Here is a 576716-nt window from a genome sequence, read left to right on the forward strand (position 1 = left end):
GTGTGCATGTATCAGAAAACCAAAAAATAACAATAGCTTAAATAAGTTGGAAGTTTATTTCTAACTCGCATAAAGAACTCTGAAAGTAGAAAGTTCTGTGGATGGTAGTTGCACATAATCATAGGAGACTCACGCTCCTGTCTCTCTGCCTCTCTACATAGCGTTTCTTGGCCCAAGATGGCTACTTGGAGCTCCAGCCATCAAGTCTGCATTCCAGGCAGCAGGAAGGAAGAAGAGAGGTGAGTATAAGCTCAATGCTGCTTACACTCCATTGGTCAAAATTTAGATGCATAGCCACAGCCAACTCCAAAGGATCCTGGGAAATGCACTCTTTATAGGTAGCAATGTGCCCCAGGTCAAAAGCGGGATTCTGTGAATAGAGAGGAAGAAACAATGAATGTCAGATTAGGCAAATAAGAGTTTCTATTACTGCATTATATTTAGAGTTTCTTCCAAGACTGCTCCCTTACTGGTTGGGTTCTTTGGATCCTTAAGCCTTTGGTCCTGGCTGCTCGCTTTGCTGCAGGAAGCACCTTGTTCCTCCTGGCTGAGTGGGCTCCATTTCACATGGAATGAGGCTGAGCTGTGGCGGTGGCATCCTGCAGGGCTGCCCTGGAGGTTTCCTGGCTCCCTCACAATCCTGCTGTGTCTATACACCTTTATCAGGTGTATAGTTGAAAAGATGTCTCTTCACCTTGCTAATTGTTTCTTTTGCTGTGTCAAAGCTTTTTAGTTTGATACAATTACATTTGCCTATTTTTGCCTTTGTGTCCTGAGCTTTCAGGGCCATATCTAAAAAACCATTGTGCCCAGGCTAATGTTGTAGAGATTTCTGCCTATGCTTTCATCTAGTAGTTTTACAGTTCCAGGTTTTATGTTTAAGTCTTTAATTCATTTTGAGTTGTTTTTGGTTCATGGTGTCAGATAAGTTTCTAATTTTATTCTTTTGCATGTGAATATCTAGTTTTCCCAGCATCATTTGTTGAAGAGATCATCCTTTCTCCATTGTGTGTTCTTGGAACCTTTGTCAAAAATCAATTGACTGTATATGTTTGGGTTTATTTACAGTCTTTCTATTCTCTTCCGTTGGTTGATGTGTCTGTTTTTATGCCATTACCATGCTGTTTTGATTACAATAGCTTTATAACATACTATGAAATCAGGGAGTGTGATGTCTCCAGCTTTGTTCTTTTGTAGTTCCACATGAATTTAAGGATTTATTTTTTTACGTTTCTCTGAAAGCTGACATTGGAATTTTCATAGAGATTACATTGAATCTATAGACAATTTTGGGTAGTATAGGCATTTTAAACAATATTAATTCTTTAGCTTCATGAACGTGGAATATCTTTCATTTGTTTGTGTTTCCTCCTATTATTTCTTCAGTGATTTATAGTTTCCAGTATAGAGGTCTTTCATCTCCTTGGTTAAATTTACCCCTAAGGTTTAAATTTTTTTCTTGTTACTATTGTAAATGTAATTGTTTCCTTTTTGAATAGTTTGTTATTAGTGTTTAGAAATGCTACTAATTTTCATATGTTGTTTTTGTATCCTGCAACTTTACTAAATCCGTTTATCAAGTCTAGTAGTTTTTTGGTGGAATCTTTGGGATTTTCTATATATATGATCATGTCATCAGCAAACAGAGAAAATTTTACTTTTTTCTTTTCTATTTGGATGCCTTTTATTTCTTTCTCTTGCCTAATTGCTCTGGCTAGGACTTCCAGTATTATGTTGAAAAGAAATGATGAGAGTGGGCATCCTTGTGTTGTCCCTGAACTCAGAGGAAATCTTTCAACTTTTTACTGTTGATTATTATGTTAGCTATATGACCTTTATTGTGTTGAAGTCCATTTCTTCTGTACCTAATCTGTTAAGAGTTCTGTTTTTTACCATGAAAGAGTGTTGAATTTTATCAAATGATTTTTCTGCATTTATTGAGATGATCAGATGATTTTTATACTTCATTTTGTAAATGTGGTATATCACATTTATAGATTTGTGTATATCGAACCATCCTTGCATCCCTGGGATAAATCTCACTTGGTCATGGTGAATGATTGTTTTGATATGTGATTGAATTTGTTAGTATTTTGTTGGGGATTTTTCCATCTATGTTCATCAGGGATATTGACCTATAGTTTTCTTCTCTTGTAGTATCCTTGTCTGACATTGGTATCTGGGTAATGCTGGCCTCATAAAATGAGTTTGGAAGTGTTCCCTCCAGTTCAATTTTATAGAAGCATTTGAGAAGGATTAGTATTAGTTCTTCTTTAAATGTTTGGTAGAATTTAGCTGTGAATCCATTTGGTCCCGGGCTTTTCTTTGATGAGGTAGTTTTTTATTACTGATTCAGCTCCTTACTCATTATTGGTCTGTTCAGATTTTTAAAAATTTCTTCATAGTTCAATGTTGGCAGGCTGTTTGTATCTAGAAATTTATCTATTTCTTCTAGATTGCCCAATTTGTTGGAGTATGAGTGTTCACAGTAATTTTCTTTGATCCTTTGCACTTCTTTGCTATCTGTTGTAATGTTTCCTCTCTCATTTCTAATTTTCTTTATTTTAATCTTCTCTCTTTTTTTCCTAGTTAGCCTATCTAAGAGTTTGTCAATTTTATCTTTTAAAAATGAAACTCTTATTGTCATTAATTTTTTTGTCTATTATTTTCTGGTCTCCATTTATTTCTGCTCTGATCTTTGTTATTTCCTTCCTTCAGCCCAATTTGGACTCAGTTTGTTCTTCTTTTTCTAGTTGCTTCAAGATTGTTTATTTGAGATCTCTCTTCTTGTTTGGTATAGGCGTTTGTTGCTATAAAAACGATAAAGTCCAGTTCTTTATTCCCCGCTTGTTGCTTGTGCTTTTTGTGTCATATTCAAGAAGGCTTTGTCTAACCCCAGATCACAGAGATTTATACCTATGTTTTCTCTGAAGAGTTTTATAGTTTTAACTTTTGCATTTAGGTCTATGAACCACTTGGAGTGTTTGTATATATGGTGAGGAATGGGTCCAACTTTATTTTTGTGTAGATAGATAGCCAATGGTCACAGCACTGTTAGTTGAAAAGATCATTCTTTCCCACATCGAATCGTCTTGACATTCTGTTGAAATCAATTGACCATAAATGTGAAGATTTATATGTGAACTTTGATTCTATTCTATGGATCTACATGTCTATTCTTATGCCAGTACCACACTGTCTTATTTACTATTGCTTTTATGAAATTGGAAAGTGTGCATCCTACAACTTTATTTGTAAGATGATTTTGGCTGCTTTGGGTCCTTTATATTTCCATATGCATTTTAGAATTTTGCCAGTTTCTGAAAAAAAAAGTCAGCTGGGCTTTTGATAGGGATTGTACTCAATCTATAGATCAATTTGAGGGTATTGCCATCTTAATAGTATTCTTCCAATAAATCAACATGGGATAATATGTCTTTCTATTTATTTAGGCTTTTAATTTCTTTTAGCAATGTTTTTTACTTTTAAGAATTTGTAGTTGTTTTAAAAAGAAGTATTTTATTTTTTGATACTATTGTGAATGAAACTGCATTCTTAAATGTTTAGATTTTCATTCCTAGCATAGAGAAATACAATCGATAGTGAATATTTTGTATATTAAGCTGGCAACCTTGCTGAAGTTGTTTATTAGTTCTAATAGATTTTTTAGTGGATTCATTAGGATTTTCTGTATATAAAATCATGTCAAAATAGAGATAGTTTTATTTCCTTATTTCTAATCTGGGTGCCCTTTATTATTTTTTTCTTGCCCAATTACCTTGGCTATAAACTCCTGTACAATGTTAAATAGAAGTGGTAAAAATGGACATCCTTATCTTATTCTTGATCATGGGGGAGAGTATTTAATCTTTTACTATTAAGATGGACACATAGAGGGGAATAACACACACTTGGGCCTGTTGGAGGGTAAAGGGTTGGAGGAGGGAGAGGATCAGGAAAAATAACTCGTGGGTAGTAGGCTTAATACCTGGGTGATGAATTAATATGTAAAACAAACACCATGACACAAGTTTACCTGTATAACATACCTGCACATGTACACTTGAACTTAAAATGAAAGTTAACAAAAAGTATGATGTTAGCTGTGGGCTTTCTTGTAGATACCTTTTATTAGGTGAAGGAAGTCCCCTTTTGTTCCTAGTTTCCTGAGTAGTTTTACCATGGTAAAATATAGAGTTTGACAATTTTTTTTTGCAACTATTGAGATGATCATATGGTTTTGTCTTTTATTATGTTGATGTGGTATATGACATTAACTGATTTTTGGTTACAAAACCAATCTTGCACTCCTGGGATTAATTCTACTTGGCCATGGTGATTAATCCTTGTTTACGTTGTTGTATTTGTTTGCTAGTATTTTGTTCAGGATTTTTGTGTCTATAACCGTAAGAGATATTGATCTGTAATTTTCTTTTCCTATGATGTCTTTGTCTGGCTTTTAGAAAATTTTTTATTTTTATTTTTGTAGAGATGAGGTCTTGCTATATTGCCCAAACTGCTGGCTTCGAGTGATCCTCCCGCCTTGGCCTTCCAAAGCACTGAGATTATAGGCATGAGCCAACGTGCCTGGCTTGTCTGGCTTTGATATCAGGGTAATGCTGGCCCAATAGAATTAGTTGAAAAGAATTCCCTACTTTTCTATTTTCTAGAAGAGTATGTGAAAAATTGGTATTAATTCTTCCTTAAACATTTGAAAGAATTCATCAATGAAGCTATCTGAGCCTGTACTTTTCCTCGTCGGAAGTTTAAAAACTACTAATTCAATCTCTTTATTTGTTATAGGTTTATTCAGATTTGTCTATTTCTTCTTTAGTCAGTTTCAGTAGTTCACATCTTTTTAGGAATTTATTTGACCTAAGTTATCCAATTCACTGGCATACAGTTTTGTGTGTTTATTGAACAAGTATATCTCCTCTTAATATGAGAACTCTCCCACCTCCATTCTCCATAGTTTATAGTGGCAGAATTCCCTAGCCACATTTATAAGGAGTGAGCTGGGCTTCCTAACTACCCTTGATTGATCCATCTGACCAACTGGGGGTTGAGAAAGAGCTGCTTTTCCTCCAGTCACATGGGCCAGTGACCCATTAACTCAGAAGCTCTCAGAAGCCGCATTTGACATCATGTTGCCTGAAAAATAGAGAAAACCATTCTGCAGCAAGAGGTATCAGTGAAGCTGACTGGAAGAGTACATACGGGAGGCAGAGGTTTGATTAGGACTAAACCCCTCGTTCTAGTTCATTATCGAAATTGGGTTTCATTTCTGCTACTAGTTTCACTCTTTCGCAGCCTTCTTTTTTTTCCCTTAAGTTCTTTGAGAGGATGTCTTTCAAATACAACTAATAGAATCTTGACTAATAGAGAGCTTGGTCCTAGGGAGCAGGCATTGTGAGTAACAGAACTTAAGGGATGATTTCAACTTGAGGCAGCAAGGCTGCATTCTGTGTTTTCAGGGTGATGTTGCAGTCAGTGGTGAGCTACAGTCCCAGGAGCCTGGATGAAAGTAGACACAGAATGAGAGATCAAGGATGCAACAAGGAAGAAACATCTTCTCTGTTAGTACCCAGTGAACTGAGACTGGGCTAGAAAATCACGTCTGGTAAATAATAGCTGGACTCTCTGTTATTCCCCATCTCTAAAACTAAGATTGAGGTTTTTATGGGGAAGTTGGAAAATCAACAATTAGAAAGGAAAATCTTAGAGGACCTGGATTTCCTTATAGCCCTTTTTCTAGGTCCTCTGTTGGACTAAGGGATGCAGCTTCCTGGACCAAAATAGAGCCTTAGGTACAATCAGCCAGTGTAATCTGAGGGAAAGCCACCTTGCTAACCTACCCCACATTCTATTAATAGCTTCCTACATGTGGCCCCAAACCAAGGTCCTTAAATAGATACAAAGAAGGTGAGAAAATTCCTCAATGTTTCTGCTAGGAAACAAGTTGCATGGTCATGGCCTTGTCCCTGGAGTACCATGTAGCAGACCTAGGACTTTAAAGGTGATGAGAAGATTTGTGTCATGGAGTACTATTAAATGGAGTTCTTCTCGAATGGAACTTATCAGTGACCCATGAAATACATCAGTCATTTAATGTAGTTTATTATCTCTAATAAAAAGAGTAAAATATGTATTTTTGGCTAGCGCCCATTTGGATTTTTTTTGGTAGTTATTTTGTTTTTCCTCCACATTTGTATATAGGGTAGAAGTTGGTTACATTGATCACACTTATCATTTTGTTTGCCAGTTGTAAAATCAGAAAGGGTCATACCTGGAGTAGATGGAAATTGCACAAAAGAAATAATGGACATCACCTGAAGATCCTGAATGAAGAGTAGTGGTTCTGTGAAATCTCCTTTTGGTGCAGTAGCTGGGTGTGGCTTTGCCACTAGGGAGAAGATGGTTGTATTACGTAAAGTAAGGTCATATTTGGAATTTCATGTGCAGTGGAAGAGGGTGTATATATGTTGAGCAGAAAAGAGAAGGAATGTAAACTTATTGGGGTAATAGCCTTGCTATTTTTTAGAATAGCCTCCTTGTTTTTTAATCACATGCTTACAGTGGTGGAACTCTCAGCAGCCATGTTTTGAAAACAACACAGCCCTTTCGTCACTTTTGATTGGTTTAGAGGTGGCCATCTGACCCAAACTTGACCAAAATCCCTTTCTTGGACACTTTTACTATTTCATCAGTTTAGTAATGGATGTCTGACTCAAGCTGGGAATGCTATGGGTGGCAAGGTGGGGGGTCAGGGGGAGGAGAGAGAGAGCAGAGAGAGAGAGAGAGGAGAGAGAGAGAGAGAGAGAGAGAATCATTCTTTCCCTAATTACTGGACCAGTAACAAGTAAAGGTATTCAAGGTCATCATTTTCTGCCATATGGACTGAGGAGGAGAGGGAGCTGTATGCAGCATGAGAGAGGAATGAAGGCAACACTCACAGAAGAGTAGAGATGAGAGGCAGAGAGACTAGTTGTGTTCAGGTCTCTGCTTCCAGCTTGCTCCTGGGGTCCCACTATTTCTTGCCATTAGATTTTTGCGGTCCAGTCCTTACAATCAGGTGTCCTGCTTTGCTTAACTTAATTTTAGTAAGATTCTTACTTATAACCAAAAGAATATAACTAATGCAGTGTGTTAAAGAGACTAAAATCCTATTTGCCACATTTATGGTAAAATTTTTAGTATAATGATTTGTTATATAAACAAAAACATGGCAATATCATTCTTAGCCTGTAGGCTTTTTAAGTGAAAAAGAAAACTATAATTTCTCCTTGTTCTCCACCGTCTTCTTCCCATCTTCCTCTTTCTTCTTTTCTGAATCTTCTTCCTTTTTTTTGGTGCTCTTGGAGCCTAGAACAATGGTGGGCATTAATAGATGCTCATTTAATGTTTATTGGCCTAAACTGAACATAAATAAATAGGAAAATAAAGAAATTCCTCCACAATCTCACCACTACATGAATAAAACTGTTTTCAATCATCCCTGTACTTATCATTGTCCACATTCTTCCATCATTTTTATTTTTCTGCAATCCCAGGATAGACCCAGTTTTGTATCCTACCTTTGTTCAGTAACGCTGTATTATAAACACATTTCCATGATGGTCACAGCCTTCAAAATTGCAATTATTATTATTGCTTCAATAACAGGAAAAGATAAATGTAGAAAGTATTTTTTATTGAATATTTCATAAGGCCAAACAGAAATGGAAAGTGCTTTCATTACAGTCAACAAGCCAAATCTCTGGCTTTTCTCTTGCTTCATTGCCTTTCCCTGAGAAACCACATCCTGCAGAAATCCAACTCTGCTCTTACTCCACGCCTGTTCCTGTGCTACTGAACCAGGCTGGAAGAAAAACACAGCCACACATGCCTGTCTCACTTTCACTTCCTGACCACTCACCCCAAGAAGGCCCATAATGCTGCATAGCAATCATTCTGTATTTCTCTAATCTATTTACTCTCCTTTCTCCTAGGCGATTCTTTGCATTCTTTAACCTCCAAACTCTGACGCTTTCTCCTCCAGCCTCTCTCTCAGGGGATAACTACATATTCTTTCATCGAGAAATGAGAGGCAATGAAAAGAGACTTCACAAGGCCCCGGTGCTGCCTCTCATCTACCTCCGTTTGTTCTGATATACTCTGCTTTCCCTCTAATTACTAAGAATGAACTGAACATGCTGCTTTTTCAAGCCTGTCCTTTCTCGGCACTGATTCTATCCCCTCACCAGCTCAAGGATTTTCCTCCAGCAATTCCCTACCATTTCCACTATCCCCATCTCTTGAAACAGTATTCTTTTCCTCTTTACTGGACTCTTCTCATTAGACTACAAATGTGCTGTTACCACTTGCCTACACACACACACGTGTGCATGCACACACACACACACCCCAAAAAACTTCACCCTCTATCTATTGCTCCATTTCTTGTCTTTCTTGTTAAGCAAAATTCCGTGAGTCCAGTGGTTCTCAAAGTGTGGTATAAGGACCAGCAGCATTAGCATCATCTGGGAGCTTGTAAGAAATACAGATTCTTGGGCCTTACTCCAAATCTACTGAATCAAAAATTCTGGATGTGGGCCCAGCAATCTGTGCTTTAACAAGCCTGCAGGTGATTGTGATCAATACTGAATGTTGGGAACCACTGTTTCCATATAGTTGTTGACTCCAATTTCTCTTCTCTCATTCTCTTTGAAACACACTCCAGCCAAGCTTTAGGTTCTCCTGTTTCACAGAAGTTCCTCTGTCAAGGTCAAGAATGATCTTCATTGGTGGAACCAGGTTTCTCATTGTCAGAGAGTAAAGTTACAGATGAGCAAGACAGGAAGGCTAGAATGAACTCTGTGGTACTGGGTTAAGGTCAGAGATGTCAGTATGGACTTATGTTTAGCTGAATATATAATTTCTGTCTTAGCTAGATGTCTTCCTTGACCCCAGCCTTGTGTACCCCACTGTCTACTTGAAATCTCAATTCAGATGTCAACACGCAACTAAAATTTAATCTGACTAAAACAAAGCTAGTGGTATCTCCTTCACAGGCTTGCTCTTCCTGCAGTCGTCACTATTTTCATGAACAGCAATTGCATCCTTTTGGTTGCTCAAGTCAAAAACCTTAGAAGTCTATCTTAGTCTGTTTTGTGTTGCTAAAACAGAATACCGGAGACTCGGTAATTTATAAAGAAAAGATGCTAATTTGGCTTATGACTCTGGAGGCTGGGTGGTTCAAGATTGGGAGGCTGCCTCTGGTGAAGGCCTCATGTTGCTTCTACTCATGGTGGAAAGTAGAAGTGGAGTGAAGAGGAGTGAAGTTTGCAAAGAGATCACATTGGGAGAGGGGAAGCAAGAGAAACCAAGGAAGCCAGACTCTTTTTAAGAACCTTTTTTTGCAGGAATGAATCCATTCCTGAGAGAGCAAGTGCTCACCTCCATGGGAGACCATATATCCATGAAGGAATCCCCCCCAGCCTCAATGACTCAAAGACCTCCCACTAGTCCATATGACTTACACTGCCACATTGGGAATCAAATTTCAGCATGAGTTTGTGCAGGGACAGACTAAATCCAAAACATAGCAGAGTCATTTTTGACTTTTCTTTTACCTTATGTGCAGTCTTTTCAGTCCTACTTTCAAAATATACTCCGAACCCAGTCACTCCTCACCACCTCCTTTGCTACCCAGGTCCAAACCACCATCGTTTCTTGCCTAGATTACGGAAGCTGATTCCTAATTGGTCTCCCTGCTTCTGCCCTTGCCTCTCTTCACATGTTCTCAACACAGCAGCAAGTGATCCTGTCAGTTTGTAAGTCAGATCATGTCAAAATCTGCTCAAAATTCTTTATTGAGTTCCCAATACTCTCAGAGTTAAAGTCAAATCCTTTCCATTGCTTACTGGTCCCTGTGTGATCTATTCACTTTGCAATGCTGTCTGACTTGAAATCCTGCTACTTTCCGTCTCCAGTCCAGCTACTAAGACCTCATGGCTTTTCTTCAACAATCCAAGCATATGAGTGCCTGAGGATCTTTGTACTCGTTGCATTATTTGCTGAGAACACTAAGTGTGTGATAATTTGTTATGCAACAGTAAAAACCAATGCAGATTAAATCATATGAAATTGCCAGTAGTTCAAAAGTAATATATGACCTCCAAGATGGCAATTTCTTGTGATTCTATCTAATGAATTGCAACAGTCATCTTTACTCCCAACACCCCCATTTCCTTTCCCTGCTTATTTCCCCTCAAATAATTGGATCACCATCTAGTTTACTATTTTTCTTATGTAGTCTGGTTATAAGTTGTTTCTTCCCACAGCAAGGTAATCAGATACCTCTATCTGCTTTGTTCATGCTGTTGTCCCAGTGCCTAGAGGAGTGCCTGACATACAGTAGATACTTAGTAAATGTTTGTCAAATGTTGCATGAGTGAATGAAGGTAAGTGGAGGAGATGGGAATTTGAGCAACATGAACCACTTTGTTGGACAAAAACTCAAACTGAAAATCAGATGGGAACTTGAAAAAGCCAGGAGCTCTGTATTCACCCTTAAACTTTGGAGTTTTCAGAATCCGACATTCTGGAGAATTTCAGTTTCTGTGCTGAAATGCCTTCAGTTCAACACAAAACAACTAACATAGAAACATAGAAAGTTCTCAGAGTAGGAATTCTGGGAAATACAATTGAAGTTGAGGTTTGGGTGGGGACACAGCCAAACCATGTCAAGGAGTATGTAGAAATATGCTGAATTATATATTAAATTAAGTGGAGAAATCAAAATAATACCCATATAAAATTGTAGCCATTTTGAAAACACGTATCAAGTACTACTTGGCTTTCAAAAGGGACAAATCTTATCATTTGCAACAGCATGGATGAAACCGGAAGATATTATGCCTGGCCTCAGAAGGCCAGGTCAAAAAGTCTGGCAGCTAAATTTAGAGAACTGGAAATGGAAACAGCAGCAATCAAATGGCTGCTTTCTTTCCTCAATTTGAGGCCAATGGCAGGATGGAGGAAGGAAACTGCAGCTTCTGAGAACAGGCTGAGCACTGGGCGTCAAGTCCCCATTTCTGTGGGCAGCATGCTCTCAGCCTCAGCTCCTGGGCCAGGCAGACACCTGTGGATGGGCTGGGACACTTTAGATTGGGTTGGGGAGAGTCTGTTTATCAAAAATGAGATCCGTCTGCAAGAGGAGAGATCTTTTCCAATGTTATTGAAGTTTCCCAGTCCATCTAAGGTAAATGTTCTTCCTTAAGTAGATGGTATGCATTTTTTAAAAATGGCATTAAGTATCTACATGTTTTCTTTAGCAGAGTATAGTACACGAGCACAGATATCTTCTTAGTCTACCTTCAGAAAGTCTCTGGAACATTCAGGCTAGAATTTAATATCCTTCGTGCCCATATTCTCCTTTTTTAAATAGCTTATTATCTTTGCAAAGAAAAGTTTACCTAGACTACTGAAGGAAATTGAAGGGTTAATCCTATCCCTTACTCATATTGGCTATTGAAATCATTTTCCAATATTGTGTCCAGTTATTATCTCTATCTATCTATCTATCTATCTATCTATCTATCTATCTATCTATCTATCATCTATCTATCATCTATCTATCTATCTATCTATCTATCTATCTATCTATCTATCATCTTTTCTAACAAGTTGTAGTTGTTCACATTTATGGGGTATAATGTGATATTTTGATATATGGATCAATGTGGCATGATCTATTTAAGCTAATTAACTTATCCATCATCTGGCTTACCTATCATTTTTTACACTGAGACATCTGCAATTTACTCTTACTTATTATTAAATATATAGTACATTATTTTGACTATAGTAATCTTAATTGCAATAAACCTAGTCCTCCTGTCTATCTGAAACTTTATGCCTTTTGATCAATAATTCTCCATTCCCTTCTTCTCCACCCCACAGCGTCTGGTGACCATTGTTCTACTCTCTAATTCTTTGAGTTCACCTTCTTTTAGATTCCACACATGAGTAAGATCAGGCAGTATTTGTCTTTCTGTGCCTGGAATATTTCACTCAGCATAATATCTTCCAGATTCATCCATGTTGTTGCAAATGACAAGATTTCTCTCTTTTCAAAGGCAAAGTAGTACTTGATATGTGTTTTAAAAATAGCTACAATTTTAATATAGATATTATTTTGATCTCCCCAATTAATTTAATACATAATTTGTCATATTTCTACATACTCCTTGAAATGGTTTGTCTGTATCCCCACCCAAATCTCAACTTGGATTGTATCTCCCAGAATTCCCAAGTGTTGTGGGAGGGACCCAGGGGAGGTAATTGAATCATGGGTGCCAATCTTTCCTGTGCTATTCTCGTGATAGTGAGTAAGTCTCATGAGATCTGATGGGTTTATCAGGGGTTTCTGCTTTTGCTTCTTCCCCATTTTCACTTGCTGCTGCCATGTAGAAATGCCTTTCGCCTCCCACCATGATTCTGAGGCCTCCCTAGCCATGTGGAACTGTAAGTCCAATTAAACCTCTTTTTCTTCTCAGTCTCAGGTATGTCTTTATCAGCAGTGTGAATTTGGACTAATACAGTGAATTGGTACCAGTAGAGTGGGGCATTACTGAAAAGATACCTGAAAATGTGGAAGTGACTTTGGAACTGGGTAACAGGCAGAGGTTGAAACAGTTTGGAGGGCTCAGAAGAAGATAGGAAAATGTGGGAAAATTTGGAATCTCCTAGAGATTTGTTGAATGGCTTTGACAAAAATGCTGATAGTGATATGAACAATAAGGTCCAGGCTGAGTTGGTCTCATATAGAAATGAGGAACTTGTTGGGAATTGGAGCAAAGGTGACTCTTGTTATGTTTTAGAAAAGAGACTGGCTGCATTTTGCCCCTGCCCTAGAGATTTTGGGACTTTGATCTTGAGAGAGGTGCTTTAGGGTATCTGGCAGAAGAAATTTCTAAGCAACAAAGCATTCAAAAGGTGACTTGGGTGCTGTTAAAAGCATATCGTTTTAAAAGGGAAACAGAGCATAAAAGTTGGAAAATTTGCAGCCCGATGATGCCGTAGAAAAGAAAAACCCATTTTTTGAGGAGAAATTCAAACCAGTTGCAGAAATTTGCATAAGTAGCAAGCAGCCTAATGTTAATCCCCAAGACCATGGGGAAAATGTCTTTGGGCCATGTCAGAGAACTTCATGGCAGTCCCTCCCAGCACAGGCCCGGAGGCCCAGGAGGAAAAAGTGGTTTTGTAGGCCGGGCCCAGAGTCTCAGCCTAGGGACTTGGTGCAGCCTAGGGACTTGGTGCCCTGTGTCCCAGCTGCTCCAGCTGTGGCTGAAAGGGGCCAACATTTAGCTTGGACTGTGGCTTCAGAGGGTGGAAGCCCCAAGCTTTGGCAGCTTCCATGTGGTGTTGAGCCTGTGGGTGCACAGAAGTCAGGAATTGAGGTTTGGGAACCTCTGCCTAGATTTCAGAAGATGTGTGGAAATGTCTGGATGTCCAGGCAAAAGTTTGCTGCAGAGGCAGGGCCCTCATGGAGAACCTCTGCTAGGGCAGTGTGGAAGGGGAATGTGGGGTTGGAGCCCCCACACAGAGTCCCTACTGGGGCATTTCCTAGTGGAACTGTGAGAAGACGGCCGCCGTCCTCCAGACCCCAGAATGGTAGATCCACCAACAGCTTACACTGTGTGCCTGGAAAAGCCTCAGACACTCAATGCCAGCCCGTGAAAGCAGCTGGGTGGGAGGCTGTACCCTGCAAAGCCACAGGGGCAGAGCTGCCCAAGACCATGGGAACCCACTTCTTGCATCAGTGTGACCTGTATTTGAGACCTGGAGTCAAAGGAGATCATCTCGGAGCTTTAAAATTTGACTGCCCCACTGGATTTCGGACTTGCTTGGGCCCTGTAGCCCTTTTGTTTTGGCCAATTTCTCTTATTTGGAATGGCTGTATTTACCCAATACTGTACCCCCATTGTATCTAGGAAGTAACTAGCTTGCTTTGTCTCAGATGAGACTTTGGACTATGGACTTTTGGGTTAACGCTGAAATGAGTTAAGACTTTGGGGGACTGTTGGGAAGGAATGACTGGTTTTGAAACATGAGGAAGTGAGATTTGCAGGGGCCAGAGGCGGAATGATATGGTGTGGCTGTGTCCCCACTCAAATCTCAACTTGAATTTTATCTCCCAGAATTCTCATGTGTTGTGGGAGAGACCCAGGAGGAGGTAATTGAACCATGGGCGTTGATCTTTCCCATGCTATTCTCGTGACAGTGGGTAAGTCTCACGAGATCTGATGGTTTTATCAGGGGTTTCTGCTTTTGTTTCTTCCTCATTTTCTCTTGCTGCCACCATATAAGAAGTGCCTTTCACCTCCTGCCATGATTCTGAGGCCTCCCCAGCCGTGTGGAACTATAAGACCAATTAAACTTCTTTTTCTTCTCAGTCTCGGGTATGTCTCTATCAGCAGCATGAAAACAGATTAATACACTCCTCATAATAATGTCAGTAACTGTGCAAGCTTCCCCAAGATTAACATATGGCCATTTCAATTTTTTTGGCCTTTTTATTGTAAATCATACTTTAGCACCCAACTTAATAGACTCTCCTCCTTTCCAAGATGGGAGTATGCAGAGCCAGCTCTAAGTGTTAACAGAATAACTAGTGGCTTATTTGATGCAAAAGGAGATCAATTTCCTAACTCCTTTCCCATATTTCTCCATTGGCCTGCCGTATTGCCTAAAATTCCCGTAATTGGAAAATTCAGGTTAAGACTTAAATTTCAGCTGAATCTATATTATTATTTTTATTTGGAAGGACAACACATAAGTAATTATCATCCATTAATTCTCTATTACTAATCAGTGTATTTGATTGACTTCTCAGTCACCAGGCAGACATTGAAGAAATGGGACTGGGACAGTCAGATTTTGACAGAGCGCTATGGGCAGTATCTTTGCAGGTGTAAATGTGTCTCAGGCGAGGGAACCATGGGTGACTGGGTCCATCTGTGGAGCCCAAGATTCACGGCTAACAATGAGAGTCTAAGAAGAAGAGTCTTGTTCTGAGGGTGGATGCCCCACCATTGAAATTGGCTTCCTTACGTTTCAGCTCTGGATAAACAACTTCCTCTAGATCCCGTCATTCTTCACAGTCTTATTCTGAAACTGTAGCATGTGCCTTTAGTAAACCAAAGTGGCATCCACATCAATAGAAACTCTCTGACCTTAAGTCTTATGTGCTTGAGATGACCTGGTTTGGCAGGGTCCAGAGAACACTTTAAGGACAGGAGTGGCTCCCTGTGTGATTGGCTCAGTGGACTCTGCCCCTTACTTCCAGATCAAAAATAGCATCAGTGGTATCTGGAATACTTCAGTGAATAATGAAGTAAAGGAGGCAACTGGAACAATTGTGTACCTGGTAAAATCTCATTATTATTATTATTCCCAGGAAATGGGCTCTCTGGATTAATGAGTCCCCACAGTGTTTTCATGGGAAAAATTAAATTAAATATCACTGGCGTTGACAGCCTGACTGCCAGTTAGCTCCCACCAGGCAGCCAAAAAGCATTAAATAGAATATATTTCTGACATCTGCTGCCTCTGCCTTTTGAGGTGATTATTTTTGAACTTTTGCCTGCTCAGTGGCCCCAAGTTGGTCAGCCTATGCCATCTTATGGCCTCCTGGGGTTAAAAAGCAAATGGTGGGCTCTGCATGTTTCCTGGGATGCACGTCGTACAGGTTCCTCACCTCCTGCCTTGGCAAGAGAAGCAGAGGTTCTTTAAGAAACACTTGTATTTTGTGCCAGCAATCAGGGATATCTTATGACTGATGGGCTAGCTCTTGAGCATGGACAGTGGACATGTGGGCATGTCTCCCTCTACAAACCAATATCTGGCAGTTCAACATGGACCACATGACAAGAAGATTTGGATCATTGAAGCAGACCACAGATACTCTTTCCCTAAGATGTCAGAATAATGGACTCAGTTTTTTGCTTTGCTTTATTTAGGAAAACATGCATATATTGTTCTCAGTTGGGCTTTCCATATTCAGGTGTCAGGTCGAGACAGTGTGGTTGTAATCAGAATTTAATATTCACATAAATATGCAAACAACAAGGAGAGATTGAGGCTGCTGGCCTTGACATTGGTGACTTCCCTAGAGCTTGGCATATATTAGGGACTTAGAAAATTCTTCTCCCTCTCTTTCCCTTTCTTCCTAGTTAGGTGGAGTACAATTGGAGAGGAATGCTTAGGCAGTAAGTGGAGATAGTTGGAGGTGTATACAGCAGTGGGGATTATTATTATTATTATTATTTTAAATTGGATGAATTGCCAATATTCTCAGAAAGTCAGTCTACAAACTTTTCCCAAGGGTCTCCACTTTGATATGGCCACTATACTTACCAGATGCTTGAGGATTGGCCTAGACAGAGGCTAGCCTCTGGGACTTCTGGAGGGAGAAGATGGGGTTGAAATCTGAACATTCCTTTAAATATCGTGGCAACAAACTTTACACTGATAAAGACGAAGGAAGGGCCCATGGTGATGAGGTGGGCACACTGAGTTGGCACTGTAAGGTAAGAATACTGCCAGGAGATGAATTTTAAGGGAACATGTCTGAATTTATACAAGCAAATCATTTGAAGTAGTCACCTTCTAAAGACATATTCTTATTCCTGTAAAGTAATGCAGGTGAGAGTACTCTGCAAATCCCCAGGCATCTTATGGTAGGATAATGTTTTGAGGTTTTGACCAGTCTTCCCCAGCCCCATCATTATTTTTTTCCTCTTTAGTAGAAAGCAGCAGAAAGATGTCTTCTTCCTGGCTTTAGATTTCAAAAGCATGTCCTACGTGAGCTGGAGAGGACTCAAGGAGTAGTTAAAATGTTTGAGAGGGTGAGGAGGGATTCCTGCTCTTAGATTAGCTGGAGGAGGGAGTGGGAGGTGTTAAGAGAACAGATGGTAATGGAACCAGAGGAAGGATGGTTGCCTGTGAGGGCCAACTGGAGGGCACTGTGGGCTGGATCTGAGCACCCACAAGCCAGCTGGGAGGCCAGCCAGCGTCCACACGCTCCAGAGAGCATCATTTATCATTGGAGCCCAGCGACTAGGCTAACCCAGCTTTTTGTTGGGGTCTAGTCAAGCCCTCACTTCCGTTGCCACCAACCCTTTACTCAGAGGCTGCTCAGCAGAACTGTCACACTGGGAGAACAGTCCCCCACTCTGCACTCACCCAGGACACCTGCATGCCTGAAGGAAGTGGTGTGGAGTCTTAGACACGCAGTAGGTGAGGGTGGAGTGAAGGGAAAGTCCTCAGACATATCCTGGGAGGTGTAGGGGTAGGGGCCCGAAAGAAAACAACTTGGGAAGCCCCTGAACTGGGAAGGTGCTGAATTCTCCTTCTGTCGTGAAAGACTCTATCCTAGATGCCAGAGGACCTGGCTTTTAATTGCAGCTCTAAGCCATTGTGTAATTTTGGGCATAATACTGCATATCTTTGAGTCTTAGTTTCCACATTGCATTCATTCATTCAGCCTCTCATTCATTTTTTTTTTTTTTTTTTTTTTTTTCATTTAACCACTTTTACTTACTTTTCAGCTCTTCTCTCATTCAATAACATTTACTGAGCACCATTTATTGGTGAAACTCTGTGCTGGGGGCATTGGCCATACAATCAGACATGGTTTCTGTCCTCAAGGAACTTAGAATCCGAGCTCCGAAATGGAAGGATCTAAGCCTTTGGCTTTTCAGTTTCTGCCAATTCTGACATTCCATAATTCTATTAGTATTGCAAGTTTAACATTGATATCTTGTCATAAATAAGGGTAACCCCCTTCTTTCACAGAGCTTGTGGCTCGATGACAGCAAATTCTTGCCCTGAGAGATTGGCTTCAATATCTGGAAATGGCTAAAGGTGATTTGGAGCCACGTGTGGTGGACAGGACAGCTAAGGTGTGGAGCAGAACTAAGTCCCAGGTGGCCCGCCCGAGAAATGTATGTTCCTGCATTTATTTCTGGTTGAAGTCACCTTGGGCATAGTTTTTGAATGGCCTGTGGTAGTCTGCCCAGGAGTCCCATTTTTGTTAATCTTTCAAATCATCTCCCAGTGGTAAGCTTGCTGACCGCATGTTCAAGGGAGAGTCCTTCCAGCTGCTACAGCCACCTTGGTCAGTTGGGGTTTGCAGTCAGCTTCTCGCATCTCCATCTTTGCACAGTTAGTGCGATTTCACTTTCCCTCTCCCTTACCTTCTTTCAAAGATTGGCAACAAATTTCAAGTAGTCAAGGATACCACGTCTAAGGAACTACTTATTATAAACAATCTAATCCCAATTCGTGGGAGATCTTCTATCTTCTGGGTGAAGGAACCTAACTAAGTTGTCATTCTTCCATTATTACTCCCTAAATATCCCGCTAGCTTGTTCTGTGAGTGTTCACTTTCCTATCTCATACCCTCCCAAGACCAGGAGAAATTTGATCCCATCCACTCATTATTCCTTTATTCTCCAAATATACAATAGAATAAATTATATACCCTGTACTAGGCATGGTGCTGGGCTGGATGATGCATAAGACACGATTCTTGCCTCATGGAGCTTCTGGCACTGGAGGAGGTATGGACACATACACAGTGAATTGTGGTGCAGCTTAGAGAGTGCAGATAGAGAAGTATCTAGGAGATGCGTGGTGGCATAGAGGAACAGAGGGCAGGCTGGGCTCTTCTTTGTGGCAGACTCTGTTCTTGTTTGCAAATATACGTGCTCTTCTCTATTTCCCTACTTATTCATGTCAGGGTTTTCCATGAGACTTTCTTTTGCTCATTAAGTGATATGAATCATTTTGAGTCAGCAGCTTTAAAAGCCAGCATATGGTTTGCCACATTCTTTCATTTTGCCCTTTGCCATGATGTCTAGCAAATATTCCAGGTTGTTCTGTCAGCCTGGTTCCTGAATGGAAGCTGACATGTGATCATCATATAGAATAAGCAATAAATAAATCGTTGTTTAGGATTTGCAGATTTCAGGGCTATTTAGGATTTATGGAAATTTAAGGGCTATTTGTTACTGCAGCATACCTAGTAACTTCTGACCAATACACTTTCATTTGTATTTATACCCCAGTGTCTGGTGCATAGCAGCCACCCTGTAAGTGGTTGTTGAATGAAGAGCTGAAGAGATTAGATCAGCTTGAATGAGAGAGAGAGAATGAGGAAGGGAGGCTCAGTGGTGTCTGGAAAGCCTTATGTAAAAAAAATTCAGCAAGAGCTTGGCCATCACATGGTAGAAGCTTTTAAAGCTGAATTTGACAGGAAAGGCTCGCAGTGCTTCTGTTTTTCCTTATATCTTCTGTTTGCTTGTTATGTCACCAGAACCTGACTAGCAGAAAAGAGGTAACATTAAAAAGATATGGTGTAGCTCACAAAATCACTGCGCAGGGGGAATCATTGCCAGAAAAGCAAACATGGGGTTAAATTTCCAAGAATAATACCATGGAACTTCTCAGAGAGGGCAGTGTTTCCTAACTTCATTCTTAAGGATAAAAATAAATGGCTGTAAGAGACATTCAAAATATAGTGGCTCAAAGAATATATAAACTTACTTTTCTTTCTTCTCAGTTCTAAGGTGAGCAGTCTAGGTCTGCAGTCATCTAGGGAGCAAGAATCTTTCAAAGTCATTGTTCTATCATCCCTAAGGGCATGGTCATCGTATAGGTTATCAAAGCTGGGTGGCTTCCATATCTTGGTCCTAGCCAATGGGAAGAGAGAAGAGGCACATTAATGGTCTTGCCTAAATCTGAAAGTGACATGTGACACTTCTGCTTATATTTCATTGGTAAGAAGTTAGTTACATGTCAACACCTAACTGTGAGGGACATGTAGTCTGATGAGGCAGCCATGTATCAAACAACAGCTTAAGTGGTATGTGTGTAAGTCAGCTGTCATTGCACTAATGCTGTGTAACAAACCACTTACAAACCTGGAGGCTTTTAAACAACATGCATTTATTCTCACTCTCACAAATGTGCACATTGGCTGTCGTTCAGCTGATCTAACCTCAGCTGAACTGGAAGGCTCTGATTAAGGCTACAGGTTGGTTGGGCATGATGCCAGGGTGTTAGTTTGGCTCCATGTACATTTGTTCTGGGGCCCTGGCTGAAAGGGCAGTGTCTCTTTGGGGCATGTTCTTCTTATAATAGAAGTGCACAAGAATGAGCAGAGATGTTTGATGCCTCTGGAGACTCAGCCCAGAAAGTGACAGCACACTGTCACTTTCACTTAAATTCCGGTGGCCAAAGCAAGTCACATTACCAAGTCCAACATCAATAGGGCAGGGAAAATACACTGCCTGTTCTTCTGGGAGATGCTGCAAACTCACACTGCCAAGGTATGGGTGTGTAATTTTAATACAGCGAGAGTATGAATAATCCAGAACCATAATTCAATTGACATTTTATGAATGAAGGGGATAATGTATTTTGGTGGACAGCTAGAAATCTCTGCCACATCCAACCTTTTCATTTCTTGTCATTCATAGAATGTGTAAAGCACACGGGGATGCATTGGAAGGAATTTGTGGTCATCAGCATGGGACTTAGTGATAAAACTCTGTATATACTTATAATAAGATTATAATAAGATAGATAAAATATAAGATATTAAGAAATAAATATTGAACAAGTATTAAACTTCTAAATAAAATATTTTTAATTTTTAATGAGAAACAAGTTCACTTCTATGATCTGAATTATTTTATTGAGGTATAATTTATACATAGAAATATAATCATTTAAAGTGTATAATTTTATGACTTTTGACAAATTTATATATAACATCTTTGAGATATCAAGATTTATACTTGAAATGGCTACTTTCAAGTCCTGTGGAAGTTTGTCATGTATAGTGATAGATTTTAAATGATAGGTGGAAACATATGGAACTGACAATATTAGGGCAACCTTCACCTAGAAAATGGCAATTACATATGGGTCAACTTAACACAGTTACATTTTGTCTAGTCAAGTGCAGGCATACATTGGAGATATTGTGGGTTTGGTTCCAGACCACCACAATAAAGCAAATATTACAATAAGGCAAGCTGCACACATTTTTTGATTTCCCAGTGCATATGAAAGTTATGTTTACAGAATACTATAGTCTATTAAATGTACAATAACATTATGTTTAAAAAACAATGTACATACCTTAATTGAAAATACTTCATTGCTAAAAAATGCTAATGATTATCTGAGCCTTCAGTGAGTCATAATCTTTTTGCTGGTGGTTGCTACAGCTTGGGGTGGCTGTGGCAATTTCTTAAAATAAGACAACTATAAAGTTTGCCGCATCAATGGACTCTTCCTTTCTTGATAGATTTCTCTGTAGTACGTGATGCTGTTTGATAGCATTTAATCCATGATACAACTTCTTTCAAAACTGGAGTCAATCCTCTCAAACCCTGCTACTGCTTTATCAGCTAACTTTATGTAACATTCTAAATTTTTTGTTGTCATTTCAACAGTGGTCACAGCATCCTCACCTGAAGTAAAGTCCATATCAAGCAACCACTTTCTTGTTGTTATTGCTCATCTGTAAGAAGCAACTCCTCATCTAATCAAGTTTTCTCATGAGATTGTAGTAATTCAGTCAATGTCCAGGCTCCACTTCTGATTCTAGTTCTTCTTGCTATTTCCTCCACTCATGCAGTTACTTCCTCCACTGAAGTCTTGAACTCTTCAAAGTCATCCGTGTAGATTGAAATCAACTTCTTTGAAATTCCTATTAATGTTGCTATTTTGACCTCCTCCCATGAATCACAAATGTTCTTAATGACATCTACAATGGTGAATCCTTTCCAGAAAGTTTTCAGTTTATTATTCCAGATCCATCAGAGGAATCACTATCTATGGCAGCAATAGCCTTACAAAATGGATTTCTTAAATAATAAGACTTGAAAATCTAAATTACTCCTTGATCCGTGGGTGGCAGAATGGATGTTGTCTAAGGAGGCATGAAAACAACATTCGTCTCCACATATATCTCCATTAGAGCAATAAAGTGAAGTATGCCTGTATTTACAAGTAAAGTCAAAGCTTTTTTTCTTCAGCACATACAGATGTCAGCATACAAATCTTAACAATTCACTAATAAAATTGACTAATCATCACATGTGAACCATTTTCACTTTATTTCTCCAAATTTGGCATTTTGCTTTCAATCCCTAATAAAGTATTGTTAATTCACACACACAGGCACACACATGCACACTTGCGTGTGCGCACACACACACACGTGCATGCGTTTTACACATTTTTAAATTCAAAAAATTTTTAATTTTCAACTTAAATGCAGATGCACAAAAATGTTAGTTAAGCTACTGTATTTAAGCTAAGACTATCCTTCAACAAATCTACAAGGTGAGATTTGTTTGCAAAAAGTTCTTATTTTGGTGCATGTATTTTTGACAGCTCTCTTCCCTTGAATGCCAATACATTCTGATATAAAAAACAGAATGATACTCTGATCTCATGCTTCACTGAAAGCTGAAACCAGATGGACCCTAAGAGCTTGTATTTTGTTAGATTCACCATTTTAGTTTCATCATTCAATGTGCAATTTAGAGCCATAGGCAAACATTTACATATGAGAGCTTCTCTATGAATAAACAACATGTGTTACTTGAATCTCAGGGTTTCAGATAAAATCCATGTTGTACAGGGCCTTCACATCTTCCTGACACTGCAAACAAATCCTGAGTGCACAACCCCCTGCAGTATTTCCATCATATTTCTTTTTGTTTTGCCCCCCAGATCTTCATTTCTTACCTCAAATAATTCATCTGCAATAGTTTGATTTAGCACTTTGGTTCTGGAACAAATAATTTCTCTTTGGGCCTTCTAATTAGTACTCTAAATTGACAGAGTTACTCATATCTGTACTTATACCAATCAATTGATAATCTTCTGAATCTTCTGAGTTAGTGTGATTTCTACATTATACAAAATGTCATCCATGTGTCTGCTAATCCTATTATCTGATGGGGGACACCTTTCTCTTTCTTTTGCTTCCAGTGGTCCCAATTAGGCTGTTGGCAATTTCTATGCAGGCAGATAAAAAGCACAATTCTGCATTCGTGTGGCATTTTAGCTTCGGCAATTTTTTTTCATAACTTTGTAACCAGTGCTCTGGTATTGTTGTTACCAATATCATAAAAGAAGTTTATTTCTTATTTTGTGCATGTAGATGCATAAAAATGATTTTTTTTGTTTAATGTCTACACATTAAACAAAAAAGTAGGGCTGAGGTGGCGGTGTAGTTTGCATGGCGCCATTGCTTCATTTGGTAACTGCAAATATGATGCCTTGGAAGAGAAGACTTATCGGGGAAGATAAATCAAAATTTGAGACAGCCCTTATAAATTACCTAATTGGTAATTCAAACTCTTTTTTTTATTGCTTTGTCTGTCTCATGAATCTGATAGTTCTTAACATTTAATTTAAAAGCTTTTCATAAATATGCATAAAAAGTAAATATTTAAATATAAAATATTCCTAGGGACTAGAGACCTTCATAGCTTCAGAATATCTTTTGGTCAATATATTTTTAAGTCATTTTCATTCTTAAGAATGTTTTAAAATAAACTATATCAAAAATTAAAGAATAAAATATTCAGAGACAAAATAAAAATATTGAAACTTTAATTTTTACTTAATTCAATACGGAAAAAATCTCAAAAAGTTATACGAAATATAAATATCACAATCCTCATATATCCTAAAATATTTTGAAAAACCGATCTCCTGATGTTGTAAGGGCCTCAAATATCTCTTAATAAGTTGAATTAAGTAATGTTTATTATTATTAATTTTAGAAATACAAATAAATTCTAACAAGAATCTAAAATTGGCTAATTGAAAATTCCAAAACCAAATTAAAAACCGAGAAACAACAATGGAGAGAATTCATAAAAAAATCAGTCATTTAATAGCAAATAATATCCAGAATGAAAGACCAAAATATCTTTTACGTTAGTAAAAAATGTGAAAAGAGCAAATTAATTAGGAAAGAAAACTAAATATTTTATATTCATCTGAAAGACAAATATAATTTCTCTGACAATAACCAGATTATAGCTAAATTAACCATCAGATGAATTGGGATGATCAAATGGGCAAACCAAACACATGTGCTATGTGTATGGCTATTGTCAAGAGCTTGCTGGCTGTAGGTCAATAATGCATGGAGTTATATGACCCAAAAAATATTTGCTGAATTCAGGAATTTCACAGAAGGTGGCCATGTAAATCACGTTCAAAATATTTCCGATGGTTATGTTTTAATAAACCATTTTTCTTTTTCTTTTTTTTTTTAAAGGCCAGTAAAGCAGTGAATAGTGGAGAGGGAACAAAGAAATCTGTAGGGGGGTGGCCAAGATGGCTGGCTTGAGGTAGCTAGTGTGTGTGTGGCTGTCATGGAAAGGAACAGAAGGGGCAAGTAAATACAAAACCTTCAATGGAAACGTCCATTGGGCGTTGGGACTAATCAAGGAAACAATTTGACCCACAGAGAATGAAGAAAAGCAAGACAAGACAACAGCTCACCTGGGAGCAACATGGAGCCAGGGGCTCCTCCCGGGAAACCACGCTTCTCCCACATATCTTTGCAACCCTTGGGTCAGGAGATCTCCCTGTGAACCCACTCCATCAGGGCCTTCAGTCCTCAGTCTGACAGACAGAGCTATGTGGAGTCTTGGCAGAGCAGCTGCTCAGGCATGCCTGGAGACCCTGGAGCCTTAGATACTTGGGCTTTCCTGAAAAAGTAGCTGCAGCTCCAGCAAAGTGGGAGGTTAGATTCCTGTACCTACCCATAAGAAAGAGGCTGAATCCAGGGGGCTGAGCAGTAACAGCCTGCAGGCCCTAATTCCATGACACTTCACAAGATAAGACCCACTGGTTTGGAACTCCAGCTGGCTACCAGTAGTGGCATCGTGCCTCCCTGAGAAGGAGCTCCTAGGGGGGAGGGGCAGGCTGCCATCTTTGCTGTTTGGGCACCTTAGCTATTCCAGCCTTCGGGCTTTGGAGAGTCTGAGCCGACCCAGGTTGAAGGGGTCCCCCAGCACAGCACAGGTGCTCTACCAAATTTGGCCAGACTGCTGCTTTAAACGGGTGCCTGATCCCTTTCCCCCTCACTGGGTAGGACCTCCCAACTGGGGCCTTCAGCCACTCCCACCCAAGCTCTCCAGCCAACAGTGATCTTAATTCCCCCGGGGCAGCATTCCCAGAGAGGGGGGTGGGCCGCCACCTTTGCTGTTTGAGTGACTTAGCCATTCCAGTCTTTGGGCTTCGGAGTGTCTGAGGTGACTGGGGGCTAAAGTGGACCCCCAGCCCAGCACAGCTGCTCTATCAAAACGTGGCCAGATTGTTTTTTTAACTGGGTCCTAATCTCATTCCTCCTCACTGGATGGGACCTCTTAACTGGGGTCTGCAGCCATTTCTTATAGATGGCTTTGGGCCAGCAAAAGGTTTGTACCTCCCTGGGACAAAGCCCCCAGAGGGAGGGACAGGCTGCCTGCTATCTTTGTCATTTTGCAGCATTCACTTGTGATACCTCCAGGTTCTAGAAAATCCCAGGTGGCTGGGGACTGGAGTGGGCCCCAAACACCACAGTAGCTCTACAGAAAAGTGACCAGACTGTGATGTGGGTGCCTGATCCCATATCTCCTCACCAGGCAGGTCCTCCAGGCCTAGGCCTCCAGCCATCCGCCACCAGAGCTACCAAGCCAGTACCAGTTCAGCAACTCCTTGGACAGAGCCTCTGGAGGCAACCAAAAGCCTCTCTTCCACTGCTTCTGCAGTGGAACTGCCCTTGCCACCCTCAGACTAATGAAGGAGCAAAGACTTTAAGTGTCTTAGCCGCATCTCCATCAAGCTGCAGTCGACCCAAAAGGAGGAGGCCAGTCTGCCTCCCGTGGGTCCCACACACCCTCCATGGCTTGTCACCAGACAAGGAACCATTGGCTTGGGCCCACAGCACAAACCATTCATTTTGTGCTGACTGCATTGAGCAATTGCTGACCAGCATCTCTCTGGGGTGGAGACCCCGGGAGTCAAGCAAATGACCCTTGGCCACAACCACTACTAAGATCTCTTCCTCTGCTGCCTCTTAGCTGGGAAAGGAACATAAACACTGAGATCACACCAGAGCTGCAGTGAGCAGCCGATGAATGCTAAGTTGTGATTACAGCCAACACTCAAGGTGGAGAGGAACCCACACTTTCAGAGCACTGAGAGGGAACACAGTTGCAACTGTGAGGAAACATAGGGGAGCCACACAATTATGCAAGAGTCTACAAACTGACCAATGAGCCTAAGTGTTATTTGCTGGATCACACCCCAAAGCTTCAAAACCAAAAATACCTCAAAAATATAGCCCCCTGTGAAACTAGGGATAAGAAGTCAGCTTCAAATAAAGCCATTACACAAAACCTTGGCCCAGTGAAAACATTCAGAAAAGAAGTCTATTGACTGTACTTAATCTACACTGCAGTTAAAGGAACACCCACATGCAGAGATGAGAAAGAACCGATGCAAGAACTCCAGTAACTCAAATGGCCAGAATGTTGTATGTCCTCCAGATGACCATACCAGTTCTCCAACAGGAGTTCTTAACCAGGCTGAACTGGCTGTAATGACAGAACTAGAACTCAGAATATGGATAGGAACAAATATCATTGAGATTCAGGAAGATGACACAACCCAACCCAAGGAAAACAGAAATCACAATAAAGTGGTACAGGAGCTGAAGGACAAAATAGCTGGTATAAAGAGATCCTAATGGGTCTGACAGACCTGAATAACACAAGAATTTCACAATGCCATCACAAGTATTAGCAGCAGAATAAACCAAGCTGGGGAAAGAATCTCAGAACTTGAAGACTGGTTCTCTGAAATAAGACAATCAGACACAAATAAAGGGAAAAAAGAGATGAATGAACAAAACCTCAAAGAATTACGGGGATTATGTAAAGAGGCCAAATTTATGAATCATAGGCACCCCTGAAAGGGCACCTTCTTCTACACAAGAAGATCATCCCCAAGACACATAATCTTCAGATTTTCCAAGGTCGAAATGAGAGAAAGAATGTTAAAGGCAGCTAGAGAGAAAGTGTAGGTCCCCTATAAAGGGAACCCCATGAGGTTAACAGCTGATCTTTCAGCTGAAACCCTACAAGCCAGAAGAGATTGGGGATCTATATTCAACATTCTTAAAGAAAAATATCTTCAACTAAGAATTTCATATTCAGCCAAACTAAGCTTCTTATGTGAAGGAAAAATAAGATCCTTTTCAGATAAGCAAATCTTGAGGGAATTCATTATCACCAGACCTGCCTTATAAGAGATCTTGAAAGGAGCACTAAATATAGAAAGGAAAAACTGCTACTAGCTAATACAAAAACATACAGACCAGAGTAACTGTAAAGCAGCCACACTAACGAGCCAACATGACAGCCAGCTAACAGCATAATGGCAGGATCAAATCCACACATGTCAATGCTAACTTTGAATGTAAATGGGTTAATTGTCCCGCTTAAAAACTAGAGTGACAAGCTGAATAATAATAATAATAATAAAAAAGCAAGATCCAATGGTATGCTGTCTTCAAGAGACCCATCTCACCCAAAATGACACTAATAGGCTCAAAATAAACGGATGGAGGAAAATCTACCGAGCAAATGGAAAACGGAAAAAAGCAGAAGTTGCAATCCTTATTTCAGAAAAATAGTTTTCAAACTAATAAAGATAAAAAAGACAAAGAAAGGCATTACATAATGGCAAAAGGTTCGATACAACAAGAAGGCCTAACTATCCTAAATATATGTGATATATATGTACCCAACACAGGAGCACCCAGATTCCTAAAGCAAGTTCATAGAGATCTACAAAGATACAGAGACTCCTGCAAAATAATAGTGGGAGACTTCAACACTCTACGGACAGTATTAGATTGAGGCAGAAAAGTAGCAAAGATATTCAGGACCTAAAGTGAACATTGGACCAAATGGATCTGATAGACCTTTATAGAAGTCTTCACCCCAAAACAACAGAATATATATTCTTCACATTGCCACATGACACATACTCTTAAATTGACCACATAATTGGACATAAAACAATCCTCAACAAATGTAAAAGGACCAAAATTATACCAAACACACTGTCAGACCACAGTGCAATAAAAATAAAGATCAACACAAGGAAAATTTCTCAAAACCATACAATTACATAGAAATTAAACAACAAGCCCCTGAATGACTTTTGGGTAAATAATGAAATTAAGGCAGAAATCAAGAAGTTCTTTGAAGATAATGAGAACAAAGATACAGCATACCAGAATCTGTGGGACACAGCTAAGGCAGTGTTAACAGTAAAATTCATAGCACTAAATGTCCAAAATCAAAAAATTAGAAAGATCTCAAAGTAACAACCTAACCTCACAACTGAAAGAATTGAAGAAGCAAGAACAAATCAACTTCAAAGCTAGCAGAAGACAAGAAATAACAAAAATCAGAGCTTAGCTGAAGGAAACTGAGACACGAAAAACCATTCAAAAGATCAGTGAATCCAGGAGTTTTTTTTTTTTTGAAAAAAATCAATGAAATAGGCTGCTAGCTAGACTAATTAAGAAGAAAAGAGAGAAGATCCGAATAAACACAATTAGAAATGACAAAGGGACTGTTACTACTGACCCCACAGAAATAAAAACAACTCTCAGAAACTACTATAAACACCTCTATGCACACAAACTAGAAAATCTAGAAGAGAAAGATAAATTCCTGGACACATACACCTTCCCAAGACTGAGCCAGGAAGAAATTGATTCCCTGAATAGACCAATAACAAGCTCCAAAATGGAATCAGTAATAATAGCCTATCAAGCAAAAAAAGCTTGGGACCTGATGGATTCACAGCTGAATTCTACTAGATATATAAAGAAGAGGTGTACCATTCCTACAGAAACTATTCCAAAAAATTGAGGAGGAGGGACTTCTTCCCAACTCATTCTGTGAGGCCAGTGTCACTTTAATATCAAAACCTGGCAGAGACACAACAAAAAAAGAAAACTTCAGGCCAATATCCTTGGTATACATTGATACAAAAATCTTCAAGAAAATACTTGCAAACCAAATCCAGCTGCACATCAAAAAGCGAATCCACCATGATCAAGTAGGCTTCATCCCCAGGATGCAAGGTTGGCTCAACATACAACAATCAATAAATGTGATTCATCACATAAACAGAACTAAAGCAAAAACCATATGATTATCTTAATAGATGCAGGAAAGGCTTTTGATAAAATTCAGCATCGCTTCATGTTAAAAACTCTCAATAAACTAAGTATTGAAAGAACATACCCCAAAGTAATAGATCCATCTATGACAAACACTCAGCCAACATTATATGGAATGGGCAAAAGCTGGAAGCATTCCCCTTGAAAACCAGCACAAGAGAAGGATGCCCTCTCTCACCACTTCTATTCAACATAGTATTGGAAGTTCTAGCCAGAGCAATCAGGCAAGAGAAAGAAATAAAGGATGTACAAATAGGAAGAGAGGAAGTCAAACTATCTCCTTTTGCAGGCAATATGATTCTATATCTAGAAAACCCCATAGTCTTGTCCCAAAATCTCCTTCAGCTGACAAACAACTTCAGCAAAATTCCAGGATACAAAATCAATGTATAGAAATCACTAGCATTCTTATACACCATAAACAACCAAACTGAGAGCCAAATCAGAAAGACAATTACATTCACAATTCACACATGAATGCACACACACGCACACACTACCTAGGACTACAGCTAACTAGGGAGGTGAAAGATCTCTACAATGAGAATTACAAAACACTGCTCGAAGTAATCAGAGAAGATGCAAACAAGCGGAAAAACGTCCCATGTTCGTGGATAGGAAGAATCAACATCATTAAAATGGCTATACTGCCCAAAGCAATTTACAGATTTAATAGTATTTCTATCGAAATACCAGTGACATTCTTCACAGAACTAGAAAAATTACTTAAAAATTTATATGGAACCAAGAAAGAGCCCAAATAGCCAAGGCAATCCTAAGCAGAAAGAACAAAGGTGGGGGAATCATGTTACCTGATTTCAAAGTATACTACAAGTCTACAGTGACCAAAACAGCATAGTACAGGTATAAAAACAGGGACATAGACCAATGGAACAGAATAGAGAGCCCAGAAATAAGGCCACACATCTACGACCGTCTGATCTTTGACAAAGCTGACAAAAACAATGGGGAAAGGTCTTCCTATTCAATAAATGGTTTTGGGATAACTGGCTAGCCATATGCAGAAGATTGAAGCTGGACCCATTCCTTACATCATATCTAAACGTCAACTCAAGATAAAATAAAGACTTAAATGTAAAACCCAAAACTATAAAAATCCTGGAAGACAACCTAGGCAATACTATCCCAGACATAGGAATGGGCAAAGATTTAATGATGAAGATGCCAAAAGCAATTGCAACAAAAATAAAAATTGACAAATGAGATCTAATTAAACTTTAGAGCTTCTGCACAGCAAAACAAACTATCAACAGAATAAACAGACAGCTTACAGAATGGGAGAAAATATTTGCAAACTATGCATCTGACAAAGGTCTAATATCCAGCATCTATAAGGAACTTAAACAAATTTACAAGAAAAAAAATCCTATTAAAAAGTAGGCGAAAGACATGAACAGACACTTCTTGAAAGAAGACATATATGTGGCCAACAAGCATATGAAAAAAATGCTCAATATCTGATCATTTGACAAATGCAAATCAAAAGCACAATGAGATACCATCTCACACCAGTCAAAATGGCTATTATTAAAAAAAAAAATTCAAAAAATAACTGATGCTGGCAAGGTTGCAAAGAAAAGGAAACTCTTATATGCTGTTGTTGGGAGTGTAAATTAGTTTAACCATTGTGAGAAGCAGTATAGTGATCCCTCAAATAGCTAAAAGCTACCATTCAACACAGCAATCCTATCACTGGGTGTATACCCAGAGGAATATAAAGCATTCTACCATAAAGACACATGTACACAAATATTCGTGGCAGTACTGTTCACAATAGCAAAGACATGGAATCAGCCTAAATGCCCATCAGTGACAAACTAGATAAACAAAATGTGGAATATACACACCATGGAATATTATGCAGTCATAAAAAAGAACAATATCGTATATTTTACAAGAATATGGATGGAGTTGGAGGCTATCATCCTTTGCAAACTAATGCAGGAACAGAAAACCAAATACCACATGGTCTCACTTACAAGTGGGAGCTAAATGATAAGAACTTATGAACACAAAGAGGGAAACAAAAGATACTGGGGTCTTCTTGAGGGGGCAGGTTAAGAGGAGAGAAAAGGGCAGAAAACACAACTGTTGGGTACTGGGCTTAGTACTTGGGCATGTAGTAGTACCTACAACAAACCCTCATGACACATGATTATCTATGTAACAAACTTTCACATGTACCCTCAAGCTTAAAATAAGAAAAAGAAATCTGTAACAGATTGTGATCAACTAGTTGTAAATACTACTGTACTCAGACCAGACAATAGATTATTTTTTAGAGCATTTTTGGGTTTACAGAAAAATTGTGCAGAATGTACAAAGAGTTTCCAGTATCCTACCCGTTTCCTCAGTTTCCCCTATTTTAACACCTTGCATGAGTGTGGTATACTTGTTATGATGGATGACAAAATATAGACACATTATTATTAACAGAAGCCTATAGTTTATATTAGGGTTCACTATGTATGTTGCACAGTTCTATGGGTTTTGACAAATGCATAATGTTAGGTATTCACCACTGGAGTATTATACAGAATAATAGTTTCACTATTCTGAAAATGTACTCTACCTATTCATCTCACCCACTCTCCTGAGCTCATGGTAATTACTAATCTTTTTACTGCTGTTTGCATAGTTTTGCCTTTCCTAGCATGTTATACAATTTTAATAATACATTCTGTAGCCTTTTCATATTGGCTTCTTTCACTTAGTGATATGCATTTAATGTTCTTCCATGTCTCTTCATGACTTGATAGCTCATTTCTTTTAATCACTGAGTATTATCCCATTGTATGGAGATACCACAGTTCATGTATCCATTTCACCTATTAAAGGACATATTGGTTGCTTCTAATTTTTGGCAATTATGAATAAAGCTGCTATAAATATCTGAGTGCGGGTTTTTGTATGGACAAAAATGTTTTCAGCTCATTTGCATGAATACCTAGTTGCACAGGTACTACATTATATGCTAAGCTTATGTTTAGTTTCGTAAGAAACTACCAAACTGTCTTTCAAAGTGGCTGTACCATTTTACATTTCCACCAGTGATGAATGAGAGTTCTTCTGCTCCACGTTCTCACTAGCATTTGGTATTGTCAATGTCAGTTTTGGCTCTTATCCATCTAACTGGTGTGTTGCAGTATCTCATTGTTGTTTTAATTTGCAATTCTGTAATGAGATATGATGTTGAGTATTGTTTCATATACTTATTTGCCATCAGCATATCTGCTTTGGTATTGATTTCTAGTTTTATTCCACTGTGGTCTGAGAAGATATTTGATATAATTTCGATTTTTACACTTGATCTTAGCCAAAAGACTGAGAAGTGATATAATTTTGATTTTTAAAAATTTATCGTGACTTGTTTTGTGGCTTAAAGTATGGTCTATTTTGAAGAATCATTCATGTGCAGATGGGAAAAAAATGTATGTTTTGCAGTTGTTGGGTAGAATGTTGTATAAATGTCTGTTAGGTCCATTTAATCTAGAGTCTGATTTAAGTCCAGAGTTTCTTTGTTGATTTTCTGCCTCAATAATCTGTCTAGTGATGTCAGTGGATTGTTGAAGTCTCTCACTATTATTGCATTGCTGTATACTTCTTTTTTTAGGTCTAGTAATATTTGTTTTTGTGAATCTGAGAATTCCATTGTTGGGGGCATATATATTTAGAATTTTTATATCTTCTTGATGAATTGATCACTTTATTTTATAATGATAGGGACAAACAGTAAAAAAAGACAACTTTAAATCAATACTTTCAGACACTTTAAATCAACAACAGTAAAAAAAGACAAAGAAGGTAATTAGATAATGTTATATAATAATTATATATAATATTATATAATCATAATGACCTTTTTTGGTTATATTACATTATATAATGACAAAGCTCATTATATAATAATTATATGATCATTATGTATAACTATATAATAATTACATAATAATAATGACCTTCTTTGTCTTTTTTTAACTGTTGATTTAAAGTGACTTAAAATATTGATTTAAAGTTGTCCTAAAATATTGATTCTATAATAATGAACTTGTTTTATTGTTGTTGATTTAAAGTGTGTTTTATCGAATATAAGTATAGCTATCCCAGTCTGCTTTTGATTTCCATTTGCAGGGAATGTCTTTTTCCATGCCTTTACCTTGAGTCTTTAAATTTATTTACCAGTTAGATGGGTTTCTTGTGAGCAACATATTGTTGGATCTTTTTTTTTTTCAAAAATCCATTTCACCAATCTATACTCTTTTTTTTTTTCTTTTCTTTCTTTTTTTTTTTTTGAGACAGAGTCTCACTGTGTTGCTAGGCTGGAGTGCAGTGGCACAATCTTGGCTCAGTGCAACCTCCGCCTCCTGGGTTCAAGCGATTCCCATGCTTCAGCCTCCCGAGTAGCTGGGATACAGGCATGCACCACCACACCCAGCTAATTTTTGTATTTTTAGTAGAAATGGGGTTCCACCATGTTGACCAGGAGTGGAACATTTATTTTATTTACATTCAAGGTTAATATTGATATTTGAAGCTTTGTTCCTGTCATAATGTTAATTGTTACCTAGTTGCTTTGTAGTCTCAACTGTGTAATTGTTTTATACAACTTGTGAGTTTTATACTTTTTATGTGTTTTTATGATGAAGACATTTTGTCTCTATGTTTAGAACTTCTTTGACATTTCTTATAGAGCCAGTCTAGTGGCATCAAATTCCCTTAGTGTTTGCTTGTCTGGGAAATAGTTTATTTCTCCTTCATTTATGAAGCTTAATTTTGCAGGATATAGAATTGTTGGCTGACAGTTTTTTGTTTTGTTTTGTTTTTTGAGACACAGTCTTGCTCTGTCACCCAGGGTGGAGTGCAGTGGCACAATCTTGACTCACTGCAACCTCTGCCTCCTGGGTTCAAGTGATTTTCATGCCTCAGCCTCCTATGTAACCGGGATTATAGGGGCTCACCGCCATGCCTGGCTAATTTTTGTATTTTTGGTAGAGATGGCGTTTCACAATGTTGTCCAGGCTGGTCTCAAACTCCTGATCTCAAGTGATCCACCCACCTCGGCCTCCCAAAGTGCTGGGATTACAGGTGTGAACCACCATGCCTGGCTTTTTGTTTTTTTTTGGAAGACTGAAAATAGGACCCTTATCTCTTCTGTCTGGTAAGGTTTCTGATGAGAAGTCTGCTGTTAGTGTGATGGGATTTCCTTTACAGGTGATTAGACAGTTTTCTCTTGCTGCTATTAGGATTCTTTTTCTTCATGTTGACTTTGGATAGTCTGGTGACTATACACCTTGGTGATGTTTGTCTTGCAATATATCTCCTAGGAGTTCTTTGAGCTTCTTGTATCTAGATGTGTAAATCTCTAGCAAGACAAGTAAAGTTTTCCTCAATTATTCTCTCAAATAGGTTTTCCAAACTTTTAAAGTTTTCTTCTTCTCCCTCAGGGATACCTATGACTTACAGGTTTGGATGGTTTATGATACCATATTTCTCAAAGGCTTTGTTCATTTAAAAAATTATTTTCTCGGCCGGGTGTGGTGGCTCACACCTGTAATCCTAGCACTTTGGGAGGCTGAGGCAGGCGGATCATGAGGTCAGGAGATCAAGACCATCCTGGCTAACACAGTGAAACCGCATCTCTACTAAAAATACAAAAAATTAGCCGGGTGTGGTGGTGGGCGCTTGTAGTCCTAGCTACTTGGGAGGCTGAGGCAGGAGAATGGCATGAACCCAGGAGGCAGATCTTGCAGTGAGCTGAGATCGCACCACTGCACTCCAGCCTGGGCGAAAGAGTGAGACTCCATCTCAAAAAAAAAAAAAAAGTTACTTTCTCTGTATTTTTGTCAGATTGGGTTACTTCCAAAGACCTGTCATCAAGCTCTGAAATTCTTTCTTCCTCTTGGTCTAATCTATTGTTAAAGCTTTCAACTGTATTTTGTAATTGCTTCAATGAGTGTTTCATTTCCAGATGTTCTTTTTTTTTTTAAATCTTTTTCCTTAGTAAATTTTTCATTCATACCTTGAATTGTTTTCTGATTTCCTTATGTTGTTTTTCAACTTTCTCTTGGATCTCATTGAGCTTCCTTACAATCTATATTTTTAATTCTTTATCTGGCGTTTTGGAATTTTCATTTTGGTTAGGATCCATTGTTAGATATCTAGTGTGATCCTTTGAGGTTATCATAACACACTCTTTTTTTCATGCTGCTGGAATTGTTGTGTTTGTCCTTTCTTATTCTGAGGTGTCACTTCTTATTTTTGAATTTACTTTTGTTTGGACAAGACTTTTTATTTCTTCTTTGAGGATGACTGTAATGTATGTTGAATAGGACTGTTTGGCTTTGCTTCTTGGTGCTTTCAGGGTGCCAAGGCTCTGTATGAATTCCTTGGTTATAGATAACGTTAGTATGGTGGTTTTCTCAAATGCTGGTTGTAGTAGTGGTGTACTGGGAATGTGAGTAGGCTCTCAGTCTCCTGTAGAGACGGAGATAGAGGTCTTCAGAAACTTATCTCGGTCCCTAGTGCTGTACACTGAGTCAGCCAAATTTATATTAGGTTGTGCAGTTTGACTTCCAGACCAGTAGGTGGCACTTGAAGGTAAGAGCTTCTATGGCAGACGCAGATGGGTATATACGTGATCTTTTTTTTCAACTGGGATAAGCTCTGTGTTGTCACAGGCAATTATCTGGCCTGTGGAATACACCGTTCTCTGAGTTTCCTGCTCAGCCCTGAGTTGGGGAGTGGACAAAGCTGAGTCAAGCTGGACTGCCAGGCTTGTTCTTGGATAACCCAATGCCAAGCACAAGCACAAGCCCTGATGGGGTGCTTAGGGGAGCTTCTGGTGAAATGCACAAAGGTCTCCTCAGGGGGTCAGGGGGCTGCACCAGCTCCATGGTGCAGAAACGCAGTCTTCTTCCCTATCATGCTTCTGTCCCAAGGCTCATGACTCAGTTCAGACAGACACTTCTGTCTATCTTTAGGCCACAATGTAGCTGAGAGACATGGACAATGCCTTTCCTGTGGCTCTCTGCTGAAATGGCTTTCGTGTGGAGCCTCTTCCCTCAGCCCAAAATAGACAGCTTTATGGCTCAGCTGTTCTTGCTGCAGGAATGCTGCCACTGTCTGTACAGAGGTGGAGGGGCCCTGTCTTTTGTACAATCTAGGGCCCAGTGGGGACATTGCCAATAAGGATGCAATCATCCTTAGTAGCCCTGGAATAGCTGTCTACAGGTCTGCTTAAGCCAAACCCTGGCAGCAGCAGCTATGCGGGGAGTAGGAGGCTTCATCTCCATTACCAGGCCCAAGCACTGGGGCCACCTGGCTGCTATGGCAGAACCACGCTCTTCACCCACAGAGCCAAGCACAGTGCCCATGTCGCTGTTGAAAGGAGTGCAGTCACTTTCAGCACAGAAATGGGGAGCTCTCAGGAATAGAAGAGCACACTCTATGGTTTCTTTTGTCCTAACAGGTGTTCCCTTGGCATGCTGCACTCTGCCTTTTCCTTGGAACAGCATGCCCTGAGGGTCAGACCCTCAGCTCTCCTGGGTCCAGCTGGCCCCATGTGGGTGCCACAATCTCAGTGGGTGCTGAGAGATGTCTGCAGGGGATTTGGTGATGTGGAGACACAAGAACTGAGATTCCCTGGGCAGGATAGAGTCCCACAATGGATGCACACCGAGTGTGGTGCCCACTACCATAGCTCAAATTTGGGGGTTGCTGACAGCCCAGTGCAATGCCCTCAAGAAATTCCCAAATTGCCGCCCACACCAATGCATGAGCTTGTGAGGGCAGAGGAGCTCTTCAACAGTTTGGAAACCAGCAATCTGTCACAGGGGCGAGGGGAACCCAAAACATCCCCACTTACCCTTTCCATGGGACACCAAGTCCTTCAGGATTCAATTTCTGCCAAACTCTTGCCTCCTCCTTCTTTCTGTGCCCTAGCTTCTGCCTGTGAATTTTCCAATAGGCCTTGGCACTCGTCTCTTAATCTTTTGAGTTATGATTATTCACCTCTAACTTTGATTCTTCTTTTTTGGGGAGATTGGGTGATCAGTGTCTCCAGTCAGCCATCTTGAAACTGCCCTAAAAGTTTTACATTTTAACTGAGTCCAACTTATGCTTTTGATGTGTTGATGTTTGGTGATTTTTATCACCAAACTGAAGATTACCTAAATTTTCCCTCATGTTATCTTCTAGAAGTTTTATTGTTTACATGTGAGTCAATGATTTATTTTGACTTAAAATTTGTGAACAGTGTGTGGTCTATGTCTAAACTCATTTTTTTTGCATGTGATTGTCTAGTTTTTCCAGCACCATTTGTCAAAAAGATTATCCTTTCTGCATTGGACTGACTTTGCTTCTTTGTCAAATATCAATTGACTGTATTTGTGTGGGTTTCTTTCTGGTCCCTTTCTATTTTGTTCCACTGATCAATTTGTTTATTCTTTTGCCAGTACCATACTGCCTTGATCACTTTGGTTTTAAGTCTTAAAGTCAGGTAATATCAGTCATCTGACTTTGTTTTTCTTCAGTATTGTGTTAGCTACTCTGGGTTTTTGCCTTTCCATATAAACTTTAAAAAAAGTTTGCTGATATCCACAAAATAACCAGCTCAGGTTTTGACTTGGGTTGCACTTAATGTATAGATCAATTTGGGAAGACCTGACATCTTAACAGTATTGAATCTTCCTATCCATGAACATGGAATAGCTCTCCATTTATTTAGTTCTTTGATTTCTTTCACCAGAGTCTTGTAGTTTTCCTCATAAAGATCTTGTGCATATTTTGTTAGATTTATACCTAAATATTTCTTTTTATCAATTTTAATGGTTATAAAAGTGCTTAAAATGAAAAAATTCAAGATGCAATATTTACAACCATCGATCTTTTGTGGCCAGGCCACCTGTTATCTATTTGTGGCTTACCAAAGTGTTGTAACCCATTGGTTAGGCATATTTTTTGGTAAAGAATATCAGTTACTATCACTGAGCATGAGACACTAATTAATCTCACCCATTACCACTTCTTTAGTAAGAACTGGACTTGCAGCCACTGCCATGGCTGACATTCTAATGTCTCAAGTGGAGCCACCTTTCCTATACTCAAATGTCCTCTGTTTGTTGCCTGTCATCCCAGCTACTTGGGAGGCTCAAGCAGGAGGATTGATTGGGGCCAGAAGTTCGAGACCAGCCTGAGCAACATAGTGGGACCCAATCTGTAATAATAATAATAATAATAATAATAATAATAATAAATAAAAAGATGTTTCTGGTTGTCTTTGGGGGACAGGTTCAGATTTGGGAATATTTGTAGGGGGATTTTAGCCTGGCCTTTGTTCACCTGGCCTAGAAATCTTGTTTGTCCTACAGATCAAATTGAGTCCTAGTTGGATGCTTGGCCACCAGCAAAATCCCTATGAGTCACACCACTCCGAAGTCTACTTGGGTACCACTGCTTATGATTGTACCAAGCCCTCCCTGGCACTGAGGGTTAAGTCATGCACCACTATTTGTCTTCTGCCAGCCCAGGCTCTCATCCTTCCCATTTAAGTCAGGGAGCTCCTTTTGACTGCAGTGTCTTTCACAACCATCTCTTGCCACAAAGAACAGCCACTTTGGTGCTTTTCAAAGATGGCAGTCCTTCCTTCACCAATGATTCTTTGAAAATCTTGGTGGATGCCCCCTCAGGGGACACAGTTTAAGAGAGGTAAGCTGGCCACATGTGGAAATACACTGCAATATTTCCATCTCCTTGATTCTTTGGATCTTTTCCTGGACATGTACCAGGGAATTTCCTTTTTCTCATCTTCATTTAGCTGAGTCCAGAAGTCAGTTAGTCAATTTAGATAGTACATTGAAACCGGAGTCATTGGGAAGTGAATTCAAATGGACAGATTCAGATTTATTCACACATATACTCTTCAGTGTAAATTAGCAGAATCTTGCAATTCTTTCTCTTCTTGGGGTTGACTTTATAGTTGGTCTCCTAGGGTGTGACTGAATCTGGTTCAAGTATTAAGAGTGAGAGTAGTCACAGGTTGTGGGAGAGGGGTGGGAGGAGATCGGCTTCCCTTTCCAAGGTAACTGCCTTAAGTGAGTTCCGAAGAGGATCTTCAAACAAAGCAGGAACAGCCTCGTTACATAAGGAAGAGGGCGTGCTTCTGCTGCGAAGGGAGTTTGGGGGCTTGAGTGACTAGGAATCATTCAAGTTTTCTTTTACAGTCCTGTTCTTATTCCCAGATTCCCACTCTTTCCTGCTGATAATTATAAAATCTTGTCAGGCTGATAATTCAATTGACTTTGTAATTTGGCAATTTGTAGATGAAATTGTGAATTTGGTTTTTCAGTTTTGGCCTTGTGGCTCAATTAACAAATATTCTTTGAGCTCTGTTGCTTGTAAAATACAGCTGTTTAAAAGTCGTAAGCTGAGAATTTAGGACTTAGTGCATCACTACTTTTCTTTAAGTGGTCCAGTTTTAAACTCATCCCTTGAGTTCATTCTTTGAGTTCTTCCTAATCTTCATATTATTAGTATTATTGTTAACAATGGCCACTTGGTTTCCCAGAGCCTTGTCTTCAGTGGGTAGTTCAATCCAGGTGACCATACTTGGTAATTTACCTAGCTGTCATGCCAAGTGCTTCCAGAGCCCGTATTTTCATACTAGTTGAATCTCAGCCTTTATTCCTAATCAGGCCAGACAACCAATCTCAGGTTCTTCTCATTTCTTCAAAATTCTGTTTCTTACAATCCCACTTGGGTTATCTTTATTCTGTATTTTTCCCTACTGTCCTTGTTGGTCGTATTTTGCTTCCTTGAAATTTGGGGTAACAATTTTTGGGTATTGATATGACTCTTTTGGAGGCTAACGGTCACTATAATAGGATGGACAAGTGTGTGTGTGGTCTTAAAAAAAAGCATGGACTGTGTTGGCTGGTGACTTTTCTTTGATCTCTGGGCTGTCTGCTCTTTTGGCTAGCAGAGATGATCCAATTTTCAACTTGGGACAGGTCCCATCCCTGCCACCTCATATGTGCATATGGGGATTTACAGATTACAGCTGTAAGATGTTCTCCACTGACCTGGTCTCATCCCAGCTTCCCAGCCACCTGTGGGATGAACAGGTGTTCTCTCCTTTGAAATGAGAAAAGAAATGGAGAGACTTTTCAAAGATCCCCAGGATTAGCCAGTAGCTGGGGCAAGAATGAAACCCACATCTTCCCATACCCTCAATAGTGACCTCTCCATCAGGCTCTGCCCTAAAATTTGAAGGGCCCAGCTCAAGAGCATACATGAATGCCCCATACTATCATCTAAATATTTATAAGCCAATAGTCAGCTACTGAGTGCTACATAAAACATTCTCTATCCTCCTATCTTGACAAATTGCTGCAATTTGGAATTTCCAGGAGCAGATACTGAGACTGAGTTTGTCCTGTATGGTATTTATTAGTGATCAACAGGGAGAGGAGGCAGGAGCAGGCAGAGAGGGAAGTCCAAATGCAATGCAGACTCCCCCAAACCTCAGCCAACCCCACTAGGTGTCCTAGAGAATATATGGCCCACCAGACTGTCCAGGGCAGGTAAAATTTGTGTGCCACTCCTTCTCGACCCCCAGGACAAGGGCATATCTTTGGATGAGGGGACTCTATGCAGGCACAAACCTTGAAAAAGCTGACAGCTGGTCAACACCTCCTCTTCTAACAAATGTTCCTTCCTAATGACCTGTTCTGCTCCGGCAAGAGCGGCAGGGTGAGAGGACTTTCATCTCTCCCAGCTCCTGGACATTCTAGTGCTCACATTCAAGCTCCATACCCCTGACTCAACAGCTGCCCCTGGCCACTCTCGGGCCTACGGTACCTGACACAGTGGCTCTAGCCACCTTGGGGACAACAGAGAGGCAGGATACCTCCTACCTTCAACACCCTGGAGGCGCGTGGGGAATTCCAGAGTCCTCAATACCCAGAGATTGGACTAAAACGGGATGGGGCACATCCGCTTTGCCATTAGACCTCTTAATTCCTGAGCAACCGGGAGCTGGAGGAGGTCTGTAAAGCAGGGGAGTAGGATAGGAACGTATCCCTCTTGCTCAGGTCAAAGGTATGCTACCAAAGATCACACAAAGATGTTGGGAGATTTAAAGGAGGATTTGCACACGGAAGGCTCTTTTTTGGAGAAAGAGACTGAGTCCTAGCTAGCATTAAATAAAACAATGGCTTAAACAATCTCCATGAGTACCAGAGATTTTTACTATTAGCGGTATTCCTGGTGTAGCCGTGTCAGGGCTGTCACTCTCTCTCTGTCACTCGCCCTGGGCCCAACAATCCCTTCCCGAGGCGGAATCCCCCTGGGGGTGTGGGTCAGGATCGCTCTCCGTCCCCTTCCCGCTCCGGGTCCCTGGAGCTGAGCATAGCAGGGCGCTGTCGAGCGCGTTGGGGAGCCGGGGCCGGGACGAGCACGACCTGGAGCCCGAGCGACAGCGGCCAGGGGAGGGAGGAGGCGGTGAGGCTGAGGAAGGCAGTCGGGCCCAGCTTGACGCAGCGGCGGCTGCGACTGAGCAGGCCACCACCAGGGCACCCAGGCCAGCCTCGCCAGCCATCCCTCCGCCTCCTCCTTCAGCTGCTCGGCGCGCGTGGGAGTGAGTGCGTCGCGAGCCCCCCGGGGGTCTCAGGCTCTGGGCATCCTCAGCGAGCGAGCCCGGGCAGAGGGAGGCGCACGAGCGCGCGCGACAGAAGGAGGCGGGGAAAGGAGGGGGCGAGGCGGAGGCGAGCGAACAGAGGGAGGGACCCGCCTGCCGCGCCCCGGCCGCTGGGCATGTGTGTCCGCAGGCGCCCGACGCTGCCTATGTCCCGGGGCTGAGCCGCGCCCAGGTGTCCCGGACAGTGCGTGCGAGCGTGTGTGTCCGCGCAGGCGAGCACAGCACCGGCCCTGAGCCTCCCGCTCGCTCCCCCCGGCCGCGGTGCATGTTCGCCTCCTGCCACTGTGTGCCGAGAGGCAGGAGGACCATGAAAATGATCCACTTTCGGAGCTCCAGCATTAAATCGCTCAGCCAGGAGATGAAATGCACCATCCGGCTGCTGGACGACTCGGAGATCTCCTGCCACATCCAGGTGCGCGTGGAACCGGGCGAGGGCGCGGGGCACACGCCAGGAGCAGGGCGGTGGGCCTTTGCGGTGGGCATGCGAGAACAAGGAACCCACTCCCGGAGGGGATTGGGGGACTGCTAGGAAGCCGGATTTCGATACCTCAATTCTCTGAGGCTGGGGGGCCTTATCCTGGCGTGGGGGGGCATTGTGCTCTGCAAGCGCCAGGCACGCGTTATCCGCGCCCAGTCTCCTTCCCCTCGCGTGCATCCTGCGTGCGCGTCTCACTGCGCCCAGGCTAGGGGCGCGGGGCAGCTGCCTCCGGAGGGACTCTGGCCCCTCTGGGCCCTACTCCGCCAGAAGATGGGAGCTCCGAGGGCTGAGAGGGGCACCTGCATGTCGCCTACTGGTATTTCCTCCCTTCCTCCACGTGGAGAAGGCATGCATCAGCCGGGTTCACTCATTTCTCTCTCCCGCGCCCAGGCTCCGGAGACGCCCTCAGTCCCGGAACCTGCTTTCCGCTCCGTGTCGGTCCCCCTCACCCTCCGCCGGTGGTCTTTAGTTTTCCGCGCGGGGCGGTGGCGAAGTTTCCCCAGAGTGAGAGAGGCCGGGCTGCCCTGGGCGCCAGCCTTGAGGGATGGAGCGCGCGCTGCGTCGGACAGGAGCTACCTCGAAAGGAATGTGTGAAATCTGAGTGTTTCGGAGAAAGGAAAAGGGATTGTGAGGCCAGCAAGTGGGGAGCCCAGCAGGAACCTGGGTCCTGGGAAAAAGAGCCCCGTGGAATCTTGGTGGACATTCACTGTCGCACAAGTTGGAGGAGAAGGCGAGTTGTTTGGGTGAAGGCAGCTTTGCTGGCAGCCTTATCCTCGGGTAGTAAGTGCCTCTGGGCTGTCAGGAGAGCTAGTTTGAGGTGCAAAGGTGTGCGTGTGCGTGTGCATATTTGCGGTGGGTGAGTATATAGGCAGGTGGGAGCCCCTCTTCCAGGACCCCAAAGATGCCCCACTCGGTGCGCACACAATCAGGAAAGGTTGTGTCAGGGCTCAGCACAATAAACTTCTGACTTCTAAATCTATTTAACTATTTATCTCTGGGATTTCCTTTCTCACCTACCCTAGTTGAGTCTTGAGGCTCTGGGAAGGAGCATTTTTTTTTTTTTTTTTTTTTTTTTTTTTTTTTTTTTTTTTTTAGTGAAATACAGGGCACACCACCCATGTCAGTGGGAGGTGAGTGGGGCAGCATCTCCCAGAGTAGGAATCAGCCTCTAGGCTGTGCAAACCATGAAGGAATGAAAGGACTTTCCCTGTTTTATTTTTATTTAATTTTTGTTAGTGGGAGTGTGTGACATGTTGGGGGCAGTTGCAATTAATTTGTAACCTGACAGCCGGACAAGTGTCAAGGTAGGAATGTGATGCCCCATGATCTCCCAAGAAAGTAGGCTCCCACTGAATTTTCTGGAGGAGCTTGAATTTCATTCTAAGCTAAGCAGCACTGCTAAACTTAATAATAAAAGGATTAGCAGGATAGGCAGCGTTTCTACTGCCACAACGGTTGCACAGAAGCATCTGGCATGTACTAATAGTCTTGTGATCCAGAGAGTGTGGACTGTGCACTTTGCTTTAAGTCCTAAAGTGGGTGTACAGGTCCTTTAACCCATAATGAATGTGTAGATGATGGAGGGGCTGTCAGGGAGAGAGGCTGTTGAGTTCTCCTCTGTCTCTCAGCCCTCTTCTGCCCTGTACCACTTGGTGTTGACATTTTTTTCCCTCTTCCTCAGGATGAAGTCTTCCTTAGAATAATAAATATTCCCCAGAGGACATGTATTTGTTGTCTTGTATTTTGAGAAACAATAAATTGTAGCCAGTCTTAACAACAGTTTGAAAAACTCCAGTGCTTATGACCCAATTAGTGCCAAAGAGGTTAAAATGTTATGTTTCAAAATGTTGGCTTGGGCACTGATTTTTAAAAAATTATGATGTTTCATTTTGTGATTTGTCTTTTTCTGCCCTTTCTGCCCCCAAATTGGGATTATTATTTAACCAATTAAAATGAATTAAAATATTTTATTTGGATAACTTTGGACCTCACACTTTCCTAGAGTACTCCAGATCAGGAATTGAAATTGCCCTTCCAGGTATCAGGTTACAAAGACTTCCCATTTGCTTAGAGTGAGAACAAAAGGATAAAAAACCAATGCGAAACAAAACCATGTGGAATCACTGGCACTTGTTCTGGGTGAATCCATCTGTGTTTGCTTCCTTCCTTAGAAGGAAGGAAACTTCTATAGAACTACAAAGTTAAAGGATTGTATATACTATCACAGAATATCACTCTCTCTCCATAGCCCACATCTGCCTGTCTGCGTTAGGAGCTCTCATCCCTGGTGTCTGCCTGGCTCTGGAGCAGGGGTGTCCAATTTTCTGGCTTCCCTGGGCCACATTGGAAGAAGAAGCTTTGTCTTGGGCCACACATAAAATACACTAACACTAACGATAGCTGATGAGCTAAAAAAAAAAATCACAAAAAGTCTCAATGTTTTAAGAAAGTTTATGAATTTCTGTTGGGCCGCATCCAAAGCTGTCCTGGGCCATGGGTTGGATGAGCTTGATCTAGAGGCTCTGCAGGAGGAGCAGGAGCTCTTGGACATGTGTCAGTTGTTCACTCCTGTTCACTACAGGAGTGCTGCCTATGGAGCCCCAAAATAAGTGGGGGAAACTCAAGCCACACATCCTTGGGAGCTCATTAGTCTGTGTTGTCTAGTAGGTAAGCATTCCAGATTGAAAGAAAAATGAGCCACTCAAACAGGTTTCTCTAGCAAGGTGCTGGAGAGTAGCCGCACATGGTAGATGCAAGGGATGATAGAAACCTTCAGGACTATTGCTTGAGACAATGTGAATAGCTCTAGGTGCCATTTCTTGAGCATCTCTCATGAGCCAGCCTTTTCCACTCATTATGTCTGATCTCTACCACCAACCTTTGAGTAGGTATTATTCCCTTCTTTTGGGTAAGAAAACTGAGAAGCTAATAAGTGACTTGTTCAAGGCCACATCTCTAAAAAGAGAACGAGCAGCTGGAATTCAAATCCGGAATTGTCTGGATCCAAAGCTTATGTATGTCTTTGACATATTACCCCATAGTTAAAATAGCCGAAGTTTCAATGAAATTTCCAGACATGGAAAGAGGTAAATCCAAGGTAGGGGAGTTTAAACCAGTGACTGAAGGCCAGTTGGGATTCATGATCTGAATGGACAAAGCGACCCTCTTTGCCAGTTTGCAAACTTAATGTGTCCTGAGTCTTCCAGGGAGGCTGGCATCCCAGAGCTGATTGGAATCCCACAATCCAAATGTCATTGGGAGCCATTTCCACCCCCCAGAAACATGGTATTTGCCTTTAAAGAAACTATATGCATAAATGCTTTGTTAGGTTTGATACACTGTGTCCTTATATTTCAGACAGTAATAGCCCCAAATTATGCCTATGCATCAAAAGATGAACCAAGCCAGAAACTAAGGAAGAATTGCCTGGTTGTGCTCTGATTAGAGGGTGTGATGGTGAAAGGGCATGTGTTTTGTGCCTCTTCAGTGTGCCTTCCACAAGGGGAGAAGGCAGAGCATTCTCCTTGTTACCTCCCCACCCCCTAGGATCTTTGCATTTACCACCACATAGAGGATAGGAAAGAGCTTTTGCAAAATAACAGCTTTTAAATAATCCTTTTCCAAATCATATAATTTTGGTAGCATTTGGCCAATGAAAACTTTCAAACACACAACCTAGTGGTCCAGTCTCAGCTGACTGGTGGACAGTTCCAATAAGAGATGTGGAAGTCACTGGCTCTGTCTCTTTTCACAGGGTCTGGGATGCTGTCCCTTCATGTCATTTGCTTGTGAATGTTCAGGTAGGATGGAAGATAGAGGAATTCCAAATAGACAGGGAGTAAAGGGGAGTTTGGGTTACAAGACAGAGGCCTGGGGAAGGGAAGGAGTTGCCGAATGCTCCTTATTGGGCTTTTCCAATTGAGCCAACCCTTGAATTCTGGATTTTGTAGGAGGATGAGGTTTGACTCTAACCCTTCATTCAGCCTTGCTACTTCAATTAGAGTGAAGTCCTAGCCATCTTCTATCTACTTTTTTTTCTTTAGATACCGGCATTGTTATTCACAACTCTTGCTAATGAACTTGCCATTTTTAATACTGATTTTTTGGGTTACATAGATTTTTGACATTATTCATACTTTGGCAAAGCCTGGTAAATGTGGCTGACATAGTTGGAATTGGCTGAAAATTTGTATTTGTATTTGACTAAAAATCCTAGCATAGTGCTTTGCATACAGTAGGAACACAATAAATATCGATGTAGATTGAATAATTTCCTTTCTAGACTGTTAAATTCACAAGAGTAAGAACATTTTGATGTTCACCGCAGAGTCCCTGATACTTAGAATAGTGCCTACTATTCTATATAGTATAACATGTGCACGTTAAACATCAATTGAATGGATGAGTGCTAACCTTCCCAATATTTAATCTAACTCATTACCTGTCAACATGAAGGTAGCATGCCAGCACTGGATCGGGAATCAGATGTGTGGTTTAGTTATGTTACCAACCAGCTGTGTGATCTTGAGTGAGTCATTTGAGATTTAGAGTCAATTTTCTTTTCTTTTGTAAAACAAAAGAATTTGGTTAGATGGACGCTACAGTTTAAAAAGTCTGTGGTTTTATTATTGACTAGATAAATTACATTTAATGAAGCATTGCTGTTGACAAAGTGGTAGTGTACATATTATCTCATATGAATTTCATTAACTATCCATTGTCTCCATTTTATGGATGTTATTGTGTTACTGAGTATTATCTCAATATTGTATTACTAGATATGGAAAATGAGATTCAGAGAGGTTAGCAATTTGGGTAACCAAGCAAATAAGTGGATCAGAACCCAGGTCCTTTGACTCAAAATCCAGAGCTCTTTCATCTCTGGAGCACTGCCTCTTGGGACTGAATGATTAGGCTGCTTTTGGCTGTGAGTAAAAGAGTAGACAAGTTAAAGTGGCCTAAATAATGACACTTATTATCTTAGCTGGCAAAAAGTCCAGAGGGAAGGCAACTTCAGGGCTGTTCCAAAGCTCTGCCTGGACTCGGTTGCTGCTTCCCATCTTTTCACTCTGGCATCTTCAGTGCATTAACTATGTCTCTATAGTCTCCATGATTATGAGGTGGCTGCAGTAATTTTAGATGTCAGTCAGTCACTACCACATCCACTGTCCAAGAAGAGGTATTTCCTCATGCATTGCCTTTTTATCACAGAGGAACACTTTCCCAGAGTCCCCATCAGTCTTCCCATCAGATTCCATTGGCCTGGATTAGATCATATGCCCATGCCCTAGCTGCAAAATTGTCTAGGAATATATGCGTCTGGCATCTTTCCTCTCTATAATGGGAGGTGGCTTTGCCATTATGGAAGGAATGGAATTATGTGTGTGTGTGTGTGCGTGCACATGTGTGTGGTGGGGAGGAACAGCTGTCGGCTAATCAAGCAGGAGCGTCTTTCAGAATACGTCAAATTGGGTTGCAATTATTGTTACAATAAACCTTTCATGAGAGTTTAGTAAGATGTCATCTCAGCCCTGGCTTTTTTTAGGCAATCTTTGTATGATCAAATTCTAGAACAAGAAAAATTATGAGAGAGTCCTTTGTAGTGTGTGTTGTTAAATATCATTTCCGCCCTTATGGAACTGGCGGGTTCTGGGCAGCTAAAAGGCATCTTGTTAAGAGCAGGCACAGCTCTCTATAGCAGACAAACTTTATGCTTGTTCAAGTGGCATGCTGGCACAAAGTGGTTGAGAGCATATGTTCTGGAGCACTGCTTGCTTGGGTTTGAACCCTGGCTCTGCCATTGACTAGCCAGGTGACTTTGGGGAAATCACTTTTCCTCATTGGGCCTCAGTTTCCTCAGCTATAAAGTGGAAATAATAATAACATAGCCCTCATGGACTTTTTGTAAGGATTAAATAAGGGTTATATGTCAAGTGCTTAGCTTAGTACCTGGCACATAGTGAGAGCTGAAAAAATAGTGACTGTTATCTTAACGCTTTGTGAGACTATATTAGAGGTAATCCTAAGTAGTGGGAAGGCTTTGACTTAGAATCAAATGACTTTAAGCCTAAACTCCATCACTTTCTGATGGTGCAAGACCTTAAGCCAGTCACTGGGCCTCCTGTTCTTCAACTGAAAAATGAGAGTAATAATTCCTAAACTGCCAATCTCCACTGGGTTGTTGAGATGGTTTATGTAAAAGCGTGTTGTAAACATTAAAATATCACCCAAATACAGAGTACTATTCTAATCAATTTAGTTGAAAAAAAAGGATAGCTTCTTATCTGTTGAAATGGGAATGATATTATCATGTGCAAACCGATATCTGTGCTAAATATCAGGCCCCATGATGATCCTGCTGGTGAAATCCAAGCTAGGTCCAGCTGGCAGCCACAGTTTTCTGCTAGTAAGGACAATTCAACACTTTTCTCTACCAAGCTCTTCTGGAACGCCATTCAGAGTCTACTGAAAATCAGACACAAAAGGAATAGAGGAGAGAGGCAGTTTGTTAAATACTGTGGCACAGCTCTGACATTTTTAGACCTAGATTATATGGGCCAGCTCTTTATATTAAGTATATCCTAAAAAAAAAAGTAATGTTATTCCGATGGTCTGCTAAGATCTTATCTCTTGATATTTTCAAAGCAAAGGCAAAATGTATTGACTTCAGGGAGAATACAAAAATATTAGCTGCACATTGTTTGATGGTGTATCAGCTAGAATTCTTTTAACTACATGCAACAAATTCTAATTCAAACTGGCTTTAACATTAAGGACATTTACTGACTCATATATTCAGAAGTCTTGAATTATATATTTAATTCAAGGACTGTGGCTCTGTTTCTCTGGGGTTCCTTTGCCTCTTCTTGCCATTTGGGATGGCTCTATCCTCAGACTGGTAGTGAAATGGTTATAGTAGTGCCAGTTCTCACATTTTCATAGGATACCCTCCAGAGGAAGAGAGAAGCCACTTCCAATTCAGCACCCCAAACTGAAGTGTGCAGTCATTCTGATTGGACCTCCCAGGTTACATGCTCAGCCCTGAAGCAGTGACCCTGACCAGGGGAAGATAATGTGCTGATTAGCTTAAGGTGCAGAGCTTGACCCTGGGACTCAGGGTGGGATCAACTTCCCCTGTGGTGATGTTCTGCCTGGGGAAGAGCAAATACCTAAAATCAGATAGGAGGAAGGGGGAAATGGCTCCTAAAAAGATAACACACAATACCTACTCTGGATGCTTTGTCTAGGGTAGGTGGTTCTCAAAGTGTCGTCTGGGGAATCCTGGAAGTCCCGTGATCATTTCATGGAGTCCATGCTGTTAAAAAAAAACTATTTTCAAAATAATACTAAGATATTGTTTGCCTTTTTGAATAACAGTTTTATTGAGATATAGTTCACATTCCTTGTAGTATGCCCACTTAAGGTATACAATTTTTAATATATTCAGAGAGCAGTGCAGTCATCACCACAATTAATTTTAGAATATTTTCATCATCCCCAAAATGAACCTTTGCCCTTTAGCAGTCATACCTCCATTTCCCTCCAGACCTCCCAGTCCTAGGCAACCACTAATCTACTTCCTGTCTGTATAGATTTGTCTATTCTGGACATTTGATAAAAATGGAATCATAAAATATGTGAACTTTTGTGTCTGGCTTCTTTCACTTAGCACAATGTTTTCAAGGTTTATCCATATTGTAGCATGGGTCAGTACTTCCTTCCTTTTTCTTATTGAATAGTAGTCCTTTGCATAGATATATCACATTTTGTTGATCCATTCATTAGTTGATGAACATTTGGGTTGATGGACATTTTGGCTATTATGAATAATGTTGTTATGAACATTCCTGAAAAAGTTGCTCTCTAGACATGTTTCATTTCTCTTGGGTGTATACCTAGAAGTGAAATTGCTAGTCATATAATAACTCTGTGTTTAATCTTTTGAATAACTGTCGAACAGTTTTTCAAAGTGACTGCACCATTTTACATTCCCACCAGCAGTGTAGCAGGGTTTCAATTTCTTCACATCCTCTCCAATACTTCTTATTATCTATCTGTTTGATTATAACCATCCTAAGTGGGTGTGGAGTGGTATCTCATTGTGGTTTTGATTTGCATTTCTCTGATGGCTAAAGTTGAGCATCTTTTCATGTGTCTATTAGCCATTTGTGTATCTTCTTCAGACAGCTGCCCATTTAGATCCTTTGCCCATTTTAAAATTGGGTTGTCTTTTATTATTAAGTTGTAAGAGTTCTTCATATATTCTGGACACAAACCCTTTATACAATAAGTGATTTGCAAATACTTTTTCCCATTCTGTGGGATATCTTTTACTTTCTTGATGGGGTCAAAAAAGCTTTTAATTTTGATAAAGTGCAATTTATATATAATTTTTGTTGCTTGTATTTGTGATGCCATAGCTAAGAACTATTGCCCAATTCAAGGTAATAAGGACTTATGCCTATGTTTTCATTAAACAGTTTTATAGTTTTAGCTCTTATATTTAGGACTTCGATCCATTTTTAAAATTGATACATAGTTTGCATACCATAAAATTCATCATTTTAAAGTGTACAATTCAGTTGATTTTCATATATTCATAAGACTTTGCAACTACAATCACTCCCTAATTCCAGAACATTTTCATCACCCCAGAATAAATCTGTACCTATTAACAGCTACTCCCATCTTTGATCCATTTTGAGTCAATTTTTGTGTATGGTGTGAGGTAGGGGTCTAACTTTATCCTTTTGCATGTGGATATCCAGTTGTCCCAGCACCATTTGTTGAAAAAACAACTCTTTTCCCCGTTGAATTGTCTTGTCACTCTGATGAGATGTTGTTTCTTTCAGAAGTGTACAGTGGAATTTTCTAGAGGCTACAAGATGTGTGATATTGCAACACATTGAATGAAGAAGCATATGTGAGAATACACCTCTTTGTTGAGTCAGACATTAAAGATATTTGCAAAACAATGCTGCTTTTATCGTTAGTTTATTTTGTAAAATATAGCTATTTTTAAACAAAAATATGTTATTTACATTAATGTATAGTGGGTTTATTGTTATTTTTAAATGAATCAATAATTGAATATTTTAAATAATTCTCTCTCTATATAATATAAACAAAGGTTTTACAGATACTCAGTAGGTAAAGGAGTTTTGAGGCCAACATGCTGAAGAATTGCTGGGTGCAGTGGCTCATGTCTGTAATCCCAGCACTTTGGGAGGCCAAGGTGAGCAGATTGCATGAGCCCAGGAGCTTGAGACCAGCCTGGGCAACATGGTGAAACCCTGTGTTTACAAAAAAATACAAAAGTTAACTGGTCTTGTTGCATGCCTGTAGTCCCAGCTACTTGGGAGGCTGAGGTGGGAGGATTGCTTAAGCTAGGGAGATGGAGGCTGCAGTGAGCTGTGACTGTGCCACTGCACTCCAGCCTGGGTGACAGTGAGACCCTGTCTCAAAAAAAAAAAAAAAAAGCCAGGCACGGTGGCTCACGCCTGTAATCCCAGCACTTTGGGAGGCTGAGGCGGGTGGATCACGAGGTCAGGAGATCGAGACCACGGTGAAACCCCGTCTCTACTAAAAATACAAAAAATTAGCTGGGCGCGGTGGTGGGCGCCTATAGTCCCAGCTACTCGGGAGGCTGAGGCAGGAGAATGGCGTGAACCTGGGAGGCGGAGCTTGCAGTGAGCCGAGATCGCGCCACTGCACTCCAGCCTGGGCGACAGTGAGACTCCGTCTCAAAAAAAAAAAAAAAAACAAAAAAACTGCTGGTTTAGGTGACTGTCCATTTACTGAACTTCCTGAAAAATTAAAAAAAAACAAACCCAAACCTAAGTAAAACAAAATAGAACTTATATGCTTCTTCTTTGCCTCCAAGATCATAAGTTACAAGTACCCCAAGTGATGTAGTGATGTCAATTAAATAAAAAACACTGCATGTTCACAGAAAATATGTATATTATATTTGGAATTCTTAGTAGTAACTATGCACGTGTGTGTGTGTGTGTTTGTGTGTGTGTGTGTGTCTGCGTTTATATTCAAAATATTAAGAGTAGAAGGACAAGGCCAGGCTCTACTGTAATAAGCATTTTCTAATTTCACTTGCTCTCTAACTGAATCCTAACTTTTTAAACTCTAATAATTGCATAAAGCTGTGTCTTGAGACACTTCTTTTGATCATGGAAAATATACAGCTAAACATCAAGTGTTTAAACTGTAAACCATTTGAATCAGGCCCATTAGTCACTTGAATTATTAAGTTGTCACTTCTTTTTCTGAGTAGGCATTTTGGGAAAACAGAAAAATGTTGCAGGAATGGAAATATCAGAATTTATCCCATAAGAATCTGAGATTCACATGGCATAAGTGTTAGGCATTGGGAAGATAACATGGCCCTCTTTTAGTTCTCACTCTGTGATGGAGAATTTCAAGTTGCTCTTCTCATGAAGTAGCAGAGAGCCAGATGTGGAGTCCAGAGGCGGGAAAAATAATGGGGCTAGGGTCAGGAGCCAGTTGGGCAGATTTTGCAGCTGAGGTTTGAACTTGACTCAGTCTCAGAAGAGTTAAGTTCAGCATTGAGCCCTGGGAGAGGTGTGTAAGGGCTTCTCGGTCGGATGTTTCTGTGGATTTTCTGTGCTCTTGTTCAAATGCAGACTCGGATTCAGGAAGTCTTGGGAAGGGCCCTGAAATTTGACATTATTAGCACGCTTCCAGGTGGTGCTTGTGTGGCTGGTCCGTGGACCACATCTGGAATAGTCAGACATCAGTGGAATTTACCTTTCTCCTAATAATATTGTTAAGTTCCTCGAGTGGAGGAGTATGTTCCTTTTGTTCCTTCCTTGATTGTGCCTCACTGGGCGCATTTCTTTCAGTAGATGTTTAATGAGTGTGGGTAAGTGAGTGAATAAATAAAGAAATCCATCCTGGTATGTCTATCATAGGTATAATGAGGTGCTGATTAGACACTGTTGCTGGGTGTGGAATGATTCTGTTTGACTATTTGTTCCAACCAAATCGAGAGATTGTTTTTTCAAACAGGATTTCCCATGGCAAATCTGATGAAGTGTTGCATGTCCATGAGAGCACACGGCACTAGGGTTAGTGACTGCTTTCTCGTCCCTCTGGGCCAGGCTTCCCAGTCTTGCTTTCCTGTACCCTGGACTCCTGGTGGTATTTCTGAAAAGCTCTGGCAATATCTCGGCACAAACAAGTCATTGTGTATAAGCCAGCAGTGCCTGGAAGCCCCTGGAGGCATAGGGACCCCAGCTGTTCTTACTTGCAGAAGTGACTCTGAGGGACAATGACCCTGGAGGGTCATGCAAAATGCATTCCAGTTGTAACTTAAGCTCTGGAGCTGAGCTGTTTGCTTTGTTGATTCTCCCTGAAGGTGCAGGATGGAAAGGAGGGGATCATTTTAGCAAAAAGAAAAAAAAAAGAAGCTTATTCTAAAAAGGAAGAGCATTTGTTTTGATCAAGAAGTTAGGTTTTCAAAAGTAAATTAAAGTTTGCTTGAAACAACATCAATCTTATTCAATAAACATTTGTTAAATATCTCCTATATTCCTAGCACAGAGCTGGAAGTAGAGATACAAAAGAAAATAAAATCAGCCGTCGTCAAGAAGCTCGCAGTCAGTTGGGGGAAGATAGAAAACATAGTGATGCGAGGATGAAATGATGGATGTAGAGACAGGTTAATGCAGGTGGAGGACTAAGAGGAGGCACCAAGATCAGGCTGGAGCATCAGTAAGTATCTCTGATATAGATGAATCTTGATTAATAATTAAAGGACAAGTGGAAGTAAACTCTTTCAGAAGGAGAAAAAGGGCATTACAAGTAAAGTGATCTCTTGCTTGCTTGGTGTAAAACCCTAGGCATGAAACAGGGTGACTGAATCTGGGAGTTAAGGAAAGGAGAATCTGGGATGAGTTCCACATGGTTAGTTTCAATGACTGGGTAATGGTGATGCCTTTCCAGGAGAGACAGGCCTGGTCACATAAATTGTGTGGTCCTGTGCAAAATGAAAATGCAGAGCTCCTTGTTGAAAAATTATTAAGAATTTCAAAGTGGTGATAGCAGACCGTTACGCCAAGTACGGAGTCCTTCTAGGCACAGGTCCCTGAGCAAATTTGCAAGTCACACACCTGTGAAGCTGACACCGAGGAGATAGACTAGAGGAGAAGCAGGTTAGTGGAAGAGAGAATGAGTTCCATTTTGGGTACATTGATTTTGAAGTGCCTGTAGGGCGTCTGAGTGGAGAATTCTCAATAGACAGTTGGATGTAAGGAATGAAAGTTACCAGAGACACAGGTCTGACATAGAGACAGAAGGGAGTTGTTAATGTCCTTGCAAGTGGTGGCAGAAACCATGTGGTATGAATAAAACTTCCATGGCAGGTCTTCCTTTTTTGTCTGTATTTCTGGTTGGGGCAGGCTTGTAGATCAATGAATTGTGAGCTCTGGAATTCTTTCCAATAGTACTTGATCATTTTTCCTTTGTTAGGCAACTCTCACCTGAACCAGAGCTGGTCTCTATTTTCTTCTACAAATGGGGCAGCCAAACCGGGGTTGTCAGTGGAAATGCATTTTTCTGTCCTTAATCATCATGTCCTAGCTTGGACTTGCAAATGAAAAAGACTTCTCTCAGTTTTCAAGTTCTGAGTGTCAAAGCATGTGATTTTCTTTCTAGGGAAGTTGCCCTTTGAGACAGTGTCAGGAGCATTAAGTAGATAATACATTTTAAAATCCTATCAACATGCTACAAAATTAAACATGTTATATGAGGAGCAGCTTTGCAAGTTATGCTGCAATAATTTATCTTTATTTAGTATTTATTTATATCTCAGATATCTCTTATGGCAAATTTTGTTTTGTATATAGTTTTCAGGGGGTTATTGTGAAAATTAAAATAATTCAAGTTCTAAAAAATTGCTCAAACAACAATAATCTATTATTAATAATGTAATGACCTGAATCTTAAATGTACAATAGAGTTTTATCTGAATATATCTATGTTTTATGCTAATGTTTGAAATATGATTATTCTGTAGCAGGGGAAAGCAATTAACATGTTAACAGATCAGGGTATGTCTTATAATCTCTCACCTCAGAAGTATAATTTGTTGCTTTAAAACTCTAGTCCTTGATGCTAAACGTTAATCTGGAAAGTCAAGATTAACCAAACCAAGGTCTTTACACGTAAACTGAGAATTCAAACACAATATTATTTACTAATGAATATAATGATAAAAATCAAGCAGTCTTTAAAAAATCAGCAACTAATTAGCCTTATTAATAGAAGAGAGGACAAACACCTAATTAACTAGTTGGCTAATAATTCCTTCTTGATGTTTCTAGCTAATGTTATTTTTTGGCCAGTCTATACACATATTACTGCCCATTGTTCTGAAAATAATAATGCTAGTCTTTGTCATCTGTACCTTGTGTAGGTGTTGTCTACAATGTTATGATATGTGGAGTATTTATTGGTTCTTTGTTTAGCAGCAACCTTTCTATATACTTATAGTCCTCTTGATATCCTTGAGTATAATAATGATAATATGTATTAATTGATTAAATTGAGATTGATTTAAACAGAGATGTTATAGGTCCAATGTCTCATATTTAGCAAGATTAGGATGGGGTACTGTGTCTTGTATTTTAGATTTGCTCTTATTACACTAAGTACTACCATTATTTTGTTTTTGAATGTTCTTGGTAGTCTAAATGATATAATTTCTTTACACTGACAACTTTTTTAATAGCTCAAGAGAAAAGCCATACACAGATCACACCTCTAGGTAGAAAAAGCACATTGATATCTTGGAACCGTCATCCAAGGACACAGTCTAAATTCTTTCCATGTTTACTTTCTTTTTGTAACCTGTAGCTGAATGTACATCCAAATAAAATTGCAATCAACTTACCATGGTTATATGAGTATTTTGTCATCTAACATAAGTAGATAATTGAAAACTACCTCCCCTTTCCTTTTACATGTTTGGCATGGTACAAATATTGCTTGTAGTTTGAAATTTCAAATTAGCTCCCCAGAAGTTGTAAAAAGAGAAAAAGGAAGGGTGATGCTAATGAAATGTTCTATCTGCCCTTTAAGGTAATTTACCTTGTAGTTTTGAGATTGACTCTGAAAGTCAAAATCTAGCAATGCAGAGCATGGTATTTAGAGGACTTTTAGAAAAATAGGAAAACAATGTATTACTATTATTTTTGCTTAGGCACTAACCACTGCCATGTCAGGCTCTCTCTGTTTTGAAGGCTCAGGCAGAAGAGTAATAAACTCTGTGGAGTAGGGATGGAAAATACACTTCAGGTTATTTTATGCCACCTGAAACCTTATCAAGGATATCTTCACCTCCTGTGTTCCCAAACCTCAGGGGAGAAGTATTTCTGCTGAGGGTCATCCTGACACAAGGGGGCACCTTGAGTGACACCTTTTGCCTCCAAGTTTGGAGACATAGTTTTTCCACCATGTATAGATGGCACTTTCTTGGTTCAGTGCTGATTAAAAGGAAAAAAAGGAGGAAAAGTTATACAGTAATTCAAGGGCAGCTGTGAAGCTGAGTTTGCAGTGCCAGCAGCAGTGTGGTAATTTGAGAATAGCAAATTAGAAGGACAAAGCAGATTTTAATCATATGCCACAGAGAGGAAGGTGGTTTAGGTTTATCTCCAAATTGTACCTCCATTAGAGGAAGGGAAGCTTTTAATGCTATTATCCAATATGTATTGTTAAAGATTACTTTTTTCCTTTCCCCAGCCTTTCTTTAGTGTGTTTACTGGGTTAGAAATGGCAGCCTTTTTTCTCTCTTAGTGTATTGAGCAGTTGCTAAATATAAAATATAAAACATTTTCTTGATGTTATGGGAAATGGAGAGAGAGATAGAGAGGGAGAGATTGTGAGCTTCTAGTCTGAAGACAGAGCTGAAGACTTAAGAAAATATTTTCATCTATCTATCTATCTATCTATCTATCTATCTATCTATCTATCTGTCTGTCTATCTATCTGTTCATCCAACTGTCCATTAATTCATTCATCATTTATCCACTCTTCCACTCACCCACCAACCCACCCATCCACTCCTCCACTCTTCCATCCATTCATCCGTAAATCTATCCATCCATCCATCCATCCATCCATCCATCCATCCATCCATCCTCCATCCATTCACCAAACAAACATTTATTGAATACCTCTGTTGCAGACTGCTGTGAGTAGCAGAGATACAAAAAGACAAATAATAATTAATCCTTGCCAATCTAGTAGAAAAGACAGACAGACATATAAACAGATTCAGCGTAGCACTATTATGATAGAAAAACACTAGGATGTTATTGGAGCTCATAAAGGGGCCAATAGTAGAGCCAGAGTGTGGCTTGGGGGAAGGCATAACCTTTCTTTAACCTCTAGTGGCTGTCCTCCAATGTTACTGCTTTAAAAAATATATCGGGCTGGACGCGGTGGCTCACGCCTGTAATCCCAGCGCTTTGGAAGGCCGAGGCGGGCAGATCACGAGGTCAGGAGATCGAGATCATCCTGGCTAGCACCGTGAAACCCCGTCTCTACTAAAAATACAAAAGATTAGCCGGGCACAGTGGTGGGCGCCTGTAGTCCCAGCTATTCGGGAGGCCGAGGCAGGAGAATGGTGTGAACCCGGGAGGCGGAGCTTGCAGTGAGCCGAGATCGCTCCACTGCACTCCAGCCTAGGCGACAGAGTGAGACTCCGTCTCAAAAAAAAAAAAAAAAAAATATATATATATATATATATATATATATATATATATATATATATATATATATATAAAATTTGTGGTTTATTTCTTTCTCCTTATTTATTTTTATTGTGGTAAAAAATGTGTGTAACAGAATTTACCATGTTAGCCATTAAAAAAAAATCCTTTTCTTTTGCTATGCCTGTGCCTCGCACAGCTCTGGGACAGGCACAGCTGCCTGACTCTCAGCCGCCGAAGGCTTCTCTACGCCCCTGTTCTGGCCACTGCGAGCAGAGGAGCTTGGGGCGGGCAAAGCTTAAGGCGACACCATGTTAGCCATTTTTAAGTGTGCCGTTTAGTGGCATTAAGTAAATCACATTGTTGTCCAACCGTAATAACCTTCCAAAGTTACTACTTATAAAAGAGATATTCTTTGAAATGGATCACTGATATTTTGTCACTCACATTTCAAGTGTGAATAAGAGAATCTTTAAAAACTTTGTTCTTTTTCTTGCAAATGTCTCAGCTAAAATTGTACCTTGCTATAAAATGTGATTTCAAGAGACGTCCCACACCCCCTTCCTTGGTTCCTACTAGACGTTCACCCTCAGCGTGTCTCCTGTATAGATATGCTGGAGCAGCCACTGAGGGGCCCTAATCCAGCCTGGGAAGGGCCAAGAAGATTTTCTGGAGTAGTTGATACCTGAGATGAGCTTTAAGGAAAATGTAGACATTGTCTGGCTAATAAATGGGGAAGTGTGTTGAGAAAAGGTGCAGTTAGGGAAAGAAGGACATTCTAGCAAAGGTCAAGCATAGAGGAAGACATAACATTTATGAGGAACCGAAAGAAATGCATTATACCTTTCTAAATCAAGAAAGAGTTCCTTACTGTGCAGTGAGGAGTTGGCATTACCTGCCCAGACTGTGCAGACAGTGGAGTGGGGGTCAGAGTCTGGAAAACAATGATGGCCACTGTTTATTAGGGAATAATTAAGACAACTCCTCCATTGAGTCATGGTTTGTGACTAGCTTGGCTCACACTTGGGCAAGATTCGTTGGGTGTTTTGTTTCAGACTTTGAATGCCTTAGTGCTTTTTGAAAAGCCCCACCCTGAGGCAAATTGGTGTTTGCCAGTTCTTTTTTTGGGGGGAGGTGGTGTCAGGGTCTCACTTTTTCACCCAGGCTAGAAGGCACTGGCGCCATCATAGCTCACTGCAGCCTTGAATTCCTGGGCTCAAGTGATCCCCCTGCTCCAGCCTCATGAGTAGTTGGGACTACAAGTGGTGCCACTATGCCAGGCTAATTTTCTTTTTAACTTTTATTTGTAGAGAAGGGGTTTTGCTGTGTTGCCCAGGCTGAGTTTGCCAGTTCTTTAGTTAAGGTTTTAAATTTCTATGTGCTGTTGGGATGGTGATAGTTTCACAACTTGTGACCTTCAGTGATGAAGCAAGTCTTTCTTAATATAGGCCAGGAAATTAGGAGACCTTTTCCTTTTTTTTGAGATGGAGTCTTGTTCTTGTCACCCGGACTAGAGTGCAGTGGTGTGATCTCGGCTCACTGCAACCTCCATCTCCCAGGTTCAAGTGATTCTCCTGCCTCAGCCTCCTGAGTAGGTGGGATTACAGGTGCCAACCACCATGCCCGGCTACTTTTTTTTTTTTTTTTTTTTTTTTTTTGTATTTTTAGTAGACACAGGGTTTCACCATGTTGGCCAGGCTGGTCTCAAACTCCTGATCTCAGGTGTGCCACCCACCTCAGCTTCCCAAAGTTCTGGGATTATAGGCGTAAGCCACTGTGCCCAGCCGGAGACCTTTTCAAAGCAACTTACCCCATTAAGCTGTTAGAGTAGTCATGAGCCCAGCTAGAGAGGGTCTGATATAAGCAATTGCAGAAATTCCAGGAAATAAGTATCAAACAGTATTGAAAGGCCTCCTTATGCATAGTAGACCAGTGCTATCTGGTAGAACTTTTGCAGTGGTAACACTGTTCTGTATCTGTGCTGTTCAGTTTGGTAGCCACTAGCCTCATATGGCTATTGAGCCCTTGCAATGTGACTAGTATGACTGAGGAACTGAATTTTCATAGCTATTTAATTTCAACTTATTAAAATTTAAGTTTACATAGTTACACATGCTAGTGGCTACCACACTGGACAGTGCAGCAATAGTCTCTTAATGGTAGCTAACTCTGGAAGCAGAGAGGAATTGAGTAAAGGTGGGGGCAATGCAGGAAAGCTTTGCATTACATACATCTGTGTCATCTGAGCCTTTGGTAAGCATGTGTTACTTTCATAATTTCAAGACCATAAGAGATTTTTCAGCAAATACACATGCCTTTATTTTCAGAGAGAACTTAGAAAGTTGGAAAGGATTTTAGAGTTTTAATCCAATGCCTGCATGTTTCTCAGGGAGCATCTGAAGTCCAGGGAGGGAAGGGATTAGCCTGGTGAGTGACACACAGATTGGGACCCAGGCATCTGGACCCCATTTTCATATTTCCTTTTTTAAATTATACTTTAAGTTCTGGGATACATGTGCAGAACGTGTAGGTTTGTTACATAGGTATACATGTGCCATGGTGGTTTGCTGCACCCATCAACTCATCATCTGCATTAGGTATTTCTCCTAATGCTATCCTTCCCCTTTTCCCCCACCCCCCAACAGGCCCCAGTGTGTGATGTTCCCCTCCCTGTGCCCATATGTTCTCATTGTTCAACTCCCACTTATGAGTGAGCACATGCAGTGTTTGGTTTTCTGTTCGTGTTTTAATTTGCTAAGAATTATGGTTTCCAGCTTCATCCATGTCCCTGAAAAGGACATGAACTCATTCTTTTTTATGGCTGCATAGTATTCCATACTGTATAAGTGCCACATTTTCTTTATCCAGTCTAACATTGATGGGTATTTGGGTTGGTTCCAAGTCTTTGCTATTGTGAATAGTGCTGCAATAAACATATGTGTGCATGTGCCTTTATAGTAGAATGATTTATAATCCTTTGGGTACATACCCAGTAATGGGATTGCTGGGTCAAATGATATTCTAGTTCTAGATCCTTGAGGAATCATTACACTGTCTTCCACAATGGTTGAACTAATTTACACTCACACCAACAGTGCAAAAGCGTTCCTAGTTCTCCACATCCTCTCCAGCATATGTTGTTTCATGACTTTTTAGTGATCGCCATTCTAATTGGCATGAGATGGTATCTCATTGTGGTTTTGATTTGCATTTCTCTAATGACCAGTGATGATGAGCTTTTTTTCATGTTTGTTGGCCGCATAAATGTCTTCTTTTGAGAAGTGTCTGTTCGTATCCCTTGCCCACTTTTTGATGGGGTTGTTTGTTTTTTTCTTGTTATTTGTTTAAGTTCCTTGTAGATTCTGGATATTAGCCCTTTGTCATATGGATAGATTGCAAAAGTTTTCTCCCATTCTGTAGGTTGCCTGTTCACTGTGATGATAGTTCCCTTTGCTATGCAGAAGCGCTTTAGTTTAACTAGATCCCATTTGTCAATTTTGGCTTTTGTTGCCATTGCTTTTGGTGTTTTAGTCATGAAGTCTTTGCCCATGCCTATGTCCTGAATGGTATTGCCTAGGTTTTCTTCTAGGGTTTTTATGGTTTTAGGTCTTACATTTAAATCTTTAATCCATTTTGAGTTAATTTTTGTATAAGGTGTAAGGAAGGGGTCCAGTTTCAGGTTTCTGCATATGGCTAGCCAGTTTTCCCAACATCATTTATTAAATAGGGAATCCTTTCCCTGTTGCTTGTTTTTGTCAGGTTTGTCAAAGATCAGATGGTTGTAGATGTGTGGTGTTATTTCTGAGGCCTCTGTTCTGTTCCATTGGTCTATATGTCTGTTTTGGTACCAGTACCGTGCTGTTTTGGTTACTGTAGGCTGGTAGTATAGTTTGAAGTCAGGTAGCGTGATGCCTCCAGCTTTGTTCTTTTTGCTTAGAATTGTCTTGACTATACAGGCTCTTTCTCTGGTTCCACATGAAATTTAAAGTAGCTTTTTCTAATTCTGTGAAGAAAGTCAATGGTAGCTTGATGGGAGTAGCATTGAATCTATAAATTACTTTGGGCAGTATAGCCATTATTACGATATTGATTCTTCCTATCCATGAGCATGGAATGTTTTTCCATTTGTTTGTGTCCTCTCATTTCCTTGAGTAGTGGTTTGTAGTTCTCCTTCAAGAGGTCCTTCACATTCCTTATAAGTTGTATTCCTAGGTATGTTATTTTCTTTGTAGCAATTGTGAATGGGAGTTTGCTCATGATTTGGCTCTCAGTTTGTCTATTATTGGTGTATAGGAATGCTTGTGAGCTTTGCACATTGATTTTGTATGCTGAGACTTTGTTGAAGTTGCTTATCAGCTTAAGGAGTTTTTGGGCTGAGATGATGGGGTTTTCTAAGTGTACAATCATGTCATCTTCAAACAGAGATAATTTCACTTCCTCTTTTCCGATTCGAACATGTTTTATTTCTTTCTCTTGCCTGATTGCCCTGGCCAGAACTTCCAATACTATGTCAAATAGGAGTGGTGAAAGAGGGCGTCCTTGTCTTGGGCAGGTTTTCAAATAGAATGCTTCCAGCTTTTGCCCATTCAGTGTGATATTGGCTTTGTGTTTGTCATAAATAATAGCTCTGATTATTTTGAGATATGTTCCATCAATACCTAGTTTATTCAGTGTTTCTAGCATGGAGGGGTGTTGAATTTTATCAAAGACCTTTTCTGCATCTATTGAGAGAATCATGTAGTTTTTGTCATTGGTTCTGTTTATGTGATGGATTATGTTTATTGATTTGCATATGTTGAATCAGCGTTGCATCCCAGGGATGAAGCTGACTTGATCATGGTGGATAAGCTTTTCGATGTGCTGCTGGATTCGATTTGCCAGTATTTTATTGAGGATTTTCACATCAATGTTCATAAGGGATATTGGCCTGAAATTTTCTTTCTTTGTCGTGCCTCTGCCAGGTTTTAGTGTAAGGATGATGCTGGCCTCATATATTGAGTTAGGGATGAGTCCCTCTTTTTCTATTGCTTGGAATAGTTTTAGGAGGAATGGTACCGGGTGCTTTTTGTACCTCTGGTAGAATTCGGCTGTGAATCCATCGGTCCTGGGTTGGTTTTTTTTTTTTTTTTGATTGGTAGGCTATTAGTTACTGCCTCAATTTCAGAACTTGTTATTGGTCTATTCAGGGATTCGACTTCTTCCTGGTTTAGCCTTGGGAGGGTGTATGTGTCCAGGAATTTGTCCATTTCTTCTAGATTTTCTAGTTTATTTGCATAGTGGTGTTTATAGTATTCTCTGATAGTAGTTTGTATTTCTGTGGGATCAGTGGTGATCTCCCCTATATCATTTTTTATTGTGTCTATTTGACTCTTCTCTCTTTTCTTCTTTATTAGCCTGGCTAGTGGTCTATCTATTTTGTTGATCTTTCCAAAAAACCAGCTCCTGGATTCATTGATTTTTTTGAAGGGTTTTTCATGTCTCTATCTCCTTCAGTTCTGCTCTAATTTTAGTTATTTCTTGTCTTCTGCTAGCTTTTGAATTTGTTTGCCCTTGCTTCTCTAGTTCTTTTAATTGTGATGTTAGGGTGTCAATTTTAGATCTTTCCCACTTTCTCCTGTGGGCATTTAGTGCCCTAAATTTCCCTCTAAACAGTGCTTTAGCTGTATCCCAGAGATTCTGGTACATTATGTCTGTTCTCATTGGTTTCAAAGAACTTATTTATTTCTACCTTAATTTCATTATTTACCCAGTAGAAATTCAGGAGCAGGTTGTTCAGTTCCCATGTAGTTGTGCAGTTTTGATTGAGTTTCTTAATCCTGAGTTCTAATTTGATTGTACTGTGGTCTGAGAAAGTGTTTGTTATGATTTCCATTCTTTTTCATTTGCTGAGGAGTGTTTTACTTCCAATTATGTGGTTGATTTTAGAATAAGTGCTATGTGGTGCTGAGAAGAATGTATATTCTGTTGTTTTGGGGTGGAGAGTTCTGAAGATGTCTATTAGGTTCACTTGGTCCAAAGCTGAGTTCAAGTCCTGAATATCCTTGTTAATTTTCTGTCTCGTTGAACTGTTGAATATTGACAGCATGGTGTTAAAGTCTCCCACTATTATTGTGTGGGAGTCTAAGTCTCTTTATAGGTCTCTAAGAACTTGCTTTATGAATCTGGGTGCTCCTGTATTGGGTGCATATATATTTAGGATAGTTAACTCTTCTTGTTGCATTGATCCCTTTACCATTATGTAATGCCCTTCTTTGTCTTTTTTGATCTTTGTTGGTTTAAAGTCTGTTTTATTAGAGACTAGGATTGCAACCCCTGCTTTTTTTTTTTTTTTTTCTATTTGCTTGGTAAATCTTCCTCCATCCCTTTATTTTGAGCCTATATGTGTCTTTGCACATAAGATGGGTCTCCTGAATACAACACACTGATGGGTCGTGACTCTATCCAGATTTGCCAGTCTGTGTCTTTTAATTGGGGCATTTAGCTCATTTACGTTTAAGGTTTATATTGTTATGTGTGAATTTGATGCTGTCATTATGATGCTAGCTGGTTATTTTGCCCATTAGTTGTTGCAGTTTCTTCATAGTATCAATGGTCTTTACATTTTGGTTTGTTTTTGTAGTGGCTGGTATCGGTTTTTCCTTCCCATAGTTAGTGCTTCCTTCAGGAGCTCTTATAAGGCAGGCCTGGGGGTGACAAAATCCTTCAGCATTTGTTGCCTGTAAAGGATTTTATTTCTCCTTCACTTATGAAGCTTAGTTTGGCTGGATATGAAATTCTGGGTTGAAAATTCTTTTCTTTAAGAATGTTGAATATTGGCCCCCACTCTCTTCTGGCTTGTGGGGTTTCTGCCAATAAATCCACTGTTAGTCTGATGGGCTTCCCTTTGTGGGTAACCCGACTTTTCTCTCTGGCTGCCCTTAACATTTTTTCCTTTATTTCAACCTTGGTGAATCTGACAATTATGTGTCTTGGGGTTGCTCTTATTAAGGAGTATCTTTGTGCCATTCTCTGTATTTCCTGAATTTGAATGTTGGCCTGTCTTGCTAGGTTGGGGAAGTTCTCCTGGATAATATCCTGAAGAGTGTTTTCTAATTTGGTTCCATTCTCCCATCACTTTCAGGTACATCAATCAAACATAGGTTGGTCTTTTCACATAGCCCCATATTTCTTGGAGGCTTTGTTTATTCCTTTTCATTCTTTTTTGTTTAATCTTGTCTTCATGCTTTATTTCATTAAATTGATCTTCAATCTCCGATATCCTTTTTTCCACTTGATTGATTCACCTATTGATTCTCCTGTATGCTTCACGAAGCTTTCATGCTGTGTTTTTCAGCTCCATCAGGTCATTTATGTTATTCTCTAAACTTGTTATTCTAGTTAGCAATTCTTCTAACCTTTTATCAACGTTCTTAGCTTCCTTGCATTGGGTTAGAACATGCTCTTTTAGCTCGGAGGAGTTTGTTATTACTCACCACCTTCTGAAGCCTACTTCTGTCAATTTGTCAAACTCATTCTCCATCCAGTTTTTTGCCCTTGCTGGTGAGGCGTTGTGATCCTTTTTGAGGAGAAGAGATATTCTGATTTTTGGAACTTTCAGCCTTTTTGCGCTGTTTTTTCCTCTTCTTTGTGGATTTATCTACCTTTGGTCTTTGCTTCTGGTGACCTTTGGATGGAGTTTTTGCGTGGTCAGCCTTTTTGTTGATGTTGATGCTATTGCTTTCTGTTTGTTAGTTTTCCTTCTAACAGTCATGGCTCTCTTCTGCAGGTCTGCTGGAGTTTGTTGGGGATCCTCTCTAGACCCCGTTTGCCTGGGTATCACCAGTGGTGGCTGCAGAACAGCAAAGATTGTTGCTTGCTCCTTCCTCTGGAAGCTTTGTCTTAGAGGGGCATCTGCCAGACGCCAGCCAGAACTCTCCTGTGTGGGGTGTCTCTCAACCCTTGCTGGGGGGAGTCTCCCCATCGGTAGGCACGGGGGTCAGGGACCTACTTGAGGAGGCAGTCTGTCCCTTAGCAGAGCTTGAGCACTGTGCTGGGAGATCCCTGCTGTCTTCAGAGCTGGCAGGCTGGGACGTTTAAGTCTGCTGAAGCTGCGCCCACAACCACCCCTTCCCCAGGGTGCTCTGTCCCAGGGAGATGAGAGTTTTAGATATAACCCCCTGACTGGAGCTGCTGCCTTTCTTTCAGAGTTGGCCTGCCCAGAGATGAGGAATCTAAAGAGGCAGTCTAGCTACAGCAGCTTTGCTGAGCTTCGGTGGGCTCTGTCCAGTTCAAATTTTCCAGCGGCTTTGTTTACACTGTGAGGGGAAAATTGCCTAGTCAAGCCTCATTAATGGTGGACGCCCCTCTCCCCACCAAGCTCAAGCATTCCAGGTCAACTTCAGACTGCTGTGCTGGCAGCGAGAATTTCAAGCCAGTAGATCTTAGCTTGCTGGGCTCCAGGGGGGTGGGATCTGCTGAGCAAGACCAGTTGGCTCCCTGGCTTCAGCCCCCTTTCCAGGGGAGTGAATGGTTCTGTCTTGTTGGTGCTCCAGGCGCCACTAGAGTATGAAAACAAACTCCTGCAGCTAGCTCGGTGTCTGCCCAAATGGCTGCCCAGTTTTGTGCTTGAAACCCAGGGCCCTTGTGGTATAGGCACCCAAGGGAATCTCCTGGTCTGCAGGTTGTGAAGACCACGGGAAAAGTGTAGTATCTGGGCCAGAATGCACCATTCTTCAAGGCATAGTCCCTCAGGGCTTCCCTTGGCTAGGGGAGGGAGTTCCCCGACCCCTTGGGTTTTCCGGATGAGGTGATGCCTCACCCTGCTTCTGCTCACCTTCTGTGGGCTGCACCCACTGTCTAACCAGTTCCAATGAGATGGACTGCGTACCTCAGTTGGAAATGCAGAAATCACCCACCTTCTGTATTGGTCTCACTGGGAGCTGCAGACTGGAGCTGTTCCTATTCAGCCCTCTTGCCTGGGAATCACATTTTCATATTTCTTTCTACTTCATGATAAGGCATTATTATATGACTTTGGCTAATGTTGTAATGCTTTCTCTTTGTATGAAGAAATAAAGGACATATAATGATTAAGCAAAAGGGAGTTAACTCTTCAAACTTGTAGTTATTGATAAGTTAACCATACCTCTCAATCAGCAGTTTCTCTTTTTCATTTATTTTGAAGATAAAATCTCTTCTTTGATAATAATTATAAACATAATAAAAATCAAATAATACAAAAGGTAATCCAGTGAAAAGTAAATCATCTTCCTACATCTGACCCTAGTCGTGCTCCTCAGAGGTTAGTACTCTCTGCAGATATTTTGGGTGGAACCTTCCAGAATTTCCTTTTTCCTTCCAGAAAACAATATTGGCCATCAGTTAGTAGGAAGTAATACTAATTCCATTGAGGTGTAGTTTTGTGTGGCCAAATGACCTGGAGAAATGCTTTGTAGGGCTAGGTTGGCTCACACTTCCAGATCTAGAGGTAAGATCTGTTGGGTTTTTGTCTCAGGCTCTGAATGCCTCTATGAATGTGGGAGCCCACTTGATATTTATGTTTCTCTATGTTTCTCTAAGCACCCTTATTCTCTCTGGTGGGCTTGTATTTGCGACAGATGGTTCATAGTCACTTCTGGTTTTTGGGGAGTGTCTTTACTGCCTCTTTCATCGTGTCATTTTATTTCCCTGCTTCACAGTGTGACTGGGATCCATGAAGAATCTTCTGTGTGCTCCCCTTTCTCTGCTCACTTCCGTGTCTTGCAGACTTAGGATGTCTTCAAAGTGGACCTTTCCTCCCAAAGGCCCTGTTTAAAATTCCACTGTCTCAGTGATGTGTGAAGAACAGTCAGAGATGCTGAAAGACACCTGAAGTGTAAGATTCCTCCCAGGAAATAGTGACTTTCTCAGAACCCAGGGGACTCCAGAGAGTAGGGATAAGGGGAAGGGAGTGCTGGCCTTCAAGAAGAGGTGAGCAGAAGGGAAGGGCTGGAGATTTGTTTGCTCAGGTGGTACATGAGCGTGACATGCAGCCAAGCGGGCTAGGGGTATATGCTACCACAGTATTCCCTACGGTCATTTCTGCAGATGGGTTTAGGGTTTAGAAAGGTTCTGCGATCAGTGGATGGATCAGCCAGTAACCATTTACTAAATCAACAAAGTTTTAATGCCCCAAGACACACACTATGTGAGTCTTCTCTCTAAAGTGATACTCCCAGCCACTCTCCATCACATTACCATCTGTCGCTTTTTATGGTTGTTCATTAACTTGTTCATTAACTTGTTCATTCCTTGTGTGCCTGTTTGTTTTCTGTCTTCCCCATAGACTGGCAGCTCCATGAAGGCAGGGATGTTCCTGCACCCCAGTGTCTAGAACATCCCCAGTGCCTGGAACACTGTGGGGGCTTAATAAAAATATTGGTTAGCTGAAAGAATAAATAAATGAGCACACTTTACCAAATAATAATAATAGCAGCAATCTGTTGAGCACTTAGTATGTGCCAATCTCTGTGCTTTCATCTCATTTAATCCTCAAAAGCAGTCCTAGGAAGTGGGAATTGATGTCCCTATTTTACAGGTGTGGAAAATGAGCCCCAGAGCTGTTGGGCACCCTGTCTCCGGTCACATAGCCAGTAAGCAGTAGACTGAGATTTGAACCTGAGTCTGTCCAAGATCTTGAAGTTTAACATATTAAAGTATAATTTCTAGAGATGTCAATCTAAGCAGTCACTTCAGAAAGGGGCCCTGCAAAAGAAGCAGGCTTCTGCGTTCCAGATGAGTGCTGGACAGTTGGGAGTAGACTAGGCACCACCTGCTCCTCAGGATTTTAGCTGGAGACACCCCCACAACCCCGTCAACATGGTCCTGGGAGTGGGTTCATCCCTGACATGCATCCCTGGTATTTTGAGCAGTTGTGAATTATTTAGGTGTTGTGGCAGACGTACTTCCCTGCATTGAATTCTAACTGAAAACTGTGCTGAAATGAAAGCCAAGAGGTACAGCAGCTACTTCTTTATTTATTTATTTTCTGTTAATGAATGAGGAAGAAAAAACAACCCTGAAGCCATCAGCCAAATACTTCACCTTCTTGGCGCTCTTTCCTGGCTCTTCAAATGGCACCTTCATGCCTGTGAGTATTTTTATTTTTATGGTATCATATTTTGCAAAATACCTGAGAGCCATTTTCACACTCTGGCTATCCAGAGAGCACTTCGTTTGATCCATTTTCCTACCAGGAGGGCTTAAGTGGAAAGAAAGGAGAGGCCTAACAAGCAACCTGGGCTCAGCTAACTCCCTCCTTCTCAGCCTCCCTCCTTCTCTGGGCCCTCTCTGAGCTTCACTGCTTTCTCTCTGGCTATTATGCTACTGGGGAAATCAACAGAACCTATTATTGTGAGTGTGTACAGCGCATTATATTTTGTAAAATGACTCAGGTTCTGTTTATTAGTCATTTCCTAAGTAAGTCACTAAATAGGGAAGGAGAACCTGGTAACATCCACCAGGCATAGATTAATGAGTTAGCCCTGGCCAGGGAAAAACTTCTAAAAGGGATCAAGTGCCTCTTCTTAAGGAAGGTTGGTGCTGTTGGGAGTCTGTGAGTGGGATCCTCCCACATCTTTTTTTTTGAACAGCTTTATTGGGATCTAATACACGTAACGTATAATTTACCTGAAGTGTATAATTCCCCGGTGGTTAGTATATTCACAGAATTGTGTGTCCATCAACACAGTCAATTTTAGGACATTTCATCCTTCCAGAAGGAAACCCATATGGATCTTAATTGTCGCTCCCTCCACCCTCTTCATTTCCCCCAGTCCTAGGGGGAATTTACCTTATGTTACTGTAGATTTGTTTTTCTTGGACATTTCATGGAAATGGAATGATACAGTATGTGGTCTTTGTGACTGGCTTCTTCCATTTAGCATAGGATTTTCAAGGTTCACTCATGTTTAGTGTTTATCAGTATTTCCTTTCTTTTTATTGCTACTACTTCGTTGTATGGATGTACCGCAGTTAGTTGATCCATTCACTGGTTGATGGACATTTGAGTTGTTTCTACTTTTTGACTACTAGGAATAGTGCTGCTATGAGTCTTTGTGTATGGGTTTTTGTGTGGACATATGCTTTCATTTACCTAGGAGTGGAATTGCTGGGGCATGTGGTAACTCTATGTTTAACCTCTCAAGGAACTGCCAGACTGCTTTCTAAAGCAGCTGCATCATGTTACCTTACCCGCCAGCCATGCATACGGATCCTGACATCTCCACATCCCCATCAGTAACACTGGTTATTATCTGACGTTTTGAGTGTAGTCATCCTAGTGGATTTGAAGTGGTAAAGTGGATTGGCATTGTGGTTTGGATTTGGCTTTCCCTGATAACTTCCATCTGCATCTTGACTATACATTTTTTCCTTAGGTAGCTGGGAGGTCTTTTAGGGGTTAACATTTGAACCAGTGAGAAGACTCCTTCTGAAGCCCTCCTCTTCCCAGGCTGCCTCAAGACTATGGGGCATCTTCATGCTCAACCTCTTTCATCTGCGGGTCTGGGGGACACTGTGACTCAACCACTGCCCCGAACTTCACACCTTCAAGGTTGGCTTCCTGCTTTCCAGTGGCCATTTTAAATTATTACACAATCTGTATGAAAAATTAAGATTTAAAGCAAATTGCTTTCAAAAGTCAGTTACAGATGTCATCCTCTGTTATATTTACAACCTAAGTCATGAAAGTTTCTAAAGTCACGAGTTTTTTTTTTTAAGACACTGTACACCAAGCCCACCACACAGAGAATGTGAGTTTTCCATCTTTTCTAGGCTCTCAAAGAATGATTACAGCCCAATCTTTGGAACTCTGTGTGTGTGTGTGTGTGTGTGTGTGTGTGTGTGCATGTTTTAATTAAACTCTATTTTGAGGTAATTGTAGATGCACATGCAGTAGTAAGAAGCAATGCCAAGAGATCCCATCCTTGGAACTGTTTTGTTGTAGGAGAAAGTGAAGACTTACTGAGGACTGCAAAATAACTCTGGAAGTGTGCCAGGAATCCAAACTATTTCTGTTGCCATCAGCTCCCTGCCTTTTCCCAGGATAAGGACCACAGGACCAAACAATCAGACGAGCTGCTCCTGGGGAGTGGTTTCTTATTGACAGCAGCTATTCAGCTTTGTGATTTATTTCAGCTTAAAGTAGACAAACCTAATAATGTTACCCCTTCTCTTTCCTCCTTTTTTTGCTAATATTGCATCTTTTTGGCTGTGGCCACTGCTGCTGCTGCTATACCATTGAACTTTTGAAAGAAATTGAGCCTGCCAGAGATCTCGTTTGAATTTAAACCTAACCCATATTGAAAAAGTCTTCTAGATGGGGCAAAGAATGTAAATGAGCTAAATATTGTAAAATAGGCCAGTGTAGCACCTGGTATAACATCTGAGTTTGTTGTGCTCATCAATTCAACACATAAGTGACTGAGTATCTGCTTTGTGTTAGGCACTGCTTGAGGTGCTAGAGATACAGCTATGGAACAAAACACACAGGAATTCCGGTCCTCATGGAGCTTACATTCTCCTGAAGGGAGGCAAAAAATAAGTAAAATATTAAGTATGTCTGTTGTTGGTAAATGCTTTGAATAAAATTTGGGGAGGAGGCAAGGAGGGGAGGGGGGAAGGAAAGGCAGTGGGGGTGATTCCAGTTTTAAATGAGGTGGTTAGGGAAGACTTCCCTGGGAATGGGACATTAGAGCAGGGGTTGGCAAGCTTTTTCTGTAACAGACCAGATAGTAGACATTTTAGACTTGGCCAACCAGCTACTCAACAACTCATGTAGTGCAAAAGCAGCTGTAGACAGTGCATAAAGGAACAAGTGTGGCCGTATGCCTGTAAAACTTGATTTACAGAAATAGGTGAAGGCTGGGATTGGGCACGTGCTGCAGTTTGTCACTCCCTGCATTAGGATAAAATTGCAAGGGAGGTGAGAAACCAGGCACTGTGGTGTCTCCTGGGGTGGGGGCAGGGAGAGCATTCCAAGCAGAAGAGACAGCCAGTGCAAAGGCCCTGAGCTGGCTCTGTGGCTGGCTTAAGAACAGAAAGATGGTCAAGCATTAAACAGAGTAGAAGGACACAAGGTCAGAGAGATGATTAGGGCCAATTCTATGGGAGTTTGTAGGCCAGTGTGCACTCACAAACCGTTCGTTAACAATAGTCAAAAGAATAATCCATGAACTACTTTTTTTCTAAACAGTTGAAGTAGGATGTGCATACAGTAAAGTATGCAAAGTTATACGTGTGCGTACAGCATGATGTTTTTATAAAGTGCATATTCTTGATGACAGCACCTAGATCCAGAAACACAGCATGGTTAGCACCCCGGCAGCCCCTGTTATGCCTCCTCACAGGCACCACTTCCTGAGAGTAACCACTGTCTTGGCTTCTGACGTCATAGGTTAGTGCTTCCTGTTGTTGAACTTCGTGTAATTTTACGTAAAAAGCATTGGGCAGTATATGCCCTTCTGTCTTCTCACATTTGGCTTCTTGTGCTCAGCATTATATTGGTGAGATTCATCTTTGTTGCTTATAGTTGTAATTCTTTAATTCTCACTGATGTATGGGAGTAGATTCTATAAATGCAGTCAGGCACCAGACTGCATGTAGGACACTGTAACATTGTAGCTCAATGTGTTACTCACCTGGTGTTAAACCTATTGCACTGCCAGTCATACAAAATATAGCACATACAATTATGTACAGTACATAGTACTTGATAATGATAATAAATGACTATGTTACTGGTTTACGTATTTAATATAAATACATATACTATAATATACTATACTTTTTATTGTTATTTTGAAGTGTACTCCTTCTACTTATATACAAAATATTAAGTGTAAAACAGCCCCTGGGATGTCCTTCAGGACGTATTCCAGAAGATATATATATATATACATATTTTTTTTTTTTTTTTTTGAGACGGAGTCTCGCTCTGTCGCCCAGGCTGGAGTGCAGTGGCGCGATCATGGCTTACTGCAAGCTCTGCCTCCTGGGTTGATGCCATTCTCCTGCCTCAGCCTCCCAAGTAGCTGGGACTACAGGCGCCCGCCAACATGCCCGGCTAGTTTTTTTTGTATTTTTTGGTAGAGACGGGGTTTCACCTTGTTAGCCAGGATGGTCTCAATCTCCTGACCTCGTGATCCGCCCACCTCGGTCTCCCAAAATGCTGGGATTACAGGCATGAGCCACCACACCCAGCCTTTTTTTTTTTTTTTTTTTGAGATGGAGTCTTGCTCTGTTGCCCAGGCTGGAGTGCAGTGGTACAATCTTGGCTCACTGAAACCTCCGCCTCCCAGGTTTGAGCAATTCTCCTGTCTCAGCCTCCTGAGTAGCTGGGATTACAGGCATGTGCCATCACACCCAGCTAATTTTTGTATTTTTAGTAGAGACGGTATTTCAGTTTCACCATGTTGGCCAGGCTGGTCTCGAACTCATGATGTCAGGTGATCCACCCGCCTTGGCCTCCCAAAGTGCTGGGATTACAGGTGTGAGCCACCGCACCTGGTCGATATATTGTTATCATAGGAGATGACAATTTCATGCGTGTTATTGCCTCTGAAGGCCTTTCAGTGGGATAAAATATGGGGGTGGAAGACTAGTGATATTGACACTCTTGACCCTGTGTAGGCCTATGCTAATTTGTCTGTGTCTTAGATTTTAATTAAAAAGTTTAAAAAGAAAAAAAGTTAAAAAATATAAAAATAGAACAAAGCTTATAGAATAAGGATATTAAGAAAATATGTGCAGCTGTACAATGTTTTTGTTTTAAGCTAAGTATTATTACAAAAGTCAAAAACTTAAAAAGTTAAAAAGCTTATAAAGTAAAAATGTCACAGTAAGCTAAAGTTAATTTACTTTTGAAGAAAGAAAATTAAAAAATTAATTGAGTGTAGCCTAAGTGTACAGTGTTTTTAAAGTCTATAGTGGTGTAGAGTAATGTGCTAGGCCTTCACACCCAGTCACCACGCACTCACCCAGAGCAACTTCCAGTCCTGCAAGCTCCATTCATGGTAAGTGCCCTAGATAGGGGAGCCATTTTAAGTCGATTTTTACTGTACCTTTTCTATGTTTAGATACACAAATGCTTCCCATTGTGTTACAGTTGCCTACAGTATTCAGTACAGTCACGTGCTATACAGATCTGTAGCCCAGGAGCAATAGGCTCTACCACATAGCACATAGCCTAGGTGCATAGTAGGCTGTACCAGCTAGGTTTGTACAATGAAATTGCCTAACAACATATTTCTCAGAATGTTACCCCCTTGATAAATAACACATGACCGTATTCCATTATTTAGTTTCTTTAAAACATTATCGATAGACATTTAGGTTGCTTCTAGTTTTGGCTATTACAAACAACTTTGCTAGCTTTAACTTTAAAAAAAATAATAAACTCTTAAATGTACAGTGCCAGCCATATTTAGAGGCTTTGGGAATTTTTGAAAAATAACTGCAAATGTGTGAGAACAACCGACTCATCCAGGGATGAAGTTATCTACTCTTCCTACTGCAGCTCAAGAGTTCAGAGCTGACCAGCTGCACGGTGGGTATTCATGAGGCATTGGTGCAGTTTGCACAAGTCCTTGTTGGGGGACTCCATCTTCCCTTTTGCATTTCTCTAGCAGATGCTTGTCTGTCTGTTCCAGAATGAAGCTCCTAGGTGGAGGGGCCTCTGGACTCTCAAGAGCTCTTCTGCAGCCATGATCTCCGGGATCATGGAGGACCTTCATTCTCCAAATCTGTAAACATGCGATGCAGGAAAATTATGCTAAGGCCACAACACTTTCTTCCCTCATCCTAGGAGGGAACTTAATTATTTAGGCAGCTCAGGATGGAATCTACCTATAGAAGGGAAAACTGTGCTTGTGAATGTTCTTCATGAAGTGCTCAGGCAGCACCATGAGCAGGTCACTTTTTGATGATTTTGAAGCTGACCTTTCTGGAAACACAGGTCTTGTGCTGAACCTGCAGGCCAGGTGCACTTTGCAGCTGTAGAGTCAGGAGGTGGAAATCTGATCACTTTGTTAGGAGGACCTTGGTGGCTCTCCCCTTCCTCCCAGCTCTCTCAGGCCACCTGTCCTATCGCCTCTCTACTCAGCACCCCCATCTGTAAGTAATCCTCTTAGTAAACAAAACGGCCCCAGCTGCCAATCTGGTGGCCTCAGCACTTGGCTGATCTTAGAGGACTTGCCAACCGGGGCTTATGTAGCCTTCAGTGTCCTTCTCGAGCATTTTCAAGTAGATAAATACAGAAAATTAGTAGGCTGGAAAAAACAAGAGAGAAGTCAGCCTTTTGAGTACCAGTTCTGAGCTCTCTCACCTGTTTACAGATTTATATTGTATTTTACAAGATTTCACATTAGAATGGATATTTCTAGACTGTTCCATTGCTTCTATGTGAATCATTGTAAAACACCCATTGATATTTTACCTGGTGCATTATTGTAGGAGGGGGACTTTCCTGCTGTGTGGAAGAAAATCTCATGACAGGCATAGGCACATGGCACAGAGTAAATGCATGAAATTTTTTTTTGCCATAAGAATGAATCAAGAAAGTAGCAACTCTGATACCTCACTATTTTGGGACCTCGAACCCAACATTGCATGTTGTTTGATGTGAGCTGACCCAATCTGAGGACCCAACATCTCCCAAAAGATCTCCTGCCATTAATTCATTCATTTATCAATATTTACTGTGCAAGGTACTGTGAGAAGATGTTGAAATACAGATGTAAACAACACACATGCATGGAGCTTATATTCTAGTAGGGAGAGGCTGAAAATAAGCAAACACTCATACAAATAAAAATTATCACAGGTGGTGTGATGAGTTCTATGTAGAAAAATAAAGTTGAGTAAGGGGAATTAGAGGATGAAGAGGTAGGGAAGAGGTACTGTTCTTTATAGAGTGGTCAGGAAAGGTGTCCCTGATAAGGTGGTATTTGAGGAGAGGCCTGAAAGAAGTGGTGGGGGGGAAGTCAAATGAATACCTGGGAGAAGAACATTTCAGAAAGAGAACAGATGTAAAGGTCTTGAGGTGGAAGGGAGCTTGGCGAGTGTGAGGAATGTGAGGGAGGAGGAGAGGACTGGGAAAGAAGCCAAGAGAGGGGGTGGCAGACAACCTGAGGGTCTTATAGGTCACTTGAAGAGCTTTGGAAGCCATTGGAAGGTTTTGGTAGAGAATGGCATGGTCTATCGTGTGTTTTAAAGAGGATCACTCACTTGCTCTGTTGAGAATAGGCCCTAGGGAGAGAAAAGCAAACACAGGGAGACCCATTAGGAGGTGAAAACTGTGCCCTTGGATAGTGAGAAGTTTTAGGAAGCCCAAGACCACTTGAATGTCTGTAGTCATTGGTGGTGCTTTCCGTTTGTGTGAAAGTCAAGCTCAGGAGATGATAAGCACTGGCCTGGCCTTGAAGGGGAAGCTGGCAAGGGCCGATCCCTCTTCCTTTCCAAGGGCCATCACCACAGAGCAGTACAAACCCCAAGGCCGTGTAGCATCTGGCTTCAGCAGCACTCAGTGCACACCCCAAACTGCAGCAGGATGCGGAGTGTATTCTCTTCCGTTACCACCTCCCCACTCCTGCCCTTGTCGCCAGCTACAGAGCAGCTGGTTCCCCTGAGTTGCAGGAGAGTTCCAGCTAGTGTTAATCACACAGGACCTCCTCAAGCTATATCTTCCCTTTCCTTCTTGCACGAATGAGTTGTGCCTTTTCTGTCCACGATTTCAACTGTGGCACTGCTTTCTTCAGGCTTCTCTGAATCTGGACTCATCTGGCCCACTTGGCTGGTGGAGATGTGGCTCTGGAGTGTTGGCCCTTCTGATCCAATGTCTAATTTACAGTGCTTCATGGTCACCCTTTGGATTCTGCCTTGGTTATCTATTACTGTGTAAGAAATGACTGCACACTCAGTGGCTTAAACCAACACCCATTTAGTTAGCTCTGTAGACCAGGAGTCTGGGCAGGCTTGGCTGGGTTCTATACTCAGGGTATCACAAATCTGTACTCAAGGTGTCAGCAGAGCTGGGCTTTTCACTGAAAGCTGGGAGGCAGAATCTATTTCCAAGGTTGTTCAGGTTGGTGGTAGAATTCAGTTCTTCGCAGTTGTAGAACTGATGTCTCCATTTTCTTACTGGTTGTCAGCTTCTAGAGGTCACCACAGTCCTTATCATGTGCCCCTCTCTAACATCAAGCCAGCAGCGATGCATGAAATCCCTCTTGTGCTTTGAATCTCTCTGAATTCTCTTCTGTCATCAGCTGGAGCAAGCTCTCTGCTTTTAAGGACTATAGGGTATATGATCTACCAGGATAATGCAGATAATTTCCCTATCTAATGGCCAATTGTGCCATGTAACATAGCATAGTAACTGTGCCATGCAATGTAGCACAATCATAGGATAGGTTCTGTCATCATGTTGATAGGTTCTGGGGGTTAGGGCAGGACATCATTAAGGGCCTATTTTAGAATTTCTGCCCTTCCTGATAGTCTTTTTCAGCCAATATCAGTAGTATTAGCAGTACTACTGCTAATTACACTGTAGTAATTACCAAAGTAAATCAGTCATGAGGGCCTATCTTTGCCCTCATAGTAATTACTACAGTGTGCTTTTATTTCCAGAACCCCAGTTTCTCCTTTTCCAGAGAGGCAATTGGCATTTTGAAGCCACATGGTGCACTGGAACCCAGCATAACCATCAGAAATCAGTGTTTAGTGTTTCTGTCTGACTCTGAATGGCAGAGGACAAAGGAAATGATGGCCTTTTATATCATTATATGATCATTAAAGCTTCTCATTGAAGCTAAACTTATGAGGGCCGAGATTTTCAAAGCATTTCTGTGGTTTGATTTGGAGTCCCCTGAATCATGAAGTTGGAGGTAACCTCTGCTGCCCTTTGCCTCTGCTTCTTCCCCTCACAGCCAGCTTCCGGGTACCATCATGATTTGTCTGCCCTCCTCTTCTGGAACACCTCACGTGACCTCTTCCATTCTTTAACAGGTCCATTTATTAAGAAATTCTTTATTCTATTGGGCCCATGTCGGTTTCCTTCTGACTTTCGCACAGTGTACCTATTTATGGCTTATAGCTGTACCAAATAACTTGTTTCTTTTCATAAAATATGGTGATTCAGATATTTAGAGACAGATATCAAGTCTCAGAACATCTCTTCTACAAACTAAACTTTAGCTTTAGCAGGCACCTGGCATGTCATCTCCACTTCTGGTACTGGGAACATGCCTTTAGAATGTACCCTCCATCAAAAAGGCAGGAACCTTCTCTGTTGCACTCACCACTGTGTCCTTAGCTCCTAGCACAGTGCCCGGTACACAGCAGGGACCAGTGCATATTTACTAACTGGGATGCAATTGCCCTTTGGAACTGAATTCGAAGTGGCCCATGCTTAGGTATTTGTGTGTTCTCCCTAATTGGCACTGTCCAGTCTTGTGATCCACCCCAGGTCCATACCTAAAAACAGTTAATATTTTCTGTCTCACATTTGTTCCAGAACAAGACACATAACTAGATAAATAAAACAAGTTAATGATTCATGCACTTAAAGGAGTTGCTTCCATAAGTAACAAATTTTGGTGCTTGACTTAAATTGTACTTCATTTAGAGGTGCAGCAGAAAGGAGGAGGTAAATGCATTACAGAGAAAAAAGGATATTAAACGTTGAGTTGGCTTTCCTTTTCCCTCTCTACTCAAATGCATGGAGTCACTTAATCAGATGCATCTCTTCATGTGAGCACTGGCTGCAGGGATGAAAATGAAGCCCTGCTAGCAATAAGAAATTCCTCTCAAGAACAAACAGGAGATGTGGTTGCCTTGCCGCTTGTTACATACCAATCATCTTGTTACCTAGAGGCAGCAAATACGGGTTTTCATGGTGTGCATTCGTTGTAATATTCTAATGTTCTGGCTCAGTTTAAAATGCATAGTTTTGTATATTGTAATTATCAACACATTTGTATCATTTTTGTGTGGGAAAAATGTAGGTAATTATATCTGTAAGAAATTACAAATTATATCCCCTGGCTTTGTAGCTCAGCTCTATAGCCTGAATGTATTATAGTGCTCTGGTGGAAGAACACTCCATGTTTATAAAAATTTCAGGATGTAGTCTGCTCTCTGAAAAATTAATGGGGTACCTTATATGTATATAAGGAGTCTTGCCCTGTCTTCTTGACATTTATCTTTCCTCCTTTCAACAGATACTTACTGATTCCTGCTATATGCAAAGAAGTGTAGTTTTTTTTTTTTTGAGACAGAGTCTCGCTCTGTCGCCCAGGCTGGAGTGCAGTGGCACGATCTCGGCTCACTGCAAGCTCCGCCTCCTGGGTTCATGCCATTCTCCTGCCTCAGCCTCCCGAGTAGCTGGGACTACAGAAGGAAGTGTAGTTTTTAAGTAGGATTTTCAAAGAAAAATCTCTAGTTGTATCATATAAGATCTATAGAAAAGCAATTATAGAAAACCATTGTTTATTGACTTTTAACATTGATAAACATCAGAATAACTAAATTTCTTTGTTTTTGGCAACTTTGATTTGGACATAATGTATTTCACATATATTATGCAAATTAATTTTTAAAGTAGAGCCAGTCCTTCTAGGCAGGGAATTTCAGTTAATTCTTTCTTTCTTTGTTACCTCTCCCAAGAGTGTGCCTAATAATTAACTGGCAGATGATTATATAAAGCATTAAACTGTAAGTTAGAAAGTGCTGCAGAGAAGCTAACCCCTATTCTCCACTCTTTTCCTCACCTCCAAACTCATATTTTGCTGTCTCTAGATATTTGCATCTTGTTAGAGTCCACAGGATGTATTAATTCGGCAACATTTTTTTGCATTGACTAATTAAGTGAATCTGTCATTCAGCAGATATGCATTGGAGCTCCCTGGTGTCTAGACTGGAGTGCTAGAGATGAAGAGAAGATAAAGCTCTAAAAGAGATAGAGGAGCCTTACTCTTAATGATCCTATAGACTGATGGTTCTCAAAGTGTGGCCACTCCTCAATATTGACATTGTGTGTGTGTGTGTGTGTGTGTGTGCATGTGCGCATACACGCCAAGCACTGTATGCAGGCTTATAGTCCTGAAATATGTTAGAGTAGGAAATGGATATTCAAGTTTAAGATTTAAAAAAATTAATACCATATTTTTAAGAGCAGTTGTAGGCATATGGAAAAATTAGGTACATAAGTATATGGAGAGTACAGAGGGTTCCCATCTACCCTCTCTCCTATTATTACCATCTTGTATTAGTGTGATACATTTGTTGTAATTGACAAACTATTATAAATACATGATTATTAACTAAAGTTCATAGCTTACATTAGAATTCACTCTTGGTGGTGTACATTTCTATGGGTTTTGACAAGTGTAATAGGTCCTGTATCCACCATTACAGGATTATACAGGATAGTTCCTCTGCCCTAAAAATTCTTAGTGCTCTACCTATTCATCCCTCCCTTCTTCTCCACTGACCCCTGGAAACCACTGATCTTTTTACTGTCACCATGTTTTTCTGTAATGTATTGCTAGAATCAAAAGTTAGTCTTTTCAGACTAGTTTCTTTTATTTAGCAACACACATTTAAGGTTCCTCCAGGTCTTTTTGTGGCTTAATAACTCATTTCTTTTTATTGCTGAACAATATTCCATTGTCTGGATGTACCACAGTTTGTGTAACTATTCACCTATTAAAGGACAGCTTCATTGCTTCCAAGTTTTGACAATTACGAATAAGGCTTCTATAAACATTCGTGTGTGGGTTTAAAAACCTTATGTGGACATACATTTTAATTCACTGCTGGATCATATGGTAAGACAATTTTTAGCTTGTAAGAAACTGCCAAACCATTTTACATTCCCCCAACAGTGAATGAAGCTCCTGCTGCTCCAGATCCTCACCAGAATTTGGTGGCGTCAGCATTCTGGGTTTTAGACAAAATGGTGTAAAATGGTATCTCATTGTAGGATGAATTTTTTTTGTACTGTAGGATAATTTTACAGGTCACCTGAGGCACTTGAGCATCATAAATGCACTGCACAGGTAGGCAGGAGTGGAAAGTGATCGCATACTAATGCATTCTGTTTCTGGGTCCCACACGTTTCAGAAAATACTTTTCATCATCATTTTTACTCATTAAGTTAGATGTTTTCAGTCAAGAGTCAGACAGCTGATGAGGCCCCCTCATCAGCTGTCCTGTTCATATGGAGTTCTTTTTTCTACAGCCTCTCCTTCACAGCTCCTCCGTTTGAAAGCACTGGCCCTGTTGGAATTTTCATCTTCTTGTCAGTGTGGTGAGATTGCAGCTGATCTGCCCTCAGGGGAAAAACATCTGTCAGGTGTATGCTAGTGTCATTTTGGACAGTACTACACCAAGAATTTTTGTTTACATAGACACTCCCATTGCCATTTTCTCAGTTGGGTTTGCTTGGGGGCCCTGGCCAGTCAGTGTCAGCAACAGTTATGATCATCAGTTTCACCAGCTTTTCCTGTTTCAGGAAGATTTTTGCATCTTGGTGAAAAACCCAAGGACCTAATACAAGGATATTGCCACATTAGAGGTAACATACTCATTTTGAAATCATGCCTCATCTCGAAAGCCTGAAGAGCTATTATCATATGGTAGATCTTACAGTAAAGCCTTTTTTTTTTTTTTAAGGAAAATATACTTCTGGTGCATTTATTTATTTATTTTATTATTATTATTATTATTATACTTTAAGTTTTAGGGTACATGTGCACAATGTGCAGGTTTGTTACATATGTATCCATGTGCCATGTTGGTGTGCTGCACCCATTAACTCGTCATTTAGCATTAGGTATATCTCCTAAAGCTGTCCCTCCCCGCTCCCCCCACCCGACAACAGTCCCCGGAGTGTGTCCATGTGTTCTCATTGTTCAGTTCCCACCTATGAGTGAGAACATGCAGTGTTTGGTTTTTTGTCCTTGTGATAGTTTACTGAGTATGATATTTTCCAGTTTCATCCATGTCCCTACAAAGGACATGAACTCGTCATTTTTTATGGCTGCATAGTATTCCATGGTGTATATGTGCCACATTTTCTTAATCCAGTCTATCGTTGTTGGACATTTGGGTTGGTTCCAAGTCTTTGCTATTGTGAATAGTGCCACAATAAACATACATGTGCATGTGTCTTTATAGCAGCATGATTTATAGTCCTTTGGGTATATACCCAGTAATGGGATGGCTGGGTCAAATGGTATTTCTAGTTCTAGATCCCTGAGGAATCACCACACTGACTTCCACAATGGTTGAACTAGTTTACAGTCCCACCAACAGTGTAAAAGTGTTCCTGTTTCTCCACATCCTCTCCAGCACCTGTTGTTTCCTGACTTTTTAATGATGGCCATTCTAACTGGTGTGAGATGGTATCTCATTGTGGTTTTGATTTGCATTTCTCTGATGGCCAGTGATGATGAGCATTTTTTCATGTGTGTTTTGGCTGCATAAATGTCTTCTTTTGAGAAGTGTCTGTTCATGTCCTTTGCCCACTTTTTGATGGGGTTGTTTGTTTTTTTCTTGTAAATTTGTTTGAGTTCATTGTAGATTCTGGATATTAGCCCTTTGTCAGATGAGTAGGTTGCAAAAATTTTCCCCCATTCTGTAGGTTGCCTGTTCACTCTGATGGTAGTTTCTTTTGCTGTACAGAAGCTCTTTAGTTTAATTAGATCCCATTTGTCAATTTTGGCTTTTGTTGCCATTGCTTTTGGTGTTTTAGACATGAAGTCCTTGCCCACGCCTATGTCCTGAATGGTATTGCCTAGGTTTTCTTCTAGAGTTTTTATGGTTTTAGGTCTAACATGTAAGTCTTTAATCCATCTTGAATTAATTTTTGTATAAGGTGTAAGGAAGGGATCCAGTTGCAGCTTTCTACATATGGCTAGCCAGTTTTCCCGGCACCATTTATTAAATAGGGAATCCTTCCCCATTGCTTGTTTTTGTCAGGTTTGTCAAAGATCAGATAGTTGTAGATATGCAGCATTATTTCTGAGGGCTCTGTTCTGTTCCATTGATCTATGTCTCTGTTGTGGTACCAGTACCATGCTGTTTTGGTTACTGTAGCCTTGTAGTATAGTTTGAAGTCAGGTAGCGTGATGCCTCCAGCTTTGTTCTTTTGGCTTAGGATTGACTTGGCGATGCGGGCTCTGTTTTGGTTCCATATGAACTTTAAAGTAGTTTTTTCCAATTCTGTGAAGAAAGTCATTGGTAGCTTGATGGGGATGGCATTGAATCTATAAATTACCTTGGGCAGTATGGCCATTTTCACGATATTGATTCTTCCAACCTATGACCATGGAATGTTCTTCCATTTGTTTGTATCCTCTTTTATTTCATTGAGCAGTGGTTTGTAGTTGTCCTTGAAGAGGTCCTTCACATCCCTTGTAAGTTGGATTCCTAGGTATTTTATTCTCTTTGAAGCAATTGTGAATGGGAGTTCACTCATGATTTGGCTCTCTGTTTGTCTGTTATTGGTGTACAAGAATGCTTGTGATTTTTGTACATTAATTTTGTATCCTGAGACTTTGCTGAAGTTGCTAATCAGCTTAAGGAGATTTTGGGCTGAGACAATGGGGTTTTCTAGATATACAATCATGTCATCTGCAAACAGGGACAATTTGACTTCCTCTTTTCCTAATTGAATACCCTTTATTTCCTTCTCCTGCCTAATTGCCCTGGCCAGAACTTCCAGCACTATGTTGGATAGGAGTGGTGAGAGAGGGCATCCCTGTCTTGTGCCAGTTTTCAAAGGGAATGCTTCCAGTTTTTGCCCATTCAGTATGATATTGGCTGTGGGTTTGTCATAGATAGCTGTTATTATTTTGAGATATGTCCCATCAATACCTAATTTATTGAGAGTTTTTAGCATGAAGGGTTGTTGAATTTTGTCAAAGGCCTTTTCTGCATCTATTGAGATAATCATGTGGTTTTTGTCTGCTGGATTACATTGACTGATTTGCATATGTTGAACCAGCCTTGCATCCCAGGGATGAAGCCCACTTGATCATGGTGTATAAGCTTTTTGATGTGCTGCTGGATTTGGTTTGCCAGTATTTTACTGAGGATTTTTTGCATCAATATTCATCAAGGATATTGGTCTGAAATTCTCTTTTTTGGTTGTGTCTCTGCCAGGCTTTGGTATCAGGATGATGCTGGCCTCATAAAATGTGTTAGGGAGGATTCCCTCTTTTTCTATCGATTGGAATAGTTTCAGAAGGAATGGTACCAGTTCCTCCTTGTACCTTTGGTAGAATTCAGCTGTGAATCCATCAGGTCCTGGACTCTTTTTGGTTGGTAAGCTATTGATTATTGCCACAATTTCAGAGCCTGTTATTGGTCTATTCAGAGATTCAACTTCTTCCTGGTTTAGTCTTGAGAGGGTGTATGTGTCGAGAAATTTATCCATTTCTTCTAGGTTTTCTAGTTTATTTGCGTAGAGGTGTTTGTAGTATTCTCTGATGGTAGATTGTATTTCTGTGGGATCGGTGGTGATATCCCCTTTATCATTTTTTATTGCGTCTATTTGATTCTTCTCTCTTTTCTTCTTTATTAGTCTTGCTAGCGATCTATCAATTTTGTTGATCTTTTCAAAAAACCAGCTCCTGGATTCATTAATTTTTTAAAGGGTTTTTTGTGTCTCTATTTCCTTCAGTTCTGCTCTGATTTTAGTTATTTCTTGCCTTCTGCTAGCTTTTGAATGTGTTTGCTCTTGCTTTTCTAGTTCTTTTAATTATGATGTTAGGGTGTCAATTTTGATTCTTTCCTGCTTTCTCTTGTGGGCATTTAGTGCTATTAATTTCCCTCTGCACACTGCTTTGAATGTGTCCCAGAGATTCTGGTATGTTGTGTCTTTGTTCTCATTGGTTTCAAAGAACATCTTTATTTCTGCCTTCCTTTCGTTATGTATCCAGTAGTCATTCAGGAGCAGGTTGTTCAGTTTCCATGTAGTTGAGCGGTTTTGAGTGAGTTTCTTAATCCTGAGTTCTAGTTTGATTGCACTGTGGTCTGAGAGACAGTTTGTTATAATTTCTGTTCTTTTACATTTGCTGAGGAGTACTTTACTTTCAACTATGTGGTCAATTTTGGAATAGGTGTGGTGTGGTGCTAAAAAAAATGTATATTCTGTTGATTTGGGGTGGAGAGTTCTGTAGATGTCTATTAGGTCTGCTTGGTGCAGAGCTGAGTTCAATTCCTGAGTATCCTTGTTAACTTTCTGTCTCATTGATCTGTCTAATGTTGATAGTGGGGTGTTAAAATCTCCCATTATTATTGTGTGGGAGTCTAAGTCTCTTTGTAGGTCACTCAGGACTTGCTTTATGAATCTGGGTGCTCCTGTATTGGCTGCATATATATTTAGGATGGTTAGCTCTTCTTGTTGAATTGATCCCTTTACCATTATGTAATGGCCTTCTTTGTCTCCTTTGATGTTTGTTCATTTAAAGTCTGTTTTATCAGAGACTAGGATTGCAACCCTGCCTTTTTTTGTTTTCCATTTGCTTGGTAGATCTTCCTCCATCCCTTTATTTTGGGCCTATGTGTGTCTCTGTACGTGAGATGGGTTTCCTGAATACAGCACACTGATGGGTCTTGACTCCTTATCCAGTTTGCCAGTCTGTGTCTTTTAATTGGAGCATTTAGCCCATTTACATTTAAAGTTAATATTGTTATGTGTGAATTTGATCCTGTCATTATGATGTTAGCTGGTTATTTTGCTTCTTAGTTGATGGAGTTTCTTCCTAGACTCGATGGTCTTTACAATTTGGCATGTTTTTGCAGTGGCTGGTACCGGTTGCTCCTTTCCATGTTTAGTGCTTCCTTCAGGAGCTCTTTTAGGGCAGGCCTGGTGGTGACAAAATCTCTCAGCATTTGCTTGTCTGTAAAGTATTTTATTTCTCCTTCACTTATGAAGCTTAGTTTGGCTGGATGTGAAATTCTGGGTTGAAAATTCTGTTCTTTAAGAATGTTGAATATTGGCCTCCACTCTCTTCTGGCGTGTAGAGTTTCTGCTGAGAGATCAGCTGTTAGTCTGATGGGCTTCCCTTTGTGGGTAACCCGACCTTTCTCTCTGGCCGCCCTTAACATTTTTTCCTTCATTTCAACTTTGGTGAATCTGATAATCATGTGTCTTGGGGTTGCTCTTCTCGAGGGGTATCTTTGTGGTACTCTCTGTATTTCCTGAATCTGAATGTTGGCCTGCCTTGCTAGATTGGGGAAGTTCTCCTGGATAATATCTTGCAGAGTGTTTTCCAACTTGGTTCCATTCTCCCCGTCACTTTCAGGTATACCAATCAGACATAGGTTTTGTCTTTTCACATAGTCCCATATTTCTTGGAGGCTTTGTTCATTTCTTTTTATTCTTTTTTCTCTAAACTTCCCTTCTCGCTCCATTTCATTCATTTCATCTTCCATCACTGATACCCTTTCTTCCAGTTGATCGCATCGGCTACTGAGGCTTCTGTATTATTCTTCACGTTGTTCTCGAAACTTGGCTTTCAGCTCCATCAGCTCCTTTAAGCACTTCTCTGCATCGGTCATTTTAGTTATACATTCGTCTAATTTTTTTTTCAAAGTTTTATCTTCTTTGCCATTGGTTTGAATTTCCTCCTGTAGCTCAGAGTAGTTTGATCGTCTGAAGCCTTCTTCTCTCAACTTGTCAAAGTCATTCTCCATCCAGCTTTGTTCTGTTGCTGGTGAGGAACTGCGTTCCTTTGGAGGAGGAGAGGTGCTCTGCTTTTTAGAGTTTCCAGTTTTTCTGCTCTGTTTTCTCCCCATCTTTGTAGTTTTTTTCTACTTTTGGTCTTTGATGATGGTGATGTACAGATGAGTTTTTGGTGTGGGTGTCCTTTCTGTTTGTTAGTTTTCCTTCTAACAGACAGGACCCTCAGCTGCAGGTCTGTTGGAGTTTGCTAGAGGTCCACTCCAGACCCTGTTTGCCTGGGTGTCAGCAGCAGTGGCTGCAGAACAGCGGATTTTTGTGAACCGCAAATTTCAGCTGTCTGATCGTTCCTCTGGAAGTTTTGTCTCAGAGGAGTACCCAGCTGAGCGTGGTGTCAGTCTGTCCCTACTGGGGGTTGCCTCCCAGTTAGGCTGCTCGGGGGTCAGGGACCCACTTTAGGAGGCAGTCTGCCCATTCTCAGATCTCCAGCTGCATGCTAGGAGAACCACTACTCTCTTCAAAGCTGTCAATCAGACAGGGACATTTAAGTCTGCAGAGGTTCCTGCTGACTTTTTGTTTGTCTGTTCCCTGCCCCCAGAGGTGGAGCCTACAGAGGCAGGCAGGCCTCCTTGAGCTGTGGTGGGCTCCACCCAGTTCGAGCTTCCTGGCTGCTTTGTTTACCTAAGCAAGCCTGGGCAATGGCGGGCACCCCTCCCCCAGCCTTGCTGCTGCCTTGCAGTTTGATCTCAGACTGCTGTGCTAGCCATCAGCAAGACTCCGTGGGCGTCGGACCCTCCGAGCCAGACACGGGACACAATCTCCTGGTGTGCCATTTTCCAAGCCCGTTGGAAAAATGCAGTATTAGGGTGGGAGTGACCCGATTTTCCAGGTGCCGTCTGTCACCCGTTTCTTTGACTAGGAAAGGGAACTCCCTGACACCTTGCGCTTCCCGAGTGAGACAATGCCTCGCCCTGCTTCGGCTCGGCTCGCGCATGGTGCACTAAACCGACTGTCCTGCACCTACTATTTGGCACTCCCTAGTGAGATGAACCCGGTACCTCAGATGGAAATGCAGAAATCACCCGTCTTCTGCGTCGCTCACGCTGGGAGCTGTAGACAGGAGCTGTTCCTATTCGGCCATCTTGGCTCCACCCCAGTAAAGCCTTTCTTTATCTAGTAGATATTTCTCTCAAGTGTTGCTTTACTCAGTTTTAGCTCATTAATATTAATGATAATATTAGTTGGGCAAGAGGCCAGAAGGTCTTGTCTAAGAGCTGTTTTGAGTGGAAAATACACTGTTTTTTCTTTGATTATATGTTTTCTTTTTTTTTTTCTTTTTTAAAGGGGTGGTAGCTTTGAGGGTAGATATTGAAAGAGTATTCTAAGCTAGAGCTGTTCAGTAGAAATGTTCACGATGATGGAAATATTTTGCCCTGTTCAAGATGGTAGTCACTAGTCACACTTGTCTCTTGAACATATGAAATACAGCTAGTGTGACTGAGGAAGTATATTTTTCATTTTATTTAGTTTAAATTAATTTCTATAGCCCCAGGTAGCCAGTGGCTGAGAAGTGTAGGGGAGCACGTGAACTACTTGTTGACTGTGCACTATTTCCTTTGGCAGAATGATAGAGATTTTATGGAAGGTGCTAAATTAAAGTGGATAAACCTTTGGCCTATTATCGTCTATCATGGAATTTGAGATAGTTCCTTAAAAATGTTTCTTGATTTGATTTTCTGTGTCAAGTTTGGTCTCTACATGAGTGGATATCATCTGGGCAGAGCCATTGAAGTAATTCCCTCTGCTCTGGAGAGACTTCTGAGTTGGAAACCAGAGAAGTCAAGTGATTGACAAGTGTATTAGTCAGGATTGCTTAGATTATGCTGTGACAACAATTTTTTTTTTTTTTTTTTGAGGCAGAGTCTTGCTCTGTCTTCCAGGTGAGAGTGCAGTGGCACACTCTCAGCTCACTGCAGCCTCTGCCTCTGCTTACTGCAACCTCCACCTCCTGGGTTCAAGAGATTCTCTTGTCTCAGCCTCTCAAGTAGCTGGGATTACAGGTGCCCACCACCACGCCTGGCTAATTTTTGTAATTTTAGTAGAGACGAGGTTTCACCATGTTGACCAGACTGGTCTCAAACTCCTGACCTCAGGTGATCCACCAGCCTTGGCCTCCCAAAGTGCTAGGATTACAGGCATGAGCTATTGCTCCCGGCCAACAAATTCATCCTAAAATCTCAGCGTCTTAACACCCCAAAGTCTCATCTGATGCAACCAGGCAACTGTGAAGAGCAGTTGTCCTCCAGGCAGTCACTGAGCTATCCTGGCTGTTTCCATCTTGTGTCTTCATGGAAGCCACCAAAATCCCTACAAAAGAGAAACAAAGTGGAAGGTTGCACACCAGCTCATAAATGTTTAGATCCAGAAACGACACAGTCCCTTCTGCTCACACCCCATTGGTTGTACATGACAGATGGCCCTGCCAACTGCAAGAAGGCTGAGCAATGTGGAAGAGCCCATGGGTATTTGGTAAGTAGTAAACGTCTTTTCCATACTCAATCCTTACACTCAAAAAATTTAAATACATTGGAATAATTTTGAAATTTTAAGCTATTTCCATTACGCCACTTAGAAGTAATTTGAGAGGGTTTGCAAAACATTTTATTTCTAGGTTTTAGTCTCACTTTGAAATTTAATCAGATACCCTATTTCTCAGTAATTTTCACTTCCATTTCATTTTGAGCATTTGGTGGTACAATGCTAATTTACCTTGAGATCTTTTGGGCACAGGTGCTCATAAATAAAAAAGTTTCATTATCTAGCTGAACAATTTTTAGTTCACATCTTTTGGGATGCGAACTGAAATACAAATGGAAAGAGTATTGTGCACAATTCCCTTCAGCATGTACTGAATTTGGGTATTACTCTGACATTTTATTTATTTATTTACTTTTGAGACAGAGTTTCACTCTTGTTGCCCAGGCTGGAGTGCAATGGTACAATCTTGGCTCGCTGCAACCTCCACCTCCCAGGTTCAAGTGATTCTCCTGCCTCAGCCTCCCCAGTAGCTGGAATTACAGGTGCCTGCCACCACACCCGGCTAATTTTTGTATTTTTAGTAGAGATGGGATTTCACCGTGTTGGTTAGGCTGGTCTCGAACTTCTGACCTCAGGTAATCCACCTGCCTCGGCTTCCCAAAGTGCTAGGATTACAGGTGTGAGCCACCGCACCCGGTCAACACTGACATTTTATAAGTACACTCATTTGTTTTGTTTATTTTTAGTTTTGTAAAACCCTTGTGCTACAGACCCTGGGGAAACAACTGTGTTCATTCATAAGAACCAGATTTAAAGTAGCAAACATGGAGAAACCACCTCTGTTTTCCTAAATCTCCTCTCTCATCAGCTATCATTTTTTTTTAAATCTGCTTTCAAGGGGAACTTACATGGATATACTTTCTGTCGTTATATCCCCGATTTCTCTAGTCCTAGAAATCACCAGGGCATTTGTCAAAAGTGCAGATTTCTTGTTGGCAGTGGATCTGAGATAGGATCTAAGAGTGTGTATTTTAACAAATGCTTCTTGGTGATTTTTTAAAATATTGGGGTAGTTTGGGAACTTCATCTTATTTTAAGGTAATCAAGTTGGTTGAGTGGTGGGGAGTAGGATTCTTGTCACATAAGTAGGTTAATGATGAAACACCAGCTAGTGTCCTTGATGAAAAACAGTTGATGAACGAGGTTGTATTTCATCAGCTTCCCAAACTTCAGTTTTTACTCTTCCATTTTCACGATTTTTGCAATAGTCTCATACTATTTATACAGTTATTTATTTAGTATTTTTTCATTCACATAAATCAACTTATTTGAATTTGAAATATCATGTGAAATCATGACTTTACCATTAAAAAATTTGTGTGTCACTTATAATAATTTTAGATACTTCTTGTGGAGCAGGCACCAGATTTGAGGTACATGGTGTAAAATAATTCATTATGCTAGTGTAAGAAGGTCTCATACTTCTAAAGTACTAGCTTATGGATTTGTTGACTGAACTGTGTGTGCCATGTAAGCTCGAGATAGGCAAACATGCTTGCCCAGATTCAAGAATTTACATTCAATTTTCAGCCATTGGTAGTTTTAAATTAGAATGTTTTTGGTAATGGTAATAAATACTCAGACTTGATAATAAATGGTCATTCCAACCATAATTTGTGAATTTACTCATGTGTTAGTCCTGCCTTGAGCTGCATGCATCCATCTCTGTGTTTATGGTGACCACACAGAAAAAATATTGTTTCAAATAGCCATGTTTTTTTGGTCCTTTTTAATGAGTACTATGTCCATTCACCATGACTTTTGTCGCAGAAAAGATGTTCACTATACCTATCATTAAGTACATGCAGGTACTATGTCCAGACAGGGAACATTTTCTGTGTTTTGTGGAAGCTTCAGTGAGGTAAATTTAAATGTATGCACTGTTGACATTTTTGTTAATTTGAAATAATACGTAATAATTCCAGCTTATCTGACAGCTACCCCCTTTCTATTTTCTTGTATTTGCCATTATCTAACACCCTCCCTTGACCTTACTTTCCCCTCAGTTACCTCCAATTATAACAAAATTCCTTGAAAGACGATTTCTCTTCTCCTACATTTTATTAACCTGCTCCAGTCTGGCTCTGTCTCCTTATCAAGGGCACCAGTGACTTCCACTTTTTTCAATGCAGCGGTCAGTTCTTGGATCTCATCTTACTGACCCATGGCAGTTTTGGACACAGATGGCCACTTGCTCCTCCTGGAAACTTGTCCTCTTCTTGCTTCCAGGACCCTCGCCATTGCCTGAATTTCCTCCTCCCTTCTTGGTCCCCCAACTCTGCTTCCCAGTCTCTTTGTCTCCTCAGCTCCTTTTTGGGCTGGACTCAGAAAAAGAGAGTGCAATCATGACAAAGATAAATGTAGAGGGAGGTTTTTAGCCTAATTTATATAAATAAACAATTGGAAACAGTAGGAGAATGGTTAAATAAATCATAAAAATGTTCATATGGTAGAATATTGTGCAATTGGTGAAATATATTTTCTAAGAAAAATTGATGACATTGGAAATATTTATGATCTTTTGTTTTATTAAAGTAGGGTATACAACTGTGTATACAATGATATGATTTTGTAAAATATCATACACACACACACACACACACACATAAATGCACACACAAAAGACCAGTATAAATAGAGCTGGGACTACAGGCACATGCCACTATGCCCAGCTAGTTAAAACATTTTTTTTGTTGTTGTTGAGACAGGGGTCTCACTATGTTGCCCAGGCTTGTCTTGAACTCCTGGAGTCAAGCAATCCTCCCCACCTTGGGTTCCCAAAGTGTTGGGATTACCAGTGTGAGCCATTGTGTCCAGCCAGATGTTCACTATTTTAAAACATTCTAAAAGGAACATGTGTTACTATTGTAAAGAAAATAATTTTTAAAAAGAATGAAAGCAAAACCTGTAAAAATCTGAGAAAGACCTCAGATGGGGTGGGTTTCCAGGGAAGAGTATGGCAGGGGGCCAGTGGGGGAAACATCCCACATTTTTCTGAATCACATCTTTTAATTTAAAAAAAAATCAGATTGGCATGAACTTCAAGCATATTATGCACATTTTCATTCTAATGTGAGAAGAAAAATCCATGCGGTAAAACTTCATTTTTCTGAGTATTCACTATCTTAGAATATTTTGCTCCATTTCATTAATGCAAGTAACTGAAAAGTACTATACCACCTCCACACACTGTGGAGAACAGAGAATGATGAAATGCATTCATCTCATCCGTTCTCCCACGTTTATGTGTTACTAGTGAGGCAGGAAGAATGAGGGTTGGCTTAGCCTTTCCCAGTTGCCCCCAGCTGACTGTCACGCCCATTTCATTGTTGGCACTGCTACACCCATGGACTCTTCTACGGAGGAGGCTAGGATAGTGGCTATTTGGTTTTTCCAGCCTCCATAGTGGAAACGACAAGGAAAGAGTTGGAAGTGGCTTTTGGGTCAGCGGGTGATAAGTGTAGCGCATGAGATCTATGCAGCTGTACCTATGAGTTCACTAAGGCTGGTGGGAGGCGCCATCACAGCATGTGCTCCATAAAGGAGAGCATGACTGTGGCCTGGCCAGGAGGGGATGGGGAGGCTGGGTGCAAAGGTTCCTGAAGATTCCCTGAAGGGAGGGACTTGAGCTGCGTGTGAAGGGATTGATAGGACTGGGTAAGAGCTGCCTTTCCCAAGTCTGATCCATGCGATCTGATCCTTGAGATGTTTATGGGGGTTCTGTGAGCAATAAGTTTGAGAACTGCTGCCTGTCATATCCCTGTCTTGGAAACTCACAAGTCACATTTACATCTTAAAGGCTCTGAGAAGTCCTGAAGTTAAAACAAACAAACAAAACCACCTATTTAGCTATCAACTTCTTAACTATGTTTTTAACTCGGAGCTTCCCAAAAATATCTGGCCACTGGGGCCCTCTTCATAGGTATCAACTGTAAGGTTTCAGTGGAGCCAGTGTTTCGTGGAAGACATTTTGGGAAGCACTAGGTTAGCTGGAGAGTAGAGGATGGCAGGGACTAGAGGAATGCACAGATCACCTATTTCTCTGTATGACAATATGCAAGTGAGATTCTGCCTTGTTTTCCTGCACCTGGATCTGGAGAACAAAGCTGAGGATAAAAGATATTGAGCTCTTCATTTCCTAAGCTTGAGGAAGTGCTGGTGGAGGGGGCCAGCCACCTCCCTGCAGGTCTTACTGAAAAGTGTCAATTTAGAAAAGGGGCCCTGCCACCAACATAGCCCCCAGTGCTCCCTCCTCCCCTCCAGCTCCTGGGACTGTAAGGAGATGATGGAAAGAAGGCATGTGTGTGGGTTTTGTGTGTGAGGTCAGCGGCTTTTTGGGGAAGGGAGTGTTCACAGACAGAGGGAGAGGCAGTGGGTGCTTCTCCTCCCCAAAGTCAAGGGAGGGATTCTAGAAGGATCATTTGTAAAGCTGGGGGCATCTGCAAGAGTGGTGACTGGTATTTCATTTTCCTGGAGAATGTCTCGGCCCCTGGACTTGCTGCCCCACCTCTGTGCTCCCTGAGTAGAGGAGAAGGGAATGGGAGAGGGTGAAGAGGGGAGAGCTATGAGGACGAGCTTGATGAATTTTCCATCAACCCATACGGTGACTCTGAAGGTTGCTGAACTTGAGTGCACTGTTGCCACCCCACCAGAAGGCTGCTGGTGAGGCCAGGGGACCCCTGCAAATTGTGAGTGGTGGAGGCTGAGGAACTGGGTTGAGGTGGACACAGCTGGAACTGAGTGGAGAGGAGACTCCGGCAGAACCCTTCAAGGATTGCATTAATGCTGAAAGTTGGGGCACCTGCCCCCCAGAGGCCCCGGTGGCCAGACAGGGTTAGGTGGATAAACGGTAGCCACTAAGAGAAAAGGGGCTGCAGTTCTGCCCCCCCGTTCCTCCTGCCTGCCCCGGCCCCAGGGGAGCACGGGCAGAAAGGAGGCGCAGGTGGGAAGGAAGCCTTCCATTCTGTGCTGCGACCATCATGGGTGGTGGTGATGCAGTACATTTGGGGCCAGTTTTGGGGTAAAAAAAATTCCCCAAACTCATGCCGTATTTTTAGCCCAATAAGACAACATTTCTTTTTAAAAATAGTTCATAATGTTTTTGTTATGAATGAGATTTCTTAATGGATGTGCCTTATTATCATCTCCATGCAGCACTTCCGTATCAGCCAGGCCTCGTGGTGTAGTTTAATCTTAACGCTGTCAACTCTATCAGTTTTAGGTTCTAGTGGAAAGAGGCTTCCATCAAATCGTCCTCTGTTAGGACATTAATGAATGTAGGGCTGAAGTGTCCTGGAATGACCTATGGCATGACAGAAGGTCCTGATTCACTCTTAGTGTCTATGGGACTTTTTCTCTTGGGGGCCCAGGGTGTGATGCACACACATTTTTACATTCAAAATTAGATTGTATATTTTACAAATACATGCAAGAGTACATAATAACAAACACCATGAACTGCCATCTGGCTTGGGAAGGAGTCCATTAACAAACACCATCAACAGCCCCCTGTGGACGCCTGTCTCTTCTCATTTCTTGTTTTCTCCTCCCCAGGGTTACTTGCTATCCTGAATTTGGTGCTGCAAATGCATATCACTGTAATACGCTTTGAGTAGGACAACTTTTCCAGGCAACTATGCCCAGTTAAATAGAAGAGAGCCCAAAGTACCACTTCCTGACCGAGTGTAACATAATCCCTTTCCTACCAGAGGTCAGGTCAGGAGGCCTCTGAGGTGGTTTTCCTGGCTAACCTTCCCTTTTTCCATCATGCTGGCCCTGTGAGGATTTTTGTGGAAGGACAGGGTCACTAAAGCCTGTGGAGTTGCTGATGTGGCAGAATCTTCCAGACAGGTGACTCCGGATGGCTCATCACAGACTTGAAGTGCCCTATGCTGGCCCCTGGGCATGTGGCATCTCTCTCCCAGATGGTCGAAAGGCTCATGGCCTGCCTGTGTCCTGAGGATTCATCACTCAGGTAGGGCACAGCAAGGCCCAGGTATGTGCCAGAGGAGGCTCTCCAGTGTGCTCTGTGTCCCCAGGTCCCTGACAGAGAATATTAAGTGCCCACGGAGTAAGAAAACTCAGCAGGCACTGTTTTTATATTGTCTCAAACCACATTTATGATCTTTTCTTGATCAGGGCTCAATTTATTATTGGAACCCTTCCTTCTTACACACCCATAGTGGAACAGAAAACTAATTACTGAGTTTTCCTTTTATCTCAAGTTCTGATACTCAAATGTCGTAGTTGAGGTAGCTAAGAGGAGGCAGAATGGGTGAAATTGCATTTCTGGAAGTGTTCTAGGTATTACACAGAAAAACAGATTTTTATGGGAGACTCAGGGTTAAATAAACTCATTAACCACAACAACTGCAGGACTTCACAGAGACTTCAACAGGCTAATATTTATTGTGATTATCCTAGAGTGAAATATACATGTGGTGGTTGTCAAAGTCATTTGACCACAGAAGTTTAAAAAATGAAGCATCTTATGAAACCATGAGCTCAGGACATACTTTGGGATTGGCTGGATTAAAATATTTGATTTTCCTTACATTTTCACTTGTTGTGTTAGCTTTCTAAATGTCTGCTGTTGGCACTGACAAGGAATGGTGTGTGTGTGTGTGTGTGTGTGTGTGTGTGTGTGTGAGAGAGAGAGAGAGAGAAGAGAGTAAAAAACTGGATTTTTTTACAAGCTATTTAATCTATCAGTCTGTATATTATAGAAAGCTCATTAAAGGCAATTTCCCCCCCAAAGTATTCTGTTTTTCTAGTATCCAATTTTCCTACAAATCTTTTTTGTGCCAAATAGATTAAAAGTTAATTCCATTAAAGAATGTAGAACTACAGGCTGGGCACCATGGCTCATGCCTGTAATCCCAGCACTTTGGGAGGCTGAGGTGGGCAGATCACTTGAAGTCACGAGTTCAAAACCATCCTTGGTGAAACCCCATCTCTACTAAAAATACAAAAAATTAGCCGGGTGTGGTGGTGGGTGCCTGTAATCCCAACTACTCAGGAGGCTAAGGCATGAGAATCACTTGAACCAGGGAGGCAGAGGTTGCAATGAGCTGAGAGTGCCATTGCACTCCACCCTGGGTAATAAAGCAAGACTCTGTCCCCCGAAATAAAAAATTTTTAAAAAGAAAGAATGTAGGACTACAAAAGAAAGTTAGAAAAATGCCTGTTTGTTTTTCCGTTGCAACCGTCCCCAGGGGTATCCATCTTTGAATGGACTCTTTTGCTAATGGTCTAGGGCTTTCGACAGATTTGTAGTTCTGTTTCTGAGATGAGCAAGCCATGGGAAAGTGCCTGTAATGACTGGGGGAATGCACAACTAGCAGATAAAAAGCAAGGTGACAGAACAGAAAAGGGGCTGGGCGCCAGTGTATATTAGAGTTGGGAGAATTGAAGTTCTCTAGGGCAGGAGACACACATCACATTTATTAGGATTAGAATAAAACTTGGTTGCTGTCTTGTGTTTGAAATCTCAGTGACCTGGCCTACTGAGTGTGTGTGACCCTCGAGGTTGAACAAAAGTCATAGGTCCTTCATTTCTCTGTGTTTATTGTACTGGTTGCCATATTGATTGAGATTTTGCTTAGTGAATTACCTACTCTGATGATAATGGCAGGAAATAACAGCTATTAAACGTGATTTTTTCTACAGATATTTGAGGTTTGATTCAAAAAGAATAATCTTAAACGTTTTCAGTTCTTTGAGAAATCTTCGAATTGCTTTCCACAATGGCTGAACTAATTTGGATTCCCACCAGCAGTGTATAAGCATTCCCTTTACTCTACAGCCTTGCTAGCATCTGTTATTTTTTGACATTTTAATAATAGCCATCTGACTGGTGTGAGATGGTATCCTCATTGTGGTTTTTATTTGCATTTCTCTGATAATAGTGATGTTGAGCATTTTTTCACATGTTTGTCGGTCGCTTCTGTGTTGTGTTTTGAAAAGTGTCAGTTCATGTCCTTCCTCCATTTTTTAATGGGGTTGTTTGTTTTTTGCTTGTTGAATTGTTTAAGTTCCTTATAGATTCCAGATATTAGGTCTTTGTCAGATGCATAGTTTGAGAATATTTTCTTCCACTGTGTAGGTTGTCTGTTTACTCTGATGATAGTTTCTTTTGCTGTGAAAAAGCTCTTTAGTTTAATTAGGTCTCACTTGTCAATTTTGCTTGTGTTGCAATTGCTTTTAGAGATGTAGCCATAAATCTTTGATCTTTACCAAGGCTGATGTCAAGAAATGTATTTCCTAGATTTTCTTCTAGGATTTTTATAGTTTGAGGTCTTACATTGAAATATTTAATCCATATTGAATTCACTTTTGTATATGGTAAAAAGATACCTCCTGTCATTTTAAACACACACATACACACGTGTGTAGGTGCACACGTGCGAGCACACACACACACACACACACAAAGGTATAGGGGGCTAAGCTCCAGCTGAGGGGAAAATGGGAGACATTCTGATGACTTGGCAATCAACCCAGCCTCTGGTAGCCTACTTAATTTATTTCCCCCATTTTCCTTGTCGTGTTTTCTTCATTATTTAACGTGGACAATGTCTAAAGTCATTTATCATTCATGCTCTTTAATTGATCAGTCAACATTTAATGGGGTGGTGTTGATGGTCCCAGTTAGGTCTGGGAACTTGGAAGGAGATTTGTCAATGAATGAGACAAGGTCCCTGCCCTTAAAAACCTCACCACTGGGTGGGTAAACTTGTGATTAGCCACGGAGGTCTTTGTGGAGAAAGTGAATTTTGAGTGTGAAATAAAGGAGAATAATTCAAATATTAGGAAAGTGGAAGTATTGGCATCGATTTTTTAAAATGGGTTCCCCTTTTCTATATTGTAGGCATTTGTTTATGACTTCATCTTTTGTAATCCCACCTGTCCTAATCCATAGTTTTAAGTAGTTGGGTGTTTCCTTTCACTGTTGTTCAATTTTCACTCGAGTTTCATGACTAAATTTGCGTTTAAAGATGGCTAAATCAATGGAACTGTGTGAGATTCACATGTTTTCTCAGGACAAAATGCAGAGTGCAATGTTATAAGGGGGATTTGAATAAAATGCTTATATTTTTGTCCTTCCTTTTTGTGCATTAGCGCATTACCTCTGAGGAACCAAGTTTGAAGGGAAGCATATCACTCAGATGTTGTGCATCCTCCATGACAACTATTTAGTTGTATATAAATTACGTAGCCATAATAGGATTGCAGACAAGCATTACTGGTTAAGTAATTTTTTTTTTTGAAAAGGAGGCCAAAGGAGTATATATGTTGAGGTATCCAGATGTGATCCATAATAGGTGCAAATAGGAAAAACTGTAGGAGTTAAAAGCTTGGGGGTCTATTTCTATTGTAGCCGTAACCCAAAATTGGTAAACGTGTAGTCTTTATTGTTCTTGCTTGGAAATTGAATGAAAATTTATTTTGAGCCAGACTTAGCATCACTGTGATGGACAGTTAACTTATGATAAGGTTCTGATTAAAGATATTTTGGAAAAATTTTATTATTTTGGGTTGTTGGATCCTTAAGTATACCCCTTGTACCAAAATCCCAAGCCTATTCATCTTCTAAAGCCTTCTGATATGTAGTTAGCTCTGGGACATCTTCTCGAATTTTCCTGAGACTCTTCATTGTTCTCTCCTCTGTGCTAGTTCACATTTTCATTGTTGCATGTTCCACAGGGTAATATTTGGTTAAATCTCTTTCTTCCTCTCCAGACTAATAAGGGCTCTCCTAGCATGTCTGCATCCCCAGGAACTGGCTAGGGCTGGCACTTTTTCGTGCTTAGTTAATATTTGTTATATTAAATCTGTTACTACTGTAGCATTTGAAGTTCACTAACTCTAGCAGTATCTTGAAGATCTGTTATTTCATCCCACCTATAGCTTCAGAAGACTTTTTAGCAGATATCTAAGATGAGGAAAAAGTGGTTCATATTAAAATAAAATTTCCCGCAAGTAGAGAGAAATGTAATAAGAAAGTCTTAAGCTCTTTCTTATTCTGTGAGATAGGCTGTTTTTTGGGGGAGGGAAGGGAGGTGGTAAACTCTTGGTTTTTAGGAACAGGAGAAATATGAGAAATGCTTTTAACAAAGCCTGCCTGATTCACTTTGGAAGCTGGCTTTTCAGTGGCCTTTTATAATCTATTGCTAGTGGTATTTTTCCCACACAGGTTTGTGACTACTGGCATAAATTTTACTTCTTGATAATGATAACTTGGGTGACACCATTAATATTCTCTTCCTTGCTCTGCTGAAAACAAATAGCATGTCAAGTGAGATGAATGGCAGGGGTTACATGGGAAATAATACTATTTGCCATACAAGCAATGTTACAAGGATCCTTGCTAACCAAATGCTTAGACAAAACATGCTTACAGCAGCTCATGGGAGAATATTCATAATCAGTTTATGGCTTCATGTTGATTCCAGATGTCACTGTTAATGCAGGAGTTTAATTTTTCATGTTATTAAACTGAGGTATAGAGTTGAATATTAAGTCACTGCTATCAAAGGACTTAGTGGGGTATATGTGTGTGTGTGTGCACATTTCAATTGAAACATTAACTAATGTTCCCTTATAGAAAGGAACAGAATAAGCCCCATTATGTTACACATTTTCATGGCTTAGAAATAAAGTCATGGGCCAGTGGAACCAGACCCATAATTTCTTTTGTAATGAAAAAGCTCTTTAATTTAATTAGGTCCCCCTTGTCAATTTTTGTTTTTGTTACAATTGCTTGTGAGGACTTAGCCATAAATCTTGGCCCAGGCTTATGTTGAGAAATGTGTTTCCTAAGTTTTCTTCTAGGATTTTTATAGTTTGTGGTCTTACATTGAAATCTTTGGTCTATCTTAAGTTCATTTTTGTTTATGGTGAAAGGTACCTCCTGTCATTTTAAAGATATAAACTGAATACATAAACTGATGTGATGGGCTGGGGAAGAGCTTGGCTATTTGAATGACGGCCACCGAGAGTGCCATCTCTGGGAAAGTACATCTTGCTTTGCTGCCTGCTGGCTACCAAATGTATCTTCCAAGGGGCTATGGAGGCCCTGGTGGTCAAGTCCTAGGTGATTGTGATGTGGACAGCTTGGAAGAGATGCTTGGTGACAGTCATCCCTGGTGACGTCTCAGCATCATGAGTAGGCAAAGTAAGTTTTTATAGCTCTATTGATCTCAAATTTCAAAATTGTGCCTCTGGGTGGAATTCAGTGAATATATTCATAGGATATTATTCAATGTTGATCAACATAAATAAATATGTTCTTGAGCAAGGAGGTATTAATTCTCTGCCGCAGGATTTTTCATTAATATATTATATTACATATTAATGATATATCATAGTAAATGTATTATATATACATAGTATATGTATATAGATACATAATGTATATGATGTATGATATACAACATATATGTTAATATATTAGAATCCTGTAAAATAGCTCTTGTTTTCCTTAAATTTTTTTGAAGGTGTTTAAGAATCGTTGACCTGGAAGGGAATTTCAAATTCTCTTCATTATGTTCGCCTAATTTTTACAGATAAGCAATCTTCATGTGTGTGCATATATGTATGTGAATGACACAGTACATTAGTGACTGACTGGAGTTGGAAGTTGGGTCTTCAGATGTTTTGCCTAACATTCTTTCTACTGCTTCATACTAACCTGTTCCTTCTTTGCCCTTCTCTGGTTGACCTGAGTCATGTCTGGGTCATGGGAATCCTGGAAACAAACAGTGATTCCAGACGGTAATTTCTCTCTGTCCCTGAAGTGGGGAAACAGTGCAGGTTGTACCAGAAACCCAAAGGGCTTGACAGGAAAGCCAGCTTTAGATGTGAGACATGATGTGTCTCTTGTTCAGAATTTAATGACCAGAAGAACTTAAATACTTGCAAGTTGTTTTTCTCAGTTTTAATGAAATCACTTAATTTAATTAAGTGCTATGCAGCAGGAAAGAATGATGCACTGTTTATAGATCTCTCATCTCTTTAAGATCAAAAAGGGACCGGAAAATCAGTCATGTGCTTGCTAAATTATTTACAAATTACTCTGAGGTCTAATGAGATGGATGCTTGTGTTGAAGGCAAACCAGCTGATTTTCCACATCAAATTACTGAAGGGCATTTCAACATCAGAATTATTAACTATAAGTATACGGAATTCTACACACCAGGGAGCCAATGAAATGAGCGTAACTCAGGTTTGTTGTCTGCATGGCCTTTCCCAGCCCCTCTGGTGTGGAATTTTGATTTGGGTTCATCTGTCTGGTGTTGTCTCTAAGAGAATTTATTAGTGAAAGGCCCAAATAGAGCTATCATCAGTATTTGTTTCTCTGGCCGAGGCCTTTGGGACAGAATTACGATAGACCTCCAGTACACAGGGAAGGTAAGGCATTGACATGTTTTTATTTAATATCCACAGAAGTGGACTTTCTATTATGTTTTCCTTTTTGACTATCACACTGTGTGTCTCTCTAGACTTATATGTCTATAAGATGGAGTGTTTCTCTATATTGTTTCCTTTTACAACTTCTTTGATTTTACTAGGATGCAGATAATATTGCCTAAGCTGGCATCATTTCTCTTTTGCTAGATTTGATACTCTTGCATGTCTAATCATTGGTATTTCATTCCTCCTTAAAATTGGCAATATAGGCTGGGCACAGTGGCTCACGCCTGTAATCCCAGCACTTTGGGAGGCCAAGGTGGGTGGATCACTTGAGGCCGGGAGCTCGAGACCAGCCTGTCCAACATGGTGACACCCTGTCTCTACTAAAAATAAAAAATTTAGCCAGGTGTGATGGCGTGGGCCTGTAATCCCAGCTACTCGAGAGGCTGAGGCACGAGAATGGCTTGAGCCTGAGGGGTGGAGGTTACAGTGAGCCGAGATCACACCACTGCACTCCAGCCTCAGTGACAGAGTGAGACCCTGCCACACACAAAAAAAGAAAAAAATTGACAGTATATTTGTAAAGTACCCACGTCTATGTAGGACTCACAATCTGTCTTCCCCGTCTCTTGCCACATTTCCCCTTAATTAATGGGGGAATTTGATAACTTAGAAAAAATTCCAGTACATATGTTGTATTCTATATATTGGCAAGGAATATTATTTAGAAACATGCTGAAATGTGTGCCCCAGACTTCCATAAGATCCCCTCATGGCTAGTGTGGAAACACACAAGGAACACTTGATCTGAATAAACTCTGTAAAGAGATTGAAAAAGGATGTCAGAGGAAAGATTTGCACTGATTATTAAGTTGGCCTTTAAATGTATTCTTTTAAGGAATAAACACCTATCCTTAAGCTCTGAAATTTTTATCAGAAATTTCCTCTCTCAGTGAGAAGAACTGAGCAAATTCTCTTTAGTGACTCAGAAGGCCTATTATGTATATATCCTTAGAATCAGAAGCTTTTCTTGAAACATTTTTCTCATGGCCCTTGAGGGAGTGTACAGGCTCAAAACGTGCCCTTGGATTCCTTATAGCCAACACATTTTTATTTTTATTTTGGAGATAAGATCTTTCTCTGTCACCCAGGCTGGAGTGCAGTGATATGATCACAGCACACTGCAGCCTCAACTTCTTGGGCTCAAGTGATCCTCCCACCTCAGCCTCTTGGGTAGCTAGGACTACAGGTGCATACCACCATGCCCAGCTAATTTTTCTAATTTTTTGTAGTGATGGGGTCCCAGTATGTTGCACAGGCTGGTCTCAAACTCCTGGTCTCAAGCGATACTCCCATCTTGGTCTCTCAAAGTGCCATATCCTCTCACTGTCCATGGTGGCACAAGTTACATTTGTATCAGATAAGGTTTTAGTTTCAGACGTTATAACCCACAGTAGCTCATTTAAACACACAAGGATTTAATCAGTGGTATAGATAGCTGGCCATCTCACTGGCGGGGTGGAAAATGTAGATCCTGAGCTGAGCTCTGGGAATGACTCTGTTTTAGTTCATTCTCACACTGCTATAAAGAACTACCTGAGACTGAGTAATTTATGAAGAAAAGAGGTTGAATTGACTCACAGTTCTGCAGGCTCTACAGGAAGCCTGGTTGAGGAGGCCTCAGGAAACTGACAGTCATGGCAGAAGGGCAAAGGGGGAAGCAAACACTTTCACATGGCAGAGTAGGAGGAAAAGAGCAAAGGGGGAAGCGCTACACAATTGAAAAACAACCAGATCTTGTGAGAACTCATTCACTGTCACAAGAACAGCAAGGGGAAAGTCTGCCCCCGTGATTCAATCACCTTTCACCAGACCCCTCCTCCAACACGTGGGAATTACAATTCAAATCAGATTTGTGTGGGGACATAGAGCCAAACCATATCAGACTCCAAAACCACACCCCAGAACCAGATTACCCAAGGTGCTGCCACGTCTGCCATCAAGGAGGTGGCTGCCATGCCAGGATGCCCCTGCAACAGCTCCTGGTCCGGAATCATACCTTCCTGCCACCTTCTAAACTTCCACTTCTTATATGGCTCCTGGGGGAGAGTGTAGGCTCAGTGTTCATGCCTGGATTCTTTGGTTCAGATGGGTTGGCTGGCGCCATCTGTGTTCCTTCCTGCCTGTATGTTTGCCATGCCCTTCTAGCTAACTGGAGCACCTTTATTTCTTCCCTTCTGGTTGAATTGCCATCATCTCTCCCTTGGCACATAGCCTAGGATGTCTTACTTCTTTCAAGAGTCCATCCTCAGCAGCTTCTGGCTTCAGGAACTTTCCTGTTCTATAATGTCCTACCATCTTTATTGTGTATACCAATCATCGTCTTGTAATAATTTTAAAAATTCATATTTCTTATCTTACTGACTAGCTTGTAATCCCACATTGTACACCTGTCTCCATCCCCTAAACCTAGCAGAATTTACTAGTAATGACTGATATATATATATTTGCTGTTAGTGATACAGAAATATAATGGCTAAAAGTGCAGAGTCTGATTTTTCTTGGAATATCCTAACAGCGCTCTCAGGCATTCTAAATAAATGTTTAATGAATGCTGTTGACCACCTGACAGACAGACTAGAGTACCAATCAATGTCTTCAAGAAAGAAAAACTCTTTTCCCATTATTATTTTGTGAATTATACACAGTTTTTTGTCGAAATCATCTGGTAGGGAATTGAGCAAATAAATATTCTTCAAAGTTTTCAAACAGATGGGATGCTACTTCCAAAAATGTACCCGGTAGGAGTTCGCTGTAAACGAACGCCTTCCTTGTGCACAAGCCTTGTTGGTGATGGCTGAGGACCAAGTAATCGTGGAGACAGCAAAAAGCCATAAAAGAAGATTTCCTGGCGAAGTAATTTGCTGTCTTTTGTTTTCTTTTGTTTTATGTCTAATTTGTTAGGCTTCCCTTTATTGTTCTTGTAAACTTACTTTGTTGTTGTTGCTGTTTTTTTTTTTTTCTTGTTATGAAACAGCACTTTCTATGTGTATTTTGTAGGTAGGATGTTGGTTTTCTAGATGCTCAGTAAAAAAAGAGTTACGTGGTCAAGTACCTTTGGGAAACACTACAGTTCCCCTCTTGGTGATCACAGTGCACATTAGCATATGAGGAGCTCAGAGAAGCCCTGCTGGAAAGAAGAAACTAAAATAATTTTATTCAGCCTTCAGAGTTTCCCTTCCTTATTAGTTTGGTGACCCCTCTTTTCCATGTTACATTTGAATGTCCCATAGAATTATTCTTAAATTGAATACCCTGGAGATTTTGGGCAAATTAAAGTTTTACACATGCAATTTGGGTTTAAATAAACTATGGTACCATTTAGAAAATTTAAAGTTGAACTCTTTCTAATGTGAGTAGTACCCTCTTCTTCCGTATTTTTAAAAATGTAATTTATACGATCATATGTTAATTGTTCTTTCATGGTGCTATTGTAGTATTTTGTTTGCCTTTATATGGATGATAGCCTTCTAAAAATCTCTGTAATCATCCTTCTAAAAAGTTGGAAGCAGAATTTCTTTCGTAGAGATATCTGTACTTTTGAAACAATCTACCTGGAGAAGTCATGTTCCCTCTTTATTTATTTTTCCCTAAAATCCCTCTAGCTACAAAATTGGATTAATCATAATCATTAGTTCACGACACACTTGCATCATTGGAATATGCAGGGCCTCTCTTTTACTTACTTGTTTATAATAATGAAATAAACATCTGGAAACGTGCTGTCTAATATAAAAGCTGGGACCTTAACAGTAAAGTGACATCTAACTATATGTGCCCTTCACAATCCCATCTTCTTGCTTCTACCTGGGTACCATCAACCTGGATTCGGATGATTCAGAGTTCATCATTCCTTTGCTTTTCTTTCTATTTAATTTTCTTGCATCTATGTGTTTTCATGTAAAGCATTTAAATATTTAGTTGTTTTTCAGTTTACAAAATGGCTATATCCTGCTCTATGTAATCTTTTGAAACTTAACTTTTTTTCGCTTAATATTACAGTTGTCCTTCAGCATCTGTGGCAGATTTGTTTCAGGACCTCTGAAGATACAAAATCCGAGGATGCTCAAGTCCCTTATATAAAATAGGTTATATCTGCATATAACCTATGCACGTTCTCCTGTATACTTTAAATCATCTCTTGGCTCACGCCTGTAATCCCAGCACTTTGCGAGGCCGAGGCGGGCAGATCACCTGAGGTTGGGAGCTTGAGACCAGCCTGACCAACGTGGAGAAACCCTGTCTCTACTAAAAAGACAGAATTAGCTGGGTGTGGTGGCAGGTGCCTGTAATCCCAACTACCTGGGAGTCTGAGGCAGGAGAATCACTTGAACCCGGGAGGTGGAGGTTGTGGTGAGCTGAGATCACACCATTGCACTCCAGCCTGGGTAACAAGAGCCAAACTCCATCTCAAAAAACAAAAAACAAAAAACTCTAGTTTACTTATAAAACCTAATACAATGTAAATGCTATATAAATAGCTGTTACACTGTATTTTTATTTACTTATTTTTATTGTTATATTGTTATTTTTTGCTTCCCAGAATATCTTTGATTAGAGGTTGGTTGAATTCATGGATATAGAAACCAGGGATATGGAGGGCTGACTGTACAATATATTGTTACAATTCAGTCACATTGCTGCAGGTTGTTTTAGTTCATTTGTTTTGACTGATGAATAATCCTCTGTTATATGAATAGACTACAGTTTATTCATTTGCTACCCTATTTATGGGCATCATGATTGTTTCTAGGATTTTACTGTATGAAAGTGATGCTATGAACATTTTTGTACATGTCTCCTATTGTACTTCAACAATAATTTCTTGTGGCATATATCTAAGAATGGAATGGCATTGCTGGAGTGAAAATATGCTACTTTGGGAGATAATATAAAACAATTTCCTCAAAGGTTGCACTAATTTATGTGCTTACTAGAAGCATATAAAAGATCCTGTGGATCGACATATCTCCAACACTTAGTATTGTGAGACTTTTGATATTTTTGCCTATTGAATCATTTAAAGTGATATCTCACTGTGGCCTTGACTTACATTTTCCTACTCACTACTGATCGTGATTAGCTTTTCATTTTCCCTTCCTTCCTTCCTTCCTTCCTTCCTTCCTTCCTTCCTTCCTCCCTTCCCTCCCTCCCTCCCTTCTTCTTTCTTTCTTTAACAGGGTCTTGCTATCTCTCAGGCTGGAGTACAGTGGCACAATCCTAGCTATTTGCAGCCTCGAACCCCCAGGCTCAAGGATCCTCCTGCCTCAGCCTCCCAAGTTATCTGGGACTACAGGCATGTACCACCATGGATGGCTAACTTTTCCTCCCTTCCTTCTTTCCTTCCTTCCTTCCTTCCTTCCTTCCTTCCTTCCTTCCTCCCTCCCTCCCTCCCTCCCTCCCTTCCTTCTTTCCATCCTTCCCTCCTTTCATCCTTCCCTCCTTCCCTCCCTCCCTCCTTTCCTCCTTCCTTTTCTCCTCCTCCTCCTCTTCCTCCTCCTCCTCCTTCTCTTCCTCCTCCCTCTTCCTCTTCTTCCCCTTCTTTTCCTTCTCCTTCTTCTTCTTCTTCTTCTTTTAGAGACACAGTCTCACTTTGTTGCCCAGGCTGGTCTTAAACTCCTGGTTTCAAGAGATCCTCCCACCTCATTCTCCTAAAGTGCTCAGATTACAGGTGTGAGCCACTGCAACTGGCTAGTTTTTCTTTTTGCATTGGCCATATTTGTTTCCTCTCCTGTGACGTGCCTGTTTGTGCCTAGTTCCCATTTTGGTACTGTGTTGTTTGTATTTTTCTTATTGATGTATAGTTTTTTATATAATTTAAAAATAATCTTAGTTTATTCATTCTTTTATTCAATTATTCAGTTAATGACCATTGATTAAGCCATGTGCTAGGGACCCGTAGTGCATAGGTGCAGTCTCTGTATCCCAGGGTTCACTTTCTAGTACAGACAAATAAATAATTACAACATAATATGCAGAAGCTCTGTCCAAGGGACCCTGGGAAACTGAGGGAGATGCCTTACTCTGCTTGAAGGCAATCCTGTTTAAAGCTGAATTATATTGCATTGTATGTGTATACCACATTTCAAAATTTATTTGCTAGTGGATATTTGTGTTGTTTCCACTTACTGGCTTTTCTGAATAATGCGGCTGTGAAGACTCCTGTACACATATCTTTTCTAGTTCCACTTCTTAATTCTTTTGGGCATATACCCAGAAGTGGGATTGCTGGATCCTGTGGTAATTCTGTGTTTAATTTTTTAAGGAAGTACCATACTGTTTTCCACAGTGGCTGCATCATTTCACATTCCCATCAGCAATACACAATTTCTCCACACCCTCTCCAGCACTTGTAGTTTTTGGCTGTTGTTGTTGTTTTCATAATAGCTATCCTAATGGGGTGAAGTGGTATCTCATTATAGTTTTGATTTGCATTTTTCCAATTGATTAGTGATGTTGAGCATCATTTCATGTGTCACAAGACTCTTGAAAATTATGGGTTTCTGGATAGAAAAGTATGCATATGTTCACCACATTTTGCATAACAACTAAGGGGAAGGCATCACAAACCCCTGAAGCCCATAGGAAAACAACTGAGCTAGGTTTAGAGCCCTTCTTATGGGAGGAACACTGTGGTTAGGTGGCTGTCTCCAAGCCATTGCTATAAAGAGAATGAACTGCATGGTTTTAACTTGTGTTAAGATGTGTGGGAAACTGACCGTTCTAAATTGAAATGCAAGTCTTTTGACACAGGAGCTTTTGTTCTTCATGATGTAGTTTCTGGGGTGAGAGACAAGAGACAGAAGGGAAGCCAGTCCTGGGAAAATGAGTAGGGCTCTAGTTCAATGGAAGTTTGTCTAAACAACAGAGAAGGGCAAATGTTTCGTATTTTAGGATAAACTCCTGTAGGGAGGTGAGAGTCTGCTGCCTTTTTTCAAACCAAGAGCTCAAGCCATACTGGGAAAGGACAAGTAATATGTGAATTCTTCTAAGGAAAGGTCCAAGCAAGGTCTAAGGCTTGGAATGTCTAAGCTGAGTGAGGAAAATGTGGGTAGCCTGAAAACAGAGATGGGAAGCCCAGGCAAAGGAGACTGGAGATTCAGTCAATTAGTCAATTAGTCAAACGGCTAAGTGAGTCATGGAGGACATCTGGAAGCACTGGAGCAAGACAGAATACTCTTCCTCTCCAGGATCAATCAAATAACCCTAGGGGATGAGACAAAAAATCTTTTCTTCGGTAGTAATAGAACCTTAATGTGGGACGGCCTTGGTGATTGCAGGAGCTGGTTATCTGGGGAGGTGGTTCTCAACCTTGGGTGCACATTATAATTACCTGGGGAGCTTTGCAAATCCCAGTGGCCCAGACAGGCTGTAGACTCATTAAATCAGAATCTCTGTGGAGGGGATGTGGGAACCAGGCATTAGTATTTTCTAAAGCTCTCCAGGTGACTCTGAAATGCAGCCAAAGTGAGAACCTCTGATTTAGGGGCAGGCAGTCAGACAGTCATTATGCAATCCTGATTGGTTCTCAAATAATTTTGAATGTGGTTGAAACCAGGCTACTGAGTCGAATCATTTCTTGCATCTCCCTCCACTCATTCAGGGGAAGGCTTTCTTGGCCTAGTTGTCAAAATTCCCACACTGAGCCGGTGCTTTTCAAACTTTTATGTGCGGACAAAGCATCTGTGCGTTGTAATGTAGTAGGTCCAGTCTGATAATTGGCATTTCTCACAAGCACTCAGGTGATGCTGTTGCTGCTGGACCATACTGTGAGTAGCAGTATTCTAGGCTCATAACCATTGAGTTGATTTTACTTATTGTTTTATTCATCAGATTATTGAAAGGTGCTTACTACCTGCAAGATACTGTGCTAGTTAGGTACTGGGGATGTGGTTATGGACACAAAAGAGACACCACCTGCCCTCAAGGATCATAAAATCTAGGAGAAAAGGCAATGAACCCATTATTTCACCAAAAAATTACCTAAATACAATTAGAGTAAGGGCCACAAAGGAAAAGTGTAGGCTGCTATGAAATCCTGTGATAAGGAGCCTTGATCTAGTTAGTAGGACATGATTATGACTCAAGGGATAAAGAAAGCCCCAGGAGACCCATATTATGTTCTGATGCTCACTCTGGCTGTGGGAACCCGTTGACTTCTTCCAATTGCACTGGCTATATTTAGTATATTGACCCTTCTTTCCTGCGGTACGTTTTCCCATGGTGGCCTCAGCCATTCCTTGGCTTTCTTTATCTACCCGATCTCAACTTCTGCCTCTCCTCTGGGCTCTAGCTTCGGGTTTCTCATTATTGAGGCACATCTCCAACTAGTGGACATGCTAGCATCTAAAACCCAAACTATTCTGGGACAAACTCTTCACCTTCACTAAACCAGCACTTCTTCAATATTTCTGACAGTGTCACTACCATTCTTTAAGCCAGTGAGGCAAGATTAAACATATTCTTTTTTTTTTTGAGACAGAATCTTGCTCTGTCTCCTAGACTGGAGTGTAATGGAGTGATCTCAGCCCACTGCAACCTCCACTTCCCAGGTTCAAGCGATTCTCCTGCCTCAGCCTCCTGATTAGCTGGGATTACAGGTGTGCACCACCATGCTCGGCTAATTTTTGTATTTTTAGTAGAGACGGGGTTTTGCCATGTTGGCCAGGCTGGTCTCAAACTCCTGACCTCAGATGACCCGCCTGCCTTGGCCTCCCAAAGTGCTGGGATTACAGGTGTGAGCCATGGTGCCTGGCCAACATATTCTTTTAACTATATACTTTACTATTGTCGGCCCAAGGATACAGCACTTATTTTTGATATGGGACCTGAAATAGATGTATATTGCATTTGCTTGATTCATAGGTGACTAAGTTGAATAAATAGCCCACTGTAGACACTCAGCAAATGTTATTTACGTAAGTGAGGCCTGCGGGGAGGAGGAAAGGGACCTAACACTCATTTTTTCCATGTATTCTTGCTAGATATTTTATGTATCTTAGCTCATTTATTCCTCCCAATAGCTTTCTAGAACTTTATTAAGTGAGGCTTGTAGAGTGTCCAGAGAGTGCGTGATAGCAGCATGTAAACCTAGTTTTTTTCAGTTTCAGAGAACATCATGTTCTTTTGCTAGGCCTCATACCTTGTACATGGTAAAGTGATCTTGAAACTCTTATTATTATAAATATGTTTGAAAAATAAAAGCTCTCTCAAATATTAGCTATGAATGTTTTTTCCTCAAATTTGGAAAATGTATTAATAAACTGTATCTGATGAAATGAAGCTTAGTTACTTTAAAACAACTGTGTCTAGCCTGCATCATGTACTCAATACATATGAGTTCCCTTTCATAGATTCAAATATTCTGTTTTGGTTTTCTTTGTATTTTTCTTTTTCCTTTTCATGTTCTACCCTGGGCATTTTCTATTGAACTACTATCTTCTAGATCACCAATTCTCTCTTTACCTGGGTCTTTTTGCTGTAACCCATCTATAGCATTCTTCATGTCTTTTTTTTTTTTTGTATTTTTGTATTCTGTATTTTGTACTTTTCAGTTCTAGAATTTCCATCTGACTCATATATATGAATATATATATATTACATATATTCTAGTTCTTTGGTGAGATTGTCTTGTCACCCATTTTCTTAAACATGTAAATTATTTTAAAGTCTATGCCTGATAATCCCAATATCTAGATCACTTGTGAATCTGTTTCTGTTGTCTGCTTTTTTTTCCTATTGGTTCTATCTCTTGGTATGCCTGGTAATTTTTAAGTGAATGTTGGGCACTGTAAATAAAAAATGATGGAGGCTCTTGATGGTATATTCTTCAACCCAGGAGTGTTCTTTTTGAGCTTCTGGTAGGCAGTTAAAATTTTTATAATCTCAATTCAATCTCCCTACCCAGGTGTAGCCTTTTAGGAGTCCCACGTGAAAGCCCAGATTAGATACCCAGGTCTCTCCACTTTGGTAGGCCCTGTACTCCAATTATTGTCTCTTCATCAGTGGGGACAGCTGTGCTTAGTTTATCATCCCTCTAGCAGCTGTTTTCTCCTTTGCTTCCCTTTCTGCTTGTGAAATTTACACATCAGTAAATGCCTCAGTGGTGGTGCTGGGGAGAGAGTGTTGGGTGGCTTCTGTATGTCCTTACTCTGGAAGTTTGGACTTTCAGGTTATGGTTGTCTTGGTAACACCTACATGCCCTCAAAGAGATGTTAATGTTTAAATTTTATCCAGTTTTTGAAATATGCTTATCTATTATTGCTGGAATGAGACATGTATTTTCTGTTTTTTAGGCTTTAAAATTTAAGTAAGGAGACTTGCTTTTGATTCATCACAGTGCCCCAGAAACAGGTGTCATTTAAGCTTGCAGGTGAGAGATCATTGTTTGTCTTGCAGTCTAGTCTGCTCCCTGCTCATCCCACAAGAACCTTTAATTTTTCGTAACTTTTTGCTTTGCATTCTGAGGAGGAAACTTGAAAATTAGTGAATTGAATATTATTTATGTTATCAGATGTAGAATGGTTGCTTTATTTAGCAGGGAACAGGGTTAAATAAATGATAGAGACAATAACTCAGGAGGCTCAGATCCCTATTTTCATCTTCCAGATAGTAAGAAAGAAGAAGAATTCTTCCACAAAGGAAGTGAAGGCCATGATGATTTCTAGTGGCTTTGTCATGCTGATGTTTTTGCTATACTCTGTACTTTTGAGGGGTTGCAAATTTGAAGGATGCGGTAGTGATTTTTTGAAGTGTTTTTCATGTTACTTTTCTGCATTTATATATATGCATAGATAATGTGTATGTATATAAATGCACATACTGTACACAGCTCCTTGTTTTGTGTCCCCTTTTCTCAAAAAAGCGTTGAATTCAAAAATGTAAGTTCTCCTCAGTCACAACCTCTAGGAAAGGAAAGAAAATTTAAAGCCAGAAGTTGTTAACCTCAGCAGGAGTTTATGGCTGTAAGATTTCATCACCTTACTGTCTTATCTGGTATAGTTACATCTGCCCCAATTTATTTTCCTGCTTCCTTCTCTCCAGTAATGAGCCTGGAACTTGAAGGAGGGCAAAGTATATTCCTTGTGGTAATTATGAGGGAGGAGACCCTGTCTTTGGAAAGTGGACATTGGCATGAATGCTTTCCTTCATGGGGATGAATTTTCCTGCTTAAGTTCACTAGCTAGCCCGTGCATTCGCCCTCTTCCTCCTCTCCGTGTTACTCTTGTTGGCGAAAGTGTATGATGTACTTCCTGTAGAAAGTGTATGATGTACTTTCTGTTTCTAAGATAGAAAATATGATGTACTTTCTGTTTCTAAGATAGAAAGTGTATGATGTACTTTCTGTTTCTAAGAAACTTGGAGTTTACTTGTGGGGAAAGTCAAAGACACGTGAACATTGAAATATTAGTAGAGACAATTAAATAGCAACAGAAGTTAATAAAAGGCAAAGGGCTAAATGGAATGCTCAGAACCTGCTGCAGAAGGTACATGAGGAGAGGACTGGACCAGAGTCATGTGGAATGATTCTGTGGACCTAAGTATTGGGAGTTCTTGTGGATTTAGAGTTGGCAAGAGTGGGTGGACAAACTTGGCAGGGAGACTGGCATGCACAGAGGCAGGGGGTTGGGAAGAGGCAAGGTGGGCCAGGGGCTTGAGATGTCAGTGTAAGAGTCTAGGGGCTGGAGTCCTGTGGTGGAGAGAAAGCTCAAATGCCAGTAGCCAGGTTGAGTTTGGGTATTCCATATACAAAGGGGGAACATCTAAGTCTTTGAGGAATATAATAATGATTGATTGAGGAGGTTAAACTGGCAGGATGCAGAAAGAGTTGGAAGGGGAAATATTGTAAGCGTGGAGCCTGGGAGGTTTCGCCACAATCCTGGTGAGTGTGGCAAGGGTTGGTGACTGTAGAATGGAAATGAAGAGGCAGATTAGAGAATAGTTTTGAAAGAACACTCATGACTTCACTGCCTATGAAGAAAGCCTATTGGCATTTTATGCAAGTATAAATTATGTGCACTTGAGGTGGTCCAGCATAAAAGTATTGAAAATGATATTTTATATGAGAAATTTAGAAAAAACCCCAAATCCTTTCTTCTCATCGGTGGCAGAGTCAACTTTCATGGCACAGGTTTTCACCCTTTGAAAAATTGATCCATTCACACAAAAAGTGATTCTTTCAGTAAGAAAATCTGACTTTTCTGTTGACAATATGCCTTATAAAGTTAGAGATATGTTCTCATGAAATCACAGGCACTGAATGGATATTGTGCTGGCCCCTATTGATGAGGAGCTGGGCTGGGCTGGTGTGGCATTCCTTTGGGTGGTGTTCTACTTTCCTGGTAGCATTGTCATTGTTTCTGGCTCCAGAATGTCTCCTCTATCACCTAGGTAAACGCCAGTCAGGAAATGTCAGATCCCATGGGGTGACTGGGTGAGCCACTCACTCCCATGTATTACTAACCTTTGTTCCTGATGAGTGTTTCCTGAACTCTCTGGGGGCATGTTTCACATGTGCAGAATTATGCTTGAGAAATGCTGCAGGTTTTATTTCTCTCACCCTGATCTTCTCTGCAGCCCATAGCACACATCAGCTTATTTATGGCTCTTGGGCAAGTGAACAAGCTAGTTTAACGTTGTTGACTCCAGCTTTTCCTATACTTATTTGACCATGGACCACTATTTCTGCGCTATGCTTACTAAGATCTGAGCGGTGAGTTCTGGGGAAAATAGGGCTGGGAAATGGAGTTTTTCCCAGTGGCATCTCTGGTAGCACCCCAGTCCCTTAAATGAATGAGCAAATGAATGTTCACGAGGCCCTTGCTCTGTGTTGTCACTATACAAGGTGATTTGCTTGTATTCTCACATTCAAACCCCAACAAGCCTGTTACGTGGATTTAAGGAAACAAGGCTCACATGAGTTAGGACACTTGCCCAAAGTTACATAGTTAGGAAATGACAGGCCCAGAACTGGAGTCCAGATGAACTCCAAGTCCAGTGTGGGATGCCATTGCTAGCTCCCTGGTGAGAATTTTGGGTTCAGTCAATAAAACAGCAGCCGTTTCATCACAGAGGTTTCATACTTCACCACTTAAACAAATACAAATGTTTCTGTTGGTAAAATAAACCTCTCAGGTCTTCTCAGAGACCATCTAGCCCATTGCGGTCAGAAAAGAACCTTTGAACAAGGTGAATTTACAATGACTGGTTTTTAGCCCTCTTCCAGGGAGAGGATGAGTCCCTGTTCTTCCTGATGCTCTCTCTTCCTTTGTGCTGAGCAGTACGGGCTTTCCTGGACCTGCTCATCCAGCCTTGCCTCCCTGCATTCAGTTTCCCAAGCTGGTGTACCACCCACCCTCACTGACCTGCAACTGTGTCCTCATGCCCTTCCCTTGTGAATGATAGTTCAAAATGGTCAAAGAGGAACTCAGTCATCTGCTGAGCATTATTGTGTAAAGCTAGATATTGATATGAGAAAATGGAGCAGATCCGTGAAGATAGTTGCCTGTTTTTCCAGTTGCCTAATGGGTTGTTAGACTCCCTGATAGACCTAGGAATTTACGAGTTGCCCAGAATGTTTCAATTTCTTTTTCCTGCTTCATCTTTTCAGTATTTGTGCCAGTTTGACCAGCAGAGCAGAAGGCCAGAGCTGTTCTCTGTGCTGTCACATCTGTTCTGAGTATATCATCTTGAGGGAGTACGTGTTGGTCCATCTTTTATTCTCAATTTCCTCTCACCTGTCTAGAGGCAGAGGGATGCCACCTTCTCCCCCCTCAAATTGGAGCTTTATGAGACAGAGTTAGCTGTGAGCCGTTTTCCTCTAGTACTGAGGCAGGACCATTAAATTGTTCTCTACTGCTGTTTGCTTCTATGTTTTGTTAGTAGCCATTAATTAGTTTTAAAGATTTAGAAACTAAACAGATGGGGGAAAATGCTCCAGCTTGTGTAAGATCACATTTTTCAGTCACTTTTATTGCACGTGAAGGAAAAGGAGAATCACCCTAAAGTGAAATTCACAGGTTATCTCCAAGTCTTCTTTGAATAATCCAGCCTGCAAATATTCATTCATTATTCATCTGCAGTGTACAAGGCACCAGGAAAGATCTTTGACATCAAAAGTCATTGTACCACATCCTACCAGATTAGCTTGTGTATTCTATTCATGAATCCAGACCTTCTGATCGGGACTCTTCTGGGACATCAAAGGTCAGCCTCAGGGTTAGGCACACATTGGTGTGCAGAGGATTGGAGAGCTATCACAAGGCAAGGGGATTTTTGAGGTTGACAATTCAAATCCAGTCTCTGGCAGCAGCATAGTCCCTTAAACAAATGAACAAATAAACATTTACTAGGCCCCCTGCCCTGTGTGCCACTCTGCAAGCTGATTTACATGTATTCTGTCTCAAATCTCAAAACAACCCTCCGAGAGAGATCTGAGGTAACTGAGGCTCAGATAAGTTAAGGAACTTGTCTAAGCTTATATAGAAAATGGCAGGGTGAGGACTGCAGCCCAGATCAACACTAAGTTCAGTGTGTAAGCCATCGCTCCCTCTAATGGGAAGTTTGGGTTCAGTTCGGTAAGTACAGTGGGGTGAGGTCCAGAACCTTCTCTGGGCTTTTCTAGATGTGCTGCAGTGGAGAGGGAACTACAGATGGAACTTCAGAGCAGCTGGAATCTGGGGCTGTGGTGCTTAGGTGTCCCCTGAGTGGTAGAACCTCTCCTTATTTAAAAAAAATTCTTTTAAATTTGCTACATCAGTTTCTTCTGGAAAACTGGGAATAGTTATGAGTTCATAGCTCCTCTCAGCCAGATTTAATGGTTCCAACACACCGGATCAGCTGTACTTTAAAAAGTACAAATGCCTGGGTCCTATCCCCAGAGCTCTTCAGCCTGGGAATCTCTACTTTTATAAAGCTCTAGGGAATTCAAACGTGCATAAGAGTTTGAGAACTAGTGGATCAGCAGCTGCTCCTGCGGGCTTTCTCCCTGCCCCCCATCTTAGTTTTCTGAGCTCTCCCATTGGTGAGAAGACACTGGATGCATGGGTTTTAATTATGTATGACCATGGAGCCTTTACCTGACAGTAGCTGGTTTCTAATTCCCATCTGAGCTTTGAATTCAGGCATTTCCCTCTCCTCCAGTTTAATGTTTTTTTTTTTTTTCTCTTTGTCTCAAATAAAAAAGGATGTTATTGCTCTTATTTAATTCCATGTTTTCCATGAGGTGGTTCATACATCCTTATCAATGACTGAAAAGGTGCAATTATTTGGTTTTAAGTTTCTCCTCCACAAGTGAGTGATAGCTTCATGAATAAGAGATGACTCCTTTTTCTCACCAGGCACTTCCCTGCTGCCCTTGTACTCTCTCATTTGACTTTGACATTTTGACAATTCGAATTCTTCCTGGCAGGTGTGAAATCCTGAGTTCCTTGACCTGTAGGTATACCATCTAATGATTGTCTGTGAAGCATCTGACTTTCTTAGAAGTGGCTTTGTCAGGTTTTGAGTGAATCCCTACTGGATTGATTTTAGCATAGTTGAGCTCTGTTAGAGTGACCTGAATAGCAGACCCTCAGCAGTGAACTGCTACTTACCACTCTGGGGATAAGATTTAATTTTTGTTTGCCTCTGTCTTTGATTTAGGTGGCTTTATTTGCTTGGCGATGGATTGTCTCCAGCCAGTGTAAGTCTTCATCCCTGCTCTCGTCTGTATCTTGCCGCATTTTAGTTTAACCTCATTTGAATGCTTTACTGTGTAGTTGGGCATTTGTAGAACATATTGGGGCAGCATGCCTGGATTAGCTTTCATAGTAGCTGCCTCCCAGCTCTGAGCATTCCAGTACTGATCCCTTTTATCTGACTGGAGTGTTTGGATACACTCATTTGGTCATGATGCTGTCTGGGTTTCAAGGTGGAGCTGGAAGTCAAAGCCATGGCCATTATATGGCTAGCTGGCTGCTCTCATGGGCTTGGCCCCAAAGAGGAGCTTCCCTGCTCTTCTCCACCCTCCTCCCAGATCTCATGTTGCCAGGGCTGTCTAGTCCTCCCCTTCTCCAATAGCTGAGCAAAGGTCTATGGTGACAAATTGCTGAATTTTTCCTTTCTGTTAATTGCCATAAAGTTTCCACGGACACGTTTACTAATCCTGCTATTGGGAAGGATGGGAGCAACGTACTAAGCCTCAAATATTCTGAGGAATCTGGGACAGTAGGGATTTACATAGCTGGTGACAGAGCTGAGAACTAAATCTAGCAGTACTTGACTTGTCTGGGCCATAAGCCTAATTAATTCCTCATAGTTAATAAAGAGAAGAAATGAACCGTTTAGGAACCTGAAGTTCTGTCCGACTCAATTGACCTCACTGTACTGCTCTTTGTGGTACTGCTCTCATGTGCTTCCAGAATCATTTGCTTCTGAAATCTGCCCACCTGAAATTCCTGGCTTGGTTACTTCTCTCCATATAGCAGGGATTCATTTAACATAATTTGAGAATGCAGCTTCAGGTGGTTGTTTTGGTTTTTGTGGGTGATATACCTAGATAAGACATATAAATAGAATGACTTAAGTCACATCTATTTTCTTATACAGATAAAGTTTGTAAGAAAGGACTGGTTTCTGACCTTGAATCTATCTTTCAGTTTCTTACAGAAATGATTTCAAATGAATATAAAACCTGTAACTTAATTTCTTATGGAATTGATTCAATCAACTTATATATCCATATTTAATTGATTGGACTTAGCTCTATGCAATGCCACTGTAGCCTGTTGTCTAACAAGATATGTTATGAACAATGAACTCATTTTTTGGCTGATGTCTTTATTCCCACTGATTTTTTTTTTTAGAATTTTCCTAAGTAGAGCTGGGAATGAGGCCTAAGTATGATCCATCCCTGTCTGATGTTGTCTGACAGAGAAACAGAAAAGCTTGCATCTTAATATCCAGCAGGTTCTTGAACAATTAAAAGCATCTCATGTTTGTAACTTTTTAAAAAAACCATCAACCTATTTACTGTGACAGAAATTAGGAAATAGGATCTTGGTGGCAGCAAGATCTCTATAGGTAAACAATGCAGTATTCAAACTGCAGCAAGCTTAGATTGGAGCCCTAGAGCTCCCAGAGACAGAAGACGAGATGGCAGTATTCTAAGGCATTAGCAGATCACGGCACTGCAAATCATTTTTGTCTTGGCAAGGCACAAGGAGACCTGCTTATGCAGCTTTCAAAGGCATGTGTCAGTCAGCTAAAATGTAATCAACTCAAGTACACTTTTATTTAACATAATGCATGTCATGAGTTACTATGCAATGTTTTGAATTATTTTCACTGAAACAAATTAGAAGGAGATGTGAAATTCAGGAGGGTCTCTTTTGTAGAGCTTCTGACCAGTATCTTAGAGGAGCCTTTTAGTTCCACTTAATGGCCTTTCAAGAAACCAAACCAGAGCTCTCTGTTTTATTATCTTTCCCCTTAGAGGAACATTTCTCCAAATCCCTTTGGTAATAATGGTTCTGAAGGTGGTTCCTTTCCTGACCAAAGCACAGACAACAGCCCTCAACTCCTGGGCTTCCTGCTGAGGTCAAGATCAAGATGTAATTATTTAAAATTGGCCAGGCAACGTTATTTTGGTTTGGGTAACACCTGCCATTTTCTCCATAATTTGTAAGAGAAATCTTTTTACCATGAATGTTTTATTTTCTGTTATCTGCGTGGCAAATAGTTTGGTGGTTTTCCAAAGGATTAACAAATTTGAAATTCTTTTGATTGTTTAAGAGCCTGCTCAATATTAAGATGCAAGGCTGACAGTTCCTCTGTCAGACCTAGGTCTGGGTGTCTGTTACTTATTTACAGTGAGGGAAAAGGTAGGTGGAGCCTTGCCTGTCGATGTGCAATGTGATATTTCTAGCTCCTCTTGTTTATTTCGGCAGAACCAGCATCTTTTTGGGTGGTCCAGATTCTATTTTAAACATTCTCCCGGACATTCACCATCTTTGCCTTACTTACTGAGCAACTGGACCTTTTGTAGTTAACCTCTCACACATGACCTATACACAGGCGCAAGAAGGTAGAGAGATGTTGGAATTGCCGAATTCTAAACTGCTCACAGGGAATCACAGTTGAAGTTCAACATAGCAGAGGTCTGTTTTGAAATGATACACCTCCAGGCACTGTTTCCAGCTCTCATTATTTGCCTGCACCAGCTGGTACACATTTCCTTCACAGTCTTTTCTAGGATACCTAGAAAGGTTGGCTCTGAGAGAGTGACTTGGTGGAATGCAGCATCTGTTAGGCAAACGCTCAGCACATGGCGTTTAAACTTGCTATTTTTCCTGATGAACATACTGAGAGTCCTTTCTCAGAAATGTGTAGCAAAAAAGGTGCAACTGAAACCCGGGACTTTGGGCTCAGCGAGATTGTGGAACTCGACTTCCTAGCCTTTCTGTTTACAGCAGAAATTTGAAACAAAACAGTTTTCCCACCCTGGTAGGCAGTCTTTGTTGCCAGAAGAAGAGCATCATATCTTTTTGATGTATTTGCCCTAAACCAAAATGCAAATTCTTTTTTTAATTTAATTTTATTATCATTATACTTTAAGTTCTAGGGTACATGTGCACAATGTGCAGGTTTGTTACATATGTATCCATGTGCCATGTTGGTGTGCTGCACCCATTAACTCGTCATTTAGCATTAGGTATATCTCCTAATGCTATCCCTCCCCCCCCCCCCCACCCCACAACAGTCCCCAGAGTGTGATGTTCCCTTTCCTGTGTCCATGTGTTCTCATTGTTCAGTTCCCACCTATGAGTGAGAACGTGAGGTGTTTGATTTTTTGTCCTTGCGATAGTTTACTGAGAATGATGATTTCCAGTTTCATCCATGTGCCTACAAAGGACATGAGCTCATCATTTTTTATGGCTGCATAGTATTCCATGGTGTATATGTGCCACATTTTCTTAATCCAGTCTATCGTTGTTGGACATTTGGGTTGGTTCCAACTCTTTGCTATTGTGAATAGTGCCACAGTAAACATATGTGTGCATGTGTCTTTATAGCAGCATGATTTATAGTCCTTTGGGTATATACCCAGTAATGGGATGGCTGGGTCAAATGGTATTTCTAGTTCTAGATCCCTGAGGAATCGCCACACTGACTTCCACAATGGTTGAACTAGTTTACAGTCCCACCAACAATGTAAAAGTTGTTCCTATTTCTCCACATCCTCTCCAGCACCTATTGTTTCCTGACTTTTTAATGATGGCCATTCTAACTGGTGTGAGATGGTATCTCACTGTGGTTTTGATTTGCATTTCTCTGATGGCCAGTGATGATGAGCATTTTTTCATGTGTTTTTTGGCTGCATAAATGTCTTCTTTTGAGAAGTGTCTGTTCATGTCCTTTGCCCACTTTTTGATGGGGTTGTTTGTTTTTTTCTTGTAAATTTGTTTGAGTTCATTGTAGATTCTGGATATTAGCCCTTTGTCAGGTGCAAATTCTTAAAGAAGTAAAATGCAGAAAAACCCAACCCACCTCTACTGATCATGGTAATTTCCTAGACAGGAGTTCTGCTTCCCTCGGGGATCCCTTGGTAATTACAGGGAAGGCTACTAAGGGCCAGACTGAATTCCAGAGTCCTGATAGCAATGCTTGTCTTCTCTTATTTTGTTCCTTTTTGTTTTCTCCTTGGACTGGATGCTCATGGTGCTCATGTTGTTATGGGGTATTGATGAACCTAGGTGCTGCAGGAAACCCAGCTGTTGGTGGATGTGAAAGGAGATGAGGACATTTCAAGTGGTAACTACTTCTTGTTGAAAGTCCCAGAACAGCCTAAGTAGATGGGTCCTTGCAGGCACTTCCTGATTTATCTAAAGAGCCTAATTGTGAGTTTTGTTGTTGATCAGTTTAAAGCTCATGATTAAGACTTTCTCAAATTAAATTTTTTTTAATGAGTTGAATACAGCTCCAATTGATTCAATGGAAAATAAACAATAGTTTCTAGTAGTTTCTTCCCTATCATCTACTGACTTTAAAGCTGAGAGATTTAATTTCAGTGCAGCAGACGTAGCTGGCTGGCAGGGTACAGCATGTATACAGGTCCCACTGTTAGAGTCTTATATGATCTTTATATCACCTTTATTTCTGTGAGTTATGTGCAGATTTGCCCTCTCCAAGAAATTCAGGCATATAGAGAATGTAAATTGTACAGAAATCTGGAAAAATGAAAAACAAAGGAAAATCAAAAGGCCTGGTGTTTTTCTGTATTTGGAGAAGGATTTGTGTGGAATCTGTGCTGGAGAAGGAAGACAGAGGAAGGAAAGAAGGGGGACTGGAGTTTTGTTATTTATTTATTAACAAGATACAGGGTCTCCCTGTGTTGCCCCAAGCTGGTCTCAAACTCCTGGGCTCAAGTGATCCTCCTGCCTCAGCCTCCCAAAATTCTGGGTTTACAGGCATGAGCCACTGCACCTGCCTGGGACTAGAGCTCTGGGAAGAGTACTGGGACCGGAGTCAGGACACAGCTGTCGTGGACTTGCTGTGCACTCCTGGGGTCATGACAGTTTCCTCATCTGTAAAATATGGTTCATCTCTGTGTTGCCCTGTGAACCTCACATGTTGTTGGTGAGATTGAATGGATGATGTGTGTAAAATACAGAATGAAGGGCCAGTTCAGCTTAAAAGATTCCCTAGGAGCTGCTAGTTCCATCTCAAAGGCACCTCATTAAGCTTCTTCTTTTTTTTTTTTTTTTTTCTTTTTGAGACAGAGTTTCTCTCTGTTACCCAGGCTGGAGTGCAGTGGTGCAATCTTGGCTCATTGCAACCTCAATCTTCTGGGTTCAAGCAATTCTCCTGCCTCAGCCTCCCGAGTAGCTGGGATTACAGGTGCACACCACCACGCCTGGCTAATTTTTTTATTTTTTAGTAGAGATCGGGTTTCGCTATGTTCGCCAGGCTGGTCTGGAATTCCTGACCTCAAGTGATCCACCCACCTTGGCCTCCCAAAGTGCTGGGATTACGTTTGCAAGCCACTGTGCCTGGCCAGGAACTTCAATTATCTTTGACCAGTTTAAATGTCCAAGTGGGAGAGACCCTCTCACCGTGAATGAAAACCCACAACCCAGGAACGAGGTGTCCACCAGAAAGAGTTGTAGGTCATTAAATTGCCTCTCTGACACTGATCATGAGTTTCGATCAGATTGTGGTGTGTTTGGGGAGCTTGCTTCAACTTTTTGCGTCTTCCCTCCTCAGGAAGTGCTAAGCACTGTGATTCTGGACCTTTTGGGAGAGTGAGAGGATTTGCTGTTAGAGCAAAGTGATGGTGACCCTTACCATCCTCCACCATCTAATGGGACAGAGCATGAGCCAGAACCTAGCTGGCCCCCTTGGGATAGATTGCTGGTTCCTGAACCAGCAGCTGTGACCACGGATTTGGGCTTATATCTGGAGGTGACTGCTGGTACCCATAGAGAATTTGGAAGGCAGTGGGTGGATGAGTCCTGTTTGATCAGGACACTACAGCCTCTGATCAGAACACACCGTTCTTTGCCAGCCCAGATAAAGAAGCTGTTAAATAATTCATGAGGCTTACTGTCAGCATTAACAATGGGAATGCTCCAATATGAAGTTCAAAGAGTGGTGGCTGCTCCTGGCAAGGTGATGGCAGGAAGTCTGATGGCCTTTGTTGCCAGTGAATAATGATCATTCACGCAGGGGGTGTGTACAGTTAGAGTTGGGTACTTGGACAGATACGCCAAGTGTCAGGGAAAAGCTCAGGAATCCTGAAACAAGAGGTATGGCAGCAGGGCTGGGAGGAACAGGAGGAAGAGGCTGAATCAATTCTTATGAGATGTAGTGACCAGGAAGAGGTGTCTACATGTCAGATGACATGTTCTCTCCTTGCCCTTCCTGGCAGAAGGTAAAAATTCAGATGACATGCTGGCCATCAATGGGCAAGGGTCCAATTTCTTTATGGGGTGGGCAGCAGGTAAGCATTCTACCAGAGATGAGCTGCTTTGTCAATAATGTTGCGCTGATTCTGAATGTGGGGTGGGCAGAGCACTTTCTTTCTAGGCTGGAATAGATCTTCTTGGCAAGAGCGAAATGGTTATTATTATTATTGATATGGTTTGGCTGTGTCCCACCCAAATCTCATCTTGAATTGTAGTTCCCATAATCTCCATGTGTTGTGGGAGGGACCTGGTGGGAGGTAATTGAATCATGGGGGCATTTATCCCTGTGCTACTGTTCTCATGATAGTGAGTGAGTTCTCGTGAGATCTGATGGCTTTTATGAGGGGCTTTCCACCCTTTTTACTCATTCTTTTTTCTGCCACTATGTGAAGAAGGATGTGTTTGCTTCCCCTTCTGCCAAGACTATAAGTTTCCTGAGGCCTCACCAGTCCTGTGGAACTGTGAATCAATTAAACCTCTTTCCTTTATAAATTACCCAGTCTCACATATGTCTTTATTAGTAGCATGAGAATAGACTAATACAATCATTATTATCATTACTATTTTGAGAGACAGGGAGAAACTACTTTATTGTTTTACCAACAAGGAATCCTGAATATTTCAGTGTGTAATGTTAACAACATCTTGAGCAAGATAGAAAAATCCTCAGAACGAAATGCTTGCTGACTGACTCTGAGTTCCCCCATTCTGGTATTCTTATTTCCTTTCCTTCTCTTTGCTATCAGAGAATCCCCAGAACATCATGGTGCAATTTTTACATCCTTCTTACGCAATCTAGCAAGATTAGGGTATTTCTGTGGCTTGCCAACCACCAAGGAGACATGACCATGTGTTTGGATTATATAATACTGAGAGATTATTATTATTTTGGGGATAATATTTTTTAATGAAGTCAATTTTATGGCCATAAATGCTGAAGTAGTGTTGTTCCCTATTGAGGGAAAACAAAAAATTATCATCCTGTTTCTGAAACATAGGTGTGCCAGGATAGTTCATTGAGATATTAATGAATAAACATGTGGTGGTCTTCTATTCCCTGTTTTCCTCTCTGATCTGATTAGGGAGGCAGCCGAAATTGCTGGAAGATGGCAGCTCTTCCTTTCTTCTGTGAAAGGTGAAGCTCTAGAAAGAGATATCTCCAAGTGTTCCTGATAGATGGAAATAAGAGCCTTTGAGATGCAGAGGGGAGTAAGGGGAGGGAGGTTCCAGGAACCTGGAAAGCGGTTACCATGGAAACAATGTACTAGGGATGTGGTGGTACCACAGAGGAGATGGCACTATAGTAATTCCACTGAGGATGGATCTAGGAATATGGACTCCCAGCCTTGCCACAGAGCATGGGACCCTAAAGGTATCAGAACCACTGGACCTGAGATGCCAGCTTGGAAAATGGGCATCTTAGCTGTAATCATGGAGGACTAGAGGATAAGACCCCCAGGGGCCTCCTTGATGCTTAGATGCTTCAGAGACCGCAGGACCTTGGCATAACCTTGGCCAAGGTACAGGGCATGTATATGCAACAGTAATAACTGAGATCAAATTTCCTTCCAGCCCAGTGGTATGGGGGACCAGAGCCAGATTTATATGGCAAAAATGAGAACTGTTGTATTTCTTGCACACCTGAGTTTATCTGCTAAGTAGTCATGGATAGGCTTATGGTTCACCTAATCTAACTTCCTTATTTCACAAATGAAGACAGACAAACCCAGGACTGTGTAACTTCTGGAGGTTTTTCAACTTCTCCAGGTCTCTTATTCAGGCTCTGTAAAATGAAGTGAATTGGCTAATAGTATTCCTAAGAGAATCTTTGAGAAATTGCTGCCAGGCATTGGTGGCTTACTCCTGTAATTCCAGTACTTTGGGAGTCTGAGGTGGTTGGATAACTTGAAGTCAGGAGTTTGAGACCAGACTGTCCAACATGGCCAAACCCGTCTCTACTAAAAATACAAAAATTAGCTGGGTGTGGTGTCAGGTACCTGTAATCCCAGTTACTTGGGAGGCTGAGGCAGGAGAATTGCTTGAACCCTGAGGTGGAGGTTGCAATGAGCTGAGATTGCACCACTGCACTCCAGCATGGATGACAGAGTGAGACTCCATCTCAAAAAAAAAAAAAAAAAAAAAAAAAAAAAGTTCCTGAAGGAATTAAGATTTTTGCTGCTTTTAAATGCCTTGAAATTCCCTGAATACCACAAGGCCTTTTCATATGCTACTTTCTCTTGGACCTCCCACCCCACAAGCCTGGTTCATCCTTTAGGACTCAGCCAAATGTCATCTTCCCTGGGAAGCCTTCCCTGATACTCTGTGTTCCCTCAAGACTGGCATCCTGGGTTTATCCCATGTGTTAGTTTTCTACTGATGCTCTAGCAAATTGCCATAAACTTAGTGGCTTGAAACTTAGTGGGTCTCAGTGGGCTAAAAATCACAGTGTCAATAGGGCTGTGTTCCTTCTGGAAGCTCTAGGGGAGAACCTCTTATCTTTTCCAGCTTCTAGAGGTTACTTGCATTCCTTGGCTTGTGGCCCCTTCCTCCATCTTCAAAGCCAGCATCTTCAAATTTTCTCTCTGACTGTGAACTCCTCTGCTCCCTTCTTCCATGTCTAAGGACCCTGTGATTACTTTGGGCCTATGTGTATGATCCATGGTAATTGGGTTAGTAACTTTAATCCCAGCTGCAACTTTCCTTCTCCCTTGGGCATTCATGAGTTGCAGGGATAAGGATATGGCCATCTTTGGGGCCATTGCTCTTCCTCCAACCCTAATGGTGCACTTGTCACACTGTGTGGTAAGTGCCTCTCGCCCTGGCTGTCCCCACCTTCACACTCTAAGAGCTCAGGGGCTGTGTTTGTTTCCTGCTGCCTCCTCAGAAATGTGTACAGATGTGTCAAACTAGAAGCTCTAAGATGATGGTGTGATCTGTATTGTATAATAAATAGATTTAAATTAGTTACTAACATTTAAAAATTGGGCTACTTTGCTTATATATTTTTAGGTGGAAGAATAAACAAAAAAATCTAATAAAGTTACCCATGAAGGGCAAGGGAAAAACAGGTGGAAAGGATGGAAATTACTCTTTTCTGAATGTACCTTTTTGGTATATTTGACTTTGAAACCATGTACATGTTTTACATCATTATAAAAAAAGTTAAGTAAAATGAGACAAAATGAAAACAGATCCCTTTTTCAATGAAAATAAAAAGTTCCCATTTTTAAATGAAAATTATGGAACTGGACACAGGACACAAGGGATCTTGCTCCGCTTGGCCCTGTACCCCCGACATATTAATTGCTTGAGACCTATGGGCATTTGCACTAGGATCTGGGCTTGTAATAGGAACCCAGTAAATGTATGTGTTGAATAACTTGATGGTGAACTTAAAGTATAGTTGATAGGTGGGTTAAATTGGGAGAGGGTTGAGAACAGAAGATGAGCTTGGGGAGAGGGATTAGTATTAGATTGGCAGAGAACATCTGGCCAGGTGGCATCAGAGTGCAATGTCAGGAGATGTGCCATTTTAGCTGGGATCTTGAAAGCAGGGCCGGAGAAGAAGCCTTATGTGCAGGTGATTTATTTGGGAGGTGATTCCAGGAAGTCAGAGTGAGGGAGTGGGGAGACTGAGGCAGGGAAAGAGTAGAACTGAGGCAGGGAAGTAGTAAGGATGCTGTTATGGACTAGATGTTTGTGTCCCTAGCAAACTGATATGTTGAAGTCATAACTCCTCAATGTGGAGCCTCCAAGGAAATAATTAAGGTTAAATGAGGTCCTGAGGGTGGGGCCCTGCCCAGTGGAATTAATGTCCGCATGAGAAGAGACACCAGAGAGCTTGTCCTCTTTCTCTTCTCATGTGCGCATGCACTGAGGCAAGGCTATGTGAGGACAGAGCGAGAAGGCAGCTGTCTGCAAGACAACCGAGGGCCCTGGCCAGGGCCCCATCCTCCGGCTCCTTGACCCTGGACTCTTAGTCTCCAGAACTGTGAAAAAATAAATTTCTGCTGTTTGAGCCACCCCATCTGTCATATTTTGTTATGGCAGCCTGAGCCGACTAAGACAGATGCATGGTTGAGGTCACTGCTGTTGGCCATGGCAGTTCAACCCAGCTGAGTTCTGAGGAGGCTTCAGAATTGTCAGCCCTGAGGCCAGGAGGCCAGGGCAGCATTTGCCATCAGTTTCTCTCCCCTGTTGGTCGAGTGTGGGCCCTGAGAGTGTTCATTCTCCTGCACTTGTGAACTGTGCATGTGCACAGGCCTAGGCATCTCTCAGTAGCCTCTGTGGTCTTGGGGACGCCCCTGGGGAGAACCGAGGCTGCGAGGTACATGTAAGATATTATCATCTTGAAGTGAGCTGAAACCTCCACACAATGGTCCACCCAGACATGGCTGAAATTAGGGGTGAGGCTGAGAGCATGTGAATCATGGTAGCAGACGTGTCTGCTTGTGGATACTTGCTCCAGGTGGGGATTCTGAATTCAGGAGGCCGGGGTAGGAAGTTGGAAGTGAACAAGCCAGATGCTTGGTAGGATGTTAAGGCCAGGTCAAGTGGCCAGAGTTCTAGGGAGTGTCAGTGGAGTTAACAGCCACACAGGCTCTTAAGTGATGGACAAATGGAATCTGTTGATTCTCTACAAGACTCAATTTCAGTTTTTTTCCTCTTCCTGCCTCTTGCATGATGTCACACAGCCTTTTACTGTTGTTACTTACATGAGTAAGATCAACTTCCAGGAGTTTTAATTTTTCTCTCTGTTTACTGTGTTGGGTGGGTCCAGTTAATGAACAATAAAATAACTTGATGAACAGGTGGCAGAAAGGTAGCTGAGTATAACAAAATGTCTAGAATAATAAACATATATTAAGCAAATGAGTAATTAATTCATAAGTAGAAAATGGTGCTTGGCCAACTGACTACCTTCTTATTTTAGGTCTTCAGTTTTGTTTCTTTAATTTTTTTTCTGCACCAAGTCCCCCTTTTCATTTAGTGTCTGTTTTTTGGCTGATGGAATTTCTGTATTTGATAAAAATGACCATTGTGCCTGTATCTTGATTTGGATATTTTCTGATGACTTGCATTTTGCTGGATTTTGAGTTTATAGATGTACTCTTCTTGTTTTCTGAATCTCCTTGCTTTTCATTTCTGTGGATGTACACCTCTGCAGGGCATCCTTAGGACCAGTTTGCCTGTCACAGGCTTTGTAGCTGATGATGTGGAAGGAAGCTCATTTAGTGGAGGTTTTCTCTTCGGCTTTATGGTAGGTGTGATTAGACGTACAATACCCAGTACCATTGCAAGGGTCTTGAGCTGAGTGAATTTCTTGTCCCACTGATTTTAATCCTCATCGGCCTTATTGATACCAGATTTCAGATTGTTTTGTCTCATCCCTCTCAGTCATGGTATGTGATCCAACAGATATGCCTGTCAACGGACTCTTTGGCCAGATCCTGGGGTTACAGTACCTTTACTTAATGCTTGTAGAAATCTCTGTTCTTTGGCTTCAGTGGTTACTGACCACCCCCAAGCTATAGCCTTGTGTCCAGCAAATGCATGTTAGAATGAAGGTGAGCGAAGCCCCTGTCCATTTTCATTCTTGGAAAAGCCACTTATCATCTATTAATCAGTAGTACCAGTGGTGTCTTTCATCTGGGAAGGACCTTAAAAATCCACTTCAATCTTTTCATTTTAATAGACAAGGAGCCAGTGGCCATGGGGCTCAAGCAACTTGACAGGATTCACTTGAGCCAAGCCCTGGTTCAGAATCTAGGTGACCCAGCTCCTGTTTTTTTTTTTTTTTTTTTTTGAGAGGTAATATGCTCATTTTATTTTTTTCATGGTTACTTATTTTATTTACTTTTTCAGCTTTATTGAGGTATACTTGAGGAATAACAACTATATATGTTTGAAGTGTACAATGTGATGTTTTGATATATGTATACACGGTGAAGTGATTACCACAATGAAGATAACATACTCATCACCTCACATAGTTACAATTTTTTGTGATGAGAACACTGAAGATCAGGTCTTAGGAAATTTCAAGGATACAGTTAGCCCTCCATACCCATGGGTTCTGCATCTGTGGAGCCAAACAACCACGGATTAAAAAATACCCAGAAAAAAATTGCCTTTGTGGTGAAAAGTACAGACTTTTTTTCTTGTCATTATTTCCTAAACAATGCTGTGTAACAACTATTTACATAGCAGTTACATGGTATTAAGCACTATAAGGAATCTGGAGATGTTTTAAAGTCTGTGTGAGGATGTCCACAAATTATATGAAAATACTATGCCATCCTATGTCAGGTACATGAACATTCATGGATCTTGGTATCCACAGGATCCACCCCCACTGTTGATCTGAAGGACAGTACAATCATGGGGTCAATGAGGGTGTGTGTGACATTGAGAAGAACCACTTTCTTTTACCCTTAATTTGCCCTTCATCTTCCTTTCCTTTCTTCACGTTTTTCACCAGTTAAGTCCAGGAATGCTATACAGCCTAAATCAGCCACTCATCTGTAGTATTGATATTTCTGAGTAGTTGAACTTCAGACCAGTGCTGGATGGTTCTCTCTGTATGTGAGAATACATCCTGAGTTTTTATAAAGTGTGTATGTGTGTCAACAATCTGAATTAGTTTATATAAGAGGTTGGGCAATATTGTAAGTAGATATTTGTCTTTATTGCCCAGATGAAGCTAATAAACCTCTTTATGGTATAGTGTCATGCCTTGAGTTTTATAGCACCTTCCTTTTAACAAACTCAGTGTTTCATTCTTTAGGCTTATTATATCTCTTAGCTTGCATTGTTTTTATTAATTTTTTTTTTGAGACAGGATCTTACTGTGATGCCCAGGCTGAAGTGTGGTGGCATGATCACAGCCCACTGCAGCCTCGACCTTCTGGGTCCAAGCAATCCTCCCACCTCAGCCTCTCGAGTAGCTGGGACTACAGTTATATGCCACCATGCCCAGCTAATTTTTGTATTTTTTGTAGAGACAGGGTCTTGCCATTTTGCCCAGGTTGGTCTCAAACTTCCGAGCTCAGGCAATCTGCCCACCTTGGCCTCCCAAAGTGCTGGGATTACAGGTGTAAGCCACTGTGCCCGGCCTGTATTGTTTTAAGTTATGCTTATTCCTTTTAAAATTCAGAATTTGTTAAGCATTTAAAACAAATTCATAAATTAAAACCTCGTTGAGATACCATTTACCACGTAGTTTGATGAACATAACACATGGTGTATTACGTTGGCAAAGGCAGTGGGGAAAAAGATGCTCTTATAAATGTCTGGTGGGAGTTAAATTGTGTAACTTCTATTACACTTTTGTAATAGCTACCAAAATATGTTATTTCTATCTACCTCTCTCTCTCTGACTCAACAGTTCCATTTCTAGGTTTTGTGTTGTGGATATTCTTGAACATTGTGAAATGTATACAGGGAGTCTTCACAGCAGCACTGTTTGTTTCAAATGATTTGAAACAACCTCTCCATAAACGAGATAGGCTAAATCAAGCGTGGCACACCTATACAATGGATGCGGCCATTAAAAAGAACAAGGCAGCTCATATGCATCAATATAAAAAGGTCTATAAACTATACTATCAAATGAAAATAGCAAGGTGCTACCATTTCTATTAAAAAGAGGACAAAAATATTAATATATTCATGGTTGCTTGTCTGTGTGGAATATTTCTGGATATATACATACGAAGTTACACTGGTTACCTATGGGCAGGTTACTGGGTGGCTTGTGGGTGAGGGCAGGAGGAGGCTTACTTTCCATGGTAAACCTTTTTGTATATTTTGCAGCATTCAAAAATTCTAATTTAAAGTTTATTTTAGAAAAATGCCCCCATGTATGCAAGTGATTTCCAAGTTCCTCCTTCAATATTTTTAATAATTATGGAACACACTGAACTTCTTTTTTATTATTATAGCTGTGAACTCTGTCTGCTGTATACATGCATATATATAATCATATGCAATATTTAAATTTATACTCATTTATATGTCAGTTGGGTGGTGAGTAAAAGGAAAATATATTTTTATCAGCAAACTTGGTAAATTGTTGAGGTTTCTGATATAGTCAGAGATAGTTGCTTATCACAACATTAGGTAAGTTTTTAAAAACACCTATTTAAAACACACTGATGTATATATATATATGTATATATATACATACGTATATATATACATATATATATATATACACACATATATGTATATATATTAGTCTGTTTTCATGCTGCTGATAAAGACATATCCAAGACTGGGAAGAAAAAGAGATTTAATTGGGCTTATAGTTCCACATGGCTGGGGAGGCCTCAGAATCATCACGGGAGGCAAAAGGCACTTCTTACATGGCAGTGGCAAGAGAAAAAATGAGGAAGAAGCACAAGTGGCAGCCCCTGATAAGCCCATCAGAGCATGTGAGACTTAATTCACTATCATGAGAATAGCACGGGAAAGACCAGACCCCATGATTCAATTACCTCCCCCTGGGTACCTCCCACAACATGTGGGAATTCTGGGAGATACAATTCAAGCTGAGATTTGGGAGGGGACACAGCCAAACCATATCAATATACAATTTAAAAACATGTCAAGCCACATATTGCTTAGGGATATGTGGCTATGTAATAAAAGTATAAAGAAGCGCACAGACCTAATACATATTAATTCAGTGGGGTCTAGGTGGGAAGAAATAGGATATGGAATTCAAGATGGATGGGTACATGATTGTTACATTTTTCTTTATATCTTCTTGCATATTTCAAACATTGCATAATTAAAAAGTTAGTAAGTGTTACTAACTTGTCAGATATAGGCAGAGTTCTATTAAGAAACTTGGTGTTTCATTCCTTAGGCTTCTTATATCTCTTAGCTTGCATTGTTTTTATAAATTTTTTTTTGAGACAGGATCTTACTGTGATGCCTAAGCCTGAGTGTGGTGGCATGATAAAAAGATGCAGAAACAATATAGGCATCAATGATCTGTATTTTCCTTGTTCTCTGTCACATTACACCAGTACCTAAAACAGAGCCTGACAGAGGGTAGGCCCTAAAAAATGTTTGCAAAGATGAATAGACAGGCATAAAAGCCCTGCAAGCTACTGAAGTGGTGGCTGGTGGATTGTGTGATGTTCCAGTGTGCCATCTTGCATAATGAGACCCCAGGAGAAGAAGGGGACATACCTGATGATGTCTACAACCTTTCTGATGGGTAAGAAAAAAGAACTTGGGAATTTCTCAACAACCAGAAATAAAGATGAAATATAGAGATGTGATTGGGTCTATAATAAAATTCAGATGCTACCTGTACTCCAGAATACATCGTTTGCAAAAGGCCTTTTCATGGCTCTCAGTAAGACTGGTATTTTGTCTTCATACATCACACTCAATGGCCTCCTTTGTGAATATATTTGGTTAAGATGGCAAATGTGGGTGTAACTCTTGATTCCCCCTAGCATTGCTGTTGCTGCCTTTCATGTATCTGTGCCCAGCCAAGAGCCAGGTTGTATGGGAGTGATTGGAATGACTGGCATTTACTGCTGCCCACTGGCAGTGGTAGAATAAATCACCTTTGTTTCTTAGGATAGCCATCAGCCATTCGGTTTCTATATTTGTTTAATATTTAGACATAGAATGAAAGGAGTGTGGGAAAATAATTAACATTGTAATCCTACAATAGCTACAAAAGATGTACTAATATGTAGTGACAATAAATGAATAACATGCTATTATTGTTAGTTACCCCACCATATTTAGCAAGCTAGAGCAGTGCTGTTGAATAAAATTATAACATAAGCCACATACATAATTTAACATTTTCTTGTAGCTACATTAAGACATTAAAAGAGCCGGGCGCGGTGGCTCATGCCTGTAATCCCAGCACTTTAGGAGGCCGAGGCAGGTGGATCACGAGGTCAGGAGATCGAGACCATCCTGGCTAACACGGTGAAACCCCGTCTCTACTAAAAATACAAAAAATTAGCCAGGCGTGGTGGCAGACGCCTGTAGTCTCAGCTACTTGGGAGGCTGAGGCAAGAGAATGGCGTGAACCTGGGAGGTGGAGCTTGCAGTAAGCCAAGATCGTGCCACTGCAGTCCAGCCTGGGCGACAGAGTGAGACTCCATCTCAAAAAAAAAAAAAAAAAAATTAAACAGGAAACAGGTGGAAATTAATTTGAATTAACCCAATCTAAAAAATTTTCATTTTAATACATAACCAATGTTAAAAAATTAGGAATGAGATTTTATATTCTTTTTATCTGGACTAAGTCTTTGAAATTCTGTGCATACTTTATATCTTCAGTAGGATGCTAAATTTTCATTAGAAATACTTGATCTGTATCTAGATTTTACAAAATTTACAGTTGACAAAGTAGATTAACATATCCCATATCCAAACCATTCTATCATATGTGATAGTGGCTACCCTATTGGACAGGGCAGAGTTAGAACTTATTCATAAATTTCTATGTTAGATTTTTTTAAATGATTCTAAGCATCTGTTTGTCAGTATGCTTTTGAGGAGATATAATAAAGTGTAGACATAGTCTTGCACTTGAGGACCTTATAAACTAATATAACAGATGTATATCTTGCACTGTGTGAAGTTAGTTTTTTGAATGAGTGTTTCAGCCCTTTTGATGGACTTAATTTTGAGAACTCAAATTAAGATCTGAGATTTAAGGTAATAAAATTTTAGGCCAGGTGCAGTGGCTTATGCCTGTAATCCCAGCACTTTGGGAGGTTGAGGCAGGCAGATCACTTGAGGCCAGGAGTTTGAGACCAGCCTGACCAATATGGCGAAACCCCATGTCTACTAAACAATACAAAAATTTACCAGGTGTGGTGGTGCATGCCTGTAATCCCAGCTACTCAAGAGGCTGAGGCACGAGAATTCCTCGAACCCAAGAGGTGGAGGCTGCAGTGAGCTGAGATTGCACCACTGCGCTCCAGCCTGGGTGACAGGGCGAGACCCTGTCTCAAAAAAAAAAAAAAAAAAAAAAAGGCAATAAAAATTGGGATAATTCTTTCACAAGTATTCTTAAGCTCCGGTTAAAAGATCTAAGAAGTAGGCCAGGTGTGGTGGCTCGCGACTGTATTCCTAGCACTTTGGGAGGTCGAGACAGGCGGATCATGAGGTCAGGAGATGGAGACCATCCTGGCTAACATGGTGAAACCCCGTCTCTACTAAAAATACAAAAAAATTAGCCGGGCGCGGTGGCGGGCGCCTGTAGTCCCAGCTACTCGGGAGGCTGAGGCAGGAGAATGGCATGAACCCGGGAGGTGGAGCTTGCAGTGAGCCGAGATCGCACCACTGCACTCCAGCCTGGGCGACGGAGCGAGACTCTGTCTCAAAAAAAAAAAAAAAAAAAAAAAAAAAAAATCGGAAGCATTAGTTCATACGGGGATGAGTAATTTAATTACTAAACATAAACCTGGAGGATTTGAAATTAGGCCAACTAATTTTTTTCTTTTTTACGTCAGATGATCCTGTGTCTATGTTGTAACAAGGTGTGAGGGAGGCACACCTCACACATGGGCTTGAGCACCCAATCACCATGCTTGTGAACTATACGAAGAGATCGGGCCAACTCATTCTGAGTATAGATTTGGTTCCAGATTTTTGACAGCTCCCATATCACACAGGAGGATATCAATAGTGTGTACATATGGAGCGTCTACCGCATCAAAGATTGAGTTAGCTAGAAGAGAACTGTTGGGGGAAGGCCACAGTTATTTGTTCCCCCATCAGCATGGCTGCTGGAAAGTTCTAAGAGCCCAGAAAAGGGGGCAAGGATTGATAGCTTGCCAGTCTCCTCCCTCTGTTGACATCTTGTTAAGAGGAATTAAGTCCTGGGACTTGGGGTTTATATAGGAAATGGAATTAGTTCTTCCTCTTAAACTCACAAACCACCAAGAATCTACTGGGGATCCTTGACAGTTATGAATAATTTACAGATGTCTATTATGAACTATTAAATTATTAAATAGTTATTAGTTATAATAGTTATCAATTGTTCAATTGTTAGATTATTAATAGTTGTTAGTAATTCATAAGCAGTTTTATCTATTAAGGTGAGAGGCAGAGAAGCGACCAAGTTCTGATTTGAGTGCTCTTGGCTGGGACTGGTCCTCTGGCCAGCTCATTTTGGGTGGGTGAGGGGATAATACTCTTCTCACCTCTCCCCTGACAGCTCCCACTTCACTTTCTTGCCTGGTCATACCTTCAACCTGATGTCACAGCACATCCTGTAACAAGCTAGCCACGGGTATTCTGTGAAAAATTCATGCCAGCATCCCTGTCAGGCTATTTGGCCCCAGGCTAAACTGCAGTGTGGCAGTGTCACCTGCACAGTGTTTTGCAGACAATCGCCTGGGTAGGTAATCATTGTTGCCCATTAAAATAAAGACGGAATGGGAGGGACTAGTCAATACTTCCGTGTGTGTGTGTGTGTGTGTGTGTGTGTGTGTGTGTGTGATGTATGTATTTGTGTGCTTGTGTGTGTGTGTGTGTGTGTGGAGTGGGGCAGTTTAACATTTCTATCTATTGCTCTTTTTTTTTTTTTAAATTTACCTGCTCCCAGCACTGATATCTATTGCTCTGAAAGGAAGTTAAAAAACTACCTTTTCTAATAAGTACATGTGTATTACGGAAAATACAATCTAACCTTGCCTAATCCTGCACCTCAGCATAATCACTGAAGTAGCATATTTCCCTTCACTGTTTAAAAACTCTTTATGAAAAATTCCACTGACTTGGCTAAAAAAAAGTGTATTTTGTTTTTGTCATAAAAACAAATTGCTCATGATTTAGGGAACTCGTGTTCGTTGCTCTCGGGTTGAAGGTAATTTTGCAGTGGATTGCTGATGCCTCAGAGCACCTATACATACTTCACATTTGGGAACTTATTAAACGGACATTCATTAAAGCCTCATTTCCTACATTTTATTCATTCAGAAAGATCACCCTTCTTCCAGTTTGGAATAGTGTGTTTCTCACACTGCTCCAACTTTGAGTTACTCCATCAGTGCAGGCCCTCGCGTGTCCCCGCTGCTGCTCTGGCACTTGGCTTGCAGCACTGTATTTTTCTAGAGAGTTTAACAGTTTTGTTTTCCCTGCCCAGACTTTGTGGTTGCCCAACAATACCTGGTGCGAGTGGCATGGAGACTCCAGCCCTGCCATCTTCCTGGAGTCCCTTTCCAGGGAGCTGAGGGTCTTTGTTCCAGGCTGCCACGTGGGGACTCTGCTATTCCAAAGAGGAGGAGGAAGAAGGCTGATAATATGCATTTTGTCTTTCACTGCCTTTTGGGCAACAGTCTTGGAATGAAAACACTAAAAACAGATGTAAAAACTGAGGGTGACAGTTGGGATCTCATTAACTTAGTGGCTGTCACAGTATATCCAGGAAATAGGCTTGTGTGCATGCGGCTGTGTCTGAGAAGCTGGAACTGCACGTGTGTGTGTGTGTGTGCGTCTGTGTGTGTGTGTGTGTGTGTGCATACGCACGGGTGCACACATACACATGCCTGTGCTCCTGGAGGTGGGGCAGGCATTCTAGGCTTTGCCATATAATTTTCTTGCTTAAGCTTTAAAAAACTGTCAGTTGGGTGGCAGCAGGCTTGGTTATTTTTTTTTACGGGTGCTTCTGTAAATATCTTTAAATTTTATCTTGGGCTTTTTAGAGGGGCATTCAATGTGAAGAATAAACAGATTATGGCTTTACCTTTTTTAAAAAACAGTTATTGAGGCATGAAATGCACCCAGTTAAGTGCCTCAGGTGCACTCTCTTAATTGAACAGCTGGATCAACATGAGAGTATTTCCATACATTACAGGGTACAGTGCCTCAATTTGATCATTTTGAAAATACATGAGTTTCCAGTCTTAACATACCACCTTTCCTTACCCTCAGTCCAAATTTCAATTCCTGAATCTTCATAGGAGCTTCTGGGATCAAGTCCATCACTTGGTTATAATGTCCAATCAACAAACATGAGTCTAGAGCTGAGATGCCCCTGCATCTATTTTCACCTCTGGCAAAGCTGAGCTTGGCAAACTGTGCAATGCCACAGACATCAGAAGGGCCTGAGCAGGGGTGCATCTGTGGCCTGAAGGTTCTCAGAGTGGGAGCCAGAGGCCTGGGTTCTGGACCCAGCTCTGTCACTAGCCTGCAGAAACCTCACTGTGATTTCTGAAGTCGTGTCCTCCAATTTGATGGCATTATGCTTCTGATGAAAATATGGCTCTTCATGTAAATACAATAAACCCCATGACCTCAGAGTTCAACCGGGAAGCTTACGTGATCCCAGGACCAGACCAGATGTCCTTCTTCTAAAAGATATTTTACAGCTGTTCACTGGCCTCATTCTGTCTTCCCGGAGGCAGTGGGCAGGCCTCTCAGCAGACCAGATGGAAGCTTGTAGAGCTGTTCAGAGTTCTGTGTTAGGTTTTCAAAATTGTAAAATGTGGATAATAACATTACTTTCTCCATGGGCTGTTGGTGCGACATACCGGAGTCCGGACTGGTGGGGCAATCATTTTGATTTGGTGGTCCTCTCTCGCCTTCCTTTTTTGTTAAATAATTTGAATATCATCCCTAGCCCCTGAGAGCTTCCAGTGAGACCCCTAGGACATCCCCTCCATGAATGCTCTTTTCCTTCCTTATCTCCTTGCCCTCTGCAATGGCTCAGCAAGCTGTCCACTCCTCAAACACAGCATGTTTCATACAGATAAGACCCCCAAGGCCCATTTTGCTACATCACAGTGAGCTGAGCAAGGCCACAGGCTGAAGGAGGCCTGGGAATTTGCAATGAGGTTGCTGTCTAGGTGTGCTCTGACTTGACTTCTTCCAACCGTACCAATAAAGCTGAAAAGAATTCGAAGACGTAACTGTTGGTCACTGCTCTCCCCACTGCTGCCAAGGTAACGTGAAATTCGTGGAGGCTAGAGGCTTTGAAGGTTTGGCTAGCTTAAATCATCTTAGCAAAAGCAGACTGGAAGCTTGAAAATCAGATCTGCTTTCAAGCATTTTTTTTCCCGCTCTGTGGTCTTAGGGAGGGGAATAGAGAGTGGCTCACAGGCCTTGATTTTCCTGAGTAATTGTTTCTCTTCTGAGATACAGTGGAGCTTTGGAAACCGAGCTGGTGCTGACTTGCTACCTGTATTGGTCACCCCTGGAAGACTGCAGATGCACCTCCATTTTCCCTCCCTACCTTGCTAAGGCTACCACTTGCCCGGTGCCACCTGAGGACTTACCGCTGCTCTGCTGGGTTAGGCTCTGCTGCCATGGGACTATATTCAACCTCAGCAGTAGGGTAGTCCTCATGGAATCATAGCTGTGTGATGCCATGATAGGGTTGGGATGGGCCATATGTGCTGTTGCTCTTCACCTCTGTGCAGATGGGGCCAGGAGTGAGACAATAGGGAGTGGTAGGGACTGTGGCAGAGGTGGGTATGCCCCATCAAATATTATAATATTTGAAGTAGGTAATATACTGTTTCTTAGAGAAGTGTATTTAAGAATGCCTATAGGAAGATTAGAAAGGCATGAAGGATGCAGCAGGGGAAGTAATGTTGAAATTGGACTCACACACTGAAGCACCAACTTTAGGTACTTAAACTAACAAAGAAAAGAAGAGAAGCAAAACAGATCTACATCTGGCATTGTATTTAGTTTGGGGCATGGAGCACTTGCGACTTCCAGTAGAGTCTTAAGAGAAAAAGACACATTTATGGAGCACCTGTTATGTGCCAGATAATGCATTGGCATTTTAATAAATAATACCTCATTTAATTCTCACAGCAGTCCTGTGAACTGGGTCTCTTACTCTTATTTTTTAAATTAAGAAACTTGGGCACAATGAGGACAAATATTTTATTTGAGGTGACTCAGCCAGAACATGGTGGTGTTAGGATTTGACATCCTGACTTCTGTCTTTTAGTTCAGGAGCTCCTACCCTGTGCTGGAAAATCTATTGCTGGATTTTCTGGCCTGTGTGCCCTCTCTCGTCTCCTCCATTGCCGATGGTGACAAGTGCCCTCCCTGGGCCTGTCTGCCTGCTCTGGGCTGACCCTTGACCTCCTGTGCTTCAGGCTGTCATCAGTGGCCAGGATCGCTGCCAATTCTGACTGCAGGTCCCCTCACTGCCCCCATGACAGAGCTCACCTGAGCCATCACAGTACCTTGGGCCTACGGCTGGCCCGCATCCAGCCTGGCTCCTCTGAAAGGTCTGATTGCCTATTGTGTCTCATCAAGGTTTGGATTTATCTCTGGTTGGTGCTGGCTAGGGCCCCTGTCCCACACAGGGCCACACTGGATGGGAGGGCAGTTTCCCTGCTGTCATTGCAGGAGCTCCTCAAACATGGGGACTTAGAAACCCTGATCTGGCCGGGCGCGGTGGCTCACGCCTGTAATCCCAGCACTTTGGGAGGCCGAGGTGGGCAGATCGCAAGGTCAGGAGTGTGAGACCAGCCTAGCCAACATGATGAAACCCTGTCTCTACTAAAAATACAAAAAATTAGCTGTGCGTGATGGCTCATGCCTGTAATCCCAGCTACTCGGGAGGCTGAGGCAGGAGAATCGCTTGAACCAGGGAGGCGGAGCTTGCAGTGAGCGGAGATGGTGCCACTGCAGTCAAGCCTGGGTGACAAGGCAAGACTCTATCTCAAACAAAACAAAACAAAAGAAAAACCCTGATCTGCTGTCTGTGAGGAGGAGGGCTTTGAGGTTGATGAGTGGTGTGGGAGGAAGGTGTAATTCGTTGTTGAGAGTTGTATTTTCTTCTCATTTCACATATACTCGATTATAAATAAATTAGAACACTTAGAATCAGTAAATTTAGCACCCCATACTCAAGTGCCCCAGAAACACTTTCATATATGCAGAGTAAATGAGGAAGAATTGGTGTAAAGTACAAGAAAAAGACTTTCCTACTTGGCAAATCTTTTCTTTTCTACTTGGCAAATCTCATCTTTTCTTCCATGTGGACGTTGCAGCAGACAGAAGTTTCCTTTTTTTTTGTTTGTTTTTGAGACAGAGTCTTGCTCTGTCGCCCAGGCTGGAGTGCAGTGTCGCGATCTCGGCTCACTGCAAGCTCCGCCTCCTGGGTTCACGCCATTCTCCTGCCTCAGCCTCCCAAATAGCTGGGACTACAGGTGCCCACCACCGTGCCCGGCTAATTTTTTGCATTTTTAGTAGAGGCGGGGTTTCACCGTGTTAGCCAGGATGGTCTTGATCTCCTGACCTTGTTATCCGCCCGCCTCGGCCTCCCAAAGTGCTGGGATTACAGGCGTGAGCCAACGTGTCCGGCCAACAGAGGTTTTCATTTTCAAGTGTCAGTTATAGTTTTGTTTGGAGACCTGTTAGGGTTACCCAAAGGCAGACTGTGTGGTATGAAGGCTGCTGGGCTCTGGCAGAAGGGCTGCTGGAATCAGATCTCACACACTCCGTCTCCCCGCAAGCTCGAGGCCGGGGGCTGCCTGGCTGTTCTTTCTTGCTGTTGTGCTGCATACACACGATATGGATACGGCTCAGATTGGCCCTACGACCATGTTCTAGTGGAAGGGATCTGTGTTTTTGTCTTCCCTCTGCCACTGAATAGTTGTGTACTCTTGGGACAAGTGACTAACCTCTCTGAGCTGCAGTTCTCATATTTATGGAATAAGGAGAATAACAGAAACATACAGGGTCATTTTGAAGGTTAAATGAGATAATATCTGAAGAGAGCTCCTTGTGAACTCTGAAATGCTGTGAAGTGCTGGCTACTATACACAGCAAGCCCTCATCACAGACTCTTGGGCTTTGGTTTGGATGTTTATTCCAAATTGTGAAGTAGGTAGAGTGAATTCTGTTCTCACCCTTTTTCTTGTATCGAGTAGCCTTTTCACTTACAAGCTTGCTTGTCTCAGAAAAGCAATTCCTCAAAGTGCAAACATTCCTAATCCTCAAACATTCCTTAAATCTTTCATCAAACTCAATTGTCCTTTCTCTTAGTGTCTATTTTCCTAAATCCACACCTGTGCTTAGCTATGTATGATTAAACAAGATCATAATAAACTTATTTGCAAGGATAAATAAGGAGGCATCCTTCCTAAGTATATTTGCTTTACTCCTAAGAATAGGAGAAAGCCAGTTTTGCTAGATGAATGAATTTAAAATGTGAGCTGTCATGCAGCTGAGACTAGAGTGTGGTGGGAAAAAGAGAGGCCCCTTCCGGTGCCCTTTGGAGCATATCTTCTGGATGGCATGCCTCTGGTGTGGCTGCTGTCAGCCAGCAGTATCTTATTTATTTATTTATTTATTTATCTATTTATTTATTTATTTATTTTTGAGATAGGGTCTAGCTCTGTCACCCAGGCTGGAGTGCAGTGGTGTGATCTCGGCTCACTGCAACCTCCACCTCCTGGGTTCAAGCACCTGCCACCACACCCAGCTAAATTTTGTATTTTTAGTAGAGACGGGGTTTCACCATGTTGGCTAGGCTAGTCTTGAACTCCTGACTTCAAGTGATCTGACCTCTTTGGCCTCCCAAAGCATTGGGATTACAGGCGTGAGCCACTGTGCTCAGCCTTATTAATTTATATCTAATAGATTTTACATAGGATTTGAGTTGGCTAATAGGTGGTGCCCAGTAAAGTCTTAAGAAATAATACAAGATAAGAATAAGGGTAAATATAAAGTAAATGAAACGTTGAGACTATGGGAAAGAGCCAACCGCAGGTATTGAGGCTGTATAACTTGGCATAGTTGTTGCAGGATCATGCATTTGGCTTTGAACTTCCTGGAAGCAACTTGAAAAGGGAAATGTAATTTATCCATGAGAGAGAAAATCCATCAGTTCCCATGGAAGACAAGGATTTCTCAGTCTTAACTCCAACTTGGGGCTGCACAAGAAAATAGATGATGGAATCAACAGCACCCTGAAGAGCATCTTACAGCAAAAGCAGAAGCAAATTTTTAGCCTGTTGTTGCTTTTCAGGTTCTTGCTTAAAGCTGAGGGCATAGGACCTCTAGAACCTGGTGTTGGTGGTAGCCTGGTAGGTGATCACTTTGGGTCAATGTGATTCAAGTACACAGCATTCTGTGGCCATTTTGGTCCTGTTTCGGGACAGGGAGAACTAATTTCACTTCTGCAGAGCCAAAGGAAACATGATTTTTGAAGGAAACTCCAAAGATAGCACACATGCTTTCTATTTTGCCTAGAAAGATTTGAAGAGGAGGAGACTTAGCTTATTCCTGGCATGAATTTTCCAAGGCAATCTGGGCAGCCCCGACTGTCTGAGATAATCACCAGCCATTACTAGGGATGTGGGAACCAAGCCAGAACTAAGCTTGGTTTTATGTGTAAAAATGGCCACTTTGGGAAAGGGCGGGGTCAGGGAGGTCATTGGCTGGTCAGGAGGAGCTTGGCTGGGCCTGGCTCTGAGCCCAGGTCTAGCCCCCATCTCCCATGTGAACAGGTCTAATGGCCCTGCTTCTGGGTCTCCCTGTCTTGTGCTGGAGTCATGTTTGTCATCACAGGCCCACTGTGGCTACAGTTGCCTGTTCACAATGTTGAAGGAACATCATCAGCACTAAGTGTGAAGTAGATTTTTTTTTTTGTGCATTAATTGTAGCATTTGAACATGTTAAAAAGGAAGCAAAAATAAAAGAAATATAATTATAGTGACTGAATGACCCTTGTTTATTCTGGAAGCAATACATGCAAATATTGAAAAAATTTAAAAAGAGCGCAGTGGTCTCCTTCCATGATTTTGAAAAATATCTAGTGTTTCCTGCTTGCCAAAGAAACATACTCTCACCACAATGAGATGCCATGTCACACCAGTTGGAATGGCGATCATTAAAAAGTCAGGAAACAACAGGTGCTGGAGAGGATGTGGAGAAATAGGAACGCTTTTACACTGTTGGTGGGAGTGTAGACTACTTCAACCATTGTGGGGGACAGTGTGGCGATTCCTTGAGGATCTGGAACTAGAGATACCATTTGACCCAGTGATCCCATTACTGAGTATATACCCAAAGGATTATAAATCATGCTACTATAAAGACACATGCACATGTATGTTTATTGCGGCACTATTCACAATAGCAAAGACTTGGAACCAACCCAAATGTCCATCAGTGATATACTGGATTAAGAAAATGTGGCACATATGCACCATGGAATGCTACGCAGCCATAAAAAAGGATGAGTTCATGTCCTTTGTAGTGACATGGGTGAAGCTGGAAACCATCATTCTGAGCAAACTATCGCAAGGATGGAAAACCAAACACCGCACGTTCTCACTCATAGGTGGGAATTGAACAATGAGAACACTTCGACACAGGGCGGGGAACATCACACACCAGGGAGTGTGGGGGTAGGGGAGGGATAGCATTAGGAGAAATACCTAATGTAAATGATGAGTTAATGGGTGCTGCAAACCAACATGGCACATGTATACATATGTAACAAACCTGCACATTGTGCATATGTACCCTAGAACTTAAAGTATAATAAAAAAAGAAACATACTCTCACCAGACACAATACAAAAAAAGTGAAAGATAATAAGAATCATTTATGATTCCCCATACAGTGATATTCACTGCTAACATTTCCTTCCACTATTTCTATATTTATATCTATACATACACATCTAAGGCCATATGTATTTTTATGTTGACATTCATATCTCCATAGATTAATGAAAAGTTTAGTATGAACATGAAGACATCTTGCAGAAGTCTTTTTATGGCTACTGAAGACTTTTGGTTTAGAAGGAATATCAAAGCATTTGGAAAAAGGTAGAAATGTGAAAGGAACAGAATGAGATGGGGAGGAGAGGGGGAGATGAAAGGGAGGTAACACACACAGGATGTATATGGTCTGGGGTCGGGGGTGGGGTGGTGGTGGAGGGGGAATGTACCCAGGATTCAGTGGGCAGGCTCAGGAGTCAGACAGATCCGATTTTACACGTTGGCTTTCCTCCCTATTAGTTTAGAACCTTACTTTTCTCCTGTGTAAGTTCCATATGTAATCTCAGCACTTTGGGAGGCCGAGGTGGGTGGATCACTTGAGGTCAGGAGTTGGAGACCAGCCTGGCCAACATGGTGAAACCCCGTCTGTACTAAAAATACAAAAATTAGCTGGGTGTGGTGGTGTACACCTGTAGTCTCAGTTACTTGGGAGGCGGAGGCAGGAGAATTGCTTGAACCCAGGAGGTGGAGGCTGCAGTGAGCTGAGATCGCACCACTGCACTCCAGCCTGGGCAACAGAGCAAGACTCTGTCTCAAAAAAAAAAAAAAAAAAAAAAAAAAAAGATCTGTATAAACCACCCTTTATGTGGTTTTTGTAAGGACTTAAAGATTGAATGTACACAAAGCTCTTACATCTGGCACTAGTAGACTCTCAGCAATGGTAGCTGTTATTGTCACTGTTATTCCAAATCTGAGCAAACTGAGTCTCAGAGAGGGTGATGCATCTAAGATCACTCGGCTAGTAAGTGGTAAAGACAGGATTTGAATTCTATCAATTTGAAAGATGTGTCGGGCTTTGGTGCTCACGTTCTTTATGCTGTACTAGGTCAATGCCAAAGGAAACAGATTATATTTATTCAGTAGTCCAACATATTTCATTTTCTACCTAAAATGTCTGTAAAGAAATGGATGCTGGTGCTTTGGAGTTCATACTGGCCTTTTTCTGGCAGTTTCAAGGAAAGCAAAGGATTCTGTTCTCTGTTTGTATGTAAAGCCAGGAAGAAAACATACCTCTCTTTCTGTCGTGGCATCTAAAGCTGGTGGCATCTGCAGATAACAATCGAGGGAGGGTTAATGTGTGTGTTTGTTTTTGCCCAGGAAAATGGCAATGAATTTCATGCTTGGGGGTGCTGCCTACTATTTAGCAATGAGGCTTTTTTCCACTAGATTAGGAAACAGATGTTTTCTAGTCCATTGAGGAGCTTTAAATGCTGGAATACTTAAGAGTAATTTTCCAGGGCTGTTGACCTCGATTCTTGGATTATGATCATTCTGGCTGGGGTCCAGTGCCCTCGAGCTTTTAATCTGTAGAGACTCTTTTGTGTATTTATCTACTTGGCTCAATGTGACCTTTTAAATCCTTAATTCATGGAGGCATCGTTTAGATCCAGGAGCTGAGATTATTTATTTTTTCTCCTTTTAAGTCTAAATAACTAATGTGTCAGGATCCTCGACTAGTGAATTGCCTTGGGATCAACCTTGGGATCCGTTCAGTCAGAATCTGACTTCTCAAGCATTCCCACATTCTTTTCAAAGGTGACATTTTGAAATAACAAAAGCAAAATTCACATTATCTAGACTTCACTGGGTACTTAGTCTCTCGGTCAGCAGGGGATAGGTGATGCTGCAGGGACCAGAACCCCTCACAGCTCAGTAGCCGCATAGAACATTGATTTTCTTGCTCGGGCTGTAATGTCCCATGAGGGTCTGTTGGGGCATTCTTCTGATTGTGGTCACATGGTGACCGTGAATGGAGGCTTTATCTTGCATGTTACCATGACCACCACAGTAGAGGGAAGGGTGTGTGGTGAATCTCTCATTGGCTCTTTAAGCTTCATTGGCCGAAACAAGTCTCATGGCCAAGACCTACTGCAAATGGAGCTGGAAAGTACAATTCCATCCTGTGCCTGAAGGAGAGGAGAACCAGAATGCAGCCCTAATGGCCCCCACACCTCCTGGCATCAGACTCTGCGTTACATGCCTCACATACACCATCTGTAATCTTTACCTCAATTATGCAAGGCACAGGCCCCTATTCCTATCTGATAGATAAGAAAATGGATTCAGAGAGGTCAGGTGAATTGCCCATAGAAACACAAGGCTCAGATTGGAATCCAGTCTGTCTGCTAACAAAATGAGTGTGCTTCCCTCTCTGTTTTACTGCCTTTGATAGCGTAGGTGTTCCCTTTCTTCCCCAACTGAACAAATGAAGAATTGGATAGTAATGTTGCCCCTCGTCCTGTGATCATTTTTTATGCAGTGTTGTATATTGCCCTGGAGGCTGGGGGTGACAATTGCTGATGGCCCCGTGGGAGTGGTCCAGCTGGGAGCCGATCTATTGAGTCATGTCTTTAGAGATATGATATGGACAGTCCAGAGGCCAGAAGTGATGGAAGAAGAATGAGGGATCCACTGGACCAGTCAGAAACTGGACCATTGCTCTCTTTGGGCATTGGATTATGGGGACTACCACATGACTATTATACTGATCACTGATGTATTGATTACATTTGTATTTACAAGGGGAGCTTTGTGTTCTATTAATCTAAATGACAGTTTGGTCCAATAAGTGCCTTGAACATGACTTGGATTTCAGAATTAGAGTATAGGTGAAGTGCTCTTCTGACCTTAGAAATGACCCAGGCATAGGACCACTGGCTACAAAGAAATTGGGTCTGGTTTCCTCTGCTGGTAGAAACCAGAGAATCCTCTTGGGCAGCAGTCTGCACCAACAAACTTACTGATGCCCAAGACTTCTTCTGGTTTTTGTAATGGCTGTTGTCAGGGAGGTAGTGCCACCAAGCTGGAAGTGTGTGTTTTGAGACCTTGAGAGGGATCTTGGAAAGCAGTTTCCTGCTTGAAAAAATCCTGAATATAATGAAATATATTTAATATAGATTAGTATTATATCTAATATTTCTACCAGTTTCTCCTTATTTTATTTTATAACTGCTAGCATTATCTTTGTTTACTTACTGCTTACTGCTAACTTACTGTCACTCACTGGCTAAATATCTTCTGATGGCTTGTCATTGCCCACAGGGAAAGTTTAAACACTTTGGGCAAGGCACTTAGCTCTTTGTGATCTTGTCTGTATCTACTAATAAAAAAATCATAATATGTATCTAATGATGTGTTCAGGACGTTTCTGCACAACAGAGAACCCATTTTCAACTGCCTGCCAAATAGGAAGTGAGAATTTCTGCTAAAATGGGGTTTCATCTTTCCTCTCCACTCAGCAATGTGCTGCTGCTGCATAAAGAAGCCAACTACAAGAAAGATGGCGGACATAGAAGGGTCACATTAGGCGGACAGGTGCTTTGGTGTTCTGTACCCATCCAATTGGCTGTAACCAGTGAAGACTGAATGCTTTCCCTGGCCCACTGCAAGCCACCAGTAGGCTCCTCAGAGCAAACCAGATGTGAAGAAGAAATGTTCCATGTGGTAACTGAGAGAAAAGGCTCCAGACTCAGTCATTATAGAGAGCTTCCCTTGGCCATTGGTCATGGGTTGTTACCATGTGCTCAAGGATGAAGAATTAGAAACCAATGTCCTAACTCTCTCTGGAGCCTGTATGGACCCTATTCATTTATGGACATTAAATGTTTTATGGCTTTCATGGCCCAAACAATATTTAACTATGTTCATCAAGTGTTAAGTGAAAGATAAATTATTATATGTAGTTTCCTGGGCTGGGTGTGGCCCCCATTTGGTGATGAGTATCAAGACTCTGGGACTCAGAATAGGCATGTCCAGGTGAGCAGTGTCCCCTCACAGATGCCTTTTTAAAGGAACTTCACATGTGTATGGAGGTGCAGCTCCTGCAAAAGAGGTGAGGGTTTTCAGGCCTCTCCTTCCTTCCTCCAGAAGGGTTTTCTTTCTCTGGAGAGAGACCTACTGCAGCCATTCATTTTGTGGGAGGAAGGCTATGCTGAGACGCAGCACAGAGGCAGGAACAACTTCTCATGGCCCTCTCAGCTGTGGGACGCACAGAACATACACAGCAGGAAAGACTATTTCTACCTATTGCACCCAGCGAGGTTGTTTGGCCTAATTTAGGGGCTGTGCCCTGGGTCAGATCTGATCATACATCTGTGTGGAGAAAATATTCTCTTTGCTGGGTGCAGTGGCTCACACCTGTAATCTCAGCACTTTGGGAGGCAGAGGCGGGTGGATCACCTGAGGTCAGGAGTTTAAGAACAGCTTGGCCAATATGGTGAAACCCTGTCTCTACTAAAAATACAAAAATTAGCTGGGCATGGTGACAGGCACCTGTAATTCCAGCTACTCGGGAGGCTGAGGCAAGAGAATGGCTTGTGGTGAGCCAAGATTGTGCCATTGCACTCCAGCCTGGGCGAGAGAGTAAGACTCCATCTCAAAAAAAAAAAAAAAAAAAAAAAAAAAAAAATACTCTCTTCTGAGACAGGTAGAGTGGGTAGAAAGAAAGAGTTTGTGACTCCCCCTAAATACCATGTCAAGACCTATTTAGGACATCATCCGTAAGTGACAAGTATGATTTTCTCCAAACAGTTGGTGTTTATTTCAGCAATTTAAAAGCTGGAACTTCTGGGTTCTGTTTCTTTGGAGTAATGTTATATTCACTTCACTACCCCATATTTTTGTGGCTTGCTTCAGAAAATACATTTTCTTTTCTTTTTTTGGGGAAAATCCAATAAGGTATTTCCTTGAGTCAGATCCTTTCTTGGTATGCTTAATAGTAATTTAGCAGAAATTTTTAGCCTTTTCCTGGCACTTCCAGCCTCCCTGGGAGTCTGCTTATAGCACCAGAACAGCCGGTGTGTGGGAGGGGAGGCTGATTCTGCAAAACTGAACGTGTTTCCCGCACGTGCCCTCACATGCCCCCTTCTCTCTTTTTATCCCGCGCTCTCTTTTGTGCTCTTGAGGATCCCCCTGCTTCACTTGCTTAGCTTTGCACTGTCACTGCCAGTGACACGCATGTTCTTCTAAAATGACAAATCTCATACAAACTTTATGTCCTGGAGCAAAAGAGAAATCAAGTACTGGGATCAGGAAGGTGCACATGTGTCCCGTCTCTCTTTTCTTTGTATTTTGTTCTACTTCCATGGAAGACCCACATCTGTGTGCCTGGTTTATAGGCTGAATCTCAGCTGGGTCAGAATGGTGGAATCCACTTGGTATTGGTTGGAGGAAGAAGCACTGTAACTGTGGTCAGTAATGATGGATTAGTGACAACTATATGAGCCAAATGGAACCTTCCTAGGCTTCGTGATATTTTGGAACTAATTTTAAAGCTCAGACATCAGTGGCAAGACAGGGAGATAGGTGGACTAAATGATAAAGAAAATCTCAAGGTATAATTTTCAATAAACTAAAAGTATGACTCTCATACAAATATAGAATGAGCATGAGTCAAAAATTTATTTAACTCATCAATGAGGGAACTAGCAGGAATGGCAAAGCTGGTTTATGATAAGTCTGTATAGTCAATGAAACTAAACAATGCTGAGATAAAATTTGCTGAGACACAGCTGAGGTATATAATGGACATAAGGTGATAAAACCATAAATGTTGAGTTGCTTCCTCTATAGGACAGAAATTATTTGCAACTTACCAATCTTCTATAAGTTAGCATCTAATTTTACAGTCTAGACCCTAAAGATGAGCAAATATTAAGTCGAGCCAAGTTTCCTCCCTAAAGCATCAGGTGACCCTTATGTGGCTTTGATAGACAAGACTCTGTGTCACCTTGGAAGAGCACCTCATTGTCTTTTTGCCTTATTTCCAAATTTTGGATTTTACATGGTGGAGCCATCGCAGATGAGGTTGCTGTGGTCAACATCTGAACAGTTTTCTGTTGTCTTGGCTGATGTTTACTCTGAAGAGATATATTTCAGGGGCATCTGTAGCTTGGGCACTGCTTCCATTTTGCTCTCACCTCTTTCTTTCTAGGGAGTATGTTGTGACTGTTTTCAGGGATATGGCTCCTAGGTAAACCATCTGGATTGATATTCTTTTCCTGTCTAGCTGTCTTGTTTTTTTTTTTTTCCCCCGTGGTCCAGGTTGGAAAACTTCAGCCACAGAGTAAAAATGTATATCTTTAAATGGAATGGTTATTTTTGGGATGGCATAATTTAAAAGCAAAATTGTATTTTTGTTTAGGTCCAGGACAGAGTGTTAAATGAATCCGGTGAAGTAACTGGTTTCAATATAAGAAATGACTCTTTTATCTTTAAGTTTATAAGCAACATTTTTTTTGAATTGCAATGTTTCAAATGATCTCTTTATTGCTTCCTGAAGCAAGATTTTCTTTGCTAGTTGATCTCTTGTGCATGCAGACACACAGACACACACATACACACACACATCTTATTAATTTAAATTTTGCAAAGGAAAAATGTATGATTAATTTGGACACACTAGATTCTTATTTAGTAAAAAGCTAAAAATAGCAAAGCCCTTTGAGCCCTTTGTAAAGCCTGCCGTGCAGACAGTTTTATGTGTCAATGACTTTATTTAATTATGTTTCAGGAGCTATGATTTGACCCTCAGTGTGAGAGAACAACAAATGGTTTTAATGGATTTCCACGGACATTTCTTTCTTTTGGAGCTGCTTTATCTCAAGGTGGATGCTGCAAAGTCAGAGTCCAAGATCAGAATCTCAGGAGAGGGATTGCTGGGATGGGGATAGGGTGAGCTGGAGTAAGAGTGAAGGTAGGACTGTGGGTAGAGAGAATCAGTGTTGTGTGGGGCTGCTAGGGAGGCTTTGATGCACCAGAATTTTCCTGCTTCTGATTCCTGAACATATGCATATTCTGGGTTCTCTTTTATAAATAATTGGTTTGTGGGGATTTAACTTTTGTCTCAAGCCAAATCAAGGTTCTGGGGATTTTTGAGTGGCATATCCTGATCCAATTTCTCTCTATTGTGGTCTTAGGACCATGTTAAAGTCACTGGGGCAGAGGGTTGATAGAAAAAGGTATATTCTTGGTTTCCACCTCGTATTTACTGAATCAGAATCTGGGGATGGGTTAGGGAATCTCCATTTGAAACAAGCCCCTAAAAACATGTCAATTTTAAACGAAGTCATTCTTAAATCGCCAAAATGGATTTGTCTTAATTCTAACGCCCCTTGCCCCTCAAACCCAAATACAACTGGAACAAAACAACAGGTTCTTTCATTGCAATCAACATGGCTTCTTGTTAAGCTATCCAGGTTAAAATAATTCATACCAAGAAGTAACTGGCTAAAAGACAGCCTTCTCGGTGGTGGCTGTGGTTTAGGGAAGGACTCTGTGCCTTCTCAACGACGGCTGTGGTTTAGGGTAGGACTCTGCCACTCCAGATGATTCCCCAGTGAGGCCAGTGGTCAGGGAGCTCTTGATCTGGAACCTTGAGCACTCCTTGCTGGCTTTCTGGTTTGTGGTGGCTTTAGAGCTCCCTTTTGAAAGGCACAAATTTTCTCTTAAGCAGGATACCTGATTTCATGAGATCCTCCCTTTTCCAAACTAGGATGGACCAAAGGATCTGCCAGGTGGGCCTGGATATTTGAATTCAGAAGCACACTGCACACTGTGTGTTGACTAAGAGGAAATCAAATGGAAGTCCATGTGTGTAGCAGAGTGGTTCCAGTTTCCATAAGGGCGGCTGCAGAGCTGGAGAAACACTGAGCAAGGAACACTAAATAAGGGGTTCCAGCCCGGTGTGGTGGCTCACGCCTGTAATCCCAGCACTTTGGGAGGCCGAGGCAGGCGGATTGCTTGAGCTCAGGAGTTCGAGACCAGCCTGACCAACATGGTGAAACCCCATCTCTACAGAAAAAACCGCAAAAATTAGCCTGCTGTGGTGGTGTGTGCTTGTGGTCCGCTACTCAGGAGGCTGAGGCAGGAGAATCACTTGAACCCAGGAGGCAGAGGCTGCAGTGAGCCGAAATCGTGCCACTGCACTCCAGCCTGGGTGACAGAGCCAGACCCTGTCTCAAAAAAAAAAAAAAAAGAAAAAAAAAAGCAGAAGGGTGGGGGAGGGGAGGGATTCAGATGTTGGCATCTTCTGTTAATTGTAGTTTCCTCTTTAAAGGGGAGGCCATACATTTCTGACCATGTTACAACACTTCTTTTCTCCTTGACCTCCACTGGAAACCATAAGAATCCCGAGGCTTTAAGACATTGGGAAAGGACTGTTGATAAGCATGGGCTGTGTCTCCTTTGGTTTGAGCTAGTTTGCTTTTAAAAGCTTGTTAAAATGACTTAATGATTCAGAAAACCCATTGTTCTACTGCTGGGTAAGCAGGAAGGGATAGGTGAGTTTAGGTTTATTGGGCTTGTGAGTGCCATGGGCCAGGTAGGCTGCTGGGAGCTTCGTGTGCTTGTTTAGTGTTGGACATTTGTCCCCATTCACAGTCAAGGAAACCAAGGTTCAGAGAGCCAAGTGGCTTTTCCCAGGTGACATAACCAGGAAGGGCCAGGGCCAGGGCCAGGGCCAGGATGTGAACTGAAGTCCCCCTGTGTCTAACTCCACTGCGTTGCAGAACAGGCCACATTCTTTTTCTTCTGCCCTGTGGAGACCATGGCACAACCTCCTAAAAGTGACCTCAAACTCCATCGGAGGCTCAGAGGACTGAGAGTCCAGTGGTCAAGGTACACCTAGCCAGGAACAATCTTTATTTTTTAGTTTGGGGAGAATTTGATATTTACTAAGCAAATTGCCAAGCCTGCAAGCTTGAGGAAGGAAGTTTATGAAGAAATACTGTGCCTCCCTGCAGATGTCTTTCAGGCTTAGAGCCCCAGACAGGAAGCCCTCTGCTGCCCTAAAGAGGAGGTGGTCAAGAGGGAATTTGCAGAATAGAGCAAGATGGTGACTTTTGACACAAGTCCTTTAAGGCAGGGGTCACCAACCCCTGGGCCACAGACCAGTAGGAACCGGGCTGCACAGCAGGAGGTGAGTGGTGGGTGATCAAGTGAAGCTTCATCTGTATTAAAAGCCACTCTCCATAGCTGGCATTACCACCTGAGCTCTGCCACCTGTCAGATCAGTGGTGACATTAGATTCTCATAGGGGTGCAGACCATATTGTGAACTGTGCATGCAAGGGATCTAGGTTGCACACTCCCTATGAGAATCTAATGCCTGATGATCTGTCACTGTCTCCCATCACCCTCAGATTGGATTGTCTAGTTGCAGGAAAACAAGCTCAGGGCTCCCACTGATTCTACATTGTGGTAAGTTGTATAATTATTTCATTATGTATTACAATGTAATAATAATAGAAATAAAGTGCACAATAAATGTGATGTGCTTGAGTCATCCTGAAACCACCCCACTTCCACCTTGATCCATGGAAAAATTGTCTTCCATGAAACTGGTCCCTGGTGCCAAAACGGTTGGGGACTGCTGCTTTGAAGAGTTTGCCTGTGAGGAAAACATGAGAGGGACAAGGCACAGTTCTGTGGGAAGGCCTAATTCCCCTTCTCTTTTTCTTATGGTGTCCTAACCTCCTGCTTCCGTTATGATCCCTGAGCATGCAGAATTTTATGATGTGGTGAAGTTTCACTTCCACCAGTGTTCTTTATTAATATCATGAACTAAGCATGCCTTAATTGCCTTCCTAGCCTCTTGAGATTTTTTTATAATAAGGAAACATTTTAAGAATGAAAAGCAATTGCAAAGTTATGGAATCAACCTAAATGCCCATCAACTGATGAATGCATTGATAAAGAAAATGTGGTATATATATACCAAGGAATACTACTCAGCCACTAAAAAAGAAAAAAAATGATTTCTTTTTTGGCAACTTGGATGGAACTAGAAGCCATAATTCTAAGTGAAGTAACTCAGGAATGGAAAACCAAAAACCTAGTTCTCACTTATAAGTGGAAGCTAAGCTATAGGTATGCAAAGGTATGCAGAGTTGTATAATGGACATTGGAGACTCAGAAGGAGGGTAAAGGATGAAAAACTACTTATTGGGTACAATGTACATTACTTGGGTGACACGTGCAGTAAAATCCTACTTGAGCACTATATAATTTGTCCACATAACCAAAAATGCTTGTACATCTAAAGCTATTGAAATAAAAAATCTTTTTAAATCTATTTAATCTATTTAAGAAAAAAAGGATAATGGAAGAATTCCTTTCATACTAAACTTATATTCCTTTTATATTGAACTTACAAACAGATATTTATTCAGGCATTGGATGAGTGATCTATGACCTTTGTTTTATAAGTTTAACCTGCTGGGCTCAAAGCTTTGAAAATCCCAGAGGGCCTGAGGCAGTGGTGACATTTTCTGTGGTGGGGTGCTGGGCTTCATTGAAATGCACACATAAAACCTTGGAATGTGCGTGGACTGCTGGGGAGCAGAGGCTGGCCAGGCTGAGGGACGGGGCCACACCACACAAAGGACACACAGTCACATTCCTCCCGGGCCACCCAGCAGGCTTGGTGGCTGCTTGCCATCTGGCAGTGCTCTCGGTATTTTCCTGATTCCTTGGGGCAAAGGAAGCATAGTGACCTGGCAGACTTGGCTGCTGGCTCAGTGGCAAGGCCAGAGCTGTAGAAGTGGTTTATGGAGGAGATTGCACTTAAAATATCACTCTAGCCCATCCTTCCCTGTCATCACACAAGTTAACCAGCATCCTGGGACAAGGCTAGGCATCCAGAGGGCCGGATGTGGGGAAGAGTCTTGCAATGCCGTGTTTTAAGTCCACTGCTTCCAGGTGTGTGGCAGTGTCCTTTCCAGCCACTAGATTGGGAATGCAATGAGGGAAGGGAGTTGGGTGAAGCGTTTAGTTAATAAATATTGGGTACCTAATGAGGATTGTCTATGCCTCGAGCTGCCACGGGTTCCTTCTGAAGAGTGCTAGGGTTTCTCTGAAGAAGCCCAAGTCCCACATTGAACTAAGTGTCCTCTCTCTGCAGAGTGCTGTGCCAGCAGCTGGCAAGCAAACATGTTTATGAGTTAGTGATCTTTTGATAAGAGGCTCATTCCTGAAAGGCAAATGGAAACTTCCACCTAGAACTCAGGCCAGGTCAGGAGGTGAGAGTCTGGAAAAATAACACCAAGTGCAGGCACAAAACTGGAGAAGACAAAATAGTAAGGGAGCTGCGATTGGGGAAGTTAAAAAGGGCCTCACGGTCAACAAATCAGAGACAAGAGAAGGACAAGTAACACTTTTGACACCTTTATACCTTCAGCAAAAGCTGATACTCTCAGAACATAAAGTAGCAGAGAAGTCAAATGTTTCATCTCATAAAAGAAAAAACCGCTAAACTTAACCACAAAACTGTTTAAGATTATACCATGTGAAATACAAAGTAAAAAGTTAGAATAGAGAAAAAAATCAGAATAGAATAAGGAAGGAAAGGTTAGAGTATTAATTAAGATAAATTTAAATTTTTAGATTTTAATTCAGTTTGTCCTAGCATTTTTAAAAAAACGAAGATGATTTTGGAGGGCATAACAAGTCATTCTAACTCATATCCCTGAAAATGTAGGAGAATAAATGATCCACATGAGAATAATGAGCATTTGGAAGCACATGTGGTGCTAGTTTCATTGTGCAAAACATGAAATATATTATACCAAAGTCATATTCATTTATGGCAGGGAGACTAGTTAGATGAGGGAAGCCGTACATCTGAAGTGGCTGATGTTCTCAAACATCCACGCTATTGGACATTCCCAAGAAGCTGGAAATGCACAATCTGAAACGAACATGCTCCTTCCACGAGTTCAATAAAGGGCCAATGGATCTCACCTAAAAGGATGTTTTGCTCAGAATGAACTTGCTGGACATGCTTTGCCTGTCACAGGGCTCTAATACCACAGAATTACAATAAGACCTCATTGTTTATATGAGGGGCCAGAGCGTCAAATTCCTAGAGGGGTCAGATAGGTGATCTAAAGGAATTAAGTGGTGCAGGCATGAACGTGGCCAGAGAGCAGGGTGGGTGGCCTGGCCACAGGGATAGCCGTTTGTTACTCCTCTCCAGCCAGCTCCCTGCACAGGGGTGATGCCATGCTGAGCCAGTGCCAAGTGGTCAGCTGAGTTTTCAGGCGAGGCCAGCTTTTCAGATTTTAGGGAAATCTGTAATTTTTAAACATCCGTTTTTAAACATTGAAGATATGGACGTGGGGCTACCAATGGCTTTAAACTTTAGAGTGAAAAAGATAGGTGAATGTTTGCTGGCTCGTTGGTGTGAAATGAAAGACATTTCTTAAAAAAAAGCAAGCCATTTTATGAAAATAAAAAGTTTTTCTTTTATCATGGTCATTGTTTTATAATTTTAACAAGTTAAGGAACAAATATGTGGAGAGACTTATGATCTGCCAGCTTACTAATTACTCTTTTCTACTCTGAGCATTAGTCCGCGTTAGTTCTTTGTCATCTGCATGTGTCTAAACCCACAGGATATACATTTACATGTACTTATACACATGTACAGGGATAAAAATTTCTCAATGTGGTGGCTGGTGCAGATCACTCAGCTTCCACCAAATGGAGTTTCTACCAAATGGAGCCGATCTTGGGGTTTTATTTGGAGGATACAGGGGGCTGCAGAAGGAGGGGCCGGTGTGGGACAAGGGTTGTGTTTTAGGAAGGTCTCTCCGCACTGGCTTGTAGGACAAAGAGGAGGGAAGAGATACAGGAGCAGGGAAAGAGTTAGGCAGGTGTCTCTTGAAGTTGTTTCAACTAGAGGTGTTGAGACCAAGGCTAGGGATAAAGTATGATCAGAAAGGCCTTGATTCAAGCATTATGTATCATATAGAATTAGACAGCCTTTAATAAGTGATTAGTGATGGGGGAACAAAGGAGTTCATGATGGTTATGATATCCAAATTCTAAGAAACTGGCAATGGTGGTGGTGAGGAGAAGCAGTCGGTGAGTAGTGGGTTCTCTGTGATCTGGGGTTGGCTTGGGACCTGCTGACTTATGCGTGAAGGGTTAAGTCTGGATATTGAGTTTGAGAATCATTCACATCTCTGCGTAGAGGTAAGAGTTGGAGCCAGAGGGCTGAATGAGATCCCTGAACAAATGACAGAGACAAGAGACGAAGACCCAGGACCAGGATAAAGAATAAGGGGCAAAATGGAATCCAAGAGAGAGAGAAAAATTGTTAAGAAGGAGAAGACTAATAATCTCCCACTCAGCACCTGGTGTCATGCACACACTCTCACAGAAGCCTCATGAAGGCCCAGGAAGAAGCATGATTGTCTCAATTTTGTAGATGAGGAAACAGGGTTAAGTGATGAGAGGGTGGCAAGGGCGTGGGATCTTGGGACAGGCTGGGCTCCTTCTACAAGGTGGGCAGAGAAGGGAGTGGGAGAGAGCTTAGTGCATGAGAGCATATCAGAGTGAAAGCAAAGGGCATTTTTAAGGATGTCCTGGGGAGAATGTTTGTAAGCTGAGGAAAAAGATCAAAGGGAGAGGGAGAAATGGGCGATGAAAGCTGGAGATGGATTAATAATTGATAGGGCTGAGTTGCCAAGCAGGGGGCTGGAGCCAGGATCAAGATGGATCTTCAGAGTGACAGGAACCTGAAAGGAAGCTCTCACTGTACAGAGTACCTGAGCCCCAAGCAATGGTGAGACATCACAGTAGGAGAGCTTCAGATGTGACAGGAGGCATTGGCTCTGGAAGCTGATGGCCACTTGCTATGGCATGACTGTGAAGTATTAACTGCTTATTTCCTCTTTATGTGAATATCTTCTATGGATCATTCACGTTAATTCTCATGAATTATAGAACCTCAACACGAATAAATTTAGCCTACATTAAATAGAGATTATTTTAATTAGCTTTCATTTTTTCCTAAGGAGGCCATGCCATCCATTATTTGTTGCTATTACATGTGAATTGTGTGTGTGTGTGTGTGTGTGTGTGTGTGTTTTAGCTTCAATGAAGAGTAGATCTACATATCAAGGGCAAGGTTAGGAGGAATTAACTTGCTTTCATGCTTACATCATTATCAAGATAATGAGTATAACATACACTATTGGGTTAAAGATCTTTCTGGAAAGAACTTCCTGTGATATGGTAGGAAGAACTTGGGCTTTGGAGTTAGTGGGTGCAAATCTGACCTTCAGTATTTCCAAGTGGTGTGATTTTAGGCTAAAGGCATCACCCAACTTTATCTTCTCCAACTGCGACAGAATGATTATACCTTACAAGGTTTTAATGATGATTAGAGATATGTAAAGAACACCCAGCACGTGCCTTAATACATGGTATAAATAATGAAAATTATTATAATTACTAAATGAACTGAGGACTAAATATTTATAAAATACATCAGACCAACATGAGCACACATGTATATATATGTGTGTGTGTGTGTGGTTTATATGTGTGGATATGTATATATGTGTATATGGAAGTATCTTTCCATTCTTTTGTCAATGGATGTGTGAATTGTTTCCAGTTTTATTCAATTACAAACTATGCTACTATAAACATACTTTTTTTTTTTGAGACTGAGTCTTGCTCTGTTGCCCAGGTTGGAGTACAATGGTGTGATCTCAGCTCACTGCAACCTCTGCCTCATGGGTTCAAGCAATTCTTCTGCCTCAGCCTCCCAAGTAGCTGGGATTACAGGTGTGTGCCGCCATGCCCAGCTAATTTTTTGTATTTTTAGTACAGATGGGGTTTCACTATGTTGGCCAGGCTGGTCTTGAACTCCTGACCTCAGGTGATCCACCTGCCTTGGCCTCCCAAAGTGCTGGGATTACAGGTGTGAGCCACCTCACCCAGCCTATAAACATTCTTATACATATTTTCTAGTCATGTGTGCTACTCCTCTGGGGTTTCTATCTAGAAGTGGAAGTACTTACTATGTCCATCATCACCTCTGCTAGGTAATGACAAATTGTTTTCTAAACTGGTCGCGCTTACTTATGCTCCTATCAGCAGTGTAGGATGCCGTCCAGTTTCTCTGCATCCCACAAAACCTTGGAAATGTCAGACTTTAAAAAGTTGGCCAAGCTCATGAATAGGAAATGTTTTTTAATTATTGTTTTCCCAATTACTGATCAGTTGAACATCTTTTCATATGCTTGCTGGCCTTTTAAGTTTTATCTTCTGTGAAATGCTTATTCATGCTTTTTGCTCATTTTTTTTCTAGATTCATCTTTTTAAAAGGTATAAAGACACTGAGTTAGATATATACATATATTCATTATATATAAATACTTATATTTGTCAAAGTTCAAGAGTCAATTCATACTAACATTAACTAATACTTTCATCTGTCAGAAAACTCAAGTTTTCTTGCTTGTACCTATTAGGTGCCTGTACCTAACAGGTACTGAATGATGAGTATTGAATGAATCAAATATGGAGAGAGGAACAAGTCTACCATTAAAGATGTAAGACTAGCACATCAAGAATGACACCTTTCTAGGTCAGGTACCGAGCAAGACTGTTTTTCATGTTCTGTCCCCTAAGGGATGTGTGACCTGAACAACCTCTATAAAGAGCACATGGAGTGGAGTCAGCACCTTCCAACCTCTTGGGTTATTGTGACAGGGACGGAGGGGAACCTATGACTTGCTGACCACCTACAGTGTTAGAAGTCAGGTGCTCTCCATCCCTCACCCAGAGACCCCAGGTTTCCTGATGTGTGGAATCACCCTGGCTGCTTCCCAAGCCTATACTCCTCAGGCCATTCTCATGGGTTTCTGATTCCACAGATTACACTGCGGTCTGGGAACCTGAATTTTGAACAAATGCTCCAGGTAATTCCTATACTTAGGTGACTTTAAGGAACCCTGCCCAAGCCCTGTGCCTGGACTGAGATCGAGTAGTGAAGTTTCTTTGAGTGCTTTTCTTTTTACTCTTTGGCACAGATCTAGCTGGGAAGCAATGTCATTAAGGGGAAATAAGTTTGTTTGGTTTCACAAAACCAGCTAAGTTCCCTTTTCCAAGGTCTCAAGCCTGTGCAAGACAATTCTTGGCTCCCTCCAACCCGAAGCTTGTCTGGACCACCTGATCTCCTTGGTGTCCCTTCTGCCAAGTACAGTGATGTGTCTCAGGCCTGTAACTCAGAAGATTCTACCTGGTCTTCCTCTCCACCCCTTCAAAGCTTCTCTGTTTACCACCTTGTGCCTGTTAATCCGTGCTTCAGGCATGTTGATCTCTGCAAGCTGGGAATGTGCAACCATCCCTCTCATACCGGTCATTTTGCTTCTGCCATTTCCTGTCTTTTAAATGCCTCCTCCCACTTATCCTCCTTTGGCTAACTCATCTGAGGTGGGCCTGAGATTCTGCATTTCCAGCAAGCTTCCAGGTAATACAGGATGTTGCTAAGTCTGGGAACCACACTTTGTGCCAAAGACACGATGGCACAGAGCGTGCATCACCTGCTCGTCTTTTGTGCTTTTAGCACCGGGGCCGGCCTCTGCCGTGCCTCTCACACTGTATCAGAATAATTGCCTTGTCTGTCCATATGTTTCTTGAGGGCAGGAATTGTACCTCAGTTATCTTTACATTTGCAGTGCCAACATGTAGGAGATGCTCAACAAATGACTGGAACAATCCAGACAGATTTTTGTCTGGCTGCATTTTGCTGTTGGTAACTGTTTCCCTATTGAGGACAATGGCTTGTTGCTTTTCCAGGTGGTGCCCTCTGGCCTGAAGGGCTGGCTCCACTTTCTATAATACCATTCAGCAGACCTTGCCAGGGGAGGAGCATGAGAGTTGGGGGTTAGTTTTGGCATAGGAAGAATCCAACTTTTTTTGTGTCCAATTTAGGTCAACATTAGCAGGTTTAAAATTAGCTCCAGATTCTAAATTTTCTTAGGATGGTTTGCTCACACTTGTGAGCACATATGCACACATTTCTTATGGACTAAGCCTCTGAGGTTTAATAATCTTTTCCTCTTCTAGCCCTGTTCTCCATGCAAGGGCCAGGAAGGTTTTTTGTTTTGTTTTGTTTTGTTTTTTTGAGACGGAGTTTTGCTCTTCTTGCCCAGGCTGGAGTGCAGTGGCACGATCTCGGCTCACTGCAACCTCTGCCTCCTGGGTTCAGGCAATTCTCCTGCCTCAGCCTCTCGAGTAGCTGGGATTACAGGCATGTGCCACCACGCCTGGCTAATTTTTGTATTTTTAGTAGAGATGGGGTTTCATCATGTTGGTCAGGCTGGTCTCGAACTCCTGACCTCAAGTGATCCTCCCGCCTCGGCCTCCCAAAGTGCTGGGATTACAGGCATGAGCCACTGCACCCAGCCCATAGGAAGGTCTTTCTAAAATGCAAAGTTGGATTATGCCACTCATTTGGTGGCTTCCTCTCCTTTCAGAGAAAAATCCAACTCCCTAACATCAAGGCTTCTGAATAAGGTGCCTGCTGGACAGGTTTCCCCGGGCCAGTCCATGCATACTCCTGTTGTCTGTGAGTGCCCCCATTCACTCTCACAAGCGAGGATGATGAATGCTCTGATGGCCCCCACCTCTCCCCACAACCTCACGCCTCACTTTTGAGCCAGGTTGCTTGGTTGTGAGAACATGCTCTTACCGGTTGTCATGTCCCAGGTTCTACTCTGGCTGCTAATTCTCATGCAAGGGACCTTGTTACAAGCTCACTCTTGGATTTTTCTCTGGATGGTTATTCTATAATCTAGGATATATATCTACATTAACCCATAATTACTGTAAATCCTGTAAAACCCAGCAAGATTAAATAATGAACATATTGGTTTATGTTTTCCCTCAGTGCTTTTAGCAGAAATCTCTTAATGATAAGATTAATCTTTTAATGGACAGATGGGTGAGCCATTCCACTTGCAGGTGAGTAAACTGTAGCTAGCTGGGAGAAGAGGCTGTCAGTCTGCAATAGTTATTCTGCTTACAGGGTGTCATTGCCCTCTTCTCATCTACTTGTAAACTAGTTTTTCATATTAGTTGGAGCAGTAGCACAGGACAATAAAACCAGTATGAGTTGCAAAGCCAGATAGAACTGAGTGAAACCCAGGCAGTTTCTTACTTCCTCCGAGAGTTGGTATTTACACCTGTAAAAATGAAAACAGTAAGACCTACTTTGTGTGGATAGTTATATGATTAATTGTGATCATTTGGAAATGTTGGGTTATGTACACCACAGGTATATCTGTCTTCTTGTTTTTAAAGATGAAACCGTGTGAGTTATTTCTGTTTGGAAACTGTGGCAATGCTACAGATAGATTATTTGGTATATTTATTTGTGGCATTTTTTCTATTCTGATGCAATTTTCTGTTTTTAAGCTTGGAGAGCTTCTTTCTTCTTTTTCATTACTCTAAATATGTTGTACTAATGCAGCCACATTAAATTTTTGCACATGCCTGTTTCTCTTTAAGATACCATTGTGTCCGAATGCACAAGGGCTGCTCTTATCTTCTAGAAACACAGCTGCTTAAATTATACCGGACAGGCTTTCTCTTAAGGAAATCTCCATTGGAGATAGTGTAGCAAAGATAGAGATTCAGTGGTCTGTACATTTTTGCTTTGAGCCCTGGAATTTTTGAAAACCACATAGTGTAAGGGTGGAAGGGTAGACAAGGGAAAGTGATTCTGTATCGTCTAACATTCACTGTTTTATAGAACTGCAATTTGAATGTACAAGGTGCTCTTTGTGTAAGAGCAGGAGAAACATTTACCATTCAGCTCAAGGCCAGTGTTGAATGGGCTCATTGTGCCTCCTCCCAACCTCTCAGCAGGGACCATGGCCAGGACTGTCTGCATCAACCTGGAGCTTGTTAGAAATGCAGAGACTCAGGCCGCTCCCCAGACTACTCCATAAGAAGCTACATTTTAATAAGATCTTCAAGTGATTTAAAGGCACATTAACATTCAAGAAGATTTACTCTTGACTGGCATGGTCCAATAGAACTTTCTGTGATGATAGAGATGTTCTGTATTTGCAACATCTGATAAGGTAGACACTAGCCATATGTGGCTGAGAACTTGAAACAGGGCTAGCAGAGCTGGGGGCCGTGGCTCATGCTTGTAATCCCAGCAGTTTGGGAGGCAGCGGCAAGTGGATCACCTGAGGTCAGGAGTTCGAGACCAGCCTGGCCAACATGGTGAAACCCCGACTCTGCAAAAATACAAAAATTAGTTGGGCATGGTGACACAAGCCTGTAATCCCAGCTACGCGGGAGGCTGAGGCAGGAGAATCGCTTGAACCTGGCAGACGGAGGTTGCAGTGAGCCGAGATCACGCCACTGCACTCCAGCCTGAGTGATGAGAGCGAAACTCTGTCTCAAAAAAAAAAAAAAAGAAACAGGGCTAGTGCAACTAGGGAACTAAAGTTTCAATTAAAATTTAAATAGCTACGTGTGGTTTGTGGCTACCAAATTGGGGCAGCACCATGTGAGACTCTAGGAGGCTTTGCTTATAGGATTTCTCCTGATGGCAATGTTGGTGCCCCATCCCTGCCTGGAGGTAGTCAGTCCTCCTTGCATGGCCCAGGGTTACCACCACATGTTCTGGGGTCCTCATCTATGACTGTGGCTCTGTGCACAGTCCCTGGGATGAGTGCAAGAGCCTCAGCATTCCTGACACTCTTGCTTTCCTCTCTGGAGAATTTTAGCTGGTCGGTCTCAAAATTAGATAGGAAAATAAACTGAACAATGAAACACCTGCATTAAACAAATGCAAGACAGTCAAAACTATCCTTATGTAATTGTGTTATTCTTATTATTCCACAACTTTCTGAAGATCAGAGTACATACTGCTCTACCTTGCTCCATCTATAATGTATATGTCTTAAAAATATAGAAATTGGTGCTTTTTTATTGGCTTTACTCTTCTTTAATATTACTCTGTCCCCATGGAGAACTCTAGTTCAAATAATTTTAGTTGTTGTTCCCTGAAGAGGCCTTGAGAAACTTTGGCTTCTAGGTCTTTGCTTAAGCATTCGTTCCCTGGCCTGGTGGCCTAAGCAATCCTCCATCGGCGGCTTCTGCTACCTAAACATCACCTTTGTTACTGTGATGGTTTAAGCAAGTTCTGTAACTTTAAGACTCCTTTGTTTTTCGCCTCTTCATGCTGATCGTCTCTAATCATTGTTCCAAACTTAAAATTCTTTTGATCAAATTTGGCAACACACAACACTTCCCAGCTGTTCACTGGTGATACACGGCTAAGAGATGATGCAAACATCTGTTCTGGCTGGAGTCACTCTCATATTTTACCAAGCAGAGTTCTGTGATCATTTGTCCCTCCCTCCCACCATGTGATCCTGGGGTTCTGCTGAGGTGAGGGAGATTGAAGAGACATTTGGTGAAGGAAAATGAAGCTTGCTATGAGAGGAAAGAATGTTTATTCTAACATTAAACTATTTACTGACAAATGTCCATTTGCTTACACTTCAGAAATGTGTTTTCATCAGGTGTAGAGGAGCTTGTCATCTCCTTATATTTATTTTTGTCCTTAAATATTGCTGCTGATCAAGAGGCACCCACACTTAGACATAACCTAAGAGTGGGAAGGGGCTAGAGTGGTCATTTCATCGTATGGAGGAATGAAGAGCTTTCTGGGAATTAGTGGAAGAGTCAGGTTAGGAACTTGGGTCTTTTGATTATAGGTCTCTTGAGGGTCTTCAGGAGGCCCATGGGCCCCTACAATTTTTTTGTTTTGTTTTTTTGAGACAGAGTCTCTGTTGCCCAGGTTGGAGTGCAGTGGCACAATCTTGGCTCACTGCAGCCTCTGCCTCCCAGGATCCAGCAATTCTCCTGCCTCAGCCTCCTGGTAGCTGGGATTACAGGCATGCACCACCACACCCAGCTAAATTTTTATTTTTAGTCGAGACGGGGTTTCACCATGTTGGCCAGGCTGGTCTTGAACACCTGACCTCCGGTGATCCACTTGCCTCTGCCTCCCAAAGTGCTGGGATTACAGGTGTGAGCCACTGCACCTGGCTGGCCCCTAAAATTGCAGCAGTTTCGTGTGTATGTTTAGTGTAGAGAGAGTCCATTAGCATATGTGAATTGCATGCTATCTATTCTTTTGAATTCCCCTGACTTTAGTGGTTAGTTTGACCTCCAACTCATTACATTTAGAATAAGGCCTACAGAACATTTGCTGCATAATTATGCTACTCAGAAAAGTTAGATTTCCTGGGAAATAACTTTGTACCAAACCATTCTGCCATTGGCAACTGCTGGCTCCAGGGAGGAGAGCGCAAGAATATTTACCTGACTGCCATCAGTTATTATAAGGGAAAATAACTCTCAGCTGCCATCTTATGAATCAGGGGATGGAAGGGCCATCTTCTTACTTGTAGTATGGCTCATTGCATGGTTTCTATGGGTTTTGGAGCCTGACGACCTATTCTGGTAGCTGTGCTCTGCTACCCCCTTTCTGTGTGACTGCTAGCAAATAATTTTTTCTGCATCTCAGTTTCTGCATATAAAAATATAAGGATAATAATGCCTGTTTGCCAGGCCATGATGAGGATTCAAGGCAAAAATGTGAATAGAGTGCAGGGCATACAGCAGACCCTCTATACACGATTGCCTTAGTCCTGTTCCTGTTGCTATAGAGGAATACCTGAGGCTGGGTAATTTATGAAGAAAAGACGGCTCATGGTCTGTAGGCTGTACAGGAAGCATGGGACCAGTATTTGCTTCTGGCGAGGGCCTCAGGCTGCTTCCACTCATGGTGGAAAGTGAGAGGGAGCTGACATCACATGGTGAGACAGGAGGTGTGAGAGAGAGTGGAGGAGGTGCCAGGCTCTTTTTAACAATCAGATTTCACTGAAACTAACAGAGCACGAACTCACTCATTATTGTTCGCAAGGGATCTATCCCCATGACTCAAACATCTTCCACCAGGGCCCACCTCCAACATTGGGACTCGTATTTCAACATGAGATCGGGAGGGTGAAATATCCAAACCATATCAATAATAATAAAAATTTTCATCACTCTCTGCCAACCATTTTAGAGCTGCTGAGGACCTGTGTCTTTCTAGATCCAAAGGCATCTTTTAGGTTTGCTGTTGCCGTTAGGAGAGGGGTGGGAATCACCATTCCTAGGAAAGCCTAGCACTGAGCTGATTTGGGAATGATCATGGGATATGTATATTTGTTAATTTGAATAATGTAGGAGGTATGAGTATAACTGTGTTTGTTTATAGTGTCTGATTCCTTGAAGTGTAAATCCTCTGACACCCACGTCCCTGAAGCCAACTGGTCCCCTTTTTGCTGTTCAGCCTTTTGAGGGAGTTCAGGATGATGTGGGGGATTATTCTCTTCTTCACTCACTTTCCCACTTTCTATCATCATCCATGAGGCTCTCCCATCTGCCTGCTAAGTCCCGTTTCTGCAGTAGAGTTTACAGGGTAACAGAGCACACGCTATTATAGGAAACTAAGTGCCAGGTGGGCATATCATTTTTGGAACAGAGCCATGAAGGAACCATGTTTTTGGCAAATGTCTGTTTTATAAAGAAAAATTGAGATGTACATTTCCATCTCAGGCTACTGAGGAATCTTTACTTGCAGGCAACATGCAAGGTTTCTAGTCCGTGGTCTACTTGAGGTTGTTTTGTGGCATAGTTCAGCTCACTCTCCCACATCTCTGAAGGAGAATTGCCTCCAAGAGCTGTTGTAAAAGATGAATCTTTGCTTTAAAAGAATAATAATGACAATAATAACAACAATTGTAAAACAAACTCAGGTATAGAGTTAGGGTGGTTGATTTGGTTTTTGTTAGAATTAGGTGAACACAGAACAGAAGGTGTGCGTCTCAGCTCTTTCTTGTTCTGTACCCCAGTACATAGCACATACACATACATCACACACACTCAACACACATAAACACACACACACTCAACACACATGAACACACATATCACACACACAACACACATGAACACACACATATCACACACTCAACACACATGAGCACATATCACACACATTCAACGCACATGAACACACACATATCACACACACGAACACACACACTCTCAACACACATGAACACACACACACACACTCTCTCTCTCTCACAGCAGCCCCTCAAGATCATGATGCCTATAATGACTTCTCTCCACCTAACTTGCCTTAGAGATTGGGGAACCATCATAATGCCTGATAAAACTGCTCCTAACAAATATTTTCTTTTTTTTATGGTTAATCTTATTTGGGCAAACCTTTAAAAATTTTTTAATAGTTTTTGGGGTACAAGTGATTTTCAGTTATACAGATGAATTACATAGTGGTGAATTCTGAGATTTTAGTGCCCTGTAACTAGAGTAGTGTACATTGTACCTAATATGTAGTTTTTAACCCCTGGCCCTCCTCCTACCCTTCTGCTTCGGAGTCTCTAAAGTCCATTATATCACTCTGTATGCCTTCGTGTACTCATAGCTCAGCTACCACTTACAAGTGAGAACATATGGTTTTTGATTTTCCACTCCTGTGTTACTTCACTTAGAATAATGGCCTCCAGCTCCATCCAAGTTGCTGCAAAAGACACTGTTTTCTTCCTTTTAATGGCTGAGTAGAATTCCATGGTGTATATACAAGAAAAACACATTTTATTTCTCCACTCATTAGTTGATGGGCACTTAGGTTGGTTCACAAAGGCTTCACAATTGTGAACTGTGCAGCTTTAAACATACATATGCATGTCTTTTTCATATAACGACCTCTTTTCCTCTGGGTAGATACCCAATAGTGGGATTGCTGGATCGAATGGTAGTTCTACTTTTAGTTCTGCAGGGAATTGTCACACCGTTTTCCATAGTGGTTGTACTAGTTTACATTCCCACCAGCAGTGTAACGGTGTTCCCGTTTCCCCATATTCACACCAAGATCTATTATTTTTTGGCTTTTTAATAATGGCCATTCTTGCAGGAATAAGGTGGTGGTATCTGATTGTGGTTTTAATCTGCATTCCCTGATGATTAGTGATGTTGAGCGTTTTTTTCATATGTTTACTGGCTGTTTGCATATCTTCTTTTGAACAATGTCTTTTCAGAACATTTGCCCACTTTTTAATGGGATTATTTGTTTTTTTCTTGGTGATCTATTTGAGTTCCTTATAGATTCTGGATACCAGTCCTTCACTGGATACATAGTTTGCAATTTTCTCCCTTTCTGTGGGTTGTCTGTTTACTCTGCTGATTATTTCTTTTTCTGTGCAGAAGCTTTTTAGTTTAACTAGGCCCCATTTATTTATTTTTATTTTTGTTGCATTTGCTTTTGGGGTCTTAGTCATGAATTCTTTGCCTAGGTTGATGTCTAGAAGAGTTTTTCCAACATTGTCTGGCTTTTATCCCTTAGCTTCGTGAATATGTCTCCTTTCTAATTTGAAATATCCCCCCCACCCCAGTGTCTCTCCCCCTTCTCCAGCGATTTTACTGGCTGCTCACTCCTTCCTTTCCCTGGCAAGCTCTTCAAAAGCACAGTGTTCACTTAATGTCTCCCATTCATTTCTCAGTCATCTTCAACCTAGTTTCTGCCCATGTCAAATTATTAATGTAACTTCTCTAGGAAGCAGTGGTCACCAGATGTCCCTAACTGCCAGATCTAATGCATGCTTGCTGGCCTTATTTTTATTTACCTCTTTGTAATGTGAACACTATGACCCTTCTTGGAACTTCCTTCACTCCTCTCTTCCTTGGTTTTCTATATGTCTTGGTCTTCTTCCCCTGAACATTCCTTAAATGTTGGTGTTCCCCTGGGCATCCCACAGAAGATTCTTAAAATAATTTATACACTTTCTTTGCAACATTTTATTCAGTCCATGGCTTCAGCTTGCTGACTCCCAGATTTGTGTTTCCTTTCTAAACATCTTCCTGGAGCTTCACATTTGTATATTTAAATGTCTGCTAGACACCTCCTCTTGGATATCTGCAGGCACTTCCAGGTAAGGGGTGCAAAGTCAGACTCACTGTTTTCACTCTCTATAGAACTGTTTCCATATAGGAAACATAGGAAAATATAGGACTGGGTTAGTAATTTTCAAGCTATGAGTCATCACTCATTAGTGAGTCTGGAAATAATTTAGAGGGTTGTGATAGCATTAAAACAAACAAGCAAATAAACAAAAAATAACACACACATAGACACACACATACAGGTGAGTTTACATTAGAATATAAGCTCCCTGAGAGCAGGCAGGGTTTACTCTTTTATTTTGTTTAATCTTTCATTTTTAGCACCTAGAACAGTGCTTGGCACATATACTGGCTCAACATATATTTACTGAAAGAATGAATGTGTACTCATTTGGGAGGTAAAATGTATATCCTACTGTGGGTTATGGTCAAGAAAGCTATTGGACCAAAAGCTAATGATATTTTAAACTCAAAAAATTATAAATATATGATTGTGTTATATTTTTCAATGCTCTATTGTTCAATTTTACCAGTGGTTAAGGTCTACGGCAGGACTCTTGATATTTTTGCTTGTGTGGTGAACATTGGAGAGGCCTGGGTGAAAGGAGAGGGTGAAAGGAGAAAGGAGTGGAATTTGGTGAACGTGGTTGGGAAGAAGCAGTGGGCTAGATGAAACAGTGTGCTCAGATGGATGCATGTGGACTCACTGTTGAGCTGGCTGGCTTAGCACATTGAGTTTGTGATGTAAAGCAACATAGTGAACACTACTGCTGCTGCTGGCCAGCCAGCTTTCAGAGAGAGTGAGAGAGTAAGAGAGAGTGAGAGAGAGAGAGAGAGAGAGAGAGATAAAGAAATGTTTTAGGGACACCCTGTAGTCTCTATGTATCACAAGTGGACTTACTATAAAACTGGCTGAATTAGAGAGGATGGCAGACTTAAGGCCAGGTGGTCCCAATGGAGAAGTAAAAGAAAGGAAGTTGCATGAAGTTGCTTATTTATTTAGCATACATTTAGCCTGTTAGGTGCCAAGCCCCTTTGCTGAGTTGTAAGGATATTTGCTGAACAAGACAGATAAGATCCCTGTTCACGAGTCTTTGTTCTAGTGGGAGAGAAAATAGGCAAATAAACTGATAAATATATGAGGTTATTATTTCAGATGCAGAGAAGGCCTCTGCATAGAACAGCTTAGTTTTGATTTGTGCCATAATACAGAGAGGTTTATAATAGGAAGCAAGTGAGTATTCAGTGTCCCAGCTCACCTTGTAGATGGAGGCTTGTGAAATGCAAGAATCCATCAGTGTGCTTCTTGATTGACACTTTTAAAATCTTTTAAGAAAATCAATGTAGACAACATCTTGGATCCTGCACTAATGGAAACCATGGTTGAGAACTGAGTAAGGGTGAGTGACAAAGTGGAGAGAGTTGGCTCATGGCAATGGGCAGGGCAGCTCTGGAAGTGTGCTGTGCTGGAGGAGAAACGAGAGGAGAGGCTGAAGGTCCCTTACAGGCTGTTCAGACCAAGAAGTACCTGTTGAAGAGGAGATTTACTTGCTATTTCTAGGGGAACATAACCTTTCCCAAGTGCCCAGATGCCAATTCTGAAGGGAGTTTGTGGAGCAAGAAGAAGCCTTATCATTTACTACTGAGGATGTCTAATTCACTTTTGGACAGGAGTCAGCACCATGTCCAATCAATAGAAAACAAATTATGCAGGGCATTATCTTGGTTGGGTATAGGATAATGAACCACTACCTTTTCCTGTCTTCCTTCTGCTTCACAAATTACATATAAAAAGCTAATATAATGTCTCTAAAGAATTTCCTTTTTAGGCCGGGTGCAGTAGCTCATGCCTGTGATCCCAGCACTTTGGGAGGCCGAGGCGGGTGGATCACAAGGTCAGGAGACCGAGACCATCCTGGCTAACACAGTGAAACTCTGTCTCTAGTAAAAATCAAAAAAAAAAAGAAAATTAGTCGGTCGTGGTGGCGGGCGCCTGTAGCCTCAGCTACTCTGGAGGCTGAAGCAGGAGAATGGTGTGAATCCAGGAGGTGGAGCTTGCAGAGAGCCGAGATCGCGCCACTGCACTCCAGCCTGGGCGACAGAGTGAGATTCCGTCTCAAAAAAAAAAAAAAACAAAAAAAACCCAAAAAAAACAGAATTTCCTTTCTCGGTCTCAGGAACATAGTTTTACTGGTTGTGGTACTTGTTCACTTACCTATTTCCTGTGTATTTTAAAAGGGATTCCAGGCAGCTTGCAATGGTGTTCCAGATCTCTTCCATTTGCTCCTCCAGAGCCACTCTCTGCCTTCTCTGCCCCAGATGGCTGACCTAATGGATGACATTGAATAAGAGCTATCTTGTCCTTTGGCTTTCAGTCGGGTTCAGCAATGGAAGCCCCAGCAAGGAGATCATAGGGAAGAGAGAGTGAGGCCTGGGTATTTATTCCCTGGCTCCCCTGACGTGTGAGGTTGCCTCAGGCTGATTTTATTCCTGGCCCAGTGATCACTCCTCCTGAGGTAGCTTCTCTGCCTGACCCTCTCCAATGGGTTCCAGTACTGCCCCGATCCCATTGCACCTGGCTATTGAGGGGACTGACATTTCTGCTGCTTCTCATCTGGTTCTTGATCACCTTTGGTGGTTCCCCTCCATTTAACTCAGACCTTTATAAACAGTCCCTTTGGAAAGAAAACCTTCTTGAATTATTCTAAGTTACTCACACTGTCTGCCTCCTGTTGGGACTCTGGCAGATACAAATATCAAAACATACAACAAGGAGATAAAAACCATTAAACAAATCAGGAGGCATGAAGATACAGAACTCGAAATTGAGAGAGCTGTGACCATGATATTTGTGTAGTAAAAGGTACACACATTTATCAGCCAATTGGGGGATAGCTATCTTTTGTGAACTACCTGTTCAAGTCTTTTGCTCATTTTTAAATTGGGTTGTTTGTCTTTCTGCTTATGTGTAGGAGTTAAAAAAAATATATATCCTGGACATGAGTCTTTTGTCAGATATAAGTATTGCAAATATCTCTCCCCAGCTTGTAGCTTGGTTCTTCACTACCTTAATGATATTCTTTGTTTAACAGACATGATAATTTTAATTAAGTCCATTTTATCATTTTTTTCTTATATAGTTAGTGCTTTCTGTGTTCCGTTTAAGGAATCTCTGTCTACTCCAAGCTCATGATGATGTACTCTTATATTTTCTTCCAGTTTAATTGTTTTACCTTTCACATTGATGTCAATGATCTATCTTGGATTGATTTTTTAAAAACAGCTTGATTGAAGTTTAATTTACATACCATTAAATTTACTCATTTAAGAATACAATTCAGTGATTTCCTAGCAAATTTACAGAGTTGTGCAACCATCTCTTCAATCTAATTTTAGAACATTTCCATCACCCAGGGAAAATAAACCTTGTGCCCATTTGCAGTCATCCCCCCTTCCTTTGCCCAGCCCCAGGCAACCATTAATCTACTTTCTGTCGGTATAGATTTGCCTCTCGAATTCGTGTGTGTGTGTGTGTGTGTGGCGTGAATTTTATTCGAACACAAGTGTTAACTCTAAGCTTTCTGGAAGCTGAAGCAAAAAGGGAATTTCAACACTTTGTATGGTCTCCTGGCTGGTTCCTGCTAGGACTACAATTCTATCATTTCTTGGAATAATTATTTGTATTCTTATAACATTGGGTAATATAATGGACAATGCCTGGCTACATTCTGGCAAGAGATGTAGAAATCTCTAATAGTTTTCTTTTTGTTGCTTGTTGCTAAGAGTTAAGAAATTATTTGTCATCTAGTTGAGTCTGTCACCTAGTTGAGATTAGTGAAGGCAGTTTTGTAAAAAGCCACAATATTAAGATTTATGCCCATGGATTTCTGATGATCTAAATTAATATAATGGAAGAACATAAGAAAGCTACAGAATGGTCAGGCAGCATGGTTCTGTTAAATACCATGAATCTCAGGTGGGCTTTTGGCGAGGCCAGATTACAGTAATTTTCACAGTTGGATTCTCTGATGGGTGAGTGCCCAAAGTGCTGAAAAGCGATGATCATTTACTAAAAGTAGGATCCATATGCTGTGTCTAGCCACCAGCCATACAGGTGAAAGAACTGACATATTGTTGTGACATTCAGGGGCCCGGGTGCATCCTTGTATTTCTGCCCATCTATGGCTGGCACATGACTCCCTCGTGTATGGATGCTGGGGGACAGTGAGAAGGGCCAACATGCCCCACTGACAGGACCTTCCATTCTGCTCAGGCACTTGGAAAAATAGATGGCTGATGGTTCTTTAGATTCTACACCATAAAGTTTGAGAGCAAATGATTTGGGGAGCCTACCTGATTTTGAGAGAGTGGTTACCACTTGGCCATCTCAAAAGATGAATTTAAACTTTGATGTACTTACAGGATCAGTTAACTTCAAAATATAGTTCAACATAGCAGAATGAATTGACTTGCTGGATAGAGTTACCTGTAGCCCACTAAATAGTGAAGAATGTCTTCCAAATGCAATTATTTTATTAGAACCATATTTTTTTCTTTTTCTTTTCTTTCTTTTCTGTTTTCTTTCTTTCTTTCTTTCTTTCTTTCTTTCTTTCTTTCTTTCTTTCTTTCTTTCTCTCTTTCTTTCTTTCTTTCTTTCTTCTTTCTTCTTTCTTTTTTTTGACAGAGTCTCGCTCTGTTGCCCAGGCTAAATGCAGTGGCGTGATCTCGGCTCACTGCAACCTCCACCTCCCGGGTTCGAGCGATTCTCCTGTCTCAGCCTCCTGAGTAGCTGGGATTACAGGCGTGTGCCATCATGCCTGGCTAATTTTTGTATTTTTGGTAGAGACGAGGTTTCACCATGTTGGCCAGACTGGTCTCAAACTCCTGACCTCAGATTATCCACCCACCTCTGCCTCCCAAAGTGCTGGGATTACAGGCGTGAGCCACCGTGCCCAGCCAGGACCATATTTTGATGCAGAATTTTTAAAGCATCCTTTAGTCAACAATTTCAGCTGCTCACAAAGGCTACTCCTCTGGTTGCTTGTGGCAAAAGCCGTATCACTGGCATAAGGAAAGTTTTGCCTTTCTGTTTGTCTTAATAGTATTATAGTGAAATAGTATCCAGTTTATCCAAAAGTTATATTAATTAAATGTTTTAAAAAGACTTTGATGCATTACTAGTGGAAGTGTAAATTCGTACAGCCACTATAAAAAATTATCTGGCAATATCTTCTATAAAGAATCTCATACTATATATCTTAAAAATTCCACTTCTAGGCATATACCTAGTAGAAATACTTACATATGTTCACCAAAGATATGTACAAATATGTTCTTAGCAGCTTTATTTGCAGTTACTAAAAACTGGAAACCACCCCACAGTAGAATGGACAAATGGATTGTATATTTATACAATGGTAATACTACACAGCAATAATGTGACTAAATGACTGTTCACACAACAACACGTATGAATAGCAGAAATTATTTTAAACTAAAGAAGCAGGACACAAAGAGAACAACACTGTTGTTGATATTTAAGTGAAAGATTCAATTCAGTTGAATATCAGAAACAGGCAAAACTGATGACAAAAATCAGAGTATGGGTACCTTCTGGGGAGGTAATAACTGAAAGGGATGGATGGTTTGTCTACTTTGCTGTCTGAATAATATAATTCCTTAAAAACAAGATGGGCAGCTAGAACATTTCTGCCTTATGTGTTGAGAATTATCTGATAAAAGTCTAATTCTATGCAGACTGATCCCAGAAATGGTGCAAATTTTGAAGAATCATGAATAACCAGAAATAAACTGTGAATGGATAGTTTGGCTCACTGGGACTTTCTGTGTATAAACTCAAAATTTAACACAGTTGAATGAATGAGGTGAAAAATTGCATACTTCGAAAATTTTTAGTCCTTTTTGATGAGATGAAATAATATATAATAGTGAACAGTAGTGAAATAATTCTGTCTATCACTGGTTACTTCTCATCGAAGTTATTAAATGAAGAGACTCGGGTTTGTAGCCCCCACCCCACTACCACTGACAAGCAAGGAGGAATCCCCACTCCACTCACCTAGACAATTAGACACTGTAGTTTTACAAAGGGGTATCCAGAAGAGTCATGGTCTATGCTTTTGAGGACCTCCTCCCTTCTTTCTTCCCCCAAGGGATGGGTAGATAATACTTCAAACCATTGTTAGGGTGAGCCAAGAGTTGGGACAGACCTTCTTTAGAGTGAATCAGTTGGTGTGGATTGAGCTAAAACAATAGAATCTCCCCTCCTTTTCTCTCTAGCTATTGTCTTTCCACATCAGTAAGGATTGACTTACACATTAAGATATTTCAGAAGTCAGTTCAAGATGAGGATGAATACATTTTCATAGGGAAAATAGGCTAGCACCAAGAAGGTGAACTTCTAATATATTAACTGAAATTATATAGTTAGCCCCAACTTATCTACTCCCAAATGACTTTATGAAATGCCTGGGACAGGAAATGGCCTGCAGCCTTAGGCACAGAAGGAAATGGTCTGTTTAATACGCCAGGTCTCTAAGGGGCAGGTGATGTTCCAGCTCTAGAGAAAGGTGAGAGGTGAGGATCTTCGCTCTTGCCCCAAACATTCTGCGGCACTCTGGGAAAGAACTCTGTCATTCAGAGTCATGTCCCAAAACACCCTGAGGGGCAGCAAAATGTACCATTTGCCTCTGAGGTACAGGGATGAGTGATTTCAGTTACTAAGCAACTCACCCTTCTGAGCTGGCCTGGCCTCATTCTGGTCTGTAGTTGAGGTGAGCGGGGACGAGTCAGAGCAAATATGTTGCTTTTAGAAAGAGAATTTAGGAAGTCAAAAACAACAGATGCTGGTGAGGCTGCAGAGAAAAGGGAACACTTATACACTGTTTCATGAGAATGTAAATTAGTTCAGCTGTGGTAGAAAGCAGTTTGGAGATTTCTTAAAGAACTTAAAACAGAACTACCATTCAACCCAGCAATCCCATTACTGGGTATGTATCCTAAAGAAAATAAATCATTCTACCAAAAAGACCCATAGACTTGTATGTTCATCACAGCACTATTCTCACAATAGCAAAGACATGGAATCAACCCAGGTGACCATCAGTGGTGGAGTGGGTAAAGAAAATGTGGTACATATACACAGTGGAATACTACTCAGCCATAAAAAATGAAATCATGTTCCTTGCAGCAACATGGGTGCAACTGGAGGCCATTATCTTAATAGAATTAATGCAGGAACAGAAAACCAAATTCTGCATGTTTGCATGTATAAGTGGCAGCTAAACATTGAGTACTTATGGACAGAATGATGGCAACAATGAAACTGGGGACTACTGTGGGTGAGGGAGGGAGAAGGGCAAGGGTTGAAAAACTACTTATTGGATACTATACTCAGTACCTGGGTGATGGGATCAGTCATACCCCAAACCTCAGCATCATGCAATATTCCCGGGTAACAAACCCAGAATCTAAAATAAATGTGGAAATCATTTTTAAAAGTAAATTAATCAATTTAAAAAAGAGAGAATTTAGGGTTTCCTGGTTCTTCTATGTGTGAAAGGAAGGATATTGCTAAAAAGCAGTAAGACACAGGGATGATTTTGCCCCTTGTCTGATGAAAGCAAGATTAGGAGTCATCTGACCTGGAGGAAAGGCTGCTGGTAGAAATGGCACTGAGGCCTGGGCATGCATGTATCTGTCCATCAGTTTCACACTTGATCCAGGGAATGCTCAGGAAAACTGTGACAGACTGGTTGGTTGGGAAATGGAAGACCTTATTGAAAAAGAAGTGTTCTCAGAGTATGCACACCAATGTTTGAGGACCAGTGACTTGGTGGAAAAGAGCAGAAGCTTTAAAGAGGCACAGAAGAGAGTTCATGTCCTGGGTCCAGCTCTTATTTGTTGCTTGAGCATACATTTTCCCATCTGCAAAGTGGGAATAATAATCTTACTATCTACCAGAGAGACTGTATTAACAAGCTAATATATGTAAATGGCTCAGCACAGTGTCTGGCACATAATATGTGCTAAAAATGTTTGCTCTTATTAAGAAATTTGTGTGGTTGTAATCACACACAAGCATGTGCTGTGGCCAATTTCCTCTGAAGAGTCTCACATTCTCTTTCAAAAGTTTTTGTCCATCCTCTGAACCAACATGGGGAAAAGCTAGTCAAGGTTTCCCTGTGCTGATGGAGTGGTTTTTTGTTTGTTTGTTTTTGATGGAAGGCAGAAGTTGGGTTACAAGGCAGAGAGCCTCATCTGGAGAGCAATTAGGAGCTTAATAAATAAAAGACCAGTTTGATAAATGCTAGAAGGGAACTTGAAAGTTAAGGACAGGAAGAGTGGGCAGCTGATCCCATTTTTGAACAGTAACATGCAATATTGAGAGCGGGCATTCAGTTCAATGCGCCTGGCTTCCTTCTTGTCCTGAGTTTGATACTGTGTGCTTTTAACATCTTCACGAGCCTTCTGCTTCACATCCCACCTCAAAAGGGGCTGCTTTCTGGGAACCTGGTGGAGAAAAAGTTGACCTCCATGCCTGGGGATGGACAACCTTTGCTTTCCCGAGTATGCTGCTGACCTGCACGGAACTAATTCTTTGGGGGCAATAGAGAGGTGTATGTAATTTATTGCAGCATTCTTTGAGCTGCCTGGGTAGACTTTCAGGACAATGGATTGCACACTATGTTGGCTCTGGCAGGGTTGCTGCTCTCTTCCTTCTCGCCTCTTTCTCAGGAGGGAATGGGAAATCCATTTCCAAATTGAGCTGTGTGTGGTCTCCCCACCATCTTCCCTGCACCTGAATGGTTAATCTTCCAGTTCATGTGCTTCTGCATGGATTGTGTCCGAGGGTGCCTGTGGTAGCAGCATAACTCTGCTCTGGTAATTAGTGATGAAAGGAGAGGATGCAGAAGGCTCAACCTGAGAGGCAGAATGACTTCACTGAAGAGTCAAGTCAGAAGAAATAAAATTTAGGGGTTGACACCAAGGTCAGTTCCCAAACCCAGGCTGGAAGAGATACAGTAATCTATTTTCCATAAATCAACCTAGTTTTCTTATCAAGCCCCTTTCCCTCTGTGGTAGCTGGAAACACTTTCATGTGTCTTTTCCAAACTTTCCCCCAGGTGGGGGTTGTGCCGAGTTTCTGAAGTCTCATTGGGTGCCAAGAAATGGGAGGGAGGCATGTTCATTATTGGCTAGATGTCCACATCAGCCTGTCCCTTGGGCCCAGTGGGGATTCTCAGGACATGACAACCTGGTGAGGGCAGAAAGCCCCATGTTTGTGATATTTTTTTTTTTCCTAGATAGACCATATTTTTCCTCCCAAATATCCTTGTGCCAACACAGAGCACATCCAGGGAGCAAGCTTGGTTCATGCAGCTTGTTCCTTTCTTCGTTTTAATCTGAAGAAGAATCTTTTATTCCCCTGTGGCACATTAAATAAAGATAGCCATACATTCTTTGCTTTCATCTCATTGAGAGGACATGTTTAATTCCCTTTCCCTTGAATCCAGGTTGGCCATAGTGACTCACTTGTAATCAGTAGAATGCAGTGGAAGTGACAATGTGTGAAAAGCAACCTCTGCCTGGACCCTTTGGGAATGCTCATCTTGCAGGAGGCTGGCTGCTGATGGAGAATTCTGGCTTCCTGGAGACTGCCATGGTGTAAGGAAGCCTAAGCTAGCTACACACATGGAGAGCTGCATGGAGAGAAAGAGAAAGGGGAGGGAGAGAGAAAGATGAGAGAGAGAGAGAGAGAGGCTCAACAACCCCCCTCCTCTGCTGGCCAGCCCAGTCTAGGCACTAGACATGTGAGTGAAGAAATCTTCAGTTGCTTCCGTATCAGACTGCAATAATATAGAGGAACCCAGACAAGATCCATCCAGTTGAGCTCAGTCAATACAAATAACTGTGAGAGAATACTTATTGGTTTTTGCTCCTATGTTTTAGAGTGGCTTGTTACACAGGAACAGATAACTAGAACACTTCTCATATTCTATTCTCAGTGGATTTAGACATTTGAAAACAAAATCCAAGAAGTCTCACCAGCTACTAATTTTCACTCTGCTACATATAGCCTCCAAGGAGGGTAGGAATTGTGGAGCAGAATGCCTTTTTTTTTTTTTTTTTTTTTTTGAGACGGAGTCTCGCTCTGTCACCCAGGCTGGAGTGCAGTGGCGCAATCTCGGCTCACTGCAAGCTCCGCCTCCCGGGTTCACGCCATTCTCCTGCCTCAGCCTCTCCGAGTAGCTGGGACTACAGGCGCCCGCCACCACGCCCGGCTAATTTTTTTGTATTTTTAGTAGAGACGGGGTTTCACCGTGGTCTCGATCTCCTGACCTCGTGATCCACCCGCCTCAGCCTCCCAAAGTGCTGGGATTACAGGCGTGAGCCACCGCGCCCGGCTGCCGAATGCCTTTTTAAAGTGGGAGTGGAGGCTGGGGGAAATAGATTAAAAATTCCCTAAATTATATCTACACAATTTTCTCCCATAATTTAGACTTCTAGTAGTATGCAATTCCACCATTATATCCTGGTTGGGGTTGGCCATTTTTAGAATTTTTGGATTTGGGAAGTGGATAGGTAAAAATGGTGCTTCGTTATGGTTTAATGAATATTTGTACCAAGTATTTACTGCGTGTACAAATTATCCTGTAAAGTACAATGAGAAACTTGATGCAAAATAAGTTCAGTTGAGAAAAGGAAGCTTAAGATAAGTGATAAAACTGGAATTACACCATCATGAGAAATGACCGTGACAGTATTTCATCCATTTTCAAATGAAGTCAGAGGACAGAGAGGTCAGCGAGGGTGTGGGGAGTCTGTGAGGCCTCTCATGCAGAAGCAGGATCTGCAGCGAACTCTGCCAGGATCAGGTGAACACATCAATGACAAAATTTTGATAGGTGGTGAGAAGGGCTTTATTCACACAGGGGAATGGCAAGAGTGAAACCAACCATGGTGGGGCATTTTGCGGAGTATTTGGAGGGATAAAATAAACTGGAGGAAAATTTGGAAAATAAATTAAACAGAAAGCAACAACAGGAACAACAACAAAATAAAACCCAGCAACTTGAAGAAGAGATACATACAGTTTACATTTCTGGATTTCTCTGCTCTCTTCTATGGGCTGTGTCCTCACCGATGCTGGCTAACATTTACTGACCACCAAATAAGGACCCGTTGACAACATGTTAATTGCCCAATGGCAAGGAACCAACTCTGTGAGATGACGCATATAACTTGGGGGAGCAGCACTCGTGGGTTGAAAGTTACGTTCTGATCTGGGAGGGTTATCCTCAGGACCTTGTCTTGACTCACAAGAGAAAAAGCCGTCCTTCCTTCCTTTCCTGAGCTCTTTAAAATTAACCAGTGAGTTACCTGTGGGAACTTTGCTCCATCCTAAGAGCCCTAGCTGGAATCTTTGGGCCGCTGTTTTTCTTTGTGTGCACAAAGCATATATGTATAAGTTCTGCAGTGGAGACCCGGAGTAAGGCTACCCAACTGGTCCTCCAGACACTGCAGATCGTTGTGAGGAATTCCTTGGCTCTAGTAGCCTTTGACTTTTCTCCTTCTCATCTTCTAACTTTTGGCCATGATGATAGGAAGGAAAGATTGGGAGGCCCTTCACAGAAAGAGATGGGAACTAGGAGGTGTGCGTGGATGGAGGGAGGGGGAAGCAGGGAAGATTGGTGTTAGTAACTGGAGGCAGAAGACTCAGAGGGCTACTTTCTGTGCTCTGTGAGATCCGAAGACTCCTGCAGCTCCTTAGCAATGCTGTTTATCTGCTTTCTGATTTCCAACCCCAGCTGCCTTACATTAGTGGCACAGCCAAATTCTCAGTGTGTATGCTAGGGGGCAGTAGGAAGGGAGAATGGAATGTGATAGAATTGCTGGAAAAAAAAAAAAAAGAAATTGCCTATGTGAAATGAAACAGAAGTTACTGTTTGCTTTAATCTGTGACCGAGTAAAATTGGCAGAATTTTCGTCAGGACAGAAAGTAAGAACCAATTATGCAGCTCAGCCCTACCCAACAAACCGTCAAACTAAAAACCTCTGCCAGCTCTGGTCCCACCCTCACTGCAGGCATGGGCTTGGAGGGAGATGATGGACACTTTCTTTTTTTTTGACTGAGTTTTGCTCTTGTTGCCCAGGCTGGAGTGCAATGGCACAATCTTGGCTCACCGCAACCTCTGCCTCCCGGGTTCAAGCAATTCTCCTGCCTCAGCCTCCCGAGCAGCTGAGATTACAGGCATGCGCCACCATGCCTGGCTAATTTTTTTTTTTTTTTTTTTGCATTTTTAGTAGAGATGGGGTTTCTCCACGTTTGTCAGGCTGGTCTCGAACTCCCAACCTCAGGTGATCCACCCGCCTCGGCCTCCCAAAGTGCTGGGATTACAGGTGTGAGTCACTGTGCCCAGCCCTATGGATACTTTCAGTCCTTCTCTCCGTATCCCAGAACCGCTCCTTCCTCATCCCATGATGCAATTTTTAGAGGACCCAGTGATTGGGTTCAGATGTAAGTGGATCACTGTAAGCCCTGGGACAAAGCCAGGGTGGAGCTCTGCTAACATGGCATTGTGGAAACCCAGAACTGCTGCAGCTTGGGTCTAAGGTGGAGTTCAACTATCCACTGCAGCCCACTGTTGCACACCTGGGCACTGGGAGGCCCAGAGAGGTTAATAAATTGCCAAGGGCTATTAGTTGGCAGAGGCAGGGGCCTCTACCATGCACTTTGCTTAAAACTACTGGGGTAATGTTTTAAAGGAGCCTCTACAAGGGGTCTCAGAAATGGAACTTTAAGATCAGAGATGGTCTGTCTTCACTCAGCCCATCGTCTCTTCCTTCTCTGCTCTCCAAAATGAAAAGGAAGCAGTACTTCTGGGTAACATGAGAACTGGAATTCTGGTTTGTGAGTCTTAAGGATACCTCTAGTCCATCAGCCCTTGGGAATATAGGCTGTGTGTCCCTTCAGAGAGTAAGCCAGTGTCCTGTGCCATGAAAAAGAAACACATTACCTTTACACTGATAAGCAACCCAATGCTTGTTGTTTGTAGGAAAGCTAGAAAATGCAAATAAAAAGGCACAAAGCAAAAACTAAAAATAACCTAACTCTTAACTCTCACAAATATCCCCATCAACATTTAGCTTTTTAGCCTTCAAATCTTTACTTTTTGTCTACATGTATATGTATGTATGTGTGTGTACATATAAATATACACACAAACATAAAACGTCTGAGTTTTACAAAAATGGTTTATTCTATTTTTTTCATTTTATATTTGTCTTGAATGTATGTAACTTTTTACGAGTGCATCCCTGAGAGGGGCTGTCATTTCACACCCATTTTTAGCATGCATTTCTGCACATTCTTGTGGGTTTATGCAGTTCCATCAGGCTCTGCCATGATGCATTTCTAAACAATGGGTGAAAATGTTCTTTAGAAATAAAGAGCTGGTAGATTGGATGTGATGTTTTCCTTCCTTCAGGAAGCTGCTGTCTGCCTCAAAGAGTAAAAAAAAGGCAGAGGAGGCTTAAAGAAGAAAGCTGGCTTGTAATAGCTGATAATGGCGATTAAAATTCACATCAATCTTCCTCTACATTTTTAGTTTCATAAAAATGAAACACCCTCAGCTTGAGTTGCTGTGTAGTCAGAAGAGATGTAAATATAACCAAGATGTTTTTCCTCCTTAGTGACTAATCGCTTGAAGAAAGGGGTAAGTGTGATAGCCGGGGAGCCCAGCCTACATCTTCCAGTCTTTAAATATTTGTGACAAATCGTTCTTGTGTGCGTGCCTGCTTGTGTGTGTGTGTGTATGTGTGTGTGTGTATGCAGGAATTCCCGCTGCACACAGAGCAGTTGTTTTAGGAATTCCAGAAGCTGTGTAGGTCACAGGCCTGCTAATTGCCTGACTACTGGGAACCTTCGGGTATGACACTATTGAAATGAGACATTAGGCCTTCACAGAGTGGAGCTGTGGGCCATGCTGGGCTGGAAATAAGGAGTAGGGTTTGAGAGGGGAAAAAAAGTAGCTTGGAGGAATTAGTAATAAAGGTGGGTGGAAGTCATTCATTTCTAGAAGGTCATTCGACCAAATAAGGCTGGTGCTAGGGTTGTTGGAAGGGTAAATGACATAATCTCTGTGCAGCACTTAGCGCAGGCCCTCATTTATAGTTAGTGCTCAGTAATTTGCAGCTGTTATTCCTATTATTGTTATGGCCTCTGTCATATTACTTATGTGAAGTACACTAGACTGTAATTTCCTGTGGTGTGGCTGTGTCGAGCCACATGTATACCAATGAAGTGGAAGACATTCTGGAGCTAACTCCGTCTTCTCGTGGGGTCTCCTCTCTTCCTGCTCAGCCCGTTATACTCCCAGCCTCTCAACCTTCTCAGGATGCTACCTAGGCAAGCTACACCAAGTGTAACTGAGATATGCTTTGAAGCACTGCAGAAGCCCCTTTAAAACATTATCCCAGCAGTTTCAAGCACACATGCATGTTCAAGCCACCTTCTGCCTGTCTCCCATTTCTCTTTTCTCCCGTTTCTCTCTCCTAGAGAGGAAAGATGATTTCTTATTGCAAAAAATGCCACCATTAGGGAAGTTAGGGATGTGGAGAGAAATGATAGTGCCTTGTGGGTTTGGCCTGGGGGAGGGAATTTGGAGTTTTTGACAATTGAGAGTCTTGCTGAGCGTGGTGGCTCATGCCTGTAATTCCAGCACTTTGGGAGGCTGAGGCAGGCGAATCACCTGAGGTCAGGAGTTCGAGACCAGCCTGACCAATATGATGAAACCCCGTCTCTACTAAAAATACAAAAATTATCCGAGCATGGTAGCGGGCGCCTGTAATCCCAGCTACGCAGGAGGCTAAGACAGGAGAATTGCTTGAACCTGGGAGGCGGAGGTTGCAGTGAGCCAAGATCATGCCATTGTACTCCAGCCTGGGCAACAGAGTGAAACTCCATCTCAAAAAAAGAAAGAAAGAAAGAAAGAAAGAAAGAAAGAAAGAAAGAAAGAAAGAAAGAAAGAAAGAAAGAAAGAAAGAAAGAAAATTGAGAGTCTCTGTAGAATCTCAAGGCTATGAGAAAATTTGAATTGGCTAAAGAGCTTTTGGGGAGTGTTACTATGGTTTAGACCGTAGGCTCTCTTTAATGTTCCTTGAAAACTAATAATGAAGATTTGAATTTCTTTTCAAGTATTTTTGCTACTGACCTCTCTTTAAAAATGTGTCTGAGCCCTGCTGAGGCTGATACATGTGGACTTCCATGGTTATTTTAAGGCTGCATGTATATAATCTCCTTCTCTTATCTTCATTTCTCTGCCCTTTTTTAGTTTTCCTTTCTTATTAGCCTTGCATGAGGACATTTTCCCCCTACCTCAGCAAAGCCTAGCTAACTGTGTAAATGGTAATACATTTCTAAATTTCTCCATAAACTATTCATCCACTCTTGGTCAGGCTGCTTGGCCCCATCATCCTAGTGGAGCCAAAAGCTGTATTGTCAGATGATTCTCAGAAACTGGAGAATCCCTCAGCCCAAGGCTCTTGACAGACAGAGTGTGCAGAAGTTCTATGCTTAACTGGAGCCACAGGTTGGTTAGTTTGTTTTCCTTAACTGTTGAGCTCAGGGTAGCCATCTTTTTTTTTTTTTTTTTTTTTTTTTTTTTTTTTTTTTTTTTGAGACAGAGTCTGGCTCTGTCGCCCAGGCTGGAGTGCAGTGGCGCAATCTCGGCTCACTGCAAGCTCCGCCTCCCGGGTTCACGCCATTCTCCTGCCTCAGCCTCCGAGTAGCTGGGACTACAGGCGCCCACCACCGCGCCCGGCTAATTTTTTTTTTTGTATTTTTTAGTAGAGACGGGGTTTCACCGTGGTCTCGATCTCCTGACCTCGTGATCCGCCCGCCTCGGCCTCCCAAAGTGCTGGGATTACAAGCGTGAGCCACCGCGCCCGGCCAGGGTAGCCATCTTGTATGCAATTTCAGGAGGAATTCTGTCTTCCTTATTAGGCTCCTGGGGCATTAAGAATTCCACAAGCAGAAACCATCTCTTTGCTCTCTGGGTGTGAATGTCAGCTCCTAATTGACTGTTGTTATATTTTTCTTGGAGCTGTATACTCACAAATCATTTAAAAAATATGAGCCAAAAGCAATTCCAATTAGACCATGAACTCTAAACTCATGGAATGCCTTAAAATGCACATAATAGTTTAGGATTTATTATAGAAATGCCTGAGGCATATTTGTATTGATTGTAAAATGGGTGACAATATTATTTTAGGTGCATATTTAAAAAACAATCTTGTGGAGGGCCAATCCAGCATGCTATGCTAATTAAACCCAGTGTTGGACTAAGCCCTAGTGTGATCGGTATTAGGATTATTTGTAAGCATTCTTTATTTCATCCTTCTAGGCACATGGTGAAATTTTACTTTCTTACCTCTCTGAAGTTAGGCAAGATATGTATCTTATTTTGGCCAATAAACTGAAGTGATGCATGTCACTTCCAGGCAGAATGTTTAGAAGCCAGTGTGGGACTCACCACTCCTTTCCTGCTGCTGTGTTGACTGTTGAAACAGCTGTCAAGAGGAATCCTTAATCCCTTCACATCTCAAAGAGATGAGGAGCAGAATTCTCCCCTGCCAATATTCATTGGCTATGCATACTAAGTGAGAAATAAACCTCTGTGGTGTTAACTCACTGACCTTTTGTAATTCTTTGTTACTGCAGCTTAATCTAGCCTATCCTGACTGATATATCCTGGCTCCAGCTCTTGATTTGAAATCTCAATTCCAGCACTAATTTGTATTATTTCATCTAAAATTCTCTGTGTCTCAGTTTCCTCATTTCTGAAATGAAGAGTTTGGATAAGATTATAGTACCTTCCAACTCCAACATTCTGTGATTCTACTTTTAAAAATCTGAACATTATACTGCTTGCTAACGGTTAATAATTCTAGTCTTTTCTTTCTGGACTCTGAGAGACCTGAGTTCAAACCTGGCATTTTGCCATTTGCTTGCCATGTGACCTTGGGCAAGTTATTCAACCACCCTAAGTTTTATCTTCCTCTTCTTGAAAATGGGAATGCAATTAGCTCCTGGGGCTTATGTGGATGAAATCCAATGAATAGTTGAGGTAATCTAAATATAGTACATAGAACCAGGCACTAAGGAAGTTCTAAGTGAATGCTTGTTAATTAGGAATCTGAGAAGAAGAGGAGGTGATGCTAGCATCTCCTGATGTGGCTCGGGGAGATGGTGAATCCCAGAGAGTTTGGCCTTCCTGTTTCACAAGGCTTGTTAGAGAAGCAAATATTCCAGATCATAGACTAGACTAAGAAAAAGAAGCAGATATTAAATGAAGATGTACTTAAGTTCAGGAAGCATTGATTAACAAAGATAGCTCATTTCTGAAAGCACTTTGCTTAAAATCTTGTCTCAGCTACTGTGATCAGGATAACTTAAAAATATATATTTTACCCTTTGGGGACTTTTTGTCAGAAATCAGTTGACTATATTTGTGTGAGTCTATTTCTGGGTTCTCTATTGTGTTTCATTGTTCTATTTGCTTATTATTTTGCTGATATCACATTGCCTTCATCACTGTAACTTTATAGTAAGTCTTGAAGCTGGGTAGCATCAGTCCTCTGACATTGTTTGTCATCAATACTGTGTTGGCCACTCTAAATCTTTTGCCTTTTCACAAAACATCAGAATCTGACTGTCAATATCCCACTGGGATTTTGATGGAGCTTGCATTGAATCTACAGAATAAGTTGAAAAGAACTGACATCTTGACAATATTGAGTTTTTCTATTCTGTTCATGGGTACTAGAATATCCATTTATTTAGATCTTTTATTTCTTTCATCCAAATTTTTGTAGTTTTCCTGATATAGATTTTGTACATATTTTGTTAGAGTTATCCCTAAGTATTTTATTTTTTTGGGGTGCTAATGTAAATGGTCTTTTGTTTTTAATTTCAACTTTCAATTGTTCATTGCTGGTCTATAGGAAAACAATTTATTTTTGTATGTTAGCTTTATGTCCTGCAACATTGCACTTATTAGTTTATTAATTCCAGGAGTGGGTTTTTTTGGTAGATTCTTTGATATTTTTTACATAGACAATGAGAACATCTGATGTCATCTGCAGACAAAGAAATTTTTATTTCTTTCTTCCCAATCTGCATACCTTTTTCTTTTCTGTCTTCTCCTCTCCTGTCTTTTCTTTTCTCTTCTTGTTTCTTTCTTGTCTTGTGTTATTGCATTAGCTGGGACTTCCAGTATGGTGTTGAAAAGAAGTGGTAAGAGAGGACATCTTTGCCTCGTTCCCTGTTTAAGGGAAACACATCTAGTTTCTCACTATTAAGTATGATGTTAGCTGTATAGTTTTAATAGACATTCTTTATCAAGTTGAGGAAGTTATTTATTTCTTTTTAACAATTTTAAAATGTGGTAGACATTCTTTATCAAGTCGAGGAAGTTATTTATTTCTTTTTAACAATTTTAAAATGTGGTTATAATAACCAAATATAGCAGTCCCAGGTTTAAATATTTACTCTGCCAGTTTCTAGCTCTGTTGACTTTGGGTAAGTTAATTAGCTTCTTTGAGCCTTAGTCCTAGCATGAAGAAAAAAAACTCACTTTGTTAAAATCATAGAAAAGATTCAACTTGTAAAACTTCTAGATTATTCTGATGTGAGTGCTTTGAAGAGCTGGACCTGGCATGAAAATCTGAAAGAGGAAGAAGAAGAAGAAAAAGATGGAGAAGAAAGAACCTTTTGAGCACTAGGCTGTGGCAAAAACTGCTAAGAAGAGCTGACAAATCAAATATAATTCCCTAAGCATTGGGATGGACCTGTGTGCCAGTCAGAACAGAAATGACCGAATGACTAGGAACAGATACACAAGGCATCTTTTAGAATGAAAGCCACAGAATGCAGTAGAGGTAATGGAGGCAGAAAACACCCAGAAGAAAAACAAAAAGAGGCAAAGGTTACTAACTCCAAGCTACCTTGACTGATTATTCAACTATGACACTCCTTCAGAAGACACTGTTTAGGATTCAGATGATAAACTGACCAATCTATTCTGGCTGCTTCATCTTCTCCTGGATGCACTATTTCTTTGTCTTTCTTCCTTAGGACCCTTTTGACTTCTCTAGCTTTAATACTATTAAGCCTCTTGCTGTGATGTTGACTGTATGTCTGTCTTCTCATAGTGTGTAGGGGCTACCATGGGCATTAGATAAGCAGTTGGGTTTTCATTCTCTACCATTGGGCCTGGCTGGGTAAGGTGGCTGTTTGTGTCTTGCCTTTATTTTTGTATCCAGTGCTCACTTTCAGGCAACTATTGATTTTTTTTTCCCTCATGGGTAGCTGGCCCTGGTATTGTTTTTGTTGTTATTTTCTGTTTTTTAGGTCACTACTATAGTCATAATCCTCCACCAACTTATGGATACTTACTGGGCACAAAAAGGCCTTTAACAAAATTTGCCTGTATTTGCAATTATCTTAGCTGTAGCTACTAATTATTACTCTAAAACAGATATGTATTCAGAATTACATATTTCTTTCTTTTTTAAAAAATTTTATTATTATTATACTTTAAGTTTTAGGGTACATGTGCACAACGTGCAGGTTCGTTACACATGTATACATGTGCCATATTGGTGTGCTGCACCCATTAACTCGTCATTTAACATTAGGTATATTTCATTTTTCCCAAATCTTGGGTTTATCTTCCATACATTTGAAAATATTTGGATAACACAAATCAAAGAAACTTTTAATTTCTGTGTGAGAACCACAGATTCAACCATGAGAAGTTCCTCTATTCTTGTTTTTCTTTACATTTATCTCCTATTTAAATAGCTTTAATATTACTCTCATATTCTTGGGATGATGTAATTTTCTGAATATATGTCACGGCTTAATATCTAGTTACTGTTTGCAATAGGAAGAATACCAGTTACTGTTAGCAACAGTACCAGTTACTGTTAACAAAGCAATATATTACTTGCTGTTTAATAAAGGTTTTCTTATTAAAGAGATGCAGTTTTTGTTAAAGCTGTGGTCCCTAACATAACAAAATATGTGAATTTACACAAATAGGCTTGAGTTTTTTTTATAGCAGAATATTAACAGCATTTTTATGTTGTTCAGTCAAGCTACAATCTTTCTTATATTAATAAATGCTTGTCCTTGACAATAAAAGCAGAACTATTTAGTTCACCAGTTTCTCATTACTATTCTTTATTCGTCTGCCTATGAAGGTAAATGAATCAAGGCCCTTAATTCACCAGAGAAATGTATCCATCTGTCCCGAGAAGACATAATCCTAGCAGCAAACTGAGCATTTAGTTGTTGTTAAGGGCCTTGTAATTGGTTAGAAGCTCTTCATGGAGTTTCTGGGCATTCAGATGATTGGATTCTTCCTTCCAGGTAGAGGAATCACCAGAGACAATTCTGTTCTTTCCCAGATGTACATTTATGAAGGCTGTCCCTTCTCAAAAGCAACTTCTGCAGGCATAAGGTGCCAAGCAACAGAGCCCTTTGAACAAGAACCTCACAACCCTCATAATTAGGAAATGAGGCCTCACAGCTCCCACTTCTGTTTATCATAGAGGGGTCCTGGAGGAACAGTGCCAATCCCAGAGCAAACTGTTCCCACCATCCTGGGGCTGTGCTTCCAACTCCTCTGGCCCTTGCCTGCTTCCCTCATTCCAGCGAGCCTCTCCCATGTCTCTGTTCTGTATTAGGTCTTTCTTCCTCCATTGAGTCCTAGGACCCCAGTTGGGCAACTTTAGAGGGCAGCCCAAAGCTATGTCCACTGAGGATGTTTCCTGGCTCTGAGGATGTACTCCCAAGGAAAGCTCTTTCAAGGATCGCTTTCTGAGACCTCTGTTATTGCCTCAGATTAGGGATTGTAAACTCAAATACCTCCAGTGATCAGGGAATTGAGGGAAATGGAAGAAGCAGAAGACAACAGGGAAGGCGGAAATGTGGTGGACTGCAGAGTTCATTTTTCAGGGAAAGGAGAAGCCAACCAGACCTTTACGGTCCAGCTTCCAAACCCTCCAGCTTTTCAAGGGCAGCTAGCATCCAGATTTTATGTGCAGTCTCCCCATTCAAAAACACCAAAACACTATGCTGACTGATAGAACACAGCAGTCAATGGACTCTGCTCCTGGGCTCATCAGTCAGCCATGATCAGCTCAGTTAACACTATGCTGACTGAATAGAACACAGCAGAACAAAGAGCAGAGTCAATGGACTCTGCTCCGGGGCTCATCAGTCAGCCATCTCTGCAACTGTGTTTCACACCAGCATTATTGTTCTCTCTTAGCTCTTCTTGGCCTGAGGCATTGATTTACCTTCTCTCCGGAGCGAAAATGTTGGGTGCAACAAACAGAAAAGCCAATCTGTACTTGCTGAAATAACAAGGAATTTCATGGGCATCTCCAGGGAAATTCACATTAACAGATTGACGGTCTGCAGACATAGGCTCCATTTCTCTGTGAATATTTCGGCTTCATCCTCAATCCCACTGCACCTCTGTGTATGGTCCAGAGGGAAGGGCAAGTCTCTTCTCGAAGCTCTTTCAGAAGAGTAAGTAAGAATTATCCCAGAAGCCCTCGTAAAGTATTCCTCATGTCTCATTGGCCTAAGCTGGGTCATGTGTCCTTTCCTGAACCAATCAGACAAGAGAGGTGGGGTTACCCTCATACCAACCAAGCTAGAGCCCTCAGACGCGATTGGGTCATAGTTCCTTGAGGCTTATGCCTGTACCATGTGTGTGCGTGCATGCGTGTACACGCATATGCATACCTGAGGAAAATCTGTGTTCCTTTAAGAAAGATAAAGGGATGTATGGTTGCTAAGCAGTTAACAAATGAAGTCTATTATAATGTGCTTTGTATTTTATAAAACTGCCTTTTCCCAGCCTGCTGTTGTTGTGGGTAACCCAGTGCTCCTTCCTGCCAGTGTCCAAATTCTAGTAATTGGAGAACTTGACATTGCTTCCAAATCCTCATATTGTTGTTTTCCTCTATCTCCACATAGAGAATGAGGGCACATAGGCCAACTGAGTTCCTAGAACAGATTCAGCATAGGTGTCAGACTTCGGTTTGACAGCCCTGTAAACAAACACAGAATTTCTGAGTTCATTTTCCGTCATCTGTAACATGAGGAGAATATTAACTACCCCAATGGGTTGTCAAGAGATCAAATGCAAAATATGTAGCAAAGTTCTTGATAATACAGTAAGTGTTAAATGAATAGTAGTTCTTATTACTGTGTTCATACCTTCATCCCTGAAGGTAGCTATTCAAACTCTAAACTAGTTTAGCAATATATTCAGTATTTTGGGGTTGGTGCTGTTTTTTCCACTTAACCAGTGTCTAAAAGGCTGAACAAAACCTTGCTTGGAGTTTTAGGAATTGGGGACTGAAATCTGCCAAGCTTTTTTTTTTTTATTATTGAAGAAAAGCTATTGCTAACTTGGGCAATTGATTTCTTTGCTCTTTTTCTTTAAGCACAAATTTATTGTTGTTTTAATTTTGCTGCTGAACTTGGGAGTTGAAGTAAATGCATCATTAGCAGTTAGCTGCAGAGAATCAAGGAAAGTTATCCTTAGCAAACTAAAGCAGGAACAGAAAACCAAATACCACCTGTTCTCACTTATAAGTGGGAGCTAAATGATAAGAACACATGGACACAAAGAGGGGAACAACAGACATGGAAACTTGTTGGGGGTGGAGAGTGGGAGGAGGGAGAGGATCAGAAAAAATTACTAATAGGTACTAGGCTTAATACCTGGGTGATGAGATAATCTGTACAACAACCCCCCATGACACAAGTTTACCTGTATAATGAATCTGCACATGTACCCATGAACATAAAATAAACTCAAATAAATAAAAATAAGAATTGAGTTCTTTGTCTTTTTGTTCCCCCCTTTTTTTTTTAATCTACAGAAGACAGTTCTGGGAGGCAAAGACTATTCCACTTAACTTCCTTATCTCTAAAAGGATATGTAAAATTGAGACAAAGATTTAAGATTAAGATTATTCTTAATATTAATAATGACATCTAACATTGGTATAATACTTTGCAGTTTACAAAATTCATTCACATTTTACAAAAGGCAGGGTTTTAAGATCTGCGAGATGATAAATTTCTAGGTTTCACTCATTATTTATAATCCCTATTTCAATGACTGGTGCATAATAGGTGTTTAACAGATACCTGAATAAGCCTTAAAATATCTAATTGGGGATACATCTGGAATTTACCATCATTATTCTCCCATTGTAGAAGGATAAACAGTCTCAGAGGAATTTGGTGACTTTCTTAAGGCCACTTAGCTGATGAGTGGTGAAAACAAGATTAGAACACTGTGGCGTCTTCTGTTTTCCTAGTACATACTTTGGGGTGGGGAGGGGAGGTAGACTTTTCTGACAAGTAGGCTAGTTTGTGACTGTAAAAATTAGGTTCCATAGGATGTAAAGGGGTAAATCCAACCCATTCTGTGAGAGAATGATAAGCTCTCCTGACATCTGTGTTTGGTGGGACTTACTACTGACTCTGGTCCACTCAGCAGCCTTTGAAGAGAAGGTACTATGGGCATCAGAAGAAACAAAATCATCATATTACAAACAACAACAGTATCTAGCTGTCATTTATTGAGCAGCTACTATGTGTCCCACAAGATATTTACAAACATTGTCTTTAATACTCAGGTTGCCCATTAAAGACTGCATTATTTAGAGTTTACAGACCAGGAGATAGAGATTCAGAGTAACTAAATACTTTTTTTCACTCTCTCAAAAGGGTTAGCCCACTCTTGCCCAGCCATCCCTAATCAGACATGTGATTATTTTACACAAATTCTTTTGAAATGGATCCAGTTTGCCACATCAGTGAGTCTTTAGCCCAGTGAGAGAATTTGAGATGCCCAGAATTATGCCAAGTATCCTGCCATACCCAGGAGACTAGCACTTCCCACCCTGAGGGAAGATGAGATTATTGCAGGGGGTTCAGCGATCCAACACACACTAAAAATTGTCTGAAAAATGGGCAGAGAAGGTGAGAGAGAGGACACAATCCCCTTTACACTTTGGGGCTTGTGGACTAAAGAAATCCCAAACAGAACCCCCAAGCCTGGTGGCACAGTTTAGATCAGAGAGTCTCAAACTCTCTGTGGGGAGACACAAGTACTATATTTTTATTCCTTCAGTCTGCTTTGGACCAATATTTGTAAAAAAAAAAAAAAAAAAAAAGAAAAAACAACAACAACAACCACACACACACAATAGAATTAAATTGATCTTAATTTCTGCACTTGTTTTTTGGAGTAGGGGATGCCAATCCCTGGGCCTCAGAACTGAGCTGCATAGCAGTAGGTGAGCTGCGGGCAAGCAAGAAGTTTCATCTGTATTTACAGCTGCTCCCTATCACTCGCAGTACTACCTGAGCTCCACCTCCTGTCAGATCAGCGGTGGCATTAGATTCTCATGGGAGTGCAAACCTATTGTGAGCTGTGCAGGTGAGGGATCTAGGTTGCACACTCCTTATGAGAATCTAATGCCTGATGATCTGTCACTGTCTCCCATCACCCCCAGTTAGTTGCAGGAAAACAAGCTCAGGGCTCCCACTGAGTCTACATTATGGTGAATTGTATAATTATTTCCTTATATATTAGAATATAATAATAATAGAAATAAAGTGCACAATAAATGTTAGGTGCCTGAATCATCCTGAAACCATCCCACCACCCTGTCTTTGGAAAAATTGTCTTCCATGAAACTGGTCCCTGGTTCTAAAAAGGATGGTGACTGCTGTCTTGGAGGACCAGTCACGCACTGTTCATATTCTGGCATAGTCCATGGGTCACATCTTGGCTAGCAGTGGCTTATAGATTTTAACACATTAAAAATATTGCAATTGTCTTCACATTATTTTAGTACAGTATTTATAAAAAGAATCAATTCACAGTGTACTATAGATAATAAGGACCAGTATTGAGACACAAGTTCTGTAGTTGAACAAATTCTTTCAACCCTGTCAGTGCATTTCTGAGACCATACAACCTCATTTAGAGATAGCATCAAAAGTCTATACTTAGGCACATAAGGATTTTAAGCACAGATTATCAAATCCTACTGATTCTTGTATTAGACCCTGCTCACGCATTTATGTCTTACTACTTTTCACATGTATTAAATGCTGTTGTGATTAATAAAACATAATTTAGGTAACAGCTCTGAAGAATTTAAATTAGCTGCTTGATTTTTTTTCTCTACTCAATCAGTACTGCACATAGAGCTGCTATCCTGTGGGAGAATCAACAAAAGTCTGACATTAAAAAGAAATCCTTTTACTTGAGATCTTTGATAACCACTTCTGCACACAGACCTTGAGAGAGATGCATGAAAGTTGGCCAATTCTACTACATTTGCGGAATTGCTAATACCAGGACACTATTTTCTCACCCGGGGCTCTCTGTTAGTGTTGTGCGGGCTTGTGGAAAGTGCTTCCTTCTGTTCCCAGATCTCATGTTTTCCATGAGAAGAAAGGAAAGCCTTCTTATTCATCTGGTAACATCCAGCATGCCAGGCACTGGTTTAGGCCGCAGGGAAGGAAACTCTATCTTCAGGAGGCTCAGGAGGAAGCATGTGGAAGGTTCGGGTCATAACCACTGTTTACTCTCCAGTCTCTCTTCTGAAGTGAGGTATATGGGCAGTAGCTGGACTTCTGCCCCTCGTGCACCTGACTCCTGAACCAGCTCTTCCAACCTTTGGTACTGGGCCTATGCAGGCTTTTGTTTAGTGCAAGAACTGAGCTTAGGGCACAAAAATGACAACAGTAGGAACTTAAATGGCCTACAGACTTTGTCTGGATTTCCAGGCGGAGAATGTGGGACTATAAGCTGACTTCCTTGGCACCAAGCAGTGAGACATGGAGGGTCTCAGGGTGGTGAGGCTGGCTGGGCAACGTGCAGAGGCTGGGGCAGAACTGCAAAGGGCTATTGGTGTCTCCTGACAATGGCAGAGGCAGCTTGTGTACCCAAGGCAGGAAAGGACTGATTTTTCTGAGTTAAGGAAGAGACAATTCTCAAGGGAAAAGGGGCTTTTTTTTTTTTTTCTTTGTGGTGGTCTCTGGAGAAAGGTAAAATTTTGTGCTTTTCCCATGTTTTGGAAATCCTCCTGGACCAATGCTTCTCAAACTTCAATGTGCATGCGAATAAACTGGGGATCTTGCAAAAATGCAGGCCAGGTGCAGCAGGGCTGGAGCAGTGCCTGAGATTCTGTCTCCAACAGGCTCCCTCCTGGGTGAGACTGAGGCTGCTGCTCTGTGATAGTGTTGATCTGTAGGCTATACCTTCAGTAGCAAAGATCTAGAACCCACCTGGTGGTCTGGAACCATGGGAATTGGCCTGACCTGGTTTTTGGAAGGCATTGACCCCTGTTTCAGCCACGTTTGCCTACTCTAATCACTGCGTTGTCTGCAGCAGCATTTTCTTCTCTCAAGGGTCTTCAGTAGTCAATGGAGATCTTGCTGGAGGGTGTATATTGGTTGCTGTGTTTAATCATTTAAAAAAATCTTTGTTGTGTTGTTGAGTACATCTTCTTTAGGGCAAAATGACAGCAGTATCTGTCATGAACAATCAAGGCCTGCTCAATCCCATATTATTACAATGCAATGCCTTGACCCACGTATCTGGAATATGGTAGGGAATACTTCCCTATGGTAAATCCTAGTGAAGAGGGCTTTGCCATTCAATCATAAAGCGATGAGCTCCTATGTTATATTTGGTGAGGGGATAATGCTGCAACCTTTTAAAGATGAGTGGATTACAGAGTATATGTGTAAAAGGAGCTAAAGCCAATGATTATTTTCTGGGCATTGAATTCAGCTGTTAGGTACAGCTTTGTCATTTGAGCCTCCTGGATTAAAAAACAATTACAGACATTTAAAAACAAATTCCATTTTTATGTTTTATCTCTTTTGAGCTATATCAGATGGTTTCTCAGGAAGGAAGTTAAAGACTTGAAGCTTATTCAAAATCAAACTCAAAAGTGATTTCAGGAAAATGGAGGTTTCTTATCACACTGTGTGCTTACAAGCCCCAGTCCTTCACTCAGTGCAGCACATCCCAGGCTTTTTGGAAGGCTTTGACCCGTTTCAACCACTCTTGCATTGTCTAATCACTGCATTGTCTGCAGCAGCATTTTCTTCCCTCAAGGGTCTTGAGTAGTCAGTGGAGATCTTGCTGGAGGGTGTGGCTTTCCCATCCAACTTCCTGAGTTAATGGTAGTGGTCTTTAATGAAAAGATCATTATGTAGCATAGACCAAACTGATCTTTCAAAATTATTTTTAGTGGATTGAAAAAGTGGCTCACTTAGTGCCTCTAATTTCTTCATATATTTTAATAGGTCACATCTCTAAAACATTTCATGGGTCTGTCAGCGACTTTGATTGAAGCAGAAATTAATCTTATCAGATATCCTGATGAGGGCTTGGAAGGGTCTTTGCTATGAAGAGGTTTTTGTTGCAGTGGTATTTATGTTAATCAGATTTGGCTGTTACATCTTTCACTCGTAGAATTTTAGAAGGAAAAATAACCTAACCAACTTAGAAATCATCTAGTCCAACCATCTTATTTTACCGAAGTAGAAACAGCCAGGGGTTTACCCAAGGTCACACAGACCTGTCTTTGGGTCTTAGTCCTGGGCTCCCCTGAATCTTCCACACTGCCTTTCTGTGTTGGTTTATGGAAGGGACACAGTGGCTCTGACGACCAAGGAAGCAGGTTCCCCACTATTCCCGCTGAGAGCCAGGGAATTTAGTTACCACTCACAGCATTGCCACTCTCACCAGACCCTGCCTCCTGGCAGAGCTGCAGTGGACTCGTGATTGCTCCAGGGAGTCAAAGTGGCTCAGAAGGAGCCCACATACTGCAGCCACTTGGCCTGGCTCAAATCCTGTCCTGCTCCATTCAAGTTGTGTGACTTTGGGCAAGTCACTGAACCTCTTTGTGGCTCAGTTTCCTCCGATATAAAATGAAAACCTTCCTGGTAGGATCGTTGTGAGAACCGAATGAATGAATATGTACCGAGGAATTAGAAAAAGCAGTTAGGTCGTTGTATGTGTTACATGAGAGTTTCCAAATTGTGGACCTCCACAAGTTACTGTGTTGTGAAATTAGTACTCTGAGTCATAAATAGCATTAGACAAATGAAACGGCATATGGATTATTTTGACTCCTCTTTTTGGGGTCCTTTTGGTTCCGTGTATGTGTGTGCATGTGTTTGCGTGTGTGTAATGGCTCATAATGTAAAATGTATTTATCATTGAGGATTTGTGGTTACAAGAGTTTGGAAGCCCCTTCTTCAGGGACTGGAGTGAGCACATTTATTTTTCGGAGCATAGACCCATGGTGGTGAACAAGGCTCCCTGAGGACATGAATGCATGAGGTGAGCTCTGGCTGAGACTTAAATGTGCTTCCTTTGCAGAGGGAAACCAAAGGGCAGTTTCTCATTGACCACATCTGCAACTACTACAGCCTGCTGGAGAAGGACTACTTTGGCATTCGCTATGTGGACCCAGAGAAGCAAAGGGTAAGAGCTGATTTCTGTCTGGAGCCATTTTCGGGGAGTGACCCAGACTGTGGTGCACTGTGGGGGTTCCTCTCAAAGCCCTAGTGATGCCCTTGTTCTCACAGATTATTGGGCACATGAAACCCTGTGTGAGCAGAAGAGGCTGGCATTGTCCTCACTGGACTGGGTGGAGCAAGAGAAGGGAAAAGTTACCCTAGGCCTTTCCAGAAGGCTGCTCCCATCTGCTTAGAGGAGAGAATGTCCCTGTGCCCTTTGAACCCAGAGTTTCCCAAAGTCCCTCAAACAATGGCTACATAAAATTTCACTATGGAGAATATCACCCCCGCCCAACCCCACTCACTGTAAAAAGCTATTGAGGCTGGGCTCTGTGGCTCACATCTGTAATCCCAGCACTTTGGGAGGCCTAGATGAATGGACCACTTGAACCCAGGGGTTCAAGACCAGCCCTGGCAACATGGCAAAACTCCACCTCTACAAAAAATACAAAAATTAGCTGGGCATGGTGGCACGTGCCTATCGTCACAGCTACTCGGGAGGCTGAGGTGGGGCAGAATAGCTTAAGCCTGGGAGGTCAAGGCTGCAGTGATCTGTGATGGGGCCACTACACTCCAGCCTGGGTTACAGAGCAAGATCCTGTCTCAAAAAAAAAAAAAAAAAAAAAAAAAAGCTGTTGGTAGGAAGAGTAATTGAGAAATGACTGCTTAATGGGTATAGGGTTTTCTTTTCGAGGGATGAACATGTTTGAAACTTCATATTGATGGTGGTTGCCACCAAAATGTACATTTTAAAGTGGTTAATTTTGTTATGTGAATTTCACCTCAGTTTTTTTGAACAAAGTTTTGACAGATGAAGGGTTTAAGTCACTTCAGAAGCAGCTCCTTGGGCACAACTAAACTTGAAAGCCCCTGTTTTATTCTTGCTCCTGGAGACACCTACCCTTTTTGGTATCTGTTGGTGGGGAAGAGTGAGCAGGAGTCTTACCTTTTGAGCTGGTGTAGCAGCCTAGGTGTGTTCAGTGTAGCATATGCCAGAACCACGTGATGTGTGCCCTTCATATCAAAATGACCCCTGGGGATCTCCACCCCCAGCTCCTGGGGCGGGTCCCAGCCATGGGCTCAGAGGCTCAGTACACACTTGGGTCTCTGCTTCTTACTAGCAAGATAGTGTGTGAAGGGGTCACCTGGGGGTAGCCTGGAAGTGGGGATAGGACCCCTCTGCCTTCTTCAATTTGCTCTCCTCCTCCTCAGTGTCCCTGATCTTCTTCCTGTCTCCTCTTTCCACCCCCACACCTCACTTGTCTCTTAGTTTAGTGTTTACTGACCCAATACCATGAGGAGAGGCTCACAGAGTGTATTTCTGTACATAAGAGGATATTTAAGGAATAGATTAGATTTGCATCTGATACACAGAGAATCTTATTTTGCTCTTGGAGTCCTAGGGACCCAAGTTTATATAAAGGGATGCAATGAAGTATTACAGCTCAGAAGGATTTTGGTTTCCTGTAGTACTCGTAGTAACCTTTGGATGGTCCAGGCATTTACCTGAGTGAGACAAAGGTGGCAGGGCAGTGGCGGGGATGTGGGGCTGACATGACGTCAAGGATGGGCCTGTGTGGTGTTTACTGAGTAACACTGGTTTCCAGACCTGGCCCTGCAAGAAAATCACCTTAGGTGTTTGCATAGTGTGGACCCTATTCCAGACCTCTTAAATCAGAATCCATGGGGTTAGGGCCAGCAACATGCACTTAGCCTATTCCTAATCTAATTTTGATGCAGCCAAGCCAGCTTTGGTCTGGCGACCATGATATAAAGACATTCATAGCCATAACTTTTTATAGCCTGTGAAGATATTACACTTGTATAAGAGGGAAAGAAGCTCAAAGAAGTTGTTACTTGTCCCAGGTTTCACAGTTAGTAAGTGGTGGAGTGAGTGTTTGAGTTTAGGATTATAGATCAAAGTCCCTGTGGGCCAAATAAACTCTGGACTCTATTAGTCCTCTAGTCACCACTGCAAACAGGTTATTTTGTGCAAAATTCAATTCTAGATGATAAATGGCCAACCTGCAGAAGTAATTCTAGCTACTATTTAGTTGAGCATCTATCATGTACCACGAATGTTCCTCATTATAGCCTCGTCTTGCTGAAAAGCCTTTAAGGAAGGGGGAAACTAAGGCCCAGAGAGGGTCAGTGGCTTCCATAAGGCAAGACATTAAGGAACAATTGGTGTCACAAAATCACAATAGTATTGGATTATAACCCATAGAATGAAATAAATACCCATGAGTCCATCCTAATATAAGTAATTAATCAAATAAAAAATAAAGGGAAAACTTGGGTCAGCTCTTCCATACAGAAGAATTTTAATTAATAAATGTAGAAGGAGTGAGGGAAATAGAAAATCATCATACACAATAATAATTATTGCAGGCAAGAGCTAAAATTAGTGTGCAAAAGTTTAAGGAGAAACAGGAAATTTGCTAAGTAACCCCTCCTTCCCAAGGCATTTTTTTGATTACAAAGGGAAAAATAATAACTCTATAGTGGAGAAACATGACAGATAGCACTTTAACCAAGAGACCAAGATTAACATCACCAGTAAAAACACATATTAACATCAGGTACCTCCTGATACCATGCACTGAGAAGTATGCATCATCTCTGTGGCATTCTTCCCAATAATGCATAACCTTAATCAAATATTGAGAAAACATCAGGCAAATTCAATGTGAGGGACATTCTCCAAAATAACTGACCTTTGAAAGTGTGAGGTCATGAAAGACAAGGACAGACTGGATTCACAGTCAGAGATTGGAGAGACACGTCAACTCAAGGCAATGTGGGATCCTGAAACATAGACAAGTATAGTAGTGGGAAAACTGGGTGAACACAGAAAGTCTGTTGTTTGGTTAATGCTGTGGTAGAATAGCATTAACTAAATTGGCTAATATTGGCTTCTCGTTTTGATAGTTGTAGTGTGATTACACAGGATGCTAACATTAGGGGAAGATGAGTGAAGGTTATACTTTACTATTTTTGCAACTTTTTTCATATGTCTAAAATTATTAAAATTTTAAACTAAAGTTATAAAAGAGAAGTCTTTAGGTTGTTTATTGTTCTTTATATTTTGACTCTATTTAATGTAATTTTTAATGCCCAGACTTGGGTAGTAGAGTAAAGGAAAGGATGGGGGCCACCCTCAGAACAAAACTGTCTTATGTAGCCACTAAATTGTTCAGAGGTGTTTCTGAATACTTCTCTCTGCATTATACAGCTGTTACAGCCTTTTGATTTTGAGGATACGATGTGAGTGTAGCTTTCACTTGGGTTGCAGGGTAGTTGCTGCACACAACTGCAAGGACTTTGGACTCAGAAAGATATGAATTAAAAATCCCATCTCTCCTGATTAGTAAGCTGTGTGATCTTGACCAAGCTAAGCAGCCTCTCTGAGTCTCTGTCCTGATGGATAAAGCAAATAACAATACCAACCTGTAGAGTTGATACGAGAGTGAAAGATAAGGTATATCAATGCTTAGCACATGGTACACCTTGAGTACATGGTATGTGTTATTTTCACTCTTGGTTGTTATTATTATTCTTACAATTATTATGCATTGGCTAGGTCCATGTGAGACGTGAGGAAACACAGTCATGGTTAGTACCTCTAAAACCTAGAAATGTTTATAAGAACATCTTTTAAAGGCAGGGGGCACTACTATTAAGATCGTTGGAGAGAGAAGGTGGAAAATGGGCCTTGGATAATTAGAAAAATGGACTCAAAGACATAAACAGAGACATGCTGGTATGAACATTTTAAGCAGATATTAATTGACCAACATTTTTTTTTCACCAGCTCCTGTATTTTTCTTAATGGCAAGTAAAACTGATGAATTATTTGGATAGAAAGCTAATTAAATGAGAAAATCAAGTGAGTTAGAGAAGCTGAAGTGAAAGTTACCTTTGCCTTGGGGGCTGGTGATTTGCCTACAACTCGATTTACAGTAAACCATTGTTGAATATTAAATATTTAGCATGATTGCATTTGGAACACCATATGTTTGGCAAGATGTCTCATGCCCCAGATGCTCTGGAAATGGGAAACACTGAGTCAGGAAATGATGACTATCTTTTGCTATTTTAATGTCCAGGGCCCAGCATTTCCATTATTATTTTTTAATTTGATATAGGGAAGGATAGGTTGAATACTGGCCAGTAAAAAATCCCCTCAGTTTCTACAACATTCGTCTTCTAAGAAACTTGTATAATCATAGTTGCCTAAGATTAGAGAAAAAGTGGGTGGTATTCTCCCCGTTTTACTGATAGAGAAAACTGGGACAATAAGTCTAGAAGTAATTCTAGAAGAAGGTAGTACTTGGCTTAATTTAGATTTTTTTTTTTTACTCCAGTATATTCTTTTTACCACTTCTGCTCATGTATTTGGTTAACTTCCCTTTGGAAAGATGAAGTTTTGAAATAATTAGCTGGATTTCATAGCTCTAGTTTCCATAGCTACGGTTTTAGGTGTCCATTGTCCTGGGTTTTCCCCTTATGTTCTTCTACCCTTTTTATTTCACCAAATCCAGCTAAGGAAATCACCCCTCACCCCATGCCTTACAGCTGAGTGTCCCAGCTCCCAGCCCAGCCAGAGGAAAAATTACATTAGGACTGGGTTGTAGGATGCTGCTTTATGGTCTGGAGGGAGGTTGTACTCAATGCTTTTGGTTTTAACTTTGGAATTGCTAATAATCTGTTTAACCCATTTGCATCAGTGTCATTGACTTTTCTGATTTTGACTCACACCCAAAGATATGGGATTCACTTTGGAAATCCACACTTTTGGGGTACACTCCTCAAGTGCCCAATGATAAGCCATTGTGTCTTAATGTCTACCAGACACTAGAGGATTTAATAGGTTTTCTGATAGGAGGATGAGCTGGAAATCATGGATGCAAGGTCACGTTCAGTCCTGATCCCCCACCGTCACAACCCTAATATAATTACAGCCCCAAGGCTTTTATGTTGGTAGCCAGAAGGAACTAGAGAGCCTATCAGTAAGTTTTATTAATAACAGGAAGAGACCTTGTCTATGTTAGAGCAATTTGCTTTTTCTAGAGACACCTTGGGGAGGACGTGGAATGGAATAAAAGCTGGCCCAGTGATTGGAGGTTTCACTCTGGGGATGGTGCCAGGAAGCCAGACAGCATTATGTCCCACCAGCTGCTCCTGCCATTGAGAGGCTGCTTCCTGCTTCTCGGGATAATTACTTCACAGATGCTCGTCACTAGGAGCAAGAGTGGTACCTAAGATTTAGGGCAGCCCTGCCCTGAAGAAAAGGGTTGTGCTGCTGCCTCAAGTCACTGATCACAAATTTGTCTGCTCAATGAGTCCACTTTTGTTTACGTTTCAAAAGGTATTAAAGATCAAGACTTCTTGGGTGTCTGTGTGTGTGTTGGGGGCAGACAGGTACAAGTAACTTGGCTTTGTGGGAAAGAACTTTGGCACTCAGGTTAAAAGGAAGACAGTACTATCATGACAGCTTGAACATGGAATATATTGTCAGTGATTCAATTGTGGCTCAAGGTATGAACACTGATGCATTTGGGGAAATTGTCAGATTCCTTCAGCAGAAAGCAGTACTTGGTCTTTAACTAAAAGGATGGCTCATAATTGACTCTGTTTACATCTGATATCCTCTCCTGAGGAGGGAAATGGATGCTTGATAAAATGTTGCCATCTAGAAGTCACTTAGCCAACGGAGATGTCCACATTATAGTGGAAGGAGAGGGGCAAACACATGACCTGGTTATCTTACTTGAGCCAGAAGGCAGGGGCTGGTAAAATGCCATTTTATCCTTGTTTGAGTCAGGAAAAATTAGGAAGATATCCAAGGTAAGAAGTTTTTCCTCTGTTGGTGGTGGGACAGCCTGGTAGAAATCAGTTAGGGAAACAGGTTTAAATGTGATGATTGAAGAGTAAAGTACTCACTGGAGGCTTCCAGCAGGCAAGAACAGCAGGGCTGGCTAGAGACCAGCAGATCTGAAAGTTTCAAATTAGTCTTAAAAATATCTTTAAGTCTAACTGGGAAGACTAGAATGTGGCTATGATGTATCACTTGGAGAAATAAAAACAGTATAGGTTAGAAAATGACTATTTTATTTCCTTCAAGGTTCAGTAGTAGTTGTCTGTTACATGTGTGGAGGTTAATGATGAGGATCTAGTAGTTCTCATTATCTATTGCTGTTTAACGAGCCTTCCCAAAAGTCTGTGCCTCAAAACAACATAATTTTATTATATCACAGCATTTTGTGGCTCAGGGATTTGAGCAGGGCTCAGCTGGGAGATTCTTCTGTCCCACATGGTGTTGACTGGATCACTCAGTGGTGTTTAGCTAGCAGCTAGTCCGATCTGGAGGATCCAAGACATCTTCGTCCATGTGCCTGGTGCCTTGATGCAGAGGGCTGGAAGGTAGGGCTCAGGGGTCCCCTCCCTCTGATGTAGTTTCAGGCCCTTTCCAGATGACCTCTCCAGCAGGGTGTTTGTACTTCTTACATGGCCGCTTAGAGCTCCAAGTATAGGTGGAGCCACTTACTAAATAAGTTGTACAGGAAAGAGAACAGGTTTTGGGGGAAAAGTGATAAGTTCTGAATGTTTTGACTTGGGATGCATGAGAGAAGTTGAGGTGGAGATGTTTAATGTATAGATGACAATATAGGTCTGAAGATTAAAGAAGAGGGTGTAAGGAACCCTTACACTCAGATGGGGATTTGGGAGCCAGTGAAGTCTTTTATGACTTCAAAGCCCTGGGAAGAGATTCAAAACCAGCAAAGGAGATGGACAAAGATCAGACAGAGCGAAAGAAGAGAATGTGCAGAGACAAACATTCTGGGAGCAAGGATAGGTATAGACTCAATAAGAGGGAGTGAGCTGCAGTTCCAAGCAGGGAGGCAGGATCAAAGGATGAGTCAGGGTATCTTTTGCTATTTTAGGAAATTGTTCAGGTGCTAAAAGCTTTGGCATCATGAAGACCAGGGCAAATCCTATCTCTGCCACCTGCTGGTTGTACCACTTTGAGCAGGTTCCTTACACCCTCTGTGTCTCAATTTCTTCATCTATTAAATAAGGATACTAATACTACTTATGCAATATAATTTTTTTTAATGAATTAACCATACTATCAATTTATGTAACTGGTCTTCTTACTGTTCCATGCTTTAAAGATGTTTAAAAGACCTAAGTCACATGATTACCTATGTAACAATCCTGCACATTCTGCACATGTACCCTTGAACTTAAAATAAAAGTTGGAAATTTTTAAAAAGGCCCATGAATCTAGACGCTAGCTGATCTTTGAGTTCAGAACAATTTGGTGGCAATGTTATTAAATTTATGTGGCATGACAGCAAATGCTACATGGTGGTAAATTCCACTGTAACAAGCTTGAAAAAAATTCCATAATTTCATTTCATAAATGATTGCATTTTAGTTACTAGCATACTTTAAAATAAATAGTAATACATGGTTTTTTTTTTACATCCTATTGCATTTTCAAACTATGACTTTTTTTTTTGAGTGTATGTTAAAGATTTCTTGGGAGTAGGGACTGGCATGCAAGGGTCAGGATGGTCTTCCAACTGTTTTTGTAAATAAGGTTTTATTGGAACCCAGCTAATTCTGTTTATTTACATATTGTCTGCAGCTGCTTTCATGCTCCAATAGCAGGGTTGAGTAGTTGTGAAAGAGATCCATGTAGATCACAAAGCTTAAAATATTTACTATCTGGTCCTTTACAAAAAATAAAAATTGCCAAAATAGGGAAGAGAATGGAGGTTGCTTAATGGATGAAGGGACACATATGCTTTTTTTTTTAGACTTCCTGGCCCCTCCCCTGATTTGTACAGTGTTTCTTCTTCTGGCTGTTATCTCTCTTTTGCCCATCCCTGAGACCCTAGAATACCAAAGCATCATGGCTAAAGGAGTCAAAAACACTACAGTGAAACAATGAAGATTTTCTTTTTTCTTTCTTTCTTTTCTTTTTTTTTTGCACTCTGACTGGAGTGCAGTGGCACGATCTAGGCTCACTGCAACCTCTGCCTCCCGGGTTCAAGCAATTCTCCTGCCTCAGCCTCCTGAGTAGCTGGGAATACAGGCATGTGCCACCACACCTGGCTAATTTTTTGTATCTTTAGTAGAGACAGGGTTTCACCCTGTTAGCCAGGACAGTCTCGATCTCCTGATCTCAGGTGATCTGCCCACCTTGGCCTCCCAAAGTGCTGGGATTATAGGCATGAACCACTGTGCCCAGTGGATTTTCTTACATAGATTGATTTCCAAATGGAAAAACATTTTTGAGCGTTCGTGATCTACAGGTTTGTTGATGTTGTTGTTGCTGTTGTGTCATAGATCTTCTTGAAACTGGAATGGAAACCGTGATTATTGGCAGCTAAATAACTAGGCCTCGCTATAGCCTTATAATCTGGAACACTGATAAGGCTGCATTCATCAGATGGCATTCTTTTTTCCCCAGAAGAGGACAGAGGGGCTAGGAATGACATACATTGGCTGCATGATAATGCAGAGACTAAGTTACTCTGGGGCTTTTTCTAGGTGGATTCCAGAATCAGGCCATCTTTTTAGGGTCATCATGGGAATTGCTCAAATTTTGGATCTGGTTACTATTGAGGTGAAGAGCAATCTCTTGTCTGGGGAGGTGCATTCATTCTTTTTAAAAGCCTCCTGGGTTATTTAACATATTTCTCTGGGCTACAAATTATTCCGGCTTAGGGTACCAAGGGCTTTGAGAAAGTAAACAGAGAAGTGCGTAATTTATTCTGTAATCATACACTGAATCGATTTCAACAGAAGCCAAACATTTGAAGATAACTAAGTGCTATATTGTTTACTTTTAGATTCAATTTTTTTTGTCTTAGCAGTGGCCAAATTAAAAATCAATCTCCTTAGTCACAAATTACCACCCCATACCCAACTTCTTTTTCCCCAACCAAGCCAAAATGAGAATATATGAAAGATATGCACCATTTGTATGATGAGGTAGAAAAAAATGATCTCTCAGGGCTAAGTGCAGTTGTGCCTCGCAAAATTAAAAAGAAAGAAACATTCACTGGCAATATTCTCATCCTTCAGGTTCATAGACTGTGGACTGTTAGAATAAGGAATCTCAGGAGTTCTGGAATCGGCCTCCCACCATCTCCACCAAGATTACAGATAAGGAAACCAAAACATAGGGTTAGGAATCTCTCTGCTTTTTCACCCCCTTTGTGTAGCTCATCTTCTTTCTCTTGAAACTGCTCTTAACCAAAATAAATCTGTTCTAAGAAAAGTCTTGAAATGTGGTCAGGTAGATTTCAATAATTCTGCAAACTGGGATCTTTCACAGGGGCTTTGCAGGTTTCCAGGGTTTAAGCTTAAGGCAAAGGGAATAAATACCCAGGGAAATGATTTTAAACACCATGGAAGACAGCTTTTAGTGGAGAGTTAGGGAGGCTGTTTTAGGTCTGGTTTGAAGAAGCAGACCTTGAGATAAAAATTTCTGTATAAGTGATTTGTTAGGAAGTGTTTCCAGGAAAAGACTTGTAGGGGAGTAGAGGATTACAGGAGGGAGGCGAAGGAGGCCAAGCAAGTGTGTAATGCTGGGCAAAGTCATGTAGAGGGTATTTTGGGCTCAATCTCATAAGGGAGTTCTGGAATCAGTGTAGGCCATGCCTTAGAGTTGTGCCATCCAAGGGGTGAGGGAGCAGAGGTATTTATACTACCACATCTGATAGTCATTAGTTAAGAGCTACCCTGGTTTGTGGAGGGTGAGGTGGGGTAGGAAGTTTCAATTCTCTACCCTGTGGTGGACTCCAGTAAACTGAGGGCAGCCTTCCTAAAAAGCGTCAGGCTGCTGGGGCTTGACAGTATCTGCTGCAGATGCCTTCCAGGTACCTTCAAATCATACTAAGGGGTGCATCCACTGGTTCATCTTACTCCCCTAGTTCATTTTGTAGAATCAATGATGGGGTCTTAGCTTCCTTATAGTCTTTGGAAATTTTATTCTAAATGAGAGTTGAGGAAAAGAAGATTTCAGTTACAGTAAATTAGCCACAAATTCAGATATTTGGTTACCAGGTTCTCCTTTTTGCCTCTCTTAGGGAAACTCAGTTTCCAGTAAGGAAAAAGACTTAAAAATATCAGAACAGCATATATTCCAAGTAGCAATCAAAAGGAAAATAGCAATGCAATAAATGTTCTAAGCCTTATATCTAATTACCAAGCATGCCGCATCATGGTGGTTATTTTTTCCCTCAAGTGTAATCCATCTGTACCTCCAATAATAGCAGGAGTTATTGGTGTAGTCCAGACTCCACTTCACTGGCCAACTCGTAACTCTAATTGGAAGAATGAGAAAAGAGAGGAAAGAGAGGAAGGAGATGAAGAGAGAGGCAAAGGGCTAACACCTGGTATTACAATTGTATAGATAATTAATCTCCTCATGTTGAACAGAAGGGAGAGTGAGATGAGGAGTCAGGGAGGAAGAGAAGGACAAAGGCTGGGTGTGGTGGCTCACACAGTTAATCACAGCACTTTGGGAGGCTGAGGCAGGTAGATCACTTGAGGTCAGGAGTTTGAGACCAGCCTGGCCTACATGGTGAAACCCCATCTCTACTAAAATATATATATTTATATAAAATTTATATATATTATATAATTTATATATAATATATTATATATAAATTTTATAATATATAATATATACAATATAATATATTATATATAAATTTTATAATATATTATATAATAAATTATATATAATTTGCACTCCAGTCAGAGTGCAAAAAAAAAGAAAAGAAAGAAAAAAGAAAATATATTATATGTATTTTATATTATATAACATATTATATTATATATTATCTATATATAATATAATATAATATAATATATAATATATAATATAATATAATATAATATATAATATATTATATATAATATAATATAATATATTATATATTTATATATAATTTATATGTATAATTTATGTATTATATATAATATATAATTTATATAATATATTATATATAATTTATTATATATAAATTTTATTATATATAATATAATATATTATATATAAATTTTATAATATATTATATATATTATATATAAATTATATATATATAAATTATACATATAAATTATACATATAAATTATATATAGTAATATATAATATATTGTATTATATTATATATAATATAATATATAATATAGATAATATATAATATAATATGTTATATAATATAAAATACATATAATATATTTTCTTTTCTCTTTCTTTCTTTTCTTTTTTTTTTGCACTCTGACTGGAGTGCAGTGGCACGACCTAGGCTCATTGCAACCTCTGCCTCCTGGGTTCAAGCAATTCTCCTGCCTCAGCCTCCTGAGTAGCTGGGAATACAGGCATGTGCCACCACACCCGGCTAATTTTTTGTATCTTTAGTAGAGACAGGGTTTCACCCTGTTAGCCAGGACAGTCTCGATCTCCTGATCTCAGGTGATTATATATATTATATATTAATATATATTATACATATTAATATAATATATAATATATATTATATATAAATATAATATATATAATATATATTAATATAACATATATAATATATTATTATATAATATATTATATATTATATAATATATTATTATATAATATTATATAATATATTATTATATAATATTATATAATATATTATTATATAATATTATATAATATATTATTATATAATATAATTTATATTATTATATAGTGTAATATAATTATATAATTATAATATAATTTATATTATTATATAATATATAATATTATTAAATAATATATAATATATTATATATTTATATATTATATATAATATATTATATATTTATAAATATATAATATTAATATATAATATATATCATATATGATATATAATATATATCATATATGATATATAATATATATCATATATTATATATCATATATATCATATATGATATATAATATATGATATATATTATATATCATATATTATTATATATGATATATGATATATATTATATATCATATTATATATGATATATAATATATAATTATATATATATAATATAATAATATATATTATATATAATTAATATAATATACATTATATATAATAATATATATTATATATAATATATAAATTATATTTATATATAATTTATATACAATATATAATATATAATAATTTATACATAACATATAATATATATAATATATAATCATTTATATATTATATATAATTTATATATATTATATATTTTATATAAATTATGTATATTATATATTTTATATAAATTATATAATATATATAAATCATATATATTATATATAATATATAAATCATATATAGTATATATATCTATAAATTATATATAATATCTATAAATTATATATCTTATATATAATATCTATATAAATTATATATCTCTATATATTTTATACATATATAAATTAGCCAGGCATGGTGGCCTGCACCTGTAGTCCCAGGTACTCTGGAGGCTGAGGCGGGAGAATTGCTTGAACCCGGGAGGCGGAGGCTGCAGTGAGCTGAAGGCTACTGTGAGCTGAGATTGTGCCACTGCACTCCAGCCTGGGCGACAGAGCAAGACTCCGTCTCAAAAGCAACAAAAAAAGAAGGACACAGTTAGACTCATGGAAACTGCCATGGTACCAAGTGAGAAGTCTCTTTCATGGAGCCTAAAGATGGTAACAGCCAGTGCTTATTGAGCCTTCAGGATGCACCAAGCTGTGTTCTAAGGCCTTCTTCACGAATTAACCCATTTAAACTTCTCCATGATGCTTTAAGTGAGGAAACCAGGGAACTTGCTCAAAGTCCACAGCTTGTCAGTGTTAGGGCTGGGATTTGAATCTAGGCCTGCTGGCTCCTAAGTCTGACCACAGTGTCAACCCTGGGTGCTCAGCTGGGTTTGATATCTGCTTATCATGTATGAACTTCTTCAGGCTAATTTACATGAAATCTACTTTTATCCTCTGAGTAGACATTAGCTGTCTTTTTTTTTAAAAATAGATTTTTAATTATTTGTGTAATATACTGTGTTAGGCTGTTCCTGCATTGCTATGAAGAAATACCTGAGACTAGGTAATTTATAAGAAAACAGGTTTAGTTGGCTCCTGGTTCTGAAGGCTGTACAGGAACCACGGCGCCAGCATCTGCTTCTAGGGAGGCATCAGGGAGCTTACAGTCATGGTGGACGGCAAAGGGCAAGCAGACGTCTCACACAGTGGGAGCAGGAGCAGGAGAGAGGAGGAAGGTGCCACACACTTTTACATGACCAGATCTTGCAAGAACTCGCTATCACAAGGTCAGCACCAAGAGGAAGGTGCTAAACCATTAATGAGAAATCTGCTCCCGTGATCCAATCACTCTCCATCAGGCCCCACCTCCAACATTGAGGATTACGGTTCAACATGAGATTTGGTTGGGGACACATATCCAAACTGTATCATGTACCAGTACATGTAAAAAATTAAAGTTAAAACATCACGGAAAATACGGAAGTCATGATTTTCTTTGGTTAACACTCCTAAACGTGTGTTTCCCTCTCCTATTATCCTTCCATTAGTCTCATTTTACTGTGTATCATTTTGGATCTTTACAAGTATATTTAGATGCTTACATATGTATTTTTTGAATATATGGTAATGTTTGTACTTTTTATTTTGAAAGAAAACGTATTAAATATATGGTAAAGTAGTTCAAAGCCTCCCAAACTTTCTCAATTTCTGGCTGTCTCTTAGTATCTTAGTGATTATTTCATGGCCTCCATAGGCCAGGAGAATACCTAACAGTTTTATCTAATAAGAGTTAGATCCAAACAAGTAGTTATGTCCTAAAATCTTAGTAGTTATGTAAAACATTATACGTATAAATTGCAGAAAAAATAGTATTTTCATTTCATTCTTAAACAACAATTGCTTAATAACGGGTGCCTGTTGGGCACCCCAGGACCATATTGGACACACTACCATGCCCATTGCTTGTTGCACACCTATTTCTGTGTGGTACTTGCCTATTATCACAGCAACTGCTAGAAACCAAGCTTTGCAATATATATATATATATATATATATTATCAAATATACATATTTGATACCATATATACATATAACATCAAAAGGAATATAGCACAGCCAGATGTGGTGGCTCATGCCTGTAATCCTAGCACTTTGGGAGACCAAGGTGGGAGGATTGCTTGAGCCCAGGCTTTTGAGACCAGCCTGGGCAACATAGAAAGCCCTGCCAAAAAAAAAAAAAGGAATATAGCACAATCTAATGTTGGAACTGTGTACTCCTTCGAGTTCATAATTCACATGGCGCTGACTGGTGTCTACTATGGCTGTGTTTCTCCGGGGTGATTTAGTGCACGATTTGAGAACTGATTGCAGGTATAATGATAAATTTTTCAGTTCACTTTTTGTATCCCACAATATGCCTTAGAGATCTGTCCATGTTACACATAAAGATCTCCCTCATAGAAAACATTGCTGCAGAATCATCCAGCATATGAACAGATCGCAGCCTATTTACCCATTTTCCTGATGATGGCCATTAATGTTATTTCTAATATTTTGTAATTTTATATAATATTGCAGTGAAGATTCTTGTTGGGTACCTCTTTGTTCATATGGGTAAGTTGGAGAATAAGGAAATTGCTGGGCCATGGACCTGTCAGGTGTTTTTTTTTTTTTTTTTTTTTTTTTAAATGGAATCTTGCTCTTGTGGCCCAGGCTGGAGTGCAATGGCGCCATCTTGGTTCACTGCAACCTTTGCCTCCTGGGTTCAAGCAATTCTCCTGTCTCAGCCTCCCGAGAAGCTGGGATTACAGGCATCTGACACCATGCCTCGCTAATTTTTGTATTTTTAGTAGAGATGGGGTTTCACTATATTGGCCAGGCTGGTCTTGAACTCCTGACCTCAGGCCATCCACCCACTTTGGCCTCCCAAAATGTTGGGATTACAGGCGTGAGCCACTGCGCCCGGTCTTTTTTAACTTTTAAGTTAGGGGTACATGTGCAGGTTTGTTATATAGGTAAACTTGTGTCATAGGGGTTTTTTATACAGTTTATTTCATCACACAGGTATTAAGCCTAGTTCCAATTAGTTATTTTGCCTGATCCTGTCCCTCTTCCCACCCTCCACCCTCTGATAGGCCCCAGTGTGTGCTGTTCCCCTCTATGTGCCCATGTATTCTCATCATTTAGCTCCCATTTATAAGTGACAGCATATGGTATTGGTATTTGGTTTTCTGTTTCTGTGTTAGTGGTTTAATGAATACTAACAAGTTGAACTTTGCCCTCTTTGAAGAAATGATTTCCTGTAATTCCTTGAAACATTATTGCTGGCTTATTTTTCCTAGGACTGTATACCTCATGACTCTCCCTTTGGGGAAGAATAGCTGTCCTGGAAAAGTGTGTACAGATCACCTTGTAGAAGTGGGTAACTGAGATACACCAGGCCTGAAAGGCAAATGCAGGGTGTGGTTAGGCTAAGAGGAAAAGGATGATAGAAACTGATCTGAAACTGCAAGGTGTATTTCTTAGGACAATAAGGAGGCCAGTTTATTTAGAGTAAATAATTTATTTAGGACACAGATGGCAAATACCTTTCAGGCATGCCTTACATGTTCCCTGTCCCCTCCGTGACAGACACCGCCAATCTATAGTGGCATGGCTGACATAGCCAATCCATCATGGCACTCATTCTCTCAGAGCCTGCACCTGGTTTTGGAATCCTCCTCACAGCCCTGGTGTGGGCACACAAAATGAAACTGATTTGTCACCCTTGGAGTCAGAGACAAGTTGGAGAAGCGGGATCAAGTTAGGCAAGAAAGGGCCAAGGAGTTGAAAGAATGCCAAACAAGGAGAATTTGGAAAACATATTTATATTTCAGACTGTATTAGCAAAATAACTGGTGATTCTCCTCTGCAAAACAATTGCAGTAAGCATTGATCTTTTGCTGCTATTTGTTTTCTTACCTTAGTTCTAAATGATCCTATTTATTTATTTCTAGAAAAGTAATTTAACCACCAGGGGCCTCTTTTATTATTCTTCTCCATGAAGCACATATATTGAAAGATGTGGTCTACCAATTAAACTGTACCTATTAAATAATAAGAACTGCATCGGACAACAATCATTTTATTGAGTATTTTCACATTTCATGCACTATGTATATTACATTTGTTAACTTTTTAAATCTTCGCAACAGCCTTAAGAGGTGGGTGTGATTACTGTTCCCATTTTATAGTCGAGGAAACTGAGACACAGAGAGATTAAGCATCTTGTACAAGGTTTATAACTGGTAAGTGGTATAATCAATGAGTCTTCCACTGTTCGGTTATAACTATATAACTTCTAATTAGAAGGCAATAACGAGGGTCCCCAAATGAATTGATATAATTTTAGCCAGAAGCAAAAAGACTTGTTTTTTCAGTTTTTCTGTGCAACCTGGTCAGGGGTAAATATATGTTTTTTTGTGTGTGTGACTTTCCATCATGTTGAAACTCTTGTAATATTCCCATTATTGTTTTTGAAGACTGCAGAGATCTGACACCCTCAGTGGTTTCTAGATTAGAAACCACTAATTTGACGATTCAGTTTTTCAGCTCCTGAGAAAGTAGGAGTCCGAGAAGAATACGCATTTTAGAGCAAATGATTAGCCAGGAGGCCATACAGTTGAGAGGTTAAGGGCCCATGCACCAGAATCCTGCTGCATGGTTGGCTTCACTGTTTATCAGCAGAGTGACCTTAGTCAAGCTGTTTAACATCCTGAGCCCCAGGCTTCTTATTTATAAGTGGAGTGGTAGGGAGGACTACATAAGATAGCACATGGAAACGTTTGAATGACACTTGGCATTTAGTAAGCACTCAACAAATGCTAGCTCTTATTATGGTTATGCATTTACATCAAAGAATATGGATAACACAGGACCTGAGGCTTACTGGATAACACAAAGGAGACAGAGTGAGGTGCAAGAGCTCAATGGACGGTAAGTTTGCTCTTCTGATTTCCTCTCCGGCATCAAGCAGGCGGGATGCCTCCAGAAGGAGAGCTCCCTGACCTCAGGATGGGTACCCCAGGACACCCCCTGTATCATCTCTAAACTACAGGTGTATAAAGTGACTCTAAGTGACATTCCCTGAGCAGCTTCAGGGACCTCATGGTTAGTGATCTCAAAAGCTGCCCAGCTCTCAGCATGTCAAAGTGATCTTTGTATGTGCTGCAGAGAGGGCCAGCCACGGGACCGGCGTGGTGCCTACTTCAAATGCCTGTCAGTAACATGGTTCTGAACTCCCCCAGTCTTTTGGCTTCTTTATTTTGTGATAGAGCTGATTTTTCTTCTTGATGACCTCAGGCCTCTGAAAATGAGATATTTAAGATCATTTACTCCTCCCTACTGTAAAGGAAGAATTGCCTCTGCATATGATAGGGCTAATGCCGGCTTGGCCCAATATTCCTCTTAAGGGAATTTGTCCCGGAAGCAGGACTGGATGCTGATGCTGCCTTGGACTGTGATTCTTTGAGGTCGTGGATGTCAAATGCTAAAAGTCTTTAGCCATATGCGGCTTTCACAGAACCATGCAGCTCAAAGAATCACCTAGGAGTCAATTAGGGTACTAGAACATCCCATTTGAGAGCATATTCTCTCTCTTGTCCTTCTCTCCTAGCAACTGTCTGACTCACATATTACTTGGAAAATGTTAATTCTGTAATTTATATCCTTGTCTGCGCTATGATTATTGCCAAGTTGTTTATGTTGGTCTTCAGAGTGTGGAATTCTGGAGAGTATCTATGGAAACCGAGGCTGTACTTTGGATTTCCTTTTAGTTATTAGGTATGCATCGTATGGTCCAGCAATTTGACCCCTGATCTCTGCTTTTTTTTTTCCTCCCTAGCACTGGCTTGAACCTAACAAGTCCATCTTCAAGCAAATGAAAAGTAAGTGTCAATCTGTGACTTTACTTTTGCTACAATGTGTCCAAAGATAAATACTGTTCCCTGACAAACTTTCTCCTGCCAGGGGAAAAATAGATAGAGTTGAAGAGGTGTTGGGGGGTGTGGGGGCTTCTCTCTCCCCAGGAGAGCCGTGTATGTTCTCCCCTCTTTTTCTATGACCCTCATCTGCACCAGCATCCTATAGTCTCCTGGGCCTCTCTCCCTCCCCCACATCTTGCCCTCATATTTGATATCTGAACAGGGGCTTTGGGATTAGATGGTTAAATACCTCTTAAACACAGCCACCAGGTACCTGGTTCCTTTTGATTATGAGGGTTGCTAGTTAGTCATTAAGTGTGGGAGGGGGTGCAGTATTAAGGAAGATAGGAGAAGCAGATGTGTTTGGAAACTAAAATTTTACCAGTGACTTTGCTGAAGACTGTATCATTACTTTCCATTCCTTGAACTCCCCAAAATGAAAAACATTTTTTTCTTCTGGGCAATTGTTTTAAATCTCCGATGTTCTGAACTTTTTTTTTTTTTTTCTCTCTTTTTAACCAGTGAGCTCTTGGGGAAGTTGGCTTGGATAGCAACATCTCTCTAGCACCCCCTGGTCATCCACCTGGGACCCTGTGAGGAGGGTGTTCACTGGTAGTCCTGGGTGACATGATGTTTTGTTCTGGTCACTCATGCCAGGCTGTAGCCAACCTGCTTTTATTTACGGTTTGGAGGAGAACTTCTGAAATGCACCTCAGAAACTTACTGCCTGCCCCCAAATCCACTTATCCCTCCACATCCACTTTCCCAGGGCTCTGAAATGCAGGTGATGAATCAGTTTCTCATCAGAGATTAGGTTAATGCATATTATGTCACTTGTCATCATTCAAGGGATTCTTTCGTTTTTTGAATATGAAGAAATTATTCTGGGCAGGGTTTTCAGGGGAAAGAAGGAAGAAACTGAACATGGACTACAAACTAGCACGCAGCGTATCTCTTCTTTAACTTTCTTCTTTTTCCCTGCCTCCATGTCCCTTTCTCTCTCTCTTCCTCCCTTCCCATTCCTCCTTCCCTCAGTCCTTTTCTTTTCCTTCCCCTCCCTCTTCCATCCTTCAAGGGCAAACTCTGTCTGGCTAGTGAGGAAGGATGGTTCAGATCCCACAAGTGCAGCAGTGGGTGTGGAAAGTCCAGGGAGGCCAGGCTGCTGGGGCAAGGCTGGAACAGAGTTGGGGTGGGGCTGGAGCAGAATTGGGGCAAGACTGGAACAGAGTTGGGATGTGCATCCAAATAGAAGTAATAGGACAGGCCAGGTGCACGCCTGTAATCCCAGCACTTTAGGAGGCTGAGGCGGGTGGATCACGAGGTCAGGAGATTGAGACCATCCTGGCCAACATGGTAAAACCCCGTCTTTACTAAAAATACAAAAATTAGCTGGGTGTGGTGGCGGTTGCCTGTAGTCCCAGCTACTCAGGAGGCTGAGGCAGGAGAATCGCTTGAACTCAGGAGGTAGAGGTTGCAGTGAGCAGAGATCACACCGCTGCATTCCAGCCTGGGCCACAGAGCGGGACTTGGTCTAAAAAAAAAAAAAAGTAGTAAGACAGGGGTCCCAGGAGGCTGCATATAGTATGATATGCAGGATAATGAGAATGAGCTAAAATGCCTGAGAAAAAAATTGCTGATTCCTAGCTTTTATTCCTTAACTACAAAATGTTGATATTTTTGTTTATATATTCGAAAATATTTAGACTATTTTTCAGTATAATAAATGGTTCTTTGACTTTGGTTCTTATTAAATAAATGCCATGCAATATTTTCCTTTTGTCCTTAAGCCATACCCAGTTTTGAAATAGAAATTTATCTTTGAAGGCATTTCAATACTTAATAGAAGCAAAAAATTAAACTTTGTGAGAAGTTTAAAACTTGTGAGAAATTTAGTGTTTAAGAGCATTGTCTCTATAATACAGCAAATCTGAACAACCAACTAAAATGCATAATTTTTTTTTAAGGCAGGGTCTCATTCTGTCACCAGGCTTTAGTGCAGTGGTGCAATCTTGGCTCACTGCAATCTCACCTCGCAGGTTCAAGCGATTCTTGTGCCTCAGCCTCCCAGATAGCTAGAACTACGGGCGCACACTACTGTGCCTGGCTAATTTTTGTATTTTTAGTAGAGACCAGGTTTCACCATGTTGGCCAGGCTGGTCTCAAACTTCTGATCTTAGGTGATCTGCCTGCCTCTGCCTCCCAAAGTGTTGGGATTACAGGCGTGTGAGCCACTGCACCCACCCTAAAACACATAATGTTTTATTAGAATGGTGTAAAGATTGGCATTTGACTACTGGCCAGTCTTAGTCTAATGACAAATGAAATCTGAATCTGGAAAATAGAATTGTATAAAATTCAGTGTCTGAACCAGACAGGACAACTCACTGATTCTAGGACTGCAAGGGTCTTACCCACCACCCAATCCCTGTTGTATTGCCAAAGACATTGCCGAACAAAAAAATTATGTAATTTTCTCAAGATCACAAACCTAGTTTGATTGTTGTTGTTGATGATGTCTTTCAGTATGAAGAATTTCTGTGTTCTTGTACATATGGCCCTAGAAATATTAACTTTACTGTAAATTAGAAAAATTTTAAACTATGGCTTTTATATTGTTAATCCAGAGAAACCAAGTCCAACCCTGGGGACTTGTCCATGAATTTATCAAAAGAGTCTGGTCACAGAGCCCCAGTGGCTTCATCCTTTTATGCTTATATCACCTTTCAGTAGGCAATGGCTGCAGAATTCCTTGGAGGAACTGTTTCTTACTCACAGAGGATGATGGGCCTTCAGGTTCTTCTTTCTGACCCTATTAAGATCCTTCTGACTCTGGATGTTCCCAGGAATGATGTTTCTCAGGGTTGGCTGAAGGTCAGCTATGCTGATTAACAAACAAGGTGTGATTATTTTTCACTAGTTAAAAAAAATCATGTTTATGTTTTCTCAGTTTAGAAAGATTTAAAATGAAAACAAAAACTATTTCCTTGCTCCTCCCTCTATATCAAGCTCACCCCAAAGAAATAACAATTGCAAACAATATTTTGTATATCCTTCCAAGGATTTTTATGAATGTATATAATCCCCCAACATATATAAGTCCTTTGATAAACAGCAGTGAGATCAATCTCTGTATTTTTCTTCATCTTGTTATTTTTTCTTGATTAATTTTAGAAATTTAAAAATATCCATAATTGATGATTGGCCTGATTTAAAAAGTGGTTTTCTGAGTTAATTGTATGCGTGTATTTTATTTATTTATTTATTTATTTATTTATTTATTTATTTATTTATTTTGAGACAGAGTCTCACTCTGTCACCCAGGCTACAGTGCCATCTTGTGATCTTGGCTCACTGCAACCTCTGCCTCCCTGGTTCAAGCTCTTCTCCTGCCTCAGCCTCCCTGAGTAGCTGGGATTACAGGCACGTGCCACCACACCCAGCTAATTTTTGTATTTTTAGTAGAGACAGGGTTTCGCCATATTGGCCAGGCTGGTCTTGAACTCCTGACCTCAGGTGATCCACCCATTTTGGCCTCCCAAAGAACTGGGATTACAGGCGTGAGCCACTGTGCCCGGCCTATAATGTATTTATTAAGGGAGATCAGGGTGGTTTTGGTGGCTTCTGGTATTTTGCTATTGTAAAGTATACTGCAATAAACATGCTGTATACAATACTGCATCTTGCGAAAGTACATCTGTGCTAAAAATTCCTAGAAGTGGGCCAGGTGTCATGGCTCATGCCTGTAATCCCAGCACTTTGGGTGGCCGAAGTGGGTGCATTACGAGGTCAGGAGATCGAGACCATCCTGGCCAACATGGTGAAACTCTGTCTCTACTAATAATACAAAAATTAGCTGGGTGTGGTGGCACGTGCCGTGCCTGTAATCCCAGCTCCTCGGGAGGCTGAGGCAGGAGAATCGCTTGAACCAGGAAGTTGGAGGTTGCAGTGAGTCGAGTTGGTGCCACTGCACTCCAGCCTGGGCAACAAGAGCGAACTCTGTTTAAAGAAAGAAATTCCTAGAAATAGAATAAGTAGATCTAAAGATATATACATTTTAAATTTCCTTGGTGATAAATATCTAGTCAAGGAGCTTTTAGCCATTTAAATCTAATGACACAAAATGTTACAAAAAATCTAATGACACAAATGACACAATCTGACTCCCTCAAATGTTACCTGAGAATGCCTCTTTCCCTAAAACTTGTTGAAAATAGGGATAATTAAATTTATTTTTCAAGTTTATGAAGGAAGAGAAATGTCTGTTTAATTGAAAAGCTACTTAATTACACAGTTACTTAATTTGGTATACATTTTTACATTAAGATGTTTCTTAAATCTAAGGCTTATTTCTCCTCTGAACTTAGAAGAGATGCTAATATTTTAATTTTTAAATTAACACAGCCTGTAGTCTCAGCTACTCGGGAGGCTGAGGCAGGAGAATGGTGTGAACCCGGGAGGCGGAGCTTGCAGTGAGCCGAGATGGCGCCACTGCAGTCCAGCCTGGGTGACAAGGCAAGACTCTGTCTCAGAAAAGTAATAATAATAAAATAAAATAAAAAATAAAAAATAACATATGGTAAAATTGACTTTATTTTTGTGTGCAGTTCCGTGAGCCTTTACTCATATAGATTTTCATGACCACCAACACAGACAGGATGCTGAACAGTGTCCTGGTTTTCATCACCCCAAAAACCTGCCCGTGCTGTGCCTTTGTGGTGACATCACTGCCTTCCAACAACTTGCAACCACTGGTCTGTTTCATGCCAGTATTGTTTTCTTTTTTGAATCTCATATAGGATGCAATTTTTGAGATCAGCTTTTACTCAGGATAATAACTCTGAGGTTCATCCAAGTTGCTGTGTTTATCAATATATAATAGAAGAACACAGTGAAAGTAGAAGCTAGTCTTTGAAAATATCAAGAAGATTGATGAATTTTTAGCAAAATGGAGGAAAGGAAAAAAGAAGGAGAAGACACAAATTACCAATATCAGGAGCAAAAGAAGGGACACTACTACAGATCCTGCAGAACAACTCTAGGCACAGAAATTTGATTGCTTAGATGAAATAGATCTCTTCCTCAAAAGCCATGACTTACCAAAACTCACCCAAAATAAAATATATAACTTGAGTAGTATTACAACTATTAAATGAATTAGGCTTGAGATTTTCCAGAAAAGAAATCTCCAGCACATTTGCTGTTCCTACTGTTGCAGCCAGCACTTCCTTTTCTATTCCTCAAGCCTTAATTAGGAGCATCTTCTGGAGTATTCTCTTTAGGAGCTGATGCTCATTTCCAGATGTCTCCTGAGTTCTGTCCAGAGGATACTGGAGGGAAAATCGTGGTGAATTTACCACTAGTTTAGTGGGGTCCTTTGCATTCTCATCTTTTCCAATCTGCTTGCTACTATTTACTTTTCAGAGTCCTTAAATAGTTGCTGCATGTATTCTGCCAGGTTTTATAGCTGCGTTCAGTGAAAGAGATGGGGTGGGGTGCAACTAACCCACTGTACCTGGAATTAAAACCTTAAAATCAAACTTTTAATTATTGCTTTTCTATTAGGTGAAAATGCAGGTGGGCTTCATGATTGGGCAGTGCTGAGGGAATACCCTTCTCATTTCCCTATGCTATTGCCATGTCCATAGGTACAAATATGGACTGAGATGTTGATCCATTTTTTGTTTCTTTAAGAGTACTCGGATAACAGATTGCCTTCAAACAAAGTGTTAACTGAATTGCATATTTTTGAATGTTTGGTTTTGCAGAGTCCTTGTGTTTCATGAAGGAATGTTGCTATGCAACATAACAGTGACTTCTCACTTATAATTTTTTTGTTGTTGTTTTTTTGAGACAGAGCTTCACTCTGTCAACCAGGCTGGAGTGCAGTGGCATGATCTTGGCTCACTGCAACCTCCGCCTCCTGAGTTCAAGCGATTCTTGTGCCTCAGCCTCCTGAATAGCTAGGATTACAGGCACATGCCACCACACCCTGCTATCACTTAGAGTTTTTTGCCTTGACTACATAACTGTGGAATGTGGCCCAATGTGTATACATGAAGTGGCACACATCAAGAGGACAGATATTGTATGTTCTACAGGATTTTTGTAGCTGCTCAAATTATATTAGCATGAAAAAAATTTTAGTTACACACTATGACTCAGATGTGCAGAAATGCAATATTATTTTCCTATGACTGAATTCAACTTGCTTGTGATTTTCTTCTTTCTTTGAGAGCAAAGCATTCAATCTTGTCACTTCGGGGTAACTCAGGATCTGCTAGTTTATTTTTTGTTTTTGTTTTTTGAGACAGAGATTTGCTCTTGTCGCCCAGGCTGGAGTACAATGGCACAATCTCAGCTCACTGCAACCTCCGCCTCCTGGGTTCAAGCAATTCTCCTGCCTCAGCTTCCCGAGCAGCTGGGATTACAGGCACCTGCCACCATGCCTGGATTACTTTTTTGCATTTTTAGTAGAGATGGGGTTTCATCATGTTGGTCAGGCTAGCCTTGAACTTCTGAACTCAGGTGATCCTCCCACCTCAGCCTCCCAAAGTGCTGGGGTTACAGGTGAGAGCCACAGCGCCTGGCCTAGGATCTGCTAGTGTAGAATTTGATCACTTTCAGAAAATCGCTCAGTCAATACATAATTTAAATGTAATTGCTTGAAAACCCATACTCCATACTGGTTTTTTTTCTTCCATATGAAGAGCTTTTCCCTTTCTCTCCACCCTAGAATGGCATCATAAGGCCAGAGAAACTTATGTACTGTCTCGGTAGTGAGGGTGACCTCTCTCTCATGTACATTCCTCGAGTTTTCCTTGGTGTGTCTCAGATCGTTGGCATCTTTCCCCACTGCATCCTCTCTGGATGAAACTGGTCCCACCTGACCTTTGAGTGGGGTTGGTGTGTGCTGCTGAGGCCAGTGGTTCCTGCCATGGCCTTAGGATGCAAGTCTCTAGACACTATCCTCTTGTGGCCCCCACTCCAAGTCTCTTTCTCATTGGCACTCAGCACATCTGTTTTCACCTCTGGGACAGGCAGGAACTGCTCAGCCTCAGGGAAACTTGTGTATGCTATCTAAGGCTTCCTCTCTGCCTAAACACACCATGCCACCATTTCTTCAGTACAAAAATGTCAGCAAAATTTTCAGAGTTGCACACAGAAGAGTTTCCTGCAACTACCCTGGGGTTCCTTTTATCTTGCCCCCTACACCTCACTGTGTTCAGCCAAGCCGGTAGTGTTGAGGGATGCTGGATCCTTCTCAGAGATCCAAATGGTGTCCTAAACTTGCTTTTGTCCTCTGTAAATCTCTCCAGGCTCCCCACTTGCCTTCCCTAGCCATGCCCTATGCACAACGAATGACTTTTCTCTTTGGATACGAGATTAATATCCTAAAACAATAGCTGCCTTATACACAAGTACTAACTGTTTTTCAAATGTAATGGGGAAAAAGTACTATTATTTACAATAACAATAACAAGTAAAAATAAATGTCTTATAAATAAATGTTAACACATTCATGCAAGATCGGTAGGATGAAAATGTGAAATCCTACTGTAGCATTGTTGTAGAGTAGATAAAAAAGAGCTCAAAAAATGAAGACATCTCATATTGCAGTTAATATTCTTAATAAAGTCAGTTCTTCAGAAATTAATATATACATTCAATAATTCTCAAATTAAAAATTCAGTGAGATTCTTTATGGCATTTAACAATGTTCTTAAGACTCATTTGCAAGAGAAACATGCTCAATGCTATCCAGTAAATATATAAAAAGACCACTGGTGGGTCCTTGTTCTGTTGAATAGTAAACCAAGGCCTGTGAGTTATAGCAATTAAAGGAGACATAGTAAGAGACACATATAGTAATTAAGATACAGAGCCAGAGATGCGAAAATAATCAGCGGAACAGAAAAAAGCAGTTCCCAGTCCCCACGCCAATCCATTATTTATGGAATATGGGCTATGGTAAATATTGTATTTCATACAAGGGGCAGATAAATTTTTATTCAAGGCATTCTTTTAAGGCATGATTTTTGGATTGTTTTCTTTCCACTTGTTGGGGGATGGGAAAAAGGACATCGCTCATACGATTCACAGGATTAATTCTAGATGTACTCAAAAGCCAAATATGTTTAACAATTTATAAAAGTTTTAGGTAAAAATTTAAGAATATGTTTTATAATCATGGGGTAGCCCAGGGCTTCCTGAGGAAAATATAAAACCCAGAAACAATGAAGCAAAATCCTGACAAATTTGTGCAAAAGCTAAACTTTTGAACTAGAATGCTTTGTTTGTTTGCACAGAGTTGATTTTTTTTTTTTTTTTTTTTTTGGAGATGGAGTCTTGCTCTGTTGCCAGGCTGGAGTGCAGTGGTGTGATCTTGGCTCACTGCAACCTCCGCCTCCCGGGTTCAAGCAATTCTCCTGCCTCAGCCTCCTGAGTAGCTGGGACTACAGGCGCGTGTACCATGCCCAGCTAATTTTTGTATTTTTAGAAGATACGGGGTTTCACCATGTAGGCCAGGATGGTCTCGATCTCTTGACCTTGTGACGCCCCCGCCTGAGTCTCCCAGAGTGCTGGGATTACAGGCGTGAGCCACCGCGCCCAGCCAGAGTAGATTCTTAGTAAATGTTTGTTGAATGAATGACTGTAAAGCAAATTAAAGCACAGGGAAAATAATGGGAAGAACATTTGCCAAACATATAACGAGTAGTAATACGCAGAATGTATTATGTATGATGCTACAAACCAACAGATGAACCGCTCAATATAAAATTATGCAAAAGACTCAGAGAAGGAATAAAAATAAATGACCAAGAAGCTCACAAACAGATGCTCAATATCATTAGCTACAAAGGAAATGCAAATTAGAATAAGATATTTTTATTTACTATACTGAGAAAATTGTAACTATTGATAATATCCAGTTGATGAGGATGAGGGTAACACTTCTGGTGAGAGTGTGTAAACTGATAAAGCCACTTTGGAGAGTAATCTGGTTATATCTTGCAAGATTAAAAATGCCTATGTCTCGGCTGGGCGCGGTGGCTCACGCCTGTAATCCCAGCACTTTGGGAGGCCGAGGTGGGCTGATCACGAGGTCAGGAGATCGAGACCATCCTGGCTAACATGGTGAAACCCCGTCTCTACTAAAAATACAAAAAATTAGCCGGGCGAGGTGGCGGGCACCTGTAGTTCCAGCTACTCGGGAGGCTGAGGCAGGAGAATGGCGTGAACCCCGGTGGGCGGAGCCTGCAGTGAGCCAAGATTGCGCCACTGCACTCCAGCCTGGGCGACAGTGAGACTCCGTCTCAAAAAAAAAAAAAAAAAAAAAAAAAAAATGCGTATGTCTCTTGGTCCAGCAAATCAATTTCTACAAATCTATCTAGAGCAAAATTTATTCACGCACAGGTATATATTATGCAAGGGTGTTTATTACAGCATTGCTTATAACATTGAGAAAGCAATAAAAAGGCCAGTAATTTTTGCAAGGATAAATTATGTGTGTATACATAGTCATTAAAAAAAACAGGCAGACATGTATTATTGACATGGAAAGACCTACTAGATATATTGTTGAGTTTAAAAATCAGATTAAAAGACCACGTAAATAATGATACTTTTATATAAAAATAGAATTTTTTTGTGTGACTATATAGTGCATAGAAGAAGAACTGGAAAGATGTATACTTAACTGTGGTTACCTCTGGGGAAGAGAGCGTAATATAGGGACACGAGGCTTTTGCATTTTCTTATATGTAGTTATGTTATACTCATATCTTTTACCATGAGAATATATTCTTATATGACTTGGTAATAAAAATAAAATAAGCAAAAGGAGAGAAATCTTTATGCAAAACAAGGAAGGAAGGGAGGAAGGAGGGAAGGAAGTAGAGAAGGAAGGAAGAAAGAAAGCGAGGAAGGAAAGGAAGGAAGGAAGAAAGAAAGCAAAGAAGGAGGGAGGAAAGGAAGGAAGGAGGAAAGAAAGGGAGGAAGGAGGGAAGGAAGGAGGGAGGGAAGGAAGAAGGGAAGGAAGGAAAAAGGAAGGAAGGAAGGAGGGAGGTAAGGAAGGAAGGAGGGAAGTAAGGAAGGAAGGAGGGAAGGAAGGAAGGAAGCAGGGTGCGTATGCATTAAGCATGTTCTATAGAAACAGACTGAGATGAAAGAAAGCTCACTTACTCTTCTAAACAAGCTCTCCACTTAATTCTGGCTAGTGCCTGTCTGAGGCCTGATTAGCACAGCAAGGTAGTTAAGATCCTATTCTTGCCCTATTTACCAGAGACTGTGCTGCTCCCAAGCACCCTGAAGGGGCTGGGGTGCTTGGAAATGGCTTCTGCATGCAAATCAGGGTAGGCAGGAACCCCCAGCCTCTGCATAACACATGCATACCACTCAGCCATAATAGCAGTACTGAGTCAAGTTGTTGCTGGCTGATGACAGTGGTGCTCAGAAGTTGTGATGGCACTCCCTGGAAACCTGGGATGGCGTGGAATTCCTGACTTTGACGGTGATAGTCTTGGTACTTCATGTTTATGTCTCATTCATTAGCTTTCCAACGTCCCCCTTGGGGCTAATCTAACAAATAGCTCTCTTGCTAATGAATGATTTTTTGTCAGTAGGAAATTGAGATTGAGACTGAGAGAGAGAGAGAGAGAGAGAGAACCAACAGCATTGATTTTGCTCTGGTGTAAAGCCACAGGTCTCATACTCATGAGGCCAGCTTGGATGCTTGACTCTGAACTCCACTTGTCCTTCCAGTTTTCCCCTTGCTGAGTGTGTTAGTTTCTTTGGGCATCCATAATAAATTATCACATACTGGGTGGCTTAAAACAATAGAAATCTACTTGCTCACAGTTCTGGAGGCCAGAAGTCTGAAACCAAGTTGTCAGCAGGGCCACGCTCCCTCCGAAGGCTCTAGGGAAGAATGCTTCCTGCCTCTTCTGGCTTCTGCTGGTTTCCTGCAGTCCTTGGCCTTCCTTGGCTTGTAGCTGCCTCACTCCACACTCTGCCTCCATCTTCACATGGTGTCTGCCTATGTTTCTCTGTGCCCTGTGTCAAAGTCTCACTCTCCTTTCTCTTATAAAGATATCAGTCAATGGATTTAGGGACCACCCTAACCTAATATGAGTACATTGCAATTAATTAATCAATTACATCTACAAAGACCCTATTTCCAAATAGGGTTCCATTCTGAGGTTCTAGGTGGACATGGGTTTTTTAGATCTCCTGTACTCTCAGCACTTTTTTTTAGCCTCTTTCTTTAGCTTACTACCTCTAGCCCCCTTTGTGTATGTTGTTCTTTTTTGCTGACCTTGGTCACATGCTTTTGACAGTAAAGCTTTGCACGATTCATTTCTTCAAATCCCTGTTGTGGCTGTAACCCTGCCTCCAGAGCAAGGGGCAGCCTATGCCATCATCCTCATTCGTATACCCATACTTGTCTCATCATAATCTCCAGCACTGGGTTTGGAAAATTTCTTCACCTGTTCATGGCTTTGTATAAAATGTTATGCATGTTATTGATTCATAATAAATGCTTTCTGACTAGGATTAAAATGCTCTTTTTACGGCACAGGTGGAAGTTCAAATGCCATTTTTTTACAAAAAAAAGCAAAACATACAACTGAACACAGCTCATTACATAAATCAAAAAGTACAAAGTCCCCAAGTACTATGGTTTAGTTTTGGATGCCTTTGTTCTTCCCAGTTTTCTTCTTCCAAAGCTTCTTTCCAAGAAGAGCAGCTATGATTTTTGTTTCAGCCATGGAGTGTCTCCAGCGTTGGACACCTGTTTGTTTACCTTATTCTAGAGACAGCTCATTAGCTTGGGCCAGGTATCTGTTATTCCACCAAGTTCAACTGTTCATCAGAATTTTTATATTTGATCCTTCTTCCAGGAAGTTAATGCAATTTGAGCCTATAAATGGTTTCCATGTTGTGCTTTTTCTTTGTTTCCCAATATGGAAGGAGAGGACAGTAACAATAGTAATGACAAAAACCCTTAATTTTATAGCATGCAGTTCTAAATGATGTGCACACTTGACAAGCCATAGATTTCTAATTTTTAACTTTATGCTTATGCAATGATTGGTGGCAACACTGACATCATTTTGATTGGGTGCAGTAGTGTGTGCAGGGGTTTCAGGGAGTACCTAGCACTCCTCATGAGAAGGGGGGTAGTATGACAGGGGTAGTGGAGGAAGCAGAAGGAATAGGAGCCTCTCCTGGGGGAAGTCCTTATATCTCTGGGGTGGTACTTTCAGGGGTTTCCTTCTTTCTTCAGGAATGCCCGCATTCTTTCTTAAGGGCCCACACGACTCAAAACTACACATGTTGGCAGCATGAGTGTCTGAATGATAACCATGATGGGCAGAAGGTTCCATGCTCGGTATGTGAGTACTAGAGGTGGTTCAAGTGTGGGCCAAGTGGGTAGGAAGGCTTTGTTCATGTCTCCCTTTGGTGAGAGAGCCTTTATAATTCCTGATTTTTGGATGCAACTTTATAGTGTCAAATTTCAATACCAAGTTATATAAGTAGTTGAATTTTTCTGTTACAGTTGTTATTTCTACATATTGATTTACACCTACGAACATGACTCCAAGGGTCTGGATAGTTATACAACATCAGCAGCAAACAGGTTCCTGGGTCTCTTGCCTTCAGTTTCATGTGTTCTTGCTAACCTTTTGGCTAAAGTGTTTAGGTCATTGTACCCTCGGCTCAGGCAGCAAAGCTGTTCTTTAGATGCCAGGGCTGCCAAATATCTCTTCATATACACACCTGTCTCATGCCCACTTCTTCCTCACTCCTCCCTGGGAGATGACAGTGCCCCCTCACTCTTTCAATGAAGGCAAAAGGCAAGGTAACATTGAAGGACTTGACTTTAACCACGTTGGTTTCTTCCCTGCACTTTAGAGTAACAATAACTCCTATGCATTCAGTCCACAGATCTCAGCAGGCTGCGAAGTGCTCTGCAGTCATGAACTCATGTCATCCTCATTGTGGTCTCTACGACAGGTCGCAGGCCACACCTAGTCACCACCTATGTTCATATGGCCTTTGGTCTAGGAATAGGTTTCACATTTTTAAATGGTTGAAAAAAACCAAAAGATATATAAGATTTTTGTGGCATACAAAAATGATACAAATTCAAACTTCAGTGTTTTATTGAAGCACAGCTATACGCACTTGTTTATGTATTGGTGGTGGCTGCTTCTCCACTACAACAACTGGGTGGAGTCATTGAGATAGAAAACTCAAGCCTTCCACAGTTGAAAATATTTATTCTCTAGCCCTTTACAGAGAAAGTTTGATGCCCTGCTCTCTGTGGTTGGTTCCATTATTATTCCCATTTTACAGATGAGGAAATGGAGGCAGGGAGTTGTAAGTTTGGACACAGCAATTTGTTCAAGTGACAAACTTGAGGTTAGAAGTATTGGACCCCGGCCGGGCGTGGTGGCTCACGCTTGTAATCCCAGCACTTTGGGAGGCCGAGGCGGGTGGATCACGAGGTCAGGAGATCGAGACCATGGTGAAACCCCGTCTCTACTAAAAATACAAAAAATTAGCCAGGCGTGGTGGCAGGCGCCTGTAGTCCCAGCTACTCGGAGAGGCTGAGGCAGGAGAATGGCGTGAACCCGGGAGGCGGAGCTTGCAGTGAGCCGAGATTGCGCCACTGCACTCCAGCCTGGCGACAGAGCAAGACTCCGTCTCAAAAAAAAAAAAAAAGAAGTATTGGACCCCAAAGTCTCTTTTCAAGCTTCCCCTGAGCAGGCATAGGCAGGAAGAGAATTCAGAGACCAAGGATTTGTGAGGCAACCACTCAGCATTCCAATCTCCCCTAAGAGAGTTCTCTGAGTGACTCTAGTCAGTGCCTACGTGTGTGGGTGGGCATGCCTGTGTGTGATAAAAGCACAGGAGGGAACTGTAACGAGAGGAAGATGAATTAAACATGATTTAAAAAACCTGTCTCTGCTTTGGAAGCTGGGGAAACACAGTGATTATCATTTCAGTAAGAGTAGGGGAAGGATCATCACTGTTGCTGATGATGCTGATAGTAACAGTTGTTGTTTAATGATTATAATCATTTCCATGTAGAAGAGAGCAGTCGTGAATGCAACCTGCACTCTCTGTGGCTGGCTTATTTACACATATTTCTAGAGTCACAGTTGGAGAATGAGTGAGCAATGTGCTCCCCTTTAGGTGCTCAAGCATCATTTTGCATATGTGCAGAGGTAGTTTGTGCTTTCGAACCATATCATTATTGAGTGCAGCACAGTTGAATCCATTAGCATCGCTGTGCATGGCATGTGTACAACAGGAATATAGGCAACAGTGACCAAGCTGAGAATAAAATCAAGAGCTCAATCACTTTCACAATAGCTACAAATAAATAAATAAATAAATAAATAAATAAATAAATACTTAAGAATATACCTAACCAAGGAGGTGAAAGACCTCTACAAAGGAAACTACAAAACACTGCTGAAAGAAATCATAGACAACACAAACAAACGGAAACACATCCCATGCTCATGGATGGATAGAATCAATATTGTGAAAATGACCATACTGCCGAAGGCAATCTACAAATTCAGTGTAATTCCCATCAAAATACCACCATCATTCTTCACAAAATTAGAAAAACCAATTCTAAAAACCATATGGAACCAAAAAAGAGCCCACACAGACAAAGTAAGACTATGCAAAAAGAAAAAATCTGGAGGCATCACATTGCCCGACTTCAGACTATATACTATAAGGTCATAGTCACCAAACAGCATGGTACTGGTATAAAAATAGGCACATAGACCAATGGAACAGAATAGAAAACCAAGAAATAAAGCCAAATACTTACAGCCAACTGATCAACAAAGCAAACAAAAACGTAAACTGGGGAAAGGACACCCTGTTCAACAAATGGTGCTGGGATAATTGGCAAGCCACATAAAGAAGAATGAAACTGGATTCTCATCTCTCACCTTATACAAAAATCAACTCAAGATGGATCAAAGACTTAAATCTAAGACCTGAAACCGTTAAGATTCTAGAAGATAGCATTGGATAACATTGGATAAACCCTTCTAGACATTGGGTTAGGCAAAGACTTCATGACCAAAAACCCAAAAGCAAATGCAACAAAAACAAACATAAATATATGGGACTTAATTAAGCTGAAAAACTCCTGCACAAAAAATAAATAATCAGCAGAGTTAACAGACAACCCACTGAGTGGGAGAAAATTTTCACAATCTATACATTCGACAAAGGACTAATATCTAGAATCTACAAAGAACTCCAACAAATCAGCAAGAAAAAAACAAGCAATCCCATCAAAAAGTGGGCTAAGGACATGAATAGACCATTCTCAAAAGAAGATATACAAATGGGCAACAAACATATGAGAAAATGCTCAACATCACTAATGATCAGAGAAATGCAAATAAAAACCACAATGTGATACGTTACTACTGTAAGAATGGCCATAATTAAAAATAAAAAAATAATAAATGTTGGGGTGGGTGTGGTGAAAAGGGAACACTTTTACACTATTGGTGGGGTTGTAAACTAGTACAACCACTATGGAAAACAGTGTGGAGATTCCTTAAAGAACTAAAAGTAGATCTACCATTTGATCCAGCAATTTCACTACTGGGTATCCAGTACCCAGAGAAAAAGAAGTCATTATACGACAGAGATACTTGCACATGCATGTTTATAGCAGCACAATTTGCAGTTGCAAAAATATGGAACCAGCCCAAATGCCCATCAGTCAATGAGTGGATAAAGAAAATGTAATATATGTATATATATTCCATGTATGTTATATATATATAATATATATAATGTTATATATAATATATATAATGCTATATATAATAATATATATAACGTTATATATATAATATATATTATATATATAGCATTATATATAAAATATATATTATATATATATACACCATGGAATACTACTCAGCCATAAAAAGGAATGAATTAATGGCATTTGCAGGAATTGAAGACTCTAATTGAATATTTCAGGAATGGAAAAGCAAACATCGCATGTTATCACTTTTATGTGGGAGCTAAGCTATGAGCTAAGCTATAAGGCATAAAAATGATATGACGGACTTTGGGGACTCGGGACAAAGGGTGGGGGGTGGTGAGGGATAACAGACTACACATTGGGTACAGTATATACTGCTTGGGTGATGGGTGCATCCAAATCCCAGAAATCACCACTAAAGAACTTATTCATGTAACCAAACACCACCTGTTTCCCAAAAACCTATCGAAATAAAAAAAATTGTTAAAAAGGAAATTGGGGAGATTTTTCCTAGCTGTAAATCAGAATGTATATGAGAAACATTGTGAGTTTGTATGTATAGTCCTGAAATTACGCTTCTGATTTCCCCATGATTCTTCATGATGACTGGAGGAAAACGTTTGGTTTTAAGGAAAAAAAATGCTGCTGGCCGGGCGCAGTGGCTCACGCCTGTAATCCCAGCACTTTGGGAGGCCGAGGCGGGCGGATCACGAGGTCAGGAGATGGGAGACCATCCTGGCTAACACGGTGAAACCCCGTCTCTACTAAAAATACAAAAGAATTAGCCGGGCGTGGTGGCGGGCGCCTGTAGTCCCAGCTACTCGGGAGGCTGAAGCAGGAGAGTGGCGTGAACCCGGGAGGCGGAGCTTGCAGTGAGCCGAGATCGCGCCACTGCACTCCAGTCTGGGCGACAGAGCGAGACTCTGTCAAAAAAAAAAAAAAAAAAAAAAAGCTGCTAAGTGATGTTTCTCTCTCAAAAAATCCTATCTGATCTTTTCAGAAATAGAAAGAAAGTCCCTTTTTCCCTTTCACTCAGGATCCTGCTTAATTAATCGTTTCCTATCCTCAACTCCATTTCTGGGCAGTGGCTCATTGTGGAGATGAGAAATTCTGTCTCTGTTTTATAAACAGCTGTACCTCTCTCCATGTTCTCAGTGTTATCAAATCAGCAAAATGATGCTACCCTGGGATTTGCTGACACAAAAGGGGCCACTGAGCTGCCTCGAGGAGACACTTGGCTCCCCAGCCCTTGTCTGGCAGGTATCAGTTGGCTGTGAGAAAGGAGCCCTGCTGTTCTCAGTGCAATTACAAGCTCTTGGCATTTAAAAGTGGATTTCACTTTTTTCCCCTTCTCTGCTACTCTAGTGGTATGCTCTGTTTTTAGCACTTACATGGCTGAGTTAATACTTTTCAGCTGTTGAGTTGAGTTCAATTCAGTCTTCACCATCCCCTCCCTCCTATTTCCACCTCCCACTTTCCTTCTCTTCTTCTGGTAGGAGTGTTTATCTCAACAAAACATAATCTCACATTTAGATAATGCCCTGTGTGCACGTGCCAGGAGCCATTTGGATCCACCCAAACACATCTGGAAGGTAGACATGATGGCTGGCACTGGCACTGTGACCTCTGCAGAGCAGGAAAGAGAAATTAGGTGGCTTTCTCAAGATCACTGTTGGGACATCCTCTTCAAAACTCAGGGGCTTATCCTCTGGGGGATTTGGAGTTTTCACCACCCTGTGTGCTTGAGCACCACATCAGATAAGGCCAGGATGTCTTCTCCCGTGGGGTGGCCATGCTGCCCAGTCTAGTAAAGATGCACAGAGGCTGTTCATGATGATACTGTTGGGAAAGGGCTCCAATGCAGGCTGTGGGTTTGCGCAGATAGCTCCTTCATTAGACATTTCCTCTAGTGATTCTGCACCAAATGTTTGGCACAGATAAGGATCTTTCTTTACGTCATTCCCCTTTCCCTGTAGTTTAAGAACACATGGAAGCTGGATTGCATAGACACTTAGCAGCTTGGAGAAGGGGTTAGTCATCGTTGTACAAGGGGATTCAGGACCTCGGACATGTCCCAGGGAGTAAATGGGGGCTTCCATGTTGCATCTGAGAAGTCTCCTTTTCCAGCAGTCATACAGCTGGTGTGGGTGCACCACAGTGCTCAAATGCTGGACTTCTGACCCCAAACCATTGCCACCACACTTGGGGTTAAAGATGACCCCCAACCTCCTTGTTCAATGACTTACAATTTTAAATGATTTGATTTTTGAGTGTTTTATTTTTTTTCAAGGTAGTAAAAAGAATTGCACATGCTTCGTGGGTTTGATTGGAGTGGGGATGGGAAAAGGGAGCAGAGGTGGCAGTCTTCTCTCATCTGTTACATCTTCTTGGCTTTATTCTTTTCCATAGCACATATGACCTTCTAATGTCCTGGTATTTCACATATTTATTTTGATTTTTATACCTGTTTATCCCTACTGAATGTGTCCTCCATGAAGACAGAATTTCTTTTTAACTTTTACTTTAGATTCAGGGGTTACATGCACATGTTTATTAGCTGGATATTTTTCATGATGCTGAGGTTTGGGGTATGAATGATCCTGTTACCCAGCTACTAAGCATAGTACCCAATAGTTAGTTTTTCAACACTTGCCCCCTTTACTTTCTTCTTCTAGTAGTCCCCAGTGTCTGTTGTTTCCATCTTTATGTCCATGAGTACCCAATGTTTTGCTCCCACTTCTAAGTGAGAACATGCAGTGTTTGTTTTTCTGCTCCTGTGTTAATTTTCCTAGGATAATGGCTTCCAGCTACATTCATGTTGCTGCAAAGGATGTGATTTTGTTCTTTTTTATGGCTGCATAGTATTCCATGGTGTATACGTACCACATTTTCTTTATTCAGTCCGCCATTGATGGGCACTTAGGTTGATTCCATAAGATGGAATTTTTGGCCAGGCAGAGTGGCTCACGCCTGTAATCCAGCACTTTGGGAGGCCAAGGCAGGTGGATCACCTGAGGTCAGGAGTTCGAGACCAGCCTGGCCAACATGGTGAAACCCTGTCTCTACTAAAAATACAAAAAATTAGCCAGGCATTGTGGTGGGCGCCTGTATTCTCAGCTACTCAGGAGGCTGAGCCAGGAGAATTGCTTGAACCCAGGAGGCAGAGGTTGCAGTGAGCTGAGATCGTGCCATTTCACTCTCAGACTGGGCAACAAGAGCCAAACTCTGTCTCAAGAAAAAAAAAAGACAGAGTTTTTGTCTGTTCACAGCTGCTAACATTTGTGCAATGAATGTTTGTACAACATCTAAAACTGTGTCTGTTACCTATAACAAGAGATAGTTGTTGATTGAATTAATCAATCCTGCCTCTAGAAGTAGCTATGGTAACCAACTCCAGAGTCCCTGAATTTTATTCCAGATGTTGAGTGGGAAGAACAGAAGCTGAGAAAAGAGGCTTTCAAAATGTAAATCGTAGGAATTGCTGTAGTGATCCAGATGACAAACTTTTCTAGATCTGTATTTTGATTCTGTCAGAGGGACCAAGGGATGAATGTGATGGCAGGGCCTCAGTGTTCCTCTAGACATCTGCCTCAGAGCCTGGGGTTTATCATTCACCAGTTCATTTATCCACACACTCAGAAAATCAACCTTTTATCAATAATCAGCTCTGGGGATAAAAAGCTGAACAAGACATATTATTCTACACCCTCATGCATCTTGTCATCCACAACTAGATCAGCATTTTGGGGGAAATTATTTATCTTTTCAGCCTATTCCAGCCCTGTGAAGGAACATTCTTTAGCAGTACTACTTTATAAAATAATAATATAATTTTTTGCATCTATTAATAGAACCTTAAGTAAGTTTCTTAAGGAAAAAGCCCCCCCCCCCCACCCCCGCCACTGCAGTGGCCTCGTCAGGCCTGGGTGAAGACATTGACCTTCTCATCAGTTCAGGTCCCTGGGACTACTCCTGGATCACTGTGACAGAACTGAGTGGTTCTTCCAACTTACAGGGAAACTCTTCTTTTATTGGTGACATGAGGTCAATGATGTTGGCTAGATATGAGAGAAAAACACAGTAGGGCATATATGATGGTAGAAAAAAATAGAAAATGTTAAACTTGAAAAGTGCCTCCTCTTGTTTTTCCTGCCGCCAGCTCTCATCCCTTCTCTGACAAGGGGTTCAATAGTTAGCATATCTTGAGCACCTTGTATTGATTTCTCCTGTGATCATATCCCAGCACATGGAGGGAGATGTCAGAAACATAGTGGCTTGTTCTGTGTGACTTAGCAACAGCAGATATGAAAAGAATTAAGACTGTGGGCCTATTGTAAACTCAGGGCAAATCAACACTGAGAGGAGACCATTGACAGGAGATGACAATTATGTCCAGAATGAGGCTGGCAATCCTAGGGCCCCAGGCTTGAGGAAGCATAGAGCAGACAAGAATCTACTTAGGATGGAGGGGCCGGCTGGTGAAGGCCATTCAGAACTGCTTCAAATGAAGAGGACTGGGATGTTTATTTTAGGGAAGACTCAGAAGGCCCACAAGTGCCATCTTCAGATGATGGAAGGACTCTTCATATATGTGGGAGAAGCACTAGACCTTCCTGGAGCCTCAGAGCTTGGAGTGAGGAGAACTGGGTGGGAAGGCTTCCTACACTCAGACATGGTCAAGGAGAGCACTGGGGAGCAGTTCTGGGCCTCACTGCCTGATCCTTTGGAACAAGTGCGAGTCACTATTTGTATCTGAGGAGCTCTGATGCTTACTGAAGCCAACTTAGGACACTAAGAAGTTAATGCTTCAGGAAGAAGAGAAGGACAGCTCTCGTTTGGGGCCATTTTCTGTGATCTTCCTTTGTATAAATTGCTGATAGTCAGGGAACTTTATTTTTCTGCTCTCTTTAAAACATTTTCCCATACCTATTGATCCAACAATTCAACTTTTGAGAGTCTATATTATAGAAATAAAAATACAAGCATATAGCGACCTATGCACAAGGATGGATATGGTTTGATGTAGAATAGTTTGAATTGCAAAAGTGTGAAAACGACCTAAATGACAATTAAAAGAGAATAATTGAGTACAGTCTGGTGTATTCATAATATGAACTATTCTGTAGTTACTATAGATATTAAGTTAGATCTCTATTTACTATCCTGGAAGGATGGGCAGGATATAGCGTTAAGTGAAGAAAGTGAGAGAAACATGTACGGTATGATCTTATTTTGTTAGAATAAATTAAAAATCTCTCCACATATATAATATAATCATGTTGGCATATATTTGTGTGAGGATGGCAAAAGGAGGGGAAGAATATAGATGAAAGTTGTTAACATGGGTTGGAGAGTTTGGGGTGTGATGAAGTTGGGTAGGCACCTGAGACAGATGGGGCAGGATTAGAGACAAAGTGAATAATGAAGCAGGATGGCATGTCTGTCTATCATCTATCTATCTATCTATCATCTATCTATCTATCTATCATCTATCATCTATCATCTATCTATCATCTATCTATCTATCTATCTATCATCTATCTATCTATCTATCTATCTATCTATCTATCTATCTATCATGTATCTATCTATCAATCATCTATCTACCTATCTCTATCTATCTCTATTAAAGATGGTACTTTAAACAAACTTAAAAGAAAGCTGGGAAATGTTTAAAGAGAAATTATTTTGTATTAGAACTGAATTTCTAGATATCATTAAAGATGAATGATGTACTTTTCTAAGCTTTTTCTTTGCTGTATAGAAGTTATCTATTTTCTCCTAGTGCTTCAGGAAAAAAAAAAGGTTCTTTTCTTAAATCTAGGGAACATAGGATCAGGTTAGGAGCACTCATTTCAGTTAAGAATTTTGCCAGTTGTTGGTAGGGAAGTAGGGCATTGAATGAAAAGAGTTCTAGTGTGTGTGTGTGTGTGTGTGTGTGTGTATGTGTATGATCAGTTTTTCTCTGCTGAGATCATCAGCAAGATGCTGCTCTTTATTTTGTAATTTAGATGCTATCAAATCATTTTTAATAATTGTTTTTCATATTAAATTATTCTTATTATACATTCATATTCAAGAACCCTATGGCTTTTCTTATGTAAAGGATTTGTTTACATCTGGAGTAGTCCAGACATTGTAGAGTTGGATGGCAGTTTAACCCCTGCGTATCTTGAAAGAGGAATTTGGGTAAAATAGGATGTTGTTTCATATTCACGTTTGAATGTAGACTGAAAACTGATCCCAAGTAGCTTTACTGATACAGAAGCAAATGAGTGGTATGTCCGATCCATGGAAATAGTAATGCTAACTATTTTATTTCCTTGATTTTAAGATGTTCATTTTATATGTTAACTGAAATCTGAATGCATCTCACTACACTTGTATGCATTTATCAGAGTAATATTGCAAGTCGGTAGTGATCTTATGATGGAAGGTCTTGGAAGTCCTGTAGAATCCCCATTAGCTGGGTGAGTTCTGGATATTTGATGCAAATTAGAACACTCCAGAATCATGAACCTCATCCAGAATTGCAGCCTACATAGGGTTTTCCCTTCAGGGAAACCAGAAAGTTATAAAAATGTTTTCTTTTCTTTTTTTTCTTTTCCTTTTTTTTTTTTTTTTGAGATGGAGTTTCACTTTTATTGCCCAGGCTGGAGTGCAATGGTGCAATCTCAGCTCACTGCAACCTCCGCCTCCTGGGTTCAAGCAATTCTCCTGCCTCAGCCTCCCGAGTAGCTGAGATTACAGGCACATGCCACCATGCCTGGCTGATTTTTTTTTTGTATTTTTAGTAGAGATGGGGTTCCTCCTTGTTGGTCAGGCTGGTCTGACCTCAGGTGATCCGCCCGCTTGGCCTCCCAAAGTGCTGGGATTACAGGCGTGAGCCACCACGCCCGGCTGCCCAACAGTGTTTATTTTCATACAGGTGACTGCCTTTATAGATAGATAATACTAAAAATCTGCAAAGTAGGATGTCTGCATGGCTGACTCCATCTTTTAAATCTTAATTTTAATTCAGAGGCACCATCATTTTGGGAAAACTAGTCATGTGCAGTGACATTTTTTTTTTCCACCTCACAGGCTAAAAAAATCTTTTGTGAGCCCAGCAACTTGAATGGTGCTTATGGGCAATTTGTTTGTCACAAGGGGTGGGAAGAATCAGAAGAGAAGTGTTCTCTGGAGCTGTGTGCTGGAGAGAATGAAGGAATGAAGGCGAGCTGTGATGTGGAAAAATGAGCTCACTGACTAGGTTGCTAGTATTCTACATTTGCTCTGGGAGTCCTGTCAAGCATTTTCTTTGAGTTTTGTTGTTGCTGTCGCTTTGTTTTCTTGGGCATCATATGTGCTTCTTCCAAAACAATCACCCCCTCTTGGCCCCCACTCCCCAGGCTAGTCTGTCAGGCTGCACGGCTGCCTTTCCCGTGTGTGTTTGAGGCCATGGTCTTTTGCTGCTTTTCTCATGCCTTTTCTTTATGATGTTTCAGCTCATCCACCATACACCATGTGCTTTAGAGTGAAATTCTACCCACATGAACCCTTGAAGATTAAAGAAGAGCTCACAAGGTATTTTTTGTTTGTTTGTATGTTTAACGTGCGCCTTTAACCAGCCAGAATCTCTTTGGTCTTGCAGGCTAGACGGGCCTCCTGTCTAGAGCTGACCGTCTCAGTGTTGCAGGCTTGGAACTCAGCGTTTTTGCTTCTCTTACACTGAATTGTTTTGGGATTTTTTAAAAAAACAATTGTCATTGAGAGTGTAATTAACTGCAGAAAAAAGCACTGGCTATGACGGGGGAGGTGTTCTCTGAAAACATCTGACAGTGGGGTGCTAAAAATAAATAGGAGGCGTCTGTCTTCGAGACATGGGCAAATTCATACCCAGTACAGTCCCTAGTCTATCTTTCGGATCTCAGCTTTTCTGGGAGGGAAAAGATCACCTGGCAGAATGCACTGTCTGTCATCCTGCCTTCCGCTTGCTGAATGACCGACTGGGAGGCAGGCTTCCCTCCACTCAGACTCTTCTCAGCCCAGCTCTCTGAATTTTTGAGTCCTTGTACCTCCTCCCTTCTCACCTCCCTCTGCTGGGGCTACAGCTTCAGTGTACCTTCTGGGGGTTTGGCTTCCTTGAATAACCTGGGCACATGTTGTGAGCAGGATTCTAGGAGGATGGGAGAGAGAGCGCTGCTGTGCACTTAGCTCTAGATGAGGCTCTGGCTTGGTGACCACAGAAATCACTTGCTATAATCATCTCTCAAAATAAGCTGCTTAGGTACAGATAGATGCAACAGAAAAGCAAGTGTAATCTGCTCTGATCATTGGCAGGGGGAGGTTTTGGGTTCTTGGATATTTTGCTTCCTTGTTATTATCCAGGGTCTCTGGTAAGCTTGACCATTAGTGGCATGGAGGTGACTTTGGGAGGGAGCAGATGGTTCTGCTCTCTATTATTAATTTGCTCACAGTCATTTAGCTTACTAAATGTGCTGGGGGTGGGAGATGGGGAGAGAGGGTGTGTGTGTGTGGAAATGAGGGTAATAGATAATGGATGTTATAAGCAGTGGTTGGGATTTTGCAATCTGGCCTGGTTTTTTCTTTTCATTGAGGTAAAATTCACATGACATAAATGTATCTCACCATTTTAAAGTGTATAATGCAGTGGCATTCGGTACATTCACAGTGTTGGACAACCCTCCCCACCATCTGGTTCTAGAAGTTTTCATCACCCTCAAAAGAAACCATGTGCCCCATAGAAGTCACTCCCTATTCTTCACCCTAGTCCCCATCCAAGCCCCTGGCAACCACTAATCTACTTTTGGTTTCTATGGATTTACCCATTCTGGACATTTCATGTAAATGGAATGGTATAGTATGTAGCCTTGGTCTGATTTTGGATTGAAAATTTTAATTATTTATTTGATAAATTTGTTCTCACTTGCTGTTACTACCCAGGGGGCAGTGACTAAATTAGCTGCCAAAGAGAGAGAGGGAGAGAGAGAGGAGAGAGAGGGAGAGCTATTTTTCCTGCCCTCAGGGTGCTAACAGTGTAATTAGGAAGATCAAATCAAATCCTAATGTCTCACTTTTGTCATTTGTTCTCTTTATAATTTTGTCTGGAGGATAAAAATTGAGTATGTGTCACAATATAAATTAAGGATGGACATTTTGTTGTTGAAAAAAGTCCCATTTGAAAGTAAAAGAGTACAGCGTTTCAGTTAATAACCCTAGTTTCGCCCCTCTCAATTGTATTTGCTAACATTTTCCTACCTTTGACTAAATAGCTCAGGTATGAATAATGGAATATCGTGACCCTTTCAGTTTCCAAAGGTAATTAAGATGTTCCACTGCCTTTATACAAGTAGAAATGGACTTTTCTTAGTCAACGCAGTCCTTAGAATTCTAAACGAATTGAGAAACTGTGGAATGCCCCAGGTACTTACGGTTTGAATTCCTATCTTGAAGGCATTTAGTTTTTCTTATATGCTAAATGTTATTTTATTATAAGATTAAAGTTTGAGAAGAATTTAATATGTGAGAAGTTAAGATCATATTCATGACCATGCTTAAGAGTAAAGAAATGTTAAGAAAAAGGCAAATTTAAAAACACAAAATAATAAAAATAACCACAAAAATGATATTTGAAATCATTTTTTATCCTTTATCTCTCCATTTAAGCAATCGTCTTACAATCCTTTAGATTTCTGGGGCTTTTGTAAATGCTCTATACAATTGAATGTTACCAAAAGAATGTCAATTTTAATTTTTTTTAGAAGAACCATCTTCCAATCCATGTAGAGATGCAATTTTATTAATGGCAGCACAATAATTTATGACTCAGACCCTCATGGGTTTTTGTTGCTTAATCTTTTTATGCAGGAATGACACTAAAGGGAGATGCATTATTTTTTGGTAGCTATTATATAAAAAAAATGAGCATCCTTAATGTGAAACCATTTACAAGACTCAGTGGATTATGTTGAATCCACAGTAATTCTTGATTATCTCCTGAGATCACTGATACGGGCACAGCCCCAAACTCTGACATGAAAGCTGCTTTTCCTTTCTCAGGAAGCTCTTGCCAAATTGATTTCTGAGTTATGGGATTAGAACCCAAGCCTCTCATTTATCAATAAATAGTTATTTGAAACTATTTTTCATGGCCAAACTCATCAAAAAGTAGAAAGAAATGCTTTTATGTTTGATGCATACATTCAATACACAGAAAAGAAACTTCATGGTATTTGGCCTGGTAGTTTACAGTCCTTAAAAAGGGCTAAGATTTAATCATTTAAAGCATTTGTGTGACCTTGCTATTCTGAATAGTCTAGGGCCGGTCCTCAAAGTGAGGTGGTCCCTGGGCCAGCAGCGTCAGCATCCCCTGGGAGCTTGTTATAAATGCAGATTCTTGGTGTCTGTCCAAGACCTACTGAATCAGAAACCTCTGGGAGTTGGGTCCAGCAATCTATTTTCATAAGCCCTCCAGGTAGTTCTGAAGCATGCCAAATTTTGAGAACCACCACTCTAAGACAATTTGGATTTTCAAAATAGTTTATTTTGACAGATATTGAAGTGTATAGTTTAGTATGTGCACAGATTTGTGCCAGTAACACCATGATCTGATTCCAAAACATTTTCATCACCCCAGTAGGAAATTTTGTACCCAAGTAGTTATCCAGTATTCTCTTTTCTCCCAAGTTCCTGGCAACCACTTATCTGTTTTCTGTCTCTATAGATTGGTCCATTCTGGTTGTTTCATATAAATCAAAGCATGCAATGTGTAGCCTTTTGGGTCTGGCGTCTTTTCACTTAGCATAATGCTTTTAAAGTTCATCCCTGTCGTAGCATCTTCAGCATTTCATTTTTGTTATGGTTGGATGATATTCCAGTGTATGGATATACCACGTTTCTTTTATGTATTCATCAGCTGGGGGACATTTGGCTTGTTTTCACTCTTTTTTTTTTTTTTTTTTTTTTTTTGAGATGGAGTCTTGCTCTGTCGCCCAGGCTGGAGTGCAGTGGCGTGATCTCTGCTCACTGCAGCTTCTGCCTCCTGGGTTCAAGCAATTCTCCTGCCTCAACCTCCCAAGTAGCTAGGATTACAGGCACGAGCCACCACGCCTGGCTAATTTTTGTATTTTTAGTAGAGACTGGGTTTTGCCATGTTGGCCAGGCTGTTCTCGAACTCCTGACCTCAGGCTATCCGCTTGCCTTGGCCTCCCAAATGTTGGGAGTACAGGCGTGAGCCTCTGTGCCCTGCCCTGTTTTCACTTTCTAGCTATAATGAATAATGTTATTATGAACATTCATGTACAAGTTTTGGTGAGGGCCTAGATTCTGATTTCACTGGGTCTGGGGTAGGATCCAGAAGCCCACTGGTTTAGAACCTTATTACTCAAAGTGTGGCTGATGGAGCTGCACCACAGCATCGCCTGGAACTTAATTAATTAATTAATTAATTTTTATTTATTTTTTGAGATGGAGTCTTGCTCTTTCACCCAGGCTGGAGTGCAGTGGCGCGATCTCGGCTCACTGTAACTTCTGCCTCCTGGGTTCAAGTGATTCTCCTGCCTCAGCCTCCCGAGTAGCTGGGATTATAGGCACCTATCACCATGCTCGACTAATTTTTTGTATTTTTAGTAGAGACGGGGTTTCACCATGTTAGCCAGGATGGTCTCCATCTGCTGACCTCGTGATCCGCCCAACTCAGCCTCCCAAATTGCTGGGATTACAGGCGTGAGCCACCACACCCGGCCCCCCTGGAGCTTATTAGAGCTACAGAATCTCAAGCCCATCCAAGACCTTTTGAATCAGAATCAATTTTAACAAACTCTTTAAGTAATTCATGTGCACGTTAAAGTGTGAGAGGCACTAGATTAGGCAGCTAGTCTGAGTCCTTACCCAATGAGTATAATATTGTTCCTTTGACAGAATGCATAGCAAACTCCAAATTAGAAACTTATTAGGGACTGCCTTTATCCACTGCACACAATTTAATACTAAACTGGGGACAAAGATTGTCATTTGAGCCTCCACCATGCCGCCAGTGCACACACAGCACAGTGTACAGCATAAAGCAGATGTTAGACAAAGATACAGTGAAGGAAAACATCAGTTAGCCACTGATTCCTTCAATGGATCCAGTGTGCTTTCAGTGAACCAATGGCCCAGAAACAGTGAGCTCCAGTACTCTGGGGTTGACAGCGTCCCTGTGACCTTAGCACATTAATCACTCTCTCTGATTCTCTATTTCTTTGCCTTTAAAATGGGGATTACGCATGTCGCTCTTCCTGTGGCTGAGTAAAGATTAAATTACTTGGGCGCTCGAGATGTTTATTAGTTGAGGTTCTCCAGAGAAATAGAACCAATAGGCTACACACACACACACACACACACACGCACGCACACATGCACACACACCCTTTCATTCATAATGAGATTTATTATGAGGAATTGGCCCATGTGATTATGAAGGCCAAGGTATTCCGTGATCTGCTGTCTGTAACCTGGAGACCCAGGAAAGCCAGTGGTGTAGTTCAAAGGCCTGAGAGCCTTTGATTGGTGTAGATTCCAATCCAAGTCTGAAGGTCTGAGAACCAGGAACACTGAGGATAGAAGATTGATGTCCCAGCTCAAGCAGTCAGGCAGAGTGAATTCAGCTTCCTCTGCCTTTGTGTGCTATTCAGTCCCTCAATGGATTGCATGAGGTCCACTCACACTGGGGAGGGTCATCTGCTTTACTCAGTCCACCAAGTCAAATGCTAATCTCTTCCAGAAACACCCTCGCCCAGAAAAAATGTTGAACCAGATATCTGGGTATCCCATGGCTCAATCCAGTTGACACATAAAATTAACCTCACAAGGTGATAACTGGGACTGATTGAGAGATGCTCCCCACAAACCCCCAAGAAGATGAGAAGGAGAAAAAACATTGGTTTCTGAGAGTTAAACTCTAAAGGAAGCACAGAAAGAATCTGCACACATCTGTAAAGTTACTCTGCTCAGAAACAACAGATCCCAGGCCTGAGCCTGGAATGAAAGAACCTTGAGAAGATGAGGAAATTGGAAGAGAGCTTGATCAGTGTGGAGTAACAGGAAGGACAGAGACAAAATGAGCCTGAGCCAGGGGTTGCAACCTGGCACCCTGCTCTGCTGCCTGCCTCCCACCTTGCTATTTTTCTGGAAAAACTGGACAAAGTGCTTTTCTAGTGGCAGCACTAGGCTGGAGCTGTGTGGTGGCTGCCCCCTTTCTAGGGAGCTGCTGTGTCCCATCCTGTTTCCAGCACTTCTTGCACCAGCACAGGTGACTTGCCCGTGTCACAGGCCACTACGTGCCTGGCCTCAGTAGGCATCTGAGTGTGCCATCCCTGGAGTGGGGAGACTTTACACAGATGACAGCTCTAGTTGTGAATCCGTTAGTTACCTTTCTGGCCTCATAATAACTGCGTCTGTCTGAGGTTGATTAATGTGTCTCTCTGCCCCTAAGAAATGATGAGGCTGGCCTTATGTACGGATTGAGTCTGTTTCCTGGCTCTTCATTTGAAACAGAGCTTGGGCAGCATGTACCTGAGATGCAGCTAGTGATGACGGTGGCCATGGCTGTCCTCGTGCAGGAGCTGCTCCCAGGAGCTCTGGCCACTGGGTCCTGTGGCTTTCCTCATTTCTTCTCATGCCTCTTTGAAAAGGCCGAGCCTTCTCAGCTTTGGAGGCTGATAAGATCTGCTCGGCAGACACTTCTGATTTTCTGAATTCACAGGGCCCCTCTCAGCTTTCCTCTGCTTGTTCTACAAAGGGCTGGGCATGTCTAAGCCAGTCCCTAGAGCTGGGAAAAGCTCTGGTCACCATGGGAGCTAAGCAAAAGTTAGGGTGACCATTTCTCCTTTTGTATTGCAGGTACCTTTTGTACCTTCAGATTAAAAGGGACATTTTTCATGGCCGCCTGCTGTGCTCCTTTTCCGATGCTGCCTACCTGGGTGCCTGTATTGTTCAAGGTAAGTCTGGCCACAGCTCACCCATGCCACCATTGCACTGTGGAGCTCCGGCTGTTTCAAGCCTCCCTTCTCTTCCACCCATGGCCATCCTGCCTGTGTCTGTGGCTGGAGACCATGTAGGGCTGGGTACATAGCAACAGAACCCCAACTCACCTTCCCTTCCAAGCCAGTGGGGTCCCGGTGGAAGGCTGGGCTGAGATGTTCACAGGAGCCTCTGCAAAAACAGAGTCCCTCAAAATCCCAGGAGTCAGAGTCAGAAGCTCTCTTTCAAAGGGGCTGGAATGTGGAATGGGTGGGTTTATAAGAAACTCTGAAGGGATGTGGGTATTGTATGTTCTCAGTTCCAAATGCTAGGTGAGAGGCCTAATGGACATATTGAAGAGGGAATCTGCATCTAGGAAGACAGGTGTTAAACAAAGGGGTCATCCCTGGAAGCATTTTTGTGTCTGTCTATCTATCTATCTATCTATCTATCTATCTATCTATCTATCTATCTAATCTATCCATCCATCCATCCTATCTATTCATGTGTGTATGTGTATATATATGTACATGTCTATCATGTCTAATTCCTTAGCTCTTCTAGCTATGGGCGTGGTGAGGAGAGCACAAGTCTCATAAACTGTCACACCACCATTTGAATCTTTCTTCCCATTTCCTGGATGGTTCACCATGGATAAGTTACCAAGTTACCTAAGCTCTTCAGGGTTCAGTTTCTTCATCTATTAAATGGGGTAGTCATCCTCCCTTCCTGGCCATGTGATTTCAGAGACCACTCTGCACCAGGCCAGGGGTAGCGCAGGCCTATTAGAAGTGACTACTGTTCTTTTTCCAGTTGAACAAACCCTAGGGGAAATAGCTAATGTGTTGATGTGGGTTGGGTTCTGAATGTTTCCACCTAGTAAGGAAAGTGGTTTGAGGGAAGGAGGCCTCCAGGGCTTGAGGCACCATATGGCCACGGATGGGCCCAACACCCAAGTGAAAATGGCTCAGGTGTTCTGTTCCCCTGGGCCAGTTGAGAGACAGCTGGAAGGACTCAGATGATCCAGCTGTTGGTAGCATGAACATTAATGACATGTTTATGAGACAGAAGGCAGGGCGGGGGAAAGAGAGAGAGAGACAGAGAGAGACAGAGAGAGATGACTATGTCAATCTTCCAATGGATCTGGAATGACTATGTCAATCTTCCAATGGATCTGGAATAACACAGAAGCTTCTGATGGACCATTAGCTGGTCATCAGTGATGATCATCTGCCTACCACAACACTGAGCTTGTCACTGATTGAGAAACCCGTCATTCTCCTGGGGATTCCCCTGTGGCCCACCGCCCTCCCTGTGGGATGCTCTGTGCTGTGAAATAGTTCCTTTGATCCTCTTCTCAGTTGTGTTTGGTCTCTCTGAGAATTCCGAAGTGGGTGTCTGTGTTGTTCTTCGCCCCCTTCCCTGGGAACAGCTTCATCCTAGATAGCAGATTTTGGCAGAGGTGTTAAAACCCTTGGGTATTCTCCCATTTAAAGCACTACTGTTGATACTGTGATGGGAAACAGCCCTTTCACCGGCACTGAGGTAGAGAATGTGTTTCTGAAAGCTGCCTCTCTTACCTTGGAGTGAAAGGACTATAAATCCCATAGTTCCCTTCCTCCATGGTGAAGGCTGCACATCTTGAGTTAGGGTGCACTGTCTTAGGTAAGAGACAAGGGAATCGATACTAATCCAAGCAACAGACCAGCACATGAGGATTTCAGAATGCATTTAGGCATTAGTGAATTACCATCAATTCTCCAAGGACACGCTCAATATGGATCTATAATGGAAAGCTCGCCATCCTGTTTTCTGTTTGAAATAAAGCCAAGGAGCCTCCATCCAGACGATCAGGGCCCTGTTTTATCCCTCATTGCTATTATTACTGACCACACACACACAGACACTGTGGAGAAAGTAGAGTGGGAAATGGACTGGCAGACCTCAAAAAGACCTTTTGGCTCTCAAATGCAGTGCTGTCTGTGGTCATTTATAGCAAATTCAGCAAAAGTGGTTCATAAAGGTCTGATTCTTGGGTGAGTACTTCAGCAGCTCTGCAGGTCATTGACAAATACAGATATAGATGGGCATTTCAGAACTGCTTATTCTTACAGAGTAATAGGGAAGATGGAGTAAGTGATTAGCAATCAGGAGGTACTGTCGCCCCTCATTGTCTTGTTTGCTAATGCTCTTTCAAGGAGTATGTTTTAAGCGTCAGTATATTCTGAGTTTATAAAAAATAGTCAATCAAGTTGGATGTGGTGGTGCACACCTGTAATTCCAGCTACTTGGGAGGCTGAGGCAGGAGGATTTCTTGAGGCCAGGAGTTTGAGACTAGCCTGGGCAACATAGACAAGACCTTGTCTCCACAAGGAATACAAAACCAGTCAATCACCTGGAGTTTTGCTGCCTGTACATACTGAATCCAACAAGCATATTCAAGACATGCAATGCATTTTCTTTCATAATACAAATTGCAAAACAAACACAGAATCCTTGGGATCTATTCATATTCTTTCTTGGTAAAAATATCTTTCCTGTTCCTTTTACAAAACAGCACCACAGAGGAATTCAACTTATCTCGTCTGCCTGGTATGTTCAACCCCTGTAGAAATCTTGACTCCTGCTGGATATTCAGAACTCAGTCCCGAAGTCACTTCCTCTGATAAGTCTACCTGGACCACTCGAGCTAAAGCAGCTCCCTCCTGCACGTCATTCTTTCTCAGAGCCCTGTTGTGTTTTCTTGCAAACACTTAGATCTTGAGTTGTTTTTGGGCTTATTGTGCATTTCCTCCTATATAGAATCTGATTCCATGGGAGTAGGATCTGGGTGCTTTTTCACAGCAGTCTTCCTGTGTCTGGCACACAGCAGGTTCTCCACTAAATATGTTGAATGAATTGGGGCACTTGCCTGAAATGAATCGGGGCACTTGCCTGAACTCCAGGTGATTGACAGGTTTTGTATTTTTTTGTAGGCAGGATCTCACTATGTTACCCAGGGAGGTCTCGAACTCTGACCTCAAGCAATCCTCCTACCTCAGCCTCCCAAGTAACTGGGATTACAGGTGTGCACCACCACACCTGGCTTGATTGACTGTTTTTAATAAACTCAGAATATACCGAAGCTTCAAACATGCCCTGATTAACCATGGTTAATTGAATCAGGCACAACCATTTAAAGTTTAGTTAAATTTAACATTTCGCTAAATGACTGTGTCTGATTCATTTAACATTTAGTTAAATGATTGTGCCTGATTCATTTAACTTTTAGTTAAATGATTGTGCCTGATTCATTTAACTATGGGAAAGATTGGTTGGCAGTCTGCTGGGATGGTATCACTACCTCATTCATTCATTTGTTCATGTGTTCTCCAAATACTTCCTGAGCAGTTGCTAGGGGGCCACATGGCAATACAAAGTTCCTGTGGGAAGATGGCTAAGGAAACACAGGCCATTGTGACCCTGCGTTGATGGTTAGATGGAGGAACACACAGGCCCGGTCCCTGCTATGAGTGTCCCAGGAGGGCTTCTGACTTAGCAAGGGTGGGTCAGGGAAAGCTCCTGAAGGAGTTGGCCCTGGAGCTAAAGGTCCTGCATCTCAAATTCTTTTGGAATGAGTCCTTTCCAAACCAGGGGAAAGCCTGTTGCTTTTTAGACTTACTGTTTCTGATCTTACTCACCCATTCACTTCAAACTCATTGGATTTTTCTCTTAGAATTGAATCCTTTTAGAAAAGTGCTAGAGTTGGTTTCAAACAGCAGGGCCTCCAGTTGTATGTCATTTGTCACAACTTCAACTTCCAAGTCATGAGCAGGAGGGAGAACCATCGCTGCTTACCCAACTCCTCTTGGTATGAATAGCTAGAAATCTTTATTCATTTAAAAAAACCCTCCTAGCACTTTGGGAGGCCGAGGCGGGCGGATCACGAGGTCAGGAGATCGAGACCATCCTGGCTAACACGGTGAAACCCCGTCTCTACTAAAAATACAAAAAATTAGCCGGGCATGTTGGCGGGCGCCTGTAGTCCCAGCTACTCGGGAGGCTGAGGCAGGAGAATGGCGTGAACCCGGGAGCCGGAGCTTGCAGTGAGCCGAGATCGCGCCACTGCACTCCAGCCTGGGCAACAGAGCGAGACTCCGTCTCAAAAAAACAAAACAAAACAAAAAAAACCTGCCTTCTGCTTAAGGAGAGGTCAGAGTTAAAGACAAGCTTTAGGGAATCAGAGAGCAGGGCCTGTGATGGGGACAGTGTTAATCTTGTCAGCAATCCGGTGCAGTCTTCATAGCATTTCTTCTCTAACTTTTCTAACATTTGCAGTGTTTAGCATTGCAAGTCTATAATATCTCACAAGATTTCCTGGACAGAAAAGTGCACCCTGACAAACGACGCCCCCCCTCACCAACCACTCTGCAAGCTGACATTTGCATTGAAGATGACCCAGTTTCATATTGGTGGTCCATTGTCCCATCACCTATGGAAAATGGAAGCACTGGGATCGTCCATCTCCTAAATATTAATGCCTGTGGCTAGCTCACAGGGGCACAAGCGTGTATGTGTGTGCAGGTGGACATGGTACGTGTATTTCTTTTGGAACACAGGTTGAGTTAATCATCAGTTTATGGCCCACCTCTCATCACTGGTCCCTTTAGGCCCATGGATTGATTGATTGATTTCTCTTTTTCCATTATTCACCATTTCCACTCCTAAGGGCAATGCTTGGTTCATATACATATCTTTGTCTTTGTATCCATCCTTATAAAATGATTAATACTGTTTTTTGTGTCTATACTTCTAAATTTCATAAATTAAATGATGCTATAGAACTCATTGTATTCCCTCCTTCTTATGCTCAGAGCACTGCTTTTGGGATCTGTCCATATTGCATACGTACATCTATTTTGTTGATTTTAACTGTGACAGAGTGTCCCAAAGGGTGCGTCTTCCATGTTTTACTTATCTATCTGTCCCACTAACAATAAACACCCAAGTTGCCTCCAGCTTCTGACTATTATGATTAATGCTGTCATAAAAAAATCCTTGAACATATCCTTTTTTTGCACCTAGAGTTTTTCTAGGAAAAATGTCCAGAAATGGGATTGCTAGGTGATAATATTTGACTAAATACTCCCACCTTGCTCTCTGGAGGAGCAACATGCATCTAGAACCCTTCAGCAGTGCACAAGTATTTTTGTTTTCTTGTGTCTCTGCTAGCTTCCTAGTTTTATTGCCAATGTTATAGGTATAAAGTAACATCTTGTTTTGGTTTGCATATCTCTAATTACTCATGAGTTTGAGCATCTCTCCCTACACTGGCCATTAGGGTTTCCCCTTCTTTGAACTGTCTGTTCGTTATCCTTTGACTATTTCTCTATTAGTCTTCCTGTCCATTAAAAAAATGATATGTAGGGATTTCTTCTTTATTCTAAATATTAGTCCTTATCAGCTTTAGATTGTGAAAATATGTTCTTTAAAGTTGTCATCTCTCTATTACTTTGACTCTGATGTCCTCTATTAAACAGAAATAAATTTTAATTTTGGTATGATCAAATTAATCAATTTCCCCTTTGTGGCTGATAGTATTTTGGGTCTTATTTTAGAAGTCTTCCCTCGCTGTGGTATATGTTCTAGGTTGTTTTAAGAACTCTGTAATTTGAATTTTGTCCAGAAGCTTTAAAGAGCTTTGCTTTCCTCCTGGTTATATACTTTTCCAGTCATTGGATGATGTGACAATGAAGGGACAGTGGATACAAATTACAGAGTTGGATGTAATTTTTCAGATGCACTCAAGGCATAGTAATTTTTTTTCTACTTCAAAGTCATATTGGTGATCAGGTTCTTCTAATACAATTTTCCCACTATCTTTAGTCTACTCTCCTGGGCCATATCTTTTGTTTCTTCCAGAGACGCTTGCTTCTTCTGGCTCATTTTCCTTAGCATGGTTGTGGAACCAATAGAAAGTATTCTTGATGACAGACATCACCTTTGCCCTTCTGTGCTGTGGTTCACACACGCATCTCTGCTTGGCCTTCTGGGTACTCAGAGATGTGTAGGCATTTCTCTTTTTACCCTTGAAGATCCTCTGGAGGTGCCCTTTGTTAGTGTCAGCTGAAGAATCATGAAGTATATAAATTTGGAAAGAAGAGCTTTATTTCTCACAAAGGGTTGCTGCTTGCAGGGTGGCCATTCTGACAGGTGGGGAAACGTAGATTCTGGCCAGAAGCTGGAAACAAGCATTTCAAGGGTGGGAAGAATAAGACAAAGATTTATGCTGAATGGGGTGGCCAAGTATACATATTCAACAGGTTATAGTAGGAGCTATGAATATTCACAAAAGGAAGGCACAGGCATGCATAGTAGGCTAGCACATAAGCAACATGCATCCCATGTTCACTTTTGGGTGGAGACTTAACATTTAAATGTATTATCATTAGGGCCTATACAACAAAAGGTGAAGCAGAGGACACAAAGGCCCTCTGTGCACAGCCTCCATAGACTGGCCAGAACCACTTTGTGGTCAGTGGTCTCTTACCAGGAAGGAATGCTGGTCAGTTACTGTGTCAAAACCACAAAAGGGAGAGGCAGCATCGGCGATTGGTTGATATCAGTGGTGCAGTCTTTCAAAAGGGCTGGTTTCTGTTTAACCCTTGGTGTAGGAAACCTAATAGCAATTAATGAGGGGGAGTATGATGAGGTCTGACCTCATCATGTCTGGGAACTCAGTTTTCAAGAGTTCTCTGGGGCCTCTTGGCCAAGTGGAGGCAATGTTCAGTCTGTTGGGGGGCTTAGGATTTTATTTTTATTTCTCATTACAATCCAGCAACAACTTTAATCTAGTATGCTCTTCTGTTTTAGATGTATACTCCTTAATTTCAAGAGCAATCAATTTGTTTTTAAGTGCAATCCCGCTGGGTTTCTTCTAGTGATTTTTCAATGAATAAGCCACACCTGCATAAGCCTCAGAGCAGGCAGCTCCAGTCAGGGAATTCCTGGACCCAGAGAATATTAGCTGTGAATGGAACCCCGAGGAATGTCCACTGGTTTCCATCTAAAGGTGGTACCACCTCCTATCCTGGGGAGCATTTGGAAATACTGGGGCGGGGGCATTAAATTTTTTAAAAATGTAAAACATTTTAAATCAACAAACATATATATTTATGGTATACAACCTGATGTTTTGAAATATGTATGCATTGTGGAATGGCTAAACCAAGCTTTATGTATGCATTACTTCTTATACTTATCATTTGTTTTTGTGGTGAGAACAATTAAAAGCTACCCTCTCAGGGGTTTTTAAGTATACAATACGTTGTTTCTAACTATAGTCTCCATGTTGCACAATGCTCTCTTGAATGTATTCCTTCTATCTAATTGAAATCCTGTATTCTTTGACTAACTTCTGGGAGAGAGCAGTTTTGATGGTCACAGTGCCTGGGTATGCTGCTAGCATCTAGTACCTGAAGGGTAGAGCTACTAGATGTCCTACAGTTCCTTAGAAAATCTGAAATAATAAAATTGTTCAGCCCTCAAAATGCCAATGGTGTCCCCACTGAAAAACAGTAATTTAGATCCTTTATTATACTGATAAAGAAGGTGAGACCCAGAGAAGATTCTCAAGATCCCAAGCTCACACAGCTTGATCTGAACTGGAATATGAGCCTCTAGACACTCAGGCTTTCTCTGGGTACAGATACATATTTTTGGGTGAGCTTATTCCAGCCTCTTCTTTTGGATGGCAGGAGGCATTCCGTATGCACCACGCTCATGTTATTGTTTTTAATCTTTCTCTGTCTCTTTATTTTTTCACTCATCACAGCTGAGCTTGGTGATTACGATCCTGATGAGCATCCTGAGAATTACATCAGTGAGTTTGAGATTTTCCCCAAGCAGTCACAGAAGCTGGAAAGAAAAATAGTGGAAATTCATAAAAATGAACTCAGGTAATTACTGAGTAGACATTTGTGAAAATGATAAAGGTGAGAAAATATTCTTACTGCAGGGAATGTGGAAATCACATCGCGAAGGAGGAATATTTGTGATGTATGGGTAGGCTGTTTTGGGTGGCAGCGCAATTTTTCTGGGCACTGTCAAGGACACCCTGGTGTCCTCCGTCAGTAACAATCTCAACATTGTGGAGTCCCATGAGTGGCTGTTTATGATCCATCAGTAGTTATTAGATCCATATATTTTCTTCCACATATGGATTTTTAAACACGCTGAGCTTCTGAAAGTGGAATCTAAGGTAAATAAGTAAACCTTTCTGATTTGAATTTTGTGTTATCTTTTTCCTACCGGTGGCCGTAGCTGGAAGCATTGACTCCAAGTAGAGTAGAATACATTGGGAAGACTCCCTTTGCTGAGCTACTCTCAAGCTGACAGATTTAGTGTCTGATCCTCTTTTTCTCACCTGCGATGCTTCAATGACAGCTGCATAGTAGCAGTGGTAGAAGCAAAATTGCATACAGCGTTCACCACGTTCCCAACACTGTTCTAAGCACTTTGCACGTATTAACTCGTTTAATCTTCACAACAACCTAGGAGATAGGTTATTGTTATTTCCATATTACAGATGAGGGAACCGAGGCACAGAGAGGTTAAACAACTTACCCAAGGTCACGCAGCTAGTAAGTATCAGAGCTGGGATTTGAATTCTGGCAGTCTTGGTCTAGAGTCTGTGCCTTTATGCACTGTGTGATGCTTACACTCTACGTGGGCTGCTGGGAATAAAATGAAGTGTGTGTAGGGATCATTGCCAACTTGGAATTCAGGTAATTCAAGTAGTCTAGTCTGTAACTAGAATTTAGATACTGTGCAAACTACAGAAAAAAAAAATCATTTTGTTAACAGCAAGCATGGGCAGTGTTGTGACAAGTGTTGATGAAAAACTGCAAGAACTGAGATGCTTCCATGTTCTAGGCCTCTGGTAAGTATAAAGAAAATTGCATCACTGGATTATGCATTCTGGAACAGACAACTGTCCCGGTGTGAGGAAATTGTTCTAGCTCCCTCCTTTATGCAGGCGCGCCCCCTACTGGTGAGTCTGGGAAGAGTATACGTGAGGGCATTCAAGGTGGCAGCTAATTTCAGCTGGGAAAATATGACGCTTAGTCTTAGAGATAAAGATGATTAGACATCAAAACATTGTACCACTTTCAGAAAGCAACATGCCATCTATGTGGGTAATTTTAGAGTATTGTCTCCTAATGAAAAGACTTGTTGAAGATACATGAAATTCTCAGTACTCTTTTGCTATTTTGGAGACAAATGTACTAGAGGTAGAAATAAAGTTCCGATATTTTTGTGGAGGGGTTTGTGGCGGAGCAGTGTTCTGGGGAGCACAGGGTGAGAATCCCTGGATAAAGGAGTTGCAGCCACTGTTTGAATTGATAGGAGATGGGAATGGAAAGGTTTTCTATGCCCTGAATTTGCAGGGCCTCTAATGCTCAGAACATACGATAATAATATACACTTATTGAGCATTCACTTACTAGATGCCAAAACATTGTGCTAAGAGCTTTAAGTGCATTATCCCACTCAGTTCTCCCAAACTCTATTAGATGGGCGCTATTGTTCTTTCTAGTGTGGGATGAGGAAAGTACAAGCTGAAGTGGTTAAAGGACTTGTGCTGAGTAAATAGTGGAGTCAGGACTTGACCCTTGGGTTACCTGGCTCAAGGTATGCCCATGCTCTTCTCCCTTTGTTGAGTGTTTAAAGGGAATCAGGTAGTCGGGTAGGTGTTTCACGGTGATCACCATGTCAGCGGTGCCTGAGGATGGAGAACCAGGGCAGGAGGGCCAGTTAGTAATTTCTGGTATTCAGAGAAGAAACGCGAAGGACCTGAAAAAGAATAGGAGTAAAGGAAATTGAAAGAAGAGAGTCATGAGAGGCGTTGCAGCCAGACTTGGTGATCCACAATTTCATGAGAAAATGAGTGAATCACAGAAGATTCCAAGTTGTTTTATTAACATTCAGAAAGCTGTAGCTTGGACCCCGGGCCAGCACCTGGGCTTTTGGAGATCCCTGAAAGTGGTCATCATGCACTCAGGGAAGACAGGGGATCATCAGTCAGTCGCGCTTTATAAATCTTGGAAGTAAGTTCTGTGGTTTGATCAAAGCTGCCATTCTATGGCACATGTGGTCCTGCACATTTGAAACATCCATTAAGCCTTTGTGAAGAGGTCGGAGTTGTATGCCTGAAGGATGAACCTGTCAGGAATCATATCACCTTGCGAGGACAGCTTCAGGGGGTATTTCCCTGTATATTTTTGCTCATTCTAAGTAGTTCTGTATTTCATTCAGCATCAGTGCAGCAGAGAGATACTTTTGGTTTGGAGGGTAAGATAAGAAGAGCAGAAGAGGCTGACAGTGCAGAGGGACAGGAGCTTTCTTGCGTCTGATGGGAAAGCTGCTACAGGGACTGAAGGTGCTCTGGGGGTGCCACCACCCCTTCATACACAGGTCAAGAAAGTGTTACCTGTCTTGTGTAAGGAATTGGGCCTTGGTTGAATTACTCTGAAAACCTGACCGTGCCAGGAAGGAGTCATGGATGGAGGAGACCTGTGCTTGGCTGCACCAAGCCATGGTCATCCTGCTCTCCAGAGTCACCACAACACCCATGACCCTCCCACTTAGCTAGGGATGGTGTGCGGCCATCGAACTGCTGTTCTGAAGACTTCCTGAGAGGATTCCAGTTGACTTGTGTTGGGGTTTGAGGGACCCAATAAATAACCTCCTTCTTCCTTCCTGCTTTCTGAATCAGCTGAGAAATAAAACACAACAGGTGCTCAAATATTAGCAGAAATGATGATTTACAGGGAGATCAACATTTTACCTCAGGAGGGGGTGGTTTCACAACCTTCTCCCAGCCTTTTTATTGATTAGGATTATTCTGCTCCTGTAATCTCGGAGAGAGGAACAAAAGCTGCCATTCTTGGCAGAAAATTAATGAGAGAGATAAAAGAAATTTCCTCTCTGGGAGGCTACAGACTGCTTGAAGGTGGGACCAAGATGGCCTGATAGATAGGCATGAATAACAGAGTTCTTTGGGGGATGGTGGGGGGGGGAGAGAGAGAGAGAGAGAGAGAGAGAGAGAGAAACTGACTCTTCCTTGGAGTTTTAAGAAGACCAACATTTTATGAAGAATTTTCATGAACTAAATTAGATTGATGACTGAAGGTAAAAGTTCATGCTTGGATCAATGTTTCTTCTTCTGAGTCCTTCACTGTACTGGAGGAGATAGGATAGGGAGAAGCCACAGTCTTGCAAATATAGTAGCATATTATAGTTATTGATCATCTCTATATCAGTCAAGATCAGTTAGATTTTGCTGAGGAAACAAACACCCAATGCTCAGTGGCTTAGAGCAAGAAAGGCTTCTTCTTTACTCTGCTCTGTGCCCACCAGAAGCCAGCTGGGGGGCTCTGCCCACCATTGTCACTCAGGGAAGTCAGAAGCTTGGATTTGCCAGATGTTGAGCCACAAGGAAAAGAGCTCTGGAAGGTCATGCTTCATTTCGGAAGTGATTCATATCACTTCTACTTATAACTCTCTGATCAGGACCCATCCCAAGATCTTACCCAGGATCAAGGAAATGCAATTCTATGGTGTTCAGAAGGTAATAGGAGCTGGAAACAGTGGGCACCCAGCCCTTAATGGCCCTCACAACCTCATTGACTAATAGAGTTGTTTTTCTTTTTTAAATAGACTTTATTTTTTAAAAGAGATGTTTAGGTTTACAGCAAAATTGAAAGGAAGGCACAGAGATTTCCTCTATACCCCTGTCCCACACATGCATAGCCTCCCTCATTATCAATATCCCTCCTAGAGTGGTACATGTTTTACAACCGATGAGCCTACATTGATACGTTATAATCACTCATAGTTGATAGTTTACATTAGAGTTCATTCTTGGTGTACACTTTATGGGTTTGATGAATGTATAGTATCATTCCATTGCAACACCAATACCATTATAGTATCATACAGAGTAGTTTCCCTGTCCTAAAAATCATGCCTCCTTCTCCCCTAACCCCTGGCAACCACTGATCTTTTTACTGTCTCTATAGCTTTTGCCTTACCCGGAATGTCATAGCTGGAATCATACAATGTGTGACATCATACAATGTAGCCTTTTCAGATTGGCTTCTTTCACTCAGTAATATGCATTTAAGTTTCCTCCATGTCTTTTCTTGGTTTGAGAGCTCATTTCCTTTTGGCATAAAATAATATTCCATTGTCTGTATGTATCATAGTTTATCCATTTACCTGCTGAAAGACATCTTGGTTGCTTCCAATTTTGAGCAATTATGAATAAGGCTGCTATAAATAACTGTGTGTAGGTTTTTGTGTAGACATAAGCTTTCAACTCATTTGGGTAAATACCAAACACCATGATTGCTCTATCATATGGTAAGAGTATGTTTAGTTTTATAAGAAACCACCACCACACTGTTTTCCAAAGTGGCTGTAGCATTTTGCATTCCCACCAGCAGTGAATGAGAGTTCTTGTTGCTCCACATCCTTGCCAACATTTGGTGGTGTTAGTGTTCTGGATTTTGGTCATTCTAATAGATGTGTAGCTAATAGAGTTTCATTTAGAAGGATTTTTATACAGGCATCTTTGGGCCTTTTAATATCATGTGAACTAGATGATATGGAGATGTGTCACTTACATAACCCACTGAGCTGAATGATTCTTCTAGGTTAGGGCCATTTAAATATTTTTGGCTTTCTGGGTCATATGGTCTCTAGTGCAGTGACTCAGCTCTGTTTTGGTAAAGCAAAAGCAGATATAGACAATTCATAAATGAGTGGGCCATGATTCAATAAAACTTTGTTGACAACACAGGTGGCAGGCCACATTTGGCCTATGGGTCCTAGCTTGCTGACTCCTGTTCTAAACACATGGCAGACCAGGTATGGAATCAATTTCTACTTCACTCTCCTGCCTCTGTAGATAATTTTAAGTTATCAGGAGCCATATTTGTTTGTAAAACTGTGTGTGAAAAATAATCTCTTGTAATTTTCAGACTTTAAGCTTGGTGTGCAGAGATGAGGTCCTACCTGGGACTGGTTTAGAAATAGGTTATTCCTCCCTCTACAGCCCTCTGGTGACTGGAGGAAGCCATTGCTACAACCCCTTAGGACTTGATGGTCCTCTGTTTTTTTGTTTTTGTTTTTTTTTTTTGAGCTGGAGTTTTGCTCACTGCAACCTCCGCCTCCTGGGTTCAAGCAATTCTCCTGCCTCAGCCTCCGGAGTAGCTGGGACTACAGGCATGCGCCACCATGCCGGGCTAATTTTGTATTTTTAGTAGACATGGGGTTTCTCCTTGGTCAGGCTGGTCTCAAACTCCCAACCTCAGGTGATCCGCCCGCCTCTGCCTCCCAAAGTGCTGGGATTACAGGTGTGAGCCACCGTGCCTGGCCAGTCCTCTGTTCTTTTTGTCCCTCTTGGTTTCTGTTTTCCACAGCTTTAATCAAAGCCACCTGGGGTAAGAGGAAATACCCATTCCGTTAGTCCTGAGGGTGCTCGGAGGGGGTTTAAGATCAAGAATTAAGATTGCTTTTACCATAAAGAACCCTGATAGACTTTGCTGGAGGTATTTCCTAGAGTTTCTACTCAGCTAGTTTTTTCTTCCTCTCATCACCAGTTCATCAGGTTTGTCATTAGAGACAGAGACATTTGCATTTACTTCAGTCATAGGTCATCAGCTTTTAAATATTCAAAAGGCTCAATTGGCAGTAAAGCAGTTTTGATGAAGTATCTTCTTTGCCCTTAAAGAGCAGGGAAATCATCCAACTAGCCACACTATAATGATCCAGGGCAGTGAGGTTTGTGCTGGAAGCAAGAATGACACAGTGTGTTTTTTAAACAGAGTAATTATCTCTATTTCTTTTTTTTTTTTTTTTTTCTTTTTTTTTTAATTATACTTTAGGGTTTTAGGGTACATGTGCACAATGTGCAGTTTTGTTACATATGTATCCATGTGCCATGTTGATTCCCTGCACCCATTAACTCGTCATCTAGCACTAGGTGTATCTCCCAATGCTGTCCCTCCCCCCTCCCCCCACCCCACAACAGTCCCCGGAGTGTGATGTTCCCCTTCCTGTGTCCACGAGTTCTCACTGTTCAATTCCCACCCATGAGTGAGAACATGCGGTGCTTGGTTCTTTGTCCTTGCGATAGTTCACTGAGAATGATGTTCTCCAGTCTCATCCATGTCCCTACAAAGGACACGAACTCATCATTTTTCATGGCTGCATAGTATTCCATGGTGTATATGTGCCACATTTTCTTAATCCAGTCTATCGTTGTTGGACATTTGGGTTGGTTCCAACTCTTTGCTATTGTGAATAGTGCCGCAATAAACATACGTGTGCATGTGTCTTTATAGCAGCATGATTTATAGTCCTTTGGGTATATACCCAGTAATGGGATGGCTGGGTCAAATGGTATTTCTAGTTCGAGATCCCTGAGGAATCGCCACACTGACTTCCACAATGGTTGAACTAGTTCACAGTCCCACCAACAGTGTAAAAGTGTTCCTATTTCTCCACATCCTCTCCAGCACCTGTTGTTTCCTGATTTTTTAATGATGGCCATTCTAACTGGTGTGAGATGGTATCTCACTGTGGTTATCTCTATTTCTTAAAGGTTATATTCTCTGTAAATCATGCACCATGGCTATAGTTTAAAAAAATGGAGTTATCATTTTAAAAACATCTAGCTTTCTAGAAACAAATAACCTGACATGAAAAATATCCTCTACCTTTGCTTCTGATGACTAGATCACAAGAGCCCTCTTAAGAAATGTTTTTGTCAGTTTTGAGAAGTGTGTTTATTGTGTAAAAAGAAGACAAGAAATAAATGTCTGGTTATTTTACAACCCCAATCTTTCTTAAGTTGCGTTTTCTCTTTGTCATCGATCTCTCTCCCTGTATCATTTCCATTCCCAAGTCCCTTCCAAACTCATAGAATGTCTCTCCCTGGTAGATTATCAAATCAATTTGCATTTTTTGTTGCTATTTGGTATAGCACCTTTCTTAGGAAGGGGGAAGATGGGATGATTTGGGATCAAATGTGTTCACTGTAAAAATGAAGTCCTTGCATTTTATGGCCTAGAATAAAGGACATTTCTAGGGAGGGATGGGCTGGGGCAAGTGGTATGCATGTCCAAGCCATTCATGTTTTTTATACAGATGAAATCTAGCTACCATGACCTTAAGGGGCAAAAAGCAATGTTACCAAAGTGCAATGTGGCCACGAAGAAGGAGAGAGGGTTGTATTATTGAAAGTAGGATATAATTCTCTGATTATATCTCACATGTGATTCTAACTTACGCTAGAGCTAAAGATTCTTTGAACTTTCAATGAGACTATAACAGTGAATTTATCCAGAGGATATTTATCCATCCTTCTATCCATTTATATTTCATCCATACATCCAGGCACCTTTCCATCCATCCATTCATACCACTAATATTTATTGAAGAGCAGCCTTTTGTGAGGCACTGTAGTAGTGTGGGATGGCCTAGCCCAGATTTTCAGCCATTTCATCCCCAAGCTGAGGTCTCCTTCATCATCCACACTCCCCTATGACCTTATGGTTTGAAAGATTTTATCCACAAAATAATTCATGAAGCAACAATTAATTTGCCTCCTAATTTTTATTAGTCAAAGACAGTTTTGACTACCATTTAGCGCCTTCGACTATCAAGAGGTCACTAGCCAACAGCAAAGAAATTTGACAGCCAATTTCTATGCTTAAGGGATCCTTGGAGTCCAAAGCAGGAGTTATAAAATGACAGTTCTTGGACTACACTGTGACCCAGATGTATGTAGTTTGAGCCAAATAATAGCTCTAGAAAATGGAACCAGTTGCCATAAAGTTCTGGCTTCAGTTGTGACTGGGGTTTTGGTCACATGGCTCCCTAACTTCTGTGTGGCAACACTCAGCAGCAGTGCCTCTTTAAAAGAATCCTTTGTCTCTGAATTGCCACCATCCCTGCTCTGCCAGCTTACCTTCTCCTTCCATTGAGTTTGCAGCCACCATTTTTTTTTTTACAGATAAAACAGAGTTCTGAGAAATTAACTTATCCAAGGCTACACAATTATGAAGCAATAGAACTTGACCTGAAATTTGAGTTTCCGTGCATTGTGCGCTAATATCTTTCTAAGTTGAGGCTCTCCTATAAGCCTTGTCCCTGCATGGCCCCAGGGTGTTACCACTGTCTCCTTCATAGCGTGGCAGCTATCCAAATTTGCAGCATTTTATCTAATGCTCTGCATAAAGATGGCTCCTAAAGGATTTGCAAGAGATAATGTCCCTCTCTAAGTAAAAGATTGGAAATGACAGACTGGGAACTCTCATTTCCTTTCCATTTAGGATGTAGAAAGGCATGAGATATTGATCTCTCCTAACACCAAAATAACACCGACAAGCTGGCTAAATTACAAAATCATATTTTTTGAACCCATCTGAGAGCTGAAGATGCAAATAGGCCTAAATGTATTAAAATCCAGAATGTCCTTCTTAGGAGAATGGAGATGTATAGCTGCTTTCACTTCTGGTGGAGTGACAGGAAGAGAAGGATTACACCCTAGGTCAGGGCTAAGGGCAACTAGGCAAACTTTTAACCAGCACAAGAGCTGAGTGAAATCCCCCAGAGGCACTCCAGACCTTCAGCCTGGGTGGGGAAGCCCTTGCTGATGGCAGGAGGCAGGATGTCAGGGAGGAGAAAGGTCTTCTAAAGTCAGAGGGCCAGGGATGACACTGAAGAGCAAAGGAATCTCTCTCCAGCCCACATTCCACAGGAATGCTATAAAGCATAGAAAGCTCCCTGCAGTCACTGAGTGCTGAAGTCCCAAGCCCTGCTGAAGGGCAAGTCTTGAGAGCACTCCCAAACATTTGAAGCCAGTGGTGTGGAAAATCTTTTATTCCAACAAAGCTAAATCTAAGTAAAGTTGCAACCAAGTTGCAGCAAACTGTAATCTAAGCCAAATTGAGAATTCTGTTTTTCAGAAGTAGAAGACCATTATATTGGTCTTCTATACCATTACATTGGTCTTCTGCCCATGAATTTAATTCTAGAGCTCCTAGGCTCAGATGGGTCAGAGGCAACCAGAACCATCCCCTTCCCTGCCAACTGTGTTCCAAGCAGTCCAGCTTATTGCTGGCAAGATCCACATCTTATTCCACAATTAATGTCCACTAATAATTGACATTTATTCCTGGGATGCTATCTGGTTTTGTACTGTATGTAATGGTATGCTAAAGGAGGATCAATAAAAGGGAGATTGTTCCTTTTTGTCTAAAATTACTCAAAACTGGCAGAAGGGAGACATACAGTTAAATACACAATTACTTTACCTCATCTAATATATTAGAAAAGCCTATCTTTGGAGAATTGTTAGCTCTTTGAAAAGAATTCAACTAATCACTGGTCTTTACCTTTAAATGTCTCATTAGAGACACTATTAATCTGAGTGGAACATTTCCTGGTGCAATATTTGACGGACAGAAAATCATTATTTTCCATTACCAGAATTTTTGCCAGAAACAGATGCCCAGTGGGAGATTCAAGGAAAAAACCCCAACCTTTCTATTTAATTGATCTTAGTGTCTTCCTGAAAAAATGGATCATTAAATGGTTTCTTCCTTGGTGAGTCTGGGCCTCAGGAGTCTCCAGTCCTATCAGGGTCCCTGCCTTTTCTCCTTTGGTTTTGATCTTTTTGCCTTCTCTGAGCATTTGCAGTTAGCTTTTCCCTGTGTATGACATTTTCAATTAAGTCTTTTAAATGCTTAGCCAGTGGAGATCTGAGGTTAAGCCCAAAGCAAATGATGCTTACTTGAGAATTATTTTAAAGATAGGCCTTTGCTTTGTGGTAAATATCTCGACGTCCTGCTTGACATTCCCCTCAGCACAGTATTTCTGACTTCAGCCATATGTAGGGCTAGCAAGGGAACACATGGTAGTCTGAGGGCAAGGACAGAACATACTGTGTGTTAAGCACTAGTCTAACAGATTCACATCTGTTATCTGCTTAATCTTTGCATCAAATCTTGGAGGTAGGTACTCTTTTTACAGAAACACCTTCATTTTTTAGAATCAAATAGACATGGCTTCCTATGGTTTCATGTTCCTGTGTTCTGGACCCAGATCAGGGTTCAGAAAACCATTTTTTATACCAGATCAACTAGCAAATATTTTAGGCTTTGTAGAACATACAGTCTTCATTGCAACTACTACTGTTGCAGCATGACAGCATGTATAGAGAATATGCAGATAAGTGGGTGTGACGATGTTCCAATAAAACTTTATTTATGGACACTGAAATTTGAATGTCATGTAATTGTCATGAGTCATGAAATATTATTCTTTTGATTTATTTAAACTATGTAAGAATGTAAAACCCATTCTTAGTTTGAGGGCTGTACAAAATCAGGCGGCAGGCAGTCCAGATTTGGCCTGCAGGTTTTAGTTTCAGATTAAAATGGAGATATCACTATTCTCTAATTGGATCTGAGTATCAGTTACCTGGAATGAATTGCCTTATCATTGATAAATGGCAATGTTTAGAATTTGAAAAAGTTGCAATTTAAATGAATTTTTTAGGTGGGTTTCAGTGGCTCACCCCTGTAATCTTTGCACTTTGGGAGGCTGAGGTGGGAGGATCACTTGAGCCCAGGAGTTTGAGACCAGCCTGGGCAACATGGTGAAATCCCGTCTCTACAAAAAATACAAAAATTAGCCAGATGTAGTGGCATGCTCCTGTAGTCCTAGCTATAGGAGGCTGAGGTGGGAGGGTCACTTGAATCTGGGAGGTCGAGGCTGCAGTGAGCTGAGATAGCATCACTGCACTCCATCCTAGGCGATGGAGTGAGACCCTGTCTCAAATAAACGAATTAAATAAAAAAATAAATTTAAAAATAGATTTATCAAGTATAAGTGCCATTTTGTTACATAGATATATTGCATAGTGGTGAAGTGTGGGCTTTTAGTGTAACCATCACTGGAATAGTGTACATTGTACCCATGAAGTAATTTCTCATCCCTCACCCCCTCCCACTCTGTCACCCTCTGAGTCTCCAATGTCTATTATTCCACACTCTATGTCCATGTGACACATTATTTAGCTTCCACTTATCAATGAGAAGATGTAGTATTTGACTTTGTTTCAGTGTTATTAATGGCCTCCAGTTCCATCTGCCTTGCTTTTTTAAAACATAAAAGGTGGATAGCAATCATGTCATTTTGAAATGCTGTGCCATGGCACGCAGGAGAGCAGGCAGATGGCTCTTGACCATAAGATATTGGTGATGATGTTGGTACCAGCCCTGACAAGCACTTTAGAACCAGGTCAGCTTGCATTTGCGTCCTGCGTTTGCCCATACATGACTAGTGAGGGCAAATGCAAATTGACCTTGAGCAATAATCTTGAGCAAGTTATTTTTCTCTTTGAATGTCAGAACTCTCATCCACAAAAGGGAAGATAAAGATTCCAAGTTTCTGAATAAGGGAAAAAATACGTATATGTTTGGAAATATAAAAAATGTTATGTTGCTTGGAATTGTGGAGTTTAGTACAAGATAGCTCTGCACATGTATCTATTATCCTCTTGATCAATAAATACCCTTTAGTTTGGGGGTCCTCGTGGACTGCATAATATTTCATCCAAAGATTTCTTTATTAAAAAGGCAGAAATTGTGTGTCTTTTCATCATTACAAAATGTATAATATGTAAAAGAGCATTTTCAGAGTATATACAATATGTGTGGGATTTAAAGAATAATTGAAAAAACATCCATGATCCCCTAACATTGCTTGTGAATGAGAACATCACTAGCTGTTCTGAAGTCTCCTATGTGCCCCTCCCAGACCACCTCCCTCTCTCCTCCCATAGGTACACTATTCTGAATTTTGGGTTGCTTATTCTCTTGTTTTGCTTTTATAAATTTACTTTATACATATGTATTAGTCAATGATGTATTGCTTCAGTTTTGCCTATTTTCACTTTCATATAAATGGACTCATACTGTATTCTCGTGTCTCATTTCTTCCCTATCAATATTATATTTATGAGATTCTTCCACAGTGATACATATAGCCATAGGTCTTTATTTTCACTTCTGTGTAATTAATTTTCTATCATATGAACTTCCCATGTTTTATGTATCCATTCTCCTGTTGATGAACATTTGGGTTGCTTCCAGGTTTTTGCTATTGCAGACAGAGCTACTATGGCTTCTTAAATAATTCACCTAAGGTACATGTACAGGACTAGTGTAAGTATAAGCCTAAGTGTGGAACTTGCCAGAGTTTGCACTTTAACTTTTCTAGGAAATGGCAGTTTGGTTGCTCTACCTTATGTTCACACCAACAATAGGTGAGAGTTCCCAGGGTTTCCAGTGACTTTTAACACATTAGTTTTGCTTTGCTCATTTTTGAAAGCCATAGAAATAGAATCATACAGTGTATATCCATTTATATCTGGTATTTTAGTCTGTTTTTTCTTGCTGTAACTGAATACCAGAGGCTAGGTAATTTATAAAGAAAAGAAATTTATTTTTTACACTTCTGGAGGCTTGGAAGTTTAAGGTCTGGGGACTGCATCCAAGTTAGAAAAAAGGAAGTCAAATTATCCCTGTTTGCTGATGGTATGGTTTCTATCTAGAAAACCCTAAAATCGCTACCAAAAGATTCTTAGATTTGATAAATGAATTCAGTAAAGTTTCGGAATACAAAATATATATGCAGAAATCGGTAGTATTATTATACACTGTATTAGTCAATTTTCACACTGCTGATAAAGACATATCCAAGACTGGGAAATTTACAAAAGAAAGAAGTTTATTGGACTTACAGTTCTACATGGCTTGGGAGGCCTCACAATTATGGTGGAAGGCAAGGAGGAGCAAGTCACATCTTACATGGATGGCAGTGGGCAAAGAGAGAGCTTGTGTAGAGAAACTCTCATTTTTAAAACCATTGGATCTCATGTGACCCATTCACTATCACCAGAACAGCAAGGGAAAGACCAACCCCATGATTCAATCATCTCCCACTGGTTGCTCCCACAACACATGGTCACTTGAGGTCAGGAGTTCAAGACTAGCATGGCCAACGTGGTGAAACCCCATCTCTACTAAAAGTACAAAAATTAGCTGGACCTGGTGGCACACACCTGTAATCCCAGCTACTCAGGAGGCTGAGGCAGGAGAATCCCTTGAACCTGGGAGACGGAGGTTGCAGTGAGCCAAGATCATGCCACTGCACTTCAGCCTGGGTGACAGAGCAAGACTCCATCGAAATAAATAAATAAATAATCCTGGGAAAATTGATAGCTGCATGCAGAAGAGTGAAACTGGACCCATACATCTCACCATAAACAAAAATTAACTCAAGATGGATTAAAGACCTAAACATAAGACCTCGAACTATAAAAATCCTAGAAGAAAACTTAGGAAAAACTCTTCTGGACATTCACCAAAGAATTTGTTACCAAATTCCTCAAATTAAAATGCAACAAAACAAAAATAGGCAAATGGGACTTAATTAAACTAAAATGCAACAAAACAAAAATAGGCAAATGGGACATAATTAAACTAAAAAGCTTCTGCACAGCAAAAGAAATAATTAACAGAGTAAACAGACAACCTACAGAATGGGAAAAAATACTTGCAAACTATGGGTCTGACAAAGGGCTAATATCTGGAATTTACATGGAACTCAAACAACTCAACAAGAAAAAAACAACCCCCCTTAAAAAATGAGCAAAGAACATTAAAGGCCATTTTTCAAAAGAAGACATCCAAGTGGCCAAGAAACATGAAAAAAATGCTCAACATCACTAAACATCAGAGAAATGCAAATTAAAACCACAATGAGAGACCATCTTACACCAGTCAGAAAGATTATTATTAAAAAGTCAAAAAACAACAGATGTTGTCAAGGATGCAGAGAAAAGAAAACACTTATAACCTGTTGGTAGGAATGTAAATTAAAACCACTTTTTGGGGGAACAGTGTGGAGATTTCTTAAAGAACTAAAAATAGAACTACTATTTGATCCAGCAATCTCGCTATTTTCCCTTTGTGTATATATATCTACCCAAAGGAAAAGAAATCATCATATCAAAGAGATACTGGCACTCATGTGTTTATTACAGCACTATTCACAATGGCAAATATATGGCATCAGCTAAGTGTCCATCAGTGGAGAATTGGACAAGGAAAATGTGATATACACACACACACATTATATATAATATATATAGCATGGAATACTATTGAGCCATAAAAAGAATGAGATCATGTCTTTTGTAGTAACATGGGTAGAACCAGAGGCTATTATCCTTAGTGAAATAACTCAGAAATAGAAAAGGCAAATACTGCATGTTCTCGCTTATAAGTTGGAACTAAACAATGAATACACATGGGCATATAGAGGAGAGTAATAGACATTGGAAACTACAAGATATGGGATGGTGGGAGGAGGTGAGGGTTACAATGTTCACTATTTGGGTGATGGTTGCACTAAAAGCCTAGACTTTAACACTATGGAATACATGCACATAGGAAATCTGCACTTGTACCTCCTAAATATATAGAAAATAGACATTAAAAATTAAGTAAAATAATTTACATTTTCTTGATCATAAGAAGCTAAGCACATTTTCGTGTAGTTATTGGCTAGTTAGATGTCCTATTTGGTAAGTGCCTATTAAGTCTTTTGCTTATTATGCAGAGGTTGGGGGAGTGGTTACTGGTTTTGAAACATATTTTGTTGCTCTTTATTGATTTACAGGAGTTTAAAAAATATTCCAGATAGGTGTCCTTTTTTGGTTGTACGTGTTGCTGACAGCTTTTCCCATACCGTAGCTTGCCTTTTTCCACCGTGGCTGGTATCTCCTGATGAACAGATGTCCTTGAGTTTAAGGGTGTGTCCTCAGGGGCTGTGTAGCACTGGTACCCTGCTGCCATCTGGGGTTGGCTGTGATTGGAAATTAGATGCTCATCAGATTTAGGAAGGACAAGGAAGTGGTCAGAAAGAGACCACCTAGGCAAGGAAAAATTATTCACTTTTCAAAGTGAACATCCAAATGATAACCTTTCACAATTATCTTGTTGCTATATGGAAGAGGGTATGCTTTGAAAACAAACTTGAGTTTTATGAATAAATGACATGTAGCTTTTAAAAAGGTGGTGACAGTTCAATGAATAATGAGAATGGCTAGCTCTGTAGATCAGAGGAGTACTTATCAGTGGGTGGTAGAATGAGGGCCTTTCAAGTAAACTGGGAGGATCACCCCGAGCAAAGCTGATTGCCCAAGGCTATGGGAGGCACAGGGCTGCTTTGGCTCTGGTCCTGGTTCACTTTGGTCTTGGTCTGGGTCGTTAGGGTGAAGTTTTGCATTGAGGGCCAGAAGAGTGGGTTGCTGCTTAGTGACATGCTGGGTATTTTGACTGCTTTGTCCCTAGTTGGGAAGGTAAGATGAGTATACAAATGAGTGTGTGTGTGTGTGTGTGTATGCATGAGAGACGGCTCAATAATATGTGAATTCAATAAGTTTGTTTTCTGTATCTTGTTTTTTTAAGGCAGGATCTTTCTTGCTCTGCCACCCAGGCTGAAGGACAGTGGCACGATCATAGTGCACCACCATATCTGGCTAATTATTTTTAGAAGAGACCTTGCTACGTTGCCAGGCTTGTTTTGAACTTCTGGACTCAAGTGATCCTCCCACCTTAGCCTCCCAAAGTGTTGGGTTAACAGGCATGAGCCACTGCACCAAGCCTGACTTCAGTAATTTTCTGTATGGTTTACTTGTTGGTGGAGAGTAAGATATTACTTCAAGAACTTAAGAGAGAGATGGAGAAAGAAATACCATATGGATAAAGAAAACCTTCCAGAAATCTCTTTTCCCATCCCTGTCAATATAGTTGTTAATTTTCCTGAGTCCATTGTTACTTTATCAAAAGGAAAAAGATTATAATGACTATGTCTTGAAAAGAAAAGAATCAAAGAAATGGCCCAAGATAGTAATTGCTGGATCGAAAGGGCCCACAAGTACTGATTGGGATGAATACATAAAGATATTCTCTATATACATATATCACAGTGAAATTTCAGAACACTAAAATGAATAAGGAAATCTTGAAAAGCTTTAGACTTTATTTTTCTAAAGCACAAATTTTACTTAATCCCTCAGGAGTATTCTGTAGATGGCTTTAAAAATGATCTTTTCTATTAAAAGAAAAAGGTGGCCGGGTGAAGTGGCTCATGCCTGCAATCCCAGCGCTCTGGGAGGCTGAGGCAGGTGGATTGCTTGAGATCAGGACTTCAAGACCAGCCTGGCTAACGTGGCGAAACCCCGTCTCTACTAAAAACAAAAATTAGCTGGGTGTGGTGGCGGGCGCCAGTAATCCCAGCTACTCCAGAGGTTGAGGCAAGAGAATCATTTGAACCTGGGAGGCAGAGGTTGCAGTGAGCTGAGATCGCACCACTGCACTCCAACCTGGGCAATAGAGTGAGACTCTGTCTCAAAAAAAAAAAAAAAAAGAGAGAGAAGAAAGAATAAGGTGGCATATATGTCAATCTTCCCTTCCTTCACTGAGTCCTTATGGATAACAGGAAAAGTATTAGAAAAGGAATAGAAGAAAATTTCATCTTTGGATCAGAAATCCTGCAATATCTCTGGAAGATAGGAAACAGAAGGGATCCAGACCAAACACAGACTTAGAATAGCAGTGGTTCTGGGTTTCTGGGTGCTTCCAGGAATACACACAACAGCCATCACAGTGAGTGGGCAGCTACATTTGAAGCAAGTGGACAACTTTAACCCCTCCCTCTGGTTGCTTTGTGCTGAGTCATGGGCAGCAGCAGGCTTGAGCTGAAGGTACCCTGTGTGTGTGCCTAGAACTAGAAACTTCGGCCCCCAGTCAAGTTACTTATACATGTTGTATTAGTCGTTCTTGCATTGCTATAAAGAACTACACAAGACTGGGTAATTAAGAGGTTTAATTGGCTCACAGTACCACAGGCTGAACAGGAAGCATGGCTGGAGAGTCCTCAGGAAACTTACAAACATGGTGGAAGGTAAAGAGGAAGGAGGCACGTCTTATGTGGCTGGAGCCTGAGGAAGAGAGAGCAGGGGGAGGTGCTACACACTTGTAAACAACCAGATCTTGTGAGGACTCACTATCCCGAGAACAGCAAGGGAGAAATCTGCCCCCATGATCCAATCACCTCCCGCCAGGCCCCTCCTCCAACATTGGGGATTACAATTCGACATGCGATTTGGGTGGGGACACAAATCCAAATCATATTATATGTTCTTCCACACAGCACATCCCACTCTTCCCTCAACCTCTGGAGGCTGATACATCAAATATAAAAATGAGAGTCCAACAGGAATCACCAAACACTTAAGGAAACATCAGCTCCGCAAATTACAGACTCTGAGTCAGCATACAAAATGACCTTCACCTAGAAAGCAGCATTAATGCAGCCAACAAGATTGGACCTTAACAGAAATGAAGTGGTACCCTCAGAGGGATAAGAGGAATTCATGATCCTGAGCTGAGAACAGGCTGCTATTTGAAGATCCACATAGATATTACATTGGAAATGAAATATTTCATTGATATTTTAAAAAAAACATATCAATGAGAGAAGCAGCAGAATGTGCACAGCTGAAGAATAAATTAGCAGGCTGGACATTTGAATTAAGAAATAATTCAGAGCATAGTACCAAAAGACAGAGATATAAAGAATGAAACAAAGATTAAAAGACCTAGGACCTAGGAGTTTCAAGACCCATTTATTAGGGCCTCTCAAAGGAGATAAGAGAGAGAGTGGTAGAGAGAGAGTGGTGGAGGAAGTGGGGAAGGGAAGAAAAGAATCAAGAAATAGTCAAAGAAAGATATGCATTGTTGGATTAAAAGGATCTACACTGTGCGGATCATGATGAATAAACAAAGATGCTCCCTAGACATACCACAGTGACTTCAGACGTATCAGTATAACTCCAGTGCACTAAAGGTAAAGAGATTGTGAAGGGCTCTAGGAATAAACTAGATGGGATACTGTTTTGATTTAGAGGCATAATGACTCTGCTATCTTGAGGGGGTGGGGGGACAATCCGTCTTTGGGAAGGAAGTTAAGTGGAGATAGATTTAATATTGCAATATAATTTTACATTTTGAAAATAAAATGAATTCCTGTTGTTTCCTTTAGCAAACTCTGCTTGGTTGCTAGAATTACATAATTATCCTTGGGGAATGATTGAGATTCTCTAAAATACATGTAGGATATTAATATTAGTCAAAGTGGGATCTTTGAAATGTTGCATAATCTTTCTTTAGATGTTAGCCCTGAAAGGGCTTCGCGGTCATCTATATTTGCAGCCCTTTTCTCCCTGAGGCCAAGACCTTGTTTACTACCTTGCAGGACAGTGCTAGGACTAGTGGTTGAGATTTCCTTTTGAAGTCCAGGGCTCTCTGTGGGATGGTTGACAATTCTTTTGGCCCTGATGGCTCTGTTTAGGCTTGTTGATGGGGTAACAGGATTGTGCATTATTTTCCCTGAGCAAGAAGGCATGCCATTTACCCTGGATAATGTTTTTAAATTAGCAGAAAGAACAGATGATTAGTTTTATTTCGTATTAAGATTGAATTTGCAAGGGCCTGCTTATTGGTAACTTGATAACCTTGATTAACTGTACGGATCACTGGAGCGCTCAGAGTGGGTGTGGGTTTGTTATGGAACAATTAACTAGAGAACACAAGCTCGGGTTCCTTAGCAAAGGACTCCTTGTGGTGAGAAATAATGATCAGTCTTACTGATTACTATTTATGTCAGGGTTTTTCTCTTTATTTAGCTTAGAACACCATACTTTATTGAATGAAGGGATTCCGAGTTTCTATTCTTTTCCATTTTAACTTCCTCAACTTTTCTTGTGTGATTTTAGGGGGCAGAGCCCACCAGTTGCTGAATTTAACTTGCTCCTGAAAGCTCACACTTTGGAAACCTACGGGGTGGATCCTCACCCATGCAAGGTAACTGCCCCTCACAGCAGGTCACCATATAATGGTTGTTTTGCCCAAAACAGAGTTTACCTGTGCTCAGGCCTGGCAGAGCCTTGTTAAATCTTTCCCACAGCCTGGCCCACGGTCCCTCACTGGAAAGGACAACAGTGGGCTGCCGTTACATGTTTTGGCAACTGATTTCCTCCATTGAAGTCTTCCAGTTGTTCATTGATTGCCATGTAGTAGCCACATTTTCCTAAATTAACATCCATGGATTCACTCATCAAATGGATGGTTTGGCCCCTGAGGAGTTACAGGCTCCTGACACATTTACTTTCAAGGCCATTGCCAGCAAGAATGGTCTTTAAAAAATGGGAAAGTGGAAGGAAAAAAAAGAAAGATTTCAAGTTGCATTTTGGCATTAGGAACACTTGTTTTTATTTTTTCCTTTACTCATATTTGACAGTGTTTCTCTCAAGGATGAAACACAGACTACTTATATCAGAATCTCCTGGACCTCACCCCAGAGCTACTAAATCAGAATTCTGAGGGTACAACTGGGGAATCTGCCTTTTTAATCAAGCTCCCAAGGTGTGATACTTATAGATACATTTTCCAGAAATGTTTCACTGAAGCAATGTTCTTTTTTCCATATATTAGACTATGCATCAGCCAGACACTAGTCCTAATCCTAAACTAAGCATTTTATCAGTTAGGCTCTTAAATAGAAGTTTTGGAGTTTTAGTGGCACATTTCTTTACCCAGATTGGACTGCCTAATATTATTTGGTAAAGCATTAGTCCTATAGTTCTCAGCTTGGGCTGCTCATTAGAAACACCTGGAGCGCTTCATGAGCACCTGCTGACCAGAACACATCCCACACCAATTACGTCAGGATCTGCTGGGGAGGGGGGCGGGGGCGGTGCGACCAGGCTACCCAGGTGTTTCCAATGTGCAGCCAAGGCGGAGAGCCAGGGGTACGTGTCCACGCTAGCATTTACATCCTCTTGTTCTGCCTACACAAGTGTTAGAATATTTACCAGCGGCTCTTTCCTAGAATGGTATTAGTTTATTCATTTTAGTGAATTAACTTTTATGCAGAAATTTGAACTCTATTTTATCTAGTTCTTGGAGACTGACTTGATCTTTGTGTTGTTATTCCTTTGCCTTCACTTATCTACAAGATGCTTAGTTTTCCTGGTCTAGGCTGGAAGCACAGTAAGCTTTTCTGGAGATATTTTTATGCTGAAATTTCCAGAAATCCTGTGAGAGATTGAATCAAAATTAGATGCTCAGGGCTTTGGTTTCATCACGTTAGAGTGCTAATGGCAAGCAAGAACAGTTTGCTCACATTACAGAGCAGACCTAGAACACAGGCAGCCCCAGAAGACACTGGGAAGTAGACATAGTGATTTGGGACTAATTCATATTTTTCCAGGAGGTTCCTAGAGGGCAGAAGGTCCACTCCTCAAAGGGAAAAGCTACATATTCCTGAACTTCACCCAGACTTCGAAAGGCCTGCTCTTAGAAGTTCCATCTCAGAAACTTAGTTTATTACTACAGTCGTTGGAATTAGTCTAAAATTAACCTAGGGTGAGGATGAATAAGTATATTGGTTATCATTTATTTTATTTTCCTCAATCTAAACAGATTTTTCTTTTTTTTTCAGGATTCAACAGGCACAACAACATTTTTAGGATTCACAGCTGCAGGCTTTGTGGTGTTTCAGGGAAATAAGAGAATCCATTTGATAAAATGGTAAGTGCCTCTTTGGAAAACTGGCTTTCCGTTTTTCTTAATCTTGATTCCTCCGTCCCCTCCTTGGCTTCTTGGGCAAGTGTCAGGTAGAATGCCTGGTATCCATTTCCTTGCCTTGGAGCTTCATCATAAAGGGATGTAACATCTAGGTTGCCTTTGGTGGGGACTTGGATTTGCCAAGCTGAGGAGTCAACTTAGGAGGCGTGGGCTCAAGGGCTCTGCCTTCAAAGAGAAGGTATCCAGTGTTTCCTCACCAGTAGCTTCTACTGCTGTGGCCAAGGGGGGCACATGGATGGGTCAGGGCAGGGTAAAGGTGTGAGTTCCCACGAACAACTCAGGATCCACTCTCCCCAACTCACTTCTTTCCACTCTCCTCCTCTGTTGAATCCTGGGTGCAAACTCACCCTTTGTTATCCAGTGTATCCATGAAGATGCTTTTGACAAAAGGTAGCAGGAATGTCTACTCATGATGGCTTACAAATAAGAGGACTAATCAGCTCACAGAGCAAACGTGCAACAGTTCCGTGGTCTGTTAACTTAACTGCCTATTAACTTAAATGCCGGGAAGGATTTAGGTCTCTGTTTTTTTTTTTCTCTGCCATTCTCAGGCAGGCGCATTGGTCCTGAGGCCCCTGCTCCTGAGATGGGCATATGTGGGACTGGCCTGCACATCTCCCCATGGCAACGCCCGGAGCCTAGAGGAGAGCAGCCCCTTCCATGTGTCCCCTTTTCAAACAAGGATAATTTTTTAGAAGCCCTGTAGGAGACTTCCCGTATATCTTAATTGGACAGAATTGGGTCACATGTTTCTATTTAAACCAGTCCTTGCTGAGAAGAATGGGAACTCCAATATATAAGAACACAATTCTTTTGTAAACAGGGAAAACAGGAGTGAACATTTTGCAGTGCGGTGGATTTGCTTCTTGGAAATGGATGCAGAAGGAGGAGAAAGTCAGATACTGTGAATCCGCGTCATTTCATTAACTGAATCTGAAATCACCACGTTCTTCCCACCTTGCTAAGTGGGCTGGGCAATTGATGTTGTTCTGATCATTAATGTTCACAAACACTAGAGCTTCTTGGAAGAACGATGCAGCCTGACTGTAAATAATAGAATAAATAATTCTGAGCTGTGTGCGGATCCTCTCTTGGGAAGAGAATTGCTGTATAATTCACTCGAGGCTTTTCACTGCCCATTAGACCGTCACCAATGATAAGATAATACCTTGTTTCAGTGCTGTCTGCCTGGCATTTTTGAGTCAGATTCCTATGGGAAACCCAGGTACCTTGGTTAGCCGCCACTTTTTTTCTTCTTACCCAGAGATTTTCTTTTCTTAGGCCAGATGTCTGCAAATTGAAGTTTGAAGGGAAGACATTTTACGTGATTGGCACCCAGAAGGAGGTCAGATACTGCTTTTTTTTAACTGCCTGTTATTGTGTGTGCATGAGACAGATTCAGGAATAAAATATGCCTTTAGTATTGTAGTCGCCAAAGACCATGACTTTGAAGTGTATGATGATTATGAAAGCTATATGCTAAAAATATTTTAGAGGCAAACAAATGAGTACTGGGTTTGTACATTGAACAATAAAGTCAGTGAGCAAGGCTGATTGTACACCCCCATGTACAAAACAGACTGGGATAGACTTTGGAAATAAAAGATGGAACCTCTCCCTACCTCTTTTTGCCAAGATACAGACATGTGAAACAAATAAAGAATACTTACAAAGCTAAATATTCAACAACCAGTGCTCATTAGAGTGTTTTAAACAGAGCCTATTAGTCTAGAGAGTCTTAAAACAAGGGAGTTGCTAGATATAGATTGTGGATTCACCAGGGAATGCATTTGTGCGGAGACCATCAACAAAATATTAAGCCTCAGAGGTAGCTCTAGAAATTTGTGGGTTTTCTTGTCATGAGTTTTCAGCCCAAGCACTAGTTCCTTAAGGATGGCAAATATGTTTTTAGGCTAATTCCAGTGTGACAGAGAGGCAGATGATGCCTGGAGTGTTGAGAAGCATTGTGAGGCTGATTTTGATCAGAAACAGGTCCTAGATACATTAGTGATGTCTGCAAAGGGTGAGGGAGGGCTGAATACCATGTTAATAACACTGCAAATAACATAGCAATATGTTAAGTTACTTCAAGTCTGTGTGATAGGAGACAGGACACAAAGAGGTAAACATCTGAAAAAAAAAAACCCACGGAAAATGTAAATGGTATTTTACATGCATTTTCTTGTTTTGTTATTTTTTAATTAGAAAAAAGCCATGTTGGCATTCCATACTTCAACACCAGCTGCCTGCAAACATCTTTGGAAGTGTGGAGTGGAAAACCAGGCCTTTTATAAGTAAGTGGCTTTTATTCATTTAATTGTAGCTTTTAAAAGCACCCATGGAATTCTTTATGTTTTGCAAATGGCTGCATATTTGTTTCTTTTAATACGGTTTTAAAAGTTATATTTAAGTAAATTAAAATTTTGTGCATTGTTCAGGGTGACTCCCGGTGATTGTTGGCTTGTTGGCCTGACCAAGTCCTGAGCTCTATGTTGGATGTTTCCTGTGGAATGGCTGTGGGCTACTGTGTGTGTGTGTGTGTGTGTGTGTGTGTGTGTGTATTTCAAATAGCTATTTCCACAAAATATGTCACAGGATCAATTTTTGATTGCCCTCCTCCCCCCGCCCCCACAAAGCAGACCTTGAGATAGAGTTTGGTGCAAGTATCTTATTTGGGATGTAATCAATGGACATACCAGTAGGGGAGTGGCGGGGGGTGGTGAGATGGGGAAGCAATATAAGATGCATTATTGAGCAGGTCACTACTGTGGACAACTGGGCTCTGGGACATGGTATAATATGCCTCACAGTTCTCCTGCTGATGGGCAAAGAGGTGGGGCTGTTTATCTACCAATTCGCCATTTATTTTGGTTGAAGCCTGCTTTGGGGGCCAGAATTAATACCCTCTGATATTTCTGGCCTACTCTGAGTATGGGTTGGATGTGCTTTCACAACCAGAAAAAGAGACCTCTAGCAGACAGTCACCTGTGTTCATAGTAAGAAGGCTTCAGTGTATTGAAAATAGAGCCAAAGGTTTATGGGTGGAATGCTGTCAGAGCCTAGGATCATAGAAAGTAGATGCTGGACAGGACTTCAGAAACCATCTGTAAAGCCCTTAGGTTTCAAAAGAAGTTCAAACTGAGATCTGTGCATGGAGTTACACCTCCTCTGAGAGACGCTTGCTGACTGGAAAGGCAGTGGTAGTGGATGCAACTAAGAGCCTAGTCCAGCCCTGCTCAGGCCATCAGCACTGTACACCCCTGGACCTCATCCAGGTGGCTTTTGATCAGTCCCACTGCCCCTTACAGTGAGATTCTGTCTTACTGATTAGACTCATCTCCCTGAAAATGCTGTCTCTGAACCTCCTGGGCTTTGGCTGATAAGAACCATCAGGAGAATGATGGCTTGGATAATGATTTGGAAACCAGTTTCGGCCACAGAATACTTTTCCTTAATCTGAAGTATAGGCAAAGTCCAGCATGTAAAGGAGATAAAAAGAGAAGTTGTGGTGGTAGATGGGGTCTTGGTTGGGATTGGAGATTGAAGACTCTTTGCCCATTGTTCATTGCTCTTCAGGAGCTTGGGTCACCAGTTGTCCAGGTTGCCTATGCCTTTCCTAGGTTTAGCACTGACATCCCCATGTCCCAGGAAACCCATCAGCCCTGGGAAAACCCAGGAGCATAATTTGAACACCACTGGGTGAGATGATGCACAAAATGCTGTACTAGGAATGATTGGAGAAGGTGATGTATACCAGTAGACCTTCCCGTGACCACCACCACTTCAAGGTCTTTGTGTGCCTCCTGCATGTTTGGGGACTGATAAGGAAGGATACCAGTTGGCCTTTGGAAAATCTACATGTCTAGAAGCCTTCACCCATATGAGAGTTCAGAGATGGAAACACAGAGGGTTTGACGCTCTCAGTCTTTAGTTGGAGCCTCAGTGATTTTTTATTTTGTTTTTAAAAAAATATTTTTAAAATGGAAATCTAATTTACAAGCCATAAAATTTACCCTTTTAAAGTATACAGTTTTGTGGTTTTTAGTGTAATTCACAAAGTGATATAGCCATTATCACTATCTAATTCCAGAATATTTTTATCCTTCCCAAAATAAACCTTATGCCAGTTACCAGTCATTTCCCATTTCCTCCTCCCCCCAACCTCTGGCAACCACTAATCTACTTTCTGTTTTTATGGATTTACCTATTATAAACATTGTGTATAAGTGGAATCATAAACGATGTGGCCTTTTGTGCCTGTTGTCACAAAATGTCTCCAAAGTTCACCCATATTATAACATGTCTCAGTACTTTATTCCTTTTTATGATTGAATGATACTGCATTGTTTCAATAGACCACATTTGGTTTATCCATTCCTCACTTGATGCTCACTTGGGTTGTTACCACTTTTTAGCTACTATGAGTAATGCTGCTATGAGCATTAAATACAAGTTTTTGTGTGGACAGTTCTCTTGGGCATATACCTAGGATGGAACTGCTGGGTCATAGGGTAACTCTATATTTAGCTTTTTGAGGACCTGACACATGGTTTTCAGTGCCTAAGCTTTTGGAACTCTTCTTTCTTGAATGAAACCATCTGTTTCCTGTCAAAGGATAACTTAGAGATGTTCAGTTAGTTATTTTCAGTGAATATTTTCTTGCATATGAGGGAATTAATAAATGGAGTGAAAAAACAAGGCAAAAACAAGATCCACCATAACATGATTTTATTACAGAATTTTATATATCTGTATTATGTATCTGTACTAGATCTGATTTCTATTTTTTTAACCTGTATTCATGATTTGTATTTAGGTTAAAGTCATGTGACATAAAATTAATTATTTTAAAGTGTACAATTCAGTGGCAGAGTATGTTTAAAATGTTGTCCAACCATCATTTCTATTTCCAAACATTTTCATCAATCCCAGAAGGAAACTATATACTCACTGAGGAGTTACTCTCCCTTGTTCCTTTCTCCAAGACTTCTATTGGATTGTAGATTTTTCCATACCAACATGTCAGATCTTTAATCAGTTTGAACTCTCTGAGGGCAGGAACTAGGTTCTGCTTTTCTTTTTATTTCCTGAAGATCTCAGGCATTGAAAACATGTTTACTAGCTCAGATTGATAAGGCATGGTTCCTGTCCTCAGAAGATTGTTATTTCATGTAAGAGACCAAGGGGGAAATGAAAAAAAAGAAAAAAGCTAGACAGGAATCCAGAGGAGAGGGTAAGTCTTGCTGCCAGGGGAGCTAGGAGGTAGAAGACCCTTTTAGGTGGAGGAAGGACATCCAAGCTCCTGTAGGGTACCACGGCAGGAATGTGGAGGATACATTTTGTGGGACGTGAGTGGCTACAAGGTTGGAGCAGAGGGTAGATGAGGTAGAAATAGAGGTGATAAGGGACCAGGAGGTCTTGAGGCCAGACACAGATGGCTTGACCAGTGTGAAAGAGGCAACAGAGGTGCAGTAGGTGTGGTTGATCATTCTTTACGTGCAGACAGACCTATGGGAGGGAGTGATACAGGAGAACACCTAGCAGACAGGCCTCCCTTTACAGCCACACAGCAAGTTTTGCTTGGAAGGACTTTGGCACAGCCTTGAAGATACTTTAGTGAAATCACTGGGTCCGTATCAAAGAATAACTTGGAGACATTCATTTGCTATTTCACGCATGTTATTTTATCATATATGAGGAAGTCAGCTGAGAGACAGAGTTAAATAAAGGCAAAAACAAAATTGAGAGGAGAAAGGGAGAGAAAAAACCTGCAATCTGGAGAATGTGTTTTACACATTTTGGGTAAGCAGATTAGCTGGCAGCTAGTAAGGAAGGTATTCTGATAATTTTATCATGAACTAGGTAGGTCAACTTGGCATGTCAGAGAAGTCCCTTCCAGTCACTTGTGGATGCTTCAGAAGACTTGGAGGGTTTAGCTGTGAGCACAAGTGACAAACTGTATACGGTTGACCAGTCTTTGCATTGGCACTTTGGCTATAGTTAACCAAGCTACCCTCATCTTATTCGACTTCTAAACCTGAATATTTATAGCGATCTGAGATTTGCCTGAACATTTTGTTCCTCCATTATCCCATAACCATCCTTGTTCCTGAGGAAGGAGGGGAAGTATCACTTGTTCTGGCCCAGCTGTGGGACCTTGGCCAGGTCACTTTAGTGCTGTCTGGCCTTAGCCTCCTCACCTGTAGAATGAATGGGCCTGGGACTGACTTGGGTGCATTTGCTTGTACCACTGGGGCATAGTGTAATGAATGTGAGCTTTGGAAGTCAATGGGCTTTGTTCTAAATCTTGACTCTGTCATTTATAGCAGTGTGGCCTGGAACAAAGCTCTTAATCTCTTGGAGCCTCATCTTTATTTTTCATCTGTGAAATGAGATTGAATTACCTGCCTTGCTGTGTTCAGTTCTGCCAGGCATATGAACCATTGATAAGCAGAAGCTGCTGCTCTATTACTGCCCCCTCTGCTAATGCTGAGAGTATTTTGGGCAGCAGTTGGATGAAGAGCCCACTCCTTTTCATTTGGAAGACTCTGATTCTGGTAACCTCAGGGGTGTGCCTGCTTCCTTCACTGTGCCCACCCTTCCCTGGGCAGAGGTCCTGGCCCTGCTTCTAGCTCTGTCCTGCTGGCCCTGCATTTTAATGGTTTCAGCTGGCAGAGCAAGGCCCTGATCTTGTTTCCTAGGTGGTTTGTTCCTCCCATTTTTACTTCACCTGCATGGGAGCGGGGAGGCCCCGGGGCCTCTGCTTGTGAATTCCCCAGTGTGCTTTTAGGACGCAAATGCATTTGCGCTGCTGGTTGTCAGCTGGCCCAGGGCCACAGATCTGTTTTGAAAGCCCTGGCTCTGAGATCTGCCTGGGAATGGAGCCCAGACGCAGAAACTCTGATTTTTACCGCCTACTCCAGACCCCAGGGGATCTCCAACACAGACGTATTCACCATTTAAGAGCTTCCTTTATACCATGTGTGGTCTGTCATGGTGCTGCCAGCCCTAGAGCTCACTGTTTCTGGGTGCTGGTTCACTGAAAGCACACTGGACGCATTGAAGGATTCAGTGGCTCACTGATGTTTTCCTTCACAGCATCTTTATCTCACACTTTTTGCTGTGTACTGGATACATGGTTGAGGCTGTATGACACTCTGTTCCCAATTTGTTTTGGAATTGTGTGCAAGGGATAAAAGCAGTTCCTAATACATTTCTTATTCAGAGTTTGGTGTACATTTTGTCAAAGGAACAGTGTTATGCTTGGTAGGTAAGAACCCAGACTAGCTCCCTAAACAAGTGCCTCTCACACTTGAATGCATATATGAATGAGCTGGGGAGCTGGTTAAAATGTGCATTCTAATTCAAAAGGTCTGGGGTGGGCATGAGGGTCCATATTTTTAATAAATTCCAGGGGATACTGTGCTGTGGGTCCATAGGCCACACTCCAAGTAATAAGGTTCTAAACCAGCAGTTCTCAATCCTGACTACATTAACATCACCTGGAGGAGATTTTAAAAACTATTAATACCAGTGTTATGGGTCCCTGCATCCTACCCCAGACCCAATTAAAGCAGAATCTGGGTCTTCATTAAAACTGTGCACAAGCGTTCATAGCAGCATCAGTTGTAATAGCCAACAAGTGGAAACAATCCAATGTCCATCAAATGATGAATGGATAAACAAAACGCGGTATATCCATACAATGGTATATCATTCAGCCATAAAAAGGAATGGAGAACTGATACTACAACTTGGATGAGCCTTGGAAACTGTATGCTAAGTGAAAGAAACCATTTACAAAGCACCACATATTGCATGAGTCCATTGAAATGAAATATCTAAAATGGCAAATATATAAAGTAGATGAGTGGTTGCTTAGGGCTGGGAGTAGGTGAGATGAGGAGGGGAATCAGGGAGTGACTGCCAATACCCATTGCAGTGACAGGTTTCTTTTGGAGGTGATGAAAATGTTTTCGTATTAGATAGTGGTGATTGATTTTCGTGATTTCTTTTTTTAACTTCATGAATTATACTAAAACCCACCAAAGTGTATAATCTAAAAGGGTGAAATTTAAGGTATGTAAATTATATCTCGACAAAGCTGTTATTTTGAGAAATCTGAATCTGGGATGAGGAACCTAGGTGTTGGCAGTGCTAAAAGTTTCCCAGTTGTTGCTAACATGCTGTCGAGGGGTTAAGACATTGCTTTAGTTCAGTGATTCTCCCATCAGGTCCCTGGACCAGCATCATCACTCCCAGGATTTTTTGGAAATGCAGATTCTTGGGCTCTTCCTCAGATCTACTGAATCAGAGACATGTGTTTTAAAAAGCCTTCCAGGTGATTTGTTGCTCACTAAAATTTGAGAGCTAGTATGACTAGAGCATGATTTTTTAAATACTGAAATCAGACAGACTTAGATTTATAGCCTGGTTCCTGCAGCTTCTATCGTGGAACCATGGTAAAGTGATTAAACCTCTCTGTGCTTATTTTCCTTATGTGAAAATGTGGATCCCTTCCTCCTAGTAGAGAGCTGTGAGTATAAAAGGAATAGTATATTAAAGCTGCTTTGGATGGGGCATTGCCCATATTAAAGGCTCAGTAAATGCTGTTATGGTTACTGCAGGAGCTCTAAATTATGACTTCAATGGGAAATTGTGTTGTTAATTCTAGAGGTGGCCTCTTGGAGCACCACCCAATGTCCCCCAGTACCTATCCTGACCTTCATCCAAGCCCCTGGAATAGCAGGTTTCAGAGGAGAAATTGCAGGTTGGGGAGAGGGGAGGTGTGCTCCTGCAGAGACGATCTGGATTTCTTCGTGAGGTCAGATGTTTGAGCATAGTCATACTTCTTGTGTTGGGACTTTGATGGGGAGTTGGAAGTTGAAGTGGGAGACGGCAGGTGGAAAGGAAGGCAGAAGGCTGTAGGAGAGCGAATTGCTGTTCCAATGAGGCTGTGAATTCATTGCTTTCTGTGGGAAGAATACTCTTCCCTGGGCTTGCCGTTGATGGGAGAGTCTGGTAAACAGAGTACTCAGAACATTTTGGCTAGAGTTAGAGCTCTTTTATTTGCTTCCAGAGTGTTTAACATGGTTTTCTGGAACCTCCATGATTTAGAGGATTGGCTTTGGTAGCTTCATAGTGAGAAGGCGATGAAGAGGTTTGAGACTAATATTAGGGAGGGAGGAAGGTGGGAAGGAAGGGAGGAAGGGAAACTATTATATAATGAGCAGGTATGATGCTAGGTGCTTTCAAATCATTTACTCTTGTGTAACCCTCCTGAGAGTACTATGAAATATTATGACACCCTCCCCCTTTAATAATATGTAGAGAAACTGAGCCTCAGCAAAGCCACACGGCATGACCAAGGTCACAGAACCAGACATGAATAGGAATCTGGACCACTGTTCTTTCAGGTGAAATGTCACCTCTTGGGTCATCCTAGGAGAATTTGGGGGCACAGAGTTTCTCAAATGTAAGTGGACTTCTTGGAATCCCCTTAGGGTGCTTGATTAAAGTCAAGCCCCTCTTCAGACCCACCGAATCAGAATCTCTCATGATCAAGCCTGAGAACCTGTGTTTTTTATACCTACTCCAGGAGTCTGATGCCTGGCCAGGTTTGGGAACTGGTACTCCGGATTCATGTACTTTAACCTGGCCACATTCTCTCTCCTTTGTCCATTCCCCTCCCCTCTACAGCCTTGTTTCCCAATTCCCAGTGCATGGGTGTCATTTGAGCTCTCAGAATAAACTCCCTGTTAACGTTCCATTAAAAATCTCAGCTGAAACATTCTGGGAGTTCACCTGGACATTTGGGAGGGCAAGGGGATTCGTGGGAATGCTCTCAGGCAACTGTCTCTGAGCAAATCAGATCACCTGCAGATACTCCTCCAGGGGAACCCGCTGCCAGAAAGAAGCACAGTCTTTTCTCTCTGCTCATCCTGAGCAGACAGCTACTGGCCATCTTTGTGAAATGTATCTTTTGACCTGTATCTTTTGACCTGCTTCTTTTGAGTCACTTTGAGGGTTTTTGGGAAGCAGTACTGAGACTGAGACTTCCCTCTAAGAGGCCAGTCTGGGTTCAAGCCGATGATAGTGGCTTCCTCCTGGGGCCTGGAAGGGCCAGAGCTAAGGCCAAACTAGTGAGAAAAGAGCCACCTGAGTGGCCAGGAGGTTGACTCACGCCTGCGTCGGCTTCACCAGCTTCACGTGTCACTTCTGTAGAATGGGCAAAGTGTTGAGTTTGAATTTTAAAAACCCAATTAAGAAACTCAATCTTTTTTTTTTTTTTTTAAGCCAACCACTTTGTCCCAAGGATCTTTAGGAACCTGGAATTAAAAAAAAAAAACACACAGACAATAAAAAATAGAAGCTTCTTTAAAGCTTTCTCTTCTCCCAATCTCTGAGGACTTGGGAGCAACCCTGCCAAGAAGATGAGGAGAGGGCAGAGGTGATCGTCCTTTTCTCAGGCTTCAGTAGATAAAGTGTCAGGCCACAGCTCTGTAGGGCTAGTGGGGAGTTTTAGGGGGTGCAGATGGGCCCAGAGCAGGTGTGTCCTCATAGGAGGTGGGGGGCACAGCTGGGACCATCTCAATGCAGCTTGCTGGGGGTTTCTAGCCTCGTGAGTGGGTGTGGTCTTGAAGGAAGCTCCAGCCAGCACACTGCAGGGCCCCCCCAAGGCCATGGCTGTCATGTGCCTCTGTGTGTCCTCAGGGGTCCTGTACCGTTTTCTCTGGGCCCTGCCCTGACAGGATCCCCCTGCCAAGGCCTGTGCCCTCCCTTGCCCATCTTACTCTCCCTGCTTAATGTTTGTGGCCAGTGCCCTTCTGTGTCATCTTGGGCTGTTTACACAGGTGGTGGGAAGGGGCTTCTTTGCAAAAGATTATTCCTTTGGCTTTCCATTGTTCTCTCGATAAAGACCAAGATCCTTAACAAGGACCACTTAAGGTCTAATCCTGGGAAATTGGATTCTGGCTCTCTGTCCAAGTTTGCCTTATTCTCCTTCGTACATCTGTACATTCACTTATCTTTATTAGGAAAAGAAAAAAATATGTGTATGTGTAGTAATAATAACATGGGAAAATGCAATTGAGTCTTTTAAAAATGTATTTTATTTATTTTTTAAAAATTTCAATACCTTTTGGGGTACAAATGGTTTTCAGTTACATGGATGAATTATATTGTGGTGAATTTTGAGATTTTGGAGCACCTGTCAATTAGTGTATATTGCAACTAATGTGTAGTTTTTATCCCTGACCCCACTACCCTCCCCTTCTGAGTCTATAAAGTCCATTATATCACTCTGTATGCCTTTGCATATGCATAGCTTAGCTCCCACTTAGAAGTGAGAACATAGAATTTTTGGTTTTCCATTCCTGAGTTGCTTAACTTAGAATAATTGAGTCTTTTTAGTTCTCTAGATGTTTAGGCTGATGGCTTTGTGCCTGCTGGCCCTCTCCTGGGTATATCCACCACCACTTCCACCATGCCCTGGTTAACACCTTCCAGCCCCTGGATCTCAGCTCAGATGTCCCTTCCTCAGGGCATCTTCTCTGGCCCCCAGGCTAGATCAGCCATGTGTCTTTCTTGTACTTACCTTGGTGTGCAAAGCAGTGTTGGCACTCAGTTAATAATTGCTGAGTGAATAAAGGAAGCTTCAAGAGGCTCAAGGGTGGGGATCACTGTTCTGAAACTTCCCTGGCTCCGTGCATGTCTTTGCTCAGGATGCTACAGATCATACTGATTTTGTCTGTGTGTGTTTAAGATTTTGTGACTATCAATATTTTGAATGATGCTGAACTCTCTGAGACCTGTTCTTTCTAACTTGTTGGATTTAATTGTACAAGGCTTAACATAACTGCTGTAGAGCCATCCTCAGCTGTCACAGTAATTTAGTGCCCTGTGTGCAGCCTCCCGGCAGCCCAGGCTCTAGGCTGCTTTTCAGAGTGTTGTTGTTTTGTTCTTATTTACGAGTAGGGCTCAGAGGTGCTGAATCAGTTCTTGGCTGGACAGCTTCTGCCTCGTGTATCTTAGTCATCTACCACTGTGGGTTCTTTTAAAGGGCACTGGGTCATGGTGACACGGAAGCCAGTGACCATTCCTGTGGTGATGCGGGACCCTTGTTCCCTCACTTGGGCAATGCACAGTGAGTTCTTCGTGGCGTAGTCAGTGACCTCTGTTGCCAGGAAGCTGTTTTCTGCCTCACTATGGATACAGGAATAGGCAGCAAAGTGCCTTAACCACCACGAACTTCCTGATGCCATGTCAAAAAATTCCCTCTTCTTCATATCTTCAGATAGAAATTAGGGGGGAATTCCTTCTGATCATCACTGCCCAGTCCTTTTTACAGGTTGTGACCCACTAATGAATTATGAAACCCAGTATGTGGGTCATGAATTTAAAAAGAATGAAAGGAAATAGCATAGAAAATATTAGAATGCAATACACGTAGTGAAAGTAACTATTCTTTTGTGAAGCTTTTCTTATAGTTTGTGTGCACAATGCAGGCTGAGTCACAAGGTAAATTACATTTCTTTCTTGCAGTAAAAATACCCCATCACCACACCTCTATAGCATGTTGTAAGTGGACTTTCCAATGTCCTAACCACCTGTGCTTTGCTTTTTCTTAAAGGTATGCAAAATCCAGTCAGATCAAGACTGTATCAAGCAGCAAGATATTTTTTAAAGGAAGTAGATTTCGATATAGGTGGGTACCAATGGTTCCATTTCAGTGAGGGAGTGGGGGTGGGCAGCCACTTAAATTTCAAAATTCTGCTTGCAAATAAGTGGCCTTTGGCTTGTGCCTCTGTTTGAGTCTTCCATTTCTACTCCATTGCTCTCTTATGCTCACAGGGCACCCTCAAACTCTACCGTAATTTTCCCCCTCATGATTTCTATAGCTGGGTCAGACACCTGCGAAGTTAACAAAAGGACACTTGTGCATATCCCTCCCATTCTTCTCTGAGTATGTGTGCACACACATGTGTTTCTGTCTTTCGCAGTGGGAAAGTTGCCAAAGAGGTGGTGGAGGCCAGTTCCAAGATCCAGAGGGAGCCTCCTGAGGTGCACAGGTGAGTGGATGATCACTGCGGGTTCAGGTGGCTTTAAAAGCTGGCTTTTCCAAATCCCCTATAACATCCCTTTGTGTAGTGACATACAGCATTAAAGAAGGACATGCTCACTTCCTTAGACATCTCACTCAGACAGATTTGGCTGGGCCATGGCATGAGCACAGCTGGGCTCCACTTTGAGTTATGTGCTCTCAGGAGAGTCATTGATTAGGTCTGGAGCATCACCTTAACAAGCAGGATGCTGTGCCATCGCCTGGCCAAACTCTGTCATCTCATCCTCTTACAAGTTCTCTGTTCCTGCCTGTATTCATCATATTTGGCCATTCCCGTTGGCCTGACTCCAGGCTGACCTTTCATGGGGCCATTACTCTCTAGGGCCACGCAGAAGAATGAAGGACTTAGTCATTGTTGGCTCAAGAGTACACACCTCCATTAAGGTGACGATATGCAGTCATTCTTAAGAATTAAATATTCTCTTTACATGTTGGACTTCACACTACCACAATTTACACAAATCATTGCCCATCCCAAACCTCAAATATGCTGCATATCTAAAGCTCAACATTCTCAACGTGTTTGCCTCCCACTTTTTAAGGAAAGATCACCATGAGCTAAATTATTTAGGAAGTCCCCCATACACTGGTTTGCACCTGCCCTTTCTTCCCCATCTTTGAAACCCAGAGGTATTTCCTTTATGCTTGGATTTTCCAGTTTCCTGCATTTCCAGGGTGACTAAATGAGCTGGGTGCCTCTCCACCCTGTCCCTTGGGGTTGTTGGGCAGGAGGAGGCTGTGGTCCCACAGAAGTGTGGCTAAGCCAGCCTGGAGAAGCATCCAGATGGCACTTCTCTTCCACACTGGGGAACAGAAGTGCAGTTGGCACGATATCCCATGTAGATGTGTACAGAAGAAAATTTGTTCCTGCTTTGGGGTGACTTGGTGAGGAGATGTAATGTGAAAGTCTGCAAAACCAGGCTATCACACTGTAAGAAGCAGAAGACTACAGGATGAGAGAAGCTGGAGAACCTTGGCTCCAGGCATGTCAGTGCAGATCCTGAAAGTACAGCCTGCCCACCAATGAGAAAAGTCCTTATGGTTCCCTCCTCTTCCCCAAATTGTACTTATTCAATGCAGCAGAAATGAAGAGGAAATGATAAAACATATCATTCATCCCTTTCAGAATCTTTGAACTGGAAATGACCTCAGGGATTGCCTAGTCTGATGCTTCTGTTTTGTAGACAAAGAAACTTGAGTCTCAGACAAGTTAAGTCATTTATCCAAGGTCCTGACTTTTTTTGATGGCAGACCTAAGCCTAGAACTCCAGTGTCCTGCTTCTGTGTTCTCAGCTCTTTTCTCTGTAGCACCCTGAGAGCACCTGGCATTTTCTTAGAAGCTGGTAGTGGAGGTGGAACTACCCCAAGTGGCTCAGCATGCATTTTATTCTTCCAGGTTGAAGCTCAAATATTTGATCTTAAATACTTGATGCTGAGGGAGTTCTCCTGGTAGCACAAACACAAAGCAGGACACTTTTTTTACAATATACTTTCAGCGATACATATTCCAAAAAATAAGGCTTTTTGAGTCTCAAAGTTACCATCTTCGGGTGGTTAATGAGGTCAATAAAGAATTTTTAAAAATGCTTCTCTTGTAAATTTTGGTTTGAATAATTTGTGGAAACCAAGGCTTTCTAGCTCAGGGTTTATCAAATTGTAACTTGCACAGGGATCACCTCGGGATTCTGTTAAAATCACATTCTGATTCAAGAAGCCTGGAGTGATGCTTGAGAGTCTGTGTTTCTAACGTTTTCTCAGATGATGGCCACGCGGCTGGTCCATGGGCCACACTTTGAGTAGCCAGACTCTTGGTAACAGGTGGTGGAAGGGTGAAGGGAGCAGGCTTGCTGAAGTGAAGCACTTTTCTTGGAGTAGACTGAACCCCAGAGTGCGAGGAAAGTGGATACATGCTGAGGCATCCACCAAATCATGGTTTCCCTTTTCTGGAATCTTCTAAAATCTCCCAAGATATTACTGCAAACAAGGACCTAGGGGCCCTTGAGACCTGCTTTGAATGCTCTTTCTCTTCCACCTCCCCCGGGTATATGAAAGACTGTTGAGTTCACATCCTTAGGATGCCTCCATGGTTCTTTGCAGCATCTCTCAAATCTCTGACAACACCAGAAAGAATTTGATTAATGTAATGCTACAAAGCAACCTCTTGGAGGAAAGGACCGTGTCTATCTTGGTCATCTCCATGTCCCCAAGCACCTAACACAGTGCTTGGCACATAGTAGAGGTCAATATATAGCTGTTGAATGAATGCATGAGTTAGGAGTATGGGATGACAGCAGCACCTGTCATTTTCTTTGATATGAGATCTGTCCAAGGTGCTGCCCTGGGGACCCCAATCTCACCAGAGACAGCATTGTGGTCAGAGCCATAGTGATGTGTGAAACCTTCATTCAGGCAACTCCTCCTTCCATCCCAGTAGCTGGTTGTGTGGTAGGAAATTGTTTGGTTTTCAAAGTATTTCAGCTTCTTTGAAGCTGCTATCAAAAGTGAGAATGTAGTAATAAGCTCTCCTCTTGTGGTGGGCGTTCAGAGGTGATAGTCTACAATGGTGGTGATAAGGCTTTAATTAGTGAATTTTCTTCACATTCTGAGATTCTACTCTTCAAATAATGCCAAGTTCACAGACTCCTACATCTGCTGAGGTGTGTGTGTTTACATGGAGAAACAGAAGCAGACTGAAAACACTTTCTTGGAATTTTTCTTCTTCTTCCAAAAGAGGAGCAGAAGCTAACTCTGATGTTTTCTTGCTGATCATCACTGATGACAAGATACCCAAGCCAAACCCTCCTGAACTGGCCACTGGGTGACAATCTTCTGCCTGTTCCAGAGGCCCAGTGAGGCAGAGGGCTGTAGCTTGGTGAGCGAGGGCTGGTTGTGTGAGCCACCTGAGCATAGCAGCCACCGCAGCAGACACTCTGAGGCAGCATTTGTACCTAACACAGCACTTGTGTAGGGGTCACGAGTGGGTTCTAATCTTAGCTGTGTTGTTTGCCCACTGTATGGCCTTGGGTAAATCACTTCTCAGATCATCAGCTTACTCATCTATAAAGTGAGATTTACAACATCACTTTGCCCGACTTCTAGGCTTTGTTATGAGTATTAAAATAAAGTGCTTAAAAATTCTAAAGTGCCATACAAATGTGAGGTGTTGATAATATTACTACCATCTCTCATCCAAAAATGAAAGACTGGAATATGACAGATACATTCACATTAAAATCCCTCCAGGTGGAGTTTTTAGAGGCTGGCACTACTTCTTTTAATTTCAAGGAGGGATATAGGAACTCCAGGAGTCACTATTTTATGCTACCATTTTTGAGTCCTGAGTCTGCCTATATAAGCATCTTTTAGTTGAGTTACATAATGTCAATTTCCTCACCTGTAAATATGGTATTTTTCTTGCCCATCTTACATACACAATGAGAAAAACAAATGGGATAAATATATTCAAACCACATTTGCCCCAGTATTAGAATATAATTGTAGTTCCCAAAGGAAACCTTTCTATTTCAATAGAGTTCTTAATGACAACTTCATTTGGAGACCATTCTATGCTGGGAGTACATGCATGAGTAGGCTACAAAGTGGACCACATATCCGTCTGATAGATGGATTCTGAGACTGGAGAAACATGGCACGTATCCTAGCCTGGCCTGGGGGGACCTCAGGCATAAACACAGTTACCTCAGGAGTTCAGGTGGAAAGGCAGAGTGGAAGCCGACTGGGACATCTGCACATACTTAAGAAAGTGCCTGACACAGTGGGACCTCATGTAGCCAGAAACAGGAGGACAGTAGGGGTAGCAAGCAGAGTCTCCTTTGGGACATTGCAGGCCAAATCACGCAGAAAGGCAGTGTGCAGCACAGCAAAAGCCTTGGACCAGGAATCAGATTATCTGGCTTTGAGCTTTGAGTCCTAAGTTTGCCCATATAAGCATCTTTAGTCACATAACATAAGCTCCCTGAGTCTCAGTTTTCTCATCTGCAAATATATTTACCTTGCCTGTCTTATAGGCAAGACACACGAAGAGAAAAAGATGAGGTAAAGTTTATACAAACAACTTTGCAAATGAAAAGAAGATGGCCATTCAAATTTGGATATTATATTTGTCATTAGTTCAATTGGGCTGGCAGTCTCTTGCTTTGAATGAAGCCAGGATCAGTTGGCACCTTTAAAAAGTTTAAAGAGAGAATTAGGTAAGAAGGTGTAATCTTTAGTTTAAAGGGGTTGGTAGATTTATTAGTCCAGTTGGGTTGCTATAACAAAATACCATAGACCGGGTGGCTTATAGACAACAGAAATTTATTTCTCACAGTTTTAGAAGCTGGGAAGTCCAAGATCAAGACACCAGCAGATTCAGCATCTGGCAAATGCCTGCTTCCTCATAGATAGTGCCTTCTTGCTGTGTCCTCACACGGCAGAAGGGGGGAAGCAAGCTCTCTCAGACCTCTTTTATAAGGATACTAATTCTATTCATGTGATCATGACCTAATCACCTCCTGAAGGCCCCTCCTCTTAATACCATTGCATTGGAGATTAGGTTTCAACAAATGAATTTTAAGGGAACACAGACATTCAGGCCATCACAATAGTGAAAGGTGGGAGACTTGGCCTGTTGTTTTTTAATGTTGCTGACTCTTTCCCCCAGGCTGTCAAAGTGCCTCACATTGGGCTGGGAGCCCTGGATTCTTTGTGCTCCAGGGAAATCCCTAGTTGTAACCACCTTTGAGTTTATCTGAGTCTTATACTTATCAGGGAAGAAATGTTCTTCTCTGAGTCATATTATTGGAGAGTCTCAGGGTTGTAATCCACTGCAGGAGTCACCTGGTCTAATACAAGGCACATCCTATATGCCCCTGTCCCTGGCCATGGGCCTCTGCTACAACAGAGCAACAGGAGCCTGTGAATGTAGAGGCTGACCTGGCATCCTCCTGGCCATCTAATGCCAAGGCAGGCTTATACCTGGGATATCAGCCTGGTGAACCCAGCCTGTCTTAGAGCTATGCAATTGTCTGGACATGGCAATGTTGTGGGTTGGGGGCAGCAGGATGCTTCGTATCTCCAGCTGAAGAATGTTGGAAGGAGGTCTGATGGGGAGCAAAATAAGCTCATAAAGTCTCACCGAGGGCCCATCGTTGTAGCATAAGCAGTGATTCCTGGGGATATGAACAGCAGCCAGTCCAGCTGGCATGGACGGTCAGAGGTGGAGTAGAGCAATTCAGAATTGCACGCGTAAGAATGGATGGATGGGCTTTTCAGAGGTCAGAAAGCTACGCAGCCCACACAGGAATGACAGAATATTATACTTTGCAGAGCTAGAATCATAGTCATGAGTGGCCATGGCCAGAAGAAATCCCAGGAGAGCTCAAAAACTGAGAACCCTTCACAATAAAAGAAGAAACTGTTCATGGCGAATTTTTATAACCCCCTTCCTCCCTCCCTCCCATCCCTCCTTTTGTAAAGATTTCTCTATCTAGGGTTCTTTCCCTGTAGGAAGCACTGTGCTCACCAGAACAGCTGCAGGCCTCACCTCTCTTGGGAGGTCACTCCTGGCTCTCTCCTCACTCACACAGGATTAGGTGCCCCTCCTTGGTGCTCCCATGGGACCCTGGCCATCAGTCACCTTCATGAGAGGCATGGTGTTTCAGCTGTGGCTACAGCACATAAAGGAGTCATGTGGCTGGGTGCGGTGGCTCACGCCTGTAATCCCAGCATTTTGGGAGGCTAAGGTGGGTGATCACCTTAGGTCAGGAGTGTGAGACCAGCCTGGCCAACATGGTGAAACACTATCTCTACTAAAAATACAAAAACTAGCTGGGCATGGTGGTAGATGCCTGTAATCCCAGCTACTTGGGAGGCTGAGGCAGGAGAATCACTTGAACCCAGGAGGCGGAGGTTGTAGTGAGCCAAGATCGCGCCATTACACTCCAGCCTAGGCGACAGAGTGAGACTCCGTCTCAAAAATAAAAAAAATAAAAATAAAAAGTCGAGGGTAGTTATGAAATAAAGTAGTGATCAAGACCAGGACTTAAAATGAAGTAGAATTTTAAAATAGTGGATTATACATAGATATGTAACTATTGTTCCATAAGACATTAATTTCAGTGGTGCTTCTTCCTGTGTGTGTTTGGGTACAGGGAGATTATATAAAATGTGTTTCTTGGGGCTGGGCGTAGTGGCTCAAGCCTGTAATCCAAGCATTTTGGGAGGCCGAGATGGGCGGATCACGAGGTCAGAAGATGAAGACCATCCTGGTTAACACAGTGAACCCCGTCTCTACTAAAAATACAAAAATTTAGCTGGGCGTGGCACACACCTGTAGTCCCAGCTACTCGGGAGGCTGAGGCAGGGGAATCGCTTGAACCCAGGAGGCAGAGGTTGCAGTGAGCCGAGATTGCACCACTGCACTCCAGCCTAGGTGACAGAGCGAGACTCTGTCTCAAAAAAAAAAGAAAAAAGTATTTATTAATGTAGGTCTCAGACCAGAAAGCTTAAAAATTATGGTTCTAGACAGTGAGTTACTTAAGGTGGGGACTACGGTTCTCTGGAACAAAGCAGAATGTCCAATTCGTATATATCAGCTGCAGAGTAAATGGCTATAAAATGAAATAATGAAGAAAAGGACTCCATGGCTAAGCAAGTCCTCATAAATTTCCTTTCTAGCCCATGCCAGCCATGGGAGCTTTTAATTCAAGATGGTAGCAGGCATCTTGCTGTTCCCCACTCCTGTTGCCCAACAGAAACACTCAGGCTAGAAGGTAGTCCTGTCAGCCGGTCTAGGGAACACTCTGACCAGGCTGAAATGGCAACATATGTCAAGCCAGGATTGCATTCGGTGCACTTCAGTTTCAAACCTGAACACATTTTCACAAGATGCCAAGTGAGATGCACGAGTATGGCTGGCTCAGTCTCTGCCCTTAAGGTGCTTATCGAGGTGGGGATGATCAGTACACCAATAACTAGACAGAGACAGAGGTGAAAATGCAGTGAGTTATGGAAGAAGAGAAAGTAGTCAAAGACAGGGAGAGGAAGGGAGAGAGAGAGAGAGACTGTGTGCACTGGGAGGAGCAATCTGGGAAGGCTTCCAGGGGAAGGCAACATTTGACTCCTTTTTAAAGTATGCACTGGTTTTGGTTTTGACAGGAAGCATGGGGAGTGGGGAAGGGTGCGCAAACATCCACCTGCAGGCAGACTAGGGCAAGCAGCTAGTATCTCTGCAGCAGGTAGGGCAAGCGGGCTCCCCAGCTGCCAACCAATAGGCTTAACGAGATACCTGCACAGTTTCCTTGCCATCTGTTGCTGGTCTCAGCCAGACACACCTGCATGCTCCTTTCCAGAGGAGGAAACAGAGCCATGGCCAGTTAGTGAGTAGGGTATAACTTTGAGAATATTAAACACTGATATTAAACATTGGACATCCAGCAACACAAAGATAGCTTATAGCTGTAGAACATCTGCACCATCTGTCTGGCAGGGGTTTTTGTTTTTGTTTGTTTGTGGTTGTCAAATTTCTCTGAGCCATGCCCTTCATTCACCTTTCTGCATATCTAGTCAGTGCTAGCTACCTCCCATGTCTTTTTGTTTCTTCTTTCTTTTTTTAAAAAACACCCAGGCTGTCAGCTATCATGCTCAGGGCTAGTGATGTATTGGGAAATGTATTTTCTTTCGTTGGGTTGCAGTAGAACATAGGGACATTTGGTCAGGACCTTAAGAGCAGAAAGGGCCATTTATCTTGAACGTTACCTCATCTTTAATACTGGCTCAATTCACTCTGTGTCTGGAGGTAGTTCCCTCTAGACACAAAGTGGTAGCTTGGGCAGCCCGCTGAGATGGAGGGGCCAGCATTTGTGATGGAAACCAATCCTGTCTGGCTTGTGTCTGTTTTCAGAGCCAACATTACTCAGAGCCGCAGTTCCCACTCCTTGAACAAACAGCTCATCATTAACATGGAACCCCTGCAGCCCCTGCTTCCTTCCCCCAGTGAGCAAGAAGAAGAACCTCCTCTGGGTGAGGGTAAGTCTGTCTCTTCATCCCAAATGCTGGTGCTGCAGGCTCTCTCTGGAAAAAACAACGGAGGCACCAATTCTGCATCTGATGGGTAATTGATTAGTGTATGCGGTGGAGTGAGCCGTAAACTATGTTTTTAGTAAATAAGCTTTTTGCAGCTGGAAGGCTGTATTATACTGGGAGCTCTATTAGTTTCTCTTGGAGAGAGTTCACTGGTATAAAGTATTTCTAAAATTCTATATGAAAAGATTAATGGTGTTAGACCTACACCAGTCCAGTACGGTAACCGTTAGCCATGTGTGGCTGTATTAAACTAAGTTTAAATTCATTATAATTAAAAATCCATTTCCTCAGTCACACTAGCCAGATTCCCAGTGCTCAATAGCCACATGTGGCTGGTGGCTGCCATACTGGACACTGAGACTGAGATAATTTCCTCTATCACTGAAAGTTCTATTGGATGGTGATGTCTGCCACTGTAATCACAATTAAATTGGTGGCAGTAAAGAGTTCTCCACAAGTATCTCTACACTCATCATCCTATTTATTCCCACCAGGCTTCTTGTTCTTGAAACTTCATTTACATTGTCCAGCAGTTTTGATACAAGCTAAAAAAACGTGAAGTGCCCACTGCAACCCCCACATTTGTTATATTTTTAAAGATAATAATAATATGTGTGTTTCTAGGCATCTTTGTTTTTAAGGATTCTCACTTCAGGGAAGAATCTCACCACAATGCTTGCCACAAACACCTGCAGCCATCTCACATTTTATTAATTTCAAAGATTTGTTTAAATTAAGTTGATGAAATTAATTAAATTGAAAACAAATGCACACAAAATAAACTTATTGGAACCTTTGAATACAAACATGCTTTTTCTTAACTTTGTGATTCTGGTTTCATCGTTGAAAATCTGGATACTGGGCAGTTTCAAGAGGGCAGATCACTCTGTCCCCAAAAGATCACCTTCACCTCCAGCTTCAAGTCAAGAATTTATTTCACAGGAGAAAACTTTTTAGTCTATAATAAGGGTATGGCTTGGAAAGCAGATACCCTTCAGATAGGTAGCAGGAACCAATTTGCAGTGACATATAAAAAATTCTAGTAAATCTTTTCCTGAAAGGCAGCTTTGATGGTTAGAAGGAGAACTGGGCAACTGGATGCCCAAAATTCTATGGGTGGAGGAAAAGTGTGCAAAGTATGAAAGATGGGATCTTAGAAGACACTACTTGTCTTCAACTGGGCTACAAGAGATGATGATAATGAGAACACTCTCGTTATAAATGGCTTTTGTTATCTGTCTTAACAATGAACTCTGTAAGTTCCATGCCAAATTAATTTCCTTAGCCTAAGGGCCTCTGGGTCTATGTTGCTTGTCTGTGTTTTTCAGCAGATTATCTGTGTTTTGCAAATGAAAGAAAAGCAGTTTTAATTTCTGATCACTAAGGGTTTTCTGAGTTTCTTCCTATATGCTTGGAATATTGCTTTGAGTGAAAATCGTTTTTTCTGAAGGTCATGATTATCCCAAGTTTAAACGAAGGAGGATGTGGCTAATAGAGAAGAAAAGAGAAGGGACATCTCACAACTGGAATTGTGACTGTACCTTGTCTGCAAAGATAGAAGCTTAGATGGAAATGCAATTTGGAGGCCCAGATGGGTTGAATGATTATTATGGGGAATATGGAAGCCTAGGCCTGCTGCCTTGTGATCCCCCAAGATGTGAAAGGGAACCTGGTCAAACTTTTCTCCATACACTTCATCCCATTCAGTTAGGGACATCTGTTTTGCTCCATTTTCTATAATGAGGTTATAGAGATGAAAAATACTAGCTAAATACTAGGTGTGTTTTTGATATAGCAACTGTATGGACAATAGACAAACCATTATAATTAACTGCAAAAGAATTTAAAGAATCTCATGACAGGATAGGAATGCATAAGCTACCTTTTCAATTTTCCCAGTTGTTTTAAAGAATCATCTTAAATTATTTTACCAGCTGTAAAGTCAAACTGATAGATCTCTCTCTTCAAAATTCCACAGTAGCTCTATCAATATCTAATCAAATTATTTTCTCCAGGAGATTTGTCCCCTGACAGAACATCTTTGTGGGTTTTAAAGTTCAGACAAGTCATAACAACTTTCAGGATACAGACTCAATTAAAAAGCAAGAGAAGTAGAAACAACAATATTGTTAATTTTTCAATAAATACAGTGATTCTCTCAATTTAGAGTAAGAGCAAAATTATCTTAGGTACCACAAAATTCAAAGTATGATATCCACTGGAGACATAGCTCTGTGTTCCGGATACCATTGTACCTCTGTTACTAGTCAAATTCTGTTCCATGGCTCTTGTCTTTGAGTGTCAAGCAGTGGGATTCAGGCATTTCGTTAGATAGATACCTATTATATAGATTTACACTTGTCAGATTTATAAAGAGAAGAGAGACAGATGAGAGCTCTAAACAAAGAAGATGTTTTTGTCTTTGTGAATGGGCCTTGTTTCTGGGCTTTTGAGTGCATGCACTATGAAGAATTTTGTTTCATCTCTATATTTTAATATTTCTTTTTATTTCTGTGCTAGAGCCAAACTTAAAGGGGCTAGGAATTCATTCATTCCTTAATGTAACAATTGTGACAAATACAAGTTGTACACCCTGTAGACCACACTTACCATGTCCCAGTTCTTGTGGACTATACAGATGAAGACATGAAGATGCTCTCTCTTCTGGAGGCTCACAGCCCACTGGGGAGATGGCAATGGGATCACAGAGGCAATGACAAAGTTCTGCCTCTGCTGATTGAATTGTGTGCCCACTTTTCTGTGTGCCCCACTGGATATCAGTGCCTTGAGCTGCCTTGAGGGCATTTGTTCCTTTTTAGTCCCATTGGAGTGTCTGACATAAAATTAGTGGGCTAAGGAATAAATGGGAGAGATGGACAGGAAATTTGGTAATGGAGTGGTCTGTTTCACCTGCATGACGTGTGAGTGTGGTTTCAGGGAAGAGCGTTCTGGGGGATGGTGAAGGTGAGGTAGAAAGGTAGGAGAGGGCCAGATTATGGGCCTCGTGTGACTTGCAGGAGAATTTAGACTTTAACCTGAGAGCAGCTGGGAGGCATTGAGGGATTTCAGGTATGGGAATGATATCAATGGCATGGGAGTTGTATTTTATATCACTCTGGTGATGTGTAGAGAATGGATTAGAGGCGGATATGGCTGGAGCAGAGTTTTTCAACCTTAGAGCCACTGACCTCTTGAGCTAGACAGTTCTTTTTGTGGGATTCCTGTGCATTGTAGGATTCTACCCAGTAGATGCCAGAGGGACCCCACCGGTCTTGACAACGAAAAATGTCTCCAGATACTGCCGAATTTCCCCTGGGGAGCAAAATAGTTCTCTGGTTAGAAACCACTGGGTTGGAGGCACAGACTACACAGGAACCACTGGAGGAGCCCAGGGAATAGATAGGCAAGGGCTGAAGCAGGCAGAGAGAATGCAACTAGAGAGGAGGCAGTGCATACAAGGCATAGTAAGAGGCAGAGTTGTGGAGACAGGGTCGCTGGTTACATGGTACGGACATAGCCTGTGGACTCCTACCGTCTGGGTCCTGCTCTTGTCTCAGAGACACTGAGTTGAAAACACTTCAACCTCTTTATGTTTTTTTTTTTTTTTTTTTTTTTGAGACGGAGTCTTGCTCTATCACCCAGGCTGGAGTGTAGTGGCCCGATCTCGGCTCACTGCAAGCTCCGCCTCCCGGGTTCACGCCATTCTCCTGCCTCAGCCTCTCCGAGTAGCTGGGACTACAGGCGCCCGCCACCACGCCCGGCTAATTTTTTTTTTTTTTTTTTTGTATTTTTAGTAGAGACGGGGTTTCACTGTGGTCTCGATCTCCTGACCTCGTGATCCGCCCGCCTCGGCCTCCCAAAGTGCTGGGATTACAAGCGTGAGCCACCGCGCCCAGCCAAACCTCTTTATGTTAAAGATGAGACTACAGAGACCCAGGAATGTTTCAGTGGTGTGTCAGCATCACACAGGGAGTCCATGGCCAGCATGATTTCGTTGAGTTGTTGGAGCCATTGAGAGAGTTACATAATACTGTTGCTTCTCAGAGCTTCAAACACAGAGTGGTGGAGACTCAACGTCACTACTTACCTTTGTTATCACTGTTCCCCATCTGGATATACTGGTTCAGATTCTTGTCTGGGGGTTTCAAATCACATATTTTGGAACTAGATTTGTAAACGGGTCAAGATCAGCAGGTTGAGCCCTGTTAAAAGTGTTGTCTAATGGCTGGGCGCAGTGGCTCACACCTGTAATCCCAGCACTTTCAGAGGCTGAGGCGGGTGGATCACCTGAGGTCAGGAGTTCGAGACTAGCCTGACTAACATGGTGAAACCCCGTCTTTACTAAAAATACAAAATTAGCTGGGCGTGGTGGCACATGCCTGTAATCCCAGCTACTTGGGAGGCTGAAGCAGTAAAATTGCTTGAACCTGGGAGGTGGAGGTTGCAGTGAGCTGAGGTCATGCCATTGCACTCCAGCCTGGGCAACAAGAGCAAAACTCTGTCTCAAAAAAAAAAAAAAAAGTGTTCTCTAATTAAAAATTTTTTAAAAATCAGATTGGGAGAAGAAAGTCTTAACTTATGGAATCTCTATTTCTGTGAAGTGATGGGAATGTCCTGTCACCTTGTCTTAAATAGTGTGATTAGTGGGGACATCTCTGCCACTGCCATGGCCCTCTGGGGTCATGACCACCCATTTATCAGACAAGCTTTTTCCATTTTTTTCAAGTTTCTCAAAGACAGCTGGGCAGAGTATTATTGCCCAGATTAATGCAGTGGTGTTCTGGGAAAACGTGTGACCTCATTCAGCCATATGACAGCTGGAGGATTAGGTCTCAAGTTGGCTGTGTCAGGGTGGAGAAAAAACAAAATCAGTTCCTAGGCACCACTGGGCAACGGGAACGTTTTCAAAGCCCACCCAAAAGTTGCTTGGTTACAGGATCTGAGAGAACTAGTGCTGTGGAAAACTTCAGATGAGAATGGCGAACCATTTGAAGAGTGCCACTTAGAGCTTATGAGAATTTCCGGAGAAGAAAAAAATTACAGTGGGAGTTGTTCTAGGTGAAAATGACATTTTAAGGAGTCATTAATCTGAATAAATTCACATGCAAAATGGAGCAGGTTCCCCATAGTGGAGATAGCACCGAGCTTCTGCGTTTTATCGGTAGAGTATATGTTCTCATTATGGAAGAATGCTGGATTGTAGTAGAGAAGGGGAGTGAAATTAATCATGTGAGACTTGGTAACTGGCAATTACAGACACACAATGAAGATCACTGGTGTCTGCCACAGCAGTGGTGCAGGCTGGCATAAACGTGGTAGAAAAGCCATGCTTGGTAGGTACAACTATAATAAATAAGAGTTGAAAATGTTTGTTTTCCCCTTACTGGCAAAATGAAAGCACACTGGAGACACCAGAATTTTTATAAAGGAGGGTCTTGGGGTTTGCAAGCATCAGATTAAAGGGTCATGTGAAGCTGCTTTTGCATATGATCGAGAAAGTATCTTTATTGAAGAATAGATGGAAATTAAGAGAATGGTAAAACTAACTCTCACAAGCCACCCTTTAGCACCATCCCTGTAAATGTTTGTGTCTGTGTTTGCGTGTGTTTGTGCCGAGTGTATATGTGAATGCATGTATGTGTTGTGCATGTGATGGAAGTGTGTGTGGAAGGCAGAGGCAGGGGTGTTTAAAGGGTTGCTTACAATGTCTTGCCCTAACCATAGATGGCTTAAGGTGGTTTCATTGAAATTCTAGAAAGTCTGTGTGTGAACATGCAAAGGCATTTTGTGCATATAAAAAGAGTATTGTCCTCATCCATCAGGCATGCCATACTCTTGGTCCCACCCACCCTCCACCCAAACACGTAACAGGTGACTGGTGGGGCTGCTGCATTGTCTATGCGTATGCCTTTCATGCACTACACAGTTGCTCCGATCTGTCACTGGCGAAGTCTCTGACAGCCCAAGGCTGCTGTGGTTATACCATGGTGAGTTCCTTATCTTACCCTCTACCGGGTTTGGTCTTCCTCCCTGCCTGTCTGACATGGACATTCTCCTCCCTCTTTTCTCCCTTTCTGTAGTTCCATGGTCATGGCTCAGACAAATTTACCCTTTTCTCACGGCTTTGGTGTCTTTCTTCCCACCATTTTCCCCCAGATGCTAAGCCATTTATTCCCTTTGGCTCAGATGTGTCAGGACAGATGCATTAGCAGTGATGCACTGCGTTTTGTTTGTTTGTTTGTTTTGAGACGGAGTCCTGCTCTGTTGCCAGGCTGGAGTGCAGTGGCATGATCTCAGCTCACTGCAACCTCTGCCTTCTGGGTTCAAGCAATTCTCCTGCCTCAGCCTCCCAAGTAGCTGGGTCTACAGGCACATGCCACCATGCCCAGCTAATTTTTGTATTTTTGGTAGAGATGGGGTTTCACCACGTTGGCCAGGTTGGTCTTGATCTCTCCACCTTGTGATCTGCCTGCCTTGGCCTCCCAAAGTGCTGGGATTACGGGAGTGAACCACCATGCCTGGGCTGCAGTGGTGTTTTTGAAATTTCTTTTGTGTTACGTCCCATGAAACAGAAGCTGTTTACGAATCCTGTGGAATCACCTTTCCCCTTATGGTTCCTGCTATCTGGTGATGACCAACCCCAGTTCTAATTAGACTTGTCCCTACCACAGGGTTTTGTGATTGCTGTTTGCTTTATTTTTCATTATAAAGTTAGTACATCATCTTCTAAAAAATTCAGAAATCACAAAAAAGCATAAATGAGAAAAAAAAATAACATCCTAGCTTGCCCCCTCGTAGAGGAAATCAGTGTTAATGCGTTAGCAATGTCTTCCCTATGCATTTTAATGCAGTTGCGGTTATCCAATATACTAAATTCTTAAAATTCCTGCTTTGTTTATTTAATGTGGAAAACACTAGTGCATGAAAACACATCAGAAATTGAACTGGAGATCAAACAATGAATTGGGAACATATTTAACACAAATACAGACAAATGGGTTAAATGTCCTAAATTAGAAGGAACTCATAAAAAGTGCTGTTTTAAGCATCATTTTCACATTGCACATGCTTGGACTATCCTGAACATTCTCATTTAATGGCATCTATAGTCTCCAGCTGCTGATAAGCACATAGTAGCTGGAGTTGCTTCTGCAGGAGCTAGGATGCCTCCACAGAACAGAAGGCAGCTCCTGTTTTTGTTTATAATTGCAGTATTGGATTAGCAAAATAAACAGAATTATCACACCTATTGGATTATTATTATTATTATTATTTTGAGATGGAGTCTCGCTCTGTCACCCAGGCTGTAGTGCAGTGGTGCAATCTCGGCTCACTGTAAGCTCTGCCTCCCGGGTTCACACCATTCTCCTGCCTCAGCCTCCTGAGTAGCTGGGATTACAGGCACCCGCCACCACGCCCAGCTAATTTTTTTGTATTTTTTGTAGAGACGGGGTTTCACCATGTTAGCCAGGACGGTCTCGATCTCCTGACCTCATGATCCACCCGCCTTGGCCTACCAAAGTGCTGGGATTACAGGCGTGAGCCACCGCGCCCAGCCAACACTTATTGGATTCTTGAAGACAGCACCACAGTTTGGGTCGGCAACTCCTCTAGGGTAGGAGATGCCAAGAACAGCTTGAGAACATAAAGGCCTGAGCACGCTCTGCAGATTCCTATTTTGCAGTCTTTTCAAAAGCTTTTTACCTTTTCTTTTGTGTTTTTCTTTGGAGCTATTCTCATCTTTAGAACTCTGGGTTTTTTCTTTTTCTTTTTTTGTATTTACTGACAACTTAAGTACTCATGAGAAGTTTATATCACTTGAAAGGGGACTTTGAAATTTTGAGTGTTTACTGTGTTGTAAGGAAGCTCAATGCCTTGTTCCTGATGCAAACTCAGTGCACCTTATCTTGCAAACATTTTGTATTTTACATCTTAAGACACCAATAGTGTGCATCATTTCAATTTTGTAGTTGGCTAATTCTCCACAAATAGTTCATTTTATGAAATACAGCATTCCGCAGTGGAAGCATAGCAGTGGTTCAGGTGGCTCCTGTCTTTCTGCATTAATGTCTCAGATGAAACCTGGTGTTGGCTCCTCTGCCAAGCAGCCAGGTGACCACAGACAAGACTGTCCACCTTTCAGAGCTTCATTTTCCTCATCCACAAAACAAGAATATTGGATTTGAGCACCACTCAATGCTTTCTAGCTCTTAACTCTGATTCTCTTGCTGAATGTCAAGGTAAAAAAAAAAAAAAAAAATCCAAGACTGTGGCTTGAGGCCTTTTTACTATGAGAATGGGAACTTGGGGACAGGAATATTTTTCATAGCTTTTGAGAGTTAAAGGGAATGTTGAGGAAGGTCTTGCACAAGTGTTAGCAACATATAGCCTGTGGTGGGCCCAGCACCATTTATTTCTGGCCTTCAAGTGAACAGTTACATTTTAGATGATGATAAAAGTACCTATATAATATCCTCCATTTTGCCTCTTTCGAACCACCTTCAACTTTTAAGTTTTAAAATTTTGCCAGCTAAGCTTAAAATGTACAATCTAAGCCTTCATAGAAAATGTTTGCTGGCCTCTGATCTAGCACATACCCTCAGGATTCTTCTACAAATGGCAAAGCCTAGAGAGGTGAGAAAATTTGCCCAATGTTACATGGTTGGGTAAGTATTCTGGAAAGCTGGGATTACATCCTTATACTCAGATTCCTGGCCCAGCTATCTTAGATGACGTTGAAGACAGCTAAAACGGCTCAACTCCTTCTTGCTGAAACAGAATGGGTAACTAAGGAACTACATCTATTTTTCAATTATAGCAAATGAATGATCAAAAGAGACAACATATTTTATTTAAGTATGGGTGATCTCTGTGGTTCAATGAGAAGAGCTCCTGTGTATACAGGACAGGGTGCAAGGCTTTGGTTTTCCAGCACAGCATGCCAGGACCTGCTGACTCCTCAGAGACTTCCATCACCCTAGAAGGAGGGGTGAGAAGGCTGGGGACCGAGTGTGTTGCAGCAAACAGAATTCTTAGTAGAGCCAGGCTGCAGGGGAAACAGACTTCCCACAGGAAGCTCGCTCCCTTCTGGGAATCATGTTCTGATTTTAAAGTTGAATTCATTAAATAAGGAATGACTCACTCCAGGGGCTAGTTCTAATTACTCATTTGCTTACAGTCTGTGTTAAGAGTGGCTGTCTTTGTGGAAGCAATTCAGTAGCAGAGCTTCCCAAATCATTCCTCCTGTTCAGGTGAGCATTTTGCTACCCCACTTAATAATAATTAATTGCTTCAAAGGACTTGGCTAGGGTGAAAAAATAAGTCAGTCAAGTGTCCTAGGAAGTAGTCTAGTCATAGTCCTTGAGGGCTGGGATTTGAGCCAGAGGAGAGTGTTGTGTGACCAGCTGTGACAGCCAGAGTGTGGTCTGCGGAGGGGAAGACATTTTGCTTGGGACTTAGATAAATAAACACTCTCACCACTTCCCTAAGAAACCACAGAAGAGGAAAGGTGAAAATATTACTAAACCTATTGTTGCTAGAAAGCAGAAGCTAGAATTTTCTGAGTTTTAGATGCATGGGGTTCTATTTTCTTGCATTTTTGTCAGTGGGTTGGTAGTGAGTGTTAAGTAGATGTTCTTTGCAATCCCCAAGCTTAAATTGAGACAGGATCTCAGAGCCTCTCCCTCCATCTCCTCCCTTCTCTTAAGATCCAGTGCCACTTAAATGAGAGAAAGTGTTGGGCAGTGTGTGCTGGTTACCATTCTTTTAGGTGGACTCTTTATAATAGATCTGAGGCGATGCAGGCAAGGTTCAGAGAAGAGGCTCTGGTCAGCTGGCTCAAGGCTGAGTCTTGGGAGTGTACGCTCATGCCGTAAACAGAGGAGTGCAGTGTCATTCCTGGTTTGGCAGATGGCGAATTGGAGGTCCTAGAGCTGTGGCTTCCAGAGCAGGGTACATACAATGATCCACTGGGGTGGAGGAAGAAATTATTCAGACTTCTACTGATATTTTATTTTTATCACTTCTTCATAAAATTTCTATTGTATAGGTTTTATAATGTGCAGATATACAATGACAGATATACATGTATCTAATTTATAAATAAATATGCAGTTATTTGTATGTACAAACATTTTTTCCCCAAAAGAAGATTTGGAAACAGCTGCTCTAGATTTTGAAGATGAGTCTACCAAAATGAAAAGGGGTGGGGGTGATATGTTTTTGAAACTCTGAAATCTCTGTTCATGCCAAAGCCCTAGATTCCAAAATAGATGTGAGAACTGTCTGCTCTAGTTACGGTGGTGACATGCCATTTTACATGCTTTTGGTCTATCACTCCGGTAAACCAGGGTGAGTCACCCAAACACAGTCAGGGCTTTTGCCAAGCTATTGGGTAGGTGCTGTGTCACTCTCATTTAAGCATCGTATGGTGACCCCCTAAGTCCCCAATATACGCAGGTGCTGGACTGCACTTCAGTGGACACTGAATACAATATTAATGGGGATTCTCTGGTGGCGGGAAGACCACTGGACACAGAATGAGAGGGCCAAGCTTTGTTCATTCATTTGTTCACTTGATTAACATTTACTTCTTATCTGGCACATGCTGGACATTGATATGACCTAGATCTTATTTTCTCTTCTGTAACACACGATGAGATTATTTCTGAGTTTCTTCTCCACTCTGATTGTTCTTTAATAATTCTTTCTCCAGATTGCTGCTGTTCTTATTTACATGGTTTTAGATCATTGGTCATTGCTTTTGAAAGCAAAAGGTATAGCCATCTTCTTTCTTGCTTTTTATTCTGTGAAAGACAGTTTTATTTTACTTTTTTAGAAAATTTTAATTTAAAGTTCCAGGATACATGTACAGAACGTGCATGTTTGTTAGATGGGTAAACGTGTGCCATGGTGGTTTGCTGCACCTATCACCTTATTACCTCACCTAGGTATTAAGCCTTACATACATTAGCTATTTATCCTGATGCTCTCCCTCCCCCGACCCCCTGCTGACAGGCCCCAGCGTGTGTTGTTCCCCTCTCTGTGTCCATGTGTTCTCATTGTTCAGCTCCCACTTACAAGTGAGAACATTTGGTGTGGGGTTTTCTGTTCCCATGTTAGTTTTCTGAAGCTAATGGCTTCTAGCTCCCTCCATATCCCTGCAAAGGACATGATCTTGTTCTTTTTTATGGCTGCATAGTATTCCGTGGTATATATGTACCACTTTTTTTTTATCCAGTCTCTCATTGATGGGGATTTGGGTTGATTTTTTGCTATTGTGAATAGTGCTGCAATGAACACACACTTGCCTGTATCTTTATAATAGAATGATGTATATTCCTTTGGGTATATACCCAGTAATGAGATTCTTTGGTCAAATGGTGCCATCTTCTTTTTAAATGTGGTAACTGAAACATGAAAAATGGGGAACAATGATATTTAAAAGCAGGGTTTAACTTTTTCCCTTTCTTTTTGTGAGTTGCAAATTTCTAGCATAAAATTGAAAATTAATAACAGCTAGCTTAAAAGGTAATATAAAATGAGTGTTTCTTACTTGAAAGAGCCCTCACTTCCTTTAGAGGCATCCAATTGGGAACTTTTAAAATCCTCATATCTCCACTTCAACATTAGAAATGTGATAATGGGCAGATGCTTTGGGTGAAAGAGAAATAAACAAGGTTTTCAGAATGACTCACTTGATAATCGGAACATAGGCGGGAAATTTTGCTATTAAGGAAAGGGTTATCCATATTTAAAAAATAGAGCATCCTTTGTTATCTGTGGCCTTCTCAGTACCTGCCTAGCACCTTGGCCTAGCTGAACAAATTGGCCCCTAAATACAGGCTTGGCCCCACCCCAGCTCTAGGACCAATTGTACCCTTACTGGGGAGGGAACTGAGAAGCCCAAGCCCAGCCCTTTGGATGGGCCCTTAGTTTGCTCTCTCTGTTGCTCTGTCCTGCTCTCTGGCTCTCATGCCCGCCTTCTTCCCTTTCCGGAGTCCCTGCCCTGGTCCCCGCCCCCACCCCCAGCACTCTGCTCCCCCAGGACCTTGACGGCCCTTGTCTCTGGGGCTAGACCGTGCTTCTGACACTGACCCTGTGGCTGGAGACGTGCCCCTGCTTGCTGATTGACAGTCCACATGGGTCATCCTTCACGTCTTATGTCCCCTGGGGCCATGTTCTGTTTCCAGAACAGGCTCTTAGTAGAGTCAGACTTGTAAATGCTTGCCTTTACTGTCAAACTTCTCCCATTGCCCAGTGGTCATAAGACATTGAATTGTCAAATCCATCTGCAAAATCCTAACCTTTACAGTATAACCCAAATGTATTTCCATGGCCACCCAAGCCATGTGCAGCCCCTCATCTCTGTCTACTGGATGTGCAGTTATCGCCTGAGGGGTTCTCTGCTTTCACTCCTATTCACTCCTCCTTCATCCAGATTTTCCATACAGTAGCCAGGGGATTATTTTGGTAAGTGGAGCTCAGATCTAGTTATGTTGAAATCTCAGCTCCTTCCCCTGGCCTATGAAGCCCTGCGTGCTTTGCCTCCTGCCCACCCCTCAGACTGTTTCCCATTCTCCCTTGAATAGGCCGAGCTCAGGGCAATCCCAAGGACCTTTGCAAGAGCTGTTTCCCCCACCCAGGAGGGTCTTCTCTCCAGTCTTTGTATGGCTATTTCTTTTCTTTAAGTTTTAGCTCAAATTTCAGCTCCTTGGAAGGTCTTCCCTCAGTGCCTAATTCTGTGTAATTCCTCCAATCTACCTGTTTGCTCCCTCTCATGCTATCACCCTGTTTTATTTTCTTCAGGGCACCTGACACTATCAAACACTGTCTCACTTGTTTGATTGTCTTCCTGTTTGTTGACTGCCTTCCCTAGCTAAAACACCAGCTCCAAAAGAGCAAGGACTTTACCTTGTTTCCCTCACTGTTCCCAGCATTTAGGGATGTTCCGGTACAAAATAAGAGCTAAACTAATATTTGCTGAATTAATGAACAAATGAATGAATGAATGTATGGATTCTAAATACAACCAGGACAGCATTTATTTATATAAAAGAAAGCATACAAGTAGAATATTCTCCTGGGATTAGGGTTTGCCAGAAGTCAAGCATGCTCTCTTGTTATGTTTTTTAGTGTGAAATCAAAAGCAATACTAGACCAAGTGTGATGGCTCATGCCTATACTCCTAGCACTTTGGGAGGCCGAGGCAGGAGTATCACTTGAGCTCAGGAGTTTGAGACCAGCCTGGGCAACATGGCAAAACTCTGTCTCTACCAAAAATAAAATTGCCAAGGGTAATGGCATGTGCCCGTAGGCCCAGCTACTCAAGAGGCTGAGGTGGAAGGATCACTTGAGCCTGGGAATTTGAGGCTACAGTAAGCCGTGATCATACCATTACACTTCAGGCTGGGCATCAGAGTGAGACTCCATCTCTTGAAAAAAATACCATATCATTGTAGAAAATTTGGAAAATACAAAAACACAAATAAAAATTAAAAACCACCTAATACTAAAACTGTTATCAATGTGTAGAATCCATCTATATATTACTGACAATTTTCATAATTTTAACAAAAATATACTAGAGATGCTATTTTATAATCTGCTTTTTCATTTCACAACATAACGTGAATATTTCCCATTACATTAAATATTCTTCTATAATTTTAGATTCAATGGACATACAATATTCTACCACATAAATATGCAAAAATATTTCTTACCATCTTTCCTCCACACATCCCACCAAACTGTATATGAGAATATCTCTCATTGTAGCCCTGCGAAAACTGGATATAACACTTTTAAAAAATATTTGATAATTTGGCTGGGTGCGGTGGCTCACACCTGTAATCCCAGCACTTTTGGACGGATCACCTGAGGTCAGGAGTTTGAGACCAGCTTGACTAACATGGTGAAACCCCATCTCTACTGAAAATGCAAAAATTAGTCATGCATGGTGGCGGGCGCCTGTAATCCCAGCTACTCGGGAGGCTGAGGCATGAGAATCACTTGAACCTGGGAGGTGGAGGTTGCAGTGAGCTGAAATCGCACCATTGCACTGTAGCCTGGGCAACAAGAGTGAAACTCTGTCTCAGCATGTATATATATATTTGATAATTTGAAAGACAAAACCTATGGTGATTGGCAACTTGTTTTGCATGTAGTGACCATTTGCTCTTCTCTTTTTGAGTCATAGCTAGATGGAAGACAGAAAGGTGCCCTTGGCTAGTGTTTTGGGTATAAGGATTGGGTTCTGCTACCTCTAGCTTCTTGATTACATGACAGCAACACAAGGAGCCCACAGTTCCAGAAGAGCCTGGGTTTTTCCACAGGGAGACACAGATGCCCTGTTTCTTAATACCATCTGCAAAGCTGTTGAGAAATATGGAGAACAAAATTAAAGCTTCATTTATTTATGTAATATAATGTAATTTCCTTTACTCAGAGAAAAATGCTTTATCTTTAATTGTGACTTATGTCTGGAGGGAGTGAAATAATAAAGCAGAAGTGATGGAGAAACAAATTCATCTTGTATGGGGACAAAGGAAGTAGACTCTTTCTTGAGAGTATTATACAGGAACCAAAACAGGCTGTTCTAATTGGAGTCAGTAAGTTCAGCATTGTCATCCATTTCCCCTCCAGGAAATCTTGGGAGACTACATTGGCATCTGATAAAAGTTTACCATCAATAGATTGCCTTGATGTATCCAAGTCATGGAACATCAAGAAATTCTTAAGCCCTAGGTTCAACCAAGATAAAGGAAAAACACTTTGTTTATATGAGTTGTAGGTAGCCTTGGTCAGTGAGATAGTTTAATTAGCCAATAATTGCGCCTCGGATAAACCTCACTGGCTACAATACTGCCACTGTGCAAAGCTGAGATAATTTAAATTATACTACAAGAGAATTCCTCATGCATGTTTCTGAAGAAAGCATTATAGTTGTGAAATTCCCTGTCTGGTCTCTATGGGAGCTTTTCAGCTGGTTTCATCCATGGACAGCTATGGAAGGTTTCCCTTCATGTTACTCCCGCCCCTATAGTTGGAGTAAACCATAGGTATTCAGGCCCTAGTTTTATTCATGAGGGTTTAGCGTACCATGGGCTGTTGAGTGTAAGGGTGTTTCTTATAGTAGGTAAATCAGAGAGGAGATAGACAATTATCTTGCTGCACAGTCTATGGGTGGCTTGTTGCGTAATGATGTTCACAGTATATGGTGCTTGATCCTTAGAGGTTGGGGGTCCCTTACCTCACCATCTCCTCTACTTGTGGCTTCTTCACTTTTCCCTTCAGATTATTTTGTCCCATCTGCAGGTCGAGGAGGAGGTCTTTCTGCCTTGGAGCAATGACTTGTGAAATTAGTGATCAGCTATTCATGGTCATTGTTTTATTTTTGGGTGGGCTAGTTTTGCTGCCTAGGCTAGGGATCGTTAGAAGGCCTTCAGGAATTTCATAAGTACAGGTGGAAGGAGAAGCTCATTGATCAGTATTTCAAAATACTGTTTTTGTTCTGCATTGGTATTTGGAGAGAGACAAGGCAGAGAAGTGGAGAGAAGGAAGTCAGAATCCCAGGCATAGTGTTTTCACAGAGTAAAGTGATCCTGACCTCCATGCCGACAGCTCGGTCCCATGCTACTGCTCTGTGCTTTCAGCTGCTTATTGGACACCTCCACCTGGAGGGCACATAACAGCTCACATTTAACACATCAAGCTTAATGTGTTTACAACTCCACTCATGACTTCTTCTTTCTCCAAAACCCAGTCTCAAACCTGCTCCTGCTGACTTGGTTGATGACATCACTATATACACAGCTGTCCCAGCCAGAGGCCTGGAAGCCACCCTTGCCTTGTTACCCTTTCCCACACTCCCTGTCTACTGAGACATCAGAGTCCTGTGAATTCTATCTCAGAAGAAGTCCTCATCACCTGCTCCCTGCTATCTCCTCTTCTTCTCTTTCTTGGAACATTGCAACATCTTTCTTATTGATCTCCCTGTAGCCCATCCCCTGAACTCCTGCTACAGTCTTTGCTGGAAGTAGTTTCTAGAACCTGGCCATTGACTGCATGGAGAATCCAATCCCATACAGTGGGGCCAATGGTTCCTCACACACTGGCCTCCACCCTCCTCTCCAGCCTTAGTTCCCTGCAAGGCCTTTTGTCCTGCCTGGACCCTCTCATCCTTCTCTCTCAGACAAAGCTTCTCCTTCCTGCACCACCTGTCTGTGCCAATTCCTTCCTTCTCGTGCTGGTTCTCTTGCTCTGGCTGTTCTTTTTTCTTTTCCTTGCTGCACCAGGTAAATTGATACTGATTTCTCAAGTGGCTCCTCCTCTATGACATATTTCTTGGCTCTTGACATGACATGGCATTAATAGTTTTCTCCTCTGTTTATTTCTTCCTCAGGGTACTTAAAACACCTCTTTCTAACTGTCAGTTTAAATGTCCAGCCTAAGTAGTGCCCTGCCCTTGGGGACTGCTCAATAAGGGATAGATGACTGAAGGGAGAGGACTCAATCTAGCTGACTCTTCTGGTCCTGACCTAAAGCCCTAAGATTAAATATAAGTCCTGTATTGTAGAGTAAAACACAAAATCCAGAGTTCTAAATTGCTTCCACTGAGAACTCATAATAAGTAATGTGCATATTTATAATGCATCAGGCTTTTTATATCATTTAAAAAGAACAAATGGGCCAGGCATGATGGCTCATGCCTGTAATCCTTAGTGCTTTTGGAGGCCGAGGTGGGAAGATCCCTGAGGCTAGGAGTTCAAGACCAGCCTGAGAAACCTAGTGAGATGCCATCTCTATAAAAAAAATGTAAAAAATTATCCAAATGTGATGGCGTGTACTTACAGTCCTAGCTGCTTGGCAGGCTGAGGCAGGAGGATCACTCTGAAACCCAGGAGGTCGAGGCTGCAGTGAGCTATGGATGGGCCACTGAACTCCAGCCTGGGTGACAGAGCAAGACCCTGTCTCAAAAAAAAAAAAAAACAAAAAAACACGAAGTGACTTTTTTGTATATTTGTTCTAATTTTATTTTAAAGTGCATTTAAATGTTATCCTATTGGAGCAGAATATGATAATTTTAGACACTTTGTGCATAAATCTTACAGTCAATTTCTTGGAGAGGGGTGAGGAACTGTATGCATTCTTTATAACATAGGAGCAGTAACTTAACAAGAGCAACTATCTTGAGTCACAAGCATGCTTGTTGGCTTTCCTTACCTAAGTTAACTAACTGCTTTGAATGATGTGCTCTTTTCCGTTTATAAATAAGTTAGAGAGTCAGGAAAATACAAGGAAGTAAGTCATGATAAGGAGGTCTTAGAGCTACTGAGAACAGTGGTGTTGAAGAAAGCCCAGCTGTGCTGCTTGAACTGTACTTTGTCTGCAACTGTATTCTCCAGAGGATTTTTATTGACCTTTCCCCTGACTCTACAAGGTGATGCTGGGCCCCAGAGAGCAGTGATCTCAGCTTACAGGCAGGAAACATTCAGTCTGATAGGGGAAATCATAAGAGGAACAGTGTCTAATATGCCAAAGCATCTTACGTGTTTCCAGGGTTTTTTTCATGTAAGTTATCATAATTTGACACTCATGACCATTTCTTTGAATTGGATAGGACAGATACTGTTGTCTCACTTTCCAAACAAGGAAATTAAATTATACAAATGGTTGATTACCTGACCATGTGGTCCTGTCTCTCAGTGATGTTGGGAACAGCTTCCCTTTCTTTTTACTGTATACCCAAGAATATACCCCTCCTATCATAAATATATTATTAAAATTATTGTTTATATATTTTATTAAATTAATACAATCTTTAAAAAGTCCTCTGACGTATGTGTTAGTCCCAAGGACTCTTTATACCATTATACTTAATGTCTAACCTGATTACAAAGAACATTTAATGAATGTAATACTATTTTATTATCTTTCCACTTGGAGCTAGCAGTTAGCTAAAATTTCAGTGAATCTCTCAAACTATTTTAACTATAGTGGCTGACTCCACTATACTTGTCAAGTCTGTTGTTTACTAATGTAGATAAATTGCATGATATTGATGATGATATAATTATAGTTAGTATTTATTAAATTCCATGTCAGGAACCCAGTCATGTAAACACCCAGTATCCTCACCATTTTGCAGATAGAAAATTGCATTCAGCAGGCTTCTGTAGGTTTCCCAAGGTAATAGGCATGGCCGGGTTAACTCCTCACAACCAGCAATACTGCTACTATTGAGGAGAAGACATATAGTTGACAGAAGGAAGAGAATCCAGGCTATTTAAAATCCTCACGGTCTTCCTCTTGAGCAGTTAAAAGAGACCAAAAAAAAAAAAAAAAATGACCACGTATTGTAAAAAAAACTGCTAACATTTATTGAGTAAATTGCCGTGCAAGGCACTGATCTGAGAATGCCATGTGTATTAACTTGATTAATCCTCACAACCACCCTTGGAGGTACACACTGCTTTTACATCTGTAAAATGAAAGCTCTTGTTACAGATGTGGAAACTGAGGCTCAGAGATGATAAATGATGCAGCCAGGATTGGAACCCAAGGACTGCTCCAAAGTCTGTGCTTTAAATCTTGCTTTCTACAATTGCTTAGTAAGTTCTGGTTCATAGGAACCAGCTCTATGTTAGGCACTTGATATGTATCTCTCATTTCCTTGTCATAACAACCATGAGAGGAGTTGTTGTCTCCATTTTACAGTCAAGGCACCAGGGCTCTGAAATGTCCAGTAACTTCTAGCCACTCACAAAGCAGAGGCAAGTCTGTCCCCTTTCCCCGGATCTGTGTCCGGTGGTTTGTGCAGGAGCAACCATGGAATTCAGGCCCATGAACAGTTCTTATCACTGAATGCCATTCTTCTTCTTTGGTTTCAGGCTGACTTAGCAAGCAGTGTTTCTGATATCTCATTATGGAAAATCGATTCTCCTCTTCACACATCTTCTGCTTTCTTTGGCCTCTTGTCACTGCCCAGACATGCATTCCCAATTCTCAAACAAACAAATGAATTGAAACAGGAACAGTATTCAAGGGCATCCAAATGTTGTGCTACTGATACTGTTCAGTTGAGCACAGTGGCCTGAACAATGCTCACTGTGCAGGATCCTGCAGAATCTTTGGCTTGGTTCCATATTCCCACCTCTCTTTTCTTGTTCCTCTTGAAAGGTAGCCACCACTGTGGGCAGAGTCAGACAAGGTGGAGAGAAATGGCTGAGGCAATATAGAATGCTTGTCTTGCTAGCTTATCTTTCTCCATGAAATGAGAAGATCCATAAAAAGCAAGAGTAAAGGAATCTACTTATGATCTCTGAAAAGTAGCATAAAGAGTGAGAGCAGGTTTAAGAGAGGGAAAAGTGAAAAACATATGAAATGCTAAATATTATGACTGGCTATAGTTAAAATAATAATAATACTTTTGTTTGTTTGTTTATAGTAAAATAATAATAATACTTTTGTTTTTTGAGACAGAGTCTCACTCTGTCTCCCAGGCTAGAGTGCGGCGGTGAGATCTTGGCTTGCTGCAACCTCCGCCTCCCGGGTTTATGCAATTCTCCTGCCTCAGCCTCCCGAGTACCTGGGATTACAGGTGCCCGCCACCATGCCTGGCTAATTTTTTTGTATTTTTAATAGAGATGGAGTTTCACCATGTTGGTCAGGCTTGTTTTGAACTCCTGATCTCAAGTAATCTGCTGGCCTCGGCCTCCCAAAGATAGTAATACTTTTAAAATGAAAGGTAGGAAGGAAGCATTTGAAACAATGGTGAGATGTTAAGCTTGAGAATTATGGAGAATAACTATCCTGGTAGAAAAGAACAGAAATAAAATATGGTGATAGTTTTGTTTCAGGTTTTTTGCTTGTTTTCTCTTTTGTTTTTGGAAGGTCTGTTTGTTTCAAGTGAGCTGTCAGGTCCTATGTTGTTTTAACATGATGATAAACATAAAGATTTATCTGTATTCCCTTCAGACAGGCCAAAGGGAGATTTCCGCAGTATTGAGCCATGGCCTACTGCCACGCAAATGAGCCCCCGTTAATCTACGAAATTCATCATGTGTTACTGCAAAGTAGTGATTTATCGTGAACAGTGATTTTCAGATTTGTTCTTCAGTGTCCTGAAGATTTTTAGTAATTCTTCAAGAACCACTGTTGGTGACTAGTGAGGGAGGTGTAGTAGGTACTAGTCCTGGGTCCCACCTTTGCATCAGTCTATCTGTTTTATACCTGGGGATTCTGCTCAGAATTATATTATCAGGGGGAATCGCAAAGGGTTGAAGATTTTGAGAACTTTTAGGGATGTTTTCCTTTCAAGCTTCAGGGTTGAAAATGAACTAACTCCTGTGAGAGTAGGAACTCCTGTGCCACACTGGAGGCTGCTCACCCAGGAGAGGGGAGTGAGGGGCCCATTGAGGTCCTTGGAAGTGGCCTGCCCCACCTCAGCCGCAGTGCATGGCTGGCAACACCCTTTTTCCCTTCTGGGATTTACTGTCTGGTCTTACATTTTTCCTGTGTGCAGTTTTACACAGTCGATGCCACACCATTTATATAAAGATGCTTTTTTCATTTAGTAGTATATTGCAAGCATTTTCTCACATCATTAAATTCTTCTAAACATGAATTTTAATGTCTGTGCAATATTTCATCACATGTATTTAACCATTTTCTCACTGGAAATATAGGTTGACTTAAAAAACATTTTTGGCTATAATAAATGATACTCTGATGAACATCTTTGTCGAAAGATTTTTGTCAGCATTTCTGATTATTTTCTCAGGGTTAATTCTTAAAAGTGGAATTTCTGGTTCAAAGAATACCACAGCTATAAAACTCCATATATTTTGCTAATTTGCTTTCCAGAAATGCCAAATCCATTTTATATTGATGCATAACAACATGGAATTTCAATTCCTGCTCTGAATAAACCTTTGTTTCATAGAGGATTATTAGAAAATCATCTTTTGGTGACAGATATTTAAAGTAGAAGAATGTATGCAGGCGTGTTGAAATTGTGTGAGGAAAATTTTTTCTTCTCATCCTTTTCATGAAAAGTCAGGATGTAGTGGTTGCATGGCACCTGCATTTAAAACAATACTTTAGTCAGCCGATATTAATTGGAAGCCTAGGTTCAAATCATGGCTTTGCCACTTACTAACTTTGTGATTGTGGTCAGGTCAGTTACTCTCTCTAAGTTGTTGTTTCCTTATCTGTAAAGTGAAGAAAATATTAGCATTGTTATGAGATGGAGATAAGGCATGTGAGGAATTCAGCACTTTGAAAAGAGCTGAGCTCACCATGACAGCAACCATATGTAGCTACTGAACACTTGAAATGGGGCTGGTTCGAATTGAGATGTGCTATACATGTGCAGTGTGCAACACACACTAATTCCAAAGGCTTAGTCCCAAAAAAGAATGCAAACTCTTTATTAATAAAAGAGTTGATTAATTATTAATAAATTTTGATATTATTACATGTTGAGATACTATTTGAATATCTCAATTTCAAATAAAACACATTATTAAAATTAATTGTAATACATTTATTTTGCTTTTTAAATGCTTTTTTTCCCTCTTTGAAGTGGCTTGTGTTATAATCTTACTGGACAGTACTGCTCTAGAGTATAATAAAGGCTGGAGGAGCAATTTTTAGAAGAAAAAGTGGGTTATTTCTCCATTATGGAATTATCCAGTTGTCATCTTATCTTTTGGGGACATTTGATTCTTAGGAAATCATGAGGCATTTGGACAGGGTCCTCTGTTTTGGTCTGGAAGGTTTAGAAAGGCTAGAGTAGGATGATGCGTAATCTTTCATTGTTTGTTAGAGGAGTGAGTGGAGAGTTTAAAAATAGCGTCCCCTCCCTCCTCCCCTCCCAATGCTGATCCCTCATGAGTTATTTCTGTTGGCCGCATTAGGAACCTGACATTTGATTCATTCAGTGGGTCCTGCCTAGGTCCTTTAAAACAGAATGGACCATTAGGGAAAGGCTGCCCTGGGCCATGACAGGCCGAGGAGACCAAGAGGATTGGAATAACCAGTATGGCAAAATGCTTGGTCAAGATCCAGACTCGACGAAGCCTCCAGTTGCACATGGTGAACCACTGCAACAGTAATGTGTTTGTTCGTCTGCTGAGACTCGGCTCCAAGGTCACAGCTCGGAACACTGGTATGTGTGGTGCCCTGGGCTGTCATCCTGTGCCTGAAGTGTGCGGGCTTCCAGCTTCCTGCTCACTGCTGGTGGAGAGAAGCCCAGGGTGAATTTGGTGTCAGATGTTTTTGGTAAGGATGAAAAGAGAGAGAGGAAGGAAGAAAAGCAGAGACAAGTGGGAAGGAGGGTGAGCAAGCCAGTGCAAAGGGAAAACAGGAGGGTGTGTTCCAAATGATATAAAGTTGTCATAAATACAAATTACACCCTAGTCAGCAGTGAGTCAGGAGGGAGAGGGAGGCAGTGGTGGTGTGTACCTCCAGATTGTTCCGTAACGTGAGAAGATTAGGGAGAAGGCAGAATGGATGATCACAACACGCTCCCCCTGCTTTCATTGTTGAAAGGGTCTGAGCTCAGATCTGCTTGCTTGCTGAGGTGAGGCAGAGCGCCACTTTATCCTCAAGGCAGAGCTTTACTCAAAATATCAGCCAAAGAATTGGAACTGACCTTCTGCCAATTTCCTTTTCATTGTAAATATATTTTGTTATTTTATGGTGCTTGAGGGAAATAGGAATTGAAATAGAAACTTAAAAAGTTAGAGCTTACAGCAAGAAAGAAGCTGTGGCTATATGCGTAAGTGTGGTTTTTACCAATTGATTAAAACAAAATACAACCTGAGAAATGTCTGCAATTGGCTATATCTCATGCACACGTGTGAAACTGACTTCTAAGTGAATTGTGATGAAATTGATTATATTTGTATAATGACATAAGTAATACATGATGTGTTCTTATGTAAAAGATTTTTTAAAAGAACAAATATATAGATGCTTTCCATTAATACTCCCAATAGTTGATCTATGAATATTGCCACATGGGATATAGGATTTTTTTTTTATAAATGGGATTGTTCAAGGTATAGTATTGCAGAATTAGTTTTCTTACTTTATCATATGACTTGAAGGACTTTCCATATCCATACATATTAATATACATCCTTTTTAGAAATGGCTGGATAATATTAGGTAATATAAAGATATAATAACTCAGTTATTTAATTACCAAATTATTGTTGGAAATGGTTATGGCTCGTTTTTTGGCTGTAACAGATGGTACTGCAATGCATATGTATACAGAGGCATTTCTGTTTAATAGATGCTTCAAAGTGTAATTGTTGGGTTGAAGGATATACGAATCGTAACTTTTAATGGAAATGGGCAAATTATCCTCTAAAAGCAAATACTAACAAGGTGAGTATGAGCTTGTCTATTCCCCTACATAATCACTCACCCTGATATGGCCAGTTTCTTAAAAGTTTTGCAAAATGGTTGAAAGGAAAACGAGATTTCATTGTTTTAATTTGCATATCCTTTTTATCAGTGAAGATGAGGATCTTTTCAAATAATTGTGTATTTTCATTTCTTCTTTGGAGAACTGCCTATTTGTTTACTTAGTACATTTCTGTTGTGTTTTTGTTCTTTCCTTATAGATTGTAGTATTTCTTTTATAATATGAATATTAATCCTTTATATTTTACAAATGTTAATGTTTTCTCTCCTAATTGGTTCTTGGCTTTCAATTTTTATTTAATGTTAACTTTATGACACAGACACTTGTTTTTTTTTTTTTTTTTTTTTTAGACAGAGTCTTGCTCTGTCGCCCAGGCTGGAGTGCAGTGGCACCATCTCGGCTCACTGCAAGCTCTGCCTCCCGGGTTCACACCATTCTCCTGCCTCAGCCTCCCGAGTAGCTGGGATTACAGGCGCCCGCCACCACGCCCAGCTAATTTTTTGTATTTTTAGTAGAGACGGGGTTTCACCGTGTTAGCCAGGAAGGTCCCAATCTCCTGACTTCGTGATCCACCCATCTCGGCCTCCCATAGTGCTGGGATTACAGGCATGAGCCACCGCGCCTGGCCGACACAGGCACTTTTTATATGCACAGAGAACTGGTATATGTGCAAACTATTTGCTTTTTGTATATTTTAGGTTTCATTTCTTTTTTTATGTTAGTTTTCCCCATGCCAAGATTATAAAAGTGTTTCCTGTTTTTATTCTTCATAATTAATGCATTTACTTGAACTATATGAAATTGCTGATAATAACTGCTTATGACCTTCAAAATTGGCAATTTCATGTGGTATCTAATTTTTTTTTAGTTTAACCCTTTATCTTCTTATCTTCTTAGGAATTTTTACACGTGCATGACATGGTATGGGGATATATCTTCCCCCCTCCCCCCACAATTGGTTAGCAACTTTTTGCAAAACTTTTTCATAAACGAATTTTCCATTATATTAAGTGGTATAGTTCTGAATTATATCTTTTATTATTCCTGCTCCGTTACTGTACAGTATAGTTTTAATATCAGGTAGGTCAGGTTTCTCCTGCATTGCTTTTTTTTAAAGGGAAGTTATACTTTTAGAGTGATTTTTAGGTTCACAGTAAAATTAAAAGGAAGGCATAGAAATTTTCCACATATGGGGAATTTCCCTCACACATGCTCAGCCTCCCCCATCATCAACATCCCACACAAGAGAAGTACATTTGTTACACTTGATGAGCCTGCATTGAGACATCATGACTATCCAAAGTTGATAGTTTGTGTTAGGGTTCACCTTGGTGGTGTACATTCTGTGGGTTTGGACAAATGTTTAATGGCATGTATCTACCCCTGTGGTATCATACATAATAGTTTGACTGCCCTAAGAGTTCTGTGTTCCACCTATTTCTCTCTCTCTTCCCCTAATTCCTGGCAACCACTGGTCTTTTTATGATATTCATAATTTTGCCTTTTTCAGAATGTCAATTAGTTGGAATCATACAATATGCAGTCTTTTCAGACTGGCTTCTTTCACTTAATAATATGCATATAAGATTCCTCTATAACTTTTCATGGCATTTCTTAGCACTGAATAATATTCCATTGTCTGGATGTGCTCACTGATTTATTATCCAGAGGTTTTTGATTATTAATGTGTATATATACCATTTGTCTTTTTTGAAAGTGTGTTGAGATTTCTATTGAAATTGCATCAAATTTTAGATTAATGAGAGGAGAGCTGAATTTTCAATGTATCAAGGCCCCCTATTCAGGAACAATATTATGTTTTTCTATTTATTGAGATTTTCTTTTATGGTACTTTGTTATATTTTAACATTGTCCTCATGCAAGTTTTTCAGACTTCTTGTTATGGATATTCCTGGATATATATGGCTATTTTAATTTGTGCGTTTGGCTATTTTGAATGATACTTTCCATTATCATTTTTTATATTGTCTCTGCTCTATGCAGTAAACCACCTGCTTTAATATGTTGATCTTGCATTCCAACACCTTTTTAAACTCTTATTAATTGTCCTGTTTCATTTTCATCTCTTTTCTATGTAGATAATTCTATTATCTGGAACTAGAGTTTTGTGCCTTACTTTCCAATATTTACACTTCTTATTTTTTGTCTTCATCATATTGCATTATCTAGGGCCAATACTGATGTGTGGTGATAATTCTTTGTAATGTTCCTGACTTTGGCGGGAATTCTTCCAACATTTTGCTATTATATAATGTTTGCCATGACATGTCGTGATTTCTACAATTCTCTAGTAGATATTTCAAGTCCCTGCCTTTCAGGAGATAAAATTTTAATGGAAAAACCCATAATAAATCTGCAGCACAGTGTAATGACTGACTGTGAAGATAAAGAGATCCACAAGACGGTATGACAGCTGCATCAGTTAGGATGCCATCATCAGCAAGTAATGAGGAATTCTAATTAGCACTGGTTTAAATAATACGGTGATTTATTATCCAAGACAAGTCCCGAGTCAGAGAGGATTCCAGGGTTGAGAATCAGTTTCATTTTATCTCTACATCACTCTTCTCAGTCAGCCAAGCTTCCCCTCATGCGGTTGCTGTCAGCACCATAGGACGGCTGCCAGTTTCTGCTGTTTCTTTCAGTTACAACAATGTCAAGAGATGAGGAGTCTGTACCGTTCCAGGGTGATCTTCTTAGAAGTAAAAACCTTTCTCAAAAATCCATCCCCTCAGGCCCCCTCCCCTCTTCCCTTTCGATTTTTATTTTCAGAGTTGGCCCATATGCCCGTTTTAAAACCAAATATGACCAAGAGACTGGAATTACCATGACTGGCTTAGACTAATCATTTGGAGAGAAATGGGCCATAAGGGGTCAACCACGAAAAGTACCAGATAAGTAGCATATATCTCAGTCTGGGAGTGGGGGATAGGAGAGCGTTCCCAGAGGACATAACACATAGGGTCTTAGAGGATGAGTAAGAGCTGTCTGGGTGCATAGGACATTCCAGGAAGAGGTAGCAGTCTGTGTAAAGACACAGAGGCATGACATAGCATGACACATATGGGAACCCCTCAATAGGTGGGCAGGGAGGAAGCATATGTGGTCGAGTAATGCTTTTTGTACCAGGCTAAAGAGTTTAATTTAATATTTAACCTGAAAGGCTGAGAAACCTTTTGAGAAGAGGACGGATATACATAATTAGGCATTTAAAAATGATTATTCTGGAAACAACTTGCAAGAAGCTGGACTGAAATCAAGGAAACCAGTTAGGAAGCCATTGCTATCATCCAGTTAAGAAGTGATAAGAATGGAGAGGCAGGGATAGCTTTGAAAATGAAGAAGGTGGCAGAGTTTGCAGAAGTTAATGACAGATGTGAGCAGTGCGTGAGAAGAAGTAATTTTGGCCAATCCTTGGATTGCTGATATAAGAAACTGAAGAAAAGATGGTGCCATTTACTACATAGTGAGTGTTACTGGAGGGAAAGAGTTGGGAGGGAGATGATGCATTTGGGTTTGGATGTATTGAAGTTGATGTTCCTATGTACAGTTGACTGGTAAATCTCCCTGGAGGGTTCTGAGTTGAGATAGACCAGAGATTCAGCAATGTGGATTTTCCAAACTAAGTTATGTTCTATGTTCTCTGGGAGAATTAATTTGGGAAATATTGAGTTACATGAAACTGATTTCTTCTATTCAGGACCTTGTAGCCATTTGTATATACTAGTAGTAATATTATTGAGTGCTTACCAGTGTCAGGCACTTTACATGTATTAACTCAGGTGTTCCTCTCCACACAATATCCGCATGCAGTATGTGCTGAAGTTTTCCCCATTTTACAGATGAGGAAACTGGGAATAGCACAATTAGGTAATTAAGAAACTGTCGGTGGCAATTAGTACAAGGCCAGGATTCAAACCCAGAAAGGTGACTTCAGAGTTTGGATTTTTAACCTTGATGGTAATATCCAAAAGAGTGATAGAGTGTGCACAGTTTCCCAAACTTAGCTGACCATGGAACACTCTTTTCAAGGGACAGCTGGCAGAACCTTAAGGGACACTGGTGACCTGTAGTACCAGGTTGAACAATACTGTAGTAGCATATTGGAGCCATAAATATGGTTGGAACACCAAGAAAGAGGGTACAGAGCAAGAAGAGCAGAGTTTAGGCCATCACAAGTAGTGAAGAGACTGTGAAGACAGAGGTAGCTTAGAATCATTGGATGGAAACCAAGAGAGTATGGAACCTCAGAGGTCGAGTGATCTGTAGGAAGACAGAAGAAAACACTCATTGGCTTTAGCAATATGGTGATCATTGGAGACTTTGTGAGAGCCATTTCAGCAGGTGGGGGGAGCAACTGACCATGGCGTCAAGATGGTCAGCAAAAGTAGAGGCATAACCAAGAGGCTGGCAAATGATGGCTACTTGGAGAAGAGAGAGTTTAGTCTGCAAGGATGAAACCTAAGGATGGGGAAAGAAGAACAAGAAGAATGCCAGCCTATGCTGGCAGCCCTGAGTGCCGGGAGAAGATGTTTACATGGGAGGCAGTGTTCCAGATTTCAGCTGGGGAGCAGTGATGGGAGAGTATTAGGATCTGCTGTGTGTGTGTGTGTGTGTGTGTGTGTGTGTGTGTGTGTGTCTAAGTTTCGTTTTGTGGATACTTTCCTGAGTCACTGGAATGATTCTTCATAGGTTTTTAATAGAATGAATTGGTGACTCCCAAAGATATTCAGAGGCACCAGGAACATTTGTAGTATTAGATCTTCTGCAGTGTCCATTGCTGAAAGTAAAAACTCTCATCTGGAAAAGTAAATGTCATTCTTAGGATTTTTCTTTAAACCCATGGGACAGGAGTTTTGCTTGAAGTATTAAACTTTATCTTTCAAAAAGGAGAGATAAAGGAGTCACATGTGAGGTTAATGGTATACTATCTTACTAAATTTTAGAAGTCTGCATGCTGCTTATTGTGAATAGAAAACATTTGAGGGACTGATAGAACATGTAGAGAGTATAGTAATAAAGTTTATTTTATTTCTAACCTAAGTCATTAAGTCCCACAACAGCCAGTGGTTTTCGTGTATGTGTGTGGCTTCTATCTTGGCTGTGATACCATCACAGGAGAGCTTACTTATAATTAAGTGATCATAAAATTTATTTGAGAGTGAAAAGGGAATTTTAACAATACTGCCATACTGACACTACGACAGACATAGAGTGGGACTGTTCCAGGAAAAATGGGGATGAATGGGCACCCTACATGTAAGGACACCATGGGTTCAGCAGATGAAATGGGGCCAGTAACAGAGAAGCTTCTTCTCCCTTAGTTAAGAAGTGAGAGTCTCTCTGGGCTTCTCAGATCTCCTTCTCTTCAGCCAACATGGTAAGTTTGGAGAAAGCATGGGCTTTAGAATCAGACAGGTGTGGATACAAACCTCTGCTCTGTTGCTTCCTAGCTTTTGTGACCTTAACTTGCTTATGCCTCATTTTTCTCATGACTCTTATGAATATCACATGCTCATATATTTAAAGTATCCAGCTGAGTAGACATTTATTAAAAATCTTAGTGCCCTTGTCTCCTTTTCTCTTTCTACATATAACTTTAAGTAGGACAGTTTATGGACAGACATAGTCTAAGATGGAGCCACAGAATGCTGGACTGGGGAGGGTCTGGTCCATTTTGCAGGTAAAAAGTCCAAGACTATAGAACTGAAGTGGCGTGCCTAATGTTGTTCAGATAGCTGTGGCTTAGCTGGGAACCTGAGTCCAGGTGTCTTAGGCCACCGCTCTTTTCACTCCGTCGTATTTTCCAGAAGTGGAGTGGTGATCTGCTCTTTTTTCCTCTCCCACTCTTCCTTCACCTTTCTCCTTTTTACCCTGAATTCAAGAGTACAGCATGCCTCCCAGAGCAAGTACTGCCAAGATGATCAACATTAGATCACTCAGTTTAGCCCACCTCAGGAGGAATGGGTCTGGTTAGTAACAACTATGAGACATCTATAGAGACCTGACAATTTCACATGTGCTTGAGCTGTGGTTGTCACACTTTCAGGTCCAGTGTCCTCCTAAAAAACAAAAACCTTGTAATGTTCTCGCTACCATCCTGAGGTGTAACTTTTAGAAAACACAGTCTACCTACACTTAACTAAGTCAAAATAATGCTGTAACTGTAATATAAGGAGAAATTAGGAGAAAATTATTTATAATAAGAATTTCCAAAGGTTTTTCTCAAGCATGACTCACTAGGAGGCAGAATCAAAGTGTGAGATGCTTTGAATAAGGGGGAAATGGGCATCAAGGGAACCACCCAACAGATGCAGAGTGGTGATATGTGCCATGATGTAGGCAACTCAACTCCTTAGCATCCCCGATGATGATGTGATATTCTGAACTGCTAAATCCTCAGCAAAGATCTTCCCTCATTTTACCCAGTGGTTGTATTCCTGAAAAACTTAAAATATGTTAAAATCATACCCCAAATGCTTTTTGTTTAAATGTAAAACAGAGGTAGATTCTAGATTCAGATCATTATAAATATGTGTTTCATCTGTATGGATAATATCTGATATTTGACATTTGAAAGTTGTGTGGTATACAAATTATTCTTCATTTCGTGAAATTATCCTACACATTTCAGCATGTCTGCCATCCCTGACCCCTGCCCATCAAATGACACTAGCCCCTCCAATCATTGTGGCATCTACAAAAGCCTCTATGATCTTCTACAACACCTTCCTCCCAGCTGAATGGTGGTGCTTTCTTTGTACCACTGCTCTGGAGGTTTAATGGGTATTCCATAGTTGGTTTAATGGGCATTCCATAGTTGGATGCCAGCATGAGCTGTCTCAGGGTGCCTCCAAGGGAACTAGTATGGTGGTTCCTAATGATGCCACCCACCAAAGCCTCCTAGCCTGAAGATAGGCTTCATGCTCACAGGGGGAGAGAGCAGGAAGTAAGGCTGAAGAAATGTCTGCTGCAGAGTGAACCAGTTTGTTTTCAGCCAGATGACAGCAATGACAGTGGCAGATTTCACATAGGAAAGACATTGCCATGTGGGTTTAGAGTTACTCCAAGGCACCCAGACTCCAGTTTTTACCTAGGAGGTTAGCAAAGTTAAGTGCAAATTGCAGATGATTCATTATATTCTGATGTCACCATATTGTCCCCAAAGTGCTCTCTCTCATTTTTCTTTTCTTCACACTTCGATCCTTTCCACAGCCTTGTGAGATAGTTAAGGGTCATTAGTATCCTCATTTTAAGGCATTTGTTCTGCTGACACCCAATATTGCATTGCTTCCATCATAGAGATCATCACCCACAGACAAACTAGACAAGGGCTGTTAGCCAGGCTCTTTAGCTGTTTTGTGCACGTACAAGCTGCTGGAAACCTCAGCTGTAGCATTTGGATTCTGTTGCAAATATGCTCAGAGTTAACAGAGAGGCTGGTTTCTGAATGTGAATGTGAGCACTGCTCATTCCATTGTCAGTTACAATTAATTTTACTGTGCACTGAAAAGGTCTCTATATTTTGCTTCAGTAATGAGATGAAGAACAGCTTTTCTAGTAATAGCATCTATCTGTAGCTGCTGAGTAGGTTGTGTTGTGATGCCTGACATATCTTTAGGCCATGCTGTTGTATTGGGGTTTACATGAGTAGTGCAGATGGGAATGAGCAGTGTCCAACCTGCTTGACTGTACATGGCAGGCACTCTGTCATCAAGGGGCAGTCTTTTCCATCAGTATCTTTTGATTATTGCAATTTCATTTTATACAGTATTTCTTCAAATTAAATAATGCCAACAATGGTATAAAAACATAGTTATATTGCTACACTAAAAGGTAATATTAGTTAACATTATTGAGTGTTTTCTATGGGTGAGAAACTTCATAGCTATTATCTATTTTAATTGGGCTGTATAATTATATAAATTTGAAAGCAATTTCCTTTTTCTAAATCACTGTCATTTCACTTCTAAAACAAAAAATTATTAAACTTATTAACTGAGCTTTCTGAATATATTCAGGAGGCTTCTTGGATATGGCTGAAGTAAGTTAAATTTAGTGAAGCAGTGTAGACAATCTTACTAATTTATGTTTTGGTGTCTTTGGAAATTCCTTTTTTTTTAGAGAAAGAGAGAAATTTGGCTTTAATTAATTTATCCAGAATTAGCAACCAGAAAATATAAAAAGAAGCCATTTTAATTTCAAAATACTTGCAAGGCTTGTGTTTTACAGTTTACACTCAAGATTTTTTTCCCTTCAACTTTTAATTTCCAGGGTACATGTGCAGGATGTGCAGGTTTGTTACATAGGTAAATGTGTGCCATGGTGGTTTGCTACACAGGTCATCCCATCACCTAGGGCTCAGCATCCATTCCTCCTGATGTTCTCCCTGCCCCAACCCCATGCCGACAGGCCCCAGTGTGTGTTGTTCCTCCCGATATGTCCATGTGTTCTCATCATTCAGCTCCGACTTATAAGTGAGAACATGTGGTGGTTGGTTTTCTGTTTCTGCATTAGTTTGCTGAGGATAATGACTTCCAACTCCATTCATGTCCCTGCAAAGCACATGATCTCGTTCCTTTTTATGGCTGCATAGTACTCCATGGTATATATGTACCACATTTTCTTTATCCAGCCTATCATGGATGGGCATTTAGTTTGATTCCATGTCTTTGCTACTGTGAATAGTACTGCGGTGAACATACACATGCATGTATCTTTATAATAGAATGATTTATATTCCTTTGGGTATAAACCCAGTAATGGGATTGCTGGGTCAAATGGTATTTCTGCCTCCAGGTCTTTGAGGAATCGCCACACTGTCTTCCACAATAGTTGAACCAATTTACATTCCCACCAACAGTGTAAAAATGCTCCTTTTTCTCTGCAACCTTGACAGCATCTGTCATTTTTTGACATTTTAATGATAACAATTCTGGCTGGTGTGAGATGATATCTCATATCTCACTGTGGTTTTGATTTGCATTTCTGTAATGATCAGGGATGTTGAGCTTTTTTTTTTTCATATGTTTGTTGGCCACATGCATGTCTTCTTTTGAGAAGTGTCTGTTTATATCCTTTGCCCATTTTTTAATGTTTTTTTTTTTTCCTGATAAATTTGTTTAAGTTCCTTGTAGACTCTGGACATTAGACCTTTGTCAGATGGATAGATTGCAAAAATTTTCTCCCATTTGGTAGGTTATCTGTTTACTCTGGTGATAGTTTCTTTTGCTGTGCAGAAGCTCTTTAGTTTAATTAGATCCCATTTGTCAATTTTTGCTTTTGTTGCAATAGCTTTTGGCATTTTTGTCATGAAATCTTTGCCCATGCCTATGTCCTGAATGGTGTTGCCTAGATTTTCTTCTAGGGTTTTTATAGTTTTGGGTTTTACATTTAAGTCTTTAATCCATCTTAAGTTAATTTTTGTACATGGTGTAAGGAAGGGGTCCAATTCCAATTTTCTACATATGTCTAGACAGCACTTCCAGCACCATTTATTAAATAGGGAGTCCTTTCCTCATTGCTTGTTTCTGTCAAGTTTTTTGAAGATCAAGTGGTTGTTGGTGTGCAGTCTTACTTCTGAGTTCTCTATTCTGTTCCATTGGTCTATGTGTCTGTTTTTATACCATTACTATTCTGTTTTGGTTACTGTAGCCTTGTAGTATAGTTTGACGTCAGGTAGCATGATGCCTCCAGCTTTGTTCTTTTTGCTTAGGATTGTCTTGGCTATTTGGGCTCTTTTTGGTTCCATATGAATTTTAAAATATTTTTGTTTAATTCTGTGAAGAATCTCAGTGGTAGTTTAATGGGAATAGCATTGAATCTCTAAATTACTTTGGGCAGTATGGCCATTTTCACAATATTGAGTCGTCCTATCCGTGAGCATGGAATGTTTTTCTATTTGTGTCGTCTCTGATTTCTTTGAGCAGTGGTTTGTAGTTCTCCTTGAAGAGGTCCTTCACTTCCCTTGTTAGCTGTGTTTCAAGGTATTTTATTCTTTTTGCAGTGATTTTGAATGGGAGGTTATTCACGATTTGGTTCTCTGCCTGCCTGTTGTTGGTGTATAGGAATGCTAGCTATTTTTGCACATTGATTTTATATCCTGAGACTTTGCTGAAGTTGCTTATCAGCTTAAGGAGATTTGGGGCTGAGACGATGGGGTTTTCTAGATATAGGATCATGTCAAATAAAGATAATTTGACTTCCTCTCTTCATATTTGAATATGCTTTATTTCCTTCTCTTGCCTGATTGCACTGGCCAGAACTTCCAATACTATGTCAAATAGGAGTGGTGAAAGAGGGCATCCTTGTCTTGTGCTGGTTTTCAGGGGAATGCTTTCAGCTTTTGCCCATTTAGTATGATATTGGCTGTGGGTTTATCACATATGGCTCTTATCATTTTGAGGTATGTTCCTTCATTACCTAGTTTATTGACAGTTTTTAACATGAAGGGAAGTTGAATTTTATTGAAGGCCTTTACTGCATATATTGAGATAATCATGTGTTTTTTGTCTGTAGCTCTGTTTATGTGATGAATTACAATTATTGATTTGTGTATGTTGAACCAACCTTGCATCCTGGGAATGAAACCAACTTGACTGTGGTGGATAAGCCTTTCGATATGCTGCTGGATTCAGTTTGCCAGTATTTTATTGAGGATTTTTGCATCAATGTTCATCAAGGATATTGGCCTGAAGTTTACTTTTTTCGTTGTATCTCTGCCAGGTTTTGGTATAGGATGATGCTGGCCTCATAAATGAGTTAGGTAAAAGTCCTTCCTTTTCATCTTTTAGGAATACTTTCAGTATAAATGATACCAGCTCTTCTTTGTACCTCTGGTAGAATTCAGTTTCAGTTCTGAATCCGTCTTGTCCTGGGCTGTTTGTTATTGGTAGGCTATTTATTACAGCCTCAATTTCAGAACTGTTATTGATCTATTCAGATATTCAGTTTCTCCCTGGTTCAGTCTTGGGAAGGTGTATGTGTCCAGGAATTTATCCATTTCTTCTAGATTTTCTAGTTCATGTGCATAGAGGTATTTGTAGTATTTTCTGATGGATGGTTGTATTTCTGTGGGGTCAGTGGTGATATCCCCCTTGCCATTTCAGATTGTGTTTATTTGACTCTTCTATTTTTTCTTCTTTATTAGTCTAGCTAGCAGTCTATCTAGTTTATTTTTTTCTAAAATTCAGCATCTAGATATGTTGACTTTTTGAATTTTTTTTTGTGCCTCTGTCTCCTTCATTTCTCTCTGATCTTGGTTATTTCTTGTCTTGTGCTAGCTTTGGGGTTTGTTTGTTCTTGGTTCTCTAGTTCTTTTAGTTGAGATGTTACATTGTTAACTTGAGATCTTTCTAGCTTTTTGTTTTTTGTTTTTGTAAGTGAAAGCTATTTGGAATTTTATTGTGCAATTCTTACAACTTTATTATAAATTTGAAATATTTTTAAAATATTAAAAATACATAAAAACCCAGTGATTCCTCCCAGTTGTTTTTGAGAGTTTCTTTTATTATTTTTTTTTATTATCATACTTTAAATTCTAGGGTACATGTGCACAACATGCAGGTTTGTTACATATGTATACGTGTGCCATGTTGGTGTACTGCACCCATTAACTTGTCATTTACATTAGGTATATCTCCTAATGCTATCCCTCCCCCTTCCCCCCACCCCATGACAGGCCCCAGTGTGTGATGTTCCCCTTCCTGTGTTCAAGTGTTCTCATTGTTCAATTCCCACCTATGAGTGAGAACATGTGGTGTTTGGTTTTCTGTCCTTGTGATAGTTTGCTGAGAATGATGGTTTCCAGCTTCATCCATGTCCCTACAAAGGACATGAACTCATCCTTTTTTATGGCTGCATAGTATTCCATGGTGTATATGTGCCACATTTTCTTAATCCAGTCTATCATCGATGAACATTTGGGTTGGTTCCAAGTCTTTGCTGTTGTGAATAGTGCCGCAATAAACATATGTGTGCGTGTGTCTTTATAGCAGCATGATTTATAATCCTTTGGGTATATACCCAATAATGGAATGGCTGGGTCAAATGGTATTTCTAGTTTTAGATCCTTGAGGAATTGCCACACTGTCTTCCACAATGGTTGAATTAGCTTACAGTCCCACCAACAGTGTAAAAGTGTTCCTATTTCTCCACATCCTCTTCAGCACCTGTTGTTTCCTGACTTTTTAATGATCACCATTCTAACTGGTGTGAGATGGTATCTCATTGTGGTTTTGATTTGCATTTCTCTGATGACCAGTGATGATGAGCATATTTTCATGTGTCTGTTGGCTGCATTAATGTCTTCTTTTGAGAAGTGTCTGTTCATATCTTTCGCCCACTTTTTGATGGGGTTGTTTGTTTTTGAGATCTTTCTAGCTTTTTGATGTGGGCATTATAAATTTCCAGCTTAATGCTGTTTTAGCTGTATCCCAGAGATTCTAGTACATTGTCTCTTTGTTCTCATTAGTTTCAAAGAACTTCTTGATTTCTGCCTTAATTTCATTATTTACCCAAGAGTCATTCAGTAACAGGTTGTTCAATTTCCATGTAGTTGTGTGGTTTTGAATGAATTTCTTAATCTTGAGTTTTAATTTGATTGCACTGTGGGCTGACAGACTGTTACAATTTCAGTTCCTTTGCATTTCCTGGGGAGTGTTTTACTTCCAATTATGTGATCAATTTTAGAGTAAGTCTCATGTGGCAATGAGAATATATCTTCTTTTTAATTTAGGTGGACAGTTCTGTAGATATCTACCATGTCCACTTGATCTGGAGCTGAGTTCAGGTCCTGAATATCTTTGTTAATTTTCTGTCTCCATGATCTATCTAATATTGTCGATGGAGTGTTAAAGTCTCCCACTGTTATTGTGTGGAGTCTAAGTCTCTTTGTGGGTCTCTAAGCACTTGCTTTATGAATCTAGGTGCTCCTGTATTGGGTGCATATATATTTAGGATAGTTAGCTCTTCCTGTTGAACTCTATCGTTATGTAATGACCTCCTTTGTCTTTTTTGATCTTTGTTGGTTTAAAGTCTGTTTTGTCACAATCTAGGATTGCAACCCCTGCTTTTTTTCTGTTTTCCATTTGCTTCATACATTTTCCTTCATCCCTTTATTTTGAGCCTATGTGTGTCTTTGCACATGAGATGGGTCTCTTGAAGACAGCATATTGATGGGTCTTGGCTCTTTACCCAGTTTGCCGTTCAGTTTCTTTTACTTGGGGCATTTAGCCCACATTTAAGGTTAGTATTGTTATGTGTGAATTTGATCCTGTAATGATGCTAGTTGGTTATTTTGCAGACTTGTTTATATGGTTGGTTCATAGTGTCACCAGTCTGTGTAGTTCAGTGTGTTTTTGTAGTGGCTGGAAATGGTTTTTCCTTTCCATATTTAGTACTTCCTTCAGGAGCTCTTGCAAGGCTGGTACAGTGGTGACAAATTCCCTCAGCATTTGCTTTTCTAAAAGGAATCTTGTTTTTCCTTCACTTACGAAGCTTAGTTTGGCCAAAGATGAAATTCTGGGTTGGAAGTTCTTTTCTTTAAGAATATTGAATATTGGCCCCCAATCTCTTCTTGCTTGTAGGGTTTCTGCTGAGCTGCTGTTAGTCTGATGAGTTTCCCTTTGTTGGTGACCCGGCCTTTCTCTCTGGTTGCCCTTAACATATCTTCTTTCATTTTGAACTTGGAGAATCTGATGATTCTATGTCTTGGGGATGATCTTCTTGTGGAGTAATGTACTGGGGTTCTCCGCATTTCCTGAGTTTCAATGTTGGCAGGTCTCGCTAGGTTGGGGAAGTTCTCCTGGATGATATCCTGAAGTATATTTTCTAACTTGGTTCCATTCTCCCTGTATCTTTCAGTTACCTCAATCAGAATCAGGGATAGGTTCAGGCTCTTTACATAATCGCATATTTCTTGGAGGTTTTATTCATTATTTTTTATTCCTTTTACTCTATTCTTGTCTGCATGTCTTATTTCAGAAAGATAGTCTTCAAGCTCTAGGATTCTTTTCTCAACTTGGTCTCTTCTGCTATTGATACTTGTGATTTCATTGTGAAGTTCTCGTATTGTGTTTTTCAGCTCCATCAGGTCCATTATGTTCCTCTCTAACCTGGCTATTCTGGCTATCAGCCCCTGTATTGTATCATCGTGAGTCTTAGCTTCTTTGCATTGGGTTAGAACATACTCCTTTAGCTCAGTGATGTTCGTTATTACCCACCTTCTGAAGCCTACTTCTGTCAATTCATCCATCTGAGCCTTAGCCCAGTTCTGTGCCCTTGCTAGAGAGGTATTGTGGTCATTTGGATGAGAAGAGGCATTATGTTTTTTTCAGTTTTCAGTGTTTTTGCATTGATTCTTTTCATCTTTGTGGGCTTATCTATCTTTGATCTTTGTGGTTGCTGACCTTTGAATGAAGTTTTTGTGGAGTCTTTTTTGTTGATGTTGTTGTTTTCTGTTTGTTTGTTTTTCTTTTAACAGTCAGGCCACTCTACTCTAGGGCTGCTGCAGTTTGCTGGGGCTCTGCTTCAGACTCCAGTTGCCTTAGTTTCTTCTATCCCTGTAGGTATCACCAGTGAAGGCCATGTAACAGCAAAGATGGCAGCCAGCTTCTTCCACTGGAACCTCCATTCCAGGGGTGTACTGACTTGTTGCTGGCCTGCATGCACCTGTAGATGGTGGCTGGAGACCGCCTGTTGTGAGGTCCCATTCAGTCAGTAGGACTGGGCTCACAGACCCACCCAAAGAAGCAGTCTGACCTGTTTTTGGTAGAGCATGTGTGCTCCATTGGCCAGGATCCTTTCTCATTCAGACTGCCTCTATTTCCAAAGCAGGCAGGCTGGAACAGCTGAGTGGACCAAACCACAGAAATGGTGGCTGCCCCTTCACCTGGGAGCTCCATCTCAGGGAGAGATCAAAGCTCTGTCTGTAGAACCCTGGCTGGAATGGGTGAAGCCCCCACAAGGAAGTCCTATCCAGTGAGGAGAAATGGATTGGGGTCCCACTTAAGGAAGCTGTCCAGCCACAATCTGGCAAGACAGCAGTGCTGCATTGTGGGGTACCCTTCCTCTTCTGGTCTGTCTCTGTTCTCCACAGCCAACAGGCTGGAGCAACTGAGTCAACTAAGCTGCATAGATGGTAGCCATCCCTTTCCCCAGGAACCTGGACCCATCTCAAGCAGACTCCAACCTACTGCCATTAGATGGCTGGGATTCCAAGCCAGTGGGCCTTGACTTATGAGGTGCCATGGAAGTGGGGCCCACATAATAATGCCACCTGGGTCCCTGGATTCAACCACCTTCCTAGGGATATGTACAGATAGATTTCCTGCCTTGCCAGGGATCCTGGGACCAGAGTATGTAAAACTCCTGGGTCTCTGTGTGTGCCTGAGTGGCTGCTCTGCCGAGACTCCACACAGCTCTGTGTATCAGACCCAAGGCCCTGGTGGCCTGGGCTCACGAGGGCATCTCCTGATCCGCAGGTCGCAAAGATCCAAAGGAGAAGTGTGGTTTCCTGGGTGGGGTCACACAATCACTCAACACTGTACTTGGCTGGGGGTGGGGGTGGGGTCTCCTTTGCTTCTGTGCATCTTCCAGGTGGGCCATCAAACCCTCTTTTGCTTTTCTTTATTCTCTGTGGGTTGAGTTGTTTGCCCAGTCAGTCCCAATGTGAGAACCTGGGTATCTCAGTTGAAGGTGCTGCATTTACTAGCCCCTTTTCATCTCCATGAGCGCTGCAGACCACAGCTGCCTCTAATTGGCCAGCTTGGGTCCCAGCATTCTGAGTACCTGTTTTCAAGTCTTTGGAGTATATACCTGGGAGTGGTATTGCTGGGTCATCTGATAAATTTATGTTTGATTTTTTGAGGAACTGTCAATTTTTTTCTCACCATGGCCACAACCATTTATAGTTTTACTGGCAATATGCAGGGTTCTAATGTCTTCACATCTTCACCAACACTTGTTATTTTCAGTTTTTAAAAAAGCTGTTGCCATATGAGTAGGCATAAAGTGGCATCTTATTGTGGTTTTGACTTGCATTTCCCTAATGATTAATGATGTTCAGCATACTTTCATGTGCTTGTTGACCTTTTGTATATTTCTTGTATTTTTATGGTATTTTTCATTTGGACTTCTCAGTGCTATCAGACTAGAGCTATCATGAAATATCTGTTGATTTTTGAATGATAAAACCAGTAAGTTAGGCCTCTACACCTTGAAGAGAGAAAAATCACATAATACATTCAAACCAAGAAAGCTGGTTTATGGTTCCCTAAATGCACCTGGCTGCCATTTTGATTGTATGGTAGATCCATCCTGGAGGACACTTCTTTGATGCTAACTTTATTTCCCACTATGGATCCAAGACTCAAAATTAGCAGAGTTAGCCCTAGGTCTGACCATAGGTAACTCGATTTCCCATCAGTAAAATGAGGCATTGAGAAACACCTCTCTCTCAATAAACATTAGAAAAAGTTCTTACCCTTTGATTAAGCAGTTTCCCTTCTAGCATCTATCTATAGCAAATGAACTAAAACAAGAGGGGAAAAAAAGCTTTATATGTAAAGATGTCTCTTATAGCATTTTCTCCTTACAACTGCAAAGCAATCTAAATGTTTGACAATAGGCAACTAGTTTATTGCATAACTAAATAAAAAATGTGGCAGCTTCTATAAATAATACCAATGGGAATTTGTTTAAACATAGAAAATATTTCTGTTAAAATTTTAAATGCAAGGAGCAGAGCATGATTTAAGCTTGGGTATATAATATGATTGCAAATATATAAAACTAGAACACAAAATTGTGTCTAGAATGAAGACTAGAAAGCAATACGTCAGAATAATAAAGAGATTGTCATTGAATGACAGATTCTGTAGTTTTACTATAATGTTATATTGGGTGATATTGTTGACCTCTAAAAAAACAGTGCTCATAATTATAATAGTGAATTTATTGTCATTTTATTCAAGCAAACATGGCCGAGGTTCAAGGTTTGCAGATCAAAATTGCACACCTAAATGTTGTAAATATTGCCAACCATTTGAGAAGTGTTGGTTAGTTTGAGTTTAGCATGTTGACCTTTGAACTTATGGTACAGGGTCTTTTACTATAATACGACTTTGTTAAAACTTAGGATACCACAGAATAATTTCATAGATTGCTTGTATCCCATTAGTTTTTTGTTTTTCTGTTTCTTCCTGCAGATTTTTGTGGGAAAATCTGAAATTTTAAATTTAGAAAAAAAATGTCTCTTTACAGGTGTTCCATTGCCTAAAGAGGAGAACATTTCTGCTCCCTTGATCTCCAGCTCCCCAGTGAAGGCAGCCCGGGAGTATGAAGATCCCCCTAGTGAAGAGGAAGAGAAAATAAAAGAAGAACCTTTAACCATCTCTGAACTAGTGTACAACCCAAGTGCCAGCTTGCTCCCCACCCCTGTGGACGACGATGAGATTGACATGCTCTTTGACTGTCCTTCCAGGCTTGAGTTGGAAAGAGAAGACACAGATTCATTTGAGGATCTGGAAGCGGATGAAAATGCCTTTTTGATTGCTGAAGAAGAGGAGCTGAAGGAGGCTCGCCGTGCTTTGTCGTGGAGCTATGACATTCTGACTGGCCATATTCGGGTGAACCCACTGGTCAAGAGTTTTTCCAGGCTCCTTGTGGTGGGCCTGGGACTGCTGCTCTTTGTGTTTCCCCTGCTCCTCCTCCTTTTGGAGTCAGGTATTGATCTCTCCTTCTTATGCGAAATCCGCCAGACACCAGAGTTTGAGCAGTTTCACTATGAATACTACTGTCCCCTCAAGGAGTGGGTGGCTGGGAAAGTCCACCTCATCCTCTACATGCTGGGTTGCTCATGAAGTTAATCTCTCACGTGACTAAGGGCTATATTCAATGGTAGTGATTTTTTTTTTTTTTTTTTCAGCAAATGCCTGGTTCTGAAGGGTCACGGGGCTGTCAACAGGTGTTCCTTACTCATAATTGGTTATTCAAACCTTTAGCTTTCCATAATTCACTGCACTTAAATATGTTTAAATCAAATACAGTTATCTTAGTTACAGGTTAGGAAGATGGTCTTTAAATAACCAAAAGTATGTTTATTTTTTATTATAGTGTAGACATACCCTTCATCTATTATATCGTAATACATGATACATTGGATTAGATTTTCCCATTTCTAATAGTTGGCACCATTATAAGCTATAAGGTTCAGAATCAGAATTTTAGTAAAAACTCAAGAGAAAGTTGTTGAATATAATCCTTAGTGAAAACAGCATCCTCTAACCAATGCCTATACAACTAAATTTATGCTGGGTTTTTGGTTCTGTTTTTTTAAAAATATTTTTATGTGTTCAAACTATTTTGGTAAATTTTTAGCAAAAAAAAAAAAAAAAAAGAAGCCTCCTGGAGTTATTTACGTGTACAGATTGTAAGACTAATGCACAAAAGGTATATCAGAATTTTTTTAATGTTTTGGCGCTACTTTGTTTTTAAAAATATTTTTGGCTGGACAATACCATAATTTGTTATGATCTGCATAGGAGATAGAAAATGGGCAGAAAGACACTACAGTAAGTAAGCTGCTAAAACAGAGGATGGAACTGGAGGATGTAGAAACTGAGAGCATCAAGTGGACTCAGGGTGGTCCATTTTTCAAAGTATTTGGACAAGAGGACTTGTTATTTTCATTTGTATTCTGTCCGTATATTTTGGCTGGAGAAGCAGATGTTTTGAAAAGAAAGTGAGAGTTTAAAGGAAAAAAGGTAACAGTTGTGCTAGTCAGTTGCATATCAGTGTACATTAACCCAAGAGTGAAGGCAGATAGGAACTGGAGAAACGGAAAGTGGCAAAAATGAGTTCTGATGAGGCTGGCAGGCAAATGGTGGCAGGCGAATGGTCTATTTTATGAAAGTGATGGTGATGCCAGCGTTCAATGATGCACTCGCTGTCCGAGTTAACATGAACATGTTTAAGTGGATCTAAATAAAAGTGGAGAAACTTTAAGGTAAATATTTTAATCCCTCATGCCATTTGTTGTGATTCTGTAGAAGGAACTTCAAAAGTGTGTTTGTTTGTGAGTGTGTGTGTGTGTGTGTGTGTGTGTGAGAGAGAGAGAGAGAGAGAATATGAATGGCTTTTTGATACATGTCCGTGATCATGTTTTGCGGTGGTCATTATACTCTTTTCCTTTCCCAGTTGTTTTAAAATTTGACTTCCATAGAGAAACTGGAGAGGCCTCATGAGATGACATACCAGTTCAGCCTGGGTAAAGTAGTGACATGACCCTAACCAAACTGTAGAGGGGACCAGTGCTCTAGTACCTTCCTTGATACCATTAAATCCATGATGGAAAGGATTTAATCCAACAATTTAATGGTATCAAGGAAGGTACTAGAGCATTGTACCATCAGCAACGTACTGATGCCTTCCCATGCAGACTACCTGCTGATACTGTGTTATGTGGGAGAAAGATAAGAGTCTAGAGCTTATGCCATGGAGCATAGAGCTTCTCCGTGGATTGAAAACATTACACTGCCTTAATGTACAAAGATACAGGGCCCACTTGGAATCGCTTTCTCTAGCTAATGACATTCCAACCCTATCATTAGCATGATTTCTAAATTGGGCATTCCATTTCCACTCACTCAGTGGAGCTCTGAGTGCTTCACTGGACATTTAATTTTGGAAATAAGTTTTGAAACTCAGTTCGTGAAGCCTGCAGTCTAGCAAATGATATATATTTGCCATTAAGTTTGAGGGGTTTCCTTTCCTGTATGCTTTCAGTGATTTATTTTGCTTTTTAAATAAAGATTGTTTACTACCTGAAATTTGATACTGATTTAGAAATATATTTTCTGTGATTGGAATCCTCAGCAATTTATTTTGGAAGCTTGCAGATGGCTAGCTTTGAAATTGAAATTTGTGTTTTTCTCCTTCTTTTCTCATACGACTTCTAAGTCATCCTTTCTGACATAAGGCAACTTCAGTGTAGTCTGCGCAAAATTAGTCCCCTTCTGATCAGGCGTCATATAATTTTCTCTAAAGTTCTGACTATGACAAATCATCTGGCCCTCAGTCTTTCAAAATAATATCATATAATATTTTTAAAATTATGGAAATAATATATTTTCCATTGTAAAATACTTAAAAAATATGATAGTATAAATATCACATGTAATCCAACCATGCAGATTTATCTTAAGGAGTAATATATTATTTTAACATTTCCAGCTAACATCTCTTTTCTCTTAGGTGGAAACTTCATTGTTGAATAGAAATGTTTTTAAGTGAAGAAGTTGACAGAATAGGGTCTGCTGAATTTAAACAGCCATCAAAAGTTAAACTGGAATCTTGAAATGCCATTTGCTCGGCATAGAATCAGAGCCTTTTAGAAACACCTGTTTAAGTTTTGTTAGAAGATAGTCACCAGTTGCCTGAATCGAATGAGGAAAAGACTGCTTCCACAGATGGACAGTATATTATAGAGTGAGATACAGAGTTTAAAGCAAGTGTGTGAGTATATGTATATTCCATATTATTGGTATATGTGTGTTTATATATGAATCTGTATATATGTGTGTCTTTGAATGGACATAACATATATGCCCCTCATGCATAATTGTGCTTATTTTGCCCTAATTGAGGAATTTGAGACATATTATTGGTTCTTCTCCCTCTCAGATACTGTGGTGAGTAAAACCCACAGCCTAAAAGGGTTAAATTTTCCATAAATGCCACTGTGTGTACATTTATGGATATAAATAAATATATATAATACACACACACTTATATGGCAAATACATATACACACACAATATTGCCTTTAGTGCTAATGCAAGTTGGATCATGAAAACAATGTAGGTAAAGTATGTATTTGTGCTTGAAAAATATTGTAAAATGTTATGTATTTGGAATATATTTTGTGGTTTGTCTAATATTTATAAACACAACTCGGGGTGAATTCACAATGAGTTTATTTCATTGAAATACTAGAGATATGGGGGCCATGTTACTGTGATTGGAGCCTTACCTTTGTATAGTGAAATTTGCATTTCTATGTCAACATCCAGATTGTTTTATATGTTAATATGGTGGCAGGAATCCCTAATAAAAATACTCTGGGGTAAAATTTTTTGCAATCATTCAGTTTTATTTAAAGTTGTATAGTCAGGTTGTTGGAAACTATAAAAGGATTCCCTCTAGGACCATGAAATGAGGTCAACATATAATGGTGATAGTATTAAAAAAAAAAATCCCAGGTAATAGATTAGATTAACCCTTTGCAGAAGTCATCCAGGCCCAAAGCAGGAATACTAGCACTGAAAATGTGCTCAAACATAAAATAAACCTTGATCTAATTCATGATATTAAGTTAACCAGAGAAATAGAAAAGCACAGAAAAAATAGAAGAGGGGTATTCTGACTGACAGATAGGAGCGTGAATTTCAGAGTGCTAGAAATTAATATGTTATCATCACTGGCCAGAAAAGGGTGCCTTCCTGCGCCAGAGAGAGCTGCATGAGACTCAACTCTGTGACACTTGCCATTAAACTTCTGTATCTGTTCATGAAGCCTGGAAGAATCTCACTATTCCAATTCTTTTTTTTTTTGAGATGGAGTTTTGCTCTTGTTGCCAGGCTGGAGTGCAATGGCGTGATCACGGCTCACCGGAACCTCCTCCTCCTGGGTTCAAGCAATTCTCCTGCCTCAGCTTCCTGAGTAGCTGGAATTACAGGCATGCACCACCACATCCAGCTAATTTTTTGTATTTTCAGTAGAGGTTGGGTTCCTCCATGTTGGTCAGGCTGGTCACGATTCCGCTTCTATCCTCCCCTCTGCCCAGCGTAGCCTTGACAGGTCTTCTGCTTAGGTTTGGCACAAAGCTAACAACTCCATACCTGCCAGTTAAACCAAAAGGTGTTACTTAGAATGAAACAAAAGGGGTAGGGGGTTCTCTTAATTGCAGGAATACAATAGAAGTCAAGCAGAATTGGCCCTTAGCTATGGTGGCCTCATGCCTTATTCGGCAGTCCTTAGAAGTACAGGCTCTAGACTACAGGCAAGAAAAGGAATTCAGTGATTAGCATTCAGATGTGAGGAAGCTTATGGACCTATAGTTCTGACTCCAGCATCTCAAGCCAGTGCCTTTGTTTGGGTTAGTGTCTGCTGACCCAAAAGGCTCACACAAAATGGTGCTTGGCCACTTACTCATTGAGCAGTTCATTGAACTCCTGACCCAATGTCACTGCCTGGAGGAAGCTCTTGCTTTATTCCTACATTTTCTCCTTAGTCAAATAGAGGAAGACTCTCCCACCAACATTCCCACCCTGGAGAAAAAGTACTGGGGAGAGTCTTCCACCCCTGGGGTGACTTCTGGGATGGTTGTGGTTGACGGGGCTTGAGTCCCTCTGGGCCATTCTCTACAGGGTGGAGACAATGTGCTGAAGGTCGCTGCTTACTTGTCCTCCTGCTTCTTTTCTCTCTCCCTCTCTCCTTTTCTCTTGGACCTGCATTTGGGCTTCCAGTCTCCATGCGGTAAACAGACCCAGCAGAACCTGCCTGTGGTGAGCTCAGCCAAGACTCGGCTCTCCATGTTCCAGCCTCCGTCTGTGACTGGGTTGGCCCCACCCAGTGGGCTCAGCAGCCGTCACTTCAAAGAAGAAGAAAGGAACCTTGCTTAGGTCTCAGATCCCAGCTGTGCTCTCCAATCCATTAATAAAGCTGCTTTTAACCCTCTCCTGGCCATTGTATCTATTATCTACTGGGAACTGGGGTGGTGGCAGGGATGGCGGTGAATATTTTGGATCTCTGCAACCTCCAATGTTACAAGCAAGGAGAGAGTGGAGAAGGATGCTCCTGGCTGACCCTCAGGCATCAGGGGATGGTCTGCCACTGACATCAGCCCTGACAGTTCTTGCCAATGGGTGAGAGAGCTTATCTGTTATTATTAGTAAAGAACAGAAGGTTGGTTGGAATCACACATCCCTATTCTTTACCGTTAGTTGATGCTTATTCCAAATTTCTCTCTGGAAAGGGAACTGAGGCCATTTTCATTGTTATAAAGTAAAACTCTTAGAGGACAAAAGTATGCTTTCTTTGGGTACCAAGTACTGAAACATGGCTTGCAAATTCCAGCAGCTTCTCCAGAAAACACCCATTGCCTGATTCCTCTCACCCACAGACTTATGATTATCATCATTGTCTTTCCACGGAGACCACCCTTCAAGGGTGAGAACACACAAACTAACATTAGTTTCTACTTCCCTTGGCAGCTACATTCTTCATAAGTTAGGAAGTTAGTGTTCTGATTTAAGCATCCGTCTCTTGGAATTTCCTTGGTGTGAATCAACTCCCATCCTCTCCTCCATCAGCCTGAGTTTCCTAACACCCTGATTTTCTGGTTCTGCAAGGTTGTGAACCAGACCCTGAAGAGGGGTGGCCACACAAAGGCACTGCTCCCAGCTCATAGGGTTACCATATAATTTATCATTCAAACCTGAACTCTTTTGGGAGTAAAAGGGGATGTTTTTAATGATGATGTCATAGCAACAGGTGTTACTAGGACTGTTCCAGGCACTCGACCTGTAAGACTTTGCCTGATTAACTAGATGCCTTCTCTCAAAAACTCCTGCAGTATGTTTCTCTATAGTGTTGACAAAATAAAATAGGGAAGAATTGTTGCTCTATAGTTGTTCTACTTCCCATCAAGAGTCAGATTAAAATTCACCATAATTTATTACATCGTGTTTTGATGTGAGAGTATAAATTACAGAGATTATTTTATGTGACCTTCTGGCATTAATGCTACATACTCAATTTGTTTTTTTGTTGTTGTTGTTTGTTTTTTGAGACAGTGTCTTTCTCTGTTCTCCAGGCTGGAGTGCATTGGTGTGATCTTGGCTTACTGCAATCTCCGCCTCCCAGGTTCAAGCGATTCTCATGCCTCAGCCTCCGCAGTAGCTAGGATTACAGGTGTGTGCCACCATGCCCAGCTAATTTTAGTATTTTTAGTAGACGGGGATTTCACCATGCTGGCCAGGCTGATCTCGAACTCCCGACCTCAAGTGAGCCGCCCACCTCGGCCTCTCAAAATGCTGGGATTATAGGCATGAGCCACCATGCCCGGACTCAATTTGTTTACCATTAATAATACTTAATTTCTTGTTTAATGTGAGGTAGGAAGACAGAATAATCTCAATGCTGTTTTTACATTCATACTGCTCAATTTAACATTTATGATCTGCACATACAGAACACTAATGATCAGCTTAACTGTGAGCAACTGACTCACACTAAATACACTGAAGACTCAGTTTCACAGAAAGCCAACTTGATCATTTATAATGAGAAGTGTCAGTTTTCTGGGCATTTGTCTGAAGCCAAATGTTCCATACACACTCTTCCCAGAACATAAGCTGTAATGTGAACCAAACACTATCAATGAGTACAAGGAATCACACCTAAAAAGCTGCCTTTCAGAAAGTCTGCCCCAACAGGCCAGATGTTCCCACATCTCTGCCTGTCTCAAGAGGCCTGGAGATACACCGTACACATTTTACTACAAATCCCCCACTTTTGCAAATTTCTTATGGCAGAGGCTGGCAGCTAATCATCAGAACCATTTCCTCTTCTTCCTGCCATAAGATTAGACTACATTTCCTAGTTCTCCCCTACCCTATTTAGTTCAATGTGGCTATATCCCTGAGTCTTGGCCAATAGAATTTGAATAAGTAATTATATTGCTTCCAAGCCTTTGGCTAGTTGTCAGCCTCCATCTGTCACTAAATGTCAACACTTAAAGTGACCTTTAAGCTCCCAGTCGAGGATGTCAGAGCTGCCAGAAACTTAGAACCTTGAATGACTTTGCGGAGCAGGGCACTTACTTGTCTTAGTCCATTTTGTGTTGCTATAACAGAATACCTGAGACTGGGTAATGTCTAAAGAACAGAAATTTATTGCCTCGTGGTTCCGGAGGCTGAACTCAGCAAACTGAATCCAGAAATACGTGGGAAGGATTATATACCGTGATCAAGTGGGAAGTTCAATATTGAGGGGACACATCTGTTAAGGGCCTTCTTGCTGCATCATAGCATGGTTGAAGGCATCACACAGATGAGAGACAGAGAAGGGAACAGGGCCAAAATCATCCTTTTATCAGGAAACCACTCCTTTGATAACAACATGAATATATTCCTGAGAACAGAGCCCTCAGGACCAAATCACCTTTTAAAGGTCCCACTTCTCAATTTTGTTACATTGGGGATTAAGAGAATAGAAAAACAATAGGTAAAATCTATAAAACCAAAAGTTCGTTCTTTAAAATGAAAAATGTCAATAAAATGAACAAGCCTTTAGCTAGATTAACCAAGGTAAAAAGAGAGTATTAAAATTACTAAAACCAGGAACGAAATAGAGGATGTCATTATGGACCTTCCAGAAATAAAAAGGAATATAAGGAAACACTATGAAAAGCTGTGTATTAACAATTTATCTAACCTAGACAAAACAGAAAAACTTCTTGAGGGACACAAACTAAACTAACTTACGAAGAGATGGAAAATTGCAATAGATCTATAACAAGTAAAAGATTGAATTAGTAATAAAAAATTATTTCTTCAATGAAAAGTGCAGGTGATGATAGCTACACTGGTCAATTATACCAAACTTTTAAAAAACAAACAGCACTTCACAAACTGCCAAAAAACAGAAGGGAGGTGGCAATTCCCCGTGCTCTGAGGTCAGTATCATTCTGATGCCAAAACTAAAGATATTACAAGAAAACAAAAGTGCTGACAAATGTGACCTATGACTATAGATGAAAAAAATCCCTAACAAAAAAAAATTACAATTGAACTGAATCCAGCAACATATGGGAAGGATTATATACCTTGATCAAGTGGGATTTATCCCAGGAATGCAAGGTTGTTTAACACATGAAAGTCAATCAGTGAAATATACCGTATTAGTAGAATAAAGGACAGAAATTGCATGATCCTCTCAACAGATGCAGAGAATGCACTTGACAAAATCCAACACTCTTTCACAATTAAAAAAAAATAAACAATGAATAGAAAAAAATATCCTCAATCTAGTAAAGACTCTGAAAACTCCACAGCTATCATACTTGAATTCAACTGAGGGGCATAAGACAGAGTGAGAGGCCGAGCAAGATTTAGAGCAGGAGTGGCAGTTTATTTAAAAGCTTTACAGCAGGAATGACAGGAAGTAAAGTACACTTGGAAGAGGGCCAAGCAGGGGACTTGAGAGATCAAGTGCACTGTTTGACCTTTTGGCTTGGGGTTTTATACATTGGCATGCTTCCAGGGTCTTGCATTACTTCTCCCCTGAGTCTTCCCTTGGGCTGAGCTATCTGCATGCACAGTGTTGCTGCATGTGCAATATGTTTACTGAAATTGCACACATGCTCACTTGAGGCATTCCCTTACCAGTTTCTAGAGGAAGGTCATGTACCAGTTAAACTCCACCATTTTGTCTCTTATTGTGCATGATTGAGCCCATTTGTCCAACTCCTGAGATCTTTCTGGGAAGCTGCTGATAGCCAGTTTCAGGTTTTTTCTCTCTATTGGGAGATTATCTCTCCCTGGTGCTGGCTATGACCGATTATTTTAGAAAGACAGTTAAGAACCGCCTGACCATCTCCTGATGTTCGCCTGACATTCCTGGTGTTTCCTGCCCTGTTCATGTCTGACTAGCTACTGACTGTAACAAGACTTGTACATTGTGAACAACAAAACTTCACTGAAAAAAAGAAGACCTAAACAAATGAAAAGACATCACACGTTCGTGGATGGAAAACTTAATATTGTTAAGATAGCAATACTCCCGAAATTGATTTTCAGATTCCAGGCAATCCCTAGCAGATGTCAGCTTCCTGTTTTGTAGAAATTGACAAATTGGTCCTAAAATTTTATATGGAAATGTAAAAGGTCCAGACTAACCAAAATAATCTTGAAAAAGAACAAAGTTGAAGGACTCGCATTTCCCAATTTCAGAACCTAATGCAAAGCTGCAGTAATCATGACAGTGTGGTACCAACATCAGGATAGACATATACATCCGTAAAATAGAACTGAGAGTCCAGAATCAAAACTATGCATTTGTGAACAATCAATTGTGAACAAGATGCCAAGACAATTCTAAGGGGAAAGAATAGTCTTTTCAATCACTGGTATCTAAGAGCAAAATCATAAAATTGGACCAATTTCTCACACTGTATACACAAATTAGCACGAAATAAATCATAGACCTTGTGTTTAATAAAATTTACAAAACTTTTAGAAGAAACATAAGATCAGATCTTTGTAACCTTTGATTAGAGAGGATGGTTTCTAAGGACAGCAAAAGCACTAGAGAAAAAATAAAAAATAGGTAAATTAGATAGTAATAGATAAATTTAAAAACTTTTGTGCTTTAAAAGACACTGTCAAGAAAAGTGAAAAGACAAAACACTGAAGGGATGAAAATATTTTTAAATCATACATCCGATAAGGAATTTGTACCCATAATATATAAAGAATACTTACAACTCAGTAATAAAAAACGTAACCAATTTTTAAAGTAGGAAATGTTATCGCAATAGACATTTTGGTAAAGGAAATATGCAAATGGATAGTAAGCACACGAAAAGATGTCCAATATCATTAGTCATTAAAGAAATGCAAATCAGTGCCACAATGAGATTCCACTTTACACCCACAAGAATGGCTATAATAAAAAGGCCACGAAGTGTTGGTGAGGATGTGGAGAAATTGAAACCCTTATATATTCCTGGTAAAAATGTAAAATTGTGCAGCTACTAGGCTGGGCGCGGTGGCTCACGCCTGTAATCCCAGCACTTTGGGAGGCCGAGGCGGGCGGATCACGAGGTCGGGAGATCGAGACCATCCTGGCTAACACGGTGAAACCCCGTCTCTACTAAAAATACAAAAAATTAGCCAGTGGCAGTGGCGGGCGCCTGTAGTCCCAGCTACTCGGGAGGCTGAGGCAGAAGAATGGCGTGAACCCGGGAGGCAGAGCTTGCAGTGAGCCGAGATCGCGCCACTGCACTCCAACCTGGGCGAAATTGCGAAACTAAAAAAAAAAAAAAGAAAAATTGTAACTCTACTTTGGAAAACAGTTTCGCAGTTCTTCAAAAAGTTAAGCATAAGGTTACCATACAAGCCAGCAATTCCACTCTTAGGTATACACTCAAGAGAACAGAAAACACATATTTACACAAAAAAATGGGTAATTTTCATAGCAGCACTTTGCATAATAGCACAGAAGTGGAAACAACCCATATGTCCATCGATTCATAAATTGCATAAACAAATGTGGTGTATCCATTCCATAAAAATGAATAAAGTATTGGTACACACTACACCATGGATGAACTTTGAAAACATTATGCTAAGTAAAAGAAGCCAAAAGCAAAAGGCCATCTATTGCATGATTTGATTTATATAAAATGTCCAGAATAGGCAAATCTATAGAGACAGAAAGTAGATTAGTGATTTCCATGGGTAGGGAGAATGAAGAATGACTGCTAATAGGCACAGAATTTCTTTTTTGGGTGATAAAATTTTTTTTTGAAGCATGTAGTTGCGATGGTCGCATGACTTTGTGAACAAAGACCAATGAATTTTATGCATTATTTATGGTATGTTAATTATAGCTCAACAAAGCCGTTAGCAAAAATTGTATTTGTTGTGGTTCACTATGTTATCTTTTTAACATATTTTATGAGGAGTACGAGTTGAGTAGCTTTATTATAACCAAGAGCCTTTCCATTTCTATTTGTCAGCAAGTTTTGTCAGTACTTAATTCTATCAAAATGAAAAATAGATAATGCTGAACCCAGTTTCGTTTTAGCGATAAGTAATATTTGTCCATAAAGAGTAAATAATTTGATTTATACCATTGATATTTACTTCTAATAAATTTTTATCTTTTATTTAATAGTTGCTTGAGCTATTATGAAGTAACAATATTTTATTATGAACTATTAATATTTTAATAGGTTCTACAAAAACTATTAAAAACAAAAATTTTAATTTTTTTACACAAAATAATTTTGTGCATCATTATTGGTGCTTCTGTAAAAATGACAAAAGGCCAGAGTATAAAATTGCTGCCTAGGAGATACTGATATAAAGATAGAAGTAGCTGGCATATCTGGAACAGAAAGTCGGTGTAATATGATGGCTAAGAGCTCAGGCTCTCCAGCCAGATGGCCTTGGCTCTGGTCTCAGCTTTCCTGTTCTTCTTAGGTGTAACTTTAAGTAACTCATTTGATCTCCTGCATTCTTGGCATCCTCATCTTTAAAATTATGTTTAACTACAGCACTTATCTCAGAACTGTTGTGAAATTTAAAAATAAGTTAGAATTTGCAAATCCCTTAGCAGAGTCTTGGATATGTAGTAACTACTTGAGAAATGCTAGGAGTTAAGGCCCATAATCTGGCACCTCCAGGTCATTCTAGACTCATCATAACCATTTCACTCTTTGAGGACATCCTGTTCTACTGAAGTAATAGCATCATGGTGGCGATGCATAACAAAATTGGATTTGGAAGTTTCAGAAGATATAACAAGAACCAGAATTTGCTTCTAAAAAACATCTATTTTTCTTCTGCATTTATTTATAAACAAAACATCTTGTTGCCTATAACGTGGATACACATCCAAAATAGTAAGACATCAGAAAATAGAATACATCAAGATTCCTTTCAGGAGGAAACTGTGTTTGTAAGAAAGAAATGTTTTTTTCTAAGTTGTTCGAAGTAGGGAGTATATTGCAAACTTATAGTCAAGTTACAAATGCAAGGTCTCCTGATTTCTTTCTCTGAGTGACTTTCTTTTTTCGGGTCCTCTGTCCTGTGCTATTTATATTTTGATAAATGTTCTATGTGGAAGTTGATTCTCAGACCCCTTGGCACAATAGCCTTGGCTACCCACATCCATTTCAAGAGCTCCTAACAGTTTGGAAACACTGGATCTTGCTTTCCGTGCAGTTGAGTCTTCAACCCCTGTGGTGAGACCTATTTCTATGTAGATTAGAAAGAAACAATGATAGCACAGTGATTGCAAAGATCAAGAAATAGGATTTGAATTCATTTAATTTCACCATTCAGTGTGACCCAATCACAATTTTAAAATTTTTTAATTTAAAATTTAAAATGTTTGCCAACTATGAAGTGTAATATTTTTGTTTTATAAGTGCAAATTTTATTTCATACATGAAATATTTTCTGAATATGAATAACATTTTAAAATTGCAATGTATTCTTTTTAATTGTTAATTATTTGTCTTCAAACAAAAGAACAAATAAGAAAACAAAATCTCACATTAGTAATTGCCTAAATTAAGTCGGGCGCAGTGGCTCATGCCTGTAATCCCAGCACTTTCGGAGGCCGAGGTGGGAGCATAGCTTGAGCTCAGGAGTTTGAGATCAGCCTGCGCATCACAGCAAGAGTCCATCTCATTTAAAAAAATTTAAGAAGTAATTGCCTAAGCTATACTTCCGCAGACATTTTAGTTTTATTTAAGCCTAGTTATTGGACTGTCATTTACCTAAATATTAATATATCAGACTGTAACCAAAGGATCAAAGTTCAGCCATTTAGGTAGATATAAAAATTAATAAAAAATAGTTGTAGGCATTTCCTTTTTATTATTTTAAAAACTTATATAATTATATATAAGATTATACATATTTAGTTTAATAGAACATTTTCACTGCTTTGTTTTTCTGAGCATTATTTGTGTATACATATAATCTATAATTATGTATGATATTGTGAATTACATGCATTATAAAGACATAATTATCATCATACTCACGGCCATTATTGAAAATAATTTTGTTGTATAGAGAAGGGAGGTGTTAAAAAATGACTCCTCCGGGTGTCACATATATTAGATACTCCACAGGACACGGTCTTGATATCAGCATGGTTCCTGAGAAGATTGGGAAGCTTGGAGTAGGGTCAAACAGTGACTCAGCAACTGATAGAATTGGCATAGAGTCAGAGTGGGGGAGTCAAGTTTGATTTTTAAATGCCTAGTTTGGGTGAGTGGGGAAAGACAATGTCATTAGGCAGGTTCAGTTCCAATAGAGCCAGCGTTTTTTATTTATGATTTTTTAAAAAAAATTTATTAAAAAATACTGTTTTGGTGCAAAGATAATGAGTTAGAGTTGGATCTAGTGAGCCGGAAGTACCTGTGGGATGTTTAGTTGGTCTAGAAACTCAGGTGTGAAGTTAGGGCTGGATTCTGGATTATATGCATTTGAATTATAGGTGCCAGTAAAAAAACACTGGCTGGATGGCATCAGTTGCAGGGAAAATGTTTAGGGCATAATGAAGAGAGATATTGAAGGATGCCTTAAGGAAAAGAGATTTTAAAAGTGAGAGAGATGGTCCTTTGATCTTTTTCTGTTTCCTCTCTTTTTGCCACACTCTACACAGACACAAAGCAACAGCTATTTTATCTTTAAAATAGAGAATCAAGATGGAAATCAAGAAAATACAGAGGGATTTCTTTGCACTTAGACTCAGTTTCCAGAAGCAGAAGAAGAGACTCAGTTTCAGAAAGCATTATGACTCGTTTTCAGGGAGTCAAGAAACTTCTCTTTCTTACCTTTAGGTTCATAGTCAAAGAAAGGCTGGATCCCTAAAGAGAATAAGTCAAAAGTTAAAAACAACAGTAAAGGCTGGATCCCTAAAAGGAATAAGTCAAAAGTTAAGAACAACAGTAATATAAAAAGGCTGTGCGTGGAGCTTGCTCCTGAGCTTTTGCTATCATGCATATCCTTACAGGGCTCATCTGGAAGGCCCATTTGAGTATAACAGGGATGCTTTCTGGAGATCAGGTTGCTTCCAGGTCAGCTGGCACCGGATTCCTGCTGCAGGGCTCCTCCTCTTAGCAACAGGCACATCTTTTAGCCTGCAGAGATGGTCCAGAGTTGCACAGACTCAAAGCACAAATGTCCTGAGAGACAGTTACCTGGCAGTCAGTGTCACTGTGTGAAATTGAGTGAAAAGTACAAACAAAACAGATCAGAAGCTGGGCTACTGATCTCTCTCTCTCTCTCTCTCTATATATATATATATATATATTCCCCATTGGGTGTAAAACATGTAACAGTGAATAAGCAGATAAAAATCCTAGCTATCATGGAGCTTAAATTCTAGTGGGAGGATACAGACAGTAACTAAATAAGAAATTTCTGAGAAAAGCATTACATAAAAAATACACAAGAAAAGTATCAGATAGTGATAAATGCAAAAGAGAAATAATAAGTGAGGATGGGGAAGAGAAGTGCTAGGGCATGTTGTTGGGGAGACCTCACTTTTTCAGTGAGCTAGAGACCATGATTCTAAGTAAAATAACTCAGAAACAGAAAATCAAATACTGTATGTTCTCATTTGTAAGTAGGAGCTAAACAATGGTTATACATGGACATAAAGTTGTAAACAATAGACACTGGGGATTCCAAAATGGGGGATGCCAGAAGTCAGGGGTGAGGGTTGAAAAATAACCTTGGGGGTGCAGGAGTTATCTGTGTGGGCATGTGGAGGATTGGCATCCAGGGTTGAGGGGGCGCATGATGGAATGCCTGAAGAACAGAAAGGGGCCATTGTGGACCGAACACACAGGAAAGCCCTCCTGGGCACAGAGTATGGAACAGCAGGAGGGAGCCCTAACAGAGGCAGAATGGACATCGGTGGTACTGGGGAACCTGCAATAGCCAGATAGGCCTTCTGTCCACAGAGTAAGGGTCAATTAGGTAGTGGATTATGTGGGTCGGGGGCAGAGAAGCCTTGTGCCCCCTTTCAGATCTATCCACCGGGACGCTGCTGCAGACCTTACCTGCTCTGGCCTTTAAATCGAGCTGCAGAGGAGAGGGGGAGTGGGGGTGGCAGAGCTATCTGAAGGAGGGGAGGAAGGCCCAAGCTAGGGCAACACGGGGGCAGGGACATTCCAGTGGCCGCCATGCTGCTGAGCATGTCAGGATTGTTGGTAGAAGGCTAACCTGGGTCTCAGAGATTCAGTCAACTATGGGGCTTAGGAAAGGTATTGTATAAAGTTGTCCCTGCCTTGAACAAGGAGGTTGGTAAACATATTCTTCGGTGGAGGAAGTGGTTTTAAGCAGAAGGAACTATAGGGAAGGTTTTGGAAAAGGGGATGTACCAAAGGAGGGAATTTAGGGGGATAGACAGCATAGTGAAATTTAGCTTCTGTCTTGCCAGTGTGAGTTGGTTCCCATGAGTTGGAGAAGTGATATAGAAGACCATAGAATAGGAAACATAGCCAAGGCCATCTTCAAATATTTTTCCCTATTGGCACTTTTTCAGAGGGTTCAATCAGCCCTGAAACTTCCTTCCTCTTCCATGGGATAGTTTCTCTGGGCTGTGCTAAGTTTTCCTGAAGTGGAATGTTCTTTGCCTTTCCGTTTTTCCCTCTTTCTATGTATGTGTGTACACACACACACACACACACACACACACACACTAAAAGTCCAGACATTTCTATCACTTATTCTCTAAAATTCACTTCACTTGGGTCTTTCACTAAAAATAAGGCTCTGCCTTCTTTCCAATTAAAACAATTGATGATGAAAAGAATCCAAATCCATGGCAGTAAGCTGGATAAAGAATTGATAAAGGAAGTTACAAAGAGCAAAATAAAAACCGCCCATAATCTTACTCCCCAGGGATAACCAATGCTAACTTTGGATTTTAATTTTTCAGAATTGGAATAATGCTAAGTCCTTCAATGTGGGGCAGAAGGACTAAGCAGAGGGTCTCTCAGAGTGTTCTGCTTTACAGTTTTTCACAATGAAAATACACCTATCTGTCTTGATCCCAGGTTTTTTGCAGCTACCAAATGCCTACCTCTAACCTCCCCCATGGCAGGAGAGGCTCTCATTTTAGGAAGACCCTATTTACTCTGGCGGATGACTTCACTCCATTCTACTATTTTATGTATCCTAGCTGGCTGCAAGCATCCAATTCTTCTGACACACAGCCTCAGAATCCTGCCCCGATCAGCTTTTGGCCATCCCATGAGCCTCTTGGCGTGGTCCATTGCTCTAGCTCCAACCACAACAAAAGTCAGTTTCTCTTTTCAACTGCTGATTTTTGGCTTCTCTAAACAGCATGCCCATCAGGTCTTGGGCCCCTAGCCCACAGGTCCTGCCAAAGGATTAAGTTTCCAAAAGTTTGGCTTGTTGTGTCCAGATCAAATTTAAGTTGGGTGCAAATTGCTGCCTTCATGGGAGTCCACAAGGACTTCCCTACTCCTCCACCAGCAGCAGATCATCTAAATCCTTTTGCAGACATGCTAATTCTAGCTTGAAGGAAAGCGTCTACGTTCCTCCAGGGGGGAGTTCCATAAATAGCTCCAAGGACAAGAGAAAGGCACGTGCCCTATCTTCTTCTTAGACATTACTTTCTATTTAAGTAGGACTGGCTCCCTTTGATCTCTGCCTCTTTGCTTGCATACAGGTTTCCTTTACAGACATACTTCATTCCACTGTGCTCTGCTTTATTGTGCATTGCAGATATTGTTGTTTTTTACTTTGAAGGCACACCCTGCATCAACAAGTCTGTTGGCGCCATTTTTCCAATAGCATATGCTCACTTGGTGTCTTTGTGTCACATTTTGGTAATTCTCACAACATTTCAAACTTTCTCATTATTATTATATCTGTTATGGTTGTCTGTGATCAACGATCTTTGATGTTCCATTGCAGTTGTTTTGGGGAACCATGAACCAAACCCACAGAAGACAGTGAACTTAATTAGTAAATGTTGTATGTGTCTTGACTGCCTCACTGACCAGCTGCCAGCTGTTCCCCCATCTTTCTCCTTTGCCCCAGGCCTCCCTATTCCCTGAGATACAGCAATATTGAAATTAGGCCAAGTAATTATCCCACAATGACCTTTCTAAGTGTTCAAGTGAAAGGAAGCGTTACACATCTCTCACTTTAAAACAAAAGCTAGAAATGATTAGGCCTAGTGGTGAAGACATGTTGAAAACTGAGATAGGACAATAGCTAGGCCTCTTGCACCAGTTAGCCAAGTTGTGAATGTAAAGAAAAATTTCTTAAAGAAAATTGCAAGTGCTACTCCAGTGAATATAGTAATGACAAGAAAGCAAAACAGCCTTACTGCTGAGATGGAAAAAGTTTTAGTGTTTTGGATAGAAGGTCAAACCAGCCACAACATTCCCTTATGCCAAAACCTGATCCAGAGCAAGGACCTAGATCTTCAAGTCTATGAAGGCTGAGAGGGGTGCGGAAGCTGAAGAAGAAAAGTTGAAAACTAACAATGGTTTGATTCATGAAGTTGAAGAAGCCATCTCCATAACATAAATGTGCAAGGTGAAGCAGTAAGTGTTATTGATCTCTAGCTAAGGTCATTGATGAAGGTGGCTACACTAAACCAATTTTCAATGTAGACAAAACAGTCATCTATTGGAAGAAGATGCCATCTAGAACTTTCACAGGTGGAGAGGAGAAATCAATACCTGATTTCAAACCTTCAGAGGACAGGCTGACTCTCTTGTTAGGGACTAATGCAGCTGGTGACCTTAAGTTGAATCCAATGTCTGTTTACCATTTAGAAAATCCTTAGAGCCCTTAAGAATTATGCTAAATTTGCTCTGCCTGTGCTCTATAAATGGAACAACAAAGCCTGGATGAGAGCACATCTGTTTTCATCATGTCTTACTGAATATTTTAAGCACACCATTGAGACCTACTGCTCAGAAAAGAAGATTTCTTTCAAAAATATTACTGTTAATTGACAACGCACTTGGTCACCCAAGAGCTCTGATGGAGGTGTATAAGGAGATCAGTGTTGTTTTCTTGCCTGCTAACATCACATCCATTCTGCAGCCCATTGATTAAGGAGTAATTTTGAATTCCAAGTCTTATTATTTAATAAATAAATTTTGGAAGGGTATAGTTTCCATGGATAGTGATTCCACTGATGGATCTGAATAAATGGAAAAACTTCTGGAGAGGATTTACCGTTCTAGATGCCACTGAGAACATTTATGTTCATCAATAGCAAAGTCACGGAATCAACCTAAGTGTCCATCAATGTTTGATTGGATAAAGAAAATGTGATATATAGAAACCATGGAATACTATACAGCTTTTTAAAAGAATGAACTTACGCCTTTTGCAGCAACATGGATGGAGCTGGAGGCCATTATCCTAGGTGAAATAACTCAGAAACAGAAATTCAAATACTGTGTCTTCTCACTTACAAGTGGGAGCTAAACAATGGGTACACATGCACATAAATTTGGAAACAACAAACACCAGGGATTCCAAAATGGGGGAGGGTGGAAGACGGGTTGGTGAGGGTTGATTTCATGTGTTATACCTATTGAGTAGAATGTTCAATATTTGGGTGATTTGTTCACTTGAAGCCCAAACTTTACCATCATGCAATATATCCATGTAACAAACCTACACATGTACCCTTGAATCTAAAATAAAAATAATAACAAAAATGAACATTGTGATTCATGAGAGGAGATCAAATTTTCAACATTAACATAAATTTGGAAGACGTGGATTCCAATCATCCCGAATGACTTTGGGTTCAAGGCTTCAGTGGGAAGAAGCACTGCAGATGCATTAGAAATAGTAAGGAAACTAGAATGACAAGCGGAACCTGAAGGTGCCACTGCATTGTGGCTATCTCATGATAAAACTTGAACAGATGAGGAGTTGCTTCTTATGTAGAAGCAAAGGAAACGGTTTGTTGAGATGGAATCCTGGTGAAGGTGCTGTGAACATTGTTGAAATGACAACAAACCTAATTGATACGGCAGTGGCACAATTTGGGGGGACCGACTCCAATTTTGAAGAAGTTATACTGTGGGCAAAATGCTATCAAACAGAGAAATCTTTCATAAAAGGAAGAGTCAATAGCTGAAACAAACTTCATTGTTGTCTTATTTTAAGAAATTGCCACAGCTGCTCCAACTTCTAGCAACCACCACTCTGATAATCAGTTAGCAGCCATCAATATTGAAGCAAGACCCTCCACCAACAGAAAGATTATGACTCACTGAAGGCTCAGATGATCATCAATGTTTTTTAGCAAGAAATTACTTTTAAATTAAAGTATGTACTTTTTAAAGACATAATGCTATTGCACACTTAAAAAAAACTACGGTATCATGTAAATGTAACTTTTACATGCACTGGGGAACCATAACATTTGTGTGACTTGCTTTATTATGACAGTCACTTTATTGCAGTGGTCTGGAACCTGAACCCACAACATCTTTGAGATATGTCTGTATTTACAACTGAGCTTCTAGCAAAACGAATTTCACAATTTTTCCTGACCATATATCTTTCAAAGAAGGATTATCCCCTGTCCATCATCAAAAGACAATACTGGGGACTTTCTTCTGCTCACTATTTGAGAGCAGACTACCCACTACTCTCACTCTTCATCAATTACTCAAGTGACCATGAAAACAAAATCAGTTCTTCCAGAGCCCCTGCCGGCTGCCCTGCTACTGGGCTTGGGTTCTTCACTGTACTATACTAAAGAAGATTTGGCTCCAAATACCAGTGCTATCACTTCCTGGCTATGTGAGCTTGGAGGTGGCATTTGACTAATTCATGAATGTCAGTTTTGTTGCTTGTAAAGTGGGGATAACAGGTATCCATTTGAGACAGCAATTTTGAGAATTAAATAATGTTGAGCATCTGAAACATAACGTGTGTCCTCTCTGCCAAATTAATTCTTTATCTACTCTGTTTCAAAAGGCTACTCCCATCCCCCTCCTGAGGAAGACAGCCCAAAACTATTTTGCCACATTGAAAAACCAGACGTGTCCAACAGCTGTCTACCATTCTACCTTATGGAGACCTCTTGGGGAGGTCATTGGTATTCCAGTTTAGTGTTTTCCAAAGTATGTTCTGTGGAATAGTTGCTCTGCAAGTCATTGTACAAAAACGGTTTCACAGGAAATAAATGTGAGAAATGCTGTAAGTGTAACTTTAACTTGAAGAGTCACAATATATATTTGCTTTCTAAAATTTCTGAAAAAAAGTCCTGCGGTGAAGAAATACATTTAATCAAGTATTTTACACACTTATTTGACCATGGGTCTCTTTCTTATGTAAAATGACATTTATGATCCCAAAGGATATACTGTGGTCTGCTCACTTGGCCCTAACCTTCTCAGCCCTTTCGCCTCCTTTTAGCAATAATTCATGATTCGGAAGTTTGAATTGGAGGAAGTGCATTCTACATGATGTAGAAAAAGCTGCTCTTATTTTGTGTTGCTAAAATAGAGATCATAAGCTGATGGAATGGTCTCTTTGTGGTAATAAGATATCAATTTATAAACAAGACCTAAGGCGGTAGTAGGCAAGGGTTAAGTCCTACAGCCCCTACAGTTAAAGAATAAACTATTTTCTAACTGCCTCAAGGTTTTTCTTTTTCTCAATCAGCAAAACAAGCACTGGTCTCCAGATAAGCAATATTGAAACAACTGCAGCTCACCAACCACCAGACACTGACTAACTGACCTTGTGCTCCACAAGGCATAACTACAGCTCTGACTGCACAAGAGACTGATTTCAGTAACTTTCTTCTAAGAGACCACAGACCGGTTCTGGCTGATTCATAGAGGCTGAGCGTTCATTACTTTCATGCCCCTGCTTCACCTTTTGATATGAGTGGCCTAAATTTTACTGTATCTTAATGTTGTCTCCACCCCAAAGTGAACATGTATTGTATATTACATACATGTTCATTCTGTGCATATGTATTGACTCCTTCATAAATATTTGTAAGATTCTCCTGTAACCTACTGAATATGTATGTATAGCTAATTTCCTTGGGCATAAATCTCAACCTCTCCTTTTTTTCCTCTGAAGTGCCTGCTATTGGTCTCTGCCAGAGGCTAGCTTCTACCTGTCAGGATGGTCATCCTGCAAGCTGCAACTCGTTATAAGAAATAAAGTCTCCTCTCCAAATTTAAGATCTCATGATTTTAAGTTGACAATGCCTATACATGAAATAACAGAAGTCAGACCTATAAACAGGTTATCAAAATAAGGTATAGTAAATGCATGAGGTATTAGAGACCCATAGATTATCCCACTCTTTTGAGCTGAGCGTCCCATAAACCTCTATGAGAGGCTATGCAGATACGACAGGTCCTGATTTTATAGTCATTGAAGCTATGGCGATCCCCATTAGTGCAGAAGCGAGTCCTGTCTCACCATCACGCTGCCTCCTGAAGGTGGTCAGGTGAGGCTCATAGTTAACCAGGGTGCAGCTGAGGCTAGCGCTTGGCTCCATCAATCCTGAAGCCCCACCTGATTGCCCAATAAAAGATAAAGCTCAGGGGGCTGAGAAATAATACACGTGAACTGAAGGGCAGTGTAATGTTCCCCTTGAGGGGAACATTATTGCTTCACAAGCGTGGATTCTTTGTTCTGAACCCTAACTGTAAACTAGAAATTGGTGCTGAGAGCTTCTTCCATTTACAGCCCTAGGCTCTGCTCTGCATCCAAGCTCCGCTTTCTAGAAGTGCTTATATTATTAACCAGGCTGCAGCCGTAATTAGCTAGAAACCACACTGTCGGCTCTGCTTTGCGGAAGGAATAGGAGCGAAGGACGAGGCTGCCCCCCAGTGGGAAACCCACAAGAAGCAGCGACGCTTCCAATCAGCTCACAGCTTTCAGTATTGCAAGGAGCGGAATGGGCTCCGCATTTCCAGCTCCGAGCACTCCATTTCAGAGTCGCTGGGGAGGATATTGGGGTGCAAATTCTTTTACCATTACGGGGTAGTGGTATGGCGTTGAGAAATAAGAATAGGCGAACCTCGTATCTACCAATCTCCCGACTCTATAAACGGCCCCTGGTTAAATCCAGATTCCGGGTCCTGGCTGGGAGATTTTGATTTAGCAGGACAGGAGTGGGAAACTAGGGAGGGGTTTGGGTTTTAAATCAGCGTGATTCTGATCATCTGGCAAATTTGAATATTCTGCGCTGGGAGGCCACTTTCTGTTTCACTTTCCCAGACCCCGGGCAGGGGCCAAGCCCTTGCGAGTCAAGGGAACCCAGGAGTTGCTCTCTTGCCTCTGCGTTCCCGCAGCCTCCAACTGCATCTCCGGCGTCGCCCGCCAACCTGCCCAGGATCCGCCCACCCGCCGCGGTTTCCATGGCGACCGATGGCGCCGCGTCCCGCAGCCTTAGGGCGGGGTAAGCGGGGGACCTACCTCTCTGTCCAGGCACTCAGTGCCCGACCTGCAAGTGGGGAGGGGATTCTCGTCCAGGACAGTCAGGCTAAGAAGTAACTTTTATTATTATTATTATTATTGTTTATTACTTTGAGTACTTCGCAAAATTGCGCCCAGTATTAAAAATAAACTTTAAGTGTTTCTTTGTTGTTTTTGTTTGGTTCGGTGAGGAGAATATATGTGACATGTTTTTCTAAGATTTTCTTCTTAACATTTTGTCTTCAGATTCAAATGCTTTGGACAGACTCACCGACTGCCCGGCTGAGAGAATCTGTGAGGTCTACCTGCCTAGCAATTTGCCTTTTTGCACGGTCCTCCTGTGAGGAGTGAGGACACAGAGGTATGTGGCTTCTGTAACTGTCCACGCTGGGATAGTTCCCAGACCGTCGACTTTCTGTCCCTTTCTTGACTGTCCAGTCTCACCTTTCTCTCAAACATTGCTGCTTCAGCCGAATTCAGATGTGGGAGGCCAGGTTCTCAGGTGGCCTGGTGGGAATGCAAGGGTGGTGCTCTCAGAAACATCTGGGAGTGAGCTTGCCACTGAGAAGCAGGAAAAACTGTTTCAACTTTCTTTATGAGAGAGACACACCTGGCTGGCGGTTCTGGTTTTTCTGCTTGACAGCCCTGAGGCCTGGGCATACCTCAAAGGTGCTTCAGGTAGCTTGGTCGGCATGTTTCAGCTGGTCAGGTCCTACCCCCACGGTCTGTGGGCTTTTAGTTTTGGAGTGGATATGATGGAATCCTAGAACCCTGGATGACCTCACATTCAGGGTGCTTTCTTGGGGGCAGTTTGGCTGTTCAAGGTGGCTGGAGGCCAAATGGAAATCTGGACATCTCAGGAAACTGGTTGATATGCTGGGTTAGTGAGGATGAGGGAGGGGAGTTCTGCTTTACTTTTCACAGTAACCCAAAAGAGTTACCATCTATTACTATCTCCATTTTGTAGAAGAGGAAAGGGAGGCGCAGAGAATTTCAGAAACTCCCAGGATCTGGTTTCCACGCCCACACTCAGTACTTTGAATTTAGCTTAATTTTCTTTTTCCCTAATGGAGTGTTTATTCATGCTACCTTTCACCCACTCCTATTAATCTAGCCAAATTCATTCACTCATTTATCAGTAAGCTGTTTCATTTCTTCCCCCTCCCCTGTCACTGTAGTTCCACAGGACCAGAGACAACCACATGTGTTTTATGAAGTTATGTATCTGGCATGCAATTAGGCTCCAAGGAAAGTTTGATGCATGGATAAAGAGCAAAAGACAGTGAGTGCCTCAGAGTTTTTGCATTTATTGGATAAATTAGGAGGAGAAGGAAACATAAGTAACATTAATAATTACCTTTTCTGGACCAGGCACCTAAGATATTTTATCCCCCTTTATTCCTGTACCATGAGATAGGAAAAGTTTAAGACCCACTTCCCTACTCCCCAACTCTATCTTTATGAATGAGGAAACTGAATGTATTAGTCTGTTCTCACGCTGCTGATAAAGACATACCTGAGACTGGGGTCATTTATAAAGAAAAAGAGGTTTAATGGACTCACAGTTCCACATGGCTGGGGAGGCCTCACAATCATGGTGGAAGGTGAAGGAGGAGCAAAGGCATGTCTTACATGGCAGCAGGCAAGAGAGTGTGTACAAGGGAACTGGCCTTTATAAAGCCATCAGATCTTGAGAAACTTATTCACTACCACAAGAACAGTATGGGGGAAACTGCCCCCATGATTCAATTACCTCCCACTGGGTCCCTTCCATGACATGTGGGGATTATGGGAGCTATAATTCAAGATGATATTTGGGGGGGAACAAAGCCAAACCATATCATGCTGCCCCTGGCTTCTCCCAAGTCTCATGTCCTCACATTCTGAAACCAATCGTGCCTTCCCTACAGTCCCCCAAAGTCTTAATTCATTTCAGCATTAACTCAAAAGTCCATAGTCCAAAGTCTCATCTGAGACAAGGCAAATCCCTTCCACCAATGAGCCTGTAAAATCGCAAGCAAGTTAGTTAATTTCTAGATACAATGGGGGGTAAAAGCATTGGATAAATACCCCCTTTCCAAATGGAAGAAACTGGCCAAAACAAAGGGGCTATAGGTCCCATGTTAAGTCTGAAACCCAATAGGGTAGTCATTAAAACTTAAAGTTCCAAAATGATCTCCTTTGACTTTATGCCTCACATCCAGGTCATGCTGATGCAAGAGGTGGGCTCCCACAACCTTGGACAGCTCTGCCTGTGTGGCTTTTTAGGGTACAGACCACCTCCCAGCTGCTTTCACAGCTTGTGTTGAGTGTTTGCAGCGTTTCCAGGTTTCCAGGTGCATGATGTAAGCTGTTAGTGGATCTACCATTCTGGGGTCCGGAGAATGACTACCCTATTGGATTTCAGACTTACGTGGGGCCTATAGCCCCTTTGTTTTGGCCAATTTCTCCCATTTGGAAAGGGTATATTTATTCAGTGTCTTTACCCCCCATTGTATCTAGAAATTAATTAACTTGCTTGTGATTTTACAGGCCCTCTTCTCATAGCTCCACTAGGCAGTGCCCCAGTGGGGACTCTGTGTGGGGGCTTCAGTGGCTTCAACCCCACATTTCCCTTTCACACTGCCCTAGCAGAGGTTCTCCATGAGGGCCCTGCTCCTCCAGCAAACTTCTGCCTGGACTTTCAGGTGTTTCCATACATCCTCTGAAATATAGGCAGCGGTTTCCAAACCTCGGTTCTTGGCTTTTGTGTACCCCCAGGCTCAACACCACCTGGAAGCTGCCAAGGATTGGGGCCTGCATCCTCTGAAGCCACAGCCTGAGCTGTATCTTGGGCCCTTTTAGCCATGGCTGGAGCAGCTGGGACACAGGGCACCAAGTCCCTAGGCTACACACAGCAAGGGGGCCTGGGACCTGGCTCAGGAAACCATTTTTTCCTCCTAGGTCTCTGGGCCTGTGATGGGAGGGGCTTCCACAAAGCTCTCTGACATGCCCTGGAGACATTTTCCCCCGTTGTCTTGGTGATTAACATTTAGCTCCTCGTTACTTATGCAAATTTCTGCAGCCAGCTTGAATTTCTCCCAGAAAATGGGGTTTTCTTTTCCATCACATTGTCAGGCTGCAAATTTTCTGAACATTTATGCTCTGCTTCCTCTTGAACACTTTGCTACTTAGAAATTTCTTCCACTAGATACCCCAAATCATCTCTCTCAAGTTCAAAGTTCCACAGATCTCTGGGGCAGGGGCAAAATGCTGCCAATCTCTTTGCATAGCAAGAGTGACCTTTATTCTAGTTCCCAACAAGTTCCTTATCTCCATCTGAGACCACATTAGCCTGGACGTTATTGTCTATATCACTATCAACATTTTGGTCAAAACCATTCAATAAGTCTCTAGGAAGTTCCAAACTTTCCCACATCTTCCTGTCTTCTGAGCCCTAGAAGTCTCTAGGAAGTTCCAAACTTTCCCATATTTTCCTGTCTTCTTCTGAGCTCCTCAAACTGTTCCAACCTCTTCCTGTTACCAAGTTCCAAATTTGCTTCCACATTGTCAGATATCTTTGCAGCAGCACCCTACTCTCTGCAGTACCAATTTACTGTATGAGTCCGTTCTCACACTGCTAGTAAAGACATACCTGAGACTGGGTAATTTATAAAGAAAAAGAGGTTTAATGAACTCACAGTTTTGAAATGGAAGAGTTCCCTGATCCCCTTAGCAGGATGTGTGACAGGAGTGTGGCTTGCCCCTGACAAGGGGGAGCATGCAGATAGGCAGGAGCCAGGGGAGCACTATAGGCTCCAGCCCTGTGGTAGTGTCTACTGTCTAGGAGTGGGTGTCTGTGGCCCCAGTGTTACAAAGCTCTCTTACCCTTGCCATCCACAGATGTCTGAGTGTTAACCAGCTCAATGGACCCTCTGCCTTTTTGCAAGGGTAGAGGGCCAGTGTGACAGCTTTTAATATCCTGAGCTCTTGCCCAGCATCCCAGAAGAATCGGGTCACACGTGGGCTTGAAGGATGAATGCGAAGTTTTACTGAGTGGTAGAGGTGGCTCTCATCAGGATGGATGAGGAGCTGGAAGGAGGGGATGGAGTGGGAAGATGATCTTCCCCTGGAGTTGGGCTGTCCAGTGGCCTAACTCCTCTCCAACCACCCCCAGTCCAACTCCTCTTGGTGTTCAGACGTTCCTCCTCTCTTTCTCTGCCACATCATTTGCTGTCTGTCTGCTTGTCTCATCTCTTTGTCTGCTAGTCTGCTCTGGAGCCTGGGGTTCAGGGTTTATATGGGTACAGGATAGAGAGCATGGTAGTCCAAAAAGCAACTTTTTGGGTGTGAAAACAGGAATGCCTATCCTCGTTTAGGGCTGCAAGTCTTTAGCCTTGAGAGTGGGGCCTTTGCCAGGGAACCACCCTCTTCTACCCAGTGTTTCCCTGTCTACTGTCCTTATCAGTTCCACATGGCTGGGGAGGCCTCACAATCATGGTGGAAGGCAAAGGAGGAACAAAGCTATGTCTTACATGGCAGTAGGCAAGAGAGTGTGTGCAGGGGAACTGCCCTTTGTAAAACCATCAGATCTTTGAGACTTATTCACTGTCAGGAGAACAGCATGGGAAAACCCACCACCATGATTCAATTACCTCCCACAGCATCCCTCCCATGACACATGGGGATTATTGGAGCTACAATTCAAGATGAGATTTGGGTGGGGACCCAGCCAAACCATATGACTCAGGTTGAGTCATTTACCTAAAGGGACATTGATAGCTCGTGGTAGACCTGGGATTTAAACCCAAAATTGTTTGCCTGACTCTAGAATCCACACATATTCTTTAAATATTTAAAAAAATTAATTAATATTTATTTATTTATTTATTGAGACAGAGTCTTGCTCTGTTGCCCAGGCTGGAATGCAGTGGCATGATCTTGACTCACTGCAACCTCCACCTCCAGGGTTTTAAACGATTCTCATGCCTCAGTCTCTTGAGTAGCTGAGATTACAGATGCACACCAACATGCCTGGCTAATTTTTGTATTTTTAGTAGAGATGGGGTTTCCCCATGTTGGCCAGGCTGGCCTCGAACTCAGGTGATCAGCCCACCTCGGCCTTCCAGAATGCTGGGTTACAGGAGTGAGCCACTGTGCCCGACTTAATTAATTAATATTTAAAGATGAGGTCTCACTGTGTTGCTCAGACTCTAGTGCAGTCACAGGTGCAACCTCTGCCTCTCAGGTCCCAGTGATTCTCCAGCTTCAGCCTCTCCAGTAGCTGGGACTACAGGCACACGCCACCATGCCCAGTTAATTTTGGTATTTTTAGTAGAGATGGGGTTTCACCATGTTGGCCAGGCTGGTCTCGAACCCCTGACCTCAAGTGATCTACCTGCCTTGGCCTCCCAAAGTGTTGAGATTACAGATGTGAGCCACTGTGCCTAGCTTTTTTTTTTTTTTAAACATGTGCATTGTGCATTGTTTCCTGGTTTATCGTACTAAAAGAAGAAACTATTTTGTGTTCTAATAATTTACCGCTGTACAGGTAGTTTGGCTTTTGGTAAAAGACAACCTCTATTTCCAGTTTTTAACCGATGTATCATTCTTCTTGTTTTCCCTGCCCTTAATTTAATGTGGTTACACTTCTGTTTTCTTTCCTTAAATTCACTTGCTGCTTTTCTCCCTATTCTCTCTCTCTCTCAATGTCACCAGTTTTGTCTGAACCATTCCCTTTGCCTCTCCCTTGACTTCTACTCTGCCTGCTACAATCTTTGGGGATTACAGCCCACTAAGCAGTCCCATTGGCTATTCTGGAGAAAGCAAGCATCTTTTTCATGCCTGTAGGTGGCATGTACAGACTGCACCCTGCAGAGGGGCTGGGAAGCAAAGCTTATTTCTTGGAAGTTTTCAGTGTCTTGCAAGGAACAGCTATGGACACAGTGAAGCTCAGAGGTCCAACATGAAATTCTGTCATTCCAGAAGGAATGAAATAAAGGCTTATTAAGCAACTATCTGTTTATCTATATATACTGACACTGTCAGTTGTATACCATGCTCTTAAGTAATTGCAAACCATAATTGTAAAACTTTTTTTTTTTTCTGTTTGGCTTTAGATATTTTCTTTTCCATGGGCAGACTAGTTTATTTGTGTTTGAATTAATGGCTTATCAATTTGGGTTCTAAAAATACAACTTGAGCTATACATTGGTTATAACAGTGTACAGCCAGCTAAATAATTAAAAGTGAGAGGTAATATATACAAGAGTTAAGAACCAGTAGGCTTGGGCTGAAATTCTGGCTTTTCCATCTACAGCTATGTGACCTTGGGCAACTTACTTAACCTATCTGTGCTTCTGTTTTCAGAGCATTAAGTGCTATGTGTTAACAGCTACTGTTATTATTGTTGTTATTGTTATTACACATTTTTCATATATCTCACCGGACCCTTATTTTATATACATATATACATACATATAAATGTATGTACACACACACATGCATACACCCACACACTAAGGGTTTTTTTTTTCAATTTAAGTACTAGTTTTTGGATTTCTGAGGTCCTAAGTATACAGTGATACTAATTATACATGAGTACAATTTCCTGACAATGGTTCTTCATGCTGTTATTGTTTATAGTAAGAAAGCTGTGGAAAGAGCGCTGGGCTTCCAAAAGCCACAAGTTCCTTTATAAGTTGGCCACTTACTTCTTGTGGGCATAGCTGTGGTCCTACTCTCTGGATCTGAGTGTCCATCTCTAATAAGTGACAGGCACAAGTGGCCTAGACAATAGCCAAGTCATCTTTACTTCACTGTGGCCCTAATGACACCCTTATCTGCATCATGATAAAAAATAAGGTTAGTGCAAGGCAATGTGCAATGTAATGAGAAAAGGGTAAAAAGTTGAAACCATATGGTCTTTGGACTAGTTTCCACAGTCCCAATATCTCACTCCTTGATGAGTTAGTCCAGTCTGCTGAGATTATTGATCGGGGCCAGCCTAGATGAAATGTTCTTGGCTTCAAAGAAGAGCTGAAGAGTAAAGAGTCTTCTCATTCTTTGGCTTTGTTAGAGTGTGAAAACCAGACCTTTGGGAGTTCAAGTTGTTGCTGAGAACAACCAGTTCAATATCCCATGGAATCATGGCTACCTTCAGTTATGGAGTCTGGCTGACTTCACGTTTGTTGATCAGTTATTTATGAAGCACATTCTACGTGGTTAAAAAATGTTATTGGTGCTCTAAAAATATAAAAGAAAAAACCCATAACCTACTATATGTGCCCTAAATCAGAGAGACTAGATGTGGCTACCTTAAAAATTAGATACATCATTAAGTCAAGGAAAGACTGAGGATCTGTCCAGATTGAAGGAGACTAAAGAGGCATGGCAACTAAATGCAATGCATGAATTAGAATTGAATCCTTTGCTAGAAAGGACATTACTGGAACGACTGGTGAATATTGAATGGAGTATCAGGATAAGATGGTCATAATGTATCAATGTTACTTTCCTGGTTTTGCTAGCTGTATTGTAAAGTATGAAAGATAATGTCCTTGTTTGTAGAAAATCTACACTAAATTATTCAGGGATGATGGACTATTAGGTTGGCAACTTACTCTCAAGGGGATAAAATGACTTTTTACTTGGGGTGACTGACCAGCTTTGTTTGTCTGGGATAGTCTCAGTTTTAGCACTGATGGCCATGTGTCGGGGAAACCCCTCAGTTCCAGGCAAACAGGGATGGTTGACTACTCTACTATACCTACCTACAACATTTTGTAAATTTGAGTTGTTTCAAAATATATATTTTTGTAAAACATTAGATAACTCAAGAAACAAAAATTAAAAATTAAAATGACCAGTATAATAAGCATGAGTAAAGAAGCAATATGTGATAGTTTCTAAGCAATGTACAGACACTAAGTGGTATCGTTGGTAGAAGGTGTCATTCATGGTGAGCTGGAATGGTCAGATATGGTAGATGATACTACATGAGGGATTGCAGGCATGCTGCCAGTCTGAGGATGTCCCACTACTGTGGTGCAATGGAGACAGGGCCCTTATCATGCATGACTTTGCTGTTCTCAACCAGGCTGACCTTGAAGAAGTCACTTCATCATTCTAAGCCTTGGTCCCCTATTCTGCAAAGTAAGAATATTGTACAGAAGATTTCAAATGCTTTTTCATGGCAGTTGAATCCCTTCCTCAAAGGAAGTCTTGCCATTTAAAATGTACTAGAATTGCTCTAGTTGAAGTGCATGAAGGGTTTCAAATCCTGCAGTCCCCTTGGCCCCTTCCAAACCCCTTCTGTCATGATCTCTGATTTTCCTTGCAAATGTGAAGCTCTGCAGAATGCATTGCAAAAGCCACTGGGCTAGAAAGGATTTCTTTTTCATGTATAATCACTCCTTTGCCTTCTAAGATAGATGGCTCCTTTTTCTCATGGAAAATTCCATGATGCAAATATCTGTTACTTCCAGAACAGACATGATGTCTTCAGAAATTATTTGTCAAAGTGCATAAATACATATTTCAGAGAAAGTGTCTATTTAGTGTTATTAAGTATCAGCATTATGTGTATAAGATTATAACTTCTTGTCATTTAGCAACACCTAAACATGCATTTATTTATGAGATTGATTTCCCATTGGGCATAGAGTCAAATGCAGCCTGAGAACACTAAACAGGGGTCAGGGAAGGGGGAGGGTACAGGCTAAGTCTAGGCCAACATGGATCATGACTTTTTAAATATAAAGTCATAGTTTCATCCTGAAATTTTTTCTCCAAAAGTGACATGACAGTCATTATACTTTTTGTCATTATACTTTTAGTATAAGGATTAAGAAAATACACAATGTCAAAAAGCTTCTCTGAGTTCAGAAGTCATTTGCATATGAATATGTATTTCATGAATTGCAGTATTATTTGTTTATTATTCAGGCATTTTTTTTAGCTCACATATGGATTCTCCAATGACTTGCAGCAACTGTGACTCGCTCCACTCCAGGGGTCTGCAGCCCTTGGCCTGGGCCAGTTTCTTCTGGCCAAATTTGCTCATCTGGAAGCCTTCACACATGCTGTTGCTTCTGCCTGAAACAGCATGTGTTTAAAAAATGTCTCTTTTTTAAAAATTTGCAGATGAATCCATTACCTCCCATACAGACTCCACATTCTCCACAGAATGAAGCAGACATGCCTCAATCCCATGGCCTAAAGCTCTTACGAGCCAAGTGTGTAACTTACTATGAAAGCATTGGGATCCTCAAGGGTGATTCTTCCAGAAATGGCAGCCAATCAGTGTTGATGGCTTCCCAAGACACCCAAGTGAACTCCACAGAATATCAGACCTTCAGGCTGAGGGGCCTTCAGGCGTTACCTCATTATTTAGCAAATGGAAAGAAACCTCTGCTCCTTGAAGTGTCCAAAGTGACTCCTGGAGAAGCAGAGCAATACTGGGACCAGAGAGCCCAGTGGGGGCCCAAGAGAAATTGCTGCCCGACCGAATGGCATCTCCATATGGTGGCTGATGCCTTTGTCCTTGAGGCACAGAAGCTGAGTCATGTTATAAATTGGGCCCAGAAGTTCTTGTGCAGCTCTCCCAAAAAGCACAAGTTGAAAAGTCCCCAAACTTCTGTAGGACTCCCTTGGTCTAACCTTTGCCAAAGTTCAAATGCTCTAGGAAATAAGAAAAAGGGTTATCTGAGATCATCTGATCCTCCCCCTCTGCTCAGAGACCAGTCTGGTACCCAAATGGATATTCACAGCTTCCCTTTAAGCTCCCAGAACAACTTGTCAGAAGTGGCCTTGTCTTTGGAATTTTCAAATTCCTTCCTGGAGAATTTTCCTGGCTATCAGTCTTGTGGGCGGCAAGAAACTACAGTTAGGAATGAGAGGGAGGGAGGAGCTGCCATGCCCCCTGCTAAAAGTCTTAAGCAGGAAGAGTCTGCTGAACAACAATATGACAGAGCAGGAAATAGACATATTCAGAACTCCAGTGAGGATGAGATGTTTCCTGAGAGGTCGGGGTTCAGCCACAACTCAGACACACCTATGTAGATAGTAAGGTTTTAGAGGAGACTGGGCAGAGCCCACCCAGAAATGGTTACTTCTGGAATCCACTGACAGACAGCTCAGAGGAGGAACTTTTAGATGAACCTGGGGGAGGGAAGGGAACTCTCAGAAGGAGTGTTCTAGGTAGGAAATGCAGAGAGTTTCCAGGAATTTTCTTATCTCCCACAAGGGGTAGCACACTGGTGCCAGAAATCACTGTGCTGGAAAGCAGTGTTTCCTCTCCTGGAGACACGCCCCTGGGGGAGGATGTCAGGGCAGAGTTCAGAGTAAAGCCTGCAGGGACGCCCAAGGGTGCCATAGCAGGATGTTTGGTTGACAACTGCAAAGGTGACGACCCCATCCAGAGGCTGCCTGAAGGTCAGCGTACAGCACCCTGGGACAGCGACAGCTCCAATGGATGGAGAAAGGAATCAGGCAATATAGCGTTCACTTTAAGGTCCCCCCAGATTGATATTAACAATAAAAATGAATGGAGACATGCCTCTACAAGAGCAGAAGGAGAGACTGAGGGGGAGTGTATCAAGAGGTGGTCAGAACACTTGTGTGCAGAGTTCTGTTAAAAGCAGCCCTTGGCCAGGCGCAGTGGTTCATGCCTGTAATCCCAACACTTTGGGAGGCCGAGACGGGTGGATCATGATGTCAGAAGATCAAGACCAGCCTTGCCAACCTGGTGAAATCCCATCTCTACTAAAAATATAAAAATTAGCCGAGTGTGGTGGCACATGCCTGTAATCCTAGCTACTCGGGAGGCTGAGGCAGGAGAATTGCTTGAAGCTGAGAGGCAGAGGTTGCAGTGAGCTGAGATTGCACCACCGTGCTCCACCCTGGGCTACAGAGCAAGACTCCGTCTTAAAAAAACAAACAAACAAAAAAACGCAGCCCTCCTGAGATAACTCTGAGGCAGTTTGATCTAGCACATCCTGAAAGTTATCGGGCCCCTCAAGTTACCACCCTCTCGCTGAATATGTTAGAGGGCCCCCTGGAGAATGTGGCCTTTCACATACATTCAGGCTCTGGTAACTTCCATGAACCCACTGCAGATGCACATGGTATATGCGGGGTAGCACTTGGTTTCACCAGTTGCCACCACCTGGGATGGACAGAAGATTAGTGCAGACACCCTGAGCGGAGACCCAAGGAAATAACTCGAGAGCAAAAGGAAAAGCCTCTGCCTTCAGTTTATCCCACTTCCAGGGACTTTTTCACAACTGGTGTGAAGGGATCCTTCCCATTCCAGGATGTCCATGATAGCCTCTCTTGGAGCAGGATGTCTGTAATAGCCTCTCTTGGAGTAATGACCCATCCCATAAACCAGAGCATGGGGCCGGTGTACTGGAGACATATTTCTGCTATTTGCATGTGCAGAGCAAGATCAGGGGTCTCTTTTCAGAAGAGGGAAATTCCTCTTTACCTTTCCAGGGGCCTAGACTATCTGAATCAGAGTCAGTTATCACATCTCCAGGAGGGAAAGGCAGGTCTGAAAGGGCCGGCCTAGAGGGAGCAGGAGTAAGGCAGCCATGAAAGTTGAGGGGAGCGCCCATCGCCAAGGAGGAGGCTAGGCCAAAGAGGCAGCTCTGGAGGTGAACAGCTTCTGGAAGCCTGAAGGCAACTGTGGTATGAAATGAGAGCTGGGCAAAAAAGTCTCAAGAGCAGCAATTTTGTTGGCACTTATATAACCTGTCACGTGGCCACTGGGGATGAGACACAGGCCTCCAGGCCTCTGGCTTCATCACGTACTCACTGTTATTAAGACCCCTAGGCTTCATTTTCCATAAACACCAAATGGGGGTAATTATCAGCATATAGTGTGTACTATAAGATGCTATGCCAATATTTGTTGTATTTTGTCAGACCAAAAGCCATTAGCTGGTTAAAAGTAATCTTAGTAAGTTGTTATTCTGAAAGGTAAAAGCTACAGCATTTTTCCGATTGGATCTCCCTCTCTCTGAGGTGCTGACATTTTCCATGAGCATGATGATTCTATTCATTCTGCTGTCTTGTAGTTTGTATGGAAATAAGCATTTTATGCCTTTCATCTGAAATACATTTTAATAACCCAACATTAGAAAATAGAAATTTGCCTTTCCAGTTCGAATGCTGCGTAGATTAAAAACAAAGATTAATTCCTTTTTCTTTCATAGAATAAACCCAGATTAGGAATATAAAACACTTTGCTAGATCTTAATGAAAAAATATTCTTATTTGAATTCGCTTTCCTTGTTTTTTGGAACTAGGTTACATGATTTGTTATGAACAGCAGTAAAATATAACATTTCAAAGCTATTTTGAGAAATAGCCGAAATGGTGGAAGATACAAATTATTAAAATATGCTATAATATTTTTATAAGATTTACGAGGTGGAGGAACATTCCTTTTTTAGTGCAATTAACAGAGGATATCTGCAAAATAAAATCTATGTGCTTAATATGAAAAGTGAAGGATTTTCAACTTCTTATTTCATATTTTTAGGGTAGTTATATTCTACTGCCCCCAAAATGATATTCAGAATGACCAGCTGTAGGAGGTCCTAGGAAATGTCTATACGGTGTGTTCATCTAGTAAACGTGGAGAGGAAAATCCAAGGTTTGACCGTTCTTTTGTTTTGTCACATAATATTAACATTTTAAACATTTAAACATTTCAACATTGGCAATCTTCTGAGAAATTAGTTAGTATTCCAGTTTATACAGTGTGGTAAAATTGATTACGTATTGAAGGTCTACCATGTGTAAGATAGTGTACCGGGGATGCCTACTTCAGAGGATGCAGTTCTGTAAGTTAAGTGCAAATAAAGTGCCTGGGGAGCAAAAGAGGGAGAAGTGATTGTCTTGGTGGAGTCAGTAAAGGTTTCATTTTGCAGATCATAGTGAGGGGGTGTTTGAAGGATGGCTAGGAGTTCAACAGGTGAGAAAAGCAATACCAGTTGGTAGAAATAGCATGAGCATAGTCATAGAGGAAGGTTGTATGGATTTTGTTGAGAATGTAGTGAGATGTCCAATGTCATTGCATTTATTGGTCAGTATTATTTTGATTGCAAGTGATAGAAGCACTACTCAAACTAGTGGGACAACAGAAAAATGTATGGCTTGCTTATCTGAAAATCTGTTTGTGCTTCATCTAGCAACTCTGCACAGTGATATCAGTTCAGTACTCAACTTTTCTCCATTTCTTCGCTTTGCTCTCCTTCCAAGATGGCAAAAACCTTTATATCTTTCATACTGTATTTGACCTCAGGCAATCTTCCATAGATGTATTTCTTAAAGTAAACTCCTCCAAAGATTTCATCAACTTTGTTTTGTGTTTCTTCTGGGATCCTTTTGACCAGTGTTGGCATACAGAAAATGAAGTCAAAGATTTGGATGAATCATGGCCCTGCCACTTGTTAACTGAATATCTTTGGTTGAGTTTCTTAAGTTCTTTGAGATTTAGTTTTGTCATCTGTAAAATGGATATAATATTTGTCTCACCTGCTTTAAAGGATGATTTTGAAGATTATATAAATACAGTGTATGGAAGAGCTTTGAGAATTATAATTGACAAAACTAGTATTAACAATATGGCTATTTGGTACATAGCAACTTATCCTGGAACTAAATGATATTTTTGGCATATGTTTATATCCATTTTGTAAAACAGTCCCATGTCATCGTTGTTATCAGTATCAGCATCATCAAATCAGTGAATGTTTATTATGTACTTAGTCTATGTGTGCCAAACATGCTGATTTTTTCTCTTATTAAATTACAGTCATCATGTACTATTAGATGACATGTTTGTATGGTGTTTTTGAGCTTTATGACATGGAATCCATTTTTCTTATTTCATCCAATGTCTTTGGAAAGTATAAGTGGTCGAATTCTATGAAACAAAATTTATCAAAAGCACTTTTCCCTGGGAACATTTTTTTTCCCCTCCAGTGATGAGTTTAGCAATAGAAATCTTTTATCCTTGTAGGTTCTTAGGACCCATAGCCAGTGTAAGTGAAGGGCTTGAACCTTATACCTTGAACCCAGATGTGGCCTCTGAACTTCAGATACATACATACACCTTTATTGACATACCCATTTGAATGTTTCACAGGACTCCAAACTTTGCAAGTTGAAATAACATTGATCAGTCCCTGCCTCACCCTACGTGGGATCCCTGTGCCTGTGTCATGCCCTCCATCTAGTGGCCAGCCCTGTGGTGCTCCCAACGGCCCAGGCCAGAACACCAAGGCCTCTCACTCCTTCCTCTTCCTCACCATCCGTACTTGGTCCATCTCTAAATCCTGTCCAATGTTACCTCCTAAATGTTTTTGAATACAGCTATTCATCTTCATCCTCACCTTCTTACCATCAGCTCTCCCTGGAAGACTGCAACACTGCCTGCCTTGTCCCCCTTAAGCAATCAGATGCTCACTCAGGTTCTCACTTCGATCTGTTCTCCACACTGCCATCAAAATGAGTTTTTCAAACATTTTCGAATGGCACTCTGCAGTGAATTGCCACTGCCCGTAGAATAAAGGTTATCTACATCAGCATGTGTTTTGCATTCCGAGTGTTTCCACCCCTGCCTCTCATCCTCTTGCTCCAGCCATAGGACCTCCCTTAGTTCCGCTAGCACCATGCACTCCCTCTCACCCCAGGGCTTTTGCATTTGCTGTTCCTCCTGACTGGAGTGCCCACCCATAGCCAGATCTTCACTTACTTAAGTGAGACTCATTCTTCAGATCTGAAATTTAGGACCCCAAGGGAGCCCCCCACCCTACCACCTTCAGAACAGATCTGGTCTACTTACCTATTTTTCTCTCAAGGCACCCTATTTTTCACTTTCAAGGAACTTACCTAAAATGTAATGGAATAGGCCAGGTGTGGTGGCTCATGCCTGTAATCCCATCACTTTAGGTGGCCGAGATTGATGAATCACTTGAGGTCAAGAGATTGAGACCAGCCTGGCCAACATGATGAAACCCCGTCTCTACCAAAAATACAAAGTTAGCTGGGTATTGTGGTGAGTGCCTTTAATCCCAGCTACTTGGGAGGCTGAGGCAGGAGAATTGCTTGAACCTGGGAGGTGTAGGTAGCAGTGAGCCGAGACGGCACCACTGCACTGCAGCCTGAGTGACAGAATGAGAGTCCATCTCAAAAAAAAAAAAAAAGGACTGAAATAGAACATAAGGAGGGTCTACAAGGTCAGGACCAAGTCTGTCTAGCTCACTAAGAACTAGAAGTGCTCAATATTTATTTATTGAATAAATAAATGTAAAAATAAATGTAAATTTTGTAGGAAGCCACACTGATTTTTAATGGATTGCTGTCTATAGTCTATTGATTATATATGTATGGGGCATATAATATCCATACATATAGATTCCATATATACAATAACTTCCATTTTGCTAGCTTTAAGAATTGAGAGTTGGGCCCCTATAAGAGAATAATCTAAATAAGTACATCTTTTTCTTTTAAGTACTGCTGTCCATTTACTTATTGTTAATTGACAAGTAAAAATTATATATATTATGGTGCACAACATGATGTTTTGATATACGTATACTTGTGGAATGGCCAAATCAAGCTATTTAACATATGTAGTGCCTCACATACTTATCTTTTCTGTGGTGAGAACACTTAAAATCTGATTTCTTGGCTGGGCGTGGTGGCTCAAGCCTGTAATCCCAGCACTTTGGGAGGCTGAGGTGGGAGGATCACCTAAGGTGAGGAGTTTGAGAACAGCCTGGCCAACATGGCAAAACCCCATCTCTACTAAAAATTAAAACAAACAAACAAACAGACAAAAAAACAAGACAGGCGTGGTGGTGGGCACCTGTAATCCTAGCTACTGGGGAGGCTGAGGCAGGAGAATCGCTTGAATCCGAGAGGCTGAATTTGCAAATTTGCAGTGAGCTGAGATCAAGCCATTGCACTCCAGCCTGGGCAACGGAGTGACACTCCACCTCAAAAAAAAAAAAAAAAAAAAAAAAAATACTGCTTTCTTTTAATGCCATTTCTGATTAAATTCATTTTAAAGTACATTGGAAAGCTTTCTATCGTTACAATGTGTGTTAGTTGTAGTTCAGTATTAGCTTGACAATTGTTTTTCATTACGAATGTTCATTATTTATAGTTCTGTTTGCCCTTTTGTTATCATTGTCTATTATATCTCTGAGTCATTGCAGCTGCTTGACTCATGTCTTTTAGCCAATTTTCATTTTAAACTGCATAGATATAGAAATTAATTAAACATACTTATTAAGCTTATGTGTTAAATTATAGTTAAGGCTTTGAATGAGAACTTAAGGAGCAAAGTGCATGTTGCTATGATGGGTGGTTTTTCGTTTTTTTTGTACAGGAAGTAGGATTTATTGGTGGGCATTAGGAGGGAGCAGCACATGGGGAGCCGTCATGAGTGCAGGGCCTGCCACTTGTCCAGAGGGCCATGACTGGACATGTATTTGACCCCACAGCCATCTGGGATGAGCCACTTCTCAGTCACCATGTTTTCAAATCATCCGCATGATGCAGTGTTATGTTAGCATTTTCATCTGTGTCCTGATCTGGCTCCTGGGTGCTTGAAGGGGTCAGACTTATGAGTCTGATAATCTGGGAAGAGAGATATTATTATACATATTCATGCCCTTAGGAGCTAAAACATTTAAAACAAAATGCTAAACTACTTGAGAATAGAACTGAAGAGACAACAAACCAAGCATGAAATCCTGCTGAGCAATTTTCCTTACCTACATATTCCAAGCATGAAATCATGCCAAGCACTATTCCTTACCTACATATTAAGTAAAATTAGATCTCAGGCATGTAACTAATTTGTAGTGAGGAGTAGAGAAATAGAAAAAAGTCCCATTAATATTTACATTGAGTCCAACTGCTATATTGGTGCACGTGATAATACGTTTCACTCCAAAAACATTTCTCACAATTATATTTTTAAAAATTCTGAAATAGCACTAGATTGGTTAAGTAGCTGCCCCCAGAATCCACTTACTACTTGGGAGTGTCTCCTCCATTCCCAAGGCCTCTGCAAAGAGAATATCCAAACTCTGGCATCCTCTACGTCCAAGGCATAATTCAAAATTATTTCAGCAAAACATGATGATAGGAATATGCTTTCCCCACTGCTAAGAACCCTGGATGGGCTTTTGCTTGTCATTCTCCAGCACCTTTTTGGTTCAAGGCCGAATGCGGTGGGCTGTGTGGAGGAGAACTGCGTTCCAGACAGGGACACATGGACAGTCTGGCTGTGACTTCTGTTCTGCCATCAACAGCCAGGGTAGAGCAGCCTGGTCTGACTTGCTAGGCAGGTTTCCTTCTTCCCCAGCTTCTCCAGGATTCTCCCAAACCTGTATCATTGGGTGGGGTGGATGGCCTTTCTAGGAGGAGGAAAGCCCTGTTGCCTTCACAGGTCTACATTAGCTGCATTTCTCTGTTAGATCCTTTGATCAAACTCACTCCATATATTGAAAGTCTTTATGTACAAAATCCTGGTCTATGGGTCTATGACCCTTTAAGAGAAGGGAGATGCTCTGGAGTGCTTGGACTTGTCTTTGGAGCAACGTCAGCTGGAGGTCATTTCCTTGGTAACCTGAGTAACTCCTAGCTCTTTTCTCACTTCAGGGAACCACAACATAGGCTATGACTTAACTAATTCATGTAGCAAGCTCACTGAGGCCCTGCTATGAGCTGACATCGCTTTAGACCCTGGGGATACAGCAGTGAACACAACAGACAAAATCGCCTCTTCCTTCATGGAGCTTACATTCCAGTGGAGCGAGACAAAAATGATGATGACAGGTGTTTTGAGGAAAATAAGGCAGCAAAGGAAGACAATAGCATTGGAAGGACTGATTTTTAAATATAGTGGCCGGAGTGTCTCGCTGAGATGGTAAATGAATAAAAAACTCAGTGGGAGTTGATCTGGGAAAGGGCCTTTCTGAACAGGGCCAGCAACAAGTGCAAGGCCTCTAATTGGGAGGCTTCTTGTTTTTGTTTGTGCATCTTTTTAGAAGGATTTTTTGTTTTTTGAGATGGAGTCTTGCTCTGTTGCCCAGGCTGGAGTGCAATGGCACTATCTTGGCTCACTGCACCCTCCGCCTCCTGGGTTCAAGCATTTCTCCTGCCTCAGCCTCCCAAGTAGCTGGGATTACAGGCAACTGCCGCTACACCTGGCTAATTTTTGTGTTTTTAGTAGAGACGGGGTTTTACCATGTTAGTCAGGCTGGCCTCGAACTCCTGACCTCAGGAGGGGAACTGGTTAAAAACACACCCTCCTCGGCCTCCCAAAGTGCTGGGATTACAGATGTGAGCCACTGCACCTGGCCTTTAGAAGGATTTTATGTATATGTGTGTGCATATGCATCCTTAAAAAATTCACACAGATGTCGTCGTTACAGAGCATAGTGTCTACCACTTTCTTACTTAAGCATGTCTTAGAGGTCTTTCCATACCAACAGACAGGCCTACCTCAGTTGCTAGGTGGCGGCATCATGCTCCATGGTGTGCCTGTGCTGTGTGTTTTTAACCAGTTCTCCACTGATGCACAAGGCTGCGACTAGCTCCTAGTCCAGTTCCAGGTCCAGGAACTCCAGAGGCATTTTCCTTGCCCATTTCTCTGCTCTCCTCTCCTGCCTCCTATGTCAGATATGCATTTGTGTCCTTGGCCTCTCTCTCACCAGCAACCATGCCCTGCCTCCTCTTTTCCTTCCTTCTCAACTTCAGTTCAGGAAAGAATGGCCCATTTTTGTTCCAGTTTCTGAGTCTTCAGTACAGTGTCAGCCTCTTGCTGACCGATGTTGTCCTTTAGTGCCTCATTTACCCACTGATTTGGATGTGGAAAGAAACTGCGTAAGAGGATTTAGAAGTGCATTTTGCTGGCATGTCACCTACAGTATTGGTGTCACTCCCTGATGCTCTGGTGCTTCCTGAGTCTGTATTTGATTTGCCTGTACATGACAGTCTCATTCTGGCCTCTAGTGGATGATGCTGTCTTAACATGCAGGCTGGCCGTGTTACTTAGCAATCCCTGCTACAAACAGGCTGCGATGGTGCGAGCAACTCCATAGCTACAGACGCACATTCTTTTGTTAAAAATACTTAACTCTTTATAGCAGATCTCTAACAGAAAATAAAGCTGACTTTGTCTTATGAGCTTTTCAAAGGTCAGGTGCTTTTTTTTTTTTTTTTTTTTTTTTAAATTAGGGCTGTCCAGATGCCTCCAAAATATGTGAGGAAAAATGTAACCTTCTTAACTTCCAACTTCTGAATGTGCAAACCAGTTTGTTTCCTGACATAAAACTCCTGCCAAACTTTGAAAAAGCATTGCATCTTTTTTCTCTTGTGGAAGGTCTTGGAAACCTTTGTGAAATTGCAATTAATAGCAAAAGTAATTGGGGATGAAGGCATTTCATTGCTTAGCATAGTTATTTGACAGTTGTCATGTCTTGTATGAGCCTGTATGCAGAGTGGCTTTTGTGGCAGTTCTTTTTGCTTCTTTCATTGTCTAAATATTTAAGATTTGTATTTCTTTCTATAGTAAATGTTTTCTCTACATTTATCCCTTCCCTACGTTTATCCCTCCCCCTCATCTATTTATAAATTTCAAAATTGCCTAGGAACAGAAAGCTGCTCCTTCTGCCTTTTCTCATCTCTTTGGGCTTTGTCTCCTGCGTCTCTGCTTGCTCAGGGACTGCAGTGTGCTCTGTGGTGTGGTCGCTGAGAGTGGAACTAGTTCTGTTTTTCAGGCTCATGAAGCAGGAGTCAGACTGCCTGAAATGTTGCAGGGCTGAGATGAACAACCTGTGTTAAGTGCTAGGAGGAAACCTGAGTTTGTTTGTCCTCTCTTTGATTGGCTTCTGTATCTCCCTGTGGTGCTGCCTTAGTCAGTCCAGTGAGTTAACAAAATGGGGCCGCTCCCTGGCTTCTGCCATCCAGACAGCTGGCCAGGTGGTCTATCCATGTGTAAGGACATGCAGAGAGTGGAGATGAAAGGCACTGAATTATGTATAAGGAAAGAGGTTTCCTTATGCATGTTAAAGGGGACAATACTGTTGCCATTGCAGTTTTTAGACAGTAAAGAGAAAGATAAAGGGGTAAATTCTATTGAGTAGTCTTTACCTAAATTGTATGGTAGGTTGTCTGTTTCCTTTGAGCATAAACTGGTATAAATGTTATGTAGTCATAGTTTTCAGGTGCCTTCTTATTTCTAAATTATATGTTTTGGGGTAATTTAGTAAGGAAAACATTATTTGGGGAGTCCTGATATTGTAGATCTGTATTAAAGGACTAATGAGCTGTGGTCTCTTAACTGAAGTGAATAAAATCATCCAATAAGTCATTTTGTTCTAGGCATATTTCTCAGACCAGAGTGATGAGATTTTGTGAGTGTGTCATGGCATCGAGGAGATGTACACATTAATTTCCAAAAGATGATTCTCTCTGATAAGCAAGTGCAAAGCCGTGCTACCATTGAGCAATTAAATTGTTTCCTTGCGCTTTTACTGCTGTAGATCTCAAAGCATTTCAAGACCAAGCTCAGCGGAAGCAGAGGAGAGACCCTCCACTGGGATTTATCCCGGTGGTGCTTGTGCTGTTGGTAGGTGGCCAAGTCGTTAATAAACCAACTGGCCTAATCTGTCAGACTAACGGAAGCAAAAACGGAACAGTTGCATGTGCCAGCCCCAATTAAAATGTAAAATACAGGAGAGGCTGATAAGGAGGAGTGAAGAAGTGGAGCTGAGAGCCATGACTCTCCAAGTGCCCAAATGTTAGCATCACTCTTGGAAGAGTACTCATGGCATCTGTGGTCTCAGGAGGAATTGTGAAAACTTGACTTCAAAGATTTCTTACTACAGAACCACGGTTGAATGGCACCAGCCGTTCAAAATAAATTTTTTAAAAAAATCGTCATCCTTTTTGTCTCACTCCAATGGAATGTAAGCTCCATGAAGGAAGAGGTGATTTTGTCTGTTGTGTTCACTGCTGTATCCCCAGGGTCTAAAGCAATGTTAGCTCATAGCAGGGCCTCAGTGAGCTTGGTACCTGAATTAGTTAAGTCATAGCCTATGTTGTTGTTCCCTGAAGTGAGAGCATTATAATATGCTCTTACTCCCCTTCTTCTTACTGATACTTGAGGAAGGAGGGAGTGTCTGGCTCAACTCTAATAGCTCTGTGTGATGAGGGATCAACATGCCCATAAGAACCTCTGCAAAATCTCTCTGCAGATCAGTCTTTCGGTGGTTTCCATGGCCTGTGCTGATGCGATAATAGAGATGATTCATGCAGTGGTGAATTGACTCCTGTGATCAAGGACTGTTCTGCTCCTGGTGAGAGCACAGCCTTCTAAGGAGAGGGTGGGACCATTGTCTGCATAGTCTGTCTTGGCCTTTGCCATGGGCCGTTTTGTTCAGTGTTTTTGGTGACCACCAGCATAGAAGAAGAGCTCTTTGTTTCTGTTTAGGGAACCATATGTTCATCGTTAAAGAAGCAGTGCTAGAGACATTTTGTGGTTCCAAGTGTTGGGTAAAGATTTAATGGTTCTGACAGTGTTGGATTTTCATGTCTGCAGTTAGCTTCTTGCCTTCTGAGTTGCTATAAAGATTAATTTGCACAAATCACAGCCTGAAGGAAACTCCTACCAAGATGGGGAAATTTAGGGAGTCAATAATTAATACCATCCTCTTCCCTCCCCAGTTTTAGAATTAAAGGAGTCAGACAGTCAGACAAGGAGAGATTAAAATAGCTGCTTTATTATGCAGCAGCACAGCTGTGGTTATGGGTTCAAGTCAGCATCAGACTCATGGGACACAAATAGGTTGTAATATTATGTTTAGATGGCTTTATAGCAAGACACACAGCAGGAGATTCAGCAAGCGCAGCATCCTCATCTTATCAAGGAGCCCGGTAGTGATCCACATACCAGACCTTTTTGTCCTGTCTCCCACTTCGGGTGTACAAGGCTGCTGTGGATGAGAGTCAGGGTTTATGGGGTCACCTTGACACAGAGAAGCCATAGTTCCTTTTTCTTATAAATGTTTTCTATTATTCAAGTCATTTGCAGTTCTAAGACCTACATGCCAGCCCACAGCTCCCCCATCCCAGGTGCAGAGCCAGTCAACAAAGGGTGGAAGAGACACTCCCCATTTATCTTAACTCTGCCGTTTCTTGGGAAACATTTCTAGGGAGACCAGGTTTTCGCAGGCCCGACATTAACCCTTTCCTCTCCATTGCTCACTTAACATGTTTCAAATTGAGTATGTTCAATTCCACTTGATCCAATTGATGCTTTCCACTTCCACCTGCCCCTCTTGTAGTTCTCCCATCTTGGTGAAGTCCAACTCCACCTGCCAGTCACTCAGGCGAAACACCTTGGAGTAATCTGAGGTTTCTTCTCCTTCGTGTGCTGTGTCCACTGCTACCCCCGGGTCCAAGCTGCCATTCTCTCTGGCCTAGATTATTCCAGGAGCCGCCCAGCTGGGCTTCTGCTTTCACCCTTGTTTTTTGCTGTCCCACTTCCTGCTACTCCCATCAGTAGGCTGTTTTGAACATGGCTGACAATCAAAGTGATTCCTAAAAAGCAAGAAAGGAGAAGAAATATATTATTCCTCTGTTAAAAGTCATCTAATGGCTTCCAGGGTCCCTCAGAGTCAGTGGCTGTCAGAATTCAGCCCTTACCGCCTCTGTCCTCCCAGGCACTCTCCCGAGCCAACCTGCCTTGCCTCTTTATATCACTCATATATACACAAAAATAGATATGTATCACTTACATATCTATGTTTCTTTATTATCTGTATTCCCTGCTGGTATGTAAGCTCCATGAGGGCAGAAGATCTGTTTCTTTCTTGTCTGTTTTTCCACTGCTGTATTGCTAGTGCCTGCAATAGTGCCTGGCATGTGTAGGAGGTAAATAAGCATTTGTTGAATAAGGAACACACAAATGAGTGAATGATTGGTTGACTTAGCAGCATGGCCACAGTGGGCCTCCTAGGTCTCCACCCATAAATGAGATTAACTTTCTCACCCGATTGTCAGCTTATTAGATACCCCAGACCCTTTGGACTGTCAGACAACTAATCATTGCCCCTGCTCTTCTGTCAGGCATATTGGAGAGAGAGAACTCTGGAGGGGTTGGGCAAACTCAGTTTCCTCTTTCAAAATCCCCAAGCAGGTAATTCACATTACCTCCCGTGGGTGAGTGATGGGTATGAGAGAGGGCAGGGAAATTAAACAAACTGAAATCCTGCCACGGAGCTGCATGAAGCCAGAGGCATAAAGGTTGCCTGTGACATATGACGACCTCAATTCAGAAAGAAGATGCGGGCAGCCCAAGGGCATGCTCCGGAGGAAGGCCAAGCCTGTCACAGACAGTTGTAGTGTGATCTCTGAGCGCAGAAAGTGAGGGGCAGCACTCAGTGCACGGGTCTTGTTTTCTAACACTATTCTGTGATAAAGAAACCAGGTCTCCTTGGAGAGATGGCCATTCTAGGGCTGGGGCAAGGAATATGCAAAATGACCTATAACCTTCTGTAGTATCAGAAAATAAGTAATTGCTCAAAGAGCAAAAGAATGGGGCATATCAAAGGGGCACAGGAGTAATCCTGAAAAGAGCTGATCAAAGCAGGAGCAATTTGAGCAGCAAAATAAATAATGAAGTACTAGGTTATAACCGAAAGTATAAAATAAATGTCCCTGAGGCCATACTGATACAAATGACTGAATGAGTGATTAAATAAATGGGGGAGAAGAGATAAACCTTCCCTACAGAAGAATCCCAAATATTTTATGTATTAATTGTTAATGTATGCAATAAAGAGGCAGAACTTAGTCTTTCTTTCTGATTTGAGTATGGGCTATAGTTAGTGTCTTATTGGAGTATATAAGGGGGAAAAAGTGATTTTCCAGGGGAGAAGCCTAGCAAACCCTATGGCGGCTAGGTGGTCAAGGCTAACATCATCTGTGACGAGTCGTGTTGAAAGCTTCTACCCCTCATGTAGGGAAGGGTGCAGCACCTGTGTAGTATTCTCCCTCCCACACCTGACCCCAGTCTAACCATGCAGAAAGCATTAGACAAACCCAAATTGAGGAGCAGTCTACAGAATACCTGATTATTACTCCTCAAAGTGTCAAGGTCATGAAAACCAAGAAAAGCCTGAGAGGCTGTCCCTGATGAGAGGAGCCTAAGAAGACATAAAGACTAAAGGTAATGTTATATCTTGGATGGAATCCTAAAACAGGAAAAGGACATTAGGAAAGACACTAATAAAATCTGAATACAGTATGGAGTTTATTAAATAGTAATTTGCCAATGCTTGTTTCTTAGTCATGACAAATATCCCATGGTAGTGTAAGATGGTAACAGGAAAAACAAAGGGAGGGGTATATAGGAACTGTCTTTATTACCTTTTCTGCTTTCCTGTACATCCAAATTATTCTGTAAGAAAAAGTTTATTACAAAAAGAGAAGAATTAGCAAGCTCTTTCACTTGCAGTCCACCTAAGCTCATTTACCCTCGAACTTCATAGGCTGACTGCTTGATCCTTGGGGGAGCTTTACTGAATGTGGCTGAATAGACCTAATATAAAAATGCCTTTGATTTCGTCAGGCTTTATTCTAGATGTTTCACCTGTATATGCAAATGCTATGTCCCTCGGTCCCTGACCATTTGTCTTCAGCCATTTATTGCCTGATTTACATTCTCTGTCCTTATTTTCAAAGATATATATGATTCTCCTAGTCTCAGTTACCATATTCAATACCGCAAACAAGCATGTATTTAGATATTAATATGTATCTCCATATTTATGAGGCCACTTAGAGGAAGAAAACTACCATTTATTAGATGCCTGTTGTGTACCAAGAACTGTGCTAGGCACTGTTCCATTTGATCCAGATTATGCAGAGGATTTGAATTCTGCTTACTCCAGTAATGGATTTTCTCTCTAAAACTTGTTGAAGTACTCAGAGTTACTGGCATTCTAATTTTCTGCATAAAATTCCATTTGTCATAGTGATACTGGGGAAAAGATATTCATGAGGTGAGTGTCCACAGTACTTAAATTTTCTTCTTCCTCTGATTCTACATAGCTGTAGGTAGTTATACTTTAGACAAAGATGTGAACCCACTCTTCATTTTTCTCATCTTTCACTGCAGGGAAGGATTTCTTTATTGCCCTAGTGTAGGTCTATGTGAGGAGTGCGATGCTGGTTACGGTATATTGGGACAGGCGGGGCAGGGACCTACAGGCACTACAGCTGCCTGCCAGGAAGGCGTGTGGGAGCTCAGTCTGATGGTACTCTATCCCATTTTCTGTTGTTGGCCACTAGTCTTGTTGCGCTTCGTTCACAGAGGCAAAGTATCCCAACAATTCTGCATGCAAACACATCCATTCTGTACTTCAAACCTCTAAGAGGTCTAGCATAGAAGTGGATGTATTCATTTAACTGCTGGAGCTTGTAACCTGTTTCTCGCTAGAATCCTGGGCACATTGGCCAACACACATTCTCATGGTTTTTCAACAGTAAAGGCATTTTTGTAAGAAATGGTAATAAAATATCAGTTTGCATATTAGCATGAAATTGCTCTCTTCATTGTTTCAATAAATCTAGAGCAATTAGCTTTCCTTGCTTGTGATGTAGTGAGCAATCTTTATCACTGTTGCCATTGTCTTTTTTTTCTGGTGAAGGTAGCATTTTAATGGAATTTTTTTTTACTATTATTTTAGGTTCAGGGGTACCCGTGCAGGTTTGTTATACAGGTAAACTTGTGTCATGGGGGTTTGTTGTACAGATTATTTTATCACCCAGGTACTAAGCCTAGTTATCAATAGTTATTTTTTTCTGCTCCCCTCTCTCCTTCCACCCTTCGCTGTCTGGTAGGCCACAGTGTCTGTTGTACACCTTTCTGTGTCCACATGTTCTCATCATTTAGCTCCCACTTGTAAGTGAGAACATGTGGTATTTGATTTTCTGTTACTGCGTTAATTTGCTAAGGATAATGGCCTATGTCTGCATCCATGTTCTTGCAAAGGGCATAGTCTTATTCCTTTTTATGGCTACATAGTATTCCATGGTGTATATGTACCATGTTTTCTTTATCCAGTCTACCGTTGATGGGCATTTAGGTTGATTCCATATCTTTGCTATTGTGAATAGTGCTGCAGTGAACATACACATGCATGTGTCTTTATGATAGAATGATTTATATCCCTTTGGGTATATGCCTAGTAGTGGGATTGCTGGGTTGAACAGTAGTTCTGTTTTTAGGTCTTTGAGGAACCACAACACTGCTTTCCACAATGATTGAACTAATTTACCCTCCCACCAACAGTGTATAAGCATCCCCTTTTCTCCACAGTCTCACCAGCATCTGTTATTTTTTGACTTTTCAATAATGGCCATTCTGACTAGTGTGAGATGGTATCTCATGTGGTTTTGATTTGCATTTCTCTAATGATCATCTACAGCTCTCTACTGAGCTTTTTAAAATATGCTTCTTGGCCACATATCTAACTTTTAAAAAAATTATTGTGAAATAATTTTATATTTACAGAAAAGTTGCAAAAATACTACAGAAAGTTCCTGTATACCATTCATCCAACTTTCCCTAACGTTAATATCTCTAAATAATGTTTTCATTCAAGTCACTGTAAACAAAACATTTTTTGACAGGGGTGAGGGAGGTGAGAGGAAGTGAACAGCAGTTTGATACTTTGAAGTTGGTAATCCCTCAAATCGAAAGAATGGTCAAGGTAAAGGCTTTTAAGCATCATGAGCTTCCATTTTCTCCAAGGGTTGGTGTGGAAGGGGCTTGTAGCTTTGATATAACTAATCACAGACCATGTGGATCTTTTCCATAGGCTCTACATGTTTAAAAAATGATGCCTGAATATTCTGACCAAGATATACCTTACAATTGTCAGATGAAATGAGGGAATCCATCCAGTGGCTTTCTTCTTTTCGTTGTCTGGTATTCTTTTATTCTTAGTCTGTCAAGAAATAATAAAGGGGTAGCTATGAAGTGGAAGAGGCTATTCCTTAGGGCATTGTAATTGGTGGCTGCCAGTTCATCACTCTGTAATAGGAAAACATAATCAAACTAAGATGTCTTCTGTTTGCTGAAAGGCCATGATCTTTTCTGGAGTCTTTGTTAGCAAATTGGTTTTCTCAGTGATTGAAAGTTTGAAATCTGCAGACTTGTCACAACTTCTCAGGATAGGTTTTCCTTTCTTTGAATTGAATGTGGTTACTTACAGCTTCTTTGGGGTAGCAGGGATAGTCTCTCATTAGACTAGAGGGATATATCACTGTTTGGTTTCCTCTGTTTGGCCTTAAGTGCTAAATTTCTTTTCTTCTTCTAGGTTCTGTTGAAACATTCCTTTGTAAGAATGTCCCTAAAGATGTGGAGACAGAAAATAAGGTACCCAGGCCATGCATTGAGTGAATAATCAATATCCTGATCTCATTATTATTTAATTTTGAATAATCCTAGCGTTTCCAAAAGGGAAAGACCTTGCTTGAGAAGGAAAGTCACTTGGTAATTTCCTGGGCATGGGACATGGTAGATGGGAGAGGCTGAGTCTGTGAATTGTGTCTTTTTTTCCCAAAACCAGGTGAGGATTTTAGAGTTTTTCTTCACCAGTCATTGCTTCAGCAGAGTCATGGCTATTGGAGTGAAAATGATTTTAAAGTACATCATTGGCAATTATGTATATTAACAAGTGATTTAATGCAGGTGGGAACCTTGGCAAACAGCCATGCCTTTTCCAGGTGTTCCTGCTCTTATTTAGATACCCTTTAAAAAATTCTAATATGCAATGTTGGCATCATTAAGCACAAGATAAAAAGCACAGCTTTCATAAAGTAAAAATATTGAGTGTTGTGAAATCCATAATCATAAGTAAAATAAAAAGCCAAGAGTGTAAACCTGAATCCTCAAAGACTCGAGATAGCACATAAATGAGAGGGAAGCTCATCAAAGAACAGATGTTTTCTTGTTTGTCTCTGTGTGTGTTACAAATGCCCATTGATCCACTAGAACGAAATAGATAACTCATAGGTCTCTTTTATGATTTACAAATATATTTTAAAATGGTTTAGTTTTTTGAAAGAATCATATAGTGTACTTTCCCTGCTATTTTAAAGAGCACGTTTTCCATGGGGCTTATATTGTACATATAGTTTAGACGCTTCATGTAACAGGGATAACAAATTTTAAATACAGGAGTACATACAGTATTTCTGGCTTCTTGAATCCTAGAAATTTGTGTTGCTAATTACAGTATTGTGGGGAAAGTGCTGCAGAATTCAAGAAAGTATAGGCCACTGAGATTTTATACTAGAAAGGAATAAAGCTAGTACAAGGAAATAATTAATCCAGACTGCAGGGGGAGGGAAGCGAAGTGGGCGAGCAGAACATTTGGAGTAGCTTAGAGAGAACAGCAAGAAGAGCCTAGGCCACTCCAGAGTGAGAGAAGAAAGAGGGAGAAACAGCAAAGCAGAAGTTTTAGACATTGTATTGGAATTGGGTTCCCTTTGATATTTTTTGAAAGATTCCACTAAATATTTGAATTGCCTCTTATTTTTGATGGTTGAATTGATGTTTATTTAAATGAGAAAGAAAGGGACAGGCTGTAGAAAAGACGTAATTACATTTTTGCTGCATTAACATACAGGATCCTGGATTGGAAGTGAGCATTTCAGATTTATTCCAGAATTGAGACAAGAGCACAGGTTTATCACATCTGCCTTATTTATGTAATATATAAGATTATAGACTGGCCAACAATAAAACATGAAATATGATCATTTTTTATTAGTTACTCTGAAACCCAGAAGGGCACCATATTGAATTGGGATTACAGCTTTTCAAAGAATACATGGTTTAGAGCTAGATGTTCCCAGTGGAGACCCAGTTCTGTGTGACATTATGAGAGTTCTCTAAAATGAGAAAGTCTGAAAAACTTCCTGATGTCTGATCTGGGAGGAGCAAGAAAGCTGGTGTATTAGTCTGTTCTTATACTGCTAATAAAGACATACCCAAGACTGGGTAATTTATACAGGAAAGAGGTTTAATTGACTCACAGTGCAGCATGGCTGGGGAGACCTCAGGAAACTTAGAATCATTGCAGAAGTGGAAGCAAACACATCCTTCTTCACATGGCAGCAGCAAGAAGTGCCGAGCAGAAGTGGGGAAAGCCCCTTATAAAACCCTCAGATGTCATTAGAACTCACTGTCATGAGAACAGCATGGAGGTAACTGCCCCCATGATTCAATTACCTGCCACTGGGCCCCTCCCACGACATGTGGGGATTACAGGAACTACAATTCAAGATGAGATTTGGTTGGGGACGCAGCCAAACCATATCAGCTGGTGACAAAGATGCTTTGACCAATTCAAGGGTTTTGTCCAGCATCAGTAGCTGAGGCTGCCTCCCCTCATGTGGGCTGGGCTATGGCTGGGGGACATAGTCAAACAGGGAGCCACAGAACTGTGGCTGGGGTTTCTCCTTGCCAGACATAGTAATATTTGTGGACAGTACCACACCACAGACAGATGTGGAAGACCTTGAGCTGTGGTTGACTAATACCAATAAGATGGCACAGAGTAGTGAACTCAAGGGGTTTAAAAATCTTAAGTTAGGCTGCTCTACTGATGTTTTTCATTTTGGTTTCCAAACACTGGGATGTGGACTCTGTTGTGGGTGAACTGGGCTGCAGTAGGTGGAAGGGAGGAAAAGAGATCCTGGTCTCTGTCTGATATGTGTGTTTTGTGCAAATGCAGTGCATTTCATTTCTTTTCTTTTGGAGATGTGTGATCTTTCCCTGCTGCACTAGCCTTTTAATGGTACATTGTCTCTTGTTCCATTTCAAGCACACAAAAGAGATGCCGATTTCTCACAGTGGCTACTACTGCCTGATGAAATATGGATTTGCATACTTTCCCTTCTGTTGCACAAGGAGCTTGCTCAGGTTGCACAAGTGTGTTATCACTTCCACCAACTTGCAAGTGACAAAAGCCTCTATAAGCAGACAAAACAATATTTGAAATGAATGGGCTATTACTGGGAATATGTTCATATGTTGTTGTCAAGTTTGCCTTCTAATTTTTCTTTTGTCTAAAGAAAGTCCTTGGGCAAGTACATTACACCTTCCTGGCCGTTATTATATTAGTTAATACAATCCTGCTGTTTATTCATTTGTTCATCAATCCACCTAACCTGTAAATTAGATGCTAGGGGAGTATGAGGAGGATGAGTCATTGTCATATACTTTTATGCTATCAGGGAGACAGACCTAAAATCAATGAATAGAGACACAAGTATAATGGCAATAATAATAATAATAGTAACCATTGGGGCATTTATTGCGTACTTAGTTATGTGTCAGGCATTACACTCTTTCATGTACTATATCTCGTTTATTTATCTCAATAATAATATGAATCAGAACTTTCTCCACCCCCGTCTTGCAGATGAAGGAAGTCAGCCTTGGAGAGGTTAATGATGTGCTTAGAGTCTCACGGCTGATGGATTATAGAGCTCTTGTGTTGCTGTTACACAGGGGAAAAGCAAAGTATTGAGTAGCTGTGGAAGGAGGAAATAATTCAGGAGGAGGTGGCATTGGTGCCACATTTTGAAGACTGATTAGCATTTTGAAAAGTGGAGAAATGGAAGGTAGAGGGAAGAAGGGCACCCTCAAGAGATTGAATAGCATGAGGAAAACACAGGGCCATTGTATCAGCTAGAGATTACATTTGGCTAACTGGTTACAGAGACCTGAAATAACAGTGACTTAAACTAGGAAGGATTTTATTTTTCTCTCACATGACATGAAATTCAGAGGTAGATTGTCCAGGACTGATTTAATTGACTTACTATCATCATGGAGCCAGTTTCTTCTTTGTTTCTGTTTTGCCATCCTTAGGTCATGACTTTTATCATCAAGGTCACTGCAAAGTTACAAGGTGGCCCCAGTAGCCCCAACCATCATGTGATAGTTCCAGAAAGAAGATTTAAAAAACAAAAGAAAGAAAAAAGCAGGGAAGAGCAAAAGGGCAACTACCATCTGAGTAAACCCCATATTTTTAATTTTTTTTATGTGATGGCAGACAGAAGTGGCCAAAAGAGAAGACAGGAAAATAAAAGTATATTATATTATAATATTATACTCACTTGCCCTTAGAGACAAGAGGTGGGGCACGCCAGACAGGACTACATGGGAAAGATACCAGATAGTCAGGAAGCAGAAGACAGGAGAGAGAAGGCTTAGACCAGAGCCTTTATTGGGGTTTACATAGGAAGAGCAAGGCAAAACTGGGTGAAGAGTTTAGGGCTTGCTAGTTTGAGTAATCTGAGGGGCATTTGAGTAATCTAAGCTATGGGCATGGTCTCTAGTTACCTGGTGCCTGGCCCTGGGATGATTTAGGCAAAGGAATATTTTCTCCTGGGGTGTACAGGCCAGATGGAGCAGGCAGGGCTCTGGGTTGGTTAGTTTGCAGATCGTGGGCATGCTGGGGCTGAACCCTTTGCTATCTCTAAGAATTGGCCAAGGTGTTGGTGGGAGGCAGTCTCTTCCCAGCTAGAAATGTTTTTTTTTTTTTTTTTTAAGATGTCAAAACATCATAATCTATTGAAAATAAAAATATACACATATATTCTATTTAAAGATTGTTTTTCCTTAAATTTTAGAGAAAAAATTTTCTTTAAAAAATAAGTCATTTCCCATCCAATGACTTTCTATATCCCATTGGCCACCCCTATTTATAAGGTAGGCTAGGAAATACTGGCTTTTTTGTGTGTGAGTCTATTGTCTTCCCCAACATTATGGGGATTCTGTTAGGAAGAAGAGGAGCAGGATACTGGGCACAGCAGTGTTTGCAGCAGGCAGAAGAGGTACTTGGAGGAGTGAGCATGCTGTGTGTGCAAAGTAGTGCAGGAACAGCATGCAGGAGGAGGCTGGGGGCTTGCTGTGGAGGGAGTCCCTTAAATGTCATACTAAGAAGCTTAGATTTTAGATAACGCAGAACAGGGAACATTTAATTAACAGAGAGCATTTAAAGGATTTTGAGCAGGGAGTGGCTGTTTGGAAAGATCAATCTGGAAGCAACATGAAATGTAGGGATGCATTTCTAACAAGGGACTGGGTGATGAGTGAAAAAGGAGTTTCCTAATTTAGATTACTTTGCTTTTTAAATAGCTTACTCCTGGGTGTTTGTTGTAAGCTTTTCCCCTAGGCAGCAGGAAAATTACAGGACTCCTCAAACCAGGGGTTCTTAAACTTAGATCATGAGCCAAATTTAGAAGCCACCTGTTTTTGTAAATAAAATTTTACAGAAACACAGCCACTCCCGTTAGTTTCAGCAGATCTTTCTTATGCAAATGGTTGCTCAGGCAGCCCCTATACTTATCACTGTAGCTTCACACTCAACTCAGTTGAAAGGGAAAACGATGCAGGGATAAATCAGGAATTAACACCCCCCTGCCCCCCCGCCATCCATTCCTCAATGCATGTGGCTACGTGACTGTGCTGGGCAATCTCCCGTGATGGCTGCACCCCAGCATTTAACTGGGTGGAATCTCGGGGTTGCTGCAGTTTTGTGTCAGAAGTTCAGCTGAGAGAAAGTGTGCTTGTGGAGGAGCGGTTGAGGCTTTGCAGTTCATCTGTTCCTCTGGGCACCTGAGATCATGTCCCTGGATTGAGTTCAGATCTTCAGGAGCTGCTTATCTCCCTGCCTTAGAGAGTCCCCTCAGAGGCACTGCATCTGGCCTGCATCAATCATCAGCTATATTGAGAAACAGCCTTGGGAGACTCATTGTGTTTTGGGGAACATTCAAGTGTGTTTTGTTGTTGGGAACATCAGACTGTAGGTTACACAGCCGTCTCTCTATGAGGATGCTCCAGGAAGTCTCCCTATCAGAAATCGTGCTTCAAAGTGACTTTTCTTCTCAAGGCACCGAATTGATAATTGACTGTGCTTCTTTAGAGAGCACAGAGTCCAATCCCAGGACTTTGGAAGGCTGAGGCAGGAGGATCACTTGAGACCAGGAGTTTGAGACGAGCCTGAGCACCGTAGTGTCTCCACAAAAAAATTAAAAAAAAAAAAAAAAAAAGAGAAAAAGAAAGCACAGGGGCCCTTTAATGGTCCACCTCTGACATGTATAAAGGATTTTGGAGGTATTTATTTTGCACTAGGCACAGTGTTGGCTCTGTTAAGTTTTCCTATTCATGCTTTGTCTTCGAAGCATTTTTTATTCCTATTTAAATTATTTTTATCGTTAAAAATAATGATAAAAATGATCACTGTGCTATCTACAGACCCTTATAAGCTGTGTGAACTTGTTTTGGGATTCAGGCTTTGTAGAAAGCAGTGGTTTGTAAGCTTGACGACGTATCAGAATCACCTGAGAGGCTTGTTTTAAAACGGATTTCTGGCCCCACCCTACAATTTGGGATTCCCTGGGTCTGGGGCAGGGCCTGGGTCTGGGCCTTTCTAACACATTCCCATGGGATGCTGATGCTGCACGTTCCGGAACTGCCTGTGTGCCACTCTAGTAAATAAAACCTCAACAACAGTTGCTGATTATGTATTAGTAACCTGCCAATCAACCAGTGAAGTATTTTTTTTTCAATTCTTATTATGCAGCTGGCACCAAACTGGACATTATGGGGTGACATGGTCCTTATCCCAAGATAATTTTCTGATAGGTTGCAGAGATGTCAAATACATGTAACTTAGAGAAAAGGGCAATGCCTAGCAAGGTATAGATCGGGGTGGGACAGTTCAAAGTGAATTTGGTCTTTAGAGAGAAACACAGGATGAAATAGGGCTTGAACTTGTCTTTGAAGTGAAGATTGAGTTCGAGTGACAGAGTGAAGGATGGTGAGAAGGTCCTTTTCATTAGAGGACCAGCATGGGCAATGGTCCAGCAATGGAAAGAAAAAGCCCCCATAAAACCACGTAGGGCTGTATGATGCAGAAGATGGAACTTCTCACTCCACAGAGCAGCACCCCCTCCACAGCCATGGAGAGGGGCATTCCCCACAAGCTAACATCACCCTCCCATCTCATTTACCCCTGTTTTCCCTTTGATCAGATCCTCCGTTATTCCCTGACAACATTCTATACTTCCCAAGGCTGTTCCTTTGCCCCCGGTGTCTCCTTCACCAATGTACACTTTTCCCCTATCTTTACCAGTCTCATAAGGTACAGCTCAAATGCTACCCACCAGTTAGTAAAAATGCTTCCTTGTCCCTCCCAAGCCCTACCTTAGTGATTAGCCAATAGCTTGCATTGACAAGAACGTCATTCCTTCCCCCATTGACTTGTGGCCAAACTTTACTTATCCTCTGTCAATTCTAGTTTCTTCTTTGCTCTTCCTCTGTGGCAACTCCTGTTCTCCAAGTGTGGTCCATAGACCAGCAGTATTGGGTTTCCTGGGAACTTGTTGAAGTGCAAATATGCCCCACCCCAGACCTAAATGGAAAACTCTGGGCATGGGGCCTGGCCATCTGAGTTTTAACAAACCCTCCAGGTGATTCTAATACATGCTGCTATATGAGGAAATCTAATTATTGGCAAATGGCCACCAAAGCCCTCCCAGAGGGACTGCTTTCTGTTCTCTAATTGCTAACAGTCCATTTTAAGAGCTGAGATTTTGCATTTCTTATGAGATGAACAGTTTTAATTTCCTCAGCAGTTTGCTTTAAAAATAAAATGAGAATATTTTCTCCATAAGTTTAACATTTCACTCACTTTATTAGTAGTACAAATGCCCTGACCGCTTTTTAAAATGATTATAATTCAAACATAGATAATGAATGCTTTGGACTACTGTAACAAATTGGATAATAATAATGATTTAATGGAAGTCAAGCTATCTAACAGTAGGAAGAAAAATGCTGCTGATTAATTTCGTTTTTCTAAAACTCATGTTCATTTATAGTATATTCATACCAAAAGTATTCCAATGCCTTGTTTACTCCATGTCTAGTTTATATACTTTCTTATAGGAAGAATTGGAAGAATTGGAAAAATTACAAGGAACTCTTATCTAAAAATACTACATTGTTCAAAGATGTGAAATATATCCCTTATTTTCTAGTAAAATTGTAACTGCTTGGCCATATACAGAGTATGTAGGAATTTTGTTTTCCACAAAAACACAAATTTGTATATATATATATATATACACACACACACACACACACAAATCTGTGTATCTGTGAGATCTAATTTATATTCGTTTTATGATTTTTTCTTTTTAAACTTTATTGAAGTACAATTAACAAAAGAAAAATGCATCCGTTTAAAGGATCCCATTGGATATAGAATATAATTTGATGAGCTTTGACAGCTACACTCATGGAACCGCCATCACAATTAAAATATAGAACATTTCTGTTACTGTCCCAAGTTTCCTTGTTTACCTTTGCAGTCTATCCCACCCTTCACCCCAGTCTTGGGCAATAAAAATGGAGTAACAGCTATGTGTACTCTTTTGTGTCTGTCTTCTTTCACTTGGCATGATGATTTTGACATTCATCCTTTTGTTGCATATATTGCATATATTAGTAGTTCATTCCTTTTCATTGCTAAGGTATGGCACATTCCATGATATGGATATATCATATTTTGTTTATCCAAAAGTAAAAATTTAACTTTCTTTCCAAAGTTAGAGAATCTAACTTTTTTCACCAAATGTAAATCACCCAAATACTCGCACATATTTATTTTTTACTAGATTTTTATGTTCTATTTTACTAGTCTGTTTGACCATTCTGCTGATAATGTATTTGATTAATTGAAACCAAAATTTGGATATATTTGTCTAAGTGTTTACACTAATTCTGATGATGTAATTCTTTACTAGACAATTACTTTTGAATTAATTAGCCTTATTGAAGATGTTTTAATGAAATTATACTTAAATTGCAATTTTGTTAATTAATCACAGATTTCCTCTGATTTACAGTGTAATTTTGGTTGTTGAATGACAATGCTGATATGTGTGTGGGAAACTACCAATTTTGATGATCCAGTCAAAGGAAGATTTATGACCATAAACAAAGCACTTCTGATGTGGTGCCAATGTCGGTGGATTGGTCTGAACTTCACCTGATACTGGTCAAAGATTCCAGTTTTTGTGACAGTCTCAGGGTGGAATTTGAAGCTAATAATTAACTCCCTGGGTTAACAAGACTGAATGGCTGGAAGCAGCACACTTGTGTCTCAGATCCGATGCAGCAGTGTTTGAGACACTGGGCATGGCATTTTTTATAGTGAGAGGGACTCCTGTGCTTGCATCCTGCAGATGAGGCCAAATGTTTAGAGCCATCACATGGTTACAGGATGGTCAAGGAGAACGTGTGGTCATCTTTGCGCCACTCCAGAGACTCCTTCATCTGAAATGCTATTCAAGTAGCCACAAATAAGAAGGGACTCTGACTCCAGGGAGTGTTCTGAGCAGGGGATGCTGGAAGGAGGGAACTTGTGCTTTCCTGTTTCCAAAAGTGGATCAATGCAGAGAAGCAGTCTGCATGGGATATTACCATAGAATTTTCATTTTGTTTACCAAAGTGTGTAAGAAAGTAGGTTTATAAATACTTAAAGCCATTTTTATTATGTTACTTTCTACCTATTTACTCCCTACTTTTTCCTAAACCAATTTGAGGTGTTTATAAATACATATAAATCAAAGAAATCTTATTTTATAAGATAATGATATCAGGACAAAAGGAAAGTAAGAGTCAGATAGAAAGATAAAGGCAAAGGGGAATAAACACATAGAAATGCCTGCTCTTTTTATCCTTTGATAATTGTAGAGTTGCTTCACAATTGACTGAATTTTGTTGGGCCTGGAAAAAGAGGTGAGAATGATGAATCTTCTTTTAAAAATCTGTTTCTTGATTTCCTACTGCTTTGTCCTAATCCCTGCTTTAGGTCTACACTGCCTACTCTTGAAGATCTGTCTAATGGGAGGGAATCCCATCCCATGACTCTTAGCAAAACCTTTCAAAATCCAAAGATCTCTTCCATTTTGGTCCTTCCTCAATATGATTGAACAAGTCCAGCTGATGCTGATAAATTTCATTCCCATATAGAGATGAAATCTGCTCCTTGTAACTCTATCCATGATACTGGTTTATCTCCTGAATTCACACAAAACAATTCTATCCCCGCCCTTCTCTTTAAGTGACTCTTACGCCTCTCAAGCCTCACGTTAGCTTTCTCTTGGATAAACATTCCTAGTTTTCCCAGCACATTTTTTTTTTTTTTTTTTTTTTTTTTTTTTTTAAGATCAGGCTTTCCCCATTCTGGACATATACCTTCTGATGTTCTCTTGTTTGCCAAGATCTAGTATTGCCTTATAATTTACTTCTCAAAATTAGAACACATTTGAGTGTAAAAGGGGTGCCTAATAATTAAAATGAGACAAAAAGTATAAACAGGAACCATCCCAGAGCAAACCAACGCATAAGCTCTCCTGGCCAAAATATCATTTGAATGTGTCAGAAAATGAGGCAGACAAATTCTGACCAGCAGAACTGCACATATACTCTTACTTTCTGAGATCTGCATACTTTAATTTTTTTTTTAACGTAGCTAAAGCTAAATGTTGTAGGTGAGTGTTCCTCTTACATATCTAGTCTCATTTCCAATTTGGTAACTGCATCCCAATTTTTCTTTGGAGAAGCATTACTCCTTCAGTTGAGTATACCCTGATTTCCAAGGGTGGATACAAGACCCAAGTCTGGCCAATCAAAGCAACATTTCCACTTACCTTACAATGACTGTTTAAAATTGAACAGAACATTAAACATCCACCACAGTGCCTGGCACAGTAATACAATAAATGCTAGCTCCTTTCCTTTTCTTAGCTTTAATGATTGGTGCATTTATTAATGTGCTCTAGAAATTTTTCTGTGATTCATGCCATACTTGTTGACTAAATATTTATGAAAGATTTCCCCTTTTGTCATGTTTTGAAAAAAAAAAAAGTAATGTTTACCCATTTCTAGTTTTCTGGGAGCTTCCCCATTTACTATGGCAAGATACTGACTTGAATAAAATTGCTGTGATTTTTCTGAACCTAGAGACCTGGTTGAATTTAAAATAGTTGGTTATTCTTTTACCATCTGCTTGCTTCTCACAGCCTGAAATTTCCTCCTTAGACATACTTGCCTTTAATTTTTTGTTTGATTCCAAGATGCAGGGTAATACTATTTTTAACTATCCTAATATGCAGGTACAGGTTATGTGACCTTTTAAAAACAGAATTATTTCCTCTCAGTTGTGGACTCCTAAATTTTGTACTTGGCTTAAACCATTTTCTTAAAGTAATTACACCTGCATATGGTATATTAACATACGCATTATAGAAATTTAAGTTATATAAACAGGCATATAGTGAAAAAGAGTTTTCATCCTCTCTAGAATGAATGCACTCTCTAAGGGTGTATGTGTAGTTCTGTTGCTCAGAATTTATCTGCTTCATTTTCTGATACATTCAAGTAGTATTTTGGCCAGGAGAGCTTATGTGTTGGTTTGCCCTGGGATGACGCCTGTTTACACTTTTTGTCTCATTGTAAGTATTAAGCGCTCTTTTACTGTCATTTTTAGGTAGTCTTCACTTTTACTCTGTATTTTTAGGTAGTCACTGTACGTGTGTGTGTTTTACACAAATGGTGGCATATTGTACACACTAGGCCTTGCTTTTTTATTTAGCAAAATATCTGGATAGTTTTAAATATAAAATATTTATCGGAGAAGCTTATTTGCAATTACAGTATATCTTCTTTTTAGACACATTTATTCAGCAAATATTATGCACCTAATACACTATAGGTACTGTGGTTGATAGGATATGTGGTGGTAAATGAAAGACACATGGTTCTTGCCTTGATGCAGTTTGATCTCTGTTGGTTATCCTTTCCCATTGGACTTGTTTGATGCTATAGATACTAAAGGCTTTCTTTTTTAAAAAGAAATAAATGATATTCATTCCTTGATATAAATAAATAGTGTGTAAAAAGGTACACAGGAAGGAAACAGCCTGATGCTTAAACCATAAAACGTACTTTAGTGGGACTAGAGGGTAAGGTGTATGCAGTGGAAGATAAAGTTTGAGAGTCCTTGCTTTATATATAATTCCTATGACTTTTCTCTGGGCCTGTGTGTTCTCAAGTATGGTAGGTGTACTAATGCTGTGATGCAAGAAGCTTTTAGTGGTATACAGATAAACATTTTTTGTTTTAATAGCTATACATTTATTTTTATACTTTCCCTATGACAACTGATACTGATATTTCAAATTCAAAGATCACATATCCTTTTGTTATAAATCTAAGTATGTAAATAATGGTATAAGTACTATGCAAATAAACATGATGATGGTTGTTATGTCAAAAGTCACGAAGGTAGTAATCAAATGACTGCAGCTGGGGAACATAGTTGTAGATAATGCTGGTGCTAATGCAATAGTTTTGGAGAGGGGTAAAATAATCAGATTTGTGGTTTAGAAAGATCACTTTGTTTGCCCTGTAGAGACTGGATTGGCAGTAGCAGAATATGGAAGGTTATGCTAGCCTAGTTGGCAAACAGCAGAAGCTTCAACTAGGCAGGGGCATTGTGGAAGGAAACCCATTTCTAAAAACAATATAATGTGAGTTGAGAAGGGAGGCAGACCTAAGGAAAGCTCCTCAATTCCTAGTTTAGGTGGCTGGACACTTGGATGTAATCAACCAGAATATGAAATATAAGAGAAACTAATGAACTTTGGAGAAAAAAAGGAGTTCAATCTTATATGTATTTATTAAATTCAAGGTGTCTGTGAGCACTTCAACAGAAATGTCTAGTATGCAGTTGAATTCGTGGTGCTGGAGTTTAAGGGGAGCTTTGGAGATATGCCCTGGTAGTTAGAACACACGCATAGCAGTGGAAGCAATGGATGTGGATGAGGCTTCCAGGGCATCTTGAGTACCAAGAGAAGAGAGACAGTGAAAGGGCCTTTTTCTGAGTGCACCAACACTTAAGAGTAGGTGGAAAGAAAGACAGCCATTTTATGGCTGGGAGTGGCTGGAATAGTGAAACTATGGGAAGGGAGAATTTCAAATATTAATGAATGTGAGCCATAGTGCCAGAAGAGAGAAGCAAGAACTATCTACAAGATTTGTCAATTAGCAGGTGTCTGCATAGTAACTTGGGGTAAGATATGTGGTGTTTTTGCTAGTAAAATGGGCTAAAGAAGAGAAGAGATTTTACCCCTGAAGAGGTAAACAATAAAAAGCAGAGAAGGGCAGTCCACTTCTAAAATGACAGCATGAACAACTGTAAGAACTCACTCCCCATTGAAAAATAATTGCCAGTGAGAATGATAAAAAACAAAACAAACAAACAAAAAACAACCATTTAAAGTCTCTAGAAATTATCAGTACGGGGGCCTAACAGTAAATTTTTACTGGCAAAAGAAAGAATTAGTAAGCTTGAATAAATATTGATGGAGATTATGCAATCCAAAGAGCAGAGAAAAAGGAAAGAATGAAGAAAACCAGTAAGCATGCCAGCACACATGTAATGGGAGTGCTAGAAGAAGAGGAGAGAAAGAACAAGAAAAAAGACTAGAAAAAATATTAGAAGAAATAATGGCTAGAAGAAATAATAACTTCCCAAATTTCATGAGAAAATGTTCATCTCATATCCAAGAAGCTCAACAAACTCTAATGGGATAAATATGAAAAGACCCACACACAGACACATCATAGTAAAATTGCTGAAAGCCAAAGATAAACAGAAAATCTTGAAAGCAGCAAGAGAAAACTAAATGACACATCCCATACAAATAAAAAAAAAAAAAAAACAACTAAATGACACATCACATAATCCAATAAGATTAGCATCTTACCAGAAACTTTTTAGCAGAAACAATGGAGGCCAGAAGACAATGGATGACATATTTGGAGTTCTAAAAATAAAAACAAACAGCACCTGTTAACCAAGAACCTTATATCCAGGAGACAATCTTCCAGAAATGAAGATGATATACAGACAATCTCAGATAAACAAAAATGAGGAATTTGTTACTAGCATAGCAAATCCACCTTTTAAGAAATACTAAAGGGAATTCTTCAGGTAAGTGACTCTAGACAGTTTTAGGTTGGTACGAAAGTAATTGCATTTTTTTCTGTTCCTTTTAATTGCGAAAAACCACGTTACTTTTGTACCAACCTAGTAATTTGAACCCATTCACACATGCACAAATAAAGAACACTGGTAAAGGTAATTATGTAATTATAAAAGACAATGAGAATGCACATTTATTCCCTTTTTATTAACTGATTTAAAAAGCAACTTTACAAAACAATATGTATATAATTGTATTGTGGAATCTATGACATATAGAAATACAATGTTTACTAATAAAAGCACAGAGAAGGTGATGGGAATAAAGCTATATTGCAGTAAGAAAATGACAAAAGATGGTAATACAAATCAGTAAGAATAAATGAAGAGAAACAGAAATAATAAGAAGGTTACTATAATAAATACTATTAATACGTATTTGCTTTGTGCTCTTCTCTTGGCTTCTTTACAAGACATACAAGTATATAAAGTAATAAATATTACAATTTGATGTTGGGTTTGTACCATATATAGATTAATAGGTTAATATGTATAACGATAATAGCACAAAAAAGGGAAAAGCATGATAGAGCTGTAAAGGAGTAACATTTATATGTCTCACTTGAATTAATTTAGTATAAATCTTAAGTCGATTTTGATAAGTTAAGATTTATATGGCAAACACTAAAATAACCACCAAAAATAACTTTAAAATATAGTGAAAAAAATGGAAGGAATTAAATATTGTGAAAAAGTCATTGAAGGAATTAAAATGTTACTTTAGAAATAAATATTCACTTAATGCTGAAAAAAGCAATAAAGGAGTAATAGAGGAACAAAAGAGAAATGAGATATATAGAAAACAAAATGTGGATAAATTAAATAATCCTATCAAAATGCAGAGATTTTCAGATAGGATAGAAAAAGAGACTCAACTATATGCTATCTATAGGAAACACACTATACATAAAGAAACATAGATTGAAATAAAAAGGTGAAAAAGTTATTTCATGTAAACCACAATACCAAGAAAGCTAGAGTGGCTAGACTAATATGAGACAAACAGATATTAAAACAAAAACATTAGTAGACAGCAAGATTTCATAATGATAAATGGGACAATCTATGAGGAAGATGTAACAATTATAAACATATATGCACAGCAGAGCCCCAAATGCATAAAGGAGAATCCAGCAGATCTGAAATGAGAAGTAAACAATTTCACAATAGTTCAAGACTTAAAAACTCCACTTTCAAAAATGGATAGAATGACTAGGCAGAATATGAACAAGGAAATGGAATAATTGAACAATACTTTACACAAACTAGACCTAACATACATCTATAGAACATTCTGCCTAGCATAACAAAAGCAGAATACACATTCTTCTCAAGTGCAGATGTAAAAATTTCCAGGATACACCATATATTAGGGTATAAACCAAGCTGCACAAGCCTCAGTACATTTAAAAGGATTGAAATAGGCTGGGTGCGGTGGCTCACGCCTGTATCCCAGCACTTTGGGAGGCCGAGGCAGGCGGATCACAAGGTCAGGAGATCGAGACCATCCTGGCTAACACGGTGAAACCCCATCTCTACTAAAAATACAAAAAATTAGCTGGGCGTGGCAGTGTGCAACTGTAGTCCCAGCTGCTGGGGAGACTGAGGCAGGAGAATGGCATGAATCCAGGAGGAGGAGCTTGCAGTGAGCCAAGATCACACTACTGCACTCCAGCCTGGGCAACAGAGTGAGACTCTGTCTTAAAAAAAAAAAGGATTGAAATAATACTAAGGATGTTTTAACCACAATGAAATGAAATTAATATACACAAAATATCTGCAACAAAATACTAGTAAAACAAATCCAGCATCATATATAAAGAATTATACACTACTACTACTAGGGTTTATCACAGGAATGCAAGGTTGGTTAACATCAGAAAAAAAAATTAGTTAAAGTCATATGCTGTATCAATAGAATAAAGACAAAAGGCAAATGATCATCTCTATAGATGCAGAAAAACAACTGATAAAGTCCAATGACATTTATGATAAAAATATTAAACAAACTGGGAATAGAAGAGAACCTCCTCAGCTTGAATAAAGATGTCTATGAAAAGTTCATAATTATTATAGTAGTCAAAAGTGTTAGACTGAAGGGTTTCCCCTAGGAAAGAAGCAAGACAAGGATATCTGATCTCACTGTTTCTGTTATAATAGCTAGAACAATTAGGACAGAAAAAAAGAAATAATAGGCATTCAGATTGAAAAGGAAGAATTAAAACTATCTCTATTCATGGATCACATGCTCTATTTTTTTGGTAGAAATTCTAAGGAATTTACTATTAAACACCCCAGTAGAACTAATAAATGAGTTTTCCAAGGTGATAGGATACAAGATCAATACAAAATTTAGTTGTATTTCTATAAACTCGCATTGAACAACCTAAAAATGAAATTAAGAAAACAATTATATTTTTAAAAGCATCTAAATAATAAAATACTTAGAAATAAAGTTAACAAAATAAATGCAAAGTAGACTATTACAACCAGAAAACATTGTTGAAAGAAATTAAAGAAGATCTAAATAAGTGGAAAGACATCTTATGTTCATAAATCAGAAGAGTTAACATTGTTAAGATGGCAAGTGGAATAAGTGCTCAACAAAATGTCATTTGGCTTCTTTATTGACAAGCTGATACTTAAATTCACACAGAAAGTTAAGGGACCCAAATAGTCAAAACAATGTTCAAAACAAATAACAAAGTTGGAGAACTCACACTTCTCAATTTAAAAACTTACTATAAAGCTATAATAAACAAGACAGTGTGGTATGGACTTAAAGATAGACATATAGATCAATGGAGTAGAACAGAGAGACCAGAAAAAAACCATTATATTTATATTAGTTGATGCTTTACAAGAGTATTAAAACAATTCAGTGAAGAAAGAATAGTCTTTTAAATAAATGACACTATGACAACTGGCTATCCACAGGCAAAATAATGAAGTTGGGCTCCATCATATCATATACAAAAATTAACTCAAAATGGATTGAAAATATGAACACAAGAAGTAAAACTCTCAGAATAAAACAGTGACAAATCTTCATGACCTTGTACTAAACAAAGATTACTAAGATATGTCACTAAAAACATAAGCAACAAAAGAAAAAATAGATTAATTGGACTTAGTCAAATTTAAAAATTTTTGTGCTTCCAAGGACACCATTAAGGAAGTGATAAGACAATCTACTGAATAAGAGAAAATACTTTCAAATTATGTATCTAGTATTGGATTTGTGTATAGAATATAAAAAGAACCCATACCACTTAATAATTTCAAGATGGGAGAGAAGCAGAACAAGATGGCCAAATAGAACCTTCCTGCAAGTGAACTTCCTGTAGGAACATCAAATTGAACAACTATCTACAAAAATAAACACCTTATCAAGAATGAAAAATCAACCCTCTAAAGAATTGGTACAAACAAGGCTAGGCTGTGAAGACTAAAATAAATACCTAACTTTTCTATGCCAGAAATGGACAAAAGTCCACAAGCATCAAGAACTTTCAGGAAAATATGACATCACCAAACAGACTAAATAAGGCACCAGTAACAAATCCTGCAGTGACAGAGATATGTGACCTCTCAGGGAATTCAAAATTGCTATCTTGAGGAAGCTCAGTGAACTTCAGGATAACACAGAGAAGGAATTAAGAATGCTATCAAAGAAACTTAACAAAGAGATTGAAATAATAATAAGGAAATCAAACAGATATCCTGGAGCTGAAAAGTCAAATTGAAAAACAGAGAAATGCAGCAGAATGTCTCAGCAGCAAAACTGATCAAGCAGAAGAAAGGAATTAGTGAGCTGAAAAATAGACTATTTGAAAATACACAGTCAGAGGAGAAAAAACAATGCAAAAGAATAAAGTACATTTACAAACTCTAGAAAATAGCCTCAAAAGGGAAAAATCTTGAGTCGGTGGCCATAAAGAGGATGTAGTGAGAAAAAGAAGTTGGGATAGAAAGTTTTTTTCAAAGAAATAACAACTTTCTAAACCCAGAGAAAGGCATAAATATCAAGGTGCCAGAAGACACCAAGCAGATCCAACCCAAATAAAACTACTCTGAGACATAAAATAATCAAACTCTCAAAGATTAAGGAAAATGGCAGGACTCTAAAAGCAGCAATTGAAAAGAAGCAGATAACATATAAAGGGGCTTTGATATACCTGGCAGCAGACTTCTCAGTGGAAACCTTACAGGCCAGAAGAAATTAGGATGACAGATTCAAAACGCTGAAGGAAATAAAACATTCAACCAAGTATACTATATCCAGCAAAGCTCTACTTCAAACATGAAGGAGAGATAAAGACTTTCCCAGACAAACAAAAGCTGAGGGAATTTATCTTACAAGAAATGCTAAAGAGAGTTCTTCAATCTGGAAGAAAAGGATGCTAATGTGCAACAATGAATCATCTTAAGGTATAAAAGTGACTAGTAAAAGTCAATCTGCAGACAAATTCATAAAACTGTAATGCCATAATAGTGATGTATCAACTACTGCTATCTTTAGCATGAAAACTAAAAGAGAAATCTATCAAAAATAATAACTACAATTTCTTAAGAGATAGACAATATAAAAAGATATAAAAAACAAAAAGCCAGAAAATGGGGGAATGAAGTTAGTGTACATTTTTAAAGTTTTTTTCATTATTTGTTTCTTTTCATTGTGTCATCTGTTAAAATAATTTGCTACAGCTATAATGTGTTTTTAGTAAGCTTCATGGTAAGCACAAAGCAAAGACCTATTAATAGATATACTAAAAGAAAAAGAAAACATACCACCAGTGAAAATCTCTTGTCCGCAAAAGGAGACAGTAGGAAAGGAAGAAAGGAAGAGAAGACATATAAAACAACCAGAGAAAAAAATAACAAAATGACAGTAGTAAGTCCTTACCATCAATAATAATGTTAAATGGAAATGGACTAAATTATCCAATTAAAAGATGTAGAGTAGTCCAATTCTTAAGGCCACAAAACAATTTCAACAAGTTCAAAGAAATAGAAACTGTATCAAGCATCTTTTCTGAAAAGAAGGGAAAAAAACTAGAAATTGATAAGAAGATGTACCTTAGAAACTATACAAACAACTAGAAGGTAACATGCTCCTGAATGACTAACGAGTCATGAAGAAATTAAAAAAGAAATAAAAATATCTTAAAACAAGTGAAAATGGAAACACAACATACCATACCTATAGGATGACACAAAGCAGTGCTAACAGGCAAGTTTATAGCAATAACTGCCTACCTCAAAAAAGTAGAAATACTTCAAATAAACAACCTAATGATACACCTCAAGAAACTAGAAAATCAGGAACACACCAAATCCAAAATTAGTAGAAGAATACAGATCAGACCAGAACTAAACAAAATAGAAACTAAAAAAAGGACAAAGGATTCAATAAAACAAAAAGTTGGCATTTTGAAAACATACAAAATTGATAAACCACTAACTAGACTAACAAAGAAAAAAGAAGACCCAAATTAAATAAAACCAGAGACAACAAAGAGATACTACAAAGGAGAAATTCAAAGTATCATTAGAGGTTATTATGAGCAACTATATGCCAATACATTTCAAAACCTAAAAGAGATGGATATGTTCCTAGACACATACAACTTACCAAGATTAAAATATGAAGAAACAGAACACTTGAACATACCAGTAATGAATAAAAAGAAACAGTAATAAAAATTTTCCCATCATAGAAAAGTCCAGGACCTGATGCCTTCACTGCAAAATTCTACTAAACATTTCAAGAAGAACTAATGCCAATTCTACTGGAACTCAGAAAAATGAGGAAGAAGAAATACTTCCCAACTCATTTTTGTGAGGTGAGCATCATTCTGATACCAAAACCAGACAAAGACACAACAACAACAGAAAAGAAAACTACAGGCCAATATCATTGATGAACATAGTTGCAAAAATCTTCAATAAAATACCAGCAAATTGAATTCAACCACACATTAAAAAGATTATTCATTATTATCAAGTGGGGTTCATCCCAGGAATGCAAGGATGGGTCAACATACACAAATCAACAAATGTGGTACATCACATTAATAGAATCAAGGGCAAATAAATATTTAAATCATTTCAATAAATACCATAAATCACTCAATGAAATTTAATATCTCTTCATGATAAAATCTCTCAAAAAACTAAGTACAAAGGAACATACTTCAAAACAATAAAGGTCACATATGACAAACTCACATCTAGCACCATATTGAATGGGGAAAAATTGAAAGCTTTTAATCTAAGATCTGGAACAAGACAAAGATGCTCACTTTTACTACTCCTATTGAGCATTGTACCAGAAGTCATAGCCAGAGCAATCAAACAAAAGAAAGACAGAAAAGGCAACCAAATTGGAAAGGAAAAAGTCAAATTATTCTTGTTTGCAGGTGATATGATCTAATATTTAGAAAAATCCTGAAGACTTCACCAAAAAAAACTGTTAGAATTGGTAAAGGAATCCAGTAAAGTTGGAGGCTACAAAATTAACATACAGATATCAGCAGTGTTTCTATACTAGCTAATAGTGAACTATCCAAAAAAGAAATCAAGAAAGCAATCTCGTTTATTGTACAATAGCTACCAAAAATTACCCAGGAATAAACTTAACCAAAGAAATAAAAAGTCTCTATAATGAAAGCTGTAAAACACTGATGAAAGAAATTGAAGAGGACACAAAAAAGAAAAAATATCCCATGTTCATGGACTGGAAGAATTAATATTTTTAGCATCCATACTACACAAAGAGATATATAGATTCAATGAAATCTTTTCTAAAATACCAATGACATACATAAATATATTTTTTTAAATCTAAAGTTTGTATTTAACTTCAAAAGACCCAAATGGTCAAAGCAATCTTGAATATAAAAACAAAGCTGGAGGCATCATATTACCTGCCTTCAAATATACTACAAAGCTGTAGTAACCCAAACAGCATGGCACTGGCACAGAATCAGACACATAGACCAATGCAACAGAATAGAAATCCCAGAAATAAATCCTTACATGTATAGCCAACTCATTTTGACAAAGGCGCCAATAACATACATTGGGGAAAGCACAGTCTCTTCAATAATAGGTGCTGTGAAAACTGATAGCCATATTCGGAAGAATGAAACTAGATCTCTATCTCTCACCACAATCAAAAATCAAATCAAAATGAATTACAGACTTAAATGTAAGACCTGAAGCTAGGAAACTACTTTAAGAAAATATTGGGGAACCATTTCAGGACATTGGTCTGGGCAAAGATTTCTTGAGTTAGACCTTAGAAGCACAGGCAACAAAAGAAAAAAAATGACAAATGGGATTATATCAAGCTAAAAAGCTTATGCCCAACAAATGAAACAATCAACAAAGTGAAGATACAATCTACAAATAAAAAGAAAATATTTGCAAAGCACTTATCTGACAATGGACTAGTAACCAGAATATATAAGAAACTCAAACAACTCAATAGCAAAATGATAAATAATCTAATTAAAAATGAGCAAAGGATCTGAATAGATATTTCCCAAAAGAAGACATACAAATGACCATTAGGTATATGAAAAAATGCTCAAAATCACTAATCATTAAGGAGATGCAAATCAAAACCACAGTGAGATATCATCTCCCCACAGTTAAAATGGCTATTATTCAAAAGCCAAAAACAAAACAAAACAAAACAAACAAACAAAACAAACAAAAACCCAACCAAACAAAAACCCAAATGCTGTTGAGGATATGGAGAAAAGGAAATGCTCATACACTACACTGTTGGTGGCAATGTAAATTAGCACAGCCACTATGGAAAACAGTATGGAAGTTCCTAAAAAAACTAAAAATAGAGCTACTGTATAAGATCAAACAATCCCACTCCTGTGTGTGTGTGTGTATGTGTTGTGTGTATAGAAATCAGTATATCAGAGATATTATTTGCACTGTCATGTTTATTGCAGTGCTATTCACAATAGTTAAGACATAAAATCAACCTAAGTGTCTATCAGTGAATGAATGGATAAAGAAAATTTGGTTTATATGCACAATGGAAAATTTTTCAGCCATAAAAAAATGAAGCCCTGTCATTTGCAGCAGCATGGATTGAACTGGAGGACATTATGTTAAGTGAAAGACAAATATTGCGTGTTCTCACTCACATAGGAGCTAAAAAAAAAGATCTCTCACTCACATAGGAGCTAAAAAAAAAAAAATGATCTCTTGGAGGTAGCAAATAGAATGGTGGTTGCCAGAGGCTAGGAAGGGTAGCAGGGAGGGATGAGATAAAAAGGGGCTGGTTAATGAGCACAAGAAAACAGGCAGATAGAAGGAATAAAATCCAGTGTTCACTAGGAAAGTAAGGGGACTATAGTTAACAATAATTTATTGTATATTTCAAAATAGCTAGAAGATAAGGCTTGAAATGTCCCCAGTACAAATAAATGATAAATGTTTGTCACTTTTGTCTTTTTAATAATAGCCATTTTAACTGGGGTGAGGTGATATCTCATTGTGGTTTTGGTTTGCATTTCCCTGATGATTAATGATGTTAAGCATTTTTTCATATACCTGATAGCGTGTGTATGCCTTCTCTTGAGCAATATCTATTCAGATCTTCTGCCCATTTTTAAATTGGAGTATTTGCTTTTTTGCTCTTGAGTTGTTAGAGTTCCTTATATATTCTGGTTATTGATCCCTCATCAGATGGATGATTTGAAAATATTTCCTTTTATTCCATAGGTTGTCTCTTCACTTTGTTGGTTGTTTCCTTTGCTGTGCCGAATGATAAATGAGGTGATGGATATCCCAGTTACTCAGTTTTGATCATTACACATTGTATGGTTGTATCACATGTACCTCATAAATATGTACAACTATTCTGTATCCATAAAAATAAAAAACCACAAATAACTCAATTTAAAGTAGTCAAATAACCTAGATAGACATTGCTCCACAGAAGACACACAAATGGCCAATAAGCACACGAAAAGATGCTCATATCATTAACCATCAAGGTAATCAAAACCATAGTGAAATACCATTGCATACTCACTATGCTGGCTACAATAAAAAATAAATCATAACAAGTGTTGATAGGGATGTGCAGAAATTGGGACCCTCATTCACTGCTAGTAGGAATTCTGGTGCCCCTTCTTTCAAAAATATTTTGGCAGTTCCTCGACTTTAAACAGAATCTGACCAACCCAGCAGTTCCACTTCTAGGTATACACTCAAGAGAACTGAAAACATATGCCACACAAAAACTTGTACATGAATGTCCACTGAGGCATTATTCTTGTTAGCCAAAAAGTAGAAGTGATTCAAATATCATCAACTGATGGGTATATAATAAAATGTGGTATATGACTCCATATAATAGAATATCTTTCAGCAGTAAAAGGGGTAAGTACTGATACATGATGAATCTTGAAAACATTATGCTGTCAGAGAGCCCAGTCACAAAAGATCATGCATTGTATGATTCCATCTATATGAAATGTCCAGAATAGGCAAATTTGTATAGACAGAAAGTAGATGAATGGTTACCAGATTCTCAGGGGAATGTGAGGAATGGGATTACTGCTAAAGAATATGGAGTTTCTTCTGGAGGATGATAAAAATGTTCCAAAATTGATATGGTAATGGTTGCACAACTCTGTGAAAATACCAAAAAACTCTGATTGTATGCTTTTAATGAGTGAGTTATATGTGTGTGAGTTATATGTCAATAAAACTGTTAAAAAGAAAAGAAATAAGAGGGCTTATAGTCAACCTCTGTAGAACACCAGTTTACAACGTGCTGGTGTCTCCATCTCATGGGCTTTTATAGCAACCCTGTAGAGATTGCTATTGCTAGATCAAGTTAAAAAAAAAAAAGGCCTAAAGACTTCAAGTGATTTACTGGAGACATTGGCTAACTTGTGGCAGAGCCAGGAAATGCCAGTTTCCACCCACTCAGGTCAAGCCTGGTCTTCTTTCTAATATACCAGACTTTTTTCTTCTGAGGTTATCTACTCATTCCTTATTTACTTTGCCTAAATTGCCTGATTTTGAGACTCGAAAGCCTGATTTTGTGGCAGGCACTGTTCTAAGCCCTTCAAGTATATTAACTAATTAAATCTTTACAAAAACTCTGAAAAAAAAGTGCTACTTTGATCCCATTTGCAGATGAGAAAATGGAAGTATGGAGATTAATTTTCCCAGATCACATAGCTAGCAAATGGCAAACCTAGGATTTGCACCTCAAAGAGTCTGGAACCAGGCCCTATTGCTTTTAAACCCGTGCTTTTAAAGAGAGATTCTCTTTCTTTAAGTCTCATATCTTAGACCTCAGTTTCCACTGTAAAACAAGATAAAGAGATCTGCTCTGTTTAGTGGTGTTGAGGTTTGATACTGGGGCTCTACCTGAGTGTGCCAGTGGCCTTGGGTTCCTCTGCACTACAGCCAAAGGTGAATGGTGGTCACTGAGTGAGTTCTCTGCCTAAGAGCTCAGCCAGGAGAAGTGTTTGCTTTGCACTAGCTAAACAAATCATTCCTCTGTCAGTCTGTCAGGTGACCAGGCTGGGGTGGGGGTGCAGTAGGCGGTAAGGAGGAGGAGCTGCAGAGTTTCTATATACTCAGAGCTTGTATGTATTCCGTCCAATGAAACCATACCGCCACATGTTATTTTACACCCAGGCTGTCTGGGTTCTGCATCAGCGTGGGAGTGAGTCCTCGGCTAGTCCCTGGACTTGTCTTTCTGGTTGGTTGTTTAGAGAAGACTTAAAGGTGTAACAGTGCTTTTCTTGTGACTTTCAGTCTCTACTGACAACCCTGTGTGTCAAGTGTAATTAAGAGTTCTTGCCAGGAGACACAGGCTTCTTTCTCCTAGTGTGTCTCTACCTGGATTTCCCAGCTTTGCGTACCTAGAAAAATTCCACTTGGTCGTAGTGTATAATTTTTTAAATACATTGCTGTATCCAGTTTGGTGATATTTTGTCAGGGACTTTCGCAGCTATGTTCATTAGAACTATTGGTCTGTAGTTTTCATTTCTTGTAATGTCTTTGTCTAGTTTTGCTATTAGGACAATGCTGGCCTTGTAGAATGAATTAAAAAGAATTTCCTCTGCTTCTGTCTTCTGAAACAGATTATAGAGGATTTGTATATTTTCTCTGTTAAATGTTTGGTAGAATTCACAGACAAACCCATCTTGACCTGATGTTTTCTCTTTCAGAATATTATAAACTATTGATTGTATTTCTTTAATAAGTATAGGACTATTCAGATTACCCAATTTTTCGTGTGTGAGTTTTGACAGATTGTGTCTTTCAAGGAATTGGCCCATTTCATCTAGGTTATCAAATCTGTGGCCGTAGGGTTTTTAAAAAAATGTATTTATTGATTATCCTTTTAATGTCTATGCAACCTGTAGTGATGTCCCCTCTTTCATTTCATTTCTGATATTAGTATTTTGTGTCATCTCACTTTTTTCTTAGTTATTTTGGGTAGAGGCTTATCTATTGTACTGAAGTTTTCACAGAACCCACTTTTGGTTTCATTGATTCTCTGTATTGATTTCCCATTGTTAATTTCATTGATTCCTGCCCTAATTTTTATGATTTCATGTGTTTTCCTTACTTTGGCTTTAATTTCCTCTTCTTTGTCTGGTTTCCTAAGATGGGAGCTTAGATAATTGATTTTAGATTTCTTCATTTCTAATATAAGCCTACAATGCTATTAATATAAATTTCCTTCTACTGCTTTGTTTGTGGCTAACAAAATTTGATAAGTTGTCTTTTCATTTTCATTCAGGTTCAAGTATTTTAAAGCATCTCTTGAGGTTTCTTCTTAGACCAGTGGATATTTATAAATGTGTTATGCAATCTCTGAGACTTGGGATTTCCTGGCTGTCTTTCTGTTATTAATTTCTGGTTTAATTCCTTTGTGGTCTGAGAGCAAACATTGTATGATTTCTATTCTTTTAAGTATATTAAGGTATGTTCTATGGCCCAGAATATGATCTATTTTTTGGTGAATGTCCCACATGTGCTTGAGAAGAATGTGTATTCTGCTGTTGTTAAGTGAAGTAGTTAACAAATGTCCATTATATCCAGTCGATTGATGGTGGTGTTGTTGAGTTTATGTCCATACTGATTTTCCACTTGATGGATCTGTTAAATAGTAGTATAGGAGTGTTGAAGTCTCCAACTATAATAGTGGATTCATTTATTTTTTTTCCTTGTAGTTCTGTCATTTTTTGCCTTATGTATTTTGATTCTCTGATGTTAGGCACATATACATTAAAGATTGTTATGTCTTCCTGTGTTATCAACCCCTTTATCATTATGCAATGTCCTTTTATGTTCATGATAACTTTTCTTGCTCTGTCATCTACTCTGTCCAAAATTAATATAGCTACTCCAACTTCCTTTGATTAGTATGAACATGGTATATTTTTCTCCATTTGTTTAGTTTTAATCAATTTGCATCTTTATATTTAAAGTGTGTTTCTTGATATTTCTGACAATCTCTTTTAATTGGTACATTTAGATCATTGATGTTTAAAGTTACTGATATTATTGTATTTTCCATATGTATTGCCATTGTCTGTTACCATTTTTGTTTGTTCCTAATTTGCCTTCTTTTTTTTTTTCCTTGGTGGGTCTAATTTGATTTTTTCTCCTCTCTTAGTAAACCAATTATGCTTCATTTCTTTAACTTTTAAAATCAGCTGCTCTAGACATTGCAATATACATTTACAACTAATCCATGTTCACTTTCAAAAAACAGTATAAACCTCACAAGTACTGTGAGTACCTTATAATAAAATAATACTAATTTCTCCCTCCCATCCCTTATATCATTGCTGTCATTAATTTCACACATATATATATATACACACACATATACAAATATATATATTTGAATACGTTGTCGCTATTTTTTTGAATGAACTATTATCTGTTAGGTCAATTAAGAATAAGAAAAATAAAATTTTATTTTATCTTCATTTGTTCCTCCTCTGATGCTCATCCTTTCTTTATGTAGATAGATATGGGTTTCTGACATATACAATTTTCCTTCTCTCTACTCTAAATGACTTCTTTTACATTTCTTAAAAGGCAGCTCTACTGAAAACAAATCCACTCAATTTTTGTTTGTCTGAGAAAGTCTTTATTTCTCCTTCATTTTTGAAGGATAGTTTTGTAGGTTACAGAATTCTAGGTTGGTACGGTTTTTTTTTCCTCTCAAGTAAATAAGGTTTGTTTTCTCTGTTTTTTAAAACAGTGTTTTCTTTTTCTTTGATTCTCTGTGGTTTAAAAATGATATACCTAGGTGTAATTTTTTCAGCATTTATTTTCTTGGTGTTCTCTGAGCTTCTTGGATCTGTAATTTGTTATGACATTACTTTGGGGAAATTCTCAGTCATTATTGTTTAAAATATTTCTTCTACTCCTTTCTCTCTTTCTTCTCCTTCTGGTATTCCCTTTACAAGACATTCCACACTTTGTAGTTGTTCCACAGTTCTTGAATACTCTGTTGTCTTTGTTTTTGGTATGTTTTCTCTTTGATGTTCAGTTTTGGAAGCATTGATTGAGATATTCTCAGAGATTTTCCCTTCAGCGGTTTCCAGTCTATTCATACCCATCAAAGGCATTCTTCATTTCTGTTTCAGTGTTTTTGATCTCTAGAATTTCTCTTTGATTGTCTTAGAATTTTCATCTCCTTGTTTATGTTGCCCATTGGTTCTTGCATGCTGTCTACCTTATCCATTAGAGCCCTTATCATATTAATCATTGTGGTTTTATATTACCAATCTGATAATTCCTACATCTCTGCCATTTCTGAGTCTAGTTCTGTCTCTTCAAACTACGTGTGCTGTCTTTTTGTAAGTCTTGTCGTTTTTTCTTGATACCTGGACATGAGTTACTGGGTAAAAGGAACTACTGTAGACATGCCTTTTGTAGTGTGGTGATTAGGTGTATGTGTGTTGGGGGATAAGTGCTTTATTGTCCTGCTATTAGGTTTCAGTCTTTTATGAGGCCATGCCTATGGACTGTGGATTGTACAAGTGTTCGTAAGTATTTTTCCTTCTCCTTAGGTGGAATAGGATGGATACAGTGGGCTGGAGTTGGGTATTTCTTTTCTCCCAGGTCACTTAGGCTCTGGTAAAACAATATTAGTTTAGGTTCTGGTTAAATAGTTTCTCCTGTGGGCAGACCTTGCTAAGAAGAACAGAGTACACTGGCATATTTCAAAATGGTTACATTTCCCCTTCTTCTAATTGAAGCACAAGGGTATTTTTCTTTGATATTTATTGTGAGAACCTTGTCAAGTTCCTGGAGGTAAAGTTCAACCATGTGTGGGGGCTCCCCTTTGACTGGGTCCCCTGGAGTTATTTTTAACTCTCAGCCTTGTCTACACTGAGTGTGTGTGTATGTGTGTGTGTGTGCACATGCGCATAATATATTCAGAGAATCAAGTAGCCTTCATTGATCATTTTCAGTATGTTAGAACATGAATGTGAAATTCCAAGGAAGGAACCACGTGGTATTTTTAAAGAGAGAAGCCTGGAAAACCCCCACACAACATTTTCATTTTATTTCCATGCATGAAGAAAGGCAGTGGATTAAGGCAATGGATTTTTAGGCTTAAGCAGAGGCCTGGGAGGGAGAAGATGTGTATCAAATCCTAACTCACCTTCACCAAGGTGTGGTCTCTTTTTCAACCTGGGGTTCCTTAGAATGAGGGGCTAGAAGAAGAGAGATGGTGTATAAGGGCCCTTCCAGCTCTTTATCTTTGAATCTGTGATTCATTGTCATGAATGAAGAGCAAAATGCTAATTATTCAGGAATTGGTCATCCTTTCTGTAAAATTTTAGAACTAAAAGAAGCCATTTGGACTAACCTCAGAATAGTTAAACCATTTGATTAAGGCCACACATTTAGTTTTTCCTAGAGCAGGGTCAAGATTTAGGTAATTGATTCCAAGCCTAGTGTCCCATCTGATTTTATCCTCTTACAATTACTGGGCACCTACCATGAGTGACACTCTGTCGTTAGGCACTGGGAATGTCAGAAGGCATAAAATTCAGTCCTGTTCTCAAGATCATAGTCTTACTGGGGGAGGGAAGATAACTGTCTGGGGAGATATTAACAAACACCAGCACAAACAGCCTCTGGTCCTTGAAGTATCTTCCCCTCTTGGTTTTGCGACGCCGTGTTTTTGGGCTTTCTCTTACATCTCTGGCAGCCTTCTGGGACTTCCTGGAAAAAAATAATCTATATCTAGAAGAAAAAAAGTCTCTATTGTTCCTTCACACCACCTGCTTTTCAGGTCTGAATTCCAGCTGCCAGAGACTGACGTCTGTAGGAAGTTTTTCCCTGGCACAGCAGAGCCATAAGCCTTTGTGTTACTTTTCAGTATTTCCAGAGGTTTTAGGAAGGATGGTGTCTTCTTAAAATGCATTTAAATTAAATAACTGGGTGCCCAGAATGAGGCCAAAAATTAATGCTGGCTCTTCTGCTAACTTGCTTTGGGAAAGTGACATAACTACTCAGTCTCTTGGTCTTCCAGTTGCAAAATGGAGATAATATTTGCCAATGTGTCCTTTTTTCAATGTTGGAGTTCATTAAGATTTAGAACTATTATATAACACTGTTTCCCCAGGCAGTGGCATCCATTCCTCTGGCTTCAGTCCTTACCTACATACCAAGAAGTCTACCTCCTACCTGCTGGCCCATCTAGAAAGCTGGGGGCTAACGCAGCCCGTTTCTGGTCCCACCTGCATATTCAATCAGTCACCAAGTCCCACCACCTAAATTCCCTAACAGGCCTCCTGGAAATTCCTTGCTCTCTTTCAATTCATTCTCCACATCAGTGGTGTCTCAAGGGCTGGGCTGGAAGAGAGGTCTGTCCAGGATATAGCCAGGAAGGGGTACATTTACTGTAAATAATTTAAAAGCAATAATAAAACCTATTAAAAATCAGTCTGTTTTTATTATCATTATGCACTGGCAATTCTCAACAATTTCAGCAGTAAAATACTAATCCCTGGAAAAAAAAAAAAACAACTTTTGATGGTCTAAGTTCTATATAATTACTGCAGTTGCTATTGAGTCTTAATAATATACCAGCTTCAAATTAGTTCATTTTTAATACTTACCCTTTAATACATGTGGTATTTTACATGGAAATTAACTCAGAGAGCTACCAGTTACATAGTGGCTGACATGTGTGAATTTGGATATACACATTCATATGGAGGGTTAAGTTCATGATGATTTTGGGATCAGAGGAGCTGACTTTGGTTGCAGTTTTTGTCTCCAGTTCTTCTGGAACTACACAGTCTAGCATTTCATCAGTAGATCCAAAATAAACGATGAGAATACAGTGACTATAAAGATGAATAAACAGAACTTAAATTTATTTCACATAACCACAGAGACTTTATATGTTTAACATTTATTATGGTGAAACTATGAGGTTTAATATCTTTGGTGTGTGCTCATTTTAGTTCATACATGAAGTGATTTACTAAAGTTAAATAATGCTTTTAAAGTTGAGAGTATTGTTTTTATTTTTTTTATTTTTATTATTTTATTTTTTTTTTTTTTGAGACGGAGTCTCGCTCTTTCACCCAGGCTGGAGTGCAGTGGCGCGATCTCGGCTCACTGCAGGCTCCGCCCCCCGGGGTTCACGCCATTCTCCTGCCTCAGCCTCCCTTGTAGCTGGGACTACAGGCGCCTGCCACCTCGCCCGGCTAATTTTTTGTATTTTTAGTAGAGACGGGGTTTCACCGTGTTAGCCAGGATGGTCTCGATCTCCTGACCTTGTGATCCGCCCGCCTCGGCCTCCCAAAGTGCTGGGATTACAGGCGTGAGCCACTGCGCCCGGCGAGAGTATTGTTTTTAAAAGTATTATTTTAAAACCAAATAATTCAAGAGAATAATGATTATTACTGAAAATAATTTGCGCTTGTGGTATAATAAGAAATATATATCTGGTGTTTGTCTCCTGTTCCTGACACAGAGCTGCTCCTGAAATCCCTTGGAATTCCCTGAGTGATAGCAGTGTCCTTTGTTCTAATGAGATGACTCTTGGTGGGCCCATAGATAGCTTAATTATGGGGGTGGTTGTCAGAAAGACCAAACTTTGGTTAGAAGTCTGAAACTTTCAGTACCACACTTCAACCTCCAGGGAGGGGAGAGGTGCTGGAGAATGAGTTAATAATCAATGTCACCTACATGATGAAACCATCATAAAAACCCCTAAACGATGGGTTTCAGAACTTCTGGATTTGGAGGGTGGCACCTGGAGAGCAAGGCAGCTCCACACTCCCTCTTCACACCTTGTCCTGTGCATCTCTTCCATTTGGCTGCTCCTGAGCTATGTCCTTTATAATAAAGCTGGAATAGTGAGTACAGTGCTGCACAACTTCTGTGAGTTGTAGCAAATTGTCAAAGTTGGGGGAAGGGATGTGGGAACTCCCCATTTATAGCCAAGTTGGACAGAAGTGTGGGTAACCTGGGGACTTGGCACCCACTAATTGTGTCTGAAATGAGGGTATTCTTGTGGGATAGCCCTTAAAACTATGGAGTCTGAAGTGACATCCTGGTAGTTAGTGTTAGAATTGAATTGAATTGTAGATGACTTGTTGGTGTTAAAGAATTCAGGAATTGGTCATTGGTATAGAATCCCCCATCCCTAACATTTGGTGTTAGAAGTGCTGTGATGGGAGGCCGAGGCGGGCGGATCACGAGGTCAGGAGATCGAGACCACGGTGAAACCCCGTTTCTACTGAAAATACAAAAAAATTAGCCGGGCGTGGTGGCGGGCGCCTGTAGTCCCAGCTACTCGGAGAGGCTGAGACAGGAGAATGGCGTGAACCCGGGAGGCGGAGCTTGCAGTGAGCCGAGACTGCGCCACTGCACTCCAGCCTGGGCGACAGAGCGAGACTCCGTCTCAAAAAAAAAAAAAAAAGAAAAAAAAGAAGTGCTGTGAGTAAAACAGCTCACTGCCCTGTAGAAGAGGGGGTGTTAAAAACAATCTGCTGCGGTTGGCTGTTGAGTACCCAACATGGTTGTCGAGTACCATGGTGCAGTGTCACAGCTTCATGGGGTGGCCAGAGTGAGATTTTTAAAAGCTCAGGTCTGATCCTTCTCAAAGCCACTGGGTTCAAGCCCTCATTGTGGCCTCTCAGGCCACGCACAGTCTGCCCCTGCCTACCTTGCTGCCTCATCTTGGGTCACTCCTCCCTCACTGTCTAAGCTGCGCCTTCCTGCCTCAATGCCTTCTTACATACCGTTTCCTTTGCCTGGGGCAGTCTCCCTGGGTGCCATGCTCCCCTTTATCCTGTATTATCCAACCTCCTTCCTGCTTCAGTGTAATGTCTCCTCCTGGGGAAAGCCTTCTCCAGCTCCCTAATGTAGCCTCCCTATGATCTCCCCACATGCTGTATTTCTTTAGCATTAATCAAAGGCCACTACACATGGGAACATTTCATTGCTGAAAGCCTTCTACAGCTAGATTCTAAGTAGCCTGAGGACAGGCACAATATCTGTATGGTGATATTTCCACTGGGACTTCAATGCCTGCCCCACTGGTGTGCCATAATCTTTGTGGCCAGTAAGAGGACACCTGGGAGCAGGCTCTTTCCTGGAGGAGTTGACAAAGGGAGCTCTTTAAGGTCCTTGTGTTTTTGTTTTTCCAGTCTCTAGGGAGGCAGATCCCGATCACTGACTGCCTTGTCTTGGAAGATGATGGGGTGGTTGCTGTGGCTTTTCATCAGCCCTGCTCTCTCACTCTGCATTGCTGCCGTGGGGCCAGCCAAGCTGTGATAGAAGGTGGGCTGAAGAGGCTTTTCTAGCAATGCAGGGATGTTCTTCAGGCACTCAGCATTACCACTTTATAGAACAACTCTGCCCTCCCTGCCAGAGGAATCATGTGGACTGGATTTGAATGGTTTTCTCGCTGTCTTCTCCCCAGCTCCCCATGAAACAATATCTCATTAGCATGGGACTGTATAAAAAATATACTATGTTGAATGGGTACTACATTCACTTGGCTTAAAAAATTAACGCGATATAAAAAGATATCCTTTGAGAAGTCTCACTCTAACCCACGTCGTATCAGTTTCCAAGGGCTGTTGTAACAAAGAACCACAAACTGAGTGGCGTAAATATCAGAGATGTATTGTCACACAATTCCAGGGGCTAAATCTGAGATCAAGGTCCTGGCAGGGTTGGTTCCTTCTGAGGGCTGTGAGAGGGAATCTGTTCCATGCCTCTCTCCCATCTTGTGGTTTGTTAGCAATCTCTGGCGTTCGTTGGCTTGTAAAGCATCACCTCAGTCTCTGCCTTCATCTTCACATGGTGTTCTCCCTGTGAGTGTTCTTGTATCCAAATTTTCCCTTTGTATGAGGATACCAGTTATATTGGATTAAGGGCTCACCCTACTCCAACATTCTCCCATCTTACATGCTGGGGCACTGGGAATTAAAACTTCAAAATATGAATTTGGGGGATCACAGTTCAGCCCATAACACATATCTCACTGGATATTTTAATATCTGATTAGACATTTATGCAGGTAAAAAACACTTTATGATTTTCTGAACATAGAAGGTAACACTGATACAGACAGGAGGCAAGGAAATACTGGGTAGAAGAGGGCACTTCCCCAGCAAAGGCATCACCCTCAAGACTGGAAACCCTCATACCTAGATGGGAATGGGCATTCCTCTTTTCACACCCAATTGTTAGCTTTTGGCCTGCCATAGCCTCCTATCCTGTACCCATATACACCTCAAACCCCAGGATCCACAAGCAGATGAGCAGAAGAGCAGAGGAACAGAAGAGCAGCACAGCAGAGAAGGAGTGTCTGAGTGTTGAGAGGAATTTGGCTGGGGATGGTCGGAGAGGAGTTTGGCCGACCAAACTCCAGGGGGAGATCATCTTCCCACTCCATCCCCTTTCCAGGTCCCCCTCCATCCTGCTGAGAGCCACCTCCACCACTCAATAAAACCTCCTGAATTAACCATCCTTCAAGTCTGTGTGTAACCTGATTCTTCCTGGATGCCAGACAAGGACCTGGGTACCAAAAGGGCACTGAGCTGGTTAACATTTAAGCTGTCTGCAGATGGCAGAGCTAAAGGAGCACTGTAACACATGCTTACTGGGGCTTTAAGAGTTGCAGGCACCCACCCCTAGACAATACCATGGGGCCAGAGCCCAAAAGTGCTCACCCTGGCTTGTACACCATCCCATCTGCATGCTGCCCCTCCCATAAGGGGTTTGAGTGCCTGGCAGCTGAACATATGCACCACATCCCTATAGCATGTTCTGTAAGAGGGTCAGGGAACTCTCCTATTTCAACACTATTTTACATATCGACTCAAAGTAATTTTTGCACAGTTTTAATATGCGCCGACCTTCTCAGAAATGTAGCCACCAGATTTATTACAGAAATGATGTGCTTTCATTTGTTTGGAAATTTACCAAGAGTTTGTGTCTTTAGAAAGTCATGTCATTAGCAGCACTGTGCATAGTATTTTTGTCACCAAGAAGACTTACCTAAAGCACTCTGAAAATATCAGGCTCCTGCTACTGTAAAAATGATCTGAAAATGCTTTTTGTTACATAATTGTTCTTTCTGAGGTGGAAAGAATGTGATTGCAAAATGTTCTAATCCAGGTTTACCAATATTTTCTCCAAAAATACTATGAGATATACATATTATATATATATATACATACACACACACATACATTTGGTATATGTTACATGTTTGTGGCTCCTGGGAGGTACAGAGCATAGTCATATTGTAAAATGCTCTAAAGATTCTACTATCACCTTTTATAATTTATACTAAGATTGTTAATTTTTGTTAGCTTCACGTCCATCATTCTCATCCAGTTGCTGGGGGCTCTGTCTGCTCTGCCTAATTTTGTTCCTGAGGTTTCAGAAGCCCAACATAATACATGTGTCTTCAGTTAAGGATTTGTAATGGTGGGAAATGTTCCTGAGATTTTAGATACAATGACTCTTTAAAACAGAAGGGTGTTAAGTTCCTTGTTTAGCATATGCATCCATACAATTTAGTTTGAAAATTTCGGTCAGACAGAAGCTGTCAAAAAGAGATTTGAATATTCGATAAGAGTTTTCAACTTTCACCGAAGTTCACAGATGAACAATTTAGGAGGGCAGAGGCTGTGTGCTCTCTGTTGACATTCATGGTTCAATTGATGTGCAAATATTGGATTCTTTCTTGCTGTAATAACAAGAAAGTAGCAGCAATTCTACTCTACAAAATAGCAAAATTATGAAACACTCAAAGGGACATATGTGTGTATGTATGGGTTTAGAAATCTTTTTTATCCAGAGAAACACAGCACATAGTAGGGGATTAGTAAAAGTTTCATTAAGAATCACACTTTTTTAGTTCTAGAAGGACCTTTAGGGATGATCTAGCCTATTCCACCTGTTTATATTTCCCTTTTTCAGGTGATGATACTGAGGCCCACAGAGGTTAACTGAATTGCTGGTGATTGTTTATATCCTTGCCCTGTTTTGAGACATCTTATGAAAAACAAACTTCTTGCTTTTTTATATGGATGTCTTTTGAGTACTTACCTGGTGGGCTACTAGATGACTCTCCGAGGAGTATCCCCATAACTCTATTTTTGGCTTTTTTAGCACTTCATTTGTTTGCTTCACATATCATGGATTATGAAACTTTAAGGCAGATCCTTCTTTATAACTACATTTTAAATTATCTTGTTTATGAGGACCCATAAAATAAATTTCTCAAAAAACTCAGACCTAGGAATATTTGTTATTCTTCTGAGTTACTTGTTTGATATTACTTAATGGAAAGTAGGATTCTACTTTTTTCTTTGCCTTGGCCACTAGGGAATCCAGACTCAAATTTGTGGAATTAAACATCTTAATAGCACATAGGATATTATAATTTTTATTTGGTAAACTAACCTAACTTGTGGCCTTATTTTATTTTTTTTTACTCATTTTCCCCTCTGTATTTCTATTTTCTCTCTTCTTTATTTTTATCTTACTGAATTGTAGGTATTTCAAAGTTATATGAGATCCTTTTTAATATTAAGCTTAACAATCTCCCTTGGAACTATTATTTATTTAACACCAAAACATGCTAGGCTGTGTCAATAGACCAACCTTAGAAGTTGTGGTAAGACAGGTTAAAATGATAGAGAATCTACATAGCTGTCTTTTTAGTATTGAAATAAATTTTAGGGCCCTACTGGGTAGAAAAAATAGAAATGAACTCAGGGTTATTTTGAGCTCTAAGGTCTCTTGAGCTAAATGGGAAAATATAATATTTAATACATATTAAAATACGATATTCCTTAAAAATATAAGAGTGAAATTAATTCAAAATTCTCTTAAGTGGTATAGTAACCCTGGAAGGGGGATCTGGGCTCAAATCTGACTTGGAAATTCTGTCATGGTACAACTCCACTCCAGAGACATGGATGTTTGATTATCTTCTTCTATATGTTTTATAGTCCTTGTTATAGCTATAAATAGGGTTCTGTCCTGTCTGTATTTTAAACAAGAATTCAGTCTGCATTCAAACTAATAATTATCTTGTTAAGAAATTTTTTGTGTAGCAAATTGAAGAGGCAACTCCAAAGATTCCTTGAAAATGTAGCTTCAAAATTGTTTGTGATAATTAAAAAACTTTTTAAACAAGTTAATGGACTAATCCTAGAAACATTCAGAATTAAGACTAGAGACGTTTATGAGAATAAAAATCCATGATATTAATATTTTGTGTAAAAATCTGTACATATTTGTTTCAGCTGTTTGCACTATTTTACAGTATTTGGCTTATTAAAGTAACAGATTATCTTTGTCATTCTGATTTAAAATGTATAACTGATTAAGTGTTTTATAGTTGTAAGCCAACATTTTAGTTCATGCCACTCTGAGCCCTGGTTTATCTCTTCTTCCATGCTGAATACTGTAAGGAGTGACTGTTAGTGTAACTCAGTTACCAGTAAGCAAGTGAATGTTTAATTTCTGGGTGCTGTTTCCTTTTGTGCACCAGCTATCTAATTTTCCCTGGATGTACTGTGCTCTTTCACACCTGTGTGTGGTTCTTCAGCCTACACATTTGTTCCAGATACCCACCACCAGTCCTATCTCTGCTTGGAAAAATCCAACCCATCCTTTAAAGCACAGTGGAAATGTAACCTTGCCTGAAATCTCCCCCTTGTTCCTCCTCAAGCAGGATTTTCTTTTCTCTTTTCTTTTCTTTTCATTTTCTTTTCTTTTTTCCCTTCTCTCTTTTCTTTTCTTTTTTCTCTTTCTTTCTTCTTTCTTTCCTCCTTCCTTCCTTCCTTCCTCTTTCTTTCTTTCTTTCTTTCTTTCTTTCTTTCTTTCTTTCTTTCTTTCTTTCTTTCTTTCTTTTTCTTTCGTTCGTGTCAGCTTTTATTTTAGATATAGCGGATATATGTGCAGATTTGTTACATGGGTATATTGCACCAGGCAGTGACTGTGGTACCCAATAGATAATTTTTCAAGCCACAACCCCGCGCCTCCCTTCCCCTGCCCCCATCCTTACTCCCCTTTCTCCCCTCTAGTAATCCACCGTGTCTATTGTTGCCATGTTTATGTCCATGTATGCTTAGTGTTTAGCTCCCACTTGTGAGTGAGAACGTGTGGTATTTGCTTTTCTTTTCCTGAGTTAATTTGCTTAGGATTATGGCCTCCACCTCCAGCCATGTTGCTGCAAAGGACAGGATTTCATTCTTTTTTATGGTTGCATACTATTCCATGGTGTGTATGTACCATTTTCTTTATCCAGTCTACCACTGATGGGCACCTGGGTCGATTCTATGTCTTTGCTATGGTGAATACAGCTATGAACATATGAGCATGTGTATCTTTTTAGTATAATGATCTACTTTCGTTTGGTTATATACCCAGTAATGGGATTGCTGGGTCAAATGGTAGCCCTGTTTTAAATTATTTGAGAAATCTTCAAACTGCTTTCCACAATGGCTTAACTAATTTACATTCTCATCAACAGTGTCTAAGGGTTCCCTTTTTTCCACAGCCTTGCCAGCATCTGTTGTTTTTTTGACTTTTTAATAACAGCCATTCTGATTGGTGTGGGATGACATCTCACAGAATGGCTATTGTTAAACATTATTACTTAACAATAATGTTAACAATATTAGCAGTAAGTTAAATATTATTATTATTAAATTGTGGTCTTGATTTTTATTTCCCACATGATTAGTGATGATGAGCATTTTTTCATCTGTTTATTGGCTGTTTTATGTCTTCTTTTGTGACGTGTCTATTCATGACCTTTGCCTGTTTTTTAATGGGGTTATTTGCTTTTTCCTTGTTGCTGTAAGTTCCTTATAGATTCTGGATATTAGACCTTTGTCGGATGCATAGTTTACAAATATTTTCTGCCATTCTGTAGGTTGTCTGTTTACTGTTGATAATTTCTTCTGCTGTGCAGAAGCTCTTCAGTTTAATTAGGTACCACTTGTCAATTTTTGTTTTTGTTGAAATTGTGCAAGCAGGGTTTACTTCAGCCTCTGTGCTGCTCTTCACTCCTGCCTGAATAAATATCTTTGACTGTCAACTGTGGGATCATGAATCCTTCAAGGACAGATCATGACTTCGGCCCAGAATCTAGTCCATAACAGTCACTTAATACCTGTTAAATTGAACTAAACTGATGAGTTTAATCAGCATAAATTAAAGATACTGACCAGCTAGATAACAGACCATTAATTACTTCACCAACTTTTACTCGGGATCCCATAACATCATAGAGAACTCTGAGAGATGTAAAAGATAATCTAGTTCTGTCTGTTTTATATTTTTTGTGTTCTATGGAGAATTCTATTTGAAGAAAAACTTCTATATCCTAAAACAGCATGAAAGCCACTGATTCTTGATAAGCTTTTATTTTTAGATGAGTAAGCTGAAGTTTTTAAATGTAAAAATAGAGATACGTGATTTCTCTTAAAAAATGAAACGATCTACCAACACAGGTTCCCATCCTTGAGAGGTGTTAAGCTCCTGGAATCCTCTCTGGTTTGCTGCAGTCCTCACGACTCCCTATAGTTTCTCTGTTGCAAAAGCTGAATATCAAGAGCAGCACTCAAACCCAGAAATGCTCACTCTGGCATATCACGGTCGTACACCTGGCCTTCTCTCTTCATTGATGTTACTTGCCTGTCACCGAAGGTAGTTAAACTTCAGGCTCTAACTTTTGCAATAGATGTATTTCTTTGAAGTATTATGGGAAAAATATTGTTTACAAATTAAACTATCTAAAATGCATGTAGTTTGTTATTCAGAGAAATCAACTGTAAATTCTTGTACATCAAATAAGCACACCTGCTTATATTTCTATTGCTTTGACAAGAGCTACATCTTAACGTGGCATATAATTCTGAGAGCTCAACTTGTTCTGTTAAAATTCTCCAGAAATTTCTTCCTTTGATGAGCATAACATTTACTTTTCCACAGGGGAAGCTTGAGTTCAGTGTGATTGCTTTTTCTTTGCAAGTAATCTGTCTGGCTTTCTTTTCCTGCATGAATAAGATCATATCACTTATAAAATTTTTATCATGAAAATAAAACTGTTGCCAAGACAGGTTTAAGACTGAGCGGCATTAGTTTTTGCCAGGGACATGGTGAACTCATTAGAGTGGTAGACTCCAACTCTCTTTCATACTAGAAAGTTTTCCCTTTTGTACATAGTTTTATAAAAACAGTTGTATTGGCATATAAATGTCATATAAAACGTACCCATGGTAAGTGTACACTTCAATGATTTTTGGTTTCAGAAATTTTCCATCATCCAAAAAAGTTCCTTTGTGCTTATTTAAAGTTATTCCCTACTCCCAACCCCTAGCTCTATGCAAGCCCAAGCCAGGAATGTACTTTTTCCAGTCATGACCTCAACCTTGGGCAAGTCTAGTTATTGGTGCTCCCTCTCCCTAATCACCAAGACTATCACCTTCACCAATGCCATTGGGCACATGTATCTCTACCACTCCAAATCAAATATCTTCACAAATATCTGTCCCCTGCCTGGGCAGACCTTGGTGAGTACTGAGCTGGAGGAGCCTGGGGAAAGAACTGGAGCAGCCCCGGACAAGAACGCCTCAGACTCCCATAGTTTTTACTTGAAGTTCAGCTGTTTTTAAAGCGTAAATCCTTCAAGATTCTTGTTTACAGCTGTTTTCAAAAAGGGGCTTTGCTGACCTCACTCAGCCATAGCCAGAAGTCTCGCCTTTTCATGTATGTTAGATCTTTTCTTCCTTAATTTTTTCTTCTTTTTTTTTCTCAAGGATGTCAATGATCAGCTGATGAGATCTTTCTGCTCTGTAGTCTGTTGCTATCTCCTTTTATCTTGTAATCTTTATCTGTTTTCTCATGGAGCTTTTCTAGTTGGTCTCTGATCTCACCAATTCTGCTTTCTGGGATGCATCTTCTGCCCTGCACTGTCTTAGAGGAGGATTTTCATTAGCTATTGCAGTATTAGTTTCTTGACACTTGTTTAGTTCTTTACCCTTGTGTTTTGGCCTTGCTATTTACCTTTTTTTTTTTTTTTTTGAGATGGAATTTTGCTCTTATTGCCCAGACTGAAGTGCAATGGCATGATCTCGGCTCACTGCAGCCTCCACCTCCCAGGTTCAAGTGATTCTCCTGCCTCAGCCTCCCAAGTAGCTGGAATTACAGGTGCGCACCACCACACCCAGCTAAGTTTTGTATTTTTAGTAGAGACAGGGTTTCGTCATGTTGGCAAGGCTGGTCTCGAACGCCTGACCTAAGGTTATCTGCCCACCTTGGCCTCCCAAAGTGCTGAGACTACAGCCGTGAGCCCCTATCTACCTTTTTATATCAGACTTGCACCTCAGTTACTTCTATTTCCATCAATTTTTTCTTAATTTTGTAAAGTTATTTTCTTCTATGCTTTTGAAAATAAAAATGCTTTCTAAATTATTTTTCTGATTCCTTAGTATTAACAAGAGTAATTTTTCTCTGCATCTTTAGAGCAATAATTTCTTTCTTTGATGTTCAAATGTTGTATTTATATAATTTTCCTGATTACTCAACCTTGAATAAAGTGTGACTCTGTTCTGGTGTTTGCCAGCTGATAGGACCCACATATTCTATTTGGATTCTCTCACTGTCCACTAAGGTACCATCAGAGTTCCTTCTTCAGAATATAAGCTGGAAGTCAAGCAGATACCCAAGCCCCTAGCTTAAGTTGTTCATGTCTGAAAGACTTTTATCCCATTCAACGCTACTCCAAAGAGGCAGGACTACTTTTCTTCCCATTACCTAGTTTTCTATCTATGAGCCAGTGTAGTTATGACTAAAAGCTTTAAATCAGCATGTAGGTCTTGCTGCATTAGAGGTAGAATGTGGGGAAGTTCAGTCTCTAAAGTGGATTGCTTCCTGTTTCTGTCCCCACCTGTATATGACTTGACCTCACAGCGTACAGTACACTCACAGGATGACCAAGTTTAATGACTGGGTATTATAGGCTTCAACATCAGTCTAGTAATGAAGCACTGAGGAATTCTTAGGGGAGACTTCCTTCAGAAAAGAAGGTCCCCTTCAAGGAAATAGGTCTCTAGCATCATCATGGTAAGCCTTCCTGGCTATGTTGCTCTCTTTCAGAGAACCATACATGAGCTCACTGAAGACATTACTTAGTACAGTCCATCTACATTACAGTTAGTACTAATTCCTCCCAGTCATTAAAAACATCATTGATTTATAGCCTTAGTTTCCACCGCTATTGTGATTTTTCCTCCATGTTGGTATTTTAAAGTTGGAGGAGAAATTAGTAACTAATATAGTATTTGCTAACCAATTTAGTATTTGCTAAAATACTAAAAATATCCAAATACTGATTAAACTGATGAGATGCTTTCATATTCAGAGAGAAGTTGTTTTCCATGACCCTTAAGATTTTTAGCATAAATTTCAGAAAAATACATTTTCTGCTCTAGTTTATACAGTTGACCCTTGGACAACACAGATTTGAACTGTGTGGGTCCACTTATGTATGGATTTTTTTCTGCCTCTGCCACTCCTGAGACAGCAAGACTAACCCCTCCTGTTCTTCCTCCTCCTCAGCCTACTCAGTGTGAAGATGACAAGTGTGAAGACCTTTTTAATGATCCACTTCTACTTAATGAATAGTAAATATCTTTTCTCTTCCTTATGATTTTATGAATAACATTTTTTTCTCTAGTTTATTGTAAGAATACAGTAGATAATACCTATAACGTACAAAATATGTGTTAATCAACTGTTTATGTTATCAGTAAGGCTTCTGCTCAATAGTAGGCTATTAATAGTTAAGTTTTTAGGGAGTTAAAAGTTATATGTGGATTTGTGACTATGCTGGGACCGGGGTTGGAGCCCAAGCCCCCATGTTGTTCAAGGGTCAAATGTATAGAGAGTAATGTTTTGGAAGAATGTGTGCTAGAACAGTGAATCTCAAATTTTTATGTACAGTGCTTCTCAAACATGAATGTGCACAGGCATCCTCTGGGATCCTGTTAAGAGGCATACCCTGCTTGTCTAACAAGCTCCCTACTCTTATGATAAGGAAGGTGGCAGAAGAGCTGGGGTGCTGTGTCCAATCATTCTTGTTCTGATTGCCATTCAGGAAGACACAAACTGGAAAAATTCTGCAGCTCTGCCATTTCTAGACTTACAGAGAGCCTGATGTTTTGTGACCCCTGCTCCCAAAGCAGAAACTGTCACCAATGATTGCTCTGTCAATAATTGTGTGTCATTTCATGTTCAAATACTCGTGGTTGTTTTTTTTTTTTTTAATCTGGGAGGAGACTGTTAGAGTAAGGAGGTGGCAACCACAGATAAGTCTTATCATTTTCATGACACTAATCATAAGTTTTTATTTTTTATAAAGCTTCTAAGGGTTTGAAGTGGGGTTTGTTTGTAGCAGGTGACATCTTAAAAATTCACAGACAGTCCTTTGAGGCCTTGGCTAGAGCAAGAGGTCTCAAAGCTCCACAAGGGGATTTATGAAACAAATACAGCTGTCTTTCAAATAGGAAAATAGCCAAGTGTGTGTTTGGAGCTATGAGAAAAGACAGTGAGTGATCTGCTTTTAAGGAAGTGGCTCTGCTCTAGAACAGCTGACTTGATGCTTTCGCATTCAATAAAAATGCTCCTATTGATTTGCAAGATATGTTGTGTTTTCTACACCTCAAAATAGATTCCATTATTTTTTCTTTGTTTGCAAATTAGGGCATTTTTATGGTGTCAAGTTTAAATCAGAATTAAATTTCAGAATAAGATTGCTTTTATCCTCTTGTCTGCTTGACAGCATGATTACTTCCTTATTCTAATACTTTCTATAGAGAACAGTTTTCATTGTTGACAATTTCAGTGTATGGGTTATGTTGTGGCTAAGAATTGCAAAGCATTTAGTTGGAAATATCTAAAAAGTAAACTTGGGACTTCACGTAAAAGAAAGATAATAGTGGCATTTTCAGTAACAGTGCCATCTGAAACTAGCCTGCTAGGATTATTTGGACAACAGATTCAGACAGAAAAGCAACATACCAAGGACGTTTTAGACCTTAGATGTTTGGAAAAAGCAGATTAACATAAGTACCACTGACGTCAATTCTGTAGACTTGGACAAATCGTTGCTGTTGTTATTTAATTTCTCTTACTATCTAGTATTTGTAAAGTATCTAAAAATTAAATTGTATCTATATCTTAAAATAGATTATCTCCTTCTGAGGGTAAAGTTCAAGTTTGTATATCCTCTACCAAGGAAGTCAATCTTTTAAGAATCTTTATCTTTCTCTTTAAGAAACATAATTTGTCAAGAGCTTAACCCACATCCATCACTCCCTTCCTTTTACCTCCCTCCTGCCTCTGAGAATTTACTGCTTTCTATTCATTTTTTTTTTTCAATCACTTCATGTATAAAAATTCCTTGTGGCTGATCTACCACTCCCTACTGCATGTCCAGTCTCCTGTCTCTGCCTAATCCCAGACTCTGCCTAAATAACCTTTTCATGCCTTTCCATATCATTCTGATAAAAGGACTTTCAGTGGCTCCCTGCCCCAGCCGACCTAGCTTCTGACTTCATTCAGCACACCTTTTGATAATTATTTCTAGCACTCTATTTTTCTTATTCCCAGCATGAACCCATCTGTTATTGTCTTGCTGCCTCTAGCTCTTTCTCTTTCTTTGTCAGCATTTACCGTTGTCCTGCTTTCTGTATGCTAAATGATGTCCCATGTTTTTCAAGATTGACTTTTAATACAGATATTTCACAACTTTTAACTCTCTTCTCCAAATTAACCAGTTTTTATGATTATTATCTTTTTATTACATACTTACTATCTTACTTATTCATTTTGCATCCAGTGACTATGTTATTTTTAAATATCTACTGTCAGGTTCAGTCCATAAACCAACAATCCCCAAAGAGTATTTTGCTACATAAAAGTAGGAATACTAATTAATACCACAGATTGGAGAATACCAATATAAGGTAATTATATGTAGGCAAAACTGTATGTGTTTAAAGAGATGAAAGAAGGAAGAATTGTTTAATATATGCTATTACAGAAATAGGATAATATTTCAGTAAAACAACCAAGGTGAATTCCTACTTTATCATGTTTCATAATTAATCTATATGGAATAAAGAAGTACATACAAAAATCTCACCCAATTATAAAAACTGACAAAGAATAGAACATTTGCTCAATATGTGGAAGAAGAATAACTTTCATTTGTGAAGAAGTAAAATAAATTGTTAAAGGATGATTGACAGCTTCAAAAATAGACATGTTTAAACATTTTATATAATTAAAAAAACCCAAGGGACTGACATAGTTAATATTTTTTAAATGTTATACCCATAAAGAAGACACCTAAATTTAAAGGATAAATAAAGTGTAAACTATGCAAGGAAAAAACATTTTCTTGTATTTCACACATAGTAGATATGTAATATGAATGATTAAATGAGTAAGGGGGAACAAATAGAAAGTACACTTTTAAAAGCTTGTCATTACAAGAATAAATATGTGAAATAAACTCTGGACAGCTCAAACATGCCAAATGAAATCATTGTTAATTTATACCATACAATAGCAGTGAGGCTGTAGTAGAATTGGTACATATTTCTTGCAGTGGGTCTTTAAATTGGTTTGTACCTTTTGGAAGGTAATATGGTAATTTGTAATAAGAGCTAATAATCCCCCATGCATAAATTTATCTTAATGAAGTAGCCAAGGTTAAATAGGTCATATGTACACATTAAATGGTATAAATATTTAACATTTCCGTATTCAATATCTATTTCTACATTAAAGGTGTTCAATCTAACTTTATTTGCAATACTATTAGGGGAATGGTTATATGCATTTTCACTTTGAGCAAAGGTATGCTATGAAACCATGCAAATAAAATAAATTCTAAAGATGTGTGAAGACTGTTTCTTAAGTAAAAACAGAATGCAAATTATTATATGATTGTAACTATAAAGATTTCTATAAGTTCATAGAAGACAATATGCATACATGCAGAAATAAAAGCAGTTTTATGAGGGTGGTAGACTTATGGTCTTACTGTTATTGTTTTTATATATTTTTAATATTATAGCTTTAATTAAAATAGACAAAGGACTCCTGCTACTATATATCATATATGTGTGCATATATATATATATATATATACATAAACACATATATGCAAATTTTATTTACATTCTCATAAGCCTAGTAAAGCTGTTGTTCTCCCAGGGAAACTGTAATAATTACTTATTGACTAATAGAGTTTTCACTAACAGCATTGATATACTTGCTACTGAATGTGTACAAGAGAATGGGAAGGCAGTTTTAACTAAGGGTCAAGGGGAGCAATTCTTTTGAAGAAATCCTTGGAAGAAATTACTTTGAAACCTATTCTCCTCTAACATACTTGTGAAGCACAAAGCAGGTATTGGTTCCTGCGTACAGAGCATGGGGCTTAGAGACATTCAGGTTGTGTTTGCATCAACAACAGATGGGACCGTTTTCAAGTGGATTGACTGGTAATTATCCACCAGTAGATAATTTTCAACGTTGAAAATATTAACTGTACTTATTTTTATGTCTTGGATTTATGGGTGGCTTTAAGAATAGCTGGTTTATGGAGATATAAATTACATGCTATAAAACTCACCCTTTTAAAGTGTGCAATTCAGCATTTTTATTTATTTATTTATTTTTTAAATTATACTTTAAGTTCTAGGGTATATGTGCACAACGTGCAGGTTTGTTACATATGTATACATGTGCCATGTTGGTTTGCTGCACCCATTAACTTGTCATTTACATTAGATATATCTCCTAATGCTATCCCTCCCCCTTCCCCCCACCCCACGATGGGCCCCGGTGTGTGCTGTTCCCCATCCTGTGTCCAAGTGTTCTCATTGTTCAATTCCCACCTATGAGTGAGAACACACAGTGTTTGGTTTTCTGTCCTTGCGATAGTTTGCTCAGAATGATGGTTTCCGGCTTCATCCATGCATTTTTAGTATATTCATAGAATTGTGCAACCATCACCACTATCTAATTTTAGAATATTTTCACTACCCCAAAGAAACCCTGTACCCCCTAGCAGTTACTCCCCATTACCCCTCTCCTCAGTTCCTAACAATCATGAATCTACTTTCTGTCTGTATGAATTTCCCTAATCAGGACGTTTCATGTAAGTGAAATCATACAGTATGTGGCCTTCTGTGTCTGTCTTCTTTCACTTAGCATAAGGTTTTCAAAGTTCATCCATACTGTAGCATGCATCAGTACTTCATTCCTTTTTATGGCTGAATATTTTCATGATATACAGATACCATTGGTGGATGGACATTTGGGTGTTTCTACATTTTGGCTGTTGTGAAAATGCTGCTACGAGCATTTATGTACAAGTTTTTGTGTAGACGTGTTTATTTTCAATTCTCTTGGGTGTACCCTTAAAAGTGGAATTGTTGGGTCATATGATAACTCTGTGTTTAATATTTTGAGGAATTGCTAGACTGTTTTCTAAAGCAGCTGGCACTAGTTTATGACCTCATTGCAGGTAGCTCTTACTTTCTTCTTTTGTTTATTTATTCTTCTGTAATGGACATATATTAATAATTAGAAAGAAGTAATTTTTTAAAATCTATGAGCTCCAATCTGTGGGTAACAAGCCTGGTGTAATGAGATTTTATTTCATTTGGTACCATCTTTGTCTTTAAACTGAACAAAGGCCCTATCTTATGTGATATATATATATATTTGCTATTGTGATCAAAGAGGAACAAATTCTTTGTTGGGGGAAAGAATCTGTTCACAATCAGTGTGATCAAATGAGAGAGCTCTTTGGTAAAAGGTGTGGACTAAATGTTCTCCACAGGATTTTCTGGACAAGACATGAGTTTCTATCCCATGTATTCTCTGTTATACTTCTTTGTGAAAGTACAGTAAAACCACCTCTGTTGGTCAGGTGGCTGAGAGTAGGGAGGGAGAGAAGAGGGATCAGAATGCCTGGATGTAAGTGGGAAAATTCCACTTCAGTACATTTGGTGTATACCTACGTATGTTAATATTGATATCTGTACAGATATCTACATATCTACATGTATGTCTATGTGTATACCCATACCTATATTGATATCTGTTAATGTTGACTATCATAATTTGGACCAGTGCAGAATGCTGAAGTGATTTGCTTTGATAAGTGTGACCTCTATGTAAAAGAATACCTCTGAATTGCATGGGGGAGCTAAAATAAGCATTGGTTTCTTATTTGTCATAATTACTGTGTATATGACGAATTGGTGGAACTCAATTTGTGTGAGTTTTAGAGCGCAGTAAGAGCACCATTCTGAGCCATATTGGAACCTCAGGGAAAGGGGAAAATCAGTATTACTGATAAATTTTTATTGAAAGTTTTGACCTTTTGTTAATCATAGATTTTGTTTGCATTATTTTGATTTTTAAAAACAATTGCACTAAATATTATTTAACTTGGTTATTGAGATTTTTGGCGTCCTTTTAAATTTTGCACTGATGGGGAGTGCCTCATTGTCTTCATCCCGGGCCTAGCTCTAACTTTGACTAGACTTTAGGTAAAGGGGCTAGAAAACAGAGTGGCATTTTATTTGTGGAGAAACTGAGTCATAGGTTAGATCATTCGACGTATTCATGTAGTGACTAATTGGGAATCAGATGAGTAACTCCTCACTCCTGCTCTTTTATCAAATCAGTAAGTGATACTCCCTTGTTATATATTTACTAAGGTTTGACTCCTTTAGCTTAATTACCATTTCATATATTTGATTTAAAAAATGAACTATTTCTAAATTTTTCAATATTGTCTCTGGTTTTTGAACAATTAAAAAGTGAGCAAAATCTTCCTAATCACTAGCGGTGGAGTCCTTTTCCTTGGTCTTCCAGGATTTTCTGGACAGGAGAAGTACTCTATTTTGAAGCCAGGTAAGGAACTGATACTACACTGGAGTGGAGTTTTCTGCATAATTCTTTCATTCCTCTCAAAGAGGTTAGGGACAAAATCTCTCTTTCTTTTTTCTTAGAGATTTTCAGTTTGAAAGTAAGATAGTCAGAAGAGCCAGAGGATTATGAAAATTTCAGTGCATCGAAATGTTTGGTAAGCCCATTGGAAGAACAGTACATCCTGGAACTATTATTGGCAATGCAAATAGTGAGTGACATTCAGAGTTTATGCTGTTTGCTCTGTGATACTGGTGGAATGAGTTTATGTCACACACAAGAGTTACCAAGAGGTGGCTCTTTCTGGGCCAATAGCTGTTTGTTTTTCAATTTATTACCATGGTAAAGTAAAATCTTCATTATCTTTCACTCAGATCACTGGAAAGAGAGAAATCTACAAATGAGAAGAGAGCATTAATTTAGCCCAGCATTTTCCAAAGTTATCCCTTGATAATAGCTATAGAAATAGTTGCTTGGGGAAATAAATTGGGAAATACTGCATACTAATGTCAGTCTTGGAGATGAACATGTTCATTAGCAAATGAAAGGCTCTGAAAAAATTCTGAAGGGGAAAGCGAAAATCTATAGAGTTTGGTTTAACCTAGTTTTGCCCAAATTTTGTTATGAGACCTCTTAGTATTGCTGTGAAACTAATCGCCCCAAAAGTTAGAGGCATAAGACAATAATCACTTAATATCTCCTAGAGTATCCATGGGTCAGGAATCTGGGAAGGATTCACCTGGGTGCTTCTTCTGGCTTAGGATGTTTCAAGCATTGTAGTTAGGAGGTCCAAAACAACAAGTGGCAAGAGCCACTGGAGACTTGCTGGTCATCTGTCTTCCTGTCGTGTTAGAGCTTTTCCTTGTGGCTTCTCTATGTAGGCTAGATTGGGTTTCCTCACAGCATGGCTTTCTCTAGGTAAGACTATTACATGGTAGCTCCGAGTTCTGATGCCAGTGTGGCAACTCACCAAGTAGAAGCTGCCATGATTCCTATGACATGATCTTGGAAGTTATGCAGTGCTGCTTTCATTGTATTCTGTTATTACAAGTGGTCACAAGCCCATCCAGGTTTAAGAACAGGGGGATCCAATTCTACATCTTGTTGAGGGAGTAGTAAAGTTCTAGAAGAACATGTAGGATGGGAAATAGTCTTGTTATTAATACCATCTTTGGAAAATGTGTTCTATCACCAAACCCTCTTTTTTATTTAATATTGGTTCTATGAAACATACTTTGGGAATGTTGTTTTAGACACCAGAGTTGTCTACAGGTAGAAAGATGTACTGATCAAAAAAGATTTGTCTTTACAAATTCTGGAGACATCCATATATGCAAGCCACAAAGGGATGATTTGTGTTGACTATATTAAAAGGTACCATTATTTTAAATCTTATACAGCTTAGAGTATACCCATTTAGATGTTTAGTTTTCATGGATCAGAGAGAGTTAATGCTGTAACTCCTGCATCAGTGTCAATGACTGTGTGGAGTCTCTTGGCATTTATATAGCTAGACTGGAAGAGATTTAGAAGTGATCCACTGCAATCCAGAATGGCCCTGGAAAATCTTCGCTGAGCGAGATGAGTCCTTATCAAATTGAATGGCTTCTTGGTAGTATAGCCACATTTTGAGAGACTTTCAATAAGTTTTCTATTTTTGAGATTATGGTTCAGTGTGATGAGCTGTCTTCTAACCCTCTAGCTTTCATATGTTGAAAATCTGGTACACCGTGTTAGAGGATACCTCCTGCTGGGTGACACTGTCCTCAAGTCAGCCTTTTGGATAAATTGTTTCCTTTCAATCCAACAATACCCCTCCTCTTCTCTAACAACCTATCTCATAATTTTTTTGCCCTCAGATGCAAAATGATTTTTTTCTCTGTTATTGGCATTTATTTAATGCCATGTACAGTATTTGTTTTCCTGTAACATTTCTATAATTGCTTATTGGCCACATGACTTTTTTGTTCATTTAAAATATTTTATACATAGATGATCCTATCATTTGTGAACAAATCCTGTTGTTTGAACAAATGCCCTAGGGTCAGAGTTAGAAAGGACCCAGGAGATCACATTATCTGATTGTTTCATTTTTTTTTCAGATGAGGAACTAGGAGCTAGAGGGAGAGTGTTATAGAAACATCACACTGCTAGCTAGTGTGAGAGCTAAAACCAGAACCCAAAACTTAGGATGCCAGTCCAGGACACTTGTTCAGTGCTTTGCACATGGTAAGCCTTCAACAATTATTAGGTGACAAGATGATTTAGTCCCTTTTATTCTTGAATGGTCCTGCCAGCTTTGGAGGAACTAGGACAACCTGGGTATTTGCTCCTTTGTCAGTGTTTTGTAGCACTTATACACATTGCTCATCACCCTGTGCATTTGTAAGCTGTCTGGTTGGGTATTGGTTTCCTTTCATGAGGCTGTGAGTCACTGAAGACAAGAACATTATACTTGTTTCCTTGTATGCTGACTACTTGGCTCAGTGCTTAACACGCAGCAGGCACTCAATAAGTATTGAACAAATGATTGATTGAATGAATGAATAAAAGCTAGTGTGTTGCTCCCATGTGAGTCAGATGGTTTCAATACTGACTTTATTTATGTAAAGTCTCTAGACCTTCCACCCACTCAATTTTGTTGTGAAAGGAAAACTGCTCTAAAAAGATAAAGTCTTAAAAAAATTACACAAGGATAGATTACAAAGTATTTTAAAAGATGGGATTATCCAGAAAAGCCATTTAGGTATCTCAGATTCAGGGGTAAAATGGGAAATAGAAAGACCGACTTCAAGAATGTGAGCTCTAAAGAATGTCATCTCTGAGCATGGAACTCATTCTGGCTTTCTTCACTTTGTATTACCGAGGCAACTGATTTTTCTGAGCCAAAATATACCAAGGCATTTGGTGACATTAAAGCATTTGGTCCCATCATGCCTTGGAACCTCATGGATACAGCAGACGTATACTGCAGAACTTCCAATCATTCCTATAACAAAATAAAGTCTATTATGTACTTTAGGATGTATTGTTTCCTTGTGTTGCCTATTTCTTTGAAGTCAGTGTGTTTTGATGGTTGTATGGTGCTTTATTCAGAAATTAAAACCAGTGCTGTAGCCTTTGGCTCTCATCTGCAACTCTACTTGGAGAGTTCAGAGTGTGAGCAAATGTCCAGGATTTGAGGAGGAAGGCATTGAACTGGGTAGAATTTTTCAGTGACTTCAATGGCTACCTGGATATTTTTCCTCATCCCATATGTTCTCCATAAATGCTTATTTTCAGGTTAAGCCTAGTCTAAGGAGACACATTCTAAAACTAATGATCAAGCTTCTATTTAATATCACACTCCTGTATAAAGTTTTGGTTTAAACAGGAAGAGTGCAATTCTGTTAGAAATAAATACTCTCTATTTATAACAAAAACTTAAAGCAGTAATTGGTTAATTTTAATTGACTTTAAATAAAGCTACTTAGATTCTTTCTCACACTAGTGATGGACTTTTTTTTTTTTTTTCCAGACAGAGTCTTGCTCTGTCACCCAGGCTGGAGTGCAGTGGTGTAATCTCAGCTCACTGCAAGCTGTGCCTCCCGGGTTCACGCCATTCTCCTGCCTCAGCCTCCCAAGTAGCTGGGACCACAGGTGCCCCCCACCATGCCCAGCTAACTTTTTTGTATTTTTAGTAGAGACAGGGTTTCACCATGTTAGCCAGGATGGTCTCGATCTCCTGACCTTGTGATCCACCCACCTAGGCCTCCCAAAGTTAGTGATGGACTTTTATTGATTTTTATTGTAGAACCATTTTGGCCCCAAAGGCACTATTTGAAAGTCATCTGACAAGGGACTATATAGTTTATGACAGAAGATAGATGGAATTTTTAATCTTTGTTTTTGTTCAAAGATAACTAACCTATATGAGGATAAAATTAATTGATTTGAACACTTTTCTCTGAATATCTATATGCATCATGCTCTTTGGTGAAATATTGATTAACAAATTACTAGTGTATTAATGCAGGATTTTTCTTGATCACTTTGTCAGCTGGAAACCTCCACTGACTATGTCTCTGCCTGGGCCTCACTCGGCCATGCTACCTGCCACAGGAGGTGGCCCACCCACTCAGCCTGCCTGGGCTGTGCCTGGCTTGTGCACTGGCTCAGCCCGTGGTTGGGCCAGGTGTGCCCCAGCCCACTTGTGTTATAGCTCATACCCATATTTGGTGGTTCCTGAGTTCTTGTCCTGTGTCCAAGAAGAATGAGGATATGCTGACAATTGAAGGGTGAAGAGGACAGAGAAGAATTTTATTGAGTGATGGAACAGTTCTCAGTGGAGAGGGGACACAGGAGTGGCCCCCCACCTGAAATTGGGTGGTTTATTTCCCAGTGTGTCTGGGTCCAGGGTTTTTATGGGCTCAGAATTGGGGACTGCATGCTGATTGGTTTGTGAGTATGCAAAAAAAGCCTAAAACAAAGGCACCACTCAAAGGTGGGCACAACAGTGTAGAAATCCAATTAGGAAAGGGTAGATATATATGAAATAGGTGAAGGGTGGGGACCAATCAGAGGAAAGCCACCAAATGGGAAGCGAGTTCTCAATCCAGTCTGAGGATTTACCCAGGACTGTCTTCAGCTTGAAGATCGGGTTTCACCAGGGATCTGCCCCATCTGCCTAGGCGTTTGACTGCCTCCTGCCGTTGTCACTATGAGGTTCAAGGAACAAAGTAACATGGAATAAAAGCTATAATATTGAAGCCATCATTATTATTTTTAAAGAAGAGTTGCTAAGAATTGCTAAGATGCTTCATAATTCAAGCAGTATGTCCTCCCATAAGTTATAGAGGTTATAGAGTAGAAGTGGAAGTTGGATATCATTCAAATAGTTTTTGCAAAAAAAGAAAAAGAAAAAAGAAAAAGCCCTTTGTAAGCAGGTGTTTTCTGGCTCTATTTCTTGAGTTTTAGATCAAAGAATAGGAACAAATATCATCTCATCTAAGAAATATCATGGGAAATATTGTCCATCACTAGCAGGTTTGAGTGTTGTTGAAATGCATGAAGAATTAGGAAAATCATCCCTAATTTGTTTTGGCATCAATGGCTATTGCAGGTTCTGGGGTATGCATCTTGGTGGACTTGCCAGGTTTCCCATTTCCTTGTGGTTAATATCCTGTTTCAGAGCTCCTAGCAGACAAAGGATTTCCTGTCCCACCCGAGGACCCAGGACTAGGGTTGTAACTAACCCCATCTGTGGCGCTTTGGAAAGAAAGCTCTCTTTCTTGCTCCCAGTCTCTTGTTTTGTTTTTGTTCCCACCTGTTCTTTTTCCACTCTTACTGGCAGCCCCTACATGACACTTTCATTCGCATTACTGGAATTGTTCTACTTGGGATCTCAGTTTCTCAATCTCATTCTCTCTCATTGAGCCCTTTTGTTTTTTTCTCTCTCTTCAACTTTCCTTTCCCAGCTTATCCTAACAGAAGGATAGCTAAAGTTTCAACTATGGGCTCCTGGGGACCCTAAATAAAATTCAAGAGATCTGCAAACATGGATAGGAAAAAACCACATTTATTTTTACTTCTGTCCTACAGAAAAAAGCATCTCCTTCTACTGTGACTATAGGCAACCAATCATCTTGTATTAGCAAAACTTGTGACTTGGTCACCAATAGAAATCATAGTTATTTTAATTTAATTTAACATTATAGTTGTTGCAGAGTCTCAAAATGTACTTTATGCTTATCAGTACTTCAAAACTATGGTAGTCACTGGATTAGTGGCTAGCTCATATTATTTACTGCATTAAAGATGTACATATATTACTATATCACAGATTATTTTTTCAACTTTTGGTAATGGTAGATGAAGATTATTGGTTTTCTTTACAATTTATGTATTATATTTTATTCATTTACAAATATTATTCTGATATAGGTCCACAGGCATTACCAATCTGCTAAAGCAGTGCAGAGCATAAAAAGATCTAAAACTTTTCTGCAAAACAAGCAGGGCTGGGAATCCAATGTCTGTTTCTGTGTCTTTCTGGCCCATAATAGCCCTAGTAACTTAAAAAAAGTAATATGATATGTTAAAAGAAAATTATGTTTTTTGATAATAAAATTGTGTTTTTAATAAAATTATATTTAATTAAAATATATTGCACGTGATGCTTTGGTGCTGATAGTCAAAAGAGAATGTCTGACAATGTTGGTTATTTGAATTCTAGAAGGTTGCAAGCTGCCATCCAGGTCAGTAGGTAGCTACTGAGAGTCCTCCCAGGGAAAGTGCAAAGCTGTAGATAATGCACCAACTTTAATCTTTACTGCCTGAAGCAGTAATAGGAATGAAAATCAAGAGCTATATCTGAGGCATGGGAAGCTATACTCACAATTGTCTGTCCTCTTAATAATCACCTTCAAGGGAAAACCTGCAAGGTAGATTTCTGAGTCTGCTTGGGCTACTATAATAAAATACTATAGACTAGGTAGCTTGAAAAGCAAAAAATTATTTCTAATAATTCTGGAGGCTGGGAAGCCCAAGATCAAAGTGAAGGCTGATTTGGTTCCAGATGAGGGCTCTCTTTTGGGCTTGCAAACAGCCACCTTCTTGGTGCATCCTCACATGATAGAGAGAGCTCTGGTATCTCTTCTTACAAGAGCACTAATCCTATCATAAGGACTTCACCTCTTCATGACCTAATTACCTCCTAAAGGCTCTACCTCCTAGTACCATCACATTGGGATTAGGGTTCAACATAAGAATTTTGGTGTACAGAAACTTTTACTCCATAGCGATAGGTTACATATTATTCTCCTTTTATATATAAGGAAACAAAGGATATGAATGCTAAGTAATGTGCCTAGGCCACATAGCTCTTCAGTGGGAGGCCCAGGATATATCCAGTTCCACAGGCATCCAGATTCCAGCTTCCTCCCTGCTAAACCAGCATTTCTGAGCTATGCCTTCACAGCACTGGTTCATGGATCTCAACACATGCTATGTGAAAAATTAAATCAGAGGTCACAGAACCTCGAGAAACTTTGGGTTGAGCAAAACTAAATGTTTTCTTTTACCACAGGACTTCTCAGAGACTTTAATATGTCAATGGACACAGTGACTCTCTAGTGGAATATGTACCATCTGCAACTTTTCCAAACCTTATCTGTGTGTGCAGCTACTGCTCCTGGACCATCTGTTCATAGAGCCTGGGTTCCTACTGTTAGTTTTTCTTATAAGGGGCTAAAGAATCAAAAATGACTTCATTAACTGTGTTTGCTTACCTATTCCCCACACTGTTGGAAAAGGGGAGTGGTGGATTTCAGAATGCTATATGACAAAATAAGAATTTTAAGGAAGAAAATTGGTAAGAATGATAAAATAAATTCAGAAAAAATTAGCAAATTGTGAGATCCCTGTGCAGTTATTAGATGTGGGAAGCCAGTGATACCAGTTTCTTACTGGTGCTATAACTAAGTGCCATATTCCGAATGGCTTAAAACAACACAAATTTATTATATTAAGGTTCTGGAGCTCTAAGTCCAAAATCCATGTCAGTGGGCTAAAATCAAGGTGCTGACAGGGCTGTGATCCTTCTGGAAGCACTAGAGGAGAATCTGTTTTCATGCCTTGTCCAGCTTCTAGACGGTCCTGCCTCTGTGGGTGAGATGTTCCTTGTGCACTGTTTCTGTAACCTGGCTGGTGATGTGTGGAGGAGAGCCCAGCTGAAGTAGTGCACAATCTGGTATACTGGTATACCAGGAAACTGTCTCTCCCCACCACCGCCCTGCCCCTCCATCAAAAAAGCAAAATAAAATCCAACAAAACAAAATGCCAGGCCTTATTTGTAGAATTTGACAATTTTCTGAAGTGTAAATACTTCTATCCTTGCTGATTTCACACTCCTAGTGTGACATCATTGAGCAGGCAGCAAGGAAGAGAAGCAATTGGCGACGCTATCACACGACTGTTTGTAATCTTTTCATAACTCCTGGGCTTGGCTTTTGGTTCCACGTTTTGCTAATGGCCTGTTGCAGGGTTTTTTTCTAACTACCCCTGAGTTTGGAATGCATCCTACAGTTCAGCATGGATCTCTGCCACCGTTGCTTTTTGTCTGAGACTGTTAGATCTGTTGTTCCCTTCCTCTCTCCCACTTTTCCCCATCTATGTTTTCCAAAGCTGACTAGTCAGAGAAAAGAAAAAGATAATCGTTCAGTTTGTTTCTCTCCAGTTTTGCGTAACAACTGATAAGTTTCAGGATTTTACTGACTCACAAAAGGGCTTGGGGAGGGAGAGGGTAGTTTGGAGTCCCCAGATACCAAGTTGCTCCTCTCTGAGCCAGAATCTTCAGTTTGTACATAGTATTGTATCTTCAAGGAGGGAGAAACTGCGGCAGCTTTATTTACCATCTTAACCCTGAAATCTCACCAGTAAGCATTTCTGACTAATTTATAGAACAGCTATAGCCTTTACAGATATTCTCATTTATATTGAGGAAACATCCCAGAGGAAGGTTTGGGCCATTTATTATGACATAGAATAGTGTTAAATTTGGTCAAATAACTGAATTCTCCTAAAAAAATTTTAAACAGAATTACCATATGATCCAGCATTTCTACTTCTGGGTGTAATACCCTAAAGAATTGAAGGCAGGAACTTGAAAAGATATTTGTACACCCATGTTCATAGCAGCATTATTCACAATAGCCAAAAGATAGAAGCAACTCAAGGGTCCATCAACAGATGAATGGAGAAACGAAATGTGGTACATACCTACAATGGAATATTATTCAGCCTTAAAAAGTACGGAAATTCGAACACATGCTACAATATGAATGAACCTTGAAGACATTATGCAAATGAAATAAGCCAGTCACAAAAGGACAAATACTGTATGATCCCACTGACATGAGGTACCTAGAGCAGTCAAATTCACAAGATGAAAAGTAGAAAGGTGTTTGCCAAGGCTAAGGGAGAGTTAGTGTTTCATGGGTACAGAGTTTCAGTTTGGAATCATGAAAAGTTCTGGAGATGGATGGTGGTGATAGCTGCACAACAGTGTGATTGCACTTAATGCCACCGAACTGTACACTTAAAAATAGTAAAAATGATAAATTCTATGTTACATACATGTTACTGCAATAAACAAAAAAGAACTCTGTTCTTGCTGTTATGTTGATAGTGTGGAAGCCTGATCAGTTAAAGAGGACCAGGAACTAGCCTGTAGTCTGAGGAAGTCAGATTTATTGACTTGAAATAGCAGAGGGTGGGGTGAGGGCGCTCCAGAAGACTCAAAGAGAACGGCTCAGTGGGAAGGAGGCGGGAAGCATCTGTTGGAGGGTTTGGGCTCCTTGTGAGTGATTCTGAGGATGAGCTGAGGAAGCAGGATCAATTCTGTATCTTTTGCTGTTTCTGAAGTGAGATTAGGAGAAGTGAGGATTAACCAGGGAAGGGTGCTATATGAGGCATGGGCAATTCAACTCCTGGGTATGTATCCCCAGTGTTAGATGGGAACAGCAAGGCAGGTCTCCCCGGCGTTAGATGGGAACAGCAAGGTGGGTCTGGGGCATCACTGGTAAGAAAGCAGTATTCACTTACAGAGGGAGTCTTTAGGACAGCTTATAGTTAGGCATGACCTTGGGAGGGAGAACGCTGTTCCTGTTACGGTCTCTTGGCTGCCTTTTTTTTTTTTTTTTTTGACAGAGTCTCACTCTGTCACCCAGGCCGGAGTGCAGAGGCGCAATCTGGGCCCACTGCAACCTCTGCCTCCCAGGTTCAAGTGATTCTCCCGCCTCAGCCTCCTGAGTAGCTGCGATTACAGGCACACGCCACCACACCCAGCTAATTTTTTGTATTTTTAGTAGAGATGAGGTTTCACCATGTTGGCCAGGCTGATCTTGAACTCCTGACCTCAGGTGATCCACCTGCCTCGGCCTTCCAAAGTGTTGGGATTACAGGCGTGAGCCACTGTGCCTGGCCCCTTTGTTGAGTTTTGACAAGTGCATATACCTCACCCCATTCAGATAGAGAATATTGCCACTACCTAGAAAGCTGCCACACATCTCTTCACACTCAGTCCCCCAGAATAAATCACTGCTGTGTTTGTGCACTATAAATTGGTCTTGCCTTGTTAGCAAATAACATTATTTAGTCTATAAAATTAATACATATTTATTAAAGAGCACTTTAAAATAACATTTAAGAAACATAATGGAGGTGATAAAATATATAAAACATTTTGTAGTCGTTATTTTTACTTGTTTTCTCAATTAAAGTCTCTTTATAAATATAATTTTTAATGGCTACATAATGGCTGGCTGTCTGGACAAGCTCGTATAGCACCATAATGGCTCTTAAGGTACCTCCCACTCTCTAACGCAATCTGAGGCCCTCACAAGGAGTGGGGGAGCCAGTGCACAGGCGTGGAGGGAGACTGGCTGGCCTATGGAGAAACATACTAGTTTTAATTGCTCCAGTCATTTTCTCCCTCCTCCTTTGGCTGAGCTGCTTACACCTCGGCTGTTGGCTTCTATGGTGATTTCTCTCACGGCCTCACCCATTATCTTATTAGTTACTAAATCCCCTTTTGATTATGCCCTGATCAAAGAGATCCTGAAACATTTTTAATGAATGCTTGCTTGGTTTTAACCACACAGGAGCTGAACGTGAAAAGCTGCAGGGGTCCTGGGCTCACGGGGGACAAGGTTCTGTTCCACGCTGGGGCCCTTTGCAGCCGACTGACAGCAGTGGATGTGAGCTGGTCCAGGGCCATGGATGTGGGTGTGCTGGCTCTTGTACAAGGAGCCATAAGGCACTTCACCAAAATTTGCCCTTCCCTTCCCCCATTTCATTAATTGATAATAAGTTTTTAAAAATAATAATACTTCTTATTATGTGCATGGCACTTCCTAAATACTGTATCTGTATTAATTATTTTAACCCCCAGAACAACTCTACAAGGTAAATGTGTATTCTTATTATTTTCCTCATTTTGCTGATGAGAAAACTTGGGCACAGTAATGTCAAGTGACCTGCTTAACTTCATACCTGTGGTAAGTGGGATCACTTGTGGGAACCTAGATAATGGGATTTCAGAGTCTGATTGCCCTCTGTATTAGTTCTGTTTCCTGCAGAAACAAAATAGTGAGATCTTTTCTTTTTGACTTGATGTTTGGCTCTATCAGGCTGGGGTTTGAGAAGTCTTCAGATAAGGTGGCATTAGAGACCCATGTCTGTTGCCAGAGCAGCAGCTGTTGTTCCCATGCTCCACAGGAAACATCTAGAAAGAACCTTAATGGAAAGCAATGTGGGCTTCTTTTGTATTTCTGAGGTGGAATGATCCTGAGGTTGAAAGATTTTCATTCATTTAATTTGAGCCAGCTTCTAATTTGTGGACAACCCAAAAGGAGTCATTCTGGCAATGGTGGAGACCAAGGTGTAGGCTCTATGCATAAACAACCCCTGGACAAACAGAACTTTGTCCCTGTTATACTTCAATAACTAACTCCCTGTAGAGAGAGGCTGCTGTCTTCTCTTCCACTTTTTATTCGTTTTAAAATACATTTCCCCAAGGCTATCAGTCTGGGAAAATCTAATTGAATAATATACTATTTGTGATGATACGTTAAAAACAAAGCAAATGATGGCCCCAACATGAATTGGAAGTTGATTTATTCTCATGAATTAGTTTGAAGTGTCCTTACTTCAATCAACTCTCTTCCTTATAATTTTTATATCATAAGGCATAGAAGTAAGCTGATATTGTGTTGCTGAGGAGTAGCTTGGGATACCCTACATACTTGCTTAACACTGTGGTTAGTTTGATGCCTTAGACTTTCTACTTTATAAGAAGAAAAATATTCTATGGGATGAACCAAAGTAATTGGTCAACTTGTTACAAGGAAGAAGTGTTGAATAGATTATAATTTGCTTACAGAATGCCTATTCTTTATCTGTTATGACATATTAATCATTTTTTCCCTCAAATCCTTATCTTTGAAGCCATCTTTGAGTTACAGAAAAAAAAAGTGGGAATCACGTAAACCTGTTCATTATTTGAATTTGGGAAATTTGTGCATTTTCTGAGCCTCAGTTACCTTATTTATAAAGTGTGGGCCATGATGATCAGGGAGAGCTGTTGTGAAAATTCAAAGAGAGAATGTATATAAAACCTCTAGTGACTAGTACTGAGCATGTGCTCGATAAATGCTACTTTGTTTTCTTCCAGCCTACTTTGATTATACCCTTCTCTGAATGCCTGTAGCACATACTGTTCGTTCCCTGTATTTCTATAAAGATAACCCTGTCTCTTAAAACAAGGTATAAAGCAAGAATACTTCACATGTCTGCAGGATTTGGCACAATGCAAGAAATAATTTGGGGAAACACCATGAATCCTCCCAGAGTCAATAGCCTGTGAAATGCGTAATAGCTTATTTGGTAGAAAAAAAATCACCAAGGAGTGTGGCCCATGTCATAAAAAATGCTGCAGCTTGCCAATAAAAACCTCATCAAATTGAATTCTGACTGGCAAAGTATACAAGTAAATGAAGAAGGCCAACATTTCTTAAATAAATTGGAAGCCAAGTTGTGGTTTCTCCAAATTATCTTGAATCTTTTGAATCCTGGTTCTTGAAGAATTTTGACATAAGTCAACATTAAGTGGAATGATAAAACTGGAAATGAAGCCTTGGCAGGGAGTTCCAAGAGTCCCTGTAGCCATGGTTTCAAATCTCAACTACACTCACTTCGGAATATTAATGCCAATGCTTTGGTTCAAAAAAGGCATGGTATACTTTTTCTATTTCTTTGTTAAAACTGTTACTATTTCGATAGATATGGTTTTAATTATTTTTAATGCATAGGTTTTAAAAAATAGTTGTAGCTTTTTTTAGCATTTTAGCAAATCTTTTCCTGGTTATTGAAAATGCAGCTTAATTTTAATGTTAGCAGTATTTATTAGCTAGTTCTTAAATTTTGAACATTTAGTTATTTCCAATATTTTAAAGTAAATGCCGTCTCAGTAATACTTTTTATTTGTTTGTTTGTTTGTGTTTGTTTTTGCACAGAGATTTGCATCTCCCTTTTTATGACTATATATTTAGGCTAGATTTTCCAAAGTAGATTTCTAGTTCTAACAGGGAGTGGTTGGTGGGGAGAGGGGGGCAACTTAAAATCTTGATTCACATATTCAAGTGTTCTCAAAGACTGAATTAATTTGTATTTCATCATGAATGGACGAGAAGAGAATGCCCATTTATCACACCCTTGCCAGTGGCTGCTCTTTTGTTGTTGGATGGGAAATTGACCTGTGGGGACAAAGTGAACTTCAATGATTTGAGTAGGAAAAAATGTTGTGTTGTTGCATGATTGCTTTGATACTCTTATCTTTGATTACTTGGTTTTGTATTTATCCATATGTTAGCTTTTGTATTTTTTCAATTGTAAATTTTGTGTTCAAGTTCCCTTGAAGATATATTGGTTTTTGTAACAAATTTTATTCATTAACTTTAGGATAACATTCTTTACCGTCTAGATATCAGGTTTATTGGGGGAACCAGCCCCCAATATTTCAACATAGGTTCTTTTCTATTTTTCCTAATATCAGGGGAAATTCAGCTAGATATCGGGTGAAATTCACCCCGATATTTCACGTAGGTTCTTTTCTATTTTCCCTAAGTGTCGGCCGGTCTGAGAAATAAAAGGATAGAGTACAAAGAGAGAAATTTTAAAGCTGGGTGTCTGGGGGAGACATCACATGTTGGCAGGTTCCGTGATGTCCCCCAAGCTGCAAAACCAGCAAGTTTTTATTAGTGATTTTCAAAATGGGAGGGAGTGTACGAATAGGGTGTGGGTCACAGAGATCACATGCTTCACAAGGTAATAAGATATCACAAGGTAAGTGGAGGCAGGACCACAAGACTGGGGTGAAATTTAAATTGCTAATGAAGTTTCAGACACACATAGTCATTGATAACATCTTATTAGGAGACAGGGTTTGGCTCTATCTCTTCTGACTCTCCTCTTTGTGCATACTCTGGGCCTCATAGCTTGTCTTCTGTGGTGCCCTTCAAATACAAAGTTTGAAACAAGTCCCCACCTTTTTCATTATAAGTTAAGGTGCTAGACCACCCAAATAGGCCATGCCAAGAGATTATAACATTAGGTTTGCCAGCACTTGGCAAACATCTATTCTCAGCCCATATGACAGGATGTGGAGGTTGAAGAATTGGGAGAAGGGGATTTTTAAAAAAATAAATTGTTGGTATACTCTGAAGGGGGGGAAGTGCCTGCTTGGCCTCAAGCCAATTGGGAAGGGGTGATAAGAACCACTAGGAAAGTTTGTTCCATGTCCCCTGTGGTTTAGGGACCACAGGAACTAATGTCTGCCTCATATTCTTTTGAGTTTCTTTGGTTCCAAAATATGGTCACTTTGCTGGTCATCATCTTTTCATTTGAAAGGGCCGCTTTGCATAGGCTGAAGCCTGCTAATTGCTCTGAGGCTTTAATAATGCTGACTACTAAAAATGAATACAACAGGAGTTTTGGTCGTTTAATTTTCTTTAAAAATATGATTGTTTAAGTAATAAAATGCTTTTTTGATAAACTTGTAAGAGTTGAATATCAGCATGGATCTGTACATTCTTAGCACACAAATTGATACAAAAATTGGAAAATGTGAACCGAAATGATATGTTTCTTCCACTTTAGAAGTTGATTCATTGGAATTAGGGAGATTCAGCCTCTTATGAATCCATAAAACCTTTTAACTGTTAGGAAAAATAATTCAGTCTTATTGAGGGGGGAATTTATAACATTGAGTCTGGGAGGAAATGTACATGGCTTTTATAAAATGGGCTAAAGCTTGCACAGTGGTAGAAATGACAATTTTTGATTAACAAATTGTCAGCATGGGGCACATTCCTTCAATTGTCAGCAATTTAAATCCCAGCATTAATCAGCTTTTGTAGATGCCACCCACTGTTCATACAGCAGCTATGAAGGCAGTAATGAAGAACTGTAAAATTAGCGTTAGATCGGTGATCGTGCTGACTGGAGTATTCTCATTTCGTGTGAAGATAGGTTTTTCTTATTATTCAGGAATTGGTCAAAACATGCCATGTCCTCATTAAATGACTTCTGCGAGTGCTTTCTTTCAGGACAATAAATGGTGCTAATAAGTTGGCAGACCTCCCACCAAGTAGACCTTTGATATATGTTCTGTGAGCACATTAATATGAAATCAGAGTTACAGAAACACAGGGAGTATTCTCTACAAATAATTGTCTTTTTCTGGAGTGGAACATAAATCAAACTATCACGTTGCTCCCAGGAAGCCTAAACCATTTATAAAATAATGACTTTTGTTTTTATAAACTGGCTTAATTCATCCATTTCTTTATTACTCATTCGGTTCCTACAGTGTGCAAGGCACCACAGGGGCTAAAGAGATGCATAGGCATAGCCCTGCTGTAAAAGTGCTTACAATATCCACATACACTCCATTGTTTGGTACACATGTTTTTACTTCTTCTATATTGAGACTAAGGAATTGAATAGATGTGCCAATATTCTTCCAGCATGCGACACTGCTAATGAACTCCTTTGTCTGTAAGCTATTGCCTTATGGTTTTTTCAATATTGATGCTAGAGACTGCCAGTTCCTCACCTCTGGTGCTCTTGGTTTTATCTTGGTACCAGACTACATACATTTTCAGAAAGGCTTCTCAGAGTTGGGTTGTGTATAGATTGTTCCCTTGAGGGAGAACAAAATAAATTGATAGATACAGGATGAGATATTGTGATCAGGATAACTGTTATTGGCTGTCACCATGAGTAGTTCTGTGGAGCAAGCAAGGGTGTGAAATAGAAGTCCAATCAGATGTCGTTCAAAGAAAAGAGAGCCCACCTGTGGATGGTTCTTACTAGAGTGGTTTAGTAATTAGTGATAAAAACTGTGAACAGAAGGTCTTAAGTTGAAGTTTGATGACCGTGCTTCAGAGAGTACATGAACTTCCTAAAATTATATCACGTTTTGTATTTAAGAAGCTGTGTTTTCTTAGGGAGATAATCTCTTAGCCTTCATTGGATTCTCTCAGAGATCCATGAACACCCACAAAAAAATTCTGAACCACTGGCTTAGGTCAGGAGTAGGTGAACTTTTTCTGAAAAGAGCCAGATAGTAAATATTAGAGGCTTTGAAGAAGATACAGTTTCTGTCAACAAATGAGTGTGGCTGTATTCCAGTACAACTTTATTTACAAAAACAGGGTTGTCCAGGGGGCCATAGTTCTCTGACTTCTGGCTTAAGTGCTCAAGTAAGTACATCCGAGTTTTCCCTTTTATATAGATTGTATCTGACATGAGGCCTATTTATTTAATTTTGTTGTTTCTTTCTTATTGAGGTATAATTTACAAGGGGTAAAATGAACACATCTGCTGGTACTTGACAATTTTTTACACATGCATACACTCATGTAAACACTACCCAGATCAAGGTATAGAACATTTCCATCACCCCAGAGAGCTCCCTCGTGTTCCTCTCCAGTTGTAATCTGCCCTCCACCCCGGAAGTAACCACTCTTCTTTTATATCACCATGACTTAATTTTGCCTTTCCTTGAACTTGATTTAAATGGGATTATAGACCAGTGTGTACTTTTTATGTCTGGCTTCTTTCACTCAACATGTTTTTGAGAGTCATCTGTATTTTTCAACAGATAGATTTTTAAAGCAGGTTTCCTGGGTCACTCATATTGTTGTTTCCAAAGACACTGCTTCTTTAAACAACAAGAGTTTATTGATCCTTTTGGTGTTTGGAATACTAGACTAGGGTCCACAAGAGGAGGCAGGAATATTTCTTTCTCCACCCTCCCACTACTTGGAGTTAAACCATAAACACACATTTAAACATGTGTGTTTAAATACAAAGAGGAGAATGGTTTAAGAAATGAACAACAGTAACAGTGTCCAGGACTGCCTAAAGTATATAAAACAAAGTGTTAAATACGTCTGTTGATTTAGCTTTTATCAATAATTAGTGATCTTCATGAGAGTTGTTTTAGGAGAGTGTCATGTCAAAAACCAGCTTGGCATGAATTGATGAAAATGGGAAATAAGAAAATTGAAATAGAAAACAGAGGTTTTGTCCAGAGGGCAAAAAAGAGAGAGGAGGTGATGACTGCATAGAAATGTGAAGTCAAAGGAGCCTTTTGATTTCTAATTGATGAGACTTGAACATGCTCTAATTCCAGTGGGAAAGATTCATAGATTCATTTGAGAATGAATGATTGGATAAGAACAATAGATGATAGTAGTGTATGTTTCTGGAAAGTGCTAGGGTAGATGGGATCCAAGGATTAGGAACTGGCTCTGGAAAAGAAGTGTTCAACCAATGTAAGAGAAGTGGAGAAAGATGAAAAATTGCACGGAAGAATGTGGTGGTAGGTATGGAGGGCTTTAACATTCTCCATGAAGTAGGAGGTCATTGGCTCTGAGGAAAGAGGAAGCTGGCACTCTGTGGACATGTCTAAGGAGAGATGCCATAGATTTGGAGTAGACATTCTAGAGAGGGCAGTATGTTGACCAGATGAGTGTAACAGGTTCCTGCTCATTTGTTTAAAATGTCAGTTTGTTGTGCGACTTGCTGCAGTGCAAGGCCAGAGAACATGGATGATGTTCATGTGGATTTTGATTATGCCAGACACGTGTGACAGGACCTTAGGGTACTGGCCAGATTATCACTGAAATGGTGGATCTGGAATTTAAGCAGGAAGAGAATGAAAATGAATAAATTAGAAGGCTGATGGTAGAAGTGACAGTAAAGCAGATAGTTATTTGGAGGCCCTGAAAAGGAGAAGGATGGTCACAATGGGAATATTTAATAAAATAGTTTATAAGTAGGAAGGAAAAGGAGACAGGGTCTAAATGAGAGATGTCCCGGTTAGTAATTTCAGGGTATGACAAAGTCTAAAGCTATCCTAGTGGAGCAGGTGGCTGATGGGACACAAAGGAGAAGATCAGGTTGTGAGTGATAAGGATGTCAGGAGTCCAGGGTCAAGCTGTTAGATGGGTCATCCACTTGGTTATTGAAGTCACCCAGGATGGTGGGAGGACTTGAGGTGGAGAGGAAGGGTATGAGCATGTGCTGAAGTCTCCCAGGAATGGTGGTGACTGGGGGAAAAGGGAAGTGATGAGTCACTGGAAGGATGGCAGATGGCAGCTCTCACACATGACACAGGGGTAGATCATTGCTGGCAAGGGGTGATGGGAAGCACAGAGGACAAAAACTCCATGTCCTGATTTTCAGCTACTTTGACAGTGAAAGAATAAACAGTGTTTACTTGTGAGGGATATGGACAAGTATTTGCATCAGGGATCTCTCCTAAAACAAGGTGGAGGGATTAAGCAAAGAAACAGATATATTCATAGAAAATTAGTATATGGAGCAGCATTTCCAGAGAGCTAGCTCAAGGATTTAGATGGGTGGGGGAGGAATAGGCTGGATCCAGGGCCCAGAAATACCAGGTAAGAGAGATGAAGGTGGAGGAAACGATGACTGGCCAGAGACTTATACTTTGGGTATTCCTGATGAAAACACGTGGTGGTTTACAGTTTATCTCTTTGAGGAGAGTGGTCACTGGGCCTCATGTTCAGATGACTTATTTGGGCTTAGATAATTATGATCTCAGCAGCTGCTATTTCTGTAGCCACTTGGCCTTGGGTGGTGTTTTTCTAGGCTGCAGTCCTGCAGCTGGCACAAGGGATGGTGTAAAAGTCCTATTATTATTGAGTCTTATAACCCAGATTCCTGGCTATGATTATTTTCAGCTTTTATGTCTTAGCATCATGCCCACTTGGCATTAGTTGGCTTGGATTTGTAATAATGCAGGCACACATTTTCATAGCATTTATAGGCTTTAGAACAGTTTGCAATGTGTTCTCAAGCACATGATCCCATATTATACCATGCATTTTCCTTTTATAAATGCAACAATTTTGTCTTAGTGTATTTGCTATTATGGGAAAATTCAGGTCAAGAAAAGAAAATTTTATTTTCAGTTAATCACTTCTGTTGGATTAATTGGTTTGTCAAGTGAAAACACAAACACATTGAGAGGAATTTAGATTTGATAAATAAACTTGGGGAGTGACAGGCAAGGTACATTGTATCGATTCTCAGTGACCCCCCAATGAGTGTAGTTGAAACTAATCTTATCAAGTAGGACTTCCTGTCATTTTCTAGACTTGATAATGGCTGCTGTCTATCTTTTTATTTATTCACTCATTATTTTTTTCACTTTTAACATAGTGCTGCTCAGTATAGGATTCCATACTATCTCACTTGACTTTATGACTCTTTGAGGTAGGAAGAGGTAGCAGGTATTTCAAACATTTCACTGCTAATGTAAGCCTCAGTTTGGCTTCAGAAGCAGCAAAAGGAGGTGGAAAGAGCATGAATTGTTGAAATTTAGCCTCTTGTAGATGCCCAGGCTTGAGTAGGCTACATAGCAACTCCTAAACCTCATTTTCCTCCCAGTTAACAATGAAAATTATGAATACTTATTTAGCTTATACCATCAATATGGACACTCAATAAATATGAAGCTTTGCTTTCCTCCCCCTAGCTCATCTATATTTCTTTATTCTGGTCACCAAAGTGAGGTTTGGAAGTGTAGAAGGGATGTAAAATTGTCTTTTGTTTAAAGTACACTGGTCCTGGTAGTGGGCAAGTGCTAAATAATGTGACCTGTTGTATTTCACACTTTCTGGATATTCTATAAAATATCTAGCAGTTTCAGCAGTCAAATGTTTTTTAGAGAACTAACACTGTTTTAATATAATTGTAGGCTATATTAAAATACACAAAGTTAAATGAGGGGTTTGAAAGTTGATACATCCTACCAAGAATGTGATGACTTGGGAAATGCAGAATAATTTGGTCAGATGAGGCACAGACTTTTCAGGATTTGTCACTGAGATTTTCTCTTTATGGGAAGAAAAAGGAAATCATTCTTTGTAGTTCAGATCAACTGATACCACCACGTATATTTATGTAGATTCATCTCCTGTCCTTTTCTGTGGCAGACACGTTGGTTATTGAGTGCTCTGTGGTTGCATAAAACATTTTGATTAAAGGGTCTCTTATGTTGTCCATCTCTTTTTATTGCATGGACTGACTCAATGTTTCTTGCAAGCTTTCTCAGTTTCTTAACCATGAGGACACTATGAAGAGGTGACTATCAGAGAATTGCTGCTTTTTAAATTTTCTCTGTTGATTGACTTACAATTATGGTTCATGGATATTTTTTTAAGGATTCTTATTTGTTCAGACAAGAATAATGAATTCAGAGAAAGAGTTTTCTCAAGCAAAAAGTTGGTCATTTTATAGAAAGCTTAAGGAAATTATTATGTAAAGCCAAAATCTAGTACATATCTAAAGAAAAATTCATTGATATTAAGATCAATATATTTTCCTTTATCTTCTGTCAGTAAGTCTTACAGAAATTTTCACACCAAGATTTCTGAGGGCTGTGTTTGGAGGATTCTTTCATCACTTGGCACAGATAGAAATGTCATCCTGACCTTGTTTCTGAAAGATGTTTTAACCTCACTAATTAAGCAGCCTCCACTTGCTATTCAGTGAAGCTCTCTTGAGAGTGAAGGGCCTTTGATTGGGGAAATTCCCTAATTGAATGGAACTTCTCATCATGAAGCAGTCATAACATGTTGATTATAGTTTTACCATTAGGAATTCTATTGCTTAATACAAATGTATTATAACAAGAATTTGATTAACCTAAGTCAATATTAGCCTGTAGATATTTGGAACTAGTGAAAAGATCAAGTCATCTTAGCAATCTAGGGGACTAAGGAAAGAGGATGGGCTTTTGATTCACAATCATAAAAATAAGTCTTATACAATAGTGTTTGGGTTTTTATATAATAGTAATTCTCCAATGATTGCTAATATATAATACCTCTTTTTTTCTGTGTCTTTCACTCTGCATTAAGAATTTTTTATTATGCAAACATTCATGAATACTCAAAAGGACAATTTTAGAATTAATTGCCCTATACCCATCATACACCTTTAATAATAACCAATATTTTTTTCAAATATTGAAAAGTCAATCCCTTTCACTTTTTTGTCCGTTTGCTGGAATAATTTAAAGCAAATCCCAAATATATTATTTCACTCAGAAACACTTCAGTTTTCACCTCTGTCAATCTGTTTTATGTTGTTAAAATAACTATAAATACTAACACTTACCTACTCCTTTATAGTCTTAAAGTGCCTTATCTCATTATTAGTTATCATAAAAATTTGGTAGATATGATCATCACTAATAAGCAGATTGTTTAAAAGAACCTCAGAGGTTCCAGGTGGCTAAATGATATTCTCAGGGACTACTGAATGATGACAATGGGTTTCAAGCCCGGGCCTCCTACAAACACTTGACTCAGCTTTACACTCTGCAGTATGTGTGACCATATCAAGCAAAAGGCTGCTGCCTTGGGTATTTGACTTCAAATGCTCAGAGCAGAGGATCCCTTCTTTTGGTTGTGTGATAACTGGGGACCCACTGAAGGAGGAGGAGGGCCAGAGGGAAGTGGCCCCTGCAGATGAACACTAAGCATGGCTTTTTATTCTGATGTTTTGACATCTGGGGTCATGCCGACTCTGAAGAGACTGTCCCTCCCAGGACTAGCCAATTCCTAGAGACAGCAAAGGACTCAGCTACAAATGTGCTTTCCCAACCAATCCAAGTCTTGTACCCCCTAACTACCTCCTTTATCTAGCTGTTATCTTTCCAAGCTACTACCCATCCATCCTCATCACCCCAGGGCAGGGTACCAGACAACCAGGGGTGGCCCTTGTGCCCCAGAGCCTGGCGAAATTACTCAAACTAGCCAATCTTAAGCCTGCTTACCCTGCCTCTCCTGTGTCTGTCTTCCAGTGGGAACCACATTGAAGGCTCTTGCCCACGTTTTTCCCTCGTTCCCTCTGCCTCCTGCCTGAAACTGTGTGTAGCCCTGCGTGATGTAGCATGTTCTCTCCTCTCAGGAGCTATGAGTATGAGAAACTCTCTTTTCCACACCTGCAAATTTGACTGCTTTCTAAAGCATATGTGTAACCCCCATATCAATACACAAGGTCCTTTTGTGGCCATTTGCAGACATGTGCAGGGCAGCAACAAAGCTGAGTCGCTTAAGGTGTGTATTTGCAGCTGAGGTCCAACAAGACGAGGCTTTGCCTTTTTGTTTCTGCTCTTATACAGTAGAGAAATGTCCTCTGAGAGGCCAATGCGGGTGAATCACCTGAGGTCAGGAATTCGAGACCAGTCTGGCCAATATGGTGAAACCCTGTCTCTACTAAAAATACAAAAAAGTACCTGGGCGTGGTGGTGGGCGCCTGTAATCCCAGATACTTGGGAGGCTGAGGCAGGAGAATCTCTTGAACCCACAGGCGCAGGTTGCAGTGAGCTGAGATCATGCCAATGCACTCCAGCCTGGGCAACAAGCCTGAAACTCTGTATCAACAAGAAATGTCTCCTTCACATTTGTGCCACCTTTTTTTTTTTTTTTTTCACATTTTGTGTTTTTTGTTATTTCACTGTTTAAAATAGTCCCAAAACATAGTACTGAAGTACTAGGTGTTTCTGAGTGCAAGAAGGCTGTGATGTGCCTTACAGAGAAAACATATGTGTTAGAGAAGCTTCCCTCAGGCGTGAGCTATAGTGCCATTGGCCATGAGTTCAGTGGTAGTGAATCAACAAGATATGTTAAATAAATGGTCACTAAACAGAAACACACATAAAACAAGGTTATATATTGATTGATTGATGAAAATGTTGTGACCAGAGATGAAAATGTTGCAAGAACTTAACTGTTTTTCCCATGAGAGCTATGGTTCGGTATTCACTAATTCAGTGTTCACAGCAACGTATGGAAGGTTAATTACAATGAATAACGAGAATCAACGTGGTGTGTATGTGCTGAAGATAACATGCCTAGAGAATTTTATCCGTTCATTGAATCATTTACACACTCTTTTCACCTTATCGGCACTATATATTAACTTCTCAAATGTGACTTTATAATGCAGGCTTTCCACCATGGAAAAATAAAAATATTGTTCAAGTAACTTTAGTGATCTGCTCATGCATAGTGGATCAGGGTGCACAGTATGATATTTCACAATTTTTTTTCTTTGTCAGTCCTCACAAAATAGAAGTATTTGGCTGCCTTGCTCTTACCACCAGGAGTGTAGGGTCCTTGGCCCTGCAATGTCCGCACCTGTAGACCCTGAACATCGGGAGCGTCCCCAAGGTTTCTGAGGCCTGCCTGGTCAGGAGCCTGGAAAATTTATGAGAGGTAACTGTGCTTAATGTTGCTGTCTTCAAAATGGTGAGACTTTCTGGACTCAGACTGACTTTTTCAGTGGTCTCCCTGTTTCTATATTGCCAGAATATAAGGCTAGTAATGCTTTTGTAGTTTTCTCATGTCATCGTGAAGTAATGAACTGAAATGCACATTTAAAGGGGGACAGAATCTCCTAGTATCTGTGTGATAAGAAGGGTTTGCACATTGGATTATGACTACTCAAAAAAATAAATATTTGAAACTGGAGGAGCAAATATAATTCTCCTAAGGAAACATCGCTATTTAGTAGGTAATATACCTAATAGTTGACCAGTCAACTGAATCTTTTGCCATTTGTGTAACTGAACTAACATTTACAGGAATCAATAAAACTATGAAAAACATAAGAGATAATAACAATGATAATAGTTATCATTTATTGAGCCCATTCTATGTTCCAGGAACTGTACAAGGCAGGTGTTATTATTTCATTAACTTCCTCTCTTCCCTGTGTCAGAAGTAGCAGCATGTCCAATTTGCAGGCAGAATGATTGAGGTTCTAGGAGTTGCAAGAGGTATGGTACAGGTCACAAAGCTAGTGAGCATGGAACCAGGCTTTCTGATTTGTTATCATGAAATCCCACTGACTTCCTTCTGTATGAAAGGAGAGGGAGTGTACTTCTCCTTCCAAATATGATTAGTTAAAAATGATATGACAATGAGATGGGCTGATTTTCATAAATTGAATATTGATTCACATAATATTCTGTGAATTTAGAGTGGAGAGTATTTCTGGCTGAGAACAGATGATCACCATGTGACTTTTGTAAGCTTTGTGATACTGGTTGGTTGAAAGCCAGTGAAAAGATGTTCAGATGTAAGCAGCTGAATGAAAAATTTTACGAGTTCAGTTTTATCTTTTACTAGCTTCATCTTGGGCTCTGAACTGTTCTTGCCTTCAGTGCTGTCTGAAGAAGCAATGAGAGAACAATATTATATTTCTTTTCCTTTTTAATAGAAATGTCATATACTTGAAAGAAGTTATTCATTAAAAGTTGAAAGTCTGTTCTCAGCTTGCTAGATGATGTATTTAGATATGTTTGGGAAAGTCTTTCACAAGCTCAAAGTCCTGGGAAGAAATAAAGTCTCATTCTTAGTCTGTTCTCACTCAAAACTGCAAAACACACAGCAACAGTAGCTTAATCTTACTCAATTTCTAGACATTCACTTTAAATGCACGAAAAACTCTTAAATTAACAGTATGTACATAATGTTGGATTGCTTGATATCTTAAATAAGATGATGGATGCTGTGCTACTACTTAAATTATTTGCATCTTGTTTCATAAGTGCTGTATCACCATAATATTTGAGGTCACTTAGTTACTTTAAGCATAATATGGGAAAAGCACTTCCATGACTCTCTGATTTTTATTTTCCAATGGGGATTCTGCAGATTCTGGCACTAATGTATGCAAGCTCACCAATTTAGAGGCCACCCCAAAAATATCTTTGGGGGTGCTCCAGGTGCTGCTCACCAAGCAAAGCACAGTTCCTGTGACAAGGTCAGTGCTTCATAAATGTGTGCTAAGGACTAGGCTGAGACCAGGTCATCAAGGCCATCTCATAGCAAATTATGTATAAATTGAAATGTTGTGAATCAAGTCTCATTTTAACTACTGAGTGAGGGCTTGTTATATTTAGGAACTATGCCTCACATTATTTGTAAAATGAACAGCTACTTCCTGATTTGCCTGCTACATAAGTTTGACTTTCTCTTACATAAAATTACCTTAAAGGGTGGATCACCTGCGTATATGAGAAAATAACTTAGCATAACATGGTATGGTGAACAGGATCTCGCCTGTGATTTTCCATCTTTTTATGCCCTGGAACATCAGACCCTTTCTGTGATGTTCTCTGAATGCCAAGCTTTTCAATAAGTTCTTAAAAGAGTCATTATGGAAGAAAAATATGCTAACTTTGCCCTTGAGATTTCAGCCTTTGGAGTTTAAGGTTTTAAAAGTGGGCTTTTGTAGTCACTTATATAGAGAGCATAAGTATATATATGTGCACTTAAATCAGACTAAAACAGGTACAGGGAATATTACAGCATAATAATGAGACATCATAGATATATGGATAGATAGGATATATAATAAATATAGATATACAGAAAGAGATAGATGTCAGGGTGGATGAAGGATATAGAGGATTTGATAATCCTTTCTCTGTGGGCGTGTACATCTACAAGAAGCCACTATTCTCAGATCCTGCTCTATTATAAATTATGAGAGGAAAATATCTGGGTCTGTGTTCAGTTCCTAGAACCATCTGATATGGTTTGGCTCTGTGTCACCACCCAAATCTCACCTTGAATTGTAATAATCCCCATGTGTTAAGGGTGGGGCCAGATGGAGATAATGGAATCATGGGGGGTTTTCTCCCCTCCTGTTCTCATGGTAGTGAATAAGTATCACAAGATCTAATGGTTTTATAAATGAGAATTCCCTGCACAAGCTCCCTCTTTGCCTGCTGCCATGTAAGATGTGACTTTGCTCCTCCTTGCCTTCCACCATGATTGTGAAGCCTCCCCAGCCATGTGGAACTGTGAGTCAATTAAACCTCTTTCTTTTTTAAATTACTCAATCTTGGGTATGCCTTTATCAGCAGTGTGAGAATGGACTAATACATCATCTTAGTTGCAATTAGGCACTTAATAATTTTATGATTATAATGGTATTAGGGAGATAAATAAAATCTTTCTGTCAACAGAGTAGAAAGTAGTCATAAACATGAGGGTTAAAAATATAAACATAGTAAACAGTAGTTAAACTAAGCAGAAAAATCACATAAAATCGTGAGATTAATCATAGGTTAGATTTGATTTTTCCTATGTTTATAATCTTCCAGTTCAGTATATTTTGATCTTTTAATAACACTTCAATTTCTTAGTGTTTTATAACTCATTTTATTCTAATAATAATTATAAATGAAACCTATTAGGCCTAAACTTGTTATTAATCTTAGAATCTTACATTATATGGAATTGGCTAGTATTATTAAGTCTCTCTTAGTTGCTGATTGTATTAATAGAGAACCTGGGTGCTTGCATAAGATGACTGACTCTTATTAGTTTAGTTCTCAACTGAAAGTTCATTCAGTATGGACTCTGGAGCCATCAGCTCTAGATTTGACTGTAGCTTTGTCATTTACTTAGGGATAACCTCAATGAGATATTTAACTCCCAGACTCACAATTTTCTTATTTGTAAGAAATAAGAAATAACATCTATTTTATAGGACTATTGTAAGCACTAGAACTAGCGCCTATAAAAGGCCTACCTAGGAATCTGGCATACTTAGGCACTTCTCAACTGGGAACTATAAATATGATGATGATGACGATGACAATGATGATGATGACGATGCTAACTCATCTGCACAAATTCATATCATGCCTCTAGCACACTTGATTTATTGCCCTGTCCTCTGTGTGCAGAAAGACCTGAACTTGAAAACAAGTCCATTCTAACTGGTGTGAGATGGTATCTCATTGTGGTTTTGATTTGCATTTCTCTGATGGCCAGTGATGATGAGCATTTTTTCATGTGTCTTTTGGCTGCATAAATGTCTTCTTTTGAGAAGTGTCTGTTCATATTCTTCGCCCACTTGTTGATGGGGTTGTTTGTTTTTTTCTTGTAAATTTGTTTGAGTTCATTGTAGATTCTGGATATTAGCCTTTTGTCAGATGAGTAGATTGCAAAAATTTTCTTCCATTCTGTAAGTTGCCTGTTCACTCTGATGGTAGTTTCTTTTGCTGTGCAGAAGCTCTTTAGTTTAATTAGATCCCATTTGTCAATTTTGGCTTTTGTCGCCATTGCTTTTGGTGTTTTAGACATTAAGTCCTTGCCCATGCCACACCAGTTAGAATGGCGATCATTAAAAAGTCAGGAAACCACAGGTGCTGGAGAAGATGTGGAGAAATAGGAACACTTTTACACTGTTGGTGGGACTGTAAACTAGTTCAACCATTGTGGAAGTCAGTGTGGTGATTCCTCAGGGATCTAGAACTAGAAATACCATTTGACCTAGCCATTCCATTACCGGGTATATACCCAAAGGATTATAAATCATGCTGCTATAAAGACACATGCACACGTATGTTTACTGCAGCACTATTCAACATAGCAAAGACTTGGAACCAACCCAAATGTCCAACAACGATAGACTGGATTAAGAAAATGTGGCACACATACACCATGGAATACTATGCAGCCATAAAAAGTGATGAGTTCATGTCCTTTGTAGGGACATGGATGAAGCTGGAAACCACCATTCTCAGCAAACTATTGCAAGGACAAAAAACTAAACACTGCATGTTCTCACTCATAGGTGGGAATTGAACAATAAGAACACATGGACACAGGAAGGGGGAACATCACACACCGGGGCCTGTTGTGGGGTGGGGGAAGGGGGGAGGGATAGCATTAGGAGATATACCTAATGTTAAATGACGAGTTAATGGGTGCAGCACACCAACATGGCACAGGTATACATATGTAACAAACCTGCACATTGTGCACATGTACCCTAAAACTTAAAGTATAATAAAAGAAAAAAAAAAAGAAAACAAGTCCTTGTTTCCTCCTGTAGGTGAGGGATCAGCTCACCCTTCTCACCGTGACACAGTGTTCTTAACTGGACAACCTGGTTCTCAGCTCCTGCCCTCAAGTAACAGGCATGAGCTTGGTGGAAATCAGCACTAATATGCGAGCCCTCAGGTACTTTTTCATGTGTAAGCATCTTAACCAGACCCCAGCAAAGGTATCCCATTGTTCTTTAAGATGATGGGTTTGGTCTTTTGATTTTTCTTTATTTAAATCACCCGAATAACCAATACTCTCTGTTTGATGGATAAATTAGAAATGGTCACTGGCTGAGAAGCCAGCTGGGATTCTGTCTGATCCTTTTTTGTTTTGGTAGAGCAGTCAGCATCACTCTGTGAAGTGACCTGACCCATCAATACTGAATGGAATAGAATGAATTGGGAAGAAATAGACATGAGGTTTGGGATATGTGACATTTTGTTTGACCAAAGGCAGGTTTTTTGAAGGAAAATCTATAATATAATTTTAACAAGGGCACTGTGGCCATTGTATATTCCTAATGGGCCTGTCTTGCAATATCAATAAATGATTTAACGATTTCTTCCTTTCACCATCAAATAAGGATGAGAACTGGGATGATGTGAAGAGGTAAATGAAGGCAAAGTGGTCATAAATGCCCACTATAACAGAAGCCCACTTACCCTTGAGTGTGCACCAGAGAAAGGTATAGCATTAAAGGTGTTCTTTTAAAGAGTCTAAGCCACAACACGATTTGCTTAATTTATTCCCATCTTATATCCTTTCCCCTCTTTCTTACAATCCAAAATTACAGAGCTACAAAGGACACTGAAAAAAGAACCTCCTATTTTATATGATGTAGCATTATTAGCCTGTTTCTGTGGCTGCCCAACAAATCATGCAGGAATTTAGTGGTGTAAGTTAACCATTCGATTAGACTCAATGATTCTGTGGTTTGGGAATTTAGACAAGGCATTTTCAAATAATTTTACCTTTTATTTGATTAGCAATTTTATGGACACACATATTTAATCATCAAAACAACTCCAACTCTTAAGTAGTTAATCTCATTTATTTTTCCAGAGGAAACGGCGGCTCAAAAGAATGAAGTAACTTGACCAAATTTGGCTAATTAGTAAATGGCAGTGTAGGCCTCAACATCAAGTCATCTTGCTGCGCATCCTATTTTTTCTCCTTAAGAAGTTTTAATCTTTAATATGCAATATTGTTAAGGTAAGGACATTCTGCTGCTATAGAAGTTTGCATCCTAATATTCTAAGAGGGAAGAGAATTGCATTCTGGAATGCATTGCGAGCACTTTTGAACCCAGCACCTGAACCCTCCTGATAAACTTTCCATTCCCCCAAAACGTCCTCTTGCGTTTAGAAGGAGGAAAAGGAAATAAAAGGCAGGAAATTCCATCCCTTGTTACAAGTTCCTAGCCCTGGGTACCATCTAAGCCAGGCAGATATAAAGAGTGAAAAGGTAGTAATATAGTTATTATTATAGCGGCATAGATTTTTATATACAAAGCTCTTCTCTATTATGAAAGCTGAAGCTATTTTGTTCCTATAAAAATTCAACAATGATTTCTTAAATAGTTTTTCATTTAGGAAATTCTTGATTCTTTTTCTCGATTTTGATACTTAGAATATACGTAAATGAAGTCAGCAAAAATAGTTCAGTTTTATTTGAACTCTGCCCATAGAAATCTTGTTTATATTATCCTTAATGTCTTTTTTTAGATCATTCTTGCAATCTTAGATCACTGTTATGATCATAAAATTCTATGAAAATCTAGGGAAGGCTAAACTTCTCTAGATATTTAGAGTTCATGGTGTTTGACCAAGCAGATGTGGGGAGGATAGAAAACAGAATTCTTTTCTTGCTTAGAAAAGGGAGACTTGTGGCAAGGCACAATGTGACTGGAATTGCACTGGTATGTTTCTTCTTTATAACAGCAAACTCCACTGAAGCGTCCTCTCAGCTGGTTGTCCAATTCTTGTTCTACAGATAGGAGAAGGGAAGCTAAGTGTGCCCACTTGTGAAAAGCCTCTATTAAGTCCTTTTTACTTACACTCTAGGTATCTCGATGTGAGTGGTTGCTGACAGATTACCAATGCAGGAATCCATGTGCTGGCATGGAGCTGTCACCAGCTCAAGTATCTGGACCTGAGCTCTATAGGGATAAGCAAAAGAGGGTAGGAAACTTACAGATTATATACTTTTTAAAAATCTAGTTGCTTTAAGAAAAGGGATCATGAATTAGTTATTCATTTCATTTTATCATTTTATGGGCACCTGTGAGTCTCTAGTGTAGACTATGATAAGATAGGCCAAAGGAACATCTATAGATTCCTAAATGGAGAAAATACATGATAAATGGAAGTATGAAGGAAGGAGATTTATTCACTCAAATGTAAAGAGGGTTATTTTGTAAGGGGAATATATACAAATTAGGTATTTTGTATAGTTTGGTATGAACTGCTCTATAAACTTCGAATTAAAATATGGTCATATATCTTTAATTTTATAATTAATTGTTTACTTAAGCAATTTCTGCTTCATTTATAGGAAATCCATTTTCTTCCTCTCTGGTTTACCTTCTCACTAAATTATACTAGACCCCTTGGGGCAACATAGTCTAAGGTGGGAAGGGTCTATCCAGCTTCACCCAAGTGAAGAGACTGAAATCCCATTAGTCCTCTACTGCCATTGCTTCCTGCTGCCATAGGGGTGATGCTGAAGATTCATGATTCACCAGATTCCAGAGTCCTCTGCTTCAGTGATGCTTTACTCGAGCCAACTGGGTTCATTGAGATTCATCTCACTATCTCAGTTCCAAGCAGTGTGCCCCAAGACTGAGGTATTAAGACTGTAACTACTGGTGTTTAATTCCTTAATTCCCTTATACTGCTACCTTCTAGGATATTAGTTGACTGATTACAACTGGTCTGGCACTTGTCAACTAGTGGTTCCAGAACTGCCATCTTTCTTCCTCCCCAGGTAGCATCTCCTTTTAAATTCTCAAACCATAAGGGTCCTAATTGCCCTTTCCCAGGATATTGGAACTAATAGGCCTCTCTTCCAATAGAGATTACTGCAGTAATTTCCAGGGACCCTACATTCACCAATCTGAGGGAGATTCCCAGTTATGCTTGGACATGAGGCTACCTTAATTATTGTTGAGTAAAGTAAAAACTATAATATGAGAAAAAGAGAAACGAGTAGCCTAAGAATCACTACCAGGGTGTATGTCATTCCTGTAAGTAATGTTAATTAGCTAGGCCCCTTGTTAAAACACCAATATGTAATTCAGTATCACTGTCCCATGTAATAACTGGAAGTGCCAACCCCAGAGCAGGAGTTGTACACTATCCAGACTCTTCTTTTTAAATACCCTCATTGTATTTTGCTCATGTGCTGATTATCAGAATTTTTTTAAAAGAAAACTTAATATTAAGGAAATCTAATGAGTTCTCTCTTTGATATTATATACACCTGACTTTTAAAAGACAAGGAAACATATCTGTAAATTTCCAGAGTTGATAAATAAAATACAGGTTTTGAACTGGTTTCATAAAATGAGAAGAAATTCCCAGGAAGGCTCTAGAAATGTATTTTCAATGGAAATATAAATCAATCCACATGTGTAATTTAAAATTTTCTAGTAGCTACATTGAAAAAAGGAAACATGAAAATAATTTTAATAATATATTTTACTTTAACCTAATACATTTGAAATATTATCATTTTAACATATAATCAACATAAACAATATTAGACCTTTTATTTTTTTTGTACTAAATGCTCACAATGTAGTGGATATTTCATATTTATAGCACATCTAAATTCAGGTGGACCATATTTCAAGTGATCAAGATCCACATATGGCTAATGGCTATGATATTAGACAGTGCAAGGATAAACTATAGGATCTTGTGGAACAGGAATGACATTCCATGATAGTATGTTTCCATTTTAATCATTGGAAAACCAGTCCCACAAAGCACCCTGAAGATAAAAATAGTTTCATGGTTAAGTAAATTTGAGAAATGTTGCACATTATCTTCCGAATAGAGATTTATAATAGATGACCCATATATCAAAATCACCGAGAAGTCTTGCAATAAAGAAGTTTATTAAACATTGTTCAGCCCAGTGTTTTATAACTTACTTGATTATGGGACTTTCAACTAACATGTATGAAGCTATCATTCTGTAGAATATACATTTAAAATGCTATCTCAAACTACAGCACATTTTGATCTGGAATTTGGAGGGACATAATTGGTTCACATTTGAAGATTTTCATGATAACTGAAGCTTTACAAGATGGGTCAGTGAAAACGGCAGAGTAAGGACCTTCAAAAATGTCCCTGTCCATCATAGCAGTTAAAAAACTGGAAAAAATAGCCAGAATCAACTTTTTTCAGAACTCTGACTTGCAGAACTCCTTGGGGCATTTATGCAAAAAACAAGATAAATAGCAAAAAAAAAAAAAGAAATAAAAGAAAAAGAATATAAAAATGTAACATAGCTGGATCTTAGTAAGAACAGTCAGCTTTGTAGTTATTGTTTTAACTTACCCTAGTCCCATCTCCCTCCCCAGCTCAGTGGCCACTTAAAAATAACATCTCACAATTTTGGTACTGATGGAAGCAGTAAAATAATTCATTCCCAAAGAATTGTCATTGTTTTGACTGTCTGGTAGTTCCCTGGAAGACCCCACTCAAAAGACTAGTCATTATTTTACCTCAAACTTAGCAGAGTTAAAATCCTCTTCCCAGGGATTGTTTGTTGAATGTTTTAGTGTCACAGCTACTTGAGGCAATGGATAACAGCTAGGGCAAACAATACACTGACCAAAAAGCTCAAAAGAAAAGGCTGAGGAATTAGATGTCCATAAGGACTTTATTTTTAAAAAATTATTTTTATTTTTATTTTTTTTTCAGTCAGTGTTTCCCTCTGTCATCCATGCTGGAGTGCAGTGGTGCAATCTTGGCTCATTGCAATCTCTGCCTCCCAGGTCCAAGTGATTCTCCTGCCTCAGCTTCCTGAATAGCTGGGACTACATGTGCGCACCACCATGCCTGGCTAATTTTTTATATTTTTAGTAGAGACGGGGTTTTACCATGTTGGACAGGCTGGTCTCAAACTCCTGACCTCAAGTGATCCACCTGCCTTTGCCTTCCAAAGTGCTGGGATCACAGGTGTGAACCACTGCGCCTGGCTAGATGTCCATAAGGACTTTAAAAGCTCCAGTATATCCCTAGAAATATGGAAGGTCATGTGCAGGTATAGGGCTGTGTGCATGCACAGCAAATACCTGAGAAGAAACCAAACACTCATGACTGGTTGATCTTGAGACTCTTTGCAAGTAGAAAGTGAAATTAAAGCAGAGTTGAAAACCACCTGGCTGAATGAATGTTGAAAGCATGTCCCAACACATACACAGAGCCTGTCAGTAAATATTAGGAGATTTAATGGTTCTAGATATTTTAGGCACATTCTGTCCAATTAGTAGCTAACCATAAGCTAACTGAGCAGAGACTTCAGTGGCCATACATGAGAGATAATATAGACTTTATTATTATTCTCTGGAATAATAATAAGATAATAATAAGAATAATAATTATTATTCCAGAGAAGTTACTAAATAAGGAACACAGTAAAAACTAAAAGCAGCAACAACAAAAACTCTGGGGAGGGAAGATAATCTGATTTCCAGAGTTGCCATATTATATACTTTTAAATGTCCAATTTTTAACCCCAAATTTACAAGGTATACAAAGAAACAAGAAAGTATGGGCCAGGTGCAGTGACTCACACCTGTAATCCCAGCACTTTGGGAGGCCGAGGCGGGAAGATCACCTGAGGTTAGGAGTTCAAGACCAGCCTGGCCAACTTGGCGAAACCCCATCTCTACTAAAAATACAAAAATGTGGTGATGTATGCCTGTAATCCCAGCTACTCGAGACTCTGAGGCAGGAGAATCACTTGAACCTGGGAGGTGGAGGTTGCTGTGAGCCAAGACTGTACCATTGCACTCCAGCCTGGGCAACAGAGCAAGACTCTGTCTCAAAAAAAAAAAAAAAAAGTATGGCTCATACACACACAGGGGAAAGAAAGCAGTCAATAAAACAATAAAACTATCCTGGAGGAATCCCAGACATTGGGTTCATTGGACGATGACTTTAAATCAGCTATTTTAAATATGTTAAAAGACCTAAATAAAGCCATGCCTAAAAAACTAAAGAAAAATCTGATAATAATGTCTCATGAAATAGAGAATGTCAATAAAGAAAATTATTTAAAAGAATAGAAATTCTGGAATTGAAAAGCATAACAATTGAAATGCAAGATTCACTGGAGGGGCTCAACAGCATATTTGAGCATGCAGAAGAATGAGTCAATGAACCTGAAGATAGGTTAACTGAGATTATCAAGTTTGAGGAAGACAAAGAAAAAAGAATGAAGAAAAATGAACAAATCCTCAGTGATCTGTGGGACACCATTAAGCAGACCAACATATGTATCTATCTATATCTATATCTATATCTATAATCTATCTATCTATCTATCTATCTATCTATCTATCTATCTATCATCTATCTATCATCTAATCTATCTATCATCCCAGAAGGAGAGGAGAAGGATCAGGAAGAGTATTTGAAGAAATAGTGGCCGAAATGTCCCAAATTTGATGAAAAACTAATCTGCACATACAAGAAGCTCAATAAACTTCGAGTAGGGTACACTCAAATTCACATACAGAGAAATTGCAATCAACTCTTGATACTCAAAGACAAAGAATCTTGAAACCAACAAGACAAACAACAAATCACCTACAAAGGATCCTCAATAAGATTAACAAATGATTTCTCATCAAAATATGGAGGCCAGAAGACAGTAAGGTGACATATTCAAAGTGTTGATAGAGAAAGATCGACAGACTTCTCTATCTGGTAGAGCTATCCTTTAAAAATGAAAGAGAAATTGAAATATTCACAGATAAACAAAAGCCAAGAGAGTTTTTTATTAGCAGATCTTCCCTACAAAAACACTAAAGAAGCTTGTTAGGGTGAAATTAAAGGATATTAGATAGTAATGTGAATCAACATAAATAAATAAAGAGCACTAGAACAGGTAACTACATAGGTAAATATAAAAGTATATTTTTTTGTTTATAGCTCATTTTTATTTCTATCTTATTTTTAAAACTCTAATTATTAGTATATGTCAAGGGAACAAAATCTATAAAGATGTAATTTGTGACAATAAAGCATGAAGTAGCAAGAGAACAAAGCTTTTCAGTGGCAATTTTTTGTATACTATTAATATTAAATTGGTATTAATTTGAACTAGATTATTTAATGCTCAGGTGTTACCTGCAATTTCTAGAGCAATTGCTTAGAAAATAAAAAATAGTAAAATAAATTACAAGGGATTAAAATGGTAGACTAGAAAATATCTAGCACAGAAGATGACTGTAATGAAGGAATAGAACAAAAATCACTTGGCATAGGAAACAAACAGCAAAATGGCACATATAACATCTATCTATCAGTAATTAACTTAAATGTAAATGGATTAAAATTTCTACTTAAAAGGCTGACATTGGCATAATGGATAAAAATGATACAACTCTATGGTATCTATAAGAGATTCACTTGTGATTCAAAGACAAAAAATGAATTGAAAATAAAAGGATGGAAAAAGATATACCATGCAAACACTAACCAAAAGAGAGTAGGAATAACTGTAATTAGTAGCTAGTAATATAAACAAAATAGACTTTAAGACAAAATTTTTTACTAGAGACATTTTATAATGAGTCAATCTATCAAAAATATTCAGCACTTAAAAACATATTTGCATCTAACAACAGAGGCCCAAAATACATGAAGCTTATTTGACAGAATTTATGGGAGAAATAGACCATTCAGCAATATTGATTGGAGACTTCAATACCTCACTATCAGTGATGGGTAGAACAACTAAAGAGAAGATCAGCAAGGTAACAGAAGATTTGAACAACACTATTAACCAAGATAGTTCACATATTATCTATCTATCTATCTATCTATCTATCTATCTATCTATCTATCTATCTATCATCTATCTATCTATCTATCTATCTATCTATCTATCTATCTATATCTCTGTGTGCATATATAGAGATAGATAAGAGATAGAGATAGATATATCTAACTATAGATATATAAATATGGAGAGATACATATATGTCTATATTTATATAGAGAGATATATAGCTATCTACATAGATATAAATATATAGAGAAAACACTTCACCCGACAATGGCAGGATACACATTCATGTCAAATGGATATGGAACATTCTGCAGGAAATACCAGATACTAGGACATAAAACAAATCTCAATAAATATAAAAGAATTCATCACACAAAGTGTGTTTTTTGACCATAATGGGTTGAAATTAGAAACTAACATAAGGGAAATTAACAAATATGTGGAAATTAAATAACACATTCCTAAATAACCAATGGGTCAAAGGAGAAATCACAATGGAAATCAGAAAATAACTTGAGATCAATGAAAATAAAAATACAACTTACCAAACCTTATGGTATGCAGTGAAAACAGTGTGCAGAAGAGAATTTATTCTATATATTAAATAACTCAAATCAGTCCCATAACCTTACCTTTTGAGAATATAGAAAAAGAAGAGCAAACTAAACTCACAGCTAGCAGAGGAAGGAAATAATATTAGTGTGGAAGTAAATGAAACAGAGAATAGAAACACAATAGAAAAAAATGAATAAAACCAAAAGTTGGTTATTTGAAAAGATTAACAAAATTGACAAATCTTTAATCTAGACTGGCCAAGAGAAAAATAGACAAGACTCAGTAAAATCAGGAATGAAAGAAAGGACATTACCCACCCTACAGAAATACAATGGATTAAAAAAAAACTGTAAACAATCACATGCCAAGAAATTAGATAACCTATATGAAATGGAAACATTCCTAGAAAAACATCAACTACCAAAATTGCCTAAAGCTGGAAGCCACCTTCAAGCTGTGTTCTCACATGGCAGTAGGGGAGAGACAGAGAGAGAGAGAGAGAGATGAAGAGAGAGAGAATGAGTAAGAACATTTGTATGAGCAAATTCTCTGGTGTCTCTTCTGATAAAGGCATTACTCCCATCATGAAGGCTGCCACTCTCATGACCTTACTAAATCCAAGTACCTCCCAGAGGCTCCAACTCCAAATACCATCACAATGGGGGTTAGGGATTCAACATACAAATTTAAGGAACACAATTCAGTCCACAGCAAGGTAACTTTAACAATTTTGTCTTCAATGTCCCTACCATTCCTACCATTCCTCCCTATAACCTAGCTTCTATTGCAATCCCCACCCTTTAATAGTCAGACACATCTACTTCTTTCTTATCGGGTATTGAAGTCCCAAGGAAATCAGAAAATGTGATAAAATATTTGTTTTAAGTGGCTCTGTATATTCTGTCACAGTTATCCTTTTTCACAGCCAACTTCCAAGATGGCCCCAATGATCCTCAGCTCCTGGGATTCACACTTTTGTGTAGTTCCTTCCAACATTGTATTAGCACTGGTCTGTGAGACCATAGAATACAGCAGAAGTGAAGGTATCTCAAGTGAAGCTATCACCAAGTGATAGATGGCTCCATCCTGGGCTGCTTGATTTCTCTCTCCCTCTCTTATTCTCTTCTTTCTCTCTCTCTCATCACTTCATCTGGGAGAAGCCAGCTGTCTTCTCATGAGGACACTCAGGCAGCCTATAAAGAGGCCCAGATGTTGAGGAACTGAGTTCTCCAGCCGACAGCCAGTGAGGAACTGAGGCTTGCTTGCTGCCAACGCTGTGAGGGAGCTTGGAAACAAACTCCCTTAGTCGAGCCTTTAGATAAGACTGCAGCCTCCACAGCAATTTGACCTCAATCTCGTGAAGCACGTTGATCCAGAGACACCCAGCTAAGCTGAACCTAAACTGCTGATCTAGATAAATTGATATAAAACATAGTTATGGTTTTAAGCTGTAAGGTTTGGGGGTAACTTGTTATGCACCAGATAACTACCAATATACACTGAGAACTGTTTAGTATAAATATTCTGGCTTGCTGAATAGGAAATTGATGACCTCCAGACAGTTTCTGCTTGAGCCCATTTATCAAATCTGGCCCTTTTATGGATATTTATTTTAACAAATATGTTCTTGAGCTCTGAGTTGCTTCCTTATAAAAAAAATGAATCCACAATCTTTATTTTTCTTCTTGTTATCTTATTCTTGGATCTTTTCCAAATAGTTGAAGCTTCTATATATATGGTCTCTGATTTTAAGATATTAATTCTACCTCTTCACATACCGATAACACCTAGCACATTTTGTACACCACTAGGTGATAATTCTTAGTTGATTGCTTAAAGCATCATCTTCGCCAAAGCCACCTGAAAGTTTTTTTAGAGATAAAAATAATGAAATAAAGAACACACAGGAGGTCTCAGTTTGGAATGTGTGCAGGGTGAAGGGTCACATACACATCATTGGTTACTATTTGAAGATTTGTAACTTTTTTTTTTTTTTTTTTGGAGACGGAGTCTTGCTCTGTCACCCAGGCTGGATTGTAGTGGTGCAATCTCAGCTCACTGCAACCTCCACTTCTCGGATTTGAGCGATTATTCTGTCTCAGCCTACCAAGTAGCTGGGACTACAGGTACATGCCACCATGCCTTGCTAATATTTGTATTTTTAGTAGAGATGGGGTTTCACTATATTGGTCAGGCAGGTCTCGAACTCCTGACCTCAGGTGATCCACTGCCTTGGCCTCCCAAAGTGCTGGGATTATAGGAGTGAGCCACTGCACCCGGCCACTTTTTTTTTTTTTTTTTTTTTGAGACAGGGTCTCATTCTGTCACATCACTTAAGCTGGAGTGCAGTGGCATAATCAGGGCCCACTGCAGCATCAATCTCTCAGGTTCAAGTGATCCTCCCATCTCAGCCTTCTAAGCAGCTGGGACTACCAGTGTGCAGCCATCATGCCTGGCTAATTTTTGTATTTTTGGTAGAGATAGGGTTTTGCCATGTTGCCTAGGCTGGTCTTGAACTCCTGAGCTCAAGCAATCCACCTGCCTTGGCTTCCCAAAGTGCTGGGATCACAGGCGTGAGCTACTCTGTCCCACCGGCAACATCTTTTTTATAATGCTTGAATGATTTCATGTCATGGACATTGAGATTTTATGTCTATAAAATGATAATGGTTTAGAATAACTGAATTTATAGAGAATTAATGTCTGACTGATTATAAGAAGTTGATGGCCTCCTGGCTTCTAGGTATTATTACTATTACTATTTTTAGTTTGAAGTGAAGTGGGAGGGTATGGTAATGGCTGTGGCTTACTGGAAGCAATTTTGTTTTCCTGAGAACATTGAACGATGTTCTTGTACCTGCTTGTTCTTACTGGGATAAATCTTTTTAAAATTTCAAATAAATAAAGGACTGCTTTGTGGTTAAGTTTTCATTTCCTGGAATCACAAAGCCAAGTATTCCTGAACTAGGTGCAGCAATGCAGCTCCTGTCATTTAATTTAATGAGCATATTTTAAATATATAATTAGTTCAAAACAATTATGGTGAGATGTTTGCACTGAGGGATAGAAAAAAATATCCAAGACAAAAATATCCAAGACCAATTCTTTCCTCAAGATACTGATCATTTAATTTGAGAAAAAAATATCATATACACATGTAAAATCTAAATGTCTTACATATGTGAAGATGAAATAAATGGATGTAGCTTTAAGAGTGGGGGTGGCTTCCTGGTAAAGAGTTTAACCTCAGATAGTCTTGAAGGACCAGCAGGATATAGATGGGTGGGAAAAAGGAAAAGGAACTCCAGATGAGAGCAAATTGTCCCACACTGTGATGTATTTTTTAACGGTTTACAGTTGCCAATAGCTTCCCTATGCATCAAGTCGCCCCCACAATCTTTTGAAGTGCTTAGGGCAGGTATGATTATTCCCACCTACCAAATGGGACATTTTGAGTCAGAAAACTACTTGAGACATTTCCAAGTTAATTCATGTAAGACATGAGTTGGCAAACGGTAGCCAGCTGTCTGCTTTTTACAACTTGAAGTGGTTATATTTTAAATAATTATGTAAGAACCTATATAATATTTTTGATTGTGTCTCTTGGCCTATGATTAAATATAAATTAAACCCTGCAAAGACAAAAATATTTACTACCTGTAAGAAAGCGTGCTGATTACTAATTTAATATCTTCATAGTGTTTCAAATAAAACATTTTAAACTTATTGTAATAAAATAAATATTTTATCATAATGAAAGATAAAAAGATATGGCACTATTACAATAGACTTAAGTATGGATCATTCTGTAAGTACAATTTTATCTCTGTGTCTTTTACATCTAAACTTATACCATGTTCTTGTTATCCATCATTTTTTCAAAAATATATTGATGCTTGCATAATATTCCATTATATGAATATAAAATAACATATATTATCCTGTTGTTGAACCTATAGATTCTTCGAATTCTAGTTAGTAAAAATAACATGCTAATAAATATCCTTGTACACAGGTATTTGCATCTTTGATTGTTTCATTGGTATAAAGCCCTAGAAATAGAATTACTAGTTCAAAAGTTATAAACTTACCATTTTTAAGGATTGCAATAAATATTGCTAAGTTTTTTTTAAGAAAGGCTGTACCAGTTAATTATTCTAATAGTAGTGTATGAAAGTGCCTATCTTGTTATACCAGAAGAAAATCCAGGGTTCCCTTAAATATGTAGCCAGCATTACATAGGGGGTGTCTTATTTTATGGTTTTGCTGATGATTCTTGACATTAAAAAATTTTAGTATTCTTAATGGCATTTTACATTTTTAATTTCTTTTGTATTTCGTGTGTGTATATATGTGGGGTTCTTTTTGCCTCTTGTTGTTGAAATGTACATCTTGTTTCACAGATTCATAAGTAGTCTATAGATATGATGATACTGATACTTGGTTTTTGAAATATTTTGTAGATATTTGTTCAAGTATATCATTTTATGTAAAGTTTTTCACTTGATTCTCTTGTGTTTTCTTGATATATTGAGTACATTTTATGATAGAATATAGTTGAATGTGCACAAAATACATGCATTTCAAAATGTGTTATAGTGATATATACATTCTTAAACCTGAAAAATCTCTTCTTAAAGATAATATATAAGACAATCATTTACCAATTTGGATGAGATCAGTTGTGTTCATGGTAGTATGGCCGTAGACCATTTACCAATTTGGGAGAGTCACAGACAAACCCTTTTATGGAATTCATCTGCTCTGGGGCAGAATTGTAATGTGTAACCAACTGATGTTCTAGAAAAAATATAACAATTGTTCTTGGTTCCTTGCTGTGGTACTACATATATATTAGATAGAGGATGCAGAAATGGATCTGAATGGAAAAAATAGGACCATATTGGATAGGTATGAATTTGAACTACCCATGTATTTTTTGCTCGCTTACTACAGGTATGTTTGCTACAGATATGTGTCTCTATACTTACAGATCACTGGGTGCATGATCTTAGATTTATCAAACTGACAAGCTTATACCTTTGTTTTCTACTTCACCAGTGTCATCCCTCTTTCTAATAATAGTTCTATCCATTACCTCTTTCATAATTTATGTAACAGTTGGTAGAGAAAGTAAAATTGTCAGAGTCCAGTAAACTTTTATACGAGAAAAACTGTCAAAACAAATAGAAAGGGAGACATAATATATTTACTCCATTGCAGCCTTGAAGTCCTATTTTAATTTAGGCCTAACTTGTTGTCTGTGTTTAAACCCTGTTATAGTTTGAAGTTTGCCTTTCTGTTTCTCTCTCTTTCTTTCTGCCTTTGTTCCTTTTTGTCTTGCATCTTGGACTATCTGGATAAAAATTGTAGTTGTAATCCCTTTGATCAGTCTCCTACAAATGTTTGAATTTCACTTTTAAATCTGACTGAAATATAATGAAGAAAAAAGTGATATAGGGTGTGCTGGTGCAAATGATAAAACCAGTTAGATTTGTACTACTAATTTCATCTGCTGAGATAAAAGTAGCTTCCTTGGGTGAGGTAGGGCTAATCAAGCATTGTTATTCAGCTAGAACCACCATTCTCCCTGGGATACCAATGGTAGTGGGCTTCCATGAGTGATAGATAGGTCGGGTTCATTCTCTAATTAGGAGATTATCTTCATTTTAGAAGGAGGCTGTTTCTCTAATTACATTGATGTGAAGTAGAGATTGCAGAGAGAAAACTTACTAAGTATGGATTATTTTGCCACATTTTCAATCTCTTACTGACGCTGGGTGTCTAGGCTACATTTCCTGGTAACTATGGCAACATCCCCATTTTTGTTGGCTCTCCTGGGACTCTCTTATAGGATTATCTGATTTATGCCTTCTCAGTATTTTCCATTTATATTTTACTTCCATGTCTTAAATAAAACATTTCATTGACTGAAATGTGAATTCAAAACCAGTTACATTGCACTGTTTATTGTACCCAAGCCTGTACTTCAGGAGTTTTATTTATGGAGAGGTGATCATGTTGGTAAATACATGACAGGTACTTGGAGATGCTGGTATCTCCTTGTTTTACTAGAACTCTTGGAGCAATGGTACCTCCTGAACCCGGCTGGCCTACTTTAGCAGGATTTACTCTATTATGAAGAAAAGAATGTTCTATTCTAAAAGTGATGGGAACTTCCAATGGTGGTTGAATCATTTGAGAGAAATGTATTACAAGATATATAAAACCTTTCCTTATGTGGTCTTCCTCAGATGAGGGAATTTGTTTCTTTGGAAGAAAATGTGGAACATCATTCTTGTGTTCATGAAAATGCTCAATAGAAACCAGTGTCTCCATCCGGTGGTGCCATCACAAGATTTTTATACTATTTTTCAGGCCAGAAATGAACAGGAACAATTATAAAACAAAACAAAAACCAGAGTCATGTCTACTCATTTACCAACAGACTATCAAGAATGAGAGGCAGATTACTTTTTTCTGTGCGAAACAATATGTTTTCTAACTAAAATGTTCAGAAAAAGACTGATTTCATGCTTGCACAAGTCTGAATCATCTGTTTCATTTACTTTGAAAAGAAGAATTGCTTTGGAATGTGGACTTTGGAGGCAGAGTCCCTGGTCCAAGCCCCAGTTCTTTAATTGTCGGTGTGACCTTGGATAGGTTAATCAAGCCTCTCTGTGCCTTGGTTTCCTCATCAGTAACATGAGGATGATAGCACCTGCCTGAGGATCATCGTGGGCATGAAGTGAGCTAATACAGGAAAGGTCTTAGGGGCTTGGAACACAGACAGCACTCTGTTAGGCATTAGTATTTTCCTAATGCTATTGAGTTTTTCTTTATTCCAAAGAATATGAATTATTTATTGTACATAAACTCATATTGCTAACTTAAGAAAAGGTGGTTATCCCTTCTCTTACTAACATTTTTTAAAAAGCAAAAACTACTTAGTATTACTCAGTTTAAATAAACTCATTATGAAGAATTTTGTATTTTCATAATGATTGCAGGGAAGATTTATTTCCTAGATTGCCCCAATCTAATGACTCACTGGAACCTAATGAGATACCAGAATTTCAGTACTTATAGATAGTACCATGAAATTTTTCTGTTATTAACAGAAATTAAAGAAAACGTCCATTTTAAAGATGGGGAAAGAAATGTTTTGTGCATGTATAATTTTTTTAACATTGAGAGGCATAGATTTCTTACTAGATACATGTGTTCTATTACTGACACTGGAATAATTCTTTTAGGAGGCATAGATTTCTTACTAGATACATGTGTTCTATTACTGACACTGGAATAATTCTTTTAGGGAAAGTCCTTGGAAGTTTTCCATGCTCTTGTTAGCTTTATGAAGTACACTCCTTAGTATATGCTATGTGAAATGTTCAAAATCTAACCCAGGCCATCTTTGATAGTGTGTGCGGGCCACATATACTATCTGGCTCTATCATCTGGGGTGGGGCAAAGACCATCATACTCAGGATTTAGCCAGGAAAGTTCCTTTGCCTTTGGTGTTGGCACAGCCATATCTGTATGGAACTCTCTTACATTTCCATTATTACCATCTGTGATGCATGACTGTCTCCTTTATGTAACAGGTCTGGGAAGTGGAAATATGTTTGCTACAAATCTACTTCCCCTCATTTCTATCACTTTCCTCCTGTTCTCCACTCTCGCCTGTCCTCCTACAATTCCATAATTTTTGCATTGAAACCTGGTAACTAGCCTAACAGAAGAGTTTTAGATAGAGGAATTCATGCTTTTGAAGGGCACAAATGTGGTACTGAATATGGATTTTGTTTATTCCGAATTATTATTTTTAGGAAATCCAACCAGTGGTAAATTAAAAATATTGCTTAATGAGATTTTTAACCTTTCTACCTATACACTTATTTTAAACAATTTGTTGTTTAGACATATAATTTGTTAAGGTTGATGGGATCTTTGAGGATGATTCTCTGACATGAGTATTTTTTTAATCATCATATCACAAGGCTGTTAACATAGTTTAGCTATTTGTCCCTGCCCAAATCTCATATTGAATTGTAATCTCCAATGATGGAGATGGGACCTGGTGGGAGATGTTTGGGTCATGGAGGCGGATTCCTCACAAATAGTTTAGTGCTGTCTTCTTGATAGTGGGTGAGTTCTCAGAGTTCTGGTTAAGTGTGTGGTATCACCCGCCTTCAAACTATACTACAAAGCTACAGTGACCAAAACATCATGGTACTGGTACAAAAACAGGCACATAGACCAATGGAACAGAATAGAGAGCCCAGAAATAAGGCCCCACATCTATGATCTTTGACAAAGCTGACAAAAACAAGCAATGGGGAAAAGACTCCCTATTCAATAAATTTTGCTGGGCTAAGTGGCTAGTCATATGCAGAAGATTGAAGCTGGACCTCTTCCTTACACTCTATACAAAAATCAACTCAAGATAGATTACAGACTTAAATGTAAAACCTAAAACTATAGGAACCCTGGAAGACAACCTAGGCAAACCATCCTGGACCTAGGAATGGGCAAAGATTTCATGACAAAGACACCAAAAGCAATCGCGACAAAAGCAAAAATTGACAAATAGGATCTAATTAAACTTAAGAGCTGCACAGCAAAAGAAACTAACAACATAGGAAACAAAAGAGGAAACCTACAGAATGGGAGAAAATATTTGCAAACTATACATCTGACAAAGGTCTAATATCTGGCACCTATAAGGAACTTATCAAATTTATGAGAGAAAAACGACTGCATTAAAAAGTGGGCAAAGGATATGAACAGACACTTCTCAAAAGAAGACATATATGTGGCAAACGAGCATATTAAAAAAAGCTGAATATCAATGATCATTAGAGAAATGCAAATATAGTTACCTTATCCTGCTGGGAAATTCCTAGTAGTATAGCTATAAGTTAGTTGGCAGCTTCTGATTGGTTAGCCTGAAGTTTCATTTGTCTCTCTTTTTTTTTCTTTAGACAGAGTCTAGTTCTGTTGCCCAGGCTGAAGTGCAGTGGTGCAATCTTGGCTTACTGTAACCTCCGTTTCCTGGGTTTAAATGATTCTCCCACCTCAGCTTCCCAGGTAGCTGGGACTACAGATGCACGCCACCACGCTCAACTAATTTTTATATCTTTTAGAGACAGGTTTCACTATGTTGGCCAGGCTGGTCTTGAACTCCTGAGCTCAAGTGATCCACCCGCCTCGGCCTCCCAAAGTGCTGGGATTACGGGCTTGAGCCACTGTGCCCAGCCTCATTTCTGTTTAATAGAGGTGTTTACAAGAAACAGCTCAAGGTAAGTTTTGCTTATATTTACAAATCAAGGAAGGCTGAGGTCGCTTATGAAGCCTAACTGGCTTTGTCTGCTCAGGGGTTCTTCAGGCCTGGCCTCCATTTTAATTTACTTTGACAGCTGCAAACCATTGAATGACGTCAGTGATTCTCAAGTTTTATCTGCATCAGAATCACCTGGGGGACTTGTTAAACACACAGATTGGTGAGCCACACCCGAGTTACTGATTCAGTGGGTTGAGGGTGAGACCTCAAAGTTTCTAACAATTTCCCAGGTGGTGATGATGCTGCCGCCCCAGGAACTATCCTTTGAGAACTAGTGATTTAGGTTATACAGAGATCCCTTATCCCAGAAGAGGCCTTTTTGACTCTGAAATAAAGGTAAACATTTGCTTAAGAGGATCAAAATTGTCCATGATTTTAACAAATTCTGAAGTGGACTCAGTTCTCATGTCTCCTTCTCCCCACCATCTTCCCTTATTTCCTGGGCTGCTGTTCCCTCCTACCTGGTTAATGTTAATTCAGGCTCTTCTAGTTCATTTGTGAGGAAAATTAACGTGTCATGGTATTATCCAAAACAGATGGTTCCCTCCCATGAGTAATTCTGGTGCTAGAGGTTAAGATAAGGATTATTTTCACCTCGTTATTAAATACACATGACAATGATAACCTTATTAAATACACATGACAATAATTCTCTGGATTATTTCTCTAATAATCTCAAAATGAAACTCAGATGTCTTTAGATCTTTGCCTCTTTTTTTTTGCTTCATTTTTTTCCCCAATGTTTTCCTTTTTCGCAGTCTGGACATTATATCAAATGTCTTCAAAATGTGTACTTAAGAAGTTCAATTTGCATTTTCACTCTGATAGGGGAGGGGAGGGCTTGTGGATATGTCAGGGCTAAGGTAAGTTTGAGGGTCGAATTCAAGAAACTATTTGTAAAAAGTACATTTAATGACTGATCCTAATAACTTTTTCATCCTCTTGTTCCTATCCAGAGGTTGTTCAGTGGCTAATTATTGTCATATTAATTTGGCATGTGTAAAATTCAGTTTCGTAAGAATGTCACCCTGGATGCAGCTGAAAAAGTTTGCAAAAATTGTAGACGATAAGAGAATGTTGATTATGCCCACTTGTGTCTCTTTTAGTCTTATATGTCATCATAAAGTGAAGAGGAAGCCTGACATTGGCTGTGTACTGGCTTGTGTTTCTTCATAAGCCCTCGTTTCCATTTTATTAACACAAAATTGTAGCAATCATTAAGTATTTCCCAGAAAATAGCTTCTGGTAATTTCATTTAAGGATAAACCAAGTTTTCATGACCTTTCCAATAGCAGAAAATACATTAGTTTCTTTGTACTTTGGAATTTTTATATGAATTCCACATATGAATTTTATATGAATTCAATTTTTATTCATATAAAAATTCCAAAGTGAAAAATATTTGGAAAAAATTAAAACTAAAAATTTTTCAGTCATGAGTGACTTCTGATTTTGGAATACTGTTTATCAGAATTATACAATAAGCTAATGGGAAAAAAAAATCAGGACTTGTCAGAGTTGAAGTTAGCATTTCAGGTGTCCCATATTTCAAGAATTATGTGAGTAGTCATACTCTGCTCTGTTACATCCAAGCTTTTTGAGTAAAAGCTGAGGTTTTTGTAATGAATTTTTCATAAAATTGGGGAATCCATTGAGCAAACACTTCTATAGGGTACTCTGGGCCTTTTTAGATTTCAAAGCAAACAAAATAATAGAACAGTTTGAGAAAATTTGGTTTGCCAATAGTAAATATCATCTAGAAAAATTAATAATTTGTTTATTGCTGGAAAACATTAACTGGGAGCTGAAAGGACATAATAAAATCTACCTTATCTTTAAAAATCTTCTGTAGAGGCATGGCATTCTCAACAAATATGTTGGTGGGGAAACAATCTGTCTTCTACCTCATTTTGTGGCAAATGTGACTTCTCTTTTTTTTTTTTAACTAGACCTTCACTTTATCCACATATCTTCTATGATATTAAAGACTTGCAAAATCAAGGAATTCATGTAATATCATTAGGAATCTTGATTCTGTATTTCTAATTACTACATTAGTGAAAATTAGTGTCCTGGTTCATTGTTAATCTAAGACTCAAAGTATTGGTAAAGAGAGATTTATTTGAATATCTTCTCTTTTAAATACTGAATCATATAATGCTTTCCAGAGGAATAGGAATGGCTTTAGATTTTTTTTTTTTTTTGAGACAGAGTCTCCCTCTGTCACCAGGCTGTAGTACAGTGGCACGATCTCGGCTCACTGCAACTTCCGACTCCCTGATTCAAGCAATTCTCCTGCCTCAGCCTCCCAAGTAGCTGGGATTACAGGCACGTGCCACCACACCCAGCTAATTTTTGTATTTTTAATAGAGGCGGGGTTTCACCATGGTGGCCAGGCTGGTCTCAATCTCCTGACCTTGTGATCTGCCCACCTCGTCCTCCCAAAGTGCTGGGATTACAGGTGTGAGCCACCACACCCTGCCGGCTTTAGAATTTTTTAGATCTCCTTCTGACTTATCTAGTTTCTCATTTTGTACTTCTGGGAAAGGGAGATTTAATCTTTTTTTTTTTTTTTTTTTTCTAAAAAATAGATGAATATTTTAACATTTCTTCATGTTATAGCTGGTAACTACTTTCATGTCACATAGAAAATGTATATTTCTCCATTATTTTGGATGACTATGAATGTATCTATGATCTAACAATGTACTTATTACATCCCCTAGAGCTAAAATAAATTTTTGAGTGTTTTGAGATCAAATTCATAGGCTTCCATAGGAAGAAATCTATTGTGGTCTTCAGAACATAATTTGTTTTTAGTTAGAATATTAGCTTGGGAAAAAGGTGAGTGTGTCCTAAGCAGCTGTAAAATAGTAAAATAGTAAATGTTGACATGCATATCATTCTGATAGTTCTAACATTAAAATGAGCATAACTGCCTAAGAATTGTTTATAATTATTTATAATGTATAAACCCTGTCTACTTTCAAAAAGACTTTGAAGATTTTATAAGTAAAAACACATACACGCACACACATACAACTGAGCAATTCAAAATTATATTAAGAAAAAGTTGATTGGAAACCAGTTAAAGAAAGAATATAAATAGAATTGGGGTTAAGCTGAGAACTGCAGTTTAACAATGGAAGTCTATACAGACTCAATTCAGACTGTAAGTTGGAATTTGCTGGAAGGTAAGGCAACATGGGGAACAAAATAAACATCATGATCCTTTCTGCCATCTAAAAAGAGGCCTACCAATACTTCACAAAGGCAAAATTAATACTCTTTAAGGAGAATTGATCATAGGATCCTTCTGTAATAATAAGAAGACAAAATTGCACGAGGTTATGCAGATGATGGTCAGTTGCTATTTTCTTATTTTTAAAATTTTAAGTAAGTTATTAATAGAATTTCCAGTCTTCCTGCATTCTACCACCATTTCCTTGTGATCACTTCTTTCCCTACAGGTTGATTACTATGTTTCTAACCGGTTTTAAAAAATTTTAGAGGTGCCGAAGGTAAAAGACTGTTTGAAAATAAGAAGATTCTTTACCATTGCATAAATTTAACTTGTGCTATGAGAATACATGAAATGTGTTCATCCTTCCCTTTTTCCTACAGTGCAGGGTTGACAAACTTTCCGTAAAGGGCCAGAGGGGAACTATTTCAAGCTTTGCAGGTCGTATGTGTGTCACAGCTACTCAGCCATTTTCTTGCAGCGTGAAAGCTAATGAGTGAGACCATGTTACAATAAAGCTTTATGGACACTAAAATTTGATTTTCATATAACTTTCACATGTCCTAAAATATGTTTCTTTTGATTTTTTTTAAACATAAAAACCATTTCAGTGAATGGGCCCTACAATAGTGGGTCATGGGCTGGATATACTGACATCTGATACCTCTCAAAGGGCCAACATCCTTTCCTTTGGAATATAGCTGGTTTTTAACTTAGGTATTCTCAATATCTCCTCACTAAACACAGACAGGTGACAAATTCTAAAAATAGACTTGTAATTCTCAAGTTTGATGCTACCTTTCTCCTTTGAGAAAAAATAAGTACTAGTCATAGTCAAGGTTATTTGAAAGATTTTTCATGCATTTATCATGCTTAGAATCCAGGCTAGCTGTATCCACTTCAGATAATCTGTGATCCTTTATTTTCATCTTCTTTTTTGTTGTTGTTAGATTGAAGATTCTCCATCTCTATGGCTGCACCATCACTTCTGACCTGAGCAAAATAAAAGGAGCTTACAGAAGTGTCAAAGTATTTCATGACATATCTGCCCTTACCTGCTAACATTTTCAGGAGAATAGAGTTTCTGCCAACAAAGATATTGAAAATATACATAAATATGCCCAGGAGTTGTCCCCATTAAAGTGAGATATACATTATTTTTTGGTTTGGAAATAATCAAGAAATAATTGTATGTGAAGCTTCAGCATCATACCAAATAATGCATATTTCTATGCCAAACACCACCTGCCCCAAATAATGATAAAGTTAAAAAGTACTAAACTTTAAATATTGGTATTTTCTTGCTTGTTTACATTATTGGTTTGCAATGGTTTTAACTCTTGACTGAGATTACTACTGCCTGGCATATTGTAATCTACTTTCCTTTAGCCACTCAACATATCATGAGAGAAGAGTAAGTCAGATAGCTCTAGAAGGAATATTTTACTCTTTAGTATTTAATTGTATGCACAGTGGCTTTATATGTACACTACAGCAAACATGGTGTTGATTTCTTCAGGCCTTGTGCCAGGACACTGCGGTGGCTTCCAGATAGCCCATACATCACATAGGGTTCTTTCTCGACTGCACCCTTAGACATGAATCTCTAGAAAATATTGCATGCCAAGGAAGTGGTTGTACACTGCCTTCACTGGGTTACCATTAAGAGGAGGATTCATGTCAGTGTGGAAGGTTAAGGGAAGTAAGAAAGATAAGCAGTAGTGCAACATTGACAATAAGCACCATGGTGGGGTGGGGTGGAAGGTGGGGTGGTGGGGGTGGTGACTTTGTCTCAGTATCATTGCTGAAGATTATGGAGATCAACCTCAAAGGTATTCTGTGTAGAGGGCAAGAGAGTTGGGGTATTTATTCTACCATGCACTGTTCATGGGCTACTTCCAAAGGGGATATAAATTTCCAGGCACCTATGGCTCTCTGAATACACAGGTAAAGCAAACCCTACCAGCAGGAGGGTACTCCTCCAAGAAGTGATGCAGGGGCTGGTTTGTGGAAATGCATGGGGGACTTATGGGGATGGGGCTGAGCAAAACAGCATCTGCTACATGTGTGATGGAGAGAGATGTCCCACAAATTTGGACTGGGTGATCTGGGCTTGAACCCTACTTCTACTAGCTGTGTGATTTTACTTATATCACTCAACCTGATGCTTAGTGTTCTCCTCTTTAAAACTGAGAAACCTACTTTATGAAAGATGCTTAAAAGAGTAAATAACGTAGCGGTGATGGTTAATATTGAGTGCCAACTTGATTGGATTGAAGGATGCAGAGTATTGTTCCTGTGTGTGTCTGTGAGGGTGTCGCCAAAGGAGATTAACATTTGAGTCAGTGGACTGGGAGGGGCAGACCCACCCTCAATCTGGGTGGGCACCATCTAATCAGCTGCCAGTGTGGCTAGGATAAAAGCAGGCAGAAGAAAGTGGAATGAGCAGACTTGCTGAGTCTTCTGGTCTTCATCTTTTTCCCAAGCTAGATGCTTCCTACCTTCAAACATAAGACTCCAAGTTCTTCAGCTTTTGGAATCTTGGACTTACACCAGTGGTTTGCCAGGGGCTCTTGGACCTTTGGCCACAGACTGAAGGCTGTACTGTTGGTTTCACTACTTTTGAGGTTTTGGGACTCAGACTGGGTTCCTTGCTCCTCAGCTTGCAGATGGCCTATTGTGGGACTTCACCTTGTGATCGTGTGAGTCAATACTCCTTAATAAACTCCCCTTCATATATACATCTATCCTATTAGTTCTGTCCCTCTAGAGAACCCTGACTAATGCAGTAGCAAAGTGGCAAAGTGGGGAAAGGATACTGGACAGAGGAAACAGCGTGCAGGAAGTATGGAGTCTTAAAAATACTGCATAATATTTTGGAAACAGTATGGCTGGAGGGCAGGGTACATGGGCAGAAGGTATGAGGATGGTGATGGGGTCCTGTGGGATACTTAGAAGGGAAGCCTAATCTCTGTGTGGAAGGTCAGGCAAATGATACTAAGTTAAGGACTAAAGTAGGGGAAGAAGATACCTGGTCAATAGGGTGGACTGAGCTGCTGTGGGAAATACATCATCCTACTTCAAACATACAGACATGTCAAAAAAATTTTTAAGAAAAAGATTAAAGATGGTCTCAAATTTTTAACTCCTCTTCCTGCATCAAGAGGTGGAGACTAATGACCTTCCCCTTGAGTCTGGGTTGGCCTTAGTGATGAATAGAAGGTGCCAGACCAATAGAAGGTAGCAGAACTAATGTTCTGGGACCTCCAAGCCTAGATTGTATAAGAAGTCTTGCAGCTTTGGAACAAGACTTATTGAATATTCATCCTTAAAACCCTGAGACAATAAGATGCCCACTTACCAGATGGAGATACCATGTGAAGAAGCCCTGAGGCCACATGGAAAGTGAGAGTTGGATTAGAATGAAATCCATCAGTATAATTCACCACCGTTAACAAAATGAAGGAAACCAGGTGCAGTGGCTCACATCTGTCATCCCAGCACTTCAGGAGGCCAAGATGGGCAGACTGCTTGAGATCAGGAGTTCAAAACCAGCCTGGGCAATGATGAAACCCTCCATCTCCACAAAAAAAATAAAAATTAGCTAGGTGTGGTGGTGTGCGCCTGTGGTTCCAGCTACTCGGGAGGCTGAGGTGGGAGGGTGGCTTGAGACCCGGAGGCAGAGGTTGCCATGAGCTGAGATGGTGCCACTGCACTCATGCCTGGGTGACAGAGCCAGACCCTGTCTCAAAAAAACAAAAAAACAGAAACAGAATGAAAGAGCAAAAACAACACGATCATTTAAGTAGATGCCAGAAGCATCTAACAAAATGCAAAATCCACTCATGATAAATATTCTCAGCCATGTATGAATAGAGAATTTCCAAACCCAATAAAGGGTATCTACAAAAAGACCCTCTAGTCACCATCACAATGGTAAAAGATTAAATGATTCCTCCCCATCCCCTGTGACTAGGAATAAAGCAAGACTATCTGTTTTTACTATTGCAATTCTACCTTGTATTACAAGTCCAAATCAGTGCAACAAAGCAAGAAAAAGAAAAGACATACAGATTGAAAATGAAGAAGCAAAACCATCTTTTCTTCCCTATAGATGACATAATTGTGTATGGAGAAAATTCTTTTTTTTTTTTTTTGGTTTTAATTCTTTTTTTATTATACTATAGGTTTTAGGGTACATGTGCACAATGTGCAGGTTTGTTACATATGTATCCATGTGCCATGTTGATTTCCTGCACCCATTAACTCGTCATTTAGCATTAGGTATATCTCCTAATGCTGTCCCTCCCCCCTCCCCCCACCCCACAACAGTCCCTGGAGTGTGATGTTCCCCTTCCTGTGTCCATGAGTTCTCACTGTTCAATTCCCAGCTATGAGTGAGAACATGCGGTGTTTGGTTTTTTGTCCTTGTGATAGTTTACTGAGAATGATGTTTTCCAGTTTCATCCATGTCCCTACAAAGGACATGAACTCATCATTTTTTATGGCTGCATAGTATTCCATGGTGTATATGTGCCACATTTTCTTAATCCAGTCTATCATTGTTGGACATTTGGGTTGGTTCCAACTCTTTGCTATTGTGAATAGTGCCGCAATAAACATACGTGTGCATGTGTCTTTATAGCAGCATGATTTATAGTCCTTTGGGTATATACCCAGTAATGGGATGGCTGGGTCAAATGGTATTTCTAGTTCTAGATCCCTGAGGAATCGTCACACTGACTTCCACAATGGTTGAACTAGTTTACAGTCCCACCAACAGTGTAAAAGTGTTCCTGTTTCTCCACATCCTCTCCAGCACCTGTTGTTTCCTGATTTTTTAATGATGGCCATTCTAACTGGTGTGAGATGGTATCTCACTGTGGTTTTGATTTGCATTTCTCTGATGGCCAGTGATGATGAGCATTTCTTCATGTGTTTTTTGGCTGCATAAATGTCTTCTTTTGAGAAGTGTCTGTTCATGTCCTTTGCCCACATTTTGATGGGGTTGTTTGTTTTTTTCTTGTAAATTTGTTTGAGTTCGTTGTAGATTCTGGATATTAGCCCTTTGTCAGATGAGTAGGTTGCAAAAATTTTCTCCCATTCTGTAGGTTGCCTGTTCACTCTGATGGTAGTTTCTTTTGATGTGCAGAAGCTCTTTAGTTTAATTAGATCCCATTTGTCAATTTTGGCTTTTGTTGCCATTGCTTTTGGTGTTTTAGACATGAAGTCCTTGCCCATGCCTATGTCCTGAATGGTATTGCCTAGGTTTTCTTGTAGGATTTTAATGGTTTTAGGTCTAACATTTAAGTCTTTAATCCATCTTGAATTAATTTTTGTATAAGGTGTAAGGAAAGGATCCAGTTTCAGCTTTCTACATATGGCTAGCCAGTTTTCCCAGCACCATTTATTAAATAGGGAATCCTTTCCCCATTTCTAATCCAGCAGCACATCAAAAAGCTTATCCACCATAATCAAGTGGGCTTCATCCCTGGGATGCAAGGCTGGTTCAACATACGCAAATCAATAAATGTAATCCAGCATATAAACAGAACCAAAGACAAAAACCACATGATTATCTCAATAGATGCAGAAAAGGCCTTTGACAAAATTCAACAACCCTTCATGCTAAAAACTCTCAATAAATTAGGTATTGATGGGATGTATCTCAAAATAATAAGAGCTATCTACGACAAACCCACAGCCAATATCATACTGAATGGGCAAAAACTGGAAGCATTCCCTCTGAAAACTGGCACAAGACAGGGATGCCCTCTCTCACCGCTCCTATTCAACATAGTGCTGGAAGTTCTGGCCAGAGCAATCAGGCAGGAGAAGGAAATAAAGGGTATTCAATTAGGAAAAGAGGAAGTCAAATTGTCCCTGTTTGCAGATGACATGATTGTATATCTAGAAAACCCCATTGTCTCAGCCCAAAATCTCCTTAAGCTGATTAGCAACTTCAGCAAAGTCTCAGGATACAAAATCAATGTAAAAAAATCACAAGCATTCTTGTACACCAATCACAGACAAACAGAGAGCCAAATCATGAGTGAACTCCCATTCATAATTGCTTCAAAGAGAAAATTCTAAGAATTCTATAAAACAGCCACCGGAACTAAAAAGTGAGTTTAGCAAGGTCTCAGAATACAAGTTCATCATTATAAAAGTCAACTGAATTTTTATATATTGGTAACAATTGGAGATTGAAATTAAAGTGTTATGTCTTTTATAATAGCATAAAATCAGAATATACTTAGGGATAGATTTAACAACATATATGGAAGACCTATAAATCATAACCTACTCAACATTGTTGAGAGAAAATAAAGAAAATTAAACAGAGAGATATAATCTCACTGATGGGCAGATTCAATATTGTTAAGATATCAATTCTCCCAAAATTGAGCTATAAGATTCAACACAATCATGGTATCTACAGAATGTATTTTTGTGTAAATTGACAAACTGATCTTAAAATTTCTATGGTAATACCTAGGACCAGGAATGTCCAAAACAAGTTTGAAAAATAATAACAAATTTGGAAGACTGATACCACTTGATTTTTGAGACTTATATTCAACTTATTATCAGGCAATGTAATCAAGACCATATGGCGTTGGTGAAAGAATAGATGAAAGATCAATAGGAATGTAATGTAGAGCCCAGAAATAAATCCACACATATGTAGTCATTTTATTTCTAACAAAAGTGATTCAACAGGGAGGGGATAGTGTTTTTAAAAAAATAATGCTGGAAGAACTGAATATCCATATAGAGAAAAGTGAACTTCAACTTTTTATTCACTTAATACACAAAAATTAAAATGTATCATAGAAGCAATGGTAAATAAAACTATAATATTTCTAGTAAGAAAAGGGATGTCTTTGCAACTCTGGGTAGACAGATGCTTCTTAGATGGATCATAAAAATACATACCATAACAGAAAAACTGGTAAGTTGAATTTCATCAAAACCAAAACTATCTACTCTTAAAAAGTTACCTTAAAAAAATGAAAAGGCAAAGCACATATTTTCAAAGTACCTATATATGTGACAGAGGACTTGTTTCCAGAATATGTAAAGAACTCTTACAACTGAATAAAATGACACAGTAAAAAGGGAACAAATGATTTGAACAGACATTTCATAAAAGAAGATGCAAGAATGGTTGATAGACATATGAAAAGTTGTGCAACATCATTAGTCAACAGAGAAATGCAAATTAAACCTATAGTCCATATTATACATCCATTAGAATTCTTAAAGAGACTGATGCTACCAACGGCTGACGAGAATGTGGAGCAACTGGAATTCTCTTACATTTCAGGTGGGAATGTTAAATTGTACAGTCACTTTGGAAAGCACTTAGTTGCTTTTAAAGCTAAATGTATATCTACCACATGACCCAAAATCTTATTGCTAGGAACTTCCTCAAGAGAAAATAAAACGTATGTTCCTTAATACAAAGACTTGTACAGGAATAGTCAAGGCAGTTTTATTTACAATAGTCAAAACCTGGAAATGACCCAAATGTCAATCAACAAAGTAATGGATGCACACTCTGTGGTATGATGTATAATGTGATCCTACTCATTACTAGAAAGAAATGAACTACTACATTAATCTAAACACCTTCTGCTGAGCAAAGAAAGCCAGGCATGGAAGAGTGCATAGTGTACAATTCTATTGACATAAAACTCTAGAAAAGACATATCACATTAAATCTATATTGAGCAACAGTAGGTTGGTGGTGACCTGGGGTCTGTAGTTGGGTGAAAGATTGATGGGAAGGGGGTCAATGGCAATTTTGGCATTGTGGAAATATTCTATATCTTGATTAGGTAGGAGTTAAACAGATATTTACATCTGTGCAAGCTCATTAAACTATACTTTAAAATGGGTGCATTTTATTGTACGTAAATTTTACCTCATTAAAAGTGATTAAGAAATAATTTCATTCTCAGTAACAGTGGTCGAAACGCTCAAGTTTATTTACGCTGAAGAAACTTAAGTAGGATTTTTCTTAGGTATCCTCATAGTTTCATAACACATTACTTCTTCTCTACAGTAATATTTGCTTTAAAGGTTTTAACAGTTTCTGTTTGCAAGAAGTATTATCAGTTGGACAATATTAAATGGCATGTTTACAAGACCAAAAATGAAAGTCCTCAAAAGCTACTTATTTTAACATAAACTTGCATGACAAATAGTTTCCAGTGCAACAACCTGTCATGTTCTGCAACTAGCCTTTTGTCAGAGTTTTGATCCTTTAACACTTACCTCCTTTCCCATTTTTTTCTTCAAGAAAACTTACACTTGTGTATTAGTTTACAATTACTGTAAACAAATGACCACAAACTTAGTAACTTAAAACACCACTCATTTATCATCTCAGTTCTTGGTTCAGAAGTCCAGGTACAGCTGAACTGTGTTCTCAGCTCAGTATCTCACAGTGTTAAAATCAATATTTCGATTTGATTTCAAGCTGGGGATGTGTTCTCATCACAAGCTCAGAGTCCTCTGCCAAATTCATTCGGGTTGTTGGCAAGTTTCAATTCCTTGCAGCTATAGGACTGAGGTACCCATTTCCTTGCTGGCTGTCAGCAGGGTGACATCTTCAGCTCCTTGGAGGCTATCTTCAGGTCCTAGACACCTGGTGTTCACATGACATGGCAGCTCACTTCTTCAAAGCCAGGAGGGGAATGGAATCATATAACATAATGTAATCACAGGAGTGATTATCCCATCATATTCACAGGTCCTGCTCACTTCATGCAGAGCATGTACACCAAGGAGTGGGAACCAGGGTGCCATTGTAGAACTCTGCTTGACACAGTTTGCTTTTTCTGCTGTCAAAAAGTGAACTGAGGTCCATTTATTTTTATTAGATTTGATTTCTCTACTTCTTGCATATATATGAAACAGTGACCAGGTATGGGGGCTCACGCCTGTAATCTTAGCACTTCAGAAGGCCGAGTCAGGTGGATCTCCAGCCAAGATGTTTGAGACCAGCCTGGGTAACGTGGAGAAACCCCAGCTCTACAAAAAATACAAAAAAAATTAACTGGGAGTAGTGGTGCATGCCTGTAGTCCCAGTGACTCCAGTGACCGAGACGGAAGGATCACCTAAGCCCAGGGAGGTTGAGGCTGCAGTGAGCCGTGATCACACCACTGCACTCCAGCCTGTGAGAGAGTGACACCCTGTCACAAAAAATAAATACATAAATAGTAAATGAAAAACACAAACTTTTGTCTTAACTGAGAGGAGCAAGATGGATGAGACACACAGTTTGCTAATGTGGGAAAATGACTTGAGTTTTGCTTAGTCATCACAAAATGGGATCAGAAGTTTGAAATACAACACTTCTTGCTCAGTTGTAATAATGAACGCCAACTCTCCTCTGGTTCAAGACATGTAATGGTATTTGATATTGTTTGAAACATTACAGAGATACTTAATTTTTTTAAATGAAAGATTTTCCAAAGTCTGATAACTGCCAACACAACACATATACAACAATGCTATATATTAATTACAGAAACAATATGCAGTCAAAGGGGAAGTTCAACTGGGTCTCTAATGCTTTATTTAAAAAAAATAGATCTGAGGCAAATAGCATAGGATGTTCACATTTGCTAATTATGGATAGCAGTATATAAGTGTTATTTTCTCTTTTTCATGCTTTACATAAAGGGTCAGTGGATCACTATGATATACGCTGACACATTCCTTTTTGCAAAATCTCCTACCTTTTTCCTGTAGCTTCCTTAGGAATAGTAAGCTCTGAGTATATATTCATGAGAAAACTAAGACTCAGCTCTTACAGGGGTATGTATGTTTCAGAGTGTTCCTGAACTTGCTAGTTGGTGCCTCGGTGGTATGCCATTACTAAGATATCTAGTTCCATTTTCAATGGCATTTCGGATCTTTCTGGGGCAAAGTAACTGCACTGTTAAGTCATGCTCTGAGAAGCGCTCTTGTACCTAAAGGAAATCTTACAGGGTGGATTATAATAGGCTTCCACTAAAAGCTTTCCCCACTTACTAGCTGAAAAGCAGGTTAAAGTGGTATTGCTCATTCCTGTTACGGGAAGTTGGGCCAATTTATGATGTAGGAGAAAAGGATCACTTCTCATGACTTACCACCCTAGGCATTGTCTAACACGAAGTCTCCTCAAGTATGTTTTGAGAGTACTAAGTCTGTGGAAAGCTCACGGAAATTGAAACCAAACCAAACCAAAACCCAAAACTCAAAGTTACCATAGTCAAATACATTTAGGAAATATTCGATCGAACAGCTTTATCTCAAAGGAATATAGTAGGATTCTTTCTAAAATTTATTTGTGTTTTACAAATGTATCTGATCACAAAACTATTTCTTTCCAAAGATGTCTTTTCACTGCTTTGAGAAATATGGTCTAACAAGATTATCTCTGATTTTTAAAATCTTTGAGCAGCCAGAGAGGAAGCTGATCTTTCGAAAAGTCATGCTGACAATCATGGGCAAGCTCTCCCTACCTACTAATTCATTGGCTCTCAAAGCCTGCTCTGTTATCTCCAGTTCCTGGCTAGCTGTTTCTGGATGCTAAAATAAAAAAGCCCCACCTCCTATTTCTTTCTTTTCTCTTTGCTGTTTCTTGAAAAAAATTAGAGACAGATTATATGACCGTGGCTTTCCCCTGAGTATATTGCTGGGGTTATTCAAAAACATTCCTGCTGCCTGATACCTGAACTGACATACACACTAAGTGATGTATTTGTGAGTGGCAGGTCACAATGCAATTGTGTAAACGTTTGTAGAAAAAGCAGGATCAAATTCTTTTATTTAAGCTGGGAAATGGTTTGGTTAGACAGAAGAGAGAAAAGCTAAAAGATCTGCTTGATATTTACATTTTGTCCTGATAATAAGGAGCTACTAAATCATGTGATGAAGTGTGGCTTATTTGGGGGACAGTAAAAGCCCTGATAGAGACTAAAGGGTGAAATATTTAATCTATGTAGTCGGAGCAAATTACAGAGGGCTGTGGATGCTCGGATTAAGAGTTTACCTTTAGTTCTCTTTTTATTGGAGCACCACTGGGGGTTTATGAGTTAGGGTATAGGCTTCCTCAACCTCAGCACAACTGATATTTTTGGCCAGATAATTCTTTGTAATGGGAAGGAGGGGAGCCTCTGGCCTGTGCGTTACAGGATATTCTGCAGCATCCCTGCAGCTGCCTACTAGAGGCCAGGAGCATCTACCCCTTATCAAATTAAGACAGGCAAAAATGTCATCAGACACTGCCAAATGTCCCCTGTGAAACAAAATTGTTGACTGAGAATTAAAGAGTGGAGAATGACAGAATAATTGGTGTTTAAGAAGGACTGTCCAGCTGTGGTTGTACAGAATAAACAGGATGGCAGGACAGAAGCCTGGGAGAATATATTAGAAGCTCTCCCTTTACCTTAGGTGTGGTATATTGTAACAGTAAGGGCCTCCAATGAAGTACATTTCTCTGTATCCCTGTTTTTTTGCAGTCCCCTCCCACACTGACTTAGGGCTTGGCCATGTGACTTGCCAATGTGACTTGTCAATGGAATATCAGCAAATATGACACAAGCTAAAGCTTGAAGAGCACTTGTACATTGGGGCTTTCTCACTTGGAACATTGCCACCATGTGACAAAACCCATGCTAGCTTCCTGAAGACATATGGCCCAGCCAACAGCCAGCACCAGCTTCCAGAAAAATGAGTGAGACTCTATAACCATCCAGCCCCAATTGAGTCAACAAGAAATCCACTTAAGAGATCCCAGGCAAGGCAGCAGACAAACCACCTAGCTGAGCCCTGCCCAAACTGATGATAATGGAATTATGAACAAATACAATGGTAGCACTTTTAAATCACTACTGTTGTTATGCAGTGATAAATAACTGATATCGTAGGTCTGAAGTATATTAATATTGGTAGAAATAAGAAAAATGCATGCACAAGACATTTGGAATAATTTGTGTTTTTTTTTGTTTTTGTTTTTTGTTTTGAGACATAGTCTTGCTCTGTTGCCCAGGCTGGAGTGCAGTGGCATGATCTTGGCTCACTGCAACCTCTGCCTCTCTAGTTCGAGTGATTCTCCTGCCTTAGCCATCTGAGTTGCTGGGACTAAAGTTGCCCGCCACCACGCCCAGCTAATTTTTTGTATTTTTAGTAGAGACAGGCTTTCACCATGTTGGTCAGGCTGGTTTCGAACTCCTGACTTCAAGTGATCCACCCACCTCAGCCTCCCAAAGTGCTGGGATTACAGGCATGAGCCACTGTGCCAGGCCAATTTGTGTTTCTTGATGACTCTTCAATGAAGGGACTTAGGGAAAGGGCAAAGCAGGTCACAGAACATAAGAATTCAGAAATAATGAGCACAAAGGTCAGCGTGAAAATTCAGGAATAAAGTTGTACAAGCAGTCTTCAGAAAAGCACTTCTGCCTAAGCAGTTAAAAACATGAAAGCATCTATTTTTAAAGACATAGATATCCATTAATTGCTAACAGTATAAATATAATAGTTCAAAGATTTAGTTTAATAAGTACATTTGTAAAGCTTTAAAGGCATTACCAAGCCAGCCACTTTTTAATTCATATGGAAAAATCAATCTTTAGAATAAACAAGAAAGCACATAAGCTCAAAATCAATAACAACTTACATTGCACTAATGATAAGATTCATTTCATTGTATTAGCTGTCCAACTGTATACAACTATATTCACTTAGCAATTAGGTTGCTGAGACCAGGACTTCTAATGGAATGCCTCTCATAACTTACCAGTTAAATTTGCAGATGTGGGTTATCAGCAGTAGTTACAGTTTAATAGAAGCTGTTAGTGTTTACCACGTTTATTGTACAATTCAAGAGGAAATAGTTCCTCAGATGTTTAGCACTTAGCTTTATGTTTAAGAACACTAGCCTGGCAGGAACGTGTCAGTAATTACTTAATGATCACATTTTTTAAAAATCAAAGTAATAAACGATAAAGAGAATCCAGAATGAGATAAAAGAAAAATACATAGTCAGAAAGTCTAAAATGTGGAGGAAATGGATAATGTAAATAAAGTAAAAATGAGCCAAATGTATCTTCACAGGCTATGAGAATAAAGGCACGGTTACATAAGCCGTATGACAGACTGAAGGTCTCCTGGAAAAGTGTTTAAAAGGATCAAAATGGGTGGATTTTAAAGATCTCATATCCATTAAGCAGTATTAAAGGAACAATAGTATTGTCGAAAAAAGTGTTTAAAACCAAAGGGTAACCTACCTTTGGATATGTAATTTCCACAGAGGTTTGTTTAAATAAAAAAACCTACAAAACGACCTCAGTCTTTGTTTAAACAATGCTGTCTGCCAAACGATTTTGTTTATCAAATTTCTTCTCAGGTTTAGGAGACAAGGATTGAGAAAAAATGTGGAATTGGAGATCTGGAAGATCCGTGTTTAAGCAGTGGGACCTTAACGTTAGACGCACAAAAATGCGTTAACGAAAGCCAGTAAAATTGAGAATGGGGTCTTCTGGTAAATCTTGTACTTTGGTTTGTAAGAAACTTCTATATAAAGAAGTTTATCAAGTTGCGAGAATAAACTCATTCGGAATCCTACCCCTACCTACCTTACCTCTGTCCGGTTAGCTTCTCACGCGCGCGCCAGCACGTTCTGTGGAGAAGCGGAGCGCTGGGCTCTACCCGAGCAGCTCTTACGCCGAAAGGCAATGCTCCCCCCGAACCCCAGTTCCGGCCAGCCAGGTCTCCCCCTCCTGCGCGGAAAGCAGCGGTGGGCTCCGGGGCGTGGGAACTAGAGAAGCGGAGGCGCGCGCTCCTCCTCCCTGGCTGGGCGGAGCCGCAACCGCCGGGAGAGTGGTGAGGGACACCTCGGCGCGCGGGCGCTCAGTCGCGGGAGGCGCTCCTTCGAGGTGCCTGGAGCCCGAGCGCACCCCACCGCTCCCGGGACCTGTTGGGGGCTGGCCCGAACCGTCGTCGAAGGGAGCCGCCCGGCCACCCCCGACGTTCCTTGCCCCGCCCGACGTTCCCGCAAGTGGCCAAACCAGCCGGAGGAGCCAAACTCGCCGGGCCTCCCGGCGGCAGCAGGTGGCTCCCTCCTTCCAGGGAAGGCCCTGCGCCCCCTGGCGCTCCGGAGCCCTCTCGGCCGCACCCGCCAAGCGGGATGGAGGCGGATGGGGACGGAGAGGAACTGGCCCGGCTGCGCTCCGTCTTCGCCGCCTGCGACGCGAACCGCTCGGGGCGCCTGGAGCGCGAGGAGTTCCGGGCACTGTGCACGGAGCTACGGGTGCGGCCGGCCGACGCCGAGGCAGTATTCCAGCGGCTGGACGCCGACCGTGACGGCGCCATCACCTTCCAGGAGTTCGCGCGTGGCTTCCTCGGGGCCCTCCGCGGGGGGCGGCGCCGGGACTGGGGTCCGCTGGATCCCGCGCCCGCCGTGGCTGAGGCGGGGCCGGAGACACACGACAGCGAGGAGGACGAGGGCGACGAGGACGCGGCCGCGGCGCTGGCCACCTCGTGGGGCCCGGCGAGTCCCGGCCGGGCTTGGCAGGATTTCCAGGCGCGACTCGGGGACGAAGCCAAGTTCATTCCCAGGTGCGAGTGTGAGCTAGGGGCGGGAGGTGATTCTGGCGCTTCCTGCTTTCTTCTTCCCACTTACTTGCAGGTGTGCAGACCCAATCCCCGCCACCCCCCCCCTTCTCTGTGAGTTGCTTGTCTTCCTTTACCTACTCGCTTTGACTTTTCCAAGATCCGCTAGAGTTAAGAAAAGGGAGTCAGAGAGTCAGCGTTTGGGGAGAAAGTTTTACGTGCTGAATCCTGAGCCTGCAAAGGGCAGCGTGTTAATTACAGGAGCTCTCCTGAAATCTGCAGCCGCTGGCGCCCCGCGCGAGTTTAGGCGCGCGCCCCACATCTCACCGCGTCCTGGTTATGTCACCTTCTACCCCAGGCCTTAGGCTCTCACCCCAGGGCTGGGGCCCGGGCTGTTTGCCAATTTGGCGTCCTCTGTAGTTTTCTGATTTGTCGTTTTCCTAAGACTGTATAGAAAAGGAAACTTTGTTGGGCTTTTATATTGCTGGACACAAATATTCATTGATGTACCTGCTAGGCATTTTTCAGAGTTCACGCATTTAATTTTCATAACATCACTAGAAGGTAGGCTAGCTTATTTCTGAACTTAGACCTAGAAATTAGACGTTAAGGGACTTGCCCAGTTAAACAGCAGAGATCTGACCCCACATTTTGTGAACTGAAAAACTCACTTTTTATGTGATGGAATGAAATTATAAAATGACACAGTATATTCTCTGCTCTTATTGCTCTGACAGAAATAAAGTGTCAGGTCACGGACTTAATTATCAGGAGGTAAGGGGATGCCTGCAGGTGGGATTTCAGGGCCTGGAGGGAGAGAGGCTCAGATTTTCTTCTTTGAGTTTCGTTTGCATTTGTCCATGCCTTGGTGTGGTGGGTGTCTCCAGCTGCTATTTTTCACTTCATGCCCCGGTGATACACCCATTTCAGCGCTGTTAAGTGTTTTTCTGCTTTATGTTTGGATTTTAGCTGAAATTTTGCTGAGCTCTGGCTGTCGTTATTAAGACGCTCTGAAAGGCATCATTTTGGTTGGCAGTTTGCACATCTGAGACAGAACACTGAAAAGGAAGTATCCCTGGAAGGTTGTCAGTGTGCTTGTTCATTGGAAGTCCTCACTTCCTCCTCCTCCCAACTTCTCCCTCCAGCTTGGAAAGTAAGGGGAATATTGGGCATGGAGAGTGACTCACTGCCATAGAAGGGTTGTGTAGAGGAAGTGGGTATGTAACGATCTTTTCTATTATTTACAAATGAGTTACTCCCCAACCAGGGAAGTAGCAAAATTTAAACACTGCTACAACCTATACTCTTTCTTTGATTCATCTTTCATCTGTAACTTAGTTTGGGTGCAGCTAGTTAAAAAAAGTAAGAATTATAGGAATGAGGCAGGGTGAGTCCACATCATATTGGATATGATGTATGCATACATGTGGATCTGTTTTTCACAGTTGTCTAGTCTCAGCAACAAATATTTCACACACAATCTTAAATGATTGAAATGACCTGGATCAGTATACAAACCAGGAATTAATATTATTGGTGGAATTATTATTATCATGTTGCCTTTCCAGATTCTTCAGAGATTACTACATTTAATGGACACCGGTGTCACCTGGTAGACTTTTGTCCTAAGCCTCACCTCCTGATGTGAGATTAACAAGTACAATATTTGTCTTCCTCTCATGCTCAAGTGGAAGAGATCTAAACTGAGTTGCTGCATCAGATTGTTACCATGGCAGCCATCCGCTGTTTTGGTAAATTGGATTAATTCTACTTCACTTCCTCATACAGCTGTTCACCTTTCCTTCCTTCCATCCAAATGTGATTTAAACATTTTTTTGTTATTGATAATGCTGTCGGCATTATTTCAGCCAAATGTATTCCACAAACATTACCAATTGCCTGCCATATGCCAAATACTGGCTTAGGTACTGTCCTAGGTTGCTGGGGACAAAGAGAAGGATGGTATGTAGTTCATGCCCTCAGGATGCTCATGGTGTGGATGAAACATTTTTCCAACAACTTCATCGAAGAACATTTAAAGGCAAAGAACATTTGTAGGAAACTCCCTGTATTGTGGACGTAGCCCAACAGACGGCTTCAAGCAAGAATTTTCTTTGAAGTCTTGAGCTTTTCTTTAAAAAGTCATTAAGTTGTTCATCTTTGTATACAGTATTTTGGGACTTGTTTTCATATAAAGTAGAGTTTCTTCTGAAGGGAGAATTGTCTTTCCAGGAAGGTGTGCTGTTCCAACTTGTGGCTTTGTTTCCCACCTGGCACTCAATCTTATCCCTGGGGACAGCCTGCCCCAGGGCTATCCTGGGGAGTGTTCACATCCAGTTTGAGAAGAATGGATATTAAGTAGGAAAATGTTTGGTTCCTATAAAGGCAAAGCATGACACTGTTGATTTTCATTTAAAGAATCTTTCAAGCAAAATATTAAGCAATTTTGGGTTAAACTCCCCAGTCATCAGTAATCGTGATGTTAGAGGGAAGATGATATTGCATCATGAAGGGATGAAAGTGGCCTTTGGGATGTGTGTCATTCTTGAGTTCATTTTCTTTTAGAAAATTGAGGAACTTTTTCTTTTGAAGGCTGAGGAAGGAGTGTCCAAGGAGTTATGTGACCTGGTAAGCTGAGCATGGCAGGTCTGAAGGGTCTGCAAGGTCAGGATGGGCCTTGACCACTTCCTGGTCAGTTTGATAAGGTCAGCCAACAGGTGAAGGCAGCAGGACAATGTGATGTAGTTACATAAGAGAATTTGGGAGGGCAGGTGCTACCAGGCTAAGAAAAGTCCTGGAAGTAGGAAGAAAATGTGTGGGTGTTGAGGGTGGAGGGGCAGGGCAGAGAGCCAACTTATAGCCTTGCCAGTTTCTGATGCCTAGGTCATTGTCTTGGTGAAAAGGGAGTTTCATACTCAGGAGATACTCAGTAAATGTTTGCTGAATGAATAGAATAAATCAGTATTCTTTGATTCTTGTTTCACATATCTGCATTTTGAGAGAGAGTGTAGTTCATGCTGTGAGCATTTTCTCCACTTCTTTTGCAGGTTCTCTCACTTTTCTTTCGGTTACTGTTGTGAGCCAGTCTTGGTGTTCAAAGATTGCCAAGAGAAGGAAATAGGCTGTGTGTGTGTGTGTGTGTGTGTGTGTGTGTATTGAGCATCTGATGGATGGCTGAGAGGAGGGATGAGGGCCTCTTCTCTGACCTCTAGTCAGAACTGAAGCTTTTCAGTGTTTTCTCAACTCCATTTGCAGCAATTTTGAGTGTTATCTGTGAATTGATTCACGCTGATAAATTAACTTAGAAAACCCCACATTCTCACAAACAGGAATGTGAGGGTGCAGCTGGCACTGGAACCACTGTGGGTCTGTGAGTGGGCACAGGTATCCCAACAGTATCCAAAGGAGGGACAGCCTCAGGTCAGGTACCTGAGGGTGTGACAGGTTTAGTGATGGGTGACCTGCCAGGCAGTGCTAGGCTGGGATTTGTTGAGACGTCAAAATCAGCACCGTTAACTGTTTCACACGGTTTGCGATGTTTCTACATGCACAATGTTGAAGGAGATTCTTTTATTTGGTAATTTAAAAACAAATTTAATTGAGAGGAACCAAAATGTTCCATATGTGAATTGTATAGAGATTGGCAAAACGGCTTACCTTATTAAACTCAAGAGGAAAGGCTCACCCATTGGACAGCAATCCTATTTAATTGGGAAATTTTTAAAAACAAGTAGCTGCCAGTAGGCAGAGGCAAGGTTTCAGTACTGGTGAGGGTTGCTTCTCCATTTCCCCTTCTTGGGTTCTAGTTTAGCCCTTTTCAGAATGATTGCCTTGTTTTGTAATAGTGTAGTTGCTTCACAGCTCCCTTAATTTACGTGATGCGGTGCTTGACAAGATAGAAAAGGGAGACAAGAGACAGAGGCAAAGAAAGACATAAATACATCAGGAGTGAGCCGGAGAGCAGGAGAGAAGGCCAGAGACAGAGTGGCAGAGGGGGACATGGTGAGAGGGAGTGAAACACAGAGATCAGATGGAGGGGAAAGGAAGAGAGACTGATGGATTCCATCTTGCCTCAGTTTCCCCTCTTTCCACTTAGTAGAAAGGTGGCCCTGAGCCACCTTGAGATGAGAGAGGTAAATCAGCTCTTTTCTCTTTGATCTCAGCTCTTGAGTATCTTCCACATGTGAGCATCTTGGTGCTTTGAGATGTGTTTGTGGTATTTAAAGACGAATATATATGTATGTATATTCGTATATGTATGTATATTCGTATATGTACGTATACATATGTAAGTATATGTATATTCGTATATATACCTATATTCATGTTATACATATACATATATATGTATATGAATATAGGTATATATATGAATATATGTATATATGTATATATGAATATATATATGAGTATATACATATGTATGTATTTTTTCATGCTCATGGCCAGTAATATCTGGCTCTCATCCAAGAAGAGAAGATGTGTTCTAGCTTTGCAACATGGTGGTGGGCTACACCCAAGTCCTAGATGAGGTTCAAGGATACTTTTGACTGTATGGGGTGGTTACCTTGAGTACCAGATTTGGGATCTATCAGTGTGCTCAGCATAGGTTTTCTGGAGGTTTCTTTACCTTTTCTGGATTCTGAACCGGGATCCTAACATCTGTGTCTGTTTATGTCTGTATCTGTATCTCCTTGTTTTCTAACTTGCTATTCTGTAGCTTTTTGCTTTTTCTCTTTAATGTGTCCTCTGTCACAGTTATGTGTATCATTACTCTGCTGAGTGGGAGAAACCTGTCTCTTAATAACTACAGCTCATTATTGGTGTATAGAAATGCTACGGATTTTTGTACATTGATTTTTGTATCCTGAGAATTAACTGAATTCGTTTATCAAAGCTTAGGAGTCTTTTACAGGAGTCTTCAGAGTTTTCTAGATATAAGATTATATTGTCAGCCAACAGAGATAATTTGACTTCCTCTTTTCTAATTTGGATGGGTTTATTTCTTTCTCTTGCCTGATTGCTCTGGCTGGGACTTCCAGTACTATATTGAGAGGGAGTGGTGAGAGCGGGCATCCTTGCCTTGCTCCAGATCTTAGGGGGAATGAACCTTTGATCCTTCCTCGTGGGTCTTGTGTGAATCTGTGCATGCCTTAGGTTTTATGGGCCCTACTTGCTGGATGGTGGCCACTTCTGGTTCTGTCTTATTTGAATTTAATCTCAAGGTAGTAATTTTTTTTTTGGCTTTCAGATTTTGGAAAGGTATTCTGGCCTTCTAGTCCTTAGAAGCCTCTCAGTGTTAGCCATCTGGGCAGTGGCCTGCTGTGACCCTCAGAATTCACTGATTACTCAGAGCTTTGCTCTCAGAATTTGAAGAAAGATGATTTATTCTATCCTTTTGGTTTATGCAAAAAGAAAAAGGCTTAAAAAGAAAAAGTCTTAAAACTTAGTGTTATCAGGGAGACTGTACTCCCAGAACTACAGACTCTTCCCTAGCTTTTCCTCGAACCTGAACTTGGGATTTACTCTTCTCTAAAATTACTGTTAAATTCAGTTACACTACCCCTATCTCTTTAAGCGTGTAAAAATCTTTATCTGTTTCTTATTTTCTGCCCAGGTTATCCAATCTTTTTTCATTTGTAAAATGAAAGTGGCTGCATCATATGGGGAAAGGTTAGTGTGCCATGGTGATTCCAAATGTGTTTTGAATCCTTTTTCTCTCCTAAGAGAGTATATACAGTATACATTCTTGCTTCATGTATAACTTACTACAATTTAGGTAGCACTTGAGTGCAGTATATAGTCAGAAGAGGGAAATGGGAAGAGAATATTTATTCTGAGTGTTCAGTGCTGCCTCACCTGACTGTATTAGTCTCATATGAGGTTGTAAAATGGAAAGTAAACACTGTCTGTCTCGCAGAGGGAAGTTCTAATGGTGGAATTTATCTGTGACACATAGGATTTCTTTAGAATTATTTTGTCAAACAAACAAGTTCATTGCTTCACCTTATAAATATTCAGCGTCTTCCAAATTATAATTGCTTTTGTCAGAATAATTATAAGAAGAGTGAATTTTAACCCTTAAGGCCTTAGTCTATATGTTTTATAAAAACAGGATATACAGCTCCAGTAGTGTGAATGTTTCTTTGATCCTTTCTCTAGTTCACCCAATACTGACATTGCCATTGACATCTCACTAGGTGCTATACATGCCTGACCCTGACCTTGTTTCTCACCTTCTTAAATACTCAGGAGTTTCTGACACCTGAAGGATCTGGGATGTGGAATAATGAATGGGAAAATTCCTCCTGGCTCACCAAAACACCACTCATTCTGGACTATGGATGTTTCACATCGAATGTTTCTCAAATTGGGAGCCATAGACCCTTCGGGGTCCTTATGTATATCTTTGGGAGTTTTAGGAGACCAAATATTCTTATTTTCATTTTGGCAATAATGTAAAATAAATTGATGTGAGCTCATTCCAAATCACCTGCATTACAGATTTGGATGACTCTTACATTACAAATTTGGCTACACAATTTCAAAAGCTGCCTTTGTGTTCGTGAGGCCCCCTAACACTGTGTGCATTGTCATGGGCTAAAAACGGAAGGCAGAAGGGTGGGCTGTGCATGTGAGCCATGTGTTCACATAATCTGAAGGTGACTGACAACAGAGTGCTGGATTTTCTGTGGTCTCAATACAAAAGTGATGGGAGAATGGGGTTTTGATCATAGAAATGTGCTCAAGATAGCCATGTATGAGCCAGTCCCACACTGACATTGACTGTGGAGATTTAGCTTGGAAAACTACATCCCCTGTCAGATTAGCTGACTATTGCTAATTCTGATGTCATTGATTTTGTAAATGTGTGTCGGTTTTAGAAATGTACTGATGCTGTTGGTACAAGGAAGTTTATATCTGATTTATGTTTGTTCATAGTTAAGTGTAATGTGTTATAAGCAATGTTTAAGTCAACTCTGGAATTCACAGGATTCTTTTTTTTTTTTTTTTTTTGGAGACGGAGTCTCACTCTGTCACCCTGGCTGGAGTGCAGTGGCGTGATCTCAGCTCACTGCAACCTTTGCCTCCCGGGTTCAAGTGATTCTCCTGCCTCAGCCTCCTGAGTAGCTGGGATCACAGGCATGCACTACCACACCCGGCTAATTTTTGTATTTTTAGTACAGATAGTACTATGTTGGCCATGCTGGTCTTGAACTCCTGGAGTCAGGTGATCCACCCTCCTCTGCCTCCCAAAGTGTTGGGATGACAGGCATGAGCCACTGCGCACAGCCTCACAAGAGTCTTTAATAAGGTCTACATGTTAATCAAGTATGAGAAATATTCTAATGGGACTTGAAATCCTCAAGAACTGTATAGGACGGAAAACATAAGTGTTTCATTTCTCAATGTGTATTTATCTCCTCTGTCATTTAAATTGAGGGCATAACACTATGGAAAAAGTAAATCTTAAATCTCCCAATCCTAAACAAGGAACGTCTGTGTTATTTTCCCACAGAAGAAACTCTTCTCGTCGTTTTTCCTATTTTTCATTCATTCATTTATTTACTCATTGATTCCTTCACTTAACAAACTTTTTGTGTGTGTGTGTGTGTGTGTGTCCACTGTATGCCCAGGACTGCACGAGGCACTGAGTACTTAGAAATAGTCTCCTGCCAAAAGTCCAAGTTGCTTGGCTGGCTTCTCTCTATTCAGAAGGTGATGACATCAGTGAGGATATAAAGTAGCAGGAATCACGAGGTAGATGGCCTGGGTCCAGCTCTCAGTGGTGGTCAGAAATCAAACAGACCAGCTACACTCAGGGAGTTTCCACCCCTCTATCACAGAGAAGTGGCGCCTTCACGCCTTCCTTTGCAAGGCTGGAGTGTGCCAAAACTTCTTTCTTTTGTAGTCCATCATCAATAGGACTGCAGGTCCCTGTCAAATGACCTCCAAGCTCCTTCCGCTCTTACTACACTGTGGGCTGTGGTTGATGGAGGAGGGTTCACAAACGTGGAGGCCTCCAGAGCCAGGCAGGTAACGATGACCCAGTGATGTGGAGTCTATGGCCAGTAAGACGCTCTGCTTTATATGCTAGGAGGAAAGCCACTTCTCAGCTCGGCCACTTTTCAGCTCTGGACAGCAGCTGCCATGCAGGATGCAGGTCCAATGTTGACAGTGATGCTGGATTTTAAGTGCAAATTTGCAATTTTGCATAGCTAAAGAGACAGCATTTCCAGTGTGCAACCTGTGAATGTGCCCTGGTTAATTCAAATGTTAGGTTTGATCTCATTTTGAAGATCCCTGTTGATTCGAGCATGTTGTTCCATGACATCCTAACTTAGAACTTTAATGGTGTTACTTATTTCTCTTCTAAGTTTGTGGGATACCCTTTTGACCCAGTGACAGTTTATCTTTATTTTCTTGTTTGCTCTTAGATGTTATTGTACTTTGCAGAGTTATCTTGCTCAGGCTCAACAGATGTTGTTGTATAATATTTTCTACTTCCAGGTTATGCTGCCCTAATGGGTATGTCCTAGGGGAGGAGGGCTGAGCTATGGATGCATTGGGATGTCCAGGATACCTATTACTCTGATATTTTTCTTTCTCTTCATCTGAAGCTGGAAGTACTTGGCTGTCACAGTTTTTAAGACGTGTGAAAAGTCAATTGGAATGAAATGATTTGTGATTAAAAAAATAAAGGAATTTAGTTATAAGAGGCCATATTTTCTGGTATTGTAGTATTGTTTTCTTTCATTGTTGGAATTCTTTGTCTGTTAGGCAAAAGTTGTATTTTAGGGCTAAGAAATTTGAACAGCCACAAAAGCTATGTGTCTGGGTTACTTTTCCTCTTTTTTTTTCTTTTTTCTTTTTTTGTTTTGTTTTGGAGTAGTCTCATAACAGGTTCAGTCAAACTTTGTTCCTTAAATGTTCTCATGTGTATCTGTCTTTGTCTTTCATTTTTAAGTGACCAGGCAGAAACACCCAAGGTAGTGGCGTGTTCTGAGAGCTCCTTCCCACCACGTGCACACCAAGAGCAGCCACTATCTTCAATTTCAATTTTTAAAATTTAGTTTTGGGGTGTCTTCTGGGAATGTTCAGCCTTGATGCCCTCTGTGATCATTTACAACTATAAAAGTATGGCGCATGCTCAGATGGCCATTTCATCATAATAGTATCTTTGATCAATTATATATTTTAAATGTCTAGATAGAAAGCAAAAAGGTACAAAAGGAGTTATTTATTCTGAAATCCGAATGCAGTGGTGAAAGTATCACCTATTGTTAGCTCCCTGTAGCTGCCTGGTGCAAGGGTGAAGGGCTTATGGGAGGTTTAGGCAGCATTTCCTGATTTGTTGCCCATCTGCCTAGCTTGGTGGACTCTGCCATTTCATCCCTTGGGATGACACAGTCACCTCATAATTCTTGCTTCTATCAAACAGAATTACAGTCTGTTCTGAGCTGAGGTGGAAGAATTCATGAAGAGCCAACCCACATTTGTTTAGAAAATCCATTTTAGAATACTCCTGTGTCATGTTTTCTGATGGGAATGCTGTAAACTAGTGATAGTGTTTGCAGAGCAAAATACTTTTTCTTTTCCTCCTTGGGGATCTCTTGGTATAGCATGTACTTCAAACTGGCAGATATGGTTTGCTTGGGGATGCTAATGAATGAAGTATAGTGTAGGCATTTCTGCTTGAACACAGTGTATACATTCCGGAAAAGCCTAGTGTTCTGCAAACATACACAGGGCATATGGAAAAAAAAGTAGGAATGGTGCAGACAACTCGGTATCTGTACTTCTATAATGGGAATACTCAAATAAGCAGGAATAATCCTAATAAAATACTAGCACAGTAAAAAAAGTCATGCGAGATTCTTAACAGACATAGAAATACAGTAGTTCAGAGTACCTGTGGGTATCTTAAAAATGATAACTATTGGGTACTAGGCTTAGTACCTGGGTGATGAAATAATCTGTACAACAGAGCCTCATGACACGAGTTTACCTGTATAACAAACCTGCACATGTACCCCTGAGCCTAAGAGTTAAAAAATAATCTGAAAAAACGTTTAAACATGAAAATACAGGATTTTGCAGGTTTTTTTTTTTTTTTTTTTTTTTTTTCTGAAGGTGAAGGTAGCTTAATGGAGGTGTAGGGTTGTGGCTGCTTAGTTAGTGGAGCAAGGACAAAATGCACAAGGATCTGAGAGGACCCAGACAACACAGGTGGACAGTCTGTGCTAACAGGACAACCACGGTGCGAAACGGCATCAGGTCCACACTGCATTCCTCTGGAGCCTGCTGTGTGCAGCTGTTAATGGACTTGCATTTCAGTGGCTGTTACTTGGGGGCACACTGGGAAAAGTCATTTCTGCTTTAGCATCCTTCATTTACTGACCTAGGGAGTGAGCTAACTGATGCTGCAGGTACCTGCATTATGGCAGAGAAGTCCTAAAACAACATTTTGACTACAGAACTCATGGGAAGCTCCAGCAAGGCACAAAGACAGAAATGAATGTCAGATTGATTCTGTGTACACAGATTCAAGGTTTTGTATTGGTCTAAAAGGATAATGCATCACCCCTCTCCTAAGAGATTATAGCAAATGAGCTGTCTTCAGGATAATAAAAGTGCTTTAGTCCACAAAAGTTCAGAAATCTATTAGGTTGTTAGAGTCCTAATGACCCTGGCTAAAATGAAAATATGATGGGATAGCTGAGCACTTGGAGCCTTGGGAAGTGACCTGCCCTGTTGAATGATATTTAAAATTAAGGTTCTTATCAGTAACAATTAAAGTTCTTATTCACCTCTTTTCATCAGTTCTAGCATATATTCACTGTGAAGCTGGTACATTGGTCTACATTGATTAGCCCCAATGAAAGTGCAGTGATTTAAGACATTTGTATTAGTTAGAGTTCTCCAGAGAATCAGAACCAATAATATGTGTGTATGTGTGCATACATGTACATACACACAGACACACATATAAAATATATGTGTTATCTGTATACCATATGTATACACATATATCTTTACATATTATTTAGAAAGAGAGAGATTGAGAGAGATTGATTTTAGGAAATTGATTCATGCGACTGTGGAGGCTGCTAAGTCCAAACTCTGCAGGGCAGGATGGCAGGCTGGAGACCCAGGGAGGGTTTGAGGTTGCAGTCCTGGTGAAAAGGTCATCTGCTGGCAGAATTCCCTCTTCCTCCTGGGAGATCAGTCTTTGTTCTATTGAGGTCTTTACTGAATGGATGAGACTCACCTACTGACGTTATGGAGGGTAAACTGCTTTACTCGAAGTCTACTGATTTAAGTGTTAATCTCATGTACAGAATACCTTCACAGCAACATACTCACATGTTTGAGCAAGTATCTGGCTACTGTGGCCTAGACAAGTTGACATAAATAAAATTCACCATCATAGCCACTAAGAGAGTTTTTCAAATATTCTCAGTTGTGAGAAGATCACAGAGCATTTTTGAATGCTTCTAGCTTGTAAGTAACAGAAAAATTCAAACTATTTGAATCAGGAAAAATTCCTATGCATATATTATATCCCCCCATCTTTCAAATGCCTAAACACTCCACAACAAAGTACCAAATTTCTAAGTCAACTTTAAAGTTATTAATATTTTTTATCTCCCAAGAAAAGGCTTACCCTATATCTGCTTATGGCTCTAAGATGTCCCTCTGGGAGAAGAGGTCTTATTATTCAGCCTTGTTCCTACCCCTCTATCCTCACCCTGCAATCCCACTCTTCATCAAAATAATCATAACTTCAAACTGAGCACCTCACAGAAGATACATCTTGGATTTGGGCAGCCATAGCCATCCAGCAAGCCACACAAACATTTTGCTTTGCTGGACTTTCCTGGGCAAATTCACTGCTTTCTGGCTTCCCTTCTTCTTCTCCTTCCTTCTCACTCCTTCCTTCCCTTCTTTCTGCAAATGCTCTGTGAAAGGAAGGCATTGTGCCAAGAAGTCCAAAGGCTGACATTTTAATAAGGAACAGGAAGAAATTTTTTCCAGTAGGAATGGGTTCTATCTGCTGTGCCCAACTACTAGTTTTTGTCCCCGAGTTGGAAGTTACTAACAGGGATGTAATATGAGAGCACAGGGAAGCCAGAAGTGTTCCACCAGGTATAGGTCCTAAAGCAGCCACAAGAAAGCTGCTAGATTCATTATTCAGTTTCCAGCAGCTCAGCGGGCACTGGTGTTAAATCGCATCTTCTCTCTGCTAGTCAAGGGCGTTTCTAGAAGTGCAAACTCCTAGGTTCCAACGCAGACTCACCAAAGCATCTGCATTTTAACAGAATCCCTGAATGGTTTGTGTGTGTAGTAAACTCTGCTGAGAAAATGAGAAGTGAGAGTGTTGGATGTGGCCACATCTGCTGGGCAGATGCTTTCAAAAAGGCAGAAAAGACCCAGAAAAAAATTGCTGAACTGAGGTAGAAGAGATAAACTTCGCTGACTTTAAAATTTTGCCTTGGGGTGCTTCTGGTTATTTGATATCTGAATTTTGAGATGTTCATGACTGAGTTTACCTTGAGGATACAGTCATATATACTCCCAAGTATTTTGTATATTTTGTGAATGTATTCTTCAAAGACAAAAACACATGCAAAAAAAGCACACGGAACATAAGTGCACAGCTTGCTGAGTTTTCAGATGGAATGCTTGAATAAATCAGAATGCAGGTGAAGAGACAGAACATTTTACTACATTGCAGAAGCCCAGGGTCCCCCCTCAATCACTGCAGACCCCTCTTTCCAGAGGAGTCATTGTCCTTTGCTTCTGTTTTGATGTTACATACATAGGTTCATACAATGCATTTGGCTTCTTTCAGTCACCATGATGTTTGTGAGCTTGTAGTTTCAAACTTTTATTTTCATTGATGTAGACTATTCCACAGTGTGAAAATACCACAATTGATTTATCCAGTTTACTAAAAATGTCCATTTGGATAATTTCTACTTCATGGATGTCACACATAGTACTGCAGTGATCATCTGTCCCAAGTCTTTTGGTAAGCATGTGGACGTGGGCAATGCATTGGTCAGAAAAATTGTTTGCAAAATCACTGAAGCTTTCCGTGCTAACTCAGGGTCATCCTATGAAGTCTAGTTTTATCCCGGGAGTTAGTAGAATGATATACCCAGGGATTGGTGGAGATGGTGGTTCAGCTTGGCTTTTTAAGTTACTGTGTGGAGTGTTTGTCCTTGCCGTCAGGCTGCCAAATGACGTTTTACTATTATCAGTACTTCCTTCCTTCCTGGGTCTTTTGTCTGTTGAAGTTTTGGAAAACAAATTATCAGATACATTAGAATCGTGTTTTAAAAGCCCTGTTTGAATGTAGATTATTCCTATACCAAGCAGGGGTGTCTCAGAGGCTGTTTTTCATTGTTTTTTTTTTTCTGACTTTCCAACCTCCTTTTGGATTCTTCTTGGCGTCAGATACCTGAGTTTCAGATAGCTGGAGTGCTGCCATCATTTTGAAATTATAATATTAATATTATTTGTAGTTTTACTCCTGTTCCATTTTTATTCATACATTAACTCCTTTTTCAATTGTGTTTATTTTGGAGGTTCCTCAAGTAGACACTGTAGTTCTAAATTATCTTTTTAGAAATTCAGCCACTTAGAGAGGTAAGCACAAAACATGGAGTTATATTATTTTGAATACAAATAAGAAGTAGGCGCCCAGCCAGGAGTGGGCATAGTTCATGCTGAGTGAATCCACTGGAGTCTGTCAGTGGATTATTTATTTATAATTATATATTTATAAATAATATATATTTATAATTATAATATTATAAATAATTATTAATTATTAAAAATAATTAAAAAATTATTTTTAAACCTTTCTCTTTTGAGTCTTAGGGGAATGCTTAAAAAACTACACACCAAGATAAACAAATACTACTGCTTTGTTGATTCTCCTTGTCCACTCATGCAAATTATTGTAATAACTTTATGACAACTTTCTGTATAGTACTTGGATTTAAAGCAACAATTAGGCATTTATTTCCATTTTCTTTAGTAGCTTTTGCATTCGTTTTGCTGCCCAGAGGGTATGTTATTATCCAAGCAGGTGAGAGAGGAGTGCAGCTCAGACCACAGAGCTGGAAACCAATGGAATGTTAAAGGTTTGGGATAAAAAAATATAAACTGAAGATAAATGTAAATATACAGCTTACTGAAATTGCTTTTTCCTTATCTGATGAACCAGTGAGTTAAGATGATGACTCAATTAAGGGAAGACTGGTTTTTCTTTTCTTGACTCTTCTTGGGGGTTGAGGTCAGACTCTGTTGGCAGATGGTGTTTGCAGATCTGAAGGCTGTTTGCTCTTTTAGTGAACTGTGGCTCTGGGAGCACAAAAATGGACCAGTGGCAGAACAACTGATCCTTGAATAATGTGCCAAAGTCGGATTTTAATGAGATTTTTGGCTACCTTTTTTTAAAAACACGTTTCAGAAAATCACCCTTCCGTTCTGCAGAAAATCAAATGAAAAAGTAATTAAACTTTCGAGCAGGTTGCTGGGAAAGCAGTGGAGTGGACAGATGATGGGCAGTGGGGTCTGTCTCAGGAGGCTTCTGCCTTGTGGAAAATGTACCCCAAGCACCATGGAGTGAGACCAGGAGCCTCTCAAAGGGTCTTAACTGTTGAAATGTCAAATTAGAGATGTCGGCAGCATTTTATTTCAAAGGGGAAATGTGTTTAAGAAATTCATAAGAAAATCTCTACAACTAATTTTACTTGGTTTGATACTTTTGATCTATTTTTGTATCTTTTCATAAAACAGACTGGGACACTGTTACTGACTTTGTGTTTGATGGTTAGGTAGCAAGGTAGGTGGGTAAAAATCAGTGATTCTTAAAATTAAAAGTAGATTATAAAATTCAGTGACGTGTTTTTTGGGACACTAAAGAAATAATATCACATATATAAATAGTTTTAACATAATTCAAAGATGTCATAGACAATAATTTCATGCTTAATTACATTAACTGTCATAGCAAACTAATGTAACCTTTGAAATAGGCTTTTAAAAAGGCCAGAGCACCGGTCATGGTGGCACACGCCTGTAATCCCAGCACTTTGGGAGGCCCAGGCTGGTGGATCACCTGAGGTCAGGAGTTCAAGACCAGCCTGAATAACATGTTGAAACCCTATCTCTAGTAAATACAAAAAAATTAGCCAGGCATGGTGGCGCATGCCTGTAATGCCAGCTACTTGGGAGGTTGAGGCGGGAGAATCGTTTGAACCCAGGAGGCAGAGGTTGCAGTGAGCCGAGATCGTGCCATTGCACTCCATCCTGGATGACAAGAGTGAAACTCTGTCTCAAAAAATATATATATAAAATAAAATAAAAAGGCCAAAGCAGGTTATGTAGAATTCTAACAAATTTTCTTGCCAGTGTTATGTGTATTCGAGCATAAGGTTTATTTAACTGTTAACAAAATGTGATGAGGAACCAAACAGTTATCTTTCCATGATACCAATAATAATTCAGAATTAAATGCCAACTATTTAATAATCAGTGGTAGGTATTCAATATATAATAAGTGCTAATTCAGGAAATATATTTGCTATTGAATGAACAAGTAGAGTGCACTTACATATTCCAGAATGTACTGATTTTGAAAGAAAAACTGTTCTCTACTGGTATTCATGATTCTGTAGTGTATTAATAAATCATTTGGAGATTTTAGAATGACAAGCAAATCCTTATCTTTTGTAGAAGCTAGTGGTAAGTTATCTATGTATGCAATATAGTGTCTTTGTTGATCTCCGTATCACGTAATTTATTTTTGGAACTCACATATATGTTATTAACAAATATAAATATTATTTTGTTAAAAATGCCCACACATTTATTATTGAAGTATATTCAAAATATATTCAAGATTTGATACATTGGTTTAGCCATTCAGCTGATGTTGAGATTTCAGCAACCACAGCCCACAAAAACACAAATCTGAGGTGGAGCGTATTCATCCATTTTCATACTGCTTTGAGGAAATAACTGAGACTGGGTAATTTATAAAGAAAAAGAGGTTTAAGGGACTCAGTTCCACATGGCTGGGAGGCGAGGGAGGAACAAAGGCACGTCTTACGTGGCTGAAGGCAAGAGAGTGTGTGTAGGGGAACTGCCCTTTATAAAACCATCAGATCTCATGAGACTTTTTCACTATCACTAGAACAGCACCAAAAGACCTGCCCCATGATTCAAGTACCTTCCAACAGGTACCGCCCATGACACATGGGTATTATGGGAGCTACAGTTAAGATGAGATTTGGCTGGGGACACCACCAAACCATATCATGGAACAAAATAAAGGGGCCTTTGCGTGTCAGAAATAGTTCCAGATACCAGCAAGACAGACAGTTTCTTGAGTTGGACTTATTTTCAGATTTGTTAGCATCTGTTATATGGTAAATAGTGGGCGCATCCCCATTGAAAACAATGTGAAAGGAGAAAAGGGAAAAAATAGTGGAGTAGGCAGCAGTACGCTGAAGACTGGTGCATGCTGGTGCATGTAAAGTTCAGATGGAATCTGCTGTGCTTTCTAGAATCTCCTACTTTCTCACTGTGTTCAGCAGGGAGGCCCTTTTTATCTTGGCAATCATATTTCCCATAGTTCATCTTCTCCCTAACCCTGTGCAGGCAAGGCTTACCTGCTCCTTCCCACCGTTGCCTTCTTTATCCTCTCTGAGTCAGAATTCTCAGCCTGTCGCAGATCCAGTACAAAACTCCACCTTCTCCCCATCAGTTCATGTTGAGCCCTTCTTCCCCAGACCTCCTGCCTCCTTCATTTATTAATGGAGAAGCTGCTGCAGGTCAAACCTATAAGTGCCAGGTGCCACAATGGATATGAGACTGATAGGGTAACCGGGAAGGTAAAACATCCACAGAAAACTCAATACACTAAACTCAGATAAAGAGTGGCAGGGGATAGGAGGGGAGGGATTTCCCTGTGGCTGGAGTATTCAGGGCCAACTTTCAGAGGTGACTTTTGGGAAAGCCTTGACTGATGTGTAGCATTTGGCTTCTAGATAGCATATATGAAAGGCTTAGATTCTGATCAAAGACTGAGATTAAAATGTACTTTGACCAGGGAGGGAAGAATTTATTTCTCAACTTTTGCAGTCACAAAAATTGAAAAAACAAAACAAAAAAACCAGAACAGTGATGTGAAATCAGTCAAGAAAACATGCTTCATGTGAACTTTGTCTCTTTGTTGAAAAGTTACATATTTTGTAGTGAGCCCTCTACAAAATACTTGAGGACATTGAGCACCTAAGGATGGAAGAAGAGTGAAGGACATGAGATGGGAAACTAGAGTGGCCACAGAATTGATTCCCTAAACCAGGACTTGTTTGAGAATAAAATGAGGATAACTAATATACTTTATATAATTTTATCAAAATACTATTTTATTATCTGACAAATTGTTTTTATTATATAGTGGTCCTGTATACTAGTTCTAGTCAAAAATTTTAAAAATAAAGTTATTTGTAAAAGATATAAAAGGTTTATGTACATTGAAGCAAAAATTTTCTTATCACTTACGTGAATATTAATAATTGCATGTGCAAAATAGTACTGGAACATTCACGTATTTTAATGCTAATTATCTATATCTATCTCTAATGCCAGAATTGGTGGTACTTTTCTGAAGAATACATCTTCTTTCAATGTGGTCGTATTCTTAATTTTTTCTATAATATTGCTTGTAGTCTTTAGAGTTATGGTTTCATTTTTTGACTATTAAATTTGAAATTGTTGACATCAGCAGCTGACTCTTCTGTGTAGATCATAATTTTTTTAATTAAGAAAACACTCAAGTGTTGAACTATAATTGTAGAGTAAATTCTAAGTGGAGGATGTTGTAAATTCTTTTGTCTTGGTATTGACGTGTAAATGTTAACATATGTGAATGTGAATAATTCAGTCCACGACTGTCACAGGTTCTATGTCTTTACCTCCTTTCAAAATACTTGCTTTAACAAATACTTTGACAAATTTATTAACATTTATAAGAGACTTATCAAGTTGTGTTTGTTTATGATTCTTTTAAATGTTTTCCACTTAGATACATCAAAATTATAGGACTTCTCAATTCCATCCTGTTGTTACAGAATATAAATTTAATCAGGACAGGAAGACTCTCAAAAGATCTTTCTCATAAGTTCAGATATTCCAGATAATAATTACAGAATTTCATTTATGCATTTGAACTCTCATCATTTAATCTGTTTAATTCCTTAGTGTCTTCCTGTTTTCAGGCTTACTTTTCAATTAATTTCAATCTGCAAAAAGCTTCAAACATGGACGGTAGCTTTTATATGGTTCCCACTGTTGAGTGATTTGATTAAAGTTTTCCAACTGATTTTGAACAAAATGTAATGAAAGCTTAGAAGACTAGTTTACAAAAAAAAAAATAGGACATTTATGATGATTTGCTAAGTAGTTCTTCAAAGGCTCAAAGATTTCCAAAATCTGAATGGTGATAAGCCACAAAGAGAGAAAATGACTATTGCAAAAATGTTTAGATAATGTAATTATGCGTGTAAATATATTTGAAATTTTGACAACATTTCAGCCTGCAGAATATTAAATGTATTTGGGTTCAGTTATATGTGCCACCAATTCCAGTGTGTTTCTACTTCACAGATTTCTTAATTTGGTAAAAATATAATTTTTATTACAACACTTTATTCTTTTATTTTTCACGGAATTTATAATAGCATTCGTAATAATAAGATAGTATGTTTTATCTTTGACAGAATGAACTTCCTGAACGTTGGTTCCATTCAGTGGGTGGGAAAAAAACAAACGATTACTGGAATTGATGCAACTGTTTATTTATTTACTTTTTTTGAAGCATCTCATTGCGCTGATATAAAACTAGCCTAATTTACCTTTTTGAAGTTCTTTCTCTGCTAGTGCAGGCAATATACACAGCTATAATTTCACCCTTTGCATTTGTATAAGATAATCTGTAATAAAAATTTGTGCAGAATTAATTTGGAACAAGTCTCTTGACCTAAGAAAAAAGTCATGTTTCACAGGTGGTATGTAAGTGAGCCTTCTGCAGCTGCATGAGTAAAATTTTAGACTCTGAAGAACACGGTTGTCTTAAAAGACAGATCCTGTTGCTTCTTCAGGAGATTTATATTTTCTGATTTTCACGTGGCTAATGATACCACTGTAGGGCACCATGGTATCACTGTGGGGCACCGTGGTGCACCATGGTGGAGGATAATACTGAGAAGCTTTTTATTTTTTATTTTTTTTTTAAAAAGAAGATGGTATAGTGTTCCCATGTACCCTGTACTCACTATTCCTTATTTATTAATATCTTGCTTTGATGCAGTACAATTGTTACAATTAATGAACTGATTATTGATTCACTATTATTAACTAAAGTCCGTATTCGGATTTCCTCAGTTTTTCCCTAAAGTCCCCTTTTTGTTGTTGCTCCAGCATCCGTTTAGGACACCACGTTCCATTTTGTTGTCATGTCTCCTTATGCTCCTCTTGGCTATGACAGTTAACCATTTGGAGCAGTTATGCATTTAACTACTTTTTTGAGGAAAGGAAATTGGGTACTCAATTTTTTTATTAAGCGTGCACCATTTTTTGTTTGTTTTTTGAGGTTGTTGCTGCCAGAAGAGTTTACTGCAAAATATAAAAGCATTGCCATCCAATAAAATAACTACATATACACTTAAACCATATAAAAAGGTCAACTCACTGTAGCAAGAGCATCCGAGGTACTCTCCATCGCTGTGAGGCAGGCCTGTCCAACTTCTGTTTTCTGTACATATTTCATATGCTTGTAATTTTCCAGTTTCCCACTGACTTGACCACACGGCTGCCTGGCAGCATTTCCCACATCTTGCAGATAGGAGCACAACTGGCTGACTTTCCAGGTGGTTGGCCGAGGCAGCTGCTTCCAATCTTTCTCCACCACCATCTGAATCCTAAGGAGTTTTCTATCTGCAGCTTCTCTTGTCCAAGCTTAATTTGTTTTATCAGTGAGTGTGAGTGTTCTGCTTCCTGCCACTGAAAGGAAAGTTTTAGTTACATTGTGTTTGGAAAAGGTCAGGAAAGGAGAGATGGGTTTATTCCTGATTATCTTCCGATTTAGCCACATATTATTCAATCGTTTCACTGCATGGATGTCTCACACACTAACAGGTGAAAGTGGAGATACAACAAATTCACCCTGGATTATTTTAATGCAACTGTTAATAAGTTTAAATGCACAGTTGGTACATAGTTTAATAATAGGTAATACATGTTAATGCAACTTGTTGATTAAAATGAAAGGGAAATTCTAGTTAGATGCTTAATGTGGAAAGGATGCAGGACAACGAGCATAAACTGGGACTGTCCTAAATCTGGGAAGGTGACAGATGTCATCTAAAGAGAAATTTTACATAAAAATTGATATTTCTTTTTTTCTTCTCAGCTCCTATCTTTTTTGCCAAAGTAGGAATATTTTTTTCCATGAAAAATAACTATAATATACCTACTTGCACTAACACTACTAGATTATGCCTACATTTAACTTGACTCAGGTTAAGTTGATAGAAGAGAACTATGGGGAGAGCAAATGTGTATTGCAAGACAAGTGCTTTTAAATAAAGCGCTGCATATTCTTACATATGCATGTACACACGTATAGCACATACATACGGTAATGTCAACAGAATGAACTTCTGTATATGAAAAAGTTTGATCTGGACCTGGGGCAGGATGTGAGTAAAAGCCTGTTCATCTGAGTGTGGAAGGGTGAGGTCTGCATTGCCCCATGCACATTAAGGGCTCAGAGCCTTATGTTAATAGACAGTAACGGGTCAGCACAGCAAGGATCATCTATCCCTCTGCCTATTAGTGTAAATAAAGTTTTATTGAAACACAGCCAAACTTACTCATTTATGCATTGTCTAGGCTGCTTTCACACTGCAGTGATAGGGCTAAATAGTTGCAACAGAGATAGTATGTCCTGCAAAGCCTAAAGTATTTTCTACCTGGTGCTTCACAGAAAAGATATGTACCCAAGGACTATAACTTTTGCAGACTGACCTTGAACATGACCTAATTTAATTCTCCCTTTTCAGTTCCCAGAGTACTGCCACCCATAAGACATTTCTGTCCATGGAGCTCCCATACTACAAGGTTTTCTTCCTTTGAGCCCTTTTTGAAACACCACCCAGACGTGGACAGGGGACAACCATCTACTTCTTTGTAACCCAGTTGGGGAGTGGAGTCAAGAGTAATAATGGATGGAAACAATGGCTGACACTTACGGATTACCAACATTGTACCATGCACTGTACCTCACAGCTACCCTTAGGTGGTAGGTTCTATTGTTATACCCACTTTATGGTTGAGGAAGCTGAAGCTGGAGAGATAAAGTGTTTGGCTCTGAGTCATAAAGCTTAGATGTGGTGGAGGAAGCATTTAAATCTGCCCAGGCCATTCCACTTATCCTGTGCTGTATTCATTTATGACTGCAGAAGCCCTAGTTGTTTTGAGGCTGTGCCTGCAGTAAACCTTCAGCACGATGCTTCCTGCTGTTTCTATCTTCCTGCCTCCATTGGTGAACTCCCAGTAACTAAATATCAGTGATTGAAAATAGGAAGCAATTTGCAATCTGGATTGTTCCTAGACATTGAATGGATCTAGTTAACTCTCTCATCTTCCAGGAAATTTCCATTTTAATACCTTTTGGGGAATGTTATAAAAATAGGTACTTAGATAAGTGATATTTCTCAAGATGACATAAACCCAGAAAGAATTTTACCTGCAGGAGATGTATGTGGTTAAGGCACCCTGGATGAGGCATTGGTGGTTTAAGATGTAAATTAGAAACTCCCCTGATCAGACAACAGCAAGACTGAAGCCAGAGAAGCCTCAGCCCCTGGACCAGGTTGTCTTTCCAAGTCTGCTGGTTGCTGTGGCCAAATTGAGGAGACCATTGCTTGTTTTCTCTAGATTGGAGAGCTAGATAGCCATTCTATATGCAGATTGAGACCACAGCCAATCATAGGCAACTCTATTAGTGGGAAGAGGTCATCCTGTCTAGAAAGCAAGACTTAAACTTTAGAAAGGGAATGAATATTGCTCTGTTCTAGTAGCATAGCAGGACTTGGCCCTTATAATTTATTTTCTAGTTAATTTGGGGTTTATTCTGGAAGCATGCATACTATGTAATAAAAATACATTTTTAAAAGAGTACTTTTTATTTAACTTGTATGGGAGAAAAAGGATAAACCTTTGCACTTACTGACTAAACAACTGTGATTCGTTCGGGGCATCGAAGTAGGTTAACTGGTATTACATTAGTAAGAACATACTCCTTGTTCTTACCAAGAAGGAGAAATAATTATACTATCAGATTTTAGTTGTCTATAATTTTACCTATCCTAGAGTAAAAGCTAGTGACAACTCCTGAAGTTCTACATTTCTGGATTAAATGATAATGGCCTTAGATTTATTTTTGTCTCTGCACATTTATTTCAAAATCCTTTGTTTAATTCCTCGCTTCAGCCAAAACTGTGAAAATGCAAACTCGATCATGTCATCTCTTGCTTTAAATCTTGCCATGGCTTCCCATCCTTTCAGGACATCCCCGCCGACCCCCGTCAGTGTGCCTTCGGTCCTTGAGGATGTGCTCATGGGGCTCCTGCTAACTTCTCCAGCCCCAGTTCTCCTGCCTGAGGCTGTGCACAGCCTGTGGCTATTGATGCCTGGAAGAGACCACCCCCTACTGTACCCTCTTTCTGCCTAGTTGACATCTATGCATGCTTCAGGGAATACCCCAAGGTCTGGTCACGTTCACCTGTTCTATGCTGTCAGCGCATCTTGTACTTAATCCTCACAGAACTTTTCAATCATGTGTGAGCTTTACGCAGGAAGGAATTCGGTTGGCTTCCTAGCATTTTATTTTCAGAATCTCACATGGTGCCCCTTGGATTGCATGCATGTTTAGTGTCTCATGTTCAGATGTTAGGATCTTAGCATCAATGTTCTTGTGGCATTCCTTAGTGTAGAATGATGAAGACATTGACATTTAATACTGTGTGCTTTTGTTTACAAAAACTGGGTTTTAGATGCATAAAACATATAGTTTGAATAATTTAGCTCCCTATTTTAATGCTTACATCAGCATGATTTGGGATCTAAGGGCCAGTTTTCCTAAGCACCCTACTGGATCACTGTGTTTCTTAGTGTGGAGTGAAGTTGTCTGTACTTAACTGGTTCCCAGGCATGTCCTGAGATCAGTGGTGTCCAAGCATTCTACATACCAGCCCTACTGCATTCCAGATATATAAACATAAATATATATGTGATCTTCTGAGTAAAATGTTAATCTTATGAAAATGCATGACCTTTAAACATTTTTATACATCTTAAGTATACCTGTTTTCTCTTCAACTACATATAATTTCCCTCTCAGCTTCAATGGGAATATTTGCTATTTAAGGTTCTTATTTCCCAGGGATCATTTAAAAATTTTAAGTTGTGAAGTTTTTATCAGTAATTAGCCATTGCTACCATCGTTCATACAAATCGTCATATAATTTATTGAAGAAGATAAATAACATCTAAAACATTGATAGTTCACGGTACATTTTTCTCTAATTGCATTTCACTTGATATCTTCAGACACAAATGAGGTCTATTAGTGTTGGTTGCTCTCTCAGCACAGACGCAGAGACGGCTTTTGTCTTGACTGACTAATGCTTACGACTTGATCCTTAATCTTTCTTTACCTAGTGTTTGCCAAGTACACCTGTAAACAGATCTGCATGGTATTTGAGAGTGCAAGTGTAATTGCTTTAGATGAGGCCCTGGGTCCTTCATGAATTCAAAATGCTTTCAAGCCTTGTCACTACTGGTCACCCTTCTCAGCACTCACTTGTGCCAACTGGGTCAGGCCCAGAAGAAAACAGAGTTGTGTGTGTGGCCATTGTATCGTTTCTGCTTGTTTAACCCTTGACGTCAGAAGCTAGGACACCGGAAGAGGCCAGTAACTACTACACTCTTGTGAGGGAACAAAAGATTTTCTTGGCACCAAGTAATGGTGCCAAGTTTATTGAGTTGAGAAATCCACAGGCATTTAGCTGCCCAGGCAAGGCACAGCATATAAATCTGACGTAGAGGGACCAGGTATTGTCTCTTGCTATGAGGAAGTATTTTTTGTTTTGTTTTGTTTTGGTTTTCCTTTTCCTATCAGGTGTGAGAATGGCCAAGAGCGTTATGTTACAGTCTCTCGGCATAACCCAGAAGGTGCATCATTTCCACAGTATAGACCAAGCAAAGCACACAGGCAGATGGGGCAGGATGGAAGGTGGGACTGTGCCCACTGCATGTAATAGTCCTTCCCCCAGATAGCTTTAAGTAAACTAAATTGTGTAAGGTTATCTCATTGTTATCTTATTCATGCTTTCATTCTTTCAAGGAGTCCTCTTGTAATGTGGGTAATCCTTGTAGCAATAAAACATGTCCTCTTCCAAAGTAATTTTTAAAAATCTTGTTATATTACATTTTCCTAAATGGAGGTATGTACTTAAGACCCCTGAAAACTGGCTTAGCACTTACTTTTGGTGTGAAGAGCTAGTTCTTCCCTAGAGAGCCCAACTCTGGAGCCAGGTGGATTGAGTGGGAATCCTAGCTCTGCTAAAGGGACATACTTGCCTAAGTCTCCTCAGTAAATAGGATACTAGTGATAACATCTTCATAGCGTTGTCATGAGAATTAAATGAATAATATATGTAAAGGCTTAAATCAGCACCTGGACTACATATATAAGGTGATCAATAAATGTCTGCTTTGGTATATGAATACTTCAAAATAGCCTTTTGTTCCCTTCTAAAGAAGAGTGGGTAGTGATTGTTAAGACTTACCGATCATAAAAGTTTCATTACATACTTAATGTGTAAAGCTATCAAATAAGGAGGTGAGGAAGTATGTTAATATGGAAGAAGATGATAAAATACCCAAATAGGAAACCATAATGCCAACTTTCTAAGCTTAAGCTGATAGTAACAAAGAACTGGCTTTGTAACAAAGAACAAGTCTTACTGGCTTCATGCAATGCAAACATTTTTTTCTTATGTATCTGACAGATCGAGGTGGTCAGGTAGCTCTCCTGAGCAGTTTTCTGCCATGTGATTCAGGGATCCAAGCACGTTCTATCACGAGGCTTAGCCATATTGGAGTTTTTCACTTCAGTGATGAGGATGAGGGAGAAAGTGGAAGAGAGTGAAAAAGGGAGAAAGGTGGGAAAGGGAGAAAGAAGGAGAAGGTGGAATGGGGAGAGAGAGAAATTGAGAAAGAAAGAAAGAAAGATAAAAGAAAGAATGAAAGAAAATGTGCTGAAGATTTTGTAAGCGATTTTAGAGGTCAAGCCTGGGGGTGGCAAACACATACCATTTCTGTACCCATTCCATTTTCTAGAACTATTCACATGACTTCAACCTACCGGCCAAGGGTTCTGGGGAATCAGATCTCCCTGTGTGCCCTGTAATGCAAAGCAAGATAGTTGAGTTTCTGTGGTGGAGTCCTGGCACAACAGTTAACCATGTGACATATTTTCTGTTAGTGGCAGATATTTCCTATAATTATTCTATTTGTATACTTCACTATAAACTATTTTTGAAATTATCTGTAATGAATTCCAGGACCAACAAATTACCCAAGAATTTATAAATCACTATGTTTCTTTCTCATTGTAGAAATTTGCAGAAAGTGAGGGAATCTACTGAGACGTCTACTTCTGAACATTTTGATGTTGTACAGATAGCCAGCAAACAAAGACTGTAGGTGACGGTATCTTTTTTGTTGTTGTTGTTGTTGTTGTGACAGAGTCTCACTCTGTCACCCAGGCTGGAGTGCAGTAATATGATCTCGGCTCACTGCAATCTCTGCCTCCTGGGTTCAAGCGATTCTCCTGTCTCAGCCTCCCAAGTAGCTGGGATTACAGGCGCCCGCCACCACGCCTGGCTAATTTTTGTATTTTTAGTAGAGATAGGGTTTCACCATATTGGTCAGGCTGGTCTCGAACTCCTGACCTCAGGCAATCTACCCACCAAAGTGCTGGGATTACAGGCCTGAGCCACCGCACCCGGCCTAGGTGACGGTATCTTAATGACCCCCTGACAGGCAGGATTCTATTAAAGAGCAGGTTTTTATACTTTGCATCTTCCTGGTAGTCAGTAAATGACAAAGGCAAAGAAGTTAATGATCCATTGAAATTACGTCGGACAATCTAAGAGTAGAGATTTTTCTTTCACTGCCCCGTAATAAATATGGCTCACTATTGCAACCAGAATTTGTGCTCAGCTCTGATGGGAAAGATAATGGCAGTTTTCTGTGTCTTATACCACCAAATAAAGAGACTTACTACTGCAGGTTTAGTAATAATATTTTCCTTGAGCAATTCTTTTGAATCATGATTGGCCTCTGTACAGATCAAGCAGTTTGTTTATAAGAGCAAGCCTGGGGCCAAGCGTGGTGGCACATGCCTGTAATCCCAGCACTTTGGGAGGGCAAGGCGGGTGGATCACCTGAGGTCAGGAGTTTGAGACCAGCATGGTCTCAGAGACATGGTGAAACCCCATCCCTACTAAAAATACAAAAAAAAAAAAAAATTAGTTGGGTGTGGTGGTGGGCGCCTGTAATCTCAGCTACTCGGGAGGCTGAGGTAGGAGAATCGCTTGAACCTGGGAGGCGGAGGTTGCAGTGAGCCAAGATCGCGCCACTGCACTCCAGCCTGGGTGACAGAGCGAGACTCAGTCTCAAAAAAAAAAAAAAAAAAAAAAAGAGCAAGTCTGGGAGAGTTTATAGCCACATGGACACACCTTGGGGGGCCAGGCTTAACTAAGCTTCAGAGTTAATGTGTACCTTACGTTTTTCAGTGTTTCCTAGGTCTATGGATTGATTTTGAATTCCATTTCTTCTGCCAGAGTTTAGCTATTTAACACAGAGGGAAGCAATATGATTTTATGGTTGATCGGGTGGCCCACAGTGTGAGACTGAGTTTGAATCCTTATTCTGCCACTTCACCACCATGTTACCATGGGCCCTATACGGTATTTGTTTGCTAGGGCTGCCTAGGTATTTGTGGTAACAAGCATCACAAACTGGATGGCTTAAACAACTCAAGTTTATTTTCTCACAGTTCTGGAGGCTAGAAGTCTGAGATGACTATATCAGCAGGGTTGGTTTCTTCTGGGGCCTGTCTCCTTGACTTGCAGATGGCTGTCTTTTCCTGTGTCTTTACATGATCTTCTCTGTGTATGTGTCTGGGTTCATATCTCTTTTTATAAGGTGACCAGTAAGATTGGATTAGGAGCTACTCTAATGACCGCATTTTAACTTAATTACCTCTTTAAAGACCTATTTCCAAATATAATCACATTCTAAAGTACTGGGATAATAAAGGTACTTCATGATGTTGTGGTGAGCATTTGAAGAGAGGATGCATATACATTTCCTCACACATTACCAGGAATATGGTGACTACTCGCTACATATAACTATTTTTATTACAATTGTGAATTGTATTCTATCTGACTGTGTCTTCTTTTCCAGTTGTGAGATGGCTGTTTGCATGGCTTTTCAATTACTGAGGCCTGGGATTATTGTCATCTTTCTTGCGCCCTAATAGCGTCTTAAAATGCTGCCTTCAACAGAATAGTAGAGTAAAAGCCCAAGGAATGTTGATCAAGTGCATGGGTATGAATTTGGTGCTCAGGATTTCTGAGTGGTCTTCTGTGGCTGTTGCTTTGGTGTCACTGTGGTGTCACACCATAGTTGGCTGTGAAATGCTCTCAGACTTCCTGGTTCCTGGAGTGGCCTGCCCAAAAACTAGACAAGCACCTGGAGAAGAGTAATCTCTCCATGTCAGGGGAAGGAGACAGAAGCCGTTGTGCATTGTCAGGGGAGAAACTGTAAAATCACAGAACCAGATCACATAAGAATTATCCAAACATTGGAGGTGATTTTTAAATTAGGCAGTGTGTCAAAGTGATTGGCTTTCCTGCAATTATTAGCTATCCCCAACATTTCTGGACTTAATGAGCATTGATAGAATTATTTGATGCTGGTATTATGGTAAGTTATCATCTCATGCCCAAAGAATTGACTGTTCTCTAAATTTTTGGTATTTCTTGTTGCAACTGTTATAAATGTTCTTTGCTTTAAAAAGTGCTGCTGCTGTCACAACCCAGTCACAGCCTGTGTTAAATACTAGCAAGCAGGGGTCCACTAGGATCAGAAGAAGAAGGCCAGATTGCAGAGTCTCTGATATAAGATGTCCAAGGAGGCCAATATGCAGCCCATCAATCCGGAGAAGCATAGATATGCTGGGGAATAGTGTGCTTAATAAGCCTACACCTGGCTATAGCATCCATCTATAGCAGATGAGTTACACAGGCTTCATTAACTAGACACAAAGGGTATATTATTCATAGATCATGCTAGATTCCTGTCAGTGAATCAGCTCTTAAACTGTGAGTCAAGGACACCACCAGCCTCACCAGCTGGCTCCTTTATCCTCTATCAGATCAGCTACTGAATCTGGTTAATTTTTCTTTTGAAATACCTCTGAAAATGTTTATCTTTTAGTAAAAGATTTTAAATAATAACTACAAGGACTGTCACAAATAAATAGTGTGATACAATAAGAAATATGTAGTTGGTCTTTGTCCCAGCTTCCTGGAATACAGCTCCTAAAACCCTTGGAATCTCCAGAGTGATGAGTGTCTTTTGTATGGTAGTGAGAAGGCTGGTAGCCGGGGGCCCCTAGACCTTCAGGATGGGGGCTGGACGTGATTAAGATTAAGAAAGACTGACGTGATTAGAAGGTTAGAACTTTCAGCCCCATCCCTGACCTCTGGGGAGGAGAGAGACGCTGAAGATTGAGGTAATCACCATTGGCCAGTGATGTAATCTCTAATGTCTGTGCAGTGCAATCACCATAAAACCCCCAAAACCATAGTGTTTGGAGAGCTGCTGCGTTGACGAACATACCGAGGAGCTGGGAGGGTGTTGTTCTGTGCACCCACACTCTGCTCCCATACCTTGCCCAAAGCATCTCTTCCATTTGGCCATCCTGAGTTATATTCTTTATGATAAACTGGTAAACCTAAGTCAAGTGTTTTCCTGAGTTCTGTGAGCCATTTAAGCAAAGTATGGAACTGAAGAGGGGGTCACGGGAACCCCTGATTTATAGGTGATTGGTCAGAAGTGTAGGTGGCAACCTGGAACTTGTGACTGGCATCTAAGTGGGGAGCAGTCTTGTGGGACTGATCCCTTAACCTGTGGGGTCTGTGCTAACTCTGGGTAGTGTCAGAATGAAATTGCATTGTTGGACACTCAGTTGGTATCTGAAATGTTGGAGAATTGGTTGGTATGAGGAAAAAATCCACACATTTGGTGTCAGGAGAATTGTGACTGACATCAATGCAAATATAGACAAAAATGTGAATTTATATGAAGTTATTTTTAGCTGACCATAACATAATAGGTATATTCATTGCTGTGGTTTGGCTGTGTCCCCACTCAAATCTCATCTTGAATGGTTATCCCCATAATCCCCATGTGTCTAGGGAGAGAGCTGTTGGGAGGTGCTTGGATCATGTGGGCAATTCCCCCATGCTGTTCTCATGATAGTGAAAGAGTTCTCAGGAGACCTGATGTAATTAAGGAGGAGCTCTTCCTCCTTCACTCCTCACTCTTCTCTCTCCTGTCACCATGTGAAGAAGATCCTTGCTTCCCCTTCCGCCATGTTTGTAAGTTTCCTGAGGCCTCCCAGTCATGTGGAACTGTGAGTCAGTTAAAACCTCTTTTATGTATAAATTACCCAGTCTTGGGTATTTCTTTATAGCAGTGTGAAATGGACTAATACACCCACCGTTATGACCATAAAGGCTGAAACATGTCTTATTAGGGGTGGGTGAAACATGGAATTAAGTAACTGATTTAATGTTACCTAATTTTTCTGTAAATTTATTTATCTTTCTATTAAAATTAAGAAATACACAGCAGGAACAACAACAAAATCTTTCCTTATTAGTCCCTTGCTGTGCATTTTCACTGTCCTCGCAGGCCCCATCTCCTATTGTGGAAAAAATGCAACCGTATCTCCTGACTGCTGTCTTCCCTTCCTTCGGTTCATTCTGTGATTGCTGGTTTTTCTTTCCTTAGTTCTTCATTTATGTTTCTCTTTCTTAAAAGTCCCCTGCAGAGTTGCCTTTAAAATTTTATAATTAGTTTAATTTTTCTTTATTTATTTGGCAGAGAAGAGCAAGTTAGTACCTTGTACCAAAACATCAACCTTGTGGAGCCAAGATTAATTCAGCCATATGAACATGTTATAAAGAACTTCATCCGTGAGATCAGACTTCAAAGCACAGAAATGGAAAATTTGGCCATTGCGGTGAAGAGGTATTGAAGTCCTTCCTTTATAAGTGGCCTGTGGGTGCTTTAACTTGCTCTCTGACCTGGGTGGCAAAAGGACTGAACTGCATTGTCACACTATGATATGGGGGGGACTTCCTGAGCCTCAGGAGTCTAGAGCTTTTAAAATTAAGCCAGCACTGGAGAAGTGGGTCAGCTACCAATCAATCAGTAGGTCATCATGATCCTATTATATAAACTCTTCAGGATCAATGACTTGATACAGAACAATTTAGAGACTTATTTTACATCTAGCTGCTTAAAACACACAGGAAACTTTATCTAGAGAAGTAGGAACACTATTTGAAGCCTGGCCTTGTTACCTACGTGTATGAGACTTTGCAAGCAGGTCACTTAATCTCCCTGAGTTCAGTTCCTGCAACTGCAAAGTGAGGATGAATATCTTCACGTCCTCCGGGTGTTAAGACTTAGTGGATGATGTCATGGGTGAGCCCCTCACACTGCCCACCACATGGTGGGTGCTCAGCAGTGCCGCATTGGCTCTACTCTGTAGCCCTCCTCACTGGCCCTCCCCCTCTGAACTGAAAGCCAAAGAACTATTAAACCCTTACTCTAATACAGTTCATATAAGCCATAGCTAGCTTACATAGGATATCTTATTGGTGTTAACAGCTATGTCATGCAAAAAAAAGAATTTATATGTGTTGTAGTCCAAACGTCAGCCTCTTTGCCCCCTGGAAAAACTGCATTCCTTTAGCATATATTGGGAAAGAGAGGGCATTGTGCTTGTCACAGTTCTTGTGTGTTGTGCCCCATGGATGCTCCTTGCTGCCATGTGCTGCACCAGCAGCTCCCAAGACGCTGTGCACCCTGCTGGTTTCTGCCTGGAACTTACAAACGCAGCCCTTTTAACAGGAAGCTGCCCTATCTGCATAGGGGCGGGTGACTTGTCTTCAATTCTGCTGTCTCTTTATCCTTCCCATCTACATGATGCTGAAGCTATCTAGTTGAACCTTTGGAGTAACTAAAGGACATTACAATGTAGGAAAGAAAATATTTTAAATTCGTGGTACGAAATAGGACCTTTCTTATAGTCCTAGAGTCAAGCCAAAGTTGATCTATTCACGAGGGTTTTCTTATGAATATTTTCAGTACCTGACTGACCACTTTTCTCTCAAATTAGCCTTCTAGGGGGCCTTCCCAGAAGATAAAGGTGGTCCTCAGAACTCCAGATTCTGTAGAGCATTCTGGAGTGTGGATCAGAGTCCCAGAGTTGGCCTCCTTTGAGATGTGACAAGCAGACACACACATTGATTCTTCAGAGCATCCAATAAATATTAAAACAGACAAACTCACAGGTACACACGTAGGTACACGTATACAGACCCACACAAAGATATGTGGGTACACACACATACACATGCCCCCCATCTAAAGATAATACCATGTAAACCTACAAGGGAAGAAAACAGACTGGCATGCTTGATGTTCTCATTACCAGCTAGGCTGCTTTATCACGGTGGAGTGAGTACATCACATTAATTCGAGCTGTGTTGGTGTCCCCATCCACTCCCTTCTGTGCTGCTGGGGGATCCAGAGCCAGCCTCTATGCTGAGCCTAAGTCTCCTAAAGCCTCCTTTCTTAGCTATCAAAGACCTCAGGAAGTGTTTAAATGGCTACTTGTAAACCATTCCTTGCATTCTTAGCCATCCATCCTCACCTCTATTTTTGACTGGGGGAGGGTTTTGGCCATTTTGCTCTGCACTGCACCTGAAGAATGGGTTCCCAGTGTCCTGGTGGGAGCCCTGGACTAGGTCACAGTGGGCAGACATTTCACTAGAAATTAGAAATTGCTGGGGCAAGCACTCTGTCATTATGCATCACCCTGATTTGCAAAAGAAGAAAAATGTTGCTCAGAAGTGAATAGGGCAGAAAGAGTCTGTTATGGAGCAGTCCCAGATGTTTGGGATTGGATAGCTAGAAGATGTAGGTGGGAAATGATCATAACAAAGGGAGAAAGGATATGTGCCTTAGCCATTTACAGTCCCAGAGTTGACCAAAAAAACCACCAGACATTGCTATGGAGATACATAATTTCTAGACTTCAAATAGCAGGTGTTTATAAGCAGAAATGAACTGACTTCCCAAGCTTGGTTAACATAACCTTGGACAGGCTGTAAGATGAGGAAGAAGTAAATAGGAACAGAAGATAATAATGTTACTGAAAATTTTACTTTGGGGTCTTTTTCCTCCCACAATATTTCCTTGGAGTTTTATGTGGAAGTTGAACCAATGCATGAATAAATTGTGTTGTGAGGGAGTAAATAAGTCAAAAGCAGGTAAGTTGCTATAGCAGAGACCCATCAAACTAGAAGACAGAAAATCATATATATAAGCCCTATCATTTATTAATAGCATGTCATTTGTCCAAATGAATCACCTCTAGAGCTCACGGTTTAGATGCAAACCAATGTGCTTTGCCTCCATAGAGATGTGATTTATAATTGCACTCATAACAGAAACAGAATTTTTCTAAAAGATAACCTTATCTACATTTTAGAACTTTAGGGAACTAATAAGAAATAATGATCGAGATCTTTTTTTCCCTTCTCACTTTAACATATAACATTGTGAGTTTTATATAGTGAAATTTCAGAATTGTATCTAACCATCACTTTGCCACGGAGTTCTTTTTTTAATCCAGGATTGTAACTCAGTCATGAGAGCAAAAAAAGATTCAGAATTTATTGAGAGCCTCGCAGCACTTTGATATCTTTATTGTTTGCCACAATCTAGTTTAATATCATTTTATCCAATTTATTCATTTATTTAATATAGTCAGGTACCACATCACAATGTTTTGATCAATAAAGGATTACCTAAATGACAGTGGTCCCATAAGAATATAATCCTATACTTTTACTGTATCTATTCTGTGTTTAGATACACAAATACCATTGTTTTACAGTTACTTCCAGTATTCAGTACAGTCCCATGCTATTCAGGTTTCTAGCCTAGGAGCAATACGCTATTCTGTATAGCCTAGGTGTAAAGTAGGCTCCACCAGCTAGGTTGGTGTAAATACTCTTTATGATGCTTACACAATGACAAAAATCTCCTAAAGACACATTTCTCAGAATGTATACTTGTTGTTAAGGAATGCATGACTGTATCTAGTTTTAAAATCATTTTACACCAAAATGGTCAAATTGCCAATCTCATTTTATTATGTAGAAGGAATGGGGAATCATTTTGAATGACATGTTTCTCTTCATCTGTAATATATAGGGCTTAACGTAGATGAGTCTGAAGTTTCTCTTCATGTTTCAAGTTCAACAGTATAATGAAAAGATGTGCATCCTTTTGAATTTCAGAGCCCAGGACAAGGCAGCTATGCAGTTGAGTGAGTTGGAAGAGGAAATGGATCAGAGGATTCAGGCTGCAGAACATAAGACACGAAAAGACGTGAGTTTCTGGGTTGGCCATTCATTCAGCAGATCTTTATGAGGTGCTTTCTATGGAGAGGGCCCAGACACTCTTTCTGGATGTCATGCATGGGTACAGCAAGTCCAGGTTCCCGCAGAGCCTCCCAGCAAAGGAATTTTTACTGGTGGTGTTTTTTGGGGATGGGGTAAGAAGAAATAGAAATAATAAATAAATAAGTAAAGCATATAAGTTCAGATAGTGACAAGTGCAGTAAAGAAACAACATGTGTGATAGTGACTGGGAGAGGAGGCTGCTTAGGTTGAGGGCTAGAGGCCTCTTTGAAGGGGTAACCTCAGAGACAAGGCCTTGGGAGAAGGCAGAGGCGGCCTTCGTAGAGAAGGTGGGTTGACTTTCCATACCTGTGTCACTGCCCACACCCACTGCCCACTTTGAATCTAGATTAGAGTGAAATTAAAATTCTGTCTTCAAACTTTGGTGTTTTGTAATGGAATTCAGTCATCACTTGGTACCTGCAGGGGATTGGTTCCAGGACTCCCCTGCAACCCCACATACCAAAATCTGCATGCTCAAGTTTTTATACAAATGGTGTATATTTACATACAACCTATGCATATCCTCCAGTGTACTTTAAATCATCTCTGCATTACTTATAATACCTAATATTTAATACAATATAAATGCTTTGTGAATAACTGTTATACTGTATTTTTATCTGCATCACTTTTATTGCTTTTTAAAGTATTTTCAATCTTCAGTGGTTGAAATTGCAGATGCAGAACATGTGGATATGAAGGGCTGACTGTATACCTTTATTTAGCATTATAGGAAACCTTTAAAGTTGAAAGTTATATGCTACCTTCAGTGATTTCCATTGAAGAAAGAATTTTTTTCCTTATAAAATATTTTTGGGTGATTAATGTTTATTGAAAACAGAAAATAGACAACGTTAGGTTAAAAATTCCACTTTTGTTTATTCATTTGCCCGGTTAACACTGAGTGGCAGCAAAATAATGTGCAAGTGGCCTGAGCATTGGCATCTGGGAGACCTTAGTTTGCATCCTGGCTCTGATCTTACCTAGGTGGCATTGGAAAAATAACCCAACCACTGAGCCTTTATTATTCCATCTCTAAAATCGGATAATGCAACCTACCTGCCTTCACAGGGATTAAACATGATGATCTATATAAAGTGCCTGGCACAGTGCCTACAATGTGGTGGCTGCACCCTGGTTGTTACTGTCCTGCTCTTTCCTGTGGCTCTGTGTATTCTTGATTCCTTTTAGATTCTTCACCTTAAATGGCTTTACCACATGTATGCTCTGGGGTGTCTTTGTTGTTCTATTTCCTTATAAAAAGTTTAATAAGAAGCTGGACGTCATATTCAGCCACGTAAATGGTTCAAGGTTCATGTTCCAGCTTCAGAGCAATGGATAACCCCTTCCTCAGCTAGCACTTTCCTTTTTGTGAAAAGGAAAGGGTAAAATCATTTTTCTGCCTTTTTTTCTTTCCATCTGCTGTGTTTAATCTGTGCATTCATTCATTCATCAAACACTTATCAAGCACATATGTTATTCTGTCATCATATCTCATTGCTTCTTCCAGATAAATGCCTCCCAAATTTGTTGTTGGTAATGGTGATATTACCATGGCCCCCACCTTTTAGAACTTCATGTTTTGTTAGTTACAACATCTTCTTTAGTGTTCTTCACTTCAGTCTGGAGGTGGCAAACCCATGCATCTACAGCATCATTTCTCTATTCCACAGCAATGACACATGTGGCCTGTCAGTCACCACATACATGTGGTCTCCACACCTCAGCACACCAGTCCAGGACCTCACTGCCAGCTGAGCAGCTTTGACACTGCGAGGAAACTTGTTTGCCTGCCCATCCCAGTGTTCACCTCACACCTTTCTAAACACAGCTTCTCTGGAATAACGTACCCAGGCCAGTCTAAGATTTTTCCTCATTTGCTTCCATTCCACGCGGCTCCCCTCGGCTCCCCAGGGTTCTTCACCGCCAGCTCTGGCCCAGTGGTCTCGCTGTGCCTCACTCTGCTTTGGCTCCAGCTGTTTTCTTTGCCTTGATGATTATCTCTCACTCCTTTCCTCCTTCCCAAATTCTGCAAAGCTCAGAGGAACCCTCACTTTCTTCTTGATGCCCTCCCCTGCTCCTCTAGCCACACTCACCTTTTCCTGACCTTGACTCCTATGGCATATATAGCATATATTGCATTGCTTCAGTTGTTTTTTTTTTTAAACTGTAACAGCTTTATGAAGGTATAATTGGCATGCAATAAACTGCACATAAAGTACAGTATATGTGAAGTTTGGACATATGTATGCACCATGAAGCCATTCCCACAAGCAAGATCATGGGCATAACTATCCACCCTCGAAGTTTCTTCATGCCCCTTGAAGGCATAACAAGCCTTCCTTCCTCCTTTCTTTGCCCCTTTTTGCCAGATAATCGTTGTTCTATTTTCTGTCGCTGTAGATTAGTTTGAAGTTTTCAGAACTGTATAGAAGTGGAATCATGCAGTATATACTATTTCTTGTCTGGCGTTTTCCACTCTACATAATTATTTTGAGACTTATGTGTGTAATTAATAGTTTGTTCTTTTTCATTGCCAAGTAGTATTCTATTATGTAGGGGTACCACAGTGTTTAGCCATTCATCTGTAGAAGGACATTTGAGTTATTTCCAGTTTTTGGCTATTGCAAATTAAGGTGCTATGAATATGCATGTACAAGTCTTTATAGAGGCATATACTTTTATTCCTCTTGAGTAAATTCCTGGAGTGGAATGGGTTGATCATCTGTGTAGATGAATGTGTATTTTTGTAAGACATTGCCGACCTGATTTCCAGAGTGATTGTACAGTTATATGTTTCAATCAGCAGTGTATGAGAGTCCCATTCTTTCAGAATTCTAATCAGTGTGTAGAGGAATCTCACTGTGGTTTTAACTTGCATCTCTCTAATGACTAGTTGTGTGGAGGATCTTTTCATAGGTTTATTTGCTGTGTGTCTAACTTTTTTTTTTTGCTGAAGTATCTTGTTAAAAATCTTTGGCTCATTGAAAATATATTTTTTTAAAAAAATTACTGTTTTGAGAGTTCTTTTATATTCTGAATGCAAGTCTTTTATCAGATACCTGATCTATAAATATTTTCACCCACACTGTGACCTGTCTTTTCATTCTAACAGTATTTTTTAAAGAGTATAAATTTTTAATTTTGATGAATTGTAATTTATCAATTTTTTTCATGGATCATACTTTTCATGTGGTCTTTAAAAATCTTTAACCCAAGCTCACGAAGGTTTTTCCCCTATGTTTTCTTCTATAAGCTTTATTGTTTTAGGTTACATTTAGGATCCATTTTGTATTTGGTGCCAAGATATAGATCAATGTTCATATTTTGTTTTTTGCATGTAGATATCCAATTGTTCCCACACCTTTATTAAACAAGAGTAACCATTTTCCACTGAATTGCTTTTGCACTTTATCCAAAATAGTTTATTCTATTTGTATAGGTTTATTTCTGGGTTCTGTGTTCTGTTCCATTGATTGATTTGTCTATTGTTATGCTAATATTACATTGTCTTGATACCTACTGGTTTATAATAAGTCTTGATACCTATTGGTTTATAGTATGTCTTGATACCTATTGGTTTATAATAAGTCTTAAAATCAACTAGTATTAGTTCTTCAACTTTGTGCTTTTTTAAAAGTTGTTTTGGCTATTTTAATTGGTTTAATTTTCATAGAATCAGCCTTTCAATTTCTTTTTAAGAAAAAAGCAAACAAAAGCTAAAAGTCTGCAGGGAGTTTGACGGAACTTCATTGCATCTATAGATCAATTTGGGGAGAATTGACGTCTTAACAATATTGAAAATATGATTTCTCTATGTCTTCTTTCAGCAATGTTTTGTGTTATTCACTGTACAGATCTTGTACACCTTAGATATACTAAGTATGTCATATTTTGATGATACTGTCAATAGTATTTCTAAAAATTTCAATTTCTGATTGTTCATTGTGAATGTATAGAAATACACTTGATTTTTGAGATTGGTCTCATATTCTATAGCATTGCTTACATTGTTTATACGCAGTGCCTTTTTGTTGGTAGATTTTGTCAGATTTTCTGGGATGATGATTATGAAATATATTAATAAAAACATTTTATTTTTCTTTCTGACTTGAATGAAGCTTTTTATTTTTCTTGCCTTATTGCACTGGTAAGAAGAGTAAAGGAGATGAGAACATTGAATGTGATGTTAGGGGTGTAGTGTTAATAGATGCCTTTATAAATGCAGTAGAGTCTCCTCTGTTCCTAGTTTGCTGAGTAGTATTGTTGTTGCTGTTGTTTTAATCAGGAATGGATGTTGGATTTTCTCAAATACTTTTTCTGTCTCATGATCATGTTTTTTCTTTTTTAGAATGTTAATGTGGCGAATTACATTGGTTGATTTTTGAATATTAAAACAAACTTGCACTTGAGATAGACCCTAATTAGTTATCCTGTATTATCCTTTCTACAGATTGTTGAATTCAGTTTGCTAAATTTTACTTAATATTTTTGCATTCATATGTGGAAGAGATATTGGTTTGTACTTTTAATGCCTTTGTCTTATTTTGGCATCAGGCAAATTCTGGTCTGATAGAATGAGTTGGGATGTGTTCCCTCCATTCCAGTTTACTCGAAGTTTGTGAAGAGTTGATCTGAACCACTGCCATTTCTCATCTGCATTACTGTAACAATCTCTTATCTGATCTCTCAGCATCTACCTGTCATAGGTTGGGAATGAAATAGGCTAGTGATCATTTCCTTTATTGAACTCTGGATAAAGTACTTTTTTTTTTTGAGATGGGGTCTCACTCTGTCGCCCAGGCGGGAGTGCAGTGGTACTATCTCCACTCACTGCAAGCTCCACCTCCCAGGTTCACACCATTCTGCTGCCTCAGCCTCCCGAGTAGCTGGGACAACAGGCGCCCGCCACCATGCCTGGCTAATTTCTTTGCATTTTTTTTTTAGTAGAGATGGGGTTTCACCGTGTTAGCCAGGATGGTCTCAATCTCCTGACCTCGTGATCTGCCCGCCTCGGCCTCCCAGAGTGCTGGGATTACAGTCATGAGCCACTGTGCCTGGCCTGGATAAAGTATTTCTAGACCCTAAAATGTTTATGTTTGGGTTTGTGGCTGTGGATCTAATGAAGAGACTTGCAGTCAAGTCCATTTTGATGCCAGGAAGGCTGCCTCATTAGCACCTCATTGTGAGGCCTCTGCGTCTTCATCCACATGTGAGGCAGGCAATCCTTGTTGCCTCACCTGTAAAGCTGGATGAAGTCAAGATAGCCCCTTTTAAAAAAGTTACCTTAAGGGAAGATGTTGCTCTTCTACCAAGCATTTCACATGGATTATTTAATTTACATGGATTGTTTAATTTATATGGATTATTTAACTAGGATTATTTAATTTAATCCTCACAATAGTTAAAAAGAAAATGGAGAAATGGATAAGTTTAGCAACTTGCCCAGGGTCCACAGCCAATGAGTGGGCAGTAAGACATGCTACCTCTGGCAGGTATTCAGATGTGGGAGCATGCCGCAGAGAGGCCCTACCTTACCCTCTAGCAGACTGACTTCCCGTCACATCTCCCTGTTTTTTCTTTTTTCTTTTTTTGTATTATTTCCTGAAATTGACTTTTTCTGTCTTCCCCACTAGAATGCCTGAGAACATCAGTTTTATTGTCCCCCTCTCTGTCCCCACGTCCCCAGTCCCTTAGAACCATTGGTAGGTGATCAGTGAATATTTGTACACTGAATTTTACTGGCTATCAACATAGAACTATTTGAATACTGAATGTAAAATATAAAATTATATAATTTATTAAAAGAAAAGGAAATTTAGAGATTTTTCAGCCAGTGGGAGCTTCTGAATGGCAATCCCCTGACCTCCTGGGGTGCCTTATTGCCATTCTCTGCTCCAGAAGAACTTGAAGGGACACCCCTGAGAAGTACCAGACCACAGGGAAGCACTTTGCGTAGGAATTTGCAGTGATGTGATTGGGATTTAGATGAGGCATCATCTCTAGGGATAAGGCATCATCTCTAGGGAAAAGGGTGGACCCAGGATGCCTTCTTGAGTCCTGATGACGTGATAGGATTCCGGTAAGCACAGCAGCCCTTCACTGTGCCATGTCTTTTAACTAATTATACCAACAATTAATTAATTGATTGATGTGCTACAGCCTCTATCACAATGTGAGTAATAGTCTTAGAAGTGTCACTCCCGGGTGCGGTGTGTATATAGGTTGTGGGATCCTGCTCTTCTTTCAGTTTTGTAGGTTTCAATTCCAAAATTGCAGTGCATCTGAAGTCAATTGGTTTCCTTCTGATATCCTTTCTCACCTTCCCTGTGAAGGAGAACTAAAGTCAGCCTTAATTTGACACAAAATGTTTCTCACCTGTGGGGTTTTGAAGGTTGTTTAAGAGGGTGAACCTATTTAAATGAACAACATATTATTTTTCTTTTAGGAAAAACGCAAAGCTGAGGAAGCCCTCAGTGACCTCAGACGTCAGTATGAAACTGAAGTAGGAGATCTTCAGGTGACCATTAAAAAGCTAAGAAAGGTAGGCATGTGGCAGCTGGACTTGTAGGAACAGCCTCAGCATCTCAGTGTATCTAAGCCATTAACAACCCAAACCATTCAGAATCCTATTGAAGTGGCAGATAGGTCAGATTTCAGAATCAAGGAGCTCCTTGGAAAGACTTTTTTTTTTTTTTTTTTTTTTTTTTTTTTGAGACTGAGTCTTGCTCTGTCACCCAGGCTGGAGTGCAGTGGCAAGATCTTGGCTCACTGCAACCTCCGCCTCCTGGATTCAAATGATTCTCCTGTCTCGGCCTCCTGAGTAGCTGGGATTATAGGCATGCGCCACCACGCCTGGCTAGTTTTTGTATTTTTAATAGAGACGGGTTTCACCATGTGGGCCAGGCTGGTCTCAAACTCCTGACCTCGGGTGATCCACCCACCTGCGCCTCCCAAAGTGTTGGGATTACAGGTATGAGCCACTGCACCCAGCCTGAAAGAACTTTTAAGGGTCCCCGAGTTCCTCTTCTGTTTCCAGGGGCCACCTGTCTTTTGCATAGATCTAATAATTATTTTCTGATCCCTTCAACCACTGTCCATAAAACTTCAGTTTGTTTTCCTTGGTCTTCACCAGCTCAGTACTCTCAAGTCCCTTGTATCTGGTAGACTGCATGCTTCATGACGGTTTTTCTTGATCATGTCAAATATCCCTGTGTCCCTACCCCTAGCTTATTGCAAAGTGCATGGTAAGTATTCAGGGAATATTTGTTAAATGAAATTGAATATTGCTCTTCTAAGTAGAAAATTTCAGATCTAGGGTACCCTGATCACCAAGAGTCACTAGTTTTTGAAGAGCAGAACTTGTTGAAGTGTGAGCAAAGGTGTGATTAGTTTGTTTGTTTGTTTTTTTAATGTGGTTGGTTTTTGGCTTTTCCTCTATTTGGTTTCTAATGAGCAGGTTCTGTTTTACTCAGTAATACTCTGGCAGTTGTTTAACAGGTGCTGTATAGGGGGTGGAGGGGAGGGGAGAGATGTGTATCATTTGTCGATTTCCATGGTATAAATACTCCTGTCATTACTGATTTCATGCTACCAAGTTGATATCACTGAATTTAAGGTTGAGAAGAGATGCTTAAAGTAGACTCTCACCTGCCGGTACAGGCTGGCTCCAGCACTGTACTAGACACACTTCTGGGATCTGTTTTTGTTATTCCCATAACTAATGGGAATGTGTTAGCTAAAATGAAAATGGATAATTAAAAAAGGATCATCCTTGCTGGGCATGGTGGCTTATGTCTGTAATCCTAATACTTTGGAAAGCTGAGGCAGGAGGATTGCTTGTGCTCAGGAGGTCAGGACCAGCCTGGGTGACATAGTTGAGATCCCACCACTGCAAAAATAAATAAATAAATAAATTTTAAAAATTAACTGCATGTGGTAGCACATGCCTGTAGTCCCAGTGACTCAGGAGGCTGGGGTAGAAGGATCACTTGAAGCTGGGAGAGGAAGGCTGTAGTGACCCATGATTATGCCACTATCTTAAAAAAAAAAAATCAAAAATCGTCTCTGAAAGTGGTGATGAGATTAAGTGACAATTAGCTATATTTTGTATTTTATACACTATTGCAATTTAAACCTCTGGGATGATTAAGAATTCTCCCCAGTAGCCTCCTTAGAAAATGAATATCAATTTGAACCTTATATCTAATTTTCAAAAGTTATTAGGCCATGCATACTATGCTTATATTACAGAATTGAATAGACCAATTTTCTGTTTATACTAGAGCCACAAATTCACTGAGTCACTACGCTGACTTATTTCTGTGGCTTCCCAAATCTTTAAAGGAATGTCTACATGAAGAGATGCAGCGAATGCTGAGGCCCAAGTGGTCTGAACAGTAAGAAAGGCCATGTGTCAGGAGACCTGAATCCTTGTCAAAACTGTACCCATTTTTCCCTGAGGCACCTGGGACAGTTCACATCATCTTTCTGATTTTTAGTTTCTGATCTGTAAAATGCAATTAATAATAAACTGTCCTTCCTAACCATAATGACTGATATTTTATCAACTTTACAGTTCACTAAGCTCTTTTTCATGATTTAAAAAATCAAATTCTTAAACTTTCTCTGAGGAAAGTATAAGTATCTACTTTTAGAGATGAGGACTGAGTTCCAGAGAGGTTAAATAACTTGTTCAGAGTCACACAGCTAATAACTGACAAAGCCATCTTACTACACAGTTTGTGCTTTCTCACTTATACCAGACTTCTTGCATGCCCGATGTGGTTGTTATGCAAAACAGCAAGATGTTTATTTGAGAGTACATTAAGGGCTATAGTTTACAAATTTGTTACAATTGCCACTGTGTCCTTGATTCTGAGAAACTCATTTTTTCCTGATGGTTTTTCTTCTCTGAAGTCAAAATGCGTGTTTAAATCAATGGCCCTTCTCAGTCGTAGTCAGCCTCGTGGCAGTCATGACGTTGTTATGTAAACACTGTCCCTTTATAGCATCTGGCAAGGTGAAGAAGGTCCAGAATCAAAGCACCTAATTAGACTTGGTGGAATGTGAGATCCATTTTGATCAGTGCATAAACATCCCAGTAATGAGTACCAGCAGATCCCCACCATTCCCAGAGGATGTAAGCTGTTTGTAGGAAAGGCATTTTGTTGTTGTTGTTGTTGTTCTCCAGGTTATAAATGCTGTGTAACCAATTTAGTCTGACAATTGTAACGAGTTTGTAATTTTAATAGAATTGAGTCAACCAGCAAGCAAAGCTCATGTAGAAATGAGTTAATCATCAAGCAAAGCTTAAATGTAGGTATTTAGATAATCAAGTGTGTTTGTGTCTCCAGCTTCATGTTATACTCAGATTTTATTGATTTTAGTTATTTAATAAGCATTTCTTGAACTCACCATGAAGAAAACATAGGTGAATCTGACACTAATTCTGCTCTTAAAAAATCTTGCTCTCTAGGAGGGAAGGTAAGACATTTCTAAATAATTGTAATACAGAATGGAAAGTGTTAAATGCAGATAATACAAAGGAAAATAGAAAGATCCAGATTCCAATGTAGCATAACTGAAAAAAGCAAGAATTGGATTGCCTAATAGTTGAATGATTTCCAAAAAGGGCTGTTTCCAAAAAAGTTCATTTCACAACAAAACCCCTTTTCAAATGTTTAAATTATTTAGAACAAAATTTAAAATCCTTATGGATTTTATGTAGATTAATGACTTATAAAGTCGCATAATGTTGAAAATTGGTGACTTCTAGAATTCTCATATGTATATTCAAGGATAGTCCTAAACTTAACCAAAGCAATTCAAAGTGAGTTTGTAAGCGCACAACTTTTATTTGATCTTTCAGCTCGAAGAACAATCAAAACGTGTAAGTCAAAAGGAAGATGTGGCTGCACTGAAAAAACAAATTTATGATTTATCAATGGTAAGAATTACCTTTTCACTTACAGAAATGCACTTCCTGTTAGACCACATCATCATGCTCTTGTTTCAGTGTTCCAGGAAGAGCAGCTTAAAGAGAAATTAATACTATAGTTAGAAAAAGTCCTTAAAATACCTTTGATCAAAGATATTATTTATTCAGGCTTTTCCCTCAATAATATGCCACTTATTGTGAAAGCTTTTACTTATTTTTCATACAAAGTAGTAAAGACATAGTGCTTAAATTTTATATAACATAGTTAACCCTGTGTTCTTCCAACATCAGCTCTGGTCTGTATTCCTGGCTTAGTGATGAGGATATTAGTGCCTTGCCCCTTCCTCCAAGTTTTATTTTTTTCTGTCGCTTTTCCATCTTACGCCAGCCACATCTAGTTTTAGTACTAACAAAATTGATAACATTCATATATCTTCTGTTATGAGTTTTATTTATTTTGGTTTTAGATTAACTCTCAAATTTGAAAGCAAATAAAGAGCATTTTCTTTATTATGATTCTAAATATTTTCACTGCAGAGCTAAGAAATGAGTGAGGCTTGCATTTCTTTCTCTCCATTCATTATCTCTGTTCCACTTAGAAGGTTCCCAGCTTCGTGGTCAAATGAATTCCTAGTTCCAGATTTTTCCACATCTTAGTTGGCTTTGTATTTGGATAATGACATTCTTGTAGAGTTATTTGTTTTTCTTGGATTTTCTGGTTGATTTTTTGGTTTCTTGTTGCAAAAAGCTCTACCATTTTCATGATATCACTGATACCTTAAGACTTACTTATTCTTTCCGATGCATCAAATGTGTTTAGTTTTTCTCCCTGAAAATATTAATTTTGGAGTCTATAAAATTTCAGTTTTTTTTTTGTTTTGTTTTGTTTTTTGAGATGGAGTCTCGCTCTGTCGCCAGGCTGGACTGCAGTGGCATGATCTCGGCTCACTGCAACCTCCATCTCCTGGGTTCAAGTGATTCTCCTGCCTCAGCCTCCCAAATAGCTGGAACTATAGATGCGCACCACCACGCCCCGCTAAATTTTTGAATTTTAATAGAGACAGCGTTTCACCATGTTGGCCAGGATGGTCTCAATCTCTTGACCTCGTGATCACCTGCCTTGGCCTCCCAAAGTGCTGGGATTATAGGCATGAGCCACTGCACCTGGCAAAATTTCAGTTCTTATTGGACTGATTGTTTTTTAAACTTGCTACCCATATGTTCTGCAATTTCTTTTCACTAGGCCTTTCACTGAATTGTAGCATTTTGCATATTACAATTTTTGGGGAGGAGAGGGTTTCATCCTCATTTCACCATAGCACATCCTCAAGAAATTTCTTCAGAAAGAACATGTGAGAGAGAAATTTTCTGTTTTTGAATATTTGAGAATGTCTACATCCCCCCTCACAATTTGTTAAGTTTGTTTAGATAAATAGGCTTTTCTGGGACTCCTCTGGGATTTATTGATTTAATCATTTCTAGGTACCATTTTTTTTCCAAATACCTGCCAGTTGTTGGTGATCTGTTCATATTTTAAAATGAAGGACTAGCTTGGTCACTTAAGGCAGCTGGTGTAGGATCCTGTGGGATCGTGTGAACAGATCTGCTCACCTGAAGGCCTCTCTCCCGAGAGAGTGTCTTCCTAGGAGTTCTGTGTGTGAAGCTGGTAAGGGACCCCAGTTACCAGTGTGAGTGGGGCAGGGATATTCAGAGAGAAGCCTTAGCTTTTTTTACAGGAGCCACTCAGTTTTAAAAAGATAATCTCTGTCTTGTCTTTAGAATCCACTCTGGCTCTCTACTGTTACTTGCTAGGGTAAGACAGGGAATGGGCTTGGTGGGAAGGGTGCCTTACTATACAGTTTTAATCTGTCTTTCCAACCCCATATCTGGTTCCGTCTTTCTGGGGTTCGGCCTGGTCACTTGTCTCCTTCTGGATTCTGTGTCAAAACCTTGAACACACTTCCTCTAGACTTCCATTTCCCACTCTCTTCCCTTTGGCAACACATTTCCATCAGTTTCCACTTTTAGAAGTGCATTTAAGTCACTTGAATGCTCTGGGCCCCTCTTCCATTCTTTTAACTGTTATTGGTTCATTTCCTTTGGCATTTCATTTTAATGAGGTTTTGGAGGCGGAAAAAGACAAATTCATGTGCTCCATCCACCATCTTGAACGGATGTCTCCAATATTATTTTAAGAAAATACAGAAATTTTCAAATCACACTAGTTTATTTTTAAGTGCAAAACTTAAAATATTAAGTGATAGAATTTATTTGTAAAATGTAGCCAGTGTACCTGGTAATAGGTACTATTGATTCTACAAAATGTTTATCAATGATTTTATAGCACTCATTAAATAAAGCAAGCATTCGAATGGTTGGTGTCAGTTAATTTGCCAATAATGTGTCGAAATACGTCATGATAAACCCTTGACTGTTGTAGTTTGGTATCAAATATCAAGCATAAAAAAATGAAAAGCGACTTTGAGGGTTTTGATTTTTGACACTTTATTAATTTATATTGATTTCAAATTACCTTGAATTGACAGATAGTTCTTTGAACACTGAGATTTGAAGAGTTGTGGAAGGATGAGAGTGGTGTGGGAGGGTGACACGACACTTTACTTCATTTCTCCCAGGCAGAGGAAAATCTGAATCTAATGACCCTCACTTTTCGTTTTATCCAGGAAAACCAGAAAGTTAAGAAAGACCTTTTAGAAGCACAGACAAACATAGCCTTTCTTCAGAGTGAATTAGATGCTTTGAAAAGTGATTATGCTGATCAGAGTCTGAATACTGAAAGGTATGAACTTTGCATTTTATTTGTTAGTTTGAGTAGAATATTGAGATGATCATCCAGGCAAAAGAAGCTCAGCTATGGAATAATTAAGAGTTATTAACTTTGCTAATATCTTCTTTACTTTCTAATGATTTTATTTTCAGTATCAGGTTTCCTAGTGTTTTTTATGTTTTTAATGTTTTAAGCAAATAGAATAATTATTGTCTGTTTAGGCTAGTGCAGGGCTTAATAAACGTTTGAATTAACTGGGAGCTAAAAGAATGTACCTACAGTGTCAAGGGTTAGTACTTATTAAAGTGCTTTGAAGTCAGGAATCCTGGCCATAAAACATAAGAAAGGGAAAAGTAGGCAAGTCAATTTTTGTGTGTGTTAGTTTTGCAGTATGGTGTTAATACCATAAAACCTAATACACATACATACATTCACAGACACGTATTTATATATAAGGAACAAAGACCTGTATATTTTTATATGGATGGTAAATATAAAATGCATAGATATGTGTATATGTGTGTATCCCCTGGGACATGTACACTTGGGAAAAATATCTTTTTTTGGGTTTGTTTGCAAACTTTAATCAGAATTAAGGTCTTATAAGAGAAAACAGTGAAATATTATTGTTTACTACATACAAGTCTCTGACCTAGATAAGGAGTTATAATTGGAGAGTGTATATTTATATTTATATATAATCTCAAAACACAGAGCCCACATCACATATATATATATATATATATATATATATATATATATATATATATATATAATGAGAACTTCAAGTTTAGTTGGGAAAAAAAAACAAAAAGATTATGGGGTTTAACAACAGAAGAGCTAAAAAATATCAGAAGCAGTACCACTAACATAGTCATGGTTTGGGTTAATTGCTGTGTGATCACAGAAAAGGTTTTGTTTTAGTTCAGAAGAGGTGAAGAACTGTACTGAAGAGGTGATGCTGGAGGTGAGCCTTGGTAGAAAGATAGCTCTGTGCTGGGAAAGGGGAGAGAGACAGCCAGGATGGCAACATCAGCAACTCAGAGCTGGTGGCACTGCCACCTGCCAGGCACTGTCCTGGTCCTTCACAAGCATTAACTGATCCAGTCCACAGAAATCTGGTGAGACAGGGACCTTCATTATGTCCATTTTACAGATGGGAAAAGAAAGTCTCAGAGATGTTCCAGGTGAGGCAGTAACCAAAGCAGGGGCCAGAACATAGGGAAGGATATAGCTTGGGGAAAGGTGGTCAGACCACAGGGCAGAAAGAGACATTTTGAATAGAAAAGCAAAAGTTTAAAAAAAATTAAAAAGTTTAAAAGCTAGTTTAAGGTTATAATAGAAGGCCCCCGAATTTTGGGTTAAGGAACTTAAATTCCTATGGACAATTAGGAAATGTGTACTTTTATCATCCAGGAAGCAGATGGACAGGTTATTGTGGACCAAACCTGATAGCCTGGGCATTTTGGGAAGCTAGTGACGAGGTTTGTGTGCTCAGGGGGATAGGGCCTGGAGGAGAGGGCCAGTGTTCTGAGTGCAGTTTGGTGAAGAAGCCAGAGCTTCCATCATAAAGTAACAGAGGGATTGCCACGGGGTGAGTGTCTCATGAGCTTAGCAAGCCTGGTTCTTTGGGGATCTCTGTGGTTTAGGTAAGGAGAGGAGGGAGGGCAGGAGTAGGGTGAGACAGGGAAAGAGGAAGGAATCACAGGAAAGGAGAAAATAGATGGAGTTGGGATTAGATACGGCTTTAGATGAGTAGGGAAAGTTCAGAAGACTGAAGGCACAGTTTCTGAGATGCCCCGAGGAGAGGGGACTCAGGGGGCTCAGCCCTCATGGAGAACAGAGCTGGGTCAGCGAGGGTGGGGATGGAAGAGCTGGTGGGTACTGAGATGGGCTGAGGAGGAGAAGCTCTAGGCTTGTGATGTCGGAGGTGGGGCAGAGCCTCACAGGTGAAAGCACAGTATGTGAGTGTGTTTGTGGAGTCACAGAAGGAGAGGAGGCTGCTGAGGCCACAGAGGCCTTTACCATGGGAAAGGTAAAACCATGGCCAAGGACACTCGTCTTTGAAAAAGGTGGAAAAGGGCCTGGGAGGGTAGGTATAGGTGAGGCGGGACTTGACACCTAATTCTCACTCAAACATAAAATACAATTTTACAGGGATCTGGAAATAATCCGAGAATACACAGAAGATCGAAATAGTCTTGAGAGGCAAATTGAAATACTCCAGTAAGTTCTCAGATCAAATGCTCATTACATTTACATTTCACTCATTTTTTTGTTAATAAAAGACGTAACACATAGAACGTGAGTTGCCACATTCTGAACACTGAGTTTGTGGGTCAGTGTGTGTTTCTTCTCAGGGGCATCTTCTCTTAGCTTTCTGGTGCTTATAATCCTAAATAAATTATCCAGATGTGGGAATAGAGTATAAATCTCTAAACATCTTTGGAAGTCAGGGGATATGTCCAATGTGTCTTTATTATGCCTCTATGAAGAAGAATAGAAGAATGGCCCTGGGCACTCAGCCTTCTCTGAGTTCTGTGCCGTGAGTTTTTCAGGTTTCTCCTGTTAGTGGGGCCACAGGGCTCTGCCTCCACAATTATTTCTCATTTTGTTGTGTTTACTTAGGAGTATATTTTTCTTACGTTTCTTTTCCTCTCCCCAAGTAGAAACATACCCACTCTGTCAGCTTTATGACTAGGTTATAGCAGTTCCATCCTCTGAGGGTCTTCCCCACAAAACCTACCCCTCTGCCTCCTCTTTCTTTCTTTTCCACCCATGCCGCATTGTCTTCTGGTTTCAGTTCCCCCCAGTGAAGTCAGGTCAGGTTTGACCTTTTTTTTTCCCACCATTTTTGAATGCTTATTAAGTCTCACCTGTGGCAGTTGTTGAGTTCATTTATTTCAGTAATCCTTCATGTTAATTTTTTTATTCATTCATTCAACAGATTTGTCAGCACCTCTTACAGGCCAGGTATGCCAGGAGCGAAGGATAGAGTAGGAAGTGGGTGAAAAATCTCTTTCCCCTTATGGGGCTAGTTTAGGGGAAGAAGACAGAAATGGATCAATAATCATAGAAATAAATATAAAAGGCCAAACGAGAGGTGCAGCAAAAGAAAGGTACATGTCCTCCTAAGGGGAGCTTTGGCCTATCAAAGAAGATCAAGGAAGTGTTCTGGAGGAAGTGAAGATTGAGCTAAGATGCGAAGGGTGAACCAGCCTTAAGCTAGGGAAGGTTGGTCGCTCTGTGGTGTAGGAGCTGTGGAATCATAGCTGTGCTGTACAGGAGGGCGCTGAAGCTCTGACAGCTTGAATGGCTTAAGTCATATGGAAATAAGAGTTAGGATTTGAACCCAGACCTTACTGAGATCATCATCCAAGTGTTTACCTGCTACACGACGGTGCCTGGTGGAACAGTGCCAGGCTGTGCGTAGAATGCAGGAGCTGCCAGGAGCATGAAGCCTGATACAACACACTGCGTTCATCCCTGACCTCTGAAATGTGGGAACTGGCTGGCCAGATTCAGGCATTTAGGGAGCTTTCGAAGACCCACATGAAATCTGTTCAATCAGCGGGGCTGCCCGAAGGAAGAGTGAGTTCCACAGCATAGACAGTTGACTTCTGCAAGGCCCTGAGACCTTTAAAGAGAGAGGAGTAATCGATTCAGTTCTTGTACTTTAAGTAATGAATTATCTCAGTTTATGAGGTTTGAAGGGAAGTGGTGGAAAGTTGCAGAAGATGATACGCTATTCCACATTCTGAATGTTACAGCTAGCAAACAAAGTGATGACAGTGACCCCCCAATTATACTTTCCTTGACTCTCTTTCTGCTTGTTTCTTTACTCTGCAGAACAGCTAACCGGAAACTACATGACAGTAATGATGGCCTTAGAAGTGCCCTTGAAAACAGTTATAGCAAGTTCAACAGATCTTTGGTATGCCACATAGTTCTATCATGTATTTCATTGTTTCTAGTGGTGGAATATTTTGGTGTTGATGAAAATAATGTAATTGCTTAAAGGAGAACATCATGTAAGTCCTTATAATAATGAGAATATATTTCCATAAAATAAAACGAGGCAGCATTTTTCCAAATTAAAAAATATGCTTCTCCTCTGAAGAAATAAGTGTCTCAGTGTTAACCAACTCTTTTTATAGATGTCCTAGGAATCTAGAGATAGGTGTGTAAGATGTGATCTTTGACCTGAAAGAGTTTATCATGTAGTAGGAAGTTAAGATATACACAGGTAGGTAGGAGAATCCCATAGAGGTAAAAATAAAATACTGCCCAGTTGAGAGCGGGGAGAGGGTGCTTTTGTCTGAGGGGTGAGTTTAGACTTGTGAGTATTCTTTATGCCAGTGAGATGCTCAGAATGGGAGCCTTGGATTTCAAACCCTCCTACAGAAATCAGCTTAGCTCATTTGGAACTTTAAGGACCTCTCCCAGACTGCATTTGTCAAAAGGCCTCTTATCCCACTTTTGGAAGTCAGCTTCGTGTGTAAGATTCCAGGGTCGTATTGGGATATGGAGGAGTCAGTCACTAAGCCAAATTATGGTTCAAGAAGAGACACATTCAAGGAAGTTGAGTTGCAGGATCCTGGCAAAGTGGGGAACCACAGTACTCCTTATGGAATGTGCAGTAGGGTTTGGACGTAAGATAGGATGAGGAGGAGAGCGTACTATGGCAGTCATCTTCGTTGCAATATTTCCCTTGATTTTTTGCTCACATTTGCTCAGGTAGTATAACACACTTTTAGTTACATTAGAAATTTGAATAGTGTGCTACAGTTTTAAAAAGTGGGTTTATGTGTACCTATGTGTATATAAAATGTTTACATGAAAATTACATGAACTAACAAATAATTACTTCTGTATTACAGCGTATAAATAATATCTCACCAGGGAATACAATTTCTAGAAGCAGTCCCAAATTCATTGGTCATTCCCCTCAACCTCTAGGCTATGACAGGTATGTTAACACGTCCTCACTTTTTAAGTTCAGAATCACAGTTAAAAGGAAAGTAAATTTCCTTGGAGGTGGATTAAAATAATAGAATATACTTTGGTCACTAATTTATATTTTCTATGATGTTAAAAGTTCTGAAACATGAATCATGTAAAAATTAAAAGCGTTTCAGAGAGGGCAAAGTTATTTCCTGAAGATGTTATGAGTTGGTTTTATATATGCTCATCATTACCTCATCTCTAATCATGTCTTGTTTCTTAGAAGTAGACTCAATAAGAGATGTTTCAGGGAAACCAGTAGACTTGTGGTATATGATGCTGCAGTGTTTCTGGTGTATAATGTTGAAACTATTGGCATGATCTGTAAATATTTAATAGCTCAGCATAATATTATATGAGCTATGTTGCAGAAAAGGGAAACTCTCAAAGCAAATATAAATATGACTGGTAGATCCTTGTAAAATAGCTACTGTATTGAAGGAGTCACAGAGGCTTGCCAAAAGTTAGAATTTAGCCTTGCGTTTAATCAAATGAACTGAAATATTAGGCCTTTTATTACTTGAGACCTAGTAATCACTTAGAGATTACATGAGTGTATGTGTATGTTTATACACATATGTCCAGTGTTGCTAGTTAATTTTGTAATATGTCAAAAATTTGAAATTAGAAGTGAAAGCATAAACAGAAAGTTTCCAATTCTCTATTTCTTTGTTACTTTCAGATTCATGTTCATCCCCTTTTCATTTGGGTACTTTTGGTAAAAAGAATAATGTACTTAACATCCTGGTGTTAGAAATGGTCAGGTTGCCATTTCTAAGGCTTATTGGTGATCATTTCTAAGAATATTCTATCAGGTTTAAGTGGTTTCTACTGTTCACTGATTTGCTCAATAAAAAAATTTAATGGCTTGATTTATAGATGGCTGACTATTCTGTTATTGAGAAATAATAGATTTTTAAAAATGTGTATGTGTGATGTCATTTTTGACTAATATTTAAAATTGATTCTAAGCAAATTGGGGGGAAAGGTATACAACTGAAAAGTATTTCAGAAATTTCACCATGATTCATTTTGAAAAGATTAGACACTGTGAAAGGCTCATAAGAACTGGAGTAGAGCTCATCAACAAAAGATTCTAGGGGACAAAGTCATCACATCCCCAGCATGTTTGAGTGACGTAGCACTCATGTGCCTACCTCCTTGAGCTGTAATGAGAGGCCACCATAGCCTCAACACCATGCCCTTTCTGGGTGTGTGGGGGGTGATTATTTTGATATTAGAAGATAACATTTTATTTTCTTTTTGATGCTAATATAAAAATGTAATAAAAGCATGTTGTACATCAAATTAGATGTACAATAAAATTATATTGTTTTTATAGCTTTGCTTGGTTTTAACTTTAAAATTTATTTTGGCTTTGTTTTTTGCAAGAACTCTAACAAAGATTTAATTTGTTTTGTACTTTTACATAGTTAATTGTAATGAAAATATTGAGGGTTGGCAAGATGGTTGACTTTGAAAAGGATATGCAGTTCAATCGAGTTTGAGAAAGTTTGACCTGTACCTGTGTTTTTATTTTTACTATTTTTACTTTTAAAAATTTTCAACTCTTATTTTAGATTCAGGAGGTACGTGCGCAGATTTGTTACACGGGTATATTGCATAATGCTGAGTGTGCCTATATTTTCAATTTAGAGTCTAGATGTTTATTCAGGTGAATTCTTAATTCAGCACTTCATGTTTTCTTTGCTCCTTGTCAAAATACAAGTAGGCTTAAAATAAATCATAACCAGTAATGAAGACATGGAACTGAAGTAGTTTGTAGTATATTATAATTAGAATAGTTTTCTTATGTACTTTACAGATGGACCTAAAATCAGTTTTGGAAGGAGAGTTTTATAAATAATGCAATAATATATTAGCAATATATTTTCATTGTTATTGTTACAAACAATATATATTAACAATAAATAAATTAATATTAAAATATATTAACAATATATTTTATTGTTATTAACAGTATATTAACACACAGTCACACGCACACGTGCACACACCTAGCTAGTTACATAGATTGAGATATGATATAAAATTCTTGGTTCAGAATAAAGACTTTATAATTGAGCAGTATTGAGAGAGAGAAAGTTAAATCATCTTTTTAGTTAATTTTAAACATTTGCTAATGGCATAAAAATACTTTTGACTTCTCAGATTTACATGGCTCATACTTAATTATATTAAGCTTACCTTCTCTCATCTAAGCATATCCACTTCTTGTTTCTCATATCTGAAGACCTATGTATCGTGCCCATTCTCCCCTTCCAATGATTCATGTAAGCAAATTGGTAGGATGGTGCCCAGGGTGTAGTGGGTGGTAAATAAGTCATAACCATAATTGGTAAACTTAGATTCTTATGGAAATCAAATGGAAAAGCCAAAGTAAACAGGGATGTATACATTTTCTTTTGATTCTCTTATTCGATGTGAATTTCTCCCTCACTTATAAAATCTTCAGAGTTTCACTAATGGTAAGATCTATAGAAGTCAGGAGTTCTAGCCTTTATCTGAGGCACCTCCCTCCCTATGAAACATCTCCCAGAGGAGTGTTTCCAGACGGTGTGTCAACATTTAGTGGCAGAAAACTTATGTGTCAAATCATACATTCCAGTCATGCTTCTAATTGCTTATTTTTATCAGATGTTTCTAATTGCCTATCCGTTTTTGCCATGTTGATTAGAAATATGACACCCAGAAAAGCTTATCTTATTTTGTCTTGTGCAACCCGAGAGGATGTGGTCTTCTTCATGTATCAGCTCTTCAAGTATTTGAAGAGAGAAACCATTAAGAGTTAAGTTGAGTACACTGAATCTTATTTTTCAGCTCTGAGGGTCTTTAGTCTGACATTGTGGTTGCCTTTTCCATTTGGGCCCTCAGCAGCCCTTTTAAGTAGAGATGTTATCCAGAAATGGACACAATGTTCAGAATATGGTCTGACCACCTTAGAGTAAAAAGGCTCATATATTCTGCATATGTTTCGTGAATACAACTTGAGATTGTGTTTATGTCTTAGGTACTGTAATTCTTTTTGTATCAGGAAATAAAGAACATGATTTTTTTAATGGCTTTGTTTGTTAAGTGTTTGAGGTAAGGGTCTTTATCTTAACTGATTGCTCATAGAATGAACTGATGCTGCTTTGAGCATTTTATTTCCCCTAATGCCTAATCATGAAATACACTGAGGCTCTTAGCAAAAGTGAGAATATCGGCCTACTTGATTCCATCTAATAGCATGTGGTCTATTGCCTGTACGTTCTTGAGCATTTCCAGCCCTCAGGTAAGTTGGTCTTACCCTTTATTACCAGGTCATCCCGCTCTTCCTATGTGGATGAGGACTGTGACTCCCTGGCCCTCTGTGATCCTCTGCAGAGGACAAATTGTGAAGTTGACAGCCTGCCTGAAAGCTGCTTCGACAGCGGCTTGTCTACCTTGAGAGATCCCAATGAGTATGACTCAGAAGTGGAATACAAGCACCAGAGGGGATTTCAGAGGTCACACGGGGTGCAGGAGAGCTTTGGAGGTGATGCTTCAGACACAGACGTAAGCCCCAGAAACCACTGCTCTCCTAGGCCTTCTATGTGATTGAAATCTGTCACCTTATTTGCCTTCTATCTGTCATGGAAATCTGTTTTAAAGATCATAAATATAAAGCATAGTTAGTAAAATGCTTTTTCCTCCACAGAGTTAGGGAGAAATTCTCATAGATTGCCATTCAGTGTCACTCTATTCCATAATATTAATAGCATTGACTGTTGATTTAGCTTTAGTTTTCTTCTTTTTAATCCATAACGTATACATTTTAGACTTTGTTTTTTAACCACTGATATTTTTTAATTTAACTGCTGACATTTTTTAAAAAATAGGTTCCTGACATAAGGGATGAAGAGACATTTGGTTTAGAAGATGTGGCTTCCATCTTAGACTGGAAGCCCCAAGGGTCTGTTAGTGAAGGCAGCATTGTTAGTTCATCAAGAAAGCCCATCTCAGCACTCTCCCCCCAGGTAGGTGGTCTCCGAGACACTCCTATTCATGAACACTGCTTATTTTCTGTGCAGTGTTACTTATTAGGATGAAAACTGGCAATACCTTTATCATTCACTGTGGCTTTTCCCCCCAGACAGACCTGGTAGATGACAACGCTAAATCTTTTAGCTCACAGAAGGCTTACAAGATTGTACTTGCTGGGGACGCTGCAGTGGGGAAGTCTAGTTTCCTCATGAGACTTTGCAAGAATGAATTTCGAGAAAATATAAGCGCCACCCTGGGTATGGCTCCTATTTCGGTTGATAATGGGAAAATGACCTTCCTTAGCTTGATTTTCTCTTCTTCAGGGATTACATACACAGATGCTCAGTTAAAGAGTTTTCTCTTTCTCTGTGTATGCACACATATATAGATATGTGTGTGTGTGTGTGTGTGTGTGTGTGTGTGTTTGTGTATGTGTGTGTGTGTCTCCTAGTCTATGGAAAGGTCCTTCTTGTTTTGGCCAACTCCTGCTTTTAGGAAAGGAAGACTAAAATGACAGAGATATCTGGCTGGGTGCAGTGGTTCATGCCTGTAATCCCAGCACTTTGGGAGGCCAAGCCAGGTGGATCACTTGAGGTCAGGAGTTCAAGACCAGCCTGGTCAACATGGCAAAATCCCATTTCTACCAAAAATACAAAAATTAGCTGGGCATGCTGGTGGGTGCTGGTTGTCCCAGCAACTCGGGAGGCTGAGGCTGGAAAGTTGCTTGAACCTGGGAGGCGGAGGTTGCAGTGAGCCGAGATCGCACCACTGCACTTCAGCCTGGGTGATAGGGTGAGACCCTGCCACACACACACACACACACACACACACAAAGAGATATCTGCTTAGCCAATCAGATGAATCGAATCAAATTTAGAGCCTGAGATATCAGATTCATTTATTCAGCATGTATTTCCTGAGTCCCACTAAAAACAAGATGCTGTTGTAGGTACAAAGGATACACCATGAAGAAGGCTGACAATCCCAGCCTGCACTGCATTTACATCCCAGTGCAGGGAAAAGGTACAAAAAAGAAGTTTAGGGAGAGGTGCGGTTTTACACAGGGTGGCCAGGAAAACCCTTTCTACTAAGGTATTATTTGATGTTATGGTCAAAATCATAGCCAGATATATGCTCCATTCCCCACCTTCACAACAGAACAATAGAACAAGTAGTATCCTGATTTCCCAAATTTGCGTAATAATCAGTAAAAGGAGATGAAGATATGCAAATTATCATTTATTTTTCTTCTTTGTCTAAAGAGTTCTTATTTTGATCACCCGAAATGTTAGAACAGACTGATTGTCCTCTTCACAATGAGTGTCTTTGTAAATTTATGGTTCTCTGATACACTCTTCAACGTAACAAAGCTGAAAGTTTACTTCAATTTGATTCATAAAAAGACTACATACAGTATTTGGTTCAGTTGTCAGAGACCATGATGCATGTAAATGTGTGTGTGCACTAACGTGTGTATATATACACACACATATGTATACATGTTTAGATATACATACATTTATACACATATACCTACATATACATACATGCATATACACAAAACACGTATCTGCACCTACACATACACATACACACATGTATACACCTGCACATTCACGCATGCCCACTCATATACACATGTACACACACACACACACACACACAAATATGACTGAGTTCATCCAGTCATCAGGGAAAATAAAACAGATTTTTCCCTTGGCTCATAAATAATTCCCCAAGTCAGCCAACCTGCAGATGGTGCCTCTGCACACACGTGTGGTCTGACTTGTCATTTCTATTTGAAGGTCACTCTCCTTAAAGGTCATGTTCATTCCTCCCTTCCTGGCTGAGCTGTGTATTATTGGCTTTTGCCTCATCTAAAGAAGGCTTGAAAGTAAAAAGCCAATGAAATTATTTACATCATGCTCTCCACTCTCATATTCCTTTTCAGGAGTTGATTTCCAAATGAAAACCCTCATTGTGGATGGAGAACGAACAGTTCTGCAGCTCTGGGATACAGCTGGTCAGGAGAGGCAAGTGCATTCCGCAGCGCTATGGGCTATCCTGGGTTCGCATTAACAAGCCTTGCAGCCACTTGATGTTCTTCATACTCAAAATTCTATAATTGTAACATACTTTATAATTATATGCACAATTACATGTATAATTATACAGAGTATTATAACTTTAAAATGCTTATATTCTCGCACATCTCCTTCATTTACCTATGACTCCTGTGAGAAGAGGATCTTTAAGCTTCTTTTGAGCCGATGTTCAGTTGAGACAGAGAGTGCCCTTTGCTAACAAGAGAGGCAGCATTTTTGAGTGCAGTGGCAGCCTGAGGAACTCCATGGCTGTAGAACAATAAATGATGGAGAAGAGAACCAGTCAGCTCCCCTTGATTAAGGGCAGAGGCACAAATCACATAGCAGACTTGCATCTGGTGATGGCACCTTACCTTGCATTCATTACTGATAAGCAGAGCATTAAGCACAGATTTTAATCTTGTTTAACTCCTTGGGAACAAAATCTGTTCAATTGTTCAACCCATAAGTATGGGGTCCCTGCCTCTGTACCAGGCATTATTCAGCATGCTAAGATTCAGTGGTGGACAGACAGGCACAAATACCTGCCCCCATGGTGCTCATATTCTCTAGCAGACTGGGAATTTCAACATTTAAAAAATATTTGTGGTTGACATGACTGTATTTAAAATACTTATAAAATATTGCACTGGGTTTCGAGTTAGGGCACGTGTGTTGAGGTGTGCTCTTCCAGTGGTGAATCCCCTGACCCCTATGTATGTAAAGTCCTGGTATGTTACAGCGTTCCACACTGGTAGTTCCTCCACCCACCCACAACACTCCCTGACCACCACCACCACCAAAAATAAGTATTTTCTAGTTTGTATCTCCTTCCAGCCTCCTCTGTGTCCCACATGTGGGTTCTGGTAGCTTGTTGCTGAGGTTGAAATTTTTGGAAACTGTGCTCTCAACCTTGCCCTGGTTATGCTCTGGGGATTGTAGACATTCTTGGGGTTCTTTGATAGAGAGAAGGATTGGATTTTTTAAGTCAGTCACCCAGATTATCATCCTGTTACCTTTCACTGGGTCATTTGGGACCTTTGAAATGGCTATTTCTCAGTCATATATTGCAGTTAGAGTCTTCTCAATTGGGGTTGATTTTAGAAGATGAAAAAACAGTGAGTATAAAAGAGAAGAAGAATGAGGCAACACAAACTGACTGATTATGTGGTTTTCTCTTTCTCAGATTCAGAAGTATTGCCAAGTCTTACTTCAGAAAGGCAGATGGTGTTTTGCTGCTGTATGATGTTACATGTGAGAAAAGCTTTCTTAATATACGAGAATGGGTAGATATGATTGAGGTAAGAAATCACAATGGAGAAACAGAAAATTACATGAGGAAGTTTTAGGCCATCTTGGAAAATGCTGTTGCTCTTCTTTGTCAGAATGAACTTGATTAGGAACCATTGATCCAAGCCATCAGGAAGAATTGGATGCTACAGGCAGAACTGGCAGCATTCACCTCTTCCTCAGGATTTGGGCACATTTCCCTGAAGCCAAGGACACTAATGAAGGGAGCTTTGGGGAATAAAACTTCTAGGTTTTCTTATAGATGAAATCAGAATCCCATTGTAAGCAAGTAAACATCCAGGTAGTCTAGGAAGAAGCTATTACAAACAAGGAGACGATGTGGTTGGGTGTGTAGTGTAGTTGGGGGCATGTAGAGGCATCCACGGGCATGGGAAGTACAGCTGAAACACCACCTGGATATGAGTGTGCGTCAAGGTTCAAATTGTATGGGAGCTCTCTTCTCTTCTCAACCTTATTCTGGTAGTGATTTGGGATCTTTAGATGCCTCAAGGTACTACTGAAATACCAATTGGTATTTTAAACGTGGGCGTAGCTTCTGTGCTTTCTGTGGTTAAATAAGATGATATCTTTCACCTGAGGAACATTCCTGTCCTCTGGTTTCGTGGTAAATAATTTTTAAAAGTAGGAAATGATTTTGACCCCATTTAGCATGCTGCCAACAGTTATTAACATAACACTACAGTTCAAGCTATGGTTCAGCATGCTCTCTTGAAAAATAAAGTAGTGGCTAATACAAGTTTTCGAGTAAGTATATTATCTGTAATTTAAGAAGGCATTAAATTGTAGTAGTGACTGAACAGAGGACTGGTTGCTGTCTGATCTCAATTTAGCTTCTGGCATTATTGTTCTCTTTCTCACTAAAGAAGTAATGTGAGAAATGACTGATTGCAATTGGCAGTAAGACTTTGACTGTGATAAATAAATATGCACTCTGTTCTACCAACTTATCGTGATTTGAAATGATTGTAAACACAATGAAAGTGTGTTTACATTTATGTAACATTTTTACTTCACAAAATTTCCCTTGTTATAGTCATCTCTCTAGCATCTAAGAAATGAAATAAGAAACATATTATCCTAAGTTTTTATGAGAAACTTGAGGCCTAGAAAGCATAGGTAGCACTTGCTTAGAGTTATTTAGTGGTTAGGAATAGAATAGGGGCTCAAACCAAACCTCCTGATTCAACAGTGGTTGCTGTTTTAATAAAGCACCAGCGTGAGTAGAAGATTTCTTGAAGAAGCCTCTGATATCAAGAAGGAATCCCAAGGACTATAATTCCAGCACTTTGAGTAGTCAAGGCAGGCAGATGGTTTGAGCCCAGGAGTTTGAGACCAGTCTGGGCAACATAGTGAGACCCCATCTGTACAAAAAGTACAAAAATTACCCAGGCATGTTAGTATGGACCTCTAGTCCCAGCTGCTTGGGAGGCTGAGGTGGGAGGATCACCTGAGCCCCAGGAGATCGAGGCTGCAGTGAGCCGTGATTGTGCTACTGCACTCCAGCCTGAGTGACACAGCAAGACCCCCATCTCAAAAAAAAAGGAATCCCAAGGTATAATTAGTGCATAGAGGAGCGGTAGCTACTCAAGTGAACAAATGGAGATCCCTGGGATGGAACAGTAAGTCCAGAGAATAACAGATAACCCTAACTCATCCATACTTGTGTTTAAAATCCACAGCAAACCTGTTTTTTTGTTAACATTTTGGATTAGTCTTTATTTAAAATCTTTGGGTTATGCTCAAGAAAAGGAGGCACAAAAGGCAAGATCAGCCACAGTGAAATAACCCTTATGTAGAGTGGCCCACTGCCATAATTTGCAAAGCACCTTCATGCATTAAGTCATCTTTTCTGCCATTGGTATCACCTTTTCATAGGGTCTGAAAAGGAAGAAAACTATAGAATAGATGAATTCTTAAATTTGTTATGGATGAAAAATTACATACTACTAATGGCATTTGACTTTCACCTTAGAAAAAGAATGGGCACGGTGAAGTTTCTCCATGGCTTACTGCTTACTGTTTCTAATTTGAGGAACTCCTACAGGGACAGTTTATATGGCCACTGTAAATATGGGTGGAAATGAATGGTGTGATCACTGGGATAGGCCAGAGGATTGAGAAGCAGTAGACTGTCAGCAGTGAACAGACCCTCTGAATTAATAATCGATACACTTTGATGGAAAACTGCTGAATTAAAAAATCCTGTAATAGAATTATGGATAAAGTAAAATTATAGCCATTTATTTACCTGTTAAGAATATTTTATTGATTGAATATTTGAGTAAAAGCTGAATGGAGATACTTGAGGTGTAAGATCTCTTCCCAATTTTAACACATTCAAAACTATCTTTTGAGTACCTACCTGGTTCCTGTGTAGTAGTCTAGGTTCTCGGGATATATCTGTTAAGAAAACAGAGCCCTGTCCTTATGGAGCTTGTGTTCTAGTGGGGGAGACAGATGGGAAGCAGCAAACATAGATCAATAAATGAAATGATATGCTAGAAGGTGATAATGTTATAGAAACAAAACGAGAGCAGGTTGAAAGGCCGGACGATAAGGAAGTGGGCTGCAGTTTTCTTCAAGGTAGCCTTGCTGAGAAGGAGATAAATTTAAGTCAAAACTTGAAGGAGGTGCCCTTTACCTCTGTGGCTTTGAGAAGTCATTTAGATGCCTGGATTCTTGGGCTTACTGAAATGAATATTTGACTAATAACTTTCAATTTATGCCCCTCGCATCCTGAGATCATCAAAGAACACAATTAACTAGCACATTAATGAGTGAAGCAGCTAATTTTGGAGAGGGCCATTCATTCCCTTCTTTCCTTTGATTTTATTACACTCTGGAGCCTTCAGTCCAAGGAAAGTTGCCTGAAGAGAAAGGAAGTCAATTATAATTTCATGTTGAGGCACATTTTTTGATCCTGTTTCAGGAATAGCACCAAACCCAATGAGTACGCAGGTATCTTTATTCACTGCAAAGAGTAATTTCCACATGTTTTCATCAGGGCTGCCACTTCTCTTATTTAGGAACCAGAAACTTGTGTTTCTGTGCTAGTCAGGTTGTCTTCTTATATTCTCATCATAGCCTGCTGAGGTGGGATATGCCCTCATTCAGTCCTTCATTTTACAGACAGGGATACTGGAGTGGAAACCTGCAGAGACTTGCCTGACCTCACACAGCCAGTGGGTCCAGCTGGTGGAGGGCTGGGTCTCAGACTTGTCTGCCACACTCGTCTCACATTCCATGAGCTTCACTGTGACTGTGGGACCCTGTGACAATTGCATAGGCTGACATGGGAGACTTATCTTAGAATCCATTACTTTGAAAGATTGGTACTTGACTCTTTCTTAGAAAAATGTTGACCTTCAGGACTTCTATATTTTGCTTTTGTTGTAAACCAGAGAGCAGTGAGTGTGGAACTTCCAAACTCCCTTTTTGTTTTATTATAGCTGAAAAATTACTGTGTGTTTTATATAACTGTAATAATGAACTTGACTTGTGATCACTATTGTTTGAAGTAACAGTTGTAGAAAATTATGTGGGTACCATAGCCAAATATGATTCTGTGGTCATGCCTTTTGAGTTTATATTGGCTTGTAGTGCTCTGTATGCTAGAGATAAGAAATTAACAGATATGTATTTCCTTTGCCATAAAACTAATTAATCCCAGTGCCTTTTAGCCTTTTCATTAACCTAAGGATGGGGCATTATATAAAGGCAAGGGTTATGGAGTTAGTTTGGACCCAGGCCCTGACCCTTATACCTTCTTATTTAACCTCTCTGAATTTCAGTTTTCTCTTCCATAAATGGGAAGATGTATGGCTGTTTTTAGAGATACTTTGAGGTTTAAAGACATCCTCTATATAGGATTTGGCACAAAGGGGGCAAAGGAAAATGGTAATTGCTGTTGCTGTTGTTCTGTGGTCATTGTAATGTGTCCAGTGTTTGATGTGTGCCCCATTTTTTTTTCTTCCTGGCAGGATGCAGCCCATGAGACTGTTCCCATCATGCTGGTAGGAAACAAGGCTGACATTCGTGACACTGCTGCTGCAGAGGGACAAAAATGTGTCCCAGGGCACTTTGGAGAGAAACTGGCCATGGTAAGAGTGAGGATGCCTCAGAATTGGAAGAGAACATAGGGGTTTAATGGCTTTGAAGTCAGTGGCCTTTCACTTTTGTCTACCTTTGCTTGAGAGGTCCTTTGACAAACCTCCCCCATCTGAGGCATCTGTCCTTAACACAGGCAGAACTACCATGACTCCCACCTCTTTTATGCCAAGGATTAAGTCCCTTGGGAAAATAAAACAATCACATAATCATTTTCTCCCATTGAATATCACTGACAAAAAGGAGCCTAAATAATCCCATCATCTTCCTCCTCCTCTCACCTAGTTCCCCAACCTTCTCTAGTCCTGGAATCCAAGTAAAGGAAGAAAATGGTGTCCTATTTTGAAAAGATGGCTTTGGTTTCAGAGGGTTATAATGCCAAAGGCAGAAGATGGTACAGTGTCTCACCTGTGTGGAAGGGAATTGGACGACTTCTTTTCTTCTCTAAGATTTGTGTTTAGTTGATATAAAAAATCATTCCCATACACAAATGCATATGCATTTTGGGGTATGCATTTGTATACAGGAATAAACTCATTCCTATTCAGATTGTTGTCATGGGCATTGTTTATTCTCCCATCAGTGTCATCTGTCATCATGTCAGAATGCTACCTGGCTCTGTTATGACCTGTCTTATTTATAAAAGTAGTCAGATGCACTTTGGGTCAAATAAATTCATACTGCAGCAGTCTGATTTGATGTTGATAGTGTTGTCTGTCGTCAGCACCAGGAAAGGACTACTCTGTAGCATATGTACGTGAACTTCAAAAAGAAGTTTCAGTTTTAATATTTTAAGCTGGAATAATCGTTCTTGTTTTAAAATATAGAACTGCAAACCAAATGTGATAAATGTCAAAACTAGGCAATGAAATGCAGAAGAGATTCATTCAACCCATATTTATTGGTATCCACCATGTAACAAACACTTCATTATGTGCTGGGCCAAGAGCAGAGAACAAAGCAAACAGTCCTTGCACTCATATTGTTTACTATCTGAGGGAGACAGATGTTAAACTTGTGAAATCCACATGCTAGACACGGTCTCACACAGCCACTTTGAGATCTAGTTATTCTTGGGTGCCTGCCAGCTTTATTCCCTCTCCATGGTTTCGCAGAGTTCCCAAAGTTTGCTTCCTTATGCATCTCTTGACCTCCACAGTCCTGCGTCCTCAAAGGCAGTCTCTGTTTCACCCCATATCATCCTGGATATAGAAGTCAACACCGGCACTGACGGTTTCTACCAGAAATGCATTTACTTTGTGGTATTTGCAGATTTTCTATGGATTTGTGGGCCTATGGGTAAAGGTCCCATTGTGGCATTTTCCCCCATTTCCTGGCTTTTCTCATTCTCCCTGTTCTACAGCAAGTGTCACCTCCTTCCCTTGTCCCACACAGGACTGTTTAACCCACACCTAGGCCCACAACACTTAGTTCTCCTTTATTAAGAGAAAATGTCTGCAACTAGTCAGATAGGCACACAAAAATAACTTGAGCAATTATAATTGTGGCAATTGCTGTGCATGAGGATCGCAGAGTGCTATGAAAGTTTATAATGGGAAGTCCTAATACAAACTTTTCAGGGTTAGGAATGACTGAATCTTAACTTCAAGGAAGGATTACCTAAAAATCCCAAAAGTAGGTAGGTGTCAGACTGGTGGAGGGTGGAGGGAACCTAGGTGATGGGAAGAGTAGGTGCAAAGGTCCCAAGGTGGGAAGGCTTTGCCGACACTGGAGAATTAGAGGAAGGCTGGGGAAACTGCAGCTCTGTGAGTGAGGGGGGATGAGTGAGGTGGGAGGTGAAGCTCAGAGCTTGCCTGGGGCCACGTGAAGCTGGGCCTCATTGGCCCTGGAAAAGCATTTTCATATTACCTAAAGACAAACAGGAGGCATTGAAAGGTTTGAAGCAGGAGAGTGACATGATATCATACGCACTATGGCTGGGAGGTTGAATAATAGAGAACTAGAACGTGTCCATTGGTTTCAGCAAACATGGAGGCTGCTGGATCCAGAAAGGAAAAGTTAGCAGGAAGGAGGGTGTGTTAGCTGCTGGCCAAGAGGAAACAGACTCTTGATGGACATTTAATTCCTGAGTGGTTACATTGAACTCATTTTTATCTGTCTCGGAATATTTGATAAAGAACATTTGGTAGCATGTGTTTTGACTGTTGGAAATAAAAACCTTAAGACATGAAATGTTCTGTTTTTTAAATGTCAAGTAAAAGTCCTCCAACTAGGAACTGCTCCTGGAGTAACTATGCTTAAACCATTTTCTTTGTAAGTGCTGAACTCTGAATTCAGTTTCTTAGCTATTACTCTTAGCCTGCTCAGTAGGAACATATTTTTATTTTGCTGATTTTAAAAGCTAAAATTTCAGGAAACTCAATGAAGGGCTTCATTTAATTGTGTGTATTTCTTTTCTACAGACGTATGGGGCATTATTCTGTGAAACAAGTGCCAAAGATGGTTCTAACATAGTGGAAGCTGTTCTGCACCTTGCTCGGTAAAGTTTGGGAAAATGGATGTAGGATTGAATTTTCACTTGTTGCATATGTCACATTTCTTGTCCATAATGTGCAGATAGAATATATGCAGGAAAACACTCTCTTATCTGTCAGTCATGGTGGGAGAAATAAATATGTGGATATTATAAAAACTGGCAACGTCGCTGTCAACACTGGCAAAATATCTTTACTGCCAAACAAAAAAGGTACATCTGAGGTGTCGCTGACATTTCTGAAAAATGTCACCACAAAGCTAATAGTTGATGTGTATGAATCATTTCCAGAAAGCAGATTTTATACGCAAGGGACTATTATGAATACAACTGTCTGTTATGATATTTTCCCGGGCAAAAGGGGAAAAAGAAACAAAGCAAATTGTATGTCATGCCAGTTAGAAACACTTTGTCAGAATTATTACCCAGGTAATTATTAAGCTAAGGCAATAGCGTTAATAATAAATAGTATTTTGGATGTACAATAGAATGAAAATGGCATCATTAAAGAACTTGGATATAAATGTATGTGTTTTAATCCTTGAAGTAATTCTTAGGAAATAACATTATACATTAGATTTTTCCCACCTACCTAGTTTTCTGCCATAAATGAAAAGATTATTCTTTCCTGGCCTAGAGGGATTAAATATCAAAAAAGGAAAAAAACCAAAATGTGCATTACAAATTTCAGAGCAATCATCTTTAATTGCAGACAAAGTTAAAATATAACTTTAGGCATGTCATTCTTTTTCTGATTATTTGTAAGGTTTTATAAGAATCTTAATTTTAGTATGGTAATTGGCCTCTTCTGCTAGTGAACATTGATAGTTAAAATACTTTGCAATATCTTTAATGCTGTTTTTCAATTAATGACTTAGGGCCAGGTGCAGTGGCCCACACTTGTAATTCCAGCAGATCTTATTGGTTTCAGCAACATGGAGGCTGCTGGATCCAGGAAAGAAAAGTTAGCAGGAAGGAGGATGTGTTAGTTGATGGCCAAGAGGAAACAGATTCTTGATGGACATTAATTCCTGAGTGATTATTTTTATCATTTTTATGAGAGGCAAGGCAAGAGGATCACTTGAACCCAGGAGTTTGAAACTAACCTGGGCAACATAGTGAGACCTTGTCTCTATTTAAAAAAAGATACACACACACACACACACACACATATACACACACATACATACACATATATACATTAATGACTTGGCATTTATAGTGCTTAATAAAATAGAGTTCTATTAATAGAATGTTTGGACTAGGGCCGCGGAATAAACTATTGCCCTCACTTAAGAGAATCAGGAAATGGACTTTGGGTGTCCTGCTTGGCATTAGTTTGTGGCAGGCTTGGCAGATGCCCTGTATTCACACTCAGAGTCTTTGAACATTTCCCTCTTTGACATCAGTCCAGGAGAGATAGCCACCTCCCCCTACAACGCTGGAAATCATTTTTGTTTAAAGCAAAAACAGTGCTAACCTTGAATGTGACCTAGCACATTTTTTCCTTTTGCATTAGGCTGTTTTGTGCATCTCTATAAAGAAATACCCGAGACTGCAATTTATAAAGAAAATAGGTTTAATTGGCTCATGATTCTGCAGTCTTTATAGGAAATTTAGCGCTGACATCTGCTTGGCTTCTGGTGAGATCTCAGGGAGTTTTTACTCTGGTGGGAGGTGAAGGGGAGCCAGTGTGTCACATGATGAGGGAGCAAGGAGAGGGGAGGGGCTACACTCTTTTAAACAACCAGATCTCCTGTGAACTCAGAGCGAGAACTCACTTATCACCAAGGGATGGAGCTATGCCATTCATGAGAGATCCACCCGCTTGATTCAATACCTCCCACGAGGCCCCACCTCTAATACTGAAGGTCAGATTTCCACATGAGATATGGAGGGGACATACCTCCAAACCGTTTCATCTTTTAAAAGAAAAAAAAAAGTGAATATTTGAACACATATACATTCAACTAAATTAGATGGGTTTTTTTTTTTTTTGGATGTTTGTTTGTTTATTTTTGGCTGTGAATAGTAGGAGAATCATGAGCTAATATCACATTTGTGGAAAAAGTCAGAGTAAAACTTTTATCTATCAGGTTGAATAACAGATTCCACACACTTCTGGGTGCACAGGGAACACCAGCTATTTTGGCTAAACGAGCTACATTCAGTAAAGAGGGGAGAGTTCAGTAAAATGCAGAATTAGACTTCACTAAAGATCAAATTAACTGTTGAATTGTCAGGTTTTTACTTTTCAAATGGTTGTGTTGGTGTTTTATTCATATGTTGCTGAGAACTGCTGGATGGAAGTGATATAGTTGCTGGGGCAGATGGCGGTGGGGAAGGGTCTGCAGGTCTTTGGAGCATCCCTGGGATGCCTTAGCCTTGGTCAGCGGAACACTGCATTGCTGCTCCCACGCAGCGGTAACAGATGCAGCAGGTCAAGCCTTGCATGTGGTTACTGGCTGCTCCCTAGCATATTGGAGGATTATGGTGTCAGGAGGCTCAAAGTCCATTCTTAAATCTATTTCTAAATAGCTATGAGGTCTTGAACAAGTCCCTGTCTTTCTTTTGGCAACTCTAATCTGTAAATGAGGGAGGGGCCTAAAGGAAATGATCTCAAAGGTCCTTTCTAATTCTAAGAGCCTATGACTCTGTATATGACAGTCTGTACTCCACCGAATATCTTAATCACTGTTTAATGCTCGGTTGTCTTATGGGGTCATATTAAAGTTAAATGGCTCCAAAGTGCCCCGGTGAAGAATCGATTCTCTTTATTATGTCATAAAGATGGGAGAAGCTGTAAGTTTCCTGTGCCTTTCTCCCCGTCTCCTCCTGTGTGGCATGTTGGGTCAGCCAGGTGTTGGCCCTGCTTACAGTGAAGCTTAGACACTACCTTGTGTGTGTTTACTTAAAACAACTGGTATGCAAAAACATTTTGATAACTAGGTTATTTCAGCTGCATAATGGATAGGTTATAGTTATTTTAAAAAGCTTTAGACAAGTAAAGAAATCAGATAAGCTTCTTGCGAATCATTTATCATAGAGGTTTTTGTTTTATTGTTATTGCATTATGGCCTGGCTTTGGGCTTCTAGTGATGTTAGTGATGTGTTAAATATAAAAATTATAAATAAAGCAAACATATGAAGACTTTAATTGCTTTATACTTAGCCTTCGGATTGGCTTCTCAAAGTACTCAACCCTTAAATGGAAATGTTATAGTCTCCACAGGTAAAATTATCATTTGTTGAAGTTTTACAACCTTGGGAAATTTATGTATAATGCAAAACATGTATGTTCTCAATTTAGATTTCATAGGGTGAGATCATATAATGTCATAAAACTAGGAGAAGGTATGGGTTTGCACTGTCTGAAACAATTTATTTTTAAAAGGAGGCCATAAATATTTGGTTAACAACCTGAACTACTCTGCATTTTCTTAGAAAATCTCTCAATCCCAGGAAGAGTTTCTCCTAGAAATGCAATTTCCGTATAGTGCTGATAGGTCATCGTTCATAACCACTGTCCCATTAGTAAGTAAATTTGCCATCACCAGAACCACAGGCTTTAAACATTTTGCAGTAGATTCAAGTTCAAGAGGCATTTAATTATCAACTGCCTGAAATTGGAGAAAAACACAAAAAACTTAAGCTGATGTACCAGTTCAACATCAGAGCTGAGCCCATTGGGTGTAAATCTTTCCATAAGACTGAGTCATTTAAACTGCAGTTGTTAAGCATATGGTAGATTTTGGTGAGCCCTAATTTTCCCAGCCTTAAATCTGTTTCAGATGTTTGGAATTATATCTTTATAATTTCCTTAAAGTGGAGCATGCCTGCATTTTTGGCTGAAGGCCAGATGAAAATGTGGGTATATACTTTCCCCCTTAATATTTGCTTTCAGGTTCAATAATGTCTGCATTATGGGCACTTAGCATGTGCATAGCCCCATGCTATGTTCAATAGAGACATCAAGGGATTTAAAGACTGGCCTTGCAATTTAATATTATAGAAAAAAAAAATGACAATATATGACCAGGCAGCTACATGGTACGTAGCTGATAGAGGCCATTGGATCTACAAGAAGAGAGAGATATGAATTGTTCAGTGAAGATATTATGGTTATTGTATCCATTTTACAGATGAGGGAACTGGAAATTAGAATACTTAATCAGCTTGCTCAGTGACACAGCCAGTAAGTGGCAATGTGAGGACTCTTCACCATCAACCTGGATCACTGGCTTGCTGCTTAAATGTTGGTAATCTCAGGGTCTCCGACTGTCCTCTCTTTCTTTTCACTCTCTGCCTAATGTCTTCCATCCACACAGCTTCTGGAACCATCTTTAACTGGTAACTTCCAGTTTTTGTATTTTTAACCCCTCACCTCTTTTTAAAATTCCATAAGCAGAGAGTGAACCCCCTACTGGCAGCTCCATAGCCATGGTGACTCTGCATATCCAAATCCTAGTGTGTTCATGTGGTTTTAAACTTGTTCCTCAATCTGTATTACCTTTCTCAGGAATCTACCAAAATTATAATTAAACAGTAGTCACCTGGAGTCAGTCTTGATTCCTTTTCTCTTTTGCTTCACCCCTTGCTTCCAGTGGCTTCTGAAGGTCGTCTTTCAGTTTTTTGAATCCATGCATTTTTCTCGCTTTCTCCCTTTTTCTGCTTTGGTTCAGGCCTCAAAATTCCCTACCTGGGTTAGTGCAAGAATTTCTGCCTCAGAGTTTCTCTAATATCAGGTCATCCTCTACCATGTAATCAGGTAATCTTTATAAATAAAGATCCAGTTAATATTTACTTTCTTGCATCCAACCCCACATTGATGTCTTACCAACAACACAGAGTCCCAGCTCCTTAGCATGTGGCTGATAGCCCATCACAGCCTGATATGGTTTGGCTGTGTCCCCACCCAAATCTCAACTTGAATTGTATCTCTCAGAATTCCCATGTGTTGTGGGAAGGACCCCGGGGGAGGTAATTGAATCATGGGGGCTGGTCTTTCCTCTGCTATTCTCGTGATAAGTCTCACGAGATCTGATGGGATTATCAGCGGTTTCCACTTTTGCTTCTCTCTCATTTTTCTCTTGCTGCCACCATGTAAGAAGTGCCTTTTGCCTCCCTCCATGATTCTGAGGCCTCCCCAGCCACGTGGAACTCTAAGTCCAATTAAACCTCTTTTGGTTCCCACTTTTGGGTGTTTTTATCAGCAGCGTGAAAACGAACTAATACACAGCCTGACCTCAACTACCTTTCTGGTTGAATTTCTATCTCTTTTTCCCAAATGAATGATAATCTATAGAGACAGCAAACTTCATCCAATCAGGCCAAGCTCTTATGCCTCTGCCTTTCTGCATGCCATTCCCTGCACCTAGAATCTCCTTTTCTATTCTTTCAAAAGGTCTCTCCAATGTCAAAAGTTTCTATGAAGCCCACAACACATCTGTGGGCACAGAGTGCATCTGTGGTAGCTGCTGTCTCAGGACCACGAAATTATTTATTTAGACATCTGACTCTCCCTCAAAGCTCACTAGCTGAAGGTCCCAGAGCCTGGCATAAGTTTGGCATTTATTCAATGACAGAATGACCGAGATTTTGCATTTGGAAGTTGTGTTAATCTTCCGTTGTCCTTGTAACAAACTCCCACAGATGTAGAGGCTTAAATAATGCAAATTTATTATCTGACAATTTTGGAGGTCAGAAGCCTGAAATGAGTCTTCCCAGGTGTTAGGGTTTGAATTGTGTCTCCTCTTTCTTCTCCTGAGTCTCTGTTGCCTCATCTGTGAGGTGAGGGTAGTACTACTCACCCATCTCCTGTCGGGTGTATGTGTTTGGGGTATATATCAAATATAAAAAACATGTATATTGCATTCATCAGCTGGCCTATAGCTAGAAAGAGTTTATTTTTTCCCCTGCTGAGATGTCTTCTTTCCAACTCATAGTGCAGTGGATTTTGAAAGGTAGGATTTATTGGCACCTTCTACAGCTATGCTGGGCAGTTTGGTAACCACTAGCCACTCACAATGTGGCTAATCCAATTCCGATGTGCTGTATGCATTCAATATAGACTGGATTTTGAAGGCCTTCTAAACATTATCTCATTAATAGTGTTTTTATTGACCACATGCCGAAATGACAATATTTTTGCTATACTGAGTTAAATAAAATATATTAATAAAATTAATTTTACCTATTTCTTTTTACCTTTAAAAAATCTGGCTACTAAACAATTCAAACTGACGTGTATGGATCCCATTGTATTTCTGTTGAGCAGTATGGCTCTGCTGGAGACACACAGATTCCCGGTAGTTTCAGTTAAGTGCTTCATCATAAACCATCCCAAAACTTAGTTGCCCAAAACAACAACCATTTTTTATTTCTCACAATTGGCAGAGGTGGCTGGATGTCAGCCGGAAAGTTTCTCGACTGCTTTTGCATGATTATCTCCTATGTTTGCAGTCAGATGGCCACCAGGGCTGTGGCTCGGGCTGGATGTCAGCCACCAGGGTGCTTCTCGTGGCTTCATTCCATGTGGCATCTCAGTCCCCAGGGCCACTCTGGTGGCCTCTCTCCATTGAGGAACCCTGGACTTCAAAAGGGGTAGAGATTGATGCAGCCCTGCATTATAAACACTTGGGCTTAGACGCCACAGAATACCATTTCCTCCATATTCTATTGGTCAAAGCAGGTAGAGAACCAGCTCTGACCAAGAGGGTAGGGAATCAAACCTTCACCTCTTGATGGGAGAGGCATCAGGCTCTGACAAGGAAGGGCAGAATTATTTGGGGCCATCTTAGGGAGGCACTCATCTCGCCCGCAGAGATAGCCATTCAGCTTGTCTAAGGTGAGACTTCTGGTCTTCATATTTCACAAGCATCCCCAGTGGCTGCGCCTGGAAGGATACTTCCCTAGGGGGTTTTCATAAGATCTTGGAGAGTAAGACATTTTTTTGTGAGTCTTGCCTCTAGCAGTTAATACTGGAAGAAACTTACGATGACAGAAAAGGATGGTGGTAAATCCATTGTTACCTTCATGATCGTGTATAATTAAAGGATGGTTATAAAATCACCATTGCTTTTGTTAAGCTCAGCAACCATTACATGAAGCTGGAAACCAGGTTCCAGAGTGTTAAGGAGCAAGCTGTGTGTATCACAGGTTCTGCAGCATCCTGAAACCTCAGAAGAGAGTGAGGGGAGGCGGGTGTGTGTGTGTGTGTGTGTGTGTGTGTGTGTGTGTGGCCTTGTACTCAGAAAACAGGTGCTGGAGCCAGCCTGTGTGGTTTGAATCCCACTTCTGTAGTCATGTGACCTAAGGGAACTGTCTTAAGTTCTTTTGCCCTCATTTCCTCACATACAAAATGGGGCACAGCAAATTTATATGGTTCTTATGAAGATTAAGTCAACACCTATAAGGCATTTAAAACAATGTCTAGAAGGCCATGCAGACACTCAGCATGGCTATTTTTATTTCTACAGAACCGTCTGTGGCTTATTTTTTATACCTCAGTAATCCTCTCTCTCTCTCTCTGTCTCTCTCTATCTCTCTCTCAGAGAAGTGAAAAAGAGAACTGACAAGGATGACAGCAAATCCATTACCAATCTAACAGGGACCAATTCCAAAAAGTCACCACAGATGAAGAATTGTTGCAATGGCTAAATCCCAAACATCCTTGGCCTGCGAAGTCTTCATTTCCAGAATACTGAATTTGTGTTACTTATTTGGCTCGTAACAGAGTGGCACATCCTACTGACACTGTCATATGGAGAGTTACAGTGCAGGAAACCTGAATCCTGCTCTCAGGTCCCTCTGGAACTTTGGTTCTTCTTTGTTTTGTCTCAGTGAGTGATTTGGGCCCTCTGGTTAAATAGACTAGTCATGTCCTTACAGGTCTTAAAAGATAACATGTAAATGTTTTTAAAATGGTAAAAAAAAAAAAAAAAATCACATGCTCAGATCAAAGCTGTAGAGGAAACTGACATAATTAGATTCATGTGGTAGCTGAATTAGGTTACCCACAAAGTCAGCATTTAAATATTTGATACTAAAGTTCTAGTAAGAAAGGGTTCTCATCCTAACTTTGCTGTTAACTGGCCTTGTGACCTTGGACATGTCACAAACCCATGTCGGATCTGTTTCTTCATCTGTAAAATGCGCAGCTTGCCCTCAAAGGCCTTGCAGCCCTTGGCACCTCAGACTCTGTGGGAAGCAGTAGGAAGGAGAGTGTGGTGGCCCACAGTTAATAATAAGAACTGTGGTTATTCCTGCTTTTTTAATATTGGAGTATTGATTTTTCTCACTTCTGAAATAAGGACAGAATTTGATAAAAAAATGGAAACAGAAACATCTGTTTTTTTATGTATAAAGAAACATGTTTGAGACAAAAATAGTTGTATATAAAAGAGGATATTTCGTAATATCAGAATAGTTACAAAGCCCATTGTTTAAATTTGATGTTAAAAATTCTAATGAAAACATGGAAAGCCACATACTGCTGAAAGCACAGTGCCCAGGAAAGTTGTCACTCTTCACTTAAGGGAGTGGTTGCCAGGGGCTGAGAAAGGGAGGACGGGGAGTGACTGCTAATGGGTATGTGGTTTCTTTGGGGGATGATGAGAATGTTCTGGAATTGGAATAGTGGTAATAGTTGCATAACTGTTTGAATATACTAGGAACCACTGAATTGTATACTTTGAAAGGGTGAATTTTATGGTTGTGAATTATCTCACTAAAAAAATACTAGTACTTAGAGTGATTTAACATTTTGCAAAATTTTCATTTTTGTATCCCTGCTGATTTCAAACCTTCCCATGGTTTAGAAGCATAACCTGTAATGTAATGCAAGTCCCCTAACTCCCTAGTTGCTAACATTAACTTCCTTAAGTAATAATCAATGAAAGAAATACTATGCATGGTTTTGAAATAATGTCTCTAAAAGAGGAATCGCCATTAGGAAAGGTGAGTCAGGATCCTTTGTTTCATGTGACTAGTGGCTTATCATCACCAATGACCTGGTTGGGCCTACTCTCCTTCCAGAACCTGCATTGCTTCCCAGACCTCCCCACTGAGATGCCTCTAAGAGCCAAAGGAGTCAACACCTGAGCCTAGGGTGGGGCTACAACAAAAGATTCTGATTTACCTTCATCTCGGTCCAGGCCCCAAGTAGCTTGCTGAAGGAACTTAAAAATAGCTGTTATTTATTGTATTATATAAGCTAAAAACATTTATGTATGTTGAATCAAAACAATTCCATGCAGCAGTCTTTTTTCTGTTCACGGCGTTTGTGATAGAACCTTAAATTCCGCAAGCGTCAGTTTTTTTAAAAATGGTAATTGACCAGATAGTTACAGGCAAAGATTATAAATAGCTACAACATCATTTAACTTTTATAAACATGCCTTCTCCCTATTGAAGACATCTGATATTTTTGCTGGAAAGTTGGATCTATCCTCAGTAACTGTACCATGAATTCCTGTTTCCTGGTTCCAGAAAAAGAAAAGATTACATTTCTAATCATAAAAAATGTCTTGCCTATGGGAAATTTTTCAAAATAAGGAGGGGTACTATTTATGTGGCATGGCAAAACTTTTGTTTTGCCATGGCTGTTTGTCTTAGTGGCATCTTTTGATGAGATTGGCTCTGATATATATAGATGCTGATATATGGGACACATGTTTAGGTTTTGGTACAGTTGCACAAAACTGTGTTAGTTTATATGTTACTGTGTTGCCTTTATTTATTCTCTCCAAAGTGTCTCTTTATATTTGTTTTACAATCTGTAAAAGAGTATACCATAATACAGAAGTATTTTCGTAGTCTTTACCTCTGGATTGTCCTGTCAGTATACCCAAGTTGATGAGATTACACCAGTGCCTTTGATGGTCAACCAATTGTCTAACTATTTGAGCCCTGATAAATATTTTGGTAACATAATCCAAATTAGAGACTTAGAGCTCTAGTTAGCAATCGTGTTTAAAGAGAAGCTTCTTAAAGCTCTGTATGCTGCAGTGCTGGGAGATCATGATTATTACCAACGTTTTGATTTCATGAAGGTATTCTCAAATTTAAAGCACATTATCAGTAAGAACAAAAATATTTAATGTTTTTATCTTAGACTTAACTTGATACGTTTGCATATTACTATGGAAGTTATTCACCTTGTCCCTGTTTTTCTTTAAGAGATTTTAAAATCACAGTTATACCACAGCCCTTTTTTAAATGTATCCTGATACATTGTAAAATATTTTAATTTCATTGTGGAAAATAATTTGGATAAGGAGATATTTTTCACTGTTAACTTTTAGCCCATGCATTTTCATAATTTATTTTTTTCACTTGCTGCTTTATATGACATGTGTGACGTTTGATTATTTAATACTTGATGTGATTTGCATAAACCCAAGTTGCACAACCCTCCTGCTGAAGATAAAATTGAGGTTAAAGATAAAGATTTATTTTCATATTTGTATAGTGATCGGCTTCAGAGTGATGGTTTTTGTGGGCTTTTATTGTATGTGTGTGTAGAAATTTCATATGTATATATTAAGTAGGCCTCTGAGTATTGAATAATTGTTTTATGATTTTGATTTATATGGTTTACATTTTCATTGTGTGGGCCATATTTCGTTTATACTGTTTATTTTTCTTCAAACCATTAATAATTATACCATAAAGTGTAATTTTTATAGCAATACAAATGTCTAAGGAACTACAAATATTTTCTACGTTGTAAATTCAATAAAGCTTGCTTCCTTTGGCCTTTTGAGTGTTTCCTTCAGCTTTACTGCAGATATCCCTGAAGTAATTTTAATTCTAGGATGTACCTGCCTGATCCCATATCTCTAAAACACTTGTCTTTTCTGGCCATGGCAAGCCGAGTGTTGGGAGAGAAGAATGCACGCCTGGTATTCAGTGCTGTGGCACAGACAAGTCATCCTGGCCAACAGGGCAACAGGTAGACCAGCTTGGGGCAGGACAGCCAGGAATAGTGAGGCTTCTGTAGAAGAATGTCAGTGCTCTGGCCATCCTCATGTCCTCTGAGTAGTTAGACCTTTTCTCTGACTCTCACCCCTTTCTTTCTACCCCCACATTCCCATGCACCCCAATAGGCTGAGGCCACCTGCCCTCACTCCTGTAGTACCTTTTAAAATGTGTCAACATCCTTGTTGTCCTTTTACTTATTACATAGACAGATGCCCCATGCCCTTAGCCACTTTGTCTACTGCCACCTCCCTTTTGTTGTGTGCAGTGCTTGATACTTTAATCATCCTAATTGTTGAATGGATGGTCAAAGAATTAACTGGTTAAATAAGGTAGGCTTTGCAAAGAGTGTCTGCCAACACCCACCACCAACACATACACATAGACACACGTACCTGATGATGGTGGACAAGATAAGTAAGAGGCAGTATAATGTCCATGGGTATGAGCTCTGAGGCCAGCCTGCCTGGTTTGAACCTGGCCTCAGACGTAGTAGGGTAACTATGAGCAAGGGACTTAACCTCTGTGTATCCCAGCTTCTTTAT

The 576716-nt window shown here is 40.2% G+C and overlaps 2 protein-coding genes, 1 non-coding gene and 1 pseudogene across 5 annotated transcripts; 2 read left to right on the forward strand and 2 right to left on the reverse strand.

Moving 5' to 3' along the window:
• Positions 1-41987: 41987 nt before the first annotated feature.
• Positions 41988-342338, forward strand: FRMD3 (FERM domain containing 3). 3 transcript variants are annotated; one of them, XR_008656633.2, is made up of 15 exons: positions 41988-42465; positions 198097-198201; positions 216186-216228; positions 239575-239653; positions 245972-246069; positions 253905-254028; positions 273057-273144; positions 274784-274872; positions 276211-276274; positions 277135-277223; positions 287561-287635; positions 287931-287999; positions 295956-296080; positions 336864-340115; positions 342128-342338. XR_008656633.2 is itself a non-coding variant. In XM_055272137.2 (15 exons), the coding sequence occupies exons 1-15, from the start codon at positions 42319-42321 to the stop codon at positions 342139-342141; spliced, it is 1671 nt and encodes a 556-aa protein (XP_055128112.1). In that variant the 5' UTR covers positions 41988-42318; the 3' UTR covers positions 342142-342338. The 3 variants fall into 3 exon arrangements, 2 of the variants coding, with proteins under 2 accessions (XP_055128112.1, XP_055128111.1); XM_055272137.2 differs by having other exon boundaries at positions 336864-337325; XM_055272136.2 differs by lacking the exon at positions 342128-342338 and having other exon boundaries at positions 336864-340731.
• On the reverse strand, positions 135495-135599 carry LOC129480000 (small nucleolar RNA U13). Its single transcript, XR_008656911.1, has one exon. It is a non-coding gene; the product is annotated as a small nucleolar RNA U13 (small nucleolar RNA).
• Positions 310848-311020, reverse strand: LOC129480034 (uncharacterized; annotated as a pseudogene).
• A 156404-nt stretch (positions 342339-498742) lies between the features above and the next one.
• RASEF (RAS and EF-hand domain containing) lies at positions 498743-575947 on the forward strand. Its single transcript, XM_055272138.2, has 17 exons — positions 498743-499448; positions 529779-529925; positions 533273-533363; positions 539886-539981; positions 543309-543386; positions 546062-546177; positions 548323-548391; positions 550015-550099; positions 551046-551134; positions 554493-554727; positions 555051-555188; positions 555305-555452; positions 557147-557228; positions 558466-558580; positions 562571-562690; positions 565121-565197; positions 572745-575947. Exons 1-17 carry the CDS (start codon positions 499018-499020, stop codon positions 572848-572850), a joined length of 2223 nt encoding a protein of 740 aa, XP_055128113.1. The 5' UTR covers positions 498743-499017; the 3' UTR covers positions 572851-575947.
• The last annotated feature ends 769 nt before the right edge of the window (positions 575948-576716 follow it).

This window comes from Symphalangus syndactylus, chromosome 3, assembly GCF_028878055.3.
Source record: "Symphalangus syndactylus isolate Jambi chromosome 3, NHGRI_mSymSyn1-v2.1_pri, whole genome shotgun sequence".
Classification (NCBI taxonomy): Eukaryota; Metazoa; Chordata; class Mammalia; order Primates; family Hylobatidae; genus Symphalangus; species Symphalangus syndactylus.

What these genes read in the sequence shown, in the direction of transcription:
- FRMD3 (XM_055272136.2), top strand. Translation starts at nt 42,319, where the DNA reads ATGTTCGCCTCCTGCCACTGTGTGCCGAGAGGCAGGAGGACCATGAAA. An exon ending in TGATTGGCACCCAGAAGGAG is followed by an intron (nt 276,275 to 277,134) that starts GTCAGATACTGC and finishes TTTTTTAATTAG; the next exon opens with AAAAAAGCCATGTTGGCATT. An exon ending in GAAAACCAGGCCTTTTATAA is followed by an intron (nt 277,224 to 287,560) that starts GTAAGTGGCTTT and finishes TTTTTCTTAAAG; the next exon opens with GTATGCAAAATCCAGTCAGA.
- RASEF (XM_055272138.2), top strand. Translation starts at nt 499,018, where the DNA reads ATGGAGGCGGATGGGGACGGAGAGGAACTGGCCCGGCTGCGCTCCGTC. An exon ending in CAACCTCTAGGCTATGACAG is followed by an intron (nt 551,135 to 554,492) that starts GTATGTTAACAC and finishes CTTTATTACCAG; the next exon opens with GTCATCCCGCTCTTCCTATG. An exon ending in AAATATAAGCGCCACCCTGG is followed by an intron (nt 555,453 to 557,146) that starts GTATGGCTCCTA and finishes ATTCCTTTTCAG; the next exon opens with GAGTTGATTTCCAAATGAAA.